Here is a 576,716-nt window from a genome sequence, read left to right as displayed (position 1 = left end):
GTTCACCGGGACAGGAGGGAGGACTGATCCATAGCAATGTCCTTCTTAGAACCTAAGGAAGCTTTCATGGAGTACTTCTGAGTCTGCTTGGAAAAAGAGTGGCTGATGGCGCAGTGGTCTGGTCAGGGATGTGCCCTTCATCAGAACAAAAAAGGCACATTGCGTGCCTGTGTTTTAAACTCTGGAAATCTAGCTTCTGCCATAAAGGTGCGAGTCCTGCTACTTCAGGGAAAGGGTGGGGGGGATTCTAAACCTTCTAATGAGCTATGGAAAATTAGTATGGGGAGGGGAGAATTAAAACCCAACTGGAAAACTAAATTGCTGAACCGGAGGGCAGGCATACAGTTAAAGATTGCAGTGGCTCAGCTGTAGCACTTCAGTGAAGATGCTACCTATACTGATGGGGGGACTTCTGTTGGTGTAGGTGCTTCACCTCCACAAGAGGCAATAGCTGTGTCAGTGGGAGAAGGCATTCTGTCGACATAGCACTGTCTACACAGAGGGTAGGTCAGTATAATTATGTCGCTCAGGGGTGTGGATTTTTCACATCCGTGATGAAATTATACCGATGTAAGTTTTGTAGTGCACACCTCGCCTGCCCAAGTTGTAGAGAAGCAGGCAGGCGCTGCCAGGCTTCAGTCTCATTGCCACAGGCAATAAGGAGGAACTAAGGGATGGCTGTGCCTGCATTGCCCTTTGTGCCCTTGGTTTGGGGGAGGCAAGCACCAGGCACCGAGGGTGTGGGGGTAGCCCCCTCAGATGCTGCTGGCTAAAAGATTGTGACTTGGCACACGTGCCACACGAGTGGAATCTGTGTGGCCTACCACTTTTCCTTCTCTCACTCTTCCCAGGGAGGAATTGCATTTAGGGACATAATGCTAGGAATGCCCCCAAATAATTACTGCCAGTGTTATTTCTACTATGGAAATACTTTTACTGTGACTGGCTGAATCAGTCAGCTCCTATGTCATGAGCACTTTGTGGGTGCTGATGTTGAATAACTTAAATCTTCTTGACATTTTGCCTCTTATGCAGCATAGTGTGCCTAACACCTAATATGCTGCTGGGTTGTAATGCTGTGTGTGTTGGTGGGGTCAGGGGAATGGCTTTTTCCTAAGCTAACCAAGAAACTAAACTTTGGTAGACACGTCAGGCAACAGAAGAATTGCCTGTGGACTCTGTGGTTTTTAGCTCCCCCTCTTCCCTCATTTCATTCGTTTAACTTGTACAGTAGGTGCTTGATTTGCCCTTTATCATTAGTGAAACCACAGCAGTTCAGCACTGGCACCTTGCCTGTCAAAGCATACTGTGATGCTAGCTACATCAAGGTCACTCCTTTTGTCTTTCTCTGCACAGGGTAGTCCAAGAGGACATGCCTTGTTAAATCAAATAAGTGCTGTTGCTAATCCTAGGTTATAACTTCAGCCTATTTAATGAAAATGTTCAATTTACTGTTTTCTAAATCTGAAAATTCAAGGCTCTCTAGCTGAGGTTTTCAGAGGTGATGTCATTTTTTTTGGCATGCTCAGAGCATGCTCTGTATGAAAGTCAGGCACTAGGATTGAAAATCCTCTTAAATTCTCATTTGTCTGTTGCTTCTGACATCCAGTAGAAAACTAGCTATAGAAATAAAAGCACTACACCAAAGCCAGACTATAAACCAGAAAAGCCCAGCCAGTGTTGGAGAAGATGGAACTCTGATCCATCCCCAGGGATGGTGTGTCTAGGGTCTAGGCTGGATGGCAAACAGCAGCAGAAAGGTCGTAGGCAGTTTTATGGCAAACCGATTCTGGGGTAGGGACAGGAAGCACCTTTTGAGCATCTGAATCTTTCTAATAGGTCATCAGCAGCAACCATTATTACTGTGAAAGCCATAGGCTAATCCATGCATCTTCATTTGACACTTATTCCTATGATTTGTGAAGCCTGTATGTGGATCTCTAAAATAATAGCCCTGTGTGTGTGTTTGAGCCTTTTAATCAGCATTTCCCAAGCTGAAGTGTTAGTGATGATGAGTCCTAAACATTGCAAATGCAAAACTATGAATTTTTTCTTCCTCGGTAACACACCTCTCTCTCATCCCACTATGGTGGTAAAGTTGCATGTCAGCATTCGCACTTCTTATTTGTTGTGGTCAGAACTGTAAATGATAACAGCCAATAGTCCTTTACATGTGAATTATAATCCACTGCTTTCTGTAGTATTTAATATTTGTTCTTCCACATCCTCTTCCCAGAGTAGATCTGTGACAATTTTAGGGAGTGTGCTGGCAGTTACAGGAAACAGACGGACCAAGCTGTACAGTAGCATGAAGTAATAGCTTATTTGCATGTGGCTGGCTTCACTACTGATGGTACTAGTCACTATGGAATCCTTGCAGGATCATGTTGCAGTTGGGCTGGGAGGATTACTGTATGCTCCTGGATGCACTTTTCAGGGCCCAGTGAAAGGACATTTGATCTGTATTAAGTACTGGAGGGGGGAAGGACCTCTTTATAGCTAGACTTTTCATTCAAGAAGTGAGACTTGAAATCTGCATCTCTTTACTGCATAGCTATTTTTAGCCTGGCTAGATAATACTAATTACCTTCCTTAGTAGAGTGCTCTGGGGACAAACCGTGTTTGGAACTTTTATCCATCAAGCCCATTTTAAAGAGAAACTGAAGCACAGACTGTGTCCACGTTCACCCTGAGGTGAGTGGCAGAGCTGGAGATGAAAACCAGATTTCCTGGAGGCAAGGCAGTAATCCTGCTGCTGACTCCTACCAAAGAGCCATAAGAGTGGCTGTTCCATAGTGTGCTTCAGAGGCAGAGAGGCTTTTGTGTCTGAGTATAGATCTGAATGTTACCAGCCATGAGGGGAAATGGGCCACATTGTGCAAAAGGGATCTGGGCATCCTTGCTTGCTTTCAAGGCTTCCAATTATGTGATTGGATCAAACTGCGATGAGGAGGGCATTTTTATTAAACTCTGCTTTGTCTAGTGAGGATTCCATATCTCTTCCGTGAAGTAGGATGCACTTTTTACAGTGGGATACACAAGGTCTGAGGTTGGACATAGGAACCATTTCATTTAATGTAGCTTGCCTAATTTGGCATAGTTGACATGGTGGATTCTATTCTTGACTAGAAAGGTCTCTTGGTTTCCTTCAGAGGTAATGAAGACTTGCGAGAGTTCCTTCAGCCTGACTGTTTATGTATGACTTGTGCTTTACTTTCCAGTCTTCATACTTTTCTCTAGATCTGATGTTCTGTGGCAGGGTTCCCAAATTTTTTGTCATCACGACTCCATTTTAATGAAGTCTTTCCTGCTGGGACCCCAGACGGCATGGTGTCCTCCACATACTAGGATTGCTGTGACCCCATCTGCTGATGGCGTGACCCCATTTGGGAGGTCATGACCCACAGTTTGGGAACCGCTGTTCTGTGGGGTGCATCTGGGAGTGGGTTAACACGTCACTGGTTGCTCCGAGTACGTGCTTGTGATGTTTACTGTCTGGGGTAAGGTGGTACTTTCCAAAGCATCTTGCAAGCTCACTTGGCCCCTGGTCTTTTGGGGATGTGCCATACTGGCTGGTCTAGTTTCCAAATGGGAGCAGTGAACTCTAATTTCTATTGTAAGAGTTGGTTGTCAATCTAGGACCAGTATGAAGATGAATTGCAGCTGTGTGAATGGGGCTGGAGACTACTTGGACTAACCCCATGGTTTGTGTAGTGGATATGAGGGCTTGAGCCTGTATTGTTAATCATCCAAACAAGTGTTCAGTTTCCCAGGACAATAGTTTTCAAATTCTAGTTCTAGACTTACTAGCAATACTTTAAATTATGGCTGGAAGAGCCACTGGGTGGCCTGTACAACATGGGGATTAATGTTTAACCTTTTGTGTGAAGATTCTGAATTGAATTTATCTTGGGCATGGCCTACGCTGCAGAGTTAGTTCAAGGTAAGGCAGCTTACCTCAACCTAATTATGTCATTGTACACACTGCAGCCTTGCTGCCACCAATGTAAGTGCCCTACGACACTGACATATTAAACTCCACCTCCACAAGAGGTGTAGGGCTTCCATCCATGTAGCTAGGCTGATGCAGAGTCCATGTAGACACTACAAGTTACTTTATATGGGCTGTGATGGAGCTGTGAAATTGACAAGAATGCTGGGCTGTCACTCCAGGATGGGGGGGGCCCTCTAGCTAGAGCCTGGCGGTTCCCCTCTTGGAGCCAGGCTCCCCCAACCTAGTGGCTCCCTGAGCGCTGCCCGGGAGCTGCCCAGACTCTGGGCATGGCGTTCCCTGCTGGGAGCCCAGGGGGGGCAGCAGGGAGCCTGAGGTGAGGGCCACCCTCCACACTACCCCTCAAGTCTGTGGAAGCACTCCTGGTGAGGATGTGCACCACCAACAGAGGGAGGGTAGTGTGGACATGGACCACCACAGTAATTACTACGGTTGTTGTAAGTCAACCTAATGTAGGTTGACTTAAGTTTCTAGTGTAGACCTGCCCAAAGTCGTCTTTTTGCATCTGAGGTTGGAAGAATACGCTGCTGTGGTGTAGCTGACTCTTAGGCTTGAGCTGTGCGAGGATGAGCCAAAGCAATCAAAAAGGAAGATTGAATTGTTACTGGGTATTCTTAATCTTATTGACACCTCCGCGGCAGTGGAGCCATCGGATTTTGGACTGAACCCTGACAAGGAAGTGGAGCTGAAGGATGACCTACAGCCAGGGAGCAGTTTGGTTGCTGAGGTTGGGAGTCAGGAGCTGTTCTCGACCCCAGAAGGCTACAGCCAGCCCCAGCCTTTCAGCTCTGGCGCTCAGGATGCAGGAGAGGGGAGCTCTGGTAAGTGTGTTGAAGCTGATGCTGCTTGTATACTGGAAGCATGGGGGTCATCAGGTTGTCTAAAACATACAAGTAGTTGAAGGGATAGTGCACGGGAGTAGCTGTGTTTGTGTTTGCATGTGCTTTCCCGTTCCCTTGCGGATCTAGGCTGTACAGCTGAGAAGCACGTTAATGCATGCTGAGATTTCGTGGGTATCCTCTGGTGTGACCTCTAGGAAACTTTCTTGGGAGTACTCCCCCATTCTCTGCCTCAGATTCTTGGGCAGAGCAGCTGTGTTTCTACCCTCATTGTAGGTCACTTTCCCATGCCAATTGGCAATCGCTTGAGCAGGGACCAAAGCAGCACATAGTCGTGCAGCATAGGGACCCAGTTTGAAGCTGCTTGCATGGAGGAGATGCATCCTAGCATCCTTGCTGACTCTAAGGAGTGAAATATCTGCTTCTGTGGCCCCTGCCTGTGGAGAATGGTGGCACAATTTGAAATTTGTTTTCCCTATGTACCTGCATTTATGTCCCAAGCAGCACCCACCCAGAACCTAGACCTATTTGTATGGTCACTTCCCCCACAAACTCACCATTCTCAGGCTGATCAAGGAGCTGTACTATGCGCAGGGGGACCGTGAGAATGAGGTGTGTTTCACAATGATTCATGTGTACTGGTAGGGCACTCACAATAATGGTTTTGTTAATTGTTTCTTGTTCTTACACAGATGTGACTTTTGCAGCCAAGGCCCCTACACAGGCGGACTGCCTATGACTGATAAGGAAGCGACCCCAGAGAAGCAAGGAGGAAATGTTCCAGGAACAACTCCTGTCCTCTGAGGTGTCCAAAAGAGAGAAAAGGGCATGGAAACAATCAATATCAGAATCTTAGAAGATGGACAGACAGGAACAGAAGGAAAACCAGGAGAGAATTTTAGCTGTCCATGTGTGCATGATCAAGGCCATGGTGGCTCAGACAGAGCTTCTAAAGCGGGGGTGGACAATACATTTTCGCAGAGGGACCACTCAATGAATTTGGTAAGTTGTTGCAGGCCTGAGCCACAAGTTCGGGAAGTGACCAGCTGAGAAACTAAGCTGCTTGACGCTCCAATTACCTTTGGGCTGCTTCAGTGATTCTCCGCTGGTCACTTCCCAAACTTCCTGCTTCTGGCTACGTGACCAGAAGCTGGAAGTTTGGGTAGTGACCAGCCGAAAGCTGCCTGATGCTCCAGGGTAGCACTCCTTCATGGCAGGCCAGACAGAAATGTTAGGTGGGCCGGATTTTGCCCACCCCTGTTCTAAAGACAATAGTGTCATTGCAGACACAGTTCATGCAAGCTCAGGCTCCCCCCTTCAGCCGCAGCAGAGTTTCTTTCCCTGCACTCCACCAACTCCCCTTACAAATTCCCACCAAAATCACAGGCCGTCTCGCTACCCCCGTCACTCCACCCCCCCAACAACTATGAGAACAACAGCTGAACTTGCATGCAGTTGTCATAGCTGGCACTGCCACCCACTACTTTCTTCTCTCTAGGATTTGTTTGTTGTGTGATGTTTTGTGTTTAATAATAAAAGTAAGCTCTCAAAACAAGAAGCACTCTTTATTTATGTGTTGAACATATGTGCACCTGCCGCCGACATGCACGTACAGCTTTATAGTGGTCATAGAATGTTGCAGCGCAGTTTCAGAAAACACCTGATGGGTTCTCATTGTTAAAATGGGCCCTCAATGCCTCCCTTATGCGTATGGCCCCCCGTTGTGCCCCTCTAATACCCCCGACATCTGACTGCTCGTATTCAATGCAAGGCGATCTGCCTTTGTGGTCCACCTAGTGACAAACTTCTCACCCTTCGCTTCGCTTCACATAAATTATGGAGCATAGAGCAGGCAGCTATAACTACAGGAATATTGTCCTCATTTAAGTCCAGCCTGCCATAAAGGCATCTCCAGTGCACCTTTAACCTGCCAAACGCACCTTCAACAGTCATTTGGCACCTGTTCAGCCTGTTTATTGAAGCACTCCTTGCTGCTGTCCAGGTTGCCTGTGGAAGGCTTCATGAGCAATGGCATTAGTGGGTAGGCTGGGTCTCCCAGGATCACTATAGGCATCTCAACATCCCCTGTTGTAATCTTCTTGTCTGGAAAAAGTCCCTGCTTGTAACTTTTGGTACAGGCCAGTGTTCCTGAAGATACATACATCATGCACCATTCCTGACCAACCCACGCTGATATCCGTGAAACACCCACAGAGATCCACAAATGCCTGCAGTACCATAGAGAAGAACCTCTTTCTATTGATGTACTCAGTCGCAAGATGGTCTGGTGCCAAAATTGGGATGTGTGCCATCTATTGCCCTGCCACTGTTAGGGAATTCCATTGCTGCGAATCCATCCACTATTTCTCTCACTGCCCAGAATCACAGTCCTTCGCAGCAGAATACAATTAATGGCCCTGCACACGTGATAAGACAGCTTCAACCGTGGACTTGCTGATTCCACACTGGTTAGCGACTGACTGATCGCAGTCTGGAGTTGTCAGCTTCCACACAGCGATTGCCATGGGCTTCTCCACTGAGAGGGCAGCTCTCATACTGGTGTCCTTGCACCACAAGGTAGGGCCAGCTCTGCACAGAGTTCCATGAAGGTGGCTTTGCACATACGAAAGTTCTAGAGCCACTGCTCGTCATCCCAAACCCGCAGAATGATGCGATCCCACAACTCAGTCCTTGTCTCACGTGCTCAGAAGTGGCGGTTCACTGTATGTAGATGCTCCGTGAATGACAACAGTAATGTGATGCTGTTTGTCTGCATGTCACTCAGCAGGTCAGGCTCCTCGCATTCCTGTTCCAGTTTAGAGTTCACGATGTACCATGTGACCAACCACCATGTGTTCAGAATGCTGAAAGCAACAGTGGAGAGTAACACGGGAGTCATCTGTTCAGATGGTGGGCGCACAGTGAACAACAGGGAGCTGTTGAAAAAAATGGCACTAGTCGCTGCCAGCAACGCAATGAATGACTGCACAGAAATGCAATGCACCATGGTGCATTGAGCCAGCACGCATGCTACTCTGCGCTCTTCTCCCCCATCCCAGAATTCCTAGTGGCAGAAGCTGCTGAGTTGCATGGTGGGATAGCTGCCCACAATACACCGCCTTCACTGTCGATATTTCCACACCAAGTGTGGATGCGTTTTTGCGACAAAATGAGTGCTGTATGGACGGGCGCGAGCACTGTAATGATAATGCCTTTTCATCACCAAAAAAACTACCATCGACAAAACTTTCTAGTGTAGACAAGGCCTTGCGTGAGTATTGCTTTTCACTGTGGTTTCCTCTTGTCATTTGACTGCCACGCTGGAAGTTGAAAGATCACATATCTTAAATGGCAAATCTAGATTTGTGTGTTCTGTTCAAAATCAAAACAAATCTTGAAAAATATCCTTGTCAATCAACTGACTACTTAGAAACTAAATATTGAAACCTTGTGTTTGCATAGCTACTTGTAGTCATGTGCAGTGTACTGAGAATATTTTCACTAGGACTGAATTGCAAGGACTGTAGGATTCAGAGTGGCAGGGTAAAAAAAAAATTAATAAAAATTGCAACAAAATGCATGTATGTCTTCAATGGCAGGATCAATTAAAGTTTTATTTAAATACTTTTCAAATTTTAAATCAAACTTGCATTTTGCCAGTTCTTACCTTCCCATTTTAGTCTCCAATTGCTAAATTGCATGTCTAGCACTAATTTCTTTAGTTTCCTGTGAGATGGGAGGATCCCAGAGTACAGGCTACAGCCCAAGCCAGAACTAGTACATTGCAATTAAACAGCTTCTAGGCCAAGCCCCCTGAGTCTAAGTCAACTGCCACGAGCCTGCCCCTGGTTTTTAATTGCATTGTAGCCATCCTTATGAGTACTGTGTAGATGTACCCTTGGGGGAATTCTGCACCAAAAAAAATTAAAAATTCTGCACATTTTAAAATTCTGCATATTGTTTGTCAAACTAACATACTATAATCACCTGTTTCTCTTATTTTGGTAACTTACTTCAAAATACCTGTCCCCAAATATGTCAGTAACAATACAGACAAAGATTTGGACAATGTTTTTTGACAAATAGATTCCTTACTAGACATGTTCATGCAGAACTTGATGTATCTTTATTGACAGTTATCTTGTTTCAGTGAAATTAAATATTTTTGTTTCAAGTCATTGTACAAAGTGTTGTACAAAAACAACTTGGCCTAAGAGGGCGCTAGTGTTCTTAAGGACTGTTTTGTGTCTGTCTAATGTCTTGTCCAAGTTCAAGCTTCTATGTGTATTACAAGGTTTGGGTCACACCACTGTAATGGGTGGGGGGGGTTTGTGAGTTAATGGTAGTTTAGTTTTAGGATAGCAGGTGGCTAGCAGGGGGAAACAGAGACTCAGGTATAGTGAGTGGGTGGGTGGGTCATGTACATTGTTTGCCAGCCAACACCCCTTCGTCTCCAGAGGTGGTATGCATACCTGTGCGGGGGGGCGGGTGGGTTCAGGCTGGCAGGGAATATGAGGGAGGGTGGTGCCACTAGGGTTGTGTGCACAGACATTCTATGTATAAGTAACTAATACATTTGAAACATGCAAAACTGGCAAAGAAGTGTGTTGGTGGAAATCACAAATTTTGCATGAAAAAATAAAATTCTGCAGGGACCATTAATTCTGTGCAAATTCTGCATTGTGCAGTGGTGCAGAATTCCAGCAGGAGTAACACAGGGACAGTCAGGAAAATTAAAGCAGATCAACTAAAAGCGTGAAGTTAAAGTGCATTCAGCCTCAAGCAGACACTTGGCATGTAAAATTTCAGCCCAGGCAGTTAATTTGGCAAATTTTATAAGCAATTGAAAACTAATTATTATGAAGTGTGAGGAAACTTTTAACAGGAAGAGCTCCTACAATGTCAGCAGGCGTTTTGTGACTTAACTCTTTCTTTCCTTCCACAGAGTTGGTGTATTGGAGGACACCTTCACCTGTCTTGGTGTTTTGTGTGCCATCGTATTCTTTCCAATTGGAATTCTGTTCTGTCTTGCTCTGAGGCAACGAAGATGTCCTAACTGTGGAGCAACTTTTGGTTAAGGGATCAACATGAACAGGCTTATGGAGGCCACACTTATTGTAGTACTTGTTTCTAATGTAAATGTCATGTACAATCATTTTATTTGATTATGCTTCAGACCTGTTTTGTAAAGTGTGATGAAATTATAGTCTTGCATGTGAAAACTTAATCTGTTTTATGAGCATGTGCATTGCAAAACATGAAAACCCACCTTGTTTCCATGTTTAATGGCACCTTTAAACTTAAAAATAAAACTGTTTTCTCTTTTTGCAATCTTCACAACTTGTGGCAAGGTTGAATCTTCTATCAAAAAAAAAATTCCTTCAAGTATCAGCTGATTCTGTCTAACTCCATCTATGCACACTGTCACCATGTACTTTTTTAAAAGAACAAGTTAATCACTTAATGTCCTTTGTATCAGATTAAAAACATAGTTTGTATGCATACAATCAAACTATCTGCTGTGTTGTGAAATTCCAGAGGTTTAAAGTAAGAAGTCTAGAAAGATTCTAACCATAGAAGTGATCTATTATGGATGGGGGGGCTGGGGACTGGTGCTGGTCAACATTTTTTCACAATTTGAAAAGGTTGGGAGAGAAACTAATTCTCATGTCAACTCCTTGCATTTTTTTGACCAACTATAGACCATGTTTTTAAAACGTTTTGTTTGGACTAGCTCTGACCATATGCTCCACAGGATAAAAGAACTAGAAACTTACTTCCGGGGGAGAAGCTGTGTAGAGATACTAACATTCACAACTTGGAGAATTTCAAGACATGATAAAAATAGATGCTGTTGTATTTTATCAGTTATGGGGCAGAAGTCTCTTCAGAATCCTTTACAAGTGGAGAAGATGAGATAACAAGATAGCAACTGAAAGGCTGCAAAAAATCTGCTAGACATGAGTAACAGAATGGGTATTCTCAAATATTGAGGTAGAGAGAATACAGCAGTAAACAGATCCATTAAGTATGATATGAAACTAATGGCACTAATTTTAGAAATACATAACCTGTCTCAATGACTAGGAAGACACATTGTCAAAGTTCTGCTACAGTACTTAGTGAACTTATTTCCACAGCAACTCCTGTTGATGAAATGCGCCTAAAGCATTAAAGCTAACGAACTTGCTTGTACTGCAGAATTCCCTGCTCCTCATGCCAAAAAAAAGGTATCAGAAGACATGAGGCAAATGTAGCAATGACTTATTACTTTCCTTTTCAGAAAAGGTTAAAAAAACACTTCCTCTTCCTTATTGCAATAGAGTGCATACAGAGAAAATCAGTAAGAATGACAATGCAACTATGAGGATGTGTAAAAAGTTGTCTGGCATGATCTGACATAGAGATGGTTGGTTGAGCCAATATCAAAATGTTTTCACATTACAATTTCACAGTTCTCATTGGCTTGCTAAGGGAGATTGGCACTTTGACTGAAATAGCTGGGGCAATAAATGTAAGGTGAAGTGGAAAAAGTATCAGGTCTTGTGTGTCTAATAACCTCAGTAATATGACTGATGAAATAAAAACATTCTCATGAAGTGCGTGATCCAAAGCCCCTTGAAAGCAACGGAAATATTCCAACTGATTTCAGTAGTCATCTGAATTTCAGATGACTTAATACAATGGGGAGGAGTTACAAATACAACAGACAATAATAATACCAAAGAAACAAGACAGATTGGAAACATGAGTGGAAAATAACAGATCAGATTAAATTTAGCTTGTATTTTTCTTTTTTAGGGTGGGGAAGAATAATCTGAAACAATTAATGGAAGAATAAAATCTGTAAAGAAATGCTGGAGACACCAGGTCTGCTAACTGCTTTTTGCTACTATATTAAGTAACACTGCAATTTGATTGTGGAGTCTATCTGGCAGCACCTTAATATTAAATTGTGAGTTCCTCATGGCTAAACATGAAAGTCAGGAGTTTGAGGAAGAGTAATACAAATCAGAGCCAGAGACTCATTTTAATCTTTCCTGAATGTCCGATGTCCTTTGGCTATAAAATGGAGGAAGAATTACAACTATAAAATGTACACACTAAGAATTACTGATAGAAGTTCTGCTATTTATAGAATGAGATCTCATTTAGAGTAATGGGATAAAATTAAACTTCAACAGGTTGACAGAATAGATATTGTGGAATAATCTTCCAGGGGCAGGGAGAGGACACTAAGCTGGTGCGTGCTCCCACAGCCTCAGAAAACACTAGTGCCACACCAAAATCTTCTAGGCCCTTGGCCTCAGGGCACAAATTTATTTGAACGCAACTCAAAGTAACGTACAACAAAGGGATTTCTCTGACCAAGCTAGGCTGCAGGGGCCCAGAGGCCTTTCACCTCTCAGCCAGTCACCCTTTGCTTTACACTCCTGCTGAATCATGAGACGCAGCCCATAACCCTTTCCTGGCTGTTTCTCCCTGTCAGACAATACCAGACTGCACAACACTCTTGAAAATAATTATTGAACAATCTTGCCTTTTTAGTGGGAAGGAATTAATGGACCTAGTTTTTTTTTTTAAACAGGCCTTTTCTATAATGATATATTTTCCAAGGCAGAGGAGGGGGTAAGTAAATGTCTGAGTATGTTCTATCATGTCTTCAGCTTAATAAAGTAACTAAAGCTACCACTACTGTGTTGCTGCTTGATAAAAGTGTAAGCTATTTCAAAAAAGTGTAGTGACTAATCAGTACTGCCTTTTATTTAGGGCCTAAAATCAGCAAACTTGAAGGAGAAGCATTCTCTTATTAACACACAGTCATTGTTCAGGCCCGTGACATATACTGTTGCATAGATAACTTTTTAAGACCACCAACTGTTTGAGTATTAGAACAGATCAGTGAAGATTACTTCCATTAATAGAGTGATTGCTGGTTTGCCTTTTGTTATATAATTTAACCATTTCTGAGAAAGTAAATAACATAGAGAATAGAACTGTTAATATTTACAAAACTCTTTTTATAAAGTACTCTGTATGCCATGAATTCCAAAGTGTTTCACAATTAACTAGATTCTGGTAATACAGTGATTATGCAAGCTCAAACACCAATTAGTGTGTTAACACTAGCAGAGCGATGACCTTGGCCAATACTCTGTCTTGAGAGGTAAGAGTGGGAGAATGGGCCAGGACATCCACTTCAGTCTCTACTTTCTGAAAAATGACAGAGAATACAACTACTCACGGCCAGTCAACAGAGATGATGCAGGGCCATCCTTGTACAAATATACAGTGTCAGTGTTGGCACGAGACCGATTCTACAACCTTCTAAGTTAGAGGTGAGTAAGAGATAACGGGTAAGGCTGTTTATCTTACATTTGTATAGTGCTTTTAATGCTGAAGGATTACAAAGCACTTCACAAACTAGATACAAGAATTGCTTTTCCTAAGTCTGAAATTTTAGCTATTTACAGCATCTAGGAACACTACACATCAATTTCTCAAAGGGAGTGAAGAAACATAGTATCCAAGTGACACTGCAAAAGGAATGTAGGAACACTAAGCAAAATATAATACAGCAGTTAGAGTTGGACCAGGACCCTGGTGCAGATGTCCCTACTCTTGCAAAACATACAGTGGGATTTTAATGACTAGACATAGTCAAATCTGTTTTACATATCATCTGGGAAATGGCATCTTGAAAATACAGTGCTGCTTGGAGCCATTGTGGATCACTGGGTCAACAGAATTGCAGAGCAAAAGTTCATTCAATAGGTAGCTACTGATCTCTTTCAGCACCCAGAGTTTTTGGGGTTTTTTTTTGGTGGTTTCCCAACTGGAAATGAACAAGCCCAAATCTGCCTCTCTTAGGAGATTAAAGTCTGGGGCAGTATGGTGTTAGGCACCAGGGGGAATCTGTGAAGTTAGAGGATTTAGGGGCTCATGATATAAGTATCACCATGATTAGAACTCAATTTCTTGGTCAGATCACCAAGCCTGTAACTTTCTTTTATTAAATACAACCATATAAAAATACCCCCTTTACATAAAATGTTTAGAACACTCCTGCAGTGGTAGGTTGATATAACAGGTTGATAACAGTGGTAGGTTGGACAGGATAACTAAGCAATCTCTTCCATTTTGAATTTCTGTGACTTAAAAGGGACTTTGTCTATTTAGCTGTAGATAACAAAATGTTTACTTATATTACTACCATAACTTAGGATTATTACAAATGAAATCATTTTTAAAATCCAATTTATTATTCACATTTCTTTCATTATGGACAATAAAAGAAAAGTCAGTTACATTTTTGATAACAGTGCATTTTACTTTCAGGTTCTGGGTGCTGCAATGTTTGCAATACAGACACCAGAGGGGAAATGTTTAAAGACAACTGTTTGCACTGAAATTTGAAGAAAAATTGTGGCAATATTGTTTTATGACATTTTTATAAAAAAAAAGTTTGATAAATATGAGTAAACGTGGTCCCTTTAAGGATAGAACAATATTGTAAATGGGTATTTTTTCCATTTTAAACAGTTATTTCATTGAAAAAGGAGTGTAGTTCTAAAGTAGAACATAACTAATGAAGAAAAAATCAAGACCTTATATAATTTTAGTAGCTTTATGTTGACACCTAAAATGCAAATTATTCAATCTGAACATCAAGTAAAGCATACTGCATTTGTCTAAGCTCTTAGAGGGTAAATATTTACTACTATCTAGTATAACCTAAGACATCTATCTTAAAAAAATAATGCAGTGCATAATCATTTTATACAGTCAAACTTCTATCGTTAGTGTTAAGGCAATAGTTGCATTGTTCCTTTTATTTAAAAAATTCATTTTTCTTTTATATATCTGCTAAATGATATATGCAGACTTAAGCACAAATTTATCCATGGTATTTTCCATATAATAGATGGAGAGAGATTTGGTAAAATACTAAGTATGCTGGTAACTACAGTGTTCAACTTCCCTCATACTTTCACAATTGTCTCCCTAAAAAAGGCATGTAGTGTAAAATCAAGCCAAAATTCTCAAACATTTTAACCCGGGGCAATTACCTCATTTAGGAAGCAGATGGATTGTCAAAATCAGAAATCCACTCCAATATTCTCCGACTGTACACTAATTACATTTAAATAAACATTATAGCCTTTGCAAATCATATGGTGTTTACAAGGAGTAAAAATATTTTCATGAATGTTAATTCATCGAATTATTGGTGCTGATCTGTCATTTGTTACTGTTGGTCGGAGTTTCACAGTAATAAAAGGATTTTCTCCGCTGTGAAAAGAAATATAAAATTACTACAGGCTTGATGGAAAGAAAAGGTATGTGAGTAGCATGGCTAAAAGTAATTGTCATAAGCTACCATTCAGTAAAGCACTTAAATACATACTGTGCTTATGTGTTTTACTGAATAAGGATGGATTTAAGTATATGCTTGAGTACTTTGCTGAAGGGAGTCCATCATCCGCATGCACTTATTTCAGGGAGTTATTTTGGGGGGTTTTTTTAGGTTCAAGTTTTAGTAAAATTTCTCTCTTTCCAAAATATGCAAGGAATTAAATGCTGCAGTAAAACTGTACTACACAACAATCTAAGACTAAAATGTACATTTCCTTCTCTGCACTGACCCTTACTTGAAGAATAAAATTAGTGTTTCAACTACAAGACACTATGCAAATATTTTTTTTAACAAGAATGAAAAATATTTTTATGGCTTCAATTTGAGGGCTCTTAACAGAGCAAACCCTTTTTCATCCATGTAGCCCAAGGCAGCTTTCACTTCCCAAATCTGGGATGCCTGCAAAACTGGTCTGAAATAGGAGTGATGTTCTCATTGTTTGTTTTTTTCTTTCTAATCTTTTGTTTCCTCTGTTTAACCCCAAATTAGCTAGAAGCGTCACCCTGCTGCCTTTCATGTCATGGGAAAAGTTCCATTGGGGCTAATTTCCCTTATTTTGCTACAGAAGGACCAACCCACTGTGCTGGCGGGGAGAGGGGCGTAGGTTGGAGGGGAGGGAGGGCATATGGCTACACTGTAGAGAGTCTCTGGGTATGTCAATACTACAGTTAAAAACCTGTAGTTGGCTTGCACCAGCTGATGCAGACTTGCACTAAGGGACCATTTAACTGCAGTGTAAACGTTCAGCTTTGTGCTATAGGCTGGGCTGGGTAAGGTGGGAGGATCCCACAGAGTTTTTAATTGTAGTGTAGACATATCCTAAGAGTCTTCATAGGGGATCATCAGCCTGCTCCTAAGTGAAAGGCTGGTTTGTAAGGTAAGCCATGCTATTTTATTACCACTCAGTAGGGGTAACTGCAAAATGCAAAGTGGACACCTATTTTCCTTTTAAGATAAACACCAAATATTATGGCATTAACCTAACAGTGTTATTTTAACCTGTGTTTCATTTAATTAAATTATAAGCTAAACAAAACATACCTTAGGAAAAGTGGTTTTGTAATGCCATTTATAACAGGTTTCTGCAAAGGAAAAAAAGGATATTATCACTGTTATACAATTTACCACATCAGTTCTGCAAATGGTTTAGAAAGATAAGCCACCTGCTTGCAGTTGTTTGATAGTCACAAACACATTTACATATAAACAAATTAAGTATTCCCAACATTCACTATTCACTGTACAATGAAACACTGAGCCAATAGGGAGGGATGACAGCAGATGCATGTAGTTCAAATTCAGAGGGGTAAAGAAGCAAAGTCAGTAAGACCAATTCTTGAATATCAAACTTAGAAAAAATGTTTAAAAAGGGCATATAACACAAATTGATGGAGCCATCCTCACTGCACAGCCATCCTCATTGTGAAAAATATTACCCTTCTATTGTTTTCTTAAGGTCTGCATGGGTTACCTGCATGTAATTGCTAGTTGAGAATATTATAGATCAAATCAGGAGTAATAAAAACACATTGTGATGAAAACATTAACTCAGCAAGTAAAAGGAGATTCTAAAATAGGCCGGACGAAATCTACTGATCTTACAGGTTAAGAATCCCAAGATGCTATATCTACCATAACACGTTATAATTCATTCCTCTGAATTTATGAGCTTCATTATTTGCAGTAGTCATTAACATAACACACAATTTGTAAAATGCTAGTGATCAAAATAAGACACGGATGCATGAATAGCTGGTCTGGGCCTGCTCATCTGTAAGAATGAAGATGCATGTTTTAGATGTTATTTCCATTAACAGGATGTAATCAATATATCTACTTTTTACATGATTTCACAGTGTAACAAGCAAAGACATCACCCAATGTAATCACAGGTTTGAGATTAAAAACATTGGGGCCCTGATTCTGATCTCTCTTATAGTAGTTGCCTTTACTTCAGTGTATCTACTACAGATTTACAATGGAATGAGTTCTGAATCAGATCCTTCCAATTACTCTTTTGCACTGAAAAAAAAAATCACTTTTACATGCACTATTTGAAAGTGTGATATACTAAAAAGGAAAGGATTTGACTAGCCATATACTATTTCATTACAATTAACTGTCACATTTAAACAGGAGAGAAAGTATTACTCTATGGCTAAAATTATCTGTTACTGTACATTACTTTTTCTAATGAAAAACATATTGAATTGTGAACTTCAGATAAATACCCAAAAGATGGCAGTATTGCACTGCCATAATGTTATTACAATAGCCACTTTTACAGCTGAGATAAGGAAAGTACAGTAGCATCTCAGAATTATGAACACCTTGGGAATGGAGGTTGTTCGTAACTTTGAAATGTTTAATTCTGAACAAAACACTGTGGTTGTTCTTTCAAAAGTTTACAACTGAACATTAACTTAATACAGCTTTGAAACTTTATGATGAAGAAAAATGCTCCTTTCCCTTTTTTTTAGTAGTTTATGTTTAAGACAGTACAGTATTTTCTTGCTTTTGTTTTTGTCTCTGCTGCTGCCTGATTGCATATTTCCAGTTCCAAATGAGGTGTGCGGTTGACTGGTCAGTTTGTAACTCTGAGGTTCTACTGTATCATAACACTGACATTTCAGACACATGCAATGTTTTCTCTGGGCCATTAAACTAGTTTCCCTTTTATACTGTCTATTAGAGAGAAAAATTAGACTGAATCAACTGTGTAAGTCAATGCTTAAATCAGTTCAATACATTACACTGCAAAATAACCACTCACATTACTTCTAACAGTTGTAAACAGCAGTTCAAAGATGATGAAAAATTGCAGTTACTAACATGAAAAATTACTGTTTTTTATTTGAATACACACACAAATAAAATTACAGGACTACATGATTGTCAACCAGTAAATGAGTCCTCACTTAGTTTGCACTGAGCATTTCTTTTGTATAGCTCTTCTTGGTGTTCAGTTTTTTTACATGTACAACAATTAGAAAGAAAATTGGATTGCTAAACAAGGGGTTATAAAACCTTTGTTTTTATGTACACTAAACTATTGTATCAATGTAGTTTAATCTAGATATATGGGTTCTAATGTCATCAGACTTTTTAGTTGGGTGAAAAGATATTGAGGGTTCCATACTCATTTATGCCCCAGTTCAGCAAGGTACATAAGCATGTGATTAACTTTGTGTGTGAGCATTCCCATTGAAGTCAATGAGGTAACTCTCATACAAAGTTTGGGGTGTGTTTAAATACCTTGGGCTCTCAGAGCCTGACTTGGGTTGCTTTTATTAAACAAAACCCCATCAAAGTGAAGTATTTTAAAACTTGGGCTGCTATACTAATCCTTTTAAATGTAATTGTTCTGTAAGGAAGCTTTCTTCCTCATGAAGTGAGAGAAACTTTCATTGCCTCAGCTTTAAACTAAGAACATAGAAGCAAAACCCCAGTAACTAAGCCACTAAGCGATCCACTAAGTTAAGAGCCACTAAGTTCAATGAGTTAAATTGTGCTTCAGTATAAATTGCATGCTATTAAATATTGTTCCACGTGAATACTGCAACTGAATACTGCAGAATATTCTAGATCAGCCTGGTGTCACATGGAGCCTGTTTCCATGGCTTCACAGGGAGAGGGGTAAAAACTGGCACAGAAGTGGGAGGGCCTTAGGGGCACTCCAGACAGAAGTGATGAAGATCATATCCTCAGGATCTGTGGAACTCATTTTTGTCTATGTACATTTAGAATCCACAGGGCTTGCCTGTAGTGCACCTCTCTCCTTTCTAAGGGTCTATAAACCCATCTTGCCCTTCGAGGGGAGCATGCAGGTCTAACTACCCAAGGGGAATAGGCCAAAATTTTACAGGTGATTTTGCTCTTCCTCTGGGTTTTTCCATGCAATGATAGCACAGGGGCCACTATCATGTTTATTCATTTAAAAAAAAAAAAATCACTTAAAATGAATGCTCTCTAAAAGTCTCCAGAGGTAAATTAACCATATGAAATACTACACAGTACGATGCTGCTGAGACAACTAATGCAATAATTTAACAGAACCATAGTAAGTCACCTCTCTCCCTGTCACATGGCAAAGAACTCACTGTACTGCTTGCTTAGCAACTTCCACTGTGCTAATAAATCTTTAAACTATTACTAACATGATTATAGTCAAAGGACATGTTGATCTAGTAGGTCTCGCCAGTTAGCCACAAAATAAATGAACCAATATATAATTCTGACACTATATAATTGTTAAGGCTCATTTCTTCTTTATCCAAAAATGAAAAATGCAAGTGTTTCATAATATAGGTGCTTTGTTCACATAATTATTTTGGAAGTTCCCAGATAGTTGGTTTATAAATTCCCCAAAAGCTAGAATATAAATCTTATGTTTTTGGAAATCCATTCTATGGAGTGCAAAAAGTTTTCTTCTCATAGGAACAAGCATGCTAGAAACTGTAGAGTGGTGATACAGTTCTGTGCAATAGAACTCATCACTTATCATTGATAAGTAAGTTAAATCATTTACTGAAGTATGGCTTCATAAGTAGCTTTAAAAATGGTTTGCTCAGAGCATTCAAGGAATAATTTGGATGTACTATTTTCGTAAGACGGCATCATGTATGGATGGGCCATAGAACTTATAAATGACTTTTCCTCTTTGAAATATATATAGCAGCTAGCCACATCTGTTCCAAATAAAGAAAACATCTGGCAGGTCAGCAACAAAGGTTGTTTACCATATCTTTAGTGGTATAATAAATGCAAAAGCAAACAAAGTAATAGTACAGCTGTCTAAAGAGTTTAACAACGAATGTAGTGTGGCTATTGGAATAACACTGAACATTTACAACATTAGGAGTTGTGGCCATTCTCAAGTGTATAAACTGTTATCACACCCGTTGAAAGAATGGTCATGCATCCCAAAAATTAACAGTCATCCATAAAGGAATATGCAAGCCTGGAAAAAGGAGAAGTAATGCTTTGATTATTTTAACAAAATAACTAAGTCTGTTTCCAAGTCTGAAAATATTTTTTTAAATGTAAACGTTAAGATTACAGTTAAATGCCTTGTCAGAAGTGATCATATAAGCAAACAAAGAATAATGTGTTGAATTACTGCTTTCTATTTAAGGTTGTAGTTCTGTTGGATGTACCAGGATCTGTCCCCTATTTTATACCCGTATAACAAATTAACATTTGAAAATTAATAAATACATAGATAGGAGAGTCATACATAAGTGGGTATATATAACATTTTAAAATATTTTGTATGTAGGTTTTTAAATTCCCTTTTATTATTTGCATGTCATAGGCCAGTATTTTAATGTCAAGGTCAGTTTCAGTAATGAGGCACCATTTGTTCTGCTTTTTTTCCCTTATAAATCCAAAAACACCAGACAAAAGGTGCTTATCCTAAACACTAGACATCTTTGACAGTTACATAAACACACAACCCACATCAGAAAAATAAGACAAGCAGCAAATGCCACCATGTACTGGCAATAACTAGTAAGCCCTTTAACAGCCATTTAAAAAAATCCCTACTCTCAAAAAAAGCGCTATTTTAGACCAAAGACGCTGTTGCTGCTACCATGGCTGCGCTGCTATTGCGATGAAAACTAGCGCAAGTATGCATGTGCAACCAGGGATTCATACCCCAGCTCCTAGCATAGCTTTTGTGAGAGTCAGACATTTATTTTTTGTGGGAAGTATCGGGTCATTTATCAAACATTCTCATTTGGCAGGGAATCTTTTTGAGTTTCTGCATCTGCAAGTAATATATGTTTTGACCTGCCAGTGCCAGTAATTCTTCATGTGCATGTTTGGATATTCTTGTGGAACACTTAAGCAAGGCAGCAGAGGATTAACGGGAAGCTCACTACAGTGGAAACCATATGCAGCAAGAGAGGACATTTCCAGGAGACCTGGCTAGCTGAATCTCTGGCAATTTTCAGATTCTTTAAGCTATATAAGGTAGGTCATGTGTTTTATTTAAAAAAAATTACGCCAATCCAAATTTTGATGTCATGAAAATTGATCCTTCAAAGAAATATTATTTCTTCCTCAAAGAGAGTTCAGATAATTATTTTCCCCTTCTGGGCATGTCAAACTTATTTATTTCATGTGTAAATGCTCTTTCCCTTTTCCCCATACTTTATTTTATTTTTTTATTTTTAAAGGAAATAACAGTCCAACTTTCAGATGCACCATTATAATTTGTATTTATAACTGGTTAATATGTATCATGTAAATCTTTTTGCCCAAGTTCAAGCCTTCAAAATAATACTATACTGACGTGATGTTTCCTATAACATTTATTGATTGTTTATTTAATCATGATTAAAAATAGTATTTACTGGTCCATAAATCTCCAGAAATATTGTTCATTCTCTACATTTTTGAGGTACACATGGACAGGCAACCACAAATATACATCTACAGACCCAGATATATAATCTATTTTGTCTAAGCTCAAAAGGTGCCTGACACCATCATACCTAGGGACTTTCACATATCTATAATTATATTAATAGATTGATTTAAAAAGAAGAGAGAGACCTCTTTGATAATGTCTATAGTTTTTGATGCTACCTGGAAGGCACTGCTCTCAAGTACTATCATATACATATTATTGAGCATTAATTGAATATTTTAATATTAATCAAAAAAGATGTGACAAATTTTCAGTTTCTGCTTTCCACTTTCCCAGCAAGATGCTGTGAGACTTCTATATTTGCTATAGTATGAGATTGACAAGGGCTTTCTCATTTCTACTGTATGTGCCAGCAGATCACTTAGCAAGCACAAACATGACACCCACAGTGCTAATTAAATTTACTGTAGTTATAAAATATTGAATTCAGTTCTACCAGTTTTCTGTTTATTTCTGGTGCGGTAACTAAATGTGAATTCTGTTTAGTTATTCATTTGCGACAGAATGGTATGCAATATGGAATTTAAAAAAACTCACTATAGAATTACACACTTATCAAATTTGGCATCTTACGTTGGTACTGCATCTCAGTTTTAGCAGAGCTTCAACTACTGCTTTATGGACTGTTATATTAAAGTAGTTGTTTTTTATTTCCAAAGTATGTACTCTGCTCCAGGAATTTTGGGAAACAATCTGAGCAAATCATTTACTAGAGTTAGGTATATAGCAGTCAAATATTTAGACTCTTCAACATGCATCGTTTGTATTCAGATTTAATGGCTTAATTACCAGGCTTACAAATGTAAAAAATGCATTCCATTCAGTCGTGTGTGTTTGCAGGATATGGGACTTAATGTGTGTGTCTAAATCATTCCCCTGGTCAGTGTATGATTATTTTATAGACTCCGAGCTATATTCTGCCACCAGTTATACCCACACAATACCATTAACTTATATGGGGTTATATAGATCTTTCTGAAGGCAGAATTTGGCTCATTACTTTCAATTGCTTGGACTATTATAATTTTAAATGACATAAGTTATGGGTTTTCTACCACTTTCCTTCAGAGTTTATTCAAGTGTTTAATAGCTTCCAGTGCTGGGAAGTTTTCTCAACATTCAGACTAAATTTCACTTCCAAAAATCATCGATTACTACTCCTAGTTATATTCCTAAACAATTCCTATACCTTCTCAATGTTAGCTTGACAGGGATTGAAATGGAAAAATGTGGTATTTCCTAAAAAGGATGGATCCAGTACCAACAGATGTCAATAGAAAGTCTCCCATTGACTTTAATGGCCTTGGATCAGATCCCCCAAAGACACATATTAGCTTTGGCATTGTTATTTTAGGCCTGTCTACTAGCAATTAGCAATTAAATGAGTTGTCCATTTTTAATGTTTATTACATTATTTGCATGTATTAAAAATAATGGGCCAAATCTTCAAGTGATGTAAGTTGATGTAGTTTTGTTGACTTCAATGGAACTACCCTGAATTACACAAGCGGAAGATCTGGCCTTTATTTTTAAATATTATATATATATGTATATATCTTTTTACACATACTAAGAACAGCATTGTTTATGTATGCTAGCCATCCCCTTGCCCTTCAATGATAATATCTTGAAGCAGCTCCATTTTCTGAACTGAAATAATGACAGACTTGTTTACATTAAGTGCTTATTTTGTATTAGCAAGAATCTAAATAAAGAGTAACCAAACTGATAAAATGACGGGGATGCATGACAAAGAGAAACTGGATATGTGTGTGCTAGAGAAAAGGAGACAAACATGTAACTGTAGATTAAGAGGAGGTACTATATTACAATAGTGAGAAGTAAAAATTATTTCAGATGGTTAAAGGTAGTTTAATAAGTAGTAGTCTGAGCTTCCAAAGGGGAAAGTTTAAATTAGACATCAGGGAAAAAAATCTTACAGTGGGGACAGTTTGGCAAAAAAATAATTTGTCAAGAGGAATTGCTGAGACTTTGACATTAGGGGTGTGTGATAATGCAAGCTGTAGGCTCAATCAGCCTCATCTTGCTACACCTGCAGTAAATGTCAAGTCTAGATGGGGAGAATTAAAATGGCTGAAGCTGGCAGATCTCTGGCTCTCTCACCAAGAGAAGCCTGGCTGGAATCAGGGAGCTGAGTGGGACTGCTGGCAGACAGAGCCTCTGTGAAGGAAGATAAGGCTGCAACTGGGAGTCCAAAGCACTTGGGAAAGAAAGTGGGAGGAAGTAAGACTGCCCAGGATTCTTGGTGCTGGTGAAGGAGCCTGCAGGGAGCAGGAAGACTCCTGCTGGGAAGCAATTACCCAATCAGGGGTGTGAAGCAAACTCTCCTGCAGCAGAACTAGTTGGGTGACAAAAAGTTCTAAGAAGCTCTGCAGTGAGCCTTTGGAAGAGGTTTTGAGAGGGAGGAGCTGATACACTTTGAGCCTGGGAAGAGGCTGTGGCACAGGCTCTCAATATGGCAAGGTAGGAAGTGAACCAGGGATGCAGCAATGGGTCTGTGTAGTCACGCCCTCACTGCTTATTAAAGAAGGCACTCTGGACTGGAACCTAGGGGAAAAGGAGGGAGGGAGTGGAACTGCTGTCTCCACTACCAGCCTATTGAGGAAGGTGCAATAGAAACCCCTGACCAGGGGTAAGGACTACTGAAACTTCTTGATACCAGTGGTAAGGACTAGTTAGTCTGGAGTTGGACTGAAGACCCAGTGTAAGGCCAATAGACTATTATTTGTTGGACTACTGGTTTACCCCAGAAGAGATGGAACTATCTGTGACCTGTCTGGTGGGCTGAGTTTCAAGAAGTACACCACTATGGGGTCGCAATGGCTGTCATCAGGGAGCGCTAACGCAGGAGAGCTTGCTACATCATTCCCACATGATGTTCAAATGTGAATAAGATAAAACACAGGCTCAGTGTAGGAGTTCATTCAGGAGGGTTGACAAATGCTAAGGATGGAAATGAACAGTTGGACCCATGATAACTGATTAAGTGTAATGCAATTTTACTCACAGGAGTTGTGCTTTCTGGTCTGGCCACAGGTGCTTTAACAGTAGTAGCTTTGGAATAATCTTCTCTCATATCAGAAGTTGTGCCTCTTTGCAAGGATCCCAGATAGTCTGGTGGGGGGAGGACAACACCACCTTTGTCTGCTAGATTTACAGAACTGATACTTCTGACTGGTGCAGGGCTAAAAGCAAAAAAACACATAATCGCTTAATTAAAATAATAAATGACACTGGTATGGGCCCTAATCCAGCAAAAAACATAAAAGCATGTGCTTAGCTTTTAATACACGAGTCATTCCACTGACTTCATTGGGACTACTCATGTGCTTAAAGTGTTGTAATAGATATGGGTCTCTGGGTGAGAAAAGATGGTGTATAATCAAGGCATATAAGAAAAAACATAGAATATATTTATAATATAGATCACATTATGAACAATAAAACACTAGGGGAAATTAATGTAAGAAGAATAAAAAAGTGTATTAGAAAATGTGCACACTGCAACTGAATGTGGTAGGTCTTTGTCTAGCCAGCAGAAATAAGCGGAAGGGACTCCTTTAAGGGTGCCTATTGCATTTGGATTATGAGAGAGGAGAAATGGGGGACTTAACTCAGTGGAACCAAGGAGGGGGAGGGGAAACAGGAAGTGACCAGACTATGTGCACCAGGGAGCAGGAGAAGGTGGGGAAGACAGGAGGATTTATACTGAGTGCATTCAGGAAGAATTTCTCTCTCTCTTTCATCAGTCACTGATCAGCAGCACCCTCCCTCCCACAGGAACAGAGTAGGACTGGGTATTTTATGATGGGCTGTGTGCATTGCTGGGACGAGAGTTTCTGTAAAATTTAAAGATCTTTAAATAGTTCAACAAACCCAACTAACAATATTACCTTGGCACTGGGACATGTACTGTTTCGTCCGCTGGTTCTTCCAGTAGCTTTGTGTATGATGATGGAAACCATCCTTTCCTGTAAAAAGGGGAAAAATGGACAACCTGATATATTTACTTGAGTATTTATCCTTTTAAATTGATAAGCTTAACAATGTTGGATGAAGTTTAGCTTTTAGGCCTGGCTTTTGGAGATGTTGTTTTAAGGGGGTTTTGCATGTGTATTTCTTTTTATATGGCAAATTTGCCTCCACAGTAACACTTTCCTGGTTGCTGAAGGCTCCCCTCAGAATTCCCAATTAATGATTGTGAGCAGGAAAGCAAAAAAAACACTGGCCAATTTAAACAGACAAAACAGAATAAGATGTATTTGTTCCTCATCCTGGAATGAGGTAATATATTGATTGACTTACACTTTAGTCAAGTCATGTTCTCCATAAAGCCAGCCATCCTTTTCTTCAGCTATAAGAAGTGTGATTACATCTCCCTGTGCAAAGCTAAGTAATGTCTTGTTAGTTCCAGAAGTATGTGGAAAGATAGTTTTTACTTTCTGCCTTTTCATTATGTTCAGTCCTGTGGCAACAGAAGTTGAACGTGATAAACTGGCATCATCTGAATTACCTGTTAAAAAAATCAATGCAATAATAACCACAGAGTAACAGAGTGAAACAGGTGCTTAAACGAGAAAAATACAACATAGCAGCACCAAAATTTTCCACCAGACAACACATCCAAACTATCTATTGTCCTGGCTCAAAAGTTTCCAGTTAAAATCTTCACAACTGCCATTTGCAAATAATTAATATTACCACAGTATTCCTTCTGCTAAATATAGGAAGTAATATGGCTATTGCAATAACATTAAACTAGTGAATATAAAACATACAGAATGTAATGACCATCACTGGTTTCCTCTAGTGACTGGATGTTGCTAAAGTACACATTAATGAGAAACCTTTCATGCTATCATTTCCAATTCCAAAAGATTTTAATTGTGTTCAGAAACTAACTGCGGTTCAGAAACTAAAGACCTATAAAATCTGATTTTTCAGATGTTACAAGCACTCAACCTTAGTTGAAGTCAGTGAAAGTTCCAGATGTGAATTAACACCACTGAAAAAGCAGGCCATTACTATGACTAGAGGGATTTCTCAAATCTTGTCTGTTACAACACATAAGAAATGGTTTGTGTTTGTCTGAGCAGGAGATCAAAGCATTATTTTGAGAATCTTGGAGAATTTTCTGCATTCCTTAACTTTATGATTTTGGCCTAGGTTTTTTTCTAATTAGTAAGATATATAATCAAGAGGTAATATTTTAACACCACTACAACACATCCTAATTTTGATGGGATTTCCCAAATCTTAATGGGATTTTCCATTTGTGGAGAGAGAAACAATGAAATAGTAGACTTGTTTTTCAGGACTATTCTGTATTTTTGGCACACTTTTTTAACAATGCTTTGTTTATTTTTAGTACTTGGATGCACTGAAATAATCACTCACATGAAGAGAGAATGAGCTAAATTAGCAATTTTCATTTGGCTTTACAAAATGGCACACCAGTATGCCAAAAATACAAAGTGATAGTCATGTGACTGATCAAATACTGTGCTTCACGAAGATAATACTTAAAACTTACATTACACTTCCATCAGAATCTCAAAATCTTTACGAGCTTTAAATAAATGTGGTCCAGCACTGCACTACTACTATTTTTCACCAGTTTTCAGTTGGGGAAATTAAGGCACAGGGAGATTAAGGGTGGGATTTTCAAAGACTCCATTAGCCTTAAGTCTGCTCCCACTGAAGTCAAACACTAGGTGCTTTTGAAAATCCCACTTTAAGAGTATTGCTCACAATTAATCAGGAAATCATGGGCAGAGAGTAAAACAGAATCTAGATCTCCTGAGTTGTGCTTTTACCATAAAACATCTTTCCCTCTTCAGTATTTTAATTTTTCTTATTAGACAGTTACCAATATTTTTTTGCTAAGAATATCACTAATCATTTTGGAAAGACAATTTTCCCCTCCCCTAGGACTCTCTTGCATCCGTTGGAACTCCAAAGATATATCATATAGTGACTACTTTGGTAGCCAAGACAGCTACACTAATTTTTGATAGATAGCACAGTATGTCATTTGTATTTATTGTACATCAATAGCAAGAGGAAAGTGAAGCCCATCTTCTACATTAAAATAACGTTTCAACAAGTAAAAACTCACCTGCTGAATTATTTAATCTTTCCGAAGGAATCTTTGGAACTGCTGGTGGATCTTTAAACATGTCAACTAAAGGACTAATATATGCTTTAGCTGTAGGAGCAGGGGGCACTCTTCCAACCTACAGACACAAAGTTTTATTAAGGTAATGTTATCATAGTAACAAAATGACAGGGACTTTTTAGATTATTTGCAATACTGAATTCTAAAAGGTAATACTAAAATATTCTTAAAGTATACAAGCTTCAAATTTTGGAAGGTCCTTAGCCCTCCAATTTCTTTGAATGAAAAAAATATTCTCTGCCACCTCACTCATCTGGGTTGCCAGGAAATAGAAGTCATGTTCAGACCCCTATTTTGGGGGGAAATAATTTTTGGGAGCACTTGAGTTTCTGATTGAAACTCAGCTAAAGTGGTAGCTTACAAAGGTATACTGAACTATATTTGGAACTGAAGGCTCCTAAAATTGTACCTATTGGTACTATAATATACTTCAAGCGGAATTCAGAAAATAAATAAATAAAACCCCTATTTCAAGTTACTATTTTCCAGTGATTGAAAAGATAATAGTGATTATATATCTGATGAAATAGATAGCAACCAGAATGTAACTTCATGTTATACTTATGTTAGAAACTAGTTCAGCTAGGCCCCAGTCCTGCAACTGGTTATGTGGGGAAGGTCCCTGCACTCATGTGGGTCCCCACCGAAGTCGATGGGGCTTTGTGTAGATACAAGCGTCTACCTGATGGATCCATTTACTGGACTGAGGCTCATTCCAGAATCATAATTCAGGTTGTTTGTTTTGGGCTTTTGGGTCCAAATGTTTTTGTACATAATGAGATCAGGGAAGTCAATTCATCCTTACTTGACAGAACTTGTAACCAATGCATACCATACTATTTCTCTCTGTCACTGGTGAAGGTTGTGGAGTTCCTGAGATTGGAGTGGAACCAGGCATCTTCATCTCGATCATATTCATAACTTTTTCTGGCACTTTTGTGGCATCACTACACATTTCCTGCCACTCAGGCAACTTGAAGCTAAGTAAATCTGCACACTGTAACCAATTAAAAAAAAGGTTGCATAATATTTATGCTCTTTTTGGTTAAAACAACATTTGAATTGCAATGGGCCACATTCTGCCTTTAATTATGTCAGTGCAACATCAGTGATGTAAATGGGGTTGTACATGTGTCAGGGACAGCAGAATTTAGCCTAATATAATATTCTTTCCAGGGAGTCTTTAGATACAAAATTAAAGCAATGCTATGTGATAGAAATTACTACCCTACTGCAAGACTGAGATATTGGAAATATTTATTCTGCCACTCCATAGATCTTTCAATAATATTTGGTTTCCTGTCATAGTAATCCATTACTTCTTTTAGTTGTAAAATTAACAGAAAATACTGTATTGAAAACATTTTTCTATTAACTGCTCCCAATAAAATTTTCATGAGCTACATAATGTATTTTATATTATCTTTATCATTTATGGACCTGAGCATACACTCAGGAGATGAATTTTATCTCACCTCATTAGGTCCTATGAGTGTTTGCATTCTTGCCACCTAATTTTCCAGCCACACTGACCTGTTTATGATAGAAGTGCATGTGCTGAGTTAAACTGCAGTGCTTGTCAACTAGAAAACAGAATCTTCTTTTTTCTTCAAGTAGAGCTTCTCTGCAACCTTCAGCAATAAATCTTTGAATATCACTCTGTCGAGAACTCACAGTTTCCAAATACTAAATAATAATAATAAATTAATAATGAATTACGTGTAGACTACTCATGAGTTTCTTACACAACCCTACTTACTTAAGCATATCTTGTTCCTTTATGGAATTACTTTCAGAAATCCAGTAATCTAAACTCCTTTATGTAAAGGAACATGAAGCTTCTGCTTTAAACATCTTTTACATTTCAGATAAGTATTTATCTTTACTATGCCCAGCAAAGTAGACAAAACTGACTGTTTGCCAGCAATCATCCACATATTAGAAGACAAAAACAAAATAAATGCAGTGCAGCAGCAAAGGGAAAGAATTTCTAGCCTCCACACAGAACTAAAAAAGGTCATAAGATTACTTCAGACCAGCAGTAAGTGAGCAGAGTAAATCAATTTGTGTATTTTTTTAAACTTCAGATGTTATCTTTTTTTTTTTAATCTTATCTTGTCTTTTTTTTCCTCACAGGTCCTATCTCTGGGCTCCAATCACCTTGGCCTAGTCCATCAATGTTTCACAAATATTAACAAATTTATCCACACGAAAGCACTGAAGTATAGAAATATCACTAACTCACTTTTATAGATAGGGAACTGAGTCACAAAGATTGAGACCTCAAGGACATCAAAGCTGGGAATTAAACTTTGATCTTCTGAATCCCAGTCTAGTACCTTAACCACAAGACATCCTTCCTCTACTGAACTTAGGTTAGTGTACACATAATTAGCAACTGTAGCTAAACAGGATTTTCAATTAACTTGGCTAAAATCCCAACTATTTTATACAGAAAAACATTGAAAATATGGGAAAAGGAAATAATTAAAAGAATAACATGAAATGAAGACTGAAGGAAGTAAGTCCAAAGAAAACTGCAAATTAACTAGTATTTGTGTATGTTTGATACATACAAAACATTTACATTAAAATGTGTACCATTATTTGAAGCAACAGCACAATCTACCTGTTTACCTTCATAATGTTACTATGTTTAGCATAACATCTTTCAGAATGAAGGATTCCAAAGCACTTTAAAAGCTTAAACTGATACACTAACTGCACACAGATATAACTTCACCCACTACTGTTACTACAGGGCAACTGTTAAATGCACACAGAGGAACTAACACCCATTTTTTACAAAGACTACCAAGTGATCTGTAATGACCACAAATAGTCCTAAATTTTACGTTTCCTCTTGAAGATGGCCACACAATTCCCGCCAGTAGCATGCTGCAACCTCCTGCACCTACTCTGTCACTTGCTGACACCACCTGCTCCACTGGAGCTGTGCTGCCTGGTGTAGAAAGGGTGGGGGTTAAAGATACAAGTGCAGAGAGGGAGTTTGTCAGTGAAGGAAGGAGAGGGGTTGTGGTGAAGCAAGTGAGGCTCCACTATTCCTGATTTTCTGCTGGTAGATGATCTTCTGCCAACAGCATAATTTAAAGCTGTCCCCCTGCAGATTTACATTATGCCAGGACCAGGCAGAACAGAACCAAGGAGCTATGACTGGCCCTCTGCCTACCCCTCACCCCCCACCCCACTGTGTCTGAACTTTGCTTGGGCACAGTGAAGAATTCAGCCTATCTACTGGAATACATAATATGTCCCAATTAATTGTGCCACAAATAATAGTATTCAGATGTCCTACTACTTGATGTTGATCATAAATCCAGTAGTGAGATGCCATTACTTCAACCCACAATTAATTGTTGGCACAAAAATAGAACCTAGGTTAAAAACAAAATCCAGGGCTTGATCCTACAAAGTGTAATGCAATCAATGAGACCCCATGTAATGTGTATTGGATTGGACCCTAAACCTCAATGTCAGTTTTTTCATTACATATTGTAGTAATCTCCTTAACCCAAAATAACTTGGGAAAAATCAAAAGCAACAATTAGTGCTTTGATGTTCTTCTATCTAACTGTTGCCAAACAACTAATATAGGAATTCTGTATGGTAACTACATATGTTGCAGGCATAGAAATCAAGGTCAGTTTTAAAAATCAGGCTCTAAACTGTATTCAGAAGAACTTAAATTAACAGCTGTACATTTTCTATTATTGACCAGTTCCCTTAAACTGGATACAAAACAAAAGCCAATAATGAAGAGGAGCAAGTACACTAACCTCCATTTCTTTAGTCTCGTATTTCATTACATTCCTTCCACCCTGACTTTTCCTTTTGATTTTTTTCAGCTCAGCCTGAGATTTCTCCAATGAATCTAACTTGCTTCTGTGTTCTGTTTGGTATCTCTTTAAAGTTGCCTGCAATCAAAGCATTTAAGCATCTCACAAGTGTATGCAATAATATAACTATCAAAGCACTATACAGGCAGTTAAGAAATCCACTGATGATTAACATTAAAGCAACAAATGCGTCAATTATTTTTTTTCACGTTGGCAAATCTAGTTCAAAACAAAATTCCACTGTTAAGTCACCCTGAAGTTTTTAATTCACAACTAAAATAAATGAAAAATGTTACATAATTGTTGTTAAAATTTAGATCATATTCTCTAATATATAGCTGTACATTACTGAATAACTTCTAAAATAAACCAAAGAAGTTGAAAATATCCCTTAGAAGTTAAAGATAAAATTCTATATATGCTCCTTTTGCAATTTATCATTTTAAAGTGGCACAAACAGTTGCTATGGCTACATACTGTGCAAATATTAAATTCAGTGTACTTACATTCATATATTTTACATCCAGTTCTGTTTTCTTCTCCAGTTCAGATATAATCTCTTTATGAAATGTTTTGAACTTTAAAAGTAAGCAAGTGATAATGAGGTTATTCAAAATTACAGTAAATCTGTATTTGTATAATTTCAAAAAAGGTCAAATACAATAAAAAAAACTTACACTTTCATCTAGACTGTCATTAAGTTTCTTGTGTGTACTTGACATCTCTATAAGAACATGTCCTGTGGATAAACAAATGCACCTTTTTCTTGTCTCTTTACAGATGTTTGAAGTTTGCCAACAGTAGAAGGAGCATGATACTTTTATAATTAACAGTACAACATGAACTAAGAATTTAAGCAGGGTACCTTCTTGCAATTGCTAATCATAGCAATCTTATCCTGAACAAAATAATTTTATCTGGCCACAGTTTTACCAAGCAGCTCACACATGTGACTTGAGTAATCAATGATCTATGTGAAAGTAACACCGAACCTCACTTGGATTGCCAGGCAGAAAAGATAGCTCAAGAGTGCTTTAGATATTCCCCCCTTTCAGGAATTGGGCCTATTGCCTCTGTAGCAGTCAGTTTTCTTGCCAAACAAGGGATTGAGGCATAAAAACTGGAGATTGTATTTGGATCATGGCTGTTGTTTACTCTGTATTCGAAAACTAGAATAATTATAATTCTCACTAAAAGTTTGTTAGCTAATTGCTTCCACAGAGCCTGTAGAAGAAACTCTCATATATTTTGTAGACTGAGCTGTAAACAACTACACATAATCTTGCACCCTCTGAAGTCATCTGCAAAGCTCCCACTGATTTCATTGGTGCACGATCACACTTATACTTCCCACTTACCTATTTGTTTCTTATTATGTTATTCTCCACCTCCCTCTTGTCCAAAAATACCAGCCCACACTAGCTGTTCATCTGCGTCTCCCACAATTGTCTTCATGTTTTCTTGCACGCTGCCCTATGTGCATGGAACTCCTTCCCTGAACTAGTCAGCAAAGCCACTGTCCTTTCTTCCTCCACATACCTCCTTTAGACCCACTTTTGTAACTGCTGTAACTACATGAAATCAGTCAACCAGAGCAAAACCCACAAAGGCTTTGAAGAGCAAACAATCCCTCCCAAGAAAAAACAAAACACAAACACCACCCTAAACAAAACAACCCTTTCTCCCCTTTAAGAATGCTATGGAGACAGCGAGCCCATTCCATTTGGAAGGAAAAAGATCCCCAGCTGGAGGATTCCCTTTGTCCCCAGGTCTTGAGGGTGGGAAAGCTGGGCTATGTTAAGGGGATTTTCCTATATCTGTTTTTCTGGGTCATTACATCCACCTCACAGAATGTTGTGATTGTTTCTTTGGGTGTTCTCTGTTTGTAGTTAATACAGTGCTCAGGGGTAAACACCATGTGAGGTGAGAGTTGCTATAGTAACTGGTTATTTTATATGCAGTAGAAAAAGTAAATACAGTGAAGTTACATAAAAACACTTGTATAGTAAGTAGACTGCATGAGCAAGTGACTCTGTTATTTTAGGGCTGCAGCAGTGGATGCTGTCTCTTTTCTGTAGTATTCCTGTTAACAGAACTCAATCATCACAAAGATATTGTAAACGTTAGACTGACTTTCCCAAACAAAAACTAAATTAAACTGGAGAAAGCCTGTTAACATTTATCAATAATTTAAGGGGAAAAGAATAGTGCTAAAAGAAACTTAAAAACAAGAAATTCAAATATAAGGTTGCACTTAAAACTAAAACTAAATGTCTGAAAATATGTAAAAGACTGGGGGGGAGGGGGGAACTGACAGCACATTTACTTTGAAGGGCATTTAAATGTGCCTATGCAAACTTTTTTCAAGAATTTACTTCCATTTCCTTTGACAGCATGTGAATTTGCTGCCACAGCAACACACCTGGCTAATGGCGGGTGGCAATCTAAAGATTAATGCAATAGACCTTGGCACTCCAAGCACTGACAGCTATCCAACAACTTTGGGTGCTGGCTCACTCTTTCATCACCCTTTTACACTCCCTTCCTTTGGTTTCCCTCCCACCACAAAGTAAATGCTTAGTAAAACAACCCATTCACCTGGTGTATCAAGACTGGAAAACCTGACATTTGAATGTTGTTTTTCTTGTCTGAAACAGCACTCAGGTTTTAGGGTCTGAATACTTGGTTAGAAACACATTTTTTCAATGTATAGTGCCAAAATTTATCTTGAAATAAAACATATTTTAAAAAGTATATGTTATTTTAAAAGCTTGCACTGGCTTAGTTTACAAATTTATTTTCTTCATATCTGTATTGGTTACAACCTACTACACCAGTACATTTTAAAATTAATATTATTTTTAAAGACCAGTGACCATCTGTTGCATAACATTTTTTCCTCTTTTAAGCAAATTTAACCAAAGGAAATCCTTGTATTCTTCACTGAAGATATAAAATCAGTTTCATGCTAGGATCCCCTCATTGCTACCAGTAATCCAGTAGCACTCATATGTACTGGCTCACCCATTTAACTTCCTGTTTCATGTTTTGAGTCAACATTTGGAGCAGAAACTCATAGCAAGTACACTGTAATTTAATAAACTGTATATTATAGGCCAAAATCTACATCTGCTATAAATCTGGAGTACATTCACTGACTTCAGAATTTGGCCCTGTGTTGTTAAAGGGTACTTTAAAAAGAATCTGACATACTTTTAGGTTATCATCAATATAATTTGAAAACCAATGAGAATTAGGCCTCCTAAGTGCCTAAGTAACTTTTGATGATTTAGGCACTGCAATGTGACACAACTCTTCAGTGGTTTGGACTGCACCCCAGAATGTGACAGAGGGTTCAGTGTATAACAACCAATCTTTGAAGGAGGCTAAAGAGGTTGAATTTAACCATAATGGAATGTAAAATGGATCAATAAAATGAAAAGGAAAAATAAAAGCGGCATGAAAAACTGTTTACAAAAAGACTAACTGCATTTGTTTTCTAAAACAACTGGCCCAAGTATGGCTTTTAATTAAAAGGAAAAAAAAGAATATCCGTGGAATTAACTTCTAATATGCATAAGAACCAGTAAGAATAGTGCAAGTCTACCCTTTTATGGCATGAATGCATTTGAGATAACAAGTGAAGCGTAGCTGTTCAGTATTTCATGTTTAAAAAAAAAAAAAAAAAAAAAAAAGATGTATGAACATTCAGTGCTGTTCTATGAAGGTGAATGCAGAGGGTAAGTAAAAAAAAAAATGTGAAATGTAAATGGGGGGAGGGTGGGAAGGAGGGGGAGAGAGAGATTATCAGTACAGTCATAGAGATTATATCAGAGGTCCAATATAAATATTGGATCAAAATTCCAAAAAATGCCAGCTTCAGTGGATGGTCCTATCGTCTGGATAGTTAGACTCCAACCAGTGCAGTTCAACCAATTAAAAAAAATTGGAAACCACAGACTAAAGAAGAATTGCACATCAAACTACTTTAAAAAAGGGTTACAATTAGGTTAGGTTTGGCTTAAAAAGTTAGATTTTGTAAAAATAAGTTTTCACAAAGACTTAAGACCAATACAAACATTTCTATGACTTAAACAACCTACCAAAAATTTTCCAGTGAGAACAGATTAAGAAACCCCTGCAAAAACCAGTGGTTGAAGCCATATAATGCTATACCCAGCTAGTGTAGGAAATGATGTATCATTGACTAGAAACGTGTCATTGACCAGTCTGCTCTCACTTTTCAAGGGGAGAGAAATGCAAAACTTAAATTAGACCCTGATCTTGCAATGACTTGCACACACTTAACTCACTGCAAGTAATTCTACTGAGGTAAATGGAGCTACTCACAGTGTGTAAAGCTAAGTTTGTTTGTAAATTTTCACACAGTCTGGGCCTTAGATTTTTAAAACTGCTTTCAGTTTCAGTGTTTGAAGTTATATATGTTTTTCAAAAGCATATGCTTTTGAACCTGGCTGTGTCCTTTGAACTCAAATAGCAGCACACGTACAGTTACTTTCCAAATAAGGCAATTAAAAGAAATAGCTCTTATGTAAGTTCAAGGGGTCAGACTAAAGTATTTATAAGAAGAAAAAGCAAATCTGTGGAGGTGCTTGAGGTGAGTACAGCTGAGACAAATTCTGAAAGAGCATTACAAGTTTGCTGGTTAAAAAGACATTTTAGTGTCCAGTACATCTTTAAAATTCAATAATGGAATAAAATTATTTTAACTTTCTACATAGTAGAAGTGTCAGTAAAGCAACTGGAATTAGAAACCAAAGCCCTTAATCATGGAACTGGATCCATTACTACAATCCCATGTGCCCAAGGGGAGACCCATTGAAGCAGGGGAGTACAAGTTAACAAACCCTACTGCAGAATGAGGGACATAGTTTAGTTTATAATGGTGCCTGTCACAGGATGGCTGGCCCCTTAAAGAGAAATGAGCTCTAGTCCACCCTGTGACAGCCTATTTGCCTCCACAGGTGGAGGAAATTAATGAATCATGTGACAGATGGTCATATGACAGAATCGGGCCTCTCGGGGTTAGGAAAAGAGGCCTGAGGCTGAATAGGGTTATAGAGAGAGAGGCAGAGAATTGACAACTTATGAAGGTAGTGTGGGTCTAGGCACAACCCAGTTAGAAACTGGTGTAAAGAAAGCAGTAAGGCTATTCCTCCAGAGACCCTGAGAAACCAGGAGAGAGCATGAAAAGCAGCAGATGGGGTTTGCCCCCTGACTTTTTTGAGCTACAGAGAGTTGGAAAAGGCAGGTGGAAAGATTCCAGGTAGGATGGCTGCTTTAATTATTTTGGGACTTTGAGGATGATCTGAATTATTTTGAGCTTTGTTAATAAAACAGCCCCAAGAAGGATAGTTCTTACTGGATTTGTGAAAGCCTTTTGTGAGTTATTGATTAGTCCTAGAGAGCAGAGTAAGGCAGGCTACTGAGCCAGGAGGTTGAGGCAGGCACTCTGGAGATGGCCAACCCTGTTACACTGCCATTTCATCATCCACAACAACAAAAATTCAGAGTTTGATCAAAGTAAACTTTTTAGTGTACTGAAGCATTTTCACGAATTGCCCTTTAAGGCTCCTTAATTTTGGCAAAACTACAATAAATTAAAAACGTAGCCAATCATACACACAAGCCTTACTACTCTTTTCATTAATGCAAGCTGGTATACAATCCTATCCTATTGTAGCACAGGTGGTCTGACTTGTTTGCAGTTGAACACATAATAAAAGTAGGTGTCTTCTTTTTTTGTTTTTTTTAAAGGCTGCTGCAGCAATTATTGATTTAAAATATAAATAATCTGAAAATCCTGACAGCATTCCTTTAACTGTAGAAGTGCTTTGCATTGAGCTGGTTCTAAAGCACAATTACTTTTCTCAAAATCAAGTTATATTAGCCAACATGTTTCAAATAAGGATTTCCAAACTGAATTTTTTTCAGCGCTATTACAATTCAGACAAATCAACTTTTTTTTTTTAAAAGTCTGAATTTATCACTAGTTCAATTTCATAACCACTCTAATTTTTTGAATTATTTTAATCAGCTGTAGGTTATTTTAGTAAGTTAAAGTAATTATTTCAGTACAAAAAAATCCAAAATGTTTTATGTATTTGAAAATCTCATTGAATTTGATTCAGAAGACAAGAGCCACAATCTTCTTAACTCTATAAGGCCTTGGAAGCTGCCTAAGACTAAGCATATTGGCTCAATGTCTAGACAAAGCTATTAAACAGCAAGCTACACAGGATTCCAGCAGCTACTGTTACTAATTTTGTGGGTTAGAGTTCCAGTGTCATTGGGAGGTGATGAGCTCATGCTGCTATTCTTTTCTCTTTCCATAGAGCTTCTTTCTTGATTCAGGTGAATGAAAGGCTGATCCTCCACAACAGACCCCTCCCCCAGACAATAAGTTATTCTAGCAAAAGTAGTAGCAATCCCCTGTGGTTTTCATATGACTGATTTGACCAAACTTTTAATATCTTTAACAAAAACAAAATTACAACTGTTTTTACAATTTTTTAAGCTATATTATAGCAAAGCCATGTACTTCTAGAAGAGCTGCAGCTGCTTAGAAGGGGAATTGCTGGGAGTCTTGAGGAACTCTCACACTTCCAGAGTAAGTCTATGCTGCAATTAACAGCCCACAGTTGGCCCATGCCAGCTGGCTCAGGCTCATGGGGCTCAGGCTAAGGGGCTGTTTAACTGCGGTGTAGATGTTTGCGCTTGGACTGAAGCCTGGGTCTGGGAGCCTTCCACCTCACAGGGTCCCAGAGTCCAGGCTGGAGTCTGAGCCCAAACATCTACAGTGCAATTAAACAGCCTCTTAATTGGAGTCAGCAGCCATAGGATAGCTAGGGGTGTCTAATTGCAGTGTAGACTTAGTCTAGTAGTCCCCTTCAGTCCTTCAGGGTAAGGTCAATTCAGAATGAAGACATACACTATCTACACTCTAGTTACTTCTCTTTAGTTACCCTAGCTCAAGTCAGAGTGGCCACGCAGCACAATAATACTGGAGTGGCTGTGTCCTCATTCACACTGTACAGTGTGTTTGGCTATACTGTCTCTAGCCACTACACTAGCAATTAGACTACACATTGCTCTAAGAGTTAGGAAGGCAGCCAGTGAATCCTGATACACCACTATTTGAGAGATAGTAGAAGAATTTTGAGTATCCCACTGGCAAAATGTGTCACATCTCCTTCTTATATAGTCTGATCCCAACCGAGAGCAACAATTTATTTCTGCTTACCAGTAACTTCTTTAGTTCATGTGGAAGTGGCTGTAGATTTGAAGGTCCTGTGTACAAACCCTTATGATGACCACGTGGGGGGGGGGGGGGGGAATGGAATGTCATGTAATATGAGTATCATGATGGATACATGTAAGAGGGCAGAATTAAAGTTGCCTGGCTAATCTTAATTCCAGTTTTTCTTTAGTCTTGAGTGCTTGACTTTGCAACCTTAACTTTTCTCTAGACATTTAAGGGTATTTCAACACAACTGCTGGGAGCGAGTGCCACAACCTGGGTTGACAAACTTTTGTTTGCAGGGCTTATGCTAGCATGCTAAAAATAGCAATGTAAATGTTCTGGCTCCGGCTGTGTAAGGAGGAAGGCGGGCTTCAGAGTCCGAGTTCCAGTATGAGCATGAACATCAAAACAAGGTCTGCACATCTATTTCTAACATGCTAGCCCGAGTCCTGGTAGTGTGAGTCTGTCAATCTGGGCCATAAGACTCTCTCCAAACAGCTGTGTTGACACACCCTAAATGGCCCAATGAGTTCTCATGCCTTACCATCTGGGGAAGCGTATAGGTGCTTAATACAGCTGCATGTAACTAATGAATCTATTTCATGTAGCACCAACTAAGTTTTAACTGAATATTTTACATAAATAACAGATGAAAATTAATGCTGAAGAAAGGGATTAATGTGCATTTTATCGATTATTCTGTCTAGCTTCATTAGGCTTGATAAAGTAAGTGGTTTAAATAAAGAAACTGCTAGTTCTTACCCAATATGCTTTACACACAGCATAATCCTGATGAACGGTTTACAAATAGTCACTCCCACACAACTATTGGCAAGAAAAATAAAATACATAAAATATTTATAATGACGACTTCAGTAAAATTTCCATTTATCCAAGATAGGAACACTGGCCCAAAACCAATCTGACTATTTTAAATATCAGTGAGAGATGCTTGTTAATATACAACACTCTGAAAAGGAAATATGTTTTTATTTCCTTCGGTCAGTTTTATTTGCTAACCCAGTGTTTTGTCACTATGGTTTGATCTCTCAACCATTATTCAGACACGTCTCAATAGACTTTCCACTGAACAAGGGTAGCAGGACTAGGCCTCTATTAAGTTCCACAGTATGTCTTAAAAATTAGACTAAAAGTTTTTTACCCAAGTTATATTAATCAGATATAAATAAACATTAAAGTTCATCTTGTTTTAAATGATTGGTAAGTTAAGATTCTAGTAAGTAATTTTAATGTTGAAAAACAAAGCAGGTGCACTATAAATAATGGATGAAAAATGGCAAACTTGTTGTTTCCACCTGTCACACCATCGCTAATAACTTTAAAGACCGCTGCAGGCATATTTTTGTTCAAATATGTTTTACATTAATATATGTATATAAAAGACTGACATAAGGCCCTGAAAACATTATATGTAAGGGCTTTGCATGTTTGAGTTTTAATCTTGTTTAAACAAATAAGTGGCTTGTAATCATTACACAAATCAGGCACAATAGAAAATAAAGTTACAACACAGCTATAGGCCTGACCCTGCCTTTCTGAAGCCCTGCTGTTCTTTAGGCAGATCAGTAAAGGAACATCACACAGCTGAGCTGGTCTTTGCTCTTTCAGTAAGACTAGCACAGGCAAAGCACGCCTAATAGCGGGAAATGAAGGGTTCCAGTCCTTTTAAAAACAAATAAAATAGATATGGTACCTATGAGCTATAATGTGGTCCTGTTCTGAGTGGTCTGGTCCAATTTTAGTAGTGGTACTCTCTGCATATCTTATCAGGTGCTCAGATTCAGCACTGTCAGATACATCTAACTCTAAAATGAAGAAATTAATGAACCACAAATAATATTGTAAAATTAAATGTCTCTTCGTAGAGTCCTAAAGAAGTTACCTTCTCAATACTGGCTCACATCCACAGTTTCTTGATTTGGACTGTCTTGTATAGCCCTGAAAATACCGTCAACTCTTTATTAGTAAAATGTGTGGACAATTAGATTACATATATTCAGTGGCCTTCTCCAGGGTTGGTGTCATCTAGGTATCCTGTTTTCTAACCTTTTATTCTCCCCTGCAAGAGAAGCTTCAATAGCACACAAATATAACTAATACAGTGAAAGCTCAAATGCCATTTTATATGCACATGCAGTCAGTTACTGACTCCCTTGTGCATTAGCAGAATAATGCTGGGAAGGAAACACATACTACCAGGTGTGGCCAACTATGCACATATGTACAGATCTGTGGGAGTGATTATGATTGGCCCCCTGCATATGATACTTGATAGCCCAATCTAAATATCATATGACCACACCCTGTTCTGGACAAGCCTCATCACAGTTCAAAGAGTTGCCAGAGGGAACACACCTAAACAGTGCATACACAGAATGCCACAGCATGAAAACCTGCATCTAAGTGCCCTAGGCATGGGCAATGCCTCAGTCAGTGGTGCGTTCTACATATACACAAGCAAGGAACGCACCAAAGCTTTGTGTGGCTCCCATGATTCAGATGCCAGTCAAACAAGATGCCTACAAGGACTAACATATATAACACAATTATTCCAGCACAGTCAGTCACACTACAAGAGAGCACCCCTTCATAGTGTCTTTGCTGTTGCCCTGCGCATGATTTGTGGGTATCAGATTAATACACACCATCGCAGGTGTGTTGATTATTTATTTTACCCTCAGGGTGTCTTCACATATATGGTTACTGATGCATTGTACTGTGGTCTCTGTACAGTCAGTGTTATAAATAAATGGGTGTGTTTACACTAGCAGGTGCTTGGACACATGTTGGTGTGTAAAAAGTAATGAGTCACAAAGGGGTGAGAGTACTAACTAATACTGATTAATAAATCTGCTTATCTTTAAATTAGCTATCCTGACACTAAACACAGGACAGTATACTGTGTGGCTACTAGTTATCTTCACATCTTTTTCACTGGGGCCAGGAAAGCCCACTTTAGAGTGTGGGTGATAGGGACTGTTAGGAAGTTGTTCAAGCCAGCATGTTTTTTCCAGTTATCTTTGTTTAACATTATGGAAAAAAATCTCTAGCAGTCCATCAGGTGCCTTTTCATATTAGGTAGCCGTGCCAATTTCATTCGGTTTTCTTTGGTATTAACACCCTTCTTCAACCTCAGTATCCCTGGAATTGGTCTCAACAGACTGTGTCCTTCAAGACAGTACATCTATTTGCCTTTTAGCTTTTTCTTGTGGCTGTAGGTGTTACCAACATTACAAAATTCAAATTTCATAATGGAAATCTTAAAACTGAAGTTAGAACAGTGCAGCTGTGTGTGGAACAAACTTCATTCTCCTGTAACCTTAGAAGAACCAGCTATAGCAGCAGAAGCTTCTAATCATGTGCACCCCTCGGAGTGCCTTCCCACCCTGTCACTTGGTGCCCATAATGCAGAACCTCTCATGCTTTGTGTTTTAGGAAGGGAAGGATTACATAATCTGAAGAAGGAAGAGGAGTATTTTGGTCTTAAATTAGTGGTGGTTTGTCCTGGTTCACTCCTAGCTGCTAGTTCTAACTGCAGCGTATGATTAGCTGACTGTGGTTGGTGGCTATTCTCTGACTGTAGTCTATTGCTTGTGATCTCTTCCTGCCAGCAATGATTGTGTTGCAACAGGGGGATTGTGCATTTCTCTTGCTTTCTGTTCATTATTCTGTTGGAACATTCCTAGGCTGTCTATGCTTGCAACAGTTTTAGAGGAAACTTCTGTACATCCAAGAAATCTGCTATAACCTTTGAACTGTAGGCTCCATGGGCCATCATCAGGGGATATAGAGCGGCACCATATGCAGGCTCATATTAGGTGTGCTACCTTTACTTTACATAAATGTACACACCTGCCTCTCTCTTTAAGGAGAAACATCCCAGTTCTGGGTGGCATATAATGTAGGCCCTGCTGAGATTCTTACAAAACACTCCATTGCTCACATGAGAAATATCAGCTCATCTGGACAACTAATTGTAAACTACTTTCTCTTCACCCCTGTTCATGGATTTAATTTAAGCACCTAAATCTGGTTAGTTGCTGAAATACAATGTGTCTGAGTTGCTGAGTATGCATAGCTCCCGCCAACTACTGCCCTCAGTGCTTAGCGACTCTCAAACTCAGGGCAATGATCAGGTGACTAAATATGGACTTATCTGCTTAAATTTAAAGATGCAGGTTTGAAAATTCTGAACTTGATCCCTACAGCTATTCAAACTTTCATCAATTTGTTATATGCAGAGTAATGAACAAGACAGGAAAAAGTATCCTAGCAAAAAAACTACACTACTTTTTTCTCCAGAATGAGTGTATTTATAAATAAAATATTTAGGCTACTTTACCTTCTGAGTGTAAAGTAGTAAAGGAAGAAATACTTAGTAAAATAGAAAGGAAAGGAAAACAGATGAGTATAGCAAATAGTGTTTCCACATGTGGAAGATCTAGGAAGGCTGCCTGTCTCCCACTTCCATTCCCTACAGCAGATTGGAAGTTACAAGTTGATACATTACACAAACACTCTTCATGACTGATCAAAGTACAAGATGAAAAGCTCCTCGCAGAAACAGAGGTCAGTCACCCAAGGATGAGGTGGGATATCTAAATGGTAGATAGAGCATGGACACACACTTGCCTGATGAAGTGTACTTTATAGACACGCTATTGTTTGGCCAAAAATCTGGCAACATTTGAGCCAAACAACCATATAAGAATAAAAAGTGTCTTGAAAATCCAGTTATTCATTCTGCCCTATACCCACAAAATATATTTTTTTCTAAAGAAAATAATAGCACAGATTATATCTTGGCAAATAGTACAAATATTGGGTGACATGTTGATGAGTCATCAATAGGGAACTTATTGACAATTATTTACCACAATTTAATACAAAATGACAAATTTTTGGACTTTAAGCTGAGTGTAAATGTATAAACACACAGTAGGTTTAACAACTTAGTGAAAAATCATTTTAGAATTTGCTGGACAACCACTTTGAAACTTCAGTGTCAAACATTTGCTAACAGTAAAGCCTGGTCTTTCAGACCCACCTTGCATCTTGTTTTCAAGATAAATTAAGTACACAGGAAACTTTTTTTTTTTTTAATTAAAAATGTTAGCAGCTTCTTCTAACTCAAGTTAAATATAAACTGGAGTGTTCCCCTAGTCTGTATTTTACTAATCCTTTTTAAAAGGAGCTGGTCCTGTATAGTAACTCTTGCCACAGCAGCAGGTAGACTTTGATTTTGCAGAAATTTCAACTGGTTGAGGTGCTAGAGTGGTTCAGTTTTTGTTGGCATCACTCCATTTGCTTCTCTATCCACAACTCAGTCTATTCCAAATAGTAAAATGCTTGTAACTATACAAGAGAAGACAATCCTGCACTGGCAGAGAGATGGGATCAGATGACCTATAGGCTTCAGAGTCAATGAGCTAATAAAGAAAAGGGCACTACATGTTAGCTTTCTAAGGCAGGTGAAATAGGATTCCAATTCAAAGGGTCTAATTATACCCTGGCATAATTAGGCACAATTCTAGTAAAAATCAGTGAAGAAGCATCTGTTTAAGCCAGGGCTGAATTTGGCCCAAATTGTGTAAGCAAATTGTCCTTTTTCTGCTTGATTTTCTCAGTAATGAGTGATATCTAAGCAGTGTCTTCTGGTAGGTGAGGAGATAGCTAGCTCTCCAGCTTTTTAGGTTAGGGCTCAAATGACTGATTGTCTTGTTTATTAATCAGGAAAGGAAAAAAAGTCATCTTCTGTATGCTGGAAATAATTGCAAGATAATGTTTTTGGGTATGTGGTTCAAGAAGCTGTTGCCCTTCATTATAGGTGTACAGTGGGAACTTTTCAAAGATAAATTACTTAAGGGTACCCACTTAGGTAAAAACCGCAAAACTTATTTTCTAGTTTGTGCTATTTCTAAAATCGTTCTCTAGGAGTTGCTTTTTTCATGTGCAGGATTCCTTGTAAGTAAAGTTCCTGATTGCTACAAGTGATGAGACAGAACAAAGTGTTTTAGAACAGACAGTTAAATATATGGATTTTCAATGACTTTCCTTTCAGAATGTTTTCAGGTCTGACTTCACAACAAATTGCAATAAAAATCTGAATTTACAGTATTAGCAAATAGAGATAATCCTATTCTGTTTTTAAAGATTAAACTATCATCAGTGAATTAAGTACCTGTGTGATTCTGATAAACATTTGTAGTGCTGTTTAACACCCCATATTAGTTACAGAAATGAGAAGAGGTAATTAAAAAGGAAAAATTGTAATCTGGATTTCACAGAGAAGTGTCCAACTCTCATTTTTGACTATCCTACTAAAGAAATCAGTGCTTCTATTTCAACTGCAAATTATTGCAATAGTTATAACAAGCCCAAGGATCAAACAGTTCTATTTTTAAAAAAATCTCACTTAAAATGAACTGGAGGAGGGAGCTTTAAAAAATTTGATAAACTATCAAAACTGAAGTTTCCTTCAATCATCCTGTAGTGACAAAGTCAGAATTTGTGAAGGAAAGAAAGGAAGATATGCAAGATTGGTAGCAGTGCTTGAGGACTCCAGCATAAGAGAAAGGAGTAACAAAAACCAAGAACTAAAATAAGGCTTTACACTAAAAAGAGCTGTGTTCTACAGAATGATTTGGATACTGACATGTTTTATGTCAATATTGGGAGTATGGGGGCATAGCAGCCTTATCTGATAATCAAAATACATAACAGCAGTATCAATAAGCTTGGCTGTCAAAAAGAGAATAGCTATAGTATCTCTCCTATTGCTAAAAAATGGCTAAGTGGTTTAAAACACATCTGTTAAGTAGGGCACTCAAGTCCCAATCCTGGCGTCTCTGAAATCTATGAGAGCAGGATAGACTTGGGTATAAAGTAAGGGAGCTGCGTAGGAAGGAAGGAGAAATGTACTCATTCCAGTTTGATAAAAGTAAAATAAGTTTCCAGCTTAAAAACAAGCTAGCAGTTTTTTGTTACAATATTTGAATACGCATGCTTGCTTTGGACCAAAAGATATAAAGATCTACATTTATTGAGGTTGAATTTAAAATAAAGTCTGAAATGTCTCACGGTTTTCTCAGTTGTTTAAATTAGTTTAATATATTATATTTACTTTCATTATATAAAATCAGATTATATTACACCAAGGTGTTAAGATGACTGGAAACAGCTTTATAAAGTGCAAATACATATTTTGTATGGTTTATTAATCAGTCCTGGATCTCAGAGGACTGATTCATAGCTTTCCAATAATTATGTGCACATGATTATAAAAGAGCTTGGGGTGTGTGTGTGTGTGTGTGTGTGTGTGTGTGTGTGTGTGTGTGTGTGTGTGTGTGTGTGAGAGAGAGAGAGTAAAATATACACACCCACTCAACACCCTAGATAAAATTTGGTTTAATAATGAATATTAAGAATGATGCCAAGCTCTACAGTGAAACTACAGCTGTTAGAAACGGTAGCAAGATTTTGGTAAAAGAGCTTTAAAAGTAGAAAACTTTTCTGAAACAAGTGCAGCTGTGCATGAATATATTAATTTTCTAATCTTGCCCTTTTATAACACAATGAGGGCAAGCAGAGATTCTGTACCCACACCAAACAAGGAACATGATCTGGAGTGAGCTTTGCTGTTCCTTTGAACAGGAGTGCAGACACAAAAATTTAGCACCTGCTGCTGGCAGGAGGCTTTGAAGGAAGGGCAGGGTTCTTCCCCTAAACCAGCGGTTCTCAAGCTTTTTAAATGGAGCCCCCCTGTGGACTTTTGTGTAACAATTGCGCCCCCCTCCTTTCCCCTGAGCCCACACCCCACTTTCAGGAAAAAATCCCGGCCTGCATATCATAGGTGGAGTTTGACTGCTTAATTTGGGGGGGGGGAAGCAACTCCCCCACTACCCCGAAGCCCGATGTGACCCGCCAGAGAAAATGGTGTGGCGGTGGGGAATCACACCTCGTTGTCGGGAGTATCCTTAGGCAGCAGTGTGGACGCAGCCGCTGCCTCTGGGAGCCTGTAGGGTGGCAGCGACGTGGGGTGGGGAACGTGCCCAGCAGCGGCAGGGGAGCTGCTGCGGGAGGTGGCTGCCGGGATCAGCGCTCCGACTGGAGATGGAAGCAGCTGCAAAGTGCAGAGCATGGCGCTGGACTGACTCTGTCCCCCACTCCACCAGCAGTCCTGGGCCCACTGCCTGCAGCAGCCTCCCCTCGCCTCTGTGCCCCTCCTAAGGGTCCCTCACCTCCAACACCTGCCCGGGGCTGCCCGAGTGAGGTGCTGGGGTCCCCACTGCCCCCCTGCCCTGTTCTCAGCCCAGCACCCCTTACCTAGCAGGGGGAGATGGCTCCATCATAAGTTGGGGGGGGCACTGTCCCCCCATACCTCCCCACTCTGCCCATGGTGCCCCCCCATGATCCATCTCGTGCTTTCTTAGGGGGGTCCACCCCCCAGTTTGAGAACTGATGCCCTAAACTACAGATTATAGTCCCCATCTCTTTTGCTGTTCTCAAGTATGGTGGAGATTCTGTCCAGTTTTTTGTGCAGGAATAAGAATTCCTTACATCCTTTCCCATCCCCACCTTGCACACCAGTACAGCACACAGCAGGATTTAGCTAGACATTTAGCTATGTGCCTGAAAACTAAATTATACAGTCATTTTTATAGCCAAAAACGATTGCTCCTATGAAAACAAAAATAACCATAAAGCGTTACTAATATTTTTCCAAGTTCATTTTCAGATGCCAGATGATAGTAATAAAGTTTGAATGCATCTCTTCTCAGCCAATCCCTAAAAATACAGTAATTCACAATCATATGGAATATTTAGGTTTAATTTGCAGCTTCAGTGACTCAATGAAGATAATGTAATCTAGTTAATCTTTGAAGTATTGTTGGTCACGTAGACCTTATTTTTGCGCCTAGAGTCCATGACAAAACTCCAGTTATCTTCAATCGGAGCAGAGCAGGCCCTTAGTTAGCTAGATTTTTAAACAATAAAATGCCCCCCCCCCCTTTTTTTTTTTTTTTTTTTTACATCTTGACAGTATTTGTGCTCATTGCACTCATTGCCTATTGTGAACAATTCTGAAATTAAAACAGTTTAAAATCTCCACTCTTTACTTTTATCTACTTTCATTAAAACAGTTTAACTAACCTACCTAAGCTGTTAAATTATTTAACTGGGGTTGGCCAATTTTCCATCAAGGGTCATAACTAAAAAACTGACAATTAACATTAATTTTCTTTTTTTTAATTTTACCATGTACAAAATCATTCATATGGCACCTAGCACCCTTTGTTTCCCTCTCAAGGACTAAGTGCTGTTGCACTAATGGGATTCAGCATGGATTATTAACAAAAGGAAACAAATTTTAGAGTTCTAAGAAAAAACTCCTACAGTATATGAGGGTAAACTGTGGACATTTTACCATAATGTCAAGAATGTTTCCCATATATTACCATGCCAGATTAATCTAAAAATTGGGCCATCATGTATGGTAAAACATCTTGTAAAGCCCACTCCTACAAGCCCTGTGGGGTTGAAACTCCCATTAACTTCAGTTAGAAACTTTTCTTCACTTGTTACAGTCAAAGGAAAATAAATAGAAGCCAGGTTGGTGTTTGGTTTTTTTTTTTTTTTTGAAGGGCTCTGATTGACGTTTCTCATTGAGGACAATTTTATGATTTCCCCAACAAGGTTAACTGAGCAAGAGTGTATGTAGGGTGGGGGTGGGGAAGCAGGAGTTTTACAGTACTACATCCCTCACAGGTGATGGTGGGAGAGTTTTGGGGCCCAAGAAAGTACCTTGTCCATTCTGCCCCTGCTCTGTTAAACCCCTTTTTGACCAGCTATAGTCTGCCCTGTCCACTTCAAATCCATATCCCACTCAATTCAGCCTCTGATGCCATCCAATCCCCACTATCTTGTTCACACTTCCCTGTTTGCTCCCCCTTCATTAGCCACTCCCTTTCACAAGGGATAGGGGAGTAATTAGTAATTGCTGGAAATAACCTGCTCCGTACCTGAAGAGCTGCTGTTGTGCAAGATTCTGATGTACGCAGTGTTGTTGTAGCCCTGTTGGTGCCAGGATATGAGACACACAACTAATCCTGCCCCCCAGCTTTTTTCCTTTTCTCTCCTTTTTCCCCTCTGTGAGTGGAGAGGTGTTAATGGACCACTTCACCTTGAATGGTCTCTTGAAATATGTGTTAACTACTTAAATCCTTTATTGATCAACTATACCTTCATAGATAGGGACAGATTTTCAGTACTGAAGCTTTAAATTATATTGGGTTATACATCAAATAACCCAAAATTTGTATCAAATTGCTGCCTTAACTACATCCATCTTTCTTATATTTATTTATAGAATTTTTACAAAAAAAAATTTTTTTTCAGTACAATAATTTATTCTATCAGTTGTAACTGTTACAATCTGTTCCACTTGTGTAAGCTCAAAAGCTTGTCTCTCTCGCTAAGGCTTTGTCTACACCTATGTTAGGTGAAATTACAGCCACTGTATTAATTACTGTGGTGTCTGATGTCCACACTATCCTCCTTGGGTCGGTGGTGTGTCTCCTCACCAGCAGTGCTTCCACTAACTTAAGAGGGGCAGTGTGGGGAGCTGAGAGCCCCACAGCTGCCCCACAGGCTCCTGGGCTCCCGGCAGGCTGCACCCCCACTCCAGTCCAGCTGCTTGGGGCTTCTCCTCACTCCTGGGGTCCAGCTGCTCAACTTTCCAGGGGAGTGGGGGCAGCTGGGCTCTAGCTGCCTGGCTTTCTTGTCGACAAAACTCCTTAGTGTAGACCAGCCCTAACAGAAGTTGGCCCAAGAAAAGATATTTGCTCAACCACCTTCTCTCTAATGCCCAATGTATAACATCAAACCTGCCAAATAAGATATGAGAAATTCTTTATGCCATTGTCAGTTTGACCCAGTCTGTAACTTCTGCCACTGGTGCTTTCTCCTCTTCTCCTTCCAAGTATGTATGATGCAGGCCATGTGTATACCATGATAATCAGTAATTTTTTCCATAAATTAGAGCTCTGAGGAGGGAAAACCTAGTTAGGTTTTGAAACCTGTATCACTGTATGCGCAATGTGCCCAGCCATTTGGCATCACGGTCAGTCTGGTGGAGAGCTGGTAGATTACCATTGAAATAAGTCAGTGGGCACTCATCAAGGATACACAACAGTCTGAAGTTGACTGCAGCTGCATGGCGGGTTATTAGAAAAACCCTATTGAAAGCTGACGCTTAGACATGAAGACTTCTAAGACACCTCCATTTATTTAGCCTGACCCTCAGCTTCATGATCAATACCTTCTAGAGCAGTGTTTCTCAAATGTAGCCACCAGCAGACTTTTTTGTGTCCACAGCAGCCTCCAAAGCATGGGCAGAGATTGGGGGGAAGGGGATTATGGGGGTCGTTGCCTCCCTCCAAACTGTATATGTTGATAGTGGGGATGGGGGCACAATTTAAAGGTTTGGTTGCCCCCTGAACATCTCGAATCAGAGCCCCCCTCTTACTCTGTCAACCTCCAAAAAAGCAGTGGCCCCTCCCTGCAATGCCTAGCTGTTGATCCTGAATAGCTGTTGCCAAGGGCAGCAAGATGTGCCGTCTTGGTGTTTGCACTGGCACCGCCAGCAGGAATCAGCACACTGCACTGTGCAGCCTCCTCATGGGCTCTGGGCAGTGTCTCTGGAGACACATGGGGCTGGTGTGTGCAGCACCGGAGGCAGCTCTTGTAAGACCTGGGTGCTTCCCTGGGCAGCTACCCCGCTACCGCTCAGCTGGGGCATGAGAAGCCTGGGACTCCATGGGCAGCCAGTGAGTTCCCAATCCACCTTCCCCTAGGTGGGCTCTCGCTGAAGGGTCCTGGGAGGCAGGGACAGAAAGTCAGGCCAGCGTTTGGACATGTCTATGTGCATATTTATTTTTCCTAAAGTTAATTAATTATTTTAGGAAAATTATTTTAGGAAAAAACCAGCAAGACTTGGTGGCCGCACTTTGAGGCCACCATAAAATGTGTTGAGAGAACCCCTGCTCTAGAGCTCAACTAATACTACTCCAACTGGCCAACAGATGTAGTAGCAGATTGTTGCAAGGCTACACCTTCCTCACCTCCCCTATTACAATCAAATACCTTGACATGTTAGGAAGCATGTCATTTAAAACTGGTCTCCTGTCTAACAACCAGTGCAGTTTCTAGGCTCTGGGTCAGCCCCAAATAATCTTTCCTTGTTTTTCATAGTAACTACCTCATCCCCACACAATGATAATGGTATAACAACACTGTGTGACAAAGTTTGAATATTATCTGAACAATGGAAATATTCCTATGGTTTTGTTTATTTATAAATTTAACTTCCTGACGACTGTTTTTGTTTTTTTTTTTGCTTTAACTTAAAATTCTCCCCTTATGTCCATGACAGAATTAGTGAGGAGGAGCTCTCCAAGGAGATCCTCAGATTGCTTTCCCTTTAGCTCTCTCTCATATGTTACCATAATGGGGAGTGGAGGGATCCTATCCAGTATTTTATTAATGCAGATTTAAAAAAAAAGATCCAGTCTGAACAAAATTCTACAAACTCCATAGGCATTACCATTTCATTTTCTTCCCTTCTTTCTTAGACCAAGATTGTGCAATAAAAAATTCCAATATTCTGCTTACACTTCTATTTTTACAGTATAACAAAACAAACCCATCATACTTTTGGTGCTTGTATATGCATCTATAATATAGGTTGTACTTCATTCCTATTAAATGCAGGTGCAAGATGTAAAAATGGGGCCTTCATGGCCAAATGGTTATAAAGGCATAACAACAAGTTATCATAGCTACAGGAACATATTCAGGAAAATTTGAGGAACAAAGACAATGAATTTCCAGTAACTAACCTCCTGATTCTTTGAGCAACTGAGGCATAGAACTTAGATTACATAATTATTAAAAGCTACACAGGTGGAATTATCATGAAAACTCTAAAATCCCATGTTTCAAGCACTACAAAGTGGTTATCAGTAAACAGTAACTGTTACAGTACACTAACATATCAGCTATATAAAGAGTAACATTTTACTGCACTCTATTTAAATTTATCAGCACTAAAAGCTGCTTATACTGCATGTTCTGCAATGTAAATAGTATACTCTATTTACCACTTAACTATTTATTTAACCTTTTAAAATGTGATGTTTCTTGTGGCATATTGCTTATACATGTAAATTTTGGGCCTGATTTTTTTCAAATGTACTGAGAGAGGGAGTAAGCAGGTGCTAAGTAATACAAGCCCTTTGTATATATTGCTAAAAGTATTTCATGATTATTCTTGTTCAATTATCTTGTAAAAATTTATGTTAAATTGGAATACAAGTTACTATAGCTCCCCTGAAAATAAAGATAAATTCTTAGGAAACATTCTTTTTTTATAGTTTAAGCTTTGTTCTAAATATAAAAGCACCATATCTTTCCATCAATTTTTATACAGAACTGCCATTGGCTCAATGGGAGGTCTATTCATGAGACAATGGCCCAAAATTTAAGCAGCTATACTCTGAGGGAATTACAACTTGGAGATTGTAGAAGGCCAAGGCGTCTGAGGAATGTTGGTTTAAATCACAAGTGTAAACAAGTATGTAATTTAGTAACAAAGTTCCAGAATAGTTTATTGCTTCTTATAGTACTCTGCACAATTACCTCCAGGAAGCAGTTTTATTATATATAAGATATGCAAAGTTTTTGTTTTTAATAAAATATTAAGTACATGACCCCTCAGTGTATCCACATACTATACAAATTACTACATAAAACTATTAATGCCAAGCAACATTCTTTATTTAACCAGCCCAAATATTTACTACACTAAGTATGAATTACAATACTGAAGTGTTTGGTTTTACACAACTGTGCTGTATTTTAGTTTTTTTTAAAGGGCTATTTCATGGTCTTACTAGGAGAACTATCAGAGAAACAGCTGTAGTGTTTCAGGAACATACAATTAGGAATGAATGAATAGAAGGTTGTATATAGTTCATGCTCCTTTTTTTAAAAAAATACAAGTTTTAAGTCTCTAAGCTTTTTCTAGTAAGTACTTGTAAAATCACAGTTTGAAGACTTCATGTGACTTATTGTTTTTATTCTAACATTGCTTCCCAGAGTTGGTTCCTTTCCTTCATTGATCTTACAGTATACTTTGAGGCAGTGGTTCCCAACCTGTGGCCTAGGGGCAAAAGTGGGCCGCGGGATCTTTCACAGTGGCCCACCACTCTCCTCCCGCTGGCTGCAGAAGGGAACCGCTACTAAGGACCCAGGCAGAGCATGTTGCCACGGGGCTACAAGACTGGTCAGGCTCCTTGCTGCACCCAAGGGTATGGGAGATCAGCGCTCCCCTCCCCCTGGCTGTTGCAGGGAGCATGGCAAAGCACTCTGCCTGGGTCCCTAGGCTGGGTCCCTGCTGGAGCCAGAGGGAGGGGAGTGCTGATCTCCCATCCACTTGGGTGCAGAAGGGAGCCATTGCCTACACACCCAGTTGTAGCACACAGGTCTACAGGATGCATGCGGTTTCCCTGCTGCAGTCAGGAGATCAGCAAGGAGGCAGCCGCCTCGCTGAACTCCTTCCATCTGGCTGCGGAGTGGGGAGGGGCGCTGCTAATGGAGCAGCCAGGACTTACCATGCTTGAGGAGGAGTAGAATTCTAAAAATCAGTGCCTTAGGGTTTGGCCTGAAGTTAGCAGGCCACCCACTGTGACTTAGCTGCCAGGCTATGTGCTTCAGTGTGTAGTGCCAGTCCCTCATCTACACTAGTGCTTAATCTGTGAGTGTGTGACACGCTGAGTAATTAGTAGCTGTAAAATAGTGAATGTAATGAGCACAGTAGGATCAAAATGTTTACTGTAAATATGTAGTGATTTGTAGTCCTTAATGGTGTATATGTCAATACATTTTTAGGAGTTGATAGACTCGTGGCCCTTCAGGGTTGTAAAAATGATATTTATGGCCCTTGAACCAAAAAGGTTGGGAACCACTGCTTTGAGGTATACAGGATATAGGTCCAAAATTTGCAAGAACTTCAGGATCTGGTCCCTAGTGATCACCTTTAAGGTTTTGTTAAGCTGTTTTTCCCTTCTAATTTTTGGTTATTTCACTTACATTCTGTCTTTTGTTCTCCTTTCACTATATATTTTGTCCTCCTCTGTGAGTACTGAAGACTTTTTTTAAAAGTGTGGTTTTTTGGGGGTTTTTTTGGTGTTTTTTTTTTTAAAGAAAGCCCTGAGCCGTGAGCACCTACCTTTTGAAAATCTGGACCCGTTAAGGTGTCAAGTTGGGATTCTCTACAGAGGCACCTAAAATCACTAGTCACTTTTAAAATTTTGTCTTTATGCTATCTGGTGGTAGTGAATTAACATAAATACCATTTATCAAAATATGCCTAAGGACGAGCTCCTACTGAAATAAATGGGAATTTTGCCATTCATTAAGTGGACAGAGAAGGCCCTACACTATTTTCTTTAACGAATGAAAGTAAAATATGCTCTCAGGCTGACATTTGGATGTAGTCAGCACATTCTCATAAAGTTACTGGCATTTTTTCCTTTACCTTTGCAGGCCACCTTTAGAACAGCTTTGTTTATTTTATTAAATATTCCAGTTCACCTTTCATCACAAGTAAAACAAATTCTGGGAAACCAGTTCACAAATAGACAAGCACATTACCAAACCAAAACACAATTAGTAACAATTGGCTTTCCCTTTCTACGGAAGATAATAAAAGCTGTATAGTAGCGGTCCTGTAGGTCATGAATGGAGTATATTGGCAAATCTTTGAGGAAGCTCACAAGAGGCACAGTTTTTCTTTCCATTACGTCACTGTAAGCCCAGAGAAACTATTAAAATCAGTGGAGTTACGCAACTTTTTTTTTTTTTTTTTTAACAAGGTAGCTGACAGAAGAATATGACCTCACTTTTATATAAATTTGCTCAGCGTTCATGTCCTTATATTTGCATTACTGAACAGTGAGTCAGTTAAAGGCTAAGATACCATAACACCCGAGACCACTTCCTTTCCCCCCTCCCCCCCCCCCAGTAGCTTTAAAAAGGTTTACTCCTTTGTCTCCTAAGGGGTTAAGTGCTGCAGAGCTGCTTCACTGCGTTTACAGGGCTTTTTAAAAATGTGAGAACTATTTTTTTCAGACTATTACAGTGCTTCTTTCAATGTTCTGACCTTTTGTATTTCTACTACATGTACTTCTAGAAGTCAAACTGGGGGGAAAAAAATCCAAGTCTATCTTCTCAATGAAAATAAAGATGTTGTATAGCAACGGACTCAGTATAAAATGTTCAAGAATGTGGTGTTAAGGGTTTGAATCTTGTGAAGATCAGAATGCACTTCTTAAACCCTATTTACAAAACACATTTCATAATTACTTGGGGGAATAAGCTATTAGTCCAATGATTAACATAATTTCAGTGTCAATAAGGAACACTCAAAACTCAGATCTTTTGTAGACTCTTCTCCACTAAAGAAAAGACTACCAACAAATTTTGTAATTAACCCTAGAATACTTAGTGGTGATATTTTTAAAAAGAGGAAAAGCCATCTGAAGTTCTGTAAAGAGGCATTTTCTGTGCTTTTTAATCAATTATTTAAAGGAATAAAGTTAGCAAAAGTATAACTTTTTTTATTAGCTACTGTCTTTTATATGCATTTTTACACAACTCTGTATGATTAATAGCACAGAAACTACAACAACTATACTTGCTGTAAATGACTTGCAAAGCAAATAAAGAAAATGCCTATATCATAAACTGTTTGCTCTTTGCTGTTTGCTGTTCTGCCACTCCCTCAGTTTGAACACAGAATGTGAAAAGTCACACAAGGGTGGCTTCAGAACAAGTCCAGGAAAATGTGAGCAAGCACAAAAATCAATATTCACTTCAAGAACAGTTTAACTCTTACCATCTTCTGCCATAAATATTAAGAAAAAAATTCAGTTCCTTTCAACAGCTGGATCCTTGTACTAACAAGTAAAATCACAGGAGAAGGAGTTATCAGTTCTCAATTTGCCTTCTATATACAGAACTTTAGAGAGACTCTCTCTTATTAGGGCATAATTAAAAAAATACACAGTCCATTTTGTCAATAGTTTTTTCTGTATTTCTTAAAAGTATATGGAGGTTACAAATAGTGCTTCCCCCTTACAACCTACCTTCTCCTCTAGTTTGATTCTGCAGTAAAGTCATAATTCTCTGCTGGAAACAAACAGTTGTCGTGGAAATATTTATGACTAGGTATTTGTAGAATTAATGTTATGACTTCACTGCTAGCCGGAGAACACTGATAAGGTGTGGAAGAGAATATATGAGCTTAATTTCCAAACAACCAAATGGCAAGGAAACTTCTGAAACTTACAGTAATGTAAAAGTAAGTATGCTACCACGGATTTTAGTATATCCTGGAGTTTCAAAGGATAGACTTCAAAAAGAATAAACTTAACCCTTTTAGAATCTGTATGAGATTATGCAAGAAAATTACTAAAATTTTTCATCAGAAAGCTTAAAGTAGGGTTTAGATTTTCAAATATCTGGTGCTCAGATTGTTCTTAAAAGTATCATATGCTAACACTTCCACCAATGTTCTGTTATCCAAAGTCTAACATTCATATCTAAAATGAAATTAAAATATTTTTCCATGGCTATGTAATATAGAATACTACAACTTTAAAAATGTATGCATAACTATAGTTATACAAGATACCAGGAGGAACTATGTTACATTTATAAAAACATCACTTTATCTGTGGAGTATAAAACTTAACACCTCTTAAACAAATATCTTTTACTAAAAAAAAAAAAGTTCTGTAGCACTTTAAAGACTAACAAATAAAAATAATAAGCTTATGCCTGCTGAAATTAAATTTGTTAGTCTTTAAAGTGCTACAGAACTCTCATTGTTTTTGCTGTATACAGACTAACACGGCTACCCTTCTGGAAATCTTTTACTAAAGTACATCTAAAAATTAAATACAATCTCAAGTTTATGTAGTCCCTTTCTTCTCCCCATTATATATAGTAAGAGTAATGCATTGGGGCTTCAACGCTTTAAAGCTAGTCCTGATTTCCTTCATAAAATAAGTTAAACACTCTTGAGAATTTCATTCACTTTTTTTTTTTTTTTTTTTCCAAGTTTCCTTACAGGCAATCTTTCTTTGTCCATCATCCCTGATTAATTTCCTCTTGCTTCTGAATGTTTCTCTTTAGTAGCTCCTGTATAAAATATCTAATCTGACAGCAGCATAACCTAGCCCATAAGCAGCCATGGGAGGAACACTAGTGTATAAAACAATTTTGGGGGCATGATCAGGTGACTCATAGGGAGTTCATGTAGCAAAGTACAATAAAATCCTGGGATTTGTTCAGCCCACTGATGTAATAAGAAGAGGAGACGCCTACAAAAGTTTTTCTGGATAGCCTGAGATCAGCTCTTTCAGGGGTGCATATGCCTGCAAAAAGCAAGAGTGAAGAACTAGGCCCTAGGGAATGTGGTTTTTATTTTCCCTATTTAAACTCCTCATAACTAAGGTTAAGATTGTCACTGGTATTTTTTAGTAAAAGTTAGGGACAGGTCGCAGGCAATAAACAAAAAATCACAGAAGCCATGACCTATCCCTGACTTTTACTAAAAATATCCTGGGGGAGGGAGGAAAACAGAGCTGCTGGGGGCCTTGGGACCAGGCTGGCTGATTGGCTAGGGCTGGCCCCAGGACAGGCAGCTGCTTCAGCCTTGCCCCAGAAGTCACAGAGATTCTGGAAAATCACAGAATCTGTGACCTCCATGACCAAATCTTATCCTTAATCTTAACCAAGAAGGGAGGCAACATGAGTTGGCAAACAAAGTTAAGTTCACTTCCTGCAAATAGTTATACTGAATATAGCGTTAAGCACAGAGAAATGTTCAGCTTGTGAAATTTGAAATGGGACTGTGTGAAGACTAAGGTGGGATGGGCATTTCTCCTGACATTTGGTACAATCTAATGCATTCCAAAGACACATTTCACTCTTCAGAAGCATTGTTGTGAGCCCATCTGAGGAGTCTCTGGGAAGGATAATTTAGCAATATCAAGGTGAAGGATCCTAGGCAGAGCAGTCACCCCAACCGTCCTTATAGATATGGAATTTTAACAGGAGGCTTCCACAAGCCCCCTACACCAGCAGCTCCTTCCAATGCCTCATTGTTCCTCTTCTGTAAAAATCTAATCACTTCTGTGAGCTTCAGCTGGGAAGGGAAAGTATCCTAAGCTGTAATTTAATGAAATGTGATCTACAGTTTTACTTACCCAGTTCTTTAGACACTGGCGATGCAGTTGCTATTTCTCCAATCTTTGCAACACCATCATAATATGCTCTTCCAGCCAGTATCATAGCTATAGGGAAAACGACAAGAGTAACTCAGCTTGTGCTGCATTTTAAAAAATTGAGTACATTATGGAATTGCCATCTCTCTCACACCACCACATCCCCAGGAAAGGGTGGATAACATTTTCACAATGCCTGCCTGGGGTTCAAACAGGGTGCACAAACTTGGTTCTCTAACTTTTGGGAATTATTCCAGGGTATTTTCTGGGTCCAATGCAGAGCCTGTTGAAGTCTGTGGAAAAACTCCTATTGACTTCAACAGACTCTGGATCAACCCCCAATAATAGTAAATTACTCAAATCTTTTAATAGGGTATAGAATTCCTAAAAAGCATATTCTGTGTTTTTTAAACTACATAATACAGACAACCAAAAAGCACATGTCCTTTCCGTCTTACTTTAGATTCATGTGCACCCTTAGTTCCTGTTGATGGAACAGGTGGAAAAATTATATGCCATCAATTGGAGCATTCAACTTTAATTGAAATGGATTTTAAAGTCTTATGAGTATGGAGTATTGCAACTGACTGGCCTCATCCCTCAGTAAGTAGCAAAGCATGTTACTACACAGGAAATCTGCATTTAGAAGCAGTTATGGGGCTCTTGAACTTCAGGCTAGGAAAGCATCAGAGAGGTTTGAAAATATAATGACAGATATCAAGAGAGTGAGGACAAGTTTTAACTGCTCCCTGGCAACTCCTAATGAGAAGGTAGTTTTAGAGGTCAAAAGCTGTAACAGAGTACTTGAAACTACCTGGGAGAAGGCCTGAGATATTCCCAATACTGTATTTTTAAAGACGTACAGAATTAAGTTGAGTGGGATGAAAGATCCTATAAAAGCCAACTCCAGTCCACAGACAATACTTTTAAATGTCATTTAATGTGATTTTTTTTTTTAGCAGCTAGAAATAGGAACCACCAGCAACTCATGATCAGCAAGTTTGCTGTGGACAATAGTTTGAGATACACTGTACCAAACTCACTTCTACAAAAGTAGGAAAATTGGTACTCCATTTTTTTTCTATTTCTATATAAAACTCTTGCATAATAAGATCATGGAATACCCCCTTCAAGTCTTTGATTCTGACAAACTATAACACAAAGTAGTAGATTTTTTTAAAAATTCAATAATGAAAACCTCTTGCCATGGGCATTCTATGAAACATGGGAAAAGAGTCTATATCCACACTTTAGTATATTGCAAACAATATTTAGTATAAAAATCAGATTGTACTTGTGTCATTCTACTTTAATGGGATATGTTTGGCTAAAAGGTGAGAGTGTGGCAAATTCACAGTATACCCAATACATAACTAATTTTGGTCTTTCCAGTTCTATGCAAAATATAAAAAATAATAAGCTTCACTAGATAACCATATCAAGAAAGAGAGAGACTGGAATGAGATGGTATGAAAACGTGTTTCTAACATAACATTGAGAAGTTACAGAAAGATTTGTGTATTAAAGACTTCTCTTCATTTCTTAAGATTCAATAGAAAAGCTCAACCATTACTATCAGAAAATTAAACCCTGTATCAGCTGGACATACATAAAATTCATAGGGAAACAAAAGATCAGCATAAAATAAATAAAGGCTGCTGCTATGTGGTTCCAACAGCCATTGACTCCCATGAAATGGCATCACAGGTTGACCAGGGGCATGGAAGGATTACTTCTCCTCTTACCCTTACAGAACCTCCCTATACTAAGCCTGGCTTCCCACGGTTGGTAATTAGGAGTGGAGAGAAAAAACAGTTACCTTAAACAAAGTTATGATGTGAATTATTCCAGACACCTAAATCACTATGGTTGAGTAGCAAAATCAATACTGTTGATTCCCAAAAACAGATGCCAGTAAAAGCAAAACATTCTTCTTAAAAGAACTAATTCCATATCATTTAAATCAGTGCCAAAAGAGAGGCCTATAATTGCCCTATGATGAATGAGCCTGAATAATTACAAACTACCAGTGCAAAATGTTTACCATTTCACTGCTAGTCAGTACATCTGAAACATCCAGCTAATAATATGTTTATCAATGGTAACTGAATGAACCAAACCCATCCATTCTAAACATTTTATTGATTTGAAGGGGGGTTCTATAGGAATATCTCAGCACATTTTTAATATACAAATAATGAAACACACAGTCAGATACTCTTTTTGTAATTTGTCCTCAGAGGACTTTTTTCAACCAGTTCTCTAAGTAGAATTTTCATGGGAAAGCCATTGTGATTTCACAATAGTACGTATGTATAACATCAAGCTATTGTCCTGTTAACAGGTAATATAATGGCACCCTTAACTTCCAAAAGTACCGACATCCATTATTAATGGCAACTATAGTTGTGACATTCCCCAGGGTACAATCTGTACTGTTGGACAGCAACCTACGGTGCCTTTTACACTGCTTTGCTGTGAGAGTGGCCACTCCTGGACTGCTTACACACAGCCTTCAGCATGTAAATTACCTCCCCACCGCTATACTACAAGTGCTTTAGCCAGCCAGCCATCCTTGAATTATACTGCGGAGTGACACCAGCAAATTTCCAGTCCCAGACTTTCTCTCAGAAATGTACGTTTTGTACTACCCAGCCCTTTCCTTCTGGACAGTACAAGCTCATATAAAGTCCGTCATTTTATTACCAGAAAATGATACTTACAAATCCTGTTCTCAGATAAAGTTTCCCAAACAGTTCAATCCAAACACACAGTGATTTAGATAAAACAAGTTTATTAACTACCGAAAGATTAAGTGATTACAAATAATGAGGCATAAAAGTCAGAATTGGGTTACAAAGAAATAAAAGGTAAAATGTAAACTAATACCTAACTTAACATGCTAAGTGAATTCAAACAAAAGTCTCTCTCACCACATGTTCTTTTGCAGCCTTACTGGCTGGATGCTTTCCAGCAAGGACTCCTCCCCCCCAGTCCAATGTTCCCTTTCTTTGTCCTTCAGGCATTGTCCAATGCTCTGCCATGAGCAGAGAGAAAGGGAGAAGAGACCTCTGTTTCTAATTTTTATCTTTTCCTCCTCTTTGAGAATTATCTCCACCTAGAGTTCAGGAGAGAGCAGGTCTTGGGAGATGGGAACTTCCAGCTGTTTCATTGCCAAGATGTACATTTCTTACTCACACCCTTCTTCCTGCCAAACAGAGGCCACTTAAGCAGGTGATAGTCCATTTGATTATGCTGACACCTGGCCAAGGCATCAGTTTGCCTTTTGTCTTCTTTTCAAAACTTGGAACATGTCTCAGCAATATCATACAGTAGAATCTTGTAACTTTACATACAACATCGGCACATATATTTTACCAGGACAGTGATGTTCAGCAGATTGAGTTTTCAAATGATACCTCACAAGACATACTTTGTACAAAATTTATCAAAGTCTTGTAAACAGATGAACATTAGGGCACAATCTGTCACAATAGTCTGCTAAACCTTTGTTTTACTCTTTTTAATTTTTCTATAACACAGACAAGTACTTATGGAGATTAATATATTACCGATATTAACTTGCAATCATCACATATTTCCAGCTCATATAATGTCACTAAAGGTTTAGAACATGAGATCTGAGGAATCTCTATAGCCAGAATAATTATTAGGTTACCAAATGTAGTTCAAATACCTTAAAACCAGGGATTTTTTCATTTTAACTAAGGCATTCTGGAGTCTTCAAATTACAGGACTTGAAAGATTAAGTTCTTGAAAGATCTTTCATTTAAGAAGATTTATGCTAGCTAGAGTTGGAATGCTAGATAATGCTGGTGACACTAACACTCCTGAGACTAAAGTAAGGTGCCTGAATATGAGCCATACAGCATAATATCTAATGACATTTCAAGTTAAGATTTCAACTTTCTTGGACAGATCCGAGGAAGATTTGTATGGAGTATTGTCTGCATAGAATTTGTCAATCAAGGATTTTGTTATTCAGAGAATCAATCAATTTCACTCTCCCAAAATACCTACATTTATGTGTTTAGATCTTATTTTATACATGAACACACAGAAACCAGTTTGAGACAAGCTTCACGTGAAACTGGATTGAGATGAGACTATCATTGGATATCATACAGGTTACCCAACAGCTATCGGCTGCTAATTAGGTCCTTTTTAAAAACAGGAAACCCTACAAATCTATGGTATTCTATCCAAGTGACAGCCTGTTTGAACATCTATGTGATTATAACATTATCCCATTACCAGCTCTAGATGTCAAGATGGCTTTATTTCTTACTTTGCCCTTCCAATTCCAAGTCCAGTCCCCTGCTATAGCAGGCAACTCCATCATGCAATCCTGTTCACAAACTTACCATGCTTCATCTTAAAACTAATCAGGTTGTTTGTCCCACCACTTCTATTGGAAGGCTGTTCTGGAACCTCACTTTTCTGATAGTTGAAAACTTTCTACCAACTTCCAGTCTAAATTTATTCCTGGCTGGTTCTTATAGGTTTGTTGTTGTGTCTGTTAGCTTAATTAAGTATTCTCCCACCCTGATTTTTACCCCCATTATTTCTTTATAAAGAGCACTCGTTTCCCCTCTGAGCCTTTATTTTGCTAGGCTAAGCAAACCAAGCTCTTTAAAAAGTCCTCTCCTTAGCAGCTTGCTGTGGAAAATGTGAATTCCCAGGACAAACATATTGATTTGCAGGATGTAATGGCAACCTGAAAGTGGGCATATACTATAAATTCTTGCAGTATTTATTGTGCAATAAGGCTGGATTCAAACAATTTGAATTCAGCTGGTGGGCTGTTAATGGTATTTAGTAAGTTCTGTCAATTAACATTTCTAACCTTTTCTTGGTCAGTGGATTTTTTTTTAATGAATCTCACTTATTAGGTAACGGGTATTTTAGAAATTTAAAAGGAGAAACTGGGAAGCTTTCATTGCTGTAAGACACATGGATTGATCTAATGTACAAGAAAGAACTCCTTTTCTCGGAGAAGATATGTAACAAAGTTTTAACTGTCTTGATTTTAAGACCATTTTTTGTATACTTTTATTGCATATTGGCTAGATACAACATAACTCAATTCAGGTTTTTCAGGAAGCATTAAGCATATATTAAAGTCACATGGTTTCAATTATTCCCTGTTAATGATTTCCATGTTAATATGTGTATTGGATTTAAATGGTAGGGCCAGTTTTGCTGGATTGAACACTAAAGCAGCATGATACAGACTGAAGAATGGCTAGCAGTGAGCAGCAGCTTACACATGTAGAAGTAGTTTATAACATACAAGCCTGGTCCCCTGAATACTCAGGGCGTCTGGAACAGATTTTCATGTCATGAGCTTAAGAAGTAATGGCAAGAATTGGTCAGATATTCTTGCAAGTGGAAACGATGCACATGCTTTGAAGAGTAGTTTGGTTTTGAAGGAGACAAAAGCAAGAAGGCTTTTCTATATTTTTGGTGCAGTAAGCTTTGCATTCCCAAAGTACAAGCCAAGCAGGCCATCTCCTTTGATCTCCGAATGCTCTTGTTGGGGACACCAGGGAGAAGACACAGGGCAGGGAGCCAGCCAGTCAATTATAGTTTGTTACTGCCAAAGGTAAGGTTGCCAGTTTTGGTTGGACATATTCCTGGAGGTTTCATCACAACATGACATAACCTTTAATTAAATATTAATCTTTAACTCCTGGAGACTCCAGGACAATCCTGGAGGGCTGGCAACCTGTCATGCCTATCCTATAGTACAGCAAGTGTTATTAAATTGGCTAGTTGTCCTTGAGCCAAGCTTTGAAGGGTTTAGAGGATGATCCCCTTCAGTTCTTGGACTCACTCCCCTACATCACAACTCAACTTTTTGATGGGTAATGCCCATTACTTTCCAATTCTTAATGTAGTTGATTAGTATTCTTCACAGTCTGGGTTTGAGCCAATTTTCTTGCCCAGTATTTTTATTTATGGCTTTTCAGGTGAGCAAAGTTGTCCTGAGGGCTAGGTTTGAGTCAACTGGGGACACTGCAACCTGTGCCAAAGCTCTGACCAGCTACAGATTCAACTTCTTTTCACCAGCATGGAATAATGAGGCATTTGATCATCAGTCATCCTGAAGGTATGTATTACAGAAGTAACTTGAGGCAAAAGCTTTCCTCTTCTTGCATGAAAATGAGAAATGTCTCACTATGTTCCAGGTCACTGTAGTCTCTCACTCCTTTCTAGACCATCTTTCACATGGGGTTTAGTATTCAAACTTGCTACCAAATTAGCTTCATTGCCTGGATATGGAAGTCCAAGAGATCAGTATCTGTCCAAATCAATACTCTCTCAGGCTGGAAGCCACAATTGTATTTTCGAGCAGTAACATATAAAATTGCTCCACCACTTTCTCCAGATATGATTGAATGATTTGGAACAGGCAGAATAAGTGAGCAGGATTTTGCCTTTGTTAAATTGTCTCAGTACGTGCAATCCAAATTATTTAATGCTCCTTTTAAAGTAAGATTTTTCTGTGCTTATACAGGTGGGTTGTTTTTAATGGGAAAACATATTCTATAATCTTTTTACCTGTTCAGTGACTGACAACTTTTTCTTCAGAAAAGGGAGATTTATGTAACCCCACAGTACCTACAAAAACGGTAATGAAACATTGCCTATGTGTTGGATTTAAAGTTTTACTGTTTTGTCAGTTTAATTCTGACTTATGTGAGAAGTCATGATACATTTTACTGCTTGGGAACAGAATATTTAATCCTATTATAGCTTCACTTAAACCACTTACAGTTTATGTAAAACAACAATTATATCAGATCTCTTTTCTTGGCTCCCATAATGTGCTAGTTGCTCATCAGCTGTTGTAATTAAACATTCATCCACATTAAACTGAGCATATATACAAGACCTGGTACATCAATCTGCTTTTAAGAAAACATTTCCTGGTACGCAGTACATAACAGCAATGTACTTCTCCAGTGCTGCTGTACAGACCAGATATATTGTATACCACTGTTACAAAATGTTTAAATATTGTTGTCATATATGGTACTGCCGTCATTCTATAAACTGCACAACAGATATAAAGCATTAGTTAATTGAATTTAAAGAAACATTTCTGTAACAATTCAAGTTTCCTTGTATTTATCTCCATCATGCTGTACTTTACTGTTTTCCAAAATGTGAGTTGGAGTTTGAGAGTGAAGAGATGTCCCTGTGGCTCTTTGGTTGAAGATACATACATTACTTTTGATATGTTCATAAAGTCCACTGTGATGAATGGGAAGGATGTGCAATAGACTCCTTCAGCTTCTTAAATGAGGTCATATTATGTAGGTGGTTCATGTCTCTCTAATATGGTGTCAAATTGTTCAATAGGTCCACGTAAAAGAAGTGAAGTTAACTATAAGGGGTCCCTGTGAGCCAACTGGGGGGGGGGGGGGGGGTGTGTGTGTCAAGAGCCCATTCTTGTAAACCAATTCTTATACAAATAGTTCCACTGAAGTCAATGGGTGTATGTAGCTGCTCACATGAGAAGAGGGTTGTGAGATTGAGTCCAAGGACTCTAATTCACTTATTTCAATTTTAACTAGATTTAAAAAGTGACACTGTCAAATTAATGTTTTTAAGTCAAGTCCAATCCTGCAAACTTTATTCATGCAAGTAGTCCCACTGAATGAATGGGTTTACTTGCATGGGTAAAGAATATTTATGAGTATGTGTTGGCAGAAACAGGTCATTTCTCTATGCATTTCAAAAGACATTTAAGACTATTAAAACATCTAATTTTTTAACCACTGATATTGTTTTTACATTTCCACTAAGTTTGGACAATGAAAATTGATTAGTCAATGTCACTTTATTTTTCATGTAGAAGTACTGTTACAAAATGTTTTGGGATGCAAACGCTGCAGAAGAATATTTGAACCCAGCCAAATTCTTATTTTCACTGATTAAAGAAAACCCAAACTAAACCTAAAATTAATAGAAACGATGAGTTAACATGGAAAATTGAACTTTGGCTTATATAAAGCTTCTAATATCTAAAAAACTGTATATACATTTAAATAGATACAGTAATTAAATTTATAACTGAATTTAAAAACTAGGAAGACTTACCATTAACAGCTTTTTCATAATTTTTCCCCAGGTTTACTAAATTCCGTAGCCCAGGATTGAACTGTTCCATAACATTCTGATGATCAGAAAAAAAAGTCATATTATAATAAAGAAAACTCGGTGCCTGCAATAACTACATGAAAATACTGATTTGAGTCTCCACAGCATAAGGCGACACTTGTCTTATACTGCAATTAAAAACCTATAGCTGGCCCATGTCAGCTGACTCAGGGTTGTGAGGTTCTGGTAAGGGACTGTTTAATCGCAATGCAGACTGAGGGAGGGTCCCAGAGTCCAAGCTCAGCCAGAGCCCAAACATCTACACTGCAGTTGAACAGCCCCTGAGCCCGAGCAGCCTGAGAGAGCGGACATGGGCCAGCTGTGGTTTTTAATTGCAGTGTAGACATACAGATCCAGATTTTAAGCTCAGATGCATGGCACATACTACACACACCTTGAAAATTGGCTACTCTGGATGTTTGATCTCAAGAGGATTTTTTTTGGAAGCTGGGCATCCAGGATTAGAATATGGGAACAAAATTAACCTCTGGCCTAAGCAGTGCAACACTACCAATTTCAATGGATTTGTGCCCACTTAAGAGAGCTGAATCTGACCTTCTCTCTAACTTTGGTAAGAATGCTCATATATTCAAGACTAGAGTTTACACAAATCCTTTTTTAACAAAGGAGGGAAGGAGAGGTAGGAGTGAAGGAAAATCCCTTTTCTCTATCACTACCTAAATATTTTAAGTCAAGGAAAAAGAATGCTGGCTGCTATTCAGAATTTGGATATTCCTTTAAAAAAATACATTGTTTTCTGACTAGAGATATGACTGGAGATGACTTAACACCTTCCAGTTATAAACAATACTGTGATGGGCCTGCTGAAAGATTTTTTGAGAGTTGCAGCATGGCATTTTGAAAGAGTAGTTCACACATTTAATTTGAAAGTTCAATATATCGTATGGTGTCAGTCCAACTTGAGCTACAGTATTTCCTCCAAAACGTAAAATGAAAATGACTGGCTTCCTTTAAGGTGAAACAAAAACAAACACCACTGCAGCTGCTTTTGTCTTTAATACAATTATTTTGTCTGGAGCGACTAAGACTAGAAATCCAAAAACACATAGCATGATTGCCTTCATAAGCAGCAATTTCTATAACATGAAGTAGCAGTAGAAACTGCCATTCACAATTCAGGAAAATAGCTGCATTTGTCCAAAATAGAAAAAGTTACCATCCACAAAGTTGAGAACAAGATTTAAACTCTCCCAAATTTTAGAAATGCCTCCCTCCCACCTCTCAAAAAATGGAAGGAGAACAGCAGCATATTCCTTCAGACTAAGATTTTCAAAAGTGGCCACTGATTTTCAGTGCCAAAAGCAGAGACATCTTGAAGAGGCTTGATTTTTCAGAACGTCCACCCTTGGAAAATCAGGCTCTTTAAAGGTGTCTCAAATTGGGTAATAAAATGGGAGGCACCCAACATTACTAATTACTTTTGAAAAAGTTGGCTCCAGTGTTTAGCTACTTGGAAGGTTGCTTGAATGGTAATCAAATGGGTTTAAATGGTTGTGGTTTAGCTGTAATTCAAATAGTTCCCCTTTAATGTTTAAAGAAAAAAGGAGGGCACCTGATCTTGCATTCCTTACTCATGCTAAACTTCCACTGATGTAAACAGGACTTATGCCTGAGTAAGTAACACAGAACTGGCTACATGTTACCATATTACTGGTTATTTTAAGCTGCCAGCTTCAATATTATGACTCCTTGTTTCCCCCTTGTATGTCGGATATAATTCCCCCTATATGTACATTTAAAGAAATGTGCTCTTGATATCCACAACTATTGAGCAATTAATCCTCACAATATATACTTTTATTTAAAAAAGTTAAACAGCTAAATTATTTTCTGTGGCTCACCGAGATTTTTCAATGTTTATAATTATAAATGTAAAATTATCTTAAGCACTCTACAAGCCCTTATGCCAAAGCAATGCTAGAATTCAAATATCACAAGGAGAGAAATATAAAATTATTTTGTATTCGAAGTTCTGCATTATCAATTTTAAATTGAACAGTTTTAAATGTAAGTGGTTGGATGTAAAATATTTCATCTTTTTCAAACGTTTTTTCTGTGTTGGTTTGTATAGGAAACCCAGCAGCTGAAAAGGGTCTTATATTAGCAACAAATACATTTTATTATTATGAGTTTTGACTTCAACTTATACATATGTAACTAAAATGGGTTCTGCAAGTCCTTTCTTTTCCATTTAAAAGTAACCTTTCCATTTTCTGATATATTTCTATATATGATGCATCAAATAAAAAAGAATAGAGATTTTTACAAAAATCAGTGTTACAGGTTCTGAGAGAACCTAGAAAAAAAAAAGACCTTTTAATAAACTCTAAAATCTACAAAGTAAATCTATGAAGCCTTCAATGCTACAATACAAAACACTAGAAACAAACAAGAACCATTCATTATATATCTGAAAACTCATAGTAATTAAACAAAGGAGTTTATGTCCTGAAGCACTGGCATCTTTTTAGATATTAGTCAAACAGCTGAACTTTGAAGATCAAGGTGTTCAGAATAAACACTTTCTGTTTAACAGAAACACCAGCCAGCAATGAAAAAGTCTAAATCTTTTCTCTGCTGTACTGGTAATATACTGGCAAATGTATGTCTATTTAGTACATGCAAGGACCAAGAGAATGTGATAAGAACATTTTTAAAATTTAAAAAATAATTTGGGAAGAAAAAAACCAAATTGTCGTCTTCAGACAATGTCATTCAGACATCAAAGAAGAGAGCTTTTTTTTTTTTTTTTTTTTTAAAAAGGAAGCATCAATCAACAATGAAAGCTAGTCAATTTATAAAGAAAAGAATGAATTAAAATTAGTTTCAAGTCCCACCACATATTTTCCTTTTTCTAGAAAAAGTCCACATAGAGAACAGGAAAAACTAACTGACTGCACATGAGAAACAATGAAAGTGACTGACACACAAAATGCTATCGAGGGAGGGAGGGAGAGAGAGAGAGAGAGAGATATGCTTTGTTATGATCTTGAGTGTTTCTTGTAACAGCAGGTAGAATATTTTCAAACTCACTCTTTGACTACCAAATGTATAAAGATTCTATTATCATTTTAAATATCCTTGACTGTTTATATTTTATTGGAATGAGAAAATTATAGGTCTAGATACTGCAGTCCTTACTCAGGCACAGCTCTCACTGAAGGCAGACTGTAATACAGCATCCTAAGGATGTGTAGACAAATGTATGGCAGTGACTAATGTCACACTAAAGCCCTGTCAGACAAGTCCGTTTTGTAATACATGCTGTAATTTTTTTAGTTTCTGTTCACACACTTAAAAGCATTTTTCTTACAGAATTAGACTCCATCCATCACTGATTCACCATGTTGATGATATTAGAGGCAACAAGACTCAAAGGGATATCTTTAAACTTTTCCCTCTCCAGTAATGCACGCGTGTACACATACACACACACAGCCATCAAATACATTTATTTTTCTCTTTAACTTACAGACTGGGCCCAGGTACTCTCATTGCTAGCAAAATATAGCAGGGAAATATTGATTGCACATCCAAAGGGAGGCATTGGCAATGTAACTGCTTTCCTCCAGCAAATGGTTGCTTACTAGACACATGATCACACAACCTACTTTTAGTACTGATAAAGTTCCCAGCTATTGCCATATCTCTGACCTTCCACTTCTGTGTAATGGTACTGAAAAGTTTGTGTTTGGTCTGGCAACCACACTGCCATTAGCCCTTATACTCCTTTTATACCATTCAATTTAGCTTTCAAACTGGGTAGACCAAGACTGCCCTAGCTGCATTGTTCATCTCCTCCTAGACAGTCAGAAATTAAGAGCCATAGCATTTTTATTTTTACAGCCGTAAGTAGATTTCAGTATCGACCATTAAATTTTGTTGATTCACCATAGGCACTGGGAAGCGTAGATAAAATTATGATAGTAGAGTAGTTCCACTGAAGTACAGAGTGCTCTCAAGAAGAGTTCCACTATATCACCCTTTCTGCTCATGATGTATATGGGGCTACTGAGAAAGTTAGAGACAATTTAGCCTGCCTTAGTGGAAGACATACAACTCCTGGATCTTTTCTCCATTAGACCCAGATGTGGCTGGAAGCCTTTACACTGCCACAGCAGTTGACTGTTAGCAGAAGTGCTCCAGCCAGTCTGTAGATTTCAATGCTTGAGGAATGGAGACAAGATATTCCCAGTGGAAGGTCTTCTGCTCTGGAATTTGCTGCTCTGATTCAACACACTGGCCATAGGTAATTGACTGACATTCATGGAGCAGTGTGCAAAGCTCATCTGTTTTCCTCAGTCTTTTGCCAAAGGAGATGGTTGGTGGGAATTGTTCAGCATTACTTTGAGGGTCTTGGGGGAAGAAAACTGGGTGTCCACTAAAGGTTATCTGACAGCATGTTATGCATTTTATTTTTAAAATTTCCTACTCAGACTCAGATTGTCTGACGGGTAGATTTTAATAACCACAAATAAAAAAAAAAAAAAAAAAAAAAGGCAACTGAATCCATTAAACTGGGTTTTCTTCTGTTCAGTACTAAGGAAAAGTATGATGAATCCTATCATTTTAAGAGAAGAATCTCAAGACAAGCAAAATTCTGATCTGTTTAATGCAACTTGGTTTGTAAAGTAATTAGACATTCTCTGTCCTGCCCCCAAAAAGTCCCACAAAAATGCTGAATATTTTTCAAAAAGAAAATGGCTTTATGTTGGGATGAGCTGAGACCTACAATTCCCTTTGCAGTTGATGGGAACTGCAGGTGCTCAGCGTTTTTCAGGTCAGGCCCAAATTTTATGTCATGTATGATTTTACATGTTGCTGAGATTTCAGATTTTTAAAAAGTGATTGCTTTATTTTTGTTCAACTCTAGAAGTAGCAGAAAAGTCACCCAGAGATAAAACACTGGATTAAAAAAAATCATTGGCAGAACATGCTTTTTTTTAAACATCCAAGTGTTTTATAACTTCCGCTATTTATAATCTATGGAAAGAAACATGAAAATGAACGTGACAAATGTCATTTGCCACTTTTCACAAGACTTCAGTGTGAAAGTTTATTTTGACTTCAAAATTAAGTCTAGTAAAAGAATATAAAGAGGAATCTTGGAAAAAAAGCAAATCTCTAAAAATAAGAGAACTTCTACTAATATTAATTATTTGTTTTACAACAGAGTGTCTAGAGGCCCCAAGTAAAACCAGGAACCCATTGTTTGAAGCACTATACTAACACATAAAAAGAAATGGTCCCTGCCTCAAAGAGCTTCATCCAACTAGACAAGATCACACGATGCCTTAGGGCTTGTCTTCCACATACTCTGCCGCTGTAGTACTTTAGTGAAGATGCTACTATGCCAATGGAACAGCTTCTCCCATCTGCGTAGTTAATCCACCTCCCTGAGAGGCAGTAGCTATGTTGATGGGAGAAGCTCTCCTGTTGACATAGTACTGTCTAAATCAGGGATTAGGTCAGTATAACTACATTGCTTAGGGGTGTGGATTTTTCACTCAGTCCAGTGCCTATGCTTTGGTACCAAAATGCCTCTTATCTATTCATAAAAATACTTAACTAGAAGAGAACAATAGACATATAGTCAGCTTATACACCTTTGTGATCTTTTGGATGAATGGAAATTTAGTGGGAACGTATATTCAAAACAGACATCAGGAAACATCTTTTTATGCAAAGTACAATAAAAAGGCAAAATGACCTGCCATGAAAGAGTTTGAGAAAAATATACTATGGTCATTCAAGAAACAATTATATTGAGTTGTATTAGAGGTCACTGCTGGGCGCCTTCAACTCCTATTGAAGTTAATGGGAGTTGAATACGCGTAGCATTCTCCAGAATCAGCCTGATAGCAAGGAACTGGAATTAAAAAGAAATGAACCTCTCTCCCTCCCTGTGTGAGTGTGAGATATACATATTCCTCAATTCCTGCTACTATTATAAACAGTGTTAACCTTCAAAACAAATGAGGCCTATTGTAGAAGTTCTTTCCTGCAAATGCTTAGCTTTGCTTTTTATTTTGAGACCCACCTACTCAAAACAATAACTCAGCAGGTATGAACACAGCTAAACAATACCAGTAGCTTCTGGTTTACATCCTGCTTTAACAAAAAAACCTGATAGATTACTAAATATATAGCATGTGTGTTTCTGTGTTTAAAATTTTACATTTTCAAAAATTATAAACTTTACTATTTATATTATTACAGTTAGTTAGATATTCAGTTATAGCAAGACTGAGCCATAACTTAGTAGTTATTAATTAAGTTTATATTGGACTGATTACAGGTGTGTTTTCATATTTAAAGGAACTGCAGATTACATTTAGAAGATTCCTTTAATATGGCAATTATGTTTGGAAATACTCTTGAGATTTCTTTAATTGACTCAAATAGGGGTCACAGATATAAATGTATATAAAACAAATCTTATACTGTTGTACTGTGCTTAGTACAATCATGCAAAAAACGTTTTGTGTCTCTATTAGGGCCCAATTCTCCTCTTCATTAAGAATCTCATCCTGTCCCATTGAAGACAATGGAAACTTTACCATTGATGTTAATGGGTGCAGAATAAAGTCCTAAACCCATTTTCTACTGGTGTAATGGTTACAGTGGTGTAAAATAAGTTTAACAAAGTGAAAAAATTAGGATCCCAGTGTTTATTTAGACTAGGTGAGATCTCATGATTGATTCAGTCAGCTTGCCAAAACTTTACTATTTAAAGAAAAAACACAAAGTGTCATCCATCAGTATGTTTCAAATATAAACTCTTTTTTAGGAGGTTATGAACATGTGACCCAGGAGGAAATCCAGGTCCAAATGAAGCATTAAGTAGGCACAACTCCATTGTGGTCAGTACAGATATATATTTTACACGTAGGTGGAATATGGCTCCTGACACTCAAGATCTCAACCTGGGAATGTCTTTTATATTTTTAAACAAAATTTTAAAAGAAATTTACTTTAGGTTTCAATAAGTACAAGACAATTGTTTTTGATAAAACATATTTTAGGTTGTTAAGTTGAGTTGTTTTTTAAAATGAATGTGGCAGGCAGTCCATAATCTTAATCACTGGTCCTTTTTTCTTTTAAAGGAATGTAAAGTAATTATTGTCAAGATTCTTAACTATGCATATATAATTACATACTTACATGACAAACCATTATTGTCTACCAAGAAAATATAATTGTAAAATTCCATATATTACCAAAAATAACCTAACATTCCCTGGAGTAAACAGGATATTTTAAAAACTCTATGCATTTAGAGTGATTGCTATAGCTTTCAGGACAGTAGTATACAGTTTTAAATCTAGGACAAATAAACACCAGTGAACTAATGGGGCTATCGCCCCATCAAGAGTTCTGGAAACCTTATAAGCCAGCATGAGTGGCTTGTGCCGTCACTAGAATATAGAAATGGAATTATAGCTTCCTTATTCAATGTTTTCTTGGTTATCATTTTGCATAATACGTGATCAGATGATTCACTGGCAGTTTTCCCTAAACTGCTGCTAGCATGCAGTCACATTGTTGAAAGACCACTGCATTCAAATGAATGGCATAGTCTACCTGGGGTCACACTGTGCTGTCTACCGTCATGCAGAGCCTCCTGATTCATAGAGTGCAACATCACTCCAGTAAATTATTAGGGTTGTGTGCTAAGAGAGAGGTTGTCTGCCTTTAAATCATGGGCTTCCACACCCCCAACTTTCATCCTGCATGTGCCATGTATCAGATACTCAAAAACTTTATAATACCTAAAGAACAAGAGAGCAAGATTAAGTGTCAATCTCAACTCTGAATTTCTTTGCTTTTGTTGATTTGTGGCTTTAGTGTGGCTGTGTAATAACAATGTTGATCACTTTTTCTTTTTATATTGCTGTTAATACACAAATGATACCCCAAAGAAATAAGAGTTGATAAGGTAGACTGTAAATTCATCTTTTAGCCATTCGGATTATTTGTGTAAATATGTTTAAGAAATTCATACAGTGTGTAAATATATATTTAAAGGGCATCCAACATATGGATAGTGATATTAATACACAACAAGGGGGGCAGGGTGGAAAATAGAGAAGCAAAAAAACCTTTAATTTTCCTTTTCTTTTCTACAATCTTTCAGTTCCCCTTCAAATTAAGATTTTTTTTAAGGGTGAAAGCCTATCATTGGTCCTGCAAGCCATATGTCCCACCATTTCTCAATTCCTGTAGTCCTGTCACAAACCTGCATTTGTAACATTACAATTAACTTTCAGAGTTTCATCCTGTAACCCTTCACTCGAGAAAATGATCCTATTAGCAATAGACATACTTGTGTGATTAAAGGGTTTGCTGATTTAGTGCCTGAGATGGTAACTGTGATGTCACATATACTAGAGATTATGTAAGAGACAGGACAAGATAAATTGTAGAGGAGAGCTTCTATTTATACACAAAGAACTTGACCTCCTTCCAATTAAATCAATGGTAATTTTTGCCCAAATGTGCTATTTTTAAGCTCCATAGACATAGGTGCTTGAACTAGAGGTACTGGGGGTGTGACAGCATCCTTTGACTTGAAGTGGTTTCCATCATATATAGGGTTTACAGTTTGGTTAATGGCTCTCAGCACCTCCACTATACAAATTGTTCCAGCACACTTACTCCTAGTGATCAAACAGAAAACAGAACATGATGCAACATAACTGGACTAATTGCAGGAATAAAAGGTTGTAGGATCAGCCTTAAATGTGTGAGATTAACAAAATAAAGGGGGGGGGGAGGGAGAAGGAACCCTTCAGGAAACCGTTTGAGGGATTATAAACAGTAAATAAAACAATTTTAAGTGATGAAAACATACCTTTACAATGTCTTATTATTGTATGTATTATCTTGTATGAAAGATGAGAAATCCTTCATTTGGGCTCAAATGCTAATGTTCATATGTAATTTGACTCATAAGTGCTTTTGCAAGTTTGAGCACTTTGTCTGGTAAGAGAGAGTATGCAAAACTTGAGATTATGGGCCAAATAATGCACTTGTCTCTCAGCCAAAATTCTGGTTTTAAAGAGAGTTTTTCCTGAGTGAGGATTACAGGATTTGATTCAGTATGATTAAATTCAGTGTGTTTAAACACAGAGACATGCAGAAATGGTAAGTATAGATAGCTGTTGAGTTTTTGAGAAGATACATTAGTTTACATACTTATTCTGAAACTGTAAAAACAAAAGCATTCTGCAAAAAGCAAAACACAGATGTGTTTTTTGAAAAAACCCAATTATTAAAATTGAACTATCATTATTCATAGTTCAGATACTTCTAAATAAGGCTCATTTGTGGTTGGCTGTGTGTGTACATTTTCACCATGTATATTTTGTATCCAATAGAAATTGATTTATTACAGGCTTTATCCTATACTTATGATGTAAATTACATTTTTAAAAAACTTTAAGAAAAATTTCACACCCCTGAATTTATACATAACTAATTAGCTTCCAGACCTACAAACAGTTAACCATAGCCCCATTTATGAAATCAGATTTACAGAGATGGATTCCTCTGCCGAGCTCTAGTCTGGGTGGGGCTCTGGATCAGTGCATGAGTGGATCCCTGTGAATCTGATTGCAAGGGTGGGGCCTATGCCAATAACTTTATTCAAGTGCTTAAACATTTTTAGGCTTGAGCCTCTGGTGAGAATCACCATTCATAAAACAGAAGCAGTAAAATACTCTATCATAAATATGTGCTATGTGAATTACTGATAAGATTTATTTTATTCAATAATTTTAAACTCTTTAGGGTAAAAGAGCTTTTACACAGTGTGGATTATATTGCAATATAGAGTGTTATATGCAAATATCTATAAACAGACTTCCCATAATTTGGGTTAATGGTTGTCATATTGGAATATGTATAACCCATAATCATTAATTTTTCATAGATGTATCTCACACCCAAAAAAGCAAAACGCAAACCAACAGAGAGTCATAAGCTTAGCTGAAAAAAGGGAAAACTCACAGCACAAAATATTTTAATTAATGCAACCCTGTTTATCATGTGAAACTACAAGGAGCCAACCAACTATCCTTACTGTTATCAGGAAAGTTTTTAAAACAATTTTATTGTATTTAATTTAAAAAAAACCAAAAACCACCCCACGCCATTCTTCTTCTGTTGCGTGGTGTGTGTGTGTGTGTACACATCATGGAGAAAATTTGCTTAGGCGCAGCCTGGCCAGGTAAAAGATCCTGCCGGGGGGGAGCGGTGTGTACCAGAGGGCTGTGTTCTCATCAGCAGGGCTATGCTGAGGTCTGCTCTATGTTTTTGGAAGGAAGAATAACGCAGGTATCCCACCCCCTGAGCTGTGCCGCTGAAGGGTGGGTGCCCTTTCTGCTGTCAGCTGCCCGATCGTCTCCCCTCAGGGAGGGCAGGGTGTGCCCAGGCAGGGGTGCCCCATCTGCTCTCTGCCCTGGCTGGAGGGTGCCCCTGGGACCGGCTTCCGAGCTGACTCCCTGAGCCCCCCCTGTCGCCGCGGGTCGGCCCGGCCCTACTCACCTTGTAGGTGCTCTCCGTCAGCTTGTTCACCTCCTCGGGATCCCGAGACATGGTGCCTCGGAGACGGCGGCAGCGCCTCGGGCGGGAGAGGAGGAGAAGGGAGCGGCGGCGGCGGCGGCTCCTGGGGGGGGGCCGGCGGAGAAAAACTTTCTCCTCGGGGAGCTGCTGCGGTGCCCCTCGCTGCCGGCTCGGCTCTCAGCCCGGCCGCCGCCCTAGCAAAGTCCCGGCGGACGCGGCACCGCAGCTACCTTCGCCCAAACTGTCAAACTTGCGGAACCAGCCAGCCCGGCCCAGCCCAGCCCGGCCCGGGAGCGCTGCCGGGGCGGAGCCTGAGAGCTAGGGCCGCCTGGTCGCTGGCCGGGCGGGGACTGCGGGGGGTGGGTGCTGGGTAGGGCAGGAGGCTCCGCCCCTCACCTGAGCCACCGCCTGGCGCAGCCCTTTCCCTCATGTGGGCCCCTTCCCGCGGGGCCCGGGGAGCTTTTGAGCGGCTCTAGGGCGCGGTGACCGGGTGTCATGGCATGGCAAAGTCGCCCCCGGGCACGACATGGTGGCACCACGACAGCAGGGGCCGGGAACAGCTTCGCCAGGCGGCGACCTCCCCTCGGATGGCTGGACGTCAAGGCCACTCAGAGACGTGGGGGGCCCGGCGCCCGTGGTGTGTCTGTGCGCCCTCCCCTGCCCCCGTGCAGTGTTCGAGCACCGCGCTGAGGTGAATGGATGTACCCGCACAGCACTTGGGAGATGGGGAAAGGTGACAGGCCCAGCCACTTTACCGCGGGATACTGAGGCACAAAGAGAGTGAATCGCTTGCCCACAGCCAGCCAGCCTGGGCATTAAACCTAGGTCTCCTGTGTCCTAGCCCAGTGCCTGACCAGCAGGACCACCCTGCCTGGCCCTGAGTTAAATTTAGAGCTGTGCAAAGAGGGTAATGGTGCATGATGCCCTCCATTGCCCATAGCTAAGGAAAGGGGCTCAGGCATGGCAGCAATAAAGGGAGCTTTTCTTTTGGAGGGTTTATTGCAGAAGCTTCCTGCAGGGAAGAAGGGATTAAGACACTGGTGCCCAGGTTAACCACTATTAGGATCATAAAAGGTAATTGGAAATTGTGGAATGAAATTAAGATTAGGAGAGTACCAGGAAATTCTTCCAGATAGAGCAGTGTAAACTGTGACATAAACCCCATGCCTTTGGACATGTAAAACTAGACTACAAAATTCTAGTACATGTACAATAGGGAACAACCCAGCCTTGGCAAGAAATTGGAATAGATAACCTAATACTTCTGGCTCTAGAGTTGCTGATCAGCTGGTTTCAATCAGCATAGTTTCACTGAAGTCAAAGATATGCCAATTTACACCAGTAGAAGAGCTGACCCTATGATTCTCTTCTCCTTCTTCTTGTCATTAATTAACACAATGCAAACTCCCAGTCCTACTTTATATTCAGGCCTCTTGCATATTAGAGGTCATATGAATTGGGGGAGGGGAAGGGTGGTAGGACTCCTTGGCCTTGAGTGATTTTCATGTCCCTGATACTTGCTCTCACCCCTCTACAGTCTCTAGACTGCAGACTGAGTGTCTCTTTCATCACTCATAACTCTCTAAAAATTATGTTCCCACTTAGAAAGAGTTTGTCTTCAGGCTTAACAGATTGTTTTAATTAAAGAAAACTTGTTAATTTTTTTCCTGTCTCTACCTCTTTAAATGTTGGACTCCCCCATCTGGTGTTGACTTCTTGTTTTTCATGTCACCTTGTTGCCGTGGTGAGATCACAAGAAGCAAACAAGAAAAATTGGACTTAGGACAGAAAGGCAAATGTTGGACTCTAATGTGGGAGGAGGCAATCAAGTTTCAGGAGTTGTAAAACAAATTGTCATCAAGGTGTTTATGCCTTTAATTCTTCCTGCTGGGAAACAGTGACGTGTGGGAGCATTATCTTGAATACAGCTAATGTGGTAGGAACAGAAGGAAGTTTATGGGGCATATCCCACCCTTCTAAGCAAAGTCTTCTCAAGCCTCTGGTATTTATTGTATTGATAGCATTTTTGTAATATACAGTTTACAGTACTGTCCTGATTACTGTTCTTAATAATTTGGGGCCCAATTCTTTACTCACTCTGTGTGGTACATACAGATAGTTTAATTAAACCAAATGGGGCTATTTGTGTGAATAAGGGTGAAGAATCAGGCCATTATTTCTATACCTTTTATAGCATCTTTCAGCCTGCTGGATTTCAAAATGCTTTGCAAGTGGAGAACCATATTCCGCATAACTGCTCTAGAGGTTTTCAGAGTAGGTGCTGAGATGAAAGGGTGCAGAGAAAACCTCCATCTTGCATCCTAGCACAACAGCCAGGAGATGTAAGTCACCCCAAAGGAGATGAAGAGGAGAAGAAGCCATGGCTCCCTTTCCCAATATTGCACTGGCCAGTGGAACTGGTAGGTATGTGGGGGAGAGGGGAAAGTATGCTGTACCCTCTAAAAGAGTGTAGCAGTGATTCTGCTATCCCCGTACACTGGGGAGTTCCAGAAGGCTTTCTACAGTCAATGTGAGTCTGTACCTAATTAGCATAAGAGAGCCCCGATAAATAGATTAGCTGTACATGTAGGTCTGGATTTTCATTTACACGTAAGGCCCCTTTATGCCACTCTGGCAGTGTAAAGGGGACCTAAACCTTTAGTATAAGTGAGAATCTGTCTCACAGGGTTTACCTCACCTGCCACTCAAGTGCAACCACTTTTAGGGTACATCTACACTCCACCTGCAGTATGCATTATGTAGATATACCCATACTACTACTTCTTTGTATGGCTGATGTAAATGTAGAGCAACAACTATTAATTTTACATTCAGATGGTTAAGCCAGATAATTGTATCTAGAGTAGCAGAGTGTATTACTGTGGGTATGTCTACTGTGGGTATGACAGTACTGTAAATTGTGTATTACAAAAACGCTATCAATACAATAAATTTGCTGTTGTCAGATCAATTTATCCGGATCGACTGAGCGGAAGTGAAGACCCGCTCAATTGATCTGGAAGTTGATTTAATAAAACCACCTCCCCAAAAAGCGTAGCGCTGCATCAATGGGTACGCATTTCCTGTCGGCACAGAGCAGTGGAGATGGCACGCTAAACAGAAGTTATGAAATCGATGGGAGTTATGCAAGTTACTTTGCATAGCTTGCATAACTCCTGTCAACTGCCCACCAAATTTCGCCGGCAGCGTAGACCAGGCCTGTGATGCCTTCTTTGCATTTGTGAATCGAGCATTGAGTTGTTATATGTTCCAGGGTCTGTTCTAAGTGACCACAGTCACACACTGGAGAGTCTTTAATTTGCCATTTGTGCAGCAAGTATCTGCATCTGCCATGGTTTGTGTGGATGCGGTTTAGTGTTGCCCATAAGCTTCGTGGGCGATTGAAGCCAAGGATGTTCTGTGTCGGGACTTTTACAAGGTGTTTATTTGTAACTTCTTGTAAGCTCCATTCTGCTTTCCATGCTTCATCATGGGTGAAGTTGCATTGCTGAAGGTTAAACGTGTGGGTCCAAAAGAGCTTACGTGATTTCAAGCCATGGAGAGGGATGTTGTTAAGGTCCTGGTGGATGGGAAGATGTTGTTTTCCACGATCCTCTGGAATTACCAAACGGTAGCGGCATTGCAGTGAATGGATGGGGGAGCAATGTGCAACAGCACTGGCAGCCAAGGTGGTGGGGTTGACTTGGTTGCAGTTATGTACCACATTGCAGTGTTCAGCTGGATGTCAACAAGTCGCGTATGGCTATTTCTGGTCCATACTGATGCACAGTACTCGGTTACAGAGTACTCAAGGGTCATCACTGATGTCTGTAGCACTGATGCTGATGCCCCCCCAGCTTGTGCTTGCCAGTCTCTGGGCCAGGTTGACCCTTGTCTTCATTTTGGTAGCTATCTTCTTCAGATGGTCGTGGAAGGTTAGTGTGTGATCCAGCTTCACTCCGAGATAGTTGTTGAGGAACAGGGCCGAAGCCAGTTTGCCCCAGTTCATCAACAATGGTCTGCCACAAGGCTCAGTACTTGCGTTGACACTTTTCAATGTTTACATGAACGACATGTCTCCAATGACGTGGTGCAAATTTGCATATGCGGATGATCTTGCCTTGGCAACGCAAGTAGCCACCTTAAGTGACATCGAGTCCACCTTGAACAGGGACCTAAACACCATGTAGGAATATTTCCGGAAATGGAGGATCAAGCAAAATCCTCACAAAACAAGTCATTGCATTCCATCTTGATAATAGGAATACTAAGCGCACCCTGAAAGTGACTTGCTGCAATACTGTGTGACATGACCTCACTCTGACCTATCTTGGAGTGAAGATCTATCACATATTAACCTTGCATGCCCATCTGAAGAGGATAGCTGCCAAGATGAAGACATACCCACACTAGCTGTAATCTAGCTAGCTTGCTAAAAATAAAGTGAGGATGGGGAAGTGTGGACTTCAGCATGGGTTGCAAAGTGAGTACATACAGGGGGGATCCAGCAGACTTGGCCAGCCCTTGTTGAAGTCCAAATCGCATGTCATCATTTCTATTTTTAGTGAGCTAGCGAGATTACAGCTAGTGCAAGTACATTTATATATGAGCTGCAAATCATGCCTGAAGCTGCAGTGTAGATGTACCCTTAAGGTGAAAGATAGCAATAACACACAGCCACACTATACAGCAACTTAAGGTATGAAGTACAGAATACCATGTCCAAAAGAAACTTGCAGGGGGAATTTAGATTGGCAATATTAGAATAATAACATGAATTTATATATGTTTACATTCAGTATGGAATTTAAAATTTTATGATTTTCAGCACAACCTCATTAAGTTCACTGGAGGATGAAGGCATTGCTATCCAGGACCAGAGGAATCAATCAGTTCTTGAAAGGCTTCCCTTGTGTTCCTTGCTGTGCTTACCCTCAAAATTCACCAGCAGGTTGCATTGTTGTCCAGTGTTTAAAAATGTCACTGCATGTAACAGAGAACAAAGGAAGGTTTGGGGCAGCCTCATACTCCTAAAAGATCCCTTTGCATTTTAAACAGTTGTAAATGTTTTCAAGGTTTTATTGAAGGCCATCCTTCTCATTTTCTTCCTGCAACATGGACAGTAGTCTATTTTTAGCTTCTCCAGTCTTCAGATAATCATATTTTTGGGCTTGAACATGTAACAGAAGGTGCAAAATTTTACATTATTTTCTTTATTAAATATTTCAGAAATATAAAGCAAAACAGAATGAGGCAAATAAAGATTAAAATGCATAAGCAAATCAAATTGCAGGGTGAAATGCTCAAAAAAATGATCAAAAACATTTTAAAGATAAGGAATACTACAAAGGGAATTGTAGCTGGCAAGGGAGAATCCTTTAACTGGGGAAAACAATGTTGCTATTAATCCATCAAATAATTATACAACACAATGAAAGAATGAAAATAAATAGTTGAAACATAAAAAATATACTGAAAGTTAAATTTTGCAAGTCTGGCTTATACTTCAGGGATACAAACACTAAAAATGTTTCCTCCAGTTGCCTTGGAATCTTTGTTGAAGGCACAGTAATTTACAGAATCAATATGTTGAAATGTTATGTTTTTATTGGAAAACACATTTGCATACATTTTGATGTTAGAAAATATTTTTCACATTTGCCATTTTTATTTTACCTTCTGTTTCTTTTATGGAATTTTGGTTGTAATCACGGGGACTATTACTACAAATCTAGTTAACATTATTTGTATATTTAGTATTTGGAAAAGTTTACACTATGCCTTTTTTGTTCTGTTGTTTGAGGCTTTTAAATATCTACTGCCTGGCATAATAAATGGCAGTATTGTTCAGATTTAGTTTACTGTTCTCGTGTTTTAGCAAATAACATAAGAACCCTTACTTGAAATCAGGAAGTCTGCTCTAATAGCATATTTACAAATTCCCAAACATTGCTGGGTCAGAAAGTCCCACATTCACAAAGAAGGATCCTGATAAAATAACACTATCAGCTGAACTTGACAGCAAAGTTTTATTATAGTACAAACTTTTGTATTTTGATCTTTCATTAAAGAGATATGGCACCTTCTGATCTCACACTGGTTTTACATCATTGTAACTCCATTCACTTAATTGGGTTACTGCTGATTTGAACTAGAGTGAATGAGATCAGAATTGGTAAAAAGGGTCTCCTTGAGCAAGTTACTTAAGCATGCTCTTAAATTTAAGCACCTGAGTAGTCTTAAGAGATTTAAAATTAGGCATGTGCTCAAGTGCTTTTGCCAAATCAGGCAGAATGTTCATTGTCTTGCAGGATCAAGCCCTTAATGACTAAATCTTGCTTTGTGCTCTGTTGCCTATATACAAATATTAAAATACATCATACTGTTCTGAACATTCTGTCCCATATCTTTGTTTATTTAGGGAACATTTTTCAAAAGTGGCCTCCGATTTTTTGTGCTAGAATTTCTGAGCTACCAAGTCCACATATCTTGAGCCTAATTTTTAAATGTTTGGAACTCCCGTAACTCTCATTGACTTAAACTGGAGTTATGGGTATTAAGCCATTTTGAAACTCGGGCCCAAGGTGTCACCCACAAAAAAGAAGACATCCAAAATCAGAAGACTTTTTAAAAATTTTGTTTTGCTGAAATGTAATATTCAGAATCTTTGTGTTATGTCATTAATATACTTTTAATGTAAAGTAAAAACATATCGTAACATCAGAGGTATTGGTATTAGAAGAAAAGAAGCTAGACCCTATTGCCTAAAAAGCCAACAAAGTTTAAAGCAGCTGGAGCTGTAATACAGGTGCCTGACAACTCTAGAGATGAGGACAGGTAGCTTCACTAACCAAAAGAACCTTCATTACAATCTTGTTCCTTCAGCCTCTTTTTCAAATTAGACCCGGCTGCAACACAGATAAGAGAGGAGGGGAAGCCCATCACATTATTTTAAAGGTATCTAAGAGACGTTTCATTTTGTTTGAGTGAAGTCTTCTCCACAATGCTTCTAATATCTGATAAATGCAAACTATGGTCCAGAATCTGTGGTTGGCTCCATGTGGGCAAAGAGGACTCCCACGTAGATCCAACTGTAGGATTGGGATCAAAGGACTGAACCAAAATTAACTAGGATATTCACTCCCCTCACAAAGCCAATCCCTCTTTGTATTATTTTAAATAAATTTAGAGATGTTACCATGAAAACTGTAAATGTGAACAGACTGGCTACTGAAATACTGTATCCACAGAACAGGTATAGCATGACCAGCAATTGTGAAAGCTTCGTTGTGAATTTGTCAGCTTATCATAGTTTTTTAAGTGTAAGGGGGAAGTTTTAGAATTCATATCTATGGAAAAGAAATTATATTTATTATCATATTTATATGACGTATATAAAAATATGGAATTCCTAAAAATTAATTGAATTTAATACTTATAAATGTTTTCTGAAAACGTCCTACATATGTCATTGACATAAACAAATATACCTTTAAAAAACCATTTAAGCATACTGTGACCCATTCATTTCAGCTCATCATTAAATCTTCAATATATGTTTTACACAAATAAATTCAACTGTTAGTAATTACACAAATTACTGTTAAGCAGCAATAGCATATGCATGGCAGTGCCAGCTGTGGCTTATTTCATTCCCTATGGTCATTAGCAGGCATTTAGCTTAATTAAGAAAAAAATGTACACAGCACTTTAATTTGTAATATGAAGTGATATTCAAAGTCTACAAACAGAACATTTTCCAATCTAGAATTTAAAGGGACCCTGTCAACTTGATTGTGTTTCGTGTTGACTAGTTTTAAAAAAGAGTTTAATCTTTCCAACCTTTTGAACAATATATTTTGAATTAAAAAAAAAAATCTTAAAAAAAAAAAAAGACTTTCTCCTCCTCTGTTGATACTTACAAGGAACTTTTCAGGCAGTTTCTCCTCTACTGGCTGTACAGGGAAACAATGAAACTTACTGTGTATAAAGTGCTGTTAAATGAACAAAGTAAATAAACTTTTTGAAGGACTCACTGAACATAGTGAGTCTGATTCTGCTCTCACATTAGTTTTACAATATGTAACTCTACTGAGTTCAGTAGAATTACTCCATTTTAAAACTGATACAAGCGAGGGCAAAATTAGCCCCCCGACATCTCCTGATATCATTCCCATGAGTTGGATTTTCATGGTCAGTGGAACATGGGGCAGTCCTAATGTGACCTAAAGCTCAATCCTGCAAGGTGGTGAGCAATCTGGTCCTGATCCAGCAAAGCATTTAAACACATGCTTAATGTTAAGCATATAAGTATTCTCATTAACTTCTTGGGAAAAGGAGAATTTCAGGTAGCTGCAGAATGCTTTTTTATAATCACAGGTGATGGGGCTACTTCTTCCCACATATCCTTGAAATGGGGACATGCTGTCATGGTCTTGTAGCTTGGAAAGCTACATTTTTTTTCAGGTAAGACTCTGGTCTTTTTTAGTCAACTTTTGGATACCTGTATTGTTGATGCCTTGGTAGTCTTCCTGAGCAAATTTCTATGGCTGTATAAAGAGGGATTCTAACTTACTGATTTCTCCATTGTGATATTTTTTTCAGACAGGAAAAATGTGTTATTCAGAACATTGAGAGTGATTTTTTCTTTAAGACAGACTTTTTTTTGTACTTGCAGGACTGAGGCACATTGACAGGGCAAACTGGTGGCTGTTGCCACTAGCACTGCAAATCCTTTCTCTTGGTAATTGAAAGACTTAATTCTCCAGAACTGTTAAACCAGAACCTTATACAAGCACTGATTTCTTATCAATAAATGGATAGATTTTTCTTCCTTTATTTTATCAGCTGTAACCACTAGATGGCAAGCATGCTATACATAACAGAACCAAATATGATTTTTATATTATACCCTTCATGCTCCAGGGTTTCTCAAAGTGCTTTACAAATTAACAAGGTAAATACTGGTAGTAAGCAAATGGAGCTGCCATTATGTTGCTTACACACAGCCTTGGACTTTTTTCCATGAGAGAGGAAACATTGTTAGGATGCTGATGTTATCACCTCTGTCTAAAAAGTGCATTGGGATTTTTAACTTTCCTCTTAAGGTCAACCTTGGGTAGCACGTCCAAGTCCTGGTCAGGGACTTGACCTTCCAAACTTCTGGTCTACTGGCTTGTGAATGCTGCTGTTTGAGCCATGCCAACAACATAATATTTAGAATAAGTTATACTCATTCTTCCCTTTTGTAATTTATCAAATTGGGGATTAGCTATTTAACAATGTATTCTTTGTTCTAAAGGGATAAACCGTTGTTGCCTGAAGGAAAATGTAGAGTATTGCAGATAAAGGTGGGATACACACAATGCTGCTCTTATTACTTCCAACCTTTTGGCTATTAAATTAGAGTTGTTGTTATTATTTATTTATTGTTTGAAATGTAGTAGGTCATAGGCCTCAGTCAGGGATTAATGCCCACATTATGCTAAACAGTGTACACACACACATGCATGCGTACACTGAAAAGAGAGTACCTTGTAGCTATCTTCAAAGGATTCCACATGCTTTCTGGCTCTACTAATCTTAACTCTTATTTTAAAGTGATATAAAACAAACAATGAATATCTGGGTATTTGTTCTATCATTTTCTACTTGTAAAAATAGCAAAAATCCTGTAAAGCTTTTTAGGGGGTGGGTAATCATAAATACTTTTCACAGTAAAAGTATCACCTTGGTTTCACTTCAACAACAAAGCCTCCAAGGAACCTCACCTTTTGCAGTCTAGACGTCTGAAATGAGCCCTATCAAAGTACTTGGGTGTAATACTGGATAGAAGTTTGACTTTTAAAGTTAATTTGGAAAAAGCATATGAAAAAGTAAAAGCAAGGACTAGCCTCAACCAAAATCTTGCAGGCACAATAGGGTGCTGATGCGCGCACGCTTTGAACAGCTATGTTCGCATCGGTGTACTCAACTGCTGAATATTGTGCTCCAGTCTGGGCAGGCATCTCCAATACCAAATCTCTGGATAAGCAGCTTAAAGTCACAATGAGAATCATAATAGGAATATTAAAATCAATACCCATTCAATGGTTGTCCCCACTGAATATCTGTAGAGAGACAACACAGTTTATGAGTACAACTGAACTATGACCAACTTGAATTTACCAATTCATGAGGACCTTCAGAACCTTTCAAAGACATGCTTGAAATCTTGCAAGCTTGTTTAGGGATTGGGCTATAGCTGTTAAAGCATCCTCATTCAATCCTGAGTCACACTGGAAAGAATTCTGGAATAATGCTAATGCCCCAAACCAACACCCAATTGCTGACCCCACAGAAGAACTTCCAGGCTTAACATACTGGAAACAATGGTCCGCATTGAACCATTTCAGAACATGACATGGCAGATGTTGCTATCTCTTGTACCTCTGGAAGGTGAAAGACAGTGCACAATGTGACTGTGGACATCAGTCACAAAGTGTGAACCACATTGTAAATCTGCGCCCCCTTTGGCTTTTGTCAGTGGCATCTTGATCTCAGATTTACACTAAGCCACTTCTGAAGCTACTCACTAGCTCATTCATTGGACTTGGTTATTTGATTGCTTGGTTAACTAATCACCTCTCTTATCCAGTGGTGCAGTCCTAAACCTGAAGGTACCAGAACGCCACTAAAATATTGATCTTTTTTCTTCAACAAGAATTATGGGGTGGAAGCATGGGGTGCTGGAGCCAGGCTCCTGGAGCAGCTTCCTGTCAGCCATGGGCTGTAAATCTCCTGAGGCTGGAGCCCTGCTCTGGCTGTTGAGCTGTGCACCCCGGAGTGTGTCCCTGAGCTGCTGGTACAGTGCTGGCCCACCCAGGGTCTGCTGGCTTTGTGAAAAGTTTGTATCTCCGGCAGAGGAGCCCTGGGTCGCGGGTGTGGGAGCCTCACCCCCGCAGACAGCACAGCTAAGTGGAGACTGCTCAGGATCAATTCTGGAGCCCAGTGCTTTGCTGCTGCTTTTAGTGAGAGGGATCCAAAGGCACCTTGGCCATGCAAACCCCTCTGTAGTGGGGCCAACTCAACAGGATGTGGTTACCCAGAGGATTTGGCCAGAGTCTGCAGTGGGATGCTGCAGTTCCGGCTCTGCTAGGAGCCCTCTCCCCTGTGCCAAGAGAAGGGGCTGAACAAAGTAGCGGTGCTGGCTGTGGAGCATGCTGTGAGGACTGGGTCCTTCTGGAGTCCACTGGGCTATCCCAGGCACTGCCCAAACAAAATACGTATCATAACATAGTATATCATATGTACAGGGTACCCAGTGTACATCCGTTATACTGTATTTTGATATGTATTTTGTTTTGGCAGTGCCCACTAAATCTTTAGTAAACCTGAAAGTGCATGTAGTAATGTCGATAAATCTCCTAAGTTACTCATCTTTTTCCCAATAACATTTATGGGAGTTACATGTATGTTTCAAAAGGGAAATATAAAATGAGTTCTGATAAATACACTTCAATGACTAATGAATCTAGCATCTACTCTGCAAGTATGTTTAGTCTTAAAATCTCGGGACCAAATTTTGCCATCAGTGTTCAGGCAACAGTTCCCATTGCCTTAACTGGGGTTACATATGTAAATCAAAATACAGGATTTGGCCCTCTGTAAGAAAGTGAATGCTTTAGCTGTCAGTGAACTTTTAGGCTACATTCTGCCCTCAGCAACATCCTTGCAACCTCACGAAAGTCAATCGCACTAACTAAGGGCAGAATTTATTTAATCCTTACATTTTTAATAGGACATATTAGGCATTAACTATCATTTTTCAAACATGAACTAATTAATCATCACAACACCCCCTTCAGTGATGTGAATAAATATTACATACAAAAATATTACTTTAGAAAGGCCATTAAAGTTGGAAAGACAAGCACCCAAAAGTTAGGAAATGCCAGTATTAAAGTCAACCATGCAACTTTAATTTGTCGCTGTTGGCCATGTATATTCTGATACAGTCTGTAATTACATGACCTATGCCACAGGTTTCCCCAGGACTCCATGCTGCAGCCACAGAAAGGTGTTCCTGAGCAAGGTCATCCCTGGGTTTTGCGGGTACCAGGATCTGGGAGGTAAACTTCCATCCTATGCTCCCTAAAGGTGAACATGGCTTTTCTGAGTGTATATGAGCAGTCCCTGTCAAAACTTCACCTGATTTTTATCTACTCTATCAAATGATACGGCTACTTAAATTAGAACTGGCTCAAATTTGACTATCTAGTATCCAATGATCCCACACGATCTGTACATTTTTTTTTGGGGGGTATTCCTTAAATCCTGCTCAGATGCTACCACTGCTTCTGATTTATACAGAAATGTTTTAGAAACGGCAGATGGACACTTGGTAAGCCCCAGACAGAATACCTCAAAAGGCTTTTTCTGAGCACATGTTTTATTGTTGAGCTCTACTAGCCAGGTTCTTTTTGCATTACATAATGCAGTGAATCTACCTACAGAAAATGTAGCCATCTCCTTCTGCATGTGGAAAGGTTTCTACATCCAGCAAACAATGCACTAGAAACTTGTTTTGCTTCAGTCTTCAGATGACTGCAGATTGCCAGTTCCTGCATTTATCTTTTGTTCCTTTTACTTCTCTCTTAACACAGAATGCTGGAGAGTAAGAAACATGCAGTGTTAGGGATAATTCTGCTCTCAGTTACACCAGTGCTAATTAGGAACAATTCCACTTAAGTCAGTTGAGTTCCTTTGAATTTACAGGAGCATTACTGAAAGAATTTGGGCCTAATTCTCCATGTTTTTTGCTTTTCCCTTTGACACTGACCAGGTCTCTAAAGAATACTGTGGTCAAAGCCTATTGACTTTCTAGGGAATCAGAAGAGGATGAAGATTACTCTTGTAAATCCTAGGAGCTGACTTCTTCCCTTGGATAATTTAACTGAAATAATGAAAGTTACACCATGGATGAAATTGTCCCTCTGTGTTTTGAGGAGATTCAGCTTATTGTTTTTCCATGTTGTCCACACAGAGATGATGTTCATTATTACCATTTCAGTTTAAGAGATGGCTTAGAGGGATGTTCAAAATAACTAGACACCCTGGAACCCTATGTTCAGATCCAGCTCCTGGGTGCAACTGCAGGAGATAGGTTGACTTTTATGCTGTTTACTATATCTTTGATCCAAAGCTCGTTGAAGTGGATAGGAAGACTTAAGTGGGCTTTGGAATAGACCCTATATGTGGATGTTTTGAATGACATTAAATACTGAAACTCTTTTACATGTACTGTATAAGATTAATATCATCCTCTACAACTGGGGTAGAATGCAACAGCCATAAAGGTAGATTTTCACTTAAATATCATTATACATGAAAGTCAGGGCTATTCTGTACATTCAGGGGAAACTCCTGTTCCCACTGAACTCAATGAGAGCTTTACTATTAACTTCAGTGGAGTCAAGATTTCACTCTTATTCTTTTAATTTGTCTTAAATTTTAAGTAACATTAAAAACTGTTTTAAGGGAAAACAATTTTCCAAGAACTCTCTGCTACACTAATGGAATAGTGTTCAGACAACATCAATTGACAAATATGTCCTTTACTATTCACTCTGAAATGTCAACAGGCAGGTATCAAACATTCCACATTTTCATTACCTACTGAACATCTATCAGTTGATTATACTCTATGGATAGATGGAATTTTTTTGTAAAGTCATTTTCCATTAGCATCAAACAAGATACATATTTTCCAGCTTAGATCATATATAGAGTCATAGGAATTGTTCCCTGCCTACATCATTACTATTATAGTACTACCTAGCAACTAAAAGTAAAAAAAGCATCTTACAGGGAAGAGTTTGGCCTGAGCAACTAAATTCAGATTTGAATTTGGATCTGAATTTTCCCAGAGTTCAGGGTTGTTTGGATTTGACATTTTTGGTTTTGGAGTCATTTCTTCTCACATTATTTTACTAACAAATACAAATTGTGTGTACTCTGTATACAACATTCACAAAATAAAGGGATACTCAAAACATAGGATGCTGCAAATGGAACAAAAGTGTTACCATATTTATCTATTGAATATAAAAATGAAGGTCCAGGTCATCTCTTGGTGGGAAGACCAATAAAAGGAGTGGAAATGTAATGTCCCCAATGTAGAGCTTCTTCTGATTAACCTACTGGAGAGCCCCCTCCCTCTGCAAAATTGACACCTCCTAAAACCTGTGACTCCTCCAAAATCATTTTCACCTCTTTTCTGCAGTGACCTTGCAGAAATGTAATGTGATCTGATAACTCAAGTTCATGATAATCCACTTGCAAAAATAGAGCATATCATTGTGTAGCTCTTTACTTTACTTTTTTTCAAGTGTGTGAAAATTTGAGTTTCAAGCTGCGTTAACAGCAGAATAGGGCAGTTAGATCGCCAAGATGCTTAGCACACCTGTGGCACGCACAATAGGGTGAAATAAGCCTGTGGTGGTATTTTTCCCACTACTGTCTCTTGTTTTTATTTATTAAAGTCAGGCTCTTAGGGTACTAGTCTCATTTTGATGCTTGCGATTTATTCATATAACTCCTCATGCATCAACATGAGACTATAATACATGCACTCTAGAGAAAATAATTAAATGAATCACTAAAGCATAAAATGCTCAAGTTAAAATGCTTAAATATCCCATTTGATGCAGCTATATATGACAATGTAATTTTCATCAGACCAAAATAAGGATTCAGAATCCTCTTAGTCAGGCTGCTCTGATTTTCATTGCCATTAAAAGGAATTGCGATGAAGAGAAGATACCAATGCAGTATTAATGCCACTGTCTGGGATGCTGCAATGCCCACTAAGTTTCTGAACATGCCTACGTAGCAAAGATGTTATCCTTATAAAAATTACTAATAATTACCCTCATCAGTGAAGTAGCCCTATTGTAACATACAGACCTTTAGAACATGACTGTACAAATTGTACTAACTTTTTATAAAGGGACCTGCAATAGGGTAGGAACTTCAATATGTTGACTGACCAGGTTACCGGAGCAAAAAGTTACTGAAAGATTTAGTAATGACAATCCAGCATTAGTACACTAGTTGGCAAAGAAAGAGATGAATTAACAGCCAAGTAGAAGCAGTGGTGAAGCAATTAATACATTTTTCATATTCTATATGAATATTACAGCTATTGTGGGACTGAAAATTGTTCTTAATTTCTCTAACAGATGGAACCAGCATGAGAATGAGATGCCAAAAGGCCTAAGCCCCAGAGACATATGGTGTTTTGGTACCCACCTCTTCAGACCCATATGCCCCTTCCTCCCCTTTGCAAAACCTAATGGTGACATTTTGAAAATATGCTGCTTAATCTCTGTGCCTAAATTTAACCATGTAAAAATGGGTACAGTAACATTTATTACCTACCTGGCCGGATGCTGTGAGGTTCATTAATTAGTATATGTGAAGTGCTTTGATACCCTCTGATGAAAGGTGCTATATAATAGTAAAGAATTATTCTGATGACAAGAAATTCAAAGAGAAAACTGGCACTTCTTTCTTAAACCCACAACTTTGTACTGAAGATGGTTTTTGAAGCATCGCTTTGAATCTGAGTCACAATCTTAATATTATTTAAATAAATACTTTTTTTCTATCTATAATAGAACAAGTCAAAGGATTCTGGGATCCCTACTGACCTAATAGTCAAAGCCCTCCATGGCACTGGCCATGATTGAGGCACCATGGTCAAGACCTATGGTGACTGCTGTGTTCAGCTGGAACTGCCACTGTCCACAAAATCAGGGAGACAAAGAGCTGGATCAGGACCTAAATGCAAAATTTATCTCCTTGAATTAACTTTCCTTCATGAACATAACCAAAAATAAAATACACAGATCATGTATCTTACTACTGCTACATGGGAAGGGAGAGAGAGATGGTTATATCTTTCTAATTCTTAGGAGGCACTCAGATACCATGATGGTGGGTGTCAGAAAAATTTAGATACATCACAAAGAAAATGTTACTGAGTTAATATAATGTTTATATCCACTCTGACAAGCTGGATTTTTATGCTTTGGCTCACAGAGGAAATGATAAATAGATTAAGCTACAGCACATTGTTGATTCACACTTCCTCTAGTACCAAGTCTCTATATAATAGAGATTTTGAACAGATTCTACACTCCTTCAGTTTCACAGCTAGAATCAATTTAGCAGATCCACACAAAGTGTGAGAAACTAATAAGCTTTTTACATCTTTAAAGTAGCTTTTGCGTCATTCTGTCCATTTCCCACCCAAAAAATTTCTCACCTTGACGCAAACGATGGGCTTTAGGTTAGAGAAATTTAATGTTAATTAACATTTGTGGTCATGGTGAGTTGTACATTGTAACTTTAGTACTGAAGAAAATTGATATGCCAACTTCGATCTAAAATACAGAAGATAAAGGCCTATTTGAAGGATATTTTTTCCTTCAGAAAGAGGAAATCCCTTGATTTAACCTAGAAGTAAAATAAATGGACCTTTTGGAATCCAGAAAAGATCATCTTTATTTTTAAGTGTATAATAAAAGAAATAACAGTGGACATAATTTGAATATAAATTTGAAAAAAGTGTTTCAATATTTGTAGCTTGGTAATATTTTCATATAACTAAAGATGTGTTATTATAATAAAAAAAACATTGAAGACATTATTTTCCACACCTTTCCCAAGATGAAAACACTGAACGGATTACACTCCATCTAACTGAGGCACTTAGACTCTGATCCCCAGATTCTTATGCACATACTTAATGCATGGAATTTATTGCAGAATCAGGGCCCAAGTCAGTGGTAGAGTGTCAAGCACTAGACCACACTATCTTCTACTCTTCGTATTATTTAAGTATAATTTTTATTTTCTCTTTTTTTACAGGGAAAAAAATAATAAGACCTTTGAAATTTCTAAAACAAGCATTCAATTTATACGTAGTCCGTTATTTCTTTAATAGAAATAACATGCACACAACTTGTCACCCCCATGGAGTTTCCGAAATACTTAAATTTAAACGCACTGCATTAGATAAAACAATAAAACAAGTTTATTAACCATAAAGAGAGAGATTTTATGAGTACAAGTAATGATGCTTAAAAGTCAGAAATGGTATGTGATGGGGTGAACTAGGTCTGAAGGCCCCATGCTGGAGGCATCACAGCCCTGCCTCACCTCACCCAAGAAAAAAGCAGAGGAGAAGTTCTCCAGGTGTCCTAGATTGGTTTCAGGGAAAGCAGCCAATCAGAGGGGCTGCTGGAGAGGCCAATCAGAAGCGAAGAGGGCCATATAAAAGGAAGCAGCAGAAGCAGATCTATCAGTTGCTGCCTGAGCTGGAAGAGAGAGGATTGGGTTCCTGGGTGTTTGAAAGGGCAGCAGGTCCATGGATAACTCAGTATGGGCAGGGACCGTGAAAGCTAAGGAGTTCCTGGCTAGCTGCTAGGACTGAGCCCAGGGAGGGCTGCAGGAAGACAGTGTCTCCAGGGAGAAAGCCCTGGGGTATGGCCCCATATCAGAGCTGGGAGAAGTTAAAGACCATATACTCTGGAAGGGTTTTTTTCTGTTACACCTACAGACAGTGTGTGTGACATGGATGGAAGGCTGTCGCTGTTGATATGTTGAAGAAACCATCGACGAAGGGGGCACTTGCGAGAGGTAGGGGCCACCCCGTTAACACAAATTGAGACAGTGCAGGCACATGCACTCAACCCAGCAGGGTGCTTGTGAGAGCTGGGCGCTATCCCCATTACATGTTTACAAGAAAATAAAGTTAATGCACTATTGGTGTGTAACTTAACCTATATTGGATTCAAGCAAAGTTTCTTACTATCTGTTTTAGCAGTCTTACTGATCAAACCCTCTAGCTCAGGACCACTTCTCCCAGAATCCATTGAAGGCTTACTCTGCACTTGAAGAAACAGAGGATCAATGAAGGGTGGGTACATTGGGGTGTTTATCCCTCCTTTTTATAGCGTCTTTCCCATTTGAAAAATATTTCCAGCTGAATAACAGGAGACAAAAATTCTATGTGGAAAGAAGCTTTTTTGTCACTTGTTTGAGCTTCCTTTGTCTCCCCTTCCTGGTTGATGACTCTGTTTACTGCTTAAATGCAAATTAAACAGATCATACATTCTTTTCTTTAAGACAGACCTGTTTGCCAACCTCAATTTGGAACATATGTTAATAACATCATACAGTGGAATCTTGTAACTTTATCAGCATGATACTGATCAGCAAACTATCAGTTTTCAATGATACTTTACAAGACATACATTGTGCAAAGATTATTTCAATAGTGTGTAGGGTGTGAATACAGGGGTACATTCTATCACACTCAGATCCTGCAAATACTTACATGTTCAACTTTACGACTGACTACTTAAGGTAGTAAATTTAAGCACATGGGTATATGTTAGAATCATAGAATATTAGGGTTGGAAGGGACCTCAGAAGGTCATTTAGTCCAATACCCTGCTCAAAGCAGGACCAACCTCAACTAAATCATGTTTGCAGGACTTGAGACAAAGTGCAAAGATAAGACCAGCAATGAGAGGCAGCGACTCTTAACATGTAAACAGCACAGGAAAAATAACGAATAAATGAGGTGTACAGTAAATGTTAACAAGGATATGTACAATATGTTTATTTCTACTGTAAATGTTTATCTCTATGATTATTTTCTTACTTTGCTTCCTCAAGTCTCCTTCCTGCTCTCACCTGTGCACTTTGTTTATTCTATAAGCAGCCACCTGTGTGAATTTGGATTATTATTATTCTGGTTGTGTGAATTCAGTAGGACTAAGTCTGGGAAGCGGTTTACAAACTGAACCTACAAGTTGGAAGGGTGGAGTTGAAAGTGAGAACACCCTGGGAGATTTAAGTTTGATTGACTTGAAAGTCAAAGAAAACCCTTTATCTTCTTTCTCAGATCAAAGACAAATATCCCCTTCCGACCTTGAATAAATCGAGGGAAGTTGGCTTTAAATTGAATGAACAACTGCAGACCACTTTTACCAGCCTTCCTCCAGAATGGGCGGAACTTCAGAAATCCACTCAACCATGAAGAACCCTATGCTGTGTTTAGGTGGGTATGAAGTTCAGTGTGAATACTTTATTGAGCTCCAGTTATTGCATATCAGGAGTTTAAGAATATAACCTTTAGCATAGAGCAGAACTATAGTTCTCTTTTTTATGTATTCTACTTACATAATACTAGGTAGTTTGTATAACATCTGTCAACCCTGGCCTGATGAATCATTTTCTAAACAGGTTCCTGTAATGTCTATGGGTTTTTGCTGGGTGAATGCTTTTCATTGTCGTTGACCAGTGACCAGTAGGTCTCTGTACCACATCATGAGGGAATATTACCTATACTTTGGGGCATATTTTGTCTAGGAAAATTGTATTTTGTATTACCATAGTGTCGTGGAAAAGAATCACACTGCTACATTTTAGAGTTGGATCGGGTGCAGCTTTAATTGTGACACACACAATCACATAACCATAGCTATGGGGAATATTATAGCCATAGGGAAAACCCAGGTGGCTATAGGGAAGTCAAGCAGCATGTCTGGATGCTGGGCAAATGTACTTCACCTGGCTACCAGATACAAAAGCCTTATATAGGGGTTGCTTAGGTTCATTTACATGTTGATCGTATAGTGGAATTTGATTAACAGTTTATACTTAACAGGAAAGACAATCACAATGCACAGTGGGGCACACCAGATGCCCTCGCAGGAACGCCCAATGAGTCACTTGAGTATACAATGTAGTTTTCAGGGATCCTGGTTAACTCCCGAAGATGGGTGGTGACACAATACTTGTTCAAATGCTAATTTCTATGGAGTAAGTTTCTGTGGGGCCAGTAAGACAAAGGGGGGCAGGTACCGGTACTTATCAGGTGAAGTCTGTTCAGACTTCAATAAGGCTTAAGGCTCATAACAGAGACTTGCCTCTCGGGTGTGGTTCAGAGACCTCTTGTGGGGTTTTAACATCTTTATCCTAATTTCAGTTGAGGCATTCTGTTAATGGCTTAGCCTGGGCCTTCTATTTCAGTTTCAGACCAGGCATTCTATTAATCAATTTTATGATTAATTCTTTGATTCCACAATAGCTATTGGAAACTTTCAGTAAACATGTTTTAAAATGTGCTACCTGTGTACAGAAGAGATGATTTTAATGACTCATTATTTTTTATAAATACTGAAATATATATTCTCCCTTTGGTAAGATGCAAAACCAGCATGCATATAACTTTGTTGACCTTCTTGCATGAGGCTAGAGGAAGAATTAGTCCCAAGTGAGATGAAATACCCGGGCCTAAATGAATGATTTATTTGTGAGTGATTTTTTTTTTTTTGTATTTCAATCAACATAAGCAACATCTCAAAACAAAAATGTGCCATCCAACCAAGAGAGTGTCTTATAAAGGAAATAAAAATCCATTCTATAAATATAGCTGTTCTCCAGTCTAGTACTATTATAGCTATTGGTGAGAGTCCTATACTGTAGGTTATTATAATAGTCTCTCATCTGAAAGAGAATTATCCGGTCTCATTGCAATTTGTGGGATAACTTGCTTCTTCATCCATTTATTCATATTAACTTAGAAACACTGTAATAGTAACAATGGAAATGGTAAAATAATTCTTTGTGCTTCCACAGAGCCTTTTATCCAATGATGTTAAAGTTTTTAATGAAAACCTTAAGTCTCACAATGCCTTTATCAGATAGGAAAATATTATATTGTTTTTCATATAGGTAAACTGAAGAACAGAGAAAGAGTAAGCAATTTATGCAATTTTATGCAACAAGCTGGAGCAAAGGCAGGAATGGACTGTAACTACTGACTCCTTGTCCCGTGCTTTAACCACTGGAAACACTACTCTGTACTTAGTTATGCTAAAAGGTCTCACAATTATCTAACTCACCAATGGAAATACACTTATGATAATATATAGGTTAGGAAAAAGTGCATATATTTCAAAAGTTACTATTTTCTGCCATGAATTAGTGTAATTTCTTTCTCTATTAACCTGCAGTCCCTTTTTGTTTTTCTCAAACTCTCCAACCATTGGCAGAATAAACTGAGCATGTTATATATAGTGTTATTCAAAGCTTCCTTCTGTATAGCTAATAGTTATCCTGCCCAAGCTGATAGTCTTTCAACAAGATTTCTTACAGTAGGGTGTAATATGTCTATTGGCTCTGGCTCTGAAAATGAATAGTTATTCTTGATGAGTAAGGCTCTGTAGCGTCACTATTGATGTTCATTAGAGTCAAAGTACTTATCAGTAATCTCAGTGCTAGCTACACCAATGGTATCCTCTCAGAGATTTTTTCATAATGATGGTACAGCTTGTTTTCTAGCTTGTAGCACTTTTGGAAATTCTACGGACAAACTGTCATTTATTAGGTAATTTTAAAATATGTTAATTAAAAGTGGCAATAAGGGCCAAATTCTGCTCTCATTTAACCAGTGTAATTCCAGAGTAGATCCACTGATTTTAGTGGAGTTGCTTCATAATTACACTAATGGAACAAAGCACCAAAATGTAAAATTTAAGGCCAGAAGGGACCACCAGATTATATAGTGTGGTCTCCTTTATATCCCAGGCCATCACCAGCACCCGGTGCCTCTATGCTAAACTGAACAACTGAAATTAGATGAAGTTATTACAGCACTCAGCAGACAAAGCTATTATGCCACAGACAGATAACAGGAAGGACTGAGGGGCACCAAAGTGTGAGGCCCCTGCAGTGGCAGGGAATTGATTAAGTGAGATTTGCATTTTTACCTTGATAGTTTCTTGGTTGCTTATATAAAAACCCCCACATGGGTTGTCATCAGAGATTGAGCTCTTAACATTCAGCATCAAAAGCTGAAATTTAAGATAAAGGAGTAACTCCATTCAAAGAGAGATCCTACCCATTATGTAGACTAGCCACTAGAGGGGGACATAACACATTTAGGCTCTGATCCTCACAATATTTACAGATGTGCTTAACTCTGCATGATGAGTAATTCTACTAACTTCCCCACAAACAGTATGCATGGAGTTAATTCCCTACTAATCTATTCTACTTCACTGAGGCTACTTATAGTGTGTAAAGATGAGCACATGAGTAAGTCTTTGCAGGATTTAATCTTTAGCCAGTGTGGTACACTAAGGCAAAAATTTCATTCTCCAACACTGCATGTAATATTTGTTTGACAGGCATGAATCACAATTTGTACAGAATTACGTTTGTGGCTCTGGGCTTATTGCCGGTAGAGAGAGAAGGAAAGTTTAGTCAACGTTTAAAAAGATAATAGTCAGTGTGATCCCAGGAATTCTAGAACAGTGAACCTTAGTTCAGTACCAGGAAAATAGTTGAGAAAACCATAAGATATAACAAAAAAGGCACTTATATGTATAATAATGAGAGGGACAAACCAGCATCACTTCTGTAAAGGTAAATCATATCTGTTTAACTTCTAAGAATTGTTAAGAGGTTTAGCAGACTAGAGGATAAAAAGGAATGGGTTGATATAATTTATTTAGACTTTCAAAAACCTTTTGATAAAGTCCTCCACATGAAGCTCTTAGGAAGCTAGATAACTAGATAACCTCTACTCAGTGGGAGAGTTCTGTCATGTATTCATTGTTTAAAATATAAGAAGTAGAGAGGGCTAATTCTCAGTTTAGAAAGAAGTTAAGAGTGGGGTGACTGAAAGCTCCTTACTGTGATTGATGTTGTTATGTTAACTATCTGGAAGAGGGGTGAATAGCAAGACCTCAACATTTTTTCATTACACCAAATTATTTAGGTTAGGCATGCTTAGGAAAAACTATGAGGAACTCCAGGAGAAGGTAATAGCCCTAGGTAATAAAATGTCAGATTAAATTCAGTTAGGCAAGTGCATGGTAATGAAAATGTAAATCATTTGTACATGCTGGATTCTAAATTAGTTGAAGTGGAAACTGCATGATACTATATTGGATTATTTGAGAAACAGTACTGTGATCATGTAATTAAAGACTCTGGTAGAGCGTAAGCACAAAGGAGAAGAGTTACTTTGAATTGCATATTCAATCTAATTTTTTTTGCATTTACTGACTTTTGATCATTTACTGTTGTGATCATGCAGGCTATTCCTGATGGGCCCTATACAGTCACAAAGGTCCACCCATAAGGAATAGCTGGCAGGATCAGGGCCTATATTTGTAAACTTAAAACTGTAAAAATAAGTTTTTGTATATTAATGTAACTTTTTTTCAAGGGAGGGGGAGAAGTATAGAAAACCCAGAGATATTAAAGTCATGGAGCTCACAAAGCTCCCTTTTCCTTAGCAGACCTGCAAAGCTCATTAAGAATTCTCAGTAGACTTTCAGAGTTATGCAGGAAACTGACTACCTCCAAGATAAAGGTTCAATACTCATTCTGTTTCTGAATAAAAATCTTTTTATATAGGAAAATGTTTCTGCATTGGAAATGTTCTTTGTGGGCATTAGCTATCATGCTAACTGGCTGCAATAAAAACATTTCAGAGCTTCCAACATCAGAAAAATTACTTCCATGTACTCACAAAAATAAGCTAATGAACACTTCTGATATAGATTTTTTTAAAAATTCTTTATCAGCAAAGCTTAGTCCTCTGTAAATATTAGCCAGCTTTAAGTTTCAAATTGTAAAGTTGCATGAGGAGAAAATCATCTTACACATGTACTTTGTAATGGGAAAGCATTCTTTTTCATCTTACACAATTCAAAAACAGCTAAATGTGTATCATTGAATGTTTTAAAAAAATCACTTCTAGACTGAAACCAACCATGAAAAATTTCAGTCCAAATTATGAAGAGCCATATTGTTCAATCATATTTAAGTAGAACTTGTCTTCAGGAAAATTCTGCTGAAAATGGTTGGCAGAATATGGATTGAAAATTTCAGAAAACTGTGTGTTATAATGAAAATCCTGATGTAACTTCATTTATAGTAGGTGATATCATGAATCTGCTAAGATACTAGTGAGAGAGTCTTAGACTCATTTACAGTAAGAATGTTTTCCAAACTTAGCGTAATTGTACATTTGACCCTATGTCTTGTGTGAGCACTCTCCTAGTACATAGGATAGCTCTTCTGGGAGACTTGTCTGAGAATGCAGTTTAAAATACATTTATAATCTTGTCTATGGAATTATATTAGCTTTTTACAAGCATACTAGTATAAACACATCTATATATAATGTAGACATATGTTTACTCATACATTTTACAACTTAACACATTTTGTGAAAGAAGAAATGTTGCTGAAATTACCTATTTTGGTTCATCTACTAGTTCATTTACTGGCCTCAAACTGTGCACAGAATTTCCAGTATAATATGCTGGAGTTCCTGACTGGATCAAGACAGTATACAGGAAAATATTACTTGGATGTATCTAGGTTTTAAAAATGGAGAAGAGTCGAAGAATTTGAAAATCTACCACAGCGAAACATAAATAAATAATGAAAAGATATAAGCTAGTTAAAAAAACATCAGACAGTTGCTTATGTATTCCCTTTGAATTTTCATTTGCAGTTGCTGGGATATATGACTTCTCTAGGTTGTTCTCTACCTGCCATTTATTTATATAAAAACAATCCATAAACTTAAACTCAAAGCTTTGCCTTTTTGGCCCGACGACCCTACATTTATATTTTCCTCTTACATTAAATAAATTTAATCTACTAATATCAAATATAAATACTACAGAGGTGAGTACTATAGAGTTGCTACAAAATAATAAACTATAAAGCAGTCAAATTAGGATTGAATGATGTTTACCAGGCAGTAATTTCAGCAGTGTTTGGATATCCAGATACCTTTAAAAAAATCTTTGGGCATGAGACAATTATGCACAATGTAGCCACCACTGAACTACCGCTGTGTGATTTTTAGAAGATGTCTTCTTGTGTAAAATCCCTGAATCCCAGAACTCCAGAGGAAAGAAATGCATTTCAATTTGTAAGCAGAGTAAGAAGATAACATAAAAAGATTCACACCATCAATACCCATGGTAAATTCATTTCCCTCTTGCTGACCTGATTCATCAACAGATGATACAGAACAGCAGAGGAAGTGAAGAAAAATAATAGTGATACTATTAAGTACTAAGATCCAAAAAGTAGAGCTGAAAAAGAGGAAAGACCATTGGTGTGACTGCATTGAAACAAGAGGTGAACTACTGGAGAAAAATTACTAATACAAAATCACAATGATCACAATTACAGAGAGGAATTCATAAAAATGTAGGGAACTTTTGTTATAAAATATGGTATAGAGATGCAGGATTTTTTAAAACTATTCTCCTTTGAGTGATTGTGCACATATACATTCCACTGCAGGTGTATGTGTTCCCAACGCACCCAAGTTGAAGACTTTTACTAGCAGTATCACTAGGCGGCTCACACATCCCTGATCATCTTATGCTTTCAGGTGAGGGCATAAAAGGGGCATGCCTTCCCACTGCCCGTGGTGAGAGCTGGAGCTCTCTGTAGCATTTGCTTTGGTTAGCCAGCATCTTATAGATTTTAGCGTGTATAGTTAGTAGTATTTAGTAACAATTTAGTTAGTAAGTTATAGTTTGGTAGTTACCTGGAGGTTTTTAGTATTGAAAAAAATCCCCATGTTTTAAATAGTGTGCCCATGCAGGGCTGTTAGTGTTATCTCTTTCACAGACAGGCACAAGAACTGCTTGATTTGTCTGGGTGAGGGCCATGTGTGGGACAAAAGCCCTATTCGTACCTCCTTCCCCACCAGGGCTAAAAAACAGAGGGACTTCCATCTGAAAGTTCACTTCATGAAATAGGCAATGCTTCCTGCATTGGAGCCAAGCCCTGACCCTCAGGCAGGCGACTCACTATCAAACAGGAGTGCCCTTCCAGCTGCTTCTGATTCAAAGCACAAATTTGATGACAAATGTCACACTTTGCCATCACTGTCAGCCTTGTCGAAGTGCTTCAAGCATTACGAAGCTGACAATGTCTTGGACTTCTCCCAGAAAGTCTTCTGGTAAATCATCTGTTACTAGTTTGAGGCTTCACTAATCCACATGTTCACCGGTCTCATCTGAGGCATTAGTGTCAGCTCTGGCTCCTTTGGGGCTGTGAAGACCAGTGTCTTCACCTGGGCCGGGTCTGTCTTTCTCCTTTCAGCAGACCGAGTCTACCAGGACTCCATTGGCACTGAAACGCTTACCTGAAGTCCCCTCTGCTTCACAGGCCTTGTTGGCAAAGGATCTTTTTTGCCTTTCCCTACTGGACCCTCTTTTGCTACAACTGATGCCAATGTCCTCAGGTCTCTTGATGCACCTGGCACTGTTTGTGTGCTCAGGAGCGTCAGCATCATTTGTTGCCAGCTCAGATAGCATTGTCTCTCCAACAAATTATGCTAGCAGGAATCATTTTGTCTGACTGTCCCTTTCCTTGGAGCCCAATGTGTCTCCTGTCCCCAGATCACCTAGAACCCCCATGAGAACTGCTTCTCCCTATTCTGAGGAGAGGTTTATCTTTCTGAGGAGAAGTTTATCTTTCTTCCTGAGACTCTGAAAGGGAGGAACAGTATTGTCCATGGCCTTCCTAGTTTTGGGCTGCTCTGAGAGACTCTCGACCCCCTTCACAGGCACTGTCTTGGAGGAAGTCCCCTCCTCCAGTGCAGGAAACCTTGGCTCTGGCTGTGAGATATTACACTATTAGAAACAGCAGTGTAGATGTGGAAGGCACTGCTTGTGTGTGTCGAGTTTGGTATATACCCTGGTGGTTCAGGCATGTAGAGTACTCCTACTCTACTCACCTAAGCTATTTCTCACCATCTCTGCTGCTGTTTATACCCATGCTAGCTTGTCAAGATCTCCTTGACCAACCCCAGCCACTTCATCGACGGGGAGGCCTGTCTGGTGAGAATGCTGCAACCTCCAACCAATCATTTTGACTTTTTGACTGAGGGCTAACTCTATACCCTCCCTTTGGATTATGGGATTTCCTCTTTCACTGTACTTGGGAAGGCACTACATCACAAACAAGTGCAGTAAAGGAGGGGTATGTTATTTACCTCCCTCCCTTTTCCCAATCCACCTTTCCTATTTCTTTTCAAGAACCTTTCTCATAAGACTGTAGTATTTCAAGAAATACAGTTTCTTTTAGAATTGGGAGCAATAGAAGACTAGAATACCAACACCAAGAAAAAGGCTTCCATTCTCACTACTTCCTGGTCCCAAAGAAATCTGGTGGCCTTCACCCCATTTTAGAGCTAAGAAAGTGCATTCCTGGACTCTGGGACTACACTAACTACTGATATCAAACCATGAGTAGGGAGTAGCAGAGGCCAAAGTTGGGAAATGACAAGTTAAAGGGACATTTGCCTGTCAGAAGTTCATGCTAGTGGGCTGGGAACTAAGTTAAAGGATACTGCCAAAGGTACCATGTGGGTGGGTATTTTACTTATTGTTTGTGTATCTGTATTGTTGATTTATTGTTTTCCCAAGTTGATACTATGTTCTCTTGCCCCCCAGTGAAGTTTACCCTTGTTTAATATACTGAGTCAGTGCTTGTGAGTAGTGAAATATTGCTTTATTAAAGGTGTCCAGGGAAGGTATTTAGTTTTTTTCTGGGTGGGGGCTTGAGCCAGAAGTGTTTGTTAATTTTAAGAGGAACCCCTATATATTTGAACCCGGCCCTTGTTGCTGCTGACAACACCTGCCAGAAGGATTACACATGTACCAAAATAAAATAAAATTAAATTAAATTAAAAAAAGCAATGTGTTGCTCTTTTTTTTCTTTTAAATGAAGACTGCTGTGGTAAGATGTGCATAGATTCCTGACACTGAGCCATTACAGCAATACAGAGTATGCAGAAAAGGAGTCTTTTTCGTATTGCATAACTTATTTTTCTATGCGTGTATGGGAAATGGAGCTCAGTTTGTATCTAAAACAATTCCAGTATGTCTTATATCAAGTAAAGTTGCCAACACTGTAAGCGTATTCTTTGGCTGTTGTTTAGAAACACATAACATGCCATTCTTTTTTTTCACATGCTGCTTAATCTTGTGCAATTTGCCAGAACACTGTAGAAATAGGGATGTAGGTATCACATTACAAGCATGGGAATGACTGAGCTGAAGAGAAGATGTCATGTTAGTATGGGAGTGACTATGCTAATATCTGTGTTTAAGCCCCTGAGCATGCCCTGTGTGATGTTTCCAAAAGTTTAAGCAGTGTCTGGCGGAGCTGAATGTTCATGCAGTTAATAAAAGTTCTTTGTCTCTCCTGACTGCCTTGAGTGCTTATTAAACATTACACATTTTATTTTAAGCTTGAGGTTTTCACATGTTGGAAGTTCCAGGCTCAGAACAAAGGAATGGACAGTATGTTGCTGAATATAAGCTAGAAAGGGAAGTTATTGTTCTTGTTGCCAGGCCTTAAGATAACATGGGCAATTTAGCTGCAATATTTTCCCTTTTTGAGATAGGCAGTTAAGAAATGCATACTGAGGACAACTTCGGTTTATGCCAGACTCACCTATCAGATATTGCTTGGAGAAAAGTCAACTCCGTTTCTAACCAAATAGGAAATGCAGCTGCTATAATTTTCATTTTAATAGAAGTACTTATATGGTCCTATTCTGCAACCCTTACACTCAGTAGCATTTATTCACCAGAGTTTTCCTATTGGAGCTTATGCCACTAAATATGTAAGTTCTACTCTATGTGAGTAAGAGTTACAGAACAGGATCTTGATGAATAAAACCTCACAGCACTACTGTGACGTAGGTACAAACTGTGTTACTCCAGTTTTATAGATGGAAAAACTGAGCAACAGAGGTGAAGGGACTTGCCTAATGACACAGAAAGTCTGTGACAGAGCCAGGAAGTGAATCCAAATAGCCTATCTCCTGCTCCTGTGCTGTTGCCATGAGACCATCCTTCCTCTCTAGTTAAAGAATCACTTTTTATAGTGCTCACAGACAGTAAAATCATTGACATGTTTGAGATAAAATGCATGTTGTTAGCATTATGTATTTCTTATGTCAACATCAGAACCAAAGTCTGAAACAATACAATTAAAAGAGAGTGCTCTTCACAATGATGCTTGGGCACTTTTGCCTTCTAAATGTAAAAACTATTAAAAGCCTCTCTTTTCTTTGTTAGTTCCAGGTATCATTAAAAATATATTATCAGAAGTAGAAGGCCAGGCCACCCTACTTACTTGCTTCCATTTTCAGACCAAGTGCCTCTTATGAATCATGCGTTATTTCCTTTTACCACAACTCAGAATTAGTAATAATTGCTCATGGAGGTAATCTTCTGCACCAGAATGGAGGGGAGGGGGGTGTGTGGCAAAATCGGTATTTTATACCAGTTGTTCAAGTTGCCTGAGGCATTAGACTGTCCCATTTGTGGGGAGTGATGGGGTTGCAAAAGCTTTCACGGGGAAATAATTAGCAGCCACCAGTTACACCAACTCTTTTGGTTATGGCTGCATACTTCTAACTATCCAACAGGATAGAAACTCTTAATGCAGTTGCTGTCACAGACCTACACATGTGACAGACTTTATCTTGAAGGCAAAGCTTTATAAGTAATTTTAGGAGCTATAACACTAGCATATGGTACAACAATTTAAAAGAGACAAGCAGGATCATTGTTTTGGTACAAACTTCACAGATAAGAATAGCAGAAGCAATAAAACTAATGAAAGGTGTAGAGCCTTATGGAAAGATTTACAGATAAAATGGATTTGACAAAGCTAGTCAGCCTAAAAAAACAACAACCCACAAATTAAACAGTGGAACAGCTTTTCCTTAAAATGTAATGATCAAGGCAAACAGATGAATGTAGGAGGCATAAGATAAATCAGCTATTAACACCTCTTTAAAAATCACTTATTTTTTAAAAGGGATAAAAGGGCTTAGTGCTTTTTTTTTTTATAAAAGTTTTGGGCTTTTCATCTTCTTAGAAGAAATTATCTGAAAATAAAGAGTGTCTCTTGGTTCTATATTTTATTTATTTATAAAAATGAAACACCTGTTGCCCAAAGCTGTGGACAGATTTACATAATCAAAAACATTATGTCAACATTTAATATTATGCTGACAGCAATTGGAATTTTGAACAGATTATTCTCATTCTAATTTCTAACATACACAAGAAGAGGATTCAGTCACCATCAGCTACATTCCTTTGGTGACATGTAACCTCAAATCCAAACTCACCTCAGGGGGGGAAAAAAACCTGAATGAAGAGATGGGGATTGTAACAGATCTTGAAAGTCAACAAATTCAACCAGTACAACCAGTAAGTGGAAAGTGGTCCATCGCTGAGGTTCCTCTGTTTAAAAACACCCTGTTCTCTGCATCCCAAAGTCTGAAATTTGGGATGAGCCATGCTTTGGCTGATCAAGGTAGGGAAGGAGAGAGGTGGTTTGCAAGTTATCCAGCACCTAGATTAAACAATTCTTTGTACATTAATATGAATACCTTGAACTGGATGCAGAAGTAAATACGAAGTGCAGCATAAAAAGTCCAGCTGTGATGTTTTCAATGCTGCTAGTACTGCCAGGCAAGGGGTTCTCATAATTTCTTCCTGTAAAATATATGTGGAAACTCTAACTAGATTTTGTTGGAATCTGATGTCATTCCGTTTTCTGTTTCCACAAAAACAAACACCAATACAAGAAACTGTGCACTGCATCTGGCAATGAGCTACAAGCAACCCTATGTAACTGGTTGTTGTTGAACAGATCACAGCAATGATAAAAATATCTAGAAGTTGTGGTCTACTCCACAACTCTTCTTGTGAGCACTCCACCATGTTGATTATAATCATGGCACAGAAATGAATGGTTTAGACTTCAGTTCTAAACACCTGCAGAACAGATAAAAAAAATAGGAGATAGTCAGGACATGATATTCAGATCTGAACTTCCCCAGAGTCCAGTGGTGGGTGTATTATGCAGATCCTGGATTTTGTATCGGCCTACTAAATATATGGATTTTCAGCTTTTCAGGAAAAGTATTGTTGTTGTTATTTTAGATTTTCTAAAACATATCACTGGCAGATGATAATCCCCCCACTTTAACTAATTTGCAATTAAGTGCTAATTCACTGTTGGGAGAAATTGGAATATTTCTTCTCTGTGAATGGTAATTTTAACAGAAAAGGCCTTTATTTCCAATTTTTCCTAGTGTCTCAGAAGCCTTATAACTAGTTTAAACAATTTCTGTTGCTACAGCCTATAGGCTAAAATTTAGGCATCTTAAAAATAATTTACAATCTTCTTGATGCCTTTTACAGTAATGTCTCTAGTTACTTTATGGTAAATACAAACTGGCATAGCTATCAGTGAACCATTTATAAAACTCTGAATGTATTTGCAGGTAAGAATTACTTCTATGGACATTTTTTCCCTTAGAGGGCTCAGGTTTTAAAAATAAGGAATGGGAGCAGGGGTATTAACAGTAAATGCCTTTTAAGTCTTATTGTGGGGCCAATTTTAAAATGAGGTGTCTAAACAGGACATTCAGACTGGCTGGCAGATAGGACTAAATGCAGCTCGCCTCTTCACTAGCACTGAAAGTTTGAATGAAGTAGAACTACAGATGTTCCAGGAAGGGCTGTAGACAAGCCTTATAAAATGTAAATTTTAGCCTTCCACTCTAATTCCATATCTATTTTCTAGGGGTTTCTTGAAATACTAAAAACCCCTCAAAGATGTTTTTAATTAATGAGAATATAATTCCATATCTCTTATAATTAAAATAGAATTGAAATTTACATAGAAAAGGGTGTAAAAATAAGCAAAAATAAATGTATATTTTTTCCCACAGGTTTTAATATTTTTTCTTTTGTGGCTCCAATTCTGCATTTTCTATAAATGTGTGAAAAATTGTTTATATATTAAATTTTGTTTATTTCTGATATATTTTTTACTTTCATATTACATTATTTTTTACATAAATTCTATTTTATGATAAGAAATTAATGTTTCTCTTATTCCAGGAAAATTCTTGAAAATTGATATGTAAGGATAGGATTAAAGTTTAAACTTTACATTTCATAAGGTGCTCCAATTCAGATTAAAGGCATATGGAAAATGAAAAGGAGAATTACTTCAGAGGTTTCTGAGTATACATTAAGCTTTTCAGCTTATTCCTACAAGTGGAATTCTTCCTCCTTGGTGAATTAATAGAACTGCTATTATCAGAGGCTTTTTCCCCCTTCTGATCTCACAGGCTTTATTGGTCTTGTAGGGTAGATAAAGATTGTCTTTATATTTTAAGCCTTCTGATGGAAACATATTCTGGTGTGTATAATCACAAACCATAACACTCAGGAAAAACTGCCTCAAAATGGCATTCCATTGATGTGGAGTTCACACTCAACAATTCATCCCTTCCATTCTCAGCAATCACTATTTTAAACATTTTCTCCTTTCTAATGGATTTGGTCACTGTGCTTTTCTTCCAGCCATGATGGATATGCTATATAGATTTATCCGAGGACACTCACTAATGCCACTCTATGAATCGGCAGCATTAGGTACTAATGTAATGGTGAATGACTGACCTTTCTTCAGTCTATTAGCATCAGAAATTAGACACATTTGTCTTCCACATTCCACACATTTTCTTTGTATGCTGTTTGGTACAAAACCAATCTATATTTACAATGGCAACTACTTCATCAAATCACAAATATACTACTTTTGATGTGCAGGCTACCTGCTTAACAAATTGCACATATCAAATTCATGTGATGTGAAAATCTCAGTGTAACAATGTTTTAAAGGAGAAAACGTGATGTATGTGGCCCTGATCCTGAAACTGGATTCATGTGGTTGAACCACTGGAGATACAGAGGGCTCTGCTGAAGTCACTGGCCTCTACATGATTGCACAGGCATCCCCATAGGAATCTGTGAGTGTATGTGTATAACATTACATACAAAAAATAAAATTAAAATAACATTAAGGCGGCAAAGTCAAGCACTGAAAATGTAGGAAGTGTCAGAATTAAGGTTGGCCATTCAACTTTGATTCATCCCCCTTGTGCATGTGCATTACTGACAGTCTTTAATTACATGATCACATACCGGTTTTTCCACAGGACTCCTGCCCCAGGCAGTGCACAGAACGGACATTGTTTATTAAATGGGCAGCTCTTCAATATTTCATTTTATCCACCTCATTCAGTGCTTGGCTCCGTGCCTTATTTACTGCACTCTATTCAAACCTTCTTATGAAAACAGAATTATTAATTTTCTCATGGGAATTTAGATGGCACTCATCACTGAGCTCATTTGAGTGCTTCACAAACATTAATGAATTTATTTCCCCAACACCTCTCTGAGGTATGGTGTTATTATTATTCCCATTTTACAGATGGAGAGCTGAGGGACAGAAACATTAATGTAAAAATATACACTACTTTTGGTGCCCAGTCTGAGATATCTAAGGCCTGATTGTTTCAGCGTAAGTAGGATTATATAGCAATGTACATGCTGAAAGCAGAGCCTCACTGACTTCAGTTGCAGCTGTGAGTGCTCAGCACTTCTGCAACACATATCTGAGGATCTCAGTATGAGCACCCAGAAAATGAGGAACACACAGTTAGTGGCCACCTGTGAAAATTTGGTTTAAGTCACTTACCTAGCATCACATTGGAACTCTGTGGCTGAGGCAGGGATAGAATGCAGTTGTCCCAGGTGGCACTACACTACCTAAACCATGAGGCTGTATTTTCCTTTAGTTACCACAGGTGATGGAGTGATTGGAAGTTCTGTTTTGAACATATGTAACAGTAAGTACTCTGAAAAATCAGGCCCTAGGCATCTCCAATTGGGCATCCAAAATTAGTGGATTTTTTAATCTTAATCTCTGTGCCTGAGCTCCCCATCTATAAAATGGAGATAATACCACCATCTCACCTTGCAGGGGGGTTTTGAAAATAAATTCATTAATATATGTGAAGAACTCAGATACAATATTGATGAGCACCCCAGAAAAGCTCACGAGGAAAATAATTCTGTCTTCAGAGGCAGGTTTGAATAGTGTGATGTAAAGAAGGCACAGAGCCATGCACTGAACAATGAGGAGAGAACAAAATGTTGAATAACTGCTAATCAACTGAGCACCATCCATCCTGAGGAAATGAAGCAGGAGTGCTATGGAAAAAGTAGTATGTGATCATATAGCTAAAGATTGTATCATGATACATATGGACAAGGGGTCTGAATTAAGGTTGCATGGGCAAACTTAATCCCAGCATTTCCTAGCTTTTGAGTGCTTGATTTAACCTCAGTAGTATTCCTTTAATGAAGGGTTTTTTTTGCATGTAATAAATATTAAGACCAACAAATGCCTTTCCTTATGTATCCTGTTTTGGAAAGCTACTTTTTATGAGACAGTGGAAGAATTCATACAGTCATCTTTGGACTAGTTCTTATGTGTCATCTTCCATTACTGTAGGCTTGCAACCATGAAAGCCCATTCTGTACAAACCTCTGTTAATTGTTTTGTGGATGAATAGGATACCACACTGTCCATCCAAAATCTTCTTTTTCTGTCTCGTGTTCTTCTGCCATCAACTTTCCTTTCCAATGACCATAAATGTGCATTGCCCTCTGAACCTCTTAAAATGTTCCCTGCAAATTGAATCTTTCTTTTAATAAGATATCTAAGTAGTATTTGCTTAGTTCCAGTAATATCCAATACTTTTTATTTGATTATGCAGTTTATCCATGACATTTTCAGAATTCTTCTAATACCCCATAATTCGAAGGATTGTAGTTTCTTTATTATTGATTGTTTGAATGTCCATGTTTCACAGCTGTAATTTAACACAGACCAAATATAAAGTTTTAAGAGTTGAAATTTAGTCTTCAAATTTATGCCCCTTCTCATCAGATGTTTATTCTTCCAGAATGTCTCTTTCACTCTTGATATTCTGGTGCTGATTTCAGCATCAGATCTTCTGTAATGATGCATCCTAAGTAGCAATAATTTCTCATTTATTGTATGGTTGTATCAATCTTGCATGTTTTCCCAGGATTCTTACATACCACCATAGTGTTTGTCTAGTCCACGTTCAACTCTAGACCGTGTTTTTTGCTATATTTATATATAATCTACACTAATTTCATCAGACCTTCTTCTGAATCAGCCAACAGCACTGTAATCTGCATAGCAAATGTTATTCACCCATTTTTAATTCATCTTGATATCTTCTGTTTCTTCAATTAATTTAATCAAATGCCCACTATAAATGTTGAATAAAGTTGGTGACATTATACCTCATTGTCTCACTCTTCTCGATCTCTATTAGATTTTCATTTTCGTCTCCCAATATAATCGCCTTCTGATTTCAGTATAATTGTTTTATTACTTGGAGTTCATATCCATCAATCCCTACAGACCTGAATATATTGAGCAATTTGTAGTGGTAGATTCTGTCAAATGCTTTTTGGAAGTCAGTGAAACACAAGTATAGTGTTTTTTCCCATTTCAATTGATTTTTTTTATATGAGCTTCAAGTTCATAATGGTGTTTATTGCGTCCTTTCCACATTTGAAGCTATGCTGTTGTTTGCTTATTTCCTCATCAATCTTTTCTTGTATTCAGTCTTGAACAACTTGCAAAAGTATCTTGCAGGCATGCGATACTAGGCTGATTTGTTCAGTAATCTTTACAACCCGTAGCATTGTTCTTTTCTGGGATTTGGATACACAGTGAGGTTGTAAAAACTTGTGGCAATTGTCCTATCTCAAATATATTCTTATTACCTCTGACAGGGCTTTCGGGCCTTCATCCCCTATACTTTTTAACAATTCAGCTGATATTCCATCACAGCCTAGGGCTTTTCCATTCAGAATTCTTCTATGCCATGATTTTTTTCAACCATTATTGGTGCGCTTACTTGACTGATCGCTAGTTGAGGTTTTTCAGGCTTATATCATCATATAGCTCCTTGATATATTCTCTCCATCTCTCATTCATGTCTTTAGAGTCTGTCATATATTGTCCATTTTTGTCCTTTATAGTTGTACTGATCACCTTTTTCGTGTAATTAAAGGCTCTTATCTTTTGATACGCCTCACTTAGTTTGTTCTCTTTATCCAATTGTTCAATTTCTTTGCATGTCTCATTCAGCCATTCAGACTTTGCATTTATTCCCTTATCGTTTTAATCAGTCTTCGGTATTTCTCCTTTTCTGTGATCCATCTTGGTGCTTTTACTTCCCTTCTTTCGTCCATCAAAGCAATGATTTAATCTGTTATCCATGGGTTTTTCTTAGCCAATAACTTCTTCCCTACATGTTTATCTGCAGCTTCTTTGATAGCATCTTTCAGATGTTCTCAAGTCACTTGATCTTTGTTTTCATTAATGATTTGCAACACTTCATTTTGGTAGTGGTTTTGTATCTCATCATTCCTCAGAACTTCAAGGTTTCATCCCAGACAGTGTTTGGCTTTCTGTAACTTTTTCAGTTTGATATTCAGTTTCATCAATATCAGTCTACAATTTGGCCTATAATCTACACTTGGTGTAACCTTAACTTTCCTAACACTATTTCTGTACTTGTAAATAAATTAAAATAAATTTGTTTTTTATACAACCCTCCTGGTTACTTCCATGTATGCCTTGCACTTTCTTTTTGTTCAGGATAAGTATTGCATATAAGGAAGTCATGTTTCTTGAAATACTCTATGAATCTTTCTCCTTTGTTGTTTCTTTCACCAAGGCCAAATGGGCCAACAGTCAGACATTCTTTCCTTTCCTACTTTTGCATTCCAGTCTCCCATAAGAATTATGACTCTGTCTTTTTTTTTGCTACTGATTTTCATTGCTTCTTCAATGTTTTCATAGAATTTTTGACATCCTCATCAGAATCTGTAGGTGTTGGGGCATACACTTGAATAATCATTATATCTTTTCAATGTCCTTTTATCACTGTTGTCACTACATGTTCAGGTGATAGCACTGTAGCTGGAAAGATCAAACAAGTGAATCTATCCACTATTATTGCCACTCCTTTCCTTCTTTGATATCCACCTCCACTGATATTCTTTGCTGCTTGGAAGACTTGTGACAAAGTCATCTTGACCACTATAGATTGTCTCACTTAGTCCAATATTTGTAATGTCTAGCCTTTCCATTTCTCTGCATGTATTGGCTAGCTTCCCAGGTTGATGATTCAGTCCCCTTGCATTCCATGTGGTGATCCCTGCAATTGCTAATTTTACACGTCTGGCCATATGGGGCAGCGGTTTGTGCTGAGGGCCAGTCAGATTGCATGGCAGTTGGAGAATACAAGGTTGGGTTCTCATGGTATAACTTTGGATCTAATACTGAGCAAAGGCCCCAAGAACCAAGTGCAGCCAGTTTTTTCTTGTTGGAAGTCTAGCCTTTAGCAAAAAGGCTTAACCCACAGGGCAGCAGGACTAGTTAATAGATATAAATTGCTCTGCTAAGAGTTTACAACTGTTTTATTTTTGTTTTTTCTGTCTTTGAGGCCTTGTTATATGTTGTGAATGTTCTGAGGTCAGTCATAATGATACTGTATTAAAGCTCCCCATTCCATAAATTATATTTCTCAGATATATTAAATGAATATAAAAATTCAATTCTGCCATTAAAAACCATGCAACTGCTCCTTTTTGAGAACCAGACAAGACCTTTTGTTTCTATGACTATGTACCTATACCCTGGGATCTTATGACAAATATTTTTTTGTGTCACATTTATATGGAATGTGAATGTGAGAATTGCTCTCTATTTTGAAACCTGAATACTTTATGTAAATTTCAATCTATAAAATTAATGTAAGGTAACAAATTTTGCATCCCAGATTTCCATGTACTCTACATCAGACAAGCCAGCTCATGTGACTTGATCGTGAGAGTCATGATTTCTGAGTAAAATTAAGCCTCACGTATAGTCTTGTTATAGAACTCCCAAATGTCAGGATTTTTTTTCCAGATGTATCACATTCTTAAAATGTGTTTCCAGTGAAATAGGAGTTACCCCACCCTAAACAAGAGAATATGGTTTCTCAACCACGCAGTTACTTCCAAGTACTTTGAAAGACAATGAGAATTCATTTATATATCAGATAAACAAAGCCAACAAGTGGGTGGCTACACCCCAGTAGGGAAGAGAAACTTCATCTGAGGTATAAAGAAGGGGGCTAGAGCCAAACCTCAAATAAGCAATTGAATCAACTGATTGAATACACTACTATTGTATCATGTCAGGTCTTTGGTGATTAAAAGTGTTGTGAAATGTCTGTTAAACACTATAGGAGGAATTATGAATACTCATTGATATTATGTTTGAATGTGTATGGCCAGACAAACAAGCTGAGCACACAGGAGGGCTTCCTGCCTCCTGAAGCAAAGTCATTGGACTTTGGGAGATATAAGCCAGGACAGAAAGCCATTTTAGGCATCCATCACTAAACAGACACAAGGGAACAGAGCTCTTTGCCCCAGGTGTGGTGGGGGCACCAGCTGTCAGCCTTGGGCAGTTGCTCCTCTGCCAGCCTGGGAAATGGGAGAGGGGACCCCACTGTAGCCCTCCAGACCTGGGAAAGGTGAGGAACCCTAAGGAGCATAGATGAAGCTGGGAGGGCTATGGCGTGGGGGCTGCAACGGAGCTGAAGTGAGGAAGGGGAGGGCTGATGGGGTGCTGGGGCTGTAGTGATGGTGGGTTGTGAGCAGATGGGGAGAGTGCTGGGAGGCTGAACTGAGGGAAGGGGGCTGAACTGATGAGGGGTGATGAGGGAGCTGCAGCACTGATCTGAGGGGGGTTGCATGGGGACAGAACTGATGGGGAACTGGGGGACAGGATTAATTGCTGGGCAGGAGACAGGCAGATGTGGGGGTGAGAGGTCCTGCAGCAGGGGCCAAAATCACCTTATCCAGTACCTGTGGGAGAGTGGGCAACACTAACGGTCACACGCTCACACCCTGGGGATGTGCAGGGGTAGTTCAAAAATCAAGAGACTGACCTAAAACTCGCAATATAATCTTAAAACAAAATTTTTTTTTTAAAGTCATTATTTTAGAGGGGGGTTCAACTCATGATTTTTGGTCTCTTGGAGTGAGCGATGCTGGTACATGGTTAAGTTCTTAATACCTTTAACATACGTTTTTACTTGGCATCTTGTTCCTGCTGATCACTTGCAAAGAATCACCCTTGTGTGATCTTTTCAGACGTGGTGCATCTGTTCCTTGCAAAGTTTCTCTTCATTTGTGGTTTTCCCTACAACTTTTATTACCTCATATTACATTTTGATTTATTCTCTATTATAAAGGTGGATTCTAGTATCTTAGCACAAATAAGTCTGATTTTGAGATTTTTCTCATTCTAAGAAATCCAATTTTTTGGGCGTTATTTTACAAACCAAGTAGTGCTATTATTTGTTTAGCTTCTAACAGGGTCTTGGCACTGGGCAGCATACAAAAATAGACAGTAGATGCCGCAAAGGAAAATTGTTTGCTGTTTATAAATCTACATATTTTGTTTGTTCATCTGGGGCCTGATCCAAAGCCCATCAATGTCAATGGGAGACTTTCCATTACATAAAGGTATAAAGACAGATCCTTAGCTAGTGTGAATCAGCATAACTCAGTTGACTTCATTGGATTTATAATAGTTGAGGATTTTGTGCATCATGGTGGTGATATTACGATTTGTTTATTTAAACACCAGAAGTGCTCAGTCTTGTGCAAACAGCAAAGTCGTGTTCCCTGACCTGAGGCCCTAACGTCAATGGAGTTCCTCTGAACTTTCACCAGTGTAACTGAGATTGGAATTTGGGTTCTTCCATATAAAATAGTATGGGGCATATCTTTGTCCCTTATCTGCCTGCTTTAAGACACTTTGGCAATTCAAAGCTAGTAGAAAGCTAGCTTAACTAACTGGTTGGAGGTTCCCCTGATGGCGGGGAATCCCCAGGCAATGTAGAACCAGCAAAGAGAGCCATGCAAAGAGAAGAGTATTGAAAAGGATTTGGCAGGAGTGCTGCTGTGCTCGGCTGATCCTCAGCTGCTGGAATGGCCTCTTGGGGATTGTTATCAGCCAGCACAATTTAGAGCTTCCCTGAAGCTGTTCTGTGTTGCACTCAGGCTAGACTGGCCTGGGGACTGGGGGAGGGTGGAGGGAGAATGAAGATAAAGGTGACCTAAAGTCACCTTTGACACATCACCTCTTCCCTCAGCTATGTTGCATAAAGTTCAATGTAAACTGAAGACTCAGTTCCTGCAAAATTATAATTTTGGCTTGAAAAAGCAGAGGTATATTCTCATTTAGATGAGTACTGTTTTGTATGCAAACCTTCTCAGGAATCAAGATGAGACTATTCTCCAAGGTGTATTGTTACTGCTTCAAGTACATGGCTTTGCAATTCATTAAATTCTTCTCTCTTGCATGGAAATGTTAGCTCATGTAAAAATCCATAATGTAAGTCTATAGAATGACATGTATAACCATAATACAGTTAGTTTCTATTAGTTACATTCCAGTTACTGTGCAATTGGTGAACTTAATATAAGTGTTATCGAACGAAGACCACATACTAAGTCCTTATAGTGTTATGGAAAGGACATTACAAACGCTCACAATTAAAAAACGTCTATTATATTATAAGATTCCCAGAATCATCTAATAACAAATGAGAAAATTTTAGGAGTCAATCACACCAGTTCTCTGACTGCCAAAATGGCTTCCCATTCATTTCTGGGTGAAATTCAATGTATAGACTTGATCTATAAAGTCCAAAATGTCTTGGATCCCAGCTGTGCCTTCCCCCCATGTACCTCTATGGCAGCTGAGATTAGCTGGTGTGTTTGAGCAAACAGTTACTAGATTTAAGTGGCTGAGAGGTAGGTGTTTTCATCAGAGACTTCCCAACTCTTGAACTTGCTTCCCCCCACTGGTCTGATAGAACCTGAGTTTTCTGTTGTTAGGACACTGACCAAGATCCATCTGTTTTAGTTTGAGTTTTGCCTATGGGGGATTTCTCCCTTTTTTGGGTGGGAAGAGGGGAGAAACTGGAGAAAATCTTTCTTTTTTACTTTTCTTTCATGTCATCTTTTACATTAAATATTTTGCATATATCTATAGACAATGGGCCCATTCTGATCTCACTTACACAGGAGTAAATCAAGACTAAGTCCATTGAACTCAATGACACTATAGAATGTAGAACCTGTGGAAGGGAGATCAGAATTATCTGTTTATACATTTAATAAAATGTAAATTGCATAAAAATGTAACCTCTCCGGCTGCCGTAAGTGCCTGTAGGTCACCTATGTAGCCTAGGCTGTATATCTTGCTAGCTAAGTAGAAAAACAACATCAGAGGAAGGATTAACATACATTCGTATGCTTGTTTATGTTTTCATTCATATGTGGGGTTTTCATTCTTACTTACAGCGCACATTTGTGATATCTAAATCTATTAATTGCAAAGAACATCTCCATGGAAATCCAGATACTAGGCCTCTGCAGCTCTCTGAGGCCTAATCCAGGGCCCACTGAAGTCAATGAAAGTCTTTCAGTTGACTTTGGTGAACTTTGGATCAGGCTCAGAATTTGGCAACAGGGAACTATAGACGTGTATTCTTAATATTAAAAGGAGAAGGAAGGTGCCCTGCTCTACAGACTTCGACCTTGCTGTGACCTGTGGGATGGTGCTGGAAGGCTGTAGGCCCTTGAACATGGACTCACTTACCTGTTTCCATGCCAACTAGGGTTAAAAGGGGCTGCCTGTGATAGCAAAAGCCATTCTCTCTTCCCCTTGGTGAGTTCATTACTGGTTTATTGTGAATAAGGGTTGCAGGTTTAAGCCCTAAGGTCCTACTTAAGTTAGATTTTAGAAAATTTTTCTGTTTCATGCAAGATACGTTTTTAAAAATTCTATGTGTAATATGTAATAATGATTTATTTTTATGTTGTTCCATTCATTCCAAATAGCTTTACAAATTACACATACGTCCCTACTCCCCCCATCACTCCATACATCCTGAATGTATTATGAAGATGTAATATTCAGCCCAACCTTTGACTACACTTACATAAATCTCTCTTGTTTAAGAGAAAGCTATTCTTCTACCTGTTTCCTTTCAAAAAGCAGCCATGCTCAGAGAGACCAAGACCAAAGGGATGATTCTTTATTACCTTGCTCTTTGGGTAAACATTGCATGCCTGTGCAAAGTGGGTGCCTACTCTGGAAGTGCTTTTACACCCCTTTTGCACAACTAGGCCTGGTCTGTATGAGGGAATTAGATTGGTATAACTACATTGCTCAGGGATCTGAAAAATCCACACCCCTGAGTGACACAGTTAAACCGACCTTACCCCTGGTGTAGACAGTGCTTGGTTGAAGGGAGAATTCTCCATCAATGTATCTTCTGCCTCTCGTGAAGGTGGAGTACTTATCCTGACAGGAGAACTCCTCCTGTTGGCGTAGGTAGCATCTTCATTGAAGCACTACAATGATGTTTCTGCAGTGGTGCAGCTGCACTGCTGCAACATTTTAAGTGTAGACAAGCCCTTATACATTCTTAGGCCTTGTCTACACTAGCACATATGCTGGCAAAACTTTTTTTGCTCAGGGGTATGAACACCACACACACACACACACACACACACACACACACACCCACCCCCCCCCCACCCTGGGTGACATAAGTTTTGCCAGCATAAGTGCTTGTGTGGACAGTGCTATGTTGGTGGGAGACGCTCTCCCTCCAACATAGCTACCACTTCTCATTTAGATGGTTTCATTGTGTCGGTGGGAGAGCTCTCTCCCATCAACATAATGCAGCTACACAAGCGCGCTTACAGCTGTGCTGCTGTAAATTTTAAGTGTAGACTAGTCTTAGGCTTTGTCTACACTAGTGCTGATGCTGGCAAAACTTATGTCGCTCAGGGAGATTTTTTTTCACACCTCTGAGTAACAAAAGTTTTGCTGCATAGGTTCTAGTGTAGTCAAGGCAGTGGAGAATCTGGTCCCAAGTTTCATCCTACTTTAAGTTATAATGAATTTTCATTCTTTGGCCTTTGGGCTTTGTGTTTTGACAAAAGCAGCCATTTTATTGTCAAGATGTATTTTAAGGGGAGAGAGGTATCCTTTCTTTTGTTCAGATTTTGCTTATTTGTGTATGGTTGTTTCACATACCTATAAGTTCAGTTTGAGTCATCTGCTTCTAAAGAGGTTGCTGTCATTAACTTGATTTTCTACTCTGATTACATTCACTTTATTTTGTGTGTGCCTTCCCTTTTGTTTCTGTGCTTGTATCTTATTGATAATCAGTGATAGTTGGGTAAGTATCAAATAAAAGGCAGTGGATTTGAATTGTTCAGTGCTAGGACTATTATTATGAGACACAACTATCACCAGCTAGTGGAGTTAAAGGAACAGATAGAGAAAAATGTGAAAAAGAAGTCATTCGTTTAAACAGAATTACCTTTTACAATCACAGTAACATATTTTATTCCACATAAGAAGATTTAATGACTAAGACGACCCTTTGGGAATGAAAACTTTTTTCCTACACAGTCTAGATATTTCAATCTTGTGAGTTAGGATGATGTTTCATAATGTTTTAGTTGTTTTGAATTAAAGGGGATTACTTCATTTCTCATTCCCATTCATTTACAAACACAAAGGGCAAGGAAAAGTAGTTCATTTTAGCAGCTACATGCAGGAACATCAGTTTCCATTCTGAAGGCTCTTAAATCCCATAATGATCTACAGTAGCACAACTCTAGAAACCAGAAAATATTGACTGCTTACAGCTGTAGTGAACTGGCAATACTATAAATCATTAAAACTCACACTGTAAAGGCAAAATGTAAAAGCTAGGTAATTTCATTTTCACTCTCAGCCAAAACATCTGTCTCATTAATATTAAAGGAAAGTGCTTTTGGTTGTTAAGAAAACATTACTATAAAATGTACGAGTAAAATGATCACCTCTTTAATACACTTATGAAACTCCCAGCATAGAGAGAGAGAGAGAGATTTACCTTTGCTTTATCTTGTGTGGGTGTGAGAGATAATGGGAGTATAAATTTGTGTATGATAATAAAATGTATAATTTAGTGTCTTCTCATGAGATTAATATTGCATTGTGCTACAGATTGCTTTTTGGTTCATGAGAATATTTTCATTTGTTAATTTTTGCCTTATTCATCAAAATAATCAGTTGAACACATTCTAATTATGTGATTTTGAAAGCAGAAAATGTTTTTAGCTTATTGTTCTGTAAGAAGAAAATTATTCCGTATTAATTTTACTATAGATTCTTACAGCTCAATTTTTGCTGAATTGCCAGAGACTTTTTATTAGCTATATTACTTGGTTTTGGTTTTATTTTGGATGTTGCAGCTCTGCAGAAATTAGTTTGTGTGTTAATGAAGGAACATACATTCAATGAGAAATGAGCAGCATGTAAATGAACAACATTTTGTAACATACAGGATAAGGCACAGTAATTTGGATTATTGGATTGGATTATAGAATCATAGAATCATAGCATATTAGAGTTGGAAGGGACCTCAAGAGGTCATCTAGTCCAACCCCCTGCTCAAAGCAGGACTAACCTCAGCTATATCATCCCAGCCAGGGCTTTGTCAAGCCTCAGCTTAAAAACCTCTAAAGATGTAGATTCCACCACCTCCCTAGGTAACCATTCCAGTGCTTCACCACCCTCCTAGTGAAAAACTTTTTCCTAATGTCCAACCTAGACCTCCCCAACTGCAGCTTGAGACCATTGCTCCTTGTTCTGTCATCTGCCACCACCGAGAACAGCCTAGCCCCATCCTCCCTGGAACCCCCTTTCAGGTAGTTAAAGGCTGCTATCAAATCCCCCCTCCTTCTTCTCTTTTGAAGACTCAACAAGCCTAGTTCCCTCAGCCTCTCCTCATAAGTCTTGTGCTCCAGCCCCCTAATCATTTTTGTTGCCCTCCGCTGTTCTCTCTCCAACTTGTCCACATCCTTTTTGTAGTGGGGGGCCCAAAACTGGACACAATACTCCAAATGCGGCCTTACCAATGCCGAATAGAGGGGAATAATCACTTCCCGCGTCCTGCTGGCAGTGCCCCTCCTAATGCAGTCCAATATGCTATTAGCCTTCTTGTCAACCAGGGCACACTGCTGACTCATATCCAGCTTTTTATCCACTGTTACCCCCAGGTCCTTTTCTGCAGAACTGCTGCCTAGCTCGTCGGTCCCCAGTCTATAGCTGTGCATGGGATTCTTCCTTCCTAAGTGGAGGACTCTGCACTTTTCTTTGTTGAACCTCATTAGATTTCTTTTGGCCCAATCCTCCAGTTTGTTTAGGTCCTTCTGTATCCTATCCCTACCTTCCAGGGTATCTACCACTCCCCCCAGCTTAGTGTCATCCGCAAACTTGCTGAGGGTGCAATCTACCCCATCCTCCAGATCATTAATGAAGACGTTGAACAAAACCGGCCCCAGGACCGACCCCTGGGGAACTCCTCTTGTGACCGGTTGCCAGCTAGACATGGAGCCATTGATCACTACTCGTTGAGCCCTATGCTTTAGCCAGTTCTCTATCCATTTTATAGTCCATTCATCCAACCCATACTTCTTTAACTTGCTGATAAGAATACTGTGAGAGACAGTATCAAAAGTTTTGCTAAAGTCAAGGTATATCACATCCACCGCCTTCCCTACATCCATAGAGCCAGTCACCTCATCATAGAAAGCAATCAGGTTGGTCAGGCATGACTTTCCCTTGGTGAATCCGTGTTGATTGTTCCTGATCACCTTCCTCTCTTCCAAGTGCCTTAAAATGGATTCCTTAAGGACCTGCTCCATGATTTTTCCAGGGATTGAAGTGAGGCTGACTGGTCTGTAGTTCCCTGGATCCTCTTTCCTCCCTTTTTTGAAGATGGGCACTATATTTGCTTTTTTCCAGTCCTCAGGGACCTCCCCCTGTAGCCACGAGCTTTCAAAGATAATAGCCAATGGCTCTGAAATCACCTCAGCCAATTCCCTCAGCACCCTCAGGTGCATTGCATCCGGCCCCATGGACTTGTGTATGTCCAATCCTTCTAAATAGTCTTGGACCTGTTCCTTCAGCACTGCGGGATGTTCGCCTCCTTCCCATTCTGTGCCACCCAGTGAAGCAGTCTGGGAGCTGATCTTGTCTGTGAAGACAGAGGCAAAAAAGGCATTGAGTACCTCAGCTTTCTCCACATCCTCTATCACTAGGTTGCCTCCCTCATTCTCTAAGGGGTCCACACTTTCCCTAAACTTCCTCTTGTTGGCAACATACCTGTAGAAACCCTTCTTGTTCTCCTTCATGTCCCTTGCCCTTATTAAACCTCTTGCCAACTACATACAACTTCTAATAGTTTTTATTATTACACTAATGAATTCTCCGTTGACAGTAATGGAACATCACAATTCACTTCAGCCCTTTGTTGTTACTTTATTGTACATGTTGGAAAGCAATATGATCCAGTGGGTGGGGCACTGAGATGACAGTCGGATGCCCTGGGTTCTAGTTTTGGCTGTGCTGTGTGATCTGTGGCAAGCCATGTCACTGCTCAGTGCCTCAGTTTCCCTATGTACATGTGAGGATAATAATATTTTAGCCTTGTCTATAAAGCATATTAGTGCCGAAAAAGAGGTAAGTAGCATTAAATTGTGCTGTAGGTATACGTGACCCTTTATAAGCCAATAATGTCCTCTGGTCACAGGCATTTACCAGAGCTGCTTGGAGGACCCCAGCTGACTTTAGTCAGTCAATGAAGGCTGCCCTTGTTATTGGACTGACAGTTATTAGCTACCCCTAGGGGATTAATGAAAGTGGGGTGCAATGATGCGAGGCAGGAGGATCTCTTCTCTTCCTGCAAGGAGGCAAGGGCAGGGCTCTCATGCAATGCTTTTTAGTCTCTTTGCTGCCAGAACTTCCTAATCATGCAACGTGCTTGTTTTAATAAAGCTGCACCCTTGTTCTTGTCTATCAAACATAAAATCTTATTACCTGTCCTACTCTGAGAGTGCCCGTAGGTTCCTTGGGACTTTGCTTCCTTCTTTGAGCTGTGTCTTGCAAGCAGCCTTCCCGATCATTTTTCCTTTAATTGGCTTGGATCAGTTGGTTTCTTTTTACTGGCTGGCAAGGGTTTGCTTTTCAGACTGGAGATACCTTTAATCTACTTTTACTTGTATCCTGGAATAAAGCTTAATTTCTTGATTGACGATCATTTCATTTATCAGGAAATTATACAGGGAATCGCCCCTTCTTGTATTCACTTTGGTATTTTAAACAGTTGAAATGTAAGGAATGCTTAGCCTTTTCTGCATTTCTATAAAACCTTAAACCTTCTTTGATATTAGTGAAACCCATGCTCTGGCTCTGTCTTTCTCCTTAATGATTCCTTAAAATTCCCCCTTTTCATGTGGAAAAGGAAGGAACAATTTTGGAAGGAGAGTTAAGCTCATGTTGAAAGGGCTTTGTTTTAGGATTTAGCAGCAGAAAATATTTCTTAAATACCTTCTCTCAGAGAAGTTTGTGAGTGAAACATTTTACAAACTCTATTGCCTCAGCCATTGAAGCATACATTTCATTTTTCTCTACCTGGAAATGGTATGTGCCAACAAGTATCATACTTCCAGTGAGCTTTTTAGAGTAGGTCCTAGCTATCTAATTATCTTCCCTTTTTTATAAGATGATTTTTCACTTCTTTTCCATTCTGCTTTCTTCCCTACACCATCCATGTTCACTGTACATCAGTGATACAGTGCTAGTATTTAAAAAAGAGACTCTCACAATATCCTCCCTGCCCCTTTAATCTGTAAAGCCCTGTGTACCTCCAGCAAGAAGAGGAGAGGAACTGAATGATCTATTAATTTGTTGTTCTTTGAGTGATTGCTCATGTCCATTCCACTATAGGTGAGTGCACGCCTCCGTGCATGGTTCCTGGAACTTTTTTCCCCTTAGCAGATCCCGTAGGGCTGGCTCTGGTGCCTCCTGGAGCCCCGCACACATGACGTAGTATATGAGGCACTACCGGCCCTACGCCCCTCAGTTCCTTATTTCCACCCATGACGGTTGCTGGAACTAGCCTTGCTCTCAGCAAGTACTATTCCCCTTCTTCGAATTTGTTTATTATTCTAAGTAGTTTAGTTAGTTAAGTAGTTGTTAAGTGTTGTTAAGTGTAGTTAGAGATAAGGCAAGTCCCTGTGGGGACTTCGAGTGGCCGGGCTATGCCCTGGTCGCCAGGATTCAAGCTGTGTGCCTCCTGTGGGAAGGCCTTCCCGCTCAGCGACCCACACGACCACTGCCTTAAGTGCTTGGGGGAGGCATACAGAAAAGACAAGTGCAAGATCTGTAGGGCTTTTAAACCGAGGACTCAGAAGGACCGAGAAATCTGGTTAAAAGCCCTGGTAATGGAGGCAGCGCTCTGCCTGGCGTCCGAGCCAGCCCGCTCCACCTTGGCACTGAGCGAGACCTCGGTGCAGAGTGCACCGCCGGCACCGGCCTCAACTCGGCACTGTGCAACATTGCCGGCACCGAGAAGGAAGAAGGCACGTGCGGAGCGCGGACACTCTCCTGTGCTGTCGGTATGGGTAGGGTCGAGTACACAGATGCACCGAACTTGACCCGTCAAGACTCTTTCTCCGGTGCCTGTATCTCCGGTCAGGGAGCCTCCTCCAACTCCTGGGAGTGGGAGAGTGCCCCTGCTGACGCCGTCGACACTGGAGGCTTTTCAGGCAGCAAGAGCCTTGTTGGCCTTGCCTACACTACCTCTGCCCCCACCTCCCCGCCAAGGGAGAAGGGGCCGGTGTCATGGGGGAAACCCGCGTTGGGTCCCCCTGAAGGGCGGTGGAGATCCCTGGTGTGGGGAGGAAGATCTCCCACTGGATGGCCACCGGGGGTAGAGTGAAAACGCTCACCCAGCAATCGCTCTAGTTCAGCGTTGTCGAGTTGGCCTGCTTCGACTCAGGATGAGTCGTCTCCCTCTCGGCGCTGATGTCAATCCCTGGCACCAGAGGCAGTGCATGCCAGGAGGCAGACCGCTCGAGGTCTGCCAGGTGGTGCTTGGACAGCTCCCGTTCCAGATCCCTGGCACCGAGGAGTTCGCTTGCACCGAGATGGCGCAGAACCCAGTCACCGTTGGAGGACCTGGCACCGAGGAGTTCGCCTGCACTGAGGCGGCGCAGAACCCAGTCGCCGTTGGAGGACCCGGCACCGCACAGTCCACAACGCGGAACCCAGTCGCCGGAGTCCGGCTTGGCACCGTGGAGTTCGGAGTGGCGCCAGTCTAGGTCACTGAAAGGCAAGCGGTACAGGAAGTCATCAGTACCGAGACAACTCTCCGGTACCTCTAGCTCTTCGGAGTGCACCTCAGGTCATCGGCATCGCTCACGGCAACGGAGGTGGTCCTCGTCGTCCTCCAGGTCGGAGGCGTTGAGAGGGCGGTCCCCGGCATGGAAGGGCACCCGTGACTGCGGACGTGCACAGCACCACCGGCTCAGTGGCTCGGGATCTCGCAGGGGGACAGTTGTCGGGAGAGCCGACACCCCCACAAAGCATCACAGCCTGTGGCGCAGTCAGCCCCGGGTTGGCCCCAGAGTCAATGGCTGCAATAATGGCCTTATTGGGCCCCAATCCATCCTGTCATTGGGGGTGCAGTCCATGCCTCCGGCACAGGAGAAGGCCCGTAGACACCACTCCTTGGACGAGGAGTCGGACCCCATGGAGCAACTCTCAACGGGTGCAACCCTTTGTCAGGAGGGGGAGCACACGCAGGACGTGCCTCGGCCGTCGTCTTCCTCCTCACCGGACGAGGCAGTCTCCCGGGACAACTCGGCACCACTGGAGGATTTCAGGGTGCACCAGGAGCTGCTCAAGAGAGTGGCCTCCAACTTGGGGCTGGGGGTGAAGGAGTTGGAAGAGGCCAATGATAGCCTCTTTAATGTGCTGGCAGCAGCTGTCCCAGCAAGAATGGCCCTGCCAGTCCATGAAAGGGTCCTCAAAATTGTTAAGGCCCTGTGGCAAACCCCTTCCTTGGTCGCCCCTACGTCAAAGGTGGCCGAGAAAAAGTATTATGTCCTGGCCGAAGGGTTCGAATATCTGTTCACTCACCCTGCCCTGGGAACCCTGGTGGTAGACGTGGCCAACCAGTGGGACAGGCAAGGCCAGCCAGGGTCCACTCCCAAGAACAAGACAACAAAAAGCTGGATTTGTTTGGGAGAAAGGTTTATTCCATGGCAAGCCTGAAGTTCAGGATTGCCAACCATCAGGTCCTCCTAGGTAGATATAATTTCAACTTGTGGGACTCCCTCAGGCGGTTCGCTGAGGCCCTATCCCAGGACCAGGTCGCAGACTTTACCACCATTGTGGAGGAAGGAACCATGGTGGCTAGGGCAGTGCTCCAGACGTCCAGTGACGCTGCTGACTTGGCGGGTAGGGCCATAGCCTCCGCTATTTCCATGAGAAGGTGCTCATGGCTGCAATCCTTGGGCCTGTCTCAAGAGCTGCAGCAATCGATTCAGGACCTCCCCTTTGATGGGTCGGCCCTATTCTCTGACCAGACCGATGTGAAGCTACATGGTCTGAAGGATTCCAGGGCCACACTTCGCTCCCTAAGCCTGTATACACCCCAGACTTGCAGGCATCAGTCACGGCCCCAGGCACAGCAGCAGCCAAGGTCTCCGCCTAGGCCCTTTCAGCCCTACAGAAATAGGGACAGTAATAGGGGGTTTAGAAGGAGGAATCAGCCCCACAGCTTGTCCTCAGCCCCCCAGCAGGGGCCCCCAGGGGGTCGGGCAACCAGAGGAGACAGTTTTGATGGTGTGCCTGAGGGTGGCGTCCCGACTGCTGTCCTGGATCTGCCCTGCCCCTTCCTAATCAGGTAAAGGCCCTTCTATCCCGAATGGGCAAAGATCACGTCGGACTGCTGGGTCCTTGGGATAGTCTCAGGGGGCTATGCTCTACAGTTTACATCTACCCCCCCCAACAGCCCTCCCCCTACATCCCTCTTCAGGGACCCCACTCATGAGCAACTCCTCTTGCAGGAAGTGGACACCCTCCTCAACATAGGAGCGGTGGAAATGGTCCCTCAAGGCAGAAGGAGGAAGGGGTTCTATTCAAGGTACTTCCTCATCCCCAAGGTGAAGGGGGGTCTGAGACCCATAGTAGACCGACGTCGTCTAAACAAATATGTCAAACAATTCAGGTTTTGCATGGTCTCCCTAGCTTCCATAATCCCTTCCCTGGATCCAGGAGACTGGTATGCTGCCCTCGATCTCAAGGACGCATATTTTCATATATCTATCCTCTCCAGCCACAGGCGCTTTCTTCAGTTCATGGTGGCTGGCTCCCACTACTAATTTACAGCCCTACCCTTTGGCCTGTCTTCAGCTCCAAGGGTGTTCACCAAATGCATGGCAGTAGTGGCTGCCCATCTGAGATGAAAAGGTGTGCAAATTTTTCCTTACCTGGATGATTGGCTGATCAGGAGCAGGTCCAGGTCCCAAGTGCAAGAGAGCGTGAATCTCACTTGCTCCACATGCAGCAGGCTGGGACTGTTCATAAACAAGCAGAAGTCCACACTAACCCCAGTGCAACGTGTAGAATTCATTGGGGCCACCCTGGACGTTTCCCAGGCCAGAGCCTTCCTGCCTCAACCATGTTTCGAGGCGATGGTCTCTATCATCTCCCAATTGCACCAATGCCCCATGACAACAGCCAGGCACTGCCTACAGCTGTTAGTCCACATGGCAGCCTGCATGTACGTAGTGAGACTAGCTCGCCTGAGGCTTAGATTGCTTCAGGCATGGTTGGCCTTGGTATATGTGCCGAGCAGACACCCACTGGATCGGGTGGTCACAGTTCCCCCTCCTGTCCTAGCCTCCCTAAACTGGTGGCGGACTCCCAGGGCAGTGTTGAAGGGTGTTCCATTCAGGGAACTGGTCCCATCGTTCACCCTAATCTCTGACACCTCGGATGTGGGATGGGGAGCCCACATCAGCGCTAACCTAGGCACTCAGGGGCTCTGGTCGGGGGAGGAGCGGTGCCTGCACATCAACGTGAAGGAGCTGAGGGCCATTCGCCTAGCATGCAAGGTGTTCCTCCAATTCCTGACAGGCAGAGTGGTGCAGGTGCTGACAGACAACACTGCAGCCATGTTTTACATAAACAGGCAGGGGGTAGCGCACTCCTTGGCCCTCTGTGAGGAAGCTATCCGTCTGTGGAACTTTGCCCTGAGGCACGATTTCCATTTGACTGCCTCTCACCTCCCAGGAGTGAGGAACGACAAGGTGGATTGCCTCAGCAGGTCATTTCTACCCCGCCACGACTGGTCGTTGCACCCGGAGGTACTGACTGCAATCTTCCAGAAGTGGGGTATTCCTCAACTGGACCTATTCACGTCGACCTGGAACATGAAGTGCCCGAGGTTCTGCTCGGTCCGGGGTTGCGAGACTGGGTTGATTTCCGACGCATTCCTTATCGACTAGATGGGGACCCTCATGTATGCTCCCCGCCCATTCCGCTCCTGCCCAAGGTCCTGCTGAAAATAAAGAGGGACAGGGCGGACGTTATACTTTCTTCAGTACATGGCTTTCGTACATTATATCCTGTGGCCAGGAAAGAAGGCAGTGATGTACACTTCTTGTGTAGCACCATTCCAAAGCGGTGCCAGGGTATGAAATGTGAATAGAAGCAGAACATTGACTTTGATGAATGGGGGATGCTCCCAACCCAGGATCTTTGGGGGCTGACTCAATGCTCTTTTTGCTAATTCTTCAAACTAGCCCAGGTTTTACACTTGCAAATTGCAATTGCTTAGTTTCTGTGTCTTTGTTTCTTTCTAATTACTTAGGGTCTGAGTCAGAAAAGGGCTCCATCTCATTCCCCTCATTCTTATACAAATTCAACAAGATTGTCCTCTTTGATAGTCAGAAGAATGGGTAATAATAATAATAATATTAGCACTTATATTGTGCTTTACTTGTTCGAAGTACTGTATTAAACATTAACTAATTAATCAGGAAGGGTTTAATGAATAACATTATTCTTCTTTATCCTTTGACTCACTGTAGCTTCTCATTATGATAATTAAAACAGTTTTTATTTGTATGATATAAGAAGCCATCTGGACAACAAGGCCAACAGAAACGTTTACATATAAGTTGATATATGAGCTCAGTCCAACACACATTCTTGCAGGAAAATTTAATACAATGAATTAAGCTGAAATTGATTTAGTTCCTACAAGTGCCCATTATTAAAGATTTTTAATTTCGTTGGAGAATTGTGAGAAACCGCTTCTTTAGATGCAAGTGAAGTTATTAATAAATGTTTGCAGGATCATTGCAGTAACATCATTGATCAAATTCATGGAACTTTCATTTAAATAGGTATTGTTTTAAAAGTATGCAGCTGGGTAGTACAGCTTTTTCTGATGTTCTTCAAATGTCCACGTACAGAAAGAAAGACTACCTAATTTACAAAGGTGTTTGCACTGACAGCAGTAGCATTATGATTGATGCAAACATATTGTAAGGTTACCAGTGGGAACAGAAAGCAGAATTTGATTTTCTATAGAACTTTTTATTATTCATAGTTTTTAAGACTAGTTAAAATTTTTATTATGAGCATCTAGTCTGACGGTCTGCAGAATTCCTGCTGTTAGCCTAGTAACTTGTGGTTGAAGTAGTTGTTGATGTGACTTTTAGAAAGACATTCGATCTTGATTTAAAGATGGTAAGTGCTGGAGCTAAGTAGACCATGCTCCTCTAGTCTGATCGCAAGGCTGAGAACTGATCTTTTTAGGATGCTATTATAAACACCCCCATTAGCTGATAATTCTCCATTAATGATTATGTTTTGAAATCTATCAGACTGCTTTTACCAGATTTAAAATGTGCCATGTTAATTTGGGGTAGTGTTAGTTTTTTAATCAGACTCTTGTGTGGTCCTAAGTCAAACACTTTATACAAGTCCAATCATTTAAAATTAATATAGCTACCTTTTTACAACAGGACTTGTATTCTTGTTAAAGAAGGATGTCAAGGTCGTTTGATGAGACATATTTCCATGAATCCTATTAACTGGTATTAATTATATTTTTATGCGTTAGCCCTATTATTAATAATTCTTTATAGCCGTTCCGTTATTTTGCCTGGGATCAGTGTCAGGCTTGGTGGCCTGACATCATGTTACCCATGTCATCCTATCTACCTTTTAAAAATATTGGCACACCACTGGCACTCTTCTAGTCCTCTGGAACTTTCCCAGGTAGCTTTATTCTACGGAAAGCATATTGGTCTTTTGCAAGCACATAAACAGATAAGACCATGCTAAATGGCTTGTGGTGTGTCTATCTGACAGATCATCTCTCTCCTTATGACAAAGTTAAGTAGCTATGGTCAACAGAGGCACTGAAGCTCGATCTCCCATTCTTATGAAAGAACACTCTGGAACTTCTACCCCCATTATGTTGAAATAGCTTGAATTTAATGACCTTCGGGGCATGATACAAAAGCCCTCTGTTCAATAGTTTTGTCCAACTGGCCAAGTTGAGCTATTTGTTACTGGAATCCACAAAGTTACTGAGGCACCTAAACCCAGATTTAGGTGCCTAAATCCTGTATTTAGACACCTAAGTCCCCCTCTATGATCCACAAAACCCCTGATCCAGGAGCTTCTGCTCTTCGGGTCCTGAACCACTGGGCTACAAAGTCATACACACTTGCTCTCTCTTTCTCTCTCTGGCCCAATCACTCTTTCTTTATTCCATCCAGAGTGCAACAGCTTCAACAGGAGAGGCTGAGGGAGCCCCATTTCAAATATCCCCTAGCCAGTGGCTAGAGCACTCTTCTGAGAGGTGGGAGACCTCAAAAACTTTCATCTCTCTGCCAGGGAGGGAGGAATAGAAGCTAGGTGCCTAGCTCTGAGAAAGGGAGTGGGGCTTAGCATATTGGCATCTCCCATTGGCTAGCATAAGTGAGGAACCACCTAGCTTGCTGGCTTTTGTGGATTGCATTCTAAGGCACTTAGCTCTCCCCATTCCTTGTAGAGGGAGTCTAAGCATCTATCTTTGGATTGCAATGTTGTTCCTGTGATTTTCTAGGCACCTACAAATTAAGCATTGTGCTGAGCATCACAGTGCTTAAGTGCCTTTGTGCATTCCCTCCATAGAGCCAATGTGACTCCCTTCCATTCCCTGGTCCCCTTTGATTACCCCCAAGACACTCAGCTGCCCTAATTCCCCCAACCCCTCTTTGCTCTTGAGGTGTATGGGGAATAGGCTTCTGGGGTCTTGCCACACCCACACCTACTCCTGCTAATGAGGGGGGAGCACCGTAAAGTGGAAAATGAATTACCTTTTGTCACTGGTGAGAAATGTCACACATGGAGCTGCAGAAAACTTGGTATTTGTTATTGTGCCAGCCTTTGAAAACGTGGGCCTCGCTGCACTTTGAAGCCACATTTGATCAGCCTCTTATCAGCTTCTCTCCTACATATTTACAGGCAATGGGGCACTCAATGCACTGGAGGGGGGTGGTGGCGAAAAGGCGGCTTTATATCACCTTTACAGTCTCTGATTCTAGGTCTGTACTGGGATGGATTCCTGGCGTAAATTAGAAACTAGTAATTTATACCCACTGGCAATGACCCCATGGGGCTGTTACAACAGTTGCGGATTGCAGTGCATAAGGTGGTGTACAGCCACAGTTACGGCCTCAGAGGAATTCTCCAGAGGCTGACTTTGTTTGCTTTGTTCTCCTGAACATAATGACAGTTGAAATCTAGCATTTAACAGAGCTATAAGAGCATGATTGTTGGAAACCTGTAATCAGCATCTATCCTAACATCAATATTTCAATCCACCATTAGTGAATGCATTTCCTTATTCACATCCGCACTGCCTTGCTTATGACTTATTCTAATGCAATGTTCATTTGACTTCTAGAGACTAATCTCCTTGTGTATGACCTCAGTTTCAGCTTGGGGAGTGCTTAGAAACATTTAATCTGATTTGTCAGATCAGTGGAAAGACGTTTCCATAATACAGTATAAAGAACTTGCTGTGGTATTACTTAAATCAGATAGTGGAGTTTAAATTAATTCTTAACACTTTTCTGTTTAGCATTTCAGCTTTATTAAACTCTGATCCATTTTTAGCATATTTAAAAAAAATGCAGCCCCATCAATTGGACTTGTCATATCACTTTTATATAGTCATTTCTGAAGATACAAGGAGACTAAAAACAGCTGTGTATTGATGTCACTCAGTTGGCAGCTACCAGCATGTCTCTCACCTAAATATATCTAACCTGTTATATCTGTGTGTGTTGGGGTGTCCACCACACACAAGACCTGAAGGGGTAAATTAGGCCAATTAACCTTAGGATGCACCTGGAGGAAACCTAAGGTGTGCTTGGGCCTAATCGCAGATGAAGTCCAGCCAGGGGAAGGAGCTGGGCAGGATCTAGAAAGAGAGGAATTTGGCAGGAAACCTGCAGTTGCACTCCCTGATACGGGGGGGAGAGCAGAAAGCTGCAAAGAGAGAGTAGGAAGAAGTGCATGGAAGGAGTGGTAAGGGCTAGGACAGCAAAAGCCACAGCTACTGGGTTGAGGGTCCCTGGACTGGAACCTGGTGTAGAGGGTGGGCCTGGGTTCCCCTACCAGCCACTGGGAGAGTGGCACAGACCAGACAGTGAGGAGTGGAGTGCCTGGGACAGTTTGCCTCAAAGGACTTGTGATACCCCGGAAGAGGGGAGAACTTTAATGTGACTTATTTGGAGGGCTAAGCCATGAAAAGGAAAGTGCTACAGCTCCTGGCGCATGAGAGGCCACGCAGTAAGTCAGTGGAGATATCATATATAAACTGGTTATGTGCTGGTCAGGAATATCAGTGCGTGATGTATGTATGGGTTGTGTATAAAGAATTTTGTATGTGTGCTGGAAATATATTCTTACAATGTGTTTTGGAGGCAGTATATAAATCAAGTCTGCCCTAGACAACGGAATGTGGATTTACTTGTCTGACTGGCTTGATTTCAGGCAGAGGACAATGCAAATACATTTACATGTAAGGCAAACAAAACAATCAAGCTAACAAGTGGCAGAGAAATCAGTTTAGTGAACACACCGGGGGGACAGAATCTGCATCTTCAGGAAGTCTTCCTGGCTTTTGAGAGAAAGACAATCGACTTTGGAAAATATAAGGGGAAGCAAAAAGACATTCTTGTTATCCATCACTTCAGGGACAGAGGGAACAGCACCCTCTGATTCCATGAATGTTGGCTCCTCTTGCCAGAAGGGCTGGAGATCCTGGTGGCTTAATGTAAGTAAGAAAGCTGTGTAGGCAAAGGTTGTATTTTCTAAAGTTAAGTCTTAGACATAGGAAAGTGTGTTTTACTTTGTTTTGTTTGTAACCCCTTTCTATTCCTGTTATCTCTGCTTCATATCAGTTACATTTCTGTTCTCTGTTAATAAACTTGTTCTTAGTTTTACTATAAACCACCTCAGTATTGTTATATTGAAGGTGAGTCCTCAGCTAACCTACCAGGCTGATGTGTACATTATCTCTTTAGAGGCAGTGAACTTAATTTCTGTGAGTGACCAGTGAAAGGGACTGGAGACTACAGAGAGAAATCTCTGAGGAACTCAGTGTGACCCTTCCGTGCCTAGGGTAGCCACCTGATAATGCCAAGGTCAGGGCAGGCTGCAAAAGGAGAGCAGTTTCTCCCAACACTGGTGGGTGACAGTGAAGTCAGACTTCCCAACCAGCCACAAACAGTGCTTCTGATTCCCCACACTGGTTATCAAGAAGCCCAAAATAAAAATATACAGAGCCCTCCCCCCCCACTGCATTTCAGTCTGTGGCTCCCAGTCAGCCACTACGTCCAGTAAAGAGACCAGTTATTTAAACTCTATGCTCTTTACCAAAAGGTTTCTCCTGACCCCAAAGCGTCAGCCACAGTACCAGATCACTATAAGTTTGGATCTTACCCAAAATACCACGCTGCCAGTCAATCCTTTAGTAACTAAAACTAAAGGTTTATTATAAAAAGAAAGGAACAAACAATAAGAGAAATGTTAAAGGATTAAAGCAATCAGATACATACAAATGATTTGAAAGTCCATATATATCAAGTTTCTAAAAGAATTTTGGAGTTTGCAGGCTTGTATAATCCCTCTGGTACACATCCAGTACCTGTATGGGTCTCAGTCCTTTGTTTCACAGTTTCAGTTCAGTTATAGATGAGATGATCCAGAGGTAGGGAAAGACTGAAGACAGAATGGATCCCGGGCACCTGCTTTTTATGTCCTCTGGTCCCTGCCATGCTGCTTGTGGAATTTCACAGAAACCAAAATGGAGTCCAGAGTCACAAGAGCAAGTCCTGGTGACTCATCAGGCATATCCCTGGCTTCTCCCCCTGGGCCCCTTGCACCTGTGAATGTCTAAATGGGCCATCCCTGCAGCCATCCTGTCTGGGGCGTTACCCAGACACAGCACAATTTGAAATACAGATATATTAACCATATCCATAACTTCCATTACACATATAACACATAAACATTATCATCTTATTTAGCACATTATAGCCTTTCTAACAGTACCTGACAAGGCATATCTCACATGAATTATTATGATTTTGACATACTGATGTCAAGCAATATACTAAATGCCCCCCCCAATCCAGCCAGCGTGATTCCCCCAACGCAACACTGGTGTAGAAGGGAGTAATCAGAGCTCCTGAATACACCTCAAGGGCCCCCCTTCTCCAGCCAGTGTGATACTCAGGGACTTTGGTTCACTGACTGTTATGTGCTAGGCACAGTTAAGACTGGCAGAATCTCGAGTTCGCTGGTGAAGCAAGCGGATGGGTGTAGTGGGGAGCTGACATACAGCCTAATCTCCAGTAAAGCTCATTCTTGGGCAACCCTGAGAAGAACATAACAGTGGCTTATGTTTCTGGGCTGCCCTGAGGAGAACATCCCAGCCAGGTTCTCAATGTGACATAAAATTTTATAGATGGTACCTCCAGCAGCATTGTTCTCATTAGCTCTGTGCTGAGTCATTGGTTCATTGTTGACAGAGAGACGAGCACACCGTACTGAATCATTATAAATGCTTCTTATAGCACTGTGAGTTTTCCTCTACGTCTTCCAGCCAAGTACTGACCGATAACTGACTCCACTTAGCTTGTGAGATCTGACATGATCACATCCCGAGCAATTTTGAATGACTCAACCCTTATAATTTTAAGGTTGATGTTTAAAAGGAATTTGGCATGAAGTTTCAGCTGCTCTAACTCTTTTTTATAAGATTTTTTTATAGTGAAACATACATCAAGATAAAAGAACACTTAAAAACCATGTAAAGTATACGCCATGGTACAGCAGGTGTCTAAGTAATGTGAATGGTCTGTCTTTATTTATCTGCCAATATCTACTGCGTCTGCTATCGTCACAACGATTACTAACACCTGCATTTGATTGACTAGTCTGCACCACTTTTACCTGATGATCTTTGTATTTATTTACTCTTCGTTTTCATGATAGAGAATATAAAAAGGAAAGGAAATTAATATTAAAAGGTTCAGGGCTGAATTGTGGAGTTACCACAAGCCATGAGACGAGGGGCAAGTAGTTATGCTATCACAAGAGCAGACTGGGAACCAAACTGTGACTCACTGTAACAGTTCTGTCCCTCCTTTCTTGCCTTGTGCAGGGGTCAGATTACCCGCACCAGTCTGTACACTAGCAAAGATTACAGACCTCAATGTGTCAGCTCAGGTGTACTGGCCAGCATGTTGTGGAGGTGAAATCAAGACTCCACTCACTCCTACTCCTTTTGTCTACTCCCTGCCAAACTGTGTGGGAGGTTCACAGAAGCTGTCTCCCCTGCACCTTCAATCCTCTTACTCCCCTGCCTGGGCATGTAGCATGAACTACCGTCACACTCAGGTAACAAGGGTGCAAATTAATAAGTTGAGCATTGGGGTTAATAACTGATTGTGTGCATGTGCAGTGTATTGCTTTGGAATCTAATAAAGCCAAACTCGGCTTGTCCTCGCTTTATAATAAGATTCTCACCACCCCTATCACTGCCCAAAGGAAGTATTTCAGTTAAATCTTTAAACTGGTCCCTACTGTCCAGTGTGGGTTTTGCTTTCCAGCTAAATTAATTCAGCACATTGCCAGGAGAATAAACATCTGTAAAAAGCAGGCATTGACATTTTTAACAGATCTTCTGGGACTTCATTTATCAGGTTCTGGGAAACCTTGAATTATTTTGTGATTATTTTTTTCCTCCCCTAGTTAAAAGAATGGGTTTTTGAGCTATGCCATCCTAGACCACCACAAGGCCATTAATTTTTTCTTTCTGTAAGAATCAGTACATAAATCCTTTTTTATATCAATGGTTCAATGTGTTTTATAAATGCATGTTGTATTGTCAGAGAAAATCTCCTATCAAGTTAAGAGCTTCTATACTTTTATTACCATTTCTAGGAATTCCTAATTGGTCTCTTATTCACAGAAATCTAATCCTGCAGAGTTAGATGGCTCTAGGTTTGGATGACGCAATATGGAATTTTTCATGGACTCTGACCACTTCTTAATTGGCAGATGTTCACATAATTGGTGTCTTTGTTGGCTTTATTAGTAGAGAGGCAAAGGATTCCATTGTCATGGAGATAAAACTAACTTTTCACCTCTACAGGTGGCTCTGCAAGATAGGATTAAGTCATACTGCCCATGAAGCATCTGTTTTGAAACGATTTAAGATTTCAACCAAGTGTTAGGTTCAATATAACATTGGCTAAAGCTGCAAGTGAACTGACTTTGGTCATCACAATCTACTGTAGTGGGTATTTGTCTCTTTTTACATCACCTGAGCTATCACAAGTTATAGATGCTACTGAGGAAGCCCCGATACTGAAACAGCTGGGCTCTTTTGACTCTTTCCAGTGACATTAATTTCTCTTTCATAAACATAAGTATATAAAACTTCCACTGACTTGAGTGGATGTTGCATGGGCATATCAGAGGACAGAATTTGGCCCTGAGATACGTTTGTTTATTTCAAATCTAAAAGGTAGTTAGGGAGGGATTAGAATTAAATATGAATCCTTAGAGTCAAAGAAGATCCCTACTGTGGTTTTTTAGTCTGGGCAGATCTTTCCCAAATATTATTTGACATTTGCAGAATCAGTTTGTTTTTTTATGGGGACTGTCTCTTCAGATAAATGTCTGTTTATAGGAGTGAGGGTATTTCCAAAGTATCTTAAGTGGTGCTGCAGCTCTTCCATTTTCTATGGTGTGGTACAGCAAACTGAAGACTAATTAGCTTGTATGTTAGGGACACTTCAGCAGCAATTATCTTCATTAGGAAATACTTTCTAAAACTACTAGACCATGTTAAATCATTGTCTGTGTGTGTATGAGTACACCTGTAATTGCAATGAATGTGACTGGTTGCCACATCTGATAAAAATTTTATATTATAATATAAATTGTGCAGGCAGATTTTAAAGCCACAGCAACTTTCTTTAAATAAAATATCCTGAGGCGTGACAACCTTGGATAGTTTTTGTTTTTAATATATAAAATAGAGATGGGCTGAGCAGGCAATGTTCAGATCAAAATCCTGATTCGGTTTAGACTAGATTTTGAGGTGGAGTCTGGGTAAGGGTTTGAGTTCAAAGTTGAAATCGAGGTTTGGATGCAACTGTGCTGAAATATCACATCTTGGCCTACGATCCTGGATATTTGCAAAATTAACTAATCAGCTGTTCTTGCAAGGTTTCCACCATCTTGGACAAAAATCTCATGAGAGAGACTGTTCTTGTGAGAATTCAGCTACATCTAAAGAAGTACTGGAAGATAAGGCAATTCAAGATTTGGGTGGAACCAAGAACCAAAACCAAAAAGGACTGGATTTAGTTCTAGCCAACACATCTGAAATTCAGAGGGGCCTGGATTGGAAGTACTAATTTTAGTTCATTTCTAATAAAAATTTGCTTAGAAAGTGGATTTTTCTGTGATTTCTCCTCTATAATGCCCTATAAACAAATCTCCTCTTCCAAGGACCATGTAGCACTAGTGAGCAAGGGCCATGAAAGAGTTAAAATATGCTGAACACTTTAATTCTGGTTAGGATTCATGTGTGCTGCTATTTACTTTAGCATTCTTCTAAAAATTATTGAACTCCAGTGTCAAATCTCAAATTATGCAAACAAATTGATGTAAATTAAAAAGAAGACTCTTCATCTTTCTCCATTGCTGAGTTTATACATGTTAATAATGCAGCTGTTTAATCAGCAGCCATAGGCTGTAGATAATACATTGATGACTACTCTTAAGCAAGGTAATTGTTTTGAAACATCTGTCTGACAGAATGTTAGTTAGTCCGCAGGGACGTTCTGTCCAATTTTATTCCAACCAATATGAGGAAAAGCAATGGCTGTCACATCATGGCTGCTGTAAAAACAACCTATCTAAAAGATAACCTTCCTTAAAATGACAGTTATAATTTCACACCATTCTAATTAGCATGCCATGAACTCAACCTGCTTTATATTATTCAGCCACACACACAATAACTTCAGGTAATGTTTAGGGTCAGACAAAGTGACAAAAGCATGTAAGGACAGATGAAAGGCTGGCTTTCTGCCTTTAACTTATCTAGATATTACAGCCAGTATGATCATCCACTGTTTGGAGTGATGGGATGAATTAAGAGAAAGGGCTTATGCCTTAAAGCCACTGAAGAAAAGAGAGTTCAAAGTTTATTTAGACACAAAGAGGTAGATTATTTCCCCCCCTTTTGTTTAATCATCTTTCTCTCTAATACTAAAACTAACACTAAAAGAATTTTTTCTGCAATCAGTAGTTTTAAAACTTTATGTATTTATTAAATCATAATGACTCAGAACTGGTTAAATAATGTTTTCAGAAATTGGAAAAAAAGATTTCCAGCCTGACTATCTATCATACTCTTTGCATAAATCCTTATTTAGAGTTTGTCCATCCATAGGAGGGACTATAATGAATCTAATATTGTATATAAAAAGAATAACCATGAAGAGTTGCCCTACTGAAATATTACCACCTATTTGGGGTCTGATTTTTTCCAGTCATTAATGTCGTATCATTTCCCAGGACTTCATGAAAGTTACATTATGTAAGAACTGTGGTTTCAGAGGAGGTTAGAGGGGCTCCTTAAATCAAGCCAAGAAGAGTTAGTAAAATGGAAATGTTATCACTGACTTCAGTGAGTGCAGGATCTGACATTCTGCTGCTACAGTGACTACACGAAATAATGCACCCAGTTCATTCCTGATGTGACTCCATTGATAAATACAGGGGTGAATACACTCCATTTTCTTTTTATAACATTTTATGGAATGCTGAATTTAATTTGCAATAGGGATTTATCAATTACAGGACCTTCATCAGCCTATAGAAATTAGAGTAGATTTTAGGATCTCAAAACATTGTCTACCTTAATTTATTTTTTCATATTATATCAATAATCGAAAGTAAGACAAATATGTTTTGTGGGGCAAATAAATAAACCATTCACTTGCTATTCGTATAGATAATGTTTTCAAACAAAAATGGAGGAGTTGTAAACCCCACATAATAGGAGTTCACTGTTTCCATTATGGGTCCTGAATAGTGGCATCATTTGATCAGTGGTACCTTTAAGCCTATTTGGCCACCATGATCCTATATCCCATGCACAGTTTCAGACTAGTCATAGAATCAAGGAAGTGTAGGACTGGGAAGGACTTCAATAGGTCATCTAGTCCAGTCCTCTGCATTCAAGGCAGGACTATATAATAACTAGACCACTCCTGATAGCTGTTTGTCTAACCTGTTCTTTAAAACCTCCAATGATGGAGATTCCACAGCAACCCTTGGCAATTTGTTCCAGTGCTTAACTACCCTGACAGTTAGGAAGTTTTTCCTAACGTCCAACCTAAATCTTTCTTGCTGTAATTTAAGCCCGTTGCTTCTTGTCCTATTCTCAGAGGTTAATTAGAACAATTTTTTGCCCTCCTTCTTGTAACAACCTTTTATGAACTTGAAAACTGTTATGTACTCCTTCAGTCTTCTCTTCTCCAGACTAACAAATCCAATTTTTAAAATCTTTCCTCATAGGTCATGTTTTCTAGACCTTTAATCTTTTTTCATTACTCTTCTCTGGACTTTCTCCAATTTGTTCACATTGTTCCTGTCTTAACACCCCAGATTCCTTGAGCACTATCCTGTCCTCCTTGTGCTAGCAGCCTTAGTAAAGACTGGATTCCCCAATTGTTCTCTCCAGCTGGGAAAGTTGTGTTTCTACCTTACCTCCTGCTCCCTATACCATATAGTGGGGTCATTGGGTGCTGAAGCGCTTTCACAAGCAGGTGAACAATGTAGTCTGCAGCAGGAAGGAAATGGATGTGTTAATAAGTGGAGAGTTAATTGGAAGAAACTATAAATTTTGCTTTGCACAGAGCCTCAGAAAACCCGGAGCTGAACCTGATTTTTATAGTGATTTGAAATGTAAACGTGCACTGTACAAAATGCTGTTTGTAGCAGTAGTATGGTAAAAGTCTGTGGGCTTCTTTTTTAGATAGATTAATGTCAAAACTTTGAAGAGCCTCTAAAATGAACAGGAAATCTGGATTAACGCAAACAAGTCCTTTAACTTTCTGCACATCCTAAGGACTTGTCTACACTTGAAAGTTAATTCGAATTAAAATAAGGTGTGAATTTAAAGTGCAATAGCTATTTTGGAATAATTCCATGTGTGGACAAGCCCTCAATGTTTGGGACATATTTTCTGTCTAGTCTGTGACAAAGACTCCTGTATCCTGAGTTCTTCCATCACTTTCCTCCTCTACCTTGCAATCCTTCTGCAGCTTTTCTCTTGAGGATGAATGCAGCCTTCTTTATGCCCTTAATAAGTACCTGAACTGTCACAATCACCTTGTTCTTCCCTCCTGGAGGACAGAGAGACTCATGCAAAGCCTACTGAAGACAAATGGAAAGACTCCTTTTGTCGTCAGTGGACTTTGCATCAGGCCCATAGTTTTTCTTTGAAAAGTGCCAGTGAGTAACTTCCCCAGATAACTGTCAAAACCCATTTCAAGTAGAGTAGATTAAAAAAAAAAGAAAAAAGTAATCATTGGGGTTTTGTTATTGTTGTTGGTTTGTTTTTAGTTTACAGAATACAGAGAAAACAAAATTAGTTACAAGTTTAAATGTTCCAGAAAACAAAGTGGGAGCAGGAGTAAACTCACGTTTGCTCTTCGGAAAGAGCTTTTCCAGAGAAATTACTATGTTTGGTAACAGTGGATCATTGCCTTTTCGAACAGAGGAGAAAAAGATGCACATATCCACTAATCAGATTTGCCCTCCTACAACGCAGAATTCCTAGGCTGAAAGCACTGGTTATTTTGAGTCCCAACAATGCATTTCTTCATTTTTTAAATTTAAATCACAAACATTCAAATTACAGCTAAGTCAAAAAGCCCAGTGTTTTTGCCTATTTTGCCTTCATCGGGGATTAAAAACCACCACTCAGAAATTCAATCCAGTGCAATCAGGATTGCCTTCATGTCATGCTTACAACTTCCTCATTCACCAGAATTAGCTTCTATTTTTGCATATATTTTTCTATATGATGTTATTACTTTACAAACAAGGGGAGGGCACAAAATCAGGAAATCCCATTAATTACACAGAGGGCTGATTAACAATAGAAAAGGCAAAGAGTCAGGACAGGTAATATAATGTTTCAAAATACATCTTGTGAATGGCAAATACAGTGCTCCATCTAAAAAATGGTATTACTAAAATACATGTATTATAATATTTTATCTATATTACCTAGCGGGCTGATTTTCAGGGGCTCCAATCCACCATTCCCTTTTTGAGCTTTAGTACCCAAAGTACCTTTTAATATCTGGGGTTAGTTCAGGAGTAACTAGAAGATATTCTCTGGCCTATGTTATACCAGAGGTCAGACTAGATGATCTAATGGACCCTTCTGGCCTTAAAATCTATGTATTTGAACTAGTCTGGCGTAATCTACTTAGGGTTAGGAAGTTTTCTGAACCTCCCCTTTTCAAACCTTCACTAAAACTGAAACTAAATGATTTTTTCAGGCCCAAAAGGACTCAATTAACTATCCAACGAGAGGTTTTGGGTTTTTTCTTGAAATTTCCCAATCCTTTTTGCAGACCCAAGATGTGCAGATAGGACAGACTTTGGGTTCCTTTTCTTGTCTTCCAAACCTATTGAGATTTACCATCAATAATGTCTGCTAGGCTGAAATTTTGTTGTTCAGAATGCGACAACCTGGCACAATCCCCCTCTGGATGGACACCAGTCTATTGTAAGTGTTCTCAGTTACTGGATCCCATTTGCTTCTAAGCCAGATGCATCTGGGCAGAGTTTTGTCATTCTTTTTAGCTCTAGGTCTCTAAGGCACATTCCCAGGCTCAGACCCCCTGTCTCAGCCCTCTCTTGGGACACTGGACTTTGAAGTTCTGTCACCCCAGAACCTGTAACTAGTGACTGAGACCTTCTGAGTGCTCTCCCTATCCCCACTGCTTACACGTGCTCCTTGAGGTTGTGGTTACTTGGAGCTTCTAAAGCAGTGGTTCTCAACCTGTGGTCTGTGGGCCAGCTGTGGCCCAATCACCACCTAGCTGTGGCTCATGTGACATCTTCAGGGCCATAACTAGAGGGGGGTGGGAGGAGCACCTGCCCCGGGTGCAGAACCAGTGATGGGGTGCAAAAATGGGGTGGCACAGGATCAGGCCCAGTGTCAGCCCTCCGGCAGGATTGGACCCAGCAGCATCAGCAGGCGGCCAGGGTGCTGTTGGTCCACCCCGGCTGGAGCAGGCGCCTGGCACTTGGACTGCAGTGGCAGGAAGGTAGGGCTCAGCACAGATGATCTACATATAGCCAAGGTAGGAGACCAGTGGGCACGGGAATGGAGATTCAGAGGGCTAGGGCTGCAGGAGGGTGGTGCAGCCAGTGTATGGGGAACAGACTTAGGTTGCGGGGGACTGGAGGCTGGGGGCAGTCCCTGGATGGGGGGCTAGATACTGTGACACAGTCCCTGGATGGGGAGGTTGAGTGCTGGGGGCAGTCCTTGTGGATCTGGGTGCATGTGGGGCAGTCTCTAGGTGGGGGGCTGTTTTGCCCTGGACAGGGCACCCTGTCTCTGCAGGGCAGGCACATATGCCAGCCCAATGTTGGGGGGGGGGGTGTGGATGATGGGGGGGACACAGTCCCTGGCTGGGGGGTGCTCCGCACTGGGCAGCGATCCTCATCTTTGCAGGCGGGCTTCACAGCTGCACTCTCTGGGCACTCAGCCCAACATCAGCATGGAAGTGAGGGTGGAATACACTGTGCCATGCCATCCTTACAGTAAATTAATTAATTTTAACAGTTAATGTTTTGACTTATTTCGCTAATTTAAAATGCTCTTGGTAGACATTTGCCAGTGTTGAAATGAAAGGTACTATAACAATTTGAATCGTATTGCTGTCATATAACAAATATTAAACCTTATTTTTTTGTAGATGTACAGGTAGTATATATATTTTGTGGATGTGGTCTACATAACACAGAGAGAGCTGCATATGTGGCCCACAATCATAAATAGGTTGAGAACCACTGTTCTAGGGTAGCCCTTCTGGGGACAACGTGACAGGAAAGCAAAAAACACGTTTAGCACAGGAATTTCTTAACCACAGTCACTTTACTCTTAAAAAGCTCTAGATCATTACATATCTTTGCAAAATAACAAGAATCCTAAGACATGCCTTCCTCCAGTCTCATCTCACCCTCCTGCAAGTCTGAGGTCTTGTCAGCATTTTAGATTAGAAAGAGTCCCTCTTGCCTTCTCTCTCCAGCCAGTTCTTCTTGCATGTGGTAGTGGACTATCACCCTCCACAGAAAAGCACCCTTTTAAAAATACAGTTGCTGTCCTTTTTTCTAGGTGCCCAGACTGAAAAACTCAAGCCCAACCCCAAGTCAGGCTACTTTATGGAGAGTCCTTTGTTCCATGGCTTTGGGCCAGCAATAGAGAGAAAATCAAAACTGATGGTCCGAGATTGCTCTGTGATGGCTTCTCAGTCATAAGCTTTCAACTAATTGTCAAACACCTTTCCTGGGCCTGGCACCTGTGTGGAACACACTACAGTATCCCAGTGGTTCCCAGCCTTTTTGGCTTGAGGGCCACAAATATAATTTTTACAACCCTAAAGGGCCTTCAGTCTATCAACTCATAAAAAAATGTATTGACGTATACACCATTAAGGACTTCAAATCACTAAATATTTAAAGTAAACATTTTGATGCTACTGTGCTCATTATTACATTCACTCTTTTAGACCTACAAATTACTCACAGTATGTCAGACACTCACAGACAGTGTGATATGTGTAGATGAGTGACTGTCGCTACACACTGAAGCACATAGCCTGGCAGCTAAGTCACGATGGGTGGCAGGCCAAAGCAGGCCAAAGCATAAGGCCCTGATTTTTAGAGTCCTATCCCTCCTCAAGCATGGTAGGTCCTGGCTGTTCCACTAGCAGTGCCCCCCTCCACTGTAGCCAGATGGAAGGAGTTCAGGAGGAGGCTGCCTCCTTGCTGATCTTCCGTCTCCCTGACTGCAGTAGGGAAACTTCATGCATCCTGTAGCCTCATCTACTCCAACTGGATCCGTAGGCAATGGCTCCCTTCTGCAGCCAGAGGCACAGGAAATCAGTGCTCCCCTCCCTCTGGCTCCAACAGGGACCCCAGTGCCTATGGACCTAGGAGGAACACTTTGCTGTGCTCCCTGCAACAGCCAGGGGGAGGAGAGCACTGATCTCCCTGTCCCCTTGGCTGTAGCAAGGAGCCTGCACCAGTCTTGTAGCCCCGCGGCAACATGCTCCGCCTGAGTTCTTAGGCAGCAGCTCCCTTCTGCAGCCAGCAGGAGGGGAGTGGCGGACCACTTTAAAAGACCCCGCGGGCCTCTTTTGGCCCGCAGGCCTTAGGTTGGGAACCACTGAGCAGCCTAACTTCAGCAAGGATAAGCAATCAGCACCTAATACAAAATGGACATCCAAATCCAAAATGGAAGTAACAATCCAATCCAGACATATCCCACTTTGTCACACAGAATATCTGCACACTTAATTTCTGAAACAAGAGGAGTGTGAATGGTTAGCTTGAACGTCACCGAATTTCAAGTTTATTGAAGAAAAATGTACATCTTTGGCTTTTGCCTTGTTAATTTGTCATCATTCTAAATGGCAAATGTGTTGCTATATGTGTTGCTGCACAGTGTAAATAATACATGTATATCCTAGCTACACACAGTTTTACATTTTTAAAACTGAGCCAGCTTTTTGTCTTTTAGATGCATCACATCATTACATTGCACTATGCACCCTGCTAAATGCTGTAACAGGCTCTATCTTTATTTATCTTTATTCATTCATATAACTGCTTTACCGGTTTAAAAAAATCATACTTTGCTAATTAAGCACTTAAATAGGAGGGATTTCTGAACAGTTTGCAGGATTTTATTACATTAGCTAAATACAGGTGTTTTGGAATTTCCTATTCTTGACAAGTACCAAACAGCTTTGTTCTAAATGTCTGTCATGTTAATGAATTCATGAGACTGATTAATATGGTAATTTTAATATGCTTATGATGCCTGATTTACAGCTATGTGCATTTGGGACTGCCCAGGGCTCTCAGATACCACTGTAATAGGTACCTTAGAAATATCTAAGCTAATTTACCATACATCCTGCTTTATGAAACATATCTTATTATTTTGTAAGTTCAAAGCAAGTCCTTTTTATTATTCTGCCATTGCACTGAAAGAAATGGATGGTTCTACTGAAAACTGCTGCCAAGGAACATATGCATTTAGGCAGCACTGAAAAGGCTGATATATTTACTTTCGCACACGTCCCACTTCTCCTTTCATAATCACTAACACCCTTGGTTATTAGCATTTTGGCTGCTTCTATGGAAAAAAGTTTTGAAAGGGATGTAAACTCCTATGTCTTAGGGCATATGCCAGCCTCTAACTAATGGGAGTTAGGAGACTAATTTCCCTGGAGGCAGGTCCATAGAGTTTAAGGTCGGAAGGCCACTAGATCATCTAGTCTGATCTCTGTATCACAGGCCACTAGCACCATCCAGCACCTGCACATTAAATGCAACAACTGAAATTAGGGCCAAGTATTACAGCCCACAGAAGACTAGACTATTAGGAGGGACCAAGGTGCACTAATGCCTTAAGCTCCTTCAATGACAGGGAATTGATTAAATGAAATATACCCAGATAATCCTGGCATGTGACTCCAACCCACGTGCTGAAGAGGAAGGAGAACCTCACCCCCAGGTCACTGCCAATCTGAGCTGGGGAAAAATTCTTTCCTGACCCCACATATGGTGATCAGTTAGACCCGGAACATGTGAGTAAGAACCAGCCAGCAAAGCACCTGAGAAAAAGAACGCTTGGTGTCACCTCAGAGCCTTCCTTGTCCAGTGTCCCATTTCCAGCTGTGGCTATCCTTGGTGCTTTAGAGGAAGGAGATAAAAAATACCCACGCCCAGAATACACGGGGGGGGGGGGGGGGGAATCCCTCCCTGATACTTGCAGGTGGCTGGCTGAAACATGAGCTTTTGGGAACATAAGACTTAAACCAGAAACAAGCCACAGGGCTGTTGAGCCCTCCCCTCCCCCAATCACAAGCAGCCCTGTCATACAATCACACTAATACATTTATCCAGCTCTCCTAAAACTAGGTAAGTTGTTTGCATCCACAACTCATATTGGGAGGTTATTCAAGAACCTCTAATAGTTATGAAAATCAGCATCCAACATGCAGAGATATTTTGAAAATCTGGCTTCTAGTGCTGGACTTCTTGTACCTACCTCTGAAGCATTTGGTATTGGCCGCTGTTAGAGAGAAGGTGCAAAATTCTGACCCCACTGAACTCAAACCTCTCATTGATTTTAATAGGGCCAGGACAGTGGACTAAATGGACTATTGGTTTGATCCGACATGGCAATTCTGACATGTGGAGCATTGATCAGCAGGTACCTCATGCATTCTGTCTCACTAACTCTTCTTCTTTTATCTGTAGATAGAATGAAGGAGGCAAAGAAATGTGTATATTTAAATGAAAAACACACATAAAACTTGTTAAAGAGACAAGGTGGGTGAGGTCATATCTTGTATTGGACCAACTTCTGTTGGTGAGAGAGACCAGCTTTTGAGCTTACACTGAGCTCTGAGTAAGCTCGAAAGCTTGTCTCTGTTGCCAACAGAAGTTGGTCCAATACAAGATACTAACTCACTCACCTTGTCGCTCTAATATCCTGGAACCAACATTGCTACAACAACACTTAGGGTGACTTAGGATGTCCTGATTTTATAGGGACAGTCCCAGTATTTGGGCCTTTGTCTTATATAGGTGCCTGTAACCTCCCTCCTGCTGTCCCGGTTTTTCACACTTGCTGTCTGGTCACCCTAACAACACATACATACATAAAACTTGTTGGCAGGCAGAGAGAATGTTATTGTTTTTCTCTTAGTGGATTGAAGTCCTAGTGGATTAACTATTCTGTACTTCGTCATGTTACTGCAGTATTTAATCAGGCTGCCACAGTAACAGGATTTTACCTTATACAATATAAAAAGTACTGCTAATATGATTTAATATTCTATTATCATGATATAAATTTGAGGCTAATAGTGCACAATGGCCCCAAGAATCAAATGCAGCCTGTTTTTTCAGGTTGGAACCCTTGCCTTTAGCCAAAAGGCTTAACTCACAAGACAGCAAGGATTTTGGCAGAAGGCTTATTGAATGGTGCAGTGCACTTGCCATGTCACAGTACCATCTTTGGACATCTGTGGCATTTTATAGGGCCACCAGTGCTGTCTGCTGCTTCACCACACCCTATTAGTAGTGTTGTCAACTTGTCCATGACTGCTTATTCAACAGGTTTCCTGATTATATCTCAACTAACGTCCATATCTGAAGGCCATTCCACTATCCACAACCCGTGGATGTTCTTGGTGGCAGAAGACACTGCCCCTGGGAAGTTTACCTAATATTCTGTGAGGTCGCAGTGAATAGGGGATTTGGTACAATAAAAAACTGCTAATAGAATATCAGAAACATTATATTTAATTTTTCAAAATTCACCATTGATCATCATGAACAATAAAGCAAGAGCATGAACAAGGCTTTTTCTGTATCAAAACCAGTCCCATCTGTCCCCACGCGTTTAATTGAGGGCTAAATTTCACCTTCAGTTGCATCTTTGATACCTCACTGACTTCAAGGAGGTTGCATGGGTGTGGAGGAAGTGAAAGCAGAATTTGAACCTCTGATTATACAGCACTTTTAATCCTAAAAGTATGTGAAGTAATTTGGTGCACCCTGCTTCTAATCTACTCTGACATGGTCCCCTTCTGTTGCCATGGGGAGTCCTTTATCCTGTATGACTTCCATAAAATGGGGATAAATTTACCTGCTTCACAGAACTATTGTAAGGATTAATTAGTTAATGCTTGTAAGGAATTTTGAAAATGACAGTATAAATATTAGTTACTATAAGATGCCAATTTATCATTTAGTGGCCACACCTTTCCCTCCCAAAAGCATAAAGAAGTTGACACCTGAAATTGCTATGTGTTTCTGAAGACTCTTCAGGAACAAAGATGTGGTGTTAGTGTTTGTTTTTTTGGCAACTATAGTTACTACTACAGATATTGACAGATCTTGTATAGATCTGCAAGTTAGTCACTGTGGAACTAACAACAGACAGCAGCTATTTTGTACACAGAAATAATAAGTTCTGAAAAGCTTAAATTATTCTGTCTACTGAATTTAAAATACAAGCACGCATGCTGCACATTCCAATGGAGGGGAAGGTAGACTTCAACTTGACCATTCTAAGTATTTCAGTATCTAAAATGTCTCTTTATTCTAGTCAGTAAAGAACTGAGATTAACCAGAAACAAACAAATAAATAGTATATTATCATGTTTTCCAAAACTCTGCTATAGCACTGCAGTTAAAAGCAATGCAAAATAAACCATAGGTAGGCTTCAATTAAATTAGATCATGCCTTTTATTTGTTCCTTGGATGGAGGAGAAAGAAGCGATGAGATAGAAAATCCTACATAGTTTGATAGTACTTTTAAAAGTAACCTAATAGCAATGAGCTGTACAATTTGCATAGCCTCATCCTTTTAACATGAATGATTCTACTGCTAAACCACTGTCTACATTTCCTTCCCTGAACTGTCTCTGCTTTAAAACCTAAATGAAATTCTAGTCAAAGAAAGTTGCTCTCATTTCCTGGCTGCATGATCATGTAATGTGACTCGTTGTTCCGTAGTGTCTGCAAATGGAAATGAATCTGATAATTGTACATTAAGGATCCAATCATGCTCCCATTGAAGTCAATGGGTGTTCGCATCATTGGCTTCAATGAGAGACGGATTAGGCCCTATGTAAGTGCAAGAAATTCTGCAGAGGAAGCAAAGTTTCAGTGATGAATGGAGAATCTTGGCTGCCAGAGTGTATCACATGCAGTTGTACAATAAATTCAGCTTAGAAGATTTTAAAACTTTAAATCTTAATTCTTTTTGAAAGTCTCTCCCTCCCTTACTTAGGCAGGGGCATAAACAACATTTTTAATGCAGGAGGGAGGGCCTGAAGTTAAACTAATAAAATAGCTGCTGAATATGGCTTCACTGATATTGTACCAAACCTAAATTTGTCCACTTTTAATAAAAGTGAGATAAAAGGGTGTATGTTCTAAACTCGATGTTCCATTTATTAATGCAAGCCCTACATTTTTTTGCGGTGGGGTCAAGCCCCCAGTTGTCTACATCCATGTGTGGTGTGGGGAAATCTCTTGAGAAATGTCCACGCTTTGACTGTAGAGTGAGACGTTTAGCTGTAGCTTTTTTGTAGCTCCTGCTCTCTGGACATGTATTGCCTCAGGCTGCTGATTCTGTGCTTTCCAACACTTTGCAGCTCTCTTGCCATTTTTTCATGGTTCCTTGTAGGGCAAAAGCCTCTGATTTCTGCTTTGTGCAGTGCCAGTCACTGCGTTCTGCCTCTATTTCATAATGAGTCAAATCCTGCCCACACCCCTTCAGAGCCATGGAGAGCTGTGCTGTGGGTACAAGAGGCTGGAATTTTACATGGGGTTGCTCTGCAGAAGCTCTCTGTGCTCCAGCAAGAAGGGAATTGGGGCCCGTCGATCCACAAGTAAGCAGTCCCATTGGCTTTGCTGCCTGGAGAGGAGCAACTGTGGAGTGGAATCAAATTCCTTCTCTCCTGGCTCTTGTGAAACATAGCAGCATGCAGACTTATTACTGGGGCCCTATACTCATTAAGGATTTGAATCAACAACAAAAGGAAAGAGATGATAGTTAATTCCTATACTGTGGTGCAGAGGGGAACACGTGAACATTTCTGCTTCTGCTCTGCGGGCTGTACCAAGACATACTTGGAGGGCTAAAGGCAGCGTTTCATCTAGCTCCGCTTTGGTTTTATTACAAATGACACTAGTCTGTGTCTAAACTGGTACTTGGCAACTAATAGATCTCCAGTAATTGATACGCTAACAATTATTTCTTTCATAATATGCTAATGTGTACAATGACAAATCTTTTAATGCTAATTTGATATCTCAGGGGTAGAACTGGAAACAGAAAGAAAGACCCATAGATCTCTATTTATGTCAACAAAGTGTGCACGTATCTGAACATCCGTGGTCACAGGAGTCTGCTGTCAACTGGTATAAAAATGAGAAAAAAGGTCAAGCCTGCTAGTTTCTGTTCATGTGAGAATTTCCCTGAGTGACTTAATGTAGTTAAGATTTTTTTCCATACTAGTTTTCTTTATTAAAAAACAAACAAACATAAGGAAATGGACTAGTTTACTAATTAACCATTAGATTCTGACTAGGCCTAAATGGCCATTGTGACAGATATTGCAACTGCATGCAATATCTTTGGGCAACTTATTGTATTAAGTTTGTGAATGGGTTATGTATTTTTGTGGGCCAGGGATTGTGTGTCGCTTCAGGAGTGAGGGTTACTACAGTGCTGCCAGGAACTAAGTACAGTAGGGGGTGATTAAGGTGAATTGCTCAGGTGTAAGCACTTCTAAGTGGTACCTGGGGAGGCTTGCATATACTGGTTCAAACTAGGTTTTCCAGAGATCAATAGACAAGGTAAGGGCTTTTGATATAAAAAGGCTGCATTTAAAGTGATGCAGAGCCTTCTTTCTCACCCAACAAACAGACAGGACCTTCTGTCCCAGGGGTGCCTCAACCCCTTATGGAAGGGTTGGAAAGACTTTGGTTTACTGGGGTCCCATAAGACATATGGGTGACCTCTGGTAAGCTGTTAGCATGCATATAGGAACTTTTATTGTTTTTACATGTTTTCTCTGTAATGCTTTATCTTAAGAATGAATGTGCTTGCTTAGAAAAAGTTGTGTGGTAACTTGTAACTGTTGGCAATACACTGTTCATAGCCCTTGTTGAGGAAGCAACACATAGGCCCTGGCCATTAGGCAGACTGGCTTGCTGGGGATATCACAGTGTAAGGCAGGAAGCTGTGCAGCCTTAAAACACCCTGGTCAGAAGGGAGTAGGCCAAGGGTCTCTGCTCAGAGACAGGTGACAGCTGGAGACCCAAGACCTGACTGGTACTCCTGGAGTGGACCACAGAGGGTGCAGTTACCCTGAAACTGAGACAGCCAAGTAGGGATGTAGCAAGCAGTTATGCCCCTAACCTCCTTGAATGGCTTTAGGACTGTGAACATCATGGCTCTTGGACGTAGTCAAGCACAGCTACTGCACCTTTCCTCACAAATAGTTGGGGAGAAAGTGGAGCTGTGCAGCTCTGTTGCCTCAGCCTGCTGGTCAGCAGAGTTGGCTGGGGATCAAAGGGGGACATAAACTATAACTTTCTCAGGGCTGCAGTGGATTATTTCCCCTGGAAACAAAGACGTACTAGTGGGGAGAATTGTAACCCCAAAGCAATCCTATTTTTGACTGGAAAATGTTGATTTCCTTCCCCCCCCCCCCCCCAATTTTGCAAACAAATTAGTTTGCACAGAAATACAATTTTTGTAATATTAGGTACAATTTTAATAATTTCGCAAATATTTCATGGGGAAAAACTGTAAGATCAGGATCATTGTATTTCGATATTATGATTTACTAACCAGTAGCTGCAATACTTGGGGCCCCTGAGTTGCCACTCTATTACCTGGATTGCAAATATCCTCCGTTTAATTTAATAGAAGGAAGTCAGTGAATTGAACGCCAGACCATGAACTCAAGGGTGTTACACCTGTTTAAAACTGGAGTAACTCCATTGTGGGTCAGGCCCATTAATTCAAGATTGTACTTACATCAAGTGGTATTTTGTGAGATAATTATGTAAGGGCAAATCATCATAGTTACAGAAAGCCCCCAAATGCTGTAAAATCATGATGGTTCTGCTGTGCCGGGAGGATCTTATTTTTTTCATCTCTGAAATTTATCATGAAATATTATTTCATTCCATGTCACTTCAGAACCCCCCAGTGTAACTCCCTTGATTTCAGTGAAGTTGCTCTTCACTGACACCAGTATAAGTGGGAGGAGAATCAGGTCTATTACAGTGATTATCACCCTAAATGCAACTCATTCTACTGTTTGTAAATTATAAGAAATGTTTGAACATTCAGTCAGTTTTGTTTTCTTCACTTGACATATGGCTGGATTTAGACAGCAACATGTTTCTGAAATCTGCAGTGTCACTTCCCTGAAAACTAGTCTCTAAGGACTTTTGCTTTCCACTGACGTTATAAGAAAAAATAATTTACCTCCGAGTCATGTTCTACTAGTATTGAAGTACAACTTGAGGTTAGTGGGGAGGAAATGTATGTGCCTTGAAACACATGTGCTTTTTAATATATGACCACTGCGTGTCAGTAAAAGTAATGATACATTTTAGCTGCAGCCTTTACTGCTGATTTGGATTAAATGGATGCGATTCCCTGAATGTACGCTAACATTAAAGCAATGGAATCAGGAATTAATGTCTAAGAGGAATTGGATTCCTTCAGCCAAATAAATGTATTACAATTGGTTTAGACAGCACAGGTATACCCTATCTGGCTTCTTAGAGATATAGTCTTTGACTATATCTTTGGAGCAGAGACAGTAAAGTGCTTAACACATCACTGATACTATAGAAACAATGAGCCTTAATACACTTAATGCTTGATCAAGCACACAGTAACACAGGGATACAGGGAGTGCTGTTAAAACCTTCAAAGATACGCTAGTCAGGTTGCTGAAAAACAGCATTCATACTGGTGACATTGCCTTTACACCTTAACTTAGAGGCACATAAATATTGATATTTCCAAATTTGAAAAGCTTCAGAACTCTGCAACTGGCTGATGAGCTAAAATGAAATAGCAGAGTTTGGCAAACCAACAACAACAGAAGTAGAGCTACTGAAAAAACTATTCTGGGACTATTTGTTTGAAATGAATTTACTTCAGCTGTGTTGGTGCCCCTTTCATTTGCTTTCCATAAATATTCTAGCCAACAAGTTCACAGAAAATAATGGAATATTCACAGAAATGTTCACAGAAAATAATGGAATATATTTGTGTAAAGCAAATGTTGCATTTGTAAATAATATCCATATTGGAGACCTGGTTGTCCAAGTTATGGTCCTGCAATCTTCTGTCAGAAACATGCCATGGGATCTGTGCGGCTAATCCAACATAAGCAATCCATGTCAAACTTCAAACACCAAATGCCTGCAACAAAATTCTCACAAAAGAATATACAGATCAAGAATTATTTGCAGAAATTATTTGTCAGATGCACTAGAAAAACAAATTTGAGAAAATCTTGGTTGTATGGTGTATGTTTACGTTGCAACTGGTAGCATGCCTCCCAGACAGAGTAGACAGACACATGCTACCTCTGCTTGAGCTAATGAACTAAAAATAGCAGTGTGGATGTGGTGGCATGGGCTAGCCACCCAAGTACAAGCCCACCTGAGCCCATTGGTCCACATTCAGGTGGCTAAGCCCGTGCCGTAATGCCCACACTGCTGTTTTTAGCACACTAGTTCAAGCAAACCTAGTGTGTGTGTGTCTACCTGGGCTGGGAGGCACACTCCCAGCTGCAATGTGTCCATACACATAATGAGAAATTCATAAACAAAAAGAGCCAAAATGCAGTGAATAAATTCATCATAACTTTTTCATGTGGCTGTAGAAAAGAGTTTAAATAGCTGCATATAAAGGAAATCTCTCTCAAACCACTAAAGAAACTAGTGTGAGCAGCTAAGTGAGATCTCTGCATATCTATATTCCAAAATGATCTATTATTATTTTTATTACCAGACTATCTAGGTATCCTTGTTATGGATCCCATTGTATTAGAAGCTATACAGATACAGGACAAAAAGACTTATTCCTTCCTCAAAAGCTTATTATGTTGAAAGAGACCATACAAAGGTCAGAGAAAAAAAAAAACAACCTCTGCACCAGAGGATGAATTACGGATAAGCATTATGTTTGAAAGAGTTAACTAGATTGAAAACTTGAAAAACAAATGTCTTCCAAAACGTTTCTAGGCAAAGGATATAATATGTTAAAATGACAAATATTTGTTTTTAAATCTAAATGTTATGCCCTTTTAAGATAATGCCAGACATCTCATTCAATCCCATTTTTATGCTTATCTCCATGTATTGGGAAGCTGACCTCCCATAAAACAATTGTAATTATAGAATTATTAGCATATAAACTCTAAAGTTCCCTTGAGTCAAAATGCACTGAAAGCAATTATCATGAAAGATTGCTTTAACAGCTAGATTTCTGGTCTCAGCGAAGGGCCCAATCCAGGAAACACTTCTTACAAGCATAATGCTTACTACTACAGCTGATTGGAAATTAATTTTCTAACAAAGTGCCTACTCACTGAAAATAACTGTTCACAGGAAAGGGTCAGTTTTGACTAGTCCCCTGACTTGAAAAAAAAAAATGGATCAGTTCAAACCTTTTTTCAATGTCCTGGTTTGACAATTTTAGAATGAAAGGTCTCATTATTTGGTTCAAAATGACTTTTTCAAAATTGTAGTTAATTTATATTTGAAAGATAAAAAAGGTCAAAATCAAAATGAAATGTTTTGATTTCACCTGATCAAAAAAGTTTTTTCAGATTATAGGTTCATAAAATTTTGAGATTTTGACTTTTTGTCCTGATTTGAAGCCAGGACATTTTTTTGAAATCTCAGATTTTTATGGGAGGGGAAGATCATTTTCCTCCCAGCTCTACTTACTACATCTTACTATGCTTAAATCGATCAGACTACTCACAGTAGTAAGCACTATGCATGATGGTGTTTTAGGATTGGCTCCTATGTACAGAGATCATTTGGTTTCGCGATAGATTTCTCACACTCTTACAGGAATAGCCATTTCATTGGAAAACATCCAGTCACTGCTTAGTTTGGCTAATGAAATCTGGGTTGTTTTTTGTGTTTTACACAAATATACATCAGAGTTTCAATGGTACATCCTTCCCATTGGGATAAAATGAAACCCATATCAACATCACACCAGGGTTGGAAAACCTGTGGAGATTTGCCATATCCATCTTCCTCTATCCTCCTCAGCTTTATTTTGAAAAAGTTCTGTATTGTGCCGTTTTCTTTCCAGTGTCACTTTTCAAATATGAAACACAAGTAAGGTACAATTCAAGCCAAATCTTGTCTATTGTACTATGATCCCTAGTTGTATAAGCTAAGCAGAGTCAGGCCAAGTCATCATTTGGATCGGAGCACTTTCAGGGGGCTGAAAGAAGCAGAGTTGGTGATTCAGTCATTGGCATTATTGTTTTTGAATCCCGATTGACCCAGTATCTCAGCCTGGAAGTAGGCAGCATAATTCTGCTGGAGGGGAAGCTAAAAACGGATCTCCTAGTTATCTGTGGTCATTAATGAGTCCATGGCACTTTTTATAAGAGCGTAATTTTTTAACTCCTGTGTCCTGACAAAATGCCAACATGGGGAACTATATTCTGCCTACCTAACACCCCCTTCCTTTGTAGTTGTGGTTAGATGCTTTGGTGAAGCCCTGACCCCAGTGAAGTCAATGGAAGTTTTGCCATTCTCTTCAATAGGGTCAGGATTTCATCTGTTATTTTTCTTCACTTTCTTTCCTAAATTGTTGTGCAGCATATTAAACAACATTCTGTCCTAAAATGGCTGCATTTCAGTGGTAGATGGCGCAAACTATACAGAGCCTGTCTTTAACTCAAAAGAGTAAGAGGAAGCTAAATTAATGTTTGCAAAGCACTTTGAGAGTCTCTGGCGAGAAGTGCAGAGTGTGATTACTAATTTATTATTTAAGAAAACAATCCAAGCCAAAGGAAAAAGTCAGTGGGTATCACTGAAAAGAGGTAAAATTAGGTCACCTTTCTGACTTCTTGGAAATGCTTTTGGAGAGAAAATATTTTAAAAAAGTAATGCTCTGTCCTTGTATTGTTTCCAGCTTTTGAAATTTCAGTTCTTATTAGTCAACACCAGAAAGAGAGATTTGGACCTTCTGGTCAAGATTCTCCTCTGTTTTATATTTGTGTAAATGAGGGGTAACTCCATTAAAGTTAATGGTGTTACATGGTATAAAATCTCATGTCAGAGAAGTATTTTTGTGACAGAAAATATGAAAGGTGCTACCTCCAAATTATTTGTCAGATGAGCAATTCACACTGGCATCTGTATTAATGGTACTCAATGGATTAATTAGGGTCTATCACTGCAGTACCTTCAGTACTTTCTGGTACATACTATAATTGTTCTGGGCTCCATCAGCCTGCATCCCATGGAACACACTATTCCTAATTCATTTTCTCATGTGTGATTTAAAAGAACACTTGAGTTTTATAACCCCTATTGGCAAAATGCTTTCAGACACTCCAGACTGGCTCTAGACTAATTAGAGACTTTTTGTCTAATTGAGTTTGGAGCCATTCTTGTTTTCTTAGGATGCATATTTAAGTCTACTGAATGTCTGACAACAAATGTATAAGTCGTATTGAATTATCATTGGGAGATAAGAACAAGAGGTAGCAGGGGAGAAATAAACATTGCACTCCTGCCCTACTGAGGTGTAGTACTCCTGAAAAGAATTTACCTGAATATTTCCACTTTAAAATACAATTTAAGATATTAGATACAGATGGAAGTGCACAAAAATTGTAACTGTTCTGGTTATCTTAAAAAATAATGACAAGAAAATTGATTGGGGGGCAGGCGGCTGTGGACTGTGTAAAGTTGTCCTGAGACTTGCCAAGTGAAACGATGAAAGGTTATGTCAATCAGCTCTCTATAACCATAGCGAAAAATTGAGGCCCTTGCTATCACACCTTATTCCATAGCCATATTAAGCTTTATAAATCAAGGTGGCTGTTTGACAACATGAATGCTGAAAGAAAGAAGGCATCATAGTACATATCCCCTAAAAGGGTGGCCTCTTAATGCAGTGTATATGAACTCATTTTGTTGTTTACACAGGATTTAATTTTATTATCCCACAGACCACCATGGCATTATCCATGGCATACTTTCAAATGTGTGTGAAATGTCCTGTAAAAAACAATTCTAAACTGGACAGGAGGTGACTTAATGGGTCTCTTCCATTTCTAGGATACCATAGATGAGAGATACAGTAGAGCACCTCTGTGAATCTTTCAACTGAGAGTCACAGAGAAATGGAAATATTTATATATTAAAGGATAAAGCTTATTAAAATGAAGACTATTAAATTTTAAACACTAACAAAGTAGATTTTTACATTAAACTTTTAAATATTTAGATACGATATTTGGAGTCAAGAATTAGAGAGGGAACACTGTTTTAATAATGGTTGATAGAAGAATTGTAAATAATGAGTTGGAGCAAGTGAAAGCTAATAGAAGATAAACAGAGTTCAGAGATAAGTATTTCTATTTCTTTAATTTTCATGAGGCTCCTCGAGTATTCTTGGAATTAATGACACATCTGGCAGGATTCAGGGATTTTGTCCATATTTATAATACTCTGTTTGCACATATCTACGAAAAGTCTTAGATCAAGGAAAAAAATAAAGGACAACAAAGTTAAAAAAAAAAAAAAAAAGACTCTCAGTCTTCATTATTCTGCAGTTATTTTGTAAGTCAGTGTCATGAAACATGAGAAAAGGAAGGAGTGACAGAAGTCCTAGGAAAAGTAGAGCCACAGCAGTACTGAAGGACAAACATTAGAAGATGGAAAATGAATCTCAGTACATGGCATGGTGACTATGAGAGTCTTAAAATTACCCAGGCCTTAAAACTCACAAGCTCTGAGAAAACAGTGGTAACTTTTGTCAAACTGAAATTGGTGTAGCCAGAGGAAACGTAAAAGGTGTAAGTAAATCAAAATGCAATTTAACCGAAAGGAAAGCAGGAAATGCAGCCAACAGCAGTACAAGTCATAACAGCACTAGCAACAGCCTACGCAGCAGATCTGGTTAACATTAGGGATGTATATATAACACTTATTAAATGAAGACCTATTTTAGAGGCTGGTTACTTCCCCTGGACAATGTGTTCTTTTTCAATGTATGTGTTCCTTATTGTGGCGAAGACTACTGGGAGTCATCTATGAAACTGATTTAAAATGATCCACAATTCCCCAGGGGCTAGCAGCAAAGTTTTCTACCCAAAATGAGAGAGAACCCACAATAAAAAAGGCTATGTGGCTTTCATCAGTCTCTTAGGAGGAGACAGATTTCCTATGAATCAGTCTAGCTCGCACAATCAGATTCCTGAATCACTAGTGAAATTTGCCAAATAGGCCTTTTCACATATGTTAGGCCCAATCTCACAAAATGATGAGAACCCTCAAATACAATTAAGAGCCAATCAGAGTTAAGGTTACCCACTTTTCAAAGGATTGGACCACACCCCACCCAGCAGCTAGGTGTATACCCTGAACATGCTAAGAATGAAACTCACCCATTCTCACATATGCACCAGTGTTTGTAGTTATAAATTCCAAGGTCTGATTCTCTTCCCTCAGCACTGTTATCAACAGTAACTATCACAATGAACTAGTGTGAGAGGAGAATCAGGCCCCTAATGTTTAAGAGACAACACTTAGCAAGAGACTTTACATTTTGAATGCTGTACAGTATTTTTCTATTTTTTTTAAGACAGCCACACTGCGGTAGCTATCTTCTTCAGCAGACACAACCAGTTGTGCCATAGAGAAGACAAAGTATCACCACGATTCTCAGAAGAATCCGTAGAGGCTAAAATGACCTTTACCTGACTCTTATTAGCCTGCTCATTATAGCTTGAGGACTTCTTGCTGCTTCCTTCAGCATTTCCGGACTGCACTGGGTTACCTTTCATTTACAATGAATACAAGGATCAAACCTTTCTTTTTCCTTCTTTTCTAAAGGCTCAGCACTGCAGTCAGTACTGATGAGCCCATATGGATCCCGCCTTTTAATGACAGAAATCAGATGGAAGCTATGGAAGAGATCTGACTGTGTAGTGAGTCTCATTAACAGCAGCTGAAGCTCTCCTATATTTGTGCCCCATGCCCAAGGGGCACTTGGACTTGTTCTTATTCTATGTTGCTTTCACTCTCTTTAGATCCTGAGCATTGTATTTATCATATGAGTTATCTTTACCAAGAGTTCATATCTGATTAAACTCTATGTGCAGGCAAGAAATGACAGTGCCAAGAGCTAACTAGCCTTTTCCTCCCTTGAACTAACTCACTTTCAATCTCTATGCTATAGCTACCTTCTATTATCAACAGGAGGGGTGACTGTGGAGCCTTTTCCAGCTTTTAAATATGTTACCTCTGAATCATCTGTGCCTTCCCACCTGGAAAGTGAAAGAGTAGGTCTGGCAATTAAACCCCGGTCTTGTAATGCATTGTAGAGCACTACGCAAAGTTCTTGCATAATGGCAATTATATAAATCAGACAGGATTTTGAGACCATACCCTGTAACTAGGACTTTTTTTTTACTCACACGCAATTGCTTTGTGTAAATGTGACACGGAAACGTAAAATTTAAACTCTGCACCCCAGTTAATAAATCTTACAACAGCCTAATTTTTCTGGTATTAATTGGTTTTGAGCAATGCCTAAGGAAAATGTTTAAAATGGAAAGGAAAATGTTTAAAATGTTATTGGTGAAACAAATAAACAAAATAACTATTTACTCCCTCTCTCTGAAAGATTTCAAATCCTCATTCTAATTATAAAAGCTGCATTTATCCAATCAGGGCATAAAATCAATACCATGTGACCAATCACAACACACCAACATAGGTCATTTGGAGTAGTGAATAGTCCTATGGCATTGTTTGTGATCTATCCATAGAATAAGGGAATAAAACACCCCACACACATTCCTTGAGTAAATTCAAGTAATAAATAAATTGGAGGAAATTATGATCTGCTTGCAAGTAGGAAGAGGCTACATTAATTGAGTAAATGATTCTCTCAGTCCCCCTCCTTGCCATGTTAGCTATAGAATCACTATGGTAGCTCCATAATCTCAGATGACAATGGGACTGGGTCACATTTAAAACTCTTCAGTATTAGTGAAACAAATAGATGACTAAGGATTTTAGCATTGTACAAACATATTAAATTAATTAGATTTTAATATACTGACATCGACTCAATTTAAAATTTCATAGACAAGTAGACTGCCTTATCTCTGCATCATTACTATAAATCTTTCAGATAGTTCTATGGAGGTTTAGACTTTGATTCTTTAGTCCTGAGTTGTTTTTAATTATTTCAAAACTTGGTTTTGTCAGAGCTGCTGTGAAAGTGGTCCTTAGTTATATCTGAGAACTGTGAAAATCATCTGTCAAAGCAGAGGTACAAGATGCCTACTGTTAATATCTCCTTGGCCTTTAATCCTGTTTTTCCGGTTTGTGTGGGCATTGGCGGTTAACTCAGGTTTCAATCAAACCTAGACAAGTAGTATTTTTTTCTGTGCTCCAGACAGCTAGTCAGACAATCAGTGATTTTTTTCACACTACTCTCAAACTCATTTAGACCTTCGTCCAGACTGGATGAGGCACAGCAAGGACCAGAACATGCTGTTTCATAGTCTAAGATGTTTTTCACAGACTGAAAAGCATGGATTATTTAGACATTATTTTTCAGCTCATTTGGAAATTGCATCAATTAATTTTCAACTGCACAATTTTATTGCATTAAGGAATGAAAATATTCAACTCTGGTCTGTTGAACAAATGAATTATGCTAATGTTAAGGCATTTCATAATATTTAGAGTGGCATCAACCAGTTTAAATTAAATACAAAACACCAAAAATTTGCAAGTTTCATTACTACTGGTCTATGTGTTCCCTTAGCTAATCTACATCAATATGAGAAAAAATAACTTATTATGTTATGTCACTGTATGATAGAACAGTGTGTGCAGGGTATCCCAAGAAATAACTGAAGCTGAACAGGACAATTAGTGATAGAAACAGATCTCATTGACCCAGGAGTAAATCTAGAGTAATTCCATTTTACAAACTATTAATTATCTATTTGTATTGCGGTAATGCCTGGAGGTCTCACTCAGGAATCAGGGCCTCATTTGCTAGGACACTGTACAAACATAGTATCGAGACAGTCATTGCCCCAAAGAGCTGACAATCCTGGTAAATGACAAGACACAACAGATGGATGAAACAAATGTGGATGGGGAGGAGGAGGTGGTATCAGTATTATGAGCATTGAGAAGTTACTCTGGAGTCACACAAGTGGAAATGAAATCACTGTCTGGCCAATAGAGTTCATACAGTGCCGCTAAATCCTCTTTTGACAACTCTTATCTGAAAAAGGATAGACCGTTTAACCCTTTGTCACACAGATGAGCACTTACTACCTCAAATAGCCCCATGGAAGCTAATGAGTGAAATGCTGACCCCATGAAATCAATGGCAAATTTCCCATTGACTTCAGTGGAGCCAGGATTTCACCCAGCATGACTACTTGCATGAGTAAATGTTCACCAGGATAAGGGCTCCACAATCTGGCCTTAAGAGATTTAGCTATAAAGTAGAACAAATTTTAACTGCAGAATCCTTAGCTAAAACATAAGAAATTCACAATGTGTAGTTCTCCAATGATTTCTCTCCCTCATAAGTCTGCTTCAGTGTGAGTTCATCCTGCCAAGACTATTTTCTCTTAAAAGGGCCTTCAACTGATGCAGACAATAACTTTTTTTTTTTTTTTTGCAAACCAAGAGACTCTTTTGTTGCACTCATTAGAATGTGAGATGAAGTCTATTGAGTCACTCTAACATCATTGCAGGACACCTGATGCTTTGACATTTCAAATGTCATAAGGGTCAAGACGTAATCTCTAATTGCTAGTCACAGAGCGAGACACAAAAATAGTGAAAGGAGAAAAAACCCTATAGATATAACACAAGGTTATCATTGCACTTCTGAAAGAATGGAAAACCTAACTTCCCTACATGAAAGCTTTAGCTTCCATAGTAATGTTCTGTAACTGGAAGGCATAAGAGGTTTTTTCTGCTTTTTCTCTTGGATTTCTAACTCACATGTATTCTCTTCTTTCATCCTTTATGTGACAAGATAGGTGCATGGTTTGAATAGAATTCTTATCTGTGACTCCTAGACATAAATCCAAGTGTACAGTCATGGAGTGGGGGATTTCAGTCATAAGTTTTTTGGAGTTTTTTTTTTTTAAAAAACCATGAATATGAGACCATGATGTCATCATGGGATGATTTGATGATCTACATATATTTGTCCATCTGCATCCACTGCACCACAAAACTCCTTGTCGATATCATAATTCTAGTGCACTACCTACTCTGGGGACAAAATTCCACCAGCTACAAAAGGAGAAACCTCAGCTGCCGCTTTAAATCTGCTTTAAATTGGGGTAGCAATAAAGGATTTACCAAGGGTCAAGGCTCAGGGATTCTAGAATGACACCAAAGCAGGCCCACTGTGTGAGTCATAATAATTATACAGATGATAGTTAAATACGTTTACAGATATAGTAACCCAAGTAACCCATTCTGTTTCCAGGCAAAGCATTGAGGCCCTTAAATTAAGGCAAGTTTAATCTATACAAATATCATAGCTACTACATTGCAAGCTATAATCTTTTCTATAATGGTGCTGCTGATGTTAACAATGAGAAGTAGATAAGACGAGAGGAAGGAATTTTCTAATCTTGTAGTTGCATCTCAGCAGTAGTTATATACAGATTGAGCCATTAGGACATACCTGTCTTGCTGTAAATTGAGTAATATGGATTAGGCACTTTGAGAAGGTACTTGTACAATAAATGTCAAATTCTGAACTTATGAAGACATGTGGCATGTTGCAATATTTCATAATATGTGTCTGAAGATTTTAAATGTATGTCATGAGAGGTAGAGAATACATGATGTGCCAAATCTTGTGTTTCATACTCCATTTGGAATTAAGCAAGATCCCATTGACTTCAAGGGAATTTGCTTCAGTAAGAACTGTGTAACAACAAGTGACTAAGGGCTTCAGGGTTTGGTCCCCATGAAAACTGACCTACCTCCCTACTGTATTTTGTAGATTTGGTATTTTTGGTTAAATATTTGGGCTGTATTAGGAAGACAATAAAGTCTTGAAGTGGCTGACACAATAATTCTCTGATTGGTGATTTGTGTTACTGGGTAAAAAAGTTGCTTTGAGTTCCAGACATAGTCTCTTGTTCCTATCAAGAGTCAGTGGCAGGGCATGGGAACACTATAGGCAGCAAGATGATTTGTTGAATGTCTCTTGGCCTTTGAATATGACCAATAGGATTCACACTTATTAGCTTTAAAGGAAGTCACTTTGCCTTCCTCTTCTGGAAGAAAGGTCACCGTGATTCTGGATCTTGAATGGTGGGAGTCATTAACTGAGGAAAAATGAGAGAAAAGTAATATGTATCCATGGATATCAGAAGAAATCCTGACCCTATTAAAATCAATGGCAAAACTCCCATTAATTTGAGCAGGACTAGGATTTCATCCACAATTTTTACAGATTAGAACAGTACTGGAAACTGAAATAACGAGAGATTATCTCCTTTCTCTATTAGTTTTGTCTAATATTTCATCTTTATTTTATCAATAAAAAAAAACATCTAAAATACAGATGGGTTGAAACCAAAGCCCCGTGTTTGAATGTCCCTACATTTTATGAATTTCAGATTTTGAACCCAGGTCCAAGCCTCATGACAGGCTTCCTTCTTTCTGTAACAGGATGAACCAAAACTCTGCATCTGAAACACCTCCTTCAGGTGCTGCATGTAACATACAAGGTTCAAAATCCAGATTCCAAACTAAATTTGGTGGCTTAGGCACATCTCTAATCAGAAACCAAAATCTTTTATTCAGTCTGAGGTATATATTCAAGGTTAAGCAAGGATGCTGTTTATAGCTTTGATCATCTTAGTGAGCACATTATCAAGAATACTGAACTGAGTTCATATGTTAAGGCTTTATCACTGGTCTAACTCCATTGACTTTGTTGGAGTTACAACAGAGATGAATTTGCTCCTTGGTCTTTTGATGACAAAAGAAATTATGGATTTTCTATGAATGACTCAAATCACGCAAGAACCAAAGAAGAGATTTTTGTTTGTTTGTTAATAAATTTAATTTCCCCCCTGAGAATACTGGCTGCAACTTTACGATAAATGTATCTTTACAATACAAGAATAACCTAAAGTTCTGCTTTTCTTTCTGAGAAACATGTTACTTAATTTAAGCACTCTGGCTAACACTGACTGTTTTAGAGAGAGGGCCAGATTTTCCAAAGAATTCATCTCCCATTCAGACACCTAAGTGAAATGGCCAGAAAGTGTTCAACATTTAGCAACAGCCACTTCAGCCTCGGTGCTGAGCAATTCTGAAAATCTGTCCCCTTCACAGAAATTCCTGAATCATTTTAGTGAAAAATATTCTTTTTCTATCCATATATTTCCAAACTCTGTGCCATTTATGATTCTAATAGTCTCTTCTTGCTTTGGACAGCCTGCCTTACTATGAAATTAAGATTCAATATCAAGCTTACCTCTCCGTAAATCTTGACTCTGAACTCAGGAGAAATCAATTTCTCCTGATAATTATGTACGTGCTTTAGTTTGGCTAATCACATTCTAAAGATAGGTCTGGATTGTGTTAATTCTTAATAATAAACTGTCACTGGAGTCATCAGAAGCCAAAGAGAGAAGGACATTTTGTACGCATAACCTCCAGCACTTATCATTGGCCTACTTAGGATCTTCTCAGAGATTTGTATATTCAAGAACATATTTATTATTATTTGTTTTAGAGTAATACCTATAGGCACCAAATGAGATCAGGTCGCATTATGCTAGGTGATTTACAAATATATAGTTAGAGATAATCCCTGCCTAGGAGGGTTTACAATTTAAATAGACAAGACAGACAAAGGGTGTTGTCACAGAATGACATTGGCCCTTTAAAGGTACATCTACACAGTGCATGGCAGCTCATGGAAATGAGTCTCACAGCCTGGATTGAAAGGCTCAGGCCATGGTGCTAAAAATAGCTGTGTAGACATTGTGCCTCAGGTTGGTGCTTGGGCTTTGAAGCCCCACCCTCCTCCATAGACTTCAGAGCCTGAGATACACAGTCTACACAGCTATTTTTAGTGCTGGACCACAAGCCCTGATCTCAAATCTATCAATCCAGCCTCTGAGACATGCTGCCATGGGCTGCCACTCCCTGTGTGGATGTGCCCTAAGAAGGAGCAGGGCCACTGCACCTGTGATCATCAGCTGCCTCACAGTTGGGTTTTAAAAAAGGCATCTGGGCCCTCCAGGGAGAGACACCTGGTGAGAGAGGGTTACCTTAGAGCACAGTCAGTCAAACAGGGCAGGTGCTAGGAGCCAGAGACCGGGGGACTGCGGAAGGTCCTGGGAGGAAGTTGTGGTTGGTTCCTGGGAGAAGGCTGAAGGCAAAAAAGCACCAAGATGGGTTTGCTGACTGACTTCCCTGAGCCAAAGGGCCAGGTCTAGAGGGGTGAAGGCCAGAGAGCAGCAGCAGGAGTTGCCTGCTGCCATCTAAGCTGGAGAACCAAAGCCAAGAATCAGAAAAGGCAGAAGGCAGGGGAACAGCTAAGGGGCCTACCCATGAACACCTCCACACTGAAAATCTGGACCTAGGGGAGCAATGAGAAGGCTGGGGGGGTGAGGGATCCTCCCCTGGTGAGGATGATCTTCCAGAAGAGAGGCTGTGGCGGTTCCTGCTGGGAAGAGTGGAGTTCCACTCTGGCTGGAATGGCTGAGGTGTCTGTCCCGACAGAGGTACAGAAGAAGAGCGACCAGGAGTGTAAGTGTAATGGAAGACATCTGAGCATGGTATGGAAGGACTCCCAGCAGAGAAGCTGCTGTGAGTGGCTGCAGGGAAGAGCAGGGTTCTCAATAAGGTCTGCTTTAAAGCAAGAAGGGCAGTGCCTAATTGATGGGCTGTGGGAAATGGACTGTGGTGGGGATTTCTTGTTGGGGACAGCCCCAGAACTGGTGGAAGGAACAAGGGGGGAGGTAGGAGGGGAAACGGGCCAACAATGGGATTGTGGTGCAAGGGGGCTCTTGTCCCTTTTCTTCCCCTAGCCTTTCTTACCGGTCTAGAGAGCTCCCCCAAAAGTGGAGGAGATGGGAGTCCTGGCAACAATGGAGTTTCTACTCATGCCTGATGCTGCCAGAGCCCCAGGAGAGTGATGGCAAGTGACCTGGCAGTGGCAGTGAAGATGGTAACTACGGGGAAGGACCTGGGAGCAGACCAAGTGGGGACAACAAAGTTGACCGGGGGGGCCTTCACCCACAGTCATTCAGGAAGGGGACAGGGACAAGCACTGGAGGGAGGGGAAGGAGTAAAGGGAAAGGCCAACCACTCCTCCCAGCGAGGCTGCAGGCAGGGGAGGAGGGTGCCAGACAAGGCTGGGAAGTGGGGGGCATAATCACCAGCATGGGGTGGGGATATCGGCTCCTCCAGCTGCACTGGGGAGGAGGGGACTATACTAACCTGGGGGGGGGGGAGTGCAGTGTACGGGAAGGGGTCAACAGAAAAAGGGGGCTGACAAGCACTAGGGAGGGGACATTGGAACACAGGTCAAATGTGGCTGGGCAAGGGACAAACAACAAAGGATGGGGGGGAAAGGGGATGGGGATTGACACAGCCAGGGACAGGGCAGGGAAGGCTAGAAAACAAATTCCAAGGGCTAAGGCAGGGCAGGCAACAAAACTAACAGCCAGGGGCTAGGGCAGGGTAAACGAACAAAAAATTCTCTACAGAGCAAGCACAGGGTGTGGAGGACCAAACAAAATTGTCAGCAAGGGAAAGGGGGCAAAATTCAGGGAGGCTGGTGGGCAAGACACAGGATGGGAAGGGCCCACCAGCCAAGTGCAGCTGGAGGAGGGAGGACGTGCACTTGCTTGCAGAAAGTCCGTGCTCGCTGCTGCAAAGTCCCAAGTGGCAAAAGGGATAAGGTGAGCAGCTGGGCCAAGGAGTGGAGAACAGTCCCAGATGGTAGTTGGGGAGTGATAGAGGGGGCAGAGGCAATAGTGGGGGAGTAGATGGAGTAGGGGGAGGGCTCTATGCCACTCCCTCCCCCCCCTCACAAAAACAGTGGCTACCACCACAGAAGCAGAGATGATAAAATTGCTCAGTCCAGCAACAATTCCCCCTCCATAGTGGTCTGTGGCAGCGCCACGCACTCTCCCAATAGCAGCTTCTCTTCCTTCTCTCCAATGGCGGCAGCAGCAGCAGGGCACCCAGTCAGCAACAACTAATCAGCCAGGAGAGACCCCCGTGATGATGGTAGTGGGGTCCTTCACTCCCCTCTGGAAAACAGGCCAGCAGGGCCCCCTAGGCAGCAAGCAACTAGGGAGACAACCAGACAGCAGGAGAGGTGTGGCCAGGATGGAAGCTGGGTAAGCCAGCACTCATGTCAGGTCACTGCAACTCTAATTAATTACTCTAGAGCAGACCTGGTTAAGAAGAGCTGGGCCTGACTGATGGGCTGAAGAGAACGAAGAGACTAATTAGCCCTCTAGGCAAATCATACAAAAGGCACAGAAAGGAGGTGAGAAAGAAATAGCAGAGAGATTGATCTCGATCTCAATCTCTCCCGCAGGAGCTGGGGGCTCCCTAGGACTGTAGGGGGGAGGCTATATAGTGTACAAGGGTGGTGGATACTAATATTGTAAATAAACCACACCAAGTGTTTTACCAAAATGGTCTCTGAGTTGTTTGTAGGCTTGGGCAGAGGCAGGAGCCAGTGGGCCCTGCCACAGAGGGCTAAATCCCATTTTCAAAAGTGACTTAGAATTTAAGACCTTAAAGTCCCATTGAATTTCAATGACACTTAGACTCTTAAAGGAATGTCTACACTGCAAATGGACATCTGTGGCTGCCCATGCCAGCTGACTTGGGCTTGCAGGGCTCAGACTAAGGGATTGTTTAACTGCAGTGTAGAGATTCGGGCTTGGGACTTTCCCTCCTTGCAGGGCTTCTAGCTTTGTGAGGCTGAGTCAGCTGGCATGGGACAGCTATGGCGTTTTAATTGCAGTGTAGACACACCCTAAGTCACTTTTGAAAATGGGACTGAGGCCTTGCAATGCTGAGCTCAGCAGTGCTTAAATACCTTTAAAAGTTTGGACCTAAATCTCACTGAAAGTCAATGGGACTTAGACTTCTAAGTGCCTAAGTCACATTTTAAAATGGGATTGAGGCTCCTAAATCACGTAGGGCCTTTTGAAAATGTTACCCTTAGTGACTTGCCCAGGGTCACACAGGGAATAAGTGCAAGAGCCAGGAGTGGCATCCACATCTCCTGAATCTGAGTCCAGTACCATAACCGGAGAACCATCTGAATTCTTTTAGAGTTCAACTGCATTTTAAAAACTTCTTATTAAAGTTACCATCTTAGATAATTTAAATGGTGCATCAAAGACTGATAGCAGCCAGAATGCAAATGCTGTATCCGAAGAGAATAAAGCCCTTTTGAAGGCAAGAGAAATTGTCAAAGTTAAATTAAAAATTAAGACGCCATTCTGTGGGCTGTAGAGAAGTTAGGCTGTGAGGCAGTCCTTAAGGTCAAGGTGTTTCAGAATCCTTTTGAATGCAATAGTAACCTGACTCTGCTCCCCCAAACACCACTTATCCTGTGGTGAAATGTATAGGCATTGTGCATGAAAATATGTCTCTCTCATTTGTGAGTAGAAAAATATTTTCCTCTCAATTGTCCTTATTAAAACAACTCCAGTGATTAACTATTGAACTTGCTTAAGCCTTATCATTTAATTACCAATCAGTGTCAAAGGCAGCAGACTATCTCTGTTTGGTTTTGGTTGTTTCTAAATGAATAAACAATTGATGCATTTAAGTGACTCAAAATGGAAATGTATATGCTCTTATACATCAAAACAACCACTGTAGTTGCAAGTAGTGTATTTAATAAATATTTATCTCACTTAAGGTCTTGGAATCTAGAAGATGGGGTTATTTTAGTACTGAAATGGCAAAGAAAAATATGGATAACATTAGTGAAGAATATGGCTAATACTAGACTCCCTCCCTGCCTTCACTCTGTCTCCCTCCAGGCTTGCATTCATAGAGCATGGAATCTGCCATTTCTCATATTCTCTATATTAGGATTCTTTGCTATCTTATTGACCTTGCCCGTCAAAATGAAAGACACAGTACTGTAATATGGGACAGTGCTTTTGTTCTCATAACCAATTTACTGCCATATACTGTACAGTATTCTGAAACTCAGACATGCAGTGTTTACTACTGGTTATTATATCCTAAACTGCCTGAATGAGTGATTATCTCAGTGCTAAAATCCTGTTACAATTAAAGAAGAGCCTGAAACAAAACTCCAGATCCAAACACTGCTGGATTTTGAGGAGGATTCAGTATCGCTGCCTCTACCTCCGTCAGGGGTCAAAACAAAACTCTGGATGTAAACACCTATCATCTTCAGAGCTGGAGTTCAAAATCTGAATCTGAAATTTGAAAAGCTGGCCTATCTTTAGTTACAATGAAGTTGTTTGGTAGAGTACCACCAGCATTACTATTAAGCAGTAAGGAAAAAGTTTGATAAGTTGTGTTTGTGCTTTTATAGTTCTTGGCTTTAGCTGGGCAAAAAAGATATTGCAATGAGTGACATGATGATCTCAGGGTACGTAAAAGGCCTTCATCACCCTAATATTTCAGTGCTTATTTCTATCCCAGTCCAAACCAGGAAGTAGCAGAAAGTTCACGAGACCCTGTTCCCAGACAAAAGTGACATTTTGAACAAGCATCTGAACTTTTGGATGTTACTTAAATCAATCCTGAAAACTTTCTCCTCTTGAATAAATAAGCCTAGAACCATATCTTTGTTGCATGATTTAAGAATGACCTTGGTCAGTCAAATAGGATATTGCTAGAGGAATTCCTGGACTGGTTAATATCAGTAAGCAATTCTTCTGGACTTCATTCATAAATTAGATACAATCATATCATTTTTCATACACACTTCTTGAAACTCTATAAGACGTTCTGAAAAATCTAGCAATTCACATATTAATCAAACAGAACTAAAGATCTTTCACTGTAGTTCGGCATTATCAAACATTGATTAGTTACATTGTTTACAATAAACAAATGCTATTTTTTGTTCTGTGACAAAAAGTCTTTAATTTTACATTTAAATATTTAAAAAACTAAATTGCTTTTAATGTGAATGTTAGAGGTACATTTTTATCTTATGTTATATAGTTTAAGGGAAGAACCTGTATTCAGGCATAAGAATCTCTCTCTGTTTCACCATCTGCAAAATGAAGATAACAATATTTACCTACAGCAGATCCACAGGAGTTTTGCAACAATTAATTAGTTGATATTTGTACGTGTTTGAAAATGTACAATACTTTATCAATAAAAGTGCTAAGTATTGAAGTCCATATTTTAAAAAATGGGTACCTAAAGACAGGCATCGAAATACACAATTAATCACCTCATATTAGGCACCCAAGTTTAATTTTTTTACTCTGTTACATCATTTTAAGATTATTTTACTGAAAACATTATTTTATGATTTTCCCTCCTTCCTGCCCCCAAATTGCTTGCATATGTCAATGCTAACATATTGTGGTAATGTTATTAAAGTCATAAAAGCATTTATGGGCCAAAATCATCTTTAGTGTATGTCCCTTTACCTCAGAGCAAGTAAACCAGGGATAAACTTAGCATGATATAACTCAACATATAAAAGAAACTAACTTAAAGTTCAATAGGAAGGAGCCACAGCACAGCTCAATACTTTTGCCCAGAATTGTTGACCATCTCCAGCTGGTAGGTGGGTCACACACTTGACATCTTTGGAAAAAAATGTGTTTTGGGGGACACTCAGGAAAGGATAAAAAGGGAGGTCATAGATGATATTTGGGGCATCCTTTTGTGTGGACTGTTCATTCTCCATCTTTGTACAAAGTTGTTTTCTCCCTTCCAGCTGATGAACTCCATCAGGGTTCCCCAGTCCTGTGAATGTACTGAATGTTGTAGGTTGTTTTTCAATTACACTTTTTGGGTTTGTAGCTGGAAAGGATATTCAGAAAATAAAATGGGTAGATATTCCCTGTTCTCAGATGGAAGAATAAGGAATTCTATGGATGTAGGACTTTGCTATCCTGCTTTATTTGTGTATAAACTGAGAAACTCTGTGACTATGTACCCTACCTTCAAGTTCTCACCAAAGAGAACATCCACTGAAATCAATGGAAATACTGTTTATGGAGCATTTGTGGGATCATTTCTTATAGTTGAAATTCATGTTCCTCTGCAAATCAGATAAATTCCCTCTTTCTCTTCTTACCACTTCTAGGGTGAAGCTATCTGTTTCCAGTTTAATGTGAACAGTATGCACCTGTCAAGCTATACAAGCAAACACAGGAGGATAGATTGTGTATATGATGAAAGGACCATAAATGTTAAGATATCGCTGTTACCTAATGTGATAAACTTTTTGCCACAGATAATATCATTTGTATTTTAAGGCATAAATGGCTAGTCACTTTAGAACAAATAAAAGGAAACACTACTTTAAAGAGTCTATGTTGAAACTGCAAAATTCGCTGCTGGGTGTTGGGTCAGGTCCTGCACCTGTGAAGTCAATGGGAATTTTGCCCTTCACTTCAATGACAGCCAGATTAGGGCCATGGTAAAAAACACTGCGATTTGAGATTGCCATTTGAAAATGATAGCAGACCTATGTTTTGGACAACATATTCAGATGAAATTTAGTCTTGGCTAAATATTCGTTGAAGCTGCAATTGGAACTTAATGGTCAAATAACATGAAAACATTTAACATTGCATAAGAAATATTTCTGCACTATTTAATTCAATTTGAGATATTTCTTTGATTGGTTGATTTACAATTAATATGATTTTTTTCTAGAAACTTTAGAATCCATTTTTAAAGGATATTGTATCCTATTTCTCTTTGCATTAGATACTCAGAAATTATTCAACTTGATCTTGCTAAATCATGAAAGAATTAAACATGACTATATCACTTAGATATAGTTATGAAGCACCATTCTTGCACATCACAGTATTAATATAATAAGCAGGATGTCCAATCAATTTTATGTGCATTCAGTTTTATAATCTCATAATAATTTAATTTAATGTTGATGCAATTCTTTGCCAAAATAAACTTTTATTTGCTGGCTTTGTAATAGAAATGACATATACATTATACATAGTATTAGAGATAACAAGACTAATAGCTCTTGAACAGTATTCCTTAAAAATAAGGGGCAAATAGTGTGTATCTGATATAATGCACTGTAATGGTAGCCTGTGTTTTGGTGCCAATTTAAAACTCATTGAAATACCAAACATTGCTCTTTCCTGTGCCATTGCACTTACAGATGCATGGTACCTCACATGCATGTGTTTTTATATTCATGTTTTTAATAATGAATACTCCTTGGTTGTTTACATTTTCAAAGTATAATGCAGACATTAACCAATTACTCTTTACCTAGTCTGCAGACATAACATTATTGTCCTAGAAGTCTTAATATTCTGTATGAAATGTCTGATCCAAAGCCCACTGAAGTCACTGGAAATGGGCTTTGGGTCAGGCCCTAAGGTCCTGATTCAGGAAGGGCACCTAAGCATGTGCTTAAGTCCCATTGAAACCAATGCTTTTCTGAATGGGATTGTTTTAAAAATGTGCTTAAGTGCTTTTCAGGATTGGGTTCTAAGGCTTCCACTTTGGAGAAGAGACACTTGGGGAACACTTCCCCAGGCAGTGGGGGATGGGTATTCCTGAACCGACAACGGGGAGTGGATAGCTGCTGCAGACACATACTGAAATGCAAATAGTTGCATGTTTGAATTCAGTTCTGCCTGGAAATGCACTGCACTGAACAATTCACCAGTCAACACGAAACCCGAATTTGCTGGAGAAAGGGGAAGTCCCTAGTGTCACATCAAAGTTATCGTGTTTTTCTGTAGGGAATATCTCAACACAGACATTAGCACTGAACACTCACCACTCCCTGCACTGGCTTCCTCGGGGCTTATGAGCAGTTAGCACTCTTGCAAAACCCGATCAAAGGCTGAGCATCCAAAAGGCTCCAAAAAAAAAATCACTGGTCACTTTTGAAAACGGTGGCCTCAGTAATCTACCCTCGCAGGGAAGCAGCAGGATGCCCATGGTAACAAAAGGTAAACTGAGGCACAGCGAGACAGTGACCTGGAGACACAGGACGAGCACCCGAGGCTGGATCCCATGCTTTCTCCGAGCAGGCGATCGCAGTAGCTTCCAGCGTGGAGCCAGCTGGAGCTCCGCCGGCCCCGCTGCAGTCCCGTACTCCGCATCAGCACCGCAAGTGCCCCCCAGAGCAGCGATGCCGCCTACGTGTCCCCACCAGCCTCACCCGCGGGCTAATGATGAGTCAGGCAGGGCCCGGCGGGGGAGGAGAGGAAGGGGTCTCCCCTGACTCGCCTGGGGCCAGGCTGCACGTGCTCAGGCTTCTCTCAGTCCTGACGGAGCAGCCAATGGGAAGTCTCCCTGGCCGCCCAACCCACCCAGCTCCTCGGTGCACTGGGGACCGCGTGGCGTCAGCCCGCGCCCGAACCAACCAGCGCCCGCTGGACCCAGCAGCGCCCGCCGCCCTGCCTATAAGAGCCCGCGAGCCGGAGCCGAGGCGCCGAGCGCAGGAGCTGGGGGTGGCGCGGGCTGTGCTTTATCCTCCCCGCGCGGGCTGCTCCGGGCCGGCAGCGTGCGGAGCTCCGCGCTGGGGCTGAGCTAGACCAGGTCCCCTCGGTGACTCTCCCCCCTTTTCCCCACAGCGGTAAGGGCTCGGACCCTGTTTCCTCTGGGAGCTCTGCAGCCCCCTCGCTGCTCCTGCCCCCCATTGGCAGGTGCCCTGGTACCCCGTGAGCCGGCCGCCGGCATGCTGGCTCTCCTGGCTGGGCTGCTCTTCTCCCTCGCCTCCGGGGCCAGCTGGCGGGGAGCGAGGGGTCAGGAGAGCCCCCCGGGAAGCCGCTTCGTGTGCACCTCCCTGCCGCCGGACGCTGCCCCCTCGGGCTGCCCGATGCCCCCCATCCCCATGCAGGGGGGCGCCCTGCCTTCCGAGGAGGAGCTGAAAGCCACCGTGCTGCAGCTGCGGGAGACCATCCTGCAGCAGAAGGAGACCCTGGGCAACCAGCGGGAGACCATCCGGGAGCTGACGGGCAAGCTGAGCCGCTGCGAGAGCGCCCCCGGCCCCGACGGCAAGTCCGGAACCGCAGGGTGGAGGAAAGAGTTGGGCAAAGGCAAAGACACCATGGGCGACCTGCCCCGGGACCCTACTCAGGTCATCGACCAGCTGAGCCGGACCATGCAGAGCCTGAAGGACCGGCTGGAGAACCTGGAGGTAGGCGAGGAGCAGGGGCAAGCCCGATCCGGGCTGGCTGGGGAGCTGTCCCTGGTGCTGCAAACAGGGAGGCTGCCTACGGCGTGTGTGTGGGGCACTTTTAACCCGAGATGCCATCTCCACGGCAGCTCCAGCTGCCGGGCACTAACGAGTAGCTCTCGAGGGACTGATGTCACCCACTAAAAATACACGGCTCGCGTTCAGGAGAGCAATTAACGAAGTTGCTCCCAGTCACAGGCTGAAATAAACAGGCGTCGCTTCCCAGCAGCTACAGATGGTTGATCGAGCAGCAGGGGCTCGCCAAGAGCCTTTATTTACAGCTTACCTATTCTCCTCCTCCTCCTCGCAAGATCTACCCTAGAGTCGTGAGAGCGAGCGAGGGCCTCGTGTTGATTTGAGGCATAGGAGGGAGAGGTTTGAGGAGAGAAGTGGGTGCATGTACATAAACGATGGCTTTGGACAAGCCATCTGCGGGGTCAGCCCTTGTGCTGAGTGCGTGTGAAGTCGCTAATGAATTCCGTGTATGTTCACCTAAAGAGAAAAGCCAGCAGGAGGGGCTACCCAGAACTGAGTTGTTCTGGTTAATAGCAAACAGGCAGCGTCTCCCTCTTCATATGCCCTTGCCATTAACATGAACGGGAAGAGATTTGCGGGTTTTATTTTCCTGCTGTTAGGAGCTTAGGATCTGGTTTTAATATTTCTAAATCTCTGCCGGGGCGGAGACCGTGCCTGCCGAGGGTTTGCCGTGGGATGCTGGCCTTGCCGGTCCAACGACCTCGCCACATGGTGCTGAACAAAACAGCAGCAGCCGTGAGAAAGTTGTGCAGTGCGGGCCCTAAAGACAATCGGATGCTTTAGTGCGAGTGGGTCTAGAGTGAAAGTGAGTCACTGGATAACTGTACAGACACCAGGCCTGCTCCACAGCCCATTGAAACCCCTGAAAAGGGTCTCCTTGACTTCAGTAAGCTTTGGAGCAGGCTCACGATGAGATGGCACTCGGGGCAATGTTTTGCTTGGATGGAAACTTTTCCAACAAGTGTGGCTGGGTTCCCCCCCCAGACCATGGGGAAATTTTCTCCTATGTATTTTCTTTCTATGTATTTTCTCTCCCGCCCCATTCTGATGGATGTGATGATTCCCAAGAGTGTTTTAAATGATTTATTAAAAGTTCACATCTATTCAACTATTAGTAGCTGTTCTTAAAGAATGGCTGTTGAATCCGTTTTAATCAGATCAATAGTAGAGGCTTTTAATATTTTTCAAGGCACTTCTCCATTGGCTACTTTGCCACAGAAGTGACCGTGCATGGACCTTGCCTGCTGCTGGAGATGAGGGTCTTCTGGAGCCAGGCTGGCTCACATGTTAAGGGACTGTCCTAGGACACAATCCATGTAGCTAGAAGTAAGCAGGAGGGTTAACCTGGCAATGGATACCACCTTTACAAATGTTTCACAGAACTGTGTTTTGGGATATAGCCTACCATCTTGGAAATTCTCCAATTCACAGAAAACTTGGTTCTCTAGAACAGTGCTTAGAGACCCATTACTCGTACTGCTTTGGAAGAGCAGACTGCATCTAGGGATAGAAGCTTGGTACAGTGACTTGGCTGAGTGGGCAGCTAGAGAACAGGTCATCTTTTGGAAAAGGGGGACCTCAGGTACATTTGAAAATATTTGGTCTGACGTTTTAGAAATCTTTGGTTAATTCCTAGCAGATGGAAACTAAGATGTTAGTCTCCTTTTTCCCCCTGCCCTATTCCTTCCTTTCCTTAACCTCCCTTTCCAGTCCTTTGCTTTTTTGTTCGCTCTCTCTTGTTCTCCTGTTATTATTGGAAAAGAATATTCAATAAAATATGAATAATTTTTTTAAAGGTCTGCTTCTCAAGGACAACTTTGAAAGCTTTTCCAGTTCAGTGTAACATTCAGACTCTTATTATGTTGCTGATTATTAAAGCATCTCATGATAGCATTATATTTTTTGGGGAAAAGGAAAGTTCCTACAATAAAACACCCACAGAAGATAAAACTCTCAGTATTTAGCTGTAATTTAAGTAAATCGGTGTTATTTGGGATAAAAACTATCCCACTTTGACAGTTTAAACAAATAATTTTCACAATGGATCGTTTTCAGAGTTGATTTGATGAAATATCTGAACTCTTGTTGTTTTAAAATATCCAAAATGTCTATGATTTATTAATTTGGTAAATAGTGTATTTTGGTTACTTTACTTTAAAAGTAGATTAACATTTTCTTGGTTTAATTTAGAGTTGTTTAACTAACCCGGTTAATATCATTTTTTAATTAGTTGAACTATAATTAAATAGAATTGTTTGTTTGAAAATGTACAACATGTAGCTATGTAATTAAGATACATCAATCTTGGTTTCTTGCATTTATTTTATTGAACTATCTTTCTTAAACGTACAAACTCAGTGATATGAAACAAGGGAAGCATGAAATAAGTGAAGCAATAAAACAGATTCATTTCTTCAATACCAATATCTATTTCTTTTGTTAGTCTGAGAGCTTTGAACATGACGTTGCTTTTTAGCATTTGTTACACTTTCAGGAGGGCTTAGTGTTCTGGGTTTGAGAACTGTTTTCGTTTTCCTTGGTCATGAATAGACCCACATTTCACAACTTTTGCTTTTTCAGAAGTGGCATAAAATATTTTTCTCTTTTTTTTGAAGCACCAACTCCGAGCCAATGTGTCATATGCAGCCCTGCCTAATGAGCTTCGAGAGATGCTTCAAAGGAGGCTTGGAGAGCTGGAGCACCAGCTTTTAAGCAAAGTGGCTGAACTTGAGGATGAGAAATCCCTGCTTCATAATGAAACTTCAGCCCATCGGCAAAGGACAGAGACAGCCCTGAGTGCACTGCTAGAGAGAGTTTCTGAATTAGAAAAAGGTAATTTGGAAAGAAAATTTAAAACCTTTCCCTCATGTTGCTGTTTAGCTTTCCCTGTCTTCTGCTGCACTATTAGAATTGCACCTCTTAAGATAAAGAGCATGTTCTTGTGCTGAGGGACTGTACTATCCCTCTGGAGATAGGGGTTCAGTTCCTGCCTCTGTCACAGATTTATTGTTTGACAAGTCACTTTGTCCGTAGGGTTTCCCATCTCTACACTGGAGAAAATAATATGGGTTTTGAGGACAAATCCCTTAGTTTGTTGGATGCTAAGATACCTTTAGATATGGGGGCTGCCACGTAAATGGATAAGGAAGAAAAGGCAATTCTCATCAAAAGTGCTTTTGACACACTTTGTTAGCTCACATGATTTTTGGTGCAGGTAGTTAGTGAACACCACTTGCCTATGGGCATAGGCTGCTGCAGCTAGCTTCACCCTCTAGATCTGCAGCCACTAACTATGCAACTAGACCCGTTCCACTTCTTCTTTGTTGAATACACCATTGACACAACCTTTTGGTTTTCATTAGTGACTAATATTATCTCTGAGATTCAACAGACCTTGAAGCATGTGTCCTATCCCAAATGTGCAGACTTAGGGTTTTACCATGGATTACACATGGTGCCACTGGGGGACACTCTTAATCCTAATCATTTAATCAGATACTTAGATTAATTATTACTGAGAAACTGCATGCATGAGTAGAGTCAATTTATTTAACTTACAAATGTATATGGCCATGAACTACAAAATGAAATTGACTGTAAGGACAATATGCCTACGGAGAGAATTGCATAGTGTTAGATTATCCTTAAATAATGTTAGTAAAAATAGCAGGTTTGGACAATGACTTGCCAGGATGAATGGACTATCTGCTTTAAAAACCAGTTGTAGTGGGTATACTTTCAAAGCAGTGCAAACGTACACATCTTCTGAATTTTAAACAGACTAATGGATTCACTTGTTTAGTACTGGGCGTATTCTTTTCCTTTAAAAACGGTGTGCAAAAAGAGATGTCTAACTGTTGGTCACTTAACATTTTCCCAATATCAAAGCTAAAGTCTGCGCAGCAGTGAAAATGTTTGGTGAGATGCACTAAGCTTGGAGCAATGAACCCTTCCAAATTAACAAGTTTTGCTAGAACTTTTTTAATGAAGACTATGCCTTGAGTTGCAAACTCACTGACACTTGTAATATTGGGTCTGAAATAGTGTGTCCTTGTAGGACATTGGTCCTCAGAAAGAGGAGTCAAAAAGGATCCACTATCCAGTGCTTATAACTCTTCAGGGGACTAAACATAGCTGGGAACTTTCAAAAAAGCTGATCTGGCAAAGATTTCTAAGGAGTTGAAGTGTTTGGGGCCAGGAATTGGGAAACATGAGTTCTTATCCTGGCAGTGCTATTGCTTCTCTCTGATTTTTATGGAACTCACTTAGTCTTTCCTGTGCTTCATTTTTCTTCTCCTTTAAAGTGGAGGATAATACTTGCAATGCTTAATTCTTGGAGCTGTTGAGAAATTCAGTCCATTAATGTTTGTGAAGCCCTTTGGGATCCTCTAATGAACAGAGGAATACAAGTGCCAAGTATTATTTATTTCAAATGCTGATCCATTTGTAGTCTATTTATGAGCAATAGGCTGTTAGCCATGCATAGTGCCATAATCTCTCAGTGGACCTTGCATTTGTCCTGTGACTTTCTCACTGGCAAAAGACAATCTTTTGTAAAGTATGCTAGGGGACTGTGCAAGAGTTCTACAACTGGCTCTTGATTTTTATATGGAGGTGTTACAGATGATTGTGGACTCCAAGGGCTTGTCTACCTGGTGTGGTAATGAGCACCGCAGTGTATGATTTCTAAAGCACACTGACGTGTTGCTCATTATTTGGTCTGCATAGACCCTGTTGGTGCACACTCAAGGTTCCCTGCTGCATGTTAACATAGTGCTATGTTAAAATGCACTAGGAAACATTTTACTTCACACCAGTAGGGTCTAATATGGATCAATTAATGAGAAACATGTTAGCACGCTTTAGAAATCACATGCCATGGTGCTCATTGCCCCACCAGGTAGACAAGCCCCAAGTTGTACAACCTTCAGGATTCCTAAAGTCTCTCCTCAATCTTATATGCTAATTGCTTTATATTTAGAACAATTTGTGTGGGAGAGCCATTAAAAGGCAGGACTGAGAGGAAGGGTGTTCCTGTGATTAACACACTGGCTTGGACCTCAAGAGATCTGCATTTAGTTCCTGGTTCTGCTGCAGACTTGCTGTGTTTCCTTCACCAAGGGCCTATCTCTGCCCACATGTTCATCTGTAAAATGGGATAACAATCTTCCTTTGCCTGTCTTGTCTAGTTAGACTGCATGCTCTCTGGGGCAGGGACTGTTTCTTACCATGTGTATGTAACCTAGCACCTACCATTACAACTGTCATGTCTGTTTTCTTTTGGTTACTTCTTATAGACAGAGTTGGTAGCACCACCTATATTAAAGGTACCCTGGGGAGAATCAGGTGAAGATCCTGTTTTTAGTCGCTTTTTGCTTTGCCAACCAACCATTCGGGGGTGAAACTTTCCATGTCAAGCTGAATGGTTTTGGCTAAAGTTTTCAAAAACAACAAAAAAATGCAACCATTTCTAAGATTGAGGGTAGGAGAAAATGCATTGTTTTGGACATGTTAAATTCTAGCTTTAGTGCCCCATGCTTTGGCGAAAGGGCTTGAAATTTGTCAGGGGAATGGCCTTCAAGTCAAGGATGTGCCTTTTGACATCCCTGTGAAAATCTGCCCAAATCTGGCCAAGTTATAAATCTTTGAAAAATCAGTTTACACATGTTTAGTGGAGAATTCTTTGATTTGTAGCAGTTACATTTTTGAAGTTTGCATCCTCACTGAGCATGCTTGAGTCTTGGAGGACCACTGACCAGACTGTGCATGCAGTATCCTCCGAGATACTCCCTCAGCCCACAGCTAGAGGGATAAAGCCAGGCTTTCCCTGTAATGGCTGCTCCCAGCTACTTGGGGCCAGGCACTGGAACTGAGAGCAGAGAGCCTGTCTCTCCTGTGCTCTGTGACTTCCTCACTTTTGCCTGGGTGCCAACAAGGGGAATGTGGAGGAGGCAGCCAGGTGATCTGAATGCAGAGGGGACAAAAGCCAGACTGGGGGAAGAGAGGATTTAGACTGGGGCAAGGAGTCTGAGACTGGGTCTGGAGGGAGGGGAGAGAAACTAGGACTGGTTGGGCAAAGAGAGTGGGAGCTGTGTGTGTGTGGAGGGGCGGGGGAAGGAATGGAGACTAGGACCAGCTGGGCAAAGAGGGTGGGACTAGGAGACAGTGAGAAAAATGGGGTGAAAAGGGAGAACCCGAACCAGTTGGTTGGGGGAACACTGAGACTGGAACTAGGGGCAGACTGAGTGTGGCTGGACAAGGAGACTGGAGCTGAGAACCAGTGTTGGGGAAGGAACGGGGGCAGAGGAAGGGAAACAGATGTGAGAAGGAGGTGGGGTGTTTGTGAGAGAACTGGGATTGGCTGGTTCAAGAGACTGGGACAAGAAACTGGGGAGGATTATGGGTAGGGGGAAGACAGAGATTGGATGAGGAACCTGGAGAGGGAGACTGGGCCTAGAAGACAGTGGAGGGGATAGACAGATCAGAAGAGGAGCTGGGAGGAGGGAACTGGTACTGGCTGGCCAAATCAACTAGGACTAAGTGTGGGGAGTGGAAGAGATTGGGAGTGTATGTGTGGGCTGTGACTGAGACTGACTGAACAAGGAGACTGGGAATGGTAGGCAAGAAGAATGGGCCAGGGACAATGAGCCACAGGTGGGGAAGAGACCAAAGTAGGATGGGGAAAAAAGGGTCAAGCTTGTGGGGGAAATGTGTAGAAGAGTCTGTGCTAACTGGAGCACCACCTGCCTCCAGAGCCTGGGATGGAACCTGACCAAGATTCCTGAGTCTCTTCATTCCCCTGCCGGCAGCAAACATTTGCCAGTGCATTTCACAGATGAGTGTGTCTCAAAGCTCTCCAGTGTTGGTCCACATAGCCATAGTAGGTATCATCCACTATCAGTTACTTTGCTAGCACAAGTGGCAGAGGTCTGTGTGGTGGATTTAAAAGTTCCCTGCTGATTATGATGCCAGGTAGTGGAATTTCTGGTTATTTTTTCCAATTTTCTTTTTTTAATAACCTAGGAAATTACACACACAAAAAAAAAAAACCCTTGTTAAAAACATTATTGAGGCTGCAAAGACAAGCACACAAAAGTTAGGAAATGCTGGAATTAAGGTTGCACAGGCAACCCTAATTTGGTCCCCTTGTGCATAATGTGCTAGGATACGGTCTTTAATTACATGCTCAAGTCACATAACATGTGGAAAAAAATAGTCCCTGCCTTGTACAGTGCACAGACTAGATCTTCTCTGGGGATGAATCAGAGTTATGTAGTGAAGGAGGCTGTTGTCCATAGGACCCCTGCTTTACTTGTTGCAGAACATGGAGGTGTGAGTAAACAAGGCAGAGAACTGCAGGAAGAGTAAGGACGGTCTCATGGATAAGGCAATTGTAGATTGCCCTGGAGAACTGAATTCTATCCCTGCTTCCTGAGTGATGCTGGGCAAGTCACTTAAACCAACCTTTTCACAGGAGCTTATAAATGGTTTTCCTCATTTTTCTGGGTGCCCCACTGGACCTTGGGGTCTAATTAGCAGAATTGCTGAGTGCTCACAGCTATAGCTGAAGACAGTAGGAGTAGTGTTTTGAATATATAAAATGCTACATAATGCTAAATATTAGAGCTCATCACAAACCTCTTGACACAATTTTCCACTGGAAAATGCCATTTAGTCAAAATCAAAATGTATTGTAGTAATGTGGTGGTTCTGATGAAATTTTCAACTGGAAAATCAATTTTTGTTTTGATTCTTATATTACATTAATAGATAATCTACATTATATTCTGTATAATATATAAATTTAAAATTAAAAATAACAAAAGTTGAAATAAATCAACATTATCCACAGAGAAATGTTTTGAATGTACCAATTTTTGTGGTTTTTTGTTTTGTTCTGCAGTAAGCCTTTTTCATTCATTCAAACTTCTTTTTCATTTCAGTTCAGAATCAGTCTTCAAAAAATTTCCCATGGAATGGAAATTTCAGTTTGCAATTAAGCCTACTAAGTAGAAATCTGGTTCTAGTCATTTCAGATTGGCCACCAAACCTACTGAATACTCTTCACCTTATTCTCTGTGCTTTTTGGTCCCCATCTCTAAATTGGGGATGATACCCCCTCATCTTGCAGGGGGTTTGTGAAGATAAATTAATATTTGTGAAGCACTTGGATACTATTGAGATGAGCTCCGTAAAAATGGTCATGGGAAAAATAATTTAGTCTCTAGAGCTGCCTTTAAATAGTGGGGAGTAAATCAGGCCTAGGCCAGACAATGGGCAACAAGGAGAAAACAAAATATTGAATAGCTGCTTATTAACTGTGCGCTGTCCATTCTGTGCATTGACTGAGGCAGGAGTTCTATGGAAAAATAGTATGTGATGATCAAAGACTGTATCATAGCACAGATGTCTATGGGGGCCAAATTCAGATTGTCTGTGCAACTTTAATTAATGTACTTTGAACATAGTTTGGGTGTAATTCCTTAAATCAGCCAAGATTAGAAAATGATAATGTCTCAATTTATTTAGATAAAACTGCTATTTAAGTGTTTTCTCTTGCTATAACCATAGGTAGCAGTGCATTTAAATCACCTGATGAATTCAAGGTGTCCCTCCCTCTGCGCACAAATTATTTGTATGGGAAGATCAAGAAGACTCTGCCAGAGCTGTATGCCTTCACTGTGTGCTTGTGGCTGAGGTCAAGTGCTTCTCCTGGAATTGGAACACCTTTCTCCTATGCTGTCCCTGGGCAGGCGAATGAAATTGTGCTGATAGAGTGGGGGAATAATCCAATCGAATTGCTAATCAATGACAAGGTGAGAACTAACTACTTTTCTGTCTAGAATACACAGCCAAGTTAAAAAGATATTTAAAGGCCTGATTCTGTACTATGAAAATCTCTGATAATTTTTTTATTGACTTTGATGGCAGCAAGATCAGGGCACTAAAGTTTAAAATAAAATTGTGCACACTTTCATAGAATGGCTTTGAATAAAATTAGGTGATGCTTTTGTTCATGAGAATAGGTAATGTGGTGTATATACCTGGATATTCATTAACCTATGCTTGTACATTAAAATTACAAACATTCAGATGTACTGGGTCTGAGTCTCCTTTCATTCACACCCATGTAAATCAGAAGTAACGTCTTTGAAGTTAAACCAGTGTAGAGTCTGTATAAATGAGATCACAGTCAAACCATGATGTTCTTTTAAAATTAATAGGAATTTAATATATCAGATTGAACCTGGCATAAAATTAATCTGAGAGCAAAGAGAATAAGGCATATGTCAGAATCTTTAAAAAAAAAAAAAAAAAAAAAAAAAAATCTCTTAACTAGTAAGTCTTCAACTTATGTCAAACTTTTCCAACTGTTTCTTTAATTATAAGAAGGTTAATTAGCAGGTGCCTCTCCTATAAAATGTTGAACACCTACTGAAGGTCTGTTAATATTTTTTGGGGGGTGTGTGGGTGTATGTATGTGGGGGTGGGGAGGGATGTGTGTGGATAAGGTTAGAACTTGCTTATCTCTAATAGTAAAATGTTGTTCCCATTTGAAGGCTTGTTAGCCTACACTGTCTGACTTCAGTGGGCTTTGGATCATGTCCATAAAGGGGCCTAATCCTGTGCTCTTTGAAGCCCATAGTAAGTCTCCATAGACTTCAGTGAGAGTAAAAAGGGCTCAAAATATTTTTCTCTGCAAATAGAGTGCAGCAGTGTTTTCTACAAATGAAACAGGCAAGCTTCAGGATTGAAGAGAGATAAACTTAGCACAAAACCTGAATGGAAGGTTAGGGCTAAGCATTAAGCGATTTAAACCACAACAAAGAAATGCTATGGACTAATATGCAGCATCAGATAGACTGGTGGTAGCCTAGATTCTCAAACCTGTGGTATTTAGCCACAGCTGGAACAGAAAACATGTCTTACACTCTGAATTTCCAGTGCATTGAGCTTACCTTTGCCCCTCCTGTTATTGAGATTCTCTTTTTAGCCATTGGCAATGTAGCTGTAAACCTAGAATAATGTAGAATGACTTGCGTTAAATTTTTGGTGGGAATGAATGTCCGTCCTGTATCAGACAAAGCCTATGGAGACCCTAGAATAGTAATGAAGCTTGGTCCTTGAATAATGACCATAGGCTGTACTGCCAAACTCAGGCCTCTGGCATTCATTGCTGTTATCTATATGTAGGTTGCCCAGCTCCCTCTGTTTATTAGCGATGGAAAATGGCATCATATCTGTGTGACGTGGACAACTAGAGACGGAATGTGGGAGGCTTTTCAGGATGGAGAGAAACTTGGCACTGGGGAAAACTTAGCCCCTTGGCACCCAATTAAGCCCGGAGGTATCCTAATTTTGGGTCAGGAACAGGTGAGTTTTTAAGAGGAATTCTTTCCTATGATAAAAATCAATAAATCTCTTTTCTCTAAAAGCAGAAATGAAAGAACTCCTACCGTTCACGAACATGAAATGAATTTGGAATTCAGAGGACTGTTGTTGTCCAGTTATAAAATACCATTCCCCTTTCTCCATGTGTCGCATCTGACATTCATGACTAAGCAACAGACATTTGGTGGAATCAGTACCTGTTACCATGCTGTATTTCTCTTGGTATATAATGAATATTTCCTGTTGTAAGTCTTAACTTAATGCTAAAATATGAAGCATTGGCTCTGTTACTTTTGCCAGCGATCTGACTAATGCCTTGAATATGAATCCTTTGAAACTGATTGCTGATAGGTATATGCTTGCTAAATACTTTATGGAAAGGGACTGAATTGGACCAGTTACAAGTGCATCTGAACACAGTGATGGGCAACTGCCTGCAAGCTATAATGGTAGCTGCTGGGCCTCTAATCTGTGGACCAAAATGTGCCTGTCCCTCTGTAGGGGGACAGAGAAACTGCAGGGAGTCCCTTAGTTCTCCCACCCCCACCCTCTTCATAGCCAGAAGACTGACACTGTTGCTTTATGAATGAATAGAGGGGTCCAACTATCATGTGAATGGAGCACTAAACCCCAAGGTTGCATAATGGAGATGCTTGTGGCTGTGTCCAAGGTCATTTCCTGCCTTGCCCCGGAGGTGAAGCCATTGGAGGCTGAAGCACATGCTAAGCCTTTTTTAAAGGGGCAGCTTAGGCCACTTGTCTCTGTAATGCTCAGACCTCTCCATTCATGCTTTGTTGACTAGTTACATAAGTCCTCCAATCATTAGCTGCAGTGACTTATGTAACTAACCAACACAGTGCAAATTGTGCTATTCCAATAGTGGCAATAGCCTGTACAATTCTTTTTGTAAAGTGGGGGAAGATATCTTACTGTGACACTTGCAAATAATATTTAAATAAAGAATAAACTGAAGGATTTTGTGATTGACTTCTGAACTGAAAAGGGAGTGAGATTCAGCCAATGAAATTATTGGCTGTAAACTAATTGCTCAGCTCTGTTATCAAAAGCAAGTACAAAGAGAATGACTTACAAACTTAATTTTTAGTATTGGAAGTACAAGATGAAACTCCTTAGACAAGCTACTATTAACTGTATATCAGAAATAGTTCTTGTGAACAGTATTTTTTACTCCAACTTGCCCAGGTTCAAAACTGGACTGGCCAACGTGTAATTAATTTTGTACTAATTCGGTTTCCAGTCTCTGCATAGTAGATGCTCAGTTCAGTAGTAAAGCCCTGGCAGAGCTCTGCTGTGAAGCTTTCTCTGTCTACTTACTATCCTTGACTGCAATCTGTATTAACTCAATTTAGCTCTTTGCCTCCTGCTAATGGCTGGACCATTTAAACAGTGAGACTGCTACTGCCTCCAACTTGATGGTGATAGTCCTTTAACACAGGCAATAGAAACTATGCTCCTTTAGATCCAAAGTTCCTGGTTCAATCTTTGCAGATGGCTGGTCCATGGGCATGGTTATATTTACTACTATAATTGCCTAAGGGCTAAATCCAGCACCCTTTACACATGTATAGTAGAGCACTGAACTCAATGAAATCTGTGCAATCTTTACACAGACTAATCTCTAAATCAGCTCAATTTTTTAAGGCCAGTCCATGTATACCTTACATCAACAGGCGAGCATGAGTAGCCCCTCTGATTTACAGTGTGGCCCTTTGCTACTGGAAATGGCATTCGCTCTTTTTTGTGATATTGCATACCAGCTATTCGAAACATGAGCTTCTCAGTATTAGAAAGAGCAATATTTTGTAAAAAGTTAAACAAAGCCTATTTAGAAACCTTTTTGGTGACTAGCGTTTTGCATTTGCATTTCACCTATTGCTGGTCGTATGGGTGGTTTCTTTTATGTTAAAGAAAAAAATAAAATAAGCTGTTCAACTAATTCTAATTTTTTATATGCATAAAGGACACAGTTGGAGGAAGATTTGATGCAACTCAAGCCTTTGTTGGGGAGATGAGCCAGTTCAATATATGGGACAGGGTCTTAAAAGCAGAGGACATCACGAATATTGCTAACTGCTCTACCAACATGCCTGGCAACATCATACCCTGGGTTGATAACAATGTTGATGTGTTTGGCGGTGCAACTAAATGGCCTGTGGAGACCTGTGAAGAGCGTCTGCTAGATTTATAGCTACAATCCTTTTTCTATCTAAGTGCCCCATTTTATTAGGACCATCTCTTGTGAGGTCTGACACACTTATTTCCCCACCAGATGAATTGGGAAAAAAATCCTGAGTAAACTGCTTGGGTACAAATAAAGCTGGCAGTTACTGGCACGAATCCTGAAGATGAAAGATGCAGTCGTCATCTTAAGGCTGATCCAAAGCTATCCAGTAGGTTCAATGGACTTTGGATCAGGCCCTTGCTAATTCTTCTGGGGGAAAATCTTCTGCAAATACGTTATCTATCTCAAGTGGCAGAATTGCTCCTCTGATAACATGTGGTACAAACAAAGCACAAAGGTTTTTAAGAGGCTAATCATACAGCGTGGTATTGAATCTTCCCCCCCCCACATGTATTCAACACTTTTTTACACCCTTTTTAAAAAAATGAGGTAATCCTTTTACTACAGTTACCATGTCTTAACTCAATACATAGCAGCAGAATAGCCACTCCCTGCATTACAAAATGTAATTGCTTTACAACTTAGACAAGTTAGGATCCTTGTCTTATGATATGTGATGACTTAAACACTCTGCTTCCTTCCCCAGTCCTGAAGAAGACCTCTGTGTCGCTCACAAGCTTGTACCTTCCACCAATAAAAGTTGGTCCAATAAAAGATTATCTCCCTTATCTTGGGAGATAATCTCGCTCATGACCTAAGGGAGGCAATTATAATATGATGCAAATGCTATTCCATTCCAAATTCAGAGAAAGGGCTAGATCCTCAACTGATGTAAATCAGCATAGCTTCATCAGTTTCAGTGGAGCTACATCAGTTTATGCCATTTGAGGATCTGACCTAAAGTCTACACGTGTTCCCTCCGCCCCCACCCCTATGGACAGGAGATGGTTGACTGACTGTACTTCATGTAGGTTGATGAGTGTGCTGCATTTCTCTCTCCAAATTCCATTGCTCTACTGTTTTTTGTTTTTGTTTTGTTTTTTCTTTTCTAAATACATATAAAATGTTTCTAAGTGAATTTCAGTTTTGTTTTGCTATGGAAGGCCTTTTTATGAGCAAGTGCCAAAGTTCAGTTTCTGCTTGCTGAAAATCACTACATACAATATATTTTTTTCCAACATAAGTCTCTATTGCAGACACTTGCTGTGTTATGATGGTCCTATGTGCTATGATGAATGTGCTGGCTTTCAATTCTTGTTAATTGTCATGACTTCTGTAAGCATTGAGCTGACTTTATAAAGTATATTTTATTATGCTTTTTCTTTCTCAATACTTTACTTTGGAGACAGAGTTGTATTTTCTTGGTATTGGTGACTCTTTGGTTTGTGGCTTGCAGATAGCATATGTACTGTACCAGAAAAAGAGAGAGTTAATACTCCTATTCATGTAAAGAAAAGTGATTTTTAAAAGGGGAAATTTATAAAGTTAAATATCATATTTTTCATATGTTTTGAATTGTAAATCTCTATAGTGACAGTTGCATTTGTAGGATAAAATTACATATTCCCTCTAATATGTAGTATTATGTTCTTAAAAAGAGAATTCTTATAATTAAATTTTAATTAAAAATGCACTGTACAATAAGTTTTCTTTATTTCCTTTATAGTCTTGCAAAGTACCATCTGATATTTCATAATGCTATGATTTTATTCATTTTTTAGACTTGTATGAACTGTCTCTAAAAAGCTCGCATTTCCATTTATAAATTTCCAGAATGACATACAAACTATAGCCCTGGTCTTACAATGAGTGAAGTGTGTACTCTACCCTACACACGAGGATGGCTCCACTCACTATTAAATGGCATGTAAAATCTCTGTAAAAGGTATCTTCTCCCACCATTGTGGCATGGGGAGCCAGACCCACTGATTTTGTGTGTCTGCGTTTGCATGCTTCAAGTATCCATGTTGGCATTACCACTTTCTCCCACCCTATCCATGAGTGGAAGGTCTTGTCTAGGCTTGTAGAAGTAGAGAGAGGCAGTGGAGGGAGGAAAAGGAGTCCCTCACCTTCCTTATGATGGCATAAATTATGTAATTTGTATTGGATTGAGTAATAGTCACAACCGTTCTGTGGCTGTACCAGCCCACACTGGGGCAAGAGTACAGAGGAGAGTAATGGAAGCATACCAGGAAAGCTAGGCCAAGATCCATGGGAAATGACTTTGTTGTCCCTGGAGTAGAACGATGAGAGGCAAGGCAAATGGTGGGGTTCCTGCAATTCTATGCAGGAAGAAGAGCACAGGCTGAGGGTAGTAGGTGGCAACTGATGAGTGAAGAGTAGGCTACAAAGTGGGGTGAGAACAGGGGGCTAATCCCCTTATTCCTACACGAAGTGTCATGAGAGGTTGTAGGTCCAGTCAGGACTTCCACTTTTAAAGTCATCTCAGAAAGAGTCACACAGAGTGAACTACCAGGAGCAAATTTTGTGTGTCTCGAAGGAAGGTATCAACATGTTATCCTGTGGCACCTCCCAATAGCACACACAATTGTGTAGTCTGTTATTTTAAGGTTTAGCTGGGATCCTGACGTTTCAACATCCTCTCTTTGTCTCCCCATATATCCTAAAGAATCTGAGTATATAACCTTTGTGGCTAATAACTTTGAAATCTATAATGATCAGTTACCTGGATCTGAGCTAAATGATTTGGTGCCCCATCCATAAATTGTCCATGGAATTGCTACACTTAAAAAGCAATGAAGACCAGAGGGTGTGGCAGCAGGCTATTAAGGCCCCAATCCTGGGCCCTGCATAGCATACTTGCAGTGGTCTGGTGGCACAAAGTAGATTTGAAGCTGGAGGATCCCTCTGTATAGGAGAAGCTTCAGTGCCTGTAAAGCTGGTACAGCTCTGACACTATCCTCCCCTAACATTCTGGGCTGGGGGTGTGTCTGAGGTATCTCTACCTCCTAAGGATCCTCAGCTGCCAGAACAGCACTAGGAGGTCTGGGAGCAGCTGGGGTAAATTAGAGCAAACATGAAAAAAAGGATTGCCTAACCTGGACTGAGGTTGAGATTTTAAAAATCCCCACTCTGGTTATCAAACAAAAGACAGCGGGACACTGAGCTGAGGGGTTAACATTCTTCCTTCATCTCATTGGAGAGCAGGAGAGGAGGGCTGTAGCCATCAATCAGGCCACCTGTCTTTCTCTCTCTTTCTTTCCTTTCCTAATCAAACTGGTAGTTACCTCAGGTCTACTCCACTCAGAGGCCCAACCTTTTTCCAAGAAGTGGCTTTCATGAGTGCTGGGTGGAGCTCTTTCTGAGACATCCCCCCATATAACTGGGTTCCTGCTCTAAAGAGCAGGCCTATCAACTCACTGAACAGCAGCAAAGCAAGAGCTTTGGGATTCTTTCCTTATCTGAGGTAAGTAAAGGACCTATGTGTTTCAGTTGGACATGGGGGCCGTTATTCAGAAAGGTGCTTTAGCATGTGAGTAATCCCATTGATTTCAGTGGGACTAGTCTCTGTGTTTAAAGTTCAGCACAGGATTAAATAATTTTGCTAAACTGGGGCCTAATTCAGGATATAACACAATAATTATGCACTCTACTTCATTAGTCCCAACTCCACTATCCCAAAGCCCATAGAACCCCAGCTGTATGGGGAGGACTTCCTTGAGCTTGGGGATGGGGGGAGATAACCAGCTCTCTCTGCCTCTTCCACACTTATGGTTTGATTTTCAGAGGTGTTGTACTCACAGCTCCTGACTTCAGTGGGAGCTGGTGAGGCTAAGCAGCTCTGAAAATCAAGCCATTACTTGTTAACTGTTTCTTGCGCAAGTTCCCTCTCAGCTGTGCAGTGGAAGTGATAAAAAGATTTTAAAATGATAAACGAGGAATCTCCCCTCCAGTGCAGAAGTCAAAGAATGAAGAGATAGTGCTTTAAAGGAGATGGGTCGATACTCCGGTAAGGGTTCATTCAGGGCAAAACTCTTCCCTAGCAATAATTGACTGCAAGGGAATTATAGCAGGGATGGCTCTGTCTCTGCTTGCCTGAGATAAACAACTGGTATTCCACTGTGTTTGACTGATTACGTAACTAAAATGGTGTTTTATATAACGGTTCTTTTCAGCAAAGGCATGACACTGAACACCACATTACCCACTGATAGTGATTTTACATTGTTCTGTATAGTCTCCTTAAAATTGGTGCAATACTACATTGTTTTATTAAAGGAAGAAAGTATATTTATTGCATTTTTTTAACTTGTGTCTTACATTTAAGTAATGGATATTCTGCAGCTCCAGATTTTTGGGGAGATGCATATTTCATGTGCATATATAAGCAGATGGCAAAACAGGAGTAAATATTACCATATTCCAGCATCTGTATTGTTTATGGAGTGTGTGAGTGACAAGACAGCCTTCAGTTCTCAAAAACTTTGAATATATGGAAGTAACGACTTGCAGGGAGCTGAGTGACAGCTGCAGCCCTTGGAACATGCAGTATTGTAGATTGCTATAAAATCTGTTCCGCTTTAAAACACACACAGCTAAGACTTTCTATGAGCAAAGAAATGGAAGTACTAATGAGCCAGCCTCTCTCCCTCATATGGCCCCTTTGGGGCTATAAATTGACTAGGTATCTCCAGCTGAAGATCTCCTTGGTTTGGAACTGTCCTCAGTTGGTTCCTACATCACCTCCCTCCCATCTTGTGTCAGGTGCATACTGGGGAGATAGATGTGGGCTACTAAAGGTATGCCAGTGGGCTCCATCGATCCCTGTCTGGCAGATGACACCTTTGGTGACATCACGCACTCACAAGCTCTAGAGCAGCCTCGAGGGTATGCCGGGGCTGCAGCCAGTGTAGAACCAATCCTTGGATTCAGGGGCTATCTTGTTTGTGGCTCCTCCCATTTGGTGTGTGTATTGGGCACAGCAGAGAACCTAGCCTTCAATTTGCATGTCTAAATGATGTCACTTAACGCTGTAGAGATTTTTGGCTAATGTGCAGGGCATCAGTAAGCAAAGATCATGCAGGTCAGTATTTATTCAGGAGCGATTTCACTGTAAATTCACTGTCTAGCCAGAAAATGTTCTTATGTTCAAAAGATGCAGCCAGATATTGTTACATAGGCAGGGTGGTCTTCAAAGGCCCATGTCTGCACAGGTCTTATTGTGAACTGGAGACCTGCTTTCCCACTTAAATTACTGTATACTCCATGAATCTTTCTATCAGGTAATCCATGCACAGCTTGCACTCACTGAATGCAGTGTTAGAGTAAGTGGGAGAGACAGCCATAACTTGGTACAAAGATGATTAATTTCTGTAATAAATCTTGGATTCTATTCATTTTAGAGAGAGCTTCAACATTGCTGACTTTGCCAAATGTCATATGTAATGCAAGTCTCCTTTCTTAGTAACTCTGGTGTAAACCTGGAGCAGTTCTAGTGAGAAACTCTGCATTGATACCAGTACATCTGATATCAGAAACCAGACCAGACATTTTTAAATCAGCAGTTCCAGAAAACTTGCATCCAAGAGTTTTTAAAAGCTGGCTGAGGAGCTTGCTGGACTGTTAATACTGATCTTCAGTAACTCTTGGAGCACTGGAGAAGGTCTAAAAGACTGCAAGAAATCTAATGTGTCAATTTTTAGAAAGGGGAGCTGGGATGACCTGGGTAATTATTGGCCTGTCAGACTGACACTGATCTTGGGCAAGATAATGGAAAGACTGATATGGGACTCGATTAAAAAGAATTAAAGGAGGGTAAGGTCATTAATACAAAGCAACAGGGGTGATGGAAAATAGATCCTGTCCAAGTAACTTGATATGCTGTTTTTGGTGAGGAGATTACAAATTTGGTTGATAAAGTTAATAGTGCTGATGTAATATACTTAGATTTCTCTAAGACATTTGACTTGGTACCACACATTTGATTAAAAACCTAGAACGATATAAAATTAATATGGCATACATTAAATGGATTAAAAACTGGCTAACTGTAATTGTAAATGGGGAATTGTCATCGAGTGGGTGTGTTTTCAGTGGAGTCTCACAGGAATTGGTTCTTGGCCCTATGTTATTTAATCTTTTTATCAGTGATCTGGAAAAAACAAAATCATCATTGATAAAATTTGCACACGTCCCAAAAATTGGGTGAGTGGTAAATTATGAAGTCACTGATTCAGAGCGATCTGGATCATTTGGTAAACTGGGAGCAAGCAAACAATATGCATTTTAATACGGCTAAATGTAAACGTATACATCTAGGTACAAAGGATGTAGGTCATACTTGCAGGACGGAGGACTATCCCAGGAAGCAGTGACTCTGAAAAAGATTTGGGGTTCGGGATGGATAATCAGCAGAACATAAGAACCTACTGTGATGCTGTGGCCAAAAAACCAAATGTGATCCCGAGATGCATCAATAGGGGAATCTCAAAGGAGTGGAAAGGTTATTGTACCTCTATTTTGTATTGATAAATTGTATAGTCGATTGCTCAATCACACTTTGGTTTGTTATGACATATTCAAGAGACCAAATAACCAATATCAGTCAAGTGTATTGCTATAAGCCGATAATAATATAGTACAGGAAAAAGGTTTAATAAGATACCAGTCTCTGGGAAGCTGTCTCGTGCAACGGTGTTACATTCACCATACACAGTGGGTGTGCTCCCAGAGTTACACCCCTAAAGCCATCTTTTTAATGCTCAACCTGTTTACAATTCCAGTAAGAGGTAGAAAAACCTCATATGCCACAGAGCCTGAGAAATGGCTCACTTTTTTTCTTATTCAAAGTCAGACACTGTTAGCTTCCAACTGCACAGAGATGTGGCTGTTCCCAAATCATTCTGGAAGGATGGAAGCAGAAGGCCCTGTGCAACTATTTCAATGCCCAAAGTCCTGACGGGAGCTTGGATGAATTCATGTTATTATCAGGATGTAATTTAATGCTGTGTATAATGTTGTCTTCTATCCAGAGACGCAGGTAGTGACGTTTCTGGTTAACAAAGTGGAGCAGGGCTGGATTCACTTCAAAAGTACACTAGCACTAGCAGGCAGGACACTGTGGGTTTGTGTTTTGGCTGTTGCTTTAAGCAAACAGTCAGGTTGCTTTGTTTATCACCAATTACAGGTGGTTGGAGAAAAACAAACAAAATCCTCCCTTTTTCCATTAAAGAAGCTGTTTGTTAGCTACTGTTTAGAGGGTGCACATAGTCCTAAAAGATCAAATTATTTATGGTAGTGTGTTAATTAGGGTTTCTCAAGGCTTCTCAGGTCTTGGAACTGATTCCAGCTTCAGGGACAATTATGGCAGGTAAATACTTGAGGCACAAAGATGTAGTCTAATCTAGATGAAAAAATTCACCCCTGTACTGGTACAGCCAGGAGTGCTTTTGGCTGGATACGGTACCCTGGTCACACATGGGAAAATAGCTATTCATGGGGTGGTTAGTGGAGCAACCAGGACTTGCCAGCTGCCCTGAGCGTGGGCAGATCAAACGAGCTTTTGGTGGTCATAGGCCAACAAAGCGATTCTGGAGGAGTTCTAAGGTCAGATTCCACTCTCATTTGTACTAGTGTAAATTTGTATTATCTACAGTGATGCCAAGCCTTTACTATCACTCCCATTTTCTCACTCACCCATGACTTCTGATTTACAGCACCACTGAATTTGGCCTAATGGACATAACTTATAATGGATCTTAAATGTGTCAAATACATCTCAGGTGCAGTGTTCAATTCTAAACAATACAGGACTGATTCCCCTCTCACTTACCCTGGTCTCACAGCAGTATAATTCCAGGAACTTCAAAGGCATTCTTCCTGATTTACATCAGAGTTGGCTCCATGTTTTGTATATTCCACTCCTTGGACTTCTGTCTCTCAGTTTACAAGCATTTGGCATTGTTCAAATATGCTGCCATGGTTACCCAGGCATCACTGACTCTGTGGGTCAGCTAGGGATCAGGCTTCACACTCCTTATTCAAGATCGAAGGTAAAGACTGTTTGCAGGTCTCCTTTTTTTAAACTTATGCCTTGGTACAGTGTTTCTAATACATTATACAGAAGATGCTGTCTTTTGTCTACCCTTGGGATTTAAAAAAGCATCAGGAAAATATTTCCTCCAGCTCAACCCAATTTAATTAGAGATTTTGGGGGTGTCTTGATGTTTGGGTGCTCAACTTGAAACCTCTATGAGTGAGATTTAAGCCTCCCTATGCTTGGCTGCTCTGGGGGCCTGGAGAAGCCTGCAGTCTAACTTAGAGAGCCCTGGGTGTCAGTCTATGGGTCTGTCTACACTCTGAGCTTGGGTGTCATTCCCAGCTCCAGGAGACATACCTGTGCTAGCTCTGTTTGAGTTAGTGCACTGAAAATAGACTGTGGCTATGAGTGGCAGGAGGGCCTACCCCGTCTGAGGCACTAGGCATGTACTGAGGGCAGCTAGCCCCTCCTGTTACTTATGCCGCCATGGCTACATTCTATTTTACTGTGCTACTTTGATCAGAACTAGTGTGGGAATATCTCCTTGAACTGGAAATTACTTCCAGCTGGAAGTGTAAGTATACCCTATGGAGCATTGCTGTGTGCTGGGGTCCTGCCCCTGGGATGCATACTGCTGAAAGGTTAGAAAGTGGCCCTTAAAGACAGCTTTACGGGTGTCTTCCCAGTTTCTGCATGGGAAGCCCTTTACATGGCTCTGATCAATTTACCCAGCTGGAAAGGGGGTGAGAATCACACTCTGACTCAATGGCAGAATTCCCACCTACTTAAATAAGAAAGGGCTCAGACACGAGGCTTGCTGCTTGTTATGGTAAGTGTAGGCTTACTGGTAAAAACAAGTTACAAGGATGGAATGAAAAATATACTGTGACTTGAAAAGACAGGCTAAAATGGGTTATGCTGAATCACTCCATCTGTTATGTTCTCTGTTGTTTTTTAGTCTTACCCCCAGTAATTTTGAGAACTGCACAGTGCTAGAGCGGAGATTCTTTAAAAGATAGGTTACACATGTTAAAGGAAGAATGTGCCAGTTTTGTTGAATACAATAATTATCACTGCAAAGGATCAGGCAGAGGTCTTGTATATCAAATGGATTATAAATAGGAATTTATATAAACTCATTAGAGAAATCAGAGGAAGGCAATTGAGTTTTTCCAAAATGTTAGTTTCCATCTACTTTTTTCTCTTCTGATTGTTTTGTGGCAAACTGGATGGCAATTTGTCCACATTCTGTGTATCATGGAGCTTTTCTGATCCTTGGTTTATGTTTGGTTTTGTTTTTTTGCTGGGTGCTGTGAAATTGCAACGCTCACTTTCAGGCATGCAGGAAGAAGGCTCATTTGTTAAACACTTTCTAGACAAATGTTTGTTTTTATTGAGCATTTTGAGAGCCTGAATGTGCTGTCATTTTGAGTAGGAAAGAAAAATAAAAGCAAATCCCCTGTAATCAGTCATGGGAATGTGGCCATTAACATTTAATGGAAGCAGGACTGGGCCCCAGATCTCTGTTCTGTCAGCGTGCATAGAAGCATACCCCACCCAACTGTTTTCCATGTGAGGGATGTTAATTTCAGGAGCAGCTATTGATCTGAGAATTGGCAGTTTTTTCTTTGCACCAGAATGTTCCCAGTTCATAATAGCCACATCACCACAACTGGAAAAAAAATCAAAACCCAAACCATCCAAAATGAAATAACAAAATCCATTAGATTAAGAATGAAAAAATTATGAAAACAGTGACTGTGACTATTAAAAATGTGATAAGGAAAAAAGCTGCCTCTGTCTTCAACAATAGAAGTAAGAAATAATGGTTGTTTGACTGGCTTTTCAGGATAGATCTAAATCATTCTGATCTTCATGGGTAGAGAAAGAACTGTCTCTCACTCAGACTTTGCCTGAAGGTCAGGTTCGTGTTCTGGGAAACAATACTGCAGCAGCTGGCTTCAGACACATTTATTTTCATTATGCTATCCTATGGGCTGGGGAAAAAATATCTTGTAATTACTGGAAATATGATCATTTGCTTTTCCAGAGTCAGACCAGAGCTTTACAGAGCCATATGAATTAAACAAAGGCCAGGGAGAAAACAGGTTGTTGTAGAAATCTGTGTCGGACTTGCAAATGCTACTTATGCAGTCTGAAGATTGTGTTATACGTAAAAATCTTTCTTCAGCTATTTCTATTTTCAATGGTACAAGGAAAAGGTTTTGGCTGAAAAAGACTGAAGCTCTGTCTATCATTAAAATGTAAATCAACATAGCTAAATATTTCACACCCCTGAGTGATATAGCTCTGCCAACCTACACCCTGGTGTAGACACAGCTAGGTGACAAAAGAATGCTTTCATTGATCTAACTACCACCACTTGAGGAGGTGGAGTTGCTACAGTGATGAGAAAAACCTCCCCGTTGCTGTAGGCTGCGTTTACCCTACGAGGTTATGCTAGCATAGCTACGGTGCAGTGGCTATGCTGCTATAGACCCTGTAAGGTAGACGTGGCCTAAAGCTCAAACTACAAAGAATGTACTATGGTCTGTGATGGGCCTGCTCTAGAATCAATTGAAGTCAGTGGAAAGAATCCCATTGACTTCAGTGGGTTTATGGTTGGGCCCACTGTAATTGTATCCTGTGATACCAGTGTTTACCACCCTTTTCATATTGGCAGCCCATTATTCAAAAATCAAATGTTTTGTGACCCCTCCCCCATAGATTTTACTCTTACTTTTATAGTAAAGATCAGTGATAATGTTATGCCTACGTAATTGTGTGTGTTTGTTTCAAGAGATTGACCAAAAATACCTGACCTTGAAGGGTCAGGGTGTGAGTGGAGAGCAGTTTCTTTGCTTTAGATTGTAATAACATTTTGAATGTCTGAAGACCCCCTGATTGTCTTTTGTGACGCTTGATATCTCAACTCCTTAGTTGAGAAGCACTGCTCTGTACATCTGTAACCTTACAGTTCCTTAGATGCTATTTCTCTCTCATTGGATTAGTGATACTGTTACAACTAGTTGTACAAATCTGGATGCAATATTGCTTTGGTTAATGACTATATTCTCAGTCTGAATACAATTTCAGAGACTTGCTGCCAAAAGTATCTTTTTTTGGGTTTTGGCTTTGACCATAGTACAAAATGTAAAAAACCTCTGTTTCATCCAATTATACTTCTAAATAGAGAGTATAGCCCAAAATGAATTTCCCAGGGCACTGAATAATAATCAGTGTGGATTCCACAATGGCTTTGATTGAAAACCCAGCTAAAAACAAAACAAGGCTGATAGTTCTGGTTTTTGGGTTTTTCCCCCTTTGCCCCCCCCCTTTTTTTTTTTTTTAAACACTGTATTGCGTACTTTCCAGAAGAGAGGTTGGGATACTTTGCACGATCAATTTTTAAGCAACAATTGCTTGGTTTTAAAAAAAAAAAAAAAAATCAATGGCACCAGGTAGCCCATTGTGTTTGCTAACCCATTATAACTTTTTAGCCCATATGTAAATATTACTGATCGTCATTGAAGTTACCCGGGTTGTTCTGAGAACAGAATTTGGGCTGTGATGATTTCATCACTTAAAGCACCAGAATAGACTGGAAGGGTTATTCTTCAGTTTTACCTAGTCCTGGGATTTCTACAACATACCCTCCTGAGACTTGAAATACTTGAATGACAAACATGAATGAAAATGTATCAGTATTATTTTCAGCTTACTGTTGGGCCATAACTTGCCATCATTCTGCCTGCAAAATTGCTATTGAAGTCAGTGCACATTTGTACAAAAACTGATGGCAGGGTACAGCTCCTTGATTTTTAGTTGATTCAAAACATTTTCTGTTCAGGAATCTCTCCTAATAAAAGACTAAGAGTTCAATATCTGGTGCTTCAATTATCTGGGAAGGAGAGGAGGGGGAAAAAAAAGGCCAATTTAGCACTCCTGGAATTTAAAATGTTTCCTGCATTTCAGGTGGTGGTGGGGAATCAAAGTCTCTGTCTGGGAGTGTGAAGGGGTGTACCTGCCCTACACTGGTCAGGAAGGAGTTAACCCCACCTTCTGGGTGGAAGAAGCCCCTCCCCTCCACCCTTGCTGGGCATGCTCCAACAGGTGCACTACTATAAAAGCAGCTCAGGTGGATGCCGAGGAGGAAGGATGTGTGGTGGGGGAGCTGCCAAAGCACCAGACTGCAGGAGCTGGGGACCCGGAGAACCAGGCAGCTGCTCAAGTGCCTGTGGATGCCAGGCAGCAGCCAGAGCTGTTGGGGACTATGCATGCCAAGGTATCCGGAGTCCCCAAAGGCTGGGGCTACCCTACCCACACAGCTCTGAGGGTGAGGACAGCCGGCGAGCTCAACTGGAAGGCTCAAGCGCCCTACCCTGCCCCTAAAGGATGACTAGGTGTACCTGCCCCGTGACAGTGAGTCTGTGCATGCATCCTGATTGTCACAAACAGCTTGGCTTTGAAATCATTGAGGATCCATGGAGTCCTGATATGTTCCTGTGCCATTATGTTACTGTATCACATGACAGCCATGTGAGGGTAGTGGCTGTCAGACTGATCCCTGTCTAAGAACCACAGACTTTTCAGCTTTCACAGTCTAGTTCTGAAGGGTATTACATAATCACATGGGGGGAAAAAAGCCTGTTTTCATTCCCTCTCCCCAATGATTGTAGAGAAAGAAATGGCAGGGGAAACCACAACTTTCAAGCCAGCAAGACACTCCAGAAAGTTTTCTTCCAATATCCTTTGAGACGTTGTAAAGGGGTCCATGTTTCCCCCTTGCTGCTCTGGGCTTCTTCTCCCAAAACCACACACAGCTGCAGCTTTGTGCTCCCACTAGCACTCTTTATTTACAGGCTTGTCTTCCCACCACCAACTATTTACAGGTACGGTCCCAAGTCAGGGGTCACACAGTCTCCACCGGCAGGGCAGGGCAGCTCACCTCCACCTGAAGTTTCTGCCTCTTAGGTTGCACGCTCACCCATTCCGGCTACTGCTCCTACTTCTTTCCTTCAGCAAGCCTCTAGTCTGCCCCCTGAGCTCCTTCCTGAGAGCTTTTATAGGGCCTGTCTCATGAGCCTCACAGCTGCTCCTCATTAGCCCATTCCCTACAGGCTCACTCAACTGGCTCTTCTCCCCCTTTTAATTGAGCTCCAGGGTGTGGGCACAGCTGAAAGCTCCTAACCCAGGAGGGGAGGAGCCACTGAACCTGGACTCAATTAATTACAGGGGACAACGAATGAAGAAACAGGGATGGGCGTGAAGGTCAAAGGGCAAAATGGAGGGGACCTGATGGGGACACTGAGCAGAGGACCCCAGACAGTGCCCACTACTCCTCGAAGGTAGCCAAGGAGGCAGTGGATGTGGCCCAGAGGAACTCTACTCAGAGACGGAAGGAGGCCCCACAGTTGCAGAGCACCTCCTCGGCCAACATCCTCTCCTGGTGTTGCAGATAACCACCTTGCCCATGGCGAGGAAGAGGTTGATGAGGAGGTCCTGTGACTGTGTGGGGCCACAGATGGGGTAGGAAAAGATCAGAAGACGTGGGGAGAAGTGCAGCCAGAACCTCAGGAGGAGGTTCTGGAGGAGCTGGAATAGGAGCTGCAACCTGGCGCACTCCAGGTAGATGTGCGCCAGGGTCTCCCTCATGCTGCAAAAGGGACAAGCTTCAGGACTGGGGGGTGAAGCGTGCCAGGTACATGCCCGGGGTCATGGCTCCATGAAGGAGCTGCCAGCCAATATCCCTGGCGGGCCATGGAGCCAAGGTGGAATACAGGATGGCCCACAGGGGTCTCATGCCCTCGACAGGTGGTAAGAGGTCCCGCCATTTGGTGTCAAGGCGGGACAAGCAGGTGAGGAAATGGAGAGTGTGGAGCATGAGCATGTAGAGATATGCCCGTGGTGCAGTTTGGAAGCACACTGGCTGCAGATCCCGCAGCCGGCTTGGGGTGTGTGGGAGAGGCAGTCGGGGGGTCACAGGCAGGAGCCCGATGAAGAGGTCTGGAGGGCCCGGGGCAAGGGGCGGGCAAGGAGCATGCTCCCTCAGGACCCGCTCGAGGGAGGCCTGAGCAGTGGGAGGCAAGGCTGTCCTTACCTCCTGGAGTATGCGCTGGAGGGTTCAAAAGATGGAGAGCCCCATGCACCGGCCCAGCACTTGGGGATCCACCCAGTCCTCCCAGTCGTAGTTTAGGAGGTCTCCGATCTTGGTGACACCTGCTAGGACCAGGCTCTGGTGCACCGAGTAGGATTCTGCACCTGCACACCGAGATGGGGGTTGTGTAGCAGAGGCTCCGTGAGGCAATCCACCCCCTTGGTGGGCCACCACAGACCTGGTTGCAGAGATCAGCCTCCAGATATGGAGGAGGTCCTGATAGAAGACTGGCAGCTCAGAGAGGTCTCACGGAAGACCCCTTAGGTGGAGAAAAAGAGCTGACAAAAGAAGGTGTGCGCCAGCGTGCGCCACACTGGACTACCTACACTATAAAGGAACCTCTGCAGGGCCTGGAGGTGGAAGGTGTGGACCTGGCTGCGGATGCAGCCCAGGCCCTGTCCCCTGTTCTCCAGGGGGACACTCAGGACCTCTGCAGAGACCCAGTGCACTCCTGGCCAGAAGAACTCCAGAATGGTCTTCTGAAGTTTGGCCAGGAAGCTCGGTGTCAGGACTAGGGTGTTGAGTTGGTGCCAGAGCATGGATAGGACCATCTGGTTGAGCTCCAGTGCCCTCCCACACAGGAAGTGCACAGGAGCAGTCCTGTCCACCTCTGGAGCCACTCAGCCACCCTGCCCTCCAAATCCTCCCAGTTCTCCGGTGGAAAAGGATGGGTGGCAGAAAGGTACATGTCCACATAGAGCAGCAGACCTGCATGCCACTGGATAGCTGAAGTGCAGGTGGGAGGGAGCTCATCCGCCACCCAGCCCCGCCCATCAGGCCAGAACTCTTGACCCAGTTGACCTGGGCGGAGGAGGCCGCTGAGTAGACAGCTTGGCAGGCCTCCACCCGCACCAGGTAACCCGGGTCCTGGACCATGAAGAGCACATCATCGGCGTACGCTGACAGCACCACCCACAACTCTGGCTCATGGAGCACCAACCCCGTCAGCCTCTTGCGGAGGAGACGGAAGAAGGGCTCAATGGCCAGAGTGTACAGCTGGCCTGACAGCAGAGAGCCCTGATGCATCCACGCCCAAAGCTGACGGGTGCGGTCAGGGTTCAGTTGAGCTTGACCAAACACTCCACGGAGGTTTCAAGCACCTGGAGAAAACCCACAAATTGGGGCTTGAAGTCAAATGCCCGCAGAGTGCCCAGGAGATACCTGTGGTCCACCCTGTCGAACACATTCTCCTGACCCAGGGATAGGAGGGTGAACGACAGACCATCCCTGCACCCAAGCTCCAGAAGGTCCCGGACCAAATAAAGATTGTCAAAGATGGTACAGCCTGGGATGGCGTAGGTTTGGTCGGGGTGGATCACATCCGCCAGCACGGACCCTAGCCACAGCGAGATGGCCTTTGCTATTATCTTATAACCCAGGCTGAGGAGTGAGACGAGATGCCAGTTCCTGAGGTCGTGGAGGTCCCCCTTCTTGGGCAGCAGGGCGAGCACATTAGGGTTCCAGTGGAAGAGGGCTGGTTTAACCCTCAGTACTCAGTCAATGCCCTGCTTTTTGAGGCTAAGGTGAGAGCCATAAACTGGACATCTAGTTTATAATCGTGTAGTTAGTTTCTGGGGCCAGATCCTCTGCTGGTGTAAAATGTCACAGATCCATTGACTTTAGCTGAGCAACAGATATTCACACAATTTGAGGATCTGGCCCCTTTTATGTAATTCCTTTGGGCAAAATTCACCTCTGTGCAGAGGGCTTAAGAGGGAGTTAAATAGTGAATACATCAGTGGTGGCTCACAGCATAGGGGTGAATTTCAGTGTGTAAGAATAACTTATCCAGATGTGTTTGAAGTGAACTGCCCATGAACATTGATTTAGCTAACAAACCCCAGTGATGATGAAGACAAGTGAATTGAAAATTATTGTGGGAACAAAGATGTATTTCGGAACTGTTGCTGCAGCATCCTTAGGACTGATTGCTGTGTGTGCAAGTCCGAAAGGGGGTCATAAAAGAGAATATTATTGTTGGGAGCGGAGTGGAAGAAGAAGACAGGTCCCAAAATAGTTGGAAGATCACTTTCACTGGAAGACAAAGAACGGAGATTTCCTGTAAAGGTTTTCCATTGAGAGAGATGCTCATCTTTGTGAGACAGAAACTACATGAACATCAGGAGAGATGTACTGGAGCTCATTGCAACAGTCTGTTAATTTGGAGGCCAAGGCAGATATTTTGTTGTAATGTAACAGCTTCACGTAACTTAATCAATATTCTAGCTAGAACAGAAACATCAATCACTTTTCAAAGAGAAGCTAGCTAGACCCTGAGCTTAGAATCTAGCTAGCTAAGCTTTTCAAAGTGATTGGTGATTCTCTTGCATCTACAATTAATTTTGTTTGTGTCCTTTCTCTTTACTCTCTACTCTCTGCCAATTGACTTATTTAAGAAACTTGTTATGGACTTTGGGGATGGTAATTGTCAGACAACCGTGGAAAGAAGAAAACCGGTTCCTGACCTTAAAAGAAGGAGTGAGGTAGTGGCTTCTGGCTGTACAGCACAAGTGGGTGAAAACATCTCCTCAGATGGGGTTGCTGAGAACAGGATGGACAAGACAATGTTTAAAGTTTGACTGAGCTGCATGCGCTGAGTTTCTGTTAGGGCTAGGTGAAATTTTTTGACTGAAACTATTTTCAGTGAAAAATGCAAATTTGGTGACACCAAAACATTTAGCGAATGTGTCAAATTTGTCAAATTCTTTGTTACCAAAAAAACCCAAAAATGTGTGTGTTTAAAAAAAACCAAAATATTTTATTCCAACATTTTCAAAAAGTGTTTCAATTTTTGATTCAAAATGATCTTTTGTTCTGAAATTTCCTTTAATTTTATTTTAAAACAAAATGTTTATAAAAGGCTCAAAATCAAAACAAAATGTTTTGTTTGACCCAAAAGAACTGGGGTGGTTTTTTGTTTTTTGTTTTGGTTTTTTTTTGTTTTTTACTTTTTGATATGCTAGAAATTTCAAAAACATTCATTTCCAGTTTGACCCAATACAAGTTTTATTTCAGATTTTTCAGAACTTTCAATGAACCAAAAACTCCATTATTAGCTCAGTTCTAGTTTTTATGAGCTAGAGTGTCACTGTCCTTACTCAGGTCAGGTCTACCCTACACTCTTACATTGCTATAATTACGTCGCACAAGGGTGTGAAAAATCCACACCCCGAGTGACTCAATTATACCGACCTAACCTTCAGTGTAGACAGAGCTATGTCAACGGGAGGGCTTCTCCCACCAACATAGCTACTGTCTCTCAGGAAGGTGGAATAACTACACCAAAGGGAGAACTCCAGTTGGCTTAGAGCGTCTTCACTAAAGTGCTACAGCGGCAATGCAGCGTTTTAAATGCAAACTTGCCATTAGTCTCTTCTCAGATGCAGAGGAACAGCAGAGGAATTCTGAGTCACAGGCCTGGTCTACACATACCTTAAACTTTGGCGGCAGTCAATGGGAATTACATAAGTTATGCAGAGTGGCTTGCGTAACTCCCGTTGACTTCTTAACTTCTATTGTGCGCAGCGTCTTCACTGCACTGCGCTGCCGAGAACACAGTTCCCATTGACTCAGCACTACACCACTTGAGGTGGTGGTTTTAACAAGTCAACTTCTGGCTCGATTGAGCGGGTCTTCACTGACTGCTCAATCGATCTGGAAAGATCGATCTGATGGCAGCGAATTTGCCCCCGTCAATGAAGATGTACTCACAATTCAGTGCATGGGTCCATGGTTTGATCCTGGAGTGATACAGCTACTGTGCCACTTTGACTCAGGGCAGATAGGGCGAGGCTGTAACTTTACTATCTGATCATGTGAATGTAATGCAATTTGGATCTTTAAATATAGGATTTTGTTGCTATCAAATAATGCTTATTTTATTTGCTTACACTTACCAGAACTAAGAGTAACTTCTTGGATTCTTGTATAATAGTGACTGTTGTGATTCAAAGGTGGTCACATTGGTCTCGGTTTCACCTCTCATCCTCTCCCCACTTTGGATATTACAACTGTTAGTTCTCACAGAAATGGGGTGAGAAAAGAATTATTCATACAGTAAGGCTAGATAAGAGCTGAGGTATGAAAATAGGAAAGGAAAGGAAAATTGAACTGGACTTGAAATATAATGGCACCCAAATTATTAAAGAGACCAACCAAACCAAAACTAGGTTGAAATATAGTCATGACAAAGGACCTGATCCAATTAAAGCCAATGGGAATCTTTCTACTGACTTCAATGGGCTTGGGATCAGGTTCAATGTCTCCAGGTAAAATCATAAAAGCAGTATTCTCTTATTCATTATCTCTCTATCTGAGAAGCAGAGAAACTGCCCTGAAGCACTGTTTCAGCCGTCAAACCCACAGTTTGAGCTGTTGTCCATGCTCTGAGGTGGGGGGACTGAGCTTTTAATCTAAGCACTCAGCCCTTCAATCCATTCACCAGATGAACCTGGGACTTTGTTGCTTCTTCCAAGCAGATGATACTCCTAGACACCCTTAAACGATGCCCTTTCCTTCCCAGGCAACCTTCAAGAATTGGCATCTTGCTAGCTTCCTTGGCAAGTAGAATGCACCCTGTTGTACCATTCCATTAAACTTCAAGTTGCATGGGTTCATCTTTATTGTCTGTCATTTTTAATTATCCACATTTCCTAGATGTGGCCTAAGTGAAATCTGTGGTCTCATACAGAGCTGAGTGGCTTTAGAGCAAACTTCATCATCTGTACAGAATTATTTCCTGCAGTTATGGTCCTCTGGTGCATATTAATATATTAATTAGTCCAAACAATTGATTGCCCAGATGCCTGAACATGATTATGTGTGGTGGATTAAAATGAACCAAAAGAAATATTCAGATGTCACACAGCACACTAGGCCACATAAAACAAGGGGATTAGATATGGTGAATTTCTGGTAATGAAAGCAGGAATCACGTTCACGTCACATAATCAGCTTAAAAGGCCCTAGATTCCAGAAAGTAGAACTAAAATAACTTGACCTACCTTGGTCCTGTAATCTTTAAATACTGCTTAATATCTGCTGTTCAGCACTTGGCAATAATATTTACTATGAGTTTTTAATAACATACACTGTATCCAGGGTTTACACTAATTAACAATATACATATTCACACACAGACAAAAGACTTCACTGTACGAGGGTTCAGACTGAAATGAAGCATTTGTGACTTGAGGGAAACAATCACAGAAGAAAGCTGTAGCTGAAAAAATCCAAAGAAAATATAGGGAAGCCATGAAATACTCCGGGCTTGTGGCTTGCATGGCTGCTCAGGGCAGTGAGGAGATGTAAAGTGTTCTCTCTCCCCTCCCCCTGCAGGGACTACACTCATCTTAAGCAGCATCATCAAGGATGGGCCTCTACATCCCTGCCTGCTCATGTGGGTACATGGCCTTCTTTCAGGGACCATGGGACAGCGCAGTTAATGCCACTCAGATCTGAGCCCAGCTGAACTGCAGTTTAGGACTCCTAAACTTCCCTGCACTGAGAGTTAAATGAGGGGAAAGTAGAGAGGGAAAACTAGAACCCAGATGAAATATAAACCAAGTCATCTATGAATAAATTGGCTAATGAACCGCCTAATCCTTTTCCTATTGAAATCCAGGGCAAAAGTCCTATTGACTTCAATAGGCACAGGCTCAGGCCCTAAATTGTAGTATGGCCAGGAAATATTCAACTATTATGGTGTGGAATTCATAGCTTCATCACATTTAAGGAGAGCAGGGACCCTTAGATCATCTAATCTGACCTCCTGTATAACACAGGCCATTACATTTCATGCAGTTACCTTGTATTGAGCCCAACAACTTGTTTTGTCTAAAATATATCTTCTAGAAAGACATCCAGTCTTGATTTGAAGATATCAAGAGATAGAAAATCTACCACTTCCTTGAGAAATTTATTCCCATGTTTCATAGCCCTCACTATTAAAAATATGTACTCTATTTCTAATTTGAATTTGTCTGGTCTCAGCTTCCAGCTGTTAGTTCCTTTTCTGTCTTTCTCTGTTAGATTAAAGAGCCCTTTAGTATTTTATCCCCATGAAGGCACTTAGATGCTGTAATCAAGTCACCTCTCAGTCTTCTTTTTGATAAGCTAAACAGATTGAACTCTTTAAGTCTGTCACAGTAAGGCGTTTTCTCCAGCCCTTTAATATTTGTTTTTGTTCTTTCCTGAACCCTGTCTAGTTTTTCAATATCTGTTTTAAAATGTGGATAGCAGAACTGGACACAATATTCCATATTGGTCTCACCAGCGCCATACACAGAGGTAAAATCACCTCCTTATTCCTACTCACTATTCCCCTGTTTATACATCCAAGGATCGCATTAATGCTTTTTGTCACCGCATTACCCAGGGACTAATATTCATTTGCTTGTCCATTACGTTCTCTAAATACTTTGCAGAGTCACTGCTTTCCAAGATACAATCCACCCATTCTGTAGGTGTGGCCTGCATGCCTTTTCCTAGATGTATAACTTTGCATTTGGCTGTAATTTTAAAACACATTTTGTTTGAATGGGTCCAACTTACTAAGGGATCTATATCCCTCTGTATGACTGTCTTGTACTCATTATTTACTCTTTCACCAATCTTTGTGTCATCTGCAAATTTTATCAGTAGTGAGTTTATATTTACTTCCAGCTCATTGATGAAAATGTTGAATAATGTTGGGCCTAGTTCTGATCCCCGAGGAACCCCATTCAAAATACTCCTCATTCAATAGTCACCGATGACTTCTTTTTGTGATCTGTCCATTAGCCAGCTCTAAATCCATTCAACATGTGCTTTATTTGAAACTACAAAGTACCCCAAGAAATACACTAAAAGTTAAAATCTCAATCTTTTTCAGCAGCAGCAAGTTTTTCCTCTCCGCATTTCCCTGAGAATGGATCAATACCTACTCCCTTTTATTTTGTCATTTTTCAGTAGCTGGATAGTTTAGGCAACCTGCTCAATAAAGTGTATACTGTTTCCTTACCCATGGGAAATTCTCCAAACTGACATTCTGCAGGGTATTCTAAAGGGAGCTCAGGTTTTTGTATGGAATACCTACTCAATATTTCTCTTTGAAATCTTCTACCAAGCCTTCTTTCTTTTCCTCTTCAGATATACGAGTCCTTAGCTCTCTTTCATGGAGATTTGAATGTATGTAGCATCTTGCATATTTAGTAAATACCGTGGGCCTCATTCTGAGCTCATATGGGCCCTGATTTAGGAATACATTTAAGCATGGACAAGCAGGGGCAGGGGCCCTCCAATAAGTGGCGGGAGCACAGAACTCCTCCTTCCCCAGGGCTGTGGGGGTGGGGAGAGCGAGTTTCTCCTGCTCTGAGGCTTTAGGGGTGGGGAGGGGCAACAGAACATGCCCCTCTAAAAGCTTATTCTTGCACACATTCCTGGTGTAGTTCCATTAATTTCAAGGGCTTTTTTCCTATTTTATATTGGTGTAGGAAGGAGAATCTCACAAAATAGGGTGACCAGGCAACAAAATGGCAGATGAAATTCAATGTTGATAAATGCAAAGTAATGCTCATTGGAAAACATAATCCCAACTATACATCTAAAACGGTGGGGTCTAAATTAGCCGTTAGCACTCAAGAAAGAGATCTTGGAGTCATTATGGATTGTTCTCTGAAAACATCCACTCAATGTGCAACGGCAGCCAAAAAAGCTAACGGAATGTTATGAATCATTAGGAAAGGGATAGATAATAAGACAGAAAATATCATATTGCCTCTTTATAAATCCATGGTACACCCACATCTTGAATACTGATTGCAGATCTGGTTGCCCCATCTCAAAAAAGATCTATTGGAATTGGAAAAGGGCAATTAAAATGATTAGGGGTATGGAAAGGCTTCCATATGAGGAGAGATTAATAAGACTGGGGCTTTTCAGATTGGAAAAGAGATGATTAAGGGGGGGATAAGATAGAGGTCTATGAAATCATGACTAGTGTGGAGAAAATAAATAAGGAAGTGTTATTTACTCGTTCTCATAACACAAAAGCTAGGGTTCACCAAATGAAATTAATAGAAGTGCTTCAGGGTCAGTCATAGCAATAGGTGCTACATATGTATACAATATTATAGCATGTAAACTAGCAGTACCCTGGATGTCTAATTTATTAATTATGAAATACTATATTGGTCTGATTTCCTTTTTTCTGACACCAGTGTAAATCAGGAGTGACTCCACTGAAATGAATGGCTTTATATTGGTGTAAAACTGGTATGAGTCAGAAAGAATTGGGCCCTCTATATGATAAAAGTGTGTAAACCAAGTTTTCAAATCAGTTTGTGTAGTGTGACAATGGTAAAAAATCACTGAAAGAGTCACTTCCTTCTAACTCTGAGGAAGGAGCATTTTTTTGAATAAGGAAAACAGAATTGTACTTAAAACTACTGTCTCCTGCAGGGTCTCTGCCTAGAAGAGTAGTTTCATGCTGTTTCATACCCTGAACCACTACTCAATAGAGTGATTATCCCATTCAAAATTGTGCAGGATGTTTCCCCTGCCATTCACAATCACACAGCATCCCTGTGGCAAAGACATGAATTACTTACATGGGAAAGTTACGCTAGGAAAGTATTTAGTGTCCGTTTAGTGTATTTTAATGAAATGCAGCAACTGAAGACCAGGAGGAGAACCAGAATTACTAGCCAGCTGTCTGTACACCTCCAGTAAGTACTCAGCAGCTTCTCTGTGGTTCACAGAACACACTTTGGGAACTCCTGATTCTATGGTTATGGTCCCCATTACTGTAGAATCTGAGCAGCTCACAGTTTTATTGCACTTATCTACACAACCTCCTTGTGAAATAGGGAAGTGATATTATCCCCATTTTGCAAGTGGTGAATTGAGGCTCAAAGAGATTAAATTAAATTAATTGCTTCATCTTACAAAGGATGTCTGTGGCTGCACAGAGAATCGAATCCATGTCTCCCAAGTATGGAAATCTGTGTTAGCATTATATGCTATCACTTTAAATTCTATGGTGTTTCCCTGGTCCTGTTTGCAGGATAGGGGACTGTGAGGCATGCAAACTGGGGTCTTCAGCAGATAATCTGCAAAAAGCCGGGCTCGAGCAAGGTGGGGTGGATTGTGCTTCTCCACCTTAGGGAGCAGCCTGCTTTGACTCTCTCTCTTTTTGGTTCCTGGGCGTTATTGTTCTGGATTCTGAAAAAAATTAGTTATATTGCAACCTTCCAGAAAGAGTATTTAATGCTTCTATATAATTTCTCTGTTTGTGTGCCATAAACTCAGCTTTTGGGCCAGTGCTCTAACTGTTGGTTGCTCCTTGCACTTGATGAAAGACATGAGCATGCACATGGAGGAGAATTTAGCTCTACACCTGTCGAGTGAAAATCAACATTTATCCCTCAGATCAGTAGTAGGCAGGTGGACCCCAGTGATTTGCGAGAAGATACTTAACAAATTAACTTCATGGCTGTGTGATCTGCTTATCTTAATTTGTATGCCCCAATAAGTGTCATTTTGTAATTCTAATTAAAGATGAATGCTGCAAAAGACACCGCAATCTTTCCTGGCTTTATCCTTATGTGCACAGCATTTTGTGTTGTTACACTTGTCTTTTATAAATTCCACATCAATAACACATTTAAAAATAAAAATGGATCTAGTAGCAATAAGTACCGTTGCTGACTTAATCATATCATCTTTATTTGAGTTGTAGACTTTGTCTCCTCAAGGTGTTCTCACCCTACAAAATTAATATGGACACAAGTAAAGTCAATTCATTTTTAGGGCCCCAGACCTGCAGAGGTGATGAGTAGAACTTGGGAGGGGAGTGAGGGATTCTGCCTGGTACAGTAGCTGGGTGAGTAAAATAGCAGAGAGAGGATCAAACCACAAAACAGCGAGGCAGATTTCAAAGACTGGAAGGTTTGGATCTAGAGTGTCAAGTCTTCCCCTCACAAAGACAAAGCCATTTAAAAATGTAGATCTAGATGCAGGTTTCAGATCCAGCATTTTGGGTTGATTTCTTCCTCTTAAAACATGGAAGAGTTCCTGGTCTTGAGGAAATGGATGGCTCTGAGGAGGTGGGGTAGAGACTGGAGAAAGAGAGAATGTGATCTGATTTTTTTTCTTTTTAATTTTTTTAAATTTGCCTATAAATAATTGCCTGTTTGGGGTAGGGTGACCAGATGTGCCAATTTAGGGGCCTTATTTTCTATAGGACCCTTTTACCCACCCCCATCCTGATTTTTCACCCTTGCGATCTGCTCACCCTAGTTTGGGGCCTAACTCTGATCTCACACTGACTTTAGACCTTAGATTTCAATAGAATTACCCCTGATGTACACTGGGGAAGATCAGAATCAAGCTTGATCTTGCCAAAGCAGAGTCTGCACAACTTCTTTTGTATATAGTTGAGCCCTGTTCTCTCCACTAAGCCCCAGAGTGAGTGTGGCACTTCCCAGGGGTACAAGGTTTGTGAAGCACCTCACCACCATCTGCCCTTAGCAAGAGAGTCTTGTCTGTGCCTGCTGTGGATTAGCTCCCTGACTCCACCAGTGTCTGGCAACACACTGACCCCAGAATCCTCTGAATGTCCCTCTAGAGTGCTCAGCCCTTGATCAATTGAACATGCACACAACCTTTACACCCAAAGGAATAGCAATTACAAAATTCAGTTCAAAATCACCACTCCACTTACCACACAGCACTTAGAAATATGTATAGTGAGAACAAGATAATACACGTTTATTGTCAAACAGAAATTCAAATGATGTAAGATTATTGGACCCAAGAGGTTACATATTAAACAACGTCATAACATGCTTTCTAGAGATTAAACTTAACTCAGAAGCAGAGATGCCAAGGGTTGACTGTCCTTAAGAGTGAGATTTACAGCCCCAAAGAATGAGATTAAAGGATGGGAAATGGAGACTTTCCAGGTGTTGCGTTAGGTCATTGCTTAAGACGGGGGCTCTTATCTTTGGTTTTGGTGACATCCAATAGTCCAGGTTTTTAATCCAACCAGCATTTAATAGTTTGTTTTAAAATGTACACTGCTTAATATTGCATATGAGACACTTAAATGTCCTAATTCATACTAACGTCTAGGGCATGTGAGAATTCTATATGCAGTGCAAACCAGTGGATTTTAATAAAAACAATTTGCTGGTTGAAACAAAAGCCTGGATGTTGGAGATCCCTGAGGACCAGAGTTAATTGCCCCTGGTTTCGGGGCACAGTCAGTAGACAGAACAAGAGAAATATTCAAAACTAAACTGTTTTTATATAAACCTAATACCTGTCCACCCCATTTTATCAATACTATGTTTGTTTTGCATTTCACCTTGTCATAGTGATTATCCATTTGAAAAACACTTTACAGTACAAATATTATTTGGTTTGTATATTATTGCTCATACTACATTTGCAGAAAACTAAATAATCAGATTCCAAAATAAATAAATGCAAAATACATTCATTAAAATTAAATGACAATAAAACAACCAAACAATACATTAAATGAATGTAAAAATAAATGAAGTAATGAAATTGAATTTAATTAATTTTAAGATAACAAACCATAGATAAAGGATTCAGATTTCATTTAATTTCATTAAATCATTAGTTCATTTCTTTTAATATCTCATTTGGTTTCACATTTTATTCATATGCTTTGTTATATTGCCATGTGGCTCCCTTTGAGTCACCGAAAGAAGTTATAGAAACAGCAAACTTGAAACATGGCTCAGGATTTGCCAGCTTCACTTGGATAACAGAGGACAGTGTCCTGTCTAGTCCAAGGTTTGGTTTGAACGATGTCTTATTCTTTCGAACAAGAATGAACACTCTCTCTTCTCCTGAATTTGAGTGCGGTGAAAGTAAGACAAGCCTGGCAACTCGCTGATGGGAACTGGAGAAGACCACTAAGGGTTTTGACATTGCTACGCTATGCCCACACTGTGTCCATCCTGTATTGCACAGTAGTGTTATCTGTGTCGGTCTGTAGTGCTGCCTCATCCTAGACACATGGAGGGATATCTGATTTCTGCATCAACTGGTAATCCCCAAACTCCTCTTGCAGCTTCTCAGTCTCAGGTGGAGAGTGATAGAACGTGCTGCTATCTGCCAACAAAGTGCTCGATCTGCTCAAAAGTGCAGTTTTCCCTAATATCAAAGTTCACAAAAGCTGCCATATTTAACATTCCATCATTCAGAGATAGCTAAGGATGCATGGGAGAAGCTACACTAGTACAGAATGCTCTGGCTGTACAAAAGAACTTCCATTTTGCAAGATGACCAATATTCTCTTGCTCTTCTAACTTCTGTACAACCTGTTTTGTGACCAAACCTACAAACACTGTTCGTCTCTTTCAGTGCCTGAGTAAAAATATTTTGAATCTTTATATACCTACTCCAAATGAGTGAGGGAGATAGCCTGCTAATGAGTGAGTCTCACACCCAGTGAGTGAGACTTGACGTGTGTGCAGAAGGCATTCCTTGTTTCCTACAGGATAGCGTATCCCAAGTCCTGTCCACAGCATTTTCCACTAGGATGGCTGAGATTCCCCTTTCGTAAGTGTACTGGAATGTCCACATCACCCCAGGCAAAGCCGGTTGTTAGACAATTAACCTGATAGGCTGCACCCGGATGAAAGCCAGAGCCTGAAACACTAATTGATGATGAAGCCTAGCTGGGCCTAGGGCAGGGGTAGGCTGAGTTTGTATAAAACCAGCAAGCTAAGCCCAGAAGGAGGTTGCAGATGGTCTGTAATCATTTCAGAGAGATGTGTGAGGTTACTGAGGCTGGCAAGAAGCCAGAGAAGGTGTAATCTGCAGTTACTCCCTGAGAGATGGGAGTTTGGGCTAGTAAACTCAGAGATGGTCTAACAGATAAACAAGGAAGCAGGAAGGAATCCAGGGAAGTAGCAACATTGCCAGATATAGGGTTCTTGGCCTGGAACCTACAGTAGTGTGTTAGTATCGGTTCCCCTACCAGCTGCTGGAAAAGCAGCACTGGACCTGGCCTTGGATTGGAAGGCTGACTGGAATGGCAAATGGGCCACTGATTCAGGGGGACTTTGATACCCTGGAAGGGCAGGACTATGGGTCAGCTGGCAGGAGGCAGAGTCCTCAAATCCCAGAGAAAGAGACCACAGGTGAAGAACTGACAAAAAGGGGCTTCAGACTGGTGAGGAGTTAATTCCCATGGTGGCTAGAAGGAGGCACCCTGCTGGTAAGTTCCCTGTGGATAAGATCAAGCCTGCTGGCAGCTTGTCTTCACGGACTGAAGGATGCCAGAGTGTCCCTGTGCACCTTCTGATATGCCAGACTGACCTTTGATCTTCACTGAAAACAGAGCCCCTCCCATCCCCTAAATGTTTACCTCTTCCTGTTGATTTCCTTCTGAAGGCTCTGAAAGCTCTATTTTAGCATGTGCCTCAGTATGCTAATAGACTTCTGTTGTAAGGCACAATGGTCCACCAGGGGGTTAAGTGTCTCGTGCCTCCTGTCTGGAGAAATTTGTCTCAAGGCTTGCTATCTCTGAATGTCCTTCTCTACAAGGCCTAGAGAAAAATTTAAACATGTATAGTACATACCAAATAATTATGGTGAGCAGCATGACCCAGACTTTCATTAGAAACCCTAAATGATGCTTTTGATGAACCCAGGGTATTCCTGTACCCCATCTATCCCTCTGCCAGTATGGTTTTGTCTTGATTGCTCATCAATGATCTTTTAAACTAACAAAACAGAATTGTGTACTGTCTTACATTATTTACAGCTTAATGTAAGCTGCACAAGGAACAGCCATCACTATATAGGCCTGGTCTTTAATCTTTATATTTTTCAAGTGTTTATTAATAATGTTGAGAGATGAATTAACAGATTCAATAGAGCTGGCTGAAAAACTTTGAATATTTTATGACAAAAAGGTATACTTTGCACAAAAAGAAAGTTTGTGAAACTTGTGGCTGGCTCGAGGATGAAGGTTTGGGTGGTGGCTTGGTTTTTTGTTTTGTGGGGCCAGGTGGGCAAAGACAACCGTTAATCATCTCTTTGTCTGCCTTGTTATCCAAGGCATTTGGCCCTGATTCAACTGCATCTTTATCACTGACCTAAATTTAAGTACATGAGAAGTCCTATTAATGGAACTGTGCATCTTGTTGAATTGTGACCTTTTGTTATGCACTCATCATCCTAGTGCCTGGGTTCCTAGAAGAATTGTTGTATGTGTGTAGGTTGTTTTTGTTCTCTGTCCTTCTTTTCTAGCTAACTATTGTTCAGATTGCAACTTCCGGAGGATGGGCTATTAAAGCTCAGAAAAAGCTACTGATGCTTAATAAATAATAGTAATACTAACAAGTCTCATTAAACCTGAGAGGAGGTAAGCTGTCATTAATTAGGATACAAAGTCACCTTTTTACCAGGCCTTAAGGAGTTTTACTGGAACACTTGTAAACCTACAGGGCAAGGTTCATCAGAACTTTCTGGGTACTTTGAACCACCCTGCAATGCAAACCAGCCCCAAACCTAACTAAACTGTCTGGTTAAGATGAGTTTATGGCCACTGTGAGTGATAGGAACAGTCCACAGCAGTTATGAGACATCTAGCCCATGATATGCTATATAATAGAACTCCCTGATGCTCTAGACCATTGAGGTACTTGGATGCTGTCACAACTTGCCCCCTACCTCTTTCTTTTAAGGGCATATTTTTCCCCATGATGATAATTCACATTAACGACTCTTAAGTTCTTGTTCAATGTTATCCTAGATCAGTCACAAGGTACGACACCACCAGAAGGATGCACTTCTAAGAGATGAGTCTGGGTGACAGCCCTGCTAAATGATGTTCTACCCACTGAAGGAGTTGAGATTTCACTATATTTGGTTCACCATACTATCTCACATATCAGGGTTGAACTACTAATCTGTATGATTCTACAAGATAACTCCATCACAATGAAACCCTGTGCCCTCAGGGAGCCACATAAACTTCATAGATCCACCTATGCATGACAGTTGCGGGACCTGGGATATAATAGAATGTATCATATAATTTCAGATACTGCTGAAGAAAAAAGCACTGATAGTGAGAGAAGCAGAATAAAAATGCATCTCGGCAGTGAGAGAGTCAATCAGTGATTAGAACATACATTTTAGAACTCTTGAAGGTTGCTAGTGGTGGGAACAGAACTAGAACAGCATGTAAAAAACAAAACAGCACCCCACCTTGCACCCTCACTGTTAGAAATTCAGCAGAATAGTATCTTCCCACCAGCCCTTTCAAGTACATGGAGAGGAGGTGCACAAAGCAGGGTTAATTTTGTGTAACATAAATTAATAAAAGCTGTGCAAAAGAATTTTTCAAAGCCTTCCTTGCTAAATAAATTACTGGTTTATGTTTTATTCAAAAGCTTGAGCTGCCAGCAGAGAACACAGAAAACAAGCACACTTTCAATTAAAGTAGCAGCCAGGATTTTCCTTCTGGCACACATCTGACGTTTTTTCTCCCCCCTCCTCAACCTCAGTTGTATGTTTGCAAGTGCACAGTATAATCATCTGGGCTCATCTGTGTGCCTGCGTGCGTACCCCCCGCTCACACCATCTGAGCCTGTATATTCTAGCTTGTTTTCTGAAAGGAGTACTGCATGTAACATTTCCCGGCAGTCAGGCTAACATCCCTGCAAATGCAGCTGGGGTTATAGTAGTGGTGTGAGGCAGGGGTTATATAGGACTGATATCAGGCTTTACATAGTGGGGCCTCAGACCCATTTTGGAGGTGACTTGTGGGATATTAGGGTGAGGCTTCAAAGCCCCTAGGACAGAGGGCGGGTTGCTTCCAGGCTGGAGAATGGTTGGAGTGGGGCCATTAGGGATTTAAACTTCTAACATGGGCAGATGTCTCTCTGCTTCTCCCAAACATCTGCTCACAAATTCTATTTTAGGAAATCATGAGAACAGTTTTAAGGACAGGGCTGAGGTTACAGCAGGTTATTGGCATGATGCCACAAAACCTGTGCCAGCACAATTTCTAGCAATTCGCCCACTCTTGCTTTAGGTCTAATGGAAGTGCCAGTGGAGACGGGGCACAGGCAATTTTACTACCATGTTTTCTAAACTTGCTCGAAGTAGCGTTAAACAGCACCGGCTGGGTTGCGTCCTCTTTGCTCACCCGGTGATCAGTTACTTATGCAGGTAATCATATTGACCGGTGAGCAAGGGAGTCATACTCTGGCCCCACAGTGGTGAAAATGCCAGCTGGGCTGCCATCATTGCTACCATGCATGGAGTTGTGCCAGTGCTAGCCCAGCTGTGGGAGAAGTGTTGAAAATTCTTACTGTCATTCAGGATAAATAAGGTGGCCTTAAACCTACAGCACTCGGGGTCCAGTCCAATGTCCCATTTGAAATCAATAGATCTGGAAATGGCTGCCTAGCCAATGAATGAAACTTAAAGCCATTTTTCTCCTACCAGAATGCCCCATTACTTCACTGTGAAGTGAGCCAGGCATGTCTGACAGCACCTTCTGCAAGTATCTGGGATCAAATTTACTGTGCAGAGGTGTTAGGCTTCTGAGAACTTCTGTTCCAGGGAACGGGGACTTCTTGACAGAAAGATGGAGACGCTGTTAAGGACTTAATGAAGAATTTATTAGATAGAAAAATAGATCTGCTGAATACTCAATGATGATAGAACCACAAGTGGAGTAATAATTATCCTCATGTCCTCGCTTGTCAGTGAGAATCAAATTAAATGGTTGAAATGAGCAACGGGAAAGCGTGCGTGTACGTGAGGTTCATATGGGCTCATCAGGAAACCTGAGCACAATGTGCAGATTCACTGCTTAGAAAGGAGGTTGCTGTTGGGATGGGGCAGGCAGGGCTAACGTGGGGAAGAAATGGTTAATAAGGGCCTGTGGATCCTTTTGGCCCCACCCTGCAACATATGCAGCCGATGTCAGAGGGGAAGAGGGAGGGGACTTAAAAAGAAAAGGCCCAGCTTAGCTTGGGGCTGCCCAGGCAGGCAAGCAGAGCTCTGCTTTTTCCCTTGGTGAGGGAAGCCTGACTTTAGCCACGTCCCAACAGTTTGCTGCCTTGGGTGGGCCTGCTGGGCCTAGGAAAGTTGATCAAAGGAGTGCCTGTAGGAAGAGAAGCCCTCAGCAGAAGGGCAGAGTCCTGCTGAAGGCTCCTTGGATGACTCTGCTTTGAGTTCTTAGCATTCTTTTATGTTTGTACTGTGATGCCCTGGAAGGGATGGGACTCCAGGATGCCGACCCTGAGGGCTGAAGCATCTCTGCTGCAGACCCTGGGAGAGGTGATAGGTGACGGTTGGAGAGTCTGCCACAGGATGAGCAGTGTCCTGCTAGTCAAAAGGAGGCACCTCAGAGGTAATGGAGGAACAAACTGGCCCAAAGAGGCAGTAAATTCAGAACTTTAAATGATCAACAGAAATAAATTGCATTATTTGGTGCGTCAAAGAAGAAAGGTAGCTTGATCCTAGACAAGATCCATAAGTAGGGCAAAGAATCTGTGTGGCACTGGGCATTCAGCATGATGTTGATGGCGTCTACTCACAGGAAACATGTAATGAGAACCTTAGTGTAAGGATCTGGATCCTGGATAGGCAGATATGAAAGGAAGAAAAGGACCTGTGCAGTAAATTCTTCTGGTGCCAAACAGGAGACTCTCAGAAGGAAAAAACAGTTTAGATAACTGGAGAAAAGATCTAAGCTTTGTAGGAATAATATTTCCTCAGTGGACCAAGTCTGAAAGTGGGGCTGGTGACCTGATGAGAGGGAGAGAAAGAACACAACCTCCTGAAAGAGTGCTAGGAGAGCTGGAGATATTCTAGTGCATGTTTTAATTCTGCACATTAAAGAGGCCTGAATCACCAAGGTTTAGAACTGCAGCTGGACTTTCTCTTTGCACTGGTCCTCTGTGCAAGGATAACTTCTTCACAGCAGTTCTTTTGTCTATTCCTAACTGCCTCACTTTTTTTTTTTCTTAAAGAATACCCACAGCCCTGCCCCTTTGTGGCATCAGAAATACATTCAAGTGCTGGGTCCCTGCATGGGTGGCATCATACTATTTAAAGATAATGGCAGGTACTCTTCTCATGTGTCGTTCATGTAAGTTTAATGACCTCAAAATCTGAAATGTGTCCTCAACAGCCTGAATGAGTGTAAATTCTTGCAAAGGGGAGAGAAATGCAAACATTTAACTAATTGTCAGTGTGAAGCCTGGTGTCGGTGGTTAATATGGAATGAGAAACCTGCTCAGTTATGCAAAGAACCTTAGGTTGTCCTTTTTGCAGCTTGCACAGCTCCCACTTCCATGAACCTTTATAGCTCCTTGGGCCTGCAGGTGCTGGTCAGGCAGGCCCTCAGAGCTAATCTGGTGCTGCTCTGCACTATGGCTCCTTTGGGAATATTGGAACAGACATTCTGGCAGCTAGCGATTGCTGGATCACAGCAGCACCCCACTCCTACCCCTCAGGCCATGCTTTCTAGCACCAGCTCTGTGTCACTTGGAGTCTCTCCTGTGCTGAGAGAATCCCCAGCTGGCTTGTTAAGTCTACTTTGTGCTGCTGGCATACTGGAAAGTCGACTCAGTGGGGACAGAAGCTGGTCCCACTGGTTTCTTCTTGGACCTAGTTATAAGAGATGCTGAGCACAGGAAATACTGAGGGAGCCTACCCCTCATGAAATTGAGCCTCTAGAGAGAAACACTTTTCAGTTGATCGATAGAAATCCAGTGCCCCCATTTCCCTGCAATATTAAAACACAGACTGGAACAAAGCAATCAAAATGATAGTGTCCCGGGGTGATTCCCCATGTCTCTGCTCTGAACGTTGTGCTCTCTGTGCCGTAATGCACAATGGAGGAGTGGGTTGGGTTTGTGCGCAGCCCTCCCAAATGATGCCCTCAGCTCTCATGCCTCTTCAGTGTCTGATGAAATGAACTGTTTCCACTAAGAGGCAGAACTGCAGGTTTGTCAGTGGCTACTTCTATTCCTTTCTGTTGGGAAGGGCTGATGTAAAGAGCTGCACAACAGAAACCGTTTGCAGGACACAAAAACAATGAACAATAGTGGTCCTATAAAACCCACACCCAATCGTACGTGTCCCTGAGTGCCCTCTACTGGCAGACTTTCTAGTACTATTTATACACACGCAGACAGTGAGCATTCCTATAGTGCCCATCACTGTAGTATTGCCAGCTCCTAATGTTAAAAAATCATGGCAGACCCTGCCCCCAATATCATGGGATGGGCTTAAAACCATGCAATATTAAAAATGGGATTTGTTTTTATTTGCCTCCTGTTTTTGAGCCTGCAGAACACAGCCGGGTTACATTTTTCAAGTTTGTCTCTGCTGCCATGAGAGCTAGAAACTTACTTTTTTTTTTTTTTTTTTTTTTTAAGTAACTTGAGAGTCTCATGTAATCACATGACTTCAAGAGCTGGGGCTTTAAGTAAAACATCAGATAAAACTTTGAGAGTTGGTAACACTGCAAAGATTTCTCCAACGCACTATGTCTTTGCTGCTGGGACTTCATACTGAGTGATGATGATCGTGATTAAAAAAATAACTCGATGGGGTCAGATTGTGAGGCTTTTAGTCAGGTAAAATCCCATTCACTGCGGTGAGCTTTGACCACTAAGGACAGAATTACATTAGAGGACTAGATCTGGCCTATTAAGCATAGCTCAGGGTAAAGGGTGGTGCAGCCTGCACTGCCCAGGGTAGAACCAGGAGGGGGAGCTGGGTGGAGGATGGAAATTCCATTTCATGAAGAATTTTGACACTTGTTTTCACTCCAATCAGGAATAAATCCTGAGCTTTTTAAAATTCTCTGTGAAAAATCTCCGAACTCTAAAACAAATTTCATTTCAGGTTGATCAAAATATCTTCGTTTGACAAAATCAGATGTTTCATTTTTATTTCACTTTTCTGTTTTATTAAATATAAAATCTTAATTCAAAACAAAAAGTTGATGCACAATGAAGAATTGAAAGGAGACTGTAGACGTTGTCAGAACTCTTATTGGGGTTTCTTCTGAAAGGAAACCTTGGTGAAATCGACACAATTTTGCAGTGTTTTGAATTCACCAAAATTGCATTCCTGAACAGAAAATAGTTCCATCAAAGTTCTTCCAATCCTGGTGTGCAAAGGGAGCAAATCTGCTACAATGCCCCCTCATGGGGGGGCAACATACTGTCCCCTCTGTCAGTGCTGTTCCATGAGATGGAGTTGGGGAGAGATGGTTGAGCCATGTCCTCACAACCTCCCCACCCTCTGTGGGGCACAGTAGGTCCTGGGAGAGTAGAGAGAGTTGCAGCCTTTGAGCTCTATGCTGTGTGATGTACAGATCAGGAAAGCTCTGTCTGTCCTAAACCTCTTCCCCCGGTGTGAACCGGCATAAGGGCTCAAGCAGAATCTCAGTGAGCACTTCAGAATTTGATCCAATAATAATCCTGAATGAAATAGCAATAATAATATTCAGCACTTATATGCATTTTGTATCTTCAAAGAGTTTTACAGACAGTAGCTGTTAGTTAATTGGTCTGGATTAATTCGTTCTCTATAATTATAGGGTATCTTATTAATATTTCCTTGCAAGTTTTTTATGACACAACTTATTCTGGACCAGAACATCTCAACAAAATCGTGTGTCAGTGGTATGATTTTGTGCCGAGGCAGAGTTGCATCTAACTACAGTAAACGGACTCAGTCCACTGATTAAATGGCCTGAACAATGAATGCTTGGGACAGTTAGTTGGGATGCAGGGTATTGGGGGACAAACAGGAAAACTGGGATCACTTTATTTCTTTTTAAATGTTTTCAAGGACTGAACGCACATAAATATTCACTGAAAAGTCCTCCCTTACTGAGACATTTGACATAATGGAAAAGTGTGCATATTGCACCAGGATTCATGAAGAGCAACAAATGGCACAGAAGAAATGAACTCTTAAATCATTCCTGTTTATGAAGGAGACCATATTTACCAAAATCACAGCTATGTAAAAATATGTAGAAAATTCAGTGGGGGAAAATCTTCATGCATAACCACAAAAAATATATGCATGGAATGGAGAGAACCACAGAAATTAAAGATTAACAGGAGCTATCTGGTCACCTAGTCCAGGGCCACAGGCTCATTGTAGGATTTTTAATTTGGAATATTCACTAAAGCTTTATCCTGCCTTGTTTTAACAGTTCAAGCAAATGGTTTTCTCTACAGGCCATAATTTAAAAAGATCTGACTGTCTGGGCTAGCTATGTCATACAGACAGAACAGTTGATCTAGTGTGCTTAAATATTAAGGGTGGTGAATGCACAGTGGTAGTTTGTATGGGTGGCTGCAGGCTAGTTGTGTGTGTGTGTGTGTGATATTTGCTGGTTTGCTAAGGACAGCACAACCCCAACAGCTCACTGTGAAGTTTTTTTTTTTTTTTTTTCTGATATTCAGCCTACATTTTCCTTAGCTTAATTTCATCCCATTACTCCTACCTATATCTCTCCACCACTTCTGAGTAATTTCTTTCCCTCTTTGGTGTTTTCATCTTACAGATACTTTGTGGACAGTGACATTTCTCATGACCAAGGCCCTTAAAGCAGTGTTTAGGAGGGTGTGAGATCTTTTTTAAAAAAGATCTAGTTAATTGCATCCATACTTGGGGGATGGGGATTGTACCATTTTAACTATATCAATTTTCTAGTGTAGGCAAGCCTCATGTCTCACAATAATACAGCTTTGCATGGCGTCGGATAGGGAATGTGTGGGCCAGACTATTCCTACAGTGTAAAAAAACTGCACCTTCACTTTAAACTCAGTCAGTGCTGATTTCAGTAGATATCAGTCTTCAAGAAATGATGGAGATGACATCTCTCACCCTCTTAGTTTGCAAAGCACGACTATCATTGCCTGACAGAATTCATCTGACATGTAGGTAAATATTCCAGTTAATCTGAGCAGGGATTTAAGTAGCTCCTACTTCAGAAAGATAGGCCTGTATCCACAAAGGGACATAAGTGTTGCAATGCTCGGCATCCTAAAATGAGAGCCACAAAGCCTGAGTTAGGCTCCCTATTGGAAGCATGGCAGAGAGAGAGAGGCACCTTAGAATGTGATCCTCAAAAGCCAACATGCTAGGTGTGGAGCTGTCTAAACTAGCCAGTGAGAATGCCAGGAGAGGGGTGTGTCCTAAGCCAGGCCCCTCTCCTGTAGGTCAGCGACTATCTCTGTGTGCCATGATAGGGGGTAGATAAGGTGCTCCTCTGCTCTCCTTGTGTAGAGGGCACCATCTGGTAGGCATGCTCAGAGGCCGCCTAGCTCCACACACAACCACCAGAGTGTGAGAAGCTCCTAATAACCATTAACCCAGTGATTATGTTCTCACCTCTGATTTGGGAGACCACCTGTGCAAGTGCCTCTCTCTCCCCCCCCCCCAATCTCTTCTGTTGATGTTTTTCTGCTTTAATTAAATAATTGAATAAGTATTAGTTGGGTCAGAGAGGGTGAGACTCCCTCTATAATCTATCATCCCCCGTTCCGTGGGTTGTTCTGGGGCTTAGCAGGGAGATAGGCATCCAGATGGCTATAAGGAGGCAGCAGTGTGCATTCTCAGAGGCAGAAACCTAGAGAACTTTTATCCTGGAATTTTAGGCACTGAGTGAGTTTAGGTGCCTACAGGGTTAGGTAGCAGCCAAGTGGGACTGGGGTTTTGTGGATCACTGTCATGGATTAAAATGGGTCTTAGGAGCCCAAGTCTTTTGGTTTAGGTGCCTGAATAGTTTTGTGGAACTGGGCCAGAGCGACTCACATCACCGGGTCTCCAAATACTCCATCTTAAATCAGGAGCAGGTAAAATCAGAATCAGACCTATTGTTTTTATTGGTGAATTTAACTTAAAGAATAACCCCATTAAAATACCATGGGACACATTAATTCCTGATGTCAATGGAGTTACACCAGGGAGGGGATTTGGCCCAGAGCACTTATTGCTTTGCCCAGGTCAAAACACACCTGCAAAAGATTGAATTAAATTTTCTGATGCATTAGGAAGGTTATCTATTATTTACTCTGGAAATAGAGATGTTATTTAATTCCAACTTCCATTCGGTGCTTGCTATCTTTTCAGCAGATAAGATTTTGATAAGTTAGCAAGTGTGCAATTTTTCTGTGAATTCTTTCCTTCTACTTTGGTTCAGAAATAATAGATTCTGTTCGATCTTTATTAAACTGTGCATTTAGCCAGGGCTCACTTTAGTCTTCTGTTTCTTTTGAAGTCCCTTTAAACCAATTTTAAAAAGCAGGCCAAGTTTATCCAATTACACAGAACCAAACTCACATGGGTTGTGGTGCAGCTTGACCTTCAGTCCTGTGGAACAAGGTCTTTTACGCTATTTAATGAGTTTCTCAAACAATAGCAAAAGATGAAAAGAAAACATTGCGTCTATCTTAAATGTGTACTATTGAGTCCTTGACATGAGGCATATAAGGCCAAGCAGTGTGAGTAAATAATAGCTCACTGCTCATTTGAAGTGAAAGGTGGAACAGGATTTTGGCTGCTTCTATTTGTATGAAGTGCAGGATCTATTATTTATTATTATTATTTTAAATTTATTAAAGCTCTAATTTAATCCCACAATTCTTTCACCTCAGGCTGTGGCCTTATATGCCTCAAGCTTCAGGCCTGGTCAGTAGCTGTCTGGATAATTTCAAGACAAAACTAAGGGTGCTGGTAAATCAATAGATGGAACGCTCAGGCTCAGTCCTTCTCCCTTTCAGGAGGAGTTCAATGGGGACTTAGAACCATGCTATTAGCTCTCTTCTTTTATTAGCTCAGTTCTTCCTCAGAGACAGTCATGTTCACTCCCAAGTCCTGGCCAAATTCCAGCTTGGACTTTCATATAAACATATTTAGTGTCTGTTCTTAAGATTTACAGTCTTGGTGAGAGCCAGATAAATAACAAAGAAACATTCAGTCTATATTAATTGAATAATAAAAATAACTATCTTAATCAGATACAAGCATAACTAAGATTAGCTTATCCTCAGACTGTGTAGTGATTGCATCTGTTTATTCATTAGATCTCTTTCATTATTGATTAGAGATCTGACTTTTAATACTACTTTCAGATATTTTGTTATTTCAATAAGTAGGAGGATAAAGTTTAGAAAAAAAACAGTGGATGCAAAGGACTAGTCTATAATACTCTTCATATTCTTGGTTGAAGGGAAATACAGTGATTTTCCTTAAAATCTGACTAATTTTGCCTTAAATAGCTACTCCAGTTTTCCCATTACTTACTATAGGGGATATGCAAGGAACCCTGCAAATACGGAAACAATGCATTTTTATCTAAGGCAATTGGAAAGTATTTAAGAGTGACCATTTTGGGTGGAGGGGTTTGTTATGGTTTTAGCAGGTAAATCAGGATATATTATAAGATGACCAGCCTACAGCTTGCTTTTCCTTAAACATGTTTCTATTCCCCAGAGAGTACTTATTATACCAAGGCAATAGTTAGTCCAGGGAACTGGACATAACCTTTTCATCCCTTCCTTTTTATTAGTTTATTTAGCTATTTTTTGTATTACAGAAGCATCTGAAGACACTAACAATATCTAAGCCTCATTGTGCTAGACACTGTCAAACTCCTAAGAGACAGTCACTGTCCCAAAGTCCTGTCTGCATCTTTAGAATGGATAATATTGTTCTGAGCTGGGTGAAACTTTTATTATGGGTTGAGTTGAAACATTGTTAAAACTGATGTGTGAATGCACCCTTCACATAAGATGCTTGTAAGAAACACTAAAGAGGCCACACCTAAAACAAGGCTTAAAATGTCTGCCCAGAAACTAGTGCCAAGTGGGCAGACGGTTTGACTGAGTATTGTGATCATGTGCGTGTGTGTGTAAGAAAACTGAGATGCAGGAAGAAAATCGAGCAGCTGCCAGTAAGCACAATGTGTGAGTCTGGGAAAAGCTAGAGCACAATTTTTGGGTCTGTTGGCTAATGAGCTGTGGGGCTATAAGCTAAGAAACTGCTGCTTTTGTTCTTAGTTCCTCCTGCATTCAGAGAAGCAGGACTTTGAACCTTATATAAACAAGACTGCCTCAAAGCAAATACCAGACTCCATCAATTTCTTCTTCCAGTTAGAACATCCCCAAGGGCCCTAACTTTGTCTAGCAGCTCAGGTCAAAAAGGGACCATGGTATTATCTGCCTCACAGATGCATTGAAGAGCTTAATTAATTTGGTAAAGTGCTTGGAGACTGTCAATTGGAAGCCACGTTATAAATACAAATTACTATTGTGCCTAATTTGAAATAGGCTTCCAAAAGCTCAGAACCAAATCCTCCTAACTGAACACCCCCAAACTGTGCGAAAGCTGAGATCCACATTTGGTCTGGCCATGCTCTTGGTTTGGCCAAGATCTCTATAGTGGGTTGCCCTGTATCTTCACATCTCCAAACTTTCTTATCCAATTCCACTGTTTGTGGCTTGTCTCAGAACTCTGCCCCACAGGCTGGCCAAGCAGAGCAAGATCTGCAGGGCAGCTCCGCGTTCAGAGAAATGAGACAGCAGGCAGTGGGGGAGAAGTGGCACGTGACCCCGCATGACCCCCCCATCCCATGTCTTGCCTGATTGCCCCCTCCCCGTATGCCTCCAGCTATGCCCACTTTGTACTGCCTGTGCCACCGTGTCTACACTGCTATTTTTAGCCATGCTAGTTAGATTAAAGCTAGAGCAGGTAGTGCTACTTGAGCTGCAGTTGCATCTCTGATTGCCGTATAGACAGTCCCTATGTGTATAACTTCAGCTGTCATGTGGTGTTTTTTAAAGCGGCTACCTTCAATGTGACACTTTATTGTATTTTTGTCTGAACTTAGACAAACTGTCTAAAATATTTTACTAATGTAGAATTTGATTAACATTGGGCACCTTGGGGAGGCAGTCGGTGGGGACACGAGGGGCAGGGGGGAGAACCTTAGGCACAAACCTTTATCGTGTGTCAATAATTTGATGTTAAAACCAGTAAACATTCCTTATTAAGAGAACCTAGAATTAACAGAGGCTGTACAGTCTTAAAGGGCAGCTGGAATCCCCCTGTATTATTAAGATCCTGTTACACATTTTGTATGTTCCCCTCATTCCTCATGATTTCAATGGGGATTTTGATTGCTCTATTTTCAGTGAAAGCTGGCCACTAAGCCATAGTGGTCCCACCACATTGATTTTTGTTGCTGTTTGTCAAAAGCAGCTGAGGTACAAAATTCAGACATCATTGGAAATTCAACTTGATGTTTCTGGTAGATGTTCCATTTTATGAGCAGCAGTCCAAATTTAAGCATGGCAGAGGGTAACTCACAAGCAAATGTAATGGCTAATTAACTGATACAGTAGAAAATTATATAGTATTTAAATGTGTATCCATAGCTGTATGGCTTTAATGACATTAATTACTTTTGGATGTCCTAAAATAACAACTTGTGCTTATCTCTCCTCATCCAAGGATCTCACAATATTTTAACTACTTTACTTAAGCATCACACCAATAATGGTAGACCATTATTATATCTGTTTATAAAACAGGCAAACTGAGGCGAAGACCAGCTAAGAGGCTTGTGCAAGGCCACACACACAACAAGGCTCCACTTCAGTAAAGCACTTAAGCACATGCTGACCTTTTAAGCACTTGCCAACGTATATGCTTTAAGCACCTGTTTTCCAAAGTATATGCTGAAGTGCTTTCCTGAATCCGGGCCTAGTACCAGAGAGCCCAGGTCCCAAGAGCAAGGTTCCAATTCAACAAAGTAATTGTTTACTTTAAGCACATACTTAAGTCCCATTTATGTAGGCAATTGCTTAAAGTTAAGCTTGTGATTAAGTGTTTTGCTGAATTAGGCCCTACTCAGTAAATAGCCAAGGATCTGGCCCAATAGTGCATAATCTACAGGGAAGTTGCCCTTGCTGTATCTGTCCTGCTGTCAATCTAACACCTTTCACAAACATTAAACACCCCTAATAATGAGAAAAGAAATCTATTCTTAGCCTTTTTACAGTAGATGTTGCAGCAAATATGCCTCTGGGATTCTAGCCATGCAGACAAAGTAAATATTACCTTTGGGTTGCTGATAATATATAATTCCTCAATCCATATTTACACTGGAAAACCACATTTTAATTTTGTTGGTATGCTTTGAATGCTCTTTATTCCATTTATTGTGAAGGCTTTAAGTGTATGCCAGACAACACAGTGGGGAAGATATTAATTTAGAAAAATGCTATTGACTTGAGTCTGAATTTATTTACCTATCTTCCTGGGGCACTGGTGTGCTGCTGCTGTTCTTTTCCTTAAAAAATACTGGAGACGTACACAAAATAAATAATTCATTGCCAAAGCATCACATTTTTGGGAATGCTAAAATTAAAATTCCTAAATATGCATTTAATTTAAACTTGATTAGACAACTGTTTTTTGTTTTTAACAGTCAATTAAAATCCCGTTGAGTGAGGTTTAGTCAGACGGGGTCGGGATGCAATCCACATCCAGTTTTGCTAATTAACCGGGAATGATAGTGTGCCCCGTTTCACAAGGCAATAATCAGGTTCCCAGGTGGATAGCTTGGAAGGCTGAAGGCGGAGTGGTTGATCACAATGAGAGAATTGAATTATTCCTGTGGAAAATGAGGCATCCCCTCTTGTTATGCTTGTTTTACTGCAAGCGATGCATCATCTGGGCTGTTAGAATGCACATTTCTGTGAGACACTCTCACTCTGCTCTTCCTTCCTTGTCTGGCATTAATTTCTGCTGTCTGCTCCAGCCGTGGAGCCAGTGAGACAAACTTCCTGACCAGACACCATGGCAAGATACTCAGTGCCAAAACCACCACCTGAAGGGTGGCAGGCCAAAAGGAAGCAGCAGTGAGACCTTAGTCTTACTTGGTCAAAATCATGGGACTGGAAGTCCGAACCCTTGGGTTTTCTCCTATTAACTTACAATGTAACCTTGCATGAGTCACTTAACCTTTCCGTGCCTCAGTTTACTCATCTATAATATGGATAGTTCCTGAAACGAGTTCAAGTCTGTAATCCTTCTTCATGTGAGAAGTCTAAAATGGAATCAGGGGAACATGAGTAAAGGTTAAAGTTTCAGGCAGCAAAATCATTAACGTGTGTTTCTATTCTGCCTGGTGGAAACTCCCACAGTCCTCTGCACATTATTTGCGTTTGAGGTTTGCAGGGTAGTCAGTCACTCTCTCATGAGCTCAGACTGGCTCCTGCCAATGAGGTCTGGCAGTACAGGCCCTCCGTAAGTTCTGAGAAGAGCAAGAATTGGGGGGGAGCCAACCTGTTGCCATGTTCTGGCTGCTGGCTGTGGGTAACTGGGGTCTGAGTCTGAATGTCATTAAACGAGGGGCCATAGCTGGCTCTGGCTATACTTACATGGTGAGCGAGGGGTGTGATTCCCAGCTCGTGAACACACACTTTCGCTAGCTTAATGAGAGCTAACGAGAGTGTAAAGGGCAGCACAGATGCAATAGCACAGGCAGCAGCAGCACAGCTTAGCCATGTCAAACACAAATCCGCCTGAACCCTGTGGGTACATGCGCAGCTAAGCGTGGTGACCACTGCTGCTGCCTGTGCTACTGTGCCATCACTACTATTTATACTTGTGCTCACTCTCAGCGAGGGCACGTAAGTATGCGTCCGTGAACTAGGAATCTCCCTCCTAGCACGTAGCATAGACGTAGCTTCTGTCAAACTTCTGTTTCTTCTCTTCCTCTCCCCTCCATTTCTAATTGTTGTGTAGGCCTACACAGTAGCTGGGAGCGCGTTTCCCGGCACAGGTGGAAAGAAGCATGCTAGCTCTGTTCAAGCTAGTGTACTAAAATAGCCCTGTTCCTCTGGCATTATGGGTGGCAGATCGGGCTTGTTGACTGGGTACCCAAGGGGTTCAGGGGAATTTATGGGCTAGCCAGCCATGCCACTGCAGCCACACTGCTCTGCTTGTCTGGCCATCGGTGCTGTGATGCATACTCCCAGCATCTGTGTAGACGAAGCCTCAATTACTTGCAGTCTGCAGTTTGTTATCCTCTGAGTCGCCTAGAGCTGTGTTTCAGATGCCTGACAAAGCCTTAGCCCTTCTAACTTCAATGGAGTCCTCACTCCATGGTGGTAATTCCAGGTAGATAGCTGGTGTGTGATAAACTGGCCATCAGCTGGAGGCTTGGTTACCCATGTCATGGAGAGTAACTTTTGACAGATCCATAACTTGAGAAAGAAGTCATGGGAGTGGGGAAAGGGGAGGGTGGGAATATTCAGGGATCCAGCAAAGCAAAGATGAACACAAACAATGCATCCCCAATCCTGCCAAGACTAAAGCATCTGAGTAGTCCCATGAACTCAGAGCCTACTTATGTGTTAGAATGAAGCACGCGCTTAAGTGCTTTGCTGGAATGGAGGCTAGGCGCTCAGCATCTTGAAGGATCAAGTCTCTATCGCTTCTGGTGAGCTCTGTTCCAAATGGTAGAGGGTTGCTGGAAGAACGTTCTCCATGAAGGCCTCCCCACTGGAATTCAGCAGAGTGGATACACAGTATTGAACTTTGATACCCTTCTCTTTTTTTTTTTTTTGGGCTCCCTTCTTTGTTCCAGCAGAGCCTGGATACACAGTATTGAACTTTGGGCCACCCATCTCTTTTTTTAGCCCAGAGCAGGGCAGTCAAATGCTGCAGCTGCACAGAGCAGTAGGAAGTTTGTTACTTTTATTCTGTGCATAGTTCCTGTTCAGAATGAAGACACTGGCCGGCTTGTCAGTAATTGGAAAGCAAATGTGTGTGAAGACACAGTGAGAGAGAACATTGCAATGGCTGCTATAGAGCCCTGCCCCCCACAGTGAGAGAGAACATTGCAATGGCCCCCCCCTAACCTGAGAATCAGGGGAAATGCTAAATTATGGCTGGAAAAGATTCAGACAGCAATCTGAACTCTACATGAAAACCATGAGGACAAATAAACTGTAGGATGAGGAAAAGATTGCTGTGCTCTTAACAGAGGCAGGCACAGAAACTTGAGACGTTTACAATGCATTCTATACAGATTGTGATTGGGGGGAGAGAGGAAAACATTGCCAAAATAATGAAAATATTTGAGGATCAGTGTCCCTACAAAATGTTACTTCTGAGGTGAGATTTTCACGTTGAGAACACATAATGAAAAGGAAACAATAGAGGAGTTTGTCACAGACTTAAAACCAAAAAGTCACTCCTGTGGATATGGTATATTAGAGGACTGTCTCATTAAAGACCAGATTGTTGTGGAGTGTAACAATAAAAAATAATCTGTGAATGGTTACTAAGGGAGATGGATCTGATACTGGAAAGAGCAATGTGTGTATGCCAAACTGAAGAACAAATGGCAACACAAATAAAAAGCCTGGAGAAAGGTACACAGCAGACGACTGAGTACTACAGCTAAACCAGCACAGGAAAAGTTAACAGAAATTAAATTGGCCAAGGCCTGAAACATGGAAAGCAGGAAACCGTGCCAGCAATGTGGTAACCAGCCTGAACGTTGGGCAATCCTATATTCATGCAAGTATGTAGAAACTGCAATAAACCCAACCATTATGCTAAAATGTGTGGAGAAAGCAGGAAAGTGCATGTATTAAATGTAGAAGGGGAATCTTCAAATAAAGAAGAGCTGCTGTTCTGCACAATAGTGGAGGAGGCTGAAAACCCAGAAGATTGGCTAATTTCAGTGTACCTCACATAAGTGCCTTTTGATGCACAAGATAGACATTGGGTGCACATAAGTGGAAGAATCAGGTGTCTGTGCAAGACTATAATGAAGGAACAATTCTGGTGTTGGGGGTGATTGCATGCTGACTCTTAAACACAAAAGGAAAAGGATAAGACAAGTGTTTGTGGTGGTACACAGAGGTAAACCATCAGTCTTTGGCCTACGCATGCTAAGATGATGTCATAGGGTGGCACTGGCCCTTTAAGAGGGAGCAAGGCCAGTGCACATGTGACTCATCAGCTCAGTCCAACTGGGTTTAAAAGGGAGAACTTGAGCCCTAGAGAGAGGGAGACTTGGTGAGTTGGAGTCAGAGACAACAGGAAGGAAGAAGGCAGGTGAGAGCTGCTAGGAAGGGCCTGTGGTGGTGGTTCATGGGGAAAGGTTGAAGGCAGGAAAGCAGCAAGAGGGGTTTGATGGCTGACTTCCCCAAGCCAGAGATCCAGGGCCAGAGATCTGGAGCTGAACTGAAGACCACAAAGAAGCAGGGGTAGTTGCTTGCTGATGTCGAAACTGGAGAGTCAAAGCTCGAGCGCCAGGGAGGGCTGAAGGCAATAGAGCAGCAAGGGGGCTTATATTCTGACATCTCCATGCTGGCGGAACAATGAGAAGGCCAAGGAGTGTGAGGGATGTTCCCCTGGTCAGGATGATTTCCCAGTAGAGAGGCTGTTGTGGTTCCTGCTGGGAATAGTGTATTGCACTCCAGCTGGAAGGGGTGGGGGCGTCTGTCCTGGCAGACGGTCAGACTGCCAACAAAGAGTCTGGGTGGTATGTTGCAGCCTGCCTCAGGAGAGCACACCAGTTGGGGCTGCTGTATGACTGGGAGATACCATAGAGAAACAGAGACAATGTAGAAACAGGCAGGAAGTATTAACAACGACATACAAAGATGTATTCACAATAAATGAATGCCTCCCCAGTAACGTACAAGATTCACTTAAGAGAAAATGCAGAACCCTGTGGTACACACTGCACAAAAAGTTCCACATGCCTTAAGAAAAGAAATTAAAAGAACTTCAAAACATGACAGCAAATGGGATCATTCAGATAATAGAAGAACCAGCAGCTTGGGTTTACTCCTTAGTAACTGTAGAGAAGAAAGGAGGGGGACTATGGCTGTGTATGGGTTCTAAGGAGCTGACCATAAACCTAAAAAGAGAGAACTTCCACTTGTCCACAAGAAGTGAACTGTTCTATGCGGTATCAGGAGCTAAATTTTTTTCAGCAAATTAGATGCTTTAGCTGGATTCTGGCAAATCCCTGTGGACACTCAAAGCTCCGGGATCTGTACTTTCAATGCATCGTTTGGCAGATACTACTTCCTAAGACTGCCTCTTGGAATACGTTTGGCTTCACAAGTATTTCACTGTATAATGAGCCCAGAGCCAGAGGGCCTCGCAGGTGTGAAGGCACACATTGACGTCATGATAATTTGGGGCAGCACTGCCACTAAACATCGGAATTGACTGAGGGAGAGCACTGGAAATTGCAAGAACTAATAACATGAAAAGGAATAAAGCCAAGTGTCAGTTTCTAACACGCTTGCTGACTTCCAAGAAAATCTTGCCCAATGAATCAAAGATTCAAGCAGTACTGACCATGCTGAGACCAGAAGATTAAAAGGAAATTCAAAGGCTGCTAGGCATGTTGAATTATGTCAGCAAATTCATGCCTAACTATACAGCTCACACAACTCCCCTAAGACATCTCCTCCACAAGGTCGCTGAATGGGCATGGATTCTGGAGAATGAAACGATTTAAAACACATTCTGATATCGGTTCCATGCTGCAATGTTGTCCCATTAAAAGACCTCAAACTTCCCGCAGATGCCTCAAACAGTATTACTCTTAGTTTTCCTTTTGGATGCCAGTTTCATGCATCTAGGACTATGAGAGATGCAGAGGTTATATGCATAAATTGGGGGAGGGGGGGAAAAGACACAGGATCTAGTGTATGGATGTGCAAGATTTCATGACTTTCTCTGTGCTCGTTGCTTCAAAGCAGAAACCAGTGACAAACCACTAAATGCAAAATACAAAAAAGGACTTGAGGAAGCACCACTAAGGATTCAGTGACTACTTTTGAAAATATAGAAGAATGATTTAACTGACTAACAATTAAACTGTCACAATAGGGAAGCAAGCATCTAGCCACAAAACAAACGTGAACATATCTAGATGTTGTAGAAAGCTAGACACTCAGAATTAGAGCAGGTGCTTTAAGAATATTGTGTGGGTCTCTGTCAAAATGGTGCTTTAAATGGTAGTCATCTTGTAAAGCAATGAATTTCAAATGCAGATAATTGTTCATTTTCCAGTCTCTAGTTAAAAGTGGAGAAAGACCTGGAAATGGGAATCTGTCACAGAAGCAAAATATATCCTGGAATGAGTAAGATTGGTCGCTGTCTTAAACTGAGACTTCATTAGGTTATGAATAGAAGGCTTTGGCTGAATAAACACCTGTTTTGATGACAAAGAAATACATGTTAGTGAAAAAATACAGTTTATTTATGCTACTTTTCTTTTTCCCCTCAAGGCTCAGTGATGGCAATCAATCTGTGGTGTTCACAGCGTTGTAGTAAGCAGGTAAGTGTGTGCATTCAGATTGAACGGACCTAATGAATATTCAGCATAGTCCCACTTTTTTTGGAAATATATTTCTCTTGGAAGCAAGGGAGAATCTCGCCCAAGCTACGCTTGGCACAGTAATGGAGGGAAGGGAGGAAACGGACTATAACTCACCTTTTTACTTCCCGTATTCACAGTGCTGCCCACAGAATAAGTTTGAGCAGTACCAGGGCTGCTCAATCTAACTCAGCTACCTACGTAAGGGCAGTTTTCCAACTGAGAATAGCTGCAGTGCATTCTGGCAATGTCCCTTTATCCCACAGCAGACCTACATCAGGGGCACAGTTCTTGGCACCTCTATGCCATCCTTACAGCTGTGGTTTCTACTAACTTATTGGAACCTTTATGCCAGACTCTGAAGAAGAATTTTTTTTTTCTGGCTTTAGGCTTGGAGAGTGAATTTCACCCTATACGAATTAAGAGCAAGAGTCTCTTGCTCCAGCTCTTATCAAGCATATGTAAAAAGGCTAGCAGCAAAAGATCTAGGAGGGCAGTATTTAGAGAACTAATGAAAAGGTGATTAATGTACAGATTCAATGTGGTCAGATGGTCTTGAGCATGAGTCAGGTTCTCCTGAGTTCTAATCCTGATTGTGGCACTGATTTGCTTTGTGGATTTGGCCATGTTATTTAGATAGCATTTTTTAAAAAGGGATCTCCAACTTGAGACACTTTGGTCTAGCTCTCGAAAGTGATGAGTACCCACAATTCCTACTGAAGCCAATGGGAGCTACAGATTCTCAGTGCTTCTGAAAATCAAGTCCTCTGCATCTGGAAGTTGTATGCCCAAAATGAGAGGCCACTTTTGAAAATGCTTAGCTTACCATCTCTGTGATCCCCATTGACTTCAATGAGACCAAGAGGTGGTGGATGTATCTCGGTATAGGGATAATACTACACTTGATGACCAGCAGTGGCTTGCACACTGTTTATACAATTTGGAGATTTCCTGTACACATAATACTGGTACCACCTTTTAAATTGTAACTGGGGCGCTGTGAGATTACTTAATGCTTGTAAAGAACTATGTATTGTGGTGGGAGTTTGAGAAGATATTTCTTATTACATAAGAAAAACAGAGGAGGAATTTGTGGAAATTTTTCTCTTTCTCTGAACATCTCCCAAATTAAAATATGGAATAAATGAAAATACATAAACCATTAATTGCATGCATGATGAAACAGAACACAGAATCTTTTTTTTACAGCAGGCGGCATTGACAATTACTCTAGAGATCATCAGTAAAATTATTACAAATTTATAAAAGGCAGTGCAGAGGCAGATAATTTATCTGAAAATGTTCCCATGCTGTAAAGCCTCAAAATGCTATACAACCTGAAACAAACTAACAAAAAAAGGCTCTGGCCTCTGTCTTTCACAAACTTTAAATAATCTATCATTGGCCTTGAATGTATCATTAAGTAGCCTTTTCCCCAAGGTACAGTATACTTTGATTTTTTTTTCCCCACTCAAATACAATGCGGATTAATGTTCCTAGTCTTCATATGCTTCTGTATAGTGGCTGTCACTACAAGTAGCAAGGCAACAAGGACCAGAGGTTAAGGGGATGGCAGATTAAGCTTCTTAGGTCTGTTAAGAATTTAGTAAATTCACTGACTTCACACAATGTTCCAGTTTTAATTTTTTTTTTTTTTTTTTTTTTTTTTTTTTTTTGAAGAGCCCATCAGCACAGAATTTTTTCAAGGCATTTAAATTGTGTGTGTGTGTGTGTGTGTGTGTGTGTGTGTATTTAAACTTCTAGTATTCTTCCTTCCTCTGTCCCCAAGTGAGTGCATTAAATGCTCATGAAAGAGAGAGTTAATACAGTGGACCTGATCATCCGCCATTCTGCACCCGCATAAAGTCAGTGCTCCCATTCTGATGTGGTACAGTTTTACACACCCTCAGCACGGGGATAAATGATGACATGGGATGCAAGGTGGTGGAGAAATAGGCCCACTAGCCTGAGCCAGGCATATGGGTCCAGTTTCTGATCTCCGTTACACCAGAGTAAATCTGGTGAAACTTTTTTGACTTCACAAGTGTAATTGAGAGCAGAATCTGACTCATGGTAGATATTTCACCACACGTATTGTCAAGTGGACCTCCGTCTGGATCTGCAATACCACCACTACCTCCTTCTCCACCTCCTCCCTGAAATTAAGACTCCCATTTGCGCCCAGTTGTTTGGTGACTTTTACAATGGGCCTAAACTCATCTTTAAATAAGACTATTTTTCCATCTGATTTCTATAATCTACTACATAATGCACCAGGAGCGAGCTGCACCAGATAGGAAAGCATATTATGACCCATCCTGGCTTACAGACAGCCCCACAACCTGAAGCAAATACTCACCAGCAACCATATACAATGCTGGGGCAGCCTCCCCTTCTTCCTGACTGTCTTTAAGGTTTAGGAGGATCCCCTTTGATCCTAGGATTAGCTTTAGGAAGAGTAAAGTGTTACCTAGCTCCATCCAGGCTAAGGGGTGTTCCCCAGTAACCCACTACCCTATTGTTTCCTCAAGGACTTTTATCTGTATTTAGTCTTTTCTCCTTTGTTCCTCTGACTGAACTTTATGCATTCAAGCATGAGAATTATCACACACGATCTGAGGAGCATACAATATTTATAAAAAAATTCTACTTGTAGTTCCTTCAATCTCCACAGATGTACTTATAGCATTTTAGTCTTTTGGGATCAAAAATAGATACAGAGGATTCTGGGATAGGGCTCACAAGGAAATAAACTGGGGAGGTTGGGAGGTCACAGATGGAAAAAGTTGGACATTCCTATCCTCTGCGAGTCTTCCACCCGTGAACATAATTCTTCTGTGATGTGGGCTTAGAAAGTGCAGTCATACTCTTTGTTTCATAAGAGATGCTGTCGGCTGTGAGTCAGTTGGGATAATTGCATGAGAACAATATTCTGTTTCAGGCAGCAACACATCATTGCCCACCAAATAAGTTTACTCTTTATTTTAAATTTTACTCCTGTTTATCTGTAGATTTGAGAACATCTTGTTCACTACAACGTAGTCACAGATGTCTCCTGGTATAATAACTAGAAAAGCCAAGTGGGAAGAGTTGGCACGTATATCCGTTGATCTTTACATTGCCACAAAATTTTTGTACAGTCATTGTTGCAAACTTTCACCAGTTGTGAATATTAAGACATTCCATCAAAAATAACATCTGGGGGAAAATGCTATTTAAATCAAACTGAAGACTTTTCACTTGGTTCCAACTTTTCTCTCCCGTCTGCTCTACCCATTAAAATGCATTAGTCACAGGATCACCTATACCTACTGTGATATAAATATATATAGAACATTGTGTGACAGATCTCTCTGTGTGATTGTGAAATGTTCTAACTAGTGATGGATAAGCTGCAAATAGCCAGGATGAAGACCCCCATACCTGAAAGGCTAGAGGTTGGTGCTGAGGCCGGTTTTGTTCAACATCCTCATTAATGATCTAGACGATGGGGTAGATTGCACCCTCAGCAAGTTTGCAGATGACACTAAGCACGGGGGAGTGGTAGATACCCTGGAAGGTAGGGATAGGATACAGAAGGACCTAAACAAACTGGAGGATTGGGCCAAAAGAAATCTGATGAGGTTCAACAAGGACATGTGCAGAGTCCTGCACTTTGGACGGAAGAATCCCATGCACAGCTACAGACTGGGGTCCGATGAGCTAGGCAGCAGTTCTGCAGAAAAGGAGCTGGGGGTTACAGTGGATAAGAAGCTGATATGAGTCAGTAGTGTGCCCTGGTTACCAAGAAGGCTAATAACATATTGGGCTGCATTAGTAGGAGCATTGCCAGCAGATTGCGGGAAGTGATTATTCCCCTCTATTCGGCATTGGTGAGGCCGCATTTGGAGTATTGTGTCCAGTTTTGGGCCCCCCACTACAAAAAGGATGTGGACAAGTTGGAGAGAGTCCAGCAGAGGACAACAAAAATTATTAGGGGGCTGGAGCACAAGATTGGGAGGGAGCTAGGCTTGTTTAGTCTGCAGAAGAGAAGAATGAGGGGAGATTTGATAGCAGCCTTTAACTACCTGAAAGGGGGTTCCAGGGAGGAGCTAGGTTGTTCTCAGTGGTGGCAGATGACAGAACAAGGAGCAACGGTCTCAAATTGCAGTGGGTGTTACCAGATTTGCCCTTCACCTTGGGGTATGCTCATTTATTAGGGTTACCTTCATCAAAGGGGGGTGTGATTCTAGGGGTGTGATGCTACTAATTTACTGCTTGTGTTACTTGTGTGTTCATAGGGCTACAAGCCTCCTCCCAATGGAGCTATCCTGCAGGACCTAAGGTTTTCAGGGCTGGGTTCCTCCAGCACCAGATTCAAATAAACCCCCCACAGATACACACACACACACACACACATTTCAGATTAACTGAGTGCATCTGAGCAGACCAGGCTATCAGCACTGTCAGCCGATCCCTTATGTGTCCCTGAACTCAGCAGGCTGGGTGACACCACACTTTCAGTGGCTACCCTTATATGCCCCTTTGCACCGCACCAGAATAGAGCACACTTCTTGAGCAGGCTGGGTCCAAACAGCACTTTTCGTCTACTCCCCTCTATCTGCCCCTGGACTCAATCAGGCTGGGTCAAACAGCACTTGAGCTGCACCCTTATTTGCCCCTGGACCCCATAGGCTAGGTAGAGCAGCACTTCCTGGCTGTCCCCTTCATATGCCCCTTCACACCACAATTGTTCTGGCAGTAACCTCCTTGATGAGCAAACCCCATACGATTTTTGGACACTCCAGAGATCTTTGGCTTAGGTAAGAGAAGCGTTACTACAGAGCAAGATAGGGGCCAAGAACACAAAGGAGTAAATGCAGTTTGGAGAGAGAAAGTGGCAACCAGCTTGATTATAACTTATTTTATTGCTAGGTATATAAAACTTATGATATTAATAGTAATACCATACAAGAAGAAAAAAACAATGAAATACTCATAATACTACACGATTACAGGTGGGGTATTAGAGAAAGCTAGCCCAGGTTTGATTACAAAAGTAGAAAGTTATACCTGGACTGAGAGAGGGAGATAGACAAGGTGTGTTGGGGGAAGAAGGGGGGTTGATCTCACCACTCCATGCAGCTCAGAGATTCCCAGGGACAGGCGTGTCAGTTCAGGGTCTTGAGGGTTTTTTGTCTGGCAGAGCCCCCAACACGCTCAGTCAGGAAGAGAAGACAGGTTACAGTGGAACTGATGCAGAATTTTGGATCCAAATATCAGAACAGAGGTTTGAGCTTTGATAGGGGATTTTTATAGACCTCAGGTTTGTTTATGGATAAACAATGTCTGGACAAAAGGAGCTGATCCTTCCTGGAAGAGAGCTTTTCCTTGAGAGAGAACTCTCAATGCAACCAGGTTTCAGTGTTTTGCATATCAATAACTAGAATGGGCTGATAACTGCAGAGCTGTATGTGTACAGGTGTTAGTTCATTTACATCAAGAACAGAGATTTCCCAACATGCAGTGCTTCCCTGCTTCAGCAATCCCAGAGTTCAGTGCGTTCCCTGCTTTACTAATCCCAGAGTTCAGTGCGTGTTCCATCTTCGATGTAGATTAGGCTTCTGTATGCCCCTTTTTTACATCTTTGATGTAGATGAGGCATGTGGAGTTGTATCACCCTTGATGGGAGGGTTTTCCACTGCCTTTTCATATTGAAATGTCTTTGGTTTCTGGTTCAAGCAGCCTGCAGGGTGGTATGGGGGAGGGGGGGATATTCAGGTGAGCCAGCCCTGGTTCCCCAAGAACACTGAGCTGCTAGGTAACATGGGGGAGATCTAGGCTGGAAATCAGGAAAAAGTTTTTCACTAGCAGGGTGGTGAAGCACTGGAATGGGTTACCTAGGGAGGTGTGGAATCTCCATCTTTAGAGGTTTTTAGGATGCGGCTTGACAAAACCCTCACTGGGATTATTTAGCTGAGGTTAGTCCTGCTTTGAGCAGAGGGTTGAACTAGATGACCTCCTGAGGTCCCTTCCGATTCTATGAAAACTCTCTTGCAAGAATGGATGATCGAGTGACCATAGTAAGGAACCACAGAAAGAGCTGCTTTCATCTAGTGCTGAACAAGAAAGTTTGCTTAAAATAAAGAAACTAGTATCATCCTTAAAGGCACTCTTCCCTGCCATCCTATTTTGCTGTGAGAGGCTGTAGACAGAAGCTCTTCTTTGCCAGGTGGGGTAGGGTGGAAGTAAGCTGCTACTGGTCTTCCTTGCAATTTCCTGAGGTGTGGAGAGAGAAATGATGTGTCACTAACTGGTTTTCTTTGTCAAGGCATGGCCCATGAGTGTGCTGTCCATTAATTACATTAAGCTCATCTGACCATCAGGCGCTCTACCAGTTGAGACATGAGGATTTTGAACCAAATCATTCCACAATTCAAACAGGAGCCTGCAGAAATAACAAAAGCTGGAGGTGGACGGGGGAAGAGAGGGAGTGAGCTAAAAAAATATATTTTAGAAAAATATTATGGATTTCTGCCGGGGAGGAAAAAATAAATCAGTGTAGTGATTTGCAAACAGCACGTTGTTTCATTCAGTGCTCGTGGTTGCCTACTATTTTGCATCCAAGCCGTCTTTCCTGTGCCCCCTCTGTACTATGTACTCACAGACTATTACTACTACACTACTATTCAACCCTCTTTGGGCCCTGATGGTATAAGCAAAATGGGCAGATCCTTACAGTCACGTTCATCCTCTTTACATAAGCCTCTGTTCAAACCAACAGCTTGCAGGATCACAACTAGAGTGAGCACGTAGCCTTGGAGGACTCATTCAGTGAGTTTTGACAATGACATGCTGTACATTGTTCTTTGCAAGAAGTAAGTGGGGGTGGCAGGGGAGTCAAACAAAACACTGAGTCCCTGACCTACGTCACTCACAATGTAAATATCTGAGTCTGCATCACTGAAGTTGATAGGGGAGGGGAAATCAGGCAGAGAGGCACATTGGGAGTGTGGCTCAGAGAAACACGGACTGAGCATTAGAAAAGGAATTTTCATTACCAGTTGTCAAGAAGGCTTGTGTTCTACTGCAGGAAGAAAAGCTTGAAAAGTCAGACTGCCTGTGCTGTTTCTTTGTCATCCATTGATGTGATGCTACTTTCGGTCATTATTCCTCTCATACATATAAAATCTGAATAAAACGCCTGAATTGTATAAAGTATTGATAAGATTTGATTTCAAGACTTGGACAGAGACACTTAAGGCCAGAGCTCAAACATTTCATCTGCTAGTTTAACTTTCACTTGGCAACACCTAGGTATTGGCAAAACTGTATTGCCGGGATCTACAGACTGTAAGGCTTTTCATAGAAATGTAAGACTGGAAGGGACCTTGAGAGGCCATCTAGTCCAAGGGTGCTCCACCTTTCCGACTGTTGTACCCCTTTCAGGAGTCTGCTTTATCTCGTGTACTCCAAATTTCACGTCACTTAAAAACTACTTGCTTACAAAATCAGACCCAAAAATACAACCGTCAGAGTACACGATTACTGAAAAATGGCTCATTTTCTCATTTTTACCATGTAATTCTCAAATAAATCGATTGGAATATAAACATTGTACTTACATTTCAGTTTGGTACTTGAACCTGTTTTTTCACTTGCAAGCTGTGTCATAGCGGTGGCTGTAGAGCAGCAGCTGCTGGCCGGACGCCCAGCTCTGAAGGCAGCGCTGCCAGCAGCGGCAGTGCTGAAGTAAGGGTGGCATGGGATTGCCACCCTTATTTCTGTGCCACTGCGCAGCAGCAAGGTCTTCAGAGCCGGGCAGCTGGAGAGCTGCTGGCCAGGACATTCATGTTGTTTGTGGCACAAGAGGACTAGCTTTTTAATCCCGCCCTTGTCCCACCCCACAATACCCACTCCCACATTGTTTGTTGAATTTTTATCCCGCTCCCACTATTATGGCAGCGGGTCCTGTAGGATCCCAGTCTTCCTGCAGGGCTCTAGAGCCTGTTTAAAACTAGGCAAATATCTAGATGAGTCAATGTACGCCTGGAAGACCTCTGCGTACCCCTAGAGGAGAACCACTGACTCTTCTCCAACTCCCCTGCGCTGAGGCAGGACCAAGCATACAGAGACTATCCCCTGACAACTGTTAGTCTAACCAGTCGTTAAAACCCTCCAAGGATAGGTATTTCACAACCTCCCATAGCAACCTTTTTCAGAACTTCACTATCCTTTATAGTTGGAAAGTTTTCCCTAATATCTAACCTAAATCTTCCTTGCTGCAGATTAAGTTGATTACTGGGTGTTCTAGCTTCTTGTTCATGGAGGACAATTGATCAGTCTTCCTTATGATGGTCCCATTTGAAGACCTATTATCAGATCTCCCCTCATCTTCTTTTCTGAAGACTAAACATACCTATGTATATATTTTTTTAATCTTTCCTCATAGGTCAGGTTTTCTCTTATCATTTTTGGTGCTCTCCTTTGGACTCTCTCCAATCTGTCTACCTCTTTTTTTTAAAAGTGTGGCACCCAAAACTGGATACAGTACGCCAGACTCCAGTGCCCAACTGGTTATTTACAGTGAATATGGAATCAGCATCATCTCGGTACGACTGTTGTTCAGGTGTTAAACATGGACACTCTGCTGCTCAGACTGGGGAAAGCTGGAGGATTTCCACATAAAATGCCAACATTGTATATTGGGCATAAAGTGAACTGACTTCATTTGCAATTCAGGGGTTTACGGTTGCTCTGGTCTACAGACTACTGGGACCATTGTGCACAGATGGCGTCTTATGCTTTTCGGACATGTTGTGAGAATGCCATAAGATGTTCCAGCGAATGCTGTTCTCTGGGTGGCTTGTAACATCCAGGATAAAAGAGGTAGACCCCCTTTTACATGGGTTCATCAAGCCTGTTCCAATGTTGGAGACTCAGCCTGTCAAACACTTGCGGCTGCATAGGAATAGACCAACTGGCAAACAATCGCTACGGTCGACTGTTCTGTTAAGAATTGAAGTAGAACAGGACAATTACCTCCCATGTCTTACATGTGACACTCCTGTTGTACACCACAGAATTAAATTACTCTTTTTCTCAATGGCATCGAATTGTTGGCTCATACTGAATTTGTGATCCACTATAATCCCCCACTCCTTTTTTGGAGTACTGTTGGCTAGTCAGTTATTCCCCATTTCGTATTTGTGCATTTGATTTTTTGCCCTTGTCTCTGTTGAAGTTAATCTGGTCAATTTCAGACCAATTCTCTAATTTTTACATAATTGTGGATCAAATCCTACTCTCAGTTACAAGGATCCATCCCCATTGACAGCCTGGTCTAGTAGTTTGAATAGGAACTTGTAAGATAGAATTTGAGTATTCACCTTGGCTTTGCCCTCTATCAAGTCACTCAACCTCTCTACAATTATCTGTCTAGCTTAAATATTAAATACCCTTGTACTGAGTTCCTCCTAATATTTAATACAGTTCTCTACACAATACTCCTGTGAGGCAGGGTAGTGCTAATATCCCCATTTAACAGTGAGGAAACTGAGGCATAGAGAAGCTAAGGAACTTGCCCAAGTTCATGCAGGAAGTTTGTAGCTGCGCAGGGATTAGAAACCAGGTCTCCCAAAGCTTAGGTTTGTGCCCTAACCAATAGCCCATCCCGCCTCTTGGTTCCCATCTTAAAAATAGGACTAATAATATTTAGCTAGTTTTGTAAAGCACTTGGTCCAGATCCACAAAAGTGCCTTAGTTCCACTGATTTCAGGGGCCGTTAGGGGTTGAAATACTTTTAAGGATCTGGGCCCTGGAGCTCTCCCTGTAAAAATTCTCTGCAGTCGTACATGACAGCAATTTTTGGTATAATTCCTGGCAGAGTTTGACCCAAGTAGGGCTTTAACACACTGGCACAAAGGGAGGGGTTAAGGAGAAATTACTGATGGAGATCTATATCCTACTCTGTCACTTCTGTGCAAGTCCCTAGACTTTGGTGGGATTTCACAGGTGCAAATAAGAACAAAATTTGGTTCACAATATTTTACTTTGGTGACTCCAAGTCAAACCACCAAATCCTCTATAATATTTACTCCTTGCTTTAACCACTAAACATCACTCCTTTCATCTGGACACTTATGAAAAAAAGATGATACATGCTTTGGTTTGCTAATTTTGATCATGTTCAGTTTTGGATCAGTTCTCAAAATAATTTAAAAGCTTGATCTTATAGTGCTTGCACCCAAAGTCCTACTAAACTTGTAAGTGTTTGCAGGATCAGGGCCTAATTAAGGTCTAGATTGTGCAGTGATGTAAAAACCTCCTTACAGGGGATATTTGAACCTGGGATCTGGGGATGGGGAAGTTAGTGGAGCTACTCATCAGCTTATTTCCTCCTTGGAGTAGCTGTGGGTGAGTGGAAACAGGCAAAGCCTTAGTTTCAGCTCTTGTGATTTTATTTTGAGTTTTGTGATAAATGGTGGTTTTTCTGAAAGCCAGGAATCAGGTGAGTACATGAGATCTCCACCTTCAGTTGGGATTGGGAGGGGAAGGTAAATTTCTATCCCTCAGTTATAAAGAAAAGCTTGAAAACATGACTCTAATGGCTCAAAAACCAGAAGGCAAATAAAAAGACCCTCAAATTTCTTATTTGTAACATCCTGTAATTTTTTTAAGCCAATATCATGATTTCTGTAAGGGCCTGACATGTTCTGTTTTGAATGCTTAAGGTTGGTAATACTGAACCTCTCTGTTCCCCAGCAGGCAGTAATTATGGTGCAGGCCTGCAGTGAATTACTTCCTCCAAATTCTTGAAGCCAGAGGAAAGCAGAGGAGGAATTGTGACTCAGAAGTGTGTGTGTGTGAGTCACACAATGCCTCCTGCGGTGGTGCAGCTTACATGCCACCCTTTCCCCAGGGCAGTACCTAAAGTCAAAATCTATCCGGAAGGAACAGCTGAATGTTTGCAATGGATAGGGTCTCTCTCAGGCCTTCAAAAACAATGCTATTTTTAGCTCAGAAAAAGAATTCACCACAGTTTAGCATTAAAATATGCATGTAAATTACAAATGAAATGGAAATATCTTTCTTTCACATGTCTTCTTCAGTAACACCAATTTAAAAGAACTCCAACCCTTGGGTGCTTTAGAACTCTGAATATATTGGGGGAATGATCATCGCATCACAGTGATGTTGCCTAAACCAGTGGCGCTCGGCCTTTCCAAAGTACTGTACACCTTCGAGGAGGCTGATTTGTCTTGCGTACTCCAAGTTTCACTTCACTTAAAAACAACTTCTTAAAAAATCAGACCTAAAAATACGAAAGTGTCACAGCACACTATTACTGAAAAATTGCTTGCTTTCTCATTTTTACCATGTAATTATAAAATACATTGATTGGAATATAAATATTGTACTCATGTTTCAGTGCATAGTATATAGAGCAGTATAAACAAGTCATTGTCTGTATGAAATTTTAGTTTGCACTGACTTCGCTAGTGTTTTTTTTTATGTAGCCTATTGTAAAACGAGCCAAGTATCTGGATGAGATGATGTGCTCCCTGAAAGACCTCTGCGTACGCCCAGGGGTATGCATATCCTTGGTTGAGAACCACTTGCCTAAACAAATAGGAAAAGCTTGAACATCAATGAAAAGCAATGAACACTTTGGTTTCCTGGTGTTCTTTTGCCTTTTATTAAAGCATTTGTTAGTCATGTTTTCAGACCTGAAATTCTAATGAGTAATTGGCGTTACTATTGTTTATTGCTTTGATGTCAAATCTTTTATTTATATCTGGAATTCAGCCCAGAGGTGGATTACTGCTTTTCCATGTCCGGTCTTAAAATATTTGATTTTAAGCTTGCCGAATGCAAATTAATCTAGATGTATTTGTAAATGGAGAAGCCAGGCAGGTTTCTATTTTTATGACAGTAAAGCTAGTGGGCAAGAAACCAAATAGTTGCAATTACAAAAAAGAAATTGCAACATCTAAAGTCTTATTTTAGAGGTGCTGAGGTGGTGCTGTCATCAGCTAGCCATCTTTATCTGTCTACCTCCATGGGATGTTTGCTAAAACCTTCAAGCTGCTAAGTCAGGCAATTCTGGGCATGAACTGGTTCTTGCTATAGGAGGATGTGGTCAGTAAACTCTGTTGTAGCGTTTGGTCTAGCAGTGGGGCAGATTGTATGTCAAATTAATAAGAGTCTGGTTAGTTTCAGCCCTGCTATTGACTGGTGGGCAGCAGTAAAACTGACAGAAACATGTCATTTTGGTCTGGAGCTGCCAGGGCTTCCACGGTGTGGCTCCATGGCAAACCCGTCTGATGGGTGGATTGGGAGGTGGGAGCTCTAAATCTCCCAGGCTGAAGAGGAGATAAAGACCTGGCAGTGCTGGCTCTGCTGCAGTCCTCGTGGTGGGCTGCCAAGAAGCTAGGACCAGGGCTTCTCAACTCCCCAGCCAGCTGGCTCCCATGGCTCTCTGACCACTAGAGTGCAGGCAGGCAGGCAGCCAGCTGGCCCAGGAGTCTGAAAGCTTTATGGTCCTTCACTTCCAGGCAGTCTGCGTAGGAGGCTTCACTGGAGCTGCAGACCCTGGAAGCTCAGACCCCTAGCAGCCTGCCACGTGGGCTGTGGAGGATCCGGGTAGGTGAGCCGGCAGGAAACTGAGCAGGGATCCATCAGAAGTTAGCCAGAATCGAACTGTTTCTGCAAAATGCTTTGGTTTTGAAAAATTGGCAAATTCCAATAGGAAAAAGGCTTTGCCACGATTTTTTTTTGACCAGTTCTACTCATGGCATCCCTGCTTCGGAGTCCGTTGCAAATACCCACCTTTATTACAGTTGCTAGAAGCCCCGACCAGGTCAGGGCCCCATAGAATCATAGAGTTGGAAGGGACCTCAGGAGGTCATCTAGTCCAACCCCCTGCTCAGAGCAGGACTAACCTCAGCTAAATCATCCCAGCCAGGGCTTTGTCAAGCCGCAGCTTAAAAACCTCTAAAGATGGAGATTCCACCACCTCTCTAGGTAACCCATTCCAGTGCTTCACCACCCTTCTAGTGAAAAAGTACAGTACATGATACAGTACAGTGAAGTACATAAAGTACAGTACATGATACAGTACTTTGTGCTGAACAGACATATACCATAGTAAGACAGTCACTGCTCCAAATTGCTTGAGATCTTAGTATCAGGAAAAGACATTACAAGTGGGTCAGGCAATCAAATATAGGGAGGGACAGCAGGAGCATAGTAACAAGAGCACATTTCTTGCCTGGATGCCTGATAATATGTAGATAGAAAACTTGCTGTTTGTATATTCCAAAATGACCCTGAAGCTTCTTTTTTGATATCCAAAGAAAGGGGACTTAGGAATGGGAGCATTTGAAAAAAACAACACTTTAATATTTCTCCCAAAAGAGAGGATTTAGTGTTTTAAAATCCACACAAAGGCAAACTCTAATCTCAAGGCATTTTCATACTGTTGTCTATTTTAATAGCTCAAAGGAATAAGTCAGGGCCAACGTTTTACATTTAGAAAATGAGCAAAAGATATTGAGACTGACTTTCTTCTGGCTGGTTATCCTGATGGTCTAATTGCCTTATTTATGTGAGTGGAAATACAGGTTTTATTTGAGATGTGGATTTAAGGTTAGTGTGGAGTAAGTACCTGTGCTGCTGAAAGAGGATGCGGTCTTTTCTGTATGCTGCACCATTAACCATAGAAGTGTCTTAAAAAAACCTCTTGACATTAGAAAGGCCTCCATTTGCCTTAGATTAGTCATCCTCCTTCCGAATCCCTCTATTAAACTACATTCCCCTCCCCCCCATTTGTATATTTCAAGGGCAGGGTATTGTATTTGTATCTTATTCTGTTGCTTGTGCTCTGGTGGAGAGGCACTGCTATTAAAAAAAAAATCAGGTATGTATTTATTTCCGTATTCTCAGTACACTGGGAGCTCCTCTTTGTGTAGTTTTCTCTTTACATTTTAGTAGAATGTGCTGGCTCAATAGCCTAGCATGCATCCTGACTCCACTGAAGTCAATAGGAGTTTTACAATTTGGTTTCAGTGAGGCCAGGGTTTCACCCCTGGAGTACAAACCACAGCATGGGCAGGCTTCTTCAATCTTCCCCTGACTGCCTCTGCTCTGACTTGGCGTGGCCACCTCTAGGAGTGAGAGAGAAGTTGCATCTCCAACTAGTTCAGACTGCTTTTCTGAGGCTGCCAGCAATGGGTTTTGTGACGTGAGCACCTACCTATCAGGAAAGGGACTGAGATTTGGATGCTGATTACATTTCGGTCATTCTAGACTGAGACTGGATTCAGACATGCAACCCTTTGAGTGGTGGGAGAAGTTATGTATCAAATTTCTGACTCCCGTGGCATTCTGTTTCACTTCAAAATGGGTGTTAGCTTATGGGACATGGAGATTCCTTAAGCCCTCTCTGTGTGGTCTTGTACATCAGTTACGTTTCCGGTTTTCAGAGTTGCTGAGCACTATCAGCTGTCATTGACTTCAGCTGGAGCTGTGGGTGCTCATGACCCCTCAAAACCGGACATTAAACATCTTTGTTTCTCTGTTCTAGGATGTTTGACTAACTTGGTGACTTAGGATGCATCTACACTGGATTAAAAACCTGCGACTGGCCAGTGCCAGCTGACTCAGTCTCGCAGGGCTCAGGCTAAGGGCTGTTTAATTGTAGTTTGGGCTTGGGTTCTGAGACCCTCCCATCCCACAGGGTCCTAGAACCCAGGCTCCAGCCTGAGCCCAAATGTTTACACTGCAATTAAACAGCCTCTTAGCCAGAGCCCCGTGAGCCTGAGTCTGGTACCGGCCAGCCATGGGTGTTTAATTGCAGTGCAGGCATACCCTAAGGGTCTGATCCAGCTCCCATTGCAGCCAAAGAGAATCTTTACACTGATGAGTGGGGGCTGGATCAGGTCCTGTATGCACTTACCTCTCTTAATGATGGCAGCCAATTTAATCTCCAAGCAGTAATGTTGCTTAACACTGCAGTTCAGTTTGCATCGACTGCTAGGTTATGTTTAACAATTAGTAATTTATTTAGCAGTTGATTGCTGGAGCCTAACTCTACATAAATAACAATGCAGTCCCGCATTCGTAATTAGTGTGGTTAAAATTAGCACATTAAATACACACTTTGGCATTAACTGCCTTTCTTCTAGACATGGTCAATTGCATCTTCAAAATGAAAGTGCCTTGCTGATTAACTGTCCAAAAGAAAGTCATTTTGAGGACAAAGTCTGGTCTAATTTGACATCCAAATAGTTTAAATATTGCTCTTGTGTCAAATCAGCTTTTATAGGCAGAGTATTTTGTTAGACTTTTGGCTACATTGGTGATCCTTTTGCTGGGATCTGAGGAGTAGTGAGGTCATCAGGCCATTGTTGAAAGGATGATCCTTGTCTGGGGGACAACTGCTGTTATCAACAGGTACAGAGCAAACAGCTCTTTATTTACCACAATTCCTTAATTACTATGTTCAAAAGATGAAATGGTGGGGCTACGTTATCAGAAACAGACACAGCTGTCTTCATTTGTTCTACATCCCAGTTTACAATATTGATGCATTTTCATATCTAAAAAAATCCAGAGCCATAATCATGATTTTGATTCATACTTCAGTTTGTACAGGATGCGAGTTCTATCTAGTTTCATGATGGAACTTGCTCTATTTATATTACAGTCACCAACATGGGCCACAAAAAGATCTTTTCTTCAAACAATAGGTCAGGTGTACACTACAGACCTATATCGGTATAATTAAGTCACTCGGGGGTGTGAAAAATCCACATCCCTCAGCGACATCGTTATACCAACCTAACACCCCATGTAGACAGCGCTATACTGGTGGAGAGCTATCGCCTCTTGGCATAGTAATGTCACTGGGGCTGTAGTGACATGTGAAGACAAGCCCTAAGTCTTGGAAGCTTCCCTGAATGTCTCTTAGGTAAACGGGGAATGATGTATACTAGGCATTCTTACCTTTCCACCCTTCCCCCCGCCCCAACTTCTGCAACAGCAAAACAAACAAAACAAGAAGAAGAAGAAAATACCAGGTCATGTCAGATGGATGTGGGAGGGAGTCTCACCTAGGTTCAACATGGGATCCGTGGTTGTCTTAGCTAACAGGTTCATTTCTTATGTCCTCCAAAGAAAGCTGCATTCTTTAGACATTTGCTCATTTCTCCCACTAATAGTATTCTAGATGTCCATTCCTAACATTAAACAGACAAGTGTGATGCTCCCCAAGGTACCTCACCAGCACCTGCATTTAGCATGAATAATTCTTGTCTGTGCCTGCTGTGGATCATCAGCTCTCTGAAACCACCATCCTCTAGCAGCACAAGCACTGCCTTCCAGCCTCCACAGGCCTCACTCTCTATGTACAGGTAGAGATAGGCACAGATCAACCCTCAAGTCCTTAGAGCGTTTCCTGTAGTATCCAGCCCCATATCCACTGGACACTCACAGAATTACTAGGTCTGCTCTTCCCAAAGGAACAGTACACACCAGCTTGTAAACTTCAACTCAAGATCACCACTTTGCTTAACACCACAGCACTTTTGATGTATTTATAGTGAAAACAAGAATATGTTTGTTAACAAAGAACAGAGATTTGAGTGATAGTGAGTAAGAATATTGGAAACAAATGGTTACATATCAAACAAAATCATAACCTGCTTTACTAGAGACTAAACTGAACTACCAAGTTAACCTCCTATCCAAAGAAGCTTTCCTCACCCAAAGTTCTCTCCGGTGTTTCCAACCAAGCTGATTGAAACCTTTCTTTCATGAAGCAAACCTGCTGCCTGTTTACTTCATCAGTGAAAGATGCCAGGGTGTCAACTTTGTCTCCCAAATATACTAGATATTCACCTCAAGATAGGGTAATTCCCCTCCTCCTGTGCCTCCAACAGCTGTTTGGTTTTTCCTGTTACTTTTCTCTCTCTGAAGTTTGCACAATCCTTCATTAGTATTCAGTTCAGACTGGTGAGAGGAGACCCATTGTAAACTATGCAATATGTAATTTACATTGGTTATAACATTCCTTGTCTGGCAGGATCTGTTTTTCACCTTTTGTTTGTGGCCAGTCCATAGATACAGACCTTAAGGACATAATTTTCAGTGTAGATACATAACTCCTTACACAACATCCATACATGCATTTCACAATGATATTGATGACCAGCGTAACACTGGCTTTTATGAGACCTCACATGACACTCTTTGGTGAACTAAAGTGTACATATCACACTTTGGAGATCCTTGTAAGTCCTCTGCACCTCCTCTCTACTCCTTGCCAATTGGCACTAAGAGGTTCCCAGGGTCAAAACAAATCAATCAGCTGAGGGAGATATTTAAAGGGACTAAATGTCTTCAAAGACCAAGCCAAAGGTTTAAGACCATGGGGAATGTGTCGCTAGCTTCTAAAAGATGAATTTCCCTTTTGGCAGGACAATCCAGTACTGTTTGTTCTTCTGTTTTATTCCAAGGGGGCAATACATAGGTAAATTGATAAACTGATCTTCCATCTGCACAGGGGCAATACTCAAGCTCTGGAATGGAGTAATTCTCCAAGATGAAAGTTCAGCATTTCTCTACAGAGTGAGAGAGAGAGAATTCTGAAGAAGATGTTGCCATTCATGTGAGGAAGCTTGTAAGCCAGGCTTCTGTGTCTTTCTGTACACAGTGAAACCCAGGTAGCTGAAGGGAGACTGAAGGTGAAGGATGCCTTGGAGTATGGAAATTCTGCATCAAGTCACACAATAAGGTTAAAGTGCTAGGCCAGATGGATGGTGTATGTGCATAGGTGTGGGGTTGGCTTTAATTTTTGGCAAAGACCAATCATTTTATTATATTTATTGTAAATATTGCACTCTGAATATCCCAGAGACTCATAAAGGTTTGAGGAACACACATGGCCCGAAAGCTTGCTTTGCCTTTGCTATTCCACCTGCTGAATCATTCTGCCTGCTTATATTCTGCTTGAAAATCAACAAAACCATATGGACCTTGGAGTTTTGCTGATACTTGCACTGTCATAAATCTGGAATAACTCCAGTGAGTTTAGTGAAGTTACACTGGAGCAATTCCAGATTAACTGGCAACATAACTTGGTCCAATATATCATTATCATCCTTGCCTATGGAGGCGTGTATGTTATGCAGTGCTTAATTTAAGACTCTGGTGTTCTTGTATATAAAATACATATCAGTCCCTGATTTATCTCTGCACCATGTTGGGATCTTAATGGAAACTGATTCCAACATCTTCCAGTGAATTTTGTTCCCTTTTCCAGTGCTAACGGACTGGGACTAGTGATGGGTTGAGTCATAATTCCAGGTACTTTTTGATTTCTGTTTTCAGCTATCTGCAGTTAGAGCTTGAGTAAGCCTTCCTGTTGGTTACTGCAAGAGCTAAGATATAAAATGCCAATTTAAATATTGATGCAGGTGGCATATCTTCGAGAGTGCTACTTGGTGGTGAGGAAATAGTGTTTGAGAAATATATTGTGGTTCAGAGGGGATAAATATATGAAAGCTGTCAGTGTTTTGAACAAAATCTGTAGTTACATGAAGTGGTAAAATTACTCATTCTCAAAGTCTGTGCTTTGGGAGGAAGCATATGTGCTAGTTAATGATTCTTTGGTAGTGGTAAAGAATTCCATTAGAACATAGGTGTGTTAACTGAGCATTACTGGTTGTTAAAACTAAGCAGTGAGGTTGGGGTTCAGGCAGTTAACTCAATGTTAACAAAACTTATACAACTTCATTGATTGAAAACTGATGACCATATTATTCCTAATTTTTTTGTAAATTGTTGTAAGAGAGCAGCTACTTGATCTTATACCATGTTCAACAGAGAAGTGGAGACCTTGGAGTGTGGGAAGGGAGAGGACAAGGAATCTTTGTTTTTGATCATTTTCCAAGCATAGTGGTAACTTTTTTACAAATTCCTTGTGCAAAAGTTCAGACTTGGCACCTTCTGCTCAACATCTGTCCACTTGATTTGCATACAGAAATGCAGTTTACACATGCAAACCCTCACATGCAGAAAAATTGTGCATGCAAAAACATGGGCCTGCAAACATGGCAGATACAGTTTTAGAAGTTGTTTTAAGAGTTTGGCCTTCTTCCTTTTGGACATTTTATCATCAAAAAGAAAGGGGGAATGTAGATCTAGCAAAGGCTTCTGGAAGAGTTTGATGAGAAGTAAAATAATCTGGAAGATTAAATCTGCTTTATGTAACTTACATTTTCTTTAAAATATTTTTGGAAGTCATACTGCATTTCCATATAGGTTACAGTGGCTGTACAAATGTTAATTATAAAGACCATATCAAAATATAATGAAAGGGGACTGAAACTGCCATCTAAAGTCTCATCAAAATGTAGTCCATTGCAGCCTGATCCAACTCCCATTGAGATCAATGGAGGCCTTTCAATTATCTTTAATTGATATTGGATTAGGCTTTTCGTGGAGCTGGTCTACTTACTAAAGATCAGAGACATTTGTAATGGGAATTCTATCCATCATGAATGTATTTATACTGTGGAAACAACGTACTTATTCATAAAGGATTTTTTTCCACCCCAGAAAAGAATGACCATATTACTTGCTGGCGGAACTCAAGGGCAATTAATAATACAATACCCCTGATTCGATCAGAGGACTGTGCTCCTTCAAAGCACATAAAGCAAAATGGCAATAAACAGCCAAATAGGTAGGCATTTAGTGTTTCTTTGAAATCATCCATCTTGTGAAGGCTGGTATTTACTTGTTCAGCCTGTGCACTTGGTAGCTGTTTCTGGTTCTACAAAACTGAGGGGCAGAATGATCATTGAAGGACTTCTCTGACTAGCAGTTGAAGAAGCAGGGTGGGCAGGCAGTGCCTCTACTTATTCCCTCTCTTTTTTAGAACCAGCAGGGATGATCAGTATGGGTGATCAAAAATTTTCCATCTAAAGATTGCTTTTTATTTTTACTTGGATTTGATGCTGCAATGCCTCATGGGAGCTGTAGTTCAGGTGCCTCTTGATCTCCTCCTCCTCCTCTGGCTGGGCTCCCTGGCTGAACTTCACAGCCAGTGATGCATTGTCTCGTCTCTTCAAGAGGCAAGACAATGGCACATCATGGGAGATGTAGTCTGACCAGGGACTCTGCCCTATAGAAGAAAGTGGGAGCATGAGACACCCAAACTACTACTCCCAGGAGACACTGGCAGTATTTTGAAAAGGAAATATTTTGGTATTTGAATTTTCTTGGAAAATGGGAATTATCTGAGCAAAACTTAAATGAAACAAAACAGTTTTTGTTTTTGTTGCTACTTCACTTTCCACCCAGCTGTAGTCATCGGTTATTAACAGACACGTTTCCCAATCTTGCTGGTGTAACCCACTGTGGCATTCTGCATCCTTTAGTGATGGATGGGCCACATATAGAGGTTGATGAGCCTACTATTGTCCTGGCTAAAAGAGGTGAGTCTTTTCACTCAGGTGATAAAGGCTCCTACATTAAGATTCAGACTTCCCAGTTTCAATCGCCATTGCCCATGAGTTATCCAGAGTTACCTTGGCTGTACAGAAAATGTTTATTTTCCAGAAGAAATGCCTGGAAGAAATAAAAACATGAACCTCCTGGGAAAGAAACGCTTGACTGTATCTGACTGTGAGCCTGGCAAAATAGTCAATCTGCCTCTCTATGAATTATTTTATTAACATTAATTTAACATCGAATTTAGAACACAATTCTACATCACAGAAAGGCTGATCTTTTCCTTTGTAACATATGGCATGTCCTACACAGTGGCAGTGGGAGCTAGGAGATAGAAAAGCAGCTGAGAGAAAATTATCAGCTTCCACATATAGCAATTCCGAGCTGATGCTTGTTGTTGTTGTTGGAGATGCACAGAAATGATGTTTATGTATGTGAGGAGTTGGGATGTGCAGCTTCTATTAACAATTAAATGAACTGTGCATCTCTTTCCTCATGCTGGATGTTAACTGCCATGGTTGCAGCTCATATGGATTCATAAGCGAACTACCTCTTTTTGTAACAAACTAAATTACAATCTAGAATTTAGATACGACTCCTGAAATTGGGTGAGGGGAGAAAAATAAAAACAACTTACAAACCATCAGGAACAAATGCTTTTATCACAGAAATTTGTGCCAATGGTGCATTGAGTGTATTTATTTTAATGTTGTGTATCTTGAAAGGCAATCTCCCTCTAACTAGAATGTGTATTTGTTATACATTTTATAGGCTGAGGGTTGGCCATCTGCTAATATATTCAACTAGGTACAATAAAGCAACTTTGCATCATTTTAGATTCTGCTACTTCAGGTTCTATTTTTGTTGCAGTTGGAACAGGTACAGCTGAGCTGAGACTCCTAGGAACATGTCATGCATTTTATAATGGACATATCTAAAGAAAATTCACTAAAGGATTAGAATTAGAAAAAACTAGAGAATTTAAAATTGTCATTACCTTGCCTCTTGCCAGAGGTAGTTTATAACCTTTTTGCGTGTGCAGAAGTTATCCTTTTATCCTTGTATTATGCAGTCTGTACAGTGTGAGACTGTATGTGTGAACTGCACTGTAATTAGGTTGGTCAATAACAGCGCACTTCTTACTAGTACAACCAAGAAAGCCTGTAATTGTGGTCTTGGGGATTTGTCAGATTCAATCTTTCTCCTGATTGGCAGAACAATATCTGTATTAAGTAAAAATAAATAAATAAAGTGAAACACTTATTTCATGTAAAGGTTAAATTCAAGCTACTAATATCTGGAAGATTTGATTTCTTTCCCTTTACTATAGATGTAACTCTGATTATTCATATCTGGTACTGGTCCTGAGAATTCAGTGGGAGTCAGGCTCATGAATGAAGTCTAACAGTTCATACTGAACTTTTTTGACCCTATTAGAATAAGGATATATAGAGTAAGGAAAGAATGAACTTTCTCATAGTAGTAGTTTAAAGTGCTTTTTTTCATTCATCCTTGTTTTTGTCCATAACAATCCTTCAAAATCTTTTGATAAATTGAAGACATAATGATTTCTTGTAAATGACTTAAGTATCTTGTAAATGTCAAGCTGGTCTCCTGGAATTTGAAACAGAATAGTGGATGAAACCAAAGGAATACACTGGGCTGAATCTTTGGAAAACTTCCTTATTGTGAGATGCATTGGTCACATAATTTCTGAAGGAAAATTCTACAGTTTGGGATGTATTAAAGATATCTTGGAAAATAAACTGCAGGGAGAAGTGGGACTGGCCTCGTTGCAACAATTGTCCTGTCTTTCTGCAGCTATTTTTTAGTTGCTCATCTGTTTTTGGAATGTAAGTAATAGGTTAGTAAGAATAAATACTTCAGAAAGAAGTCTATTAAACTGACACAGACCTTTATGGGTATTCACTGTGACTAGAGCAGGAATCTGGTCTCAATGCCATCTGCAAATAAGTATGAACTCAGCCAGTCTTTGTGAACTTCTGTCCTTCTGCAAACTAACATAATGACAATGGGTGGAATTTTCAAGAGCTCTTGGTGTTGACCTGATTTGATACCTAGTGAAATCATAGGTAAAACTCCCATTTAAACCTGGTCTTGAACTGGTTTAAATTAAAGTGTGATTTTGTTGGTTTTTGTTTTTAAATGATTTAATTAAACATGACCAACTTTGTGTGTGCACACTCTTAAATCAGCTTAAACCTAGTTTATCGGTTTACCTTGCATGTATAAATTCAGGTATGTAACCTGATACAACCACTTTTAAATCAATGTGTATCCACCCAGCAATTCCAGTTTAACCAAATAAGTTTTTAAACCAGGTTAAATTAAACTGTGTGCGGACAAGCCCTGACTTGGGAGCAGAGTTGGACTAAGTGTTTTGGAATTAGACTCCTAAGTGTTTTGAAAGTGCCACCCAATATCTTCTGTACCTAGAAAGGCATATTTATATAGTCAAGAAGCAGAATTGACTGATTGTTCTGAAATCCCCTCAAATCATTACAACTCCATTCTTCTTGACAATTAGTAACACTGGTGCTGAGCACTGACTGCTCTACCTCCCTTCAGTTCCTTTGCACTCTAGTCTTGGAGGCCTAGTTCACTTTTTGGTCCAAAAGCATCTAGAATTGGACAGGACTCTTCTAAACCTTGGCTGTCATCCTTCTTCTAGTAAGAGGGTGGCTGGAATAGTCTTTAAATGTAAACACATCACCCTTGGAAACTGTAGCATGCTCTCTAGAAGTTCTGCTAAGTCCTTTCCGTGACTGATTACTGTTTCTTGTGACACTTCTCTGAGACAGTGAAAATTGCCAAGTTAGAAAAGCTCAGAACTTCTTGTTCTTGAGAAATTCTTTTTCAATTATGCCAGTAAAGCACTAGGAGTAGGAAGAGTAATTGTAGTAGCATCATGCCATCCCACTCTTACTGTTGGAAGTGGTGTTGATATAAATTGAGGAACCGGTAGGACTAGGATGCTGTCTCACAGTACCCTGGCACTATTATCCTGAAAAGCTTCCAGTAAATTAATTATGTATGACCAGCTCTTCCTACCATGCATCCCAAATTAGCTGTGGGTTTGTTTTTTTTGCCAAACTTTTCCCTCCTTGAATCCTCCTCTGCTCTAGTTCTGCGACTTCCCTGAGTGATATCAAACAGACTACGTGGCTGTAATTCCTATTAGCTACCTCTCCACACTTTCCCTGCTTCCCAGCTCTTCTGAACAGTGCAGAAGGAAGACCAGCCTTGGGATAAAGAGCAGGAGCGAGAAGTGAATAGGAAGGATAGCTTCCCCTTCCTAATTTGGTTAGTTACTCCAGACAAATGGGAGAGTGGAGCTAGGTGTTCAAGGTTCTAAGCAACTTTTTCCCACCTCCACAGACTTTATCCCCAGATGGTGGGAGGTGCATGGAGGAAGCTGGAGAGTGACCCCACCCGGCAGCAGCTCCTGTTCTGCAAGGCTGGCCCGGCTCCCTGCTTTGACCTGATGGGCTCTCAGTACGCCCAGCAGGTGAGGCTCTCTCCTTGTGATGCCCAGCTCTGCCCTGCCTGATCTCCTTCCAGGCTTTGGCACTGCCAGATCACCTGCCCTGAACTGGGCTGTGGTGGGCCAAAAAGTGGTTGGGTCATAGCCAGAGCGTCCTCTCCCCCACGGTTCTGCAGCCTATAGAATCAACACATTCAGGAGCCAGCAATGCTGATCTTATGGAAAGATGGCTTTCCTCTCTACACTCAGCCTCAGGCAGCCAGCTGGTAGGTCTCTGAATGCTGTTGGTAGTAGCCTGGGTGGAGTAGTTCCCTACAGCCGTGAACTGATCTAAGGCTGCTGTGGCTGTTATTTCCAGACCTCATTTATTCTGAAGGGTCTGTGAATAACCTATGGATTTTGGGGGGGAGGGAGGAAAAGTCATTGTCTATCTTCCAACGCGAGTGATAAACTTGCAAATCCAAGGTGACCTCCTCCTTGAGCAAAAGAACTAGAAACTTACTTAAAGAATTAAAATCAGGCTTGATTTCCGCAAGTTCAGGGAGGCTCCAAAAGGATGGCTCTGAGCATTATAAATATTTTGCTGGTGCCCAAACACTCCAACTGAGGTCCCGGTCCCATTGTGCTAGTCACTATACAAACACCTAATAAGAGACCGTTACTGCCCTTAAAGGGACTATAATCTAAATAGACAAAGAGTGGGATTGGAAACAGGCCCAAAGAGAGTAAGTGATTTGCCTGAAGTCACACAGCAGTTGAGTGAGAGAATCAGGAATAGACCCTAGGTCCTAATCTCTGGAGTCTCATTCTAGTGCCTGCCCCACTAGAGGCATGCACCCTCTCAGAGCATAGGAGATATCAGTGGTAACAGCTGACGAGTTGAACTATTGACTTTCCAGTGGTTCTTCAGTAGGCTAGAAATGCTGAATTTGGTATTGATCTTTCCTAAATTTGGGATTTAGATTGGGTGTGCTTCAGGCCCCTCCCTAAATGTGCTGGATATGCATCTTTGAGAGTTTCTATGCACATCTGACAGGTATGAAACTGTTCCTCATACACTTAACTACTGTTCTCGTTGTGGTTTTCTGGGCAACAGTTGGTTTAAACACATTTCTTATTGCTGCATTCGCCTTCTTCAGCAATGTGAGAAAATCACTAGATCATCAGTATTACTCATATTCTGCGGTGTTATCCTATCTGTTTCATGTCTATGTAGCTTTGTTTTTTTTCACTTACTTGCTCATCAAAAATGTGTTTGCTATATTTAATTTCTGATGGTGATTCCACAAAGGTTATACAAAGGAAAAATTAGCAAATGACTATTTTGGCTATATAGTTGGTTAGCTATCTGACTTTAGTCTTTAGTACATTCTAGGCCACAATTAATAAAATGAAATTTGCCCATGTAATGGCACATTACATAATCTTATTTAAATATCTGGGGCCATGAGTTACAATTCATAGGTAGTTAAAGGAGATTATATTAGTGAATGGAACAACCCTCTTACAAATATAGAGAACAACTCACCATCATTAGCTTAATAGCACAGTGGGCACCTCTGTGCTGACTATTTTGTGTAATAATCAGTCTTGTGTTCTTTTTCGCTAAGGCATTTTTTTCAGAATGTGCAATAAATGTTTGAAATTTATAACATAGGTTCAGAGAAAAATCTCTCTTAATAGAAGTTTCACAGTTGTTGTGAACCTCAATGCTTTTAATAAATCCACACAACTAGTAGAATTGCTGAAGTCATAGTGACAAATGAATGCTTTTAGAAACCAAGAATAAAAAGAGTGACTTCAGGTGACCCAGCAACAACCTACTATATTAATACATATTTATTCAACTTTTGCCATGTGTAAAAGCAGTACATGGAAACTTAAATGTACAGTTCCTAGCATCATTAGAGTGAGAATGAAATGACTTTCTACACAGGTATCCTGAGATGGCTAGGTTTTTTCTCTCCCCCACTCTCCCAGTTCCATTGAAAGAATCCTGGTGACTCCTTAGATGCAAACCTCATTACAGAGCTATAAAAAAAGAAGCATTTATGCTTCGGGCAGACTATACAAATGTGCTGGCATTGTCAAGTTAATGATAGAATGGGATTAATTATCATAAATTCACCTACTACTTTTACAGTGAAATATGCTTGATGGACTGCCCAGTAGGGGGTGACTGATGGATAAGCGCTCAAGATTAACTCCTCCATAGAAAGAATTCAAGATGTCATGCAATAGCTGCACCTTGAGAATGGCTATGTGATCAGAGGGACCTTGGACTAGGGGTTTCCCAGGTGTAAAGTACAGGGGGTTTGGGGAGGAAACTAGGCACAGAGTACATCTCAGCAGTTGGATCTGAGTTTTGTGAGTGTCCTGGAGGGACGCAGAGGCCAAGGCAGCTGCATCTTTGGACTGGGCAGCACTGGTGCTGGAACTGGGGGTGCTGCTGCACCCCCTGGCTTGAAGTAGTTTGGTTCAATGGCTCTCAGCATCCCACTATAACATTTTTCCAGCACCCCTGAGGCAGTGGTAGCTTTCCTGAGGTTTCTGCAAAAAAGGAGTTGCCTCAATGTAACCACTGTTGTTCCAAGAAACAGGACTTGTGTGCATCCTGTAAATAAACCAGTTACCCTAAGAAAATAAATGAGTTGGTCACTGATTTCTACTCCAACTGGGAAACTGACCTACCAGATCCTGAAATCTGCTTCCACTTGGCAAAGAGGAAATGGTACTGCAAATACAGCACCTAGAGATCATTAATAGAAACTGATCAACTTGAAAAAAAAGATGCTGGAAACTAGGAATGCTGAGGCCAGATTACCTAATCGAGCTTCCAGTCCTGCATACCCGTGGCTCAGTATGGGTAGACCACTAATTATGCTATTCACTGTGAATAAAGATTAGTTATGTGAGTAAAAGTTTTTGGGATTGGTCCTTAATCATTTCTGCCAAGTCTATCATGTTCCAAAACATAAAAAGCTTGGGCCACTGCCACTGAGGGAATGGGGGACACATAGGCCCCTGGCATGTGGGGAATAGGCAGGATGGGGTGAAAGGAGAATGGGGGCACCAGGAGCCTCTGGCCTGAGTGGAGAATGGGGTTTCCTGGTATTGGGGGGGATGGACACAGAGCCCCTAGTAGGGGAAGAACCTGGGACAATGGCATGGGGAAGAGGGACATGAGAGAGAAACATGGTCCTTGGCATGGGGGGAGAGGATCTGAGACACATTCCTAGGGGTGGGGTATTGCAGGGAATCTCTGAAATAGAGGGGAATGGTAGAGAGGCACACATGGAGCTTGTAGGGAGCCCCCAGTGTGTGTGCAATGATCTTGACCTATAAAAACTATGAAGTGTACAATCTTCTAGTAGACAAATCAAACCATGATGTATAGATGCTGTATGTCAAAGTTGCATGATAATACTAGATAGATATCCAGGATAGAAAATATTATAATTCTATGATTGCATTGACTCCTGCAGTATTGGGGGCTGGGGGGGAGGAGGGGGAAGGAGGAGGCATATTAAAAAATAGATTTCAATAATAACATCATAAGGGATTCTTCAGAAACTAGATGAACTGAAAATATATCCATTCCAGTATACTTAGTTCATTCTACATCTAAGGCATGTGACTGGACTCCGAGGTGTTCTGGCAAATGAAAATGGCAATTGGCTAACATGCTGGAAACCAACAATGTGGTTTTCAAACCAACGAGAGCTTGTTGGTAGTATCAGGTGTACGTTGCTGGAACCTTGGGTAAGTTACAATGGCTTTGGCAATTGCCATGAAAATAAGATTTCCAAGTTTGCTGAAGCAACTAAATGTCAGAGCACAGTAAATAATGAAGAGAGGCAGGCAGATGTAATGGAATCTAGACATCAAATATGTTCGTCTGTGCTGATGTCTATTTTACTGGTTTGGCATCAAGTTAAGTTCAGATAAAAGCAGAACAAAAAGCTCTGAAACAAACAAAACCAGTAGGTAGGACTTGGAGGGACGTCATTACTTAGCTGAAACATAATGCAGGTACACGCAAACTTGGTATTTAGTATGTGGGTGAGGAAGAATGCCTTTTCCAAAACAGCCTCCTTCCTTTCAATTGCAAAAGTGTATTTGAATACTTGAAATCTTCAAATAAGCTTCAGTAATTGAAAACCCAGCTTTGAAAGCTTCAGATTTGACCAAAGGGACTAGCTTAGTCGCAGGGAGCAAATCTAAACTGTCAGCTCAGATTCCCCACCGGACCCTGCTAAATCTTGCACTGAGGGTTGCGTCACTTCTGAAGTCCTGCTAATGCACTGAGATCAAGGGGACATACTGATTAGCTTGTTTTGATAATGTGCTGCACCCACCTAGTATCTTGTTCATTCAGTTACCTGTCTCCCTCCATCTTCTCTTCTGTGCTATTGAATGCTGAGGTGTAAATTTCTTTGTTCCTAATCATCTGCCTTCCTCCTGCTCTAAAAATAAGGATGTGAGGATGAAACAAAAGCTCAGTCAGGCTTTTCCACATAGCTTGTGGAGTTCATTGAGCAGGTCAGAGGGGCAGATCCAACTCTGACTTAAGCATTTGCAACTCAGTTGGAGTTCGTGTGGTGTATTTGTAGATTGTCACTTTAAATTTCAGGACTTTTTCCTGCTCCTGTCTGCAGGCTCTGTAGGGAAGTATGCAATCTGGGCCCAGCAGCAATGACTTTGCAGATAGCCAGCTTACAAGAAGGTGGGGTTCGTTGTGTGTCTCTGTTTTAGGGAGCAGCCTGGGCATGCTTGTGTTTGCTTTCTCTTTGGGTTCATTTTGTTCTGAATTAAAGAAATAAAGTAATGTTAGATTGCAGCCTTCCAGCAACAGTACTTTGTTTTTATCCAGCTTGTGTGTGTATGCTGTGAATATACCTGTCATGGCTACATTCTACATCAGTTCACAACATGCCTCTTTCAGTGGACCAGAATGTGTGAAAACTGGATGGATGCCAATAGATCTAATGAAGTGAGTGGATCAGCTCCATGTACTGTGAGAATCAAATCCAGCAAACAATTGCTAGGGTATGTTAAGGGACAGAGAATTACCCTGAACAAATAGAAGTGCTGGCTCCCTTCAATGATATGTTCAGTTTTGGTTACTTCATGTCAGAACACAGCAGATTAAGAAAAGATCCAGGAAATGGATGCGAGGAATAGAAAGTCTTCCATATCTGAGGGACTGAAAAGGCATGCAGGTTGGGATACAACTTTTATAATACATTACACTGGTGCTCACTGGAGTTCAGAGAAATTTATGAAGGTTTTAAACCCTTTTCCTTATTTGAACTTCCACACCACACTGCTTTTGGGGTGACCGGTTTTTCAGAGGCTGATTCATTTGTTCCCATTATTCTCATTAACATATATGTTACCTTATAATCATAGTAACAGGCAGTTACCTTAATGAAGTCTCTAAAATTTCACCCCAGCTACCAACCGTCATCTTGTGGTGTCTGCTGATCTCTCATGGACATTATTATCCAAACACAGCAGTTATTTACAAAACATCAGCATATCACACACATGGACACACACTCAGTAGGTTTATTATTAACTTATTATAATATAGCTAATTTATCCTAAGTCCTAATTTGGCTAAGCTAAATATTTTACAGGCCTGAGGCTTGTAGGCCCTGTCTTGTAACATTAATAGTTATATTTCAATTTTATATTCTAAAAAGATACCTGATACTTTTTATCCTTGGTTACAGAAAGGAGGAGGAGAGCGTGCTGTAATGGCAAGGCAATGTGAGGAAGAGAAGAGAGGCCTACCTCTGTTTTATCTATTAGTACTTTTCCTTACAGGGGCTCTGTCTTTGTCAGAGAAGGCCCTTCTGTTTCATCTCTCTCTCTCTCTCATTTTTGTAATCATTTTAGGAAGAATTCTGTGACAAAACCTGAATCATAGAAATGCAGGGTTGGAAGGGATGCCGAGAAGTCAAATCCTGCCCTCCCCCACGCAAGCTGTGGCAGAACCAAGTAAACCTAGAATCATGATCTTCCTTTAAAAAGAAATATATATATATATATGAACACTCCACTATTGCATGTATTGATGCAATTAATTTAATTTTAAAATGTCCTGGAACACTTTCTGCTTTGGATGGGAAATATCACCCAGTTGTTCCTGATGAACCTCTTATTCCTTACTGAAACTTCCTAAGCAGTTCAGGTATCTCTGAGGATTGTAACTGATTTCCATTTCCAAATCCAGCTCAATTCATCTGTGTGTGTCGGTCTCTTGACTTTTTCCTTTATTTTGTACCATATCAACCTCTTCTAGCTGAGTCCTCTGAATCATTTACTTGAAGAATTCTCCTAGGCTGTCTCAATGAAGAGCAGTCTTGGCTTTGAAAGTCACCTGGGTATTTCTTGTCTGCTCCAAGCCACGAGTCCTCAGCTCCTCTGTTTTAGTCTCATTGTTTCAGATCTCCCCATGGGGAATTCTTAGTCTTTTTTTTTTCTATAGACGTATTTCATTTTGTTCCATATTAATAATAAAAAAGAAAAGTTTCAATTCTGCTAGAGTTTTCCAAATCAATTCATCATCATCATTCTCCCCCTGTTGTTTCTCTCCCCTAAAGCTTCCTGGTTTCCTGTTGACCGTGGAATAAAGTTGAACCATTTTAGTCAGTAGAGGAAGGAGGACGAGGGAGTCATAATGCTTGTCACGATGGCAGTTCTTTGTTCCAAACTCACAGCTGACTTTGCAGAACATGATTGTCAGCAAATTGCTTAAGGTAGAGCAGGAAAGCACTGAGCATATGTTGCAAGAAAACATTCATTCCATTATGTAAATCTATGCAGCATGCATTAAAAAAAAATAGCAAATGTATTGACCATAAACTATACCTCAATCTTAGGACCTGACCTGACTAGCATAAAGAAATTTTATTCTCTTGAGAGTATTGATATTGTAATGCAGTTAACCATCTGGTGAAATGGCACTTACCTTGCATTTTTCAGTAGGGGATTTAGTTTAACTAGTTACCAAAAAAAAAAAAAAAAATAGAGAGAGAGAGAGAAAATTGCCCATATGTATAGTTTACCATTTGAAAAACAGAATCATAGTAGTTAGAGATGGAAATGAACTGTTTGGTCACTTAGTTCATCTTCTCTGCCACTGTGTATTACAGTATATCTTGCTCCCTATGTTCTTCAGTGTTTGTCCACCCAGGATGAAGTGTCTTAAGTAGTTGGTATTTTGCCACGTCCATTGCCATTGGCTAATAATTTTGGCTTCATGAAACTATCTTGCATCCTAAGAAATACTGGGGCAGATTCAACCCATGATCTCTGGTGTAGACCTCTATGGTGGAAAGCTCACCATGGGGGAGAAGATGTAGCAGCCCAGAGCAGCTACAGAGGTCAGTGCCATCCCCAAAAGAGAGAGAGGGGCTGGCTGTTGGGAGGTAAAGCGTGGGTATGAGCTGAATTGGTGCATCCTCTTAACTGTCTCTGTTGGTGGAGAGTTTTTGGAGAAGGGAGACTAGTGGGGCAGAAGTGGGAGGCAATGCACAGAAACAAGGCCTCCGAGCAAAGGACATCTGCTGGAGGGCAGAGCTATGATATCATGGATCAGAAAGCTGACCACCAACCCCCTTTCTCTTGCAAACTCTTGTTCCTTTGATTGGAAAACAATGACCCCAAACTTGGTTTCCTCACCTCTGTGAAGGCGTAGCCCACAGAGGAGCATTAGGCCATAAAATATTCAGGTTTATTCACGTTCTTCCAACATGTCCCCCTCCACTCCACCACTGAGGTCAGTCTCATTACTCCCTACGGCTTTTTGTTTGCTTCTCCCACAACTCTCCATGGGCTTTCTTCCATGTCGCCCTGTACACATGGAATATCCTTCCTGGACTGGTTCTTACAGCCACTATCTTCTCCTATTTGTGATAAGGTCCAGAAATGCAAAAGACTATTTTTGGCTTCACATAGATCAATAACACTTCTTTGTTGTAGCCCATTGTTTTCTCAGGCTATGGATGCTTGTGTGTGCTCATATATATCTGTTCCACATTTCTGGAGTCATCATAGTTGGCGTTAATTTTAGAAACTGGGTTTAAGTGTTTACACCATCATCAATTTGAACTGTTTGTTTCCAAATCCCTTGGAATCTAGTATATTTCTGTGAACGGAACCTGATCCAGCAAAATGCATCGGCGTCTACACTACGGAAGCTCTAACAAATACCTTTTGCGTTAATCGGCACAGAAGCCAAGTCTCTCTCTTACTGGATTGGGATCAGAGCGCTCAGCATCCTGAGGACTCTACAAATCCAACAGAATACTCAGCACAGCCCACATTCTACCAACTGCCACCCCCAGACATATGTCTGTGTTTTTTGTGTATCGCTTGATAAGGTTAGAGAAGGGCAGTCATGCTTTTTTTCCCTCCACCCTCCCAACTGAATACATGATACTTTTTTCTAAATTTAAACTACAACTTGCATGTACTTAAGAGAGTGACTAATTTTTTATAAACTATGCAACTTACTGAAGCTAATAAAGTTATACGAGAGTGGGATTTGGCTCATTTAAGTTATGCCATTATTAATAATGACTTGCATTTCTTTTGCATCTGTATTTTTATTTCAGTAGTGGCTAGGGGCTCCATTCACGGACCACAACCTTATTGTGCTGCACAAACTTATAAGAAGGAGACAGTGAGCTTTGAAAATCAAGATGTCCTCTGTGGCTGAATAAAGTTTACAGTTAAACGAGCCTTTTTTGAACAACAGAGTAATCTTTAGATTACTTTAGATTCCAAAATGCTTTAGAAACCATAGAAACAGGAATTGTTTTTCCTGCCATTAAACTACACCTCTGGGGAGCAAAGGGACAAGCAGAATAACACGGTAGTCACTAATGACAGGAAGTGAAACATACCATATCTAATCAAATTGCATTCAGTGGTTTATATTTTGTAGCTGTGTGTTTATAAATAATAGGGTATGGGTAGGCAATATTTACATAAATATATGGAAACTACAGGTGGAATTTGGTTATGACACTCTGGTGAACAACATTTCTACTGTAACAAGTACATGGTAATTTTTAGTACAAGTTGCTAGGACCTGGGATTGATGTCTTGTGCTCTGCTCCTTCAATAGTGTTGCAAATATCAGGTGCCACCACTTCCTATGGCACAGTGGATTTCCTAGGGGCCTGCTATGCAACTACTGACCAGGCCTGACCTTGCTTAGCTTCTGGAAGAAGATGGGGAGTCTTACACTTAAGACACTCAACTGGGATTCAGGATCTGAGTTCAGTTCCCAGTTCTGCCACAGACTTCCTGTGTGAACTCAGGCAAGTCACCTGATCTTGCTGTGCTTCAATTCTCCATCTGAAACTTGTGTATTTAGGTTGTTAGCTATCTTGAGCAGGGAGTTACTCTGACTGTACAATACCTAGCATAAGGGGGCCCTGGTCATGGCTGGGTCCTCTAGGTGCTATTATAACATACATAAATAATAAGGAAATGCTAACTTCAACTGTTATATCATATTTTATTGCAGTCATAATTTTAGTAAGAAAATATTTATGGAGTCAATTATATTCTTTACAAGATATGTATTAAACCTTCAGGTATAACTTTTCAAAGCCTTGTAGAAGGGTTTAGGTGCATAATTCTTACTGACTTTAACAGGTATTGCTCAACTTAACCCCTGAAATTTGTTGTGTTAGTATGAAATAGGGAGGGATACTTTTATTTTTACTACATAATGAAATAAACATGGGCCATACTGCCCCACTGGCTTTAAGCAAAACTTGACCTTTAATAGATCTGCTTAAAAATTGATGGTGTGATATAGCTCAGGGTACATTTTACAAGTCCTTGACAGGCGTGCAAATATTTTTTCTAAAAGAAATAATGAAGAAATTAGTAATTATTTTAAGTTGAAATGTGTGTGTGTTTGAGTTACATGTAACTCAAAGTGATGCCTCCCAGGGAATTAGAATATTAGAACCCAGAAAACTTAACTGAGAAGTTCTTAAACTAAAAGTCAAAGTTTCCACATCTGTGCCACTAAGTAACTTGATAGAGATATCATTAGATAAGAATACATTTTCACATTGCAGCCCAAGGAGAGAAGTAAATATTCCTTGAAATACGGTACCAGGTCTCTTCCCTTATCTCATTAACGAAAATGGACCTGATTCAAGAAAGCTCTGCTTAAGTATTTTCCTGAATCAGGGCCTATAATAGTGAATTAGAGAAACATTTATAGTGTGTGGTTCAAAGCCCACTGGAATCAATGGAAAGATTCCCATTAACTTCAATGTGTTTTTGGGTTTGATCCATGGGGTAAAATCCTGGCCCCACTGAAATCAGGGCAAAACTCCCATTGACTTCAGTGGGGCCAAGATTTCACTCACGGAGTTTTGAAAATGGGATATTCCCAGGATAAAAACATACCACTCAGTAATGTTATAATAATTTTAAGGAAAGAGCTAATGATGGCAATGTATCCTTGTTATAGAATACAATTAAAAATGGCAATAGTTTCTATCAGGCCCACTACAAATAAGAGGTGGAGATGAGTGTTCAAAGGAGTCTGTTTGTACTTGTTTAGCTGACTTTTATTTTATTTTTAAATACATTGTAGCCTTTAAAGGACAAATTCACCCCTGATATAACTTCCTTTGACCATCTGTAGGAAGGTGCGGTGGCCTTCCTCTGAGCCGGGGCACGAAGAAGGGCCACAACCATAGGGTGGGACAGTAAAAGTGCCAGCTGCCCAGTCTGCCCGACAACCGGGAGGCCGGCTAGCGATAGGTCTGGCCAGATGCCCAATCCAGCACCAGAGGGGCAGAGCCTCAGTCAGGGCTGAGAGTATAAAAAGCAGGCCCCACAGCTCAGAAAGGAGGAAGCTGCTGCTGGAGGCAGACATACTGCCTTGCCGGCTGCAGCAAAGGCCTGAACTGGGCTGGGCCAGGCCGGGCCGCTGCCCCAAGCGAGCACCTCCCAGAGCGAGGACCCCGGGAGCGGCCCCAGCGACCAACCACTAAGGGTTGGATAGGGCCCCTGGACTCCCTAGACTGACCTAGGCCTATAGGCCACCAGGACTGGACCAAGTCCCCTGAGCCTGAGACCCCCCCCCCACGAGGCCGGACCTGACCTGGAAGAACTGCCGGACACTGAGCCTGGAGGAGCTGCCTGAGGCCGAGCCCTACTCCGAGCCCTGTGACCTGGAGGAGCTGCCCCTTGCAGAGGAGCTCCCCGCCTTGCCACCTGTGGACGAGGAGGGACTGGCTGGTCTGCCACGGGTGGTGTACCCCAGTGACACCGAGGAGCCCACCGATACATAGCTGTGGCTGAGACGGGCAAGCCCCGTCGGCGTGTTGCGGCAGGAGCCCTGCTGACTCCGTGGCAACGCCTTTGCAACTGCTAGGGCCCTGGACAGGGACGCAGTGGAGTTGGGTGGGCCTGCGTCCCCCTCCCCCTTATCCTTGCCACCCAGAGAGTGAGTACCATCCCCTGCTCTCCTGACTAGAGGACACTGCTTGCTCGCCCGCCCTGCCTGAGGGCCGGAGCGATAGACTGCTTGCTCGCCCGCCCTGCCTGAGGGCCGGAGCGATAGACTGTCTGCCTGTCCGCCCTGTCACAGGGCGGGGACACCAGACGCCTCACAGACGCTAATGTTCCCCTTGTAGGAAGATGCGGTGGCCTTCCTCCGAGCCGGAAGAAGGGCCCCAGCCGCGAGGCCGGACCGGACCCCGTGCTGCACCATCTGTGTTTAATCTCAAGCTAAATAACCACTCCTGCAGGCTTTTTAGAGGGATTGGATGCAGGATGACAGCAGATCATATTTTATAAGGTGTTGCTGTGAAAATTGGCAGATCATATTTTCTTAGGTGTTTGCTGTGAAAATTGGGAATTTTGCCTAACTCTTGTTTCTGAGGCTTTTTACTTAAAAATGTCTGAGAAAGAAAAATATCCACTCACTAAGGCCTGGTCTACACTACGGCATTAGGTTGACATAAGGCAGCTTATGTCAACCTAATTATGTCAGTGTACACACTAGAGCCTTGCTCCCACTGATATAAGTGCCCTACTACACCAGCATACTAACTCCACCTTCATGAGAGGCATAGGGCCTATGTTGGTGCCATTAGGGCGATGCAGTGTCCATGTGGAACTATCAGGAAGTACTTCTGGCTCAGAGAACCATTTCCAACCAAAGTTCTCATGGCAATTTCTGCAAAACAGCCACCCTGCAAGCTCAGGTGAAGCATGGATGTTTCCCCATTGCTGTAAGAGAGGCTGTCTTTCTCGTTCCTTACCACAGCTACATTCGGCCTGTTGAGGGTAGCAAATACACTGACTATTTTGGACCGAGCCGTTATTGGCATGGCATGGCATTCCAGGCGTGCCTCTGTGAGGTGTTAATGGAGTTCATTTAGCGGCGGAAGAGTCCTGGAGTTTATCCCTAGCACTTCAGTATATTAACTACTTCAATTTCAAAGATTTATTAGGATTATTAAATTGTACGTGTTCTACTGAAAGGATCTCAAAGTATCTGCCAAAGGTGCAGTACTACACTAGCAGCAGCTTTAATGAGAGTCCAGTGTAAAGTCTCAGGGATGAATATATAAAACAGATATTAATTATTAGAGGATCAGGTAGTACTTGATGGCTCTTTTGCTGGATATTATTGTAATGGATAGGATACCATAGCAATTACTTACTAGACTATTAAAGGACATGTGCTTTTTCCTGGAGCTCTGAAATATTCCTGTTTTAATTAAAAGGGGAGTATCCTTGATGAACATTTTTTAAGCTTGCTTTAAAAAAGAAGATTCCCATCTAGTAGGTTTTTACAGATTTGATTAGGGAAACTTCAAAATGAATTGTTTGCTCTTTTGTCCTATTTATTGATTTAATTCTGTTACTGCCTGCTGTACCTGAGACTATTCTGTGAAACACATTATAAAAAATATCTTAAGGATTTTTTCATCCCCAGTGGCATTAATGCAACTGGGCTAATTAATATTTTGGATAGTTTCAAATCTTATTACAATGAATTCCCCCAACACTACAGTAAATTAACTGCGATATAGAGAGGTTTGAGTGCCTTTGTAACAAGGTGCTGTGGCCTTCCTTGGAGTCTGGGCCCGAGGAAGGGTCGCTCTGCCCCTGCTGGACAGAACCACCCTGTAGGCCAAGCCACCCAGAAGCAGAGGGGTGGAGCCAGGGCCAGGGTAGGAAGTATAAAAGGCAGGCCCAGCAGCTCAGTCAGGAGGGAAGCTGCTGCCGGAGGCAGACATGTCTTCCCAGAGGCTGGGGCCTAGGCCTGACCCAGGCCCTGCAGCTGTTTGGTGCAACCGCCCCGCCAACTGGAGCCTCCAAAGCCTGCCTGAATTGCTGGGCCCGAGTGACTGGAGGCGGCTGCCGGACCCTAGTGATGAGGTAGGGCTGCTGGACCTCAGTAGCTGGGAACAGCTACCTGAGCCCGCTGGGTGGGAGAAACCCCCTGAGGCTGGCCCTGACCTGGAGGAGCTGCCTGGCATGGAGGACCCACCGGTGTGGATTGAACCTTGTGGAGCGGAGGAACCCCGGGGCCCTGTGACCTGGAGGAGCTACCTTCCATAGACGACCCTGAGGAGTTTCCGGACCTGCCGCCGGTCGATGGTGAGGGCCTCACTGGACGCCCGCTCACTGCCTCCCGCAGCGACCCAAAGTGAGCTACGTGGCTGCAAGTACCCAGGGATTGGGTGGGAGGAAATGGCCCAGGGACAGCCAACTAGCAAGTGGCTGAGTCAGGGGCTAAGCCCCATCAGCGTGTCGCGGCTGGAGCCCTGCTGACTCCGTGGCAAACGGCTCTGCCTCTGATAGGGCTCTGGGCTGGGATGCAGTGGAGTCGAGTGGGCCTGCGTCCCCCTCTGCCCTTCCCTAACCACCCTGGGAGTGCTTGGCGTCCTCTACACTGCTGGCCAGAGAATACTGAGCTTTGCCAGCCCCGCCTGACTGTAAGGCCGGGGGCTATAGACTGCTATACCTGTCATGCCTACTTATGTGCCCCACTCGCTTGAGGGCCGAGGGCTATGGACGCTTTCGCCAGCCCTGCCCGGCTTGAGGGCCGGGGGCTGTAGACGGTACCTGCCCCACCTACTAGAGGACTGGGGGCAACAGACTGCTCACCACTCCCCCTGCCCTGTCCTACATGAGGGCCAGGGGGCTATAGACTGCCTGGGAAGCCTGCCCTGCCTGTGGGCCGGGGCTATGGACTCAAACAGGGAGCTTATTCCCCTTGACAAAGGTGCTGTGGCCTTCCTCGGAGCCTGACCCCGAGGAAGGGTCACTCTGCCCCAGCTGGACTGTGCCACCAGTCTACAGCTGTCAACTCCCATTGACTTCAGTGGAAGTTGAGGTTGCTCTGTTTTAATGTTCTTCAGGATGAGGCCCAACCCACTCTCTTCCCCCTGGCAAAAAGCAAAACAATTAAAAATTAAGGATAGTCAAGGCCCTCTTAGTGTCCCCACTCAGACCACACATCCTCATGCTCCAAACAGTGCAACCACCCAGCCACTCAATGCATGTCCTTCCCCCTCCTGGAGTCATCTAGAAACCAACTGAATCTTTTGAACATTGCCAGCTCTAGACCCGAATTCCAATATAAACAGGAGTGATGGAAAGTCTACACCTCCCTACAGAGATGTGAAAATTAAAGGTACTATCATTTTAATCTCAATACCGGCTATGTAAACAGATTCAAAAGATAATCAATTGCTTTCAGAGCTGGATGGGTGTAAGGGACTGGGCCATGGACAGTCCTGCTTAGTGGTTGCAGTTGGGCTGAGGTCTGTCCATCAAGGATGGGAGTCACCAGTCTGGAGTTAGAGGAATCACAAGGCCAGGTTCCATAAACAACAGTCTGGGTCAGAGATCAGGATCGTGAGGCAGGAGTCAGGGTCAAAGTCAGGCTGGAGTCAGAGATCAGGAGACAAGGCCAAGGCTGGAAGAGTAGCAGATCAAGATATGTGTGGCTGCCCAGACAATTTCCTCAGGCAACCCCTGGGGTTAAGTAGGGGCACTTGGCCATTCAGAGGGCTGCAGGGCGCTGTCGCTCTGCGTCTCTTGAGTGGTACTTCTCGCGGCACTTATTCTCCAAAGTGCTCCCTGGCTGTGCCTCTGCAGGGCCTTCCACCGGCACTGTTGGAATATCAGCCACCCCAGGCTCTGCAGACCCAGGTTCTAGTTCCTGGGTCCTTACAATAGGTCACATACAGGGTCATCACTGAAATGCAAAAACAAAAGTAGAGTGCCCAACTACCAGAGGAAGTTCTTAACTCATTTGTGTGTGTGAAAATTTCCCTCTTTAATATAGAAGGCAAAGGGCTTATCTTTTTAGGGGCTCACATCACATATAATTTTGAAGGTTATTTAAAGCTAGTTTTCTTCAGGGATGTGCATTCAGATTCCACAAGGACCCATTTAAAACCAAATATCTCCGCATTTGTGTGTCATGAGGGCTTTTTCAGCCTGAGGAAGTCATTGAGAGGGCTGAAATAACATGAGATTTAGTTGTCTTGTTTCATTTTCACCATTCAAGAACTTAAATATCTATTCACATTAGGCCAAGCCCTGCAGTCTTTATCCAGTTCATTGGGATGATAGCCTGGCTGAAAACTGAAGGCCAAATCCTATTCCTATATGCAGCACCTGACTAAACAGGCTTTGGGCATAGGGCCTTGCTACAGGGCAACTTTCCAGTCCTGTCTTCTGATCGGTCTACACAGACTTAGAGACCTTCAGCTGTTAAACACCCAGTGAAGTTTACTTACGTTTGCTCTTCCCACCACCTTACTGATCCATACACCATATTATTTCTCCTGCAGGGAAGGGGAGAGGGAAAGAATCTCTACCCAGGGACTGGGTCTGGTTCTGTCTCCCCTGCGCATCCTTTCTGTGCCTTCTTATAGCTCCTCTATTAATGGGCCAATTTGCTCATTAGTCCTCCCCCAGTCCATTCTTATCCATTAATTAGGCCCTGTCAGGTCCAGTCTGGGGGTCATTCATTGGTGTTTAAGTGACCAATGTGCTGGCTCAGCTGTTGGTTCCCAGTATTGTCACAGGCCTGTACATGCATCTGCTACTACTGCAACTGTAGGGCTGTCATAGTAGCACAGTACACCTCTGTTGTGTGTTGTGGTCAGTGGACCTGTGCAGCTGCTGATATTCTGGCTAGGACCTTGGCTTCCTCTCTAATTGCCACCTCCCACAGTGCCAGGTGGACAGGCACCCTACAAGAGTTCTCTATGTCATGCAGAGATTGTGGGGTACTCCCTCTGCTGTCTCTTCCTGTCTAGTGTAGCAACCTGGAAGAAGAAAAGTGTGTCAAGCATGCACCAGGAAGTCAGTCTGTATATAGATAGCTAGGAAAGCTGACCTGCATTTGGGGCAGCTCTATAAATTGGTGCATTTAGTAAAGAGCCCGCTTAGTGTAATGACAATAGAGTCCTCTTGTGCTATTACACAGTACGTGGTCCATCTAGCACCATCCTGTGCATTTTGGATTTACTGTAATTGTAACCCTTCCTCAGGCAGGGCTGGAGGATATGGTGCTGAGTAAGGATTCTAGGATATGGCCCAGTAGAAACCAGCATGACTACCAAAATCTGAGCCAACGTGCATCCGACTGACTATTGTTTAAATGGATTGTGGCATTGGGTAGAAAAATTTTAGTGCTGCCTCTTCAGCTAAACACACCTTTGCTGATATTTAATGCATGTACTGTGCCCCATACTGTTGTAAATATCAGTTAAGCAGCTGACTTGAGCCGAGACTGGAAGACAATGGGCTTTTTTATGAAAGCACAAGGTGGCATCTGTTACTGTTCACCATCAGATAAATTAAAAGGTGATGCGTAATTGCAGAAAGATGGCTCCTAAAGGTCAGAGGTGAAAGGGATGATACATGAAGTGTTTGCTCACGCTGAAAGGAGCATGAATCGATGTGTTGAGCCCTGAGTAATACAGTAGCTCTTTCATTATTCTAGTGCATCCCTCCACTTTGTCAGAGTTTATATAGCTTTCTCCACTCATCAAACACTCTGTGCTGATTTTAATAGGTAAAATGAAACGGAAGATAGCTCAGTATGGGTTGTAGATTGAGTCATGGTTATTGAATTTGTCCAAGGTACAAAGGTTCTGTTAGTAGCAAAATGAAATAAGTGATTGAAAAAGAAAACCTTCCAAGAACAAAGAGATTGGAGAGTAACATTTGTCACACTTTCTACAACCTTTTGCTCCTCTTGATGCTTCTGATGAGAAATGTATACAACAGAAAAAAACAAGGAAAGTTTAAAAACTACACTGCAAACCTGCAAGAACCAAGTGCAATGCTTGACTTGAAAATAAAGTTTAAAAAAAAGTCAGCCACAGCTTTATTTTTGTTTTATTAACAAATACAAAGGAAGGTGAGGAAGTCTTTCCCAGTGGTTAGGGTACCGGCCTGTGACATGTGAGACCACAAGTTCAATTCTTTCCTCTGCTGCAAGCTTCCTCTGTGACTTTAGGTAAGTCACATAGTGTCTCTGTGTCTCACTTCCCTATATGCAAAATGGAGATAATAGCACTTCCTTAGTCCAGAGGGGCAATGTGAGGATAAATGCACCCATTAGGACTTGAACAATAAGAAAAAGGCAGCCCTTCAGGCCCCAGTCTTGCAGCACTACACATGAGCTTAACTTCATACTCTTGGATGGACTCACTGAGTTAAATGTGTTACATATGTGCCTGTAGGATCAGGGCCCGACTCCAATTCAGTAAGGTCTTTTATGTACATGAGTAGTCAATGGGCTTACTCATGTGCTTAAGTACCCTGATGAATGGGTACCTTCTTCAGTAAAGCAACATTGCTATAGGCATGTGCAAGTATATTTTTAGTACCCCATTATTCTTTCATTATATTAACATTGGTTTCTCTCTCTCTCTCTCTCTCTCTCTCTCTCTCTCTCTCTAATGGCAAGGTTTAGAGGAAAGCTAGCAAAAGACAGGGCACTTTGAGTGATGGATGTGAGAGAAGCGCTGAAAGAATAAAATATTAATTTTCAATGATACCCATAGACCTCCAACAAAATGAACCTCCGTATTTGCAGTGAGTGTTGACCACTGATGTGCTCCATGCCCTGTCTGGCCTCGTCTCTAATAGAAGCGGAATTAATCTCTTTTTATTATTGCATAAGCCTTTTCTTTTTGTTTGTTAATATGGTGGCAATCTGAGGACCAATCCTGCAAAGTGCTACGCATCCTCAATTCCCACAGCATTGATGAATTCTCCCAGGAAGGTAGTGCAGCCCACGCTGTAAGTAATAGCTTCTGCAGAGATTACCTACAGGGCTGGTAGAAGGGACTATCTATACATCCCTTCCCTACCAGCTAACTCTCAGAGTAATGATCCCTACCCGTTTTGACTGAGATTGCCCTCCACTGAGGATCCCGGTGCTTAAGGCACTAGCCCAGGACTCAGGAGACCTGTGTTCAAGTCCCTGCTCCACCACATGCTTCCTGTATGATGTTGGGTAAGTCACTTAGCGTGTCTCTGCCTCAGTTCCCCATCTGTAAAATAGCACTTTTCTGCTTCCTGAGGAGAGAAATCCATTAAAGTCTGGGAGATGCTCAGTTGCTATGGTAATGGGGGTGTGGGGGGCATAGAACTATTTAAAATAGATATGCAGCTCTCCTCTTGGAGTATGTCTACACTACAATTAAAAATCTGTGGCTGGCCCATGCCATCTGATTTAGGCTGCGGGGATGTTTCATTGCAGTGTAGACTTCTGTGCTCAGGCCCCAAGGTTTTAATCACAGTGTAGACATATCCTTAGTGGCCTTCCTGTGTTGCCTAATCTGTTTTTTTCCCCCCTTTACCTTTACTGAAGTTTGCTTTCTTTTAATGACAGAAATCACACAAGAGGTACTTGAAGCTGAGGTGGATTCTTCAGCTTTAATATCTTTGTCCCCATTTCTTTTTACAAATGTGTAGTATAATAGCATTAACCTTTAGCTTTCTATGTCCTAGCTTTTGTTCGTTTGCTTCACAAAAGAAATCATACCTAATCATCTTTATTTGTTCCCTGACTGATTATGCACCACAGGAAAGGAGCTCTTGGGCAGGTGTGTGCACTTGTATTTTGTGCCATAGTCAAGGAAATGTCATCAAAGTGACCTTTGAGTTTGTATACCTCATACTTTGTGTCCCTTAAATATCTGAGCCTGACAATTATGCCAATTTCTTCTTTTGTTTCAATTGCTTCAACAAATCAACCGAAATGAATCACCTTTATCAGGAAGGTGAAGTAAAGAGAAAAGCCAGATGGAGTGAGAGAAACTCTGTATCTCCTCTGTAGTAACTCCTCAATGTGAAGCATTGTCGTCTTCCATTAAAGCACATGCTGTTGGAGTGCCTTGTTGTTCCTAAAGTCTGTTGCCAAGGCTACAGAATCAGACCCTCTAGCTCTGACTGAAAGAGCATGATTTGCAGTTTTCTTATACTTTAGAATGGGTTTGGTTCTCATTCCATATACCTGATACACCTAATCTTATCTAATCTTGCTGTTTTCTCTGATCCCTTCTCACACTAAATCCCCAATCTGCAGATTCAGTAAACAGGCAGGTTTGTTCTTCATCTCAAGGTTCAGTCAGGGTTGGGCTGCAGTCAATTTTTCTCAGTTGAGGGTCCTTGGCGAAGAGCAACATCCTAAGGGAGGGGTGATGGCATCCCTTGACACTTGTTATTGGTTATGCTGAAACTTTGATTTTCAGTTGGCCTGCTGTTTGACCATTCATAGACTCCCTCTCATTCGTTTGATTTTGTATCTGTGAAGGAGTTGATTTTCTTGATTCTTCCAGCTAGCTGATTACGGATTCTTTTTGGTGATAAAAACTGTATTCTCTGACACTAAGTGCTAGCCTCCACACACACATTTAACTCATTTTAATTAATATATTTTGTTATTTCTGTGTAAGTCCCTGTGTGGACACTTACGTTGGAAGAGAAGTGTCCTATATACATTTAGCTTAAGTAATGTTTTGACCAACTTAAGCTAAAGCCAGGTCTAGACTATAAAGTTTTGCAGGCATATCTATGTCTGTCAGAGGTGTGAAAAATTCCGTACCCCTGACTGATATAGCTGTGCTGGCAACCCCTCCTATGTGGATGCAGCTATACTAGCAAAATAGTCCTTCTCCTAGTATATCTTATGTAATTTGGGGAGGTGATTTAACTATACCAGTAAAATATCTCCTCATGCCAGTATAAGTGTCATCTCCTTTCTAGTGTAGACTAGCCATAAATAATTTCTTACTGTCTTATATGAAACCAAAAAAGACCCTTCTCTTTCAAAATAAATGTCAACACACAGACTTGCACCAAAATAACAAAAGGTGTGAATTAAACCAATGGAGTTATTTTAGCTCAAGTTTGTGTGTAAATGAAATGTAACTGTTGTATTTGGCATGGCCTTATTGTCTTTACGTTTTCAATATTACATATGTGGGAGCTGATCTTCATCTGGTATAAATTGTCAGAGTTCTATTGATGCCTTAGATTTAACTCTGTGGGGCTCAATCAAAATTCTATAATTGCGACACTTTATGTTTAGTCCTCTCTGTCCAGGAAATCAATAAAGACTTTTTACACGAAGGCCATCTTGCAACTGCTGTTTGCTGCCTCAGTATAGTCAATGAAACAGTTACAGTGTACATTGCCTGAGCTGTTGCTACCTAAGGCAAATCAAAACTTGAAAAATGTAGGCAATGAACATCTGCTGTTTGCATACATTTCCATTTTAAACTTCTTGTCAAACCCCACAAGAACAGCAAGTCAAGTCACAGTTGCAACGTATACTGCTACAGTCTATTATTGTCCCTCAACTAGGGTCTGGTGGGGTCCAGCTTCCTACGCCTTCATAGTCCTCACAGTGATGACATTGTCAAACAAGAATGTAAAATCTTACCTCTAAACTTCATAGGACTGTTCGCCAGACCAGACTCTGAATCAGGATTCCTAAGTACAAGTTGCACAAGTTATAGCTAGCATACCTCATTTCAAATGTACCCACTGAATTTTGAAAGGAATAAAGATGGTGGGAGTGTTGGGGGAAGTGTAATGTGATTATGCTTCTTCTTTCTCAGGTTACATATTGAACTCTTGTGTTTTGTTCCCAGCACTGCCACTGACCACCTGTGTAGCCTTGGGAAAGTCACTTAGTCTCTCTGTCTCAGTTTCCTCTTCTATAAACTAGGACAATGAAGAAACACACACACATGTTACTATGTTCCTCAGACAGTCAGTGGGTCAGCCCATGGGCCTATAGTTATTTGGAGAGTGGATTTTTATGGTGGCATTATTAAATTAATAAGTCTATTACTCTTCAAAGATTTAATTTGTCTTAATGATCCCACCCATAACTGTATTTCAGATTGGTGTGTATGCAATTACTTCTCAGAACGAATGAAGTTCCTAAGCTTGAGTCTGAGCAACTTGCATCTCAACTTACAGTTTTCAAGACATTGACTTTCTGATGTGACAAAATGTTTACCTACAAGAGAAGCACATTTAAAAAAAAAATTAATACCAAAGCTGTGAACTTCTGGAGGAGATTTACATTTTAGCAGCTATTACTAATAGTGTAAATTATTCTTCAGAGCTTTGTGCTTTTCTCATTCCTAATCATTTAAAAAAAAATAAAAATTAAAGGGCTCAAGTGGGATTTCATGGTATCCTTTCCCTGTAAGATGAGAATCTGAACTAATGTATTTTCTGTGGAAACTTATTAGAAGACATCAATACAAATAAGACAAATTCCAGTTGTTTTTCAACATTTATTTGTTCTGAAGATAAAACTCTTTGCTCAAATTACCCTTTCAATGGATCTCACGGATTTTACTTTATTCAGCTGTAATTTTCTACATAGGGGAAACGGGCAGTTTTGGGCCCTGATCGTGCACATGATATATTGACTAGTACAACAGAAAGTATTATCATATTGTAAATAATTAAAGGAACGATAAACTGCAGTTGACAACTTAAATGAACAAAATGTTTTCTGATGGTCTTTTTTAATGTGATTGCTTGCTGGCTAAATTTTGCAAATTGGCAAGTAATTAGCAGGCATTAGGTGAATGAGTGAGGTTCTGTTGTAATTAGGTTGCTTGTTTAAAACCAGTTACAAAGTAAGAAATGGGAAGGAGCACAAGCCAGAATAGAGAATAAACAATTAAATAATATTTAAACAAGTTAGATGTATTCAAGTGGGCAGGGCCTCATGGACTTCACCTTAGGGTACTTAAGGCACTAGCTGAACAATCTTGGAACAATTAGTGATTATCTAAATGGTGTTCCTGCTGGGATGTAGCAGAAGTGGGCGAGTGGAGGCAGACTGGGGAGAGAAAGAAGCTAGTTGCAGTGGTGGGAGGGCTGGAGAGGCTCTGGGGACTGGCCCCGAAGGACAGTAGGTGGGTGGGTGGGGAGGACAAAAGGCCAGGATGGGGGCTCCAGGGACTGCTTGGAAGGCTTTGTGGGGGCAGGGGGAGTGGCGTGCCACGCTTTGTTCTCAGCACAAGTGGATGCTACAGGACCCAGTCGGGCACTTACCATCTGGGTTGCCCAGTCGGGCCCGGTGCCAGTGAGTTGCAACTCCATGACTCGGCCATAGAAGGGTTTGAATTAGGGCTGCACTGCCCTCTGATTGGGCTGCAAAGTGAGCACGTGATGCCCCACCACTCCCTGATTGGAGGGGCAGGCATAGCCAAGACACGTTGGCTAGACTCCTGTGTCGTCTTCCTCACCCCCCCCCCCCCCCAAAAAATGTTCCTCCATGCCTCCCTGGTTGGGTGCACTCCATTGGGGGGGGGGGGGAGGCAAAACTGGGCATTTGTCCTGTTTGCTCATGCCTACTGATCAGCTGGCAAGAGCAAACAGAACATAAAAGTTTTACCAAAAAAGTTGGGATGTCAGGGACAGGGCTTAAGAAGGAGACTGTTCTGGCCAAAACAGGACGTATAGTCACCCTAGATTTGAATAATGGAGTGGAGAATATGCTTATAAAATCTGTGGATGACTCTAAATTGGAAGGGGTTGCAAACAGTTTGGAAGGCAGGATTAGACTTCAAAATGATCTTGATAATTGGAGAATTTGTCTAATATCAACAAGATGAAATTCAATAAAAAGAAGTGCAAAGTATTTTACCTAGGAAAGAAAAATCAAATGCACAACTACAAAACAGGGACTAACTGGCTAAGTGGTAGTACTGCAGAAAAGGATCTGGGGATTATAAATTGATGTGAGCCAAAATGTGATGCACTTGAGAAAAAAGCTAATATTCTTGGTGTATTAACATGCATGTCGTGTGTAAGACACGGAAATTAATGGTTCTATTTTGCTCGGCACTACTGAGGCTTCAGCTGGAGTACCGTGTCCAGTTTTGGGTGCCAGACTTTGAGAGTCCAGAAGTAAGCAACAAAAATGACAAAAGGCTTACAAAAGTTGACCAGTGAGGAAAAGTTAATTTAACTGGGCATGTTTAGTCTTCAGAAAAGAAGACTGAGGGGAATCTGATAAGGCTTCAAATATGGTAAGAGCTGTTATAAAGAGGATGGTGATCAATTGTTCTCTATATCCATTGAAGGTAGGACAAGAAGAACCTAATCTGCAACAGGGGAGGTTTAGGTTAGATATTAGGGGAAAACTGTCTAATTAAACAGATATTTAAATTCTGGAATAGGTTACCTCCATCATTGGAGGTTTTTAAGAACAGGTTGGACAAGCACCTGTCAGAGATGGTCTAGGTATACTCGGTCCTGCCTCACTGCGGAGGGATGGACTAAATGACCCCTCAAAGTCCCTTCCAGCCCTATAGTCTATGATTCTCTGGTGCACTTATAATTATTCAGGAATAAAGCATATAATTTTATTTGCACTGCATTTTATACCTTTGATGCTTTCTTCTCGTCTATTAAAGGACTTGCACCAGGGTAAGAAAAAGATGAATTGGGTAAGTAAATATTGTACTTTTTCTAGTTATTTACAGACTCCCATTGATTTTAATGGACTTTGGATCATGACGTAAGTCATTTGCCCAAGGTCTCACAGGAAGTCTTTGGCAGAGCCAGGAAATGAATTCAGATTTCTTGAGTTCAGTGCTTTTATCACCATTCTTCTGAATGTCCCTGTTCCACCCAAGAATCCTTTTAATTTCCATGTGGAAACTAAATGGAAATATAATTTTACCTGAACTTTCTAGGAATTTCATGAAAATTCCAACCCTGTACAATAACAACTGTAGCTTTTGCCCTTCTGTAGTGTCAACAGGGTGGTCATAAGAATGAAACAATCTTTTCCTCCACTACTTTCTCACAGTGTTGAAAGGAAGAGAGATGAGAGGCATGCATATTCATGGAGAACTACTGAATTACTATGGGACACTGGATTAACAATTTGGCTGAGATTCATTTAACATCTAAAGGTGTTGACTTCTTGGCTAGGGTAAAAATAACATGGACTATCAGTCTGCACAGCAGATCTGCAGTCATCAGTGCTGAGAGAGTATTTTATATCACTTTAAAGAGGTGGGGTCAGTCATTTCCTTCTGTCATATTGCTATATACTGGAATGCTAAGTGATAATTAGAAATTCTTGACTCTGACTGTTCTGTGGCACTTTATGTGAAAGACATGACCGAAGTGTGAGGTAGATTATGTTGAAGCTTTGTCAGTAGCATGCATCCATTCACATAGGAAAGCAAACGCCAGCTGATAGCTCCATTATTCATTTGCACGGATTCTCTACAGGTGGCGAATCTCTGGTGTGTTGCAGCTCCAGGGCAATTTTTTTCCCTCTTCTTAAATTGATCTGAACTGCAGACATCCATAATGAGAGGAAATCCCAGTGACTTTATTTGTGGGGACACAAGCTAAAGAAACGCTCATCTTGAAATGATTTGTTTCATGGCTGTATCCGCTCCAGTGCTTCACAAGCAAGGAATGTGTTTTTTTTTTTCTTTTTCTGTTTTTCCATGTTTTACATTAGGCCTTTGCAAATTTAACTTAATCCATGTCATCAGGGGTTTTGTGTGGCTTCCCTCCTTTTGGTCCGTAGCTGCCTTCATTTGAGTCCCTCCCCTAAGATTTCCCCACTCTCTGAATTTTGTAAACAAATTGCTGGAAGAAAGCCTGCCACCTTCCTATAATTCTGAAACAGCTTAAAGTAGTGATGGGTCTGTTTCATTAGCAAAGAGTGAAGCTGAATGCATGTTATGTTGAATAAGTGGAACTTTATTAAAACCTGTACACTGCTCTCTTCCCCCCTGGCTGCTGCCTTGCTTTCAACTCAACTGCTCACAAGTCACATTCCTCCGTTTTCCTAGTGTCCCTTCAATAACAGTCCTCCAGGGAACATGGGCCCTGATTTTTACAAACATTTTAATATAAACATTAAAAAGAAATAATTGATGGCCAGACCCCCACCTGAGTCCCTTCAGCCAGAGTTTGCTAGCACATTGCTGAGTTGGAGTCCTTGTCTTTACCACAAATTCAGCTAGTTACATAGCTTTTGAGATAGTTTGGTCTCTTCAACAGGTCACCACACTGGGAGTCACCCATCTCTGTCTCTCCATGTCTAGCAAACTATCTCTCTGTGGAGTCTCTTCCCTCACTGTGGGGTTGGCTTCTGGATGATTCTCTGCCTCTGCGTTCTGGGATGGTCTCTCTATTGCTGTAGGCTTTCTCTGGATGTTGCGTCTGCTGGCTTGTAAATGCCTCCTGTTTCTTTGGCTCACTTGTCTCTTTTGCATTGTCACCAGGTCTGATCTTGGTGCCATGCACCCCTCATGACTCCTTTAGTCCATTCCTTCTGGGGTCTCTCTAATGGCTGGATCCTCACAGGTGTGTCTGTCTCCATGGCTGGTGGATCCTTTGCTGACCAGCTATACTCTAGTGCCTGCTTTCTCTGATTATTGGCCATCTTCTTTAAATGGTTATCCCCATCCTTCTGGCTGCAACATGTCTCCCCTTACTGGTAGCAGGACTTTGGTCCTTCATCCCATCAGTGCCTGCACTGGACTGTTTTGGCACCTTTGTGATGGGGTATGCATGCATGCATGCCAAAAATGCTAACAAAGGGTCTGAGTCAGAAGAAACAACCTTGTGTAGCAGTCTCTTAGCTGTTCTCACAGTTGATTCCATCCTATCATTACTCTGTGGATATTCCAGGAGGGCGCTGTGGTGGTCAAACTCCCTTTTGTGTGCAAATTCCTTATATTTTTCTGAGGGAAATTGGGGTCCATTGTTCGTGAATACAGTGTCCAGAAAGCCTATCTCACAAAGTAGGCCTTCAGTTTGCCAATCACTGACTTACTCCTTGTATCAGACAGGGCATGGACCTCTCAGAAATTTGAACATTAGTCCACTGTACTTAAGTATTACTTTTCACTGAAGTCGGCTCCCACCTTTTCCTTTGGTCAGTTGTGTTAGAAATAACCAAACAGGTTGTTCCGGGGGTGGATTAGGGAGACGGAACTTTTTATTGCCTGATTGTTTTACCTTGACCCCGTTCCCTGTAGCTTAGGCCTGACTACTTGTCCAGCTTTTAACTCTTTACTCTCCTACAAGTTGGGAAGCTTGTGTGGTAACAGTCTTCTGCTGGCAGTTATCACATGACCCTTTTATGAAGGAGGGGAGTTGTGTATTTATTCCCACCAGTAAACACACACTCAAGCCTGTCTAAGACTGCTGTCAATGCCCAGGTGTGAGGCATGGTGTTTTTTGCATGACATCCCAGTGTAATAAGGTGGGGTCAGCCGCTCTCTGTCTTTTGAAATATAATTCCATCCTGCACACTCAGTTCATTTATATTTGAAAATAGGCTTCTGCTCCTACCGCTGCTCGTCTTTTGTCTTATGGCCACTCTGCCAGTATCCTTCTCTTGACTGACTGTTGTTGGATGTCTTTTTCCATAGTGTCTCTGTTTTCGATCAGCTTCACTGTTGAAACTGGGAGATAGTGAAGCATGTTAATGGATTCAGTGCCATGATCCCCTTCCCGCAGCTCTCTGATGCTGGGTATATGAGCCCTGCTCAGGGTGACAGCTTGCACCTCTAACCATCCTGGACAATATCTTATCTCTACCTGGTAGCACTGGATTTGCATCAACAAGCCCTGCAATCTCTTTGGAGCACAGAGAAGGGACTTTGCCATGATTGCCTCTAGGAGTTTGTGATCTGATTGCACTAAACAGCCAGCCCCATACAATTAGCCCTGCCTACCACCCCAGGGTGGGTTGTGGAGTTTAATTATTAGAACTAGCTGGGGATGGAGGAGCTGATTCCTATAAAGAGCAGCAGAACAAGAGAAGGCAGACTGTATAGTCTGCCGGAATGAGTAGGCTCCAGCAAGGAACCCTGAGCCTTCAGGGAAAAGGGCTTCAGGCAAGGAAGGCTTGGGAAAACGACAGGAAGGATGAGAGCATGCACTTGAGGGGGATTTGGGCACTTTTATTTTGAATATTTTGTTATGTTAATAAATCCAGCTCCAGTGCAGGGTGTTGCAGGGCACAGGGTTTAATAAACCCTGCACTCAGCTCTACTCTTTGCAAATGAAACAAGGTGGCAGCATCTAAGCAGAGAGTTCTCTAAAGTGCGGCAGCTAGTAGCATGTGCCATGGAACTTGGTCTGACGCTCCCCAGAGCTCTGGATTTTGCAGACACAGATCTAGTCCATCAAAGTAGCTGGTGGAAGGAGAAATTCGAGTTGTACAGACTTGGCCACACAGGAGGATGACAACAACAGGAAAGTAAAATTATTACTTTACCTTATTGGGGAACAAGGCTGAGAGCTCTGCACCACTGTGAAGCTCACCACTGCCTCTACCTCACAGCAGTTCTAGAAGTTCTGAAGCACTATTGCTCCCCAAAGCAGAATGGAACTGTGGAGTGACACAGGTTTTTCACTGCAGACCAATCCAAAAGGGGAGGGGATAGATCCATGTATTACTGCCTTCTGCACACTGGCTGCTACATGCGATTTTTGGGGAATTGACAGACTCCCTAATACAAGATAGGATAATTTGTGGCATTTGGATTACCAGCTGTAGGAGTGGCTGCTCTAGGAAGGTGATATCACATTAGGCAGATGCTTAGACACTGGGCATGCAAAGGAAGGCTCAAGAGAGAGAGGATGAAAATCCTAGGAGGCACAACATCCCCAGAAAACATGCAGGGAGACAAAGCAAAGGAGAGCAGGTGGCCAGGGTTTCATAATCATATTGAGATGCATTTACTGTGGGAGACAGCATGAGCTGGTAAAGGAGAAGTGCCCTGCATGAGGGCAGCATTGCCAGGAATGAGGCAAGATGAATCATTTTAGCAATGCGTGCAAGAACAAAAGAAGCTCTCAATGATTCAGTCAGATTTGTACTAAGAGGGATGGCACTTCAGACAATGGTGACGACATCATGACTCCCTCCTTGATTCGGAGAGCATATCAGATTCAGGCTGTCAGGACAGGAAAGCAACAAAGGCCAATACCAACCTCTGTGCATGTAACAATGGTTATAGGGAAATGGCAGGTGCAATTTCAGCTGGGTAGTGAGGCCTTCTACAAAGTGATTTCTTGGGGTGAACTGGACTCTGATACACCCATTACAAAAAAGCAGCTGCAATCTAATCGTGTACAATGAGAGCTTAAGGCAGCCCATAGGAAAATGTGACCTTACAGCAACTAATCTGAAAAATAACAGTCCCTCTGACTCCAGTTCCACTGATCACGATACAAGGCCTATACTAGAAAACACAGCACACCCAAGAAAAAATTGGTAGGTGATGTTATTTGAAGTTAACATCCATGAGAGTTGAAGGAGCTCAGCATTTTGCAGGATGTGCTCAGCACCTCACAGAATTAGGCAGAAACTGGAAGGGAGCTTTACAGTTGATGCATAGTTGCTGAAAACCCTGGTTTGACGGACTTAAAGGCTATGACTCCAGCAGTCTAAATAACCTGCTAGTTCTGTCTATAATGAATGATCAGGAACAAATGAATACAAAAGTTGTGTTGGATATACTCTCCCCTATCACTGACTGCCTGTGAAAATAAGCAGTAACATCTTGACATCAACAATAGCGAATGTCGCAGGGAGGCAGTGTAAGGCTGCAAACATACCAAAGACCTATGAAATGCATTTTTGGGCAAGAGTACATCTGAACCACTACTGCCATACCAGGTCCAAATGTTGAATTGGAGGCTGACTGAGTCATGGTTCCAGACCCATTTCGAGTCCTCCATGTGAACTCCTTTCAAATGGCAGGCCCATGCCTGCACTTATTTGGGGTGGGATCTCGTGATTCAACCATTCTCTGACTGGGTCTCCTGGTTAGAGCTGTGCAAATAACGCACTTCTTGGTTCACTGGTGATTCCAAAAAACTGGGGGGAGGAGAGGGGAAATGATTTTGGGTCAACTTGAAAATGAAATCTCTCCTGAAATTTTTGGTGAATTGAAAAGTCGAAAAAAATTCATTTCAGGTCAAATGAAACATTGCATTTTACCCAAAATGAGAAAATGTTTTTGAGCATCTTTTAATGTTTTAAAAAATTTAAAATTGAAATTGAGAATTTCAAAATGAAAAGTTGAGTTTTTTTAATCAATCAGTTGAGGTGTTTCATTTCAGAATTTTTTTTTTTTAAACACAAATTGGTAATCAACATGAGTTTGCTAAATGGGTCAGTGTTGCTGACTCGGTATTTTTTTGCCCAAACAAACAAAAAAGCAGCCTTGGCCAAAAAGTGTCACCCAGCTGTACTCTGAATTACACCTCACTGGTTGCCAGTTGCTACAGCAAGCAGTTCCCAGGGGCTTGGCATCTGCAAGAGTTTCTCTTTTCGGAGCCAGTGAACAGTAACAGCTTGCAGTGATGTAGAAGCAGCTTTTTCAAAAGAAAGCATGTTTGATCTTTTTCGAAAGATGCACAGCACTCAGGGAAGTGGATTTAAAGTAACAGAAATCTATGTGCATCCTCTCGGACCTACACTTGGCTTCCCCCGCTAGCCCCTAGGTAGACGTGACCTAGCCTTAGTGCCCCCTGTTTTCTTGGGGTCCAAGTTACAGCCTGCTTGCTATAGACCCCTGACTCTCAATTGGCCTGTGTTAGCTTGCAGCCCCTGGCAACACCCCCACCTCCCTCTAGGTATGGTAGAGTCTTTAAAAAATGGATGACTTTTGATCTCCAAATTCTGAGCACCGGCAAACAGTCTCCTCCTCACCAGGCTTGAGGCTGAGAAGTCCCTCTTCATGGCTATAAATCTGGCTATTGTGTTTGAGAGGATTCCCCTTATCTAGGCTATTGTTTTACCTTCCCTGCCTGGTTACTTAACAATCCCTTTTGTTGCATTCACACAGGGCACCAACACACAGATATATTTATTAAAAAATACAAATATTTTCCAATTCTCCACAGACTGACTTAAATTATCCTTTGTTGTATGCAGTGTTGTAGCCATGTTGGTCCCAGGATATTAGAGAGACAAGGTGAGTGAGGTAGTATCTTTTATTGGACCAGCTTCTGCTGGTGAGAGAGACAATGCTCCAATAAAAAATATTTACCTCACCCACCTTGTCTCTGAAATTATCCCTTTACTTAATTTGGGCCTCATTCTCAGTCAAAGCATCTCAAATTGGGCACCCAAATACCACCGTTTTTGAAAACTTTGGCCACAACTTCTCTGCATTTCTGTAAATATGGATGATGCCTTCCTTTATAAAGTACTTTTTGATCTACTGATGAAAAGGGTTAAACGGTGTTGGTATTGTAACAGTAACAAGCTCACCATATAAACCACAGTAACAGCTAACTGCAATATCCATGCATGTGGTTTATGGGGGGGCTAGGCTGGCAGAGCAGAGAGAACAGAGGTTCCTTTACACAGTTGGTTGAAGAACTTGTGAATAATATTGGTTGTGAATTATAGCATTCCAGTAAGTATTTATGAATAGAATGAAGTTTCCGTTGTGTGGCCAGCTCTATTCCTTTTCTTCTGCCATGTATCTGTCCAGTATGGTTTAAAAAAAAGGGAAGAATTAGCAGTCAAATTATCAAAAGAGCAACTACAATGGAGATTATATTTGTTTTCTCTCCTTTTTCTGAAGGAAAGTACCATAGTTTAGGACAGCAGTTCCCAAACTGTGGGTCGTGACCACAAGTGGGGACACTTCATCAGCAGATGGGGTCACAGCAATCCCGAGCGTGCAGTGGATGCCATTTTACAAAATGGCCTCCTCCACATAGCGTGACCTCACACGCTCCATATCCATGAGGTCACATTGCATGGAGGATGCTATTTTGCTCTACAAAATGGCTCCCTCCATGGAGCATGACCTGACACGCACTGTATGTGTGTGAGATTATGCAGTCCAGAGGACTCCACTTTGTAAAGCAAAATGGCATCCTCCTTGCGGCATGATCTTGCATGTACAGTGAATGTGAGGTCACAATGCAGGGAGGAAAACATTTTTAAACTGCAACTTCCATGCTCTCTGGGATAATGGGAAACAACACATCTGAAAATGGGGTCATGCAGGGAAAATGTTTGGGAACTGCTGGCTTAGGAAGAAATATGTTCAGGTAGAATTGTGAGTATTTAAAACATGTCAGTCTGAAGTTCTAAGTTTGTTAAACTCTGTAACTTTAACCAATGGGAGACATATTGCAGGGGTGGTGAAGTGCTTAAACTTTGATTCTGCGCTCACAATCCCTTGTCCTGATTGCTGTGATTCTCAGAGAAAACAAAACACCCAATGACTTAACTACAGCCAGATTTCGACCTTTTGTGTCCAGGTACCAATAGATAAACTAAGAACTTTTGGTATTACTTTCTTTTGAGTAGCTTGGATTGCAAGGTTGTCAGAGTTCCCATTTCTGGTGATTGGCTCACAGGGCCCCTTTAATACTAAATGTATTACTGGAGAAAGTAATTAAATTAGTTCCTTATCTCTTTGTAAAGAGAAGAACCATATTGACATAGTCTGGACCAGATCTAAACAGTGGCTAGAGACATATGAGGGAGAGGGGTTATTTCCTTGTGTGACAGGGTCAGACTAGATGGCTACCAGAGAGTGCTAGAAGGCCAATACATCAGCCCGAGGCTCAGCAAGTCCCATTTCTCCTGGTAGCTAAGCAGGTTTATTAACACACCTGGAGTCAATCGAGGCCCTGCCCAGGACTTGTTAAAAGCCTCCCCTCCAGAGAAAGTGTGTGGCTAGGGTTGAGAGTGTGAGGTGAGCTACCAGAGTGTGTGAGAGCAGGCAAGACTCTGGGTTGGGTTTAGGAGAAGGAGCAGAACGCTGGCAGGAGAGAACATTGCAGGTACAAAGACTGGGGGAGGAAAAAACCTTGCCCGAAGAGGGCAAAGGACCTTTCCCAGGCTTGGAGGCCTGAGGGAAAAGTCCCTGCCAGAAGGAAAGGATTGAACTGGACATTTGGTTTGGTACTACCATGCCCAGTGGGGCTGTTTGAGGTCAAGAGCCTCCCCTGGCAAGGAGGCCAGGAAGGGCCCCAGTCCAAGCAGGGTGCAGACATTAATTTAAGGGACATGGGGAAGTAACCCAAGGAAGCTAGCAGCTTTCCTGAAGTCACAGCATGAGGCTGCTACTTGTAGGGTCCCTGGGTTGGGGCCCGGAGTTGAGGGTGGGACCGGGCCCCTCCCTACCCCCTACCAGCCATTCACTGGAGGGGCAAGAGCCCCAGCGAAGAGGCAAGGGCCTATGAGAACCAGAGATAGGACAGGGACCCAGCAGGGAGCGGCCATCTTAGAGAGGCTGTCTTACCCTCCTCCACCACTAGAGGATGGAAGAACACTAAGGGGTGAAGCAGATCCCTGACCTACCGCTAGAAGAAAGTGCTGGACCCACCGAGGTAGAGGAAGAGCTTTGTCACACTTGTGGGTGCCAGAAGTCCCCAAAGTGTGGTGCTTTTAAAAGGAGACTTACACTTTTTACCTCATGTTGATAACACTGGCAGTGTCTCCTTTTTGCCCAGCAGGATTCTCCATCCAAGATGAAAGCGTCTCTGTAGGTTGGCATGAAGTTTTTTCCTTAGCTTTGTGAATGCGAATATTTTTATTAGACAATTAATTGTGGTGTTAACTAGCTTTCCAATCAGCCATTTGTATACGTTTGCTCACTTTCTCTAATTATATTACTTTAATTCCTTACTAGAAGAAATAAATCTCAGCAGACCAGAATTCTTTTTAAAAAATCGTTTGAGCTTTCATGACGTAATGGTGATTTCTTTCCCTCAGTTTCTGGGATCTTAACGCTCTCCATTGAATCTGACCAGAAAGACAGCAAGACACTGACGTTAAGGCTCAAGTTGCCCCTGATGCAGGTTATTCCTGAGCAGGGAACAGGAAACTGCATAGGTTTTGACTTGCAGAGTTTCTAGCTGATTGTTCCATTAAAGGGAGTGGAATAGGAAATGGGTTCTGCAGCTGTGCTGACTACAATCTACTTTCCATGGAGGATCGTCATAAAATAGTGAAGCGCAGTACTGAGCTCAAACAGCCAAATTAATTCCTGAGCATAGGGTGAAACTGGACAAAAGGGTTCACCTGATGATAATTTTGTATTACACTTTATATTAAGGTTCTGTTTATAAAGGGTTAATAAATAATGAATACATAATTATGATGACATGAGTAGTATATGTTATCTATGGTTATAAGCACAGCAGTAGATATGGTAGGAGGATATAAGCCATAGTTATAAGAAATCTATTGGCCTCTATAATAACTGATTTATTAAAACATCTATTAATCATTTATTAATGTTGTATAAACAGAACCTATATAAATCATAAACTTGTAACTTTTTCTTTTCCGCTTACGTCAAAGTAAACATTTCCAGCTACATTGATTTGCTATGAATGTAAGAGTATAACTGTGAATTATGAAACTAAGGAACTTTTGTGTGGTTTCCTTTGATTCTGACCATTAAAGATATCCAGAGAAATCTCAGTGGAAACAGAGTTAAAACCAGTTTTCCCCCCACTAGTTGTTGTTGAATCATTTAGAGTTTAAGAAATTGTCCATTGATGAGAAAAATCTCATCAAACAGACTGATGAATGATTGACTGTATTTCAACCAGTGTTTCAAATAGCTAAAACTGTAGAGATCATTTGAATAATTTTAATTTTAGGGCCAGATACATCCCTAGATCCATGGCTCTAACTCCCATTGATGGTAATTGGAGTCCAATTAATTCACTCCTCTCTCATTTTAATCTTGGGTTTCAAATACTTTTTTTAAATGATGTAAAATGTAGCTCATGCATTAGATTAGTCTTCATGGGAAGACTGAATGGCACAGGGAGTTGCTAATTGGATACAAAGAACTAAAGCTTGTTGAAATTTTTTTGACTGAACTGTTTTCCATATGAAAATGCAGTTTCATCAAAATTGAAATATTTTGCAGAAATGTTTGATTCTGACAATTTTTGATAGGAAAAAATCAAAAAGAATAGTTATGACTTTCTTGATTCGATTAATTTGATTTAAATTTTTGTTGTGTTCTGTATATTTAATATAATGTATATTTAGTATTTTCTATTGTTTTGGCATTGTGGAAACATTTTGCTTCAATGGCTTTGAATAAAGAAAACTTCAAATTTTTGTTCACTGTGAAATTTTGAAATATCTGCTTCTTGCTCTGATTCAGAGCAAAAGAAAATTTTGAAATGTCATTGTGATGGGGTGCATAGATTGCACCTGTAAGCAGCCACAGAAAGGTTGTTAGGTGGATTAATCAACCCTCAGCTGCGATTAGTGACTGCTTGGCGACAGCTGGGATAAAAAGCTTACAGCTTAGGCAGAGAGAGGTAGCTATTAGAGAGGCTTGGAGTTACCTTGAAGTAACTCCCTTGACACAGACAGGGAGAAACCTACACAAGGACTCAGGCTTCCAGTGGGAAGGGAGGAGAGAGAGAGAGAAAAAATGAATTCAGCTTAGTGAAAGATTCCTTCAAGCAGGCAAGAGACAGGAAACAGCCTGGGGAAGCAGAAGGGATCTTAAGAAGTAGATTTTTGTTGCTTAAACACAGGGTGCCTGGACTGGAACCAGTGGAGAGGGTGGGCCTGTGTTTCCCTACCAGCCAGCATAGCAGGGGAGGTGCAAACCCCTGAGTGCATAGTAGAAAGGGCATTTGTTTCCATTTGAACTTCTTTGGTACCCTGGAGGGGGAAAGACTATGAGCAACCTGGCTAGAAGGGTGAATCTCAAGAAGACATAGATCACTGTGGAGGCTGGAGTGAGTGCTGGCAGGAGGTGTCTGATGCAGAGGGAATGCCATGCTGTGCTCAGCCATAAGGGGGCATACTCACCAATGAGGGACCCTTCAAAAGTTAGAATTTCCTGGGAGCAGAAATTCCAGTTCCCAGTCAGCTCTACACAAAACTTTTCACTTCTCATTGTTCAAATTTAAAAAGTGACTGATAGGCCATACACTTAATCAGTCACTATGTGATATGCATTAGCAGTCTTAGTATAACTAAGGACAAGTCTCTATAGCACAAAAAAATCTCTATTGCAATTGTCACTTACCAGCGGGTGGGGATAAAGACTCTCTGTATGAGATGGTCAAATATCTCCTATGAAAGACACTAAACAACAGGTAACATGATTCTAATTAATGGGACAGATTCTTTCTTTCTCCCTCTCCAGTATACGTGCAATGGGTTTCTAGAAATGTGAGTCTAAAGCAAGTCTATAACCACATTCCACTGTCTGAGCCAAAATATAAACCTTCCATCAAAGGAAACTCAGACTATAACCATCAAACTAGAAAAAGAGGGCTCTACCACCTCATTTATTATGAATGAGCCTTTTAGCCTAGAAGTGACTGGACCCCATTCTCTTTCTGGAAGAAAAGTCTTTTGTTAATGCTACAATAAAATCAAAGTTCTAAATTAAAACAAAGCCAGCCAGCATTTAAAAAATTCTGAGTTTTCCAAGGATACAAACTCATGTGCTTAATGATGGAGAAAGCAATGTTACATACCCTCCACTAGGTAATAGGCTGCCTAGAGGCAGGAGTAAATCTAGCATACAAGACACAAAGGCAAGAGGATGTCTGAAATAGTGTCTGTGTACAGTACTTTCAGAAGAGAAGACTTCCTCCTAGTGACTCTTAAGCAGTGGGAGAATATACTTAAGAAGGTGACTAGATTAATGACATGGATTTTCAAAATCCACTGACTGTCCTTGGGGATAGAAACAAAATAGACCCTCACCAGAACTCAAGACATGTTAATATTTGCAACCCCCTCCTCACAAAAAAGGTGTAATGGAAACTCCCCCAAGACCTGAGATTCATCCCAGTGCAAACAAGCAAGGATCTCCATCCTTAAAAGCCTTCCGGAACAGGTTAGAAAAACACCTGCCAGGGATGGGTATTCTTAATCCTACCTTAGCACAGGGGATGGACTAGATGACCTGTTCAGATCCCTGCCAGACTGATATTTCTATGATTCTAAGGGCCAAAACCCAAAGAGCTTACATTATAACTAGACAGGATGGAGAGGTGAAGTGATGTGACCGAGGTCACACAGCATGTTAGAGGCAGAACCAGGAATACAATCCATCTCTCTTCAGTCCCAATGTAGTGCCCTATCCACTAGACTGGGCTGCCATCTGGATCTGGAGCGTACCCTTCCCCAGGCAGTCTTCCCTTCCTTTCTTTCAAGCAGCCAGTGTCTTTCCTTTGAGCGCTTGTACAAAGGAAAACCCTGATAAGATTAATCCTTTGTTCACCAGGGCTGGAGTAATGTGCCCGTCTCACATAGAATTATGTCTAATGCCCTTTATTATGTGATCACAGGGGCAAAATGAAATGAGGTGTCTAGATACCAGGAAATATTTTTCCACATTGTTTGTGCACAGCACTCTTTTTGGTTGAGCTGTATTGTGCCAGACTACATCAGGTTGTCTCCTAGCGACTGGGAGATTTTACTCAGAAGTACCATGGTATATTAGCATTTGGGGGTTTTCAGATAACATTAAAATACATTTGAGGCCATCTGATAGACAGCTCTGAAAAGAGAAGATGCACATCTGTGGGACGTACATGAAGGGTAAACATCTCTAAAGGATGGGTGCTTGTCCCCAAACTGGTTCTTCAGGCTTTTGTAATCGATTCTCTAGTCTGTTCCCTACTTTATGATGATAGCTTATGGAATATAGATTGTACCCAGTGCAGCTGAGGTTTGTAGCAACAAACTCCCGGAACTCATGGCCGAAAGCATGGTAACGTGTTCCTTGAGCCATCTGCAAGTTTGAAAATGGCCCCACTGAACCATGGGCCAGACTCTGATCTTGATGTATGTAACTCTGAAGTAACTGCACTAGAATCAGTATAGTTTTCATACCTGATTCCTCTGTCAATCAATGGAGTTACATTGGGTGAAGATAGAGCTTATGAACATGGGGAAATTGACTATAGAATGTGGCTATAGAATAATAAACTACTTCTCTATAGCTATTCCAGACTAATATATTATGCTAGGTCTATGCCGGTCAATTCCCTGTGTAGACAAGCCCTAAGTCAGATCAAAGAGGCAGTCTTTTAATCTCTAAATTAACTTTCTTAGGAAAAATTACCCCTTTTTGACCAAGCTTTGTGTTGAGGGCAATGTGGAGATGTACCACAAGCATTTGACCTCTCTATGTGACTGCAAGAACACATAAACTGCTCCACTCCTTTAAGTGATGCTGCATACTCCGCTTTGGGTGGCCAGTTATGGGGGTGAGAATGAGCCATGGCTATGTCTGCTTCTCACTTCCCATGAGGCACTGTGTGGTAGCCGCTTTGTATTCCTCTGAATGCAGTGCCTGGAGTTCTGCTCGGCCCTTATTCCATCTGCAGAGAGGGGTGGGTAGAAAGAAGAGAGAAGAAACTCTGTTCTCCCTCAGATAACACTGTCAGAAAGAGGTGGGTGCTCTGTTGTATTTGAACCAGTCCTGTTGGTAACTGGTAGATTTCTGTAGCTTTGTTCTGCCATGGAATTGGGTGGGGAGGGAAGGTGAATGGCAGCTAAGAATTGTCATGGCTATCAGAGAGTTACAGATATCGCCACTGTATATAACTTGCAGCACTGAAACATGGTGGCTGTTTTTTCCTGCTTATACAGTGATTACATTCCTATAATAGTTCTTTTTTATATACTGTAAATGAGAGGTTGATAGGAAAAGAGTCGTACACTAGGCATTCTAAAGCAGAACTGACATACTGCAGTTTCCTCCAGGGGTATGTCTCCCAGCAGCCGCTTTTTATTGCATATGGAAAAGAGATGATGATCTATCAGTGACTGATGGAATTCTTTTCATTTTTTCATGGTGAATGTCATAGGAGCTTCTGATTAAAAAATAAGGAGCTTAATATGTGCAGGGTCAGAGCACAGCGGCAAGAGCAGTAGGTTAGATGCTGTCTCTGTTATTGAAATGGAGCACTGGGTGACCACGCTTTAGGAGAGCTTTAGTGTCATAAAAGAACATCACCAGTCCCTTCTACACCTCTTCTTTTTTTCAAAAAGACTGATTGGAAACACAGATGACACAAAGTTCCAACATGAAAAGAAGCTGAGCTTTAGACATCAGTGCTGTGTACAAATGGATGATTCACCTGATTCCATCTCTGTGGTTTTTAAGCTTGATTTCTGTTTGAACTATAAAGACGTCAGACTTTGTACAGGTTTGGGTTCTGTGCTAATTCCTGCTTTTATCAGGTGAAATGTCATGTGGTGGCATGAAGGGGGCTGCCGATACAAATGCTCCTGTCTGTGAGTGATAGAGAAATGAAGAGAAATAACCGCTGAACTCTCTCTCTTGCCGTCCGCCTGGATTACATTATCCAGATGGTTAAACTGGGGACTCTAGCTGAATCCATACAGGGTTTAGCTGGGTACTCTGACCAGAGCTGTGGTGGAGCATGACCTATGTGCTCTTCCGAGCCTGAACATACTCTGTGCTGATCTGGTCTCCTACCGTAACCTAGAGCAGCCTTTAGGTGGCTGCAGTGTCAATCCCTTGGCGTTGCTGGCATCTGTGGACACTAAGGGACTGATAATGTAGCAGGGGTCACAGGGACATAAGGAAACCCCAGTCACACCCCTTTCCCTTGGCTACACCCTCTGTGCCAACAGCATGGGGGAAGAGAGTAGCATAGGAACCTATATACAGGCCCTAAACCAGATTTCCCTATTATAGCTGTAGCCAGTTTTAGGGATGAAGTCAGTGGAGTTTTGCTGATTTTTGCCAGCTGATGATCTGGTCCTATATGCACAAACACTGGATGAGCCACATTCAATCACTATATATTGTATGGGCCATGTTCATCCCTGGTGTAACGCCATTGATATTGATGAATTCACACCAGGGAAGTAGTAGGGATGCATCCAGAGCTGAACACTAGCCTGCAAACTGTGAAAACAAAGAAAAGTTTTTGGGCCTGTAAAGTGTGTGTGTGTGTGTGTGCGTGCGCACAAGTAAAACTCAGTTGTAGTTCAACTCAGCTGAAGTAAAACTGTTAACTGCAAGGAAAACTGGAAGTCCTAAAAGCAGAGATAGAAGCGCTGCAAGTTCCCAGAACTAAGCAGTATTGTCTACAACATTAATACTGTGCATTTCTATAGTGCCTTGCCTCCGAAGGCCTCAAAGCATTTTACAGTGCAAATATTAATTAAGCCTCACAACATCCTTGCAAGGTAGGTAAATATTATTTACAGACGGCTAACCTCAGGCACAGAGCATCTAATTCTCCAGTGGGGTTACATCACTAGTGTAAAACTGATGTAAGAGTAGAGTTAGGGCTATAGGTGGAGAGTGTCGTTTGGCCCAGTGAATAATGTACTGGCTCAGAACTCAGGAGACCCGGTTGTAGCCTTGGCTCTGCCTTTGAGCTAATGTGTGACCATGGTCAAGTCACTCCCTGCCTCAGTTTCCCCTCCTAGCTTTTCCCCTGTCTTTTCTAGTTTGATTGTAAATTTTATGGGGCAGGAACCATCTCTCACTATGTGTATGTAGAGTGCACAGCACAATGGGGCCCCAGTCATAGTTGAGGCCTCTAGGTACTACTGTAATAAAAACAAATTGTGTATAAATCTGGATTAGCTTGATTCCTCTGCCATGGAGTTACTCTGGATTTACCCCAGCATAAGTGAGAGCAGAATCTGGGGTTTTATATGCATAACTCTTTCTCTTGTTCCCATTTAGCCCTACCCTTGTTCTCATTCCAAAACCATGACCTTGTACCTCTGCTGCAGAAACAACAAATCCCTTAGGCTTGCGTCTGCAAAGTTTGCTAAGCAGCTTTAGTGTGAAGTATGCAGTAGTGAAGTGGAGGGTAAATGCAGATAAATGGAGTTTACCCACGTCTCACTTGGGGAATATGGAGTTTAGATTAGGTTAGTTTACCCTCTTCTTTCTTTTCTTTTCTTTTTCTTTTTTTTTATTACCACTACACAACAGGAAGTGTGCCTTGTGGTCTGTTGTGAGTCTTCATTTCATTCACACATTTGTGAGTTGTTAGCATGCTGTGTAGCCTGTCATTCTTTCGTACATGTTTCCCTTTCAGCACTTTGTTTTGGTTTTTTTAATACTGATAACTAGAAAAAGAGCTACCAGCCCCTCAGCTAAAATCCTTTGTGGTCAGATGCCCTTGTACAAAGTTCCCCTCTTCCGGAGACTGAATAGTCAAAGTCCTGCAGCATCTGTCTCAAACTTGCAAAGTGTTATGTCTGATGTTGTTTGGACTCTTTCATCTTTAATACCAAAAATGCAGCATGTCTTTGTTTAAAGGGATTGAAAGTTAAAAAAAAAAAAAAAAAAAAAAAAAATACAAGGCACCAAAGACCAGACATAGCAAGTGCTCTGCCTTGTGCCTTCTGGACTTAAAATAAAAACTAAAATGAAAACTAAAAACAAACAGAGACAAGGCGAGTGAGGTAATCTCTCTCATTGGACCAACTTCTGTTGGTGAGAGAGAGAAGCTTTTGAGCTTACACAGAGCTATAAAAACCACTGCAAAAAACAAGCAAGCAAGCAAACGAACAAAAAATAGTGGATCAGATTCTCATCTCATGACATTGATTCTGAGACTGGGATCTGGCCCATTACATTGATCTGCAGAGTAGTGTATGCTGTAAAAATAACTAAATAAAATATAAATTACACATTCTAGGGAGCATACCACACCCAAAATCACACAGCAGAATGTTGCCCTAGAGTAAACACTTTCAGACTGACTGGATTTTAGCTCAGCCAAAAGTTGCCAGAAGCATTTTAATATTTTTTCCCTCTCTGCCAAAGCAAAAATGGCCAACTATAGACACATTACGGTCTCCTTGGGACTCATTAGCATGGCACAGCTGTAGCTTCAGCAAGTGATAGAGTCAGCCACAGGGGAAAGTGTCACACGTGCAGCTAATGGCAACCTCCATGCACGAAGAAATCTATGAAGCAAAACTGGGGAGGGAGGGAGAGGAGGAGAGAATTATGGTTAATAATATGCAAATCAATGTAGCATTTCACAAAGATTTGATCTGGGTTTTGAGGCAGTTGCTAAAAATGTTGTTTTAACCCCTCTTGGGAGTATAAATATATCCCATAGACATGGAGGAAGTAGAGGGTGATTACATTTTTTAATAACATTAATTTTACAAGGCAGAGCATTCCAAAGCAGTCATGACTTTAGTCCTTTGACTCAATTTGCTAGGAAGACATCTCTGTATAGGATACATGTATTAGTGTTAATATGATAGAGCCATTCCAACCTGCACAAAAAAATGGCACTCTCTTAGAGATGCACTGCAGCAGGTTTATTATTTATTTATTTATTAATTACCCAGCTCTTACTTACACTGCTTTTTATCAGGTGATCTTAAGGCACTTTACAATAGAGGTCAGTATCATTTACTATACCATGAAGTATTGCCATAAATATTTAAACATGCAGTATAAGTATTAATGCACATATGTGATGCCTTCTTTTTGCTTGTATTATTGTTTCAACACTGATGGCCCAATACTGTGTGGTGCTGAATGGGCTCAGTGCAGAGGGTGTTGTAGACTGCCTATCACATAGCTGGGTCAAGCTCAATATCTGCAAAATTCAGTTTCATTATGGCTCTCCCATTCCCTTGTGGAAACTAGTGAGGTATACTGCATCTGGTAATGAGATCCCACACTTTCAGCCATCAGTAATGGAAAGTCACTAGAATTACATCAGTATAACAGAGGGCAGAATCTGATTTAATGGAGTTGTTTCCGAGTGACACGGGTATAAGAAAGAGATCAATATTGCGCCTGTGGGGAGTAGAGGGCTGCTTTGTGACCAGCCAGGTGCTAGACAGGGCTAAGGTAGATCTATGCTCAGAGATCTGAGCCCCAACAGCTCTGAAATTAATAAATGATCAGTGCTCTCCATTTCTGGGAGCAGTTAGGAAGGATTTAGTTTCTCTACCATCTCCTACTATGCTAAGTAATTGTTCAGAAACGAGAATGTTTATTGAACCATTTAGTAGTTCTATGGCTGTAGTACCATGGTCAAACAGGTTTACTGTGTTCTCCAGTATTCAAATGACTTGCTTATAGGCTCCTTCAGGAGTTCCCTTAGATAGCTGCACAGAGTTGTAATCCCCATTCACTGTCGTCTTGTTGTTGCTGTTGGTTTATTTTGTGTTAGTGCCTAGGAGCCCCAGTCATGGACCAGGACCCCACGGTGCAAGGCACTGTATAAACCCAAAACAAAAAGATGGTGTCCGCCTCAAGGAGCCCACCCCAAATCTCTAGTCTGGTTGGAAGGACAGCTCTGGTCTCAACTAGAATGATGACATGAGAAGTAATTCTTCCACTCTGCTCCATGCTAATAAGGCCTCAGCTGGAGTATTGTGTCCAGTTCTGGGCGCCATGTTTCAGGAAAGATGTGGATGAATTGGAGAAAGTCCAGAGAAGAGCAAGAAAAATTATGAAAGGTCTAGCAAACATGACCTGTGAGGAAAGACTGAAAAAAACTGTGTTTGTTTAGTCTGGAGAAGAGAAGACTGAGGGAGGAAATAAGTTTTCAAGTACATAAAAGGTCCTTACAAGGAGAGGGGCAAGAAATTGTTCTGGTTAATTCTGAGGATAGGACAAGAAGCAGAATTTAAACTGCAGCAAGGGTGGTTTAGATTGGACATTAGGAAAACTTCCCAATTGTCAGGGTGGTTAAACACTGGAATTAATTGTCTTGGGAGGTTGTGGAATTTCAGCCATTGGAGATTTTTAAGAGCAAGTTAGACATACACCTGTCAGGGATGGTCTAGATAATACTTAATCCTGCTTTGAGTGCAGGGGACTGGGCTCGAAAACCTCTCAAGGTCCCGTCCAGTCCTACATTGCTATGACTCTGTGATGTTGGGGAGGGGGTTAATCACACCACGATAATCCCCTTGATGATAAACCTCTAACAGTGTAGGACTGGTCCAAGGCTTTAGTATAATTCAGGGACTCTGTTAACACACGGTGGATGTTAAGCAGGTGATGCACTGAGAATTCGTAGTTTAAGGCCAGAAGGGATCATTAAATCATCTAGACTGACCTCCTGTATATCACAGGCTTTTAAATTTCACCTACAAACCTCTGCATTGAGACCAATAGCTTGTGTTTGGTTAAAGCATGTCTTCCAGAAAGATATCCAGGCTTGATATGAAGACAAAATGAGATGAAGAATCTATTGCTTCTTTTAGTAATTTATTCCTGGGCTTAATCACCCTCACTGTGCCTTATTTCTCATTTGAATTGGTCTGGCTTCAGCTTCCAGACATTGGTTCTTGTTATGTCTTTCTCTGCTAGATTAAAGAGCCTTTTAGCGCCAGGTATTTTCTCCCCGTGAAGGTACTTACATGCTGTAATCAACTCACCTCCCAGTCTTTTTGATAAACTATACCCATTGAGCTCTTTAAGGCCTTGTCTACATTAGCACTTACGCCGGCAAAACTTTTGTCCTTCAGAGGTATGAAAAACCACCACCCCTTAGCAACATACGTTTTGCTGGCATAAGTACTTGTGTGGATAGTGCAATGTCGGTGGGAGACACTCTCCCTACCACTGCTCGATCAGATGGTTTTATTGTCAGCGGGAGAGCTCTCTCCCGTTGACGTAATGTGGCTACACAAGCACTTATGCTGGCAAAATGTATGTTGCTTAGGGTGTTTTTTGTTTTCACACCCAGGAGCGACAAAAGTTTTGCTGGCATAAGTGCTCATGTAGAGTAGGCCTAAGCCTCTAACTGTAAGGGAGTTTCTCTAGCCCTCAAATAATTTTTGTAGGTCTTTTTTGCATCTCTCCAATTTTTAAAATAGAGGACACCAGAACTGGATGCAATATTCCAGTATCGGTCTCACCAGTGCTGTATACACAGGTAAAATCAGCTCCCTGCTCCTCCTCAGTGCTCCCCTGTTTATAAATCCAAGCATCACATTAGTCCTTTTTGCCACCGCATTGCACTTGGAATTCATGTTGAGTTGCTTGTCCATTCTGACCCCTAAATCCTTTTCAGAGTCACTTCTTAGGATAGAGTCCCCAATTTGTAGGTATGGTCTGCATTCCTAGATTCTAGATGTCAGTTTTTACATTTTGATGTATTAAACTTGATGAAAATGAATGAAAGAATTTCCATGATATGCCAAGATCTATTAAAAATTAACATCAGCAGGCCAACAATCTCATCAGCTAGCTCTTTTAGGACTCTTGGGTGCAAGTCATATGGGCCTTCTGAATTAAAATGTTTATTTCTGCTAGATGTTGTTTAATATCTTCTATCATCTTTATGTGATATAAGCACATTATCCTGCTTCTTTCCAAATATGGAACAGAAATATTAAACACTTCTGCCTATTCTGCATCATTATTAATAATTTTACCATCTCCATTTTACAGTGGGCCTGAACCACTGCTAGGATTATTTTTGTTCCTAATATACTTAAACTCCTTCTTGTTGTCCTTGGGCCTGCCAGCCACGGATTTTTCCCTGATGTCTTTAGCTTCTTTTCTACATGTCATGACTTCTCATTTATATCAATTACTGTCTATTTTCTCCCTTTTCCATTTGTCACATATTGCTTTTTTTTGCTTTCACTTCAACTTTTAGTCAAAGTTGTCCTCTTTCTTGTTTGTGGGATTGTGGTTTTTTTGGCCATCAATAAACTCTTCTTAAAGAACTCGCAATTTTCATTCGCATTTTTCTGTCTAAATTTTTCTTCCCAGTCAATTTTTTGCTCATTAATTTCCTCAGCTTTGGGAAATTAGCCATTTTGAAGCACCGTGTATATACTACTATAGGACTACTTCTTTTTATATGTAACGTGTTCATCTTGTTTTTCCCTGGTTATCCCTCTTCTGTTCTCATTTTTGTATTTTTTTTCAACTTGTTGCATCTTAGACTGTGAACTCTCTCGTGCAGGGTCAATCTTATGTACACGTTTAACCAGCATGTAGAACATTGGAGCCCTGATTTTTTTTTACTGTTGCCTTTCGGTGCTACTGTGACCCAAATAATCATTAAAGTTCTGTCCTAGGGGCATTCCCAGAAATTTTCACATGGTACACACAACTGAACTACTCTTGCTTTAACTTAGCATAGTGTCTGCACATGCACTTCTTTTATCTTGCACTAGGCAAAACCCCATCATGTCCACGTTCTCCCCCTAGGACTCCCCACTGCCCCTCTCCTAGACAGCTCCTCCTAGACACTCACTACAGCTCCCCAAACTGTAGCAGGTCTTCAGTCTGTCACTGAGCGAGTCCTGTGGGCAGAGCAAAGGGGATAAAGGCTCCAGAAACATGGCAAGGCTGGGCAGGATTCCATGAGGGACCTCTGGTGCAGCAGCCAGCCCCATAGCAATGAGGAGGAGCAACTCTGTGGACCCTCCATCTTGATGGGGGGGCCAAAATTAACGTGAGTGGCATTGCGATCTCATGCACAGCACCATTCAGGTTTGGCCCTACGGATCCTCCATCATGATGCCAGGCCACAACACCATTTACTCAATTTTGGCCCCACTCCTGCATCATGGCAGAGGGCTTGTGTGGCCAGACCTGCTCAGCACTGTGATCCCTGTGTGCCAGGTCCCAATGCTCTTCACTTCAGTTTTGGCCTCACCACCTCCTGTCATGATGCAGGGCCGTGGGCCCAAACCTGAATGGGGGGCTGGAGGGAGCAGTCAGTGCTGCTTCTCCTTGCTGCTGCCATTGTGTCAGTACCTAAACCAGACTGGCCGGAGCTCAGGTTGGGACCCCCACTAACTGGGCCCTAGGCAAGTGCCAGCGCTGCTTAGGCCTTAATCCAGTCTGCCAGTGGCTATGGATAACGTGCGAATGGCTGCGGGTGCCACTGTTCTGCCCTATCTACTCTGCATGACTGCACCCTGTTCTAACCACATCAGTTGAGGACAAAGCTGAGCAGGGTCCCCTGACCCAGGGATAGGTTCTTGCAGTGGTGACTTTTGTAGTGTTCATGGGGCCGCTAATCGATAGCTCCAAAACGGGAGGCTTCTTGTTTGGAATGGCGGCCTAAGAGACCTGCTGCTGTGAGATGCCAATAGAGCTGACATGAAAACTGAGTGTGCTGCTAGGCCTGTTCCCAGAGACACAGCTGCGCCAACTGTTATGAAATAACCTCCTCCTACTGTGACAGCGATTTTGGTGTGTCTGCCTGCACAAGCTACCCCAGTGTTGGTAATATTACATTCCTGCGTGTGTCCAGTGAGCTACGGGGAAAGCTGCAACGCTAAAGAGCCAGTGCTTTGCAAGCACATAACTGTCTTGCACTCTGCCCTCCTAATCAATCATTCTTTGAACCACCTTTCTGCCACGTCTAGATGATGGCTCTGAATCCTTGACACTTAATTGATAGAAACATTGTTTTATAAAAACACATCAGGCAGTGTTCAGGGAGTCTGCTAAGTGATACCTAACCCCACGTGGTTCAAGAGACATACAAGCCTACTCTGTTAAGTCCCACTGAGCTGAGGATACTGCTGTGTGGGAGCTGGGTTGAGACAAACCAAGCACATGTGTGCAAGTGGAAGAAAAGAGGGAGTGGGATTAAGCACAATCTTACTGGGCAGCATTGTCACTGGCCTCCCAAATGGGGTGCGCATGTCCTTGCCTACTCTCCATGCCTGACAACAGGCCTGCCTGGGCATTCAGGGGATTGCACACCGCACACTCAAGCAGTGGCAGCGCTTTTGCTTCTTCCTGGCCTCGAGTCCCAAGAAGGATTTTGACTGCAGCAGTGAGTGTTCCTGCTAGGATTCTGCTACGCTAAGGCCACTCCTCTCCTCTCTTCCTACCCCAGATGATGATGGCCATGGGTTAAAGGGCAGTCTCTGGCCCTAAGTGTCTTGCTGGTGTCTTCTAATTGGCATTTGTGGAATGCCTTCTCTCCCTAACACCCTCTCTGATGGGGGTGTCCCCAGATATCTCAACACATCCTGCTAAGAATGCCTAGTGAGCACAGAGCACATGGATTGCAAGACCTTGAGTGCTGCATTCAGCTGACAGTCAGCTCCTAATGCCAGCAGCTATTTCTGGTTTTTATTCTCTCAACAGTGCCAAGTCCAGAACTTTTAACAAAAGTTCCTTTCTGGTTAACAGGCAACAAGATAGGCAGTAGCTCCTGTTTTCATATACACCAGTTACCTTTGTAAATAGTTTTCTCCATTGTAAGCTTTGTTTTCTAATGACCTGGTAGTTCTGGAATGGTGAACTCCATCACGCTCTGCAAATCCGTCTACAAATGTTACTTATTTCTGTGTATTTTTCATGGTAATGTTGATATTTCAGTTGCACTCTAGGCCATATTCTATCATTAGATCCAACTCCTCTGGGCTGCACAAGGGCCGGGGGTGAAGGGAAATGGGTTGAAAGGGGGCTAGGAACTGACTGCAACTGACCTACAGTTGGAGTGGAATTCCTTGTTGGAGTGGAATTCCATGCTGGCGAAGGTGTGTTGGTTTCAGGCTGTGCATCTCAGACCCCACATCCCTTATTTAGGAGTGTTTTGGGGGATCCTCCAGCAGTCCTCCACTGCCTCAGGACCCACTAAAGTCCATTAAGGTCCCAAAGCCAGTGGCACATCTTAAGGATGCCTGCATTAGTAGCTGTACTGTATGCAGGCGCATACTGAAAATGTGCGCCATACAGTACTTAAGAGACGTGTGTATGAAATCAAAAACCAGTACTAAGTATGACGCTTCATCACTGTGCTCACTTTGGATGTTTTCATCTAATTAACACTATAGCTTATAATTTTAATGATCTGTGCCTTGGGGCAGGTGTGTGTGTTTGGGTAAGTGTACATGTAATATATATAATAGGCTCTGATATATAGTGATGACTATTGTGTCTTGATGCACATGGAATCTTACAGCCTGATACAAATCACACTGAAGTCAACAGGAGTCTTTCCACTGATGTCAATGGGCTTTGGATCAGGCCCTCAGTGAAGAGTGGGTCTGGCTATTTAGATTTGTAGTGTTCATCTCTTTCTGTGGACCGTGTACACCTGTAAAGAAGGCCTTGGTTGGCACCATGACTGCACTGATTGATGAGGCATTCTAGTTTCTGCTGTCATTGATGTGATGAAACTGTTTGTTAAAGACAGATAAGGAAGCAACCAAACTTGTGATTCTTTCTAGGGCATTGCTAAAGGTTAAGACTTCCTAATGGAAAGTAATTCTAGTCTAAACCTTAACTTTATAAAATCTCTCCATTATAGCAGCATTTTGTATGCATTGGAATGAATAAGCACCATTAGCTGCAACAGAATGCCACATTAATACTGTCCACTTATTATTACTTATGATATTTAGCTCTTAATATATAATTATTATTAGATAATGAACACAGTCTTGCACTAGAAAATCTGTCTTCTCTGTTTCTGCTGACAGTATGGAATTATTGTGATTTATACTCTTCATATCAGAAACAATATGATTATTCGGTTAATCTATTATTCATTTCACTCATGATCTATTCTTTTCACATCCTCTGCTCTGAGTCAATTTCCCCCTCCCTGCTATTTTAATAGAGTAGCATTTTAAATTGTGAAAACACCGCATTAAACATGTATAAGATTTTATCTAATTTAAAATGTTTTCTTCTGGCTGGATATGCCTAATAAGCATAAAAACAATAATGCTCACAATGCTACAGCATATTAACATGACATATAGTGAAGGATGCATTTTTCAAATAAAGCTAAGCACTAATTAATGAATGTGTTAAAACTTCTTTGTATTTCCCCGAAGCTGCAGCATGAATGACGCAGAAAAATTCTTTTGACAGAGTAGCACTGCAGATAAGCTGCTTTGAAGTTTACAAACACTGTTACTTGCTGTCTAATGTGACATCTCTAAAATAACATGGATGTTCAGTGATGATCTGTCACATTATTAATTTTATGTTGATCCTGATGCACTTGTCAACAATTCATTTTGTATTTCAGCTGGCATCGGATGAGTATAAGTAACCCATTGGTGGGGAGGGTCTGTTACAAGTACCTCTCTATGTCTGATCCATCGAGGATGCAAATCTGTTATAGACTCTACTTATGCAGCCTGGCTTTTTATCGCAAGCTGTAGCAGCTCTTGCCTCTAGCACCGGAGGGCCCCACTTCAGTCCCTGACATGTTGGCCAAGATCATGGCCATCACATATGCTATGTAATAGTAAAAAATTAAAGCCTGCAAAAAGTTACACACGTATTTAAAATTAAACCTGTGAGTTGTCTAACTGAGCTCAATGAGAGTACTCATGTGTTTTAAAGTTTAAGTGCAGGACTGGGACTTCATTCTCCACCTTCTATTAATTAGCACCATTGCTAATTAGCATTGCTATCTTTTTAGTTTTAGATTTTCAGTAAATTCAGACAAGCAATGGGAGTCCAATTTGTGCATGCAATTTTGTTTATTGCTCGTACACAGCAGGTGATTCCATGCACAAATGGTCAAAATTAGCCATTCCCTACCATAATTAACTTGCTCTGTGTGCATAATTGCAGTAACTGCATGCCATTGCACATTCACACTGTCTGAAAATCTGGGCTGAAATGGTGTACAAAGAAATTCAGGTGGTCAGATAACGAGCTCAGGAACTGCCATGTGCTTAATTTCTAGACCTTTAGAAAAGTGACAGCGGGTACATCTACATTGCAAAAATAAATAAATCAATAAACAAACCCACGCTGCAGCGAGCCTCAGAGCCTGGGTCAATTGACTTGGACTTGCGCTCCTGATTTACGGGGACATCTACATTGCTATTTTTAGTCCTGCAGTGTGAGCCTTGCAAGCGTTGAGTCCGTTGACCCAGGCTCTGAGATCCATTGCCACGGGGTGTTTTTAGCTGTGTGCACATACCCAGAAGTTCGAAATTACAGAACAAAATCTTTCAAAAGGTCAGAGCATGTATTTTAAATGTGTATTTCCTTATGCAGGAACCATGGGGATTTGTGTCAGAATAAGGAATTATGATTATGATTCAGCAGAGGACTTAAACAGATGCTTATCCCATTAATGTTGATGCTTTTGTTTTGTATTATTATTTTTATTTTCATTTTGGCAGTGTTTAGGAGCCCTAGGCTTGGACCAGGACCCTGTTGGGCTAGGTGCTGTACAAACTCAGGGAAAAGGACTCCACCAAACAGCTTAATAAAGACGGAGTTAAGAATTAGTTTTGCTTCACTTGTGATCCTGTGAGCTAAACAGTAACAGGCACCCTTGAAACTTAAAAAAAAAAAAAAAAGTTTTAGGGTAAAGGTATGTACAATGTATTCTTTTACCCAGAAAGTAATTGCCCTTTGCATTCTCTGTCCCAGAAAAAATTTGCAGAATCCATAGTGCAGAGGGATTCAAGAAACATAGGATCAGTTGCTGGAGCCCTGAGGATATATCAGGGTATCAATGAAACAAGATCTGTATTATGATGATTCTTGCTGACATGTGCAGGGTACAAATGATCACTAAATGCAGAAGTGAGAAGGAATTTCCCCCAGGGAATGCTGTCAGGGACTGGGGGCTACTCTTCCTTCCTTTTCCATTACTCCCATCTTTGCTGCACATGTTCAGTTCCCTGTGGATACAGGAAGGTGGCATGGCTGCAAGGTTGGCTTAGGGGCAGGTGATCAGGGTGTGTGCCCGAGGTGCCAAATCCCCAGGGTTATTTTGCTTGTGCCTTTTGGGTCGGTGGTGAGGTGGCAACAAAAACATTTTCCATCAAATGACTTATGGTTTGATTTATTCCAAGTCTGAAATAGGGTAGTGCGGGGAAGCCTTCTGAAGTTCTTTTGAACTTGACTAGAACAAAACTATTCTAGAATAGTGTATAAAGGCACACTGGTCCATGCAAAATCTAGACCCATACATTAATGGAGGCCATAGTAGGCATGGATGGAAGCTCTGAAGGAAATTCTTGGCATAGATGGAAGGCCTGGAGACTGTGAAGACAATTTCCAAGCCCAGCATTTTTATTTCCTTAAGTGGTTTAAGGCTTCCACACAGGCTCAGTTATCAGAACAGTTTAAGAAACATGTGGGTGTTTTCTCCACACAAGGTCTTTCTTACCAGTTTGGTGATAGCAGAAGAATTTGGCTGATAGAACAGCATTACTTTGTGTGTCATCAGGATTCTATAGCTGTTTACATCAGTAATTACACAGAACTCTAAAGTAAAAGTCAAATCTAAATCAAGGCCAGGAGTTCTCTCCAATGCTGCACTCATTGCTACAAATACTCATGACAAGACAAAGAGTCATACTCATATCTGCCTCCTCCACTCTGGTCGTTTGCAATAATTGTATATCAATGCTGTTGCCTTTGCCGAAACCTAAGCCCTTCGTCTGAACAGGCCTAGTGGGGATGATCAGAAGCCAAATCTGGATGCAGATCCATGTGTTGCAGTTGGCTCCTGTTTTTAGAATGGACCAGTCCAAAACCCCAGATTCAACCACCCCCAGACTTTGAAGGGTCCAAAATCTGGGTAGAAATTTTGCAGTTCAAGTCTACCTCTAGGCTGTATGTTATTCCTACTAATGCTGATGTGTGTTGAAGGCACTTTGCCCTTCTGGTGCTCTAGCATTTCTCTGTAATAATTATATATAGTTCAGTTTTTTCCTTGCTTTGTTTTTTTATGTAAATTATTTCCTTTTGTGCCTGAATGCCTGGAGGCAATATTGAATCCGAGAAATGAAAGGGTATGAGGAGGGAGAGGAAGGTAATCAAAAGCCTAATAGTCTGAGAAAAACAGAGTGCAGCTATTACTCCTATGTTAATGTTGACAGGATCCTGAAATGCAGCCCTGACTCAGAGAGCATGTTGTGGCTATAACTGTGTTTCTAGATGGAGTTTTAAATGGGTTCTGCAGTTATTAGCAAGTAGCTGCCCAGCTACGGCGGTTATGAGCACGGTGCAAGAACCTACGCAGGACAGAATAGGAACAGATGTGCAAGCTTGAGAAATGGACAGGAGGAAGATGAGCCTGGATTGAACAGTCAGGGTCCACTCTTGCATGTTGCTGAGTACCCTCCCATTGTTTCTGCTAGGGAGATGAGTATGCTCGCTGGGGCTGATCCACAGCTGGCTTACATTGGCCTAGCACCAGTGAAGCCAACAGAGCTCTGCTGATTTACACCAGTTGATGATCTGGCCCACTGCTCAATAAGAATGAATGCACAATTGACCCTTAACAGAGCGTATTACAATTTCTGCTCTCCTGGAGCAACAGAGACTGATCTAGGTGTCAGGGTATGTACTGAGTATAAAGAGTTGTTTGAAGTGCTGCCTTTTTCCCTTGTACCTGAGAGAGACCATCAAATCAACCCAAAAGAAGTGGCACTGGAGAGCTAATTTTACATGTCAGGTCTGATTCTGGTCTCACTTACACCACTGAATATCACTATTAATTCCGCTGAAATCAACGGCGCTTTCCTTTGTGAAAAACAGATGGGAGGTCAGAAGCAAGCACTGTACTTTATGTATTTATGTGACCAACCTGAGCCGGAAGCAATTCAAGAGCAAAGCTAGAAATGATCAGCTTTAACTTCATTTTTTATGCTTATTATACTTAATATTTTACTATACTTCATAACAATCCTGGACCTTAAAACCAAAGTAAAAGATCACATAAATTGCTTTTATACATAATTTATATTTGACACCAGTCAGGGAGATATAAGCTGCAAGAGTGCTGTATGCCCGTTCTGCTTCTAAAAGCATTGCAGTAACTGGAGCTGAATTCAAAACAAGAATACTGAAGCACTTTTTTTTCCTCGGAGGTTGGATGAGGCTCAGGAGTTGCGAAAGATCTGGTTGCAGTTGGGGAGCAGGGCTGGAGCAGAGATGGGGGAAGAGCCGGGCTGGGTGGCACTTCCTCTCCGCCCCCGTGGGGGCTGGCCCAGGTCCTGCCATGCCCCCGAAGGTTCCTCCCTGCCCTCTTGGGGCGGGGGCATGCCCCATAGTTTGGGGACCTCTGCTCTAGCTTTTAAGGAACCGTGCAAACCTTTCTTACGGGGACAATCCTGCTCTCGGTAGTATATAGCCCAGGCTTCCTCTTCACTAGCAATACATGTGGCTGGTTTAGTGTTTTGTTTGTTGCTTGGGTTTTAATTGAAATGCCTTTAAAAAAAAACCAAAAAAACCCATGGATTTGAAAACCAGGAACAAACATTCATAAATTGGAGTTAGTTATCTGAGTTAAAAAACTAGAGCAAGAGGCTCTCCAAACCTTGGACTCCACAGTGAGGAGAATGGGTAGGGCACAAGCCTGGGACTTGGGTGTAGGTTCACTCCCCTGCTCCCCCACAGACTTCCTGTGTGACCCTGGGCAAATCAATCAGTCTGGGCCCTCTGTTCCCCATCTGTAACATGGGCATAACAGCACTGCCCTGCCCCCAGGGATGCGGTGAGGATAAATCCATGAAAGGTTGTGAGCAGCTGAGATGCTATCGTGCTGGGGCTGTGTAAATGCAAAGGATAGAATGATTATACACTCCCCAAAAGTTCAGAGGAAATATTCTGAATGAGTGTTTTGCAAGTGTTTCCTATCAGTAGAGCAAGCTACAGCTCCATCTTGCACAAAGTTACTTCTGTATCGTGCAGCAGATCTCCTAAAAATTTTCTTTCACTTAAAAAAAAAAATTAGTCCTGCCTATGGCTTGGCATTCGTACATGCTTAGCACGCAGCACAAGCTCTTTATAATTCATCAAAAAGGCCACACATATAATGAGACACGGTTTCTTGCTGTAGCTGGATGTTCTTCCTGATGCCTCTTAAACATTAAAAGTGATGAAAAGACTTGTTACGCTGGCAATTCACAATGAGTCACAGCACGTTAGTAGTATGGAGAGGCATGCCTGTGGGCATTCATCATCCTACTTCAATGAGGTTCCAAACCAAACCATGAGCTTCCCCTTAGTGAATTTGCTGGCACTGAACATGGGTTGAAATGGCCAACTTTATGCTAAACTAGCGTCAAAGGCTGTCAGATGTGCCTTTGTAGTCATAGGAGTTCTGCTGCTGCCCCCTGCTGTCGTTTTGCTCTCATTCTATGCTGGGACACCTTGTAGTGTAGTCAGTCTACGCATACCCAACCAGAGAATGCAGCTGCAAGAGAGAGAACGTTATGGCCTTGAGCTTTTTCTTGTTTTAGATGATACTGCAAACCAAGTTGGACTAAGACTTTTTGAGGCACTAGAGAAAGAAGGGCACCCGCAGGAAACCGCTCCACCTCTTGGTACCAGCGCCAGGGGGAGTCAGGAAAGATTTCATCAAGCTTCCCTGCTGATGATATATGGTTTAGCCTTAAAAATGAGAAAAGAAAAAAAAAAGAAAAAAAGGCACTTTCGGAGTTCTGTGAAGCATGGAAGGGAGGCCTGGCCCTGCAACGGGCTGTAGTGAGCTCTGTAAGGCTCCCCACAAGCATCAAACATACAAGAATGGCCAAGTACACAGGTCTTCAGTGATATATTTTTTGTATGTACAGTGGGTCTGATTCTGTTCTCAGATACTTGTGTGCAATTCCCTTTGGCTTCAGTGGGAATTCCACGGGTATCTATAAAGATGGAATTATCTCGCCATGTATATGCAGTAAATTCTCTGTATGCAGGCTAGTTCCCTTCGCTTACTAAGTCATCCCTTCATCTCTCTTGAAATTCAAAACATAAACGCTTTGATAAATTAACTGAAAAGGGAACTAGGTTTACTGTACTCTATTGAAAAGCTGTTTGGTAACTTCCTAGTCCTATAGTAATCATCTACAGTGAATCACAGCCGATAGTCACGGCAATGCAGAGAGACTGGATTTTACCCGATGATGCCTGAATGTGGGTGATGTTGGGGGCTCTGTTTCTATGCCAAGGGTTGGCTTCCTTCATGCTCCAGTGTGTGTTTGGGCTCTGCTGAGGAGATGGGATTTTGTGTGCTCCTTTGTGTATATTTGCAAAATGGAGGCTGTGGTTTACATGTCGATTTGATCTTCTTCGGAGTCATAGAAGCAGAGTGAAAATTATCTAAGAGGGAAAAGTAATTGTTTGTTTCACTCTAAATGTGTCACAAGTGAGCAAGGGAAACTTGGAAAATGTGAAAGCCAAAGGATGTGACTCGAAAACCAAGAGTATATGTAAAGCCAAAATATAACTTAGGAACACCCCCAGTCCCCATCTTGGTTACTGGTAGGCCCTGTATTTTTTATTGCAGATCAAAGTATGAGAGAGGTAATATTAGGAATTTCCAGGGAAATGAGCTAGGAGGGTTCATTAGTAAGTATAATCAGAGCTCTCTCTTCCTCCTCCCCCAATATGAAGTTTGAGCCATGACCTAGATAATCTGTGCTTGATTACTCTGATTATTCAACATAGATTTCTATGTCTTTTAAGATCAACAGATCATGGTAATTCAACCATGATCAACAGAGGTGACTAGTAATGACAATACCTGCATATGATTCCTAAATGAAGTGGGCAACTAAGTTTAACTGTATATATTATCTGGAACAGTAGGAATTATTGTGGCAATAACCTGTTGATTTGCTGTTTTTTATTGCACAATTACTTGGGTTCAAATCTGATGGTGAAATAATGTACAATGTGGAAGCACTGCAGAAAAAGAAATTAATACAGAGAATATGACTTCAGTAAGTGGAAAATCCGTGCTGACTGAAATCTATAGCAATTTCCCTAAAGCTCTAATTCATAAGGTTCTGAAAATGATGGGTGAACCCCTACGGGTTCAGAGTTTGAATTCAATTCAGAAAAGTATCCCAAAGTTCAGATACCTCATCCATCTATGAGAATATCATGAGTCTGCAAAGCTGGGCTGGAAATCCTACGAGGACAGACTTCTGTGTAATATTTCAGCATTTCTGGCTCCCACATGAGCACAGAAGTGCAAAGGCATGCAAAACTGAACCAATTCTGAACCTAAAAAAAAAGTCAGTAGACTACTAGAAATAGACAAAAGTTCAGGGCTGGAGGAGAGTCTGCCAACCTGGGATTTAAACAATAGAAAATTCATGTACCTCTTAATGTGGAGGTGTCTGCCAAATTGGGTCAGTACCTTGCAACCTGTAGACACATAATACTGTGTCTGTCATTGCCACATTGTTTTTAAAACATTATCCCGTGTAACATGCTAATACAGCATGGCTGTTTGTCCCCCTCTGGTGGCTAGACTACATATAAAGGTTTAAGTCTGCTATTGCCTCACAGCCAATGGATCCCATTCTTTAGCTCAAGCTCTCCAGATTGATGCTTTTTGACCTAGGCGCTCCAGATTCAGTCCCCACAAAGGTCTCAAATAGCAGTGTAGTTACACTGAGAAGAGACAGTAGATTTGAGTAGTGGATATAATTTCAGCTGAAACTTTCTGTTCTTTAAAAACAGAACAGCATCCAACCAATCAAAACACCTTGTTTTTCATAGACAGTGCTGTTGAGACATCTAGCAGCTATTCACCTTTGAGACATACTTTCTAGTGGTTGGCCCGTTTTTCCCGTTGAAAGCCATGGGAGTTTTATAAATGATGTCAGTGGGAGCTCTGTGCAGCTTGGAAGCTGGTCTCTCTCACTAACAGAAGTTGATCCAATAAGAGATGTTACCTCACCCACGTAGTCTTTCTAACATCCTGGGACTGACACAGCTACAACAACACTGCATACATCAGCGGGACTGTTACTTGGCCTCAGATATGCAAATCATTTACAGATAATGACCATAATGGTCCAGGAGTGCATAGTGTCTGTTCCGGGCCGTGAAGCAATGTAAATTTTTTAGAGAAGGGTGGAAATTCTCTAGTTGGGAGAAAGAAGGAAAATGTTTTGTGCTGTTTGTTTGTAAAACCATTGTGACTGACTGAGGCTACACAATTTTAGAATCTGACCCTGAAGAAGGATTAGAGTATGGTGCATATGAGGTAGTCAGAGGTGTGTGATAAATGCAGTTTATCACATGACTCTGTAATTTATCATATGGTTCCACAATTTATCATATGGGTATCACCACCATGGGTATGTGTTTATCTGTAGAGCCTATCGAACTAGTGGCTGTAGAGTTTACCCTGATTGCCTCTAGCTTGTGGTACACCTGAAGTACACTGAATATCTGACAAGATTTTGGTGTACCAGGGTATTTTAATGACCCCATTGGGTAAGGCTAATTGCAATAGAATTAATATTAAAGCCCCAACCAATTCCAGGGTTGGAAAATGGCACAGGTGCTGACATAGCTGAGGGCCTGCATTGTGTTCTGCATAAAAGTCATATTGATGAACCAGAAATAATAGAAGAGATTGTCAAAGGCACAAATGGGGGTGAGGCACCCAACTTTGATTGACATCCATCTATGGGATTCAGACATATATCTGTCCTTTTTGCTTGTGAAAACTTCCCTCTATGTATTATTGGCACACATTAGCAAGTAAAGGATATGTGCCTTCCTGCAACATGTAAGTATACTTTCTTCCTGGCTCACTAAAATAAATCCACCTACTTATTTTCCAATCAAATCACTGGCATAATGGCCCTTAAACAAGTTCTGGCAGTGAAAGGTATGTGGCATTAAACTCTGTACTGAAAAATTCAATAAAGGCAGATACTGGAAAATTTAGCTATGGAAGCTTTACCTTTGAAGGATGTTTCTGTGTATTTTGTTTTGACGTCACATTGTGAAAATGTTTACAGGTAATTGTGCATTTGTTTAGCCTGTTTAAACAGCAGGCTATTGATTCCCCCCACCCCTTCTGCTTCTCTCTAGACCCTATTGAACAAAGTTCCTCCTTTTTTAACATAAAGCAAGTAAACTAAGTAGAAGCAGCTCTTTAATTCTGAATCCTTACTCCAGTCTTGAAGGTTTTTGGATTGCAGTGTTTCCTCTCAGGTGTAACATGATCCACTTGGCATTATGCTAAAACACTCCATAGTCTGCTCTGGTTCTGAAAGAAGGAAACAGTTTAGAAACAAACCCCATTATCATACCACATACATTTGCGGCACGTGTAGACCAGGAAAATAAGTCATGGTTAAAAATGTATTGGCTAATATGGCTCTCCCCACATGCATCACAATGTGGAATTTCATCCTCCAAAGTATTGTGGCCCAAGGTCCGGGACTTGCAAGATTCAGTCTCCTGTGGATAAAAATGTTGTAGCATTGCATACCACTGGAGAAAAGATTCCCAGCTGCCCTGTGGAACTGAGCAACTCATTTGTAGCCATGGAAAGACCAGAGTTAGCAGATTTTAAAACTGTGGTATTTGCAGGCAAAGAAAAGCTATGTTGGGTCATTTGTAGAAGTTTTTATGTCTCTACCTGAGCCCTGCATAATTAGATGGGTGGTAACTATTTGGCTTTACTGGTGGAGAGATCTGAAAAACAGTCCCAATTAAGAAAAAAATAAGGAAATCCTCTAAACATTCTGAGAACAGTTTCTCAAATCTATGTAGCATGTACAGAAAGGATAACCTGCATGACCTCCTTATGCTATCCATCCACTCCATGTAATACACCCATTCCAAACTTATGCTGATAAAAATGTGTGTAGCACGCCATCATCTATTCCCAGTTGATACAGAGAGCGAGAGAGAGAGAGTAATCCAACTGCTATGAATTCATGCTACCTTTGAGGCATAAATGAGGTGGAAGTTTTCCAGGTTTTTATTTTAGAAATTGAGGTGCTCAAGAGCACTGGCACTAAACAGGCTCCATCTGTCTTAAAAATGTATCCTGCACTGGAAACGAGTCCCAGTGACTCGCTGGAAGTTGGAAATCTTGGATAGGACACAGCAATGGAACAGGTGACTTCTAAAGTAATGGGAGGATTTCCAAAACCTGTTCTTGTACATCTTTTCTCAATGCAGCTGGGTGGATGAACTCAGTAGGACTGCATGATCTTGACCTAAATCTAACCCCAGCCCCCAATCTATTGAACAGTATGCAGGTCTGGAACCAAGATGCTTCATTTTGAAGTATTGGTACATACGAGGTGGTTGTTGCCCAGTCCTGTCCAAATTTCCCATGGTCTTTGTGTCTAGAGATTCTTCTGACCTTAAAGGTGTCGAGCCAGATTCTCACCTAGGCATTGCTGCATTGCCTTCAGTGGAGCTACACTGGTATATGCCAGCTGACTATTGGGTCCTTGCTGTCTTCCAGACTGTTCTATATAGGGTAGAAGAAGGACATCTCTTCCTGTGGGATGACAGCACTGCCTTAACTGGTCACTTGCCTTTTTTTTTCCCCCTCAAGTTTTTCTCCTGTCACAGAAACAACAAGATATTTTAAAACAAATAAATAAATAAAAAAAAATTACCAAACATCAGGGCAGGAGGCCATACATCTCCAGGGTTTGCATGTGGCTTATGTATGCTAGGGCATGCACTGAAATGGTTCTATTTTGTCACACTGAGATCTGGATTTCTGCCAGCTTCAAGTTAGTGCTGCTCTAGGGGAATAAGGAAGAATGGAGGTAACTTAACTTGTCTCAATACAATGATTAGTCTACTGCTTGTCAACGCCAATGAATTACTAAACTCTCTGTCTCTGATAGCTCTCTGTGATCTTGCCTATGTGCTTTGATTCCCATTATCTTTTTCCTTGGCTCTCAGGAATGCATCTGAAGGAAGCAGCAGATGTTGCCCAGAGAATTCCAAAACCAAATGATGTCCTCTTTAATCATACATTCATGCTTCATTTTTTGACTGGTCCCTGAAGAAAGAACTCTTTCCGCTTTGTTTTTTGCAGATAGTGCTTCTCTTTATAATATTCTTATGTTGGTACTGTTTGTTTATTTACTTGTTTATTCCTGAGTAGTTTCTCCTTCCGATAGTCCCTCTTAAAATGATCTTGTTTATAGTTTTTTAATACTTTCTATATATGTGTTCTTTTTGTCATGTAAAAATCAGCTGGACCACAACTGTTAACAATAACAATGCATCTCTATAATCATCTCAGCCTCTCAGAATAGAGAGAGATGAAGAATTCATGACCACAAGGGAACTCATGTTCTTAAGCACATGATGGGCAATCTACTACTATTTTAATTTGTTCACTATCTCAGGGTGGATTGGGCCTTTAAGAGGGAACTGCCCCAGCCTGTTTGTGGCTATTAGCAGCCTGGATGGGGCCTGAGGGAGAACAGGTGTTTCTCTATCAAGACCAGAGAGGAACAGGAAAAAGACACTTAGGAAATGGGGGGGCGGGGGGGGGAGAGAGAGAAAGTCCTGTAGCCAAGGCCCTGACACTAGCAGAGTTTGGAAGCCAGAGCTGGCAGGCTGAGCTCCAGCCCGCTTGGGCATGTCTACACTTCACCCTCTGACTCAGGTTTGAGCCCAAAGCCCCTTCCATCCATGTACAGATCAGTCTGATTCAGGTCAGAAAGTATTCTTGGCCAGGTTCCTAGGACCTTGCTGGGGGGGGGGGTCAGAGCTTGAGTCTCACTGTGACTTGGGTCCAAGCCCTGCTTTTCTGCAGTGTGAATGCAGGTCAAGCTGCAGACCTGAGACAAGGTCTGCATAGTGCAGGATGGATGCTTTAGCCCGGCTCTGAGACTTGGGTGCAGCAATTGTAAACCCTGGTTTACAATGCAGAGTGGATGCTTAAGTGTGGACTTAGAAACACTGAGTCCACAAAGCCCTGGGTCCCACAGACTCAAGTTTACAATGCAGTATGGGCATATCTGTAAAGCCTGGAGTGGCAGCTGAATTAGAGGAGGGAAGACAGACCCCTCAAGAAGAAGGGCCTGGGCTGAACCCAGTTTAAAAATGGTGTAAAGACTTTGTTTTTGGACCCCAAAAGAAAGACCCCATTGAGTTCTGTGTGTACAGACTTTGTTGCCAGCCTGAATAGAACTGGTGAAGGGTGAATCAAAGGGACCACGGAAAAGACCAGCCCAAGCCCCAGAAAGAGGGCTGTGGGGTTCCCTTAGTTAAGAGGGAAGTGTTCCGGGCCTAGAGGTTCACTGGAGGCTATGTACAAGATTAAACAAACTAGATCCCACTCAGCAGGGGCAATTCAGTTTGAAATACTATGGACTGTGACATTCTTAAGAGGCCCTGAAGAGGGGGAAACAGAGGCAGGATGCTGCAGAATGACCTGTGACCACAAAGGGCTCTTAGGAGGTTGTCAACCCTGTTTAAGTCATTTATTAATTGAGAGTGCCTTTAATAAGCTTTTTACAGGCTGGTAAATTAAGGGTCTGGAGGACAGTTTCTTGTCCCCCATCACTGAAGTGCAGGCATATCTGAGATGGAGACTGGCAACTTTTAAATACCGCACAATGGTTCTGAAAAAGGTTCTTGAAAGTATGGCAGGTTTAATTCCTGGACGCATTATGGAGGAGATTTATCTGTTCTTGAACAAAGAGGTTCATAATATGGACTGTGAACCTTTGCTTAAATCACAGGTAATGTCAGTGGCTCGGATCATTTTCTGGTGAGGGATTTGTAATCTTTCTTTTTGGATAAGGATCTCATTATTGCATTCCATGCTGTTTGTGACATCAGACTTAGATTACTGCAATGCACTCTACTGGAGTTACAGTTAAAATCCACCTTCCCTTTTGAGAGAGATCACAAGTCCCAATGGCATGTGCCATTTTAAGCATAGGCAATATCTCACAAATCTTTTAAAAAAGGGAAGGAATCTTAGTGTAACAAGCTACAGCTAGTGTAGAATTGGGCTGTCTATTTTTAAAGTAATACTACAAACAAATGGGGGTATAATGCCATGAAACTGTGTGCATAAAACATCAATCGGAGTTCTGCATGTGGATCAAGGATAATCTACCTAGCTCTGTAGATGGAATCATTTACCTTTCAAAGCACTCATTATTTTGGAGCTTGGGATTTGCCATACTGAATCAAAGAGCTGATTGAAATGTATCCAATTTTGAAATCTCAAAAGAAAAAAAATATATCAGAGTTTAATTTTTAAATAGGGACTGTTTTCCACAAAATCTCTGCAGTTTTCCCTCTGTTTTTCAATCAGTTACTGATTGAAATTCTTACAAAATTTAAAAATTTTGAAAGAGGAAAAATTCAATGATTTTCGCCCCCACCCCCCTTCAGCTTTGGACTAGGCCTCTGTCCACCCATTACTTCATCTCCTCTGGTCTTGCCACTCCCAAAGGCACGTTTATTACAGCAATCGATCGGGCTGAAATGTTTTCAGTATTTCAATGTAAACCCAAATTTTGAGTTAAATTAAATCAGATAATGCTGAAACTAGATGAGTTAAAATTATCAGCTCAAGAGTTTTTATATATGTTTAAAAGTTCAAAGCAATTTTAAGTTCCCGAGTGAATATCTTTCTAACTAATTCTTCACCAGAATATTTTAAATATTTTTGGGAAACTAGAAGCTTATGCAGACTGATTTTCTGGGACTATTCACACGTACAAAGTTACATTTGTCCCAAGTGTTTGCTGGATCTAGGTCTTAACAAGTTATTTTAGATTTTAATTATTTTAAAAATAATATAGCCACTAGTCTGTGGAAAAATTAAGGCAACTTCTATTGCAAAGGTCACAAAACAGAATGTACAGAGCACAAATCTTGAGGTATAGGTACCCTGCTGGTACCAATTGAGGTGCAGTAGTCTGTTACTATTTCTCAGTTGTATGTGTCATTTGATTCCCAGGGCTGCATTTAATGGATTATGCTTTCCTACTGAAATCCCTGTATTTTCCTTCTATACTTTATTAGTAATGGCTGAGGGTCCTCCTGCTTGTAAAAAATGTATGCACCATTTCCCTGATTTTTCTCATATTTTTCTTATGAAAAAGGATGTGATTCCTGTAGAATTTAAATGAATGCTCTCATGTTTCATTACAAGAGTCTCCTCTTGTGAATAGATTTCCCCTCCTGCTTGTTACATTTCAACCCAAAGGAGAGTAGAGACTTAACTGGAGAAAAAGGAAGGCAAAGAGAGACCTGTATGGTCCAAGGCTATCTCCAAATCCAGGCTAAGATTTTTCGGAGCGGCCAACTCATTGGGAAGCCCCCTTCCCCTTGGAAAGTCCCATCCCCATTTTTCATCTGCCTGGTGTACTTTGTTTCATTTGCAGATTCCGATGCTCAATCCTGGGAGGTGATAAGCACTTTCAGCTCTCACTTAACTCAGATCTTCAACTAGGACAATTTGCATACACTGAGACTTTTCCCCAGCGGGACTACTCTCATGCTTATATGCCCACGCTTAAATGGTTTGCTGGATTAGGGCCAAAATGTCTAGCTTCAGTGCTAGACTATTTTTATTGAATTAAGTGTTTTATATTCGTGGCAAAGATCACTATTTCCTGGGCACTGAGGTAAATCCTTTAGACTCAGTACAGTTAATGTAGTGCTGGAAAATGGTCATGTCAGAAATTCACAGGTGATTGCTCAGTTACTGAAGTCAACCACCTCATGTTATTTTGGGAGATTGTTCCTGTAATTTAAGACTACAAAAAGTATGTTATGCAGTTAAGAGGGTTGCCAACTTGGTTAAATTTCAGTAAAAGAAATTATTTCTGTGTAATGTACATTTTATTGGCTTTCATAAAAAAGAAATTAAAAGGATTCACATGTAATAAAAGAAAAAATAGGTTAAAAGTGTAAAGAAGAAGAATAACTCTAAAAACCCACAGCATAATTTTTACAGCATCGCTAAATAGGTGCTATGGCTGGCTCTACTGAAGAAATTGTTAGTCATGTTCACAGTCTGTACCTAACTTCTAGATTAAAAAAAAAAAAAAGCTCTAGAAGACCAAATGTAATAGATTTATATAACCAGGAAGGACAGAAAAGGTGTATCTGTGAAACTGATATGCATATTTTCTGCTTATTGCACATCTACATTTCTAAGGGCTCTGGCCATTGAAGTAAATAGTGATGCTTCAGCTGATTTCAACAGGCATTGAGCCCAGCCCTAATAACTGTGCCCCTGTGTGCTGGTACAGCAGTCATTTTGTTCCCAGACTGCTGCAGCATGTTAGAGGGGCCACACGTAACGTGCTCTCTCATGAGACTTTGCTTGTGTTCTTTCTTTTCCTTAGTTTAAATTGTCATTTTAGACTGAAAATAGACAGTTTTTCTCATGTATGGAAAACCATAACACCCCTTCATTCAAAATAACAGGCCTACCCATGCAAACTTTGACTCGCACAGTTTGTCTCACTGGAGTCAGGACTGCCTGCATGAGTAAGGGATTCCAGGCCTGAATCCAATGGTTGTGGTTAAATTTATTGTGTAAACCCAGAGCTCGAAAGCTTAGGAGGGTTGAAACTCTCTGGCTTCTCCTCAAAGAAAAGCCAGCCTGGCCACTCTCATTGACATGAACTGTAATCTTGCTTATCCACAGTTCCCTATGCTGTGTTTTGATTTTAGTTGGAATCTATATTCTGACTGTACAAATGATAATAGATTGTTACTGTAACTGTACTTAGGGAATAGGAATTGTGCTAGATATGCCCTGGAGTAAGTGTATCACCCTGAGGTTACCGGTAGTGGACTCTGGTTTGGGAACTGATTCCAGTTCAATAACAGAAGGTAGAAGGTTCTGACCTAGAGATCAGGAGCTCTATTCAAAGGAGCAAGAACTCTGTTCTGCGTTCCCCACCTGGATATTCTGAACCATGCGTGGAGTGATTCTGTGGGACTGGAGTAGACCAGGGCAGGCTGAACCAGGGATGGTGCAGAGCTGACCTCACAGCAAGGGCCAAGTGGACTGGCTGTGTAGAGATGATTTAATAGGGAGGCCCAAGAGCAGGTGGCTCTGGCAGCAGCACAGAGCTGATGTCCAGAACTGCACACTGGTGTGGGACCTGATGGTGTGCACAACTCTAGACTGGAGCGGACAGGTGGAGAAGAGTCACCAGTTTGTGTCCCCTGACTACAAGTGAAGCTAACTGGACCTGTGGTGGGGATCATTTTGTGACTGAGTTCTGGACCGGATCATTAATACCTGGAGCTGTAGGGTTGGCCATCATCACGATACCCTGATCAGGTTTTATGCATTGATTGTATCTAACTATATAAGTGGTTATAGTGTATAGTTGATAAGTATAGGCCTTTTGTTTGCCTTCCTTAGGCCCACATACTCCTGTTCTGCTGCTGAGTAAGGGAGTCTAAATGGATGCAATTTACACGCCAAAGAGCTGGAACAAGGTGTAAATTGAAGTAGCCTCCATTCTATTATAACATGCACCTTCCAACATCTTCCTTTATTGCCTTTAGTTACACCAACTTAAACTTCCTTACATGCCACTAGATTAGAGGTAAGTAGCTCCCAGGGGTCTAACTGGGTGTAAGGGGGTATACCACCTGCTGAATGTGGTTGCCTCCCTCTGCCTGTCATAAAGTCACCAGTGGTGCTTCTGTTGGTAGTCCCTAGATGTGCAGGCTGAAGTTGAGGTGTTCCGTATGGAGCGTTCTTAACTTGCTTTGCCTGCTCATCCCCCTTAGCCTCGGTTACTTCCTTTCAGAATGACGCACAAGGCACTCCTCTTTTGGGTCAAGCATTGTTTGGCTAGTGATTGTCAGAGCTATTTATCTTCATGGTGCAGAAGCTGGGACTGTTTGTCCTGTGTGTGGTGTTTTAAATTGAATTGGGTGTTACATTTAATTTAGATGCCACAGTGATGCGTGCATAAAAATAAATCAGCCACAGGTCTGCTAGCAGCTCATCTCTTCCACCCGCTCAACTGGCTGGAGTGAAATCAGTGCAAAGATTCTTATGCTTAGGGAGACATCTGCTGTGCAAACTACTAACTGCAGGCAGCATTTTCTTACAGTACAGCACCCACCCCCTCTAGGTCCTGCTTACAAAGCTGATGGATCCCCCCAAATCCATATGGATCTCACGCTGCTGCCAGGAGTGCAGAACCATCTCTATGGAGGCCCTGTGTTGCTGCACCATCTCTAGGCTCCCTGCAGCTCTGCTCCGATTCTCTGGCTGCACATCTTAACGCAGACAAGAGGCTGCATTAACCATTCCACCCTACCAAGGCAATGCACATCCTCTGCCCAGCCAATGTGCTCTTTGTTGCTTTCCCACGTGCAGAACCCTTTGCTAAATCTGAGGGACGTGGGGAATGCTCCTGTGGAGGTTACTGGCTACCCCTTTACATGAGGGTAGGAGATGGTTCCTCCAAGGAGCGCCCCCTCTATACACAGGAATCACCAGCACACAAACTGGTCCCATTATCTTCTACCATCAGGGTCCCCACATGGAGGGGAAAAGGGTATGTTTTACCAGGGCCCAGAGGCCCTGGGGGTCCTGGCCCAGGCTGTAATCCCCATTACCATGAGGAAAAAATTTTTCATGGCTCATGAAATTGTATGTATGGGATGAGGGATTGTGGTATGTGTGTGGGAGGGGGCCTGTGTTACAAGTTTGTACTGGGCCCGAAAAAATTATGCTTGGGCCCTGTTTACCATCCTGCCTATGTGTTTGGAAGAGTGTTTCAGATAAAACAAGGGGAAACAGGTAGGTGAGTATTCTCAACACCTATTGATTTATAAGCAGGTGCAAACAACACACTATATTTATTCACATATAAACCACTGTGGCCTAGATATTTCTCAAAGAAGGTTTGTCCAGTGATTAGGACCCTAGCCTGGGTCTTGGGAAACTCAGGTTTAGGCTCTACCACAGACTTCCTTTGGCAAGTCGCACTTAGTCTCTCTGTGCCTCCATTCGTCCTCTGTAAATAAGGGATGATAGCACTGCACTACCTCACAGGAGTGTTGAGAGGCTAAATGCATTAAAGATTGGGAGGTGCTCAGATACTATGGTGATAGGGGCCAGAGAAGGACCCTGGATGGAGCTGCATGAGCATAATTTTCTCACCTGGAGAAGAGCTCTGTGTAAGCTCGAAAGCTTGTTTCTTTCTCCAGCAGAACTTGGTCCAATAAATGCTATTACCTCACCCACCTTGTCTCTCTAATATCCTGGGATCGACATAGCTACAATAACACTGCAAATGTAATTTTCTCACACAGTTGGTTGTATGTGCAATTGCCCATGGTTGAACACACTTGCTCTGTTTATGTGCATGATTTCAGTATTTGCACCCTTGGGTGTCGTAATGATACATACCAGCGATGTGCAGATGCAGTTCTGAAAAATGGGGCCCTAGAAGCATCTGAAGCCCAGGGAAACCCTCAGTTGGTAGGCGCAGTTTAAAAATCAGAACTTGTAGCGCTCAGTTAGTTGTCGCAACTGAAATCTGCAGAATTTTAGCAATTCAGCTGAATGTTGCAGTGTGCTGCTTCAGTTTCCATGGAAACTGACATCGGCTCACTAAACTAAAGGCAAAGTATTGGCTGATTATCTGATGATAATGCTGAAAATTTAAATACACAGTGATCATGTTAAGCCCTTCACCTTCCTCTTGCTGAACCAATTTCCATTCCTATAGCATTCAGCAAAGTAGATAGAACTCTGGTGGATTGAGCTGTGGCTGTAGTCTGCTATGCAGTCAGGTCTCCAGATGTGTGAAAGACAGATTAGTACCTTGGCCCTTTTGTCACCGAGCCTTACATTGTGCTAAGATAATGGGGTAACTGTCCCAAAATCTAGCAAGTAACAACTGGGTTAATTGAATATGGTACAAATTAGAGGATAATGGTTCATTAGCTTTTCAAAGTTCTTGTTCAAATAATTTGGATCAGAACAACTTTGTTTGTAATCCATCCTTATAAATTCTAGGGCCAAATTCTGCTCTTGATACATTGGTGTAGTTTTGGAATAACTCCCCTGACAGCTAGATTTATACTGGTGTAACTGACAGAAGAGTTTGGTCCATAGAGTGCTTAGGGGCGGGGAGGGGAATCTAAAAACTATGTTGTAAATTAGGGAGGAGAAATTTAGAATGTGGCTTTAACCCAGCTTGGTATCAGAAGATTGGTCTACACTGCAGAATGGGTGGGTAGTGGGCATTGTTGCAGCTGGATTGGTGCAGCTCTCCTAGGGAATGCTAAAGCAGCTAACCAATGGATGCTCACCATCTCTGAAAATCCACCCTTTACCCTTCAGTTATCTTATAGGATGCAGAATTTAAACTCCCATTATATAACACCAATTTTATCAAAACCAGCTTATTGACATAAGCCATGGAAATGGAAGGAAAATGCAAAAAAAAAAAAAAAATTAGTTTGGTTTGCTGCTTTTTCTATAAATTTTAACCAGCTGTGCCCCTGAATTTCTTTTGTGTTTTAAACATAGCTCTCAAACTGAGGTAAATGATCAGTGAATAGAGAGATGTCTCTTTCACAACCACAACTTGAGAATGGATTCCACTCTTTCCAAACAGGTATTGAGTATTCCTTGATAACTGAATGGATACAAGTGACAATATTGAGTTCAATTGGGGGTGTTCTTGTGGATGTTCGATGCCAGCACTTAAACTCTGTAATAAAATACATTATCCATCTCAATCCCTCCTGGAGGCTGGGCTAGCCTAGGGGGGTGACTCAGAAATTAAAACAGCTAATGCTGTCTGAAGTACCAAGTAAAGCCAACAGATGATCCACTGGATCAGTGATTCTCCAACTCTTCCATAGTGTGAGCCCCCTGTTACAACTGAAAAAACATGTTGAGGCATCCCTCCTCCCCCCGCCTTTAACCATGAAGGGAGGTGGTGTTTCACTCCCCTGGACCATGGCCCCTAGGTTGAGAACTCATGCAGTAGACTGGAGGAAGTTACACATTCAGGGAAAAAAAGAAGAAAACGTTAATGTATAACTGAAGCAGCTACATTTTTACACCTGGGTTTATTCAGTGTATTAGCTGTGTACCAGTTTCTGATGCTGTTTGCTTAATGTGCAGGATACTGTGGCATGCAATTTGATATAATGGCCTATCAATGTGTTTCTGCCCTTGTTTTATTTTAAAAAGTCAAAAGAAACCCGCACAGAACAGCTTCCTTCCATTGCATATACTTCTTATCTGTTCATACCCTTGCTTATCATCTGACCTTAATTGCTCTCCTGCTTTCCACTCACTGGGCTCTCAGTTTTGGATCAGTGAATTTCATCATTTTTCTGAACACTCTCTTTTCCAGGTCACTGATTCATAAGGTTAACAAAATGAGTCCTGCTGATTCTTGCTACGTTGCACTTCTTGCCTCACTTTGTCCTGAACTGCTTAATTACCTTTTGTCTTCAATTTCCAAGGTGTTTACTGAACCTATAGATTAGCTTTTTTGTGCAGGAAGCAGTCTTGTATCAGTCCAAAAATGTATTCATGGATGTATTCCTTCTACTTATATACCAGTTTAAGGTTGTTCAAATCTCCTATTATGGATTTTCCTTTTGACAAACCCTTTTTGGATTTCTGCAAACAATCATCCTGGTCCTACAAAAGGACAGCCAGTATATAGATTTCCTGCCACCAACTTACTCCCTTAATTATCTGTACTTTCAAGTAATAATGATTGTTCCCTACCCAAACTTCCTGCAAGAGCTATCTCTGTTACTCCCAAACCGTATATTCTTTCCAATCTGTCCCAAGCAATTACCATTTCCCAATAATTTTCAACCTTGACTTTCACTTTCCTACCCTTTGTGTTTAACCTTTGAAATTATCTGATTTATTTGTCACGCTTCTTGCATTGTTCTACAGAAGATGAGAATGGATTATTTCCTGAGGCTTGCCTTCTTTTCTGAATACCATTTCTTATTTCTCTCAGTAATTGATCTCTTTTATGCGGAGGCTAGTCCTTCACCCTATCCATTTGCTTATTCCTTTTCAACTCAGAGTAGCCCAGTTCCTACTTTCTTTTCACAATGGATTCCACACGCCAACCACTGCTTGGCCTGATCACTTCCCTGTAGGCTCAATCATAGCACTGTAGAGGCGGGGGTGACCTGGGGAGAACAAGGAAATGCACAGCTGAAGCAGTGGTGCAGCAGGCATAATATCCCCAGAGTTGTTTAGGGGTGGATGGAGGATGGAGTATATCACAGGTGTAAGTAGTTCTACCCCACCCTTCACCCTACTCCCATGTCCCTCTCTGTGGAGCATCTAGTGCTGCCAGTCTTTGCTCCCCTATTACCTGCAAACAAATTATAGGAGGGTGAGTGTGATGGGGAGTTGGGGAAGAGAGAGTCCTACTGCACTTGTGTTAGCATGTCCATAATCTGTCCCAGAATGTGTCATGGTATGAAAGGGTCACTAATGAGGCTGAAACGTCATCTGATATCTTCATGATCTGAACTTCCCTCTTCACATAGCAATTGCTGTGGGCAGGGGAGGTCTCTTAGGTCATCATTGTAGCTCAGTGATGCAAATCAAATGCTTCCTTTACAGGGAACTGTGTAGCTTTTTTGTGGGGAATGTTGACAACCAGGAACTAGTCCTGTATCTTCTGGCAGTTTATCAAATTGATATTCTCTCTGGAATAAGCAGTAAAACTGCAGTGCTTGAGAACAATAGCCGTTTCAGACCAATAAGTAGAGCCACGTTGTTAAAGGTGACTGACTGGATAGGCGTGCTAATGCCAACATCTTAACAGGAACACAAAGGACACCTTTCTTAATTGAAAGGTTCACCCAGTTCATTTGTAAATACACCATCAAAGCCTCTCTTGAAGGAAAAAAAAGAGGGGTGGGGGGTGGGGAAGGGACACTAACTTGGAAAGTACCTGCTAACAGAACTTAGATAGACTCATCACTCACGTTAGAGGATCCCACCTCCCTTTATAAATATTAATTCAATTAGCTTCACAGCTCACACATTCTGAGTTAGGTATGAACCCATTTACTTGTGGGGAGACTGAAGATCAGAGAGGTGAATTGACTTGCCTAGAGAAACACCACAAACAAGAAGAGAACCCGGGAATCCTAACTCTGGATCTCCTCCCCTTTAGCCGCTACCCAAGTATGTCCCATACTTAGGGTCTGACCAAATGCTTGAAAAAACAGTGAACAAATCAGTAGGTGAGAGGATGTCAGTACTAAACAGGAAAAGAATTGGAAGAGAATTTGATTTTATGTAAAACCTTTCAAGGTATTTCAGAATTCTAGTATAGTAATAAGTGAAATGCTAGTGTTGTGAATTGGAAGGCAAGTGTAGTAGCCAGTTTGCACTAAGCGGTAAGTTCACACTGCTTTGAATGGCAGAACCTGCTCTGAGAGGCAATGACAGCCAACACCGGTTTTAGCCTATTGTTTCTTTTGTCTTTGAAGAATGCCAGTGGGAGATTTGGTGACTATCTAGGTAGAGATTAAAACTGGGCAAAAAGGACCTTAATTTAATGCCTCATCCAAAAGATGGCACCTCTTCCAGGCTAGACAACCTTAGTACTCTACTGCACCATCAACAATGTATCAGGAACATGGATCCTTTTAAGCCATGAAATGTCCTTACATGGTACCTTCTATCTGTTGTTATTATCTGCAGGTTTCAGCCAGTGGAACATCAGCTATTATGTTCCTGGTGAATACTGTTTGCTGAAATTGAGGTCTTTTTAATAGCAGCAAGCAATGTAATAATTAGACAGTCTGATTAATTGAAAAGAATATTGGAGTAAGAATGCTTCCAATCTGGAGTACAAATAGGTTTTCTTTTAAGTGCTAATATGCATTAAAGTAACAGCATTTCACTAGGTTCAATCTCCTGGTAAGCTGAATGTTGTACTGCTCTGGAAAAAGAAAAGGGCACGTTTTTGTCATGAGCAATCCCATCTTTGAAACAAACAGTATTGGGATGGGGGGTCAGACAAATTACAAAGGGGAGTGGATTTGACAAATATCTGCACATAAAATAAACCCTCATAAAAATAACATGCTGCATTTAAATGATTTGGCAATGCACTCTACTGTAACATATACACCTTTGTAATTCAAATACACAAAGCCACTTTTATTATGTTTCAGGCTCTTTCCTTTTAGATTACATGATTAAATACTATTTAGCATTGAGCCTAATAACTAGTTAATTTCCCAATGTGCCAGCAAAAATAAACCATCCATGCAGCACTTGGCTTTTAACTCCTCATAAGTGAAAAGTTAAGGTCAGCAGTTAATGAAGCTGTGTTCTTCACACTGTGTAAGTTTTGACTGGCTTGTAAAAAGGATGGAGGAGTCTATGGCTCTCCCTGGCAGTCTCCCAATATTCTTGAGGTGGCTGAAGGAAACAGGATCTGCAGCATGTTCGACCACAGCTTGACTCAGACTTGGAAGGAGAGAGATTTTTGTCGGACAGGGGAGAAAAATCAAAGTCAGCTACCTAGAAATCAAAGAGGAGGAGGTCACTTTCAAATCTAGGACTACTATAGCAAGTCGGTTTCTCTCTTAACAGACTTATTATTTATATTGGGGGTATCTAGGAAGATATGGTCTCTGGCCCTAGGAGTATGCGTATTAATACAGTGCATCTGACGAAGTGGGTCTCTGCACACAAAAGCTCATGCCCAGACAAATTTGTTAGTCTTTAAGGTGCCACGGGACTCTCATTGTTTTGCATATTAATATAGACATGACACAAAGTGAAAACTCGACTAGGTGGAGAAAATAGGATGGGTGGATGAAGGTTACAAAAAAAGCTCATATGATTACTTAGGACGGGGCATTAGGTAGGATGGTACTATCTCACTATCCACTCCACTCCCACTATCGCACCTTCCTTTTTCCCATCCAACCATCCACACATGGTTACTCAGGATATGTCCTCCTGTGAACACTCTCCCCAAACCTTCACCCCCACCCCTGGCATTCAGTCACCTCCCTCAGCACAAAATAATATTGGAGAATATTAATAGAAATTCAATTTTAAATTAATTTCCCACTAAAATTTGCACTGCAGCCTGAATCATTGAGTCACCTTCATCCATAAGGAAAGAGAACCATGCCATGTGACTTAATGGACCGCTTACAATCACAGCTCAAATTTCTAATAGTGAATTCATGCAACAAACTTCTGTGGAATGAACTACAGACCAAGAATAATTTGGTGAAACTATTCAGTGAGTAATTTCAAATATATATGAGAAAATCACCCTCTGCTTGTGGGCAATTTGCAAACAGGAAAAACAATAAAAAAAAAAAAAAAAAGGGGGTGGGGTAGAAATTCATCCAGTGACTTGTTCTGAATTATTTGCCCAGTGCAAAGCAATGGTCCCCCTGTACCTCCACAAGATCCTTCTGCTGTGAGCTGCTTCGAAATGTCGTGTACATAACAAATCCCAGCATCACTGAAATCAAAGCAATACATGGCAGGGCAAAGAAGGCTGGGTGAATACCTGGGGAAAGAGCACAAGGGAATGTACCCAGGATAATATAATGCACTGCGATCAGCTGCGGGGAAGTCTGTACATTCTAGGTGAAATGTTAAGACTGGATGGAATGAAAGAGCGATGTGCACTTGGGCACAGGTTATTCTTGCCAGAACAATATACTTTTTAAAGCAAATTGCACAGATGCACTTAAACAATTGTGGTGTATGCTAGAGATTGTTTTCAATTCTTTTAAACCAGCCGTTACTTTGCCAAATATATTTCCTCCTCTTCCGTCCACAACCACGTAGCATTACACGCATACTTTGTGACTACAAAGGAGGTACAAAGAGTCCTTGAAGCTGTTCTAGGTAGGCAGTTTAGGATTTTCCAGGCCACTCCTGCCTGGTCCTTCCAGTGCAGGGAGCTGCTGAGGGTGTGCGGGATAGGGGAAGGGCTATCACAAACTGGGGTAATGTAAAGCAGCCCTGAACCTGCCCTAAGTTATGCCAAGAGTTGAATCAGTCCCTTGTTGACCCCAAGAGTGCAGGAGCAGGAGAGAGAAAAGTGGAATAAAGTCTCCTTGGTCCCTCCTCACCTCCAGGTGTGCAGAGCATTGGGTCCAGAGTTGTCGAGGAAAAGGGAATACATAGAATAATCAGAAAATCTACATGCTCGGGCAGGAAGAAATTCCACTGAGCAAGCCTGCTTTGTAAATATATTCTATCAAGTCTGTCTCCTAGTGCACAAAGTAAAGCAGAGTAGATCAGAACAAACCTCTCACGTGGCTGGTAATCCTTCTTAATGGGGCTGCCTGGATTCTAAACTGGCCATGGGATTCGGGACCTTTAACCTCTAGGCCACTGATTCAAATCCAGCCTACGTTTGTAGCTACCAAAAGTAATTCCCATCTGCTGGCTGGTTGGCCGCTTCCATGACATGAGTCGGTGGTCCCATTCACAGTTCTAGTCCACGGGTGCTCGCATCATTACAGCTGGCACTTTTGCTGGCTAGCGCAGGTCGATGACTGAGGACCGGAATGGGCTCACCCCTTATGAGAGAACAGGGTAGTGATGTGGGAGGTTGTAAAGGCCCTTTGCTTCTCCCCTTGCACAGTCTGCACAAAGGCCAGGTGCATATATAGCTCCTGGGTGTTTGTGTGCCTCCCCCTGAGGTGGGCAAGAAAGAGATGTGGCCAGGGACCCTTTTACAAGCTCTCGGGCCGGGGGGCGGGACGGGTTGGCTTTGAGTGTAAGCCAGTGTCTTATAGGCCATGGAGACTGAACTGCCCTCTCAACCCTTATCCTGAGAATTTTTAGGCATTCTCTCACCATTGCTCCAGCAAACTGCTTTGGCAGTGTTCCTTTCTGAACCATGCACTGACCATTTGCTCAATGCAGGCCCCTTACAAATCTCTGAAAACCATTTTCAGTTCTGGATACCCTTTCTCAAAAAAGGTATAACAGTGATGGGGAGAGTGGCTTGGAGGGGCAGAAATTGGCAACAAGAATAATTACAGGCCTGGAAAAACTTCCATTTAAATGGAGAGACTGAAAAGACTAGGACTGCATATTTGAGGGAGGAGCTTAATAAGAGGGGATGTGACAGACATAAGATTCTTCTGTTTAGCCTCTCACAGTGCATGAGCAAAAGGACACATGAAATTTAAAGGCAGCAAATTGAAAACTGATACAAATACATTTTTTACACAACTCAGTTATCCTATGGAACTCATTGCCACAAGATACCATTGAGACTTCGTAGGATTTTTAAAAGGACTAGAACTTCTGCAGTTATATAAGAGAGGAAATTAAACAAGAAAAAGAGAGAGCATATAACCATCATGCTTCAGGACTTAAGCAAACTTCTAGCCGATCATGGTTAGGAAGACACCATCTCTGGGCTGGTTATTCCATAATTGTCCACTAAGAAGCTTTTTGCACTGTCCGCTGAAGCTTTTGGTAGTGGCTACTCTCAAAGGCACATCTAGTCTAAGCCAAGATGGCAGTCCCTATATATCTCGAGTCTCACCTGTTGGCCACACTTTAATTTCATGGTATGTCTGCAACATGTTCACACCATTCTCCACTCTCACGCTGAGACAGTATTGTCCTGCATTATGAAAGGTATGGCTCAAATTGTAGTAGGAGCCATTAATCGTCACTAGATGGCACTGTTCCCCTTCAAGTGGAATGCATTCAACCTTTATGAGCCAGCATAAGATGAGTGGAGGGCTGAAATGACAAGAAAAAATATTCAGCAGAGGCTTGTAAAAATTATCTGAAATAGGAGTGCATGAATCACATATATTAAAGGCACAGGAACTTTGAAAACACGGACTGTTCGTGTAAATAGAAATACTGAACTGAACTAATGCTATAACTAAGTATACACACATTTATCTAATGAACACTTCTTCATAACACTTACATAGTCATGGCTATTTTGCATAGGCCTAACAGCCAAATGGCTGAGAGGATAGTGGGGCAGACAGTTTTGTGTACAAAATCTGAATGACAGTTTCTGATTGTCTAGGGAAGAACACCAGTACACACACACATCACATCACAATTCAGAACTTTTACAATTATAATGGCTTAACCTACCTTATGATGCGAATAATGGACCAGAATCTCAGAGGGGATAAATCAGTGTTGTTCCCTTGACTTCAGTGGAACTATACCTATTTATGCTGTCTGAGAATGTCCTAATACTTGCTATGAATTTTCCCCAGTTCTGTTACTAACTAATGAATCCTCATTTCTGCAATAGCATGAATTATTCTTATGCCAAAAAATTGACGGAGGTTGGGGGAAGGTTGATGGAATAATTTTCAGTGTATGGGTTTTTGGCAAACATTGACTATTTGTCTTTTGTGTTGTGGCACTGATCACCTAAATCATGTGGTATTGTTTTTGTGATGCTAGTAGACAAGATCCAGCTCTTGCCAAATCTGTAGGTGTCAGCTGACAACTGAAAAATTCATAGCTGGAGCCCAGACCAGCTCACCTGTATGTTAGTATTGTTCGAGGCATTAAACTTGTAAGGATGGGTTTAGTGTTTAGACTCTATAAAATGCTTGTAAATTGCTGCATGCATTAATCCTACTTGTAATGTCTGTATCCCATGCTATATGGTAATATGTAAGTTTTGCTTTATAATTGTGAAAATGCCTGCTCTGAACTTGTGAACTAGACAGGAGGAGTGGTTCCCCCCACCCATCAAGAAGGATTATCAAGATTAAGTGGGCCATTGTGAAGCATCACAAGATATAGATTTTGCTAATTGCCCCTGCACAGGCTACGTGCAGAAGGTCTCGTCCCATTAGTTTGAATTCTGGAAGAAGGAAATAAAGATATGAAGATTGACATGAAGGTTTTTCATCTCTTTGCTGTCTGAACTCTCACAGGGCTGAAGCTAGGAAACAAAAGTAGAGATCCCCTGGGTCAATTGAGGTTAGACCTAAAAGACATTCAGTGGACAGATTACTACAATTTTGTCACCTTTTGGAACCACAGACTGTAACTCATTTGTGCCTACAAATTGCCTCTTTTAACCTGTAGATAACACTCTTATTACTTTTCCCTAGTTAATAAATCCTTAGTTAGTTTACTATAAGATTGGCTACAAGTGTTGTCTTTGGTGTGAGATCTGAGGTACAAACTGACTGGTCTCTTGGGCCTGGGAACAACCTGAATATTTTGTGATCTTTGGTGTAAGTGACCATTTATCATTAAATCCAGCTTGCCCATGTGGCAAAATAGACTGGAGTGCCCAAGGGAACTGCCTATGACTCCATAGTAAGACTGGTATAGTGCTTCAGTGCTTCATTTGTTACTGGGTTGGTGAAATCTAATTGGAGAACATACCACCAGTTTGGAGTGTCTGCCCTGTTTTTTGACAATCTGCCATGAAGTTGGCACTCATGGTCGTGAATCACTCCAGAGTGACCGTTTTTGCTTCCTGATTGGTTGACTGCAAATTTTGAGACAGGAAAATAAGTAAACTTCTGTTACTATTTTTTTTGGATGAATAATCATTTGGGCTAAAATTTGTGAAACTTCCAAGATTCACAAATGATTTCATGAATACCTGGCAGCTGTCTGAATGGACATGAATAATATAACACCATTATTCATAGAAAACCAAACTTTGATGCCTTTATTTCTTTATGAAATTTTTTTTGAATAGGTTGTTTGTTTGTAAGCCAGCTCCATTTGCCATTATGAAATGCTGTAAACTTTCCAAGAAATATATTTAAAAAATTGAAAACCAACAGAATTCCTAAAGGTTTTGATTCTGGCCACTGTCAGAGATGGGATACTGGACTAGAGGGACCTTGGGTGCGATTCAGCCTGGAAATTCCTATGTTCCTAACTTTTCGTCATAATTAAACCCTAGCACCAAGGTCGGAGAATGGCATTCATATGTAAACATTCTTCACTCAAACAGAAGTGGACGTCTGTTATCATTTTCATTTCTTTCATGGTATGCTAAATCATCTGTCTTTCCTTGATCATCTTCATTGTCATATCCCACAGCCAAGACTGAAAAGGAATCCCCTCTAAATACTGGAGAGGAAAAACTTCCACAGCCCGAAAATATACTTCAGAGTCCAGTCCTGCATTCCTTCTTATCCAAAACACCCATTCATTTTGGAAGCTATAGATGTCCAACATGGGCATAGTTTTTGGGGGGGAGGGCATTGCCCCGCAAACTGCAAGCCTCGGGCAGGTGCGGAATTTGCCCTCCCACGCGCAGCCCCATTGGCCTGACTCAAGCTGCCCTCCCCAAAAAATACAGAAGTCAAATTATGCCTATGGTGTCCAATGAATACCAAGTCAGCAGTGGCGTAGCTATGGGTATGGCCACGCCCACCCACTTTGAAAGCAGGCTCACCCAATTGGTTGCAGAAGTTCCACTGCTGACGCTCTGCTTAAGTTACCTTGGCAACTGGAGCGTTGGGCCGCTTAGTTTCTCGGATGGTTGAACTTTTGCCCACCCATGTCAACCTCAGCCCCTGCCAAAAAAATCAGTTCTGGCTATGCCCCTGCAAGTCAAGTCCTATATAGTTTTATATGTATATACCTGTATTGTCCAGCGAATACCAAGTCCTTTGGTCTGTATGGTTTTATCAGAACTTACAAACTAAGCAGGACCCAGTAAACACTTTGATGGGAAACAGTCAAAGGAAACCCAAGATGCGGCAAGAAGTGATGCTAGTGATGCAAAATAGGTGCATGTCTCTTTGAACAATGCTCCGAATGTACTGCCTTTTGGATTAAATGTGAAACTGAGGTCCTTAACCACCTGAGGTTATTAACAATCTCATGTGGCTTTTAACAAAAGTAGTCGTATTAATCCTAGAGCCCAGGCCAAATTGCAACTTGCCTGATTACATTCTACATACCTAGTTGCTCCTGCAGTTTTAGCTGGACAGTGACAGTCTTCATGTCACATAGGAAGTGAAGACAGTTCTCCAGCTAAAACTGCAGGAGCAGCTTGGTGTACAGAATGTAAGCAGGTTCCAATCCTTTGGGCTCCAATGCTGTGGGTGCTGAGTGCCCTCAACCGTCATTGACTTACACAGGGTGCTCAGCACCACATGGGATGAGGTCCTTTTAAATTCTTGCTTTCTTCCACCCCACATGTAGTTGCATTTCAGTGGCAAGTGAAGATTCCCCACAAGTAATATGGTTTATAAAGCGCTTTAGGAACAGTTGGCATGAAAGGCATTGAAAAGGTAAAATGATATTATAAAAACATGTCTTCTTTTTTCACCCCTTCCCCAACTAGGGCAAGCAGAAATGGACTTCATTGCCAGAGATCAGAAGATGTTATTTTTCTTGTTCCTTGGAGAATGGGAGAGGTCAATGTCTGGGTTTCTGTGGCACACCCAGGATTTTCATGTATGTTCTCTGCTCATAAAAAGACCATAAAAGAGCAACAGATGACCTCAACACAATCATTTGGATTAAAGGCTTGGAAAAAGGTAAATAAAGTTCATAAACCATAGCATCATCTTAAAGTAATGTAAGAATGTTCTTTATTTGCTAGAAATGCATCAAGGTACAACACCACTTCCACCAGGTTTTGCACATATAGCTTTTTGCTGTGTTTTGCTTATGCTATTTATTTACATTTTTCAAACCTTTGCTCTACATGGTGCTGCAGAGTCTCCTCTGCTGTTCTCTGGACTTTTATTCTGGTGATAAACTTAGCCTTTCTTTATCCTTTTTATCAGCATGCCATTCCTCCAACCCTGCAGCACATTCATTGCTGAGTGAAGAGGCTTGTGCTTGGCTCACTTTGAGTTCTGCTTCTGACATAAAAATCCCATTCCTCAGGCCAGATTTTAATATGACCAGTTTATTTATCATTCAGTGCTTCTTTTTTATCATCCATATTCCTTATAATATGCTGGTGCTATTTCTTCCACTAAAGTTTAAGGCGTGGTTAGGTTGTTCACTGTAAAACCCTGTTTCAGGGGTCTAAAATTCAGCTGCCAAGTTTTTTTTTTTACAATTTATGTTAATTTGCATGCACTCTAGGCCCTGCCTCTGTAAATATGTAAGCCTGGGAGTAGCACTTGAGCGGTCCTGCTTAGTTCAGCAGAGGATGACTTATGTGCAGGCAAATTACCAGCAACGTCCAGGTGTCATAACGTTTGGGTACCTGGCAGGAGCCTTATGTACACCTGTATTCGTGCTACTGACCTCCATTTGCAATGCATACAGCCAGGCTGTATCAACCCCGCCAGCTCTCCCAGGCAGACCTGGCAAGCCTCACTCAATTGCGCCTGTGGGATAAGTTTGAAAGTAATTTGTACTGTATCTCCCTCAGGTGAGGAAGGATTCTGTTGAGTGTTCCAACAAGACATTTCTAAACTCTTTCACTATCTGAAAAGATCTCCTTCATTCTGGCTGTCACAGAGCTTGATAAAGTGTCTGCAAGGCTAAAATTGTGTGTGTTGCTCTTGTGTTCCTATAGCCTTGAACCTTTTGTCCCAATGCACCACTAAATGCACTGAAGTGGCGCATTGGGAAGAGGCCAAGGACCAACCTCTGCACTGATCTTTCCTCTCCTCCCCAGAACCAGCTGTCTTTGGCTAACTTCTTCACTATTCTCCAATTTTTTCCCATGCAGTTCAGATTTTGACGCCTTGCCTTCTGGATCTACTGCCACAGACTCTTCTTGCCTGGTTCACCTTGTGGGTGCTGTTACCTGGCTGATACAGCACCCTAAACTTACCACCCCCTAGTGTCAGCCCTAGTATGCCTATTGATTAATGTGCCCTACACATGGCGTTCTGGTTTCTTTAGTGATAGGGATCAACCAGGAAGAAAAGTCCAGAGCAGTTTAAAAAGCCCCCTATTTTCCTTCTTTTTTACTGCTCTCTGCTTCTCTTTTCACCTTCCTCTTTGATTTTCATTGTTTGTATTGTATGTAAAGAACTTGGGGATTTTCTGAAGAGAAGTACAGTTTATTAATATTCTACATTCCTGAAACCTACTGCAATACAAGAGATTTTTAGAGTCACGAAAGTCATATGCAGTAATATCTTGTTCATAGAAGATAAATCTTTCTGGGGAGCAGTTCTGCAGCATGCAAAGGGTTACACACTGGGGAAATCCAAAGGAAAAAATACATAGTGTTCTACAGCAAAGAATATTTGTGTGTTACTTACCTGCCATGGATATGTAGAGATAAACTTATGTTTTCCATTACACGAGATTCTCTGGAGCCTATGACATTTATACTTTTAACAGCATCTGGAAAGAACAGTGTGACAAAGTCATGAAACTGTGGCTTTAAAATCAAAAACAATTTCTTGTTTTCCAGTGAGAGTTTAATTTTTTATGCACTTTTCTGTGCTGGCTTATTTTGTCACATCAGTGGTATTTAATTTTTATTCATTTATTTATTTTTGCTAATCAATAGAATAACTTCAGATCAACCAATATGTTTTGTCAGCTATATTTAAAAATTACAGTTGATTATTCTTATTTAATTTTATGTAGGCTTGGAAAGATTAGAATTTTATTGGTAAATACTGATTTCACCATACATCCACAAAGCGACGAAAAAAATTTCCATCAATGATAATCAAAATTCACAGATAGGCAAAGTAAGAAAAGTGAGACGTTATTAGAGTTTGATTTTAGGATATTTACTTTGTATATTTTGACAATGGAATGTTGGCAATTTGTATTTTAACCGTTATAAGCTTTAGCTTTTTGAATCTCAACGTCCACTGTCATTAAATAATCACTGCCTTGACCCCGCCATTGTCTGAACCTCCCCCCAAAATTTCCTGCATCTATGAAAATTTAAATATTTGAAAACTGCTTAAAAATAAACAGATATTATCTGCTGAAATTATCAAAAAATTAAAATTGAATTCTGCCAAGCCTAATTTCATGCATTTATGAATTGCCCATTGCTCTGGCCTCTGAGTGCCAAAGCAAACATAAAAGAGTCTCAGATAAAGCTAATCAATGTAAATTAATAAATAGAGTCATTACATAATTTTTAAAATAATGATTAAAATGCAAAATATTTTTGTAGTATTTATATTTTGTATTTTTTTTTCTAAAAATTTTAATGGAAAATTTTCATTCACTAAAATCCAGGTTTTTGATACACAGAAAAACTTTGATAATCGTTATGATAAAAATTTCAGATTAGAAACCGTATGAATAATTTCATTAAAAATGAAAAATGGAGAAAGACAGTTTTTTCACTGAATGTTTCAGTTTTTAAAAAAGGCTATACTGATTATAAAAACTGGTCATTTGAAAAAAATTGCCTACCTTTGTTAAACTATAGGTCTGATACAATGCTTTATCTCCTTATTATGTTTAATTTTAATACTTAACTTAAGGTCTATAAACTACATTATACTACTGCTTGTGCAACAATGCAGCAAGTTCTGTTTTGCACATCCAAAGCCATTTAAAATTACCCAGCAACTCCAACTGAGTGGTGAAATCTCCAGTTTTCTGCACAATCTTTCTTTCATGTATGGTGCTCTCAATTTGCTCCCATTCAGCTACAACTTTGAGATGTACCTTGCAATTCCCCGCAGTAGAATAACTATAGCAGACAAAGGATTCTTCACTTATCAGCTGAGTTCTAGATGTAGCATGAAAAGATTTAGAATCAGCATCACCTCTGTTCAGAAACTGCTTGCATCAGACATTTTAGATACACAAAGGTCTGAGTCGTCTTTGTTATACCAATGTAAATCAAGTCTAACACCCCAAAAGTTCATGGAGTTATACTGATGTCAAACTGGCAAAAGTGAGATCAGAATTAGGCCCACCAGTATGCTTTTCTTACTTTGTTTAATTTTTTAGAGGAAAATGATGGCACAATTATCCCTAAATATCTTTCATGGGTCAGATTTAGAAAGGATGGTAGTGATCTAATATTTCTTTTATTATAGTCATTAAAGCAAGGATACTGCAGGCAAACTAAATTCTTTAGTAAAAGAATATGTGCCAGTATTTACAGAAATCAAATCTGAAATTTAGACATACAAACCTTCATGCCAGAAGTGCTTATGTACTCATCCAATCAGAGAATAGAAACAGTACCATGTAACTATCTAAGGTATTTATAGATGGCCAGTCATTGTAATATCTAGTTACTGTACAATAATAACCAAGAAAAAGAATACAATAGATTATTCAAATTTCTTTAAAATATATACTTGAGAAAACTGCGATCTGCTCATAGAGCTTCTGTAAGCAGAAAAACATGCGAGTCATTATACATATTATTTACTATGAATTATTTAGTCAGCTCTATATATTTGCACTACCATAGCCTCTCTAACTAAACATGAATTTGACCCTAAAAATCTGGATCTCAACACCACTGCATTTTGGGGAAACTCAGTACACATTTGCACCTGAGTATCATAATCGAATTTTAAGACAGATCCTAGGACAAAGCATACATTTTTAACTGTTTGTGAGCTCCTAGACCATCTGAAGATTGTGACTGTATGTGTGTGTTACACATCCTTACTAGAAGCATCTTGAGCCTTTGCATAAATAAATAAATAACTGGACATACCCGTCTCCAAAATCCCAGTTGTAGATGAATGATGCTGACTTGAAATAATTACTCGGATCATGAAGAAAGAAAGAAATCAGGGTCAGAGAGTTTGTGGCAGAACTAGACCCCTGTTCTATAAATGTGCTGTTGTCTTCTATTTGTGCAATGGTAAGATTTCCTACTATAAACTCTACAGGGGAAAAAGATAAAGAAAGAATAAGAAGACTATATTTCACTTTCATAGCATTATCTACAAATCTCAAAGCACTGTTAAACATTAATTATTTTAATCTCTCAACAACGTTGTGAGGGTGGCTAAGCATTTTTATATCCATTTCACAAATTGGTAAATTTAGGTAGAAATATTAAATGACTTACTCAAGGATACACAGGCTGCAATAGAATCCAAGGATGGAAATCTTGGCCCCATTTAAGTCCAGAGAAGTTTTGCCATTGACTTCAATGGGGCAATGATTTCATTCCAGGAGCTCTGACTCCTTGTCCCTTGATCTAACCAATACACACACACTCTAAGTCAAAGTATATAAAAGAAAAAATTAACTACTGTGAATGACTGACATGCTATACACAATCCTACGATGATTTAAACTACAGTTACACAGTGTAAAGCAATTCCATGCAAGCGGCAGAGTGAAGTGCCAAATTTCATGTCTTTCAGTGATTATTTGCTTAGGTTATAGACAGAAAGATGATTTAGGGTAGATCTACACTGCAGTTAAAAACTGCGGCTGGCCTGTGCCAGCTGTCTGAGGTTCATGAGCCATAGTCTCGCCTTCAACTGTGTCCAGCTACAGTTATTCAAAATATTTTAATATAAAGTATAATAGCTGTACCATGAGGATGGCCTCATGTTATTCCTACTTCAGTCTTGTCTTTTGTGCACAACTTGGATGTGACTGATAAAAAGGGAAACTTGTAGATTGCTGCTGCTAGAGGTCAGCTGAACTATATGCTAAGCTAGTGTGACAGCAACAGTCTGCATCTGCAGGAATCTAGATTTCACAGAAAAACAATGGCCTAATCCATATCAGGCAAGCTCTAGCTTTTGTGAGCTACAACTAGCAGAAACATGTGAAGTATAACTGTTCAAACATCAGGTTTCTAGCATGGTTTCCTGGAGCAATGGGCATAGGGATATTTTTTTTTGTAAGTGAGCATAATACTGATTTTCTGGCCTAGGCAGACTACAGCCTGATCTGGTGACCACAGCTCATGGCAAAAACATCTGTCTACCAGTCAAAGAAACTGTTCTAGAACCCTGCTAGTCGAAGCTATGAACAAGCTGTTCTAAAGAGATTTTACCTGTAACGTGAAGCATTGTGACGCTTTCGGCAATGGGCTGACATGACCAACAGTCTGTCTGAGTCACCCAGACAGAAATGGGAAAGTCTCCAGGAAATTCACCAATCACTGTAATCACGGAGTTAAACTGCTGCTCCGATTTCTCAATCACAGTCAGAGGGGTGTAAATCCAGTTAAAATGATACGACGTTAGGTCACTAATGAATGCAACATCATCATTCTTCATACTCAAGCTGGCATGAATTGTAGCTTGAGCTCCCGTTGTGGTGGGACCATTGTTGTTGATTTCCAGGACATACTGCACTGTAAAATCAGAAAGCAAAATTCATTGTGTTTATACATATATATATATATATATATATATATATATATATATATATATTCCCCCAGTGACCAAACATGTGAAGGAAGAATTAATAATTTGCTGTAATTAAGTGATTTTAGCACCCAATGGCACTACACACGGTCAAGCCCCTGAATGGGCACTGCACCTTGATATTTAAAAATATATGTGTAACCATTTACACGCCTCTCTAGCTCCATGACTAGTTATATGTTAGAATTAAAATAATGAAAAACATACATTTCCATAGAAATCTTAAAAATAGCGAGGGATCCAAACCAAAAGGCTAGATCAGAATACCCACAAAACTTTGGGAAAGTTGAGATCCAGAGTTGGACCTTGCAGTCAGTTTAATAAAAGTATATATGCAGAAAAGGGGCAAAATATGTCTGTGAAGTAATAAACCCTCTTCAGCTTTGTTTGACTTGTGAAATGTTGTGTGCTAAAACAAATCCTTCCAGATAAGGGTCTGTTCTAAGTTGTGCAAATTCCTTCCATTGTAGGATTATTTTTCTCTTTCTATCTCACCATTTGCAGGCCTGAATATATTTTTCACACTATGTATGGTGAGGAGAAAAAAACCTTTGTGTAGTTAAGAGAAAGATTCTGTGCAGAGGAAAATACAGGCTTCAGAGATTAGCTGGGTCAAGCTCACTTAAAGTTGTTTGTAATTTTAAGGTAGAGGGGCAAATTCAGTGCTGGTGGAAGCAGGCATAAACTTGGGCCACATTTTTAAAGGTATAGGGCACGTAATGGTGCGGATAGGAGCCTAGGAGGAGTTCCAAAAGTGGCTGACTTCCACTGAAATCCATTGGAATTAGGCACCTAGGTGATATGGAAAATTTGAATAGGTGCCTAAGTAAATCATTAGGTGCCTAGATACCTTTAAAAATCTGGCCCAAGTGCCATTAAAATCATTGATGTTACAGCCTCTTATACCAGGGTTGACTCTGGGTTATGGCAATAGGTGTGATGATCTGGAGTTGGGAAGTCATTAGAGGAGCCAGTCTTTGCATTTGAAACTTTTACTGTAAGCCTACAAAAACAAGAAGCATTATTCCATGGTGGCTTTTTCCACACGAGCCTGAAACTGAAGCACATAAGTTATGCAGACATGTCAACTCTCGCAAATTTATCACGAGAGACATGACTTCTAGATAAAAGTAAATCCCACTCATGATCTCCCAATAGAACTCTCAAACCTCTGGAATTTTTTTCAGCCCTGGGCATTTGCTCCCCTGCCAGCCTGGGAAGTGGGAGCGGGGGCCCCACTCCCAGGCCTGGGGACGGTGAAGAATCCTAAGAGGAGCAGAGGTGAGGCTGGGAGGGCTATACTATGTCCTAGGGGCAGCAGAGGGGTTGAAGTGAGGAGGGTGGGGGCTGATGGGGCTGTACTGATGGTGGGTTCTAAGCAGATGGGGTGAGTACTGGGAGGGTGAACCGAATGCGGTGGGAGTCGGAGTAGAGGGGCTGAACTGATGGGATGTTAATGATGGAGGTTGGGGGACTGAACTGAGTGGGGGAGCTGAATTAAAGGGGGTTGAGTGAGGACAGATCAGAGGGAGACGTGGGGACAGGATTAATTGCTGGGCAGGAGAGGGGCAGATGTGGGGGTGAGAGCTCCTGAGCCAGGGGCCAAAATCTCCTTATCCAGTCCACATGGGAGAGTGGGCAACACTAACTGTCACATGCACACCCCCTGGGATGGGCAGGGGGAGTTCAAAAATCAAGAGACTGGCCTAAAAGCACAATATAATCTTTTTTTTAAATGTCATAATTATTTTGACCAATCTCGTGATTTTTGGGTGTCCAACTCATGATTTTTGATCTCTTGAAATTGGCAATACTGCATAAGTTAATACCATAGTACCTCACTCAGGGAATCCCTTTCCCTAACTGTCTTCACTTTTCCTGCTAGTGTTGGGTCAGGTTTTGTAGCCGCAACTCTATTTCCTCCAGCCACCCCCTGCTTAATTAAAAAAACCAAAAAACGAAACAACCCCCACAATTTCAATGCAGAAAATACATTTTGGGAGCAGCATATAGTGCTGTTCTGCAGAACTCATCTTTATAAATAGCATCATGGCTAATTATTCCCTTGCTTTAACCAATGTTTCTCTAAGCATGGTTTTAGCTTGAAGATGAGTGTCCAAAACCAGGTTCGTGTTAAAGGTTTCATCCCCTTATTTCCTTATTAAACCCAAGAAAAATACAGGTTTTTCCTTTTAATGTGTAAGAAGAACATACTTTTTTGTTTGATTTATGGTCCTCCAATAACTTTTCCTCCCCCTACTTATTTTACCCTGGGAAAGAATCAGGGCCCTAATTAAAAGGAAAGATTCATATCCTCAACTGTGCTGTGTGGTGGAAAGGTTGGCCCCTACCCCTTGCTCAATGGTTGGGAGTAGAAAGAAACATGGTGGTGCAAAATTGGAAAAACTGAAATCCTTCCTGGTGGAGGTGAGGTGACCTTTTTAAAACCTAGATTGAGATAGATGTCTCCTATTTCTCTATGCAAATTAGACTTAGCTCACTGACCATTTTGCTGCAGCAAAAATGGGGGGAAATAGCAGAAATCAGCAGAGGATATCAAAAAGACACTGGGGGTGGGTGTCATATTGAAGTATGATAATTGATGGAGAGGGAAATTAAGTGTCTAGCTCAAGGACACAATGAACCAGTGGCAGAGTGGAGTATTTAACCCAGCTCTCTTGACTCACTTCTCCTCATACCACTGGATATAAGATGCAACGCAGCAATGCTAGGAAGGAGCAAAGGGAGAGGCAAACTGTTTAAATCATTTGTGACTGGCTGGGTGTAATAGCAGTGAGGGAGCAGAAATGGATCCCAATTAGGAAGGCAATTTAGAAGGGGAGTGTCTGAGATCTCTTCCTCCCAGATTTGCCAAGTCTTACAATGAAGAGGCAGCACCCACCCCCTCTGAATGAGGTCTATGGATTGAAAAGGTCAGGAATAGCTGCACCCCCCCCCCCTTTTGTTCTGTCAGAGAATTTGCTCATTATTGCCAGGATCTCACTGGGAAGATGTCCCTTTGGGGTGCAGCTCCCTTCACACCTGCTCCAGCTATTTAAGCAGGCTGAAAACGCAATCCACCCCAGACGAGGAAAACAAAAAATCTTCCTTATAAATAACCAGTGTTAAAGCTAGGAGATTTAACCACATCCCCCTTCAATTTCAGAACAGGATTTTATCACTCTTCAGGGAAAAGAAAACCTAGCACTGCAGTAATTAGCTATGGGAAAAAGGTCCCTTGTCTATCTGTTCCCCTGCAAATGAAGAACTGTTTCCATATATACTAAGATAAATATGACACTGCAAACCTTGCTGCAAATGCAGAAAGAGCATTTATTTTCATGCAAATGAGATAAATGCTCGGTTGCTTCTGAGCTTGCCTGGAATAAATGATCATTCTGTGTTTCATTAGATTGCTTTTCCAGGGCTGACTTCTAATGACCCCTGGCTCATCAGTCCTGTATTGAGAAAGGAGCAGCAAATCTACCTTACCTGCCGCTGACTTGAAATGGAAAAGAAACAGTACCATGCAAGTCACTTGGAGAATGCTTGGGGTGAAAAAAGCCAGGGCCATTGGTAGTCAGTGCCCAGAGAAAGCTGCTGCTGCTGCCTGTTCAGCTCCGAGAGCCAGACTTCATCTTTCAAGTGGGCTCGAGTCGACTCTGTCTTTACCCTGCGGAGGAGATGGGTGGCAAGCAGCCACTGCTGCTGTCCCCTAGAGGCAATGTGAGTGTACTGCATGGTCTGGATTTTTTGTTTTGTTTTCTCTGTACATTGTTTACCCGGCAGATCCTGGGTACACCTGACAATTTAGAAAAGTTCTTAGTTGGTTTTGTTACAGGCATATAAAACACCCGTCTAAACGAATGGATTAGAAAAGTGAGTCAGAGAAAATCCCTATCTGGGTGCCAGTGAAAAGCTCTCCTAGCGCTGCAAGAAAAAACAAAGACACCCGTTTTCTGGTTTTAGAATTAATATATTTTGTATGATTGGCCATGTCTATCTTGTATAAATTTTGTATAAAACACTGTATAAAATCTACAATAGATTAACCTGTGCAGGGCTTAATATCCCTTTAGAAAACAGCTGAAGTACTCTGCCCATCTCCTGTAATACTGTATCATATTCTTGATGGTGGAGAAAAAATGCTACCTTAAAAAAATCGCCCCAAAGCAGATGAGCAATGAGATTTTATGAATCATACAACTAACAACACAGTATAAAGCAAATAACATTTTAGGCCCCAATCCTGCAAGTCTATACCTCTTTTCATGTAAGTAAGTAAGCCTATAACTCTTTCCATGTCCCATGGAACAGAATGGGACTACTCCCATGCATAATTACACATAGGTCTTATTTTGTATTAGATCTTTCATACAAACTGTAAAATACTACCAAGCTTAGACTAAGGGACAGGGGTTCGGTACAAAATATAATACCCAGTTTATTGTTAACTCTGATTGCTCATTGTACAGCTTGTTAACTTGGATGACACTTGTGTAGTTTGCCATGCAAATAGTTTCTGAACTTGACTGCTGTCTGGGGAATTTTCTGCCACAACCCATCTACCAACGTTTATACGCTCTTCCCTCTATTTTCTATTCTATATCCTACTCATCACCATAGTTAGTATCTGGGCCTCAGTAATCAAGTATAACTCACACTTTTCAAAAGAAATTCACCATTGGGCAGAAACCAGTTTTGCCTCCTTAGCTAGAGAGGTTGCTGCTGTTTTTGCTATAATTAAAATAGTTAGTTGGTCCAGTATGGTTCTATGGCAGAATATACACGGGTACTTGGTGCAGTCATGTATCTAGGTCTAGGAGAATAATAGCTGGGCATTTCAATATTTCATCTGTGGATCTCCAAGCACTTCACACAAGGGGTGGGGTGAGGGGATAAGAATTCTTATATACACACATAGAGCCCAACAGTTTCCATCACAGGTGTTGACTTTCTGTACCCTGTGGTCATGCTTAATTGAGCAGCAAGCTGTCACTTCTCTTCCATCCTCCTTCTGCTCGTTTATTTTCGTGGGGAAATCCTATGGTCTCTGATCGTTTTGAAGTATCCTTCTCCTACATCTAGGTACCGTGAGTAGGGGAGAGCGAAGCGCCTTTTGCTTTCCACCCTCTCCTGCGTCACGTCGATCATACACTCTCGGGCGTCCGTCTCTCGCTGAAGCTGTCGCTTTAACAGCAGGGCGGGTCCTTCCTCTGCGGGAGGAGGAGGAGGAGACAGGGTCGCTCTGCCCGTGAGGTCATGGTGGGCCTGCCCTGCTGCTGCTGGGGGCTGACACGCTCCGCAGCTTCCTAGGGTAAATATTGGTGCCTTTTTAATAGCCCGAGGCTGCGTGGGGCGGCCGATGAGGCTGTACCATGCGTGCCCCGGGCCGGGCTGGGAGAGGCGCCTCCGTTCGGTGCAGGAGGGTGCTCCGCGCACAGGCGCCGGGCCAGAGGGACCTGTCTGGGCCGGGCGGTGCTGGAACCGGGGGCCCGGCTGTGCCTGCTGCTGCCGAGAGGCCGGGACTCAGCGCCGGGCCGGGGGCACTGACGCAGCGGGGAGTCCCGCCCGTGTCTGACCGGGGCGGGCTTTGCATGGCGGGGCGCCCCCTGCTTGGGGCCGGGTGGCGGGGTGGGTGTCTTCGCCCCTCGCCCGGCCGGCAGCGATGCGCAGGACGGAGGCGGGGAGCGAAGCAGTTGCAGGCGGCGGCGGCCGGAACTGAACTTCGGCAGCTTCCGTCGTGCCGTGCGTTGGGTGGGTCGGGTGCCCATGCGCCGCGCCCGGCTGCGGGGCGGGCGGGCTCGGGCTGCGGGGCGACAAAGGAGGGAGCTGGGGGCCGAGCGGGGGAGGTAAGAGCCGGGGGCGGGTCGGGCCGGGCCGGGCCGCGGCGGGGGATAGACGAGACTCAAGGGAGGCGCTGGGTGCCGGCCCGGGTAGGGGAGCCGGGAGACTAGGCCCGAGGGGTGGGGTAGAGTCTGGGGGAGGCGCGGCCCTACCCTGCCCGGCCCTGGTGGGGTGGATCTGGCGGTAGGGGCGTGGGGAGGCCCGCCTCGGCCCTGGCGGTGGGCAGGCCCTGCCCTGCCTTGCCTTGCCCTGGTGGTGTGTTGGGGGGAGCTGCCTGTGGAGGCCCTGCCCTGGTGGGCTGAGGGTGGAGGGTCAGGACTCTGACCTGAAGTAGATCAGTGGTGGTCAGAAAGGGAGGGCCCCTCTCCTGAAGGGTAGGGGAGATAGCACAGATGTCAAGAGCCTTAACTTGAGAGGAAACAGGGGCTGGTAGATGGAGCCGGGTCCAGTGTTGCCTTTGTGCAAGTTGTTTACATTTGTAACAGGATTCACATAATTACAGGGCAAGAGCACTGGCTGGAATGGAGTCAGCTTAGATGGAGGTCAAACAAAGAGAAAGTGCCCCCCTCAGTCAGGAGAGAGCCACAGAGAAGGTAAGGGTAGAGAGGAGCTGGAACTTCTAGGCTGTATTTCCAGTGCTGTCATGAGCTGCCTTCCCCTTTGAGCAAATCACAGAACCTCTCTGTGCCTGGATTTCCTTATCTGTAAAATGGGTAGAGCAATTACCTACTTTGCAGGAGTTTTGTGATATTTAATCAAGGTTTGTGAAGAGATTAAGATGAAAGGTGCTGTAAAAGTGCAGTGTGTTTTTATTGAAACATACACAGATAGATCTGAAAGCTAAACCAAATTAAGATGTCAGATGTGACAGAAAACAAGCATGGATTGTGAAATGAGGTCAACAGTAAAGCTCTGTGACATACAATGAAAACTAAAACCAACTGAAACTCTACTGCTTTCAAGTTTTATTACATATTGGAAACTCAGACTGTGTTTGTGGAGAAGCTTGCTTCAGGAACCCTGAAACCTTGATAATGACCTTTTAAGTACCTCTCAACAACTTGAAATCTAGTCAAGTTTAAAATTCTGTTAAAAGAAGTTTTATGTTGTGCTCCCACCTCTGAGTTCCCTAGCCAGTTTTTGTGGCTTTACCAATATGTTTTCCTAATATTTTAAACTGTTAAACTCCCCTGTTACCATCTGAAAGATCCACACAAGCAAGAGGGAAAACTGACTAGGCAATTCTGTAAAAGATGAAGTAACCATTTTTGTTCTGATTTTTCAGTTAGTTAGATGTTCTATTGCAATTGTAGGCCTAAATAAATGTGGCAAATAGGATTCTTAAGTTGATGGTGTCCCTTTAAAATACGTCATAGGAATAAATCTAGGTGATGGTATATCCGCTAGGAAGTAATCACACAATATTTTTTTTTATTATTTTTTTTTTTGTAGGTTGGCTGATTTTTTTTTTTCTTTTTTTGATAAACTCTAATCTGATCCAAAAGAAAAATGGCATTTGTTTCGACGCAAGGGCCCACTGTGGTTGATCAAACAACTTTGATGAAGAAATACCTCCAGTTTGTGGCTGCTCTAACAGATGTTAATACACGTAAGTTTATTTTTAATTTCTCAAGGAAATGTTCTTCTTTACTCATATGCTTCAAGGAGTGCAGTAATATTGTGTATTGAGTTGGTTGGTAAACTTGCATGGAGTTTGCTTTGCATTTCCTTTGATCCTCGATGTTTGAAGAAGCAAAGTGATGAGCATTACTTACTTGAGCCTTCGAGATGAGTGTGTGTGAAGTGTGAGTGTGAAATTGTGTGATTGTGAGAAATGTGTACCTTGCAGTCGGGCGATGATAGCTAAACTGATAAGATCTGATTGCTTCTTTCACCAGTGAATGTTTAACAGTATTTGTCAGGCTTTTTTCACATATTTAATTTTTCACTTGAATTTGTGATTTTTTCAGCTGATGAAACAAAGTTGAAAATGATGCAAGAAGTCAGTGAGAATTTTGAGGTAATTACAAAATTCATTTACTTGAATGAACTAAATGGAATGTTTTCTCTTCTTGGTCTGTAAGCCATCTGAATTTTGGGTCTTATTTTGTTTACAGCTTACTTAATAATTAGCATATGTTTGAATTTAACAGCCATTACTCATTGGTTCCGTGTTTAAGTAAGAAAATCCTTATTTCATTTTTAGTGTGCATTACATATCTCACTTGAAACATATTAGCAGTTATTGGAGAATTGCAGGTTGTATCCCTCCAGCTTTTTTTTTTCTTTCTCAAATAATGGTTTTAACAGAAAATCTTTGTTTAGTAAGTAGCTTTTGAATAAAGAAACAAAATTCAAATACATTTTGGTTAACCATTCCACTGTTTACTGCATAACCTGATAAATTTGTCTATGGAATTTTTTCTCTCAGTTCAGGTGTACATTTAGTGCTCTTGAAGTAATGGACTGCATGGTTTTTTTTGCTTTTGCATTGAGATATGCAACAGTTTAGAGGTGAGGGTGAGTTGTCTAGTGTGGATTCCTTCCTTGAGGACTAATGAAGTGAAGGCGACAGGACTGACCCTTTGCAATTCTTAGTGAACCACATTATTCAGCTGAGCAGGCAAAAATAGTTTAGTTTATCTACATAGTATGTTCATCTGGAATGCATGAGAAGTACCACTTAGAAATATTAGACGTTAGGTTTGCATTTCTTACTCAAGAAATGACACCATTGTATTGCTTTATATATGAATGGAATACCCTGTTCTTATGTGTTGGCGTTTATCTAGAAATACTGAATCATAGGAACATTAGTCAAATAGAGTTTAGTTTAGAACACTGGGACAAGAATATCCACACTAATGAAAAATGCCACCAGATGTTTTTAATGACAAGTGCTGAAGACCACTGTTCTATGTCTTACCCAAAGATACATCCTGCAGGATGCACATCTCTGACATGGCTATCGAATGAATTGCTGCACCACTTCCTGTTGCACCTGGGTTATTATGGAGATTTTTCTCATCCAATTACTGACTTGATCTAACTCTGCTTAACCTAGGGGCACAAAACTCCAGCTAGTATAGCTGCATGATAGAGAAGATAGTGTTAAATACAAAAAAAGCCAAATATTGAAAATTCAGGAAATATTTCTTTACATAAGGGCATATATGTTTTGCCTATGCAACTCTGTTGACATCTGTGGCAGTATTTCATATGTATTGGATGAATTTGGAGTGCCAATCTTCAAAAATTGCTGCAGGAAGGGAAAAGAGAGAGAAATCTTTTCCTTCTCCTCAAATTTGTTGTTTTTCTGAGTGCTGCAAAAGTGGGGAGAGAACAAAGAGAGTTTTGCGTACCTTCCCATCCTTTGGTTTTGGGCTTGTCTCTCTCGAGTTGCTATAGTGTTTGCCCCTGCTGCTATTCAGATCTTTTGTACAGTAGTGGGAGTCTGATATTGACTAGATTTTTGAGAGTTTTGCCTTACAAGGATCTGAAGACCAATTCTGAAACTGACGAGAGTCCTGTTAATTTCACTTTTCTGCTGCTTAAGGAAGATACAGGAAAAATTCTTCACAAAGCAGGAGTGGGACTAATGAATGTGTGGTAGCTTTGGCTTCTTGCACTGGTTAGTGGGGCTAGCGAGCTCCATGGATTTAGTGGCTGTCAGTGGTGTTGAAGGGTGTTTTCTTGTCCATTACCCCTTCAGAGTGCTTGGGAGGAGGAGGGACAGCCCTCACTCTCCCAGTTCTTCCATAGGGCTGAGAGTCAGAAACATCATCAGAAGGGAGAATTTGGTCAAAAAGGGAGAGACCATACAACTGGGGAGAAGAGGAGGTATCAGATGGGCAGCTTCTTTTTTGGTTCTGAAATGAAGCAGGGACAGGCCTGCAGTTCCTGTTTCTGCTTCCGAGTCTCAGCTGATAAGTATCCCTTTTAATTTTAACAAGTTTTAAAATGTTTCTCTGTGGTCCTCCTGTTGTATCTACTGGCTGTCTTACGCTTGCATTGTAAGCTCTTTGGGGAAGAGACTGTTTTTGTTGTGTTTGCATAATGCCTAGAATAGTGGGATCCTTCTGGTCTTTTACTGGGTTCCCTAAGCTCTACCACAAACCAAATAATAAAATTTAAGAGCCTCTAGATTAAAATGGACTGGCTGTATAACTTGTTCTATTAGTGTGTGTATGTCAAGGAGGAATGTGAATAAACAGTTGAAATATTTAACTATAGAATATTAAAATACTGCATTCTTATTTATGCCTAACTTAAATATTTGTGTTACAGAGACATTCTGGTGTACTTCAGAAGTTTACCTAATATTGTTTTGTTGACTGTAACTGAGAGTTTCCAAGTAAGGATTAGGATGGCTAAACTAGGCTTCTGAATTAAGTGCAGCACTTACAAATGGAGGCAGCTTTACTGTTCCCAACTTTATAGCAAACAAAACAGCAGCATGAGATTCTTCTTCAGAATAAAAAGTAGAAATATTTAATTCTAACTTTTATAGTTAGAATATATGAATATACATACATACATCTGCAGAAATAAATGTAATCTGCTCTTAGTTGTGGGTGAAAAGGCTTGAATGTCACAGAACAAGTAAATTAATTGCATCCAGGAATTTCCATCAGCCCGTTCATTTGAAATGGCAACATTTACAGTATTTGAGAAGTTTGTCTAGATGTGAGTTGGGTGATAACCTTCAATTTTATTCATTTTAATGTCAGTTTTAACTCCCTGTTCTGTCAGAAGGTGGTTGATTGCTAATGTTTTTAAGATTTAAAAAAAATGTGTTTTTTTTTCTAGTGGCTAGCAGCATATAACTTCTATATTTTGGTAATCTGTGGCATGTGTATTAGAAGTAACTTGGTTAAAACATTTGAAATGAGAATATTCCTCTGCTCAAAGAAAGTATTTTTTTTCTTTTAATAATTAGAATGTAACATCATCCCCTCAGTATTCTACATTCCTGGAACACATCATCCCTCGATTTCTCACCTTTCTGCAGGATGGAGAGGTGCAGTTTCTGCAGGAGAAACCAGCACAGGTACCCTGTACAGAGAAACAGTTATCTTTTTGTGCAGTTTGAAGTTAACAATTCAGAAATAAATGTGTGTGATTACCTTAGAAGAGCTGAATGAGCAAATTTATTTTTGTCTATAGGTTATATATACAAAGAGGCAGAATTGAAAAAGCCTGTGGTTCTCTCAGTAAAATACTTGTACATTACTTTTAAATGATAGCCAACTTTATTTTACATGTTACAGTTGGCTCTGTTACTAAGAGATGATCACAACTGACTTAAGTTGGCATTTCAGAGTTAAAGGTGAAAGTTGAAGCTTTATTGTCAAATAGTTAAAAGAATGAGAAAATATTCTGATTTAAATTGCAGCTGAAGTTTGTACAATCCTTTATGGCCACATATTTGAACATCAGAAGGAAGTATACATACTTATGTTGGCGTTTAACCTATTTGAAGAAAAAATGTCTTTTTGTCATGTTAGTGAATTAACACATTAAAGGAATATTGAATTGAACAAGTAATATTGTATTTTAGTGACTAAGGCTTGCCTTTACAAAGTTTTGATTATTTAAGTTCTAATAGATGTCTTTGTTTGGTTTTTTTCCCCCAGCAATTGCGAAAGCTAGTTCTTGAAATAATTCATAGAATACCAACAAATGAACATCTTCGTCCCCATACCAAAAATGTCTTGTCTGTGATGTTTAGATTTCTAGAGGTATTTTTATTTATTTCACTTGGTTAAAAATATGCTTCAGATTTCAAGAAAGATTCTTTTTTCTTCCCCTCCCGAAAAATATTAGGGTACAATTCTGACTACACTGATGCTTGGGAATATATAATCTTTAGAGTCATTTTGGTTGGGCTTGTTCCATTGTTGTTTGCATTATTTGTGCTGCTGGGGCAGGAGGGGAAGGGCCATTGATTAGTCTTCACTGTATGATGTTGTTTTGATATATACAGCGTCTCTCCGTTCTATTTTTCCCTTATGTAGACTCTTGAAATGTTTGTTAGTTCTGGCGTCTCAGTAAAATCCTGTTCTTAGTAGCCTACTCAAGGTAACATGTCATGAAAGAACATTTTTCTAGACTAGTTTATTACGTAAGTAAAGATGAGAGGACCAGTGGCCCATTTTTAGTCCTTCCTTCAGATTCTTGCTTGCATAGGATTTAAATTATTGATAATCGAGGCCCAGTGTAACCTGCTCTGTGTGGAAGGATCACTGTGCTTGTGTGGAATCCTGTTGACTGTGGTTAATCAATGGGTCTGCCTGTGTATAGCAGGTTGCAGGATTGAGGCCTAATCATGCCAAGGATAGAGACTCAATATTTCCACGGAAATTTTAATAGGGTAGCTGTACACAGAGATTGCAAGACTGGGCTCTAACAAGCAACCTGTGAACAATGAGATGTATTTTCCTTGTGGCAGTTTATATTAGGCAGAAATTTTCTAGGTTGCTGAGATTGAATTAGAGACACATAAAATATATTTTTAATGAAGTTGTTTAAGAATATAACAATGGGCTAATTAAACAACTATTTTCCAGACCGAGAATGAAGAAAATGTACTTATTTGTTTAAGAATAATTATTGAACTACACAAACAGTTCCGACCACCAATCACCCAAGAAGTAAGTCGTATTTTATTATGTAATGTAGAAAAGTTACTCTACGTGCTCTGAATTGGTCCATTTCTGGCATGTTTAATTGATGAAAATTCTGTACTGCACTCAGTGTTTTGGAGTAGTTAATATGTTGTGGCCATCCTGCATTTTAAAAATTATCCTCAGACTTAATGCTTTAGATGAGGATTGTGCCATTGTTGTTGCTCTAGAGTATAACTATTGAGAGCGTAATCAGTTTTGCTCTTGATCCTTACGAGCCATCTGACTAGATTTATTGTGGTGGAGTAACAATCTGCTATTGTAACCAAATATAGTCTGTGTATGCAACTGACTAACTTTTAGTCAGTTTCATTCTAATGATATTATTCCTGCCAGAAGTCTGTATGCAGAAACAGTGGTACCAGCATGACTCTGGGGAAAAGGCAGATGGAGGATAAATACATCAAAGGGAGATGGCAGCCCAAAACATCTCAAATGAAAGAGGGTGGACTAAAATGGCACAGATAGGGATTAAACATGGGATGGGAGGGGCCAAAAGATTCTGGATGCGTGGGGAAGGTGGAGAACCAAAAACTCAGGATATGGAGGTGGACCACCAAAAAAAAGGGAACCTATGGAAGGAGAAGAAAAATTGGGAGTATTTTGGTGTGAGATTGGGGAAGAAAACCAAAAGGGAGCAAGTAGAAAGTCTGCAATCTATGTAAATTCTTATACTGTATTCATAATCCTGCTAACAGAGTACCTTACAAGTACTAGAAAACCATAATTGCAGTATCTCTTCTTCCCCCATTCACCCATTGAGAGGATTTAAAGGTTGTGGAATAGTGCAGTTATGATGTGTCTGTGTTTGAATAATTATTGTGAGGGTCTTTCTACTGCTATTCAAGTTAAGGTTGACAGTAAACTGGCTTGGTAACCAAAAGAAACTCTCCAAAAGTATCTCCATGATCCATTTTAAATGTGTGTGAGGATTCGCCCCCATACTTAAGTGAAATTAATGTACTGACAGTAATTTAACAAAAGATTCTTAGAGTACTTTTTTGTAACATGATACAAGGATCCTAAAGTAATGAAATTTGATTCCTCCTTCTCCCCTCACCCTCTCCAGTAAACCTGACATTCTTTCCTTCCTAGATTCATCATTTTTTGGACTTTGTGAAGCAGATTTACAAGGAGCTTCCAAAAGTAGTGGTAAGTCTTCTTTCCTGTGATCTGAGATCAGTGTCTGTAGTCCATGTCTGAAAGCAGTACAGAACTTCTTGTTTTCATTTGTGCTAATTATAAATTGTATTAAAGTGACTTTTTTGACGTTAGTGACATGTAACTAATGCTTTTTAAAGAAAATAAAAATATAACTATATAACAAATGTTACTTTTAAAAAGGGAAAAATTAGCAGATTTGTACTGGGTTCTTACATTCTGATTAACCTCCATTTTTGAACACACTAACTAATGTTAGCAAGTGAAATCACTGTTAGTCATGGGGTCTTAATTTTTTTTGACTTGTGGTCTGATTCTGGACTCAAATACACAAGTATATTTTGAAAAATCAGCTGCTCTATCTGCCTCCTTGCATGGCACAATATCTAATGTTTAGAGGCATGCATTTATAAGCACACACTGTCTCCAAGATCTAATTTGAGCCCCTTCTTAACTCCTTAATAATTTGAGTTGAACTTGTAGCATACTACTAATATTCTCATTTTAATCACTATTGATTGAAATAGTAGTCTGTAGTTTAGTCTTATGTTCAGGACTTCCTAGTGTAATAAGCAATTTGCTAGTAACAGGAGGTGTGAACTTGTTTTTAGTCACACACGCTTGACATTTGCCATCATCAAATAGAGATTGGTTTTTGTCGTTTTTCATTGTGTTGTAAGTCAACCTTTACTCTAGCATAGGAAGAGAGCAGCATCCATAAAGCCATGAAATTGACAAGAAAGCCAGGCAGCTAGAGCTGGGGCAAGAATTGACCCCTCTCCTGGTGGGGAATGGGGAGGCAGGAAGCCCCGGAACAGCTGGGCAGGAGCTTTTGGGGCAGCTGGGCTCCTGGCAGGGAGCTGGGCTCTCAGCTCCCCGTACTGCTCCTCTTAGGTCGATGGCAGCGCTCCTGATGAGGACGCGCATCACCGACCCAAGGAGGGTAGTGTGGACATGCGTCATCGCAGTAATTGCTGTGGTGGTTGTAAGGCAACCTAATATATGTCCACTTAAGTTTTTAGTGTAGCTATACCTGTAGATATTCTTAGGGCTACGTCGCTTTGTTTTCTGAACAAAGCCATTTCTTAAATCATCCAGGCTTTTTGTGGCTTTTGGTGATAAGTCTACAATACATGTTGTTTTCTCTGGAAGGCTCTTAAGTGGGTTACAGACTGCATTTAGATTCTTATTCATTAAGCAAACCTCTTTCTTCTCAAGGTAGGTATGCTTTAGTAGGCCTTAGTCACCTTCTGTTGCTTTTTTCAGGGGAGACTCTTATTTCTGAGATTTATAAGGCAGCTACTTGGAGTTACGTTCATATATTTACCAATCGTTGCTCCATTGTGGCAGTTTTGAGATCAGATGCCCAGTTTGGCAGGGCTGTCCTACAGTCCTTTTTAGGTAGGATTACTGTCACCCACCTCCTTGAGAGGTAACTACCAGTTAATCACTTGCACTGGGATCTATATGGACAAATGCATGAAGAAGGAAGAGGTTGCTTCCCTCACAGTAACTGGAATTCTTAAAGATGCTTTTGTCCACATGGATCTCATGATTTACCCTTCTCACTCATGGAGTCCTTACCTGGATATATGGTATTAGTGAAAGAATTTAGTGGGGCTATTCCACATTTTATATTCTTTGAGGAATGCAAAGGTGTACCCAGCAAATGTTCAATCCCAGTGGACGCTGCTGACTCAAAGATAGAGGGCTTGCAGCTACAATGGGATCCAGGTGCACATAAGCACTCCCTGAAGAACTCCCGGAAGAGAAGTAAGCTCTTTTCTAAAGAATTTAGCAGTAGTATTTCTCTTCTTTAAAACTTCTGTTCTTTGTGTGTCTGTAGAATCGCTACTTTGAGAATCCTCAGGTGATCCCAGAGAACACTGTTCCTTCTCCAGAAATGGTCGGTATGATTACAACGATTGTGGTGAAAGTAAATCCTGAACGGGATGACAGTGAAACAAGAACAGTGAGTATTTTGACTCGGTGTCCTCAGACATTGAGTACCTGTAAAATTGTCCATATGTTAAAAATAAAATCTTACTGAAAACAACTGAACAGTTAAAAGGCATGCCCACCCCTTTAAACTTATCAGCTATAGATTTAGGACCAGAAGAAGATATATCTTTTACATTGGGCCCATTGCATAATTTAGGACTCCCTCCAACTCCCAATGAAATTAACAGAAAAACTCCTGTTGAATGAGGCCCTTAGTAAGTTGTGACCTCACATTATGGAGGAAAAAAAGCCTATTTGCTCATATAGTCTCTCTAGTAGGGCTTACCTGGTTTGGCTTCGAGCCCTGCTGCTACCCTCAGTTTTTCCTTCCTCCCCAGTCAATCATACTTCACACTGTTCGTTGGTTTTCCTCAAAAGCTCTTCCCTTGTGGGAGTGTGATTTATTACCATGAAGTTCAAAACAGCATACACCTTTCACCCAGCCTACCTAGCTGGCTCTTGCTCCCAGCAGGCTTCTTTTCCAGGCCTTCCACCTTGGAATTCTGGAGAGTTACTCAGCCCAGGCCACCTCACTGGTCCTTTCCAGGTTGTGTTCCCTATTCTCTGATGGAGTGGTTCCTTCAGAGTCTGCTCTCGCTGAATGATCACAAGCTGTTCTTATGTTTCCCCACAGGCCTGGTTCTTAGTCCCATGCTCTGTCACACGACCGTTGTATTCATTCCCTCCGCCTGGGAAATTGGCTAAGCCTGGCCCAGGTGCTGTTGAGCCCCAACCCCCTTAACAGGACAGTTCGCAGATGGCACTATCTGTAATGTCTGGGTAATTTAAAACATAGAACATAAACATAGCAGGTATATTTGAAAAATATTCTGTTAAAAATCTTTGTGGACCCACACTCCTCTTGTTGTTGGAGTTGTACTTAACGAAGCTGCATTTAAAATTTAAATATAGTTACAGATCAAGAAATATCTGTCTAGAATTTGTATTTAGCCAAAGAATAAACTTCCATATAATATCATGCTCTTTAATATTAAATATTGTTTGCCTTGAAAGTTTTATTAATTAAAGGAATGATAAATAATTTACAAGTTTTTATCAAGGGACTAATTATCAGGTTTTTTAGCATTTTTCCTTTAAGAAGGAGTATATGAGAATATAAAATATTTTTTCTCTTTTAGCATTCTATAATTCCCAGAGGGTCTCTGTCCTTGAAAGTGTTGGCTGAGTTGCCCATTATTGTTGTTCTGATGTATCAGGTTAGTACAGTATCTCGCATGTGAATATTTTTGTATTGCTTGTTCAGATAACCTGTGTACTGTTTCATCTGGGACGTTAGTTAAAATTGATGTAAGATCTTTTTCTTGTGACAAAAGCCAATATGATGATGATTTCATTCAGATTTTTGTTTTTTTTTCTGGTGTGCTTTCAAACAGTTTTCTGAGCACAAATATGAAAAATGTGGGTATTTTAATTTTTTTTTAAAAGCTGTTTAATTCTTTTTAGCTCTACAAACTGAACATTCATAATGTGGTGGCTGAATTTGTGCCCTTGATCATGAACACTATTATAATACAGGTATCCTTGCAAGCCAGGTAAGACTATCTTAACAAACAATTTTAGTTGAATCTGGGTGATATTGGTAATAGATCCAAGTATGACTTTTATGCTCTGTAGCTTTTTTCCTGTTTAGAAATAACATAAAGAACCAGGGGTCACCAAAATAAATGAATAGGCAGCAAGTTTAAAACGAACATAAGAAAGTACATTTTCACACACTGTACGATCAACCTTTGGAACTCATTGCCAGAGGCTGTTGAAAAGGCTACAAGTATAACTTGGTCAAAAAAGAATTAGATAAGTTCATGAAAGATAGGTCCATCAATATTTATTGGCCAAGATGGCCAGGGATGTAACCCCGTGCATTCCTAAGCCTCTGACTGGCAGAAGCTGGGACTGAATGATAGGGGATGGATCACTTGATAAATTGTCCTGTTCTGTTCATTCCCTCTGAAGCATCTGGACCAGCCACTGTCGGGAGACAGGAACCTGGGCTAACTGCACCGTTGGTCTGACCCAGTATGGCTGCTCTTATGTTCATACAGTAGTTTACTTATAACTAAGTTTGCCATTTAAAAATTACCCAAAATTTTAAAAGATAAGTTTATCTTGAAGCACCTCTATTTGCCCTTGTTTGCTTGCAACCATAATACTTCTTGGTTACTTTTGACTTAAGACTGTTTGTTTGTTTTATAATAACCTTATCCTGTCTCAGGAAATTAATTAGGGTCTTGGAATATTTCCATTCCAGGTCACTGGCCTGAATCTGTCTCAGGTCAGTAGTGACCCAAATTGTCATCTGATGGCTAGTTGTCTCAGTTCATTTTTAAGTGGGCATCTGACAACATCACACAAATCACTGTTGCAGTGGGCAGAGTTTGCAGGGCCCATATTTACAAGGATACCACACTCATGGAATCTCCATCCTGCTATAGAACTTGTATTCTTGCTCTACCTGGCTCTGAGAGAGCCTCCTGTCTAGGCAAAGCATTGAGATTCTCCTTATTGGTCACTGCTTTGTCTGTCTGCTTCAGAGAGAGAGAGAGTTCCTGATAAGCAGCCAGTGGTTCTGTAAGGGGTAGCAGGAAGAGGCCGTCTATCCCTATCTTCCCAATTCCTTAAAAGTGAGGGATTGCTTGAGAGGCACAAAGGTAGGGAGAGAACATTACTTAATCTGAGGGAAAGTGGAGATGCCCCTGCAGGAGGAGGAGGAGGTATGGAGCTATGTATTCTGTATCCGCATACCAACTTGGAATTCTGTAGAAAGCCAGAAACTGCATGGTGGTCTGAAGTGTGTTAGAAAGCGCTCCTGTTGAGAGGGCTTTTACAATGTCAGTTGTTCACTTTAATAAGTTACAATCTTGAAATGCTTATCATTTATTACAGAATTTCCAGTGAGCCACAGTGTATGCAGGGCCCTGATTATTTAACATCTTTTTGCTTGCAGCCTGAGAGGCTAAGAATTGAATGGGCAAGGAGCCAGAATGGTGGGTCCTCCCCAACTGGGTTTAGGTCCCTGCAGGGCAAAAAAGGGAAGGTCTGAGTGCCCAAATATATTCTACTTTGTGTAAATTGACTATACAGCAAACTGAAGCCCTTTCTCGCACCATTTATGAGCTCTAAACTCATTTCAAAAAGAGGAAGAACCAAATAAAGATAACACTTGTTCAATTCAATTTCAGGCAACATAAACTTTACAATAAGGAGCTGTATGCTGACTTTATTGCTGCCCAGATTAAAACATTATCATTCTTGGCTTACATTATAAGAATATACCAGGTAGGTTGTGCTGAAGCTTTTGTCACTATTATAAGTAATGTGAGTTCTTGTTACAGGGAAGTAGCCAGAGGAGGAGGAGGAGGAGTGACATCATGTATCTGGGGTTAGGGAGGGAGGGAGACTTGTGTAGTAAATTTGGAGTTACTGGTTTGTTCTGTTAGAGGAAGGTTAAAAAATATATACAAATGAGCCTCTTCAGACAAACCTCCCAGCTAAAGAAAGTATGTACAGAACATTTGTCTACTGAACTTCATTTATGTTTATAGGAGAATTTTAGAAGAAAAATTAGTGAATTTCTGTCATGTGACTATAGATAACTACAAATACAGAAAATTGAAAACAAAACAATTGTTTAAAATGATGTGCATTGCAAATATAACTTGAACACATTTACTTTACAGGATTTGGTAGCTAAGTATTCTCAGCAAATGGTAAAAGGAATGTTGCAATTACTGTCCAATTGTCCAGCGGAAACTGCACATCTCCGAAAGGAGCTTCTAATAGCTGCCAAGCACATTCTTACCACAGACTTGAGGAGCCGTATGTATTTTTTTTTTTTAACATGGATAAAAACTGTAAATGTCTCAAATCCATTCTCGAGATGCTTTGGGTTTTTTTTTTTAAATCATCTGCTTAATTTGGGTTGTATTGGATTTTTGAGTTCTTTGAGTAGGAGTTGTTGGGAAAATTGTGAATGAAGCTTTTTCCTTAGCATCTTCCTTTTGTCCCAAAGCAAGAAAGTTTGTCCTGTGTCTTAGAGTGGGATGGAGAACTGAGCAAGCAGCCCTGGCAAGTCTTTTTCTCTCTCTCTTTTTTTAAATCTGTGCTCTATCTAGTTGCTACTATACAGTGAAATGCACTTAGACCAGAGGTCCCCAGACTGGGGGGCGCGCTCCCATGGAGGGTGCAGAGGAACAGTTTGGGAGTGCGGCAGGGCCCAGCCTCGCTCTGCCCCATCTTCAGCTCCAGCCCCAGCCTCGGCTCCCAGCCTTGCTGCTGGCTGCGGCCCTGGCCCAGGCCCCGTGTCCCACTCCTGGCCATGGCCTAAGCCCGTGCCCCGCTGTTGCAGCTCTGGCCTCCACCTTGGCCTTGGGCCCTGGCTCCCAAATGTGGCTTCTGTGCGCGGACCAGATAGGGGTGGTTGTGACCCCAAAAGTTTGGGGACCACTGACTTAGACCCTTATTTTGCAAACATTGATGTGCATGCTTAAAATAAAGCACATGAGTAATCCATCAACATCAGTGGGACTAGTCATCCACCCAAAAAGTGGTATTGCTTGGCTAATCGGGCTCAGTTCTTGTCTCTAGCAGGTGAAGATCTTTTTCAGTCTGAACTAATGCAGGTTCTTTGATAGATTTGTTCTTCAGTCTTTACATTTGGCAGTATTATCAAGTTTCTGAGCAGCCTGCTTCTCAGAGTTTCAAATTTCATTAACTATTAAAACAAATTAGGGCAGTGACACCCAACCTCAAAGAGTCATGTTAAATATGGGGCTTCCATACTGGATATTTTAATGTCTGCTGATCAGAACTTCTCTGTCTTGACTAATAAGACTTGTGGTTTCTGTACTTGCTCAGCTAAATGTCTTGACAAGTTCATCTCTTGAGCAAGTGGGCCACCATCAAGCACAATTCCTTCTGTATCCCCTTCCTTGACTCAGATCTTCAATTTTCTCCACTCTTACCGTGTAAGCAGTCTTGAACTGAACTCTCCTTTCCTCACATCTGTCTTTTACAACTTTTGGGGAATTCCCTGTGTATGCTAATTTCAGTTTGAAATTTTATTCATGGCTTCAGCTCTACAATCAATTAACTATCTACTATTGTGAGAAAAGACCTTATGATGTGGGAAAACTATAAATTTGCTAATATTGCTTTCTTCCTTTTCTGGGCCCATCTTAAATCTGAGTTCTCTAGCAGCAATGCATTTCCTCCTCATCCGCCTCTGTTCACTTGCAAGCAGATCACCAAACAAACTCTACTGGCTCCCTGTTCATTTCGAGAATCCATGCAAAATTGCTCTTAGTTTTAAATATTTTTCATTCATTCCCACCTAATGGAGATTGCCTTTCATTTTTTTTTCTACTTCACTCTCTGCTCCCTCTGCTTGTCTAGTAGTCAACTTCTCTCTATCCACTCACATAATCTGGATACTGTGGATGAACAAGTCTTCTCTAAAATTTCCATCATCTGCAGTCCAGATAGAGAATCTAGTCAACTGTCCAAGCTCTTAGATGCTCTCCTTAAAGACCATTTTTCCTATGTCTATATCTCTTAATTTGTTTGTTATTAGCCTTATGCCTAAATGCTCCAGTGTTCATCATGACCCATCTGATACCTTCTTGTGTTTTGAGATATATATTTTGCATGACAGACTCTAGACAAAAAAAAAGTTGCCTATCCTCACCTTCCTGTGTGGTGTTTGTTTTAAAAGGTGTCTGTTAAAAGCAAAGTCATTTCTTGTGTTACTAACATTTTAGAAGCATAAGATTTCAGTTCCCACTTTACTTACCATTGTACTGTTCTTAGTTTTTGCATTTCTCTGTTCGAACTATGAAAATTAAAAGTCCTTTTCACTTTCATGTATAGTTTTGTTTAGAGTTAGTTTCACTTTAGGCAACTATTGCGGCAATGTTTGGGTTTTAAAATTAATAATTAAAACGGTGGAAATATAATAGGTTTTAGGAAAGCTTAGTAAGCGCTTTTGGCTTTAATATCAGTTGATAGCATCTCTTACTCCTTTATTATGAAACTATGTTTTGGGGATTCACCCGTCACACTTACTGCTATTTTATGTATTTTTGTTATATAGAACTGGAATTGTTCTTTATTATATCAGTTTTATGGCTTTGAGCACATGCTAAGTGTACTATTTTAAGGCACAAATAGTGCAAAGTTCATAAGTTAAGTAAATAGGCTTTCTATTATAATGATACTGCCTTTTGTGTGCTTGAAAAATGACTTGCATAATAAATTCACTGTAGTCTGGCTGCGGTTAAGTACGTTACTTACTTGATGCAGTGTTTAATTGGTTTTTGTTTTGTTTACTTACCTTCCTGGCGATACATGTAGTGGGTTTTTGTTTTTTGTATTATAGAATTTATTCCATGCATGGACAAGCTATTTGATGAATCTATACTAATTGGCTCTGGATACACTGCTCGAGAGACCCTGAGGTATGAGATTAAACCTGTAGTATCTGAATGCTTGTCAGTGGTGGGTTTAGTGGTTTACTGAATGTACAAAGTTTTAAATAATTCACTCTTTTATACTTAAGTATTGCGTGTGCATAATTGTATTTAACACTGTGCGGTATCTAAGCATAAATGGATGAGTTAAAAGCAAAATGAGAGGTTTTGGTGAGAATTGTCTTACTGTTTCTTGACTTGCTGGCCTAATGCTGTTTAAATCAGGGCTTTACAAATGCTCTAATGGCAAGATGGAAACTTCGTGATGAGTGAAGGGGGATCTTTTCTACAACTTTCTGCAGAATATGTACTTACAAGAACTCAGTGAAACCAGTACAGTATTGGGTTCCTGAAACTGCAGAGAATCTGAAACAATAAAGAGCGACAAACTGCCTAAGCTCCACATCCTGGCTTCTGTACAGAGTTTAAGATTTTAAATCACTAGCTGAACATGTGAATTTAAAATTCTCAATAAATAATTGTAAAAATAAATGGAATATGTGTCTAGTAGGATCTTAGCTGAGAGATCTGTGTGTTTTTAGGACTTCTTACTGGGCAATCACAGAAACCTGGATTTTAGGCTTGGTAGCTAAGCAAGAGGAATCAACTTTAAAATGTTTTAAATTCAATTATGAAGCTGGGCATGTCTGTCTCTTCAGTGACTTAAGCTCTTAAAGCAGTTTTTTAAAATGATTTAAAAATCAATCAGTTTTTCTAAAATTTTTACTCAGCTGAAGTTTTTATGGGTTTTTTTTTTTGTTAAGTTAGTGCCTTGGTATTAGTACTTTAATGTGAGTAAATATTTCTGCATACATAGTGTGAGATACACGTAGAGCCCAGTTGCCAGACAAGCACAATTTTCGAATGAGAGTGCAGCACCTACTTTTGTTAAAATACAAGCTTATGTTTGCATACTTAATGGCACTTTGCATGAACAAAAGGGGATTTTATTGGCACAACAGATGTGTGGTAAATTTTTCCTACCATGGTCATTGTGTTCAGCCTTAAATGTGTCCTTATGGGTTAATGGTGTACAGAATAAAAACTTGCATTTTCTTAACTTTTTTTGAGCCCAGGAACTACAAAAGTTTCTGAAACAGCTAACCAGTAACCCTTTAAAAGTTAGCTTGTTTTAAGGTAACAGAATACAGCATTAAATCAAGCTGTGTGTTGTGGAAAAGGGCATGCGCTGGCGACGTAGTCGGAGGGAAGGAAGAAAAATTTTGGGAGGGAATATTAGGGTTTAAGCAAGTTTCGTTGGACTATTCTCCTGGAGTAAAGTACAAAGGAAATGTATAATAATTTGTATATAGGAAAGAATCAAATACATTCTATTGAGAGCTAAATGTGAATATATAAATAAAGCTATTACAATTTGAATTTTAATATTTAAAAATAGTTTTTAATGTAGTGACAATTAATGATAGCTGAGTAGCAGCATATAATTGTATAATCAATGCAATATCTTTATTCCTTTTTTATTCTTAGGCCACTTGCATACAGTACACTAGCAGATCTGGTACATCACGTCCGTCAGCATTTACCACTCAATGATCTCTCCCTTGCTGTCCAGTTATTTGCCAAGAACATTGATGATGAGTCTTTACCTAGCAGTATCCAGACTATGTCTTGCAAGCTTCTTCTAAACTTGGTAGACTGTATCCGTTCCAAAAGTGAACAAGAAAATGGAAATGGCAGAGATATTCTTATGAGGATGTTAGAGGTATTGATTTGGTTGAGAAGTTTAATATTGGAATTTATTTATAAATAATCATCCAAATCTCTAATCTTTTGCCGAATGCATCTTGAATACCCTCTCCTCTCTTCCATCCGCCTCCATGGGAAGGAGAGCATATAGGAATAGCTGGACTGAAATACACCATCTAGTCTTGTCCATTGTCTTGAGCAGAATCTAGTTCCGGATAATTCAGAGGAAGGATTTTAAACTCCATTATGTCTTCTGTGCAATATATTAACCTGAAGAGAAATTGCTTTCCTTTCCCAGCTAGCGTTCAGCTTGTGTTCTAAAGCTTGAAAATTGAATCCCATTTAATTAGAGGTCCTCTGCTCCCTTTTTAGAATAGTGGGTATCTCCCCATTCGTTTCTGCTTAATAAACACCTTCCTTAGGTTCCCGTGTTATAGCTCCCATCTTTTCAACTGATTATTGGATAGGAGTCCTGTCTCACAGTTCCTTTGCATATTGGGAGTTTTCCTGTGCTGTGTTGAGCACCCGTTACCTTTCAAGGGTTAAGCATAGTTACTCTGTAGAAATTTTGTTTCCACTGAGGTTTTTGTGACTATCTCCCACTGCTGTGTGCTAGTGTCAGTGAAGCTCTAACTGCTAGCTGCAGTCAGTGTTAAAGTAGAAAGGCCTCCAGTGTTTCTACCACCATGTGATCTGACGTTCTTCGAGCAGTGTTTATACAACATGTTAAACGAAACAGCTGGAGACTTTCACAAAGACCTCAAGGTGAACATGGCTTTGGTAGGGCAGTCTTGAGTTATGGGAGTAGCCCTGGAAATCAAAACCAGGTCAGTTTCGTAACGGTTCAAGGCCGTGGCTGTACACTCTTTGTCTCCTTGGGTGGGCGGGCCCAGGGACCTTGGATCCCTGAAGTTCGGTCCCCCCCCCCCCCCCCCTTTCCCCCAAATCTTTTCTCTAATTTGCTTATAATGATAGCCGATATCATGGCTCTATCTGCTGGAGGGGATGGAAGAGGGATGGAAATGGCTGCTTTTGAATTTAGTCAGCACCACTCCTGAACTATATCGTAGCAGAGTAACATGAATTACTGCTTAGGCTAGGCTTGGCTAGGTTTTTAGTGTAAAGTTGGCAGCAATTCATGGATTGTAAGGCATTGTGCTTTCACTCAAATCAAAATGTGAAGTAGATCTGACCCTATGTATGAAGATTCTTAATATTAGGTGGTGTGGTGTGTTGTAGTGGACTGGCATTTTCTGTGTTTCAGATATCTTATGATTTTGCCCATTTATCAAACTGGAAGCTAAAATTTAGAAAATTAGTTCATAAAATTATTTGAAAGAAGGTGAGAAATATGAAGCAAGGGAGAAAAATATAGAATTAGCAATTAAACAGCGGAAACTAGGAGATCTGCAAGTATTACTTGACAGGATTGTTTGACTCTTCTAATTTTTGTTTTGAAGAATCTAGATCTTCTGTAGCACACAAACTACAGGTTTAGTTTCCACTGCCATTTTAACTACCAAGTTCTTGTTTTTAATGTTAATATTAAGAGTTTAATATAAAATACTGTTAATTATGTTTTAATATAGGTTGTTAGCTTTATTGGAATTACAAGGGTTGCTTCTCTGAGGCATGAATATGTAGTTCTCTGATGTCAGACAGATCAGGAAAGTAACCATAATGCGATCAGATTTAGTTGGGGGGCTTTATTAGTCTTCAAGTATTTTTAATTTTGTAATGTGTTAAATCAAATATTGTCACTCCATTTAGAAGAGAATTTTAACAATGATTACTTGAATTATTATGGGGGTATTTGATGATATTTCTGAGATCTTTAGTATAATTTTTATTAACCTAGCTGTCTTGGTCTGAAGCAATTTGTTTCTAGTATATTGAAGTTAGGTTCAGTCTTGATAATAAACGTAATCTTTCTCTCTTTCTTCCCCCCCTTCCTCTCTCCCTTTTGTGCCTCAGGTTTTTGTTCTGAAATTTCATACTATAGCACGGTACCAGCTTTCTGTCATTTTTAAAAAGTGTAAACCACAGTCTGAACTTGGTGCAGCTGAAGCTTCTTTACCTGGAGTACCGACAGGAGCAAATGCAGCCCCTGTTCCTGTTCCATCCCTTGCTCCTGTCACTCCTTTGGCCCCAGCACCAGTACCTGTGTTTGAAAAACAAGGGGAAAAAGAGAAAGAAGATAAGCAGACATTCCAAGTCACAGATTGCCGAAGCTTGGTAAAAACATTGGTCTGCGGTGTCAAGACAATTACATGGGGCATAACATCATGCAAAGCACCCGGTGGTAATGACTGCACAGTATTTAATTACATCCCCTTTTAATTTTGCACCTCATAACAACATAAAATCAAATTATATTTGTAATAAAGGTAAACTTTGCTTAATCTTTCCTTCTTCCAGAAGCACAGTTCATTCCTAACAAACAGCTGCAGCCAAAGGAGACACAGATCTATATAAAATTGGTGAAATATGCAATGCAAGCTTTGGATATTTATCAGGTATTTAGTCTGGACAGGGCATAATTCTGTGTCTCTTGTATAAAAGCTTTGTATACCATATGTTTTAAATATAGAATATTTTTATCCATTTATGAAAATGAAGTCCATATTTATATACTTAAGTTTTGTTTTTTATATGTGTGGAATTTATGATGTTTGAAATGCATCTATTACAGAACTTCATGAATTTAAAGACTGACAAAATTCTTGTCTGTGGAAAAATATGTATTTTGTAAACAAACCCATGTTTTGTTGGAGGTCAGACCTTTAGAATCTATGAAATAAAGACAATCCTGCCTTCAAAAATTCATGAAGGCATTCACTTACCATATGTCTAACTGAAATCTGTAGTTTAAAGATAAACTTAGTCTGAAATTACATAATTGCTCAAATATAATCTCTCTGCCTCTTCCTCCCACTCTCTTGTCTTGGTGATTTTTAACTTAACTGTGCTTAAAACATGGAATTTTGATGTATTTTCTCAAAACTTTCCATGGCTGGGACATTGTTGTCTTGCATGTAAGACAATGTGTGCCAACTGGCATTCTATATAGATATTTTGAGAATAATAGGGAATTTGTTCAGATTGTGACGTTACTTTATGTACATGTTCTTTGCTGCATTAGGTCCAAATAGCAGGAAATGGTCAGACATATATTCGAGTTGCGAACTGTCAGACAGTCCGGATGAAAGAGGAAAAGGAGGTCCTGGAGCATTTTGCTGGAGTCTTCACGATGATGAATCCTTTAACTTTTAAAGAAATCTTTCAAACTACTGTTCCTTATATGGTGGAAAGAATTTCAAAAAACTATGCCCTTCAGGTATTACGGCTTTATTTTATACAACAGTGAGGCATAACTGTTTTTGCTCTGTCAGACTGCATTTTTGTTTCTAATTCAGAACACTGAAATTAACTTTTAAGGTATTTCTATAGCTAAACAAGTTTGAAACAAAATAAATGTTCTGTAAAGGTGGATTTTATTTTCTACAGTTATAGATAAAATTAGACCAGGCAACTTAAATTTAAGCATTTCAAGTTAACAGTGAAGGTATCAGTGGACTGTGTTGTTGAAGTGTTGCATGTAGTGAGGTTTTGAGTTGTAGAGAAAGTACAGTAGTAACCTAGAGGTCTCATCTGCTGTCCTTCAGTACGTAATTCCCTTGAGCTACAATGTGATTTGAATACTTGTGCAGTGACTCTAGGAACTGGGCCAGTTAAGTGAAAAGTTTGATGTGTTGAGCAGGGAACATGATGATTTATCCTTTGTGAATAATTAAAACTGACTCACTGGTGGTGGAACAGCAGTGACTATTCCTTTTTTTTTTTTTTTTTTTTTTTTTTTTAATGAGAGCAATTTATGACTTTCCCTGTGTTCCTTTCACAATGCAGTTACTATTGTTCTATCTGTTTCTTTTAACAGATTGTTGCTAATTCCTTTTTGGCAAACCTTACCACCTCTGCCCTTTTTGCTACTATTCTGGTGGAGTATCTTTTAGAGCGGCTGCCAGAAATGGGCTCCAATGTGGAGCTGTCCAATCTGTATCTCAAGCTGTTCAAGCTAGTCTTTGGCTCCGTTTCACTATTTGCAGCTGAAAATGAGCAAATGCTGAAGGTAAAGTTCATTTTGACCAAGGAAAAGAAATTGTTTGCATTTTTCTTCACTGTTTTTAGCAGTAAAATGCTTTTCCTGAAATGGCCATTTTAACGTTTGAAAAATGTTCTTTGTTTAAAAAAACCCCATTAAAGACAGAGATGCAGAAATGAAAGAGAATGGCCTACTTATACAAAAATATTTTTCATGAATGAGTGCCTCATATTGGGAACTGTGAAGTGATGTGGAAAACTCCTAAGTCTTTATGATTGAGTGTATGAGTGGTCTGCTTAGGACTCCCATAAACTTTCCCCTGGTTGAATGACTTTCTTGTCAAGAGGTGTATCTTACTCTATATTTATCCTTTATTGCTGTAGCCACAATAAAAAAGTTCAAATCACTTTAATAATGTTTAAATACTTAATTGTAGCCATCATTATAATATAGCTTCAATGAGAATAGTATGTTTGTGCAAGTATTGCCATTGAGGTCTGGTTTGGAAAACAAAACTGTTTTTAAAATTGTTCCAAGGACAAGTATTGTCTAAACTGCCTCATTAAAATGATCTTAGAAATATGGTGGTTTCTGTACCTAAAGCACAAAAGGAAAGTGTTTTCTTAGAACCACTTCCTATCTACATTGGCAAAAAAGGCACCAAATCTTAATATAATACTGTCTCTCTTCCTCCTCCCATTCCCTCTCCTCCTGCCCCCCAAACAGTGAAATATCTAACATAAATTAATTTTATATTGGTGGATATTTAGTGTGGGGATTCACTATAAAAGGACTAGCTGAGTATTTTGTTCCTAGATAGAACAGTGTAGGCTTACTAATGGATTACTAATTTAACTTGGTTATTTGTAAAGCAAAAGTAATATGAAACCATATGCATGTAATCTGTGCTGTTTCCCCTCTTCTGTCATCAAAATCAAGGTCACTTAGATTTTATAAACTGCAAATCCAATTTAAATGGCATGATTTACTGCCTTTACAGTTCCATGCTTCTGTTGTATTTTTGTTTCAACAAAATTGATGATGTGGCCTTGAGTAGACAATTTCATTTGAACGATGAAAGCTATTCACCGCAATTGTGTAGCAGAGTACAGGGCTTTGAGAAGTTGTTAAAACCTATAATTATTTTACTATTCATACCTGGGATGAGTGTGTCCTGGTAGCTACTAGTAATATTTCAGTTTCTACAAGCTGTTAATGTCCTACATTCTAAGAAGTCCTTAAGCAGAATTGTGATTTTTCTAATTGCGGAGAAATGTTCTTAAAATATGGAGTGCTTTTAAAAAGTGCTCGTGAAAATGAAGGCTTGAATGATAGCGCTAGATTTAGAGCTAAAGGGAACTCATTTATCTCTGATATTTTTACCAATCCATCCTTAAGGTTCTTAGGAACTCAGGCTGCCAGTTATGTCAGAGTTAGTATTTTGGTCTATACTTACTTAGCGGGAATAAGTGAGCACAAACTCTTTCATTTGTGACTCGTGTGAACCTATGTCTCGAATGGTGAAGAATGATACATTTCTTAGCTCTAATTCAGATAATCTTTTTGTATTTTTAATGTTTAATCTTTAGTAGCCTCTTTGTGTGTTTCTGTGGCTCACCTATATCAAACGTATTTGGGGTAATCAAGGAAGGTTATTTCATCTAGATGATTGACAGGAAAATAACTTTATATCCTGTTGTATTTTTAAACAGTGATGGTGAAGCTGATGCTTTAATCTTGACGTTTACTTTTATAGCCGCATTTACATAAGATAGTGAACAGCTCAATGGAACTGGCACAGACTGCCAAGGAGCCATACAACTATTTCCTTTTACTCAGAGCACTGTTCAGATCTATTGGAGGAGGCAGTCATGATCTCCTGTATCAAGAGTTCTTGCCGCTGTTACCAAACTTGTTGCAAGGTCAGAACAAATATCTTTCCCTGTTTCTGAATAAATGTTGAAAATATTTATTTATTTTGTGTACACAATGAAAGTTCTTGAAAATGTTCATGTAATTTTTAATTTATCTTTACTGGAAGCCCAAACTTTTAAATTAAACCACTCAGGTTAGTTATGTGGTGGGATTTTTTTTGTTTTTGTTTTTTACATATAGTTACTGAACATATACATTCTTCTGTTCCAGCATCCTCATTGACTGAAGGCTAGAATTGCCAAATTAGACTAGTGTACTAACAGGTTATTTCCTTACGTTAAATGTGTATTTTAATGTGGTTGCATACACGTGTATGGTATTTTCAGTCTGTTTTCTGCTACATAGTAATTATCTTTGGACCTGCATGTGTATAGGAATAATAGATTTATAGTTAGGGAATAGATATAGTGAAGCAGTAAGGCATGCTGAGTGTGATTGGGAAACTACTAGTTGTTTTAGACCATATTATAGTGTCTGTTTTTTTAAAAACATGTAACCTCCTATTATTTTTTAGGACTTAATATGTTGCAAAGTGGCTTGCACAAGCAACATATGAAAGATCTGTTTGTAGAACTCTGTCTCACTGTACCAGTTCGATTGAGCTCCCTCCTCCCTTATCTGCCAATGTTGATGGATCCTTTGGTGTCGGCTCTAAATGGATCTCAGACCCTGGTTAGCCAAGGTTTGAGAACTCTTGAATTGTGTGTGGATAATTTGCAGCCAGATTTCCTGTATGATCATATTCAGCCAGTGCGAGCAGAGCTTATGCAGGTAAATATGTAGTTTTTACTAAGACCACTAGGGGTCACTAGTCACTTAAATATCCCTAAACCTTTCCTTTGAAATTTAGGATCGCTAGACAGAACTTTCCGTCTAGGTGTTGCACATATGGTTCATATGTGCACATATGAAAAGATTTAAATTAAATGAGGCCAGAACGTAACATTTTTGTAGCTCTTCCCCCTTTATCTGTTTTTAAAAAAAATATTTGAAAGCCAAGCATTGAAATTCGGTAGTAAGGTGGCAAGTACTATGCAAAAGATTAATAGATATAGAAGATGACAAAGTTTAGGTAATGGACTGGAAAATAACTAATTACTTTTGTGTAATCTGCTCTTTTAAAACCATGTAGTATATAGACTTGAGCCATGATTTGCTACTTAATGGTGGTTTGGGTGACTTCAGGGTTTTCAAAGTTTTAGATGGAGGATTAGCTTGAAATGCTAAGCCATGTTTAAACTTGGCCAATTCCTCTAAGATGGGATATTCTTTATCACATGAAGAAAAAAAAAGTTGAATATATCTTGAGCTTCAAACATAGCATTTACTTTTCAAGCCCTCTGTGTATGGAGCATCCTTATTAAGCAGCACAGTGAACTAGATTTACTGCACCCTCAGCGGGGCCTTATGTTTTGTATATCATTCTTTCCTTCCTATATTAGCTAAATTGTAATTGAACTCTGTACAACTTCTTTACTATATTGAGAAAAGCTAATGCTCCTTTTTGGAACAAGAAGGGAAACATTTGATTTTCAAAAAGAGGAAATTCTTATGTCTGTTAAAATCTCTCTTCAATAGCTTATTTAGTTCATTAGAAATAAATTAAATTTAATCTTATTAAAAATTAAACCTGCACATTTCTATATATTTTGAAGCAACACTTCTCTCAATATAGTACACTTAAACATTTAAATTATTTGTAGGCTTTATGGCGTACGTTACGCAATCCTGCAGACAGCATTTCCCACGTGGCTTATCGTGTACTTGGTAAATTTGGTGGAAGTAACAGGAAGATGTTAAAGGAATCTCAGAAACTACAATACATAGTTACGGAAATTCAAGGACCAAGTATTACAGTAGAGTTTTCAGACTGTAAAGCATCTATTCAGCTTCCAATGGAAAAGGTAAAGCTTACCCTTTTTTCTAGTCATTTTCCTTCCAGTAAAGTTTCTGCACTGTTAATATTTGCTTATGAAATGACCTTATTAAAACTCTTACTACATGTGCCATCAGCTTCAGACATGAATTGTTGATGTCCTTAAAGGCATTTTTATTTAAATGATTATATAACTAGCATGCTGGAAACAATTAAAAGATTATTTTATTTTATACTGTTGTATCTGGCCAAAGAGTTCATACTTCAGTTATTATTTCTTGGTCCGTAAACCACCACTACTTCCTTAGCAAACAAATCTATCCATGTGTTCTTGGGACACTTTCTGATTTCCATTGTCTGCAATACATAAAATAGCTCAGGAAAAAACCCCAAACAAACCAAGAACTTGTTTATAATAAGTAATTATTGAGAGAGAGAGCTGTTGATATTTTGCCTGGAGTTCCTTTTTAATTGGAGGTGAGCCAACCTTGATAGAGTTGGAGAATTTGTTGAATTTGGCATGCAAAACTACTTCAAGTTTGTCGACTGTTTTTTAGTTCACCTCTATTTGAACCCTGTTTTATCCCAAAGGAGAATCTGTAAAAAAACCCCAACCTGTTAGCAAAAGACAGGAAAATGCCCAAAAGCATGGCTGGCACAAATGTACTGCCCGATCTCTGTGTATGCTGTTTGTTCATTATTCTTTTTTCTCTCAGTTCTGATTAGTTTTGTATGGTTAGATCAGGAGCTGAGAGCTGGAACTTTCTGAGTTATTTTTCTGCTGGTTTTTTACCTAATCACTTCCCAGAGTAGAAACATTAATATTAATATAACTGTTTTGAGATTTGAATGGGTACCAACCTCACTAATGCTGACTTCTGTCTAGCCTTCTGAAAGCTGAATTTGCATGGTATCTCAAGGCTTTTATGCTTCACAGCTGTCTCTTCAATTACATGGAACACTGATCAACTTCTTAGAGTTGACCAGGAAACAATACTGTTTACAATATGCTTAATGGGCTATGTCTAAACTGACTGTGGCAAAGTCTCCGCTGTCAGATTGACTTCTCTGGATCGATTGAGTGGTCAGTGAAGACCCGCTCAGTCGATGGAGAAGTCGATGTTATTAATCCATCTATGCAAGTGGCGTAGCGCTGCGTCGATGGCAACGTGGGTCCCATTGACGCAGTGCAGTGAAGACGGCACACAGAAGAGAAACACAGAAGTCGACGGGAGTTATGCAAGTTCTTTGCATACTTTGCGTAACTGCCGTCGAATCGCCGGGGTAAGTGTAGGCCACGCCATGGTTGCTGAAAGTAAATGGAAAAAGTGGGACTGATGTGAAAGTGGTAAGAAATCCATCTTTCCTTTTAGTGCCCTGGTGAGAAAAGTTCCACTTCAGTGGTCTGTGAAAACTGCTTGTTCTTTTCATTGAGACTTTGATAAGATTGCTTAAAAGATTGAGAGAGCAGCTAGTTAATCCAGTAAATGGAAAGATGATTTTCCTTTAGAAAGAAACAAAATATCCCTTTGTCTATAGCAAAAGGTTTTCAAAGATCACTTTTGTCTACCTCATCTCATATTAACTGTTTAAACATGAATGATTGGATTTCATTTTACATTTTACAATCCGTTAAACAATGAAATTTCTTATTTCATTCCCCCCAAATGAATTTTCCACATAGGTCAGATTTGATGCATGTCTGTCTTATATTTGGGTGTGTGTGTTCTTTTCAAGGAAGGATGTAATATAAAGTATGTGCACTTGAAAAGATTTAACTCCAAAATATGAGAGATCCAGAGGTAATCTCTGGGCTTAAGAGACAACTTCAAGTATCCTCAAATGTCTTGAGTACAGTTCTTCTCTTCCTTTGGCCAAAGACTGATCTCCATTAAACAGAGTTTGGACATGTTAACAGTTGCTCAAGACAGGGTTCACAATATATGATGTGAAAGAACTCTTGTATTGAGTGAGAAAAGGAACAAACCATATATGAAGAGAGAATCTGTGGAAATAGTATATTTGTGTATGTGTATGTGTGTGTCTCTCTCTCTGCAGTTTATATTCAGGATATGTAGGAATTATGCGCAGTAATTACTGGTGGAGGGAGGAGGCTGAGGCTGTCTCGACTACAAAATTAAGTCGACTGGAGTTAGGTCGACCTATGTTACCGCAGTAATTAAATCGGCTGTTCATGTCCAAACTACCGTTCTCCTGTCAGTGCTGTGCGTCCTCACCAGGAGCACTTGCATGGACTTAAGTGGGGACATTGTGAGGTGCTGACAACCGGAGCCCTGCCTCCCCAGGGCTACTAGCCACATAGCCAGAGCTGTCAGCCGTGCCACCTGTCAGGCCCATAAAAGGTGGCAGGGCTCCGGCTGTCTGCTCCAGGTGGTAACAAGTAATGTAAGCACAGACACTGTATTGACCTAACTACATTGATTTAAGTGCCTCTCACGGCAGTAGAGTTGTTAAGTCGATGTAGTGGGTGACTTACATCAGAGGGAAGGACATTTCAGTGTAGATGCGTACAGAGTTAAGTTGATGTAAGGTAATCTGTAGTTTAGACCAGGCCACAGTGTTTACGTGAGGAGTGAGGGAAGGAAGGAATACATCTGTGATTGTAGATGCTTTTGGCGATGATGTATTCAGAGCTTCCCATTCATATGAAACCAGAATAAATATAATTTCAGGTTCACTCAAGCCTACTTATATTATGCAAAAATTGGAGACTTTTAACTTGGGAGGTCTAAAGAATAGCAGGTATTTAAGTGACTTAGGTACCTTTATAAACCTATTATTCAGTGGGCTAGTTACCTGATTATAAGGCAGTATGAGTAACCAGTACTCCATTGATGTCTTATTTTTCATTGCAGGCAATTGAGACTGCACTGGATTGCTTGAAGAGTGCTAATACAGAACCATATTATCGGAGGCAGGCCTGGGAAGTGATCAAGTGTTTCTTGGTAGCCATGATGAGCCTGGATGATAATAAACATGCCTTATACCAGCTCCTGGCACATCCCAAGTATGATGATTCTATAAAGCATATATATTTATTTTTAAATGTGAAGTGTCCATAAACTAGTATAATTTTGAGGCAGAAATTAATTACTGAGTCTATACGATGCATGTCCAATGTGGGATTATCATCTGCAGTTTGCTTTCTAGTGCTTAATCCTGTTTTGTTTTAAATGACCAAAGCTGGGGGCCTCCCTGCCCTGGAGGGACAGTTCCAGAATTTTGTTTTATTTACCATAGATATTAGTTTCTTGACAGCTTGACTCTTCTTCCTTACCCCCAGCCAAAAAAAAAAGGTTTGGTAAGTTAGGAGATCATTTAAGACAATTTCTTTGTCCTATTGGTGAATTGTTGGTTGGAATATTCCAGAAGTTTGAGACACAATAACTCTTCTTCACTATCCCTTCTAAAATTGAGATACTTTGTGTTAGTTGTGATTAATGGCTTGTTCATTGTTTATTTTTCATTTTGGAAAAATTAAGTTAAATGAGGGTCACAATTCCAGATAAATTATATTACAGTGTTTTGACCGTTATCTGTTCCTTTTCCTTCCAATAGCTTTTCTTTGTGATTAAGTATTTTAAAGTGATCAGACATCATAGTATTTTGGCACAATAATAACTTAATCTGTCAACACTTTGCTACCCGCAACAGTTCTTCTTTTTGGGAAGCTGGGTAAATTTTTGGTGCTATGTAAATTCTTTAATATGGAAACAGATTTTTTTTCTGGTTTCAATTTAACAGGTCTCACTGGCAGCCCAGTAACCTGCCTTTGCTCTGTGTCTAATCTCTGCTCATGTGGCAACCTGCATGCTCATGTCCTTCTCTCCTCCTTTCTCCTCCTCCCAATTTCTATTGAAAAGAAAGCAGTGTACTTGGGACCCAGAACAGAGATGGCTGAGTCTGAGTTCGTTTAAGGTAGGGGGGGAGGATACTAGAGACTGGCATAGAATTGCCTGCACTTGTGGCAGCATGTAGGTTACCTGTGGCTACATGCAGCATGAAGGACAGGCTGCATTCACGCTCACTGTGGTGTGTAGATACACATGGCAGTGAAAGGCTCGGGCATGGGGGAAACACTGGGGAGCTGCCAAAGCCTTTCCCTGCTGCCTTCCGGAGCCTTTCACTGCAGTGTGGAAAGGCTCTGCCAGAGAGGAGTTGTAGGAGCCTTTCCCCAATGCAGTGAAAGGCTCCAGTGGCTCTCCTCTGACAGAACCTTTCCTCCTTTTCACAGTGAAAGACCCTGGGGTGAGAGATGCAGTGGGATACTACACTGCTAAAAATAGCAGCATAGGTATGGGAATCACTGCTTGGGCATGTAGAAGTGGTGTAGGGTATATACTTCAAGGTTCAGGTGTGTAGGGCACTCTGTTTTACTTTGCTTGCCTAAAACATGCCTCATCATTTACACTGCTGTTTATACACGTGCTAGCTGGGTGTGCAGTGTCTGTACTCTACATGTCGCTGTGACATCCCAACAGGGGAGATGATGGAAGGTGAATCATGATGATGAATAAGAGGTGGGGCCAGAGTCATCAAACTGTCTCCTGTTTCGTAATCTGTATATTAAGCCAGTCCCTTCCCCATTATCCACGCCCCCTTTCTGCACCTTCTAGCTGTGTTGGTCAGATTGCCCTTCTTCTTCACCACAGTTACCAAACCAAACCCTTCTCATGTTTGCTTTCTTTTCTCCTCCCTTAGCAGTTCTAATTTAAGGCTTCCCATTATGTGCTGCTTAGCTTTATTTTATTTTATTTTATTTATTTTTTAATTGCATAGAAAAATATTAAGTGTTTGTTTCTTCTGGACAAAAGCATGAGTGGAAAAAGCAGTGTAGTTAGGCATTCAATCAGTAGTGGTTCTATGAAAATATAAAACCTTTTTAACAAAGTTGATCTTGGAAAAGGCAAGGTATTTGCTTGAGCTGGGGTTTGTTAAATTAAGCAGTTATTTTTCTAGGTAGTTTTACTACTTCAACCAGTAATGGATAATAAAATGGTTGCATTTAGGTTACTTTTGCCATTGGTGTGCATAATGTATATGTTTGTTTATTGATTCCCTCACTGCAAATAATATGTAGCTAAAAAGCATGATTGTTTTTATAATGGTCACGGTGTAATATTTTGCTAGATTTGACATAAATGTAACTTTTAAAGTCTATTTGGACTGTGGAGCAAATAGGTTTTATTGGGTAGTGAATTAATAGATAAATAACATTTCAGATATTAAAGATCAGAATCAAATGTCATCTTACTTAATAAAATAAAAAGGATGAAAATATCAAAAATGCCAGTCTATAATTGAATTCACTGTGATGCCTGTATACATATTATTTGGGAATGTGTGTGGCCTCTTCTGAACCACTGGCTTTAAACGTTCATGATGGAAATTGAGCCATCCATCATATTGCCAGTGGTTGCCAAAATTAAAATGGATTAAATGAACTGATCTAGCTTTATCAGAATGATGGGGTGGGGGTTAGAAGTAAGGAACAAACTGTAAAGAAAGTCCTTGGTGGTTATGGTTGAATGGTCAGCATGGTAATTTAGGATTGTAATATAAATTTAATTTTGTCTTTTCAGCTTTACTGAGAAGTCCATACCCAGTGTAATTATTTCACATCGGTACAAAGCACAGGATACTCCTGCCCGTAAAACATTTGAACAGGCATTGACAGGTGCATTCATGTCAGCAGTCATCAAAGATCTGCGACCGAGTGCTCTGCCTTTTGTAGCCAGCCTAATTCGCCATTACACAATGGTGGCAGTAGCTCAGCAATGTGGTGAGTAAAGGAAGAATAGAAATTTCATGCACTGTCATGGGATAGGAAAGAGAAGCTTTAGTCTTTTGCAATAAATCCTTTGCTTAAAAAAAAGCATAAATTTAAAGTTTGGTACATTTAAGTTCTTAGTTTCGTTAGTTTCTTAATTATATCTTATTGTTACAATACATACTTGAATATGCTTACTTTTTTCTTTCTGTTACTTAACTGTTTGAACTTTAAAAAAAAATTTTTTTTTGTAAGCCATACTTACAAAGGTACAATATAATGATATTTTAAAAATATAAAAAATGCTAAGACAGTGAAATGTGCACAATTTGTAACTAAACAGACCACTTTTGAAAACTTGGAGCTGTGTATATCTCTGGTATCAACAGATGTAGAATGCACTTGTAATCTTAAATGCAAATTTCTTTATCGACTCTCCGCCCCTCAACCCCATGTTGGGGTTTGGGTACATTATCTTTGGTTTTCTTTTAATTTTTGAAGGACCTGAAAAGGAATTGTGTAAATAATGAAGAGTACTGCAGTATTTTCCACTTTTAAAATGTTACTTAATTTAACCTTTTTTTGTACCTTTTATATAGTTAAAGTGATGAAAAAAGAGATGCTCTAAGCATAATCTCATCAAGATACTGAAATGTATTTTTACTTCAATATTTTTAGTTTACTTTAATTTCGTAGTGCGATATAGTCACTGAATTAAAGGCAAGAAAGCATTTCAAATGAGGTTTCATTTAAAAACTAAAAAAAATTACCATAATCCATTTACATGCAAATAGTCATAATTTTCACTAATTTTGGAATGGATTGATCAAAGAAGATAGGAAGATCTAAGATAGTTTAATGCTGAAGTATCCATTGTCTTTTTTCTTTTCTTTTCTTTTTTTTAAACATAAACTGTAGGGCCTTTTCTGCTGCAGTGCTATCAGATTGGAAGCCAGCCCAGCACAGCCATGTTTCATAGTGAAGAAAATGGATCGAAAGGAATGGATCCTTTGGTACTTATTGATGCCATAGCCATCTGTATGGCATATGAGGAAAAGGAGCTCTGCAAGATAGGAGAAGTGGCTCTAGCTGTGATATTCGATGTCGCAAGCATTATTCTGGGTTCGAAGGAAAGGGTAATATAACCTTTAATTCTTTAGTTTTAGCCTGTTTAATAGTGCTCTTGAACTCTTTCAAACTGGAAATGGGATGGTTTGATTGAATTAAATAATAAATAATTGACTCTGTTTTTTATTGTTTTTAGGCTTGTCAGCTTCCTTTGTTTTCATACATTGTGGAGCGTTTGTGTGCTTGCTGTTATGAACAAGCATGGTATGCTAAACTAGGAGGAGTGGTGTCAATTAAATTCCTCATGGAACGATTGCCTTTAATTTGGGTCCTCCAGAACCAGCAGACTTTCCTCAAAGCACTGCTATTTGTCATGATGGACCTAACTGGAGAGGTATTTAATGTATGGATGATTTCAGTGAGTGTTTGGGAAATTGTGTAACTTCATATGTTAAATTTATACAATCTAAATTCTTGCTAATACGAGTTTTATTACTTTACAGTTTAGTATACCTTTTAATGGTTGTTGTCTTTTTTTGTGTTAATGTGTTTGTCTTTTTACTTGAACCAGAGAAGATCTCAAGCACATAAAGTCAAATTTAACTCGGGTTTTATTGGGTACAACTCCACTGAAGATGTCTGAATTGCACCTGCTTACCTCAAGTTAAATTTGACCTATTGACTTTTAATCAACAGAATAACATTAAATATGCTGTGATTTGAGTAGACAAACGTTATTTTTCTTCATTTTAAACTCTGCTTCTGTTTAAAATGTGTATCTTGCTACCAATCAGATTTAATGTAGTTCTTGTTTAGTAGTAGATGCTTAGAGAATAGAGTTCTTGACCTTTTCTGAAAGCTAAATTGTTCACTGGCCAAGCTATCAGGGTATTCTAGCTTTTAGATTTCATTTATGAAATTGCATAGCATTCTATTTCGCTATTTTTGGATGAAAGGTGGAAAAGGTTAAAAAGGTGTGTTAACTTTTTAAATTTCTTGCAAACAGTCATTCATAACTGAACATAGTACTTGTAAAGGTCACTAATCTGCACAACTAACGAATCCATGACTTCTTAGGTTTCCAATGGAGCAGTTGCTATGGCAAAGACCACACTAGAACAGCTTTTGATTAGATGTGCAACTCCTTTAAAAGATGAAGAAAAAACAGAAGAAATCCTAGCAGCACAGGAAAAGTCTTTCCATCATGTGACTCATGACCTGGTTCGAGAAGTTACGTCTCCAAACTCCACTGTAAGAAAGCAAGCCATGCATTCATTGCAAGTGCTTGCACAGGTTACTGGGAAAAGTGTTACTGTGATTATGGAGCCACATAAAGAGGTGAGATTATCACAAAGGGGATTAATTGAGACTCCAATACATTTTAAAATAGCTTAAGGTTTTTGTTTCAAAAAGCGTTTTGCAAAAGCGTTTTCATACATTATTGAAACAAACTCTAAAGTACTGTTAATACTGGATACTTTTTCATCTGGCTTTTACAATAGCAGTCCAGGAAGTAGCATTCTCCACATTCATGTTGCAGTGGTGCAGTGAGTCACGGAGGCTAACTTTTTATCTGAAGCCTATTTTTCAGGCTATTATTGTTCCATTTATCCTTAGATATATTGGATACAAGGAGGTGAGCTTGTAAGGAGTTGTCCTTCACTGTAGGAAGGTGATAGCAGGTTTGCACAATTTTTTTGGGTCTGGTTTGATTATTAAACTAAATATTTTAGTGAATTTTAAAAGCCTTTAATGCTAATATGGGGTTAAGAGGCAACCAAGCTGTCTAGCTCACCGCTTGTGCCTCCTTGGGGCTTGGTGTGGCAGAACTCTCTCCACTGGCTGCTCCCCCTCTGTGGTAGCCTGCCTCTTCCTGTAACTTGGCCTGAGGTCACTTCAAAGTCTCTCCCCTTCTAGGATAGTTCATAACCAAAAAGCAAGGGGAATTAACACAAATAAACTGCGTTAGTAAGGGGGTGGGGGGACTGGTTCCCTCTCAGGGCATATCAGAATCAGGCAATTGCTTCCCTCAGGGAGGGTCTTTCAGGCAGTGGTTGTTGGGGAAGTTCCTGCTGTCAGTTGCCGTTTCCCCGGGTTGAAGGTCCATTTTATTCCCTGGTCTGCCCACAAGTGAGATGTTCTGCTTCCCTTTTAACTCCTCCTTCAGCCTATACATATCTTGCAGGTGTTGTGGGCGGAACTGGCTAAGCCTAAACTCCTTGTTGTCCAGTGTGGTTTGTATACCCCATCACATAAACCAACTTAGAGTAGTTAGGTTTCACTGATCTAAGCACATTTCAAAGTTGGATTGTTACTTGAATTTGTACATGTAGTGTGTGGCTGTTAGGGCAGAATCAGTAAAATATATTTTACTCATGTTAGTTTAGTTCCTCAAACTGTAGAGTAGACCTTGTCCTATCCTTCTGATACAGGCTGGAGACTCAATCTCATGTTACCCTCCACACAAACTTTGCTGTGCCTCTCCTACCCACCTTCCCAACATTAAATTCCCCACAGTTTGCATGCAGGCAGAAATCATCATTTTTTTTATGCCCCGCGAAGATAATGACATGAGGTCCTGAAAAACATTGTAAAGTTGGCTTTTGATGGGCCAAAAGGGTCTGCACAGGATCTCCTACAACAAAAGACCCTGTTGTAATTCATGCAACAGGGATGACACCTAAAAATGGCAATTAGTCAGGATCTCACAGGTGGATAAAGGAGGTAGATAAGTGAGAATAAAAGGTTGTTGTAATAACGCACCTTAAATAAGTATTTCCATACTCTGACAATTTAGGATCTGACAGTATTTTAACTGCATGACTTAACACATGTTTATCCTTAAATATCTGAATTTTCTGTGACTTTCAGACATCTTTTTTATAGCTCCAGGGTTCTAATAATGTTTTAAAAGAATATAGATCCATTTACACTTTTTACTATCTTGACAAAGTATTTTGTCTAGGGGTGCAGTTTTAATGTTTGCAGTTTGTGCAGATGTTTCGTTCTTATATGAAACGTAACTGTTATTGTTACTCAATTAATCAGAAATAGTCATGGTGACAAAAAGCTATTCATTCCATAAAAATAAGAAAATATTAGTTAAAATAGGAATATGTAATAGCCTGTTAAACAAATGATTATGAATGATATTGGCTCAAGGAAATCTTTTTGAGCTCAGTGACTTACCCATAATGAGATGAATAAAATGATATCCTTTTAATAAACTGTTTATATAATCATTTATGCCCTGTAATCAAGACACTATTCTAAATGATATTTTGTAGGTTCTCCAAGACATGGTTCCTCCAAAAAAGCATTTACTTAGGCATCAGCCTGCAAATGCCCAAATTGGGCTAATGGAGGGGAACACCTTTTGCACAACTCTGCAGCCCCGACTCTTTACAATGGATCTAAATGTTGTGGAACACAAGGTTTTTTACACAGAGGTACTTCCCTTTTTCTATATTCTGATATTTCAAACTGAAGATATTTATATTGTATCCTACAGCAATGATTTAGGCACTGACAATATAAGTAGGCACCCTGGAAATAAACATTCAGTTTTTCTATGCATGCTGTGTGTTGAGTCTCACGCTGCCATTTGTGGGTATCAGTATTTTCTGCTGAATTTAAGCTTTCATGTAAAAAATTTAAACTTTTTGGTTCACTTTGAAGGGCTGTCTGCCTGTATCTTCAAATTAAAGCAATAGCTCTGAGAAGTGTGGAGTGTTCTTAATGTCAATGAGGTGTTTGATATGATACTTTCAGTAAAAGTTTTTTAACTGTCTGTGGCCTTGTTGACACACACTGTTCACATTGATTAACAAAATTAGTGCAACCCCGTCTCATAGATGCAGTTATATTAATTTTCAAGTGTTTATTGGTTTAATCTTATTTGGTAACCGCTTTAACTGAATTGGTTATAATCTGTATGTAGATCAGCCTTCGGTACTGATTTCTGATTTAGAAACATCCAAGTAATTTGCTTAGAGCATAGATTGATATTTTTTAAAAGGACATTCCACAAAATCTGATTTTAAAAATACAGATAGCTGAAAGTTCTTCCTTGAGTGCTGGTCCCTATGTGCATTCCATATGTGGGTGCGCATGTGCGCCATGCGCTGGAGCTGGAACTGTTGAAATAGACTCCATCGACCAGCGTGCCATGTGTGGTCCACGTGTTTGCATCTGAGGTCTTGTAAGGCTGCGCAGATTGACGTCCCTTCAGTTTGCTCTTACTGTCGCATGGCTAGAGTCAGATAGAGTCTATCCTCTTTGCCTTTGAACTGTGTAGAGAAGGAAAAAAAAATTTCTCATAGTTATTGTTAGACATTGCTTTGCAGTAGTTAGTGTTTTAAAAAAAAAAAAAAAAAGTCCGCTACTGTTAGGATAGTTAGCGACCGTTGCAGGACTCTACCTGGGGTGTCCCACCCGTTCGGGGGGACTATGCCCCAACAGGGGGGGGTTTAAGAACTGTGCCTTTTGACCACAGTCTTTCTCCATTAGCGATGAACACCAACACTGCCTCTCTTATCTGGGTGAGACCCACATTGTCACTCGGTGCTCCACCTGCCAATTGTTCCAAGCACGAACTCAGGAGATTAGAGAACTGAGACTCCAGAAACACCTCCTGGGAGAGGCAATGCGTCTGCGTGTGCATTCAGAAATGGCACTGATGGGCCCACCGGAATTCCCAGCTGCACCAGTGGTGCGGATGTTCCCCACCAGTATGACACAGATGGTACCGTAGATCTATAAAGCTCATAAGAAGCATAGCTATGGGCACAAGGGGGGATCCCTGGTAAGATCCGTCCCCAAGCGCAGCATTACCTCCCTGAGCTGTGACAAGCTGGGAGAGAAGTCGTGCACTGAGAGAGAGGCACCTGCTCCCAAGAAATCCAAAGTGGAGCAGATGACAATACACCTAGACAGACTGCAACCCACAATGACTGATGCACCACCCACTCCTCTGGAACAGTCAACTTCGCCAAGCTCGTCAAGCCTGCTTCGCCCGGGACTGAGCACATCCCCAGTACAGCACACACCAGGCAGACTATCGCCCCAATGCATACAGCAGATCTGCTTCTGCCTTTGGATAGCGCCCCACTACTGCATGGATCATAGGGGATCATGCAGCCTCCATCTCTGGTGGATGAACCTCTGCCCCTACGAAAACTGCTGACTGGACAGCCCACAGAGCCAGCACTGACCATATTAGCAGGGCCGGCTCTGCCATCAGCAGTCAGGCTCTGAGTGGTCATCAGAACCAGGGTCATCCTTCTCATAGACATCATACACATGGGATATTTGATAGAATTCCACACCTTTCCCTCTTGCTGCCCTCTCCAGGCCAACCATGCACGCCCAGCACAACTGGACCTCCTACAAAGGGAAGCACGCATCCTCTTTGAGAAAGGAGTCATGGAACTGGTCCCACACCATTATCAGGGCCATGGCTTCTACTCCCCCTATTTTCTCATACAGAAGAAAGGAAGGGATCTCCACACCATCTTGAATCTGCAGGCACTAAACTGATTAATCTGCAAATTCCGCTTTCGAATGACTACCCTCCCATCCATATCATTCCCTCCCTTCCCCCCGGAGCATGATTTGCAGCACTCAATATGAAGGAAGCATACTGCCAGGTGGACATTCACCGCGCCCACTGCAAATTTCTTCACTTTACAGTGGGTCACTTTCATTACCAATTGAGTGTACTCCCCTTCGGGATTGCCACTACCCCTTGAGTGTTCTCAAAGATCTTTGTTGTGGTAGCAGCACATATGAGATGCCTGGATCACTCCTTTTCCCTGCCTGGATGACTGGCTCTTAGTGACATCATCCTGAGACTGCCTCCTTGCCACTATCCGCACGCTGCGGGAACTCCTAACCAGGTTGGGTGTATGCATCAATGAGGCGAAGTCCACCCTCGTACCAACCAGAAAACTCACCTTTATAGGAGTGTACTTGGACTCCCGTGTGGGAAAGGCATTCCTTCAAAAAGACCATTTCATCATATTCACCTTCCTAATTACGCAGCTACAATGCCGCAGACGCCTCCACCACTGCCTTTTGCTCCTGGGACATAAAGCAGTATGCACAGCAATCACGCCATACACATGCCTTCACATAAGATGCCTTCAGCTATGGCTTTGCTTGGTGTATGACCTGCACAAGGACCACCTCAACAAATGGGTCATCTTCCTTCCTACAGTCCTCACTTCCCTAACTTGGTGGTGCAACCCGTCCAAGGTCATGGTAGGCATCTCCTTCAACCCCCTAATTCCTATGCCACTCTCACCATAGACACTTCCCTCATAGGCTGGGGTGTCCACATACAGGGCCATATGGCGCAAGACCTCTGATCCCCCAGAGAAGCACGGATGCACATCAGCATCCTGGAGTTACATGCAGTCTAGTGTGCTTGTCAGGTGCTTCTTCCTTTCGTTCCGTCCAGACATACACAACTCCTCTCGGACAACATGACCGCAGTTTTCTACATCAACAAACAAGGTGGCGCTAGATCACCAACCTTTGCTGGAAAGCGGGTACGCTTGTGGAACTGGTGCCTATGGCACCATGTCATACTTCACGTGACCCACTTACCAGGGACGGACAACAACCTTGCAGATACCCTCTGCCTCTCCTTCCACTGCAACCACAGGTGGGAGCTGCATGACCCCATTCTCCACTCCTCCTTCCGTCAGTGGGACACACCGCGATGGAATCTCTTCATGATGGCCTCCAACCATAAGCCCCCCCTTCTGCTCCAGGGGTGCTCTTGGTCAGAATTCACAAGGGGATGCTATCTTCCTACGTTGGGCACCAGAGTTGTATTATGCTTTCCCTCCCATCCCACTTTTCCACAAGTACTCCGCAAGGTGAGGCGGGACTGAGCAGCCCTCATACTCATAGCCCCCTTCTGGCTCCGCTAATATTGATTTGCAGATCTTTTTCACCTTTCAGTCTGCCCACCAATATATCTTCCCCCTTTCCCGAACCTCCTCACCCAAAAATAGGGCCAAATCTGCCACGCCAGCCCAGACGCTCTTCACCTCATGGCCTGGTATTTGGATGGGACTCACAAGTAGACAAGGCATGCTCTATGCTGGTAAGAGACATACTTACCCACAACAACGCCCCACTACCAGCGCATGCTACCAAGCTAAATGGTGACGTTTCACAGAGCGCGCAGCATGCAATCACTATTCCATAAACATGGTGACCATACTGACCATCCTTGACTCTCTGCTTTCCTTGACTATCTGCTTAATCTTTGCCTTTCAGGCCTCACCCACTCCTCCATTTGAGCACGCCTGGCAGCAACAAGTGTTTTCTTCCCACCTATAGATGGCTTCTCTGTCTTCAGCTATCCAACCACTCCTTGATTTGCTTTGGGGTCTCCTTAACACCTTCCCATCGGTCAGAAAACTGACTCCTTCTTGGGACCTCAACCTTGTCCTCTCAGCTCTCACTAAATCACACTTTGAGCCACTGGCCACTTGTTTGCTCACGCATCTATCCATGAAGGTGATTTTCTTAGTGGCCATCACTTCCGCCCAACGAGTCACTGAATTAGCAGCCATGATGGCAGAACCTCCTTTCACGATGTTCCATAGGGATAAAGTCTCCCTATGACTTCTCCCCAAAGTGGCCTCACCGTTCCAAGTCAATCAAGTCATCCATCAAGTCAACCTTTTACCCTAAGCTACACACCTCCACCAGGGCATACACCCTACTTTCACTGTGATGTCTGTCTGTAATGCACTGGCCTTCCTATCTCCAATGCACCCGTGCTTTCTGAGCCTCATCCGGACTCTTTTTTTGCCATAGCGGAGCACTTCAGAGGCCGTGCTCTTTCTTCCCAATGGAACTCTAACTGGATCTCCCATTTCATCACAGCACTGCCCACTCTATAAGAGCACAGGCTACCATGTCAGCCCAACTTGCAGATGTCCCGGGCAGGACATTTGTAAAGCAGCAGAATGGTCCTCATCCATGTGTTCCCCACTCATTATGCCCTTTCCCATTTGGCGGCAGTTGGCCGAGCAGTCCTACAAACTCTTACTTTCCTTGCTTCCACCCCCAAACTGAATATTGCTTGCTATGCTACCCACATATGGAATCCACATAGGGAGCAGCACTCGAAGAAAGGGAAGTTACTTACTTAACTGATGGTTCTTTGAGAGGTATGGTCCCTTTCTGGCTTCCAGTCCTCCCCCTTGGCCCCTCTGCTATAGGCTCGAAGCCTGCTGGTAAGAAGGAACTGATGGGGCGTCGGCCTGTGCAACCTCATAAGATCTCAGATGCAACCACGTGGATCACACATGGTGCACAGGTCGACAGAGACTACTTCACAGTTCCGGCTCCAGCATATAGTGTGCATGTGCACCCATGTATGAAATCCAGATAGGGACCACACCTCTGGAAAAATCATCAGTTACAGTAAGTAACCTCCCTTTCTGTCAGTAATATGAGACAATCCAGAAAACTAGGGACATTCTCAATATCCAAGGACTTAGCTTTATTTCAATATGATTGTCTAGCTGCTTGGTCTTCCATTCTTTACTCTGCAATGCCCCAACGGACGTACTGCTTTTGAAAGGTCCCAGACACTAAGTAGAACTTATACAATAGAGAAGCAGGCTGGTGTTGAATCTAGACATGCGAGGCCCATATTTCCTCTTTGTTAGGCAGGAGGGTGCAGGATGCCTCTGCAATGGAAAAGAGGAGGCTAAAAAGCCAAGTATAATAGTGGCACCCTTTTATGCGTTAAGTGCCACAAACCTAATATCCTCTCACCTGCACTCAAGGACAAAACTGCTCAGCCATCAAATTTTTTTTTCTGCTTCCTGAGTTTGACCCCCTTCCTCAGCCTTCAAAAACTCACTTGCATCCTCACAGTGGATTTTTTTTTTTTTTTTTTTGGGCTCAAATAACTTTTTGGAGACCATTAGCCTACCTGTGCTTTAGAGGTTGTTTCAGGTCATTGTGATTATCTACCTCCATAACCAGCTCCTGTAGACAAACTCAGCAGTACCTCTACATCCTCCTTGAGTGTGACACTTAACCCAGGAAATAGAACTGCTATCTTGATAAAGGTAGTCTCCTGAGAATGAGTTAAGAAATTACCATGTTCTTGTTCCTAGTTGAAATAAATGATGCAGAGAGCAGATCATATAAAACAGGTAGAGGAGTCAATAATAACAATAATAATAATGCCTACCTCTTATATAGTGCTTTTTATCAGTATATCTCAAAGCACTTTGGAAAGGAGGTTAGTATCATTTATCACCATTTTACAGATGGAAAAATTAAGGCATAAAGAGGCAGTGCAACTTGCTCATGATCACTTCAACAGGCTAGTGACAGAGCCAGGAATAAAGTCCAAGTATTCTAAATCCCAGTCCAGTAAACTAGTAAATTAAGCACCAAACCTAAAGTGGGTTATAAGAAATTGTGCAGGCTCACTCTTTCAAGTATGGAATTGTGTACATCTGAGTTTGTATTTTCAACATCTTGTATGAAAATAAGTTATTTTTCAAACAGATCATTAAAGCAACTAATTGTGAGACCAGAGCTGTGTAGAGAGTATTATTGCCATGCTGAAAATGTAACTGGAAAGATTATTTCTAAAACATTCACAACAATCACTGTGCTAAACTTTTTTTTTTAAAACTTTCAGCTGTTGAATTTGTGTGAGGCTGAAGATGCCGCATTAATGAAATTACCTTGTTACAAAAGTCTTCCATCACTTGTACCTCTTCGAATTGCAGCCTTAAGTAAGTTAAAGCATGTAAATATAGCTTGTAGTAGACAGATGCCCTCTTTATAATAGCAACAGGCACCTTTGTAAAGTAATCTCAGCAGACTGAAGTCCTTGAAAGTTGTTCTTTCCAGATCATAGTTTGAGGGATAATGATGGGGACAGTGCATGGGAGCCTGCACTTCCATTGCTAATGCTGAATCTGCTCTCTGGATGAACAGGATTCAGTTTCCAAAGTTGTGAATCAGATAATTGTCAGAAGCAATAAATGCACGTAAATTCCAACAGAGAACATGAAAATGTAAAGCAAGCCAGGAGCTGCTATAGGCAGCAGTGGTCTTAAAATGTCTTAAATTTAAGTGTGGCTTTATTGCCAGAATTAAAGAAGAGAGAGAAAACATACAAATGATCTGGAAATAAGGAACTTCATAAATATTTACTCTGGGAAAAATAATTAACTATATGTTCTATCCAACAAAATGTCAATACATTCTCAGTCTGAATTAAAAAGAAATGATTAACATCAGAGGAAAATACTGCTGTCTCAGTTAACATATTTATAACCTTATTGAAGTCAGTGTGATTGCATGTATTAGAGAGCAAAGGTTGGCTGACAATTTTATACCAGTGATCGTATTCCTCATTTCATTTATTTACAGAAATGGTTTTTAGTCCCGAAGGACTAGAACTCTAAATACTTTTGGAATGACTTCTTTGAACAGCATTCAGAAAATTTAAAATACTATTAATAGTACCTCCAGTCCTTTGTTCTTGTGATGTTTGTGATTTGTGGCAAACATTTTAAAGCTGTAGTTGTCAGTAATTTCAGAAGAAATTAAACAAATGTATAGAGAATAAAAAATGCTTTTCCCCTTTGTATTTCAAGTTAACAAGGCAAAAAATATTTTGATTTTTCCAGACGCCTTAGCTGCCTGCAATTACTTGCCTCAGTCTAGAGAGAAAATCATTGCTGCACTTTTCAAAGCACTTAACTCAACAAATAATGAACTGCAGGAGGCGGGAGAGGCGTGTATGAGAAAGGTTAGTGATATTAAAACAATGCTGCTTTGTGATGGTCTTTCTTTTTGCTTTTCTCCAGAAGCAGTGTAACAAGGAAGCAGTATTTCTACTGGGATTAATGGTTGCTCTATTTGTGTTAGAGTGGCACCAGTGTAATTAAGTTGCCTTCAGTGTTTCTATGAAGTGTTTTTGGGGAGGGTTTGATCTTATCCATAAAAATTTCTCTGCTGGAAACCAGGCATATACAGGCTCTTAGCTAGGAAGCATATTTTTCTTTTGGACAGGGTTTTTTATTTCAAAGTTTTATGGATGCATCAGCCTGCTCCTAATCCAAAAAACTAGCGTTCTCCTTACCTTGTGCTGATATCTCTCTAACACAGCTTTAATTTAAAAAAAAAAAAAAAAAGATACTTGGTGTAATTATTTATATTTAGTTAGTATTTACTATTCGTAGTCAATATCTACTTCATAATGAGGAGCAGGCATTCATAGCATGTTACACAGGATAAATGTTCACACCAATAATGTTAATCATCCACAGATTTGTAGTGTTAACCGTCGGTCAGATTCCTGTGACTGAGCCTTTTGGTGGTGATGCCAGAGCTGATTTTTAGCTTCCTGGTCCTGAGGGCTGACCCTGGCAAGAGTTAGAGCAGCTAAGGGACTTAAAAAACTTTTGCTACTGGCAGAGGATCTCCTGACCTGTTCTGAAGTCCCTTCTCCCTTTCCCCGTGGCAGGAGCAGTACAGGAGATGCCTTCATCAGCTTTATGCTAGTAAGGGATTCAGTTACACCAGAGGAAATCCCTACTAGCCAATTACAGCCAGATTCCATCCCTTTTCCCCTACTTGGGCAGCGCAAAATGACCTGGAGATCTCAGCAGTGAATCTGGCCGTACAGCTTTAACTGAGTTTGTAACCAATTACTGAAATGGCTGGCTCTAATTATAGTTTTTCCACAGTCTACATTTCAGTAATAACAATTGCGTCTTGAAGTTATTTTGCCCCTCTGTGCATCTTTTCTCTTGTCACTCTATCACTTGTTGAGGCCTTATAGATTTGCCTCTCAAATTTTCCCATAATGCTCCTTTTGAAATGCAGTTAGGCAACATGGGTAGGTGGAGACACACACTGATGCTTGATATGTTATGAAAAATGCGGATGTCGACAAAACTTAACTATGTTTATGACCATGGTCCCTAACATGTGGTGTTGCTTGTAACATAGACAGAGCCGAAGACTTTTTTTTTGCATTTTTAAAATGACCAGTTCAATTAAAAGGAAATGAAATGATTATATACTTCTTCCGCACTCAGAATTTTATAACTCCCCAATTAATAGTATTTTAGGAATAAAATCCTGTTAACTGAATCTTTTGTTTGCAGCACATTCTGTAAACTAACCAATGTATCCAGATTAAGCAAGTTCTTCACAAATCTCCATCATCCTGCCACCAAAAGCATTTTTTAAAACCAGACATCTGTTGAACCATTTTTTATTGAACATCCATTTTATTATGAACTTTAAAAATAGGAAAGTTCTGCAGAGTTACTTTGTAAGTGTCTATATAGAAGTAAATTAATTGTATTTTATTTCTGTTGTGATTCCATGCTTTATTCCTTCCTTGCAGTTCTTGGAAGGAGCTACAATAGAAGTAGATCAAATTCACACACACATGAGACCATTGCTCATGATGTTGGGAGATTATCGAAGCTTGACACTGAATGTTGTGAACCGTCTAACTTCTGTCACTAGACTTTTTCCAAACTCCTTTAATGACAAGTTCTGTGATCAAATGATGGTAAGCCTAATCTATGGTTTTTACTCTCTTAGAAGAAATGTCCTTTTAATTGACATCCATAAAATTGAAGATTCAAAGAGAAGTTTAATAGTGATTTAATGAATAGATTTGTACAAAAGGTTTCCATGCTTTACAATTCATGTATGTTAATTTGTTTTGAAATGTTTGCATGATTAGAATTTGATGAAAACCATCATTTCTAAAGAGGCTTAGTTGAGTGAAAAGGCAAAAAACAACTTTTTCTTTTAATGAAGTCAAGCTTAATTGTACTGAAATCTCCTTGGACAAATTTCTCTCTAAACAAGGGGTTGCCAGGATACTGTCTTAAGCATTACCGTGGAAACTTGCTTTTTCGTTTTCAGTAAGATAACTCTTCCTGGGCAGGCTGGCATCTTTTTGAATGCTAAAAAAAAGATGGTCTTGCCTTTTTTATTTTTTGTTTGGATTTCTTTAAAAAATCCTTTTTGCCAGGGACTTGAATATTCAGGAGATGAGTGATCATACTTTGTCATTGATTTATATGATTTGTACATTAAAACATGAACAAATCATACAAATCAGTGACTAAATATGAACAGACTTAACGAATACCTTCCCCTTCAATCCACATGCACACTTTCATCTCCATCCCTATTTTCAAAATTGGGGAAAACACACCTTGCAGCATGCCTTGAAGATTAGTGGATTTGGCTCTTTTGGATGAAGTGGTGAAGGTAGTTCCAGAGTTGAGGGCGTTTAGCACCCTCAGTTGACCTCAGCCGCCCTGGTACCGCATGAGGAATGAATTGGCACCCACTAGATTTTGCTATGCATATGTAATCCACTCCCTGTGGAAAGAACATCTAAGCAGGAGACTTGCTGCATTTTTCACTAGCGTTCCCTAATGGTCTTCAGATGTAGCTCCATGTAGGATGTGTCAGTACTCCAATCTGGAAGTGACAAAGGCCTGGATAATTGTAGTAAGGTCAAAAGAAAAGCTTGCATTGTTCCAATCAAGCGCTGGTTGATTAAAAGCTCTCTTGGCCTCTGTTGGTACCTGGGCAGTTCAGAAGCAGTTGAATGTCTTACAAGACCTCTAGATTGCAAATCAGTAGGTCACAAACAGCAAGCTAACATCTCTAGTCAAGGGAGCTCAGATAATTACAGACAGCTGTTTAGTTTGCATCCCTCAAAAATCAGGCTGTACCTCACCTTTATCTAGTATAAAATCTTGCTGTGGCTTTCATAACTGGAACTGTAAAATTAGAGTAATCATACTAACATTGGATTTCCCCACAGCAACACCTGCGTAAATGGATGGAAGTGGTAGTTATTACACACAAAGGAGGACAGAGGAGTGATGGAAGTGTAAGTTAATGGTTCCTTTTATGGGGAGGGAGAAGCAGAAGTAAAAAGTATATATAACCTTTTCGCAAATACAGAACTTATTCAACTGTAAATGTTACCATAACTGGCTACCCACTGAGATTTCTGTTACAAGGCTGCATAAAATTACTTTTTTGAAATATTTGACACATCTTAATACAGGAAGCCTTAATCTCACATTTTAAATTTGTATTTACAATGACTGAATTTCACCTGGTAAAAATAGTGCATGTACAGGTATCTCAGTACTTTTGCTCTGAAGTTGAAATGGTATAGAGGATCTTTGTTGGGATCCTGTGTAGTGGGGTGAATTTCATCCAGTGTGTGTAGTTTCCTAGGCCCTAATCCTGCAAGGATCTGTGTTGGGTAGACCCCCATTGACTTCAGAGGGATCTACCTGCATAGACCATATTACATGATCCGTGCCATAATTTCTCAGTAGTCCACCTTTTTAATAATACAGTTTAGGTTTCATAGTTAGTTTTCAGTTAATATGCTGGATGTCCATGTCCTATTTGTCAGCAAATTTATACTATATATAATAGTCCCCCTTTCTTTTTAATTATGATTTTTGGAAGCTACATTTTGAATTTCTGTTAGTAATTAAGGTCACTTTATTGGTTTGTTGTGGGAAGTGATAGTTTGAAATGTGGAAATTTAAATGTCCTTGCAAACAGGCAATTTCATAGTTAAAAGGCAAAAGTGTGTTCTACAATACTTATATCTGTAGGAATAATTATCACATTCAGTGCTATAGTTTGTATTGTATCTTCAGTTCTATTGGGTACCAGTAATTCTACTAGTAATTTATTTTAGGAGCAAAGATTTAACACTGTCCAAACTAGGAAGGAATCTGTTTTTTGTTTCAGATTAGAACTAAATTGGGTTGACTGTTTTTTGTTTCAAGAAATCAGGAGATTTTAAGGGCTTGAGGGTTTTTTACTACTTTTTCCTGTTCCATCAAAAAAAAAACAAAACAAAAAAAACTTCAAATCTAAATTGATCATCACATGTGAAGTGACATGAGATATTTTACAATGAAATTGGGTTAACTTTTTGTTTGCATTAAGACTTAAAAGTAGGCTACTGTGCATACATGTTTGACAAAATACTAATATTTATTGATGCCAGTGCAATACTCTGGCTTTCTATAGACTTCTATTGAGATCCATTTTTTCCCACACCTGATGATTATAGGTATAATTGAGTCTTTTGTGGTAGTCGTCTATCAGTCAACCACATCTGGGCACCACTGTAACAGTTCTTTCTCTAGTTCTCGCTAGATATTAGACATATTTCACTCAGCTGTGAATTCTTTGCTTTTAATGTTTTCTGTCACACTCTTTTGTCTCTATGTATTTTTGTTTTAGTTTTCTAAAATTGTATTTTAAAAAATACTCCCCCAAAAAACCCAAGAACAAATAAATTGTGGTTGAGAAAAAGCTATTTCAAACGTAATATTGTCAATGTTTGACAAGTGTTCAACATTTCAAATAGTGTTTTTCTGACTACACACTTGATTAAAAAAAGATAATTAAGTCAGTCTTAAATGTTACTCCTTTATTAGATGTTTCTCTCAAGAGTCCTTAGTACTGCAAATATTAGTAAATTGAAGCAAATGCACTTTAACACTGGTCTTCACACAGTTTACACGGCAGATGTTATTCATGCATCTGTATATGAAATGTTTTTGTAACTTCATCTCCTGAGAGAGAGAAATCAAGGTGAGGTTAATTAGTCAAGACAATTCATTGTAGTTGGCATTAATACTTGGTTCTTTTTGGGGTAAGTGGACTCCAAAATCCTATTGGTTCATATTAAAAGCAAATTTCTGTTAGTGTGGAGTGGTTCTTGAAGTACCTTGTATTATGCAAACTGATTGTGAATGCTAGCTTCAGGTGGAGATTATACCTCAGTGGAGATTTACAGGTTGAGAAAAGGAAACCCATCTCCTTGCTAGGTGAGAGGATACAAAGGTGGCTTGAGGACATTACAGTATTCCTTTAAAAAAAAAAAAAAATTGACCATAGCAATTTTTATCCTTTTCCTCATCTACAACTTGGGGGTGGTGGTGAATAGAACTCCATGCTATTTTTGAGCACTCTTGTTTCAGTACCTGAGTTGTCATGCAGCTCTCAGGATTCTGAACTCTCAGGTTAACTGATAAGGCATTAATCATTTTGCCTCCTTATAAAATATTCTTCTGCAAAATTCCACAAGGCCTGCATTTTTCAAGGAAAACAAAGGACACTTCTAAACTAACTAAAAAGACTGAAAGTCTCAGTTAAAAACTGATTTATAATGATGCAATAAGTACTGTCAAAGGTAAACCTCAGGTATAAAGTAATGGAGCCAGATTTACTCAGCTTTTTTGATTCTTCATCCTTGCCACTTAAAACAGTCCTTTTATAGCCTAATATATCCCTGATTATGTGTGACTTGCTGTAAAATTTGCATCCCAAGTGGAAATGAATTTTTAATTAATGAATCTGATGCTTAAAAGCTTCATTTAAAAAAGCTAGTCTTTCCGTACTGCATGTGAAATACATAAAGTAATTTTGATCAAATTCCCCCCTCCCCCCCAATCAACAGTGCTTCTTAAGTGAAAATTTGCATTTTTGTTTTGGGGGGAGGGCTGATGTCCATTAAAAGGACTCATGTAGTTTGATATTTCAAGCATTAAAGGTTTTTGTTGTCTGCGTGGGTGATACTTGTCTCTGAAGATATCTGAATATTGTTTCTACTGTCTTGTTCATCCCTAATATTTTTATTGTGCACAAGTATATGGGAAGTTATATGTAAACAATGTACAAATAGAAAAAAAAAGATGCTTTTCCTCCCCATCCTCAGGAGAGCATTTCAGAGTGCGGGAGATGTTCGTTGTCTCCATTCTGTCAGTTTGAGGTGAGAACATAACCCTATTAAAGTCGGTTTCTGACTGCAATCTGAAGAATAGCATATACTTTTTTTACATTTTTGTTTCTTTTTTTTTCTTTTTTTTTTTTTTCCTTTTCATGCTGAAATTTTTGTTTTGGTTCAGCCTGCCATGGAAGGGGTAGAGGTGAGAAATTCAGTGGAGGCACCAGGAGGTTCTTTGTTGTTGTGTTTGGTATTTGCTGTGATATGTTAGCTGTATTGTTATGTAACAGGCAGAGTGCATTGTGCCTTTGAGTGCAGTGCTGTGAATTGTCCTATGTTTGTCTGTGGCAGAGTTGTTTTAGTAACATTGCTGTGAAGGATGTTCAGCATGTTTTGTATTAGGAAGTTTGGAGCAGAACTCTCAGGCCTTGTCTACACTACAGCGTTTTGTCAACACAAGTAATGCCAGCGTACAGTACTGCCGTAATTAAAGGGCTGTTGAATGTCCTCTTTATGCTCCTTGTGTCAGTGGAGTGCATTCCCACTACCAGCTCTGGCATCGACACAGGGAGCGGTGCACTATCCCACTGTGCAGCTGCACACAGGGTGCTTTGGGAAGGGTTTGTAATGCCTCTTGGGGCAGCACAGCATCGGATGATGAAAGTTTCTGAATCCATCATTCCATGGGCATCCTACTAGATTGACAGCTGCTTTTCAACTGACATTGCTGAACATGAATACAAGAAGCCCACAGAAGTGTGTGAGTGGTGCGGGGGGGAGGCGGGTGAGAGAGTGTGTGTGTGTGTGTGTGTGTTGCGGGACGGTGTCTGCACACTCTCTCTCTTTTTATAAGTTAAGACAGCAGCTGGAAGCAACCAATCCTGAGGCAGAAGCTGGTGTACAGACAGCTGTTGTCCCCCTGCACCCCCCGCTGCACCCCCCCCCCCACCAAGCTCAGTGGAGACCTGTACGCCTGGGAGGGAGGGAGCACTCCCAACATAAGCCCCTGACTCCCTCTCTGCCTGAGTCTCCTCCCCCCACCCCCACAACAGCAGCCCATGCTGCCTGCATAATTGCCGTAGGAGGGCAGGACTGATACCCTTGGGGTTCTCCCCCAGGCTCATCTCCCCACAGATCCAGGAGAATGATCCATTCCCCCTCCCCTGTAGTCCAGACAGGGGCCCTTTTGCTGCTGGAAGCCAGCATGCTCAGCTGGGCAGTAGGTGTGTGAGCGCTCTACCCTGTGCAGTATTAAAACTTCCTGAATCCTAGGAAAGGGGAGCGGCGCATGTCTGTGTAGCTGGATTGCAGGGCAGCAGCATAGCAGAGTTCAAAAAGTGAGCAGAGCGTTCAGGGTGAGCATTGTGGGATAGCTCCTGATCTCAGTTCAGCGCACAGCGTTTACACTGATGCATTGTCACTCTAACTTTGCCCCAAAAGCTCCATGCTTCTCATTGAGGTGGTTTTATTTTGACAGCAAAGCAGGGAGTTTTGTTGGTGGGGGGAGAATTGTAGTGTGTACGCCACCACTGTTTTGTCACCAAAAGCTGACTTTTGTCAACAAAACTGTAGTGTAGACCAGCCCTAAGTGCTTTCCAAAGGATCTAATGTTTCAATGGATTTTATAAATTTAGGCCCCAGTCCATCAGTCTTATCTGTGTGGGCAGACCCAACGACCTGCTTGTGCAGATCAAATTACAGGACTGGGGCTTTAATGCTTTATATTTAAATTAAGTTTAAAAAACACCAACCCATCCATTAATATTCCACTAAAAACGTGGTGCATAGTGTATGTTAGAAATGGATTTTTTCCCTCTTCATGTGGTTCCTTGCATACTATTCATTAAATAAAACTCCCACTCTGAATAGAAAATACAATTCATTGCCTTAGGAAAATATAAAACACATTTAAACTATATAGTTTTAAAAAGAAATCCTAAAATTTGCTCATTCAGTAGAATAATAAATATTTAATGGGAGAGCACAGCTCATTTTAAAATTAGCCAGCCATATATGCAACATGCATTGAACAGTTTTGGGAGGGTTTTTTCCCTTCATTCCTATTCTGTTGTTGTGGAATGAGTATGGGAAATTGTTTTGCACTGCTAGTTTGGGTTTTTGAAATGTGAACCACTCAGTATAGTGCAGCAATGTGTCCTCATAACTCCTCTCAGCACCATTCTCATTACACGTAGTCTAGCTTTAACATTAAAATATCACTACAGAAAATAAATAAAATATGCTACTATAACATGGTACCAAAATGGGGTGGGGTGGAAATATATATATATTTTTCCCCAGGACAGTTTCCTTCCATGCACGGGGGTAAGTAGTACTGCTTATATGTTAACTCCTTGCTTTTGTTTGCCAGCTGTGCTAATATATAGATATATATAGAGAGAGAAATGTAGTCATGGTAAGATCTGTGGTAATATGTTCGTACATTTAGTTAGCATGTGTTAGTTTACTGTGATAATGTTTATTTTTATCTGTAGGAAATGAAGATTTGTTCAGCAATCATAAACCTATTTCATCTGATCCCAGCTGCTCCTCAGACTCTGGTTAAACCTTTGCTGGAAGTTGTGATGAAAACAGAACGGGCTATGTTGATAGAGGTAAAAATGGAATTTAATTTTGCTAATTGCTTCATTTATTGCTTTTTATAATACTCCAATTTTAAGTGTTTTTTTTAATTGTTCCAACCACCTGTGTAGGATTATTTGGTATAAAAATGTATTTGTAAAAACTTCTCATCCTTTAAGACTGATAATACTTGATAGTTTTAAGATCGTGGGGCAGTTGATTGTTGACAAATTCTCAGAACGGAAGTCTTAAACATTTTACACCTGTACACGTGCTAAGTGAAGTGCTCTATTCTTTGCCAGCTAATGTGAGAGGAATGGATAAATTGAACAAAGGAAAATAAAATTATTAAAATATTATGAATGTTTCAGGCGGGCAGCCCATTCAGAGAACCACTGATAAAGTTTCTGACACGTCATCCATCTCAGACTGTTGAGCTGTTCATGATGGAAGCGACTTTAAATGATCCACAGTGGAGCAGAATGTTCATGGTAATCTCTGAGACTGTACTCCAGTTTTGACAAATTAGAAGTTACTGATGTACCTTTTTAACCATTGTTCTGATTGTGTGGACAAAATACAGGACAGTTGATTTGACACCGTTTTTATGCATATTAAACGCATGCACAAAATTAAAATGCATTAAATCTGAGTAGGATAGGTAAACTAAATGTGTGTATACAAATGTATGATGATACAACCTTCAGTATGTTTTCTTTAAAATGTATTCCTATAATGATTTGTTGCCCTTCACCAGAGCTTTTTAAAACACAAAGATGCAAAGCCTCTACGAGATGTCCTGGCAGCTAATCCAAATCGATTTATTACTTTATTGTTACCTGGTGGTACCCAAGCTGCTGTTAGACCTGGATCACCAAGCACCAGCACAATGCGTCTTGATCTTCAGTTTCAGGCTATTAAGGTATATATTTGCTATTTTCTCAAATGTTGCCATGGATAGTTCAAATCTGTTTAAAGGGATGCTGACTATAGATATGTATCTGTGAATTTTTAAAATGATTTTATAAAATCTAATTTTCCTTTCACCTGCCAGTTTACTTGTTACATTTTACTTGGTTTAAAGAAAATAGACTGTCAGTTTGACTCTTCTGCTTCTCATTTATCAGCATAATGCTGTCGATGTTTACATTTTAAATAAAATTTAAAAATGAATTAATGGCAGCATTTCTGTGGACAGTTTTTATAGAACCTTGTTTAGCCCTAAATCGATCTGAAGTGTGTCCCTGTATATCAAGATTGCTATTATACAGTGGTGTTGTAGCTGTGTTGGTCCCAAGAATATTAGAGAGAGAGAATGGGTGCGGTAATATCTTTTATTGGACTAACTTCAGTTGGTGAGAGAAGCAGGCTTACAAGCTCTTCTTCAGGTCTGGGAAACATACTCCATGTCCACAGCTAAATAGAAAGTGAAACGGATTGTTTAGCATAAGCAGTTAACTCATATTTCATATTTTTAGCATCTAGCAAAGTTATAAATTTAAGCTCCTAGGCACCTTCAAGCATGGGAGCATAAATTCATAACTTTGCTAGACATTAAAAATCATGAACTTATAAATCCAACATCTCTAATGTCTTATTACAACAATCTGTAACTCATTAAACCTCCCGTGACTTTTTTTCCCCTTTCTCCCTGCTATTGGAGAGGTGTTAACTGGCCACTTCACTATGCTAAACAGCCTGTTCCACCTTATATTTGAGAGACAAGGTGGGTGAGGTAATATCTTTTATTGGACCAACTTCTGTTGTTGAGAGAGACAAGCTTTCGAGTTACACAGAGTTATTCCTCAGGTCTGGAAAAGGTAGTGGGAGAGTCACACCTAAACATAAGGTCAAGCAAATATCTTAGCATAAGTAGTTAGCATATATTCTAAGGGACCATTCCAGGTGAAGTGGCCTGTTAACACCTTGTTTCCTAGACCTGAAGAAGAGTTCTGTATAAGATCAAAAGCCTGTCTCTTTCACCAAAAGAAGTTAGTCAAATAAAAACTAACCACCTTGTCTCTCTGATTGCTGTTATTAAATACGTGCATAATTATGTATTTGTCTTGTTTTGTTTTTGACAGATCATAAGTATTATAGTTAAAAATGATGAATGTTGGTTGGCAAATCAACATTCCTTAGTGAGTCAGTTAAGACGAGTGTGGGTAAGTGAAGCTTTTCAAGAAAGACATCGTAAGGAGAATATGGCTGCAACAAACTGGAAAGAACCTAAACTGCTGGCATACTGCTTATTGAATTACTGCAAGTATGTAGAACTATTTATTCCAAATACGTTTTTTTCCATTTGTGTATATCTTTTCTGTACTTTCAAAATAAAACTGCTGTGTAATGCTGTGTGGAAGAAAAGTCTGAAAGTTACTTCTTAATGCTGCCATTAGAACCAAAATCAAGACTATTTTTAGCACCTTCTGGATTTTTAACTGTGCTTATTTAAAAGCAATGATGAATCTTCCACCAAGTCATCAGACAAAATAGTCTGGAAAAAGTTTCTCATAAGAGGTTCTAATTATGTTTGTTTTCCCAGAAGGAATTATGGTGATATAGAATTGCTCTTCCAGCTGCTTCGAGCTTTTACAGGCCGTTTTCTCTGCAACATGACTTTCTTAAAGGAGTACATGGAAGAAGAAATCCCCAAAAATTATAGTATTTCCCAAAAACGGGCTCTGTTCTTCCGGTTTGTAGACTTCAGCGACCCAAACTTTGGAGATGAGTTGAAAGCCAAGGTGAGTAAAGCAATTAAGTTAAAGTAGGCTCATATTTAGGTTTAATTTTCATCTGGGGAATTAGGGCAACAAAACATGGTTGCTTAAATGTCAGTAAGAGTTCAGTAATTGGCACTGTCATTTATGTGAAAATACCAGACCTGTGGTAGACCAAGTATAGAGGGAATCAGCAATTGATCTAACTTTCAAAGTTGAGCATTTCCTAGGTTGTCTGTGTGGTTTCGCAGTTTGGACTACAGAGTGTGAATTGCAAAGTGCACTAGTGTGTTGTGCTCTAACTCCCCCATGTTCTTGCAGTTAGCATGAACTAAAATGTGCCTTGTTTGTGTTTATAAAGTCCTCTTTAAATGGGGGAGTTACAGCACAGTGTTTTAGTGCATTCTGCAATCCAGACCCACATAGTCCAGACTGCAGGCTGTGTAGACAAGCCCTTAGTCTGCCCTTTCTAGGAAACAAACTTTTGTGTCTTTAAAAAAATCCAAACCAAATAAATCAAACAAAAAACCTGTTTTGTTTTTTAAGGCTTTTTTATGTGCAGTCTCTCTAAATTTGAAAAAGAACTTCCATAGGTCCTGTAACTGCAATATATTGATTTGTCAGTAATCAGAAATAATCCAAATAACTTTATAAGGAATTGGTTTTTTAGAGATATTAATGGCGTAATATTAACCTCATCCATTCTTGGTTTGTAGGTTCTGCAGCATATCTTGAATCCTGCATTCTTGTACAGTTTTGAAAAGGCAGAAGGAGAACAGCTTCTGGGACCACCCAATCCAGAAGGAGATAATCCAGAAAGTATCACCAGTGTTTTTATAACAAAGGTATCAATCCCTACTAATTTTAAAGAATTGAAAAGCAAAAAATAAAATAAATGTCTCAAAGATGATCATTGACATCAGTCCTGATCTGAATTATTCTTGCTTCTTCTGGCCAGAGCCTTCTCTAAGTATAAATGATCAATTATATTGAATCGTATAATGATTTTGAATTGCAGGAGCTAGAATGAGATTACAAAATTCAAGTTACTTGTAACCTCACTAGGATTTCAACATATTTCTTTAAGAATGAAGGTTTGCTCTAGTAACTCCACTGTAACACCTACCTCTTGATAAAGAAGAGTCTTCAGAGACTTTTGAAGTTCATTCATAGAACTGACTTGTGCCTCATACCAGTCAACAAATATAAGTTGGACTCTGTTGAAAATATTTTGAAGGCCCAGATCTTCAGAATTGCTCAGCTCCCCTTACAAAAATGTGCTCACTTCATTTTGGTGCTGAAGTGGGAGCTGAACTCTTATGAAAATCTGGCTTCAATTGTGTGTACTGAACACTTCTGAAAACCTGGTCCTAAATGTAGATGTATGTACATACAGTGTAAGTAAAGATAATTTGGATATTAGATGAGAAATGGACAGTAGCCCATGACTTTGAAGAATGCGGATAGCTGGTTATAAAAGTACATTGTTCGGAAAGTCATTTTATCTGTTGCTGTAGATTACGGACCTATAAAAGTATGTTTTTCATAGACTTTAAGAACTGTATTTGTTCTTGTAGTTGGTAATGTGTGTAAAGCCTATGAATGTATTTGTTTTTTTTCTTCTTCCTTCTCATCTTCCCTATCCCTCCACTCTTGGAAATAGGTACTTGACCCAGAAAAGCAGGCAGACATGCTGGATTCACTCAGAATTTATCTCTTGCAATTTGCTACACTTCTTGTTGAACATGCCCCACATCATATTCATGACAATAACAAGAACCGGAACAGCAAACTACGACGCCTGATGACCTTTGCCTGGCCCTGTCTCCTGTCTAAGGCGTGTGTGGACCCAGCATGCAAGTACAGTGGGCATTTGCTTTTAGCACACATCATTGCAAAATTTGCCATACATAAGAAGATAGTGCTGCAGGTATTGTGTACACATTTGCACTAATATGCTAAAGAGATGCTGATAAGTACTATTTCTGGTGTACAGTTTCTTTAATCTGTTTTATATACAGGGCCTGTAATGGAGGATGGATATGTAGTTTTGAATGATCAGTATACATGTGATAACTAAAACCATAAGAGCAGATAAGATCACCCAAGGAGCAAGTGCAGAAGGAGCAGGCCAAAGACCAGCACCTTGTGGGGTATCTACAGAAAGGGGAGGGAACCAGTGAAGGCAGCAAGTGAGAGAGGAGTGTCACCTGGAAGATCAGCGGGAAGAGGGTCTTGAGAAGAAGGGGTTTGTTCATGATGATGAAGATAGCAAAAAGATAATGAGAATTGGACTTAGCATGGAGAAGATCATTGGTAACTTTCATGGCAGTTTTAGACCTATGGAGAAGGTAGAAAGTAACTGACAGGTGTCAAGGAGAGAGATGAAAGCATTTCAAGATAGTGGGCAGAGATGGCACTTTCAAGAGAGCTTAGAGATGGGGGATAAGTGAAGAAGCAGGTAATATTTAGAGGTCTCTTAAAATCATTTGAAAGAATGGTGTTTGAGGGAAAGGGGAAAAGGGATTTGTGGGGGAGAATATAGGAAAACAGCATCAGACACTGGCGAAAAAACAAGATAGCAAGTAGGGCAGGAGAGTGAAACTGCTTGCCACTTATTCAAGGAAAAGTCTTTAAAAAGAGCTGTGTTATTGTTTAGAATAAGAGGTTTGTACCATGTTTAAGAGGATCACTCCTTTTTAGGTTTTTCACAGTCTTCTGAAAGCGCATGCAATGGAGGCTCGAGCAATTGTCAGGCAAGCAATGGCTATTCTAACTCCAGCAGTGCCTGCTCGAATGGAGGATGGACATCAGATGCTGACTCACTGGACACGAAAAATCATTGTAGAAGAGGGTCATACGGTTCCACAACTGGTCCATATTTTGCATTTAATAGTACAGCATTTCAAGGTATGTATACAATGACCTAAATTAGATAGATTATCCTAGATGCCTAGGAGATATAATACAGACTAAATAAAAATTAAGATCCAGATTATACAGCGGAAAACAAATATTTAAAGGAATTGGTTCTCTCTGCACATGTGCATATTTCAAACGTTTAAATCTGAAAATGTCTGCAGTTGATTTAACAATATTCTATCTAGCCAATCCTGAAATGCCTCTCTCTTCTAACTTTTACTTTACATTTTCATCTTTCCCCTTTTTACCCAGATGCCCTCTGTATTGCTTTTTGTTTGTTAAAGCCTCCTCCACCAGTACTTGACCATTCAAAAAGTCATGTTCCCAAAAGTGCACAAGCATCTGAAATGCCAGTTTAAATAAAACAAAGGATTGGCTTGGTCTTGGTCCAAATACACTTTTAAAATCAGCTTGCACATGGTATAAAATAGTATAAATAGGGAGCTAACTGAAGTGCTACTAAAACATTTGAAAGCAAGCACTGAAAATGAATAAATTACCCCTCCCCGAACAACAGAAGTTGCATCGACATAAGCGCCGGTCTGAACAGTGCTATACAGCCACTTGTGTAGTTAAACTCTGTAGTGTAGTCGTAGTCTTAATCTGGATTGCCTGTGGGTCAGGGAATAGTATTTGTGAGGTTTTCACAGAAATTAAATGCTGCGTCTAAGTTAATTCAAGGTCTTTTGTGTAAGTTCTAACAGGTAAACAAGTCCTTTTTGTTAACAAATATTGAAAGAAAGTATTCTGTTGTCATTCTGACTACTAAAAGGATTGAATAAAATATTTTTCTTTCATGTAACGTCTCTAAACTTTGTTGTAATTGTGACTATTGGAAAAAATGGTATAGCTGCATGTATTTTCCTCTCTAAATTATCTTCCCAATTGTTTAATCGTATAATGGACTGAAGTTAGATTGAAAATCTAAGTTGAAAATGTATGTAAAATCATAAACATGCCACACACACGGATTAGGAGTTGTAAGGAGCATTTTTTACAATTAAAATTTTAATTTAGCTTTAAAAACACTTAACAGCCTTCCTTTTGCCTCCAGTACCTCCAACAGTTCTTGGTTTGTTTATACGGAACATGCAGTGCAATTGTCAGTTTTATCACATTAAAATATACTGAGAAAATTAAAATATACTGAGAAAATATACTTGAACAGACTGGGACATGCCAAAGAATTTCACAAGGGGGAAGTTTTTGCAAAAGGGTAACTTAAAACATATTTCTGTGCTGAATTCCCTCCCTCCCCCGCCCCAGCCAGATTAGTTGTTAATAACTTTCAGTACATATTGAATTTTGTTTTCATTTTACCTTTGCAGTTGATCACTGAAAGACTAGTGTGGATGTATGTTACTTTGAGAATTAATACATAAAGAATTAAGATTTTTAAAAAAGCATCTGGTGTGTTTGGGTGCTTCAATCTTTGGATGTTCAACTGGAGACACTTTAAAGGGGCCACCGAAAAATAAACAAAAGAGTGCTGTGTAACTGGCCACTGAAAATCGAGTCCCTTTAAAGTGTATGCAGTTGGATACTCATCATCACGGGCTGTTTCGGAAAATCTGAAATGGCTGAAAAATACCAGCTTTTTGTCTTAATTCCAGAGGGATGAACATGGTACAAATGTAACCAACTCTGGTCTTAAAGGCAACTAATTTACCATTCTGTTCTCTATGTGGTAGGGAATTTGTAGAATGAAATGAGTTTACATGTTACACAATTATTAATCTATTTCTACAGGTTTATTACCCTGTAAGACACCATTTGGTGCAGCATATGGTTAGTGCCATGCAGAGGTTGGGTTTCACTCCCAGTGTTACTATTGAACAAAGAAAACTTGCTGTGGACCTTGCTGAAGTGGTCATCAAATGGGAATTGCAGAGAATTAAAGATCAGCAGGTAGGAGTAGGAACAGTACTGGTGAACCTCAAAATGTTGTCATATTCAAATACATGAATTTTTAAAAATGTGTGTGTCACTGATATTTCAGCCAGATTCAGATATGGATCCAAGTGCAAGTGGAGAAGGAGCAAGTTCTGCCTCATCTGCTGTTAAGAGAGGATTATCTGTTGATTCTGGCCAAGAGGTGAAACGATTCAGGACAGCTACTGGGGCAATAAGTGCAGTAAGAAATATTCAGTTTCCTTTTTGTTCTTATAACTAGCAATTTTAAGCCTTATAATTAAGTAACCTTTGTTTGTTTTCCTTCATAGTTTTGTAGCTCACTTACTATTAAACTAAGATTCATTCATATTTGTGCTTTATATTATTATTAAAGCACAATTTATTATATACCATTATCCCTCCTTTACTGAACATAAATTGTGTACACAGGTGTTTGGACGTACTCAGTCCTTGCCAGGAGCTGATGCGCTTCTTTCCAAGCCAATTGACAAGCAGCATACGGATACCGTGGTCAACTTCCTCATTAGAATTGCTTGCCAGGTACTGTGTGATTCTGAAATGCATGTACCAGTGCTTCCCTAGTGTTCAAAAATGCAAATAATCTTTTATTATGCAGCATTATTTTCACTCCGGGATAAATGTGTAAACTTTAATCATGGCTGTGTCCTTCTGAAAAGTTTGGAAATTGATCTGAAATGTTCATATGAAAAACACAAGGTTGTGCTGATTTTCACATAATTTTTTGTTTAAAATATTGATGTTCCATATCTAGGTAGTTTATACCCTGAGACGTCTGTATAGCTGGCAAGAGAAATTCAGATATAAAGAACTTTAAGAAATTGGCTTGGTTTCTGAGATACAAAAATATATTTTGGAACAAAACTAGAGCAGTTATTACTTAGTTTTCTCACATATTGATTATGTGATTTAGGCACTTAGGTTTCTAAGTTCTGCTGACTTTCATTGAGAATTAGTCTCATAAATGCTTGTGACAGTTGAAAATGAAACTTAAGACTCCTAAGCCACTGAAATGCTTTTGAAAAATTTACCCACAGAATCATTTTAAAGAACTGTAAACTGCTCATGAACAAATTCCGAACAGGAATAATATATTTTTAAATATTATTGTAAGCTGGCATCCCTTTGAGAATTTTTCAGGGAGTCCAGGTAATTGGTTAACATCTTAAAACACTTTGTATGTGTAATATAGTATGATGTGACTTTCTGGCATAGTTACTTTAGCTAAGCCTTTGCAAAACTAGACAATGATATGCTTACACAGGATGTGTAAAAATTAATGAGTTCTAAAGATCATGGTTATGAATGGTTGTCATTCTGCAATAATTTTGATTAATTGCTAGGTAAATGACAACTCAAACACTGCTGGATCTCCTGGAGAATTGCTGTCTCGACGCTGTGTTAACCTTCTGAAGACAGCTTTACGACCAGATATGTGGCCAAAATCAGAACTCAAACTGCAGTGGTTTGATAAACTGTTAATGACTGTGGTAAGTTCCATTCCAGCACTGTAGAGTTTTAAGATTCAGTAACACAGGACATAATTGAGTACTGGCTTAATAAGATATTTAAGGTCTTTAGCAATTTACCTGTTTCTTGATTAACCAGTATCAGAGATCTATTTTACTTTTAATATGCAGATCTTAGGCGTAGACTAAATATTGAAAATAATTGCACGATGTCACTAGAGAGAATTAAAAATTAAATGTTGGTCCATTTAATTACCAGTTTAATGCACTGTCATTACTTGAACTAATGAAACTGATTTATAGTGTTTTGAGTAATTATTCTTGTCATTTTTCTTGGCAAGAGGATTCAGGTAAAAGTCAACATTCGAGAATGGAAATGTACATTAATGAATGTTAGATTTTTTTTTTTCTTATGTTAAGCATTTGTAGTAACGCTAGTATTAGTTTAATAATTTTAGTTTCTTCATAGAGTTGTCAAGATTAATTGGGGTTTTTTTTTGTTCTAACAATGTAAATACATATGAAATTGATAGGAACAAAATAAAGGAAACAAATAAGCCTTTGGATCTGTTTGCACATGCTCAACAGAGACTTATAAAAGTTTGCCAACTATAGTCACTGAAGATTCTGTCCATATGGGACGTGCTCCAGCCTAGGGGTTCTGGACTGTCACTACAACTGCTTCTTCTGGCAGCTGGGGCCTACTGAGGCATCAAGTACCAGAAAAAGAGCAGGGAAGCTGTTCCTTCATTGTTCTCAATGTTTCCTTTGCTGGTTCCTGAGGAGGAGGCAGTCTGATTGGAATGTGGAGGGTTGAGGAATCAGGTCTGGAGGACGATGAGTAGGGAAATGGAGACAAAGGTGGTGGGGGAGAAGACTGGGGCAAGGCATTGGGGGTGGCACAGGCCTGAGAAAGAGCTCTGTGTAGCTCGAAAGCTTGTCTCTTTCACCAACAGAAGTTGGTCCAATAAAAGATATTACCTCACCCCACGTTGTCTCAGTGAAAGGCTGGCATTCTATACTTAACAGTAAAGTTTTTAATGTATTACATGGCAATATGTCACATAATATTGTGAACTAGGTTATTTGTACCATGCTACTATAATAAGTGATATGAACTTTCTTATTGTTGTAAGTATTTTAGGATCTCTTTTTTATTTCCTACTTTGGAATAAAGCAGTGGCAAATCCTACTTCTCTGCAATAGTAAATTAACTTAAGATTTTTAAAGAATATTTTTACCATGATCCATTTTTCTAAACGTTTGACAAATGTTTAGCTACTATACTTCACTGGTGTTAAGACCGTTGCTAGGGTAATCTGATTTTTAAAAGATGTAGCTGCTTTAATACTTTTCTCCTCCTACCATTGGAGCTGTTAATTTACCTCTGTTTAAAGGTGGTTTAATGTTGTTTCTGTATACCCTTGTATATTTGGTTTTAAACCTCTGTAGTTGATACAGTTCATTATGCATTACTCTACTTACGTTTCTCAAAATATTTTACAACTTAACTAATGAGAGAGACCATTAAAATTCAGCTCTTCATTAGCAAATGTTATCAACGTTGAATAGCACACACAAAATTAGTTAGCTGCAATTCAGCACATCATCTTTTCTTCCGTCCTACAAATGAAACACCATAACATATGCAGTCTTGTGTTGGAATTATCTCCCACCCACCTTTCTTAGTCTGAGTAATTCCAATGCAAATATATTAATTTGAATGCAGGCCTTACAAGGTGTTGGAGGCTGAGCAGAAATAACAGGACTTGGGTAAAAAGACCGTACTTAAATATTCCTGTGAATAGAGGAGGCAGGGGCTTGTACTGAAGATTAGAGCAGGGCCATGTTTTATGGCTGAAACTTTTTTCACTGAAAAATGCAGATTTGGGTCGATTTTAGTGAATTGTTTGTCAAAACAAATATAAGAGAACATTCAGAAATCTTGGAACAAGGCATTTCAACGTGAATGAAGCGTCTTGTTTCAATTTTTCAGGCTATAGTCACGGCGGATTTAGTCACCAAAACCAGAGGAGGAGGAAGAGAAATAGGAGGTAGCAATGGTGGTGCCCCCTTATAATCTTATGTCCAGTGGTTAGGCCACTCACCCCGGGATGTGGGAGGCCCAGATTAGAATCCCCGTTCCAGAGCAGGGACTTTGAACTACTATTCCTCCCCCCAGTGAGTGCCCTAACCTTCACATATTCTGGGGATGGGTCTCTCTCAGTTTTTTTCCACTTTGTATAAAATATTCAAATATTCAGTGAAGTAGCTATAAGAACCAAATATGTCCCCCCTCCCAGGTGAGTCCCTTTACTACTGGGCTATAGAGTCATTCTCTGTTTCTGGCCCAATGACTACTTCAACAGGAGAGGTGAGACCTCCACCTCAGAATACCTTAAAGCCTAGCGGTTAAGGTACTCACCTGGAAGTGGGGAGACAGGGTTCAAGTCCTTGCTTAAGAGTAGAGGTTTGAACCTAGGTTTCCCACATTCAATTGGATTAAAAATTGTAAGTGGGGCACCTTCCACCTCTAGCTCTGTTTTGTAAATCTAGCCCATCATTTCCTTTGCTTTCATTGGAAAATATTTGAAACAACATTTTTCTGACTTTGATTCACCAAAAATTTCTTTTTTTATTTGACCTGAAAATGTTGGTTTAAAAAAAAAATAAAATAAAATGCAGAGCTGCCAGCAAATCAACACTGCATACAGCAAATCATAACATCATTTAGTTGCCCAGCTCCATGCAGGAGGCAAGGGGGGAAGTGCCATACAGTGTGCAGGGGTAAGGCTCCTGGATACTAAGCTGTCCCTTTCCAGATCAGTATAAGAACATAAGAGAGTGATAGTGAGGATGGTAAAGCTACTTTCATGAACAATTGAAAGAACCAGGCCATCTAGGGCTTCCAGTTGTTGAACTCCAGTCTGTTCTTCTTCTAACTCCCTCCAGTGCTCTGGAGAAGAAGACTTCCAGTTTGTCGTCTCTTGCAAATCTTCTACTTGCTTATTCTTGTCCTGTAGATAGCACAAAGTTGCAAAAGGCAGCGCTCACTGCATCCAGTAGCTAGTAGGCAAAAAAAACAAACAGAAAGATGGATGGACCTAGTACTTACAATAACATTTAGATAGTAAGGTCTTTGGCGCAGGGCCTGTCCTGTGTTTTGCACAGCACCTAGCATTAGAGCTCCTAGGTGCTACAATAATCCAAATAATAAATAATTTTCTACTGTTTTCTGTTACAGTGAAGTAGGCTGTATGATTTCAACTAACAGCAGTTATTTTTTGGGATAGGAGACGGCACTAGCAAAGTCTTCTATTTTCCAGCCGTTAGATTGGTTTAGTTTCAAGCGTCCTGTTTCTGGTCTTGAAGCATCTAGTTTTTCTTAAGCATGTCTTTTAAGGTCCAACAGAATAGGCTGTTTTATGCCTTCTATTCAACATCTTTCTCTTTAAGGTATTTCCACAAGCAAATATAATGCAGCCCTTTGTTTCCAGCAGTTTCCACCTAGGTAAGGGTGAAAGCCGCTTTGTCCACTGCTTTAACCACTCCTGTAATGTTGAAAGTATCATGCAAATAGCTAAATTTCAGCTATGAAGTTAATGGCTTTGAGTGTCTCATTTTGCAGCTCTGGAAAACATGGCTGGTGTAAAAAAACTGAATTGAAACTCTTGTAACATGGAAGTCTGAAATCAGATTGTTGTAGGTTTTATACAGGTTTGATGTGAGCTAACAAGTCTAACGCTCTTTTGTTTGTTGTTTTTCCACTGTATATGTCCTTTTAGGAACAGCCTAATCAGGCCAACTTTGCCAACATTTGCACAGGATTAGAGGTCCTAAGTTTCCTATTAACTGTACTGCAGTCTCCAGCTGTCCTTAGCAGCTTCAAACCTCTACAACGAGGAGTAGCAGCTTGTATGACATGTGGAAACACCAAAGTTTTAAGGGCTGTTCATAGTCTGCTCTCTCGTTTAATGAGTATTTTCCCTACGGAACCAAGTATGTGGTATTTTCCTCCTTATTTTTCTTTTTATCACTGCATAACTTAAGTGGTTTGGAGGGAGCAGGGAGACATTTCTGAATATGCTAATCTTCTGTTTTATGTGTTCTGCATTTTATGGTCCATTTTAGCTTGCACTTTCAGCCTCTGTTTAAAAAAAAAAAAAAAAAAAAAAAAAAAAAGTTGAAATAAGTAATCGTGTGGAATACATCATTATCCATTGACATAAAAACTTAATAACCTGTGGCAGTCATTACTTTGACTAAAGAAATGCCTGCTATAAATTTAATGTCTTTTGCAATTACCATTTTTCTGCATTGAAAAATGTTGTTTTTCAGTAGTTGAACATCACTGTTTTACTAAGACAAGAAATGGAAATTTGGTGAAAAGAGAGACTTTAGGTAGTGTGAACACTTGACAAGAATAAGTCCTGTCGTGTCACTACTAAATTAATCTAGACCATCTTATTACTAGAAAAATCTCAAACATATAGAGTTAATTTTGGTGGGCATCCTGGGGAAGTGATACCCAACAGAGACACCACAGTGGTTGTATAATAGATAGTGTTCTTTATATGTGAGTACAGAAAGTTCAGAGAGACCCTGGTGCTGTTTCAATAACTATAATATTATAAAACATATTTGGTTTTATGTTGTCAACTCTGTCTCAGGTACTTCAAGTGTAGCATCAAAATATGAAGAGCTGGAATGCCTGTATGCTGCAGTCGGGAAGGTTATTTATGAAGGACTTACTAATTATGAAAAAGCCACTAATGCTAATCCTTCCCAACTCTTTGGTGAGTTTCTCACCCCTCTTGTAAATGTGTATAGATTGGCTTGTTAATCTGTGTGTTCTTTGTCATTAGATTTTATTTTATTTTCTGTAAGGGGGTTGATAGCTGTGTATATAGTGCTGTGTTCTTCCCTGGGGAATCTGTATGTAGACATGACCTTGGGATGAAGGCTGATAGCCTTGAGGAATAAGACTACAGGGCTCATTGCATTCTATCATCCTCAAGCAGCTGGCTTAAAGATAAGTATTGAAAATGGACGCTGGTGTCTGGATAGGTGTCTTAGTTACTAAGGGCATATAGGAAGGAAAAAAGGCATTTAAATTGACAATGATGTAAAGTAAAAGCTATTGGAAACTTCAGCTGGAGCAGCTAAAATAATGCGGTTGCTATTTTGGAGCATAAGATCATGTTTTTAAAAAATTAAGTAAATACACTTAAACATTTTTGTCTAGTATTTTTCTTTTGAATACAAGAACCAGTTTGTTGCAAGCTTCATAATGTTAGCTGATTTAAATCACATACTAGTCTTATTTAGAACTTGGATATGGAATATGTGAAGAATCCATATACAATCCACTTTTTTCAAAGATAACTATTCTGAATGTATTTTTATTAAGCACGGGCTTGAAAAGCTGAGACACATTCCTAGTTCACTATTTATTTACATTGATTAAACTACTAGGGAGCTAATCTCCCTTTGGTTCTTGCCTAAGTGCTTGACTATGATAGAGATATGTTGGAATGATTTAGACAATTTTTGGCAAGTCATACCAGGTTTGGCACAAAATTGGTTCTCTCAGTAATGCAGACCTGAAATAGCACAAGTTAGGAAAGCTTGCTGCTTTAAATGGCAAATGTCCTTCACGATCCTACTTTGTGATCTGTGCAGACAAGTGTAATTTCACTTAGGGAATTGCCTATTTGTCAGGTGTCAGGATGTGCTGTACAACACACTAACCAAGAAAGAGACTTTTTATCATTTGTCCAGAGAGCTCTTCAAGGTCAGATTCTACTGTTTTCCCTGAGTCAGTGCATATCTTAACGATGCCTTATTTAAAAAAAAAAAAAAAAAAAAAATGGGTGCAGACTCTTGATACCAAAGTTCAGGCAAATCTGAGACGGGGGAGAACGAAGGACAAAATAAAGTAAATCTTTCAAAGCTGTCATTGTCTGTCTGTCAATAAAAGACTAAAACTCTAAACGTTGTGGGGCTTATAAAGATGCAGCAAAGTGGGAGTTGTTACTGTCAGAATAGAGTTTCTAGTCTTTCCATATACTGTGTGAGGACAGTTGTTACTATATATCTTGTAAAATGAGCTGCTGTACATGAACACCAACATATTTCAGATCAGCATGAAGCTGTACATTTATAGCCAGTATATGTGCACAGGCATTGTGAACAAATGTGCAATTTGAGGGGATGTTTGTTCTAATATGGACACTTTGGGAGTGTCTTTAATACTAAATGACAGCTCCTGCATAGCTCAAATATGTACCCTTTTAATTATGGTTCTTTCTTATCTACATAGTAACTGATATAAAAGCATGATGCTTTATTTTCATGTTGTGTTTTAAGAACTGACACGGTTGGTTCCAAGGCATGAAAAAGCCATTTGACAAGGCAAGAGTCAATTTTTAGATATGTTTGGGGTATCTGTACTGCAAACCTGAGCTTCTGACAGAATAGGAAGACTGTTTTGAGAGAGCTAAATAGAAAAATATTGCAGTTAATCTGTTCACTAGCCTTTTCCATCGGGCATCTACATAGATTTCCTGTCTTTGTAACAGACGGTAGGATCCAACTGTCCAAAAGTAGAACACTCTGCCTGTCCTTTTATAGGACAAGTATAGAATTAAGTTTATTCAAAATAGGGTATCTGGTTACCCGAATTATGAATGATAAGTTTAATTGTCTTTAAAGAGTTTTTTTTATATCTTTAGGTACTTTAATGATTCTGAAGTCTGCATGCAGCAACAATCCAAGCTACATAGACAGACTGATTTCAGTCTTTATGCGATCTCTACAAAAGATGGTCAGGGAACATTTGAATCCACAGGCTGCATCAGGAACAGCAGAAGCAAATACAGGTAATGTAAGTCTCCTAAGCCATTAAGGGTCAATAAAGATTTTAAGTAATTTAATCCCCTTCATAATGCAGAGATTTAGAGATGTTTTAGCTGTCTGTGTATTTGTTAAGGTTCTGAATTCCATAGTGCATTGAATAATTTGAAAATTACCTAATTAAAAAGGTGAGGAATCTTATTGAAAGTGTTGACAAGGGGAAAAAAGTAACATTGTGTGTGTGCTTAATACCAGCTAAATAAAACTGCAACTTATTATCGAGGCAAACATCACTTGGTTAGTAAACATTTGAAATGAAATATATTTAAAAATAATTCGATCCTTTGGGAGTGTACGGCTGAATTAACTCTCCTGTGGGCCCAGGGCTATTAATTTTGTGGGGCCCCTTATGGTGGTGCTTTGTGGGCTGGGACCACTCGGGCCAGCCTGGGGCAGACAGGCCAGCCTGGGGGCGAGGCGGGCCAGGTCTATGGCATGGTGCAGGCCGATGGCATCGGCCAGCAGTGCTCCGGGGGCTGGACGGAGCGCTCGGGCCCGGCCTGGGGCAGACCGGCCAGCCCAAGGGTGGGGCGGGGCGGCACTTTGGTGTGGCATGGGCTTGGCAGGTGGTGGTGCTTTGGGGCTGGGGCAGATTGCCAGCCTGGTGCCGGGTTGAGTCTGCACCTGGTGCTGGGGCACTCTGGCAATGGGGAAGGGGGGTCACTGGGACATGGGATGGTCAGGGTAGGTTGGGGTGGGCCAGTGCTGGGCCACAGGCTCTGGGGGCACTCTGGAGCTGGGGCCACCCAGCCAGCCTGGCTGGTGCTCTTAATGGGTGAGGGGTGGAAGGGGCATGGCTTCGGACAGAAGGGGCAGGGCCGGGAGCTAGCCTCCCCAAATGGTGGTTCACCTGCCACCCAGATTTATTTTTACGGGGGCTCCCTTAGCCTGAGGTCCTGGGCTGCAGCCCCTAAAGCCCCTGCATTAATATCCGGCTCTGGTATTAAGGCAGTTGTTTGTGAAATTAGTTCCTCTGAGTTGGTGCCCTTGTTATTTTCTTACAATGGTGACTTTATCAGTAGATGGAATTCTGTCTGTCGTCTAATGAGCTGAATCATGAGTCAATACAAAATGCAAAAGTGCTGCTAAAGAAATACAGTGCTATTAAAGAACAAAATATTTCAAATAATGATGAAGCTGCTAAAGAAAATAGTTTGGAAGAAGCACTTCCGATGTTAGATTTCTAACTCTTATTCTAATTACACAGAATAGAACCTTGTGAATTGAGACTAATCTCTGAAAAACCCAGAGCAAACTATTAAATTTGTCAGATAAGCAAGTCAGGAAATTAGAATAAGAATATTGCATCACAATATTATTTTCATTTTGACAAGTTTAGGCTCAATTATTTACACTTCATAATTTATTGATAATCAATAAGTTAATATACTGTCATATTTGTCAAAGTATTATTAAAATGAGGCCTCACCACAGGCTTTGCAACTGAATTCTTTTCACATGAACTTTTCCAAAGGGAAAGGCTCTCCGGAAGCACACTGTGGGCCATTGTTTTGGGTATGGTACATAGACAAACTATTTTCAAAATGATTTTAGGGATTTGTATCCCTGGTAACATTTTCTGCTGTTAATATTTTAACAGTTATTCTGCAGATTTTCCTAGAACTTTCCATGAAGTTACACCCATAAAGAGGCCTTTAATCCTGTTGTTCTTAACTGCAGGATGGATTGATTTTAAATTAAGGCGATTTAAACCACCATGTGGAAAACCTCCATTTATTTAAATCATTGATTTAATCAACTTTTCCACTTGTACTTCAGTTATTTTCTAAAGAAAGTTATATTCTCATGTTGATTTACAACTAAATAGAACCTTTACCCTAAAGTTGGTACATCTTTTTGCTACCTAGCAGGGGATACTATAACTATATAAATTTATTTAAGCAATTATATAGCTTAATATTTTCAGATGTTTATTAATTGTACATTTTCAGTATGTTAGAAAATGGTGAATGATACATCTACTTGATAATTAACCTTTGTGTTCATTGTGTGTCATGCTGCGTTAGAATGGTAACTGGAATTTAATTAAACACACAAAACAGCATATATCATTTATTTTTATTAAACAAAACAGCCTTAAATGTTTTGGATACATAAACTTCTCTTATCTAAACATGTTTCTCATGTACAACTAAATTATAAGTAGTTTAGGCCTTAGCATATTTTGTACAATGTTTATCATTTTAAACAGTTTATTTTTAAAAATAAAATTATTTAAATACAATTTTAAAAATGATTCAAATAAAATATATATTTTTAAAATTTAACATGATCTATCCACCCTGCTTAACTGGCTAGGTGGTAGTACTGCTGAAAAGATCGGAGTTAGAGTGGATCACAAATTGAATATGATTCAACAATGTGGTGCAGTTGCAAAAAAGGCTAATGTCACTGTGGGGCGTATTAACAGGAGTGTTGTAAGTAAGACATGGGAGGTAATTGTCCTCCTATACTTGGCTCTGGTGAGGTCTCAGCTAGAATCCTGTGTCCAGTTCTGGGTGCCACACTTTAGGAAGGATTGTGGACAAATTGGAGAGAGTCCAGAGGAGAGCAACAAAAATGATAAAAGCTTTAAAGAACCTGGTCTCTGAGGAGAGCTTTAAAAAAAGCACATGTTTAGTCTGGAGAAACGAAAACTGAGGGGAAACCTGATGAGTCTTCAAATAGATTAAGGGCTGTTATAAAGAGCACCGTGATCAATTGTTCTCCAAGTCCACTGGAGGTAGGACAAGAAATAATTGACTAAAACTGCAGCAAGGAAGATTTAGGCTAGATATGAGGAAAATCTTTCTAACTATAAGGCTAGTTAAGTACTAGAATAGGCTTCCAAGGGTGGCTGTGGAACCCCCCATCATTGTAGGTTTTTAAGACCAGGTTGAACAAATACCTGTGAAGGATGGTCCAGGTTTACTTGGTCCTACCTCAGCTCAGGGGGCTGGACTATCTGACCTCTCAAGATCCTTTCTAGTCCTACATTTCTATGAGTCTGTGTTTCTTGTGTAAAGTGTTCATTGGGTTGCCTATCTGTGGCCAAGGAAAAAGGGTGATATTTAGCAGTTATCAGCTTCACAGATTGTTAGCCAAGTTAGAACTAGAAGGGGTTCTACTGTGCAGTTCTAACTGAAACCATTTTTTTCTGGCATATAAAATGATTGATGAATAAAATTATGCACTTCTATCCATAGCAGGTACAAGTGAACTGGTAATGCTAAGCTTGGATCTTGTGAAAACTCGTCTTGCTGTGATGAGCATGGAGATGAGGAAAAACTTTATCCAAGCTATTCTAACATCTCTCATTGAAAAATCTACTGATGCTAAAATTCTTCGTGCAGTGGTAAAAATAGTGGAAGAGTGGGTGAAAAACAATTCTCCAATGGCAGCCAATCAGGTAAATTAAAGAAGTTAAATCAGGTGATAATCATTTTTCCAATCAAAAACTAACGAAAACCCATAACTTGCATTTTCTGTTGAGTGTTTAACAAATGGCTCTGTGAAGACCTATATGCATATTTTTAAGTGCCATCTATAAATTCTGAACACTCTGGACATTCCCAAGGAAGAAATGGAAGTAAGAATGCTCAGCACATTGTAGGCTTACATTTTCCCTTTCATGTAACATAGTGTTTTGCTAAGAAAACTCTTGTGTTTTTTAAAGCCAAAGATTCAAGTAACTAAAAGCTAGTTTTACAGGGCCATATAAAGTTGCTTCTGTTAAGTAAGGTATCTGTAGGTGAAGCTATATCTTAGTAATTGTATCACTTTCCATAACATCATGCAGAGTCCTTACCTATATCTTATTTCTGAAAGACTTTGGCAGTGAATAAGGTCCAAAATATTGTGGGTTCAAGATAAGATCCTGATTCAAGTTTTTAAGTTTACAGGCTGTAAATTTTAGACTATTGAAAATCTTTCTGTGGTGTGGTGAGTACGTATTTTTATGCCTATGTTGTGTGTGGGTACTGCAGAGGCCCAAAACAATTTTATTCATATGTACTTTACGGGCCTAATTGCTGTTGTCTTAAGTGTAAGGGTTTTTCCCTGCATTGTTTTTGCTTCAATTTTCTCTTCTTGTGCAGTGTTTTCCATGCTCCTTGTTGCCTGCCTGCCACCCTTTGCCCCAGGGGTTGCTGCCTTTGAGTGGTGAATTGATTCCTCTTGTGTGTATGCAAATTGCTGTATAATAAAGTACCGTCAGATCCTATGGGATGAAAAACATCTGATACAGAATGGGAATCTAGTACTGTGTGGTTTGATTCAATGCATTGTCGTTGTAGCCACGTCAGTTCTAGGATATTAGCGAGACAAGGTGGATGAGGTAATATCTTTTATTGGACCAACATCTGTTGGTGAGAGGGACAAGTTTTTGAGCCACACAGCTCTTCTTCAGGTCTGGGAAAGGTACTTGCAGTGTCACAGCAATGTACAAGGTGGAACAGATTGTTTAGCACAATGATTCTCAGCCTTTCCAGTCTACTGTATCCCTTTCAGGAGTCTGATTTGTCTTGTTCCAAGACAACCCCAAGTTTTACCTCACTTAAAAATTACTTGCTTACATAATCAGACATAAAAATACAGAAGTTTCACAGCATACTATTATTGAAAAATTGAATTACTTTCTCACTTTTATCTTATAATTATAAAGTAAATCAATTGGAATATAAATACTGTACTTGCATTTCAGTGTAATACTTGAGCCTGTTTTTCACTTGTGAGCCTTGTCATTCTGGGAGGCAGTGGAACGACAGCAACAATTAAGTTTTTCTCTACATTGAGTCCCACTCTTTTTGTCTTGATGGCAGTCATAGCAGAAAATAAGACTTCACAAACATATGTTGACCCAAAAGGTAACAGAACATCCAAAGCATGGTTCCCAAGGTCAGTGTACTCTTTCTGTACTAAACACCAGAACTGGATTAGTGGGGGGAGTCATTAAACTACATTTGCAGGACCATGGTCTGAGAACTCATGAAGATTTTCTTGCTGACTTGTGCAGAGATTACTGCTGCTAACATCTGACAAAATGCATGCGTTCCTTACCCAATCGAGTTGAGCTGAGTTGTGTTCCATGTTGGGGAAATATGACTTGAATTCAGATGCCAAGTGGCCCAAATCATCTACTATTATTTCTTTAATTTTGCTCTGCTCAGTTTCCCCTGTGCAGACATCAGTGACATATGCATGAATTAGTAGAAAACAGGTACAATTTTTGGCTCCACATTTGGATTTCTAGAATTCAGTTTTCTTCATTAAAAGTGTTCACTTTTTGTCATAGAGATTCAGACGATTAGTATCATGGCCTTGTATGGACAAATAGATCATTCAGCTTGCTAAATATATCTGTGAGGTAGGCAAATTGAGCTAACCACACCGTATTGTCAAACACAGGCAAGAAGGGGATGAATGATCAGAAGAAACTTGTGAACCTCTCTGTGTAATTAAAACACTCTGACAAGAACTTTCCCTTTTGAAAGCCAGAGAACCTCTGTGTGAAGCATCAGATGCTGATGTTCTGACCCCATCTCTTTGCAAAGAATGCGAAACAGGCACGCATTGAATGGCCTGGACTTGTTAATGTTGACCGTTTTGACAGACTCATTTAAAACTTCATGCTCAGAACTCATCTTTTTTGAAGCAAGTGCTTCTCTTTGTATGATACAGTGCACGCACTGCAAGGATGGATTTTCTTTCCTGATCCTAGCTACAAGTCTGTTCGCTCTTTTGGTCATAGCAGCATCCCTGTCAGTGCAGACAAATTTGCATAAATTCCAACTCAAATTGAGTTCAGGAAAAAAAAGTCAGTTAGTTTAAAAATGTTCTCTCCAGTTGAGTTTGCCTTTATATTTTTGCAAAACAGTATGTGCTCAGTGTTAGTGGTTTCAGGGTATCCAACATAAGCCATCAGCTAAGGTTCTTCACCAACTCATCAAGATGAATAGCAAATATTTTTGCCATTTTAAGTTTTCTCTACAAGTTAAGACAATATCCTCAGCCATTTCTTCAATTCTTTGACACCAGCGTGATTTGATAAGGGTACTTTCTTCAGGGTACTGGCTGCTTTTTTTACCAAGCATATTTTCTGCAAGCGCCACAGCGGCAGACAGAATCAGATCTTCTGCAATTGTGCATGGCTTCTTTGATTTTTGCTACAAAAAGTGAGAGAGCATATTAAGCTTCGAGTTGAAGTTTTTTTTCATTTTAAACTGGCAAGTCTGGAACTCAGAAAGTTTTCTTTGAAAAGATTCTACTCTCTTACCTGGATGCACAGGGTATTTTGTCTTCAAATGTCATTGCAAATGTGCCAGCTTCAGACAGTTATTTGATGGAGTTTCTCCGCAAAGGAAACACAAAGCTTGAGGTGGATCACTGTTTGTAGATGTGAATCCAAAAGCAATATATTCCTCACAGAACTGATGGTTTTTTTTAGTCATTTTCAATGTTTTACAATATTCGCTGTCGCCACCCACCGCCACTTCCAGCTCCTTGTTTTAAAAATCTACCCATTTTTACATCGTAACTGCATAGACACCATGACACCTTTAACCTCCATTAACATGCTTACACACATCAGTAAATGACATAAAATGCATGTCTAAGGCAGTGCCTATAGGCATATTACATAATTATATATAGAGCAGTAAAACAAGTCATTGTCTGTATGAAATTTGTACTGATTTTGCTATGCTGTACAGGATGCATTTTATGTAGCCTATTGTAAAGCTAGGCAAATATTTAGGTGGGTCGACATACCCCTGGAAGACATCTGTGTGTACCCCTGGTTGAGAACCACTGGACTTTAGCATAAGTAGTTTAGCACACATTGAAAGGGACCGTTCAAGGTAAAGTGGCCTATTATCACCTCTGCAATCAGAGGACAAAATGAGGGGGTTAGTGGATTACAGGTTGTTGTAATAAACCATAAATCCAGTGTCTCTTTTCAGTCCCTAATTTTTGGTGTCTAGCAGAGTAATGAATTTAAGCTCCCAGGCTCTTCTTTTGAAAGAGTTGTGCTAGTTTCCTTTTGAGGATGAAGTCTGGGGTCCGATATAGTGTGATCACTTTGTGAAAACTTTTCACCCACAGATGATAGGGTGTTTTTGTCTTTTATCATTTTCCTGTGTGAGTTCATTTGAGAATGTAGTCTGTCTGGTTTCACCCACATAGTTGTTGTTGGCATTTCGTGCACTGAATGAGGTATACCACATGTGGTGGTAACCATGTGTAGGATCCATGGGTCTTGAAAGGTGTGTTATAGGAGTTGATGATCATTGTACGAGTGGAGATATGTCTGCAGGTTTTGCATCTATAGATCTGGTGCGGCTTTGAGTTGTTGTGCCCCAGTCTGTAGGGAACTTGCTTCTGATGATGAGGTTGGGGGGTTGTTTGAAAGCCAAAAGTGGAGGTTCAGGAAAGATTCCTTTCAGGATAGTATTCCCATTGAGTATGTGTTGTAGTTTGATGCCCCCATATGGGTTCCAGTGTGGGGTGGCAGGTGACAACTTGGGGTGCGTGAACAGAGAGGAATTTATTTCTGTATTGAAGCAGGTTCTGTTGGCGTATTTGGTTGTCCTTACAATATGTGCTAACTACTTATAGCAAATAATCTCTTCCACCTTGCATTTTGCTGTCATGTTGGGAGTACCTTTCCCAGACCTGAAGAAGAGCACTGTGTTGCCTGGAAAGCTTGTCTCTCTCACCAACACAAGTTGGTCCAATAAAATGTATTACCTCATTGACCTTGTCTCTTTAGTATGGTTCAATGGCAGTGGCAGTGCAACATAAAATGATTTTTTAGACCTTTCTGGACCACTGGTTGGTCACAGTATTTATAGTAATAAAAATGGCAATACTAGGTCAGACCACTGTCCATCTAGCCCTGTTACTTGTCTTCCAACATTGGCTGATGCCAGATGCTTCAGAAGGAATTAATAGAACAGAGTAATTTATCGAATGATCCATCCCCTGTCGTCCAGTCGCTGCTTCTGATAGTCAGATGTTTAGGGATACCCAGAGCATGGGGTTGCATCCCTGACCATCGTGGCTAATTGCAATTGATGGACCCTTCCTCCATGAACATATCTAATTCTTTTTTGGACCCAGTTTCCACAGGTTGACTGTGTTGTGTGAAGACGTACTTCCTTATGTTTGATGTAAAGCTGCTGCCTATTAGTGTAATTGGGTAACCTCTGGTTCTTTTGTTACATGAAGGGGTAGATAACACTTCCTTATTCACTTTCTTGACACCATTCATGATTGTATTAGACCTCTATCATATCCCCCCTTAGTCATCTTTTTTTTTCTAAGCTGAACAGTCCCAGTCTTTTTAACGTCTCCTTATGTGAAAGCTGTTCCATCCCTAATCATTTTGTTACCCTTCTCTGTACTTTTTTAATTCTAATATCTTTTTGAGATGGGGTGACCAGAACTGCATGCAGTATTCAAAGCATGAGCATACCATGGATTTATATAGTGGCATTAGCTATTAAACAATTAAACTTCCTTTTATCTTTTAATGATTTTAAGCATCCATAGCATTATTATTCATAGCATCCATTTATAGTTTCAGTGTAGCATTTATACTAGAACTATAAATACTTTAGGGTTTTTTTTTTTAACTTTTAGAAAGCATGACCTTGTGTCAAGCCATTTTTCAGTAGCGTAGGAGTGAAAAAAATGGTGTAGAGTATGGCTGAAATGTACTTTGAACATGCCATTTCTCCTTGTGTTTCAAGATGAATTGGAAAATTAATCATGCCTTTTTTTTAACAGACACCTACTCTCCGGGAGAAGTCCATTTTGCTAGTGAAAATGATGACCTACATTGAAAAGCGTTTTCCAGAAGACCTTGAATTAAATGCCCAGTTCTTAGACCTTGTTAACTATGTCTATAGGTAATTATAGTAATTAATCAAGTATTGCAGCTTATTGGTCCATAATTTGTACCATATATGACCTTTATAACATGCCATCCATCTTTTAGGGCTAAATTAGATTTTGTAATAAAATGCATAATCAGTTCACTGAGACTGGAGTGAACATATTTACATAGTCACGTTAGATCTTCAGATATAAAGTCTTTTTACAGCCTCTGTTCTAAGCAAAAAGCAATGGGGCTGTGGCATCTTCACACTTGATCATGATGTAGAGATGGTATTGACTACTAAAATGTGCAGTGTCCCTCCTTTTCCCTTGCCTGAAGCTTTCCTCCTGGCAACTTAATTGTAATGCATGTTTTTCTGCTTACTTTGATAGCCACACTTTTGGGTCTTGTAGCCCTATATAGAAAAAGATTTACAATTACTGGCATATCACAAGATAGTGTGTGCACTTCTAGTAAGTTATAATGGCTGCCAAAGAGTTGTGTACTTTAAACTTTTGTCTGTTTTCAGCCAAAAACTCATTCGTGGCCAGCTAGCAGAGAAACAGCAATGGTGCAAACCCTTAATTATAGACATGGCAAAGCTGCATTTTGCATCAGTTGGAGCTTACTTAGGTATTCCAAGCAGAAATAAGTTCTGCCAGTGCAAATCATGGATTGCTTTGTCCACAATAGAAGTGTGAACTTAGGCAGCAATGCTCATGACTAAAAATCAGGGGTACTTCCCAGTGAAGACAAAGTTTGACAGTTAACCACCAATTTTCTGCTGATTGCAGGGGAGTTTTGTGTCATATGAATATTTTCATAAATGTTCTTCTCAGACTTCTGCCCCTGGATGCATGGTACCTGGCTCACAATATTGTCTCCAGTGATAAGCACTGTATACATGCAAACTAGAAGTTCATATGTAAGGTGTCCAAAAAGCAGTTTGCATAACCACTGTGGTGCAGGAGTGATCATGGTTCCACCACCCAAAATTTCAGCTTGCCCCATCTGGACAATGGATTCATATAGAAACCATTGAAAAGTTGCATTACTCATTTGAGCCCTATAACATTAGGCTTGCTGAAAAGTTTTTGGTGTAGAGCTAAGCCAGAGAGATAAACAATGATCCCCTTTGAACATGGTGGGTCTCCTGGCCATTGTGGCATTTGTTCCTGTGATGTGCCTCCATGTGAGATGGTCTCAAGGGACTTTTGACATGTCACAGAAACTTAGGCTTTTTTTTGTAGTAGACAAAGCCAAACTTGATTCTAGATATTAACCATCTTCCAGAAATTGGTAGAACAAAAGAAAATGTCCTCTGGATAAAGAAAATAGGTGACTCTTTCAAAGGCCTGTATGTTATCAATTGCTTATGCGTTCTTTCTAGGGATGAGAATCTTTCTGGAAGCGAGCTCACTGCTAAACTTGAACCTGCATTCCTTTCGGGGCTGCGTTGTGCTCAGCCACTCATCCGAGCCAAATTTTTTGAGGTTTTTGATAATTCCATGAAGCGTCGTGTCTATGAACGCCTACTTTATGTAACTTGTTCTCAAAACTGGGAAGCAATGGGAAACCACTTTTGGATCAAGCAGTGCATTGAGGTAGGAAAACCGTTTTTATGAGAACTGTGAATGGAATTCTAGAAATATTTGCTCCTCTTTTCCCTTAAGGATGTATAGATGTATTATATAGTGCGTATCTTGAAAAGTGATGCAGCCCTGTTAAACTCCCATTCTAAGGCTGCCATTTTAGATGCTCGGGACATTTTAAAACTAATACTAAACTTTTGAATCTTGAAAAGCTGATGCCTGGGAAATCTCTGTAACCATGTTCTTGAATCCAGTTGACAGTGGACTCCTGTAGCTATCTTTTAAAGCTTTAAGGCTTCAGTTTCTCTGAGAAAAGCCTAGTCAGTGCTCAGGTTTTTTTAAGCAAAAAATTACTCTTATAACCAAAAAGTCACAGGAGAAGGAATCTTTTTTGACAAAATGAATCGTAAAAAGATGGTTGAGGATGGAGTGTCAGAACTGTTGCTGAGAGAGATTTTAAAGGGGAATTGCTGGGATGTGAAAACTGGTTTCTGATCACTTTATCTAGAACAAAACCTAAGTAATTCACCAATTTTTTTAAATGACCAGTATATTAAAATTTGAATATAAAACAACCAAGCACAAAGCAGTCATTTTATTAACTACATCATCTGAGAAACATTAGCTTTCAGGGTGACACGGAACAGCAGGAATCTTCCACATCTAAAAATTGTATGTATTACGTAGATTTAGACACTAAATAAAAAATAATTCGATAAAAATACGATGCTTAGATACAGAAAACGCCCATTTCCTATGTCTGGTTATGGGGTCTCTGATCTTCCTGCCCTCACATATGGCAATATATTTCCTGTTGAAGCTATAATCAAATGGCAAATCCAAAGGCCCAATAACCCACCAAATATCAAAGACAAAAGGTGATAAGCTGAAGGTGGAAGTCCACTTTGTTCTGTGAATGTGTAGCTCGAACAGAAGGACTGTAAACTTCTCCCCTATTGATAAATCTCAGCTGTGACCTGGAAGGGCCACGACTAGCAAAGACAAGATACTTAAGTCTCCATGCCTATCCAATCTTTGGCCCTTGTGATACTGCAGTAAAGGTGCAGATTAATGACCAAATATCCATGTCCCAATCTCTCACTGTTCAGTTCTTTCCAACTTCAGTTGCTGTCTTAACTTCTGTATTGACCCTTTTGTGCTTGAATATAGACAGCAGAGAATGTAACTGAGTTTCTATTCTTATTGCATTCAGTCCAAATCCTTGTTCTTTTAGGATTTGCTTGAATTTCTTCCTGTTTCAAAAACACAGGGAGGTTGGGGGATATCTCAAACACAATGTAATTTTTTAATAAAAAAAATTGTAAGAAAGTAGTTGGCTTTTGGCTTCTGCTCATGAACCAGTTGGTAGAAATAATTGCTCTGATGAAGAGTGGATAAAATTCTGACTCATTCACACCAACCTGACATCGAAACTCACTTTCTAAAGGGAAGCTCAAGCTGTATAACATAGTCCCTCCATTCACTGTTGATTTCAGGAGAACAGAGTCCTTTTATGAGAATGAAGAAAGGTGTATAAGAAATAAATAAAGGACATGTGTTCCTAAATACATCACACACAGCATGTTAAATCCTTGCCTTGCTTTTTAATTTCTTAGCTCCTGTTGGCAGTGTGTGAGAGAAATACCACAATTGGCACAAGCTGTCAGGGAGCCATGCTTCCATCTATCACTAATGTAATCAACCTTGCTGATAGTCATGATCGGGCAGCATTTGCTATGGTAACCCATGTCAAACAAGAGCCTCGAGAGAGAGAAAACAGTGAATCCAAAGAAGAGGTAACATTTTATTTTATTTTTCAGGAGATTAAAATACCTTTTCCCTAGATCATGTCTCACGAAGCACAGTTTGTGGGACACATCTTAAAACTGGTCTGCTATACGTGTATGTAAGGTGATGTGCAGTGACCATAGCAGTACACTTAATGTAATCAAATAACGAAGCTAAGTAGATGTAATTGTTAAAATTACATTTTAAAGAATGGTTTACTATCATTTGACTTACTAGTTCTGTGAATCTGTGTTAATTTGTCTTTTTTAATCTTCCAGATAGATTACTGCTTTGACCCTTTCTTTCTCCCTTAACAGTGGGAATTAAATTTCCAAATCCTAAAAACAATGACAAAACTAGATAACAAGGGCTGAAATAATGAGTACAACACTTTTTTTGTATTTGTACAGAAACCAAGCAGTGATGATTATTTACTTGAAAGTATCAGCGTTATAATTGGCCTTACTTTTTGTATAGGATGTGGAGATTGACATTGAATTGGCTCCAGGAGATCAGACGAGTACACCGAAAACCAAAGAACTTTCTGAGAAAGACATAGGCAACCAGCTGCACATGTTGACCAACAGGCATGACAAGTTCCTTGACTCTCTTCGAGAAGTGAAGGTTGGTACAGGTTATTGGTCACATAGCATGAAAACCATTGCTTAAATATTGAAATCTCCAAACTGTGACACACACAAATGGAATTGTTTTTGTCTCTTTTGGTTCCACTGTTCATTTTATTTCATGCTAATACTGTATGTTTCATGACTCTTTTGAAAACTAAAGCTTACCTACTTTTACATTTGATTGTCTCCTGGTCCTTTCCCCCACCATCTAGTTTCATCCTATACCCATCCTATCATATTTCTCTCTCCCATTTGGAGGGCAGGGGAAAAAAAAGCATCATCTTGACTTTGCACAAGTTCTGAAAACAGATTCAAGAGGTGTCATGTTTGCAGCCTGTTTTACCTGGCCCTATCCCACTGCTAATATATTTGATATCACTTTTATGGCTGCCACTGCTGCTATTTTGGTACTTGTGGCACTGATTGCTTTGGCCACCTCAACAATCTTGAGCTTTTGCAAGCAATAGTAAGGTCCTGATCAACCTCCAAAAACCTGAGGTTAAGCATGCTGAACCTTCATGAAGGAATACGGTAAGAACTGTTTAGTTATACTGACAATTTGAAAAGGTGCTAATTGTTTTTCCGGTTACTTTGGTTGTACTGTCTTGCTGGTACTAAGTCTTAAGGGCCAAATATACGTGCACTCCGGGCATCTGGAAAACCTGGCATGTGAGTGGGTAAAATCAGGTGACTGGGCTCCTAACTTCAATACAACCAATTTAAGGTATTGCCAGATACACCTATTGCATTTAGAATTGAACATTTTAGATAAGAAAATTACTTCCATGAAAAAGACAAGAAAGGATTAAATAAATTAGAAAAGTGTGGTAACTGATTATACATAGCATTGGTCTCTAATAATTAATAAGAAGTAATTGTTCTTTTTTGTGATACTCTGATCATATCAGTAGATCTAGCTAATTAATCTGCTTGTCAGTCTTACCACCAAATTGTCAGTAACCACTTTGGTCACCCTTTTCTCTTCTCCTCCTCTTCCTTTACAGTTCCTTAATTTTGTATTTGTAGCTGTTATAGTCAAGAATTATTGTCTTAATAAACACAGAAATAGGATTACATTTATTTCACAGTACAGTACAAACTATGCAGTTAACCACACACCTCATTTGGAACTGGAAATACACAATCAGGCAGCAGCAGTGTTGGGGGTAGGGGGATTACGCAATCAGGCAGCAGCAGAGTTGGGGGGAGGCGGGAGGGAGAGGGGAAGCAAATTCAGTGCAGTACTATGTTAAACGAAGAATACAAAAAAAATAAAGGGAAAGCAGCATTTTTCTTCTGCATAGCAAAGTTTCAAAGCTGTATTAAGTCAATGTTCAGTTATAAACTTTTGAAAGAACAACCATAATATTTTGTTCAGATTTACAAACATTTCAAAGTTATGAATAACCTCCATTCCCAATGTGTTCATAACTCTGAGGTTCTACTGTAGTTTTCTCTTTCCACTTAAGGGAAATTTTGAAAATTGTATTGGTTATGGAACACTTGAGAAAGCAAGTAGTGTAACTGTTTACACACATCTTGGTGATGCTTAGCTGCTGTACTGCATCATACAGTAACTCTTCCATAGTGCAAATCCATTGAACGGTCATTTTATCTTTTGCATTCTTAATTGTTTCTTTTTATTTCTAGACTGGAGCATTATTAAGTGCCTTTGTTCAGTTATGTCATATCTCTACACCATTAGCAGAGAAGACTTGGATCCAGCTTTTTTCCCGATTGTGGAAAATCTTATCTGATAGACAGCAACATGTGAGAATCATTTTTAAGTCTTTTTGGTAGTGGTTGGTGTTTCAGTAGATTGTAATTGTTTGCCATAATTACTTGTTCCCTCACTTTTTTTAAAAAAGAAAAATCCATTTCTAGTATTTTCTCAAGCTATATGTCTTAAAACTGGTTCTTTTTTAAAGAAATTGGCCTCTTCAGATTTCAAAGGAAATGAATCTTTTCATGTTTTAACTACTACATGAAAATTCCCTGATCTGTATGATATTAGTAAGACTTTAAATATGACCTCAGTATTGGAATGGCCTGAATGAAATATAGGGTGACCAGATAGGAAGTGTGAAAATTGGGACAGGGGATGGAGGGTAATAGACACCTATGTAAGACAAATCCCCGAACATCGGTACTGTCCCTATAAAATTGGGACATCTGGTCACCCTAATGAAAGTCACGTTTTTTGTTTTTATTTTTTTAATTCCAGGCTCTGGCAGGTGAAATAAGCCCTTTCTTATGCAGTGGTAGTCACCAAGTGCAGCGAGACTGCCAACCGAGTGCACTGAACTGTTTCGTGGAAGCAATGTCACAGTGTGTTCCTCCCATTCCCATCAGGCCTTGTGTGCTTAAGTACTTGGGTAAAACTCACAACCTGTGGTTCCGTTCCACATTGATGCTGGAACATCAAGCCTTTGAAAAAGGATTGAGTCTTCAGATTAAACCTAAGCAGACCACAGAATTTTATGAGCAGGAAAGCATAACTCCTCCTCAACAGGTGAGGAATAATGTTAATTCAATTAAGATAGCCTACTAAAGGCAGAGAAGACCCAGAGTGACCATAACCAGCTGAGTCAAAGTTAAACATGAAAGTATCTGTCCGCACAGAGTGCTAAAATGTGTTGAATATCATGTTAATTAGCATAATATGACCTAATATGCTAGTGAAGACAAGCCAGGTCAACACACAAGCCAGGTTTGAGAACAGCTGAATTATAGTATGGTGCATTGTTAATTTTTTAAATATCAGGTGATAGCAGACCACTTACTTCATGGGTTTTTAAAGAGTGATCATACAGTGGAGGTGTATAAACATACAATTAAGAAATGTCATCTTTAGAACTTAATTGTCGTTTTCATATCTTTCTCTCTTACCGTATATTGTGTTGTTTATATCATGCAGTTGACTTTAAAATATGCCAACTAATGTGCTTTGATGTGTAAAAAAAATTGTACAAAAAGGTTATAGCAACGTTTTGACTTTAAAAGAATGTGCTTGGTTATTTGCTCTCTTTTTTTTTTTTTAGGAAATATTGGATTCCCTCGCTGAGCTTTATTCTCTGTTACAAGAAGAGGATATGTGGGCTGGACTATGGCAGAAGCGCTGTAAATTTCCAGAGACTGCAACTGCTATTGCTTATGAACAGCATGGCTTCTTTGAACAGGTAGTCTTTGCACAATATAAGCACATTATTAAACTTTGATTTATGTAGATTAACTATAGTTATAAGCATACTAAAAGCCCATAAAATGCTTACTTTGTTATTAATAAGAACAAATAGAAAATTATTTTGAATTGAGGATAATGTTAAATAAAACCTCTTCTTTATAAACTATTTAGTTTAAGACTCCATGGTACCTTGATAAGATAGGTTTGAATATACCCTAAACTAGTTTCTTGCAGTACATCACTAATTTGACTAAGAAGCATAAAGTTGTAAAAAGGAAAATAAGTTAGTACTCCTAATTATTATAGAATCTTATAATAGAGGTGTTTTAAGAGACTTTTAAAATCATGTATGCTTCTTAAAAAAACATGTTAGTGAAATGCAATCTGATACATGTCTAGAGTGGGTGTAAAACTAAAATGAAGTGTTCTTTAAGGCACAAGAAACATATGAAAAAGCAATGGAAAAAGCAAAAAAGGAACATGAACGAAATAATGCCTCCCCTGCTATCTTCCCTGAGTATCAACTCTGGGAAGACCATTGGATTCGGTAAGATTTTAAAATTGAAGCAGAACTATGTTGTTACAAAGCAATATAAAATAAGTACTCTAGTAACTTTAAAACATCAGTTACTAAAATAAACTAAGCCCAGCACATTTAAGATACAGATCAATTTAGGGGAATAAAAATATTATGCTGCTACTCCCTTAACAGACTTCAGAACTGCTATACGTAAAGCATTGCAAAAATATAATTTGCTGTTGGTGGAAACAGACTTGAGATGGAATTTGCTTTCCCATTTAATATTTGTGGCGGGGTCAAATGAAAGTGCAATTGCTCCCTCTTCATACACTTCTATAATATGGCTCTATTTATTTATTAAAAGTCCTACTGTCTATTTATAACCATTGCAATGCCTTCTAAGCATTTTTCAAAGAGGAATGCAGATGCTGTTCTGATATGAAATGCTTAAAATCACTTTTAAGTTACTCTGGCTAATACTCTGTTTTCATTTTCATAGCTGCTCAAAAGAGTTAAACCAGTGGGAACCTTTGACAGAATATGGTCAGTCAAAGGGCCATATAAATCCCTATCTAGTACTCGAATGTGCATGGAGGGTCTCAAATTGGACTGCTATGAAGGAGGCACTGGTGCAGGTCAGTATTTTTCTTTGAGAATGTGCGGTGATAATGTTTTGTTTCGTTGTTCATTGTGTTGATTGTGTTTCTTCAACATCAGCATTACGACTCATTTCACAGAAGCAGTAAACTGCTCTTTGGGGATTTTCTTCTATGTAGTACACAGCTGGGTATTTTGGCAACCAAAGCATATTGTTTTAACAGACAAACTTGGGTGTCTCCTTTTTTATTTTTTTCTTGTCTTTCTCCTTACAAAGCTTTATGATTTAGAATAGATATTTCATAACAGGGTAGCAATCACCAGGGTGGGTGAAGGTTGGGATATGGCGTCAAATTATTAAACAGCAAATGGCTGACTGGGGAGTATGCAGGTGTCAGTGGTGAGTCATGGGGAAAGTTGCAGGAGCATTTACAGCGCTGCATAGAGAACATATCTGGCCAAAAAATAAACAAACCAAAACTTACGGGTTTATGTGGTATGGGGGTAAATTAGACATAAAAAATTTGTAAGATGGCAGGGGCAATATAAGGATGGGGAAAATACATTTTGTTTGTCCCTTTATGGTTTGATGTTCCAGGAAATGAGGGGTGGTGATATTAAAATCAAACGGTTGTTCCTCCTAAGAATGGATAGATTGTAACTAAACTCTCAGTTTTGAAATAGAAAAGCCCTCTGTCTGCAGTGTTAATGTGATTTTAGGTGCTTTAATTTTAAGTGACATAGGATGAGAATACCTGAGCCTTACCTTCAGAGTTTTATAATAAACATTGTGGAAGCAGTAATCATCTACTGTGTTTGTTTAGAAGGCTGTTAGGGTGTGCAATGGCTCAAATTGACACCTACATAAGAGAACCTGTGCAAGCCCTAGGAAACTGTCTTGATAAATTGGGTTTCCCTTAATCGACCCTTTGTAGGGAGGGGGATGCTTGCCCCCATGCGTTCTGATACTCCAAGAGTGTCAGGGATGGCTGGAGCTTTTTACATAGAGATCCAGTGCCCCTGCCTAACTTCCTTGACTCTTTGAACTTCTTACAGGTTGTTTTTCCCTCAAGCTCTATCCTGGGTATTATTTAGAGTATGTGCACACTGACGGCGACACTGTTGGTGCCGCCAGATCGATTTTGCAAGATCGATTGAGCTGCAGTGGAGACCTGCTCAATCGATCAGGAAGTCGACTGAATAAATTCACCCCTGCAAAAAGATTAACGTTGCGTTGACGGGAAGACGTTTCCCATTGGCGCAGCGTAGTGGGGACACCATACTGTTTAGAATTTAGGAAGTCGACAGGAGATATGCAAACTAGTCTACATAGCTTGCATATCTCCCATCGACTGACGCCGAATTTCACCGGCAGTGTAGACCAGGCCTTAGTGTGTGCGTGTGCGCGCATAATGTAGAGGGGAACTAGCATAATATTATGTGATATACAGACTGTGGAGGGGAAAATGATATCACGGAAAGCAGGCATCCCCCAGTTTTGCCTGGACTTGCCTCCTTCCACAACTGTGGAACTTCAACCTTTGGAGTTGTGGTGCAAGGTTTTTGGGTGATTGGAGGAAAATGGAGCACATGCCACAGAGCTGGTTTTTTGGGGGGGGTTTTCCGCCACCCAGATCTACCCTGTTAAGCTTGTGGCAGTAGAACTCAGAGTCAACTTCAGGCATAATGGTGGAAACCTAAAATTTTGATATATTTTAATGTAGACCTCATTATTTCAAATGGAATTGTATTAGTAATGCACATGCTACTTCAACAAAAGTGACATCTTTCCCTCTGTCCCCATTCATCATTAATATGCTGGTTTGTAGGATTGTCAGACTGGTCCTAGACAGTTAAAAGAGCAAGAGAGAATTGAGTAAGCCACACATGAAATTTTATTTGCCAAGTTTAAATACTGAATGTTGGAGATATGGCATGTATTTCTGTTGTCACAGGCTACCATCCTTGTGAAAATCCCCCCAGATGTGGCCAACTTACATTGCAGTTTGCACGTGCTGAGTAGAGACTTGCTAGTGCTTAACAGCTAAAATATTTGAGGATTCCATGCTCACTGAATATGCCTGTAATGGCATGGCACCCACCTCTTACGAGAACCCCTTCTTGTTGGGTGTGTTTGTGGTCTTTAAACAATCCCAGCCCTGGTATTGGGCCATATATATCCCCAGGACTTCCTCCCTGGAGGCAATGGTTTCACCCTCTTGGTCTGTTCTGGCACCAGCACTCCAGCTGGGCCTCTTAACATTTCAGATCCCCTTCTGTGGGTTTATCGCTGTCCAACTGTAGGCCACTTCCCCAGTGGCCTATGGGAGGGACCTGGACCCACCCACTACTCTGGGTCCCAGCCCAGGGACCCTAAGAATAGCAGCAATGCATTGCCACATTCCTTTAATGAAACTGCTTTCAGTTCCCTGGCCCACTTCCCTGAGCTCCAGCCTTCACCAATCAATCCTTCACCCTTAGCTCAAGGCTCTTCCATGTTCTGGTCCAGCAGCCAGCAAGAAGTTCTTTCTTGCACCCCTCAATCCCTGCCAGTACTGAGCTGTTCATGGTGCTGCAGTTGCCTTTGGCCAGCCAGGAGCACTACTTCACTCCTCTGGCTCCAGCAAGTAACTGACTGTCTCTGGCTCTAGAGCTCCTTTTGTATGGCCCTCCTGGGCCCTGATTGGCTGCTTTCTGGGCAGCCTCTCTAGGCTGCGTGGAGGACTCCTCTACTGTACCTTTTCTGGGACAGGTGTGGCAGGACCCTGAGGCCTCCAGCAGGGGGCCTCTGGGTCTAGTCTACCCTGTCGTAATACCTGAGCCTCTTCCAGATCCTAGCGTTGGCCAGACTGCACATGTGCCATCCTCACATTGTGACTGAGCTGCTTCAGCCCAGAGCTATGGGAATGAAGATGATTGTCCCTCTAATGGCTGCTTCCATTTATGGTGGGCTTGAGTGGGATTGGGCACTGGAACTGAGTAGGGAGTGCATCTTTCCTGTGCTTCAGTGAACCCCCTGCTGGCACCCAGACAGCATGAAGAAGAAAGTGATCTGATTCAAATGCACAGGGACAAAAGCCAGACCAAAGGGGTGTAAAAAGTTTATATTGGCACAAGGAGTCTGGTGAGACTGGGACTGGATGGACAAGGATGATGGGACTGGGAGTCGGGGGGTGGAAGAAGGTGGGAAATGTCAAGGGGGAGACTGAGAGCCAGTTGGCTTGGGAGGGTAATGAGATTTGAACAAAGAGCTGTGGGGAGAGGGAGAAGATCTGGGACTGACTGGACAAGAAGAGTAGGACTAGGAACCAGTGTGGTGGGGAATGGGTGGATGGGCAACTGATCTGACAAGGTGCTAGGGTATTTGGAGAGAACATGGACTGCTTGGCAAAGAGACTGGGACAAGGAGCCAGGGGTCAGGAAAGCAACTGAGGTTTGATGAGAGGTCTGGGGACGGAGAGTAGGACTCTGAGCTGGTGAGAGGAGAGAGAGAGAGTGGATGAGGAGCTCTATACTGAGACAATTTGTAACAAGATTTAACCTGGAAGTAATGATCACCAATTGACAAACTTAGGGTAATAGGAGTCTGTGATAGAAAGCATGGTATGGCTTCTTTGACTAACATTACTGATGTGAGCTACTGTAATGAGCTCCACATCTTATCTGCAGAGACATCCAGCGATATAAGCTTCAAAATGTCTGATATGCCAAGATTTTTAAATCAAACAAGTCTTCAGGCTGCAGGTTCAAAATGTGTTTAATGCATTAGAGATAACAGGTTTTGACCAGCTCTTGTAATTTAATGTGAGGCTTATTTTAAATACATGACCTTTAGAAGCCTACAGTAAATATACTCCTCTCCTCTTCTCTCCCTCCCACCCCCAATTTTCTAGATTCATTAAGTGGCACAGGTACTGTGTTTCCTTTGTTTGGAGATAAGGAACTGGCTGTGTAAGTGGAGTGCAGTGGTCTTATTTTTCACTTAGTAATTGATAAAATGTATGGTTTGCAGCTGCCTATTATTGACCTTCCTGATTCATTACAGAGTACATTATTGTGTTCTGGTTATAATCTATTCTGCTGAACAACATGCACTTATAGACCACTTAACCTTCCTCTTGTCCTTTCCTAGGTTCCACTCAAGAGATTAGGTGGTCTCTGCTATCCATATGTTTGATTAATGAATACTTCATAAAGTTTTGACTGTTGTAGAATAATCAAAAGGTGGGGGCATGCTGCATATAGCAGATGTTTTTAAAGAAGTGTTTTTTTTTTTCAAGGCAGTCAGAAGTCACAGTATAGAGCTTTTAATGGATTTTATAAAGCTAAATGACTCCTAGACATCACTTTTTAAAAGAATGACTCCTCTGTGAAGACAGTGTAAATGTAGGTAGATACTTTAAACTTAGAGGAATTTTTAAACCCTCTTTGTGTCCTAATATAAAAAGTGAAGTACATTGAAGCATGTACAAGAGATCACCCTTATTAGGAAACCTCCTGCTTTAAAGCCACACACCAAAGGTTCTCAATACATGCTAAATGCCACTTTTATTAACAGTCCATCTGTGTTAATCAACTGATGGGTGTCAGTTCCTTGTGGGGTTACTTAAACGTTTATCATATACGGTCTCTTAGACCACTTGGAAGGAATTATAGAATTGATGTGGCATACGCAGGTATGTTTTTCTGGTATATTTGTACACGTGCAATTCTGCAATTATTATTGAATGCTTTTTACTTTGAATTTCAAATACTGTTCAGATATTTTATAAAAGTAAGTTGAAAGCTTTTTCATGTTGGGGGGGGGAAAAAGTAATTCTTTAATGCTGAACAGATTTGTTTATCTTAGGACATTGTTGGTGTGGTACATTAAGCCAGACATTGTACTCAGATCCTCAGTGAGAGGCTAGTGCATTAAGTCATGAATGGAAAGGAGTTTGTGGGCCACATCACACACTCACTCTATAGTGTGACCTGATTGATTGTCTTTGCGTAAGAGGCCAAGGACAGTAATAGCAGATGTTGTTGCATTTCAAGATTTAGTTGCTTTGGGAGATCCCCATGTAGAAGCTTGCACAGCACCTTATTATCCCATATGTGGATTTAGTAAAACAATTAGTCCCTCACTTAGATAAATAGAGAAACAAAGGTGAGGTAATACCTTTTATTGGACCAACCTCTGTTGGGGAGAAAGACAGGTTTTTGAGCTTACACACAGGTCTTTATCACGACAAGAACGCTTATCTCTCACCAACAGAAGTTGGTCCAATAATAGATATTATCTCGCCCACCTTGTCTCGCTAATATCTTAGTACTAACATAGCTGCATACTTACATAAATACTAATTTAAAAAAATCTGTTCAGTTTCCGAACCCGGCATCCACTAACCAGAAACTATTTACTATCTGTAAAAGTTCATGCATGTAGTGACTTTATTTCTCTAAATGTCCAAATATTTGCAAAAGATGAGCCTGATTCTGCAAGTAGCTGAGTATCTTTAACTCCTGTTGACCGTAGTATCTTGCAGGGGCAGTTTGCTGCATACATGGTGTCCCAAACCACTGCTTCATGGTGACTCTTTTTATTCTTGCATGATAAATACACTACATTATATATTTCTTAATATATACAAAATCTACCTGAATTCTACATCAGTTTTGGGGAAAAAATACAATTTCTCAAGGTTTTCTTAGTGTGTAGAACATCTGCTAATTCTTCAGTAATACTTTTTTCCACTCAGCCATAGAAGAGGGAGACACAATAAGTATGTATTACTTCAGGGGCTAAAAGTGAAAATCCTAAAGATTACTTCATGAATTAAGTACCATGTTTGTCCTTCGATAGGACCCAAAATTGAGCTTGTCAAGCTATCCAATGTTAATACAACTGATGACGAGAACAGAATATTTGGTTTAAATAGGGTTACTATATGTCTGGGTGTTCCTGGACATGACCCCTTTTTTTGGTAGTTCGCTCTCCGTCTGGGTGGATTTTTGAAATGAGAGTCAAAGTCTGGGGTTTTGCAGGGCAGTGGTTGCAGCTTAGAAAGAGCCCTGATTGGTCCGCTTCCTGATTGGTCCCTCCCTGCGTCTGCAGCTGATTGGTCCATTCCCCTGCAGGCCTAGTTCTCAGCCTTGGGAGAGGGTCCCACAGGGAGGCGCTGACTGATGGCTGGTGCTGGGCCTTGGGATTGCGCCAGCTGCCCTACCACTGTTACAAGGACTGACACTGTCCCCCCCAACAGGTATGCTTCCCAGTACACACACACACCTCTCCTTCACTCCCAGGTACTCTTCCCAGTACACACACGCCCCTATTGCCAATCCAGGTATCCCCTCCCATACCTCCTAGGTATCTCTTTCCAGCTCTCCTCTTTCCCCCGTCCTCTTTTTGGGAACCTGAAATATGATAATCCTAGGCTTAAATATCAGTTTTGTCATTGAGTGATCTATCCAAAAAGAGAAAATTATAGGTGTTCAATATCTAAATTTTAAATGCTTGTTTTTTGCTATTTTAAAATCAGTAATGTATTCTGTCCTATTGAAATATGCACAAGTTCTTGAATAATTAAACTTCTAAAAACACTTTTGGGGTAAGGTTTCTACAGCTTCAAAATAAAGAATACACTGTAAGTAGATTTTAAGCCTTGAGTTGTAGCTCAGTGAATTGATCATGTCTGACAGGTTCTACCTCTGATGGCTTGCAATTTAAGTAGAAGTGACGTCCACCAGCAAGTGGAGATATGCTTTAGTTGGAGTTGTATGAATGAGAGAATGTCAGTGATGGGGCATTTATTAATGGACTAAAGAGAACATACTGAAGCTATAAATTGAGCTGTAGCTTTAGACAGATTCATGTAATAGCATCAAGAAACATGTTTTCATAAATAGCAGGATGTGAAAGAATAATTACTTCTCTGGTGATAGACTTACTGGTATTATTTTATTGATATTCTTTTATGCTGAAGTTTTTTAATCTGACTTAATACATTTAATATAAGCTGTTCTATTTTATGTAGTTCAATTTATAGGGAGTGATCAGAAAAGATGGCAGCTATATATCAGTTTTCCTAAATCTTTGTGAAATAGTTTTAATAATCTACCTATTAAAGTTGAGGTATTAAAATACCAAGTGGGTCTTGATAGGACCCAAGACTCATTTCCATTTGCTCACATTGCTATTGTGTTTAATGATCCAGCATACCACATAATTAAAAAAAGAAAAGAAAAAAAGATGATTTTCATTGTCTAAGTGTAGGGTTGCTACCTGACGGTTTCTCTTTACAGGCTCAGGCTTAAAAAGTAGTTGAGGATAAGCAGAAGGAACATTTAAAATAATTGATACAGTACTTTAACAAATTAAAATGATTCTGTGGATATTTTTAAGTTAATGAAAATAGAACAAAGCCAATGTAGCTGGAATTTCTATGCAGTACATGAGTGCAAAGAAGGGGGTTGCACTGGGAGAATTGAGTGCTCAAGGCACACAGGATCAGGCCTTTACTGTTTGCTCTGAATGCTAATGAGTGTTTGCAAATATTTGTGAGCTAATTTAAATGTACACACTTTATTTAGTCAGATTTTCTCAAATGAGTGTAATAATTAACCTTTTAGTACATTTGTTGCAAAACTATGGCTAAATTGTGCTTTGCTTCTTGTAATTGTCATATTTCTGCCATTCTTATGTTTCAGGAAGTCTCCTCAGTCATTTTAAGTAACAGTCATTTTTTGACTGAACACCTGTATGCAGATATTGTTTTGACATTAACATATAATTAGTGTTAGAACATTTAAAAAAATTGTCAACCACTTATTCTCCTAAAAACTTAATGATGTAATGAGTCAGCTGGGCAATCTAGTATCTGTGCAATATGTTGACATGTAATATCAATTTGCAGAAAAGACGGTCATGAATATCAATGGGAGTAGAAAACTCCACAGAGATTAGAGATTTTGATTTTTAGTTTCAGGAAATACTATTTAAAGGGTACTCCTTCAGAAAGTGGAATTTCTAGAAATTAATCAATTTTTTAAAAAAACTTAAGTTTAAAAATCAACTTGTATGTCCATTTAAGATTTCTTTTTGATTTCAGATTTTCTTGCATTTATGCAAAAAATGATGTTTCATAGCTAATTGTCTGTTTTACCATTAGGTGGAGCTGAGTTGTCCAAAAGAGATGGCATGGAAAGTCAATATGTACAGAGGATATCTAGCAATCTGCCATCCTGAAGAACAGCAGCTTAACTTCATTGAGCGCCTGGTAGAAATGGCCAGCAGTTTAGCTATTCGAGAATGGCGAAGGCTCCCGCATGTGGTGTCACATGTTCACACTCCCCTTCTCCAGGTGAGATTAATAATATAAGAACGGCCATACTGGGTCAGACCAATGGCCTTGGGAACCAGGCCCGTTCTGAGGATGTTATGCTGTTGCTTTATTACTACACCTGTGGACACTTTTCTTTTCAGTTCATTTTAACACACTGTAAATGCAATACAGGTTTCAGAAGTCTAAAATCTATAGCTTACTTTAAGTCTTAGCTAGACTTATTCAGCCGAGCCAACTGTTTGACGTCAGTGCCATTAAAAGAGAAATGTGTGTTCAGGAATACTGGCATTGCTGTGGTAGGAGTAAAGTTCTGAACACTACAGTTATGTCTACACAGCAATAAAATACCTGCAGCTTGCCTTTGTCAGCTGACTTTGGCTGTGGGGTTATAAAATTACAATTTAGTCATCTGGGCTCAGGCTGGAACCCAGGCTCTGGGACCCTCTGCTCTCATGGGGTGCCAGAGCTGGGGCACCAGAGTGAGCCCAGACATCTACTTTGCAGTTTTATGGTCCTGTAGCCTGAGCCCTGTGAGTCTGAGTCACCTGACCCAGGCCAACGGCAGCTGTGACACAACTCCTATTGCAGTGTAGACATCCACTCAGACATCCCCTTGGCTCAAGGCTTAGGGTGAAAGAAGAACTTGTCTAAAACTGTGGCATTAGTGAAAGTCTGTCTTTTCCACAAGGTAATACTGCTCAACCGAAAACTGTTGCAGACTCTGGGCACCTAAGGCTTGATAAGCATATGTATTCTGTTGAAATGAAAGGAAAAGGTTTTAAATTTAAAATTTTACTTAAATTATAAATGGTAACACTTTAACCAGCACTAGGGACTCCCTTCTGCATAGAAACCAAAAAGAAGACTCTCCTCAAAGGCTGGTTTTTCATGCCCCTTTGTGCATACCATACTGGAGGAATTTTTCCTGAAGATTGCATCTTGTACAGCGACTCCCTGTCCACCCAGGCATATCGTACATCTGGGGGATGAGGTGCCTTCTCACTCGATTGCAACCCTCCTTCCTCTTCCTCCTCCTCTCCTGCAGAAGGAGAGCCGTCAGAATTTGACCACAAAAATCAGGATCAGAACACTCAGGAAGGATTCTTTCCATCAGACTTTTTGGAAGACTATGTAGAAAAGTAATTGCCAAGTGCACATTTCGCCTACAGAAGAAGTACTTCTACTTCGAGTGATTGCTCATATCCATTCCAATATAGGTGAGTGCATGCCACCGTGCACTGGTTCCCAGAACATTTTTCCCCTTAGCATAGCCCGTAGGGTTGGCTTAGGTGCCCCCTGGAGTACCGCACTCATGCCGCGGTATGTGAGGCACTGCTGACCCTGCGGGGGCCCTCAGTTCCTTCTTTCTGCCCATGACAGTTTGTCTTGCCTTCTAGCAAGCAGCATTCCCCTTTTGAACTGTTCTTGTTGTTAGTAGTTAAGTACTTAGTGTTAAATAGTTGTTGAGTAGATAGTTTAGAATTAGAATAGATAAGCGCCCTTAGGGACTTGGAGTCTGGCCATGTCAGGCTCTCCAGGTTTTAAAGCCTGTGGTGTTTGTGGCAAACTCTTGCCTGTGAGCAACCCCCACGTTCGCTGCTTCAAATGCCTGGGGGAGCAGCATCATTGGGACAAGTGCAAAATATGTAAGGCCTTCAAGCCGTGGACTCAGCCTTCAACCGGATGTCTCTCTCAATGGAGGCAGCGCTCCGCCCGGACTCTGAACCGGCATGTTCCCCTGCGGCACCAAGTGTCTCCTCGGTGCGGAGCGCTCCACCGGCACCGGAGGCGACCCGCCGCCAGTCCCCGGTGCCGAAGAAAAGGAAGCGCCAGGGCACCGAGCGCAAGGACTCCCCCGCACCGCCTGCGCGGCCGGGGTCGAGTCAGGAGATGCACTGGCCACGGCCCATTGAGTCTACTCTGGCGCCTGCATCTCCACGTGGGGAGCCTCCCCCGACTCCTGGGGGTGGGAGAGCACTCCTGCAAGGACTGTCGACGCCAGAGGTATTCCATGTGGCACGCACCCTGTTGACCATGCCCATGCCTCCGTCCAGCCCTTGGCCGAGGGTGCAGGGGCCGGTGTCCCGAGGCAAACCCACACTGAGTGCCTCAGGTGGCTGATCAAGACCCCAGTCAGAACGACGAGGCGGACCGACTCAGCAGGTCATTTCTACCCCCAGCACAACTGGTCATTACATCTGGAGGTGATAATTTTATCTTCCGCAAGTGGGGTGTTCCCCAACTGGACCTGTTCGCTTGTCCTGGAACAGGAAGTGCCCAAGGTTCTGCTCACTTCGGGGTTGCTGGGCTCCATCTCCGACATGTTCCTCATTGACTGGATGGGGACCCTTATGTATGCGTGCCGTCGTCCGTCCGTCCCCCCCCCATTCCGCTACTGCCCAATGTTCTCTTGAAAATTAAGAGGGACAAAGCGGACATCCTACTGATCGCACCAGCCTGGCCAAGGCAACACTGGTTCAGCATGTTGCTGGACCTGTCCAACGCCCTGCCAGTGCCGCTCCCGAGGCGTTACGACCTACTCTCCCAGGACCAGGGTCGCCTGGTGCACCCGGACCTGGACTCCCTCCACCTCACGGCATGGAGACTCTGTGGCTGACAGAGAGGGAGAGGGAGCCTGCTTGGCTCAGGTCCAACAGATTCTGCTGGGAAGCAGAAAACCTTCCACTCAGGTCATGTACTGGGCTAAGTGGAAGCAGTTTACCTGTTGGATGGAGTCCTGAGGCATCCCACCGAGCTGCTCACCTATACAGGCGATCCTGGAGTATCTGCTCCACCTGAAGCTCCAGGGTCTAGCGCTGGCCTCCCTGAAGGTGCACCTGGCAGCCATCTCGGCCTTCCACCAGCCGATGGAAGGGAGGTCATTGTTTTCCCACCCTATGTCAGTCAGGTTCCTCAAAGGGGTGAAGAGGCTGTACCCGCAGATCCGTGACCTGGTGCCTACCTGGGACTTGAACCTGGTCCTCGCCAGACTAACGGGACCCCCCTTCGAGCCCATGGCTACATGCCCGCTGCTTGTCCTCTCGTGGAAGGTACCCTTCCTGGTGGCCATTACATCGGCTAGGAGGGTCTCAGAGATAAGAGTGTTGACGTCGGAGCCCCCCTACACAGTCTTTTATAAAGACAAGGTGCGGTTGAGACCTTATCCAGCCTTCCTCCCTAAGGTGGTCTCCCAGTTCCACTATAACGAGGATATCTTCCTCCCTGTGTTTTTTCCAAAATCGCACGGGTCAGGGAAGGAGCGGAGATGGCACTCGGTGGACGTGAGACGAGCCTTGGCCTATTACATCGAGCAGACGCAGCCATTCCGGAAGACAATGCAGCTGTTCGTGGCAGTGGCGGATCAGATGAAGGACTCACCTGTCTCCACCAAGTGCATCTCCGCCTGGATCACCGCCTGCATCAGGTGTTGCTACGAGCAGGCGAAGGTGCCGCTTCCAGGAGCTGTTTCAGTGCACTCAACCAGAGCCCAGACCTCGGCGGCGGTCTTCCTGGAACAAGTGCTCCCGAAGGACATCTGCAAAGCAGCTACCTGGTCTTCAGTTCACACCTTTGTGTCACACTACGCCATTGTGCAGCAGGCGAGAGAGGATGCAGGGTTTGGCAGGGCCGTATTGATGAGAGCAGCTCACTGTTGACTCCTACCCACCTCCAAGGTATGGCTATTTAGTCACCTATATTGGAATGGATATGAGCAATCACTCGAAGTAGAAAACAGGGTTACTTACCAGTAACTTGTTCTTCGAGATGTGTTGCTCATATCCATTCCACACCCACCCTCCGTCCCTGCTGTCGGAGTCGGCAGAAAGAAGGGACTGAGGGCCCGCAGGGTCGGCGGTGCCTCATATACCGCAGCATGAGTGTGGTATTGCAGAGGGCGCCTAAGCCAACCCTACGGGGTCTGCTAACGGGGAAAAAAGTCCAGGAACCAGTGCACGGGAGCGCAGTCACCTATATTGGAATGGATGTGAGCAACACATCTCGAAGAACAACAGTTACTGGTAAGTAACCCTGTTTTTCTTCTCACTACTATGGCTGATTCAGATCCACTGTGTGAGCAAGGTGATCAACAAGAATAATGCTGCCTACTTACTTCATGCTTCCTACTTGAAACTCCTCTGTGGTGACCTTCATGAAAGGGAGCAGGAGGTGCCGGCTCACATCCTAGTCTACTAACTCTATGATGTGCCTGGATGAACAGTTGGAATCCTTCAGAGAATTTCCCTTAATGCTGTAGAGGAGAAGAAGGAAGGGCAGATAAGAACTCTGTATTTGGGGGTTTGACTACACTGTAGCCACTAGTAGCACTATAGCAGCATAGTATAGATGCTCTGGCAAGGTTTACATCAAATTATCCCTGGTGCTGATGTAAGGGAGATGCCCATGTAGGTGCCATCTCATCTCTATCCTGGAGACTAAGGAGCCTCCTTGTGTCCTGCAAAATAGTGATCTCATCTGTTCCCGGGATACAGTATACAGTGGAAGATGCCAGCAGGAGGAAAGGTAGAAATTCTTCCCCCCTCCCCTCCGAGACTGGGGAATCACAATATTCCATGTCTTGGGAGTAAACTGCTTTCACTGCAGAAAAGACTTAACTAAATGCTGCTGGATAAAATGAAGGATGGAGCTTTGAGGACAAGCTGCCCTTGAAATGAGGTGGTTCTAGATCTAAATTTTAGCAGTGGAGCATTCCACTGACCTGTGCAGAGAGAGAAGTGAAGAGCAACTCATTAATTCCAGACTGCAGGAACCTCCAGCAGAAAAATATAAACAAACAACTCATTCAATATCACCTGCATCATTTGGCATAAATCTTCCAGCAAATGTCAAGGTGTCATTTAAAAGTAGGAAGAGAAACTGTTTGTAGCATAAGACTTCCCTACTTTTTCGTCACTCTACAGTATGCTGTACATAGTTTTAAGAAATTATGCGCATGCTGTCTCATCTATGTGTGCCAATTCTTGACTTCTATGTACAGAAATGAGTGCCGTTTCAACTGGAAAACCAAGCATACTTGTGAAGAGGAGGCCAAACTGTCATTTTTATGCTGCTTTGCTATTTAGTATATGCTATCTTTTATCTCTTCTATTTCCTATTTCTAGATTAGGGCTGAACTCGGTGCCAACTCTTCAATCGTTTTTAACAGAAGTTATTTTAACTTCAGAAGCAGACATGCTATTATCTGCATTTCTGCAAGGACAATTTTCTTTGGAATAATAGAAGTAAACGGCAGCTGTTGTTTTCTTTTCTCCCTTTTTAAACAGGACCTCAAGGATGCTTATTTAAAGGCTCAGTGTTTAAAATTTGTTAGTCCTTTTTCTTGTAATCTTTAATGTCTTTCTTCAGAACCTGCTACAGGCCATTCAGGGCTAGAGTTTCAGGTGTGTTTGTGGTGAAGTGTGTGAAGCTTTTGTTTTGTTTTTCCTTATGTAAACCTAGTTTTATTGGCATTTCAGATTATGGAGAGCTACAGGCATGTTCCAAAATTTGTATTTTTTCATCTTTCTCCTTAACAAACACCTAAGATCCACATGAAAAATTAGGGGAAAGAGTTTTTCTTGTTATATCCTGTAAGGGTTGTGAAAATCTTTTTGAGAACATTTGTTTTAAGCACTCAGAAATGTCTTTATGAAGCACTTTGCACAAATATAAAGTCTCTTCCTTCTAGAGTATGCAATTTAAGTTCAACATGACACAGCAAGTACGAGTCATAGTGGCCAAATGGGGAGAGGAAAAAAAGGAATGACTGGTGATATTATGCCTAACTCAGTAAGGAATGGCACATCTTGAAAGTTCATTATTATTCCACCCCTCTTCCAGAGCTAAACTTCCAGTTAGACCAGGGGTGGGGAACCTTTTTGTTGCCAAGGGCCTGATGGTGGCCCTGGCGGCGGGCGGGGATTCGGTGGCGGCAGAGTTACGTGTGGGGCGGTGCCCGCCGCCGAAATGCCGCCGCTGTTTCGGCGGCGTGGTTTTGCAGTGTCCGCAGGGTTCCGTGGGGCAGTAACCGCCTCCGGACTCCACCCGCCGCCGAAAATGGGCAGACGGCGGCAGGGTTTTGGCGGCGCGCACTTCCCGCCCGCCGGATCAAATTATTTCGGCCCGCGGGCCGGAGGTTCCCCATCCCTGAGTTAGACAGAAGGCCATTGGTGTGGTGGCTCCTACAATTTGCATATATGCTGCACTACATCCAAAAAGGACTTTCACCTCAAATCTTGCACTATGAAATACCAAAACCTGATGTCTTTCAGATTGTGTTAGATGCATGTATAAACATTTAGAACTTCAACTGGAACTTTTTTTTTTTTTTTTTTGAGAGTCAGTATGATTGCTAGAGGGAGGGGACTCGTTAGCTATAAAAAAAACTTTTTTGGAGTTATTGATCAGCTTTTCCTGACTCTTATGCTAGAACTGCAAAGTGAGAAATAATGACCTTGAACTTGCCAAATCCCTTTTTTAATTTTGCATATCAACTTTAAATATCAGACTTGTAAAATTGTACATAAATTTAGGGAATTTTTTTTTGCTAAAACCTGCAAAGGACAGAACTTAGCTATTTTGATACTAAAAGAACTATTTATTTCACTTTATGTTAAAAATTTGAATGTCTTTTGACTGCCATTGAACATTATGGCCCATCTATACCAGCCAGCATGAGCAACAAAATTCTGTTTTCCAGCTTAATCACACTCTTGAGTACATGGCACACTTCCAAAGCATAAAGCATAAAAGATTTGAATGCCTTTGGGTCACAGATAAACCTGTGAAGCCAAGATTCTGGGAAGTTTTAAGAAGTGGGACTCAGAAGTGGGTTTCAGAACTTTTGGGGTTGCCATTATCCTTGAAAAGGATAGTCTCAGGAAGGGAGTTAATTTATGGTGGACCTGTGAAGATTTGGTTTGGGTTGTCTTGTACTTCACTCTCACTTTCCATTTTATATCTCAAGTTCTAAGCTGCCTAAAAAGAGAGTGTATTAACTGTAGCTAATTCTTGTCTGCAGGTAAAATTTTCAAAAGTGCCAAAGTGACTTAGGAGCATTTGCTCAAATGACTGAGTCTCTTAGGACTCTGTCTCATTGACTTTGGGGATCCTAAGTGCTTAGCACTTAGTAAAATTAGACTTAGGCTCCTGGTGAGAATTTTACCTTGTGTCCTTATGTTTGTGTAGTGCAGCGTCTACTAGTTACTAAAAATGGGTTCATGTTGTTATAGAGAGAGTTAACTTTTCACGTCTAGGCTACTGTTTCAAACTCAACCCTGTGCAATAGTGTTGGAAAGTTAGCACCAACTGTTAATTTCTGTTCATTTCCTAATGGACAAATCCTCATGTCATTAAAACTCACCGTCACCTTTGTTGGCAATTTTAGTAGAGAATCCTAAATTGATTGGGCTTGGGAGGTACCTTCCCATGTAGATGTGATGCATCCAAAACAAGGTGGAGACCTGATGCCAGGAAGCTTGCAGGATCGCAGCCTGTTGGACATCTATTGTACACGAAAATTGGACTTAGTTTTAATACTAAAAATCTAAAGACCTTACGCAAGCAATACATTCATGTCTAAAACCCTCCCTTGAGCATTTTTAATGGATGGTTGTGCTTTATGAAGTTAAGATGGGTCTTTTTTCTTTATTCTGAGTACTTGATATGATCCATAAATAGCAAAACCTTATATCTGAAAGATCTGTAATACATAACTGAAATCATTATGCTTGTGTGGACATGTCCTACACAATAGCCTGTTTCCCTGAATTTTCCTAATTATTTTTGTTGCATCAGATGGAGAGTAAATTCATACATAAGGTTTCTACATCTTTAAATGAGTGTCACAGTAGTCTTAATAAATAATAGCAGAATACTTCATTTCTCTGAGGAGATGTTACGTCTGGAAGTTGGCTTGATTTGAATTAACTCCTTGCTGCTAAGAGTTGGGAATTCTTTCAGCTTTTTTCAGAGCTGGCAATGGATGTACCTAGACCCTCCAGCATGAAAGGATTAACGTTGCTAAATAAAATATTTAAAAGGTTCCAGGTATGTGACATCAGTTAAAGTTGGTATTTTAAATAATCTTACATATATAAACTCCCCAGTGTAGAAATGATAAAACAGGCAGTGAATGATGAACGTACAAACCAAGCAATGAATTTGCACTGCAGCAATTACTTTTTTATATCAGATAGTGTGTGATTAAATACCTGCAAGAAAATTAAATTTACATGATGAATGGAAGTAGGATGAAGGTTAAGCTATTGTGTGAGCTGATACTGAGATGATTGTAGGAAAATATTACTTTCCTTAATTTATTTTGTTTCAAGAGATTTGACTTTGTAAATGTGAACTGATTTTTGAACAGTTATCTTATTTAGTTGATTAACGGTGAATACAAATGTTATCTGTTGAGAAGTTGCTTAGAGAATAGTATATTGGTTTAATTGTACTATAGATGATTAAATTCCAGTAAAGAGTGTGGGTCTTTCCTGTATATTGTCCAAGTTCAGCAAAACGTCTGCTGTTTCAAGTAGGTGTGAGACTGCTGCCATCTTTTGTTTGTTCCTTTCCCTGATTTGAGCATGCTGGGTAGCTGTAAAAGTTACTCTTAAACTGGTTAAATACTAGGAAGGTTAACATTTTCAAAATGTCATCTTAGTTTTAAGCAAGCATAGATCATATTTTATGCAGTCATACTTTCATTGTGGAGTTCAGTAATGACAAGTAACTATTTTTAGAGGTTCTGTGAAGTTTGTGTTAAATATTCCATTGATTTAAGGTCAGTACTTTTATTGCAGCCTACTGCTCTATCATACACTGGATGCTATTTACTATTTTCTGGGGGTCTAAAGTTGATATAAATTCAAATTGTATTTGAGAAGGCTTTCAGTCAGAATTCATTTGTTTTCAAGCAATAATAATTGAACCATGTTAAAATCTAAATAAATTTTGAGAGTTTTTTTTTGTGGTGATTTCAGAGTGGCAACTATCTAGCCAGCTAATGTTGTCATTTGAATTAGGGATTGGCGGGGATGCTCATTGTTGCAAAATAGATCTTGGAGAAGATGCAAACAATTGCAGGTTGTCTATTGCTTCTGGTTTTCATGAAAAATGAGCATTTAGAAGAACAAAGTGCCATTATGTGCAAGACTTGTTGGAAGGGTTTGTAGACCAAAATAAAATAAATATAAGTTCTGTTGTTAGTTCCATCCTATGTGGGAAAGCCATGCTAATTGGTTACCCAGGGTTTTAGCTTGGTCCAAAAAATTTTTCCAATGGTATTGGCACAAATTCATACTATCATAAAGGAACATAGCTACAGTCAGTAAAGTCCACTCAGAACACACAGAAGGTTAAGGGCTAAGGTTTCGTCAGAAAGACAGGAATGCACGGAGTGAACTGCTTGGTACTTGATTTGCCTTCTTGGAAAAGATGAATGTCTGAACCTTCCTTCTGGAATTTTTAAGTGCAGGGAAACACTTTAAACCTGTTTTTTTTTTAAAGCCATCACCTCTGACATTGACTGAGTCTCCATGCTGGTGATCCAGAGTGTCAATGATCTTCCGTTTACTGAAATTTTAATCTCAAAATGCTAATTTTCTTTTGCATTTTTTTTTTTGGCTTAATAATTAAATTGGTTATTGACAGCGTGTCTTTGCTGGAGGTTATGAAGTCCTGTCATGTCCCATCAATAACCAGTTTGGCAAATATGAATATAAATAGTCTGGCTGCATACTAAGTGACTTAACAATTATTACTATTATACTAACAATTATTAGTGGATATCTTCATTTGACAAAACATGGTGAACAAACAGCTTCTTATACTTCTATAGTGCTATGGTCTTAAGATGGACTTTCTTGTTTAGTAGACAAGGTTGTATGTCTTGAACAATTTATATCCCTTAATCCTTCTAGGCTGCACAACAAATCATCGAACTTCAAGAAGCAGCCCAAATAAATGCAGGGTTGCAACCAACTAATCTAGGGAGGAATAACAGCCTACATGATATGAAGACTGTCGTAAAGACTTGGAGGAACAGGTTACCTATTGTGTCAGATGACTTATCCCATTGGAGCAGCATTTTCATGTGGAGACAGCATCATTACCAGGGTAAAACTGCCTGGTCCAGCATGCATTCATCATGTAATTTTCCAGACCACCCACTGTTTTAAAAATATTTATTTTTATAAATGTATCTCCATTCTCTAGTTTCAAGTACTCAAGAATATAAGTGATTTTGATAGTTTAAATGATCAATTTGAAATAGAACTTAATTTTAAAATGTTGCATATTTTGCATTTAAAATATACATTTTCAGAGCTAAAAGAAAAGTTTGAGTATCTTAAATTTCCATTTTCATAAGTCATTTCTTCATGTGTATTTAATCACGACCTGCAAGATTTTCTCTATATTACGTTTGTTTTAAAATTACTGACTTTCCACTTTTTGTCTCTCTAGCTATTGTAACTGCCTATGAAAATAGCTCTCAGCATGATCCCAGTTCCAATAATGCTATGCTGGGAGTTCATGCTTCAGCTTCAGCAATTATCCAGTATGGAAAGATAGCTCGAAAACAGGGACTGGTCAATGTAGCACTGGACATACTGAGTCGTATTCATACAATCCCTACTGTGCCTATTGTGGATTGTTTTCAGAAGATTCGGCAGCAAGTCAAATGCTACCTTCAGCTGGCAGGAGTCATGGGCAAAAACGAGTGTATGCAGGTATGTTAACAATAGCTGTGTCAAGGCATGTTGCTGAGGACATTGAGGATCTGATCCGCCATCAACTTGGATGCCATTCCCATTGATTGTAATAGGTATGCCACATGCAGATCAAAGGCACAATTTGATCCCTAGTTATGCAAGAAATATTTAAATGTAATCCAGACAGTAATGGGGGAGTGAATGAGACGATCATGTGAAGTAACAAATAGAGCTTAAAAAAACCCCATCTGCTTGAACAGACCATGTTAAAAGAGGAATAATCAAGAAAAGAGAAAATGAATGTTCTGAAATATTAAATGGATAAACAGAGAATTTAAAGGTATACCATATGCGGAGAGAGGGGGGGGGGGGAAAGACTGTCATAAGACTAAGTGAAGATTAAACAAAGTTTCGAGTTACTTATGTGTGGTGAATGTCAGGGCACGAAAGTGACACTGAGTGAGTTAAATGGACAAGAAAAATAGAATGTGACAGGCAAAAGAAGCTGAGATAAGATACTGGGTTTAGTGAAATTAAAAGTGGAAAAGAGAATCCCTAATAAAGAATTTCACATAAAGACCAAAAAAGAAAGTTTAAAAATTTTTTGCATCTGTTCTGATTTTTAGAAAGAATTTTTAAATAAATAAATGTATTCTTAAAAATGCTAGCAAATGGTTGCTTATTAAACTTCGAGAGAATTTTTATTTTGGTAACTTTTTAGGAAATTTTTTCCTTTTATTGATACAGAATTCATTGTACAAGGCTTTTTCATAAAAATTTGTTTAACAGGGCCTTGAGGTTATTGAATCAACGAATCTGAAGTATTTCACCAAGGAGATGACGGCTGAGTTTTATGCACTGAAGGGAATGTTCTTGGCTCAGATTAACAAGTAAGCCTGTTAGCTGGATGTGATTCCAGCACACATCTGGGAAAAGTGCAACATAAATATTTTAACAAAATGTTTTAAGCAGCAAAGTTGTGCAAATGTTAAACTAGTATAAAATCAGGATAAAAATGAATATACATACTGATACTTAATTCCTTTGTGGTTTTTAGTAGTAATACACATCACTTTATCTCTTCAAAATACTGTAGAAAAACTAAGTAAAGTAATCCTCACACCACTTCTATTAGAGAAGTTCTATATATGGAGAAAAGGCAAAGTGAACTTACTTGTATAAGGCTCCACAGTGAGTCAGTGGCAGATCTGAGGTTAGGATTCAGAAGTTCTCTTTTTAGTTCCTTGTGTAGTCCAATCTGATTTTCTTATACAATTTAATTATTTAAATTATTTAATTATTTATTCTTATACGATTATTTAATGTCATAGTAAGATGAGAGCTGCTAAAAGGAGACATTGATATGATGAAATGAGTTTTTGTGTAGAGAATTTACTTTGATAAAACAGTTTACTTATTTAAAAAAAAAAAATCCTGCTCAACCCATACACTCAGCTGTCAGCTGAGCAGAAGTGGTATTGCTTTTTCTGAAGCTTGTGCTCACTGTACTCCACTTTCTTAAACAATAGCTAATAAAGGAATAAGAAACAAAATGGTGACAAGATTCAGACCACTTAAACAAATGTCCTGTATCACACAGTATGACAGTGCCATATACAAACGCCTTTCAAATGTGTTAAGCAGTGGTGTGTTACTGTTGGGAAAGATATGGCGCCTTTAATTCAGAAGACAAACTAATTTACAAGCTATAGGTCAAATTCTGTCCAGCGACACCTATGTAGAATTCAGCAGGAGTTTGCATAGATGCTACTAGGGCATTATTCTTGCATGCTTTGTATTGGAGAGTCACTTCACTCATCGCTACAATGTAGTTACTTCTTGAATGAAATTAATCAGCTTTTAAACTGTAATCTGCAACACTATACAACAGATCAGGGCAGGAAATGACTATCTTCTCCCCTGGAAACTAGAAGGAATTTTAAACAGGCAGAATGTAGTTACTTTGGTACGAAGTGCAAGAGGATCTTTAATGACCACAAGTGGGCCTTCATTTTACATTTCATCTGAAAGATAGGCAGTTTACATTTTTAACAGGGGCAGATGAAATAAATAATTAAAGCTGTCTATATTCCAAGGAAATGTATGGGGTAGAATGGTAAGTTTTTTTTTTTTTTTAATTCAGTTCTCAGATATTCACTGTTTCTTTCTTTCTTGCAAAAATATACGAAATTAAGTGTAGATTTTTTTTTAGTAATGTATTCTCATACAATTAGCAAAATGAAAATGGCAGTCTTGCATTGCACACCCCAGAGAATGAGTGACTTTGTTGCCTATCAACTGAATTGGAAATTAAAGGTCACCTGTGGGTGTACCATCCCCCTTTGCCACCCACTCTGTGAACAAGGGGAAGAGGTGCCAGAGTGATTGATAGATAATATAGGAGAGAGGGAAGAAAGGGAAAACTATCAACGGGCTTTGTCACTAGAAACGCAAAGTAGTGACAGAGAGAGACATTTATCAGACTGCTCCTATAGTAATCTGTTCTCACCTAGAACATGGAAAGGTACTGGAGGAAAATAAAGTGGCTGTGTAATATTAAGGATAATTAGGTTTTTTTAGTAAGCTATTTGACAAGCAAGTTTTCATTTACATCATGATTTGTCCCTAATGCTAGCCACTTTAATTTTTGTATCGCTACAGATAATTACAAGTTGTGTGGTCTTCTGAATTAATATTCATATTTTTGTATTTAAATGAGATTTTAAGGTTGACTGTTAATAGAGACACATGAGCATTAGTTAACTATAGTACTGTTTATTCCAATGCTTATCTAGTAAAAGGAATGTATTTATCTTAAAGCACATGCAAAGCAGCCCCAAAATGCTTTGAAAGATTCCTCACTTCAGTGGTGCAGTACATCTGTGAGAGAGAGAAAATTAATGCTACAGTGAGGCTTTTCATCCTTTTATTTATTAAAATTGTTTTGCTTGAAATGGAACTAGTGTGTGCACAGTGTTATAACGATTCAGGAATTTAATTTATATTGGAGTAATTTGCACCAAGTGCACAACTTCTGTATTTGAAAAAAATCAAACTGGGAAATGTTTAAGGTTATCAAATTCTGGGGAAGTTTGATAGCCTGTGTCAACTACACAGAGAGTCAGACTAGATCACAGTGGTCCCCTTCAGATTTTGGAATGTGACTCTACTAATTCAATATTTTAGTTGCCAAAACCTTCACTTTTAAAGAAAAGAAATTAAAGAATTTGTCAGAGATCTGTGATCTCCTCAAATCCCCTTCACCTTTTCTCCTGAAAGCCACATGTTCTGACTGTGGAGAGATGGAAGCAGTCACTTTCAGATCATATTGATTTTGTTGCTTTATTAATTTCAGTGTGGGAATTCCACACACTTCCCCTCATTTTTCTGCAAAAAATCTTTCACACACTTGTTTATGTGAGTTTCATCTCCAAGCCCTGAATGTGCTGGACAAGGAATTTGGATGTGGTATCAATACATTACTAATCTGACTTCTCCTCTTCACACCCTCCCAATTTTGTTTCTTCTTTTACCTTTCTGTTCATCATGGAGAAATGTTATTGATGCACTCTTCCTCCACTCTTCTTTTGTAATTCTCTCTTCCCCCTCCCCCCGCCCATCCCCTCTCTCTCCACCATTATTGCAAACAAGTGTTGCTTGTTTGTCTGGCAGCAGTAAGATATGCTTCTAATCAGTTTCCACTGCTGCTTCTGAGATGCAGCAGAAACACTCTGTGTCGGTGCAGCATGGAAGCAAGTCTCAACTGTGACTGAAGTGCTTTTGGGGAGAAATATTAATGTGAGAAACTAGCTTTTGTTTCTCTTTACCCCCAGCTAAATATTATGCCTGGACAAAATGCTTTCCCTGTGGTCTAGTTCAATGAAATAGATTAGGATTGGGTTAGTTTGATATCACTCCGGCTGTTAGGTAAACAAGTGTGAGAGAGAATTTTGCAGAAAAATTAGGGTGTGGAATGCCCACAATGAAATTAAATACAAAGGGCATATTGTATACATGTGATAAACAGAATTAATTGTAATTATTTTCCTCTTCGTAATAGGAGACTAATTCAAACATTGTTTGAAGATCATTTAGATTTTGACAGCAGAGAATCACGACTTCCAAGGATGAGAGGATAAGTGGCAGGATTAGATGAATTCAAAAGAAAGGGCGTTATTTTTAGATCCCTATTCGTTTGTTGGGAGAGTTTGCTTGAAAATATAGGCTGGGTGTTCTTTTAAATAGGAAGATTTTCAGTTTTCCAAGTGGTGTGTATATATAAACCTTTTATCAGTATCTTGGTATTCCCATTATGAAACATTAATTTTCATAAACATTCAACTTTTGCATAAGAAAGTTAATGGAAAACTGATAATGTGGAAAAAAACGCAGTACTAGGAACTGAGTAATGAAAATACAGTTCAGTATTAAGAAGATAACCAGGTTGAGTGCCGTAGACTTTAAGGTCAGCTATGTTGATTATTACTATGTTACTTACTATTACTTCTTATTACGCAGTTTAGTTTTTATTAAGGTAAAATAAATATTCAAATTAGTCACTTGCTGTAATCCTGCAGGTCTGAAGAAGCAAACAAAGCTTTTTCTGCAGCTGTGCAGATGCATGATGTGTTAGTGAAGGCTTGGGCAATGTGGGGTGATTACTTGGAGAATATCTTTGTCAAAGAACGTCAGCTGCACCTAGGAGTATCTGCCATTACTTGCTACTTGCATGCATGTCGCCATCAAAATGAGAGCAAATCAAGAAAATATTTAGCAAAGGTAAGACCTAGAAAATATATTTTTTAAGAAATGGCTATTGTACAACTGCGTCATAAGAGCCAAATTGTTACCTTGGACGTCAACGAGGACAGCGCCGATGAGTAAGAGGCAACACATGTTTGGTATGGTTTATACACATGCTGCAACTTTAACTGCTTAAATAAGACTCAGTAAGTAATACTGCCTGACAGTATTTCAGTTTGATGCCATATGTATCAGGGGCTGTATTGGTGCCATCATAAAAGAGGAGACTATCCTTGGCCCATTTTCCAATCAAAGCTATGAGAGTCCAGGTGAAGAATGCTTTCTATTGTAGAAGATCTTAAAATCAACATCTCCTGTCTGCATTGTTGTTGCTGCTACTTCTGTTTAGGCACAGTGACACAACATCAATAATCTTGGGCTCCAGATCTCCAAAATCTTTGGGTTTTGTAAGCTGAACTTCACCTTATAATGTAGGAGTGTTTGTAGGGGGTAAACTTAGCCCCTCCAGCTGCATTTCCAATCCACTATGCAAAGAGAAATCTGCACAGGAGATGTCTTGCCCTTGAAAATCATTTAGGAATACCAATTATAAGGGTTTTTTACAATAGTTATTGAATTCAAAGTAGTCAATAAGAATATTCCAAGCTTTTTTTTGCATTATGACATGGCAACCAGCTCTCATTGTGCCATGTACGTCTTCATTGTTAAGTGTTTACTTTTTAACAACTCTCATGGAAAAATCTGAAATGGGTGACCTCTGCTGGGAAATGTTCTCCCTTCATATACAGAAGTGCAGAAAATATCCTGTAAGAATGATGATGATATGTCCAGTACTTTGGAGAATGTTACTGTTCTCTCAATCCAGTTTTATAATATATTATGACAAAAATTATTAGCAAGGACTTTCATGCTTTGAGTTCTGCCTTTTAATTTAGCTGAACGTTTAACAAATTAAAACATATAATTAACAATACTAAAGATACTCTTTTGAATTTCAACTTCTTCAATAACACCTCTTCCTTCTACTTAATTGTAGGGGAATAGGCTGTTTGTTACCACCTACAGTGGGGTCAATGATTGCTATCTAAGTTGTGGTTGGACTTTATTTGTATTATCTAAAAGATTTTAAAACACAATTAGCACGTCTTTGTCTGCAGTTTTAGTCTTTGTTTTTTTTTATTTTTAGTCCATCAGACAAATACAATTGCCATCTTTGTGCCTGCTGTTAACTAGCAGTGTTCTGTTGGCAAATCACCAAATTTTACTTCAGATGTCTTTTGGAATGCATAAAATGCATTTATCTTTTCAAATAAATGGCACTTTGAGTGTTTTTCATTTGAATTCAAATACAAACAACAATGTAGCATTAGCTATGTAGTTAAAATCTGGAAAAACTCAGAAATCCAAATATTTAGATTCCAGCATCAGATAATTTTAGCTGCATAGCTCACATTTCCTGCTTTGCCATTTTAACTGCATAAGCTTAATATTACATTTGCATATATATTTTGGTTTTAATTTCCTTTTAAGAAAAAGATGAATTTGCCCATGCCTAATTAATATTAACCTTTATGTTCCAAATTAGGCTTTGAAACTTTCACTTTAAATAGGTGAATGGAATAAGATCCCATCTTGGCTGAGACTTTGACTGGAGACCATTTGCTATGGGTTTATACTGTTAAAGCTGTATTTTTGCAATGGTAGAAGCTGAATGGTTTTAAAGAGAGCTGAGAATTTAGACAGTATAGAAGCAGCAAAACACAGACCTTGCTTTCTTTTTTTCCCCTGTTTCTCTTCCCCTTTTCCTCCCAACTTTTCCTGTACTTGATGTTAAGGTAATTCATTCCCTTTATTCAGAATGTCTTACTGTTTCATTGAGTGACTTCTAGTTTCTCTCAGGTAAATTCTCCCAGCACATTTCCTGCACAAGCTTCCTGTTGAAACCAAGCTGAGATAATATTCAGTGATGTCAAAAGGCTCTTCACAGGAGCTGTACTCCTCATAAAGTACTGAGGAGCAAGCTTTTCCTTCTCAAAGTAACAGGGTGCATGAGAGCACCTTATTACGCGAGCTTTGTGCTTTCCTCCGAAATTAAATAAAGAACAAGCGTGTCAGTGATTATCTAGAATTAGTGATGCAAACTGAATTGTTCCAAATTTGAAGTATTGTGATATCACAGTGAAACAAATGTAGAACAAACTTGTTGATGGCCGAGAGACTTATTTCTAAATGCTGGAAATGTGAACATTTGAAGATTGTTGAAGATTGGCTGGCTGACTGACTGGAAAGATTTTTTTTTTCTTTTGGAAAAAACTACATATAAAATCAAACAGAAAAACTGAGGATTTTGGTTCAATTTGAGTCTTTTCATTGTGAAAATTTAGTTGGAGGTTAGACTCTAAATTTTATTTCACTTTTTGTATCATGATTAAAGATAAATAATATAGTTATTTTAATCACAGATTATGTAACATATATTAAATACTTTTCTAATATTACTTTTCCATACAAATATAGTCTTTAGTTGTGTCAGGGATGTTAACTGATGACAAATGGGAGAGGAGTTGCAGTCCATCTCCCCTCCACAACTATGTGAAATCAAGTTGATTTATTGAAGATGCAATCACCCCTATGAATGGTTTAACACATCCACCAGCAAAAATGCTTCTGTTCAGTTAATGTTCTTAGCATGTACTTGCATAAATTAAATCAACTAATTGCTGATTTTGCTGAAAGATCTTAAATATCTCCATTTCCTATCCTTAGTCATGCAGTTGAAGGATTTTTCCAAGGGTATAACTTTTTGAAGTTCTTCCTTTCTTTCTTGTGGAAGTTCTTTGTTCTCTAATGTAAAATACAAAAAAGACCTATTTTTTTAATGATTTGTGCAGATTCCACAGACTGTGCAGATTCACTTTTGTAAATGACAGTTTGGTAATTTTTGCCACTTATTATATTTTGCCTAGCGTACTATGGTTGGCTCTGTAAGGCTTTTTGCTGCTGTGACTTTTTTGACTAATATTTAAAAACATAAACAGTTATTTATGGGTGAAATATGTAAATTATCAGTGATCAGACTCCATACATGATCTTCTGAATATATTTAATGTCAGAAAGATACAAGTTCAGATGTCCTCTTGAAGCTTCTTTTTTTGCTTTTAGGTTCTCTGGCTTCTGAGTTTTGATGATGATAAGAACACATTAGCAGATGCAGTAGACAAGTATTGTATTGGTGTCCCACCTATCCAGTGGCTGGCTTGGATTCCACAGTTGTTAACGTGTTTGGTTGGCTCGGAGGGCAAGCTTCTTCTGAACCTCATTAGTCAGGTAAGGTGAATATATAGTACAGACAATAATTTCTAGCTCTTTGTTCATGTTATGTTTTTGCAAGGTTAAAAATACTATGAATATTTTTAAAGCAAAATGAAGTGTTAAGATTTCAGAATTACATTGAATCTACAGTTATGAACATTTCTCCATTTTTTTCTGTGTAAGCAGGATATGTTAATTTCAAAATGAAATTTTGGTAAAACAAGATTAAATACACTACTATTATATACCATATCTGCAACAAAACATTAAATTTTCCCTATGGAGTTATATTCCAAATTACATTTTTGTGACCATAATTGCCCATGTTTGGAAATGCACAGTTACATTATGCCTATAAAGCAGAATTAGGGATTAAAGAATTGTTCTCTTTGCTTTAAAGTTGGTTTTTTTTTTTTTTTTTTTTTTTTTTTTTTTAATTAGCAAGATATTATGTTGGTGGTTTGTTGAGTTTTGTAAATGTGTTAACCTCTTTTAGATTTGAGGGTTTAGTGTTTAAAAATGTTTTAGCACTTAGTATAGACAAGTTTAAAATGTTAGCTGCTCACAGTCTAGAGTAGGCACCCTACACACTTAGGTTCTGTCTTGATGGTCAACAAGGGTGATGTGTATTACAATTGTGCTAGCCCTATCAAGTTATCTTAACATGATTGAAAACCACCTTTAAGATGCAGGCTAATGTATGAAGTCATGATAACTGGCTGTATTATAGCCTAGACTCCTCTGGGCTACAGTGTCTCCTGGATGCTGGCAAAGGGAAACAATCACCCTTTTCTCATGACTCCCTTTCTATTTTTGCAGTGTTCCCACTGTCTGTATGCTCGCCCTTGCTCCTACCTTTTTTTAAGCTCCCAAGAGAGAATGATGTTTTAAGAAGAAATAGAAGATAGCAGAATTACAATAAAATAGGGATTTAGACGAGAGGGATACTCCCTATCAGCCTTGAGGAAGCAGAATATTTTAGGGGCAGACACAATGAAATCAGATAATCTTGGTGTTGTGTCTTGAAAAACAGGCGTTCAGCTGTCTACTGAGGATTGATGGATGTGCTTCTTGCCTTAGAATAAAACCTTTATCACAGATTTGTTGTATAAAGCTCTTTTCGGTAAAATTTTCAGAAGTGCTAGGGACATTTTAAAATGATTTCCACACATCTTGCTCATTTAAATGTAAGGACAGTATACTTTAAAGAAAAATTCTGGCTAGAAAAACTTCCTACCATATCTTATGCTTTCCTAAAATGGCCCAGTTAGATACATTGTTCAGCTCATTTAATGGACACTGAGTTTTATAGATTTAAAGGCAAAAGCTGCTTGTTAATGTGTACTCAGCTTTTTCTGTAGGAGCCATAAAACCTTTGTTTGGTGAAAGTGGTATCCCTTTACATTACATAGCTACTTTTCACATTCAGTGCTGCAATTATGTGGAGTAAGGTTACTCTAATGGGCCCAGCTACCACGCAGTGTGGGGTTCACTGGGAATTGTGGCCTAATTTAAAGACTAACTGTTGTCATTATGTCTGTTTTTCTTCTATTATGTGTGTGAGTAAAATCCTTGAGCTGGTCAGGTACTCTCACATTATGCTGTTCCCAGATTTATTAGGCAATGCAACAGTGGAAATTCTAATTAGATATCTCTTGCTACAGTATGCAGAGGTGCACAGTGTTATTTCTGTGAATTTATCCACTTTTTGTTTGGATTTTTTGTTGCTGAAATGCACTTTAATTTTCCATAAATGCTAAATAAAACAAGGAATTTTTGAAATGCACTTGTTTAGTATAAATATTATATAGCTATATATTTGATCTCTTGTATATTTTTTATAGAGTCTTTCAGCAAATCAACAAAATAGTGAATATTATTTCCTGTGTGTTTATATTCATATAGGTGGGAAGAGTCTATCCACAGGCTGTCTATTTCCCTATCAGGACCCTCTATTTGACGCTGAAGATAGAACAACGAGAGCGCTACAAAAGTGGTGAGTTGTTAGTGCTAAAACTCACTGTGCTTAGTTGGCAGTTGCAACTTTGTCTCTCCAGTGCGGATTCCCTGACTTCCTGGTAAATCAAGTTCACTGGGAAAGAGCTCTAACCCTTAATAAGAAACTAAGGGAATAATTAATGATAAAATTGTTTGGGTTTAGTGTTTTTCTGTCTGCAAATACCTATGAATAATTTACAATGTTGTTGAATATATTCATTATGTGAAGTTCTATATATTTACGTGCCCTTGTTACTGTAATATCTGAGAGCTGCACAATCATTAATAGATTTTTATCCTCATAAAACCCTTGTGAGGTACAGAAGTGCTGTTATCCTGAATTTGTAAATAGGGAACTGAGGCAGTTGAACCCAGTCCCAGACCAGTCCCAGTCCACAACATTAACCAGGAAGCTGTCCTTCCTTCCTTTTGGTTAGTTTTGATTTGGAAGAATAGGTCGTGTGTCATTCTGTGCTGTTGAATGAATGTAACTCTGTAGAATTAGCTTTCAATGCACATGCTTGTGTTTCAAATGAGCTTCTTGCTGTATATGCGCTCTAAATTTTTACTTTGAACTTAACTTCCCCTGTTAATGCTCTCTAAAATTCGCTATCGCATTGTAGTTTCAAGGGGAAAATATGAGGGATTTGTCCAGCTGTTTTCAGGAACAAACCCTATGCAGCATTACCACATTGAGCAATTCCACAGCACCTTCTTGTTCTTTTAGCCCATGTAATCTCTTAAGAATAGCTCCCAAGAAAACTATTTGAAAAACTTAAATCTTTCCTTTTGTTCTAGTTGTTGTTTTGTTTTTTTGTTACTTCTTGGTGCATTGTCTAGATGATCACCCGTTTCACTTGTGAATCAGTATATTTAATTTCTGCATATATTTTAAAGGGTACTGTTTAAGGAACATCCTATTTTTCTGGGTCTATTGCTCTACAGAGGAAGAAATGTTCATGAACAATAATACTAAAATTACGTTTTATTTCTTGATCTTAGTTGTATACTGTCTTTTTGATGGTTTCATTACATTAATTTCCAGCAATGGATGTCCTGCATGCAAAATTCTGTCTTATCTATTATACATGCAGTGATCTCATTGATAGCTGATCATTTTTCTCTTGACTCTACCTCTGTACTTTTTCATTCCTAAAACACATTGCTCCTACACAGTGCTCTTTAGTCATGAGGTATCATTTGAAACAACGTCTCATCATTTGGTAAGTTGTAAGCTAAGACCCTGAAATCCAGTGGTTAGTTATAGTATCATTCAGTGGTCTTTTGTATAAGAAATTAGTTTTAGTAAGAGATGTTTCTGAGGATAAATTTCATACTTGTAGACCCTAGATCACCTATTGTTCCACTTATGTTATGAGGTTTCATGAAAGCAGAAAGGAACTGAATATCCTAATTTTTGTCTTTTACTTTAAGAGGAAATAGATTGCACAAACCAGTGCAAAAGGTTAAAGATACAGGTCCTTGCTCCTTTTTTTTTAAATGTATGTTTTGCTCTTAACTTTATGAAACAACTAAATATCATTTGCAGCAAAGTTATTTTTTTAAACAATTTTGATTTAATATTTTATGTTCCACTAAATTATAGAAAACTAGCTTCAGTTTCCTTTTGAAGCTAACTCAGGAGAGTATATTTTTTTGAATACCATGCAGTCATCTCTTTCATAGTTCTGTGAAAGTTAACTATTCTCTTTTGGGTTTTGTCCCAGATTCTGGACAACAGCAGCCAAGTTCCGTAGGAAATCAGTCTCATTCTGCATCAGATCCTGGGCCAATAAGAGCCACTGCACCTATGTGGCGCTGCAGCCGAATTATGCATATGCAGCGAGAACTGCACCCAACGCTTTTGTCCTCTCTGGAAGGCATTGTAGATCAAATGGTCTGGTTCAGAGAGAATTGGCATGAAGAGGTATTCGGACTTAATATAACTATTCAGAATTACTTAACATGCATAAAATCCAGGACAAATTTAGATATGTAGATTATTTCTCTCTAGATTATTTATTTTTCATGTCTGGCAATATTTTCTGTAGATTTTGTTTTAATAAGGTGGTACACAATAAACTGGTCTGTTTAAAAAATAACCCTAACAAATCTGCCTTCAACTGTAAGCATCTGTTAATTATTTCTGTATTTTTAGAAGTGATGTAGATGCTGGGGGAAAAATCTCTCCAAAATAATTAGTGTGATAAATATTTCTACTGATTTTAGTGTTCCAGCTGAAACTTGCATTGTATTGTAAGGGGCACTTTACATTCTTTAATTTAATTTAACACTTTTAATCTGTTTTTGTGTTTCCCTCTATATGTGGTGGTCTGTGAGATAGAGTTGGGAGCTATTGTACAAAGTCTAAATTAAACTTGATCTGTGTATTTTGAAAAGTAAATATAAGAGATCTAGGAAAGACAATGAGAGTTCTGTGACACTTTAAAGACTAACAGATTTAATATTTGGAGACATAAGCTTTCGAGAGGCTAGCTCTCTTCCTCAGATGCAGTAATACAAAAATAGGTAACACAGAGGTATCATATAGGAATCATAAAAGATCTAGTACACTGGAATCTTGCTTGACCAGATAAACTACTTTATCGTTTGCTTCCAAAAATGTTTTTTTCCCCCTACTCCAGACAAGATTTAATAACACAGACTTTAATAAGGTCTCATATTATGAACACTTCATTTTTATGAAATACCCCTCATTTTAATGTACTCCAGAATACGGAGAATTTAAATTACACTTGTCAAATGAACAAAGTACATTTTGTGATGTAGCAAATAAAATGCATCTGTGTAATTTGCTAATTTTTAGTGGTAAGACTCAATGCTTTAACTCTCAATAGTAGACCCCTATTGAATATTTGCTTCTTTTGCTAAACAGCATCACAGTCACTACTACAAATAAACAGAGTTCTTCTGTACTTTGATTTAAAAGCCAGCTCTTGCTTCTAGTGATGGCAGTGGAAGCAGAAAGAGGCCTTATATATGTTTCATAATCTAGATTCAAGTAAAGGATAATTTTACTGTTCTGATTTTGCTGTATTCTAGTACTGCATTGCAGTGTAATGTTAGTGTGTTTTTGTTGTCAAATCAAAAGGCCTAACAACATTTACTTGTTTTTTTTTCTTTTATCCTTGTACTAGGTTCTTAGACAGTTGCAGCAAGGTCTGGCAAAGTGCTATTCAGTTGCCTTTGAGAAAAGTGGAGCAGTTTCAGATGCCAAAATCACTCCCCATACACTAAATTTTGTCAAGAAGTTGGTCAGTACCTTCGGAGTGGGACTGGAGAATGTGTCAAATGTCTCCACCATGTTTTCCAGTGCAGCTTCAGAGTCATTAGCTAGAAGAGCACAGGCTACAGCTCAAGACCCCGTATTTCAGAAATTAAAAGGGCAATTTACAACAGGTGAGATCTGACAACGTATGTCCAAGTTTGTTTTAATAATCTTCAATGACAATATTGTTTGCCGAGTGTTCAGGGTCTTTACGCATCCTTTCTGAGAATGAATAATGACTACAGAACAAATCAAATGTTTAACATTTGAAAAATTTACGATATGCTAGTGTCTGGCCATTCCTATACTCTTTCGAGCAGTAAAAAATGCATGCAAGAAAATTAGACCAAAACACTGAGGACAGAACGTTTGCAGTACAGTATGTAGTTTTTCCATTGTTGCCATAACTGGAGTCAATTATACCTATTTACAAAAATAAGTACATCACAGCACTTCAACAAAAAGACTAGCACATTTTGAGTGCCTGTATGGTGAATGAGAAAGCTATCTGGCAGATGAAAACCGCTAATAGTCCTTATTCATACTAAAAGCAAACAATGTAAGGCACTTAAAATGTAATGGCACTTTACATCTGAAAAGTTCCAACAAACTGTATTATGTACAGTTTTCCAGAATTATCTACATCTAATGAGTGGTATTAATTTAGGCTTCTGGATATCTAGATTATAAAATTCTCTACTCAGATTCTCATAATTGTGTTAGGTAAATTGAATCCTTCACAATAGTCAGGCCTAATAAAAAGGATCCTTTTGGGATGTAACTTATTAGGTATTTCGTATTTTATTTTTTGTATTACTGTATTTTATGTAGCTCTGATGTTGAATTGAAATTGAGTCACTTACCTTATATATAAATAAATAATATAAAAAAAGCTTACAATGCAATTTTAAGTAACAAACACTCAAAAGTATCAAGGCCACTCAGCTGTTGTCTGTGATACAGATGTTTGACATTTAGTGATGGGGGAATTTCATGCCTTCCTTGGGTCATGGAAATTTGCTGCTAGTGCACTGATACTTCTGTGGCTCATCCTGAAAGAAGATTAAAAATCAGATAAAGTGGAATAGTAGCATATAAACTCAGACAGAAAAATATTAAACTTCTGAATTGGAAAGGCATATTTTAATGTCTGAGTTAGGGTTTAGAAAAACAGTTGAAAACGTGATAAAATCATTTAAAAATTTTAGAAGTTAATGTTCATAAGTATTTATGCAACTTACTATATTCAGCATTCAAGGTCAGCACTGCTAGTGAGTGCTTTACTGAGTTCAGTGGTAGAGTTATACTGGTTTTTCATGCATCTCACTGACTATGATGTGAAAATAAGTGATCTGTTGGGATTCTTGTGAAAGTAGCTCCCAGTCACAGATATGACCTACATATCTTGTGCACATTATGTATTGCATGATGTACTCTTTGATGCACAGCAGTTGCATGACAGTGGATAATGGAAGTCCTGAACCATATGATTAAATTTAATGGATAACGGTTACTAGGGAAGGAAACAGTAGTTGAAAAATTTCACATATCCCCAATTGTCTGAAAAGTAGAGAGAATTAAAATACAATTAATGTAGAGATGGATTTCTTATTTTTTAGAAACTTTATTATTTACATATTGCAACAGTCCTTAGGAAACATTTAGTCACCACTCAACATGATGTTTTTGTATTATCTTAGTGTTTGTTTACTCTTCTTGATGCTTTGTTTCCTTCCAGATACAGCTACTGGGAGATCTTAATTTTTGTAGGCTTTAGAGGAGAGTAGTTATGAAGTTAGACTTAGAATTGTAAGAGAAACATAGAAGGCAGTGATTATTTAAAAAACAAACTCACTCCTCCACCCCCCAGCTCATAGAAAAAGGATTGTAAGATTTAAGATTAATGATTTTGATTTTGTAGTCTCCATCTTTGGTATGAATATAAATTATACTGATAAGATTTTTCAGTTTCATTCTTTTTTATGTATTTCCTTTACAAAATTTCAAGGTTTATTAATGACGTATTTAAAGTTTCTAGCTTTGTTATCCTGTCAGACTTTTATAAAAATTTATATGCATCAGTGTTTAAAGAAACCTAAAGGGAGGAGCTTTTCCTGGAGCTATTTAATGAAATAAAGAACATTTTAAAGTAATTGAGACACAAAGTGTTTCTCTTAAGTTTCACTTTAAGAATAAGCAATTTGCCTGATTTTGTTTTCCTTGCAGACTTCAAAATGCATTTTTTTATTATGATTAAATGTGGGTGGGTACCGAATTAAAATAGCTATTTTAGTACCAGATTAGATTATGTTTTAATCTATTAAATTTGGGGTTTAATTCAAAATGGACGTGTGGAAAAAATAGATGAAATTAAATTGGTGAATATGCTTGCTTTGTAGAGTTTTTTATAATTTAATTTATTATACAGAAAATGAAATTAGATTTGTGATTAATTTGCAGTAGTTGTAAAAATCTATGTTATCAAATTAATAGAGGCTTCATTACCTTACTGGACATAGCAAATGTATTAACATTTTGGGCAACAATTAGTAGATCATGCCTACGCTTCTTTATGTGCTTTGGGCCTGTTCCTTTTTCAGTCTGAGTCAATGGGAGTCTGCCTTCTGTCACACTTAGAAGTGACCATGTTTGTATTTGTGATTCTCAACATCTATTGTATTCACTTGATTTGTGGATATTTACATCTGTTTTCTGAGTCTTCTGTGACACGTGTGTCTTTGCTTTTAGACAGATTCTTAACTAACTGTGTTCCCTTCAGTTATTCCTAGGTTAATGTTGACAGATATATTTTCAAAAGACATATGCAAATAATGTATTGTGGTTCCATAACCTTCTTTTCCAATGGTCAAGATGCATCTTGTGAATACCAAATGCAGATCGGATACCTCCAGGAAGCTCCAGGGATTGGGCATACCTTTTCCACACTCATTCTAAATTCTCTTTCTACAGCCAGGCAAATGAAGTTTGTCTTAAACTTGTTTCCTTCTTACCTGTTATCATCCCAGCTTTTAGAGCCAAACTAAGTTCCGATAGTGAGTAATTATCTTCCCTGCGCTATAATTTTGACAAAATTTTTATGGGGATGGTTCTGTAAACAGGACCACTTGTCAAGTTCTTTTACATTGTGCTTTCTCTCTCCCAACATATTTGGCCAAACAGAGCCAAGGCCACGAGGTAGCCCATCTTTGAAGAAATCTGTCAGCAGCCATAGAAAGCGAGTATTGCTGCAATTATTCCTAGCTTGGGTGGATGGATGTTGAGTCTGGAACAATCCTGTCAGATACCAGGTGATGCTGAATGACATTTCTCACCTTCTGGTAAATAGGAGCAATAGAACAAGTTCCCTCAGAAAAAGGTGGTTCTTCCAGTATATATTCCTGTGGGTGCTCCACTATAGGTTGTGTGTGCACCTGAATGCGCTCAATTAGAGATTTGAATCAAAAGTGTCTGTGGGTCTATGCTGCACACTATACAACCTCATGCTCCAAAGCAAGGGTATAAAAGAAGACGACCTACTTCTGCTCCAGTTTCTTCTCAGTGCCTGCAGCTCAAGACAGAGTAACTGTGTCAGCTGCTTCCTGGAAGATTTTCCCATTCGTTTATTTCTTTTCTTTTTTCAATATTTAGTTTTCTTTTCCTTCCACAAGTTTGTGCTTTAGGGGACTTTCTACCCAGGACTCATTCCTTGGGTTTCCTCTTCTGCCAGACTTTTGGGGGTATGCTGAAGGCCCCAGATTTCAAATCCTGCTAGATCTGCAATAGATTTTTTCTCCTGGTGTTACGGCCATTCTAGCTGTCTCCAGTGTCTCAGAGACTCTCTCATTGCCTCCAAGTGCAAAGTTTGCATGGGGTTTAAGAGCAAGTCTCATCCTCCATTCAGACCTAGGCCATCTCCATCTAACAGCATGGCTATTGAGAAGGAGATGTTAATTGGATTATCTGTCAGTGATTGTGGATCTACAGACCTCCAGAAGGATTTCAGCTCTAAAGGTCTACATCTCATCTTGTCACAGTTTAACTCATGGGGTCAAGAAAACAACACAAACCCCAGGGTTTTCTTCAGTATAGACAAGGGACTTCACTCCTGCATCATAGCATGTCAGGTATTGGCAGTACTCAGAGTCCTATGTGCTGGGTTCTTGGGCCCTTTCATTGAAAATTCTCAAGTCTTAAGATCTCTCATAGCAATCAGGCCCGCTAGACCCCATGGTTAGACCAATCTTTCCTAAGTGTAGTCTGCTGTTGGTACCCTCATTGCAAATGTCTTGTTCTGTTCCGTTTCCCTTTTTTATTACCCTCATTTGCTATGATGGCATCTGAGCACCTTTTATCTCAATTGTTTCCCAAAGCCATATTCACATCCGGGGAGGTCAGGCTCTATACTTCAGTAATCATGAATCATTCATCTCTGCTAAAAGACTGTTGAAATAGATCAGAGTGATTGTTACATGCTAGTAGGTGTCAGCTAGTTGGGAATGACAGAGCATGCTCAACTAGGTCTAAGACACCTTCCAGAGCATGCATTCTTGCTGTTTTCCATGTTTAATTATGCAAAGCTATTATTTGGAACTCTGCATTCTTCGTGCCATTACTCTTTTGATTTGGCCTTTAGATTTGATGCCCATTTTGGGAGAGTAGTCTTGCAGTCACTTGAATATTTCCCAAATCAACAACCTGGTGGATCACTACTGTTTGTCAAAGGAGGGGATGTATATGGGTAATTCTCAAAAGAGAAAGTTAGTTATTGTAGTCATTGGTTTGGTGAAATAATTGTGTCTGTGTCCATACACTGTACCCACCTTCCCCACTTCTTCAGATCAGCTGGTTAAGGATTCTTGAATTACTGGGAAGAACAAAAATGTGTTCAGGATTACACCCCCATGTATACCATTATGAGAAAGGAGTCTGCATGGGTAAGTCTAACACAGGGATTCTCAAACTTCTTTTTTCTGGGACCTCCTTTGAAAATATTTCCAAAAAAAAAGTAATGAGCCCCTCATACCATCCCACCCATACTTCTGCGCTGTTGCTAGGGATGACACTGCCTTCAGAGCACCCGGCCAGCAGCTGCTACTCTCTGGCCATCCAGCTCTGAAGGGCTCTGGCTGTCAGCCATGCATGGGGCTGACAGCTGCAGCCACGGCATATGCATGGGGCTGACAGCTCGCGACCGCCCTGTAATAACCTCATGACCCCTTGAGGGGTTGCGACCCACCCCCAGTTTGATAACCCCTGGTAATGTTGTCTTATGACTGTGCTGGGAGATTCTGACATTGCACACCTGGACAAACTTTTCCCAGGGACATGAATACATTTGTGTAATTGTGGTAATTTGTTCCTCTTCGGGTGCTTAATCGTGTTCATTCCGTTGTAAGTGCATGTGCGCACGGTTACCAGAAAACTTTTCCCCTTAGCAGATTCTTTTCCCCTTAGCAGATTCTGTAGGGCCGGGTTCAGCGCCCCCTGGAGTCCTGCGTGTATGGCGCGGTATAGAGGCGTTGATGCCAGCCCTACGCCCCCTTAGTTCTTTCCACCACTGATGGTTACTTGAACTGTATTGTCGCTTGATTCAGCCAGTGCCTCTTAGCTGTAGCCTTTTGTTTTTATAAGTACTTGTTAAGTAGTTGTTTAGATAATTGTTAGTTACTGTTGTTATAGTAGATAAGGTAGTCCCCTTACAACAGTTACAAGGTAAGTAACAGTGTTTTATTATTCCCTAGTCATTGTAAAAACAATATTTGCTGCAATCCAGAAGTATTGATTCAAATAGGGAATGCGTTTTAGGCAGATGTGTTTAATAAAATGTTGGTGTTATTCATAATACTTCCACCTTTTTCAGTACTTTCCCAATATTTTCTACACTTTACCTTTGACTGTGGTGTCTTCGTTGAATTGATCAAGCTTGAAGCAAGACTTACCTTTTAGTAGTGAAATAGATTAATAAAACATCTGTTTAAATTCAGCAAAGCAGAGTATGGGAGCCTTTCGCCACAGAGAATGCCAGAGATATTTCTTCTCCCCTTTAAAAGCTGAAATTACTTATTTTCTTTTCAAATGGGCTCTGAGTGGAGCCTTTGTAACATGAACGAAAAAGACTTAATTGAGCTCACTATATTTAATTTTCATCTGCTACTGAAAAACAAAACAAAACAAATCTAAAATAGGCATTTTCACCAATCTGGAGTGATTCCTTTAGTGAAATGAATGACTTGGTTTAAAAAAAAATTAACACTGATGCATATTTTTATCACTTCAGTTATGTGCATTTCATTAGAATACTGTAGTTTTAATTTGAGGACATTTTTCTGCACTTCATAGAGTTACAGAAAAAAAATGATGCAGGCCTATTGTCACTTTATGAAAAAATGATTTACTCATATTGCTCACTAGAGGGTAGACTTGGAATTATAATCACATATTTTACAATAATATTTGTTCTCCGGATTGTGCTGCACACACTATATAAAAACAGAAAAGGGACTATTTATTAACTACAGTAATAGTTTCTAGAGTCTAACACAGAATTATTCTTAATGTCTCTGACCTGAAAACTGCACGTGTCCTTTATGAATTTTTCTTAGTTTCTGAAAGAAACTGAAATAAACATGCAACTCTTGTTTTAATATAGGACGTTCTCATGCCAAAGTATTTATTTATATCAGCATCGTTGTGGATGCCAATGCTGTTCTGAAAATAATTTGTTAGAGTAGCTGCTGCTATAAAGCCGCCATTCTATATAAAACACCATTCTATATAGATACTAAGAAAATACAATTCTTTTAAATAAATTTAATTATTAAAAATCAGAATAGAAAAAAAAGATAAAGAAATCCTGTTACAATTTTTAAAAAAAAACCAACTCTTTGTAAATTAGCAATATCATAAGGAATACATTAAATTGATATCCTCACGTAGGGGGTATGTTGTACATATGTACGAGTATACAGTGGTTATCCTTTAAAAACCTCAGAGATTATTTATGGCAGTTATCAGGTTTTTAAAGAGGTGATTATTGTGTGTGCGTGCATGTATGCATTTCCTACACTCTCTCTCTCATTCACTAAATTGTGGCTAAAAGTGTATAGGACCAATTTGTTCATTGTGCATGCAAGAGGTACACCCACAAAAACATGGTGTATTTAGGTTCTGTAAAATTTGTTTGTAAAGAAAGTTACCAGATTTGTGCACAAAATGCAGCTTTTTATGATCCCTCTTTTTGTGGTTGAAAATTTGGCCCCTATTGTGTTTTTAATTACCATACTCTGCATGTAATTATTTAATTGTTAGTGCACTGTAGATGGTTGTTCACAGCAGATTTTTGTGATCCAATTTCTCTTTCCTCTCAGGTTTTACACTCGTTAGTTTGTGTTCTAAATGTGCTGTCTCATCTCTGAGATTAACAGCTAATTTTCCCTAGCATTCTAGTTGTATTGAGCCATATTGGAGACTTTGTGTATAGAAATTGTTTTATTATAACCGTGGATCTTTTATAGGCTGTGAGGAAGTGTTCAGTGCATTTCTAACATAGTGAATTTTTTCAGTTATTCACAGGAATGTGTTTTGACAAATTGATCAGTGGTAAATATTACACGATTTTCAGAGTTTAATATGCAGTAATTGGGTTTACACTATCAACTTTTATCCTGTAAATTCTGTTCTGTTTGGGCTCTTAACCGGTGTTCTCCACTGTAGTATCTGAGCATCTACTAGAAGTTTGCAGAATTGTTGTAGCCATGTTGATTGATAGCAGGTCAGGTAATATATTTTATTGGACCAACTTCTGGTGGTAACAGGCACACAAGCTTTTGAGGTACACAGAGCTCTTCAGGTATGGGGAAAGAGAAAAAGTGAGCTAAATACGAGGTGTGACAAATTGTTAAGCATAAGGGGTAACTTGAATGAAGTGGGCAATTAGGGGTTAGATTGTTATGCATAAAGGGTTTGAAGTGGGCAGTTAAGGGTAGCAGGCAATATGGTGTGTTACAAATTGTTGTAATGATCCATAAAACTAGTGTCCCCATGTAGTCAAATGTTTTTGGTGTCCAGCAGTTATGAAATTAACTTTTGAAGTTGTGTAAGTTTCCTTTGAGGGCAAGTTCTGAAAGACAAAGTGGGTGAGGTAATATCTTTTATTGGACCAACTTCTGGTGGTAAGAGCGACAAGATTTCAAGCCACGCAGAGCTCTTCTTCAGGTCTGGGAAAGGTACTCTGAGCATCAAAGCTAAACGCAGGGTGGAACAAATGGTTTAGCATAAGTAGTTAGATATTGTAAGGGCCACCCAAATATAGAACCTGCTTCAATACAGAAATAAACTCCCCTCCATCTGCATATCTGTACTTGTTGCCTACCACCCAGACTGAGTACTGAAAGGTCAGATGTGGAGTGGTGGCTTTGAGAAAGTTGTTTGCATGTGGGTGATAAGATGTTTTTGTCTATCATTTTTGTGAGAGTGTGTTAAAGAGTGTAGTATTTGGTTTCATCCACACAGTTGTTTTTGGGGCATTGGATGAAGTAAACCACATGTGATAAGGACATGTAGGACCCATGGATCTTGAAAGGTGTGTTGTGTGTGGTATTGATCATTGTAACAAAGGAGATATATCTGCAGGTGTTGCATCTGTTGTTCTAGCAGGGTCTGGTATCCCTTTGAGTTGGTGTATCCTGGTATCTGGGGAGCTTGCTTCTGATGTTGCGGTTGGGTTGTTTGAAGTTTGTTCATAATACAACACATTTGCCTGCTACTTTTAATTGCACATTTCAAACCCATTATGCATAACAACTGACCCTCAGTTGGCCACTTAATTTCTAGTGACTGCTTACAACATGTGTTACCCTTTATGCTTAACAATCTGTTCTGACTTGTATTTAGCTCAGACAAGATTGGTGAGGTAATATCTTTTATTGGACCAATTTCTTTTTGGTGCGAGAAACAAACTTTTGAGCTTTTTTGTATTTAGCTCAGACTTTCTGATTTCCTTCCCCATACCTGAAGAGGAGATGTGTAGCTCAAAAGCTTGTACTTTCCAACAATTGTTCCAATAGAAAATGTTACTTCACCTACCTTGTGTCTCACCTAACAGTAGTACATTTGGCACATGTTCTTTCTTTCTTCCTCTATGGAAGGAAAAAATTATGTGTAGATTTAAACTATTTTGATTTTTCTCATTAATTTTTAAAATATATTTTTATTTAAGCTGTTCTGTGTGTTTTTATTAGTGAAAGCAAGGTCAAGAAGAGTACCTTGCACTCAGAACAGGAAGTGGTGGGATTTAAGTTGACATTTAGATCCTGCGGGATTTTGTTTGTCTGAGATCAACCATCAAGAAAGCACCATCTCCTGCACAACCATACTTTACCCTTGTAATAGATGGTTCCATTGTTTCATTGAGGGATACAATTGTTGACTCCAATCCTTATCCTGGAGCTGAAGGCAACTGTTCAGATTTCCTGGCCCAGATTATCAAGTATCTTGAAGATAAGGATGCAGATCTTGAATTAGACATAATATTCTATGGAGAGCCAGTATAACAAACAGAGGGCAGGTTTGATATTGTAGCGGTCAACTGAGTTAAGAAGAGCTGCTCCATTCTGTAGTAACTATTTTCCTGAGAGTTGATTGTTCGTGTCCAGATAGACTGTATTGTGATAATCCAATCAAGAGGTAACACAGGCATGTACTATTGAGGCCAGCTCACCAATCAGGATGGAACACTTTCCTAACCAGCCATAGATAGTAGAATGTGTTGTTTGCATGTGTGAGAATATAGCATCAGGGAGAATCCAGAACCGTTCCTAAATTGCTAACTCATTTGACCAATTGTGCATCCTGTATCTTTAACTAGAGGAGACAGCGTGTAGCTGCAAATCCTCTGTAAACTGGAGTAATCTCTGTTTTGCTTGGATTCATTCAACTTCAGCCAGCTATTCTTCATTCCTCAGCTGGTCTTGAGCAAGCACTAGGCTAGTCTGGAAATGCTGGAGTTGTGAAGGATGAATAGAGCTGTTTGTTTGCATATTGTTGCTATTTCTGCTTCAGGATGTCTTATCTGTTCTCCTAGCAGTTGCATACAAATGTTGAACACTGAAGAGAGTAAAAAAGTGTATTTTTCTATTCTGAGCTGTAAGAAATAAGAATAATTGTTTTGAATAGCAGACAGCAATTTTACTACTTTGTTTTGGAAATACTTATGACTTTTGAAATTACTCAATTGGTGTTCTTCCATCTCATTTTTAAAAAACAGCTATATCTGTATTCAGACACAGAATAAAATAGGACAAAAAAGATGTTAGCTCTATCTAATGCCAGTTAATTTAATTTTAAATCAAAAGGAAGCTCATGCTACTAGATTGGAAAATAAGGTTCAGATCTTTGTCTATATGATCTGATCTAATCCAGCCTAATCCATACCACACACATTCCGTGAAATCTGAATTGGTGAACTATATAAAACCAAATAAAGACTGTTAATCATGTACAGTAAGAATATGCAGCATTTTCACAGTATTATTTGTAATGTCCCCATGACTGTGAAGCAGGAAGGTATTAGGAGAATCTATATAGGCAAAAAAACTGAGAAAAAAAGTGGATTTAGCTAGGGCTTTGTGCAGGAAAAGGAAGCAACAGAGCCTGGTGGATTAATTCCTCTAGTGTACAGTTTATTACATATTTGGTTGTAATTCTAGTATTCCTAAACCAAACTTTATACAGAGATGGAAATACCCAACAGAATCTGTGCAACTAAATATAGCATGCCTGTATGCACTAGGGAATTATGTGATTGATTGTACTGCTGTAATACTTAGCACAGCTGGGCTGGGGCTCTATGTACTCTACTAATATATAACAACCATGGTTTGATCTCTTTCACAAGTAGTTTCATTTCCTATTCTGTCTCCTCAAAATTAATCTGAACATATTAGCTTTTTTCTTTTTGTGTTTGATATTCATTATTTGCTTTTGGTAACCACTCACATGTTTAATACACTGACTTGCTTAGTAAGGTAATGTTTTTTGTGTTCAAAATTCTAATTGTAATAGTTACTTTTCCAATGTATGTTATAACCATTTTTAGCATTTTCCTCCATTTTACCACTGTAGATCTATTTTAACGCATAATGGTGTGCTGTACATGTTGCCCCTAAAAGTGTTTTGCTTGAGGGCATGAAGATGAAAGAACAACTTTTAAAATTCCAAATATCTGATGATTAAATACAGCATATGGAATTCAGAACGATAAACAAAATTTTTGTCTTTTAGACTTTGACTTCAGTGTACCAGGCTCCATGAAACTTCACAATCTTATTTCTAAACTGAAGAAGTGGATCAAAATCCTAGAGGCAAAAACGAAGCAGCTTCCAAAGTTCTTCCTCATAGAAGAAAAGTGTCGTTTTCTAAGTAATTTCTCAGCTCAAACAGCCGAAGTGGAGATTCCTGGAGAGTTCCTTATGCCAAAGCCAACACATTATTACATCAAAATTGCAAGGTAAACTACCATTGGGTAAAGAGTAGATGTAACTGAGAAAATAAAAGTTTCAACCCACCCCCTTGTGATGCAGTATCAATGAGTCACCAAATTACACTTTATTTGTCTCTGTATTGAAATGATTTAATGAAATATCTAATGGCATGTTTCATTATGATGTCTTAACATAAGGCAGATCTAATTTTTAGATTCATATGGTAGTTTTACATGGTCCTACTGGGAAATTGGGGAAGGGGGTAATATTTTTAAGCTCATTGTGCCATATTCTAATCTCCTTTACATTGGTGTAAAATCAGAGTATTTCTGTTTACTGCTGTAGTGAGTAGAGGTACTTTGGTTTTTCAACAGTGTTGTGGTTATCAGAATCTAGTCAAATGAATAGCTTGAATTAAAAGCTGCATTCTTAAATGTAGGGAAGATAAAGATGAAAACCTTCATGGCCATGTTCACCCCTTCCCCCAAACCAGGATACAAATCTTTGTTAGCTGTATTAGAAATGTAGCTTATAGTAAGGTTGCATCTCATTTTAAAGAAATCATAGTTGAGTGTTGGTTTTATAGAAGCTCAGGAGCTAACAGTGTCTCCTTACCTCTAAATACAGCATTTATGTTTTATTAAAAAAAAGTCTTGCTTTCATCTCAGAGGAAAGCAGTGAAGCTTTAGGCTTTGAAAGCTCGGGTGCTTTTATCGGTTTCTTTTCTTGTTAGATTTATGCCCAGGGTGGAGATAGTACAGAAGCACAACACTGCAGCCAGAAGACTCTATATCCGAGGCCATAATGGAAAGATTTACCCATACCTAGTAATGAATGATGCTTGCCTGACAGAGTCTCGCAGAGAAGAGCGAGTATTACAGCTACTTCGCCTTTTAAACCCCTGCTTAGAGAAAAGGAAAGAAACCACAAAAAGGCATTTATTTTTCACAGGTACAGTAAGAGGAGGTTTTAGGTAATTCTTTGTAAGTATAAAAATCACGTTTCTTAAAGTGATTTAAAAAGATCTAATTATTTAAACTAAAATTTTAAATATGTGCAACATCAGAATAAATTGATGTAAATCCTGCCCCTATCCTACTAATCACAGAGGCTCCCTGTGCACTCTGACTCCACTGTATGAGGGGAAACGGGAATGTGTGATATTTTGGGACATTTTTAGAAGAGGTTACACATACTGTGTGGAGCAAAGTCATCTGTGAATGATCAGCCTTACCTCTGCATTATGTCCCAAGGGATCCACTGTTAAGGCAATTTGCAGACCTATCCGATGACCTTCATTGGACATTTTTATTTTAAGCTAGTGATGTGTGAATACCAGACTATCCCCACCGACTTCTAGATAATCCAAAGGCAATGGGAAGTTATTAAGCATCTGGAAGACAATCACTTACTTAAAACTTTGAATTTAATATAGTTTCCAAATTCTATCTTTGAAGCCATTACTCAGTAATTCTTAAGTTTAAAATAAAAGGCTTCATCAGCATTGCTTAACATTGTTTACTCCTAAACAATTGCTAAATAATGTGAGTTCAGTAATTCAGATATCTTTAACATAGGCCTCTTTGTGTGTATATTTTTATGTATTATTTGCATCTCGAAAAACTTGGTGGTTCTGATAGATTTAGAGGCTGTCTCCATGGTCACACTATGGCCTGGCAATATTAGTAGCTACCTTGCTTTTGTTTCCACAGTTAGACCTCCCTAGCACTGTATTTTTATATTAATTGCAAAAATCTTCATTCATGCAGCATCTTCATGCATGCAACATTAAAATTGAGACAAGGTGGTGAGGTAATATCTTTTATTGGACAGTAACTACAACATGGAATGAAGTAAGGTTGAACAATTAAGCATTTAAAATACAGGAACTGAGAGTTAAGGTGGAAAGTACTGTCATGATTCTTCCCTTTTATTATGTGCATTTTGATTCTTTTATGTCTTGATTTTAAATAATGAAGTCATCATGATGCGGTTTTGAATCTCCAAAGTGAGAGTATTTGACTCTTCGCTTGACAGTACACTTGGTCTGCTTGTGACTTGAACACTAATGCAAATATAATGTCTTTGATCAATTAGATTGTTGGCAAGTTCCAGCTATCAGCCAACTAATACTTTATATATTAATATAAACACCTATAATCTTGAAAGATTGTGAAGCACTTTACAGTCCTGTGTAAACAGCAGTTCTGGTTACAACACCACTGTAATTCAGTCAGTTGTGAGGTGGAGAGCAGAAACCAACTAACTGTCTCATATTTGAGGGTAAGGGAAATCTTAGTCAAGGACATTGGGTCAGACTTGTTGTTACAGCATGTGTCTTGGAATTTTTGGGCCTGATCTTTGTACCAACCTCTCTTTTGCACCCACAGCTGCTGCTGTTCAGTTGAATAATGTACTTGATTTGCAGATGCAATTATGAAATTAGATGACTGACCTAAATTACAGCTGCAAATAATTATAGGTGCAAAAAAGAAGACCTAGCTTAAAAAAATGTGGCCCTTCATGTCCACACAGAGAAGAATCCCATACACAATTCCCAGCCAAAGGAATGCTTATCAAAAAGGCATGCTGCGTATATATGTATAGATCTCTGTATGGGCATACATAGGAATGTATGCACTCTACAAATTGGACTATCATGGAACAGATAAAATAACTTGTACAGTGTCTTAACTACATAATTCCCCTAAGAAGTTAATATATGTGGGAAGACAACTTCATGTCATGCTCAGTACTAATAACAATTAAAAAGACGGGATAAACCCCTTGAAATATATACTTAATGGAAATAGAAACTGACTCTTAAATATAACATGTATAATAACATAAAACCAGTGCTATGGTGGAGTTGCAAAGAACCTAGTTTTAAACTGCAATCACTTTTAAAAAACAAACAAACAAAAAAAAAACCTCAGTACATCGTCCTGTTGTGGTGTTTTTTTATTACACCATTTGACGGAGCCTACAAGTGAAAGCCAAGCTCCCCCCATCCCTCCCCCGAATTAAATGGAAGCAAACAGAAGAACCAGCTTATTAATGACAATTCCTCATGTAACTCAAATTATATTGGATTTTTTTTTCAAGTTACTGAAGAAAACCAAATCTAACAGTTGAAATAAGAATGGGGGAGGGGGTGATTATTACAGATAAGCTGAGATAAATTATTTCAACACTTTGATTGCTGGCGGTGAAACAGTCTACCTGGTGATCAAAAGATCAAGATTGCCAAACAAAGTAAATAATGTTCATGTAAAACTAGTTACAAAAGAGCTCTAGTCTGTTTCTTTCTTAAAATAAGTGCAGAATGCAAATAGCAGACATGAGCGTTGTGTGTGTTAGAAAAACCTAGTTATGATCAGTTCTGCAAAGTATCCAACTGGACTGTGGGCAAAATTTCAAAAGTCCTAAATCCAGAAGGCTCCTAAATCACCTAGATGATTTTAAAAATGTTAACTGCGTATCTCTTCAGCTAAGTATAAATAATTTTATCATTTTAAGGTCTGTTCTTCACAGATTTTGCAGTGTTTTTTTCCCTCCAGTTCACCTCAATTTTCTATTAAGTGTTTATTTTTTTGTTCTTTAGAGTTGAAATTATATATATGATATGAGTGAGACCAGAGTGGTTTAATCGGATACTGAAAATGTGTTTGCAGTAGCTAGATTAGTATTTGAACAAAAATTCTCCTCTTTTCTGCAAATAAGAGAGACAGGATGAACCGTGAATCCCCAGAATTTTACTTAAGAGGTGTCACTGCAGGAAATTCAACCATCCGTCAGTGTGATACAGAAATATTTTTCCCACTCAGAAATTCCTTTGCATGGTGTGATACGAGTGATGAAGAAAACGCCTCTCTTTTATTGTTGTTGTTTTTTTTTTTTTTTTTAAACCAAGTTCTTGAATGTGCTTTGAGGAATAAAAAAATCTCCACTTGACATCCTTCAGTCAATTATCACAGCAATGTTTAAGGGCTGATATCTGCATGCTAATTATTCAGTTTCTTGTATTTTGGTTATGTACTAACAGTTTTCTTGCTGTCTTTCTTTTTCCAAAATGTATTTCTAGTCCCCCGTGTTGTGGCAGTCTCTCCACAGATGCGTCTGGTTGAAGACAATCCCTCTTCTCTCTCCCTGGTGGAGATCTATAAGCAACGCTGTGCCAAGAAAGGCATTGAGCATGACAACCCTATTTCTCGTTACTATGACAGACTGGCAACCGTCCAAGCACGAGGGACCCAAGCCAGCCATCAGGTACTGAATCTGTGTTTAATATTATTCAAACTCACGTCTTAAGGCATTATATTTTGCTTTCTTTCTCATGTTTGCTACATACCTTGTGTGTGGTGTGTGTGGTTTTGTTTTTTTTTTAAGCTGATATCTCATTAGCACCTGTATCTCAGCAGTATTCTGAAGAATCTCAGGAAACTTACACCCTCAAAAAAGCCTCACTAGCTAGTGTACTTAAGTAGTTGATAAAGTGTAATTCTAACTAGATAAAAACATGGTGTTTAACTATATTATTTTCTAGTCAGATGTCTAGTACTTCTGAAAGGTATCAATTGAGAGCATTAGAAGTGAAACCTGACTGCACATAAGCAGATACATGTGGTACAAGCTTCCCCATGCAGTTCTGCAATGGCAGAGGTCCCCAAACTCTGGGGCAGGCCCTTCTGGGGGGGCACGGAGGAATGTTTGGGCGTGGGGGAGGAGTGGCGGGCCCGGGCCAGTAACCGGAGGCGGTTGAGGAAGGAATGCCACCCAGCCATGGCCCTGTCTGTGCTTCCGGTCATGGCTCCACTTTCGGCCTCTCCCTTGGCTACTGGCCTGGCTGCAGCTCCGCACCTGGCCACGCCTGCTGTCCCAGCCATGGCTCTCAACCACATCTGGGGTGAAGGGGGTCACAGCCAGGGTAAGGGTCGGCATGAGGTAAAAAGTTTGGGGACCACTATGCTACGATATCCAAGTCTGTCTGAGTAAGGTTTCTCTTTATGTATGAGGGTGCAAATGTATCATTCATGAGGCCAGATTTTGGAAAGTTGGACACCTCTTTACTAGAAGTTGAACTGAGACCATGGATTCATTTCACCAAAGTCAGAGGGAAAGGTTATTCAGTCACTATTAACTTGAATCTAATTCATATTTGCAATATCGCATTGTAACATCTAGGAGCCATCTAGTGCTGAAATTTTTAGGTTTTATATAAATTTTGTCATGCACCATGCCCAGTCCAGTTTCTGATTAGTGGTAAAATACACAGTAGGTTTATCTGCTGAATGTGTTGTTTCTAATAGTCTTTCAGCCCTTCTGTGTTACAAAATAAAATGAAATATTACATAGCATCTGTTTCTGTTTTGAGGATGATTCCTTCAGGTTATGAAACTTCTTCATTAAGTCATTTAATTGAAGCCAATATGATGATGATTCTTTTCTGAGTGCAATGGAACTGATCCCATCTTTATTTCTTTTTCTAATTAATTAGTCTAGTATATGTTACAGTAATTAATATGGTGGTAGTTTGTAGATGTTTACATCCAGAGGAGAACTCTACTGCACAATATATAATTACAGAAATAGTTGCAAGCTTTTCTTTACCTTTATGTGTTGTTATTGAGAAGGCATCCAGGTTATGCTAAGCACTGAACAAATGTATATCTTTGCTCCAAAGATCTTGTATACTGTGACTTTCTCCCAGTTCCACTTACTTGGGAAAATGCCCTTCGTGTCCTCCTCCAAACCCCTAACCAAAAAGATAAAACAGTTTTTATAAGTCTGTGCCTGTATTATATATCCCAGATGTAATTTCATACCTTCTTCCTTGTAGCCCTTTATGTATGGAATGCTATTCTGCAAATATCTCTCGTCCTTCATAGCCTGCAAGACTCGTGTCTTGATCTACAGTGGCATACAGACCACTGGCGGCTAATAATGGCTAATGAGCTATGACTGCTGAGGTTGATCTGTTCAAAACTAGTTTGACAAATATGGTCATACCACGGTTATCCTGTCCATCCTCCTTCCTTGGCAACTTGTTAGTCTCAATAAGAATGTGAACCATCGTCTTATGCCAAGGGCCTAATTTTAAAACCCATTGATGTCAGTGGAGCCTTTACATTAATTCCAGTTAATTTAGGAATAGGCTCCAAGAGTAAAATTTTTGGGTCAGGCACTGTTTGATCAGATGTCTGTAGAGTGCCTAGTATGATGGGGCCCCATCTGGCTCCAGTGCCTCTGGAAATAACTAACGCAAGTAACAAATAAATATCAGGCCTTTGAAGGGATAGATTTGAGTTCGTCACCTCAAATTGCTTCTTCAACTTGGAGTGAAACTGTCCACCCCAGTTAGTTTTCTTAGTGCTTCCTTCCACTCTGTGAAAGTTGCATTCTAGATATTTCCTGACTGGGGGTGTGTGTGGGATATTTAGTGGGAATGAATTGATGCTGGTTATATTAATGAAGCTACAGCTGTAGAATTTGCTTTTGATGATGAAAAGAGTTAATTACCTCTCCATTCGTCTGTTATATGGAAGAACAGCAGGATGGTGTATTGAATGTCCTTAGGATCATTCCTGATTTTTCTTGAGTAGTTGAGTAGAAGATACATTAACTGACTCATAGTAACTCTTTGGTCTTTGGACTTCTGTCATATCTGTAATCAGCTTTCTGATGTCTTTGTGGAAATAATCCATCTGACATTCTCAAGGCAATGAAACACCTCTTAACATAACTTCGAAATGACCTTGAAACCATTCAAGATAATTTGCTTTCAAAATTTGTAAACATATGTTTATAAGGGAGTTAGAAAAGATACTGGAATAAATGCATCTGTTTTAGAGTTATGATTTCACCTTAAGTGGAACAGTTGGGGGAAGTTAGCATTCATACTTCATTAGTATCTTTTTAAACTGACAAATCAATCGAGAATAGTGGTTGAAAAATAATTTGTCTTAAATTTGCTTTGTTTTTAGGTTCTTCGGGATATACTTAAAGAAGTTCAGAGTAACATGGTGCCACGCAGTATGCTTAAGGAATGGGCTTTACATACATTCCCAAATGCCACAGATTACTGGACATTTCGAAAGATGTTCACAATTCAGTTGGCATTAATTGGCTTTGCAGAATTTGTCTTTCATTTAAATAGACTCAACCCTGAGATGTTACAAATTGCCCAGGTATATTGTATTCATTGAAGATGCACATTTTATTTTCTTTGATAAACTGATATTTTGTAATTTACCTTTGAAATGACTGTATATTTACTATACACCATACACTAATTTGACTCTTTTTACGTTCATGTATGCACCTGTGTAATCAACAGAGCATTTCGGTAGGCTTCTCTTTTCACTACATAATTATACAAAATATATGCAATAATAAAAAATGCTATCAGTGGGCCTACACGTTACCCACTAAATTCTCAGCTTTTGGAAGGACAATGCCTGTTCATAAAAAAAAAAAAAAAAAAGTCTCAAAAACATCATAAAACCTCACAAATGTTCATGTAGATGTGTGTACAGTCTCAGATTCCCATTTCCCATTCTTCACAAGCACTATTGGCTATTTCCATGTGTCAAATATCAAGTGATTTAAATTAAGGAACTTATTTTAGAGCTTCATATTCTTTTGGGAAATACTCATTTTCTATCTCCATTCTCTCTCTCTCCCCCCTCCCCCCTTTTGGCATTGGTATCATGTCAGACTGCAGCTCCTGTTGCCAATGTTTTTCTACTTTAACGTAAAAATCTAACTTGAAACTTGCCAACTTAGTAGAGCAAAGATAGGTATATCTTAATGTAATTTTCATGTTTGAAGAGCTATACTCTGTATAACAATTAAATCCCCACTACTTAGCTATGGCTTTCAGGTGCATGCCCAAAGTGAACAATGCAGTGCTTTGTTGAGATGCAAACAGAATGAAGATTTATCTTTCTGGCCCCCCCCCCCGTTCACCCACAACCACAAAAGAACCTATTCTTTAAGGCTGATACTCTGATACCATATATTTAATATGGCTCTTATTTTTCTACGCATGGTTTGTAAGAGAATAATATACATCTGAAATTCTAGAACAAGACGGTATTTCAATAAATGGAATTGTGTCTTTTTATTTTTCCATGTTTAACTTCCATCATTGTCTCAAGACTTTATGCTAGGGATATGGAAATATTTGACTGATGCACAGGGTTTAAACTTGCAGTATAACTCTGCTCTGAGTATTACCAGTTAAAAAAAAAAAGTGTATTAGTGATTTTATACATGGATTTTTCTTTCTTTATATAAAGATTCATACCTGTTTCTCATTTTAAAATCTAGGACACTGGCAAGCTCAATGTGGCATACTTCCGATTTGATATTAATGATGCTACTGGTGATCTCGATGCCAATCGTCCTGTCCCATTCCGTCTTACACCAAACATTTCTGAATTCCTTACAACCATTGGCGTGTCTGGTCCATTGACTGCATCAATGATTGCAGTAGCTCGCTGTTTTGCACAGCCAAACTTTAAGGTATGTACAGTAGTTACCTTTTAAATAGTGTATTATAAGCATAACACATTTGTACTATAATAGACACCTTATAGGTCAGTACGCTTGGTATGCAGGAGTTCTGACTACTGTGTCTGGGAATGCACCACCAGACTTGGTGGCATCCTTGCAATGGAGGGAGACAGAGAGAAGATACCATTCTCCATCTCCAGCACCACTCACGCAGCAGAAGTAGTCAAACACTTTGGCATCTTCTAGCCAGAAGGAGTCCCCCTTCATCTTCAAGGGCTAGGTCCCTTACAGAATTAGCCAGAAGTTAGAGCTAAGCCCTGATACCACATTGATCATCTAGCATTGAAAAGTTGTTGACTCCAGCACTGCATGTGGTACCATTCAGACTAACTCCATTGTTGGGATCTACTACAGCATTAACTTAGTCTACAATGCAGTCTACTCTCATGGTACTGATGACACCTGAGATGTCTGTGGTTACTAGGGACCCCCTTTGTCTATCCATGCTGGTCTCACCATTAATGCAAGATGACATTCAGATACCAACTATTTCTGCCATGTGAGCCTCGATACCAAGATCATCTTCAGCACCTATTCATTTAGTGCCATCAGAGACTGGGCACTTGCTAGTGTCATCAGGAACTGAAGGGTCTTCTTTGCAACATGGCAGACATATGGAAAGCAAGAAAGCCACAGATGCTTCCTCTGGTACTGTCCACTTCTCGTCAGTCAAAATTTTGGTCTGCTGCTACTCCACACAGTACTGCACCACTTTGTCCTTCAGACTACGCTTATTCCTTCTTGGAGTCACAGGGGGGAATCTTATGTTTCATGATCCCATTACAGAAGGCCATCACACAAGCTGAGGTCTCAGTACCATAATTCTTATAGGTGAGAAGATGTCTTGGGTTTGGGCCCAGGCACCATGCCAAGTAGAGCAGTCTGAAGTTCTTGGGGACATTCCTCTGGTCTCTAGGTCCTCATAGCCTACATGCCAGACATCTAAGTCACTATCAAGACAGTGTTCTCTGTCCAGTGCCAATCTTGGTACTGTTCCTGGTACCCAGCAAGGAGGAGATATTATACTTCTGGTGCCTGATCCTTCTGGTACAGAGATTCAAGAGACAGCAGTACAGGTAGACATTACAGTGCTACCATTCAATACTTCCTCCTCATCCCTGGATGAGGCCACTATCTCTCTGAATTTTCCACCCTGGTTCCTGACAATAATAAGATGTATTGGGAATGTATGAAAAGAGCATCCAGAAGACAGCTGGAACTGATCCAAGACAATCCGTATAAGTTGGAAGATGTTTTGCAGGTCATGCTAGACTGACTTTATCTGCAACAGAGTCCATTTTAGAGCCTACTAAAATCATTTGGCAAACTCCCTCCCCCTTGATACCCACTTCCAAAAGGATGGGGAAGAGATATCGCCTTCTTTCCGAGGGTCATGAGTACTGTTGTTCACAACCAACCCCAGGATCTTCGGTAGTAACAGCTGTGAGTCTTTCAATTCAAGATCCCGTCTCTCTCCCTCAAGTCTCAGATGTAGTTTCACAGAACTATATAGTGGCCATGGATATAGTTTCACAGGACCCCATCTGGTCACTGCATCCCAACCTTCTCAGTCTACACCTGACTGCTTGGATACTTGGTGGCTAACTACCCAGGAAGCTGACTCTTCCATTGGGGTTCAAAACATTTTCTTAAAAAGTAGGAAGTCTTCCATCAGGTATGCTTACCTCAGGAAATGGAGGTTTTCCATGTGATCCCAGCAGAAAGATACTTCTCCTTTTTAGGCTCCCATAGATTTTATTCTGGATTACCTTCTTCATTTAAAGGTAAAAGGACACTCTGTTAATAGGTGCTAAATAAACTCCCAGGGTATCACCTCATTCCATCCTCCTATAGAAGGAAGATTATTTTCCAGCCCTGTGACTGTTAGATCCTTGAAAGGATTGGACAGGCTCTTTTCTATAAAAGATCCCACACTATTGTGTCATTTATATTTGGTTATGTTAGTTTTAATAGGACCCCCTTTAGAGCCTGTATGTGTTCCCTTTCTCATCTCTCAATGAAGATGCATTCCTGGTGGCTATAACTTTGGCCAAGAGGATAGGAGAACTTCAACTGTGGTTGCTGATCCTCCTTATGTGGTGTCTTATAAAGATAAAGGCAGTTTGTGTCCGCACCCAAAACGTTTTACTAAGTGGTTTTGGATTTTCATCTGAATCGGCCTACATTCTCACATAAAGATAAAGAATAACTCCATAGTTTAGATGTCTGTGGGTTGTTAGTCTTTTACCTGGACAGCATGAAACAGTTTTAGTGTCTCTGCAATTATTTGATTCCTTTGCTGACCAGGTGAAGGGACAGCTGGTCTCTTTGCAGAAGATCTCCTCCTGTATTTATCTTTGTGGTGATATTGCTATGGTCCAACAACCTGAGTTTTTTAGCTCACTCTGCAAGAGCTTAGGAAGTGCTGACTGCTTTCTTAGGTCACATACCCATCAGTGACATTTGCAGGGCTGCAACTTAAGTCATCTGCTCATACCTTCACCACTCATTATGCTCTCTCCCAGGCCTCGAAAGACGATACTGTATTTGGGAGGGTGGTCCTTTTTCAGGTGGGCTCTGAAACATTCCTCCTGGAACTGCTCGAGAGCCATCTGAAGTGGAATGAATACATATAAGAACTTAAATAAAAAATGGTTTCATACCGGTTTGGTAACTGTTGCTCTTTGAGATATGTTGCATGTGTTCATTCCATGACCTAAATTTCTTCCCCTCTACATTGGAGTACAAGATAATATATGCTTCTAGTGTGAAGGAACTGTGAGAGTGGGGTGGCGCTGCCCATTTATACCGTCAGCTATCAGCACGAGCATGCAGCGGGCACAAGTGCCACCCCATCAGGTATCATGGTGTGGGAACAGGTCTCAAACTTTGGTGAACTGACATGCAAACACCTGAAATGGAATGGTCATGTGCAACACATCTCAAAGACCAGCAGTTACTGAACAGGTATGTAACCATTTTTACAGAGAAATCTTAGAAATCCACATTAACTTTTTAAATATTACATCAAGACCAGTACAAAGACCAGTTGAAATCTCTGTAGTTTGTAGTTTTAGGCAGAATACATAAAGTTGGAATAATTTCACTCTAAACTTCAGTATTTGTTCAAACATGTAATATGAACTAATTGTTTTACCTTTTGTAAGTCCTTAAAAATCTAGAAATGGTAAAAATAAAAATGACATGCACCATCATTTAGGTCCTTCAGACTATAGTGTGAATAGAAAAACATCGTGGCACCTCATTAGCAAAGTAGGATGCTGAAGATACATTGTTGCTTAGATGGACTTTGGCTCTTGATAGGGTGTAGTTTGCTAAGGAAATTGGCTTATTTCCTTTTAAATTCTAATGCTTTACAAAAATGAGGCATCTTGCACTTAAGCAGCAATTTTCACCAAATAGCATTGCACAAAACACGCTGTCGTTCCTTTTTTCTAGTAATTAGACATTCTCATATAGTGTGTGGTGGTTGCCTTTAAAATTCAAATGGGGGAAAAGAGAGCATGATGTGAAATTTTTTCTCTTTGTAGAACAGTAAGCTGGTGCAGTGTGATTTTTCCATTATTAAGCCACTTGGAGGTTGACTTTTAGATGTTTTAGGCCCTATTTTGACATGCAGACAAATTTTTAGATGTGGCATTTAATGAGTGTCCCAATTTTTGGGTGTACAACTCGAAACACCAGAAGCCTTACTTTCATAGGTGCTGAACCACCCCCCACTCCTCTTGACTTCATTTGCAATTATGGAAGCAAAGCACTTCTAACACTCAGATTGGGCACCTAGAAACATCAGCTACTTTTGAAAATTTGGCTTGGCTTTTATTTCTTCAAAATACTGTTTTGGTTACAAGCAGAGATACCTGGGATGCCTCGAAAGACTTGGTTTTATAAGCTAAAACTCTTAGCATCAGGCACACAGACTGCTGGCATTTATACTTTACTTTCAATAAATCAGTTGCCAAGAGGTGATAGAAAATAGGAAACTGTTTTTGTTTATTTCCTCTCAATAATGATAGGGTGTCCTTAGGATGCCAATTAGTTGAAATTTTAAAAATTCAGTTCAGAAATCCACAATTAAAACAAGTCAAAATAAGAAATTACAACTTTGAGGCAATAACTACTAATTATGTTCAGCTGAAATATGCTGCATTTACGTAGTGGGTAGGACATGGAACCAGGATTTCCTTTCCAGACTTCTGTGGTAAGAGTCATAGCTGACTAAACTCAATAACCTCAAGCTAACAGAACATGCAAATCATTCAGCAAGTTATTTCTACTACAGAACAATATTTTTCTTGAAATAAACCTTGTGTTCTTGTTTTGGCAAAATGTAATGTCTGTTGAAAGAGCATAGTAAATGTTTATTAAAATACAACTTTAAAATGTCTTTTTTATAGATTCCTGCAAGTTGATTTGTTATATAATATATATAAATGATTTTTTTAATATATATATATATATATATATATATATATATTTTTTTTTTTTTTTTAACAGATGCATAGAAAATAGGGTGTGTGTGTGTGTGTGTGTGTGTGTGTAATTATATTTGGTTGTGTAGTTTAAATTATTTTTATATCTATAGAGGAAACTTCACAGTTGTTTATTCTTTTAAAAAACTATTTATAATCTCTCTTAGAGGACAAAATAATTTGTTAAACAATACTTAAAAAGCTTACTGCAAGTCTTAGAGGACTACGCTTACTGCAAGTCTTAGTCCTCTGAAGCAACCAGCACTAAATGGTTAAGTTTAGAGAGACCAAAATGTCAAGATGCAATTTAGTTAAAAATCTATAGTCCCTTGACACTTCTTCTAGTTAAACATAATTATCTAATTTTCTCCTTCATGCAGGTTGATGGCATCCTGAAAACTGTTCTACGGGATGAAATAATTGCTTGGCACAAGAAAACACAAGAGGATACTTCCTCTCCACTCTCAGCAGCCGGGCAACCTGAAAACATGGACAGTCAGCAGCTGGTTTCACTAGTTCAAAAAGCTGTTACTGCTATCATGACTCGACTACACAATCTTGCTCAGTTCGAAGGAGGAGAAAGCAAAGTCAACACTCTAGTAGCAGCTGCAAATAGCTTGGATAATCTCTGTCGTATGGATCCTGCCTGGCACCCTTGGCTGTAACTTGAAATTTAGATCGCTTTTTTTGCTGCTCTTGTGTTGTGAGCCATGTATTGTGGTAAGAAGAAAATGTGAAGAATTCATTTCAAACCATGGCCTACCTGTCACTGCCTTTTCGTCAGTCTTCATTTTAATCATGTTTACAGAAGTACTACAATTTTACTGTTTTAAGTTAATTTCATGACAGAGGTATTTCATGTATAAAGAAATGTGCTGATTTATTATTCAAAGACAACTTCTACAAATAGCTTAAAATGAGGGGAGGAGACGTAACAAGTGTTCAGAAAAATCTGATAAGAAGTGCTTATAATACTGGCACTGTTAAAATTTTGGGAATGGCATATCCTAAATCTACAGCATGTAAACTTTTTATACACTTTAAGAAACCAGTATTCCCGGATCTTCAATTTTACTTGGTGAAATTTTACTAAATCACTTTCCTTCATTATTCTACTATGAAGGAACACTTGGACTGTTTAAATATTATCAGTTTTAATCCTTTCAGAAATTTACATGAGCTAAGTTGGTTTGTACAGAGATTTTTGTAACAAAAATGTATAGCAATGACTTTTTTTGTTAGGCACTCAGAAAAATGATGAAAAATTTGCTGGCTTTTCTTGGAGCCCAAGTTATGTACAGTGGAAATGTAAGCAATTTGGATATTTAGTTAAGTGTTTGACAATGTATAAAAGGGAGTTTATAAAGGGGTGAGGAAAAGTCATCCATTGATACATGTATGTGAAGTGAATATAAACGGTATAAAGAAAAGCAAAAGGAGCTATCAAATGAATCAGTCTGATACTTTTGATTAGACTTCTTTTGTTACTGTAGCTTCCTCAGAAAGGACTTGTTTCAATTTGTTTGTAATTTAAAAAACATCAGTTTAATGTTTTACTTGAGTCTTTCTGTTCTGTTAGCATTTTTATAAACCTGCAGTGTTGAGAATGTTATGCTTAAATTTGTACAGGGTGATTTTTCAGAATAAATATTTTGTAAAATGCTCCATGGTATTCATGTCAATGTGTAGTGTATTTTTAGATACAGGAAAATGAAATAAGTGGAAAAGGATCCACAGCCTGGGTAACACTATAAATGAAGCACAAATTGCCTGCATTCTAAATGCAGGTAACTGTATTAAACGGAGTTGCATATAACTAGTTCTTTGAGTTATGGTCCCTATTGTATTCCATTGAGGATTATATGCCTTGAGCCAGAGTTTTTCAAAGTAGTATTGCTTGGCAGTCTGCGCAGGTGCCCTAGTATTGCCTTGTGGTTTTGCCCGAGGCGAAAAAGAGCAGGGTGGGCTGACTGTGTCTCCACTTCCTTTTCACTGCTGCATAGTCCTTGTCGAAGCATCTGCAGACTTCTTGTTCTTTGTGATGCGTTTTCTACAGATTTTTTTTAAAAATCTTATTTTCGTTCACAGTTAGGATTTTATTGGTTTTTGTCGTACTTTGGTAAGTTTTTAGATTTAAAGTTTTTAGATTTAAAGATTGGGATGCTGCTTCAACAGTTTTTCCCACCAAACAGTTCTTTTCCTACCCCAGTCCCCTCAGCTCCCAGGTCTGGGTACTAGATTATACCGAAGACACCAGGATTCAAAGTCTTTGCTTCCTGCCTCTGCTTGTTTTCTATCAGCAACGAACACAAGCAGTGTTTGTACTGTTTGGGGGAGTCCCGCATCGTCCCGCTGTGCACCTCAAGAAACACCTCATGGAGGTAGCCTTGGGGCCAAAGTCAGATCCTGGCCAGGGAACCAGCCCCGCCTCCCCTGTACGTCAGCCTGAGCAATCCATGAGTGCTCCCCTTATCGTATAGCCTCCATTCAGATCCGCTGGTACCAGTGCTACGGACCTCACATCAGGGCGTAGCCATGAGCCATGGAAGCATGTGCATCAATTTGGAAGTAAGTCTTCCTCTAAATCCAAGAAGGATGCTGCATTGTCCACAAGTTCTGACCATGGAGGAGCTACAAACTCCAAGGCGCACAAGAATGATAAGAGCCTGCACTGCTCACAGTAGTCCCGATATTAGATCCACATACCCCCTTCTGCTTCGGCTGCACCAGCATCCTCTTACTAGTCAGCCCTGAGACAGATCCTTTACTATTTCCGGTTCTGTCAATAGACTGGATACCATTGACTCCAGGGAAACTTGGAAACACACCTGGACCTCACAAACTGTCCTGGAAGGAGTGAGGTCTCCGCGTGTTCCAGTGCACTCACCTCTGCAGAGGGCTCCATCTCCTGCATTACATCTACCTCCTGCTGGCCATATCTCTCTAACGCATCCCATTCCAACGGCTCCATTGGCACCGCCATTCACTCAAAACACCAATTCCTCTGAATCTGAGGATCCGGATGTTCATCTCAGCCATTTCCATTTCAGATACATGACTACCAGAGGGCTCCAATAGCTCTGTGGCAGTTTCCTCCTTTGCCTTACCCAAGAAGCTGGTATCCGGTTCCTTGGGTAAAAGTACAATAGCAGCAGGATCAAACAGGTTGACCGTATTGGAGCTCATGACCCCAAGATGCACCAATCAGCCAGGCTCCAATGGATCCAGAGAGATTCCCTTTGTCATCTCCAGATGCAGCTGTATCACCAATACCTTCCCTACAAGACAACTGTCATCCATTTCAGAAACTCCTGTCTCGAGTAGACAATGCTCTTGAGATCCCAGTGAAAGAGGTGCAAGGACAGACAGCACCAGTTACTAGACGTTCTGAATGTATTGGCACTGGGAAGGATGGCCTTTCCAGTCAATGATGCTATACTTCAACCAGCATGCACCGTGTGACATACCCCGGCCATGTGTGCACTGACCCTGAACGGGGCCAAGAAAAGCTACTACGTCTCCCCCAAAGGATCAGAATTTTTTATTTCCACACTCTCCACCTAACTCCTTGGTGTAATACAGGCTGCATTGGAGTGGACCAAACAACACCCAGGCTCCACCCAGCCAGATGGAGGATAAGAGACTGGACCTCATGGGTTGAAAAGGTCTTCTCCTTGGCTGGACTACATTTCCATATCTCTAACTACTTGGCACTGATGACCAAGTATGACTATAAATATAAACTATGGACCAATGGAGTAGTTTGCAGGTAAGCTACCTCAGCAGGATCGTACTTGATTCCAAGCAGTTTTACAGGAAAGCAAGTTGGTTCGCCAGGTCCATATTTCAGGCTGTAGTTGATTCAGTGGATATGTCCTTTTGTGTATTGGTGACTGGAATAGTTATGTGGAGGGAATTCTGGTTATACTTCCCAGGTTTCCCTAGAGAGGTGCAGAACACAACTGAGGGCCTTCCCTTTGAGAAATCACACCTCTTCAACCAGAAAACTGATGATTCCTTACACTCACTAAAAGACTCTTTTTACCAGCTTGGAGAGGGAGAATAAGGGACAAGTGGGTCTTGGATGTCATTTTGTGTGGCTACACCATAGAATTTATGACCCCACCTCCTCCAGATCTCCCCCCTGACCCTCTCCCTCCTCCAGAGGGGAGCAGTGGAGCCAGTCCCTGCAGGCTTCGGGGCATAGGGTTCTGTTCCAACTTCCTGGCTCCCAAGAAGAAAGGGGGGGATGGAGACCAATCTTGGATCTCTGACACTACAACTGCTCAATTCGCAAGCTGAAATTCTGCATGGTCACACTTGCAGCCATCATTCCCTCACTAGAAAAAGGCATGTGGTTTACGGTTCTCAATATTCCATATTGACATGCGTCTGACCCAGAGAAAGTTCCTGAGGTTCAAAGTGGGGCATCAACACTTCCAATACAGGGTTCTCCCCTTTGGACTTATCACCACTCCACGAGTTTTTACAAAAGTATTCTCTGTGGTAGTGGCTCACTACCATGTCACGGAATCCTTGTCTTCCCATACCTGGATGACTAGCGGCTGACAGCGCGGTCCAAAGAGGAAGCTCAAGCATCGACGTTCCAGCTTCTTCTACGCCTCTCCTCCCTAGGAGTAAGCATCAACATTGAAAAATAAACTTTGCACCCTGCTCGGTCCCTGGAATTCATAAGTGCTCGCATCAATGCTTCCCTGGAATTCATAAGTGCTCACACACAATCTTATCTGCCACAGGACAGATTCCAGATCCCACTGGCCCAGATAGCCTCCAAATCTTTGATCTTGGCCAGGACCTGCCTCTCTATCCTAGGGCTAATGGCAGTGTGCACATATTTCACATCCTTTGCCCACTGCACCTTTGTTACAACTGCAAAAAGACTATTCTCCTATGCACCAATCCATGGACACCATACACAATGTTCCACTGGAGGTCATCTCTTCGGTCGTGGACAGATCCGCTACAGATCTTCTCTGGGATGCCCTTCCTCCCATCCTTGCCAACTGTGGAAGTCCTAACAGACATGTCACTCTCAGGCAGGGGTGCTGAGATGACATGACACAAGGCATCTGGACCACACAGGAGGCCAGGATTTGCATAACATACTCAAACTTCGGACAGTATGCAAAGCATGCCATGTGTTCTTACCAGCTATCTGCTGTCGCCATGTCCTCATCGTGTCACAGCATTCTACATAAACAAACAAGGGGCCACGAGGTCCCCAGCGCTGTGTACGCAGGTGATTCGCCTCTGGGAATGGTGAATTGCATATCATATCCTTTTGTCAGCAGCCTACCTTCCTGGCATCCAGAATGTGATCGCAGATTCTCCCAGCAGGAACTTTACAACCGACCACAAATGGGAGTTGCACAATGCAATAATCACGGACATCTTTGGTCACTGGTACACCCATCAGAGATCTCTTTGCAACACACACCAACACCAAGTGCACCCAGTATTGCTCCAGAGGAGGACTCTGTGCACACTCACCGGGTGATGCTCTGGTCATCGATTGGTCAGACCGGGTGAACACCCCTTGCCCCACTCCTACCCCATGTCCTCCACAAACTCCAGCGAGGGAGAGTTACAGTCCTTCTGATAGCTCTGTTCTGGCCTTGCCAATTCTGGTTCTCTCTTCTCTGCATGTTAAAACAACCACCATTCCTGCTCCAGACATTTCCAGAACTATTGACACCACACAACAGCAGACTCAGGCATCCAGATCTATGGACACTATACCTGACAGCATGGTTTTTGCATGGACACTTCCACTAGCTCAAGAATGCTCATTGGCAGTGCAAGACATCCTCTCCAGGCGATCCTCTCAGGCCAAATGGGCACACTTCACCTATTGAGCCCAACAGCAAGATCTTTTCCCCTGAAGCTGTGCGCTTCCCCGTGCTCTTAGATGATTTCCTCCACCTGAAAATCTCAGGACTCGCTCTCAGCTCTATCAGAGTGCATGCAGCTGCCATTAGTGTTTTCCATCCTCCAGTGGAAGGGCATTTGATTTTTATTCACCCCTTGATCACCTGATTCTGGAAGAGCCTTTTATGTAAATATCCGCCCATTCAGCCTATTGCTCCACAATGGGACCTCAACGTATTCCTTACCTGTTCAATGAACTCTCCCTTTGAACCACTGGCCTCCTGCCCCCTCTCTCACTCCTCTCCATGAAGGTTACTTCTATCTTCGAGTGATTGCTCATATCCATTCCAGTATAGGTGTGTGCGCGCCCCGTGCTCAGATTCCTGGAACTTTTTTCCCTAGCAAGCCCCGCAGGGCCAGCTCGGGCGCCCCCTGGAGTGCCGCGCTCATGTCGTGGTATAAAGGGCGCTGCTGGCCTGCAGGTCCCCAGTTCCTTCTTTCCACCTGTGACGGTTGCTGGAACTTCTGCCTCTTGCTGTCTGCAAGTAGCATTCGTACCCTAGCTTGTTGTTCAACTGGTTTTTGAAGTTTTTCGCCTATACAGGCGATCTTGGAATACCTGTTGCACCTTAAGCTTCAGGGCCTAGCTCTGGCTTCCCTGAAGGTACACTTGGCAGCCATTTTGGCCTTCCACCAGCCGATGGAAGGGCGGTCCCTATTTTCCCACCCTATGTCAGTTAGGTTCCTTAAGGGGGTGGAGAGGACCTTCCCTCAGGTCCGGGACCCGGTACCCCCCTGGGATCTCAACTTGGTGCTTACCATGTTGATGAGACACCCCTTCGAACCCATGGCCACATGCTCCCTACTCCTCCTGTCTTGGAAGGTAGCCTTCCTGGTGGCCATTACATCGGCTAGGAGGGTCTCCGAGATAAGGGCTTTGACCCCGGAGCCCCCATACACGGTGTTTTATAAAGATAAGGTTCGGCTGAGGCCCCACCCGGCTTTCTTGCCTAAGGTGGTGTCTCAGTTCCACTGTAACCAAGATATCTTCCTTCCCGTGTTCTTCCCTAAACCACACGGTTCTGAGGAGGAGAGGAGGGGGCATTTGCTGGATGTCAGATGAGCCTTAGCATACTACATTGAGCGGACCAAACCCTTCTGGAAATCATCACAACTGTTTGTGGCAGTGGCAGACCGGATGAAAGGCTCACCGGTCTCCACCCAGAAAATCTCCAATTGGATTACCGCCTGCATCAAAGCCTGTTACGAGCAGGCAGGGGTGCCCCTTCCAGGTGCGGTGAGAGCACACTCAACTAGAGCCCAGGCCTCGTCCGCGGCTTTCCTGAAGTGGGTGCCCCTGCAGGACATCTGCAGAGCAGCGACCTGGTCGTCGGTTCATACGTTCACGTCACACTACGCCATCGTGGAGCAGGCGAGGGAAGATGCGAGTTTCAGCAGAGCCGTGCTGTCAAGAGCAGGTTACCGATAACTCCTACCCACCTCCAAGGTATGGCTAATTAATCACCTATATTGGAATGCATATGAGCAATCACTCGAAGATAGAAAACAAGGTTACTTACCAGTAAATGTGGTTCTTCGAGATGTGTTGCTCATATCCATTCCAAACCCACCTCCCGTCCCCACTGTCGGAGTAGGCAGAAAGAAGGGACTGGGGACCCGCAGGCCAGCAGCGCCCTTTATACCGGGAATCTGTGCACGGGGCACGCACACACCTATATTGGAATGGATATGAGCAACACATCTTGGAGAACAACAGTTACTGGTAAGTAACCTTGTTTTTCCTTATTGCCATTACCTCAGCAAGGATTGGTGAGCTGGGAGTCATGATGGCTAACCACCCCCTTTCACCACGTTCCATAAGGACAAGGTCTCAGTGCAGCTGCATCCCAAGTTTCTGCCAAAGGTAGTTTCCCAATTCCACCTGAAACAACCCATACATCTGCCTATCTTCTTTTCAAAACCACATGCCTCAGACAAGGAACGGCGGTGTCCACACTGCCACTGTTACTCAACATAAGCGCTACCATTTTAGGGGTGGTATCCCAGACTTCTGTGCAGACTGGGAGACACTCTAGGAATGGCTTTATTATGTGTTGTTGGTACTGTCCCGCCACCTTCACGGATTTGTGTGTTCACTTCCTGATCATGTCTCCCCTTACTGTTGTTCCCTGCTAAACTGGGTGGAAGACATAGAGCAATGGGAGAATGATATGGTTCTGCTCTTGCTCAGTATAGTGCAACAATTAGAGTAGGTGATTGACGAGATGCTGGATTGAATTTGGGCAGAACTTTCTGAGGGTGACAATTCATTCAGCTCATGAATTCATGCACATGGTACAGATATGATGAATGCTGGTGAAGGAGAACTAGCATGGTGTAATGGGAATGCATCATTTTGGAAATCTGGAATGATCAGCAGTGGTTTCAGAACATCTGAATAAGGAAACAGACCTTCAGGGAGCTGTCTGAAGAGCTTGCTCGGAACTTCCAGTACCAGGATGCTCAATTCAGAGAAGCCATACTGGTGCAGAAGTGGGTGACTTGCCCTATGGAACCTGGCAACACCAGATAGGTATAGGTCTGCTGCAGACCGTTTTGGGGGTGTAAAGTCCATGGTTGAGGTAGTGGTAGTGTAGGTGTGCAAGGCAATAAACACTGTGATCCATAAAGTTCCAGAATACCTGGATTTGAGAGAATGGGGTTTGTGAACTGCAGGGACCATCAATGGCACCCTTATCCCAATACTTTGCCCACCACAAGGGACAAATATGGGAAACATTGGAAAAGTTCATAATGCCAGGGTGCTGAGGAGATCAGGATTGGACTGGGGGAAGGAGGGGAGGACTTTATTCCCCAGAAATGATAATGTTCTGTATGGTCTGTCTGTGTCATCTGTTATTTTGAGAAATCCCACAAACCCAGTCCTAACTTGGCTCATGAAACTGTACTTTGATGTCTGTGACTCTGGAAAAAGGAAATGCAGTCACAAGCTCACTAGCTGCAGGATGATCATGGAGTGCATTTGATAGACTGAAACCTCATTGTCACTGCCTATGCACCCATCTGGGTCCCAATGTGGTCAACGCTGTTTGTATAATGGTTGCCTGTTGTGCACTCCGTCATGTTTATGTGGGTAAAGGGGTGTGCTTCTGTCCTGAGTGGGCTCAGGACATGTCTGATTTACAAACTTTGCACGGTCAGCTGGCTCCCACCCTCATGCACACTTCTCATGATTCACAGCAGGTCTGGGAGAAATAATCAGGGATGCCATGTATCTGTCTGTGTTGTGGGACACCTTCACAAATTCTACTGCTGCTGCAAAAGCACATGAGGGAACATTGATACATACTCATGGTTTTGTTTCCCTGTAGACGAAGATCGTTAGCCTTCATTCTTGTGACAATCCTCACATAAAATAGGGCACATCCACTAGGTTAAAATCTTAAGGTTGGGTTTGTGCGGTGGAGGGTGGCAGCTGAGTTGTAATGCGGGTATTATGTGATGCTTTTGTCTTAACTATCCACAATTGTTTACAAACCTGTGTTACTGGGAGCACTCCTCTATCTTAATTCCCTTTATAACATTTGCTTGAGGGGCAAGGTGCGTGCAGATTCTTTTTAAAAACTATTCTTTGCCTGCGGTGCTAAGTGCACTTAGCAGCTGTTACAGAGCACTAATCGCTACTAAGATTGAAACTGGTCAAGGTTGGGGGTGGGAGAGACCATTGAATCACTGGCAGATGCTTCTTTTGTTACTTGAATTACTTTACTACTTGAGTTATGTTTGGATTTTCTGCATGTAAACCAAGCCATAACAAATTTATCTATCCATGTGCTGTTGTAGGTTTCTGCTGCATTGAGAACTAGTGCTGCTTTCTGTACACGCATAGCACTAACTGTACTTTCCCCATTCCTCCCATGAGGCCTTGGGACTTGACATATTTCCAAGGTGTGAGGCAGGGGGGATGATAAAGGGGCGTGGGACAGACAGACAAAAGTATTTGCAGTGTGATGGCACCAGACTGTTTACACCATTCCAAGTCAAAGAAGCCATAACATTTATTAAAAGTACTCTATGGAACATGTAATCAAAAAATGTTTAAAACGAAATTTAAAACATAACCGGTCTGAATCTGTGAATAATGGTCAAATGTTAATATCTCTGCACCCGTATCCTTCCCCTGCCAGGGGGGGAACAATGAGAAAATAGTTTTTGGGGACAACAGGGCAGATCTCCTATATGGGGTGTTGGGAGGCAGGCACCTGGCATTCAGGGACTCCTGCAGACTCATTCTCCGGAATGCTGAGGGGAGGTTTCAGGTGCTAGTGGAGGGATGTGGTCCTGGGAATCCTACAGGTTCCATGTTCTCTTCTTCCTCACTCGAGTGAGTTCTGTCCTCTGGCTCAGCAGCACCCTTGGTGGCAGCTGGAGGAAAAGGGAGGTGGTTCACAGACAGATGCAGTAGCCATGGCAGCAGGTAGGCCTTGCACTCATTCAGCCACCAGTTCAATGAGCTTTTCCATTAGGGAATGCTCCTGTTTCCTGTGGCATGGCTCCTGCTCCATGTAGCTGGTTCATCCATGTCTCTTCCTGCCGCAGAGCCCAATCCTCCTGTGCCCTGAGGTTCACAATATCGCAGCTGGGCTCTCGCTTCAGTTCACTCTTATATCTCACTGCGTGGTGATGCCCACCCCTTTATATACCTGTGAGGGCATGGCTGACAACATTCTAGGAGGTTTGAGGAAAATGTAATTCTCAGAAAGTCTGGAAGGTTCCAGAAGATTCTGTAAAAGTCCAGAACATTCTAGGTGGTTGGTGAAAAATGAATCTACATACGGACCACCTGAAACGTATTACTTCAAACATTCTATTTTCCCTTTTGTCACTAACAACAAAAACAGCACCCTGAGCCCAGCACTCTGAGCCTGGCACCTAAGATGATTGCCTGGGTTGCCTGCCCCTGAATTTGGCCCTGACTCTAGCCTACTTTGAAAGTAGATTATCCGAATTAATTTGCTTAAGTAATTTATACTCCAAAATGAAATCATTTAGCATTAGTTGGTTGTTTCTATCCACCCTCCAAAACTGGTATGTTGCTTTACTCCTCTATAATTGAGCTGTCCGGGAATTGTCAGATACAAAGAGAAAGAGATTAGTTATTATTGGAAGAGGATGATTCAAAGCATTTCAGCAGCAGACAATAAAAGCTCTGTTTTGTAATGGCAGTAGAAATAAGGTTGATTTTAAGACTGCGATCTGTTTCAAATGTAATGTTTAAAATGTTCTTTTCTGGTGTAGGAACCTATTCAGACAGCAATATCCCAATATGAAAAATGTTACCTACATATTCACAAATAAGGAGTATTTAAGTTACATCTATGAGGATGTATTTAGTGTTCTGAAAGGTTTGAAAGAGCATTTGTACGCTACAGCTGATCTATTATTCGCTGAGTGTGCAAAGGTGCCTGAGGGGCTAAGGTCAGCAACCTTTGGGAAGGGGCGTGCCAATTCTTTTCCCCATCTCCCTCCCACGTGCCGGCTCCTGGGGGCCACTATTTGTATTTGTGCCTCCCGCGTCGGCGGCAGTGGCAGCGGGGGGAGGGGGAGAAGGGTGTCTGCGTCTGTGGGCCCGTTTCCTGCTCTCCCCCTTTACCTCCTCTCCCCCCACTGTGAGGGCGGTGGGGAAGCCAGCCGGGTCCTCCTCTGAGGAACCACCTCCCGCTGACCTCTCCAGCGGCCCTCCAGCGGGGAGCAGGAGTGATGGGCGGAAGGCTCTGGTGGCGGGGGGGAGGCTGCCTGGGGTTGCCTAGATGCGCCAGCATGGGGGCAGAGGAGGGGCCGGGTTGGCACGCCACTGGCCCAGTCCAGGAGCCTCTCCTGGCCCCAAGAAGTGCCATGCAGCAGCTGCTTCCCCTCTACCTGCTTTGTGCCAGGAACAGCCTGGGCCCACATGAGAGAGGGGCAGGGTTCAAAGGGGGAATGGCCACTGAATAGCGCTGCACTGCTTTGGGCTGGGAGTGGCGCGGCTGCAGCTGAGATGCCGCTGGGCCCACCTGGGAGAGGGGCCGGGGGGGGGGGACGGCTGCCGAGTGGCGCTGCTTGGGGCTGTGAGCACTGCTGCGTGGACTGCCACTCAAAATCATCACGTGTGCCGCCTTTGGTACGCACGCCACGGGTTGCCGACCCCTAATATACACATCCATGTGCAACATCTTCAGCAAACAGCCTGGGTAAAATGGCATCTGGCCCCGTGAAAGTACTTTGAAAAATAAAATGAAATCCAAAAAAACTAGCCTGGGATGTAGTTATCCCAAAATTTCCAGTTTTAAATGCTGAATGTGGCCATTTCATTCACTATAAATCAGTGTAGCATTTATCAGGAGATTTTAAGAAATGATGGGGGTAAATCTTACCAACATTGCGTTCTGCCTCCACTTCTATATCTTTGTTGCAAACATGATCAACCGGAGTGGACTAAAGAAATCTTTAATATAGTTCTACTTCCAGTTATGCCGGGGGCAGTAACATCTATATATACATTCTAACACATTCCTTCAGCCATAACATCTCGGGCTCTGATCTGCTCAGCTCTCATGAGCTATGCACTTTTAAGATGTTGACTTGGAAGTCCACCATGGGAAATTTGGGAGCTACAGGGAGCAGCCCTGGTTATTCATTAGGTGTTACTCTTCCCTCTGACGGTACGTCTACACTGCAGTTGGGAGGTATGATTGCAGTACACAGAGGTGTAGCCTATCTCACTTTGATCAAACTAGCTGGCTAAAAATAGCACTGAAGCCAGGGCAGCACGGGCTACCCTCCTGAAAACATACCCACGGTCTTGTGGTCAGGCAGCTTGCCCATATCACTGCCAGTTTTGCCGTGGCTTCACTACTACTTTTAGTGGGCTAGCTTGACAATTGAATTTGATGTAAAACTTTCTCCTGACCTTGCATAGTCCTGGTCCATAGTCTAGTCACGCTGTTTCTAAGAATGGTGGTCATGGTTAAATTCCAGTTGCATCATTACCTTCTGCCATGCTGAATTCTCCTGTTTCAAATGGTATGATCTTCATTTCTTGTTCTTAAAAGCTGTGCAGTGTTGCTGGGTCTTGTTAGGCAGCTGCTATGCTGCTGCATATCCAAGTTAGAAGTAATCACTAGTGTGTGTGTCCTGTCCTGTATTCCTGCAGTGTAGTTGTTTGGATTTATAAGCGCTTTTAGGCAGAGACTCTTTATTTCTTGTCATGTTCAACAATGTGAACATCTTTAGCACTTTTTGTGCAAATACATAACTTGCTGCTTAATCAGTGTCAGCTGGATTTCTCTATTTAATCCAGCATTAGGAAATCAGCTGTCATAGCAAATTGCTAATAAAGAGCCTCTTTTTCCACCCGTCTGATTTCTGTTTTCTTAAATGTGGTGTGAACATTTTTTTTTTTTTTAGAGGTGACTTTAGCTGTGGCTTTTCGAGTTGGTGAGCTCCAGGCTCTAATGGCCAGGCTTCACTCACTGGCTGCTGGTTTTCTAAATTATCTTTTTTAAAGATCTGAGATTTATCCAGAGTCACTGAGCTGTTGTCAGCATTCTGCCTTAATCAATCAGTCGCTGCTTACCCTCATTCCAGCCACAATGAGCCATTATTTCACAAGTTATATTAAGGAAGGTCTCTCAGTCTGTTATCTGGAAAGGACAGAGACCTTTGTAGGCTTTTTGTGTCTCTTGAGGCTAATGCATTAATTAAGTGTCTCCATCCACTTCCCAGTGTTGGTTTTTTTGGGAGAAATTGGCATTAAAGAATAAAATCTGCGTATTCAGCAAGAGTTCTGATCAGCAGCAGTTCAAACAGCCACTTTAAAATGGGTCAGCTGTGTGCTTAAGCATCATATGCAGCAATACACAGCTGCATAGAGCTTTTAATTGAGGTCTGGCTGTGTCATGAGTATGGTAAGCTTCTTTCAGTGTATATAATAACAACTTTCCCCCTGATTTCTTTAATAAACATCGCAATTATGACATAAAGATGGTGTTGAAAATGATAAATGCTGCATTAAAATAATGTAAATTGTGTGGGTGTATTACCTTAAAGATAATTTTTTAAAATATCTTGTATAATGCATGTTACATTGTTTCATTTCCAGTGAGCCCAACTTGTCAGCTGCTAACCCAACCACCCTGTGCAGACTGAGTCTTATTTTGCAGTGTAGCTGCTCTCACTGGAGGTAGGCTACATTAAAAGGAGTTAACAGGAGAGTAGCTGGTTTGAGTTAACTCTTCAGTGAAGACATAGCCTTAGCGAGGAATGTGGTCTGGATTTGAACCAGTGACCTTGAAGTAAAAGACTGTATCCCATTACAAACCCCTCTGAGTCACTTCCTCCTTCACAAACAGTTTAACAATAAACTTGGAGAAAAGAGATGACTAGTTTGTCACTTTCCATTAAAGAATGCTCAAAACTGCTTATTTAATTAATCAGTCAAGTTAGATGAGAAATCTTACTTCTGGTGCTGTGCGTCTAGCAAAATAAACTCATAAATTCAATATTCAGCTTTCAAGACAGCCTATCATTCATCCAGGGAAGAATATCCAGCAAATCCAGCGTAGCCTCATGCAGCTGTTTTCATTCAGACCAGTTTGGCAGGTGACACATACACTACCTGATTCATCGCTGTTCTCATCTCCAAGCTGAATGAAATCATTAGGATGAAATGTCCCTGCTCTCACAGACACAAAACTCTGTTTGTCAGATTGTCTAAACCGGGAGACTCAGCATAGAGAAAACTCTCAGCTTTAGTGTTGATTGTGCATTTTACCGAAAATGGCAGCTTTAAGATTTTCCTTTTGTGTTCAGCACACTTGTGGATCAGTGAAATGTGCTCTCTCTTTCACAGATGTAGAAAGGAATCAATTTTAAGTGTGAAAGCCAATTTATTAACTGTGCATTTTATCACAGGAATGCATTAATAAATGCCTATGTGAAGAAAATCATTTTTAAATGATTACTCAATCAGTCTTAATGCTGGGTTACAAAGTGTCTGTTCCTGTAACTCTTTGTATTCATCACAGCAGGATGGAGCTGAAGGTGCACAACAATTTTCAGACCTGCTGTTTCCAAAGTAAGAGAACCATAAATTACAGTATTTTTGCCAAGAGCTATTCACGTATCTTATCAGTGAATGTCATAACCCTTGAATCTGGACTGCAGTGAGAGAGAGAGAATCAACACATCTCATCTGCATTGAGATTATCCTTAATTTGCCACTTTTAAATGGCATTTAAGCAAAAAAGGTCATTGCATTTGCTGAAGAACACTGCAACTTTGTCAGCTCTCAGCCTCTGCATTTCCATTTGCTAATGCTGAATTTAGGGTAGATTAAATGGAGCCCTACTTAGACGATGGCATGAAAATGGCAAGTTAATTAGGAATGGAACTAAGTGAATTGTAAATGAACATCCCATGAATAGACACTTGTGGTACATGAGAGGCAGTGAGGTCCAATGGCCGGGGCATATGTCTTAGTGGTGGAGCTCTGAGTTCTATTCTTGGCTCTTCCACTGATCTGCTTGTGGCCCTGGGCTAGTCACTGCCCCACTCTGTGCTCCTGTTTCCTCTCTCACCCGTCGTCTTGTCTTTTTAACCAATAGCTCTTCCAGCACAATAGAACTGCAATCTCAGATGACACCTCTACGCAACACTGTAATGCTAATAATAATGATAGGTTATTACTTGTTTATGTTCAGTAGCAGCCATCATGGGAGAAGAACCACACACATGTAGGAAAAGTGCTATCCCTAGTACATTCACCATAATTCTTTCCATTTTATGTATTTTATTTATTTAGGTAGCTAAGTTTAAGGTTGCAGAATGTTCCCAGCAAAAAAAAACCAGCCACCGTGAGTTAACTGGTTTTCCCTCCAAACTTTTCCTAGTACATCCATGCCAGTACACCTGTAGGATTTGGATAACAATTACAGTAGAACCTCAGAGTTATGAACATCTTGGGAATGGAGATTGTTCATAACTGAAATGTTTGTAACTCTGAACATAACGTTATGGTTGTTCTTTCAAAAGCTTACAACTGAACATTGACTTAATACAGCTTTGAAACTTTACTATGAAGAAGAAAAATGTTGCTTTTAACCATCTTAATTTAAATGAAACAAGCATAGAAGCAGTTTCCTTACTTTGTCAAATCCTTTTTTAAATTTTCCCTTTATTTTATAGTAGTTTACATTTAACACAGTATTGTACAGTATTTGCTTTCTTTTCTTTTCTTTTCTTTTCTTTTTTCTTTTCATCTCTGCTGCTGCTGCCTGATTGCATACTTCTGGCTCAAAATGAGGTGTGTGGTTGACCAGACATTTCATAACTCTGGTGTTTGTAATTCTGAGGTCCTGCAGTACCTCCGTATTCTTCTTGAATCACTGGGTAGCAACCACATATTTAGAGTGGCATGGTTCACCTCTATACATGCCTTTAAAATATTATTCAGAAGCAGAAAGGTTAAATACTAACACTCAATGCACTAGATTATAAAGCATTAATGAATCGGCGATAAAAGTATGCAAATGGTCCTGACAACAGTGGTGTAGCTGAAATACCATTTTGTGATCTCTCATCAGGATTTGCAATATCTGTCCCCCCGTCTTTAATAGGAAGGTGTTCATGAATCAAATACAACTTCAGCTGAGAAGCAGCATGCCAGTGGGAAGAAGCATATGCACATAAATTACGTAATTATTATTCTGTCTGCTTTTATGCATTTAATCACAAAAAAGCAGAAGACAGAGATATGAAATAAACCTTAAAGGCATCATAATCCTAAACAACAACAGAAACAAACCCACGCATGTTCCTTCCAAACAGCATTATAATATGAAAAGACAAATAAAACAGAGGGACAGGAACATTTGTTAATTTTATTTTTGCCTCACTCATATTCATTAGGCAATAACACAAATTGGTATACCATAAGATTTTGCTAACTCTAAATCAACATTTCCCAAAGTGAGGGTTGCTCTGGTAGCAGGGCCAAAGAGCTAACCAGGGGGAAAGAAGGGACCATAGACTTCTCAATTTATATTTATTTGCGGGTGGGGAACAAAGAAGAAAAATCTTTTAGCAGTCATGGCAGCTGAGACCTTTTAAAATGTGATCTGAGTGTAACTGATGCAGTGATATTTGCTTGAATTTGCAGAGAGGCTGAAACAATAGCTCTGAGACGAGAACTGCCCCATGCATTCCAAGTGGGTACTAATTCAGATGATAGTTCACAATGTTGACATTTAAAGTATTTCATTGCTTATCAAAGCATGTAAGGATGGAAAGGGAGGCTCATATTAGGGAGATCTATGTTAATATTTTCCAAGGTGTGGGGATTGCCCCTAAAGGCTACCAGGGAGTGGTGGTGCAGAAAATAGGATTTAGAAGATGTATAAAATAAGGCGTCTCGGCCATTAATGACACATGCCGGGGCAGAGTGATTGTTTCCATTTTTCTGAAGGGCAACTAAGTTTTATAACGTTTGGAAACACTGCCCTGAACCCTATAGCAAGGATGCAGAAACTGCCCAACTGAGAGTCCATGTTGCCAGGAGAACGAGGGATGAACCTTGATAGCATAAAATGTGGCAGACTGCAGCTGCCTTTTTCTTTAGTACAGAGTGGGCTGCAGAAATTACAGGTCACTGCCTGTGATGTAATTAACCTGCTATTCAGATCACAAGGTACCATTGCCATCTGGGAAGTGTAGTCTTTCTGGTTTACATTCCATAACTAAGTGTTGCCACATATGAGCCAGGCCCTATAGTTGCTCTCCCCTGAGATACTATTGCAGGTTAAATTCAGTTCAGGTTGCATTCAGTTTCTGATTCCAGACAGACTTCAGAACAGTTTAGTATTTCAGCCATTTTTGAGATGTCATCAATTTCATCATCCCCCCCATTGATTAATTAACTTTTCCTACTCCTACTTCTTTCTTTTCCCCTGAGATATTTGTAAAGAATCTGGCAGTTTCAGGTACCCTTTGTAATGGAGATACTATATAGGTCCTTATTATAGCGGAGATACTAAAAAATTAAGAATGGGTGAAAAACTGGTTGGAAAACCGTTCTGAGAAAGTAGTTATCAATGGTTTACAGTCATGCTGGAAGGGCATAACAAGTGGGGGTCTGCAGGGATCAGTTCTGGGTCCAGTTCTGTTCGATATTTTCATCAATGATTTAGATAATGGCATACAGAGTACACCTATTAAGTTTGCAGATGATACCAAGCTGGGAGAGGTTGCAAGTGCTTTGGAGAATAGGATTATAATTCAGAATGATCTGGACAAACTGGAGAATTGAGGTAAATAGGATGAAATTCAATAAAGACAAATGCAAGCACTCCACTTAGGAAGGAACAATCAGTTGCACACGTACAAAATGGGAAATGACTGCCTAGGAAGGAGTACTGCAGAAAGGGATCTGGGGATCAAAGTGGATCACCTGCTAAATATGAGTCAACAGTGTAATGCTGTTACAAAAAAAGCGAACATGATTCTATTATTAGCCGGATGTATTAGCCGGAGTGTTGTAAGTAAGATACGAGTAGTAATTCTTCCACTCTACTCTGTGCTGATTAGGCCTCAACTGGAGTATTGTGTCCAGTTCTCAGCGCCACATTTCAGGAAAGATGTGGACAAATTGGAGAAAGTCCAGAGAAGAGCAACAAAAATGACTACAGGTCTAGAAAACATGTCCTATGAGGCAAGACTGAAAGAACTGGGTTTGTTTAGCTTGGAGAAGAGAAGACTGAGAGGGGATAGAACAGCTTTCAAGTACATAAAAAGTTGTTACAAGGAGGAGGGAAAAAAATTGTTGTTCTTAACCTCTGAGGACAGGACAAGAAGCAAGGGCTTAACCTGCAGCAAAGGAGTTTAGTATGGACATTAGGAAAAACTTCTTAACTGTCAGGGTGGTTAATGACTGGAATAAATTGTCTAAGGAGGCTGTGGAATTTCCATCCTTGGAGATTTTTAAGAGCAGGTTTGACAAACACCTGTCAGGGATGGTCTAGATATTACCTAGTCCTGCCATGAGTGCAGGGGACGGGACTAGATGACTTCTCGAGGTCCCTTCCAGCCCTATGATTCTAAAGAATGCAGGATGTTTTAGGGCTGGTTCACACTGACCGCGCAATTCGGCGGCAGTTGACGGGAGTTACGCAAACTACGCAGACTGACGTCAACTGCTCTGCTTCTCTTCTGTGCGCTGTTCTCGCAGCGTTCCCGTCGGCTCAGCGCTACGCTACTCGAGGGGGTGGACTTACTCAGTCGACTTCCTGATCGATTGAGCAGGTCTCAGTGACCGCTGAGTCGACTTACTGATCAATTGAGCAGGTCTCAGTGACCGCTCAATCGATCAAGAAAGATCGATCTGGCAGCAGCGACTTTGCTGCCATCAGTCTGAACATAGCCTTAGTCGTCGTCCTTTTTTTTTTTTTTTTTTTTTTTTTTGCTGTGGGGAGGTGGCAGAACTGCTAGTTCTCAGTCTGTGTCCACAGGCCTAAATAAACAAACAGCTGCATATTTGTTACCATGGAGTTCTGTCTCCTCACTGCTGTGTGAGAACGTGGTTGTAAGCAGACAGTGTTCACTCAGTTCTCTGAGGGCATGTCAGTAGTTCCATATAACAGTTCTACAGGGGTAGCTAGACCATGTGGGCATTTGGACTTAGTTACAATTAGCCACATAGAGGAAAATAACTATGGGGGAAAACTAATGTTATCTGGACAGTTGATTTCGACATGAATTGGTATTCAATGTAATAGTTTACCTTTTATATCACACTACTTTGTTAGTGCTGGGAACAGGCTTTTTCCCTTCTCATGCCATGATCTCACCTAAATTCTACTACAATGGACATGTGCAGGTACAGGCAAACAGCAGAGGCTTTCCATCTCCCCCTTGGTAAGAAAGAAGGAAATTGTGGCCATGAGATGCACTGAATGTCAGCAAAACTGGTTGCAGAATTAAACTCAATGGAGGAAAAAAACTAGGATCTTGAATTTATTACTTTAACTCTGTACACATTACAAAAAAACAAACAAACAAAAAAAAAACCTGAACCAAAACACCACATAATTCAGAAAAAATAGCAGACCCATATACTGTGTCAATGATATACAGATTAAGGGCTGCTAAATATTGTGCTGTGGCACAATATACCGGATAAAACTCTGAGACTGTTTAATCCTTTAATCCACAAATACACACTCAAGTAAATAAAACAAATGGTTTTGATGGGAAACCCAATTACCTTGATTACAGTAAATATATTTTTCTATTGTTTTATGAAGGAAAAATGGGGAAACGACTGGCAGAGTTTAAATGAATTGTCCTTAAAAATATATCCTTTTCATCTCCTTGGGCCGGACTCATCCCTGGAGAAATCCTACCAAAGTTAGTGGGCTCACACCGGGCTAAATTTGGTTCCTTGTCTTTCAACTTTTATCCCTGATCCATTGAGTATAATGGGAGTCCTCCAAATCCACTGTCTTGCTATTGATGATGGATGATAGTCTTTCCTGACTCCTTGCTCTTTAACTTGGTCTCTATATTCTCCTTTGTCAAGCTTAAAGGCTACAATCCTATTCATACAGATGTTTCTCTGGTTCTTTGTCTCCATTGCCTAAATGGAGATACACAGAATGCAGGTTTGACTCTACTTTGAAGCATCACATTCTCTGGGAGGCAGAGTCCCCCAAACAGAAGAATCTGTTGGTAGCTGTTAAGACATTCTGAGAAGAACAGCATTTGGTAAAATTCTGCAACACTGGATCAATCAAGGTGCTGGCTGTTTTTATTTATAACTATTGTCATTCTTCTGGGAAACTAAAGCAGATCATGTTGAACAGTAATACATCCTGGGGTTCCCAATGAAACACTGTATGGTAACTTGAACCTGCAATGATTATAGATGACCAGAAAGAGAGTGGTGTTAAAATTAAAGAAACATTTTAGTGAGAATAGATTGATAGAAACTTAAAAGATTTATCCAAAAAGCAAGAGACCTCAGTTATCCATGACCTACAACACACTGAGTGTAGGGAATATATGAAGCAATAAGCATGTAGAATGGGCATTGGGACAGTTTCCTTTATATATACAATTATGGAGAAGGTGGTAGTTTGTGACAATAGGGTCAATCCTAAATGTGCTTGAATTAAGGATTTCATAATTATTATTGTTGTTAATGATTTGTATTGCAGTGATATCTAGAGTTGCTAGCCAGGACAGAGCCCCGTGGTGCTATGTGTTGTACTTGATTGAGCCTTTAAAAAACTCTGGGGATATGAACAAAGGTTTAAAAGTGGAGGAGAATCCAAGCAAAATGGATATAATAATCTAGTTACGTTAATAGTTATAACTAAATCGAGACCCAAATTGGAAAACCTTTGACTATCAGCTGAGCAAATATTGGCAGGATTTAGGAAATGTTGGGTTTAGTTCACATTTCTGAATTATCTTTCTGTCTATTTTATGTCTGCAATTTGGCTCCTTCAAAACTCTGGCTCCTCTGTCAAGCTTTTGCACTATCACCCCCAAAGATTGCATTTCTGAAGCATCACGGCCATTTTCAGTCTGCAGTCTGGACACCCCCCAACAAAAGTCAGTTGTCGGCTGCTGCATCTGAATTTCATCATAGTTTTGTAAACCCAAACCCTGGACTTTGAGATTCCCCAGGCATTTCTCCTGACCACTTTGAATCCAGATTGAGTTCCCCAGAGGTTCAAGTGATTACCGTCCCAGCTAAACAGCACCTTCTCCTGCCCAAAGGAAAACACCTTAGGAGTAATTTGTGATTTGTGTCAATGTGGCCTCCTGCATCCCTCATGTCAATTATGTATTGATAGATAGATTTTTATTTGATATATTTCTTTAAAACTTTCATTTTATTTTGCGTTATTTCTCATGAAATATAAAAATAGTATTCTAATGGTAGAGCATGAGCTCTTCGGTGAATGGACCATGTCTTTGTTCTGTGTTTTTACAGCACCTACCACAAGGGGATCCTGATCCAGGACTGGTGCTCCTTGATTCTACTGCAGTAGAAATAATAATGCAATGATGCATTTTTCTCACAAATCATGAGGGGCTAAGTTTGCCATTTTTGACAGTACGTTTTAGTTAGAATTGAATACTTTAAGCAGGATTTCCCACACTCCATTCTATAAATCACACTTGTCTGTGGATATGGATAGAATCCTATGGGCTGATGATTTGAACTGCTATCAAGGGAAAACAATGCTGTCTCACTACAGTTGGCTCCCTTAGGAAATTACAGAGCTACCTCAGTATTCAGGAGTTTTAAAACTGTTAGTGCCTAGTAAAGATGAGCAATAGCAATTCTAGGTGTTCTCAGCATTGAGTTTTGAAATTGTTTTCACCTCTAGATGCAAATGTCCCTTTCAAGGTGAGAAATGTCACACCAGAAAGGCAGAAAAGGTTCCAAGCAATTACACTGTTGAATATGTTTCTATGGATTCTTGATAACTTCTAAATAGCCTCTTTTTTAATGAATATAATAAAAAAAAAAAAGAGCTTTTGATAATTTATATACAGGTTGGCTGCACTGGAAAAAAATAAGCTATCGAATAAATCTGTAAGGCTATTTCCTGATCGTTGAAATCTATAATTGATTTGTTTATCAACATTCTACTAAGCTTTCCAATATAGTACCCTTTCTACTATGGCTGTCAGGTGATGCAGAATGACTTAATCTTATCTCAGTGGGTGACACACCAAGTCCCAGATTTGATTTTTAAAGTGCAAAACCAACATAATAACCAGAAGCCCAGGCACAGATTACCTCTCATGTGTCGAAGAAGTGGACACACTAAACTGATGGGAAATAATATATAACTTTACATTTATAAGATACACCTATAGCTTTCCCTGCCATAGCACAAAACTTCTTGAGAGAATTTTTCCATGTGATTGGATTGTGATATATGCCAGAGCAATCAGGTTACTTATTCAGTTGGTAGAAAACATTATGCCCGTCTTTTCTTGAGGACCATTGGTTAGAAGGATGGGGATTTAAAGTATACTGGAAGATGATGGCTAGCGAAGGGGCAGCTGTTATGATTTTGATGGCAGTGATGAATAAATATAAATAATTCAAAGGTGGGAGAGGGTGTTTTTCATATATTTGATGATTTTCATGCCTTTCCCATTCTTTAGAGGCCTGGAGAACATAGGATGAGTGATTGAAATAATAAATCCAAATAAATTAATAAATGCATTTCAAAATCCTGCAGAGACAGTAAGTAATAGTCACAATGCCCGTGTGACGTGTATTATCTGCATTTTACATGTGAGGAGTTTGAGGTGGAGCTCTTAAATGATGTGTCCAAGGCTACACGATGAGTCAGTGTCAGAGAAAGCCTTAGAACTAAGCAGTTCCTTATTAAACAGTCTCATGACCAATCCACTGGACCACAGTGCTGGGTATCAAGGAGTGCAAGGATGCTAATCCCCGATCTGCTGTTGAGTCACAGTGTAGCCTTGGACAAGTCACTTAACCTCTAGGAATGAAATGAGGTTTAAGATATATCTACACTGCAATAAAAGACGCACAGCATGGCTGTGGCTGGCCCAGATCAGCTGACTTGGGCTCATGGGGCTCAGGCTGAGGGGCAATAAAATTGCAGTGTAGCTGTTCGGGCTCAGGCTGGAGCCTGGGTTCTGAGACCCTGCAGGGGGAGGGTCTCGGACCCCAGGGTACAGCCTCAGTCCAAATGTCTACACTGCTATTTTTAGCCCCCAAGCCTGAGCCCTGCGAGCCCGAGTCAGCTGACCAGGGCTCTGAGACTAGTGCCGCAGGTTTCCTGTCGCTGTGTAGACGTCCTCTTAGAGCAGTGGTAGTCAATTATATTTTGACAAGGTCCAAATTTCTTGGTCAAGGTATTGTCGAGGTCCAGACTCCAGAGAACATGATTTTAAAAAGTAATGATGATGATAAGTAAATAAAAAGATGTTGGGGTTCTTTCAAAGGTGTCTGGAGATCCAGATTTGGCCCACGGTCTGTCTATTGACTACCCCTGCCTTAGAGGAAATGTGCAAGGTGTTGATGTCCCCTGCCTCACTGAGTGAAAGGAGGAAGAAGATTCTGAAACGTAGCGACGGGTTTTCTGAAAACATGCTTGCAATATTCCAACGTGAAAGAGACAAAAATCACAATACATGAAAATGTGAGATTGCTTCCTGGAAACCATGGTCTGCATTCATTTTGAAAAATGGCCCTGTACATCGCTGTTTGGTAAATTCCCTTAAGCGAAAGTCATTCCAACAATCATCTTATTATTTAATGCTTATTTGAGTTTTAAACAACTCTTTTTCAAAGAACCATGGATTGCAGTACTCTTGCCTTTCGTTGTTTGGGGAGATAATGCGTGGTATGTCTGGATAGACCAGAGAACTTACTTAGAATCCTTCCCGGTAGTGGCACAGAAAGAAAAGCGAATGTTAGCTAAATTGTACACAAATGGCAGAAATGAACTGGGTGCCAGTCAGTACCGCGCGTAGGATGTTCGGCTAAATGGATGGAGGCAAATATTTCTGTAAGATATGAGAGGGTGATCAGCCACTCTCTGAGGCGTAACACGCAAGAGAACAGGAAACAAACGAATTAGCCTGAGGCAAAGCAGAGTGAAGGAAATACATAAATGAAACCTGGATAATTGGAGGGAGGCGCTTTGAAGAGTCCTGCTACTGGCTATTGTCAGAGACATGATGCCACACTATTATTGTTTATATCTAGCACCCTGGATTTCCAATCCAGCACAACACTTACTCACATCATTAAAGTTACGTATGTGCTGAATCCCATTGACTGCAATAGGGCTGCGCACAAGCCCTGGGGGAGAGGCCGGGGGGAGTGGAGTGGGCTGTGTGTATGAGCTTGCAAGATCAGTATCATACGTAGGTTTGTGGCTAAGTTCGTGTGGGCTGCTTCTATGCAGTTGGCTATTTTGGGCCTGAACACCCATTCCTTGTTCGTCCTAAGCATCCCTGAAAGTTACCAGGAGTTTGGGCCCATCAAGGGAAGCACAATGAACTCCATTCTGAGCTCTCTCGGGGCAGCGGTTGTATTTCTTTTAAGGGGGTATCGCAATGAAGAGAATGAGCCTTTCTAAGTACAGGACACACTCTGACTCTGGCTAGGGCAGGTAACATCAGGGAGACTTTCACAGCTCTTCTTGAATGTGGAACCTTGGTGGGACCTGGGGGGATTTATCCCCTCAACCTTTATTTTCTACAGTAGGGCAGCAGGCCAGGCCTGAGCAGCTTACTCTGCCAGTTTAGACAATGCTGCCGCAGATACAGCTAGGGGAGCCTCATGCCCAGGGTGGGTTGAAATTCCAGCGTGATGTTTACGCTTGTGCTCCAGTGCCACACCCTGCGCAGTGTGAGCTTCTTGGAGCTGTCAACTCAGGGACGGGACAGAATCAAGAGGCCCTGTTCTAACATGGGGTGGCTGGGACATGTGATGTTGTGCCCTTCCTCCTGTGGAACAGCTGCCCTCCCTCTATGTCCCCAACTTCCCCCCCAAATGCACACTGGTCTGGACATGATCCATCTTCTCGCCTCACCTGGCATGGCAGAGCAGTTTGGGGCTGTGGCGAGAGGTGGTTACATGTGAAATCTTTCACATTATAGGCAGGAGGGTTAAACAGAGTGACTGTGCAGGGGGCTGTAGATTTTCTTGAACTGGCCTGAGTTGTTTTACAAACACCCAGGATTCCAGTGGTGATTCTTATCTTTAGGGGCCCATTACATCATATCCAAAGAGTAAATTTGTCTTGTTCTAGGAGACATTTTTGGTTTGATCTTAGTAAAAAGTTCAGTTTAAAACTAACAATTTTTTTCCAAAGGAAAATTCTATTGTTAAATATTGGCATCCACTTGAAATGCAGCTCCCATCTCATGCACATCATTCCTTACCTACCAATTATATAGAGTCATTTAGGTAAAAACCCATTATGTATTCCTACAATGAATAGATCAACACCATGCATCTATGAAACAGTCCATTGATATGGACATAATTAGATTTTTATCAGTTTCAGCTAGGTGTAACCATTTCATTATATCTGACCTGGATTAGTTTCTACATGTCTCCCTCATTAAAATCTACAGCACCTGCGCTAATGGGTTTTATTTCTATCAAGATATAATGAGGACTGGCATATCTGCATATTCTCCAAGTGAACCAAGAACAGAGACAAATACTCCATTTTATTACCATCTGACAGGGACATAATGATTGCTGAGAAACTCATTACCAATGTATTTTGCAGTGATTTAACTTGAAATCCTTGCCATGCTGTAGCCCAGCAGCAGTAGGTTTCTTGGAAGTGTTTGAGTTTGTTTGTTTGAACAGAGAGATAAGCTCCTTCGTACCAGTTCTGTACTCAATATAAATTCTATTTGCTTTTCTGATTAGGCATTGCCCTTGCTTTTGCAAAGTATATGACTGCCTGAGGGTGCATTTCATAGTGGTAAAATGCAATTTAGGTAGCCAGATTTCTCTGATGTTCATTAACACATGCGCATCTTGCAAGGATGTGCAAAGAGCATGGGGGTAAAAATGATCTTCCCTCTGTATATTCTCTTCACCATCAAATTCTGTTCCTGAAACTGGGTGCCACTTATCCTATGTCTCCATTTGGGGGTAAGGAGCAGTGTGTTCTTAACTCGGGTTAAAAGAGCAGTGACAAGAGAGCCTGAGTTGAAAGGCGAGTTACCATCAGCTTGAGTTCAATGCCAGGTTTCACTATTGGCTTTTACCCAAGTTGCTCAGCCAAGTTAAAAGCTTTGTCTTCACTGCTATTTGAACCTGAGTTAAGAACACACCTTTTTGGTTTTTTTGCAGTGAAGACAAACCCATATTCTTTCAAACCCCACCTCAGAAATGACTTCTTCGGAGCCCAGAGACAGCAATTCATTTCAGTACAAACCACCATGACTGGAATGAAAAATGAGGCTTTCAGATGCTATGCTGTTTCACCAGCCCAGGAAGAGAAGCAAATGTCATCAGGCCCAAGAACTTTTAAGGCATCTGCTCCAGAGCACCATTTATTGTTTGAACACAAATACATAACCAATACAAACAAAGCAATTCAACTGACAACCAGGGGGAAAGAAAACACACTCTTCGTCTCTGCACTTTGGGCCTAACTTTCTCCTTATATAATCCTAACCCTTTCTGGGATGATGCTTCTCCTGGTCACAGACACCCCAGTGTAGAATATTCTTATCCTTTCAGTGTATTTATATATAAAAATAATTTATTTCTTAGGGCTTGATTCTGCAGCCCTTACTCCCATCAAGTAGTATTTACTCACACGAGTAGCCAACGTTATTTTCATCCAAGAGTTTCTCACTGGCCTGTGGGAAATGAGTTTGATGGTCTCCATGTAGTTCCCATGGAGAAACATCCATATCACGTAGACCATTTGTTTTCACTAATGACATCTAACCACTTTCAAAACTTAAATTAACACTGAGTTCGTTTCAATGCAGTTATGATCTAGAAATGAGAGATGTGGAAATCTCCTGTACCAGCTCCATCTTCAAACCAGGGGATGCAAGTGTTTGCTGGCATTTTTTCAGGTGGGAAAATGATCATGAGCAATTGATAAAATAATCTACATGCACCTGAAAACAAGCCTGAAGCTTTTCCAGTGTTCGGTGTTTGACTGCATCAGTAATATAGATTTATTGTGTCACAGAGTTGTAAACATAATATTTCACCTGGGAGAGTTCCTACGGGTATATTGAGGAGACTTCCCAGTTGGAAAATGAACCATATGGTGCATATGTCAAAACAAGAAAAGGAGGTAAACTGCTCAATAAGTAGAGTTAACAGGATTACTCTTAATTAAGATCAGATGGTCCCTACTATGAATCAGATACCCTGGAAATCTATTTACAGTTGCCTTAATCTTGGGTGTAATGTTGCTATATAGTCACATTTCTCCACTTGCCCACAGTCAGTGGGGTTTCACTGATGTGAATGAATGTTGAGTTTATCCCTTAGTCTGCAATAGGTGAATGGTTTAGGGATAGGATGCAAACTATCCAGTTTACTGAACATTGTGGTTTTGAAGTCAGCAGTTTCAGATGTGGTGAGGTCTCAGTGTAATGGCTTTTATACTGTGACATCACTTTGGCAAACCTTTCCTGGCAGTAGGAAAAGACTCAGTATGCCAGCCATTTTGGGGATTGGCTCCTGGAGCATGGAAGACAAGAAAGGGCCAGGAAGCGCATTGTGTTATGGGAGCCAATTCCGAGTACAGAAAAGAGGAGGCCCCATGGTTTCCTCATCTGACTGCTCTGTTCTTGCTGTTTTCTCTCCACCCCAGGGTTGCAAAATTCTAGCAGGTAACATAGCATTTCAGCCTAATACAGTTTGCTTAGTGTCTGCTTTAATTGCTCTGGAAAGTATTGTATATTCCTTTAAAAAAAGGTGTCTTGTAACTAAGACACTGGGGGTCTGCAGAATAAGATATTATGAGACACAAGCTGTGGTAGATCAGGGAGATGGGGGTCAAAAGAGCATTATTCCTTTACAGAATGGCTTGTAGAAGAACCACTGTATGTAACTTCTGATTATTATCATTTATTTGTATTATAAGTGTTTTTGAAAATAGTCCCTGCCCTAAATTGCTCATGGCCTAAGAAGAGCAAAGAAGGAAGGATGAGGGAGGAAAGGGATGAAATATACAATGAAGATTCCCCCCCCCTCCCCGTGCCCCCCAATTTCAATTAACTCCAGCTGGCTCTTTTCCTAGGCACACACAAGCACTGGAGTATACTGTGCCAGCCAAAATTGGTTCTATTCTCATTACCCAATATGCAAGCACGCTGTGGCCAATTAATATAAATTAACATTGTCAAAGAGACATTTCTACACTCAAGTCCATTTTTTGTGTAGCATAGGAAATAGAAAAATCATGTTTGTGCATAAAACTTTGTATAATAGTGTTACCACTCTGTATAGGTAACTGTAGCTCTGAAATACTTTACCATTCAAAGCTTGGGTTTTTTGTTTTTGTTTTTTTTGTTTTTGTTTTTTTTACTTTTCTTTTCTGCACGTTATAATGCAGTTTGCAAGTGATCATGGGGCAGCACTCTACCTACATTGCATATCCTTACATATACAGTGTACAGTAAAAGTATACTAATAGTATGTTTGAGTAATGAGACAGTAAATGCTGTTGTACTCAAATACTGGCCCGTAACTACACAGCTGAAATCACAGCACACAGACCTAGAATGCCTATGGTATCTTCTTGGGATTGAATTCCCCTGCCTCTCCTCAATAATTCTCTCACATAAAAGAAACATTATGTTGATTGTATTGGTTAGAAAGAAATAAGGTCACTGCACAATGAGGCTTTGGAGCATAGCTCAGATTTTGATGTTGCAGAGGATTATGCTTTAAATAAATCCAGGGATCATTATGGCAAAAAAATATTCCACACCATTCATTTTCAGGTAAGCATTCTGCTGTAACTCAGTTTAATAGGGATCTCTCTCTTAAAAACCCTATACATTGCTGCATACTAACAATAGTTTCTGCTATTTATTTCTATCCCCTGGAGTGATTGAAAATGGGACAGTTAATCCCAGAAGCTTTCTATGGTATAATTGTTAAATACAATACATAAAACCCAAAACCGAGTAGCCATATAGAATCTGGCTTTGGAAACAGTTTCTGTGTGTTTGATGCTTCATTGGGGAGTAGGGGGTGGGAACTAAAACTTTTTAACATTATAAAAGGGAAAATGGAAAGAGAATGAGAATTCATGTGATAGAAAAAGGTCTAGGGAAGAGAGGTGAAATTAACTAGAGTGTGGAAAACTATATAAACAAAGGAATTGCTTCTCTAGATCAGAGCAGTTGTCCATCTACTTCAATATTCTGTCCCTGATAGTGGCCAATACTAGATGATTCAGAAGAAGGAACAAGAAACCAAACAGAGGATAATTATGGAATTAACATACCCATAGAAGAAGTTTTGTTCCAGGAGCATCAGTAAGAGGGCGGTCTGTACCATAAAGTGTGAGTGCTTAGATCCCTTCATGAAAAAAATGAAGCAAAAACAACTTTCCTATCAAATATGATTATGGATGTCCTCATTATCCACAGAAATGTGTAACCTTTTTAATTGAACCTTGCTATGCTCTTGGCTCTTGGTATCTTGGAGTGATGAGTTCCACAGGTTAATTATGTTTTGGGTTAAAGTACCCATTTTAATTTTGTTTTTGAATGTAAGTGTCTGCCCCTTTTTTCTAGCATTATGAGTTTTTGTATCTCGTTCTCAACTAGTACGTATGTTGGGGAATCTCTGACACAATATACTAATAACCTGAAAAGATGAAGGCTTGTGAACAGTGTGAAACATGAGCTTGATTCAGTTCCCACTGAAGTTAATGGAACTCTTTCCACTGGCTTCAGTAGGCTTTAGAACTCCCCTTACACCTGTGAAAATTCTGTAATAAGATGAAGCTGGTTTGGGGCCTTCAGAAGGAAAAGCAATATATATAGTATTACTTTTGTGCAATAATATGAGACTGTAATTAGGACAGTACAGTACATGGGAGCATAAATGATGGGACATATTTCCTTTTGAGAGTAACAGACCTTTCAAAAATACCATAAGAATTCTTCAGTGGGTTTCTCTGATTTAAAGTTTGTTTGGGTCTACTGCTGTGTTTTAGTAACCTAGGGACCAGTAGACCATTAGACTTTTTGCTCCGTTCCAAAACATAGCTGCCACCCTTAAGTAGTGGAGCCATTTGCAAATTTTTGCAAATTTTCAATGGAAATTTCCACTAGGGAAAAGTAAACACATAAGGTGTTCCTTTTACATTCTAAAAGACACCATTCTGTACAACATTGTGTGTGTGTGTATGTCTGTGTGTGTGTGAGAGAGTGAGAGTGAGAAAATCTCTCCTTCGTTGTTATAATATGCTTTTAGGGACCAAAAAAATAAAATCTCTCCCCCACCGTGATTTATCCATTTGTCAAACAGTTTCCTTCATGTTTCTAATGGACCTGGAGATGAACGTGGCTTTCTGTGCTCACTCCTTTGTTTGCACACCATTATCTGTGATGTTGGTACAGCTCTGAAAATAGTGTTTCGTTGTTAATTGCTGCTGCAGAGCCATCAGAAGGAGCACAGGAGCAAACAGTGTTCAGATGCATAGTGCAACATACTGTGCATAAACATTGGCTTTTACTAGGCTTTTACCAGATTTTTTCAGTGATCAGATAATTTAAAAAAGCTATTTTTTCTCCTGTGTCTCCTCTCTTCTGTCTCCTTCATATAGGGGTTGCGAGAAGTGCCCCAGTGTGACAGAGAATAAAAGTCCTTCTCTGTTTAACCACACATCACAGCACAGGTAGGGAGAGTGCAAACTCGCCCTCTGCCAATGTGCCTTAATTTTGAACCGGTAGAATCACTTCTAAAGGCCAGAGGACAGTTCAGTCTCCATGCCTATTCAGTCCTTGTCTTCTCAGCTGAGACACTTGCCAACTGATGGCATTTATAGTGGCTGGCTGTAGTGATGTGGACACTTCTACAATAGCAAGTAATGGGTATGACTACACTGCAGTTGGGGTGTGTAGACATACCCAAGTTGGTTTTGATCTAGTTGCATCAAAATACTAAACAGGTATTTTGATTTTTAGGTCTGTCTCCATCAGATTCTAAAAAATATAAACTGGGTAAAATGTTGGCTGTCATCAAAGTGAACCTCTACAGAACTTCTACAGAAAGAGAACTAAAGTTCTCATATTCACATGATTCCAAGAGCTGGGACTTAAAGAAAAAACATCAAATGTTGTGAGACTCAAAATAAAATTGTGAGAACTGGCCACACTACAACGGTCAAAATGCAAAGCATAAATATCTCCACACATGGATCAAGATATCTTATTTTTTATTATAATAATATTCTAATTATTACTTAATAATTTCCAAAGGCTACCACAGTATGCTAGGTGAAATGCACAGGTAATGGCACTTTATACTTACACATTCATAAAACGGCAGTTTGGCCATAGAAACCTTAATAAAAACCTGGAATAAAAACAAGCAAACATTTAATTACAATTTCCGCAGCGTGAACTGCAAGACAAACTGTGTTAAATTAACTAAGCAACATGGTCAAACCAATGTGTGTGTGAATTTATTATGTGTTCCAGGCTTCTAAGACAACTAATCTGGAAACGAAATAGAGTGTTTTGCCTTAATACAATATGTTGTTTAACATCAAAAGACACCAGAGTGGAGACGGTATTAAAAATAAAAATCCCATTTACGTGTAGCATAGCAAAGCTGTTCACTAAATTTAATGCAGCGCTTATGTCGTCATTTTCATCTCCCCTATCAATCTCCTTCAATCTTTCTCAGTACGTTGCTATTGCCAGATAAATGCCTCATCATGTCTTACTGGTTTGTTTGAATCCAAAGCTACCACTAGACATGATTTGTAAGGGCTTGTCTTCATGCACAAGTTGCAGTGGTTTAACTAAAATCACTTTTTAAATTGACTTAAACCTGTGAAAACGAGGTCACTATTAAATCTGTCGAATCCTGGCTTATAGCACTATATCTTATGTAGTCAAGGAATTGTCTTAAGTAAAAGTGGTATAATATTCAGTATTAGACTGAATATGTGTGTCCATGCAGAGGTTTACCCTGGTTTAACTACATTACAATTAAAAATGCACCTTGAAACTCTACCAAAATCCTGGTTCAATTCTGTGTGGATCAGGGTTGAGTCCTTTACTATTGGATCGAATAATTCAGTACTTTGACTCTCATCCTGGTATCTTCACAGTTTTTGAGTTAGTGACTGGCCTTGATATACAGGCACCACCAGTTGGTGAAATTGTGTTTTTTACCTTTTGTTGGGTGCTAGACTATCTGGTGGAATGCACTCCCTCTTTTTTAGTAAGACAGTTTGGTTCTAGTATGTAAGTAATGGTGCTTAACTGTCAGGCAGACAGTATGGACTTTTGCAATGTAACCCAAAGCACTTTGAAGTCCATGGAAAGACTCCTATCCACTTTAGTGGACATTAGACTGAGCCCCAAATCCTTTTCTCTCTCCTGAAGGGCCCCGGGCAAGCTAAAGAAGCCTGTGTCCCCTGTGCAAAAGGTGAGGAAAGGAAGATGGGAGAAGAGTGTCCACAATTCCTACGTGCTGTGTAGCTCTGCTGTATGGGTTGGTGCATCTGTGACTATCTGGATCCATGGGCCATTCCCTTCTAGGAGGAGAATGCAATAGCTGCTGGAGATACTGCAGAGCTGAGGTTGCTGTAGGAGTGAGTCAGCTGTTTGGGTGGAAAGACTCCTTGTCTGGCCTGCACTCATGGAGATCCCCAGATTGGCCACTTGAACTGGGAATTGTCGTTGAAGACTTGGCTCTATGTTGTTCTAGCAGTTGTCCAGAGGGAAAGCTATTGGCCCCCATTCTGCAATTGCATCAGCACAAAGAGCCTGTGGACCTGTGCAGCGCCCACTCCCCTAGATCCAGCTGTAGGATTGAGGTGATCGCTAGCTGTGTTCAATCTTCTGCTACAGTCCCAGCTCACATTTGTGTAGCCCTCTACGCTACTCTGAAAGACAGATCACACACACACACACACACACACACACACACACACACACACATATACATACAAATATGTACACATCTAATCCAGCTCATTCTGCCAAGGAAAGTAGCTTGTATTACATGTGAATGCAAGGAAACACTTTTATGATTTACTACATTTCTGCTTAAAATTTCGTTTTACCCCTGAAGAAATTCACCTCAGCATTCACCCTGCTCAAGAGCCTGCCGCTTCAGGGGCAGTGTTCATTGAGGGAGTGGATCCAGGCAGAGTTGCATTAACTCTGTGGGCTGAATATTCAGGAGAAGAAGGTCTTGGCTGGACATCTGGCATTTCTGTAATGACACTATTAATTTCCCGACGGACACCAAGTTACCCGCAAAAAAAGGGACAAGGGAAAAAAAAATTATTTTCACATCCTACTACTACAATTCTTTCATCTTCCAAGTGCCTATGCAGTGGCATCAATTATCAAGTACTTGACTCCTGCATGGTGCTGCAGTGGAAGCACTTTTGATTTATACTCTCAGGTACCTCCAGTGAGAGTGTAAAATGAGTGAAAATATTTCCTCTGTGGGGCAGAGGAAACTAGATTGTGGGGTGGGGAGGAGATTGCTGGAAGGCAATAAAAACAACTAGGGTTGAGGAGGAGGATTCTGTTTGGTTATTGTCATTTCAGTGACCAAAAAAGCCAGTACCCAGAAAGGGGGGCTCAATCCTCATCCCCAGGGTGGGTCACTTTGCTGCTGCAGAGAAATCCAAGGGCAGAGTAAAGATGGTGTAGCCAGCTCTACCCCCCTGCTCTGACTGCATACAGTGTGGAGAGAGATGGGACTGGAATGTATGACACATTGCCCAATCCTCCACCAATGCAGCAATCCTTATGGGACTGCTGCAGTCAGTAACATAGAGCAGCCTAAGGGCTGCTCTAAATTATACTGGAAGCAGTTTCTCTCTTCTATGGCTCCAGGATCTGGATGAAGCAGAAAGATAGCTTAGAGCCACCTCACCCAGTCGCCTTAGCTATGCTGAGCATCTGACCCAGAGGGTCTATGCTTTATGAGGAGGACGAAGGGAACGCCATCTTTTTACAGCAATTGGATCTCTGTTGTGCCAAAATTGAGGAACGGAGAGTTGTGATTTGCACTGTAAGCCGGTAAAAGGATTAGAACTTGAACCTTCTTGGCTTGTCCTCCTGTGCTCGTGGCATTGTCAGCTTCTGTAAAAGGGACCTGCTCATTCTTATGCAGGGCCGTCTGTCTTCACTCCATCTCAGCAGTTACATCACCGCAACTCCAGTTTAAGTGGCCAATTTCTTAAAAGCTGCTACAGTCCTTAGGCTCCTAATGACGCCTGAAACATGAAGTGAATTCCTATTCAGTGAGATTGAAACAAAAATAAAAGAAGATAGAACAGAAAATATATCAAAGCTTTCGCCTGACTGTTTTTCTTGTCTTTTCATGGGTGAATTACTATCAAGAAAGCTATGTATCCATGGAGACATGCATTATTATCATGATAACTGGAGGGGGCTTCCTGTTGAGGCACTAATAACTGTATCCTGTGTTGAATAGACTCCAAGGATGAAAGCTCTCTCTTTCCCCCAGCCCTGTGATGGTACCCCTGGCATTTTCTGGAGTGGGGAAAGGGGAGATGTTGCTCCCCACAGCACCGTCGTCTGCAGTGTGTTTCCACTTGGAAATCGATATGGGAGATAATAGAGCTGAGAGCAGTATTTACCTCCCTCCTCCTTCTATCTGCCGCTGCTACTTCAACGTCACCTTGCCAATGGCAACGTTGCAGCTGCACTGTCAGGGAGATAGTGTGGGGGCAATGGAGTAGAGGCCAGACCTGCAAGATGGCTCCTGACTCCACATGGAAAAGGTGTCCTCTCTAGGTAGAACCTCATGATCTATGAGTTTGGAGAGGCATAGCCACCAAAAATAGCAGTCACCCTCTCTCCTCCCACCAACAGGGACTGTGTAGAGAAAACACCAAGAGGGAAATATCAAAGAGTTTTCCTTTCCCTTTGCCCTTGCTAGACAATCTGGCCCGCAGTTCCTTGGGAACAAAAGCCTGGCTGGCTTGTGTATATGGAAGGGCAGGTGGAGGAGAGGCAGGTTGGAGGCCCAGTAGCAGCATGTTCACATTTTGTAGGACATTTCCTCGTTCAACAGAACCATGTCATGCACTTTTGGGGGATCTTTTATAATTCCCTTGTGTGTTTTGGCATTTGCTGAGGGGTGTCAAGGCTGAGGTGGCATCTTTGTTGGTGGCAATCCGGTTAACATTTCTGAGTACAGGAGCCAATCAAAGCACATTTATTATTCTGGCCAATTGGAGAAGAAAGATTTTCATGCTGAGTGTGTGGTTGCTGAAAAATATGATTAAGAAAACCACTGCACTCAGACTGGCTGACAGCACGTTTTAGTCAGAGCACAGAGGTTGGCATAACTGTGCAGTGATTATACAGAGTGCAGGAAATCATATTTTCTGAGATGCTATAGTTATTCATCGGTAACAGTACAGCATCTCTGGCTTCTGATTGGCTGAGCCTGTCTATTTCAGTATAATACAAAAAAGCTACATTCAGTGGCCAGTCAGAATGCTCCTTCATTCTAAATAATTTAGATGAGATAAAAAAATTCATGATTATTCATTATCATCTTGTTTCTATTGTAGGTAATTGATTTTTGCATTGTTGCTCTGCTCTTCTCCCTAGGTTAGCAAAATTTAATTGACAGTAAAAGCAGGGGGAAATTAAAGGGATTTTAATCAGTCAGACCACAGTATCTGTTAAAAAAACCAACACTGGAGTAATAGTAAAATAGGCTAGCGTATATTCTTCCTTATCATTCATTTTGCTATTTATTACTGAACTGATGATAATGCCCACTTTGCATTTTAAATCATACAGTTGCTTTTTTAAAATTAAAAATCTTCCTAGGAATTTTTCTAGTCAAAGTAGCCAATAAGTGTTTTCCTTCCAATGGTGTTCTCAACTTTATCCAGAAACCAACATGATGTATACAGTATAAGAAAGAGTAGTAGTCTGGAATCTGATCTAAAACCCACTGATGTCTGTAGTAAGATACCCATAGACTTGAACTGCTTTGGATCAAACCTCTTTGGAATCTTAATTTAGAAAAGCATTCCTATACAGGAAAGCTCATCAGTAGATACTTTCATTTTTAAACTCGTGCTTAAAGTTAAGCCACCCTCTTAAGTACTTTCCTGAGCCGGAGCTTTAATCCGCAAAACCTGCATGGTCTAAATTTGACTTTATGGTTCATGATAAAATGCTTGTTGTAAAATTAACCATGAATTATTTTTTTTAAAATTCTATCAGTTTTTTGTAATGTTAATAAATTTGTTTTATGAATATATTTCCCTTTTGTGACCTTCATCATCTTGCTAGCTCTAAATTCCTCCTGTGTGCTTTGAAACAACAAAATCTGAATAATGTTCTCTTGCACCATTGCTAGGAAATACAATCTCTGTCTTGTTAACCAAAGGTATACTCATACAGTTTGAGCTTTTTTCATGGCAAAAAGCAGATAGGGATTTAAACTGTGATGTTTATTATCTCCTCTTCTTTTCTGGAATTGCCACAACAAATAAAATCAGATGAACATATTAAATGGCTTTGTTGAAGAAGTGAAACAGAAATTTGCTGGAAGATCTGAACTTCTGCAGTTTACTATGCACTGTATAGTTGAGAACTCAAATGAAAAGACATGCCAGAGACTCTGAAAAATCACTAGGGCTTTTGCTAGAGTTAGTATGTGGAAAGTTCTTAAGCCACGCTCCTCAAAGTATTTAGGCACCCAACGCCCACTATAGAAGTTAGGTACCTCGGTACCTTTGAGTCATCTGGGCCTTAAATACTACAGCAATGGTCATCCATATTATCTCCAAAGACAGGCAGGTAGGTAGTATCTAGCAATGAGAAAACGGAATGTTTAAAGATGTGTTTCTGTCACTATTTTGTTCTCTCCTTTCTTGGTGTATAAAGTAAGGATGGACAAATTGCCTTAGCGACAGCTGATGGACTGGAATGCAGGTTCTTTCCTTCAAGCTTTCTTCATTCAAATGTATACTGGAAGTTTATTTGCTGTCATGTGGTTCCAGTAGGTTTTGTTAAAGGGATACTATCAGCTTGAAATCATATTTACATCTAAAAAGGTTTGTGCTTCCCAAGTAACACCAAAGATGGTTTAAATCAAAGTGAGTGGAGAAAGATTTATTTCTAGGCTGTTTACACCAAGCATTTGACTGCATGTTATATATAGTCAGTGTCACTGTTATGAGTAAAGGTCGGTTGCACTTCCTGGCTCCAATACTAGCATGATCACATCATCACTTGCATGCGCTGCTTGCAAGGAGTCACCTGCACCTGGTTCTGCAAAAGGCCAGTAACAGATAGACGCAGAGAGAGGAGGGATGGGCCCATATGTGATTGTTGGTTCATTGCTCTTGGGCCTGCCCTAAAGATCCTTGCAGACATCAGGAAGGAAGCAGAAGAGCACACAGAATTTTTTCAGCTAACTTCCCTAAAAAGTCAATATATACTGTATAAAGGGGTTCCGTCCGAAAACTGAAGTTTTTGAATTCGTCACTGCTGGAAAAAAAAGAGGCAGGCAAGTGCCCCTTTAAGAACTACTGTTTTATAAATACACTTCCTTTGGGCTGATTGTGCAAATAGCACTCCCAATAGGGGTGTGTGCTGTGGCCTGCGCTATCTCAGGATTCCAGGCTTACCACAGGACGTGGAGAGAGAAAAATAACAGTCCAAGGAGAGCAAGCAAGTTGAATAGAGGGTATTTTTATCTCAACCCATGCAAAAGCCCCTGTCAATGGGGAAACACAGACAGTTAACTAAGAGTGAAAGAAAAACTGGCTAATACACTGCAAGAGAAGGACACGAACTATTCTCCCAGAGAGCAAGGAGCAGGGAGAAAGGAGATCCAGCCCAACCTGCATCTCTAGAAATACACCCACAGTTAATGGATCCTGCCAATTGTGATATTTCCTTTAAAGATTTCTGGGTAGGATAACTCTCCAGCACCAGATCTGAAGGCAGTGGCCATTGCATGTCTCCAACCTTCTTGATTTTTCCTTCTCATTCCTGGCCTATTTCTGGACTCAATAAGCTGAAAATTTTGCTGTAGGCTGGCAAAGACCCATTCATTTCAATCAGCAGCTTTCTGCAAAGCTGATGTGAAGTCTGGAGTGATGGATAATGTAGTCTGTGCACATCGCTTGGCACTATGGCTATTGCACTGAAGTGTAAGAGTGAGAAAATCAGAGTATCTTACTGAACTTCAGGCCCAATGTGTGCAGGCAAATACCATTTCCCCATGGCTCTGTCCTTTTAAAGTGGAGTCCACTTTTTCACTCATAAAAATCACATTTGCCAATTTCTTTCACTAGGTAAGACCTACAGGAGGTCACTACCACAGAACTGTGGCCTATGAAGGCCTACCTACACAACATGGTATGGCTGTTTTGTCCTCTTTATAGCACCATAAAGCATACCCAAGACAGCAGATTAGGCGGTCAGGGAGACGGTAAAACAAAGTGAGATGTAAATTCATACATGCAAATCCTCTGGGATTTAGGCTGTTTGGAATGATCCACTAGGGGGAGCTAGACAATATTTTATTGTCTGGCATGTTATGGTGAGAAAGTTCAGGCTGCATGATTAATAAAGACAAGTAGATGGCGTTGGCCAAAAACCCTCTGAGGAATTATTCTTAATAATAATACTTAGCACTTATATAGCACTTTTCATCAATAGATCTCAAAGCACTTTATAAAGGAGGTCAGTATCATTCATCCTCATTTTACATAAGGGAAAACTGAGGAAAAAGGGACATGAAGTGACCTGCATAAGGCCACCCAGGAAGCCAGTGGCAGAGCCAGGAACGGAACATACGTCTGCTGAGTTTTTTCATTAGGCCACGGTGCTTTGAAAAGAAAACAGAGGGCTTAGCCATACGTTGCATTAGTCCACACTGGAGGGGTGTAAATTCCAGTGGGCACTGGCTCGTTGCGCACTGACTGGCCCGTGTGGACCCTGCTGGCGTGCCCCCAAAAGTTCCCCGCTGCACATTAATGTCGTCCAGATTCAAAGAGCGCTCTATTAACATGCGTTAGGGAAGTTCCAGTGCATATCAGCAGGGCCTCACAGGCCAGTTGTTAGTGCCCGATAACCTAGTGCCCACTAGAATTTACCCCTGTCTGGTGTGGACGAATGCAAGGTGTAGAGAAGCCCACAGAGAAAGACCAATCCGCAGGCCCTGGGCTGAGCACTGAAACTTTGCTCATGGAAGCATCTAATGGGATTAAAGTTGTTTCACCTTTCAGCTTTAGACAGTGTCCCCAATGGGCTTTATTCAGGGATGCCTGTCTCAAAGCCTTCAGTGATTTTGGCTGAGACTTTACACTTGTGTTCAGAGACTTTCAAAACATCCAAAGGGGCAGTATCTCTGCTTGCTGCATTGGTATTGAACAGCTCCAATTCTCTTAGTCATTCTTACCCTTTCTTGCTTTTCTTGCTTCCCTTTCAGTTTGTGGACATGGAATAATCCGAGCAGTTGTCATTTTAACTCGAGGTGATAGTTTCCCCAAAGCCAATCCCGCTGTAAATGTATTAACTTTTCATAAGAACATCAAGTTCCAGGGAAATTTGCTCACCCTATACCCACAAGGAGATGAAAATTTTCCCCTAGGAAAATGTCCTTGTTGCTGCAGAATGAAAGCTAACATCCTTTTTCCCAAGGTCCAGACTCCTGCCCACTTACTGATTGCACATCAATGTCTTCTTGCTGTCCTGTTACATCTATTCGCATTGGTTTTTTGGGGTCAGTGCTTCTCTGCAGGTAGATTGTCCTCTGCTGGGAACTCTCTTTGCAGCAGCTTTGCGCTATGTAGTGGGAGCAAAGAACTGTGTGCCCCTTGTTCTGAAATGCCAGGGATGTTCTTATTTTTCAGCAGGAGAAAGATGAGCACATATTTACAGCTTCACATAATTATATTTTATGACAATCTGATGCTAGTGTGAACACCACGTTGAACATAAGGAACTAATTGTATGCTTCCTACTGAATAATGCAAAGCAGTAACACTCGTTAGCCTTGTACCATCTGAGAATTATAGACTCTTGCCATCATTTAAAGCTCATAAACTCTTAGCAGATAGAGAAACTAAATCTACATACCAGATTGTCATGGTCTCTCTCTCTCTCTCTCTCTCTCTCTCATATTGGGAGCATACGAATTGCTGTACTGAAATAAAGCAAATAGCTTGTCTAGTCAGATTCTCTATTTCAAACTTGCTAATATGCCCAATGCACCAAAGGAAAGGGTAAAACATCTAATGCCAGCTCATTAGCTTGTAGGAGTCAGCCTAGCTTCTTTGAAATCAATTGGGGCTACGGTGATTTCTGCTAGCTAAAGATCTGGCCCTTAAATGTGCAATTGGAAATGAAAGGGAGGAGGGGAAAAGCAGCTCCGTTGATGGTATTTGTAGCCCTAGGTGACCAGATTCAGAAAGTTGAGTTGCACGTCTGGAGCCAAATGTCTCCAGAGTTCAGGTGTGAAGATGGAGAGTCTGGTTTGGCAAAGATCTGTCCAACAAGGGTAATGGATTTTGTCTACAAGGAGCATAAAACAAAAAGAATTGGTTCCATAGGAAGAATTTTGCCTATGAGGTAGAATTGTCTGTTCAGTTGAGGCCAAATGCAAAAAATCAAGAAAGAGCAAGGAATCAACAGATCACTAATATGATTCAGTAATGAGCTCCATAGCCTTGAAAAGTGTTTCTTTGAGCTGTTAAACCTGACCATTGATTTAAAATACCTGGCCCAGATTGCAGGCACTGAACTCTTGAATATCTGGGCCTTTACTATGCAACAAGACAAGTCATCATTCCAGTTGCTGAAAAATAATGGTTGATCAAGAGTAGCTTAACACATTTTGTGGCGTCATGGACAGACAATGTACAGACTTGGGCTCAAGGCTTGCTGTTTGTTGCGCTGGTGTTTAAAAGGAGCAGCTAGGTAGGGACCTATTTCTCTGCTCTTTCTCATTAACCTTCCAATGCTCAAAGCAGGGCATTGTTCCTCCCTACTTGGACAGGATTCAACCCTCGAGATGGTATTTGAATCTGTAGGTGGTCTTGTTGGCGTCACTCACGTCCCCTGATATTTCTGTAGATCTGTGAGTTTCGTGCTGTGTGCATTCTGTCAAGCAAATAGCCGTGATGAAATTAAAAGCCCTAAAGCAGGTAAGGGTTATTGTCACACATCGCTAAAAGGTTCAGAGCGTATAATTATTTCTCTCTCTCTGCATCAGGAGTGCCAGCTGCCAGGGTATAATACTACAAAGAGCTATGGCTCACTATTATTCCTGTTTCTGCCAGTTGCAATATTTGCAATCACCATTAGGCTAATTGTCATGAGAAGTGCTACGTACTTCACACGTCTGATACTTGCGTAAAAGAGCAGTTTGTATACTTCTGCTTCTTGTTGGCACAGAAGGAATGTGTTCTATTCACCCTTGTAACACCCAAAATATAATTAAAAGCCTTCACCACTCAGCTGTTCATGATCCAGGGCTCAGTCTTGTCACCTTCTTGCACAAAATTCCCAATTACATGGGATTACTCATGTGACGTTACAGGTGCAGGTCTTTCGTTCGGCTTTATGATAACTAATTTTGAAGGGTGCAGTTGCATGTGAAGTCTTCTTGGCTTGGCTACTGCAGGACACTACCGCAAGAATCGATGTGCTGAGGCGTTGTCATTTGTGTGTGTTATGTAATCGCCCCTGAGCTGGGTCGTCATCTGGGACTGAATCTGGTACTGCGCATGCCAGAGAGCTACTGGAAGCAGTAGGCAGCTGAAAGCCATCGATGGGACATAGGCCAGGAACAATATACTCTTTTTAAATGGGGAAATTGTTTGGTTAAAGGGTACTGGGTGTGATGGTAAGGTGGACTAGACTTGTCACTGTAAGGGAGAGGCGGTGATAACGTGATCACCTTGCTTTCTCTGTTTGGTATATGGTCCCTTGCCCTATAGCATTTACTTGTTTTTCTCTCTGAATTTCGTAGAATAAGAGTCAATTTATATTATTTTTTAAAAAAAGGGGGATGTAAAAGATAAAAGACACCACTGCAGCCGATTTTGCTGGTTTCTATAGGTTCTTCTGTTGAAGCCAGAAATGGTTAATAAGATTTTCTTAATAGCAAAGGGAAGCTGCTGCCATGAAGGGATAGTGCTGGACCTCTGTTAATGTTACTGTGTGCAGCAGAGTTATTTTCCCCTAAGGTTTGCTAGCTCCTTTCTTACCCTTGGTACAAAAATCCTAGAGTAACTCTCTCTGTTATAAATAGCTTTCTGGATTCTGCTAGCAGCTAATATGGAAAGCCAATCCCCCATTTGGTAATTTCTAGATGACTTTTCTGAACAAAAGATGTTTTCCCTTCCTTAGCAAGTTCTGAAAGTGACTATTTCAAGTCTACTGAGTATACATTTTTAACCCTCTTAATTTAAGTTACTTTCAACATATTCAAAAGATACCCAGCCTAGACAAGCAGCACATCTGTCATGTCATATTGCTATCTCATTAGGTGGGGAACCTATTTCGTACATTTCATAGTTTCTAACTCTGCTTTGTCAAGGAACATTAGCATGGGGCAGCATTTTTTTAAAAGCAAAATTTGTTGTCAAAATCTAGTCATCTTCAGCAACGAAGGGATGCCATTTAATTGCTAGTGACGTCTCCCCACTTAGCTTAATGTTGAAACCAGTTGCCCACTTCCTTGTGTGTCAGTTTCATTCTCCACGATCTCTGGGCCTCCTGGTATAGAGTTTGGGATTAAGATAATCTTTGCTCTGAGAAGTGCTGTACCATAAAGGTTTGAAACAAAAGTCTTGTGTTTGTGACCTTCAGCGTGAATTAACAGTCTGCTCTTTCATTAGGAGTGAAGTCAAGTCTCTCATGCTTCTGATCTCGATCTCCTATACTGCACGTACTGGTGGCTCATTCTGATCTTCTAGGGCACAATGACCTGTGTGAGCCATAAATAAGGCCAGATTATAAACCCTTTTCTTAGACCGGGGAGAAACAGTTACTAACGGGCGTCATTTCAGAAAAATTCTGGGGGTGAGGCAAAGTTGCATCAGCGTATTTAACGTTATCCGTGATTATATTCTCTCCTGCAACGTCAGGATGGGGTGGGGTGCAGCAACAAAAAGTGGATCATATATGAGAAGTCTGCCCCCCTTGCCTCATAGCAAATGACCCCTGGTTGCCAACTTGACTTCATTGGGACTACTTGTGAGAGTAGCTGCTTATCAGCATCGGTAACGGGTTCTGTCACAGTTACAGGGTTAGCTGCAGCTCTGCTCCATCTCTGTGATGCTATGTCTACATGCAGGGTACAGACACTGGGATACCTCCCCCCTTTGCTCGGGTATCAATAACAGTATAGATGGTGAGGCTCTGTTTAGGTGAGTAGAGTACTGACATGCCAGAACCCTTAGGGTATGAACCTACATGGCTCTCTATATGCCCAAGCAGGGCCGCCTCCGTCTACACCACTATTTTTAACAGTGTAGTGACCTGCTGCTTCACGGCTGCTGGAGCTTTTCCTCATGGCAGGGAAAGACTGGCAGGGGAGAGGCAGTGGGGAAAGGCCCTGGCAACTCCCCCCTGCCAGGACCTTTCACTGTCACTTGTAACTACAGACTGCAGTGTGGACACAGCCTATTTTTCACTGTGGTGTTTAGCAACATGTAGCCCAAATGCTGCTGCAGCGTAGACAAGGCTTGAATGTACCCATGTCAGGAGTTTGGGCTCTTGCCCTTACCTGTCTCAGGGTGGAATCTCACCATTTATTCTTAGACCAGGGCCTGGGTTCCCTACCCTGTGTGTGTGCCCACAGCATTTCACCCTACAGCTGCAACTGGGTTCCATGCCTTTGCATTTCTTCTTTTCAGGACACTGTGATGAGTGATATACTGACCAAAGTGTTTTTATTTAGCAGTTGGAACAAAGCATTAGAGAGAGAGGATTTTAAAACAACATCCAAACCAAACTCGCATAGGTGCTTTAAAAAATCCCACCCTAAATCCCTTTGGAAAAATGAGACTTGTACATTTTACCCATTGACTCCATGATCTGAAAGGATGCAATGTTCAGGATGAAAAATGCTGCATTTAAAAAAAATGTGACGAGGTTCTAAAAATCTTGTTAAAGAAAAACATAGATGGGAGAGAATGGAGTCAGTGGACCACAGCACAACAGGTTTTAGGAAAATGGCCTGGAGCGATTTATTTTGTAACAACATTCTATAATCCTATAATCCTTTGGAAAGCAAAGGGAGGGACTGCAGCTTTCTGCCCTTAGCAATTGCATATAGTGGCTTTATTATTAAACCGCAATAATTAAATATTCAACCTGGAGAAAACATTCATGTATGCAGGCGGGCAAGAAATTGAAGCCCTGTGTAAGAAGCTGTAGAAGATGGTGGGGTGGGGTGTGGGTGTGGTGTGTGTGTGTGTGTGTGTGTGTGTGTGTGTGTGTGTGTGTGTGTGTGTGTGTGTGTGTGTGTGTGTGTGTATACACGTACTTCAGTGAAAATACATTTTGTACTTTTGCATCTGGAAATACCTTTGGTTTTGGAAATAAATATAACAAAGTGGATACTTTGTAAACAGGGATCTTATGAATGTAAAACCTGTCTATGGATAGCTTTATCCTTTTATCTTTAGCATCTCACTATACTACCTAAAAGCTGGCCTTTTTTCCTGCAAGATAATGTTGTAGCTCTTTTGTGTAAAAGTTATTGTTACTAATTTTGTTCCACATGCGTGTTCTGTAATCTTAGGGTTGATGTGGCAATCCTTACTTATAGGAGTAATCTGATTGTTTTACTAGCGGCATAGTCACTTAAAGAATTCTAGTAAATGAGTACATTCTAGTAGTGAGTACGGATTGCTGAAGCAATCGCACAAGGAAGTGTAGCTTATCTTCCAAAGTTGGGATTCCTTCACTTAACTAGGGACCTGATCCAAAGACTATTGAAATCAGTTGGAAGATTCTCAATGACTTTATTGGGCTTTGGATCAATGTCTATAGACCCTGATCAGCAGAGCATTTAACCATACGCTTAAGTCCATCCTTGTTCAGCAAATTACTTTACTGCATGATAAAACCCAGTAGAGACTTAAGCACGTCTAGAGTTAAACGTGTCTGAGTGCTTTGCTGAATAGTAATCGAGTGCTGAATCAGGGCCTACATGAGTGTCACAGCAGCATTTTCTTCTGTAACATAACGTTACTTGGTCCTTGGTACAAAGCCAGGAGGAGTGACTTAACGGAGACTTAAAAAGCCTGGCCCAAAGCCCATTGGATTCAATCGGGAGTCTTTCCTTATTGCACCCCTGGTACTTTCCATATATTGTGTGTTGGCCAAACTTTTGTTAATCAAACTCTTTTTGGTGCTATGGAAGATTTCATTAGATAAACCTGTTTGCAGTGGGACTCTTTGTGGTGAACTGGGGAAAAGCTGTATTACATTTTCTAAATATAGTGCATGCCTCTCTGTGTTTGTTGTTAAAGGGTAATTTGCTAAGGAATTAGAGGAAAAGGGTGGCTAGGGGAGCCAAGCAGGAAAGTTAAAACAATGGCCTAGACAAGGAGCATTCCCACAAACACATTAGCCGGGTGTATTGCCATGAAGAGGAGACTCCTTGGCTCCAGCGTTGGTGCCATAGCTGGTTGTGCAAGGCTGAGAAGAGCGAGACACAGGACTGCAGCAAGCGGGCTGGCTGTGCCAACCCAGAGATGGGAATAAGCTGAGCCTACCTGAACTCTGGGTAGAGAGGTTAAATTTAGTGAGGAAATATGCCTATGGGTCTCTGTGGTGTTACCCCATCTTCCTAAACCCTATCAACCCTTTGGTCTTTACAAGCTACTTGGTTTTGAAGATGCTGGTTCTGAGTCACTTTCATCGCTTGCTGCCACAAGCTCCCAGAGAAAAAGGGCTTTCAGTTGCTCAACACAGTTGGTCTGTTGGATTAGCGTGGCTGGAAACGGGGGGCTGCTGCCCACAGACCGAGTCCTGGAATGGTTGGACCTCCTGGTTCTGCCCAGAGTGTGATGGAGGAAGCCAGGCTGTCTCCTAAGTGGTACCCCTGAGAGGTATTAAAAGGGGGTTGAAAATGCAGTTTGCCCCGTGAACTTGACAATCTGAAAAATAATCATGTTTAGCACATTTTGCAATAAAAATTCTACATAACTTTTGTCCAGTCTTTCGTTAACCACACAATAATGAACAAATTCCATTCCCTTCTTAGCTGCTACATCAAATGACAGTCAGAAGAGTAAAAAATGGAGACGTTCTCTCAAAGGGATTTACTTTTGTAATTTCCACCAAGGGATTTTTTTTGGCTTACCACACTGTTAATATGTCACTTGGAGGTGGATTTTGTTCAGGTCTTTGTTTTTATTTTCCCTCTGTGGTGCTTTTCTTTGAATCAGTAGTTCTCTAGTATATTATCTTCATGACTGAACGCTTTTTTTTCTCTCTCTCAGTGGTGTGGGAGGGAGAGTTACCTGTTGTTACAGCCTTCCTCTCTCTGGAGATGTCTAGTAAAATATCAACCCTCTTCTCCCTCTAAACATTTCAAGCTGACAGTCACAAATCAGGCCTCTGTCACTTTTGCTTGGTAGTTGCCAATGTCCTTTCCTTTTTAGGTTCTCTCTACATTCTGGTGAGGATATAGTGTTTGTTGCTATTGATTTTCAGATGTACCATGTGTTGTCAGTCAAAAACAGGAAGAATGTCTTAACCTAATTACAGCTTTTGTGTGGGAACAAACTCATCAGTTGAGCTCTAATTCATTATTTCCAAACATAGACTTAAATATATATGTTTGTGTGTGTGTATAATACAGTATTTGTACTCTGTGGTCTCTGGTATCTACCACGAATCCTGCAAGAGAGGAAGCAAACTGTAGATGTTACGGATCTTGTAGCTGGTTTATTTCTGGAGATTGACCAAATGAAGTGGGCAGCAGGATATATGCAGTTGTTTTTTCCCCTCTGCTTAACCAGACATGTTTTTACTTGTGTTTTTTTGGAGACAATTACGTTACAGAGTATTCCATTTTTCATATACCTACTTCTGCAGATGCTCCGTGCATTCTGCTGCTTTATTCCACCCTCTCCTCCAGTTCCTGTGGCCAATAGACTGCTAACAAAAGCATTGCCTGGGAATTTCTTTTTAATTTTAAAGGTGGGCTGCCCCATAGAGATTAATTTTCCTGTTTCTCTTCAGAAATCTTCTCCAAAAATGTCGGATTGTTCCCGTGCCTCAGAGCAGATGGGAAACTCAGACTGTACATCACACTTAAGGTACGTCTACACTGCCGGGGCTGCAGGGATTGATGCAGCAGGATTGATTGAGCAGGCTGTGGAGACCTGCTCAATTGATCCTGGAAGTGCTCTCCGGTCGACACCATTTATCTCCCCTTTCCCCTCCCAAAAAAGAGTAAGGCTGCGTTGACTGGAGGGCGTCTCTTGTCAACGCAGCGCAATGAAAATGCTGCAGTATGGCAATGTACGTAAGTCGATGGGAGATACTCAAGTTACAGTATTTAGCTTGTGTATCTCCCATTGACCGCCAGCGGCAGTGTAGACCAGGCCTATGTAGCTTGCGTATCTCCTGTCGACCGCTGGCGGCGGTGTAGACCAGGCCTTAGACTGTTTGAGGGCCGGATTCTGCCTGTGCTACTCACACTGAGTAGTGCTTTACTTTGCAAGTAGGTTCTCCTCAGTGCGAGTAAGTGTGGCAGATAAAGGCTGGAAATTAACAGTTATGTTTTTCAACAATACTGTATATGGTAAGTCTCCCACTTTATCTTTTGGGTAGGGTCATTCCAGTTCCTTAGAAATCACATGCATCTCCAGTTATGCAAAATGTGAAACAGTGGACGGCTTGTGTTCAGGTGACCCATTCCTCATACACAGAGAGAGAAATAAATCCATTGGGGATATTGTCGGTATAGATCTGGTAGACCAAATCATGTATGATGAGCACCAAGAATTGTATAATATAAGAAAGTTGATTGGATTAAAGGATCAAGTCCAAGCTTTCTGAAAACTCCAGTGTTCATGAGTTCAATCCTGACAGCAGATATTCTAATGTGAACTCATTATGCAGGAGTAGGTTGGAGCAAATTGTTCTTGATAAAAGTCAGCCACCAGATTACTACATTTTATGAATAATTTCCAGAAAAATAAATAAACCTAGTACACTTGCCATGCAGAACATAGCTGACACAGAGACAATCTCAGACCATTTTGATTTTTCTTTTGTTGCATGCCCTGTCAGGGAAACCAAGCCATTGCATTACTAATAATACGCTGTTTTTATCTGCACCTTTTAATGATGACGAACCACAGCACTAAGGTTTCCCAAGGAGGAGTTGAGTTTCTCAACTTCTCTGCTGTTTGTTAGAAAAATTGATGGATGAGTAAGCCCCCATACAAGACAAACACCAGCAAAGAAGGTAGTTTGCAAATTCAGATTTATTGATTCTTTAGACCCAGTTTGTAGGTTCAAGAAAGACATGTGCACCCACAAGGTAATCAGGTCCAACCATATTCTTAGTGGGCTTTCTGTTCCTTGTGGATGTTTTGGTTGCCATGTAGGTCTCAGAGTTGTTAAGAGCAGCTCAAGCAGGAGTTCTACAAACAACATTCCGTCTTGCAACGTTTACAGTTACTTTCCATCAGATTGAGCACAGAGCCCTCTCTGACAGGTCAGGGCGCCCAGGAACCATTACAAAAAATGTACATATGAAAAAAGCAATGACCTAGAAAAATATATATACTTATGTTGTTTATCTGAGGAACAGCAAATTGGAGCTGATTGGGAACGGGAACAATCCATGGGAACTTTGGACATTTTGGGAAAATATTTCATTCTGAATCAGAACAAATTTCAAAATTTCCTGCAAAACAAAAACATTATGAAAAATTTTGATCCAGTTGAATCATTTTACTTTAATAATGTTAAAACATTTCATTTCAATAAGGTAAAAACTTCTTTTTTGACTTCATCATGTCAATTTGTTTCATTTTGACTTTCATGGTATATCAAAATATTAATCCAATGTACCTAAATACATAACATTAATATCGACACTAATAATATAAAACTTTTGAGATTATTGAAATGAAACAACAAAGTTGAAATGAATTGTTAGTAGTGAGTTGAATGTAAATTGCATTTATCCCAAGGAGAACTAATTCCATGAAACTCCCTATCTATGCAGAGAACATGGATAGTGTGGAAAGCTACAATGCAAGTGGTATATGTGCCTCAATCTTGATCCGGATAGAACCACCTCAGTGGATGAGGGGGCTTGTTCTCCATGTGCATTTACTAACCTGATTCAGCGAAAACACTTCAGCACCATGCATAAGTCCTATTAAAATCAATGGAATTTAAACATGCTGAAAGTTAAGCATGTGTTTATTTACTTTGCTGGATAGGGAAGGTTTGATGACTTGGGGCCTTAATCTTTGCCCTGCCCTGAGATTACAAAGATGTCCATTGTGTGATGCTGGTTCTCTCTTGTTCACCATTGGCTCCCTCTGTGGTATCCAGAATATTGTAACACAGCTGGGAGGCTCTTCAGAAAGTTATGGACATATTTTAAGTTATCAAGGTTTATTACATCCATGGAACCTACATTTCCTCTGAGTCCTTATGCTGCTAAAAGGAACATTTGACATTCTAGTGAAAACTGTCCACACTTTTTTCCATCTAGATAGTTTCCTCTGCTTTTTCTAGTTGATTGTTCCCCCCAATTCCTCTTTAGCTTTCAAGGACTTGGCTTTACATGAGGTAACTGAATGAGGTAGCATCCAAGACAGCCCAGACCTCTAGAGTGATCAGCTGTTGAATTTTATCACAGGTAATTTCCCTCTGGCATACAGCTTCCAGTGTAAAAACATACAAACAGAGAGAGGAGGTAGATGGCACAAAGATTTTTGGTTACTAATCTTTCGTTCACTGTAAGTTCAAATTCTGGCTACGTTGGATAAAAAAAACTAGCTTTGATGGTCTCACCCTTGTGGGTAACAGGAGTAATGCAGTGGTAAATTAGGCCCTGAATGTTTTGTTTTTCATTTTACTGCTATCTTTTCAATACACTTGATAAGACTCCAAGTTTCAACATCATAGAATAAGGCAGACCTACAATGTTAATATTCAAAATGTAGTTTGGAGGGCAAGGTTTCTATTTCTCCAGATTGGCTTTATGGTTGTGAAAGCATATCTGGCTTTTGCTATTCTGGCTTGTACTTCATCTGTTCCACCTGTTTTGCTTATGATGCTGCCAAGATATGTGAAGCGTCGGCCCTCTTCCAGTGTATTCCAGAAAATGTTATTGATGTTTCTTGTTGTGTGTTAATTTTCATGATTTCTGTTTTCTCAGTGTTGATTTTCAGCCTCACTAACTGTGCAGCATAGGTCTGAAGCTCATTTGTTTAGCTTGCATATCTCTGTGGACATAGGATAGCAGGTTGATGTCATCTGCAAAGTCAGCACCATATTATCTAAACTCCAAGATTTTATAAACAGCTGCCGTAGATGAATCAGAAACTGACAGGACAGGAAATCATGGAATGAAAACAGGGATGGCTATGATACATAATGAACATCATAACAAAACAAGCATTGGACTGGATCCCCAGGGCAAAAGGCGATGAAGTAGACCAAAGACTACTTGGAAATGCACAACAGAAGTGGAAAATGACATGAGAAGAAGCTAAGACTACAGCAAGAGACTGTCTAAGATGGAAGATGGTGGTAAAGACCCTATATTATACATGGAATAAAGAGGTGTGAGTCAAGTCTTGAACATCTCCCAATCTCTACCATACCATACCTGAAGCCCATATAGCTGAAATCAGCCAAGACTAACCTCGTTTTCAACACCTATCGTTTTATAATTTTCAAGGACTAGATGTGCCACCATGCCACGTTACTCTCCTGGGCGCCGACAAATTGCACTTATATATTCAACATACTTCAGTGCTGAGTTTTTAAAAATTTTCATCATCCACTTCTGAGGACAAATTGATGGAGTGAAATTTTGCTCAGTTAAGCCACTGAATTCTATGGGATTTGACTGGTGCGACTGACAGCAGAATTTGATCATTGATTGCTATCTTTCGTTGTGTTTGCTGTAGTATCAGAGTCACAATTTGATGGTTCTTCACCAGGCTGTTTCTAATGTCAATGGTAGTTTTGTATTTAGTTCACCTATTTTGTTATACTGCTCCCTTGAAGAGTTGTAGCTTTCTATCTGCCATGCTACAACCACAATGGAAAGTAATAGCAGAGGTCACCTCTATCACCCAATTTCTACCAGAACTCATTTCTTTAATGACATTGCAGACTGTTCTTTACGACATACAATCCACTGGATAATAGCAGACTGCAAAATAGATAGTCTGGTATTGTTCTGTGTGGTGGCAGATTGTATTCCAACTGAAAAAGCATATCCTTCTAATCTGATTTTTATTAGCGCTCTGAGCAGGATACATGCAATAAATCTTGTGTCCAGTGAAACTGTTCATCAAAGGCTGTGATCATAAATCAGTAATTATCAGTGGTGATACCTCTGGAATTGTAGATCTTTGGGTAGGTGTATGACGTTTTAAGGCTGATGAAAGCAATCCTCAGCATGCTTCTCAGAAGACTTCTCTCAGGCTGTGATTATTGCCAGACCAAAATCTATCAGCTGTTGTGTTTATAAGTTGTTTAATCCTGTTATCCTCATTGTTTTGTCTGTGCTGTTTAGAACAAAATCCTGACATTTTTCATTATGGAAAAATGTTTTTGGTAAATGCAATAGTTCAAGGGAGGAGGCATCTGGCATGTTTATGAAGACAGAGGAAAATCACAATCATTTGGCTGTGAGCCTGTGTAAAATATATGTACATCCTGGGACAGTTACATTTATGTTCTTGGCAGAGGAGAAAGCAATACTTCTCAGCTATGTAAATGCTTGCTTGGACCACTCCCCATCTTTATTATATTGCACTTGCAGTGTGACCCTAATGTGAAGCAGCTGCCTATCTGCACTTGGGAGAGTAGAAATTCAATCTTACAAACAACCCGCTTGGTGATCAAATCCTAGTTTAGTAAAGTTGAACCAGAAAGTTTCCCCTCTATGGTTTTCTTCATCTCCTTGTTCTAAAAGGGTTTTTTTGGTTTGAGGAATTCTCCCTTGCTTATACATATTGTTTCCAGCTTAAATGGAATTGATTGCTCCCTGGTATCTGATATTTCCTGAAACAAGTATCAAGGAATTACTTTATCTACAAAACTGTCTTGAGAGTGATGATATAATTGTACTTTTAAAAAGATATTACAGTATTTCACAATAACAATCCAAAACACTACAATAGTAACATTAATGCAAGGATTGTGAGCAGTGGCCAGGATTTTAAAAGAATGGCTACCGGAAATTAGGCATCTAAGTCAGTGGTTTGACTCTCAAAAGTGATGAACATCCAGCAGCTCCCACTGACTTTAATTTCCTTGTATTTCAGTTTCCCCATATGTCACTTGAGTATGATACTTCCTTAGCTCACTGGGATGCTCTGTAGATTGATTTTTTAAAGTATATTTTTTAACAAAGGAAGGATGGTCTCATGTGTCAAGCACTGGACTGGAACTTGGGAGATCTGGATTCAGTTCTTGGTTCTGCCACAGACTTCCTGTGTGATGTTTGGCAAGTCAACTGATCTCCTTGTTCCTTAGTTCCTCATCTGTAAAATAGGGCTAATAATACTTCCTTTCTCTTATCCCCTTTTCTGCCTCTTGTTCTTCAGTTTGTAGACGCTGCAGGGCACAAACTGTCCTGTAATGTGTGTATGTACAACACTTAGCATGACGGGGTCCTGACCTCACTTATAGCCTGTTGTGTTAATTATTTAAGACAAAAGGACTCTAGGCACTACTGTAATACAAATAATAAATAATTATACTAATTTTAAAGCACTTTGGGCTAGATCCACCACTCACTTAAATCAATGGGAATTTTTCACTGACTTCAACTGAAATTGGATAATGTCCTTTGAGTGCCATGACGGAAGGCACCAGAGAAGTGAAAACCGTGAGCATGTGCTCACTTCAATTTCTGCATCGCAATCCCCCATACATCTCCTCTCTTGCACCCCAAATTGACTAGCATTAGGTCTACCTGGCTTCTCCTGAATTAGTTTCTGTTGATCTACTAAAGCTCCTCTGCTTTTTTGAGTTGTTTCTTACTGCTCGGATTTTCTCGAGTTCAGAATGTTCCGTTTAATTGAATTAGGCTCACATGCCTGCTGATGACCATGACAAGTGTGCTGAGTTGAAAAGACCAGCTTGTTTGCCAGGCAATGTCTGCCTGACTCATTCCAAGCTCAATTTTCATATTTTCCACAGCTATATTTTATTTACAGACGGCACATAAATAAGTTGCTTTGCTTTGACATTTTCCAGCTATCTAGAAGAAAGCCTTCCCTTGATATTTCTTCAGTGGGTACTTTTGGGTTAACACACTTGCTCTTCCTGACTGTATGGTTTATGCTGATACGCTGTGTAGTTCAGAATTTTTTTTCAAGGAAAGAGAGAGAATCACTCATTGACCTGACTTTAATTGCTGCTCTGAGCCAAACATCACCCGTAAATTGAGCATCCTCTAACTTTTATCTGAATGAAACACTCTAAATTTCATTAAATATTTTTTTTTGGTCTCTCTTTCCTGCAAAAATATTAAAGTGCCATCTGACCTCAAAAGAACGGTTCCGTGCTTTTATTAAATACTCTGGCCCAGTTCTTCATATCAAGCTATATTTTAAGTGGGTTTAGTTGAATAAAATAGATATATATGGCAGGTGGCCTTGCACAGTGATTTAATGCACTAGCCTTCTGCCTCGGGAGACCTGGGGTCCAGACCTTCCACTCAAACATGGCTGCTTTGCTCTGTGTAAGTAGCACAAAGCAACCTTCAGCCAAGCTCTGTGAGCCACCGGCAGAATCGTCACATAGCACAAGGATACTGCAGAGGCTCCTATGGCACCATTTTCCCAACCCCGGAATATGGGTTTAACTGATGTCCTGACAGCGTGGAGACACCCAGCTGGGCCTGGTCTGGTGCCCAAAAGCTTCAGGATCAGGAAGAGGGCAAGTGGCTTACTTTTACCTTTAGACAGCTCTCCTGAGTTGTGCCTGATGCGCAAAACTTAGACCTCAAGATCTGAACCTTGAATTCAAATCCTGCTTCAGATTTCAATCAATGTATGGTTAGATTCACCTTACTTCCTGATGGACATCCTCCCATCCCAAAACCACTGCCCAGTGAGACATAATTAGGCATACATGACAGTCTCAGCCCAGGACTGGAATGCTGGAGAGTGATGGAAGTTTGAAAGGCACTGGCAGAACAGTTTGGAGAAGTTTGTGATGCACCAGCTAATTTCTTGGCTTTGCTCCACTTGGTGGTGTTAGTTCCTCACTTTCATGAGCATTACATTCACATAAAGGGCTGATTTTTGGCCTGATCCAGCTCCAACTGAATATATTGGGAATCTATCCCATGTCTTTAATGAGCGTTGCATCAAACTGCAAGTTTGTATGTACAATGATGCATGCAGTTACCCAATATACAAGTGAGAATGCTCACAACACCATATTCAATGTGTCCATTTGCATCCATAAATCGAGTGGCTGCAAGCACAGTTGCACTAATCAACCCACATAACCTAGGTGCCTGTTTTGAATGCAGACCTTGCTTGAAAATCTGACCTTAAAATACGTTGTTTATAATAAAGTACAATTGTTTCCTAAATGAATTATGAGCTATAATGAGGGAATCATTTTGATAAGGTAGGAGTAGAGGTTATGGAAAAGCTGATGCAGAACTATACATGTGAAAGAATTAGTTGGCCAAGAAAAAGAATCCTTCACTGTAATTGGCAGGGATGAGTAAAATGATTTATAATGTTGGATTCCTCTGTACTCTGATAAATGACTCTGGATTCCACAGGGAAAGGGAACACTGGTGATAGTGCTTTGACGTTCATACATTTGGCTGCTGCTATAGTGATTTTACTATACTATATCTATATATCTATATCTATCTATACTATACTATATCTAACATTTGTAGAAACATCATTGAAATGTGGCAGCTCAGGAATTAAATGTCCTGGGCCTGGTCTTTGTTGTAAAAAGACTTTTGATATTTTCCTTGCTCTCCAAGACCAAGAAAAAAATGACTTGCTCGGGGTGAGTAGAATTTTGCAAGGTTGCTGGCCTGAGGGGTTGGGAAAAAAGTAACAGCATTTCTGCCCCACAGCATGTCATTGTGCCGTCAGAGATTTGAGGAAACCCCGGATCTGAAGACCTCTTCTACATGTTAGAAGAGTTCAGATCTGGATCTGGTCTTTGGCCCCAATCCTCCTACTTGTTGCATGTGAGTGAATACCTGTGCCTTTGTGGAGTTCCATTGACTTCAACAGAGTTGCTTTTAGGCACGGGGATCTGCTCATGCAGAGTCATTTACAAGATCAGGACCTTTTGTGGCTCAGCTCCGACTTGAATTAAAAAAACAAAAAACCTTCAGGTTATAGAATAGTCTTGAAGAACCTCCCAGTTGTCATCATAATGGCCTCTATTACATTGTTTGAAATTTCATTATGCTTTTGTCTGGCACTATTTCACCTAGACAGCAATAAGGGTATTAAGATTGACTTCTCAAGCAGTTTTAGTAATAAAATGTTTCCTGTCTTTGTCTGGAGAGCTTTATAGAATTAAGGAAAGGGGGAAAAAATAGAGACGATGAGGGCTTCATGACAGAACGTTGAATGGTTTTTGCACATCATCTGTTTTACAATTTGTATCAGATTTCATAAATAAAAGGCTAATTTTGTTACTTTTTTGGCTTAATTTGTTTTGTCTGCTCCGTGCAAGTAGGTGATTTAAATGGCCTGCATATGAGTGATACCTTGGGGACAAAACTTAGTTTTATGCTGCATATTATTCAGACTGTAAAGCTCAAAGTAATTGAATCTCTGTTCCTCGCAATGAAGATTGAGTATTTTGATTTTAAATTTGTGTCTATATAAACATGATGCCACAGGGCTTTGCTGATTTATAATATATATGATTTGTAGGGTACCTTAGTGGCTTCAGCTGAACCCTTTTCATTATGTTATTCTTTGGGAAAAATAGGCAGCTAATAATTCTTTCCTTTGCTATACACTAATATTGTTAATGCTCTTTTCTGCCATGATCCTGTATAATGCTATTAGCTAAGTAGCTGTTCTATACCTCAGACACATGACAAAACACCTCAGAATATCAGTCCTTTTCTGAGGCCTGATGATAACTCGCCGTACAATTCTTTCCTTTGTGCTATTCTCTCTTCTTTCCCACCCTTCCTCTCTCTTAGGCTTCTTCAGCCCCAGGCCCCTAATGATAGAGGAGACACTGTTTCAAAGCCCACTCATGGCAAGCCACTGTTCTGCTCATGTCTGCATCATATGGTTATAAACAGTAGGATGGCTGTCTCTATATCTTAAAGGCGGGCATGTGGGCAAAGTCTTAGGTCTATACCCAGTCCCACTAACTTCAGTGGGGCTCCTCCCAGACTTAAGGTTTTCCATGCATGTGTTGGGAGGATCAGAGCCCTTTTTCAGTGCGTGCCTCTCAGCCCTGAAATGAGCTGCCTTTTACCAGAGCTCAAGGTCTGTGATGTTACACCAAGCAAGATAAAGGTGTTCACTTTGTCTCCCCTGCCCTTACTGTAGTCATGGAGCCATAGATACTTACAGTATGTCACCCATGGGTAGAGATGGCAGGGTCAGAGGTGAATTTGCTCTTTGCCCTGTTGCTGGCAGCTGTTGTAAGGTTTAATCTATGTCCTATGTTTCCAGGCATTATGAGTGCACTATACATTCTTTTAAATTAAAAAACCCTGACAGTTCCTGAGAGAGGTGCAATTGTAGAGATGAGAGAAAAGCCTCAATATGCCCTGCTGGGGACCAAGAGACTTTATTAAAAAAAAAAAAAAAAAAAAAAAATCTAGCCCATCTATTTTTTTAAGACTAAAAAAGGTTGAAGGCTGTGCAATTCTCTGATGATATTTAGCAGTCATAATGCAAGTGCAAGTTAAGATTGTCTACATTATTAGGATTCGGTGATCTAAATAATCTGCATTGCATATTGATGTGTGGCATTTGTGTTTCTTAACTATAGATCTTCCACAAAGTGGTAGAAGTCTGATTCCTGAATGTTAACCATGAAAATAAAATGCCTTCAATATGGGACTGCATTTTGACACTCGGAGAGGGGTTGACCTACCACATATTTACATAGTCATTTGAAATATGGACATTAGAGGTCAGATTTACATAGATATTTAGGCACCTAAAGATACAGATAGGTTAAGTGCCTATCTCAGTTAGGCACTTATGTAAATCCTACTAGGTATCTATCAGCATCTTTAGATGCTTTGTAAGATTGGCCTCAGATATGGGTTTTTTTATAAATCTTGAAGTTGAGTTGCAGAAAGGCAGTGTGTCGTTGTACCCATCAACGAAAGAGAAGCCTAGATTGGTTTTACAGTGTTGGAAACTAACGCGATACACTCTCACCACGGTGCTTTCTCCTGACGCTGCCACTTCCCATGCTTCTGCTTTCCCTTCTTCTGCTGTTGGTTCTTTGGGGCACACCTGAATGGTAGAGAGAGAAACTTAATCCGTTACGATGGCAGAGCTCAAGAGCCTTCGATGCTGAGTTCTAACACAGTCAAGCTATAGCACTGGAGTCCTGAAGGAGACGTCTACAGCAAATTTCTGTAACAAATGTGAACTCTTAGATCACTGGAACAGTCTTACCATGGAAACACAGACTGTCCCCTGGGGCTCTCCAGTCTATCTTTCCACCCAGGCAAGCTGGACTTAATGATAAATGGTCACTTACACCAAAAATCACAAAACATTCAGGTTGCTCCCCATCCCAACAGACCAGTCACTTACCCCAGACCAATTTGTACCCTAGATCTCACACCAAAGAGAATGCCTGTACCCAGTCCTGTAATTAACTAACTAAAAGTTAATTAAGTAGGAACAAGAAATAAGAGAATTATTTACAAGTTAAAGGAGGCAACAGTTTCAGTCTGCGGTTCAAAAGGTGACAGAGATGTAGTAATCTGTCGGCACTGAATGTCTTTTTAGGGCTTAACCCAGGTCGACCCTGGGGATCTCTGCTTTTTGTTTCTTAGCTCCAGCCCTTGTGAGAGTCCTAACAGCAAAAAGATGAGAAATCTTCATGTTAGCTATTTTTATGTCCCTCTTCCAGCATTCAAACCAATATGATGAGGCCTCCAGCACATACTTCTCCATGGGTAGATGGGGCAATTAACAAAGCTTTTGTTCTATGATGGCCCACTTAATTTTGCTAGTCCTCCTGGACGGGCAGGGGGAACCGCTCTTCCTGTCTGAGTTCACAAGTTCAGAGCAGGCATTTTTATACTTATAAAACAAATTTATATTTTACCTTGTAGCATGGAGTGCGGACATTGCATGTGAGATTAACGCAGGCAGTGACTTAAAAGCATTATATAGAATCTAAACACATCCTTATAAGTCTAACACCTATCTTGACCAATATTAACATATAGGTGAGCTGGTTTGGTTTCCTCCAGCTATGAGTTTGTCAGTGTTCAGGTCATGCCTACAGACTTGGCAAGACCTGGTTTACCAGCATCACACACTACTTTGGGGCTAAGGTGAGATGCACAAAGGGGAGCTCACATGTAAAAGGATTATGGGCTGTCATTTGTACCTGGCCCCAATGGATAGGTTTGTAGAGTAAAATATAGATGAAACTAGAAGACATGTACACTGCACAGTAATCTGATGGTAAAACCATGGCATCTCTCATAGAACTGTGTTGTCTTTCACTGAGACCAGCTGTAAATTTGGTACAGGATCAGTTAACCTTTTTGGCGACATATGCCGGAAGCGTCATGTGGATGTAAAATCAGTTTGGGACTTAGCCGGAGGATAAAGTGCCCAAGAAGATGTTTTCTGGTTGGATGTTTTTTTCGTCATGCCAGCAAAGTCAGTGTTTTCATTCATCATCTGCTGTGTGGGGTAAAGCACCTTCATCCTTCTCTTTTTCACATCGATTGCAGCAATGTGGGAGGCATGAGTTAATATTTTTATGTCTTGGCTGGATTCTTCCCCTTTTTGTAACCTGTTCCTGGCTGTGGAGATATGTACACACTTCCCTCAGTGCTTAGAAGACAAGTGTATTTTTACACAGCAGGGATGCCATGCTTTTAAAAAAAACCCAAAAACTCCCTTTGTGTGAGCTATGTAGGAGAGCATTCATTCTGGATAGAACTGACATGAAAATTGGCCTTAAATTGCTCATATTATTTGAGAATAGGGTCTTCATTGTTGGTACTTAGATATCACAGTAATTGGTACCTTAGAAAAACCTAAGATAGAGAGACTTAGCTGTAGGTAGGATAGTATTAATTCTTCCATTCACTCTTTGATGCAGAGTCTAAATCCCTTATGTTCAAAGGAACAGTTATTTTTCATATCGTCAGATACATTTTAAGCCAGGTCTTGTCAGGCTCCCTGTGGGTGCGTATGTGACAACAGGCCTGGGTATGTGCTTGTGCCTTCACTTTGCTGGTGCAAACACCTATGTAGGTGCTTTAAATATTTGTGTGTATGCACACTGGTTTTAGGATTTGCATCTAGGGAACTTGTTAGGTGTCATTTTTGCAGGTATAAAGTCTAATGCCAGACTAAGCCCAGTGCATGCACAAGTGCTAGAATGTAGGGGTTTGTATCTCCAAAGTGCAGGAGCAAGTGTGTTCCTATGCAATTTTTCACGTGCAAAAAATAAAAACAAAAAAACCAAAGCCCTGCATTTCTTATTATCTAGCTTCCCACTCAGACTGTTTTTATCCCTTGGTTTTACTCATCTTTACATTTCCATGATTACGCAGGGCTGTATACTACATATTACTGACTATATACGCTGTCTCAAGCTGTCCGGAGTGGCTTAGGAATGTGAGTTCCAACCTCAGGGCAGATTGTTACAAACCAGGGCACACACCCTGAACAGGTTGTGAGTTCTATCCTTAGATTTCACCAACCAAGCATAAAGTGTAAACTCCTCAAGCATTATTACAGCCTGACATGGAGTCACAGACAGTCCCCCTGGGGTACTCTAGTTTATCTTGCCACACAGGCAAGCTTGCCTTTGTGTTAGATGGTGTCTTACACCAACAATCACAATAATACTCAGGATACTTGCAGTCCCAAAGGACCAATTGCACCTTAGATCCTATACCAAAGACAATGCTTGTAGCCAATCTTATTATAACCTAACTAAAGATTTATTAAGTAAGAAAAAGAAATGAGAATTATTTACAAGGTTAAAGCAGATAAACCTACACAGACAAATGAGTTATGGTCTTGCGTTTCAAAAGGTGATAGAAGCTGCTGTAATATGCAAGCTCTGTATGTTCTCTGTATGGTCTAAGCAGCTGGGGATCCCTTGTTTATACTTAGAAATCTTGCCTTCTCAAGGTCCAAGAAGCATAGAGAGAGACAGTTCTTTCTTGGCAGGGATTTTTATTCCCTTTCCACACAGTTTATGATGATGGGATGAGCCCACCTGCACATCTTCTCTTCATGGGTGTCGGGGGAGCAATCACCTAAGTCTGTTGTCCTCTGATGTTCCATAATGGCTTGTCTTGTATTTATGGGCCTTCTTTTTTGGGCAGGAGATGACACCTGTTGTGGGAAACTAGTATTTCACACTTAGTAATGCTTCTTTCCTGACTGTGGGGCTTTACCTTTTCAAAGCAAACACTTAAATACTACCTTTTAACATGGGATACAGATATTGTAAGCGAGATTACTGCATGCAGCAACTCACAAGCATTTCATAAAGTATAAACACAGAGCACAAATTTTTTAAATCTAATACCTCTTTTAACAATACTAACACACAGGTGAACCAGACTGGTTTCCAATTATGCATTTGTCAGTGTCTACCAGCATCATACCCTTTACCCATACAGAAGTGCCTTCATCCCTCTCTTTTCATTCCTATTTGATTTCAGAGTATTATTTCCCTTCTCTTCATTTTACTTTACTTATTTCCTTAGGAGCCCTAGAGAGGCAGTTAAAGCCCAGTACATACTTGCAACAGTTTATTCAGTTTATTAAGTTTATCCATTGCATCTTTTCTTATAGAAAGCAAACATTTTATGTACCATTTCCAGGAGCAAAGTCTTTTCCACCATGAACAAATGCAATATCTCATAATGGAAACATTTCCCTTGTGCCCCAATAAGCAAAACTGATTAAAATACGGAAGCACGAGTTTGTAGTGCTTCTGGCAGCCTTGGGCAACCAGTTAGTTCTGCTATTCCCTATTCTGCCAAGTCTCCGCGTGGAAGGAAAGAAAGGAACCACTATAAATCAAGGAAACAATTGTTATGCTTGGAACACTGCAGGGCCACAGGGTGAAGCAAGAAATTTAAGAAGCAACTTTTTGCAATTATTGTATTTAAAAACAAAAAGAATCAGTTCAGGGTTCCAGCTGAAGTCTTGTAAACTGGAAGGCTAATGCAGCAGGAAAGAAACATCAGGCCTTTTCTCTTGTGACAGGAGCATAAAAATAAGTGAATACAATCAGTAAGCAAAACCAGAGTCTCTTCATTTTGAAGTTCAGTGCTATAATCCACAGAGGGGTTAGGAACCCCTCCGTACAGGGTGTACTCCCCAACTGTGGTCTATTCTATTTTATTCAGGTTCTTATCTACCCTTATCACCGTGATATGTGAGCACCTTATGATAGTGCATTAAGTGACGTGACTATCATCTGTTATGTGAGGTTTGTTCTTTCTCGTCTTCTCCTGCGGGGGGAGAACTGTGCATGCAGTATGGCTCCTGTGTGGCTCTTGGGCTTTGGCTCTGCTCCACTGAGGCTACCCCAGCCTTACCCTTTCTTTTCCTCTCAGCTTTAGAGATGTTGGGAAGAGGTAAGGGTTGAGGGGTATGTGCATCTCGGCCCACCTGTTGGGAATAAAAAAGAAGTCAGCTGTGGCAGCCTAGCAGGGGAGCAACTAGTCTCAAGGGCTGGAGAAACCGTGCTGCCTTATTGAACCCCAAACATGGGAGAACTTTTGTTACAGACTTTGGCTACACACCCAAGAAGGAAGGACCTTGTTTGGGGTAGGTTACATCTAGGGATACTTCCAAAAGACAGTCTTTCCCACTGTCTTCCAAGCAGCCATTCTTATAGCTCATTCCTATTCTTATTTCTAGTCCAGCTGACATGGAGGGGGGTGGGCAATTGTGCTAGAAGCTGTACATACACATAATAAGAATAGTCCCTGTCCCAAACAGGTTACAATCTATATAGACAAGATGGAAGGAAGGAAGTAGTAGCGTCCACTTTAACAGAGGGGGAACTGATTCCAAGAAAGGTTTAAGTGACTTGCCCAAGGTCACACAGAACATCTGTGTGGCAGAACTGGGACCAGAACACAGGTTTCCTGAATCCAAGCCCCTTGCCTTAACCACTCTCACCCTCGGTATCTGTACAAGGGGAGGGGGAAGTTGAGTTTAATCCCTTGTTCTCTGAGCCCAAGTAGAGTCCCTGGCACTTTGTCATAATCTTTGTGCAAGATACCTGAGCATCTCTCTTGCCTCGAGGCAGTTGTTATTGGAGCGATTGTTTCTGTTCTCTGTCCTGTGACCAGACTCTATCTGTTCCGGGCTTGATCTTAGTTTGGGGAATCACCTCCTTCCTAGGTCACCCTATTCATATCTGTATTCAAGGCCTGACATGTTGGGCTCTTTCTGTGTGTCTCTCTATGTTAGGTGTTTATATGGCCTCCATTTGAGCGCCTTATGATCTTCAATGTATTTATTCTCACAACACATCTGAGAGAGAGTGCAGTTCTACGATCCCCATGATACAGATTAGGCCTAGAAAACCTAAGTGACTTGCCCAAGGTCACACAAAAAATCTGTGGCAGAGCAGAGAATTTAAATTGGATCTCCTGAGTGCTAGGCTGGCACTCTAACCACTGGGCCACCCCTTCCTTTATCCATTCTGCCTCCCTTTTCATCAGCTCTTCCTTCTTGCTTGTTATCCTTTTTCTTTCTTTCTTGGCTCATTCTGTTTGGCAGATTGGCAGCATCCCAGATCCCCTTTGACAGGCATCTGAGGAATGAACAAAAATAAATTAATACAATGGAAAAAGCAGTCAATTTTTCAGATTACAATAATAAAAGATGCCAAACTGGAAAAAAAATTACACCCCCAACCTCTTTTGTAATAAAAACATCGGTATTATTAAGTTTTGACTCAGTTTGGTTTTATTACATTTGAGTTTTAATGAGCTCTTTGAGGAGGCAAGAAAAAAGGATCAGAACTGAAATTCAAAATATGTTTCGTCCTTTATTGGGTTCAGTTAGGAAATGTGAATATACATCTTTAGGGCCAGCTCATTAGCTGACGTAAATGAGCACTGCTCATTTCACTGGAGCTGCCCCCATTTACACCAGCTGGGTATGTGTCCCTCTAGTCAGACAAGCTGTTGGGACAGCAGCACTGGCTGCATTTGTTTCCAAAAGCTAATGCAGAAGGTCAACATGTACTTTCCCGTTAGTTTGGGGGGCAAATGAGATGTCTTTTGTCACAGGGAGGTTCCCATTGCTGACATGCTCTGCTCACATAAGATGATGCCAAGATGAAAATAGCACTGCTGGAAAGTACGAACACTCATCCCACATCTGGCCACTGGTCGAAAACAAGGTAATTATAGAGCTGTGGGGGCTGATGAACTTTCTGAACTTGGCCATTTGCTCTGTAAACACACAGCCACCCAGAGCCATCCGAGTTCATGGCTGAATGTAAACATTGAGCCCTCACTGCTTCAGTGCAGAGGGGCTGAGAGACATGTCTGTGGCTGTTCTCAACAAGTTGCTAAGGCAGCAATAGCTCACAATAGGGTGTGTGTTCCTCAGCTAATGCAAACAGACTCTGGGTGTGCTGAGGCCCAGGGTTGAAGTGAGTGCCTCAGATCCACCAGAGACGTGCGTGCATTGGCTGGCAAATGAACGCCCTGATGTGTGCTGTGCTTAGAGATGTGCTTGTGCGTGTATGCGAAAAACAGTTTTTACACATTTCAACTGAATGCATTTTATTACCTGAGCTGGTGTCAAGTGCAGCCCTCCCTGAGAAGACAGAGAAAGAACGGCTATTGAACATGAACTTCTCTCCCTCTCCCTTCCCAGAGCTGGTCTGTCCACAGCAGGTTAAGGCCTATAGGAGGGGCAGTGCTGGGCAGGTTGCATTGCTACTTCCCTTGCTGAACCTGCTCTGTGGATAGAAGAGGATGCTGTAAGTTTGCTCTGAGGGCTGTAAGTTTGCCATCTTTCCCGAATGCTAAAGTCGCTAGTTAGTTGAAGTACACATCAAATACCAAGGCAAACAGTTCGTTGTAGCTATGGCTAGAGTCGGACAAAATTTTTTATCTTTAATTGGAAAATGCATTCGATGACACGAAAATGTTTTGTAAATTTGTGTCAGTTTTGCCAAATTGAATGAAAAACAGCAACAACAACAAGCAAAGCAACCACAGAACAAACAAGCAAAAACCCAGACACACAAATTTAGAAAAAGCCAAAATGTTTCATTTTGACATTTTCAAAACTAAATGGTTTGAATTTTCTGATTCAGAACAGCTTTTTGTTTTGAAATTTCCTTCGATTTTATTTATTTATTTTTTAAATGTTCAAAATCGAAATGAAACATTTGATTTTGGGTTTAACAAAACATTTCATTTGACCCAATCCATTTTTTCCCCCCAATTTTCTGAAACAATTGAAAAAAAAAATCGTATTTGGATCAATACAATAAATAAATAAATAAAATGGGGGAGGGGGGGATTTATTTGGAGTGAACAAAAATTTGTGGCTTCACTCTCTCAATTTCACATATTGCCTAGTTTGATCCCCTTATCTGCCTTTCATGTGAATGGCAGGATGCTGGCAGGGCCTGAGCCTCCTTTAAATATTTCCCATTTTCACACACATTCATATATTCGTTCATACATTTTAAGGTCAGGAGGGATCATCCTGATAATCTAATTTGACCCCCAGCATAACACACGGTAAAGAACCTTACCCAATTATTTCTGCATCAAGACCATAGTTTCTTTAGAGCTATAGCATATATTTTAGAAAAAAGATCTAATCTTGACTTAAAGATGGCAAGTAATAGAGACTCCATCATGTCCTTATATATATTGTTCTCATAGTCAGTTACCCTCACTGTTTAAAAATTTGCTCCCTATTTCTAGTCTGAATTTGTCTAGCTTCAACTTCCAACCATTGACTCTTGTTATGCCTTTCCCTGCTAGATTAAAGAATTGTCTACTATCAAAAATCTCTTCATCAAAAATCTGTACATACTTGCAGACTTGGTCGAATCACCATGTAATTTTCTCTTTGATAAACTAAATAGTTTGAGCTTCTTCAGTCTCTCATTAAAGGCCTTGAATCATTCTTCTAGCTCTTTTATGAACTCCTTCCAATTTTTCAACAACCTTTTTCATCAGTAGAGGGAAGATATTTAACGGAGCCAACAGACTATCTCAAAAAATTATTCATCACTATTTACTTGAATAAAAATGCTGACTTCACTTTGGTTACATTGGTGCCCCAGTTGTGTTCAGCTTAGCTCACTGGGACAAGAGATGGCCTGAGAAATGTGGGGGGAGGGTGGGCACGTGACCCTGCGTGCCCCTTCTCCCCACCCGTCCCATCTGACCCCATCCCTGCTATCTGGTTGCCAGTGGATCATGGTGATGGCAACTCCTTTCCTTGTGCCTGTGGTTCCTGCACCCTCTGTTGGCCAAAATGATATAGCAGCTGCCTGAGATGGGGGTTTATACCCCAACTAGGTAATTTGTCATTCTGAATATGGCAACATAGGAGCACTACTCTTCCGGTAGTGCATGGGAGAAAAAAGACTATGGCCTTGGTGAGGTATAGACCTGTGGAACCCAAACCTTAATTTGAGCCCCGCCCCTATTAAATCATGTAATGTGTTTCATTTAAATGAGGAATATTGTGTGACAGGAGGTAGTGATGTGAGAGGTGAAGAGAACCACTGTAACCAGGATACTTGCATTCCTGACAGATATTTGCATGGAGTGATGGAAAGCCTTTTGTCCCAGGCACATCTGGGCTTCCATCTCTGCCCATTCACGATAGCAACTACCACTGGTTTTGTATTAACAGGCTCTTCTTAAAGGATCATCAATGTCAACTCACACTAAAGAGACTTTTGGCATCTAGTGCTCACATGTGCACAAGTGAGAGAGCTAATTTTACGAGCATTGTGCACCCAGGTATCCACGCACAGGAACAAGCCCTAAATGTATTCTGCCATTTTTGTCTTCAAAGACAAATCTATTTCTGTAATGAAAGGAGTTTGCTTTTAGTGACTCGTTTTCGGACAATGCATATTTGCTTTGCAAATGGGAGTTTTGCTGCTGACTTCAAAAGAACCAGAATTTTGATCCCCATTTCCTTTGCTTACACAATGCAATACACTTCTAGGATCTCTTTCGGGTAACATAGTTTTCTTATTCCAATCTATTTTTGAGTATTTGTGGAAGCCACTTTCCTTGCTGTTGTTATACAAGCTGTGGACTTTAGTTCTCCTGTTGACTGTGGTTCCTTGCTTCATTCATTACATTCTTGACCTTGGTTACTAAAGGAAGGCTAAGTCGATAATGTAGTGTTTAAAGGGAGGATTCACTGGACATTGTGGGTAGGAAAATGATACCTAATGTGTGGAGAAGTGCTAGTGTATTTTAGAATAACCACAAAGGAGTAAATTTAGTACAGCCGTTGTGGGGTGGTCTCCATCTTTGGAAGCAATAAGATCTTTTACATTTCACATTTTTTGACAATTGACAGAAATAGCCTGTCATTATTGTTAACCCTCATCTATTTGCCTGGCTCTCTTGCTGTGTTAGAAGCTATTACTTTGGGCTTCCTGCTGTCCCTGGCACACTGAAAGTTTCCTGGGTATCTTGGATTGTTGAATGTATATCAATACATGGCACCAGCTGGGGGATAGGAAGCACAGGAGATTGCTAGGAAGGCAGCTACAAAAAGTAGAAAAGCATTGGCATAGTGGAAGAGGCCCTGGACCGTGGCCTGACAAGAATGATCCTGGCATCTTGACAAGCCCTGCTGTTGAGAGACAACAGTATTGACATTTGTTTATATTTGAAAACTACTGAATGATTAACTTCTCTTTGGGAACGGCCCTTTTTTCCCCTGGACTGTGAGCCTCGTAATAAAGTGTTGTGTGAGAGAGTATAAAATAATGTTTTATTCCTGTTTTCTTCCCTTTATTTTTTTAAAGGCATGTATTGTGTAGGTCACATGAGAGCAGGAGGTAAAACATGAGCACATCTAATTCACCTTTCCCAGCACGTATCAAATTAGGCTTGTTTCTGGAACACAGTGCTATCAGTGCAAGCCCACTCTGAGCCAGTGGGGCTGGGTGGCTGTAGTAATTGAAGGCAAAGGGTGGCCCACAGCGGATCAACACTCAAGGTGAATACACCCAGATGTGTAGAGCCCACCACACAAGTGGCATGTGTATGTGAAGTAGCTGCACAAGGAGGATTCTGAAACCTCAGGGTGCAGTGGAGGGAAATTCCCCATAGACTATATACTAGGGAGATACCACAGAATCTGCATTTATAGTACGTCTCCATGGTACCAAAACTCGGCTTAGCCGTCACTGTAAAGCAGTGACCACTATTAGAGCGCCTGGGGACTGCAGCCCCCTACTCTGGCTGGACATATAGAGGGAAGGGGGAAATTACTAACTCTGTGCTTAGTTTCCTGCACAAAGCCTGATGACTTGGGTTTTGTGAGGGGAGGGGGTGAATAATGCCCTAAGAGACATGCATGTAACTCCCATAGGTTTAAAGGGAATCGTGTGTGTGTGTTGTGTGTGTATACACACTTACCTACCTTAGGGGAGAATTTGATCCTCAGAGCTGTACTGCACTCATGAACTCCAAATGCAGCCCCTCTTGATGATTTATACGTAGAGTCATAGATTTTTAAGAGCAGGAGGAGCCATTATGACTAGCTAGTCTGAGCTGCCACACACCAAATCAATGTTTTGTGCTTCAAATTCTAATTTCTATTCACCTCACCCCACTTTAGAAAATGAAAAGCTACTTCTTCTGTTTTTAGCATCAAAATAGCATTTGTTCTGGTTTTGCATGCCAGTACTTGCATGGTTCATATGGATGGAAGGTTTTAATTCTGATAACCATGCTTTGTTGATTAAATTAAAGCATACTACCTAGTTATTTCATATCAAGCACAGCTAAAATAAACTAAGGCAAGTTAGCTAGTGAGTGATTTGCTGAGGAATGCAGCCTTTTGGACAAATTTTTGTAAACCAGTTTCCACCTCACTCAGCTTAAGTCGCTGTAAATTCTAGATAGTTGGAATGATGCTTCCCCCAATTATCCTCCAAAGTTCTGTAATCATGTTGTATGTTCTACGGTGTCCAAATTATTTTCTATTCATCTGCAAAAGAGCTAATTTAACTTAGACAAATTAGGAGGAATGAAAACATAGAGTGCGACTAGGACCTTAATTGCTTTCTTTTTATAAAAACCCTAAAAGCATAAGGAGAATCTGTGGGATATGCAATTAGCCCCACATTGAGCAGAGACCTTGAAATAAGATGCTGTACAACTTACTCATCACTTTTGTCACTTCATGCTCAAGTTATGCTGAGTGTAAGCATTCTCCAGAGCTTTAGATAGTGGCAAACATCATCTTTGTACAGCTGCTCACTATGGAGCCATGTCTAACAGAAGATCATGCCTAGATCTGCCTGCAGAGCCATGCAGGAAATCATTTATCTGTAAGACTTTCTGAATTTCTATGCCACCACTCATCTTTATTTACTTCATTGTATCTTGTATTTTAGGGCTTGGGGAAATTAAAATTACTTCCCGACTGAAGTGCTTTTCCTAGTTGGAGTCCGTTTCTATGGTAGCTATAATCATGTTGGAGGACCTGGGATGTTTAACTCTCAACCTTTACAAAGCATGGTTTCATTTAGTAGTGTGGTATGGAAATAAGCATCTTCTCAATCCTTGCTAAAGTCCTGGACATTTCCAAGACTTAGCATCAGTCAGGGACATGATAAATGCTAGAAGATTGACAAATGAATAGGTTCCATCTTTTAAGGTTTGTCAATAATGGGAAAATGCATTATGTTGTTAAAAAACATGTTAATTAACCTGATATTAAATATGACTTTGCCCTTAATGTGGACAAAGGCAGATCTGTTTGAAAATGTAATAGGTAATCATGGTTAATAAATCATATTTTCTTGTTTCTTATACTCCTTCTACCAATGAAGTTATTCGGTTGTTTCTTTATCCAGGACCACCACTCCCGATTCATTGCTGCTTTATTTTCTCCATTGTGCGCTCTAACGGTGTCATGAATAACCAAACAGTTTTGCTTTAATGACCATTCCACCAATTCACGATGTTTTGAATAAGGAGGGGAGAAACCCCTCACCCCAAAAAAACCAAAAGCACTAAGCGAAGAATTCTGTCCCAGTGTCTGTTCTCATCTCCTTGAAGTTCGTTTTCCATTTGTGCACATTTGTCCCGTTATTTGTGTGTGGATGAGAATATAACAAAGATCGACTGAACCAATGTCACTTAGCTTTTGCTCAATGAATATAAACCACTATTTCTCCCTTAGACTGTGCAGTTTTGCGCTTGCAGCATGTATGTTAAGCGTTATACCTTAAGATGCAGATCCTGAAATCAACAGTGGTAGCTCCTTCATGCTTTTTACCTCTAAAAAAATTAATTTTCCTTGTCTTAGTCCAGCGTGGAAATAAACACGCATTTACCTTTGTAAAACAGGCTGTCAATTGTGGGGGGCAGAGGGCTCATTTTGTGTCCTTACATTTAACTGGTTATTCCTAGACCAGAGGCTTGGCTATTTTTTAAAATATAGGACTAGAAACAGCAGGGGACTGATTAAAATTTCCAGGGAGAATGAAAATGGATGTGTTCCTGCATTGAGATGGGTGGTGAGAAATCCAGATATATCAAAGCCTAGGGAGGTGACATGCTAAATTATGTTAATCTGCTTTGTTGGGTCAGATTATACTATAGTGAGAGAAACTACCTAGACGTCTTTCCAAAATATCTATTCTAGTTTGAACACAAATTATTGACTCTATGCGGGAATGAAGGGATTGAATTAAATGGCCTGTAATATGCAGGAGGTCAAACCAGATGATCATAATGGTCCCTTCTGATCCTAAAATCTATGAGCCTCAGAAGTAACCCAGCTGAACATGTCTGCTAGCCACATACATAGTTTCAGCCCTAATTTATTATGGGGTAATTAGCAAAGTTGTGGTTTCAATGTGTGCCACAGTCCAAAGTTGGAAACATCCCCATTTAATGACTCTTCGTGTGCTTCTGACCCAATTCTTTGCTAAATCTGACTAGGAATAATTATAGTGTGACACAGTCTTCTAACAAATGCTTTGTTCCTTTTTCAAATGTCATCAGCTCTTCATTTGTATTAAGTTAGTGTTTTTTTCCCTAAAGTATTCCAAAAAATCCAATTAAATAGTCCCCTATGTACTGACACTTTTCTTAGTGATCTTATGAGCTCCTCAGACAAGTTAAAAAGACACCCATGTACATTTCTTTTGCCATATTTTCCCATTGATAATAATTCTAAGTGCTCATATAACACTTCTAATCTGCAAATCTCTTTACAGATTTAGGGCCTGATCCAAAGCCATAGAAGAGGGTTACACCAAGCCCTTCTGGCCCTACAAACTCTACATTTAGCTATGCAACCTTGTGCTCCTGTTGTGTCTTCTGTTTAGATTGCAAATTGGGGCAAATTGTCATAATGGCTTTCCCATCTCTAATCATAGCCGTCATCATTGCCTCATTGTGCTCCACAACTACCCGTTGTGTCTTCTGTTTAGATTGCAAATTGGGGCAAATTGTTTGTTCTTTATTTTTGAAAAGAATGCTTGTACAATCTGCAGTGACTTTTCGATTAGAAATTTCCTTGAATTATATGGAAAAAAAATTAAAACGTTAAAAAATGCTCAAAATCACAATTAAATGTTTTGTTCAGCCCAGAACCTGTCATAATGGCGCTGTGACGTTTTGATTTTTTTTTTTTTCAATTTTCTTGAATTATATGGAAAAAAAATTAAAACGTTAAAAAATGCTCAAAATCACAATTAAATGTTTTGTTCATTAAATGCCCATCTCTAATCATAGCCGTCTGAGATATGACCAGAACTGGAGTATAAATCTAGCTGAAAATGTCTACGCAGGTGGTCACTGTCAGAAATAGTCCTTGTTTATTTAGATTTTAAAGATTGTCCCTAGTCTTGCATGTCACTGACATACATTCCAGTGGAAGTCTGTGTGGGTACTGTGGCAAACACATACTCAGTGGATTACAGAACTGGGGCCTTCGTTAGTCTGTCACTACCTGTTCCTATCACTGTTACCCTCCACCTCCTTCCCGCTATTTGGTTTTCCCTTAGGTTGAATCTTGCCTTAAATCAGATCCCAATACTATTTACTTATGTGCTTTAACTTTATGGACCTGCTCCACTCATACTTTCAATTACTCTTGTATCTTCTTGCATCACATTATTACTTAGGTTTGGCACAGTGATGCTCTTAAAACGTTTCTCATTTTGCCATTGCAATTAGACTGGCTAATTCCCTATATTGAATACAAGAAAAATAGCTAATTAAGGCTCTGTCAGGATGCCAGACTACCACTCACTTGTGCACTTTTCCCATGAATATCTTTGCATCTTCTTCTCCCATGTGCCCCCTCCGTCACCTTCCCTGAATCAATTGTAAATCCAAACCTTGTTCTTCCTTTACATCCCTTCTGAAATGCCACGAGGCTGGGGAGTTACACCACACTCTCCAGAACGGGGTCCTGGTCCATTACGGGGGCTCGTAAATGCTACTGCAATACAAATCATATTAATAATGACTTATTTAATTAAAGAAAAAGCAAACCTATATCTGGACGTATTGTTTTGCGTCTATTTGGATTTAACGGTCTCCCTATCCTTTATTGGCCTTTGTCTCCTGAGGTCATCAGCTGTTTGGGGTAGTTTGAGTCTAGCAGTATGTCTACGCAGCGCCTAGTACATTGGGGCCCCGACCCTGATTAGGCCCTTTGGTTAATGGAGGACTAGGCAGTGCATCATGGTTTTATGATAATAAGCTTTCTACCCAGCATGTAACAAAACGATTTGGGGAAAAAAATAGTTTGAAGCCACTTTAAAGCTGTGAAAAATCATACTATTGAATGCAGCTTTATAGACTCCTTTGCTTTACTTGAATCATCATCGTCTCAAATCCTTTCCTAAAGACCTAGCAAGGTATCATTTGTATGTGCTGCATGTTCAACTTTTACTCTGGCAGCAGCAGCACTGCGCTTCAAATTTTGCATTTCATGGCTGGAGCCAACTCCACCCAACACAGATGTGATAAAAACATCAAAAGAACAATAAAAAGCCTCAACACATAAATGCATTTGCTTAGACTGCATAAAATAATGACTCCAGGGATGTAAAACTCAACCTTCCACTTCAAAGATTTGTTTACAACAATTCTTGCTCTTATTTGTCAAGAAGAGAGAGCACATTTCATGGGGGGCCTGGGTCGCTTTAGATACTTGGGAATAGGGTAACAGGGCCTTTTGAATTCAGCTCATGCTTACATCCAGTTACCGTGCTTTGGCCTGTGGGTTAGGAGCTGGGCATCTCAGACCAGTTTTTAGGGGACAGGTGTGCATCTGAAAATAATGCAAGTGGCAGTGATTGGTACAATTGTTGAGAGACTAAGCAGAGAGGCTGAGGTTTGACTGATCACAGGAATTAGAGGTGGAAATGATCTGTCAGACCCTCTAACTCATTGTGCCGCTTTACCTGTGTCTTGCTTAGTCCCAGGCAATAAGGCTTTGTAATGAGGTGTTCCAGGCAAGTTTCAATCATAACGTTAAAAATAAATTTTTATAGTAAACAAAACAATCATTCAAACATTGAGCAGTTAGCTTTGTATTTCACACATTCATTTGTAAATAATAATGCTGGCAAGATCATTTTTTTCCTCCTGCAGCTTACACAGAGCCCGGTATTAGCTCCTAGCGTTTCAGAGAGACAGAGCTGCAGCTAGCAAAAAGTTCTTGTATGTGAATTGAGGCCGCTGTCATTCTCAGTCCCTTAGACTTTAGGACTTAGATCCACAAGGGGACTTAGGCTTGTTGTTACAAAGCCAAACCTTTTAGGTGCCCTGCTGCCTAGCAGAATCCAGAGCCCTTCTATAGGAGCCAATGCTCCCAAGCCAACTCATGGGGAGAGTTCGACAGAAGAATAGGAATGATAAAAGCTGGCACGCTGAGCCTAACCTAGCAAATAGGAAATACCAAGGAGAGGGGGGTGGCAAATCGGAAATACCTGGTGAGAGAGATGTGAACTGTCTCTCCTCTGCCCTGCTGTCCATGCCTCCCCCCATCCTCCTACAGAGCACCCACCGCAACACCCCTTCCTATTCCTGACACCCCAACTTCCTCTCACTCCCTCTGACTCTCCCTACTCCCCAGGCTTAGTGTGGGGCCTAGTGTGTTTAATTCACCATGCACCTCTGCCGCCCCCATTCAAAGTGAGCTTCCGCACCTCTGCTAAGCAAAAGGGGGAATCTCTTCCTGCATCCACTCTTGCTGAAGAAGTAAACTGGCTTTCCTGTTATTTTAGTAACTCCATCCTGGCTGCCATTTGCCTAGGGGGAAACAAATGCAACTGCCTGTTAGGGGCAAGTCACAGGGCCAATTCAGTTATACGCCAATTCTGCCATGAGGGCTTGTATATATACAAAGGGTCAGCTTTTCTTTGTCTCTTCTGAAATTCTAACTGACCTTTCATTTAAAGCCCAAACAGAATTCCTGAAGCACACTCAGCATTTAAGTAGGTCGATGACTACTACAGGTCAGCGTGAGACACGATTTTCCCCATATTTCAGAAGGAATCAGGTGTGCCACCCCTCATCTTTAAGGAAGATACACTGCAGTAAATACTACAGCCTAGCTCATGTGTTGAGTAAGAGAAGGTATGTAACCTGTGCTTCCCTGGAGTAGCATCAGGAGGCATTGCGACTAACCGCTGAGTCTCAATTATTTCCCTGCTTCCTCTTTCCTTTGGGAGACTGGGGGTTAGTAACTGGCTTAAACTGTCAGGAAAGATGGATGTACCCCTGCACTGGCTTAGGTGCTGTGGCTAATGAGCAGGAGGAGTGGAACCAAGACCCCATCCTTTCCCTGGGTGGGTAGCCCATGCAAGGGAGGATCTTACTGGTTCTCATTGTCCCCAGCCCTACAACCTGGCCCAGATACATGGCAACGAAGATTGAAAGTCATAGCACAGATCAGTCATTTGAGAGCTTGTCCATGACAGAGCTGAATGCTGGTAAGATGATGCTTGTTCCCAGTAACAGTCATATGTGGACGAATGATGACAGAGTCGCCAATACTGAGTGAGTGAGTGAGTGAGCCCCACTTATTTCAGTTCAGGCCCATTTCTTCTGCAGTCACCGTGCTGCTTTTGCTGATCTCTTAGCTATTAGACTGTCTGAGCTTATGTTTGCCTGGGATGAAAATGCACTTTTTTTAAAATCAAAGAGCTGGGAGTGTGCTTTCGCCACTCTCTGAGAGAGAGCAGGCTCTTGCCCATCAGTCTCCAGAGCTGGAAAGTGTTGTTGCGCTTTGACATGAATGGGAGCAGTAACTGATACGTTAGTTTTGAAAGCAATGTACGGCAGTTCAAATTAAAACAGCACCGATACTTGCCGTTAGACTCTGGCTAATAATGGGCCGCAGGGCGCTGTTCAACACTTCAAACTAACTGTTACCCTTAGTTGGATGCGGGAGTCCTGCTTATTTCCTCAGAAATTGTCTCATCACATCACTTGACATGTGATTTTGGTGGGGGTCACACATGATGCAATCCCAAGAAATTCCCCTGACCTCATTTGATGTGATATGACACAAGTTCTAAAAATTGCTCCTTTTCTGCTGCTGGTGCAATCACATTGAGGGCGTGTTACCTGCACTATCCATGAACCAGCAATTTAGCTTGTTCACTGACAATACACATTGATTTGAGGGTTTTAAGCATCTCTCTAGTTTCTCCTCTACTTTAGTAAAATTAAAGGACTCTTGTGGGTAAATTTTCAGTGTGATTCCTGAGGATTTAGCTGAATGAGTATAGCTGCTAAAGGGAGTCATGCTAATATGGCCCCATTCATCCCACTGAAAATGGGCCACCCCGAGCCAGACAGGCCTATATATGTTCAAGTCGACTTGAAACTCCTTAAAAATCAGAGAGAAAATAGGCAAAAAATGAATCCTCACTTTCAAAGGAACTGTGGCTAATTCAAATTAACCACTAAGTTTTTAAACTGTTTGTTTGTTTGCAGTGTGGTTGTAGTTGTGTTTGGGACAAGAATATCAGAGAGACAAGGTGGGCGAGGTAATCAGAACAACATTTAATAAAGTTTTTACAAGAAAAACCACGAATGCGGTCTGTGCCGCCCATAATATACTTACAAACTTTCTTACAGTACACATAAAAAAGCACATGTGCATGAAATATTGTTCTGTGCACAACGGATCTAACAATAACAGTTTCTAATCTAACAGGAAATTCTCAGATATCTACTTCTTTTGGCTCCCTCACCCACAAAAGATACCTTTTACTATACAACTTAGATTGGAAGCTCTTTGGAGTTGGGACCATCTCTTTGTTCTGCGACTTCTACATTGCCTAGCACAACCAGGTCCTGGGCACTATCGCAATGAAAATAATAAATAATGTTAATGGAAAACATGAAAAATATTCATTGCATTCTCATACTTTTCTATTTGTTACCAGCACTGACTGCATCTAAGAGCTGTGAGAGGCCAGAGTATATTCATAACGCATTATGATGTTAAATCAACACCAAACATTGCACTTGAGGCCTGATGAAGTCTTTGTATGGACCAGCTGTGCAGCTCTGAGTTTCACAACAACTCTGACATAAACTCAACTATCAACCCAGCTTCCTTTGAAAATGGGACCAAGTTTAATTAGATGATCTGGAGCTTTCAACCAACCCAGGCTGAGTTATGACTTCGCAGCAAAACCATAAATCCAGGCAAGCTTCAGGAGCATTTCAGTTTCCTGTCAACATTTTACTTGGTTCAAAATCTGATGAGATGGAGCTTAGTAGTGAGTATATTTTTCCTTCTAAAATTTTTAATGAAATTTATCTACGTGAGGCAAGAGATTTAAAAGTATTTAGGCACCTACCTCACATTGATTTCTGATGGTTTATATATGGTAATTTTTCTTTATCATTGCCAAACTCTCACCCATCACTATTGAGCCTGTGGTGGCAGTCAGTAAAATACCTTATGCAGAAACTCTGCAATGCTCCTATTTTATGCGGACTGTGTGTGTGGTGGAAACGCCTCTATTGAGAGAGAAATGGTGTGAGCTATGCGATTGTACATTTATTTGTAAATTTGCTTTTGGCAAATAATGTCCTCATCTAAAAATGGGAACTTTATTTTGGCCACAAAATGATCATATTTGAACAGCTAGAATTTATGCAGGCCCATTTCCATCACAATGGCCACCCAACCACTAAAACATCTTGGTAACATAAACCTGAGCACCTCCTAACTCTGACATTTACTGCCCCTTTATCCATGCGTGCCCAAAATCTCTTTTCTTCTTAATTGCAAATGTACAATTGATTCTTGTTCTATGGCACATTGCTGGGTAGGTTTCTTTTAATAATGAGCTCTGTATGAGAGATAGCATATGTACCCCATAATGGGATGCTTCTTTTGAACTCTGCTTTGATTGAATACCAGTGTCTTACAAATCCAATATGAATGTCTGGAACCTGTATCAAAAGTGACCCTAGGCAATAGTCTTTGAAATACCCATACTTTGAAATTTATAATAATGTATTCCTCTTTTGTGGTAAGTCCATCCCTCTCTCTTGCTTTTTTTGACACCTAGGAGGTGAATAAAGGTGCAGTATGGGGTGGATGAATAAAGATTTAATGAACACAAGAAAAGTAGATGATACCTACCATTGTTACCTTTTTTTTTTTTTTTAAAGCAAATTCCATGGAAACCGTATGCAAATAAAGCAACTATTCTGTTCAATAGACTTCTTTGTGTTAACCGGAAAAATGGACAAAGCTGATATTTGTGTCTTTAAAGGGAAATTCTATGAAACAATGATCCCATTCCTAGGGGAAAGTACAGTAATCCTAGGTAGGGGCTTGGAAGGTCAAAACAATTTACAATAGGAAAATCAGTGGGGCTTTCTCAGTGTAAACACTATCTTACAATAAACTTCGTAGCCTTAGCAACTGATTGCTACAGTGCTCTGAAGTTGTGCTCTGTAATTGTCTCCATTAATACTTTGATCTTTGGCTCTGTGCATGAAAAACATTTAAAATAACCACCCGCCCAATATGTTACTGAACAAAATGACCTTTTGTATTTTATATTCTTCTTGCCCTTGCAGTAGCATTCAGTTTCCTATGAAGTTTCTTTTTATGTAAATTCCCCAGCAGAATTTTTACCGCATAAACCTAATGACAATAACCATCTTTTTGTATCTGATAAATTATTAATGTGGCAGCTTTAGAAATTCAGTTGCTTGTGAAATACAATTCTAGGATTTGAGCAGAGCTGTTATGCACTTTTGAGATATAATGGATCATCATTTTTGAGCTTTGGTTCAGAGAGAAAAGAAGTTCACACCAAATTCAAAGTTGATACATGTAATACTAGCCATCCTTAAGCCATTTTAATACATTTCCCCCCCTTATTTCCTGCTTTACTTTGTTGGTAGCTGCGTATAGGGTGTAGGAGACCTTACCACTAATTCTAGTTTCACATTCTCTTATTTTTCAGACCTCACTGAAAGACTTGTACATCTCTCAAATTCTAGGAACAATTCTTGTCTTTGGATGATTTACTGGAAATCAAAGAACATTGTTTTAGACTGGGATTTGGAGACCTCTGAATTTGTGAACATGTGGCTAATTTAAAACATAGGGCTAAATCCCTTGAGCCAAAGTCAGCCAAGTACTGAATTGTTACAACTTCAGTAGGAAGCAATAACTGTAATCATGTGTTTTGCATAGGGATTATATTAATAACTTCAGAAACATTAATCCTAAATTAAGAAAGTTTATGTATGGCAAATGTCTTATCCACTCTGAAGAGGGCAAATGTATTGACCCAACAAAATTAGGGAGTTTGAAAGTGACATGATATCAATAGAAATGGAACGGATAAAGATGATCTGTATTTCCTGCCAATGTGCATTTATACGCCATATGTTCTGCTACAAATACATAAAGGAAAATACTGTAGCACTTTATGTTGAAGTACACATTGAACTTTGAACATGTGTTTAAGTGTTATTGGAGTCAATGAGACTTAAATACATGATTCCCCCAAAAAGGATAGACTTCAGCATGTTCTTAAGTGATCTCTCAAACAAGACCTTATCTAATATATTAGAAAAGCTGGGGATCATTTGCAAGTTGTTGTTTGTTTGTATTACTGTAGGGCCAAACTAAGATCAGGGCCCAATGGTAAGAAACAGCTCCTATCATGAATTGCTTCTAATCGAAATAGACAAGACAAAGGGCGGGAGGGATAACAGAGACACAAACAGATGAAGTGACTTGCCCAAGGTCACTCGGATCTCTCTCACACTCTTTCCCCTCCGTTCTGTTTTACTGGAAATAAGAGTGCACTTATGTTCTGTTCAGTGAATGAACTTGGAGTTCTGCAAATATTCTTTCATTCATTATAAGTATTCTGGAGAGAATTTGTTCCTTGCGGTTTCAGCAGTTGCTAGAGAATCATAGAAGATTAGGGTTGGTAGGGACCTCAGGAGGTCATCTAGTTCAACCCCCTAGAGTAATGCTGTTTCTCCTTTTGGAGAGAAAGTTTACCTTAACTCACAACAACTCAAGAAAAAAAAGTTAAGATATTGGAAAAGCTATTTAAAATACTGTAACATTAACAATAAAATCCATCACAGAACAATTACAAAAGATGGGAGTAGCTAAAACCCCAAATACAGATCCCATTTTAAAAATCTTTCTGTTTCGATATTAAAAATACTACATTATGTGGCAGTTAAGATTGCCCTGCACATAACACACACCATGCAAAACCAAAAAATAAAAAGAACGATTAAGGCAAAACTAGTCTCCTACACCCAGAGACGGACACCACAACACTAGAACAACCACACCATACAACTAGAACAAGCACCAGACACCACAGACAGTGCAACACAACCATAACTCTATTTCGGGGGGGGGGGGGGGCCGCTAGCCTTCCCCAAACTCCCACCATTATCACTGCATCCAGCCCAATCATCCTGCCTGCCATCCTTTCTGCACAGTACTGAAAAAGCACGTTCAGTCATGTTTGGGGAGGAGTACTGCTAGAGGACACACACAGGTTCAAGATGACAACTTTTTAAGGGCCTATTTTTAATTAGTTATAGCTCAAAAACTGATTGGAAGATTTACCTGAAAATCTACCAAAAATTCAGTCTTTATTCACAGATTATATGTTCTAAATTTGGGTACTTTGCAGTGTAGCTTTCATACAAACATAGAGGTTGTTTCCCTATTTTAAGTGCAAACTGGAACCCAGCCTCAGCTATGGCATCCCAACTGCTCCTCCAGAATCTATCTATCCTAGTATGTAACCACATCTTCAGTTCAGTGGAAGAAGCTGATTAGAAAATCTTTCTCTTGGATTTTCAGTAAAGGCAGAAGATATGTATTTGCTTCTTCTGATTCGAAACATACTCTCGTTGAACACTGCCATCAGCTTGACTGGAAACTGCAAGAAAGCTCATGAAATCTGTTGAAGTGGAAAAAATCTTTGGTGTCTGCATGCACAACCCATGCTTATATCTGGGAAAATACAAATGCTGTGATTCTCAAAGCTGCCTGGGGGATTTGGATACCCAGTTCCCATTAATCTGGACATCTCATTGGTTTGGGTGTCCAATCTGTGCCTCAAGTCCTAATGATTTTGCTAGTCTTTGTCTTGGAGCAATTTTTCAGTAGTGGCCCTCAGAAGGGCTGCCGGTAAGTGGCTTTAGGGTGTGATGCTAATTAAATACTGAGGAAGAAAAGGCTACTTCTCCTGTCAGGTCAGTAAACCTCATCAGGAAGAAAATTAGCATACTGTGCACTTCTGTCAATCAAACAGATGCTGTAGGAAAAGAATCTGCTTTTTCCTCAGAGTCATCTGCTGTCTCTGAGCCAACCCTCAATAAAGTCAATGGGCGTGACTAATCCCATTGACTTCAGCGGGAGCTGGAGTAAATCCTGCATGAAAACCAGTACCCGTGCTGTGTCCCTGTCCTGTATGTTCTTTCCCACCAAAGCAATTCTGTCCTCCATTTTCTTGGAAAGCTTACTGTTTGGCATCAAAATTCTGAATGGAAGCCTTGGCCTGTGTTTCAATTTGCATTGAGCTGGATTTCATTCTTTGACTAGGACCATGTTTTTCTGATCCCTGTTTGCAACCTTACTGCTGATAAGATTTCTTCTGAACTTTTCTAATGATTGACCTAACCTTACAGAGGAACAAGGTGGTTCCCAGCGGGATCCTCCTTGGTGAAAACTATTCTGATATTCACAGCAAAACAGCTTGCACAAAATTAATCTTAAGAGGGCGCTAGAACTTTGTGCTGGCCTGTTGCCCAGGGGTGAATTTCACACAGACAGCATAAGTCTCCAAAATCCTTTGCAGGGCTTCAGACTACACAGCAGCCTTTCAAAGAGCAGTTTAAAAAAGAAGGTGACCGTGCTTTTATGAATAAGCCAGTTTCCTCCTGGCTGAAGCTAACTTTGATCTCTTTGTAAGAATCAATCTCACAGGAATCTGCTTGTTGGACAGAAGTTCCTTTTGATTTAATGAGAGGAATCAATTAAAAAGGCAGCTGAAAGTGTCATTGTGTGTCTGATTAATTTAAACTTTGTTTTCCAATGTTGAAAACTTTATTCTCCACTAATGTGTAGGATTTCTCCTCCAAGTCCTGGATGCACAAAATTATTAAACTTAATTGAGTTTCTCTGGACACAACTCATTTCTCAAAATTTACTGCAATTACACAATACTCATAGCTCATGCTTATGATTAAAATTTAAGATAGTGAAAAATGTTTTATGGGTATTTTCCTTTTCACCCTTAATCCTTTTCTTTCCCCTACATTCAAGGCAAATTCTGTAGTCATGAATCATTAATGCAGTGAAATACCCAGGCAGCCTTAACTGACAGCTCACTATAGAAAAACCAAGATGTAGGTTAGAAATCTTGAAGCATTTTTAATAGCTTTAAAAAAATCATGTATGTTTTTCTTGACACTGAAAAAATTCCCTAGATATTTTATCTACCATCAAAAGAAAAATCAGGTTTTTACACAGGATCATAGCAGCTACAGACAGGAAAGACTTATGTGCATCAGGGACATGGAGTAGCTGATCTAATAAGAG

At 40.5% G+C, this 576,716-nt stretch overlaps 5 protein-coding genes, 2 long non-coding RNA genes and 1 other non-coding gene across 17 annotated transcripts in view; 6 read left to right on the top strand and 2 right to left on the bottom strand.

Moving 5' to 3' along the window:
• Positions 1 to 10,668, top strand: part of BRI3 (brain protein I3) — a 24,300-nt gene extending 13,632 nt beyond the window's left edge. Inside the window, exon 3 of the mRNA XM_067550935.1 lies at positions 9,797 to 10,668. Within this exon, the coding sequence (XP_067407036.1) occupies positions 9,797 to 9,929 (133 nt within the window). The 3' untranslated portion in view covers positions 9,930 to 10,668. The remainder of the gene's footprint in view (positions 1 to 9,796) is intronic.
• A 1,879-nt stretch (positions 10,669 to 12,547) lies between these two features.
• On the bottom strand, positions 12,548 to 77,330 carry BAIAP2L1 (BAR/IMD domain containing adaptor protein 2 like 1). 4 transcript variants are annotated; one of them, XM_067550931.1, is made up of 14 exons: positions 77,157 to 77,328; positions 66,528 to 66,603; positions 58,380 to 58,466; positions 32,438 to 32,499; positions 32,267 to 32,338; positions 31,701 to 31,838; positions 29,437 to 29,589; positions 28,736 to 28,900; positions 27,844 to 27,961; positions 26,031 to 26,238; positions 25,619 to 25,696; positions 24,733 to 24,910; positions 16,310 to 16,350; positions 12,548 to 15,144 (listed from the first exon to the last, which is right to left on the bottom strand). In XM_067550931.1, the coding sequence occupies exons 1-14, from the start codon at positions 77,205 to 77,207 to the stop codon at positions 15,069 to 15,071; spliced, it is 1,503 nt and encodes a 500-aa protein (XP_067407032.1). In that variant the 5' UTR covers positions 77,208 to 77,328; the 3' UTR covers positions 12,548 to 15,068. The 4 variants fall into 4 exon arrangements, with proteins under 4 accessions (XP_067407032.1, XP_067407034.1, XP_067407035.1 ...); XM_067550933.1 differs by lacking the exons at positions 66,528 to 66,603; positions 77,157 to 77,328 and adding an exon at positions 61,121 to 64,404 and having other exon boundaries at positions 12,549 to 15,144; XM_067550934.1 differs by lacking the exons at positions 66,528 to 66,603; positions 77,157 to 77,328 and adding an exon at positions 61,331 to 64,404 and having other exon boundaries at positions 12,549 to 15,144.
• Positions 36,846 to 66,779, top strand: LOC137155021 (uncharacterized). Its single transcript, XR_010920326.1, has 3 exons — positions 36,846 to 37,047; positions 64,391 to 64,530; positions 66,559 to 66,779. It is a non-coding gene; the product is annotated as an uncharacterized lncRNA (long non-coding RNA).
• A 257-nt stretch (positions 77,331 to 77,587) lies between the features above and the next one.
• LOC137155280 (uncharacterized) lies at positions 77,588 to 173,409 on the top strand. Of its 2 annotated transcripts, none has more exons than XR_010920399.1 (3): positions 77,588 to 77,865; positions 96,133 to 96,288; positions 173,285 to 173,409. It is a non-coding gene; the product is annotated as an uncharacterized lncRNA (long non-coding RNA). The 2 variants fall into 2 exon arrangements; XR_010920400.1 differs by lacking the exon at positions 77,588 to 77,865 and adding an exon at positions 94,887 to 95,139.
• A 2,252-nt stretch (positions 173,410 to 175,661) lies between these two features.
• Positions 175,662 to 190,576, top strand: NPTX2 (neuronal pentraxin 2). Its single transcript, XM_067550930.1, has 5 exons — positions 175,662 to 176,335; positions 179,026 to 179,242; positions 184,982 to 185,226; positions 186,605 to 186,784; positions 188,784 to 190,576. Exons 1-5 carry the CDS (start codon positions 175,874 to 175,876, stop codon positions 189,009 to 189,011), a joined length of 1,332 nt encoding a protein of 443 aa, XP_067407031.1. The 5' UTR covers positions 175,662 to 175,873; the 3' UTR covers positions 189,012 to 190,576.
• Positions 190,577 to 192,172: 1,596 nt separating this feature from the next.
• On the top strand, positions 192,173 to 495,915 carry TRRAP (transformation/transcription domain associated protein). 4 transcript variants are annotated; one of them, XM_067550926.1, is made up of 78 exons: positions 192,173 to 192,372; positions 236,461 to 236,510; positions 260,448 to 260,577; positions 340,130 to 340,325; positions 349,510 to 351,414; positions 352,447 to 352,537; positions 353,397 to 353,553; positions 353,915 to 353,964; positions 356,884 to 356,994; positions 357,581 to 357,685; positions 358,514 to 358,597; positions 359,726 to 359,782; positions 361,638 to 361,763; positions 362,932 to 363,009; positions 363,257 to 363,345; positions 364,993 to 365,089; positions 365,491 to 365,629; positions 368,187 to 368,265; positions 369,766 to 370,000; positions 371,959 to 372,286; positions 372,403 to 372,500; positions 373,127 to 373,321; positions 373,922 to 374,113; positions 375,843 to 376,008; positions 376,536 to 376,792; positions 377,725 to 377,925; positions 380,774 to 380,925; positions 383,501 to 383,700; positions 384,607 to 384,824; positions 384,953 to 385,150; positions 385,834 to 386,094; positions 388,044 to 388,205; positions 394,445 to 394,541; positions 395,445 to 395,566; positions 397,175 to 397,345; positions 398,624 to 398,692; positions 401,561 to 401,614; positions 401,751 to 401,771; positions 404,065 to 404,184; positions 404,524 to 404,643; positions 404,910 to 405,074; positions 406,237 to 406,418; positions 406,698 to 406,896; positions 407,589 to 407,717; positions 408,536 to 408,802; positions 409,576 to 409,782; positions 411,544 to 411,702; positions 411,794 to 411,928; positions 412,138 to 412,248; positions 413,070 to 413,216; positions 416,981 to 417,194; positions 417,866 to 417,991; positions 419,930 to 420,076; positions 423,317 to 423,519; positions 428,898 to 429,019; positions 430,379 to 430,592; positions 432,197 to 432,376; positions 432,846 to 432,992; positions 434,648 to 434,767; positions 435,222 to 435,509; positions 436,039 to 436,176; positions 436,616 to 436,728; positions 437,201 to 437,336; positions 445,452 to 445,643; positions 455,546 to 455,741; positions 456,090 to 456,355; positions 457,127 to 457,227; positions 460,915 to 461,116; positions 464,264 to 464,428; positions 466,319 to 466,409; positions 468,139 to 468,338; positions 469,570 to 469,831; positions 480,981 to 481,206; positions 481,914 to 482,131; positions 485,265 to 485,449; positions 488,164 to 488,367; positions 489,512 to 489,706; positions 494,631 to 495,915. In XM_067550926.1, exons 7-78 carry the CDS (start codon positions 353,454 to 353,456, stop codon positions 494,913 to 494,915), a joined length of 11,589 nt encoding a protein of 3,862 aa, XP_067407027.1. In that variant the 5' UTR covers positions 192,173 to 192,372; positions 236,461 to 236,510; positions 260,448 to 260,577; positions 340,130 to 340,325; positions 349,510 to 351,414; positions 352,447 to 352,537; positions 353,397 to 353,453; the 3' UTR covers positions 494,916 to 495,915. The 4 variants fall into 4 exon arrangements, with proteins under 4 accessions (XP_067407027.1, XP_067407025.1, XP_067407024.1 ...); XM_067550924.1 differs by lacking the exons at positions 192,173 to 192,372; positions 236,461 to 236,510; positions 260,448 to 260,577; positions 340,130 to 340,325 and adding an exon at positions 348,944 to 349,030 and having other exon boundaries at positions 455,546 to 455,774; XM_067550923.1 differs by lacking the exons at positions 192,173 to 192,372; positions 236,461 to 236,510; positions 260,448 to 260,577; positions 340,130 to 340,325 and having other exon boundaries at positions 349,106 to 351,414; positions 455,546 to 455,774.
• Positions 332,968 to 351,138, bottom strand: TMEM130 (transmembrane protein 130). 3 transcript variants are annotated; one of them, XM_067550929.1, is made up of 8 exons: positions 351,018 to 351,138; positions 345,722 to 346,024; positions 344,417 to 344,588; positions 343,299 to 343,468; positions 342,021 to 342,105; positions 336,365 to 336,567; positions 334,248 to 334,360; positions 332,968 to 333,348 (listed from the first exon to the last, which is right to left on the bottom strand). In XM_067550929.1, the coding sequence occupies exons 2-8, from the start codon at positions 345,945 to 345,947 to the stop codon at positions 333,160 to 333,162; spliced, it is 1,158 nt and encodes a 385-aa protein (XP_067407030.1). In that variant the 5' UTR covers positions 345,948 to 346,024; positions 351,018 to 351,138; the 3' UTR covers positions 332,968 to 333,159. The 3 variants fall into 3 exon arrangements, with proteins under 3 accessions (XP_067407030.1, XP_067407029.1, XP_067407028.1); XM_067550928.1 differs by lacking the exon at positions 351,018 to 351,138 and adding an exon at positions 349,590 to 349,807 and having other exon boundaries at positions 332,968 to 333,294; XM_067550927.1 differs by lacking the exon at positions 351,018 to 351,138 and adding an exon at positions 349,590 to 349,798.
• Positions 353,691 to 353,833, top strand: LOC137155350 (small nucleolar RNA ZL1). The gene has a single exon (XR_010920437.1). It is a non-coding gene; the product is annotated as a small nucleolar RNA ZL1 (small nucleolar RNA).
• Positions 495,916 to 576,716: the final 80,801 nt, after the last annotated feature.

This window comes from Emydura macquarii, unplaced genomic scaffold (genome assembly GCF_026122565.2).
Source record: "Emydura macquarii macquarii isolate MOO-44397 ecotype Brisbane River unplaced genomic scaffold, CSIRO-AGI_Emac_v2 contig_1348, whole genome shotgun sequence".
Taxonomy (NCBI): Eukaryota; Metazoa; Chordata; order Testudines; family Chelidae; genus Emydura; species Emydura macquarii.
This window is presented reverse-complemented; position numbering and strand designations above follow the sequence as displayed.

Coding starts and splice junctions, on each gene's coding strand:
- BAIAP2L1 (XM_067550931.1), bottom strand. CDS start 77,207: ATGTCTCGGGATCCCGAGGAGGTGAACAAGCTGACGGAGAGCACCTAC. Junction 66,604..77,156: donor TGACGGAGAGCACCTACAAG/GTGAGTAGGGCC, acceptor TCTGATCATCAG/AATGTTATGGAACAGTTCAA. Junction 29,590..31,700: donor ACGAGACTAAAGAAATGGAG/GTTAGTGTACTT, acceptor ATTATTATTTAG/TATTTGGAAACTGTGAGTTC.
- NPTX2 (XM_067550930.1), top strand. CDS start 175,874: ATGCTGGCTCTCCTGGCTGGGCTGCTCTTCTCCCTCGCCTCCGGGGCC. Junction 176,336..179,025: donor ACCGGCTGGAGAACCTGGAG/GTAGGCGAGGAG, acceptor TTTTTTTTGAAG/CACCAACTCCGAGCCAATGT. Junction 185,227..186,604: donor AATTGCTAATCAATGACAAG/GTGAGAACTAAC, acceptor ATCTATATGTAG/GTTGCCCAGCTCCCTCTGTT.
- TMEM130 (XM_067550927.1), bottom strand. CDS start 349,671: ATGGCCCTGGCTTTTTTCACCCCAAGCATTCTCCAAGTGACTTGCATG. Junction 343,469..344,416: donor AACTGGGATTTTGGAGACGG/GTATGTCCAGTT, acceptor TGCTACATCTAG/AACTCAGCTGATAAGTGAAG. Junction 336,568..342,020: donor TCTCTACATATCCATGGCAG/GTAAGTAACACA, acceptor TTGTCATTTCAG/CCCTCCACTCATCTTATGCT.
- TRRAP (XM_067550924.1), top strand. CDS start 353,454: ATGGCATTTGTTTCGACGCAAGGGCCCACTGTGGTTGATCAAACAACT. Junction 353,965..356,883: donor AAGTCAGTGAGAATTTTGAG/GTAATTACAAAA, acceptor TTTAATAATTAG/AATGTAACATCATCCCCTCA. Junction 456,356..457,126: donor GCAAAAACGAGTGTATGCAG/GTATGTTAACAA, acceptor TTTGTTTAACAG/GGCCTTGAGGTTATTGAATC.